This window comes from Lithobates pipiens, unplaced genomic scaffold, assembly GCF_037356315.1.
Source record: "Lithobates pipiens isolate NorthernLeopardFrog02 unplaced genomic scaffold, aLitPip1_a1.2 Scaffold_13, whole genome shotgun sequence".
NCBI classification, from domain to species: domain Eukaryota; kingdom Metazoa; phylum Chordata; class Amphibia; order Anura; family Ranidae; genus Lithobates; species Lithobates pipiens.
Genome location: NW_027507718.1, coordinates 199,357,915 through 199,844,032, shown reverse-complemented (window position 1 = coordinate 199,844,032; position 486,118 = coordinate 199,357,915). Strand labels below are relative to the sequence as shown.

General features: G+C 41.8%; 1 protein-coding gene across 2 annotated transcripts; it reads left to right on the top strand.

Moving 5' to 3' along the window:
- Positions 1–131,908: 131,908 nt before the first annotated feature.
- RBPMS (RNA binding protein, mRNA processing factor) lies at positions 131,909–394,266 on the top strand. Of its 2 annotated transcripts, XM_077476124.1 has the most exons (9): positions 131,912–132,286; positions 245,813–245,890; positions 250,791–250,829; positions 255,644–255,706; positions 302,928–303,078; positions 335,542–335,672; positions 362,325–362,394; positions 375,754–375,859; positions 385,999–394,266. In XM_077476124.1, the coding sequence occupies exons 1-7, from the start codon at positions 132,224–132,226 to the stop codon at positions 362,385–362,387; spliced, it is 588 nt and encodes a 195-aa protein (XP_077332250.1). In that variant the 5' UTR covers positions 131,912–132,223; the 3' UTR covers positions 362,388–362,394; positions 375,754–375,859; positions 385,999–394,266. The 2 variants fall into 2 exon arrangements, with proteins under 2 accessions (XP_077332251.1, XP_077332250.1); XM_077476125.1 differs by lacking the exon at positions 335,542–335,672 and having other exon boundaries at positions 131,909–132,286.
- The last annotated feature ends 91,852 nt before the right edge of the window (positions 394,267–486,118 follow it).

Genomic DNA, 486,118 nt, shown 5'->3' with positions numbered 1-486,118 from the left:
TACATGATATATTAAACTGCCACATGGGTGAGAACAAATATCTCCGAGAAGAGCAGAGAACTCGAGAGATGTAAAATATCAAAATATACTAAACGGACACCATAGTGAGTTTATTGAAGTTGTCATTTTCCCCGACAATTCTTGGGAAAATGAAGAAATTATTATTATTATTTTTTTGCACACAATTGTCATAACATGTTATTTCTCACACACAGCATATGCATACTTCAAGTTACACCCCAAAATATATTCTTCTACTCCTCCTGATTATGGTGATATCCAATTTGTGAGACTTTTACACAGCCTGGCCAAATACAGAATCCAAAATTAAAGTAGCACCTTCAGGCACTCTAGGAGCATAAATTGCACATATAATTGTATTCCTTCCTATCACACTTTTGAAGGTCCTGGAGCACCAGGACAGTGGAATTACACAAAATTACTCAATTTTGCAAAGCAAACACCCCAAGGTATATTCTATGAGGCATGGGCTGAAAATAGATACTGGGGTAATCTGATGGGCTAAAGACAGGTGCTCAGGTAATCTGATGGGCTGCAGATAGGTATTCAGGTAGTCTGATGGACTGGTGACAGGTACGCAAGTACTCAGATGGGCTGGTGACAGGTTCTCGGGTACTCAGATGGGCTGGTTACAGGTACTCTGATGGGCTGGTGACAGGTACTCAGCTACTCAGATGGGCTGGTCACAGGTACTCGGGTACTCAGATGGGCTTGTGACAGGTACTCGGTTACTCAGATGGGCTGGAGACAGGTACTCGGTTACTCAGATGGGCTGGTGCTAGGTACATGGTTACTCTGATGGGTTGGTGACAGGTACATGATTATTCTGTTGGGCTGATGACAGGTACTCAGATGGGCTGGTGACAGGTACTTGGGTACTCCAGTGGGCTGGTGACAGGTACTCGGATACTCAGATGGGCTGGTGACAGGTACTCAGATAGGCTGGTGACAGGTACTCGGGTACTCTGATGAGCTGGTGACAGGTACTCGGGTACTCTGATGGGCTGGTGACAGGTACTTGGGTACTCACATGGGCTGGTGACAGGTACTAGGGTACTCAGATGGGCTGGTGACAGGTACCCGGGTACTCTGATGAGCTGGTGACAGGTACTCAGGTACTCTGATGGGCTGGTGACAGGTACTTGGGCACTCACAATGGCTTCTGACAGGTACTTGGGTATTCACATGGGCTTCTGACAGGTACTCGGGTACTCACATGGACTGCTGACATGAACTCGGGTACTCAGATGGGCTGGTGACAGGTACTCGGGTACTCAGATGGGCTGGTGACAGGTACTCAGGTACTCAGATGGGCTGGTGACAGGTACTCAGGTACTCAGATGGGCTGGTGACTAGTATTCAGAAATTCAGATGGGCTGGTGACAGATACTCGGATATTCTATGAGGCATGGGCTGAAAATAGATACTGGGGTAATCTGATGGGCTAAAGACAGGTGCTCAGGTAATCTGATGGGCTGCAGATAGGTATTCAGGTAGTCTGATGGACTGGTGACAGGTACGCAAGTACTCAGATGGGCTGGTGACAGGTTCTCGGGTACTCAGATGGGCTGGTTACAGGTACTCTGATGGGCTGGTGACAGGTACTCAGCTACTCAGATGGGCTGGTCACAGGTACTCGGGTACTCAGATGGGCTTGTGACAGGTACTCGGTTACTCAGATGGGCTGGAGACAGGTACTCGGTTACTCAGATGGGCTGGTGCTAGGTACATGGTTACTCTGATGGGTTGGTGACAGGTACATGATTATTCTGTTGGGCTGATGACAGGTACTCAGATGGGCTGGTGACAGGTACTTGGGTACTCCAGTGGGCTGGTGACAGGTACTCGGATACTCAGATGGGCTGGTGACAGGTACTCAGATAGGCTGGTGACAGGTACTCGGGTACTCTGATGAGCTGGTGACAGGTACTCGGGTACTCTGATGGGCTGGTGACAGGTACTTGGGTACTCACATGGGCTGGTGACAGGTACTAGGGTACTCAGATGGGCTGGTGACAGGTACCCGGGTACTCTGATGAGCTGGTGACAGGTACTCAGGTACTCTGATGGGCTGGTGACAGGTACTTGGGCACTCACAATGGCTTCTGACAGGTACTTGGGTATTCACATGGGCTTCTGACAGGTACTCGGGTACTCACATGGACTGCTGACATGAACTCGGGTACTCAGATGGGCTGGTGACAGGTACTCGGGTACTCAGATGGGCTGGTGACAGGTACTCAGGTACTCAGATGGGCTGGTGACAGGTACTCAGGTACTCAGATGGGCTGGTGACTAGTATTCAGAAATTCAGATGGGCTGGTGACAGATACTCGGGTACTCTGATGTGCTGGTGACAGGTACTTGGGTACCCTGATGGGCTGGTGACAGGTAATCGGGTACGTAGATGGGCTGGTGACAGGTACTCTGGTACTCTGACGGGCTGGTGACAAGTAATCAGGTACTCTGATAGGCTGGTGACAGGTACTTTGATGGGCTGGTGACAGGTACTTTGATGGGTGGTGACTAGGCATGAGCTTCGAGTTTCGAGTCAAAGCACACTAAACTGATACTACAGTAAAAATTAACGGCCACACTACACTCCCACTGCACTATCTTCACACTACACTGATACTTTACACTTACAATAGAATCACAATAGCACACTATAGAACACTAACTCGCCAGCAGCAAATAACAGAGCCTTGTTCTGTCTTTCTCCACTCCAATATTACACTGCAAATGGCTGCTCTGGGAAGGAACCTTTTATAGTGTGGGGTGGGTCTATGAGCAATGAGCCATGATTGGAGAGAATCATCATGACTGTAGCCAATCATGGCTCTGAGAGTTCTATGTGTCCTGATTGGGCAAAGCCTTCATTACTTCAGTCTATCAGGGCTTCCAATGCACTGTACAGCACACAATGCATTGTGGGGCATTCGGTAGGCCAAACAACAGTCAAATGCCCCAACAATCCCCCCCCCCCCCTCCAAAATTAGTCAGGATATGTCTATCAAACTTCTTATATGCGTAAAAAAAAGTGTACCTAGGAACTGTAACTTGGGTGGAAGTGTTCATCTGCTTCTAATGAGCAATTATATACTAAAGGCACATTTATCACATTACTAATAAATTACTTAGACAGCTAAACTTTAATTTTAAATGTAGGTCCACCTAAAGTAGAGGGGTTTAAAACCCATTGTCCTATTGAGATTTTCCTTCATTTCCTGTCTCATAAACATAACAGTAAGTGAGAGGAAATCCCTCCAAAGTGACGAAATTCCTGGTAGTCACCAGAGTCACCGGAACTAATGTCCCCACTGGAAGATTTCCTGTCTATTCATTGATAATGGTAAGCAGAACAAATAGAAAGGGTGACTCTTTCTAACCAGGACACAGGCAGAGAAAAAAACAAAATTGCAGGTGTTCTAATCCTTTTTCATCTAAAACAATTATTATTTTTTTTTACCTTTACTTATACCTTAAAATTTGAAGACTCCATTCACTATGCATTTACTTAAAGTGGTTGTAAAGGCTCAAGGTTTTTTACCTCCAGGCATTCTATGCCTGAAGGTAAAAAACATTCTGTGTGCAGCAGCTCCCCAGCCCCCCAATACTTACCTGAGCCCCATCTCAACTCAGCAATGTGCACGAGAGTAGCTGTCCCGGATCTCTTTCTCCTCATTGACTCCCACTACTTTCAATCACAGCCAGTAAGCCACTTAGGAGAGAGCAGGGCTGAGCATGTGAATGGACACACAGAGCAGAGCAAGCATGCTTGGGCATCCCCACAACAAGCGGCTTGCTATGGGGCCATTTGGCAGGAAGGAGGGGCCAGGTAAGTATGACATGTTTGTTCTTTTTTTTAAATGTGACTTTAATATTACTTTAAGAACTAGGTTTACCTTTTCACAAAAAAATAAAAGGGGAACAACTCCAAATATCCTGGCTACACCTCTAGACCCCACTGCATATAACACACATAATTCCCTGTGCTGCCAGTGTAGTGGTCCATACACATACACAAGCCCTAGACTGAGTATCCATCGCAATGGTGAGTGCTCATTGGTCAGGAAAGCTATGTGACTGTGCTGAACAATAAAAAGTCTGAGGCTTCTTCTTCCAGTAAAGTGCCTCATAAGAAAGAAGCGCTTCTCATTGGTCAGCGCGGTCCCGTGCTCCAACACTTCCGGTCTCGTAAAACGGTTGTCGGCAGGACTAATATTTCCTATCCTATCTAAAACTATCCCTTCCTATCCTATCCAAAAAAAATAAAATAAATAAAATTGGAGTATAATTGCACTTTAAATTCGTTTAAATGTTTAACCCTTTCATGACTAAGCCTATTTTTGGCATTTGGTGTTTACAGGTTAAAATCCATATTTTTTGCTAGAAAATTACTTGGAACCCCCAAACATTATATATATATATATATATATATTTTAGCAGAGACTCTAGAGCAGGGGTCTCAAACTGGCAGCCCTCCAGCTGTTGCAAAACTACAAGTCCCTCTGCCTGTGGGAGTCACACTTGTAACTGTCAGCCTTGCAATGCCTCATGGGACTTGTAGTTTCTCAACAGCTGGAGGGCCACCAGTTTGAGACCCCTGCTCTAGAGAATAAAATGGCGATTGTTGCAATATTTTATGTCACAAGGTATTTGCGCAGTGGTGTTTTAAACGCAACTTTTTGGGAAAAGGGACACTTTCATGAATTTAAAAAAAACGGAACAGTAAAATTAGCCCAATTTTTTTGCATAATGTGAAAGATAATGTTACGCCGAGTAAATAGATACCAAACATGTCACACTTTATAATTGCACGCACTCATGGAATGCCGAACAAACTACAGTACCTAAAAATCTTAATAGGCGACACTTAAATTTTTTTTTTTACGGTTACCAGGTTAGCGTTACAGAGGAGGTCTAGTGCTAGAATTATTGCTCTCACTCTGACGATCGTGGCGATACCTCACATGTGTGATTTGTATACTGTTTACATATGGGGGCGCGACTTCCGTATGCGTTTTCTTTGCTTCGTGAGCTTGCGGGGAATTCTTTTTTAAATTAAAAAAAAAGTAATAATTTTTGATCACTAAAAGACCCCCAATCCCTCCTTTACACTTCAATGTATTCAGATCACCGAAAACGGCGATTCTGAATACTGTATATTTTTTTAAAACCGGCGCCATTGGCAGCCGAGTAAACGGGAAGTGACGCCATGACGTCGCTTCCATGTTTACTATTAGGAGACTGGAATGAAGCCACTTACGGCTTCATTCCAGTCCCCGCCCAGCAGCCGGAGGCATCCAATCGTGCATCGGTGCTCCCGATTGAGCGGGAGCACCGGTAAAAGTGGCGGGAGGGTGGGACGTCCCCTCCCGCTCCTCCGGCATAACAGCCGAGCGGCTTTTAGCCGCATCGGTTGTTATGGCTGGATAGCCGATCGCCCGATGTGAAAAACGGTACCGGGATGATGTCTGCAGGTGCGGGCATCATCCCGGTATAACCCCCGGAAGCCGAGTACGCACATCTGCATACGCTCGGCGGGAAGGGGTTAATGTCCATGTAACAAAGCCTACTTAAAGCAGAACTTCACCCAAAAGGGAAAGTCCCGCTTGTTTGCACCCTCTTCCCCTCCACTGCCACATTTGGCACTTTTTGTTGGTTGGGAGCGGGTACCTGGTTTTGACAGATACCCGCTCCCACTTCCCGTCTAATAGCCGCCGCAACATTCGGCCCCTCCTCCATTCCCCCGCTGCCTTCTGGGACACATTACAGGTCCCACGAGACTGCAGGACCATTCACAAAGCACAGCAAGACTTGAGCATGCACAGCAGGCAACTGGCTGTGTGAAAACTGAAGGCTTCACTGCCAGTTCCCTAGAATGGAAACCCACTTATAAAGGAATGCTGCTCACCCTGGTTAGTATTCAAGAAGAGAAATATTGTTTGATTACCTCAAGGTTTTTTTTAAATGCAACAAATAATAGGTTGAACAAATACAAACATTTAAATTCATAATTTTATTATTGCAAAGATTAAAACCAACACAAAAACAGAGATAACCCTCAATATTGATCCTGCCAACAAAGGTTCTAATGCCTTTCGGTTAATAGGAATCATAATCTTCATCAGGGGGATTAGTCAATTGGGAAGGGAGTTTTTGACCAGAGCAGTTTAAAAGAAAATGCAGGATTTGTCCTTAGTCGTTCTGACTACAGGAACGGCAAGGCACTGTGAGGCTTGCAAGAGACCACATGGATGGATACAACGGAAAGGGCACCTGCAGTAAATGAACCCCCTTGAAAATGAATATCATGTGATTTATTGTGTGGAGATCTATACTATATACTGAATTTCATCAATGGCATCCTTTAGGTAGGTGTGCAGAAATATTAATCTCAACCTATCAAGGCACCAGTATAGATGTATATACACTGGGGCTTATTACCATAAACTGAATAAAGTGGATACCAAATGCCAGCCTCAATCTGGGTTTTCACTGTTTTTGCATCTTATTTGGGTTGTTTGATGTTGCCAGAGCTCATATTCAAAACCATATGCTGGTTTTAATTTTTGTAATGATAAAAGTATGTATTTACATTTTTTGTGGTAGAAAAAACCCTGGGGGAATTAGTATCAGGCAATCCTATTGGATGCTTAGCAGTGCTTTGGTGGGAGAGGAGACACGACGGGGGAAGCCTGAGGAGCCAGAGCAGACACTGAAGCTGCCATTTTAGGAGAGGAGGAGACTAGAGAGGAGGAGGAGTGCCCCACCCCACAATCGGTAAGTGCCAATGGACTGGACCGGCCATGCGGGGGAGGGTGGTTGCTGTCAGTGCCAGAACGTGGATCAGCAGTTGCCCAGTGCATCTATGGATATTGGCTGCTGGGGAAGGAGACCCATCACTCGCTTGAGCTGTATACCCTGATCTGTGATGCTGAGCTGTATACCCTGAGCTCTATACCCTGGTCTGTGATGCTGAGCTGTATACCTTGAGCTATATACCTCGATCTGTGATGCTGAGCTGTATACCTTGAGCTGTATACCCTGATCTGTGTTTCTGAGCTGTATACCCTGAGCTGTATACTCTGATTTGTGAGGCTGAGCTATATACCCTGAGCTGTTTACCCTGATCTGTGATGCTGAGCTGTATACCCTGATCTGTGATGCTGAGCTGTATACCCTGAGCTGTATACTCTGATCTGTGAGGCTGAGCTATATACCCTGATCTGTGAGGCTGAGCTGTATACTCTGTCCTGTGATGCTGAGCTTTATACTCTGTCCTGTGATGCTGGAGCTGTATACTCTATCCTGTGTTGCTGAGCTGTATACTTCTGACATTATGGATGGAAGCAAGTGAAATACAGCTGACGGAGTGGGTGGGTTCTATAAGAGGTGGGGCTTATGATAAGTGGGAGGGGTCAAAAAGGAAGGGTGGGGGTGGGTTGCCCCCCCATCCTAAAACTTCACCAGCTGCCACTGGTGAGGACGTCGCTAGATCCCTGAACAGGTAAGTGTGCTTATATTAAAAGTCAGCAGCTACAGTAATTTGTCATTTTACTTTTTTTTTGGGGGGGGGGGGTGGAGCTCCTCTTTAAACACACAATTATAAGTAATATAGTGTGTATATATACAGTATCTCCATATATATTTGACTTTTATTCGGTTTTATCTGTGATGTATTCTCCTTGAGGGAAAAGAACCTTATTATACACTGCCAAGCTAAAACATTAATGCACATGGAATTGTGCCAAGCAAATAGCATATCTGACAACTACACAAAGGTTAAATAAGGCAAAATGAATCCCCACTTTAAACATGTAATTCTAAAATTCAAACAGCATTGTACACTTTAAATGTCTTTCATATAGAGAAGAGAATTGATTTAGAGGTATGAATGTTAAGATTGGGAATTAAACAGGGTGCATGGCAGGCAATGTCTACTCTGATTGTACAGGTCATGTGGTCAGTTAGTGTATGGAGCATTGGTGACTGTATGCTGCGTTTAAAGTGTGGCTGGCTATTCATAAGCATTGACTCTCTTGGTAGGCTTCACCACTGAATGAGCTAATGCTAAAGACCACAGGATGTTGTCATTTCCAAACATGATATTTAAAGTGACTTTGTGACATAAAAAAAGGCTTCTAGCAAGTATAAACTGCAAGCATTTACAAGTCTATATGCAAACCAGCTCTATATCCAAACTCCAGGACGTTTAAGCAAAGCATTGACACGCTAGGTAGTCTCCAAGTTTTAGTGCTCCCCCCACCCACACATTCCTACTATCCCATCTCCATAATAAAATGTCTCGCTGGCCAATAGAGATTTATGGGAGGTGGAATGGGGGTGCGTAAGCATGCTCAGTCACAAGTGTTGGATGTTTGCCCATTCAGCATAATTTGACATTTGGAAAGAGTGGGAAATGAAAGCTGCTAAAGATATGTGCAGGCACCCCATAGATCTTTGCTTGTTATATCTGCTAACAACCATAGGCCTCATGCACATGTCTGTTTATATAGGCATAAAATGTTCCTAGATAGTGATGGACGAACTTCCGGCGGGACGTTTCGCGAACGCGAACCGCGAACGCGGCCAAAAGTTCACAAACTGCAAAGTTCGCGGCAGACCCCATTGACTTTAATGGCAGGCGAACCTTAAAAACCTACAGGTCATATTTTCAGCCACAAAATACTTACTAGCTGTGCACACATAGTCCCACAACATGGACACTGACATAACAAAAGTATTTAGTGAATCTGGGATCGACAACGACAAGAATTCTTTTTTTATCTGTGAAATTTTGAAAATTCAGGAGTGCATGAAGGCCATGGAAGAAAGGCAAGGTCAGGGCAGGCTATGAACGGGGTGCAGGAGATGATCAGTGCTACAATCAGGGCAGCGCAGTCCTGTGCCAGTGTCCCAGTGTGTCAACCTGTGCTTGAGCCCCTCCCTCTGCCCGGCCCTTACCCCCACCTATGCAGGGCTCCACTGCGGTGGTCCGGAGGTGTCAGTCAAGTGCTGATCCTCAGCCATGGTGCTGGCACTGCCTGCTGATTGGCTTCTCCGCTGCTATCTCCCTCACTGTGTGAAACCAGCACCGCGATAGAGACTGAGCACTGACACCAGCACCGTGATAGAGAGCACTGACACCAGCACCAAGATAGAGAGCACTGACACCAGCACCGAGATAGAGAGCACTGACACCAGCACTGTGATAGAGAGCACTGACACCAGCACCGAGATAGAGAGCACTGACACCAGCACCAAGATATAGAGCACTGCCACCAGCACCAAGATAGAGAGCACTGAGACCACACCAGCACCGTGATAGAGAGCACTGAGACCACACCAGCACCGAGATAGAGAGCATTGACACCACACCAGCACCATGATAGAGAACACTGACACCAGCACCGTGATAGAGAGCATTGACACCAGCACCGTGATAGAGAGCACTGACACCAGCACTGTGATAGAGAGCACTGACACCAGCACTGAGATAGAGAGCACTGACACCAGCACCGAGATAGAGAGCACTGGCATCACACCAGCACCGTGATAGAGAGCACTGAGACCACACCAGCACTGAGATAGAGAGCACTAACACCACACCAGCACTGTGATAGAGAGCACTGACACCAGCACCGTGATAGAGAGCACTGACACCAGCTCTGAGATAGAGAGCACAGACACCACACCAGCACAGTGATAGAGAGCACTGACACCAGCACCGTGATACAGAGTACTGACACCAGCACCGAGATAGAGGGCACTGACGACACACCAGCACCGTGATAGAGAGCACTGACACCAGCACCGTGATAGAGAGCACTGACACCAGCACCTTGATAGAGAGCACTGACACCAGCAGCGAGATAGAGAGCACTGACACCACACCAGCACCGTGATAGAGAGCACTGACACCAGCACCATGATAGAGAGCACTGACACCAGCACCGAGATAGAGAGCACTGACACCCCATCAGCACCATGATAGAGAGCACTGACACCAGCACAGTGATAGAGAGTACTGACACCAGCACCGAGATAGAGAGCACTGACACCACACCAGCACCGTGAAAGAGAGCACTGACACCAGCACCGTGAAAGAGAGCACTGACACCAGCACCATGATAGAGAGCACTGAGAACAGCACCGTGATAGAGAGCACTGAGACCATACCAGCACCGAGATAAAGAGCAATGACGCCACACCAGCACCGAGATAGAGAGCAGTGACACCACACTAGCACTGAGATAGAGAGAGAGCACTGACACCAGCACCGAGATAGAGAGCACTGACAGCAGCACTGATACCAGCAACTCGCTGCTGTGCCCCAAAAATATGACACCGCTCAACCTCTTCAAACAGGAGGGTACGGGCATATAGTACGGTGTGCCAAAGTGAGCCAAAGGTAGAAAAAAGGTCTGTGTGCTCGATTAAATTAATCGTTTATAGAGTTATGCATATACATGGTCTACTGGTCCCATGTGTTGAGTTCCTCCGAGATCCATGCCTCATTCATTTTTATAAATGTGAGGTAGTCAACACTGTCGTGAGCTAGGCGAGTGCGCTTATCGGTCACGATCCCCCCTGCTGCGCTGAACATCCTTTCGGATAGGACACTGGACGAGGGGCAAGCCAACAGTTCGATTGCAAATTGGGTAAGCTCTGGCCAGAGGTCAAGCCTGCCCACCCAGTAGTCCAGGGGTTCATCACTCCTCAGAGCATCCACATCGGCCGTTAACCCAATGTAGTCGGACACCTGTCAGTCTAGGCGTTCCCTGATGCTGGATCCGGATGACACCTGTCGATGGATCGAGCTGAAAGAATGACCTCATATCAGAAGTCACCAACACATCTTCAAACCGCCCTCTTCTTGCAGGCGCTGTTTAATTGGTATCCTTTCTGAGCGATTTGTCGATAAGGGCTATGAGGACAAAGCACTTAAATTGGCCTTACAAGCTGTTAGGGCTACTGAAAGAAGTTCATTATTGAAAGAAAGGACAAAGACAGATCTAGATGATAAGATTGGCTGTGTCCCTTTCGTTACCACATTTTCCGTTCAACATCAGGCAATAAAAAAAATTATGAACAAACATTGGCACATTTTAAGTAATGATCCAGTTTTAAATGAAGTGCTACCGACTAGGCCACAAGTGATATAAAGGGTGCTCCTTCTTTGAGGAATAAGGTGGCTCCTAATGTTTTGAATCCCCCAAATTTGAAACCCTGTTTCTTTGAACAGCTGACGGGGTATTATCAATGTCGGAGATGTCGTGTTTGCTCTATGAGTGGTTGCACACATAGACGCACTCAGTCATTTATATCATCCAGCACGTTGCGGGTACATAATATTAAACCTTTTATTACATGTACCACCAAAAGGGTGGTTTATTTATTGCAATGCCCATGCGGGCTGCAATACGTTGGGAGGACCAAAAGGGCACTTAATGTGCGTTTGAATGAGCATATCACTAATATCATTAATGGCTTTCCAAAGCACTCTGTATCTAGGCATTACTTAGAATGCCACGATAAGAATCCAGCTAAAACCATATTCTTGGGCATAGATAAATTTAATTTGCCTTGGAGAGGAGGTTCTGTGGTTAGGGGTATATCAAGATTAGAGATGGCCTGGATCCACAAAATTAAATGTTACACTCCGTTTGGGCTCAATGTGGATGTTGACATGAATGCGTTTATAGACAATTCATGACCCATTTTCTTTTGCAGGTATACATCTATGTGGTTTCTATGTTGATATTAGTTGAAGGTTCTTACATACAGTGGTGTGAAAAAGTGTTTGCCCCCTTCCTCATTTCCTGTTCCTTTGCATGTTTGTCACACTTAAGTGTTTCGGAACATCAAACCAATTTAAACAATAGTCAAGGACAACACAAGTAAACACAAAATGCAATTTGTAAATGAAGGTGTTTATTATTAAAGGTGAAAAAAATCCAAACCATCATGTCCCTGTGTGAAAAAGTGATTGCCCCCCTTGTTAAAACATACTATAACTGTGGTTGTCCACACCTGAGTTCAATTTCTCTAGCCACACCCAGGCCTGATTATTGCCACACCTGTTCACAATCAAGGCATCACTTAAATAGGAGCTGCTTGACACAGTAAGGTCCACCAGAAGATCCTTAAAAGCTACACATCATGCCGAGACCCAAAGAAATTCAGGAACAATTGAGAAAGAAAGTAATTGAGATCTATCAGTCTGGAAAGGGTTATAAAGCCATTTCCAAAGCTTTGGGAATCCAGCAAACCACAGTGAGAGCCATTATCCACAAATGGCGAAGACATGGAACAGTGGTGAACCTTCCCAGGAGTGGCCGGCCGCCCAAAATTACCCCAAGAGCGCAGCGACGACTCATCCAAGAGGTCACAAAAGACCCCACAACAACGTCCAAGGAACTGCAGGCCTCACTTGCCTCAGTTAAGGTCAGCGTTCATGCCTCCACCATCAGGAAAAGACTGGGCAAAAATGGCCTGCATGGCAGAGTTCCAAGGAGAAAACCACTGCTGAGCAAAAAGAACATCAAAGCTCGTCTCAATTTCTCCACAACACATCTTGATGATCCCCAAGACTTTTGGGACAACATTCTGTGGACCGATGAGACAAAAGTGGAACTCTTTGGAAGGTGTGTGTCCAAGTATATCTGGCGTAGAAGGAACACTGCATTTCAGAAAAAGAACATTATACCAACAGTAAAATATGGTGGTGGTAGTGTGATGGTCTGGGGCTGTTTTGCTGCTTCAGGACCTGGAAGACTTGCCGTGATAAAAGGAACTATGAATTCTGCTGTCTACCAAGAGATCCTGAAGGAGAATGTCCGACCATCTGTTCGTGTACTCAAGCTGAAAAGAACTTGGGTTCTGCAGCAGGACAATGATCCTAAACACACCAGCAAGTCCACCACCGAATGGCTGAAGAAAAACAAAATGAAGACTTTGGAGTGGCCTAGCCAAAGTCCTGACCTGAATCCTATTGAGATGTTGTGGTATGACCTTAAAAAGGCCGTTCATGCTCGAAAACCCTCTAATGTAACTGAATTAGGACAATTCTGCAAAGATGAGTGGGCCAAAATTCCTCCAGGACGCTGTAAAAGCCTCATTGCACGTTATCGCAAACGCTTGGTTGCAGTTGTTGCTGCTAAGGGTGGCCCAACCAGTTATTAGGTTTAGGGGGCAATCACTTTTTCACACAGGGCCATGATGGTTTGGATTTTTTTTCACCTTTAATAATAAACACCTTCATTTACAAATTGCATTTTGTGTTTACTTGTGTTGTCCTTGACTATTGTTTAAATTGGTTTGATGTTCCGAAACACTTAAGTGTGACAAACATGCAAAGGAACAGGAAATGAGGAAGGGGGCAAACACTTTTTCACACCACTGTATGTTATCTTGGTCTGAGCTGATGGGAGGATTGGGTATATTTATGAATAGAATTTTTTTTGGAAGGAGGTGTTTTCCTTTTCTTCTCCTCTCCTCCCTTCCCTTTCCCCTTTTTTTAATTTTCATTTACCATATAATTTAATTTTTATATGAGGTAGCATCATTTACTATGATTGCCCAGTTTTGCAAATTTTTGCACTATATGCAATTTTTGCATTTTCTTGAATTCTGATAATTTTGAAAATATCTTTTTTAAGTAAATATATCATATGATGTATGGTATATATTATATATTATGTGATTTTTATTAATTAATTAATTCTAATTTCTTAAATTTTTTTTCAGTTTTTTATCCATTTTTTAATATAACAATATTTTTCTGTGGCATTTATTATCCTCTGCTATATATACTTTGACTGGTGGCTTCTGCGGAAGTTTATGGCCAATACGCTGGTTCGGACGTCTATGTCCCTACTTGCAGTTTATACGTTTTGGCTTTAGACAGTATGTCAATGATAACGATATGTAGCCATCAGGCGAATTAGGTATATTTTAAGTTTTGTTTTTGTCCCTAATCAATATGAATCCGCGGTACCTGTGGCTGCTATGTTGGCATGTTAATGATGCTGAAATGCAGCCATTAGACCAACTTGGTATGTCTCTGTTTTTAATTTTAAATTTTTACTTTTGCCCTGAATTAGTATGAAGCTTGTGGTATCTGGTGGCTGTCATGTGGATATGATGCATTTCCGGTTTCCCGGGGCCTCCGACATACAGCCATTGAATCAATTCAGTATTTTTTGAGTTTTGTCTTTGCCCTCATCTGACATGGAGCATATGGTATCATGTGGGGGCCATGTCAGTATGAGGCACTTCTGGTTTCCGGGACTTCCGGTTTTTTCTCCCCTCAGCTCAGAATGAGGCTTGGTTTTACCTTGTATATATAAACGTGATGCGTCAGCGCGTCGCCCATGCCCCAGACGACGTCATATATGAAGAAACGGATGTAGGGTGGTCTCGACGTGCTTGACGCTATCACGTGACATTTGGGCATTCGCTTTGCCGGCCGGCATTTTAACGCTGATTTGACTTTTATGTTTGTAAGTATGTTTTCTACGATTGAATAAAAGATTCTTATTTATGGATTTACGCTATGGGAGTTTCTGTTTTATATCTATGAATGGCTCAACCGTGTGGAAAGCTGAGTTGGTGTCCCGGTGTGATGACCCTTTGAGATCCCTGATATTATATGCCTATTTGATTTAGGATTTGGTAAGCGCGCATTCTTTCTATTTATCAGCACGGTGTTGGTGAAGGAAGTTTTGTTACTGCACCTATATTGGATTTCCCTTGGAGATATATTTTTATTCATTGGACTCACGCTTATGACTACACTTCTATGAGAAACTTTTTCTTTGAGCACTTTATGTATTATCTATGGTGCTTGTGACTGTTTTGAATATTTACTGCACTTCATGGATTGTATGAATTTATAATTATTTCAACACTTTCCTTATTTTATTTATTTATTAATTTATATTATATGCAATTTTTAACTAGATTGTAATTATTCATATACAATATTTTGTTCACATATTATGGTTATTATTATTTTCTAATCTTTTATTTACTGTATATTTTTTATATAACCTTTAGGTGGTAATTACATTTTTTATTAGAATTTGTTATATGGGAGAGCGCGGTTACAATTCTTTGACTTATATGGTTTATGGGTGTGTATCACATCATATTAATCGCCGCTGTTAGGTATTTGGATTAATTTTTATTTATTTTTTCCATTTTTTATATTATTTTTAGCGCAGTATTTTCTCAATTTTTTTGCTGTTGGATTGGTACCTGCAACTCTTCTTTGGGAGTGGGAATTCCTCTGTCAGTGCACACAAAAGCAGAATGCAGATTTTCTCGAAGCAAGGCCTGGAAGTGCTCCATTCTGACAGCCCTCTGTGACGGTGGTAACATTTCCACCATTTTGTGTTTGTACCGGGGGGTCTAAGTACGTTGCCACTCAGTACTGGTCCTTGACCCTTATGCTTTTTATACGGGGTCTCTATTAAAACACTGGAGCATGAAGGCCCCCATTTGCACTAAACTGAAAGCGGTGTGGTGGCCTGGCTCCTGCTCCTCATCCAGGATAATGTTGTCCTCCTCGTTCTCCTCTCCCCATCCACGCACAACAACAGGGATCCCAGAAAGGTTTAAAGCATGCTCTTCTTGCTCCTCCTCATCCACCCCGGCACATCCTCCTCTGACTCCTCTTCAGACTCCTGTTGTTGACTTGTCTCAGATAGAGTAGCCCCCCTGGGAATTCATCCAGCATTGCGACTTCCTCATCTTCCTTCTCCTGCTCCTCCATGGCTTGATCAATGACACGATGCAATGCACGCTCCATAAAAAAGGCATTAGGTACCATATCACTGATGGCGCCATGGCTGCGACTGACCAGTTTGGTGATCTCATCAAATGGCCGCAGAAGTCTGCATGTGTCACGCATGAGCAGCCACTGGAGCGGTGAATAAAACCAAGCTCCCCAGAACCTGTTCTGCCGCAGAGTTCGTACAGGTAGTCGTTAACTGCACGTTTCTGCTGGAGCAGCCTATCAAGCATATAGAAGGTTGAGTTCCATCACGTCGGGCAATCACAAATAAGACGTCTGACCGGCAGACTGTGTCGCCGCTGAATGTCAGCAAGGCAAGCCATGGCCGTGTAAGATCTTCTGAAATGGGCCGAGATTTTCCTTGCCTGCCACAAGATGTCCTGGACCCCAGGGTATTGGACAATGAATCGCTGCACGACCAAGTTTAAGACGTGTGCCATGCATGGCACGTGTGTAATTTTGCCCTGTTTCAATGCGCTAAGCAGATTGGCACCGATGTCACACACCACTTTACCAACTGTCAAATTGAGCAGTGTTAGCCAAAAAGATGAGAACTGCATGATGGAAGGTGGAGTGGAGGACAATTGTGAGGAGAGAGGAGAAGGAGAAGTAGAAGACGAGGCTGGACGGTGAGAGCCTGGAGTGTGGCTTTGTGGGTTCCGTTGCTCCCACTGGGCTCGGTGATGGCAGCTAATGTGCCTTCTTAAGGCAGTCGTCCCTAGGTGAATGTTGGGCTTACCGCGACTTATGTGTTGACTGCAAAGATTGCAGATGGCAACACTATTGTCAGCAGCGGACACGTTAAAAAAAGCCCACACTGCGGAGCCATGTGTCGGCATCCTGGGAGCGCCAGATGTGACCGTACATGGTTGATGCCTCGCTCCTGATACATTAGCATAGCAGTCTGCTTTGTCCTTCCTGTGCAATCTAAGTTCCGCCTGCTTCTTCTCCCTATCTGCTGGTCCATATCTCCCTCTGAATTCCCCTCATTTTCCTCTCTTGTGGGCACCCACGTGACATCACTAGACACGTCATCATTGACCTCACCTTCCCCACCGCTATAATTAGAGATCTTGGAGTAGGCAGCAACAGCAGGGACCAACCTCCTTGGGCTGATCTGGGTACTGTCGTCAGACTGCTGAGTGGCAGTTGTTGCTACCTAATCTTCCTGATCCAATGCCAAGAATGGCTGCGCATCGGAAATGTCTTGTGATGGATCGGAAAATAATTCCTGTGACTCAAGCGGAAGGTATGTGGTGGTGTTGGTGGTAGTGTCTTTGGGGGTGCACACAGCAGAGAGTGAGGGAGCAGATCGAGAGGATGAGGAGGGTGCAGAAGAGTAAGGCTGAGTGAGCCACTCAACCAAGTCTGGTGCGTCCTTTGACGTAATTGCACGCACCTTCTGAAATTTGTCACTTTTGCTCAAGTCTGTTGCTCCTGCCCTACCCCTACCACCCCTACAGAAGGGCCTGCCTCTTCCTCTGCCTGTCATTTTTTAAATGACCCTGTGACAAAAGTCTCTAGAGAAGTGCAGTAGGTATGTGGAAGAAGGTATATAACACCCCGCTTCATTCTGTCGTTTTTGCAGACCACTGGTCTATCACACCAGTTCCTTTTTTTATTTTATTGCGTTTGTCACTCTTTGTAGTATCGCTGCAGAACTGCTCAGCAGTCACAATGCTGCACAGTGGAAATGCACTATACTATGCTTTCTATATGTGCAAGTATTTTATACGTGTATTACACCCCTATATACTGCACACCAAATAGTACACCTGAACCAGTCCTTAAAAGGACCTTTGTGGACCTAGTAGCAAGTGATTTGCAGACTGTCCCTACACTGATACAAGACAGCTGCAGAATCGGTCAGCAGTCAAGTATAATAGGCTTTCTATATATGAAAGAAAGTATATTATACGTGTAGAACCCTATATACTGTACACCTATACTAGTCCTTAAAAGGACCTTTGTGGACCTAGTAGCTAGTGATTTGCAGACTGTCCCTCAGTCCCTACACTGATAAAAGACAGCTGCAGAATCAGTCAGCACTCAGTCAGCAGTCAAGTATAGTAGGCTTTCTATATTTGAAAGAAAGTATATTATACGTGTACAACCCTATATACTGTACACCTATACCAGTCCTTAAAAGGACCTTTGTGGACCTAATAGTAATAGCTAGTGATTTAACTGACTGTCCCTGCTCCACACAGTGTCCTGTCCCTACACTGACAAAAGACAGCTGCAGAATCGGTCAGCAGTGCACTCAGCAATCAGCAGCACAGCAGTCAGCAGCAGTGTACCAGAACCTTATATATTGTACACTTATACCGGTCCTTAAAAGGACTTTTGTGGACCTAATAGTAATAGCTGGTGATTAAACTGACTGTCCCTGCTCCACACAGCGTCCTGTCCCTACACTGACAAAAGACAACTGCAGAATCGGTCAGCAGTGCACTCAGCAATCAGCAGCACAGCAGTCAGCAGCAGTGCACCAGAACCCTATATACTATACACCTATACCAGTCCTTAAAAGGACTTTTGTGGACTTAATAGCTAGTAATTTGTGTCACTACAGTCTGTCCCTGCTCCACACAGCAACCTCTCCCTACACTGACAAAAGACAGAATATAAAATGTCCGCCAGATCAGGCCTATTTATAAGGTAGGGGGAATGTCCAATTGTCCATGTGCTGAAATTTCTCAATTGGCTGTCCTTTCCCCCCTTGATAGATGTGTCATCATGGGTCAAAGTTCTTTCACAATGTAAGCGCATATGTCCGCCGCAAACTGACCACCGGGCAAAACGCAAGGCCATCCCTATTCCTAGAATCAAAAACTGCATTTTCTGAACCCAGGGAGCTGTGTGCACTCCTCTTTGCATATTATAAAACCCATAGTCTATAATCCATAGCCTTTAGTCAATCTTGGGAGTGAGCAAAAGAGACTAGGTTCCTACATAGAGTGGGAATATGGAGAACAATCATAGCCACCCTCAAACAGGAAGTTGTATCACAGCAGCAAAATGTAAAAAAATGAATTTGGCTGAAAAACAATAGAAGGTACTTTTCTGAGTTAAGAATACATAGTTTAATAGAATTTTATTTTTTTACACCAAAATTTAGTGTCACTTTAGTGGTGTTTTACACAAATGAGGTCTCATTTCATCTTATTGGCAGTGTTGACCAGCACAAAGCATGTTACTGGTCTGAAAACAACCCAAGCTGGATGGCGGAAGGCCATTTTCAGACTGATCTATGAATTATAATGTTGGTAGGGATATTTGATGACAGAATAATTGTGCCATATTTTTATAATAACTTGGGAATATAACCTTTGCGCTACAATCTTTTCTTGTCTCTTAATTTGTAGGAATGACAAAAAGTATGCTTTCATCAAGACAATTGCCACACTTTGCTGTTTCTGAGATAATATCTTTAAATTAAACTTTTCCTTAGATGTAGTTTAGAAAGCTAAAGTCCAGTTGAAAGGCCTCCTAGATCTCCAGAACTAGCACCACTCAACTTTTTCTTTGGGGCCTTCTGAAAATAGGTAGTCTATAGGTGTCTGCCCAGAAGAATTGGAATTAAGGATTATCTAATAACAGTTTTGCTACACAAAGACATGTTCATTGTTCTTGTTTTCTGTGTAAAGTGTTGTGAACCAGCCATAAAAGTTAATGGTCTATTTTTTTACATCTTGAGCCCTCTACTTTGTCTCTCTAATGCATGCTATTTTCTAAAGTTTAAGGTCACTTTGAAGGTTTAAAAGAGTGATAGATAACCATACATTCTTCTTTATTTCTGAGATATTGTTATATATCACCAGTTAGGGTCACTTTTACAATTTTAAAAGATTCTTCATGCGGTCTCTTCATTAAATCTAAGGAACTTCAGCTGAATCTGATTAGTACTATAAATCTTGGTGTCTAAGAGACCTTAGGACATATATATAATAATAGTGCAGTCCTGGGAAGTTTCTGGCAACAACTGGGCAGTTTACATGCTTTAGTTAAAATATACCGTTATGATAATGTCTTATCCAGAGGATGAGGACCTTTCTATGAGGCCTTGAGACGTAAACAATTGTAGTGCAGAATAAAGCCTAGGCAGTTTTTGCTCCTTACAAAAAAATGGCATGCGATTTATCCAGAGGCTGTGGACCTTCTCTCCAGTTCCTGATTCATGAATTGTACCTTGGTCTCTCACTAACATGAAAACATTTCCCTTATCTGCTCATTGTTCCTTTTGATGCGAATTCTGATGTGTTTCCTCTGCTTCAGAGTAAGTGTTAATATAAACATTTACCCCTCTAGTGACAGGAAACTTGCTGGTTATGTTCATCCGGTGATTGACAGCTATGTTGGTGCTTGTGTACAAGGTTTTCACAGGTAGAACGAAGTTAAGTGCAGTATGCTATTTTTGTTGCTTGAGGTTGAGTGGTTTTGACCTGCTCTTTACTGACTGGGTTGCTTATGATAATCTTTAGCTTATAAATTGCTTTAGACTGCTTCTGAGTTGCTTTAAGTTTCCCCCGAAAAGCTATGAGATGCTTTTATAAAAGTACATCCAAGGTAAATTTAAAGATTCGGTTTGACTTACTGGTATTAATATATTGTAATCTACTGTCATATAGCTTGATAAGATGATGTATCATAAGTACAGATAAAGATTGGAATTCGATCAAATAAAAAAGTCTAACCACATCAAACATTTTATCAAACATGAAAAAAAAAATGTGGATTATAATATATTAGTACCAGGAAGTGATACTTCAAATTTCCTTTGGAATTACCTATATGATTGGGGTTTCCAACTGCCTGAACTAAGATGATAGGTGTATCACAACTAGTATGTATTTGGGATAAAACAATGTTTCACCCAACCATATTTTTAAGAGGACTCAAAATAGGGTTTTTATAGGAGGCGTTTAATGTTCCTATATTTTGCTATATAAGTAAAACATTTGGAGTATATATTCAGTGATACATTTATTTGTAAAATACTTAATCCTAATAGGTTTTTGAACCTAATTAATATTGCAAATTCAGGATATGCCACTTTTTTTTTTTTTTTTTGACTGACCAATAGTCCTTTGGGAATCCTTTAAAATGTAATAAATGTTTATTTGTACTTGAAGATTGTACGTTGATTGTAATAGCAAATATAAAAAAATGTTTAAAACAACTAAAATGAACATAAAACAATTATAGCTTCCTTTTAAAAGAGATTAAGGTATTAAGGTGTGTATATATATATCTGTCATCTCGTTGTTCCTGTTACTCTCACATGAGGTCCACTACAGGTGTTTTTTATGAAGCAGCCGGCTTATGGTGGACACGAGAAGCGCTCACTCAGGCAAAACTACTGCTCGTAATCGATATAGCACATTCGTCACGCTGCAATGTTAAAAAAAATTTCATGAAGTGCATTCTCTTGTTCTTTACAATGCTGCAAGAAGGAACTTCTTTAGATGCTCATATTCACACACACTTCTCCCGAACGTATTTCCTGACTCTTTTTTACTCATTTCGGCAATAGAATTTTTGAATTCGTCACATCTACACAATTTTATATTTTGTTTATTCTTTTTTGGCTGCATTTTTTTTTCCTAAACATCTCCTTTTTTGACAGTTTGCTCATCTTTCCATTTTTTGGGGTGTGTTTTGTGTGTAAACTTACCACAACAACATTATTATATTTTTTAGGTTTTATTTTTTAATCTACAGGAGGTTGTTTAGTGTTGGTACCCCTTGTTATTCATGTCACTTTGTATTTTTGAAATGTACCTGCCTGCTCACAAATAAACTGGCCTTTTTGAAGTAAAACACATATGCAAGTATTTCTTCCAACAAAAAAAACCTTTATTTAGGTGTCAGTAACAGATAAAGAGGGAGGCAGCAATGTAGAAACTGGGGAGATTAGCGAAGCCTTTGGCCCCCAGGGCACACATCAACTATTTAAACGCAAAACTTGGTGGCCTGAGGAGTACATATCTGAGGGAGAGAAGTCTAGTCCTGAAGTCCATGAAACCCGGAACAGCAGCAGATGACATCTATGTTCCCAGGCTGTGGTACTACAACAGGCTGCATGTTCTGTCATACCAGACTGAACCCAGGTCATCACTCTCTGGTCTTCCTTCCACGCTTCCTTCCAGGCTGTGGCTGTGGTGCTGGAGGTGTGGCAGAAGGAGGAGGAGGAGAAGGAGGAGGAGGAGGAGGAGGGGCATGGGCCAAACCCCACAAGTGTGTTTCTTGTGTCATTTGGCCCAACAGACCCTTGTTGAGGGTGTGTATAATAACATCTTCACACAAGAGCTGTTGCCCCTCCTCCATTTTCTCAAGCTTGCATGCAACCAAGGCGGCAAAGGCCTCTTGGTAGGTGGGTTTTGCTTGGAGGGCCGCTGATGCCTCACCAATCAGCCTCAGGGCCGACTCCTCCACATTTCCCCCCCCTTTCTCGGCTGTTTGCGTGGAAGGTGGAGGGGAGGTACCTGGCATTCTGTGAGGCTCCTTTGCCCGCCCACCGCCTGGCTACCGCTTACCCCTGCCTCCTTCTGGCTGTCACTTTCCACAGCCACCTCCTGGCTGCTGCATTCCACACCCTCCTGTTCCTAGCTGAGTTCTTCCTGTGTATGAAAAAGGGACATAGTTTTAGTGTTTGGTTCATCAAACACACACAATTTTCACATCAACACTGTTGCAAACTGTTAATCAATAGAAAAGACCATCATTCTGTGCCCAACATTTTTCTTTCTTGTCCCAAAGGTTTTGGCCACTACTGTCTATTGATATGTGAAACACTTTCTAAACTCAGCAATTAGTGAGCAAAAATCAAGTTAACATCATTCATTTATACTCCCAAAATATGTACAATAATACTATACCTGGCTGGGCTCCCCCAGTTCTTCCTGAGTGGAAGGCCCAGGTTGGGTGTCGGAAGACTCATCGGGTGGAAGGAAGAGTAGAGAGTGATTCTCTGACCTCAGCCTGGTCTGACAGAAACTGCATCCTGTCATAATACCACAGCCCGGGGACATAAACGTCATCTGCTGCAGCTCCAGATTGCATGGACTTCAGCACCTTGGTCCTCTCCTTCAGATATTTACTCCTGAGGCCACCGATTTTCTTTTTTAAATAGTTGATGTCTGCCCTGGGGACCACCGGCTTCACAAACTCAACCAGTTTCAACATTGCTGCCTGCCTCTTTTGTCTGTTACTATATTGAGGGTGTGTTGGTTGCCACAGGCAGGACATGTCTCTGTATTTATCGATGAACAGAGGGAGGAAGCTATGATCGTTGAAGACACATAATGTGTGCAAGACACAACACAAGACAAACCCTAATGTCAGGCTAAACTCCACTAATGCAGGCCTCAATCTAGAAGCAGTATAGCCTAGTGATGTACCAAGTTCAAAATTTTACCTTCGTTTGCACGTTCGTCGCCTCAGCTTCTCCCTCTGTTCACAGATCATACGGACGACAGACGCGTGTTGCGTTTTATATACAGTGTGCATGCATGAAACTCCGCCCGCCCCTGACGTTCTTTCTAGACTATTTCCCGCCCCTTCGCTTTCGGCGCAGTGGGGAGAGCACATGGCGGAGAGAACGCAGGTGCGCAATCACAGTTCCACTAACGAGAAGGAGGGTGAGGAAAGCTCAGAGCCTGAAACGTCCCAATACAGGAAGAGAAGATTTAAGGCCTCAAATATGTCTTTTGGAGAGATGTTGGAGATGGTGGACATATTGAACAGGACCGACTATGATGGGAATATGTACCTTACCCAAACTCAAATATCAGAAAGGCCAAGATCATGACTAAAGTTGTGAAGAGTCTTCATAAGAATTTTGGGGTACGCCGATCCATGGATCAACTGAGAAAACGCTGGTCAGACCTGAAACTGAGCACGAGCAGTACATAAGGATCAAGCGTGTTCTTGAAAAAAGTAAGTATTTGTCGTGTGTTCATATGATTGTTCTTGCTTGCATACTGCTCCATGTGCTTTGTTTTCATGTTGTGCATTTTAAAATGGCCACTTTCAAGTTCATGGTTTCATTCGTTTGTAGGAAACATTGTTCAGCAGCTAAGTATTCCAGCTTAACAAAGTGTCCCCAATAATGTTCTCACCTTGGAACTCGGCCAAAAAAACAATTGTACAACACTTCCAAGCAATGTTTCATATTCCTTATTCTGCCCTCTGTGTGCTAATTATTCTTTTTTTACATTCTCATAGGGGAGAAAAGACTCGGCAAGTATTAGGACACCAGGGACCACACCCCTCCCAAAGAAGGCCAAATTCCCAAACCAGAAGCAGAGGAGCAGGAGGAGGAGGAAGGAGAGATCGTTGAAGTTGGACAAATTGTCACCACAACAGGTGAGTGTCGGAGAACACAGCTTCCGGTAAGCTCATCAATGTATATCACCATATTTTTAATACATGGTGTGTTTTTTTTAATTTGTTTTGTAGGTGATGTGGAAGAAGAATCCCATTATACCAGTGAAAGTGCCCAGATCCTGATTGGGGAGATAATGGGGTGCAATCAGGATTTGGAAAATATACAGCAAAACATCAATGATGTTAAAAATAAAATTAAGAACATCATTGATGTTTTGGGGAGAGTGTGAAACAGCCCAAACTAGCTAGGGTTTTTGTTTTTGTATTTTAAACCACTACTTTTGTATTTTTCGAAAATCCAAATTTGGAAGATGCACAGAGTGTGTCAACATGCGCTATCTTCCATCATGGGGGATCAATGTATGTGTTTTGTGTAAAGTGGCTGAGATGAAGGGGTTGCAGCCCCAAAACATGTACATTGATCCCCCATGATGGGAGATAGCACATGTTGACACACTGTGTGCATCTTCCAAATTTGGATTTTGCAGGGGTGACACCCCATGTGATGAAGGCAATATCAGCCCAGTTTGTACATACTCATGTCTGATATTGTCTTCACTTTTCAAAGTTGAACTTTGTAAGTTCCTGTGTTCTGTATGTTACGCTTTGATAGATGCCTGTTTACACAAAAACACCAAGTAAACAAAAATTACCTAAAAGACTGTTTTTGATACACACAATTTGTTGGTTTGTTGTAAAACCCTTTTTTAAACGCACATGTGAATGTGCTTGGATTAAAAAGTTAAATTATCATCAATGTGTCGCTTGCTTTTTCTTTGCGCCAAAGATGTATTTGGAGTAAAATTTTTGACTGCGGTGAGAATGGGTGTTATTTACTAAAGGAAACTCAACTTTGCACTCCAAGTGCAGTTTCAGGTGTACTTTTGAAGTGCACTTGTAGTGCATAGTGGATGTGCCCTTAGTAAAAAACACCCACAGTGATGTGTTAATTTGGACAATCATGCCATTTTCCTGCCATGGTGCTGAAAATGAGCACGATTTTGGTCAGTAATGCACTACATACATTAGTTACCAAAAACAAGGTGTGTGTGTAGCAGACCCACAACATAATAAGATTATCTGAACTTGGGTTTGCACTGTTGGTGAAAAAGGCACAATAAGAAAAAACATAAATTTACCTAGGAGACACCTAAAAGCAAGCCAAGCAGTAAATGAAGGAGTTTTAAAGAATAATTAATTGAGAAAATGCTGCTCAGACATTGTCTGGCATATCAATGGCCCCCCTACCCACAAAGTAGTCCAAGTATTGTGTTCTAACCTCACGGGCACTTTTGGGGGGCAAGCCAATATGAGCAGGTTCAAGGCCCGTGGGGTTCTCATTTTCCAGCAAGTCTGCTTCTTGTTGGACAACTGAGACCGCATAGTTCGCAGAAAGTCTTTTTTAGAAAATTGTGCAGAACACAGCACGCCAGCACTATGTGATTGAGTTTGTATTCCGCCATGTGGATAGGCGTTAAAAAAAGGCGTAACCGGCTGGCCAGTATTCCAAAGGTGTTCTCCACCACTCTTCGGGCTCTGGACAGGCGGAAATTAAAAATCCTCTGGTCTGGGGTGAGGGTCCTCATCGGGAAAGGCCGCATCAGATGGTTCGCCAGGGCAAACGCCTCATCCGCGACGAAGATGAACAGGAGTCCTTCCTGATTCTCCTCTGGGGGTGGCAAGCCCAGACTGCCACTCTGGAGATGCCAGTAGAACTCCGTCCATGCGAACACTCCACCATCCGACATCCGTCCATTTTGCTCCACGTCCACATACAAAAACTCATATGTCGCAGACACCACCGCCAACATCACGATACTATGAAACCCCTTATAATTATAATAGTACGACCCCGAGTTGGGTGGTGGGATGATGCGGACGTGCTTCCCATCAATTGCTCCTCCACAATTGGGAAAGTCCCAACGACTGGCAAAGTGGGAGGCCACAGTCTGCCATTCCTGTGGCGTTGAAGGACACTGTGGAGTGAAACAAGACCAAAAATTAGTAATTTTACAAATCAACATTGCAAGCAGATTAGACACAAACATTTTTGGCCAAGATTAGTATAACATTTTGGGAACTGAGTATTTAAAACCTAAAGTCTAAGGTCCCCTTTATAAGAGTCATCACCCCCCCCCCCCCCGTCCCTCCCCCACCCCCCATCCCCCCATCCCCCTCCATCTGATGGGCCCTTGCTAAAAAATGAGGGGGGTGTTTTGGACAGGTAACCCTCTCCACTTGATTGAGAGGTGAATGCCTAAATAATGTGTGATACTTTGGGAAGCCCCTCCTTAGTTACACTTTTGGCAGCCCGCCGGACAGGTAAGAAGTGTCATAATACCAAAAAGAAACCAAAATGGAAGCACATTTTGACATTCTGCTATTACATATCAAGATAATAATAGGGAAAAAAAATAAAAAAATACCATTTGAAAGCATTGAGGCAGGCCCTTGCACTACATGCTTTGGTGAATTCATCCATAAATGTGAGCATCAGAAAGGTAGGTAGAGTGTGTATTGGGTTTGGTAGAGTCAGCAGATAAAGGATTGCTATCAGCTGAGCTAGCAGTTGGGGGAAGGGGGGTTCCTAATGAGTTTGGCAAAACCAAAAAAAAAAAGGACTATGATCCGACCGTGTGTATGCAACATCACTTCCGGACCCCGTCCGGAATTAATCCGTCGGAATAACTCCGACGGATTTGGTCGACGGAATCTCCAAACGTGTGTACAAGGGCTGTCCTGGTGTCTTTGGGGTACGCACTATTCCACATGGACCTAACCAGAAGAATAGTGCAGTAATGCCCAGCAGTGTAGAAGACAAGGATAGACATTTTTCCATTGGGTAGGGGCCCTTATCTAATAAGTGAACCATGCATTTACTACAAAGTCCACTTTAAATCATACAGTCCTTATATATTAAAAAAAAATTATGTTTAGTTTGCGTGTTTTAAAATCCTTTTCTCCTGTATACTTATTGTCCAATAATGGTTAAATAAACATTTATTTAAAAAATAATTGCTATATTTTATGGTGGAATCAATCAGCTTAGACACAATACTCCAGTAGACTCCAATAAAAGTCAACTAACTGCCTGCCTAGACACATAGTTTTACATTTCACTCAGAATGGTTATTTGATCCTTTTTCTGGAAGATGAGGAGATATGACACACTGGTCTTCTCAACATTATTTTGGCATTACATATAATATTAGTGGTACAGAATGTTATCATTGCAACATGATGAAGATTAGCTGAAAACTTAGCCAAGAAATGACAAGGATAATTCACATTCAACAGGAAGTTACAAATGAATGTCTAGGGATAATTTAGAAGGAAAGATAGTTTTTTCCCACAGTGTTATTTTTATCTTTGTAGAACAATGACGAGTGGAGTAATAGTGTATGTTTTAATAAAAAAAAAAAAAAAAAAAAAAATAATTAATATTAATAAACCAATGAGTAAATTAACTAAAAAAAAAACTAAAGAAGAAGAGCTTTTTACACTCCTGTAAATAAGTCAAATTAGAACTATGGCATCCCATTTAAAAAAAAACATATTCTGCAGTAATTAATTATAAGTGCATCTGCAGCTAATATTTTCTCATATTCCCCATACAAAGTCCCACATATACTTGTTGATCCTGCCAGTGAAGTCTACCTTATGCAACTTCCTGTGATGGTGTGGTGACACGGCTGTACTGCTACTAAATTCACAGCAGAGTTGCCACTGTCATGTAGGCTGTACCTGGCTGTACCTGGCTGCACTACAGTGAGATGAAAAGTTTTTGCCAGGGGGCCATAATTTCAGCACCGTCACCAGGGCAGTACAACCAGCCCTGTAGCTAAGTAACTTTATTTATTAACCCGCACCCACTTAATTACTAATGTATACAGTATAAGGAATAAATAGGGCCCAGGAGGTGAGACAGAGCAGCAGGAGTAATCTGGACAGCAGCATTGGTGCATAGGCAAGCAGTCCCCTGCACACACACACTGACAGGTCACACAGGTTGTGCATATGCAGTCTCCAGACTCTCACTATGTGCTCATGGTCATTATCATTATGATGATCAGAGCACAGCAGGTGCTGGTATGGCTCTGTCAGTGTAAAATAACTGTGTGGTGCTGACTTTCCTGATATATGGCTGTACTGTGTGTTACAGACTATAACACAGCACAGCCTTAAAGCGAGAGTCCACCGGGACTCCGCGTTTTTTTTTTTTTTTTTAAAAGCCAGCAGCTACAAATACTGCAGCTGCTGACTTTTAAAATAGTGACACTTACCTGTCCAGCGCGCCCGCGATGTCGGCACCCGAAGCCGAACGCTAGGTCGTCTGTCGGGTCCTGCCGCCGCCATCTTGGGTATGGGAATCAGGAAATGGAGCCTTTCGGCTTCATTTCCCGGTTCCCTACTGCGCATGCGCGAGCCGCGCGGCGCAATCCGGACGGTCCCCACTGCCTCTGGGAACTGTGTGTTTCCCAGCAGGCAGCGGGGCACTTGCGCAAAGGGGCGGGCAGTTGCGGAAAGGGGCGTAATCTACGCCCCTTTCCGCAGACAGCTATCCCGGAAGTGGGTGCAGTTACCTGGATTATCCAGGTAACTGCACCCCCCTCCCCCCTGAAAGGTGCCAATTGTGGCGCCGGAGGGGGGGGGATTCCGATGAGCGGAGGTCCATTTTAGGGTGGACCTCCGCTTTAACAAAGTCAACACCACACAGTCATGTTACACTGACAGAGACATACTGTATAACACCTGCTGTGCTCTGATCATGATAATGATAATGACCATGAGCACACAATTGGATGCTACTTTACACATGTGATGGGGGAAGGGACAGTAAAAACACACAGCCAAGATGCATTTTTACCACCCCCCAAACCACTCTCCTTTGATAACCTTTCACCCAAGCTTTGCAATCAGGTCCGCCTGTCAGTTTTACATGCAGACCTGGTTGAAAGCTCCATGTAGGTTTACGGGTATGAATTGACTTGTGTGCATTTAGATCTGCCTACCTCCATGTTCATTCAGGTAAAAAAAAATGGAAAAGAACATTTTCTATTTTTCTAGACCTAAATGGGACCGATCAGAGGTAGCCTGATGTAAATGGACACCAGTCTGTGGTGTATGGGGACACAAACTGAATGGGCACAGATGTCAAAACACTGTCATCCCTCCCATTCAGATCCAGTTATGATTGGTGGGGCGCTGTAAATTTTACATGTTCCAGCTCTTGCCACCAGTCCCCCAGAACCCCCCTGACAGTGTGGGGGCAGGAGCAAAGCTAGAAGTGGGGTTGTGGGTGGGATCAGGGGGCAGAGACATGTGTGGGTTGTGGGCGGGGTCAAGGGGGGCCCCATCGGGTAGGCTATATGGGGCCTCATGATTTCTAACAGCGGCCCTGACCATCACCACTGATAGCCAATCAGCATATGGCCACACCTAGTCCTGCCCACTGTTTTTTAGGCTGCTTTAAATAGCTGCTGATGAGCATCATGCCAACCACTATTACAGACATTCAGAGAAAGGGTTGATTGAGGATGGGCAACAGATGAAGTGCATATACAGTACTGTGCAAAAGTTTTAGGCATGTGTGAAGAAATGCTGTAAAATAAGAATGCTTACAAAAAGTGAGTAAAAATGTAAATTAAATCAATATTTGCTATGACTACCCTTTGTCTTCAAACCAGCATTATTTCTTACACTTGCACATTTTGTACACATTTTGTACACTTGCACAAAGTCGGGATTTTTTTGAGATTAGAGTCAGGTGTATGATCAACCAATTATACCAAGCAGGTGCTAATGCTCATTATTTTTTATATGTATTTTGAAAAACAGTCATTACCTGAAACAGAAACAGCTATGCAGTAGGCTTAAAACTGGGTGGGGAAGAGCCAAACTCTGCTACTAAGGTGAGGTTGTGGAAGACACTTTTTTATCTCATAGGTCAGGCACCATGGCAAGACTGAGTACAGCAACAAAACACAAGATAGTTATACTGCATCAACAAGGTCTCTCCCAGGCAAAGATTTCAAAGCAGACTGGGGCTTCAATATGTGCTGTTCAAGCTCTTTTGAAGAAGCACAAAGAAACAGGCAAGCTTGAGGACTGCAGATGAAAGACACATTATGCTTACTTCCCTTTTAACATCAAAAGATGTCCAGCAAGGCATCAGCACAGAACTGTCAAAAACCAGTGGGGGCTAGGTACACCCATCCATGTCCACAGAGCTCTGGCCAGAAGTGGTCTTCATGGAAGAATTGCAGCCAAAAAGCCATACCTCTGATGTGGAAACAAGGCTAAGGAACTCAACTATAAAAAAAAACATAGGAACAGGTGTGCAGACAAATGGTAGCAGGTGCTCTGGACTAATTGACTAATGAGTCAAAGGGCTCCTTCATAGGGACGTGTCCATGAACGGAGCCCGCTCTGCTCAGTGGGGGATCGCTCCATCGATCCCTGCTGAGCAGGCAGATGATAGGTCCATCTCTGCACACTGTGCAGGGATGGACCTGTCAGAGCGCCGCTCTCCCCTATGGGGGATCGGATGAAGAAGGACTGTAGAGTCCGTCGTCACCCAATCTGATCCACAGACGGATAAAAAAATAGGTTTTACCTCCGTCCCACTTTTTCGGATCGGAGCGGGTTGGATGTCAGCGGACATGTCACCGCTGACATCCGTCCCTCCATAGACATCTATGGAGTGTCCATTCAGGGCCACCTGTCATCCGTGTGAAAGGGGCCAAAATGTGAAATATTTGGCTGTAGCAGGAGGCTCCAAAGGGCTGGAAAGCAGTACAAAAATGCATGTCTGCAGGCAACAGTGAAGCATGGTGGAAGTTCCTTGCAAGTTTGGGGATGCATTTCTGCAAATGGTGTTGGAGATTTGGTCAGGATCAGTGGTGTCCTCAATGTTATGAAATACAGTCAGATATTTATCCATCATGCCATACCATCAGGGAGGTGTGTAACTGGCCCCAAAACTATTCTGCAGAAGGGCAGCAATCTCAAACATACAGCCAATGTCATTAAGAACTATCTTCAATGTAAAGAAGAACAAGGAGTCCTTGAAGTGATGTTTTGGCCCCCACAGAGCACAGATTTCAATGCCATTGAGTCTGTCTTAGTTTACATGAAGGGACAGAAGGATTTAAGGCAGCCTACACCCACACAAGAACAATGGTTAGTTCTCCAAGATATTTGAAACAACCTACCTGCTGAGTTCCTTCAAAAACTGTGTGCAAGTATATCTAGGAGGCAAAATGTGGTCACACCAAATATTGGTTTGATTTGGACTTCTCTTCTGTTCATTTACTTTCCTTTCATGTCTCGCTCTGCGACCGTCTCTCCTTGATTTTCATTTACTTTCCATTTTGTTAATTGACAATTTTTGACACATAGCATGTACATAGCAAAAATGACACCCCAAAATACATTCTGCTACTCCTCCTGAGTACGGCGATACCACATGTGTGAGACTTTTACACAGCCTGGCCACATACAGAGGCACAATATTGAAATAGCACCCTCAAGGGTTTTAGGAGCATAAATTACACATCTAATTTCTCAACCACCTATTACACTTTTGAAGACCCTGGAGCACCAGGACAATGGAAATGCCCACAAAATGACCTAATTTTGGAAAGCTAACACCGCAATGTATAATCTATGAGGCATAATGAGTCTTTTGAACGGTTCATTTTTTTCCAGAAGTATTTGGAAAATGTGCAAAAAAAAATTTAAACATTTTTTTTTACACAAAGTTTTCCATTTATAAGATATTTCCAACACATAGCATGTACATAGCAAAAATAACACCCCAAAATACATTCTGCTACTCCTCCTGAGTATGGCGATACCACATGTGTGCGACTTTTACACAGCCTGGCCGCATACAAGGAACACCGTCAGGTGTTCTAGGGACACATAGCATGCACATACCAAGAATTAGACCCCAAAAAACATTCAGCTGAGCAAAGGGTAATAAAAAGATTACCTTTGGTTTTAGTAGCACAGTTGTCCACAGGGGGATAGCAATGGTCCAGGCAGCAGGCAGGGACTTGGTCAGCAAAAGCAAAAGTAATTGCCCAGGCAATAGGCAAGAACACTATCTATAGTTGGTACAGGCAGGGATACTGTCCATATACAGTCCAGGGTCAGTGCAGGCAGAGATTGTCAGCAGTGCCAAAATATTGATCCTGGTAGTAGGCAGGAACATGGTCCATCCATGTGGTGTGGTCAGTTCATGCGACAAGCAGAGGCATGATGGCATAGGTCCTACAGGCAGCAGGCAAAAGTAGGGCCTCGTTCAGGACAGAATGGGGAAAGGGGCAGAGGCTTCTCCCACCCAAATCTCTTTGAAGCCTTTGAGTCTCCAGACCCTAATCTACGAATAAGAAAACAAAAAAATGTTTTCTTCATCCAGAAAAACAATTCTGGAGCCCCTCACATATGTGAGACCCCTGTGTTATGAATCCCACTAGTCCAGTGGCAGGGTACAAGATCAGTCCAAGAGGCAGGCAAAAAGGATGGTCAAACAGTCCAGGGTCAGTTCCAGGTTAGGCAGAGGTATGTACAGAATCAGTAGGCAGAAGCGTGGTCAAATAAGAAGCCAGGGTCAGTTACAGTGCAAGTAGAGGCATAAGGGGTGTAAAGGTAAATGGCAGGAAGTTAGTGTTATGCTTACCATACTTCACTAATAATGTAGTGAAGTATGATAACGGCGGAAACAGTCAACTATGCAGAGGCCTATTTGGGAAGGACATTGGGGACAATAAAAAGTGGTGTCTCTTCTCACTCCTCCTTTGGAGCACACCCGGCAGTTTTTCTGCCATTTTTGGCCTGTTGGTTTGGGAGGGATTTTTTCGGGAAAGTGGCGTTTGGAGAGTCTGCTAATCACATCAGATCAAATGGTTTCTGGTAGGCTGTTTGGGAACACAAGGGCAGTGGTGATTTCCTCCTGATAGCCAAGGAAGGATTTGGGGCTTTCAGTGGATTTGTGATAATTATCGTAGCTGTTGTATATGGCCAAATTAAACAAATAAATGGAAACTTTTTTATATCACTGGTATGTTTGTCTTGTGGCAAGGTAGGGTTCGAGCATCTGGTCGTTGCAGTCGACACCCCCCATGAACATGTTGTATTCATGGATACATGTTGGCTTTTGCACTCGGCCATTCCTCCTGTTGTTAATACTCACAAAGGTATTATTGTGCATCGATGAAAGAACGTACACATCCCTTCTGTCCCTCCACTTCACAGCCAGAATTTCCTCATTCCGTAAGCTCGCCGTCTCCCCTCTTCTTAGCTTCTTGTTGATGAGGCTTTGAGGAAAGCCCTTCCAATTCTTCCTTACAGTGCCACATGCTGGAGTGTTCTTTCTGTGAAGGTTGCAGAACAGTGGCAAACTTGTATAAAAGTTGTCTACATACAGATGGTAGCCTTTCTCCAGGAGTGGATTTATGAGTTCCCAAAAGACTTTCCCACTCGATCCAATGTATTCTGGGCAATTAGGGGGATGTAGCTGGGTGTCCTTCCCTTCGTATACCATGAAGGCATAGGTATACCCTGTAGCTAGGTCGCACAATTTGTACATCTTCACCCCATAGCGGGCCCTTTTGGTGGGAATAAATCGTTTTATGCCCAGCCTGCCAGTAAATTTGACAAGGGACTCATCCACGCATATGTGTTGGTCAGGAATAAACAACTGGGGGAAGATATCAGAAAAATAATTGAGTAGTGGCCGAATTTTATAAAGCTTGTCAAAATTTGAGTCATTTCGGGGAGGGCACTGGGTATTATCATTGTAGTGTAGGAATCTCATAATCATGAGATATCTGGTCCTGGGCATTAATGAGGAAAAGATGGGCATGTGGTGGATGGGGAGGGTAGACCAATACGAACGTAAAACATTGTTTTTGGTTAGTCCCATACAGAATGTGAGGCCCAAATGTTTTTTTAACTCCTCCACTGTTAGGGCTCTCCACTCGTAGGGACGGCATAATAGGATGTTGGGTTGCTTGCTATAAATTGTTGGGCATATATGTTGCACTGGGCCACAACTGATGCAAGCATGTCCTCGGTAAAAATAAGATTGAAAAAATCGATTGGTGAAAAATTTTCTGTGTCAACCTGGACTCCTGGCTGGGCAGTGAAAGGGGGAATGATAGCTTCTCCTGAATTGGGAGGAAGCCATAAGTGGTTCTGAAGGGAATTGGGAAGGCTGGCATGGGACCTAACCCTTTGGGACTGAGGTGACACCCCACTGGTACGTGACCTTTGCCGAGGTACTGCGGTGCTGGTGAATGGCATTGCGGTGCTGGTGGATGGCATTGCAGTGCTGGTGGGTGGCATTGCGGTGCTAGTGGATGGCATTGCCTCCTCACCAGTACGCCTTTGTCTGGCGGGCGGACTCTCATCCTCCTATGAGGCTGTCAGTATTCCACTGCTTGGGACAGGCTCGTAGTCCACGTCAGACTCAGAATCCGAATATGAGGTATCCGAAGCGGAGAGCTCTCCGTTGCTCTCGTCGGCCGCAAGAATATTGTATGCCTCCTCGGCTGAAAATAATCTTTGTGACATTCTCACAAATGGCACTAATATGTGACACTGATGACACGTGACACTGGCAGATTGCACTGGTGACAGATGGCACTGATGTGGCAGGTGACACTGACAGATGACACTGATGTGGCAGGTGACACTGACAGGTGACACTGATGTGGCAGGCGACACTGACAGATGACACTGATGTGGCAGGTGACACTGACAGGTGGCACTGATGACAGATGGCACTGTCGACAGATGGCACTGATAGGTGGCACTGATGACACGTGACACTGGCAGATGGCACTGTGACGGATGGCACTGATGACACGTAACACTGACAGATGGCACTGATGACACGTGGCACTGATGCGGCACTGATGTGGCACTGATGAAACATAGCACTGATGTGGCAGATGACACTGATGTGGCAGGTGACACTGACAGGTGGCACTGATGTGGCAGGTGACACTGACAGGTGCCACTGATGTGGCAGGTGACACTGATGTGGCAGGTGACACTGACAGGTGACACTGATGTGGCAGGTGACACTGACAGGTGGCACTGATGACAGATGGCACTGTCAACAGATGGCACTGATAGGTGGCACTGATGACACGTGACACTGGCAGATGGCACTGTGACGTATGGCACTGATGACACGTAACACTGACAGATGGCACTGATGAAACATAGCACTGATGTGGCAGATGACGCTGATGTGGCAGGTGACACTGACATGTGCCACTGATGTGGCAGGTGACACTGACAGGTGCCACTGATGTGGCAGGTGACACTGACAGATGGCACTGACGACAGATGGCACTGAGATGGTCCTGATAGATGGCACTGATGACAGATGGCACTGTAAAACTAACAGTGATGAGCACTGTGATACTGTATGGGCACTGTGTGGGCACTGATGTGTGTTTTCAACTAAAAAATTTACTTGCACAAATCCATTGGCACTGGCAGATGCAGCACAGAGACCGCGTGTGAGGAGAGATAGCCGGCAATGAGAGATGATATCATATGTTTACACTTGAGATCATCTCTCATTGGCAGCTCGGATCGCGCTATAAACGGCCGCTGTTATTGGCCATTTACAGCGATCTGTGACTGGCTGTGTCCAAGGGACATGGCCAGCACAGAACTTCCCCGATGCATGCTCGCGGGAGGGCGCATTGAGGAAGTAAACAGGAGGGCATCCAGGGACGGCCTCTCGGCAATTAGCGTCCGTGCTGCAGCCGTCTTTCGGTTATAGCGCAGTCGCCTAGTGGTTAAAAATGCACAAGCAGGTTCAGCAGCAGCACCAGTAGTCCTGGTACTTGTGCTCTGTCATAGGAACTGTCAGTATCTTGAGCTAATTATTCATCCATCACCTAGATTACAATATTACTTTATTTGCTGATTGCTACTGAGTACTGCAGACTTTTTAATGTAGGCAAATATTTCAATTACAATGTTTACAGACATACGGTATATGATAAAACTGGATTTTTCTGGGAATACACAGATCTCTGTAGATGTGAGTTCTCATGGTCTGACTCACATTAATGTTTGAGAATACCATCTACTGAATTTATCATCACTGCAATTTGTGAGTGTTAACATAGTCAAGGGGAAAGAGCGAGCACCAGCTGATTTATTATATGGTTTTTGGAATTTGTTTAGACTGTTATGCATGAGCCCCTAGTTCTATAAATTAAGTAATGTCTTTTTCAAGTGTATGTAAACTGTTATAATGAATTTCCCTTATTGGGTCTTGTAAATTTACCATGAAAATGTTTGTTATATTTGTTTGTGAAGAGAGAAGTATGGGATTTTTTTTTTTTTTTTTACATACATACTCACCTCTATGTTACAGCATCTGTGTAATGCTGAAGCTGTCCCAAATGAGTTTTGAGAGTGGGAATGAAGCAATCACATGACTGCAGATTGCGCAGTTCTTAGTCTACTCCAAGCAGAGAGTAATGACTGCCAGTCTCTGCTCTCCTCTCTGGCCCTCTAGCAGGGGCAGCAACAGACTGGGGAGCGCTGGGCTAGAGAGGGGATGGGTGCAGCTGGTTCTGGTTCTTTACCATGTGCTGAAAGGTAGAGCCAGGTTTCCAAAAGGCAGAAGGGTTGAATGCTTCCTGAGCCTGAAGCGGCTCTGCCTCATCAGCTGACAGCAGGCAATAGCCCACTATTATCTAACTCTGGGTCACAGAAGGACAAAAGTAATTGTACTACTGTGGCCCACAAGACAAGTATGTCCAAAAAACCTTTGCCCCTACTTCTCTTTTAGGGGTTAATGCAGTGGCGGCCCGTCCATAGGGGGAGCACAGGCAGTCACAAAAAATAAAAAATACAAAAATAAAAAATCAAATTAAAATGTTTTTCAACTCCCCTTTAAAAAAAAATGAAAAAAAGGTCATTAAGTGCACTGTTGGTGTGGGCTTTAAATAACCCATAATGGCATCTGGGCACCCCGCGCCGGTGACGTCATGACGATGGACGCGATCATGCTCATCATTAGGTGGAGCCCCGCGGCGTCTCGTCAGGGGTCTCCTCAGGCTGACTGGATGCAGCCAATGGTGCTCCAGTCTGCCTCATCAGCATCACCTGTGGAGGCAGCCGATCGGCGCCTGTCCACAGCTGAGCGATATAACCCTTTTGGGTTATTTAAAGCCCACACCAACGCGTTCAGCACACTGTGTGCTGCACACCGCTGTGTACTATCTACACTATCTGATGGAGGTGAGACATGTATATTGGTTACTCATATACTCTATCAGCTGCTATGCTGTCTATACTCTATATGTATATTAACTTTGATATATACTTTTTCTTTCACATGGACGCAAACCTCCCCCAAGGTTAGCTGATGTTATACTGAGTAAGCTAATTGCTTAGCTTCACAGTGGAGACCTTGCAGTCACAGCACCCATGGACGCTATGGCTTAATGCCCCATCCATTGCACTCAGCATTCCCAGCTTTATTAAGGCATTTTAAAGCAATTTTCCATCACAATATCAGTCTTTTTGGCCGCCACTTTAATACTGCTACCCCCCATTGGTTACCACTGGCGACAGGTTCAGGCTGGTATGTATTATCTTTCAACATTTTTACTATGGCTGTTGTAAAGCTATGCACGTACTGTTTTTGATATATTTGTACTAATGTGACTATACTTATATTCTAGACTATGTATATATGAGATATATTATATGCCTAGGAAAAAGGACGAACGGTCCGAAACATGTCGGCATCTTTCTCAAGTTTACATATGTTGCAAGCCAACTGTTAACCAAGTTCTGTCAAGTAACCTTTTATTTGCACATATTGACAAAAAGACAAAAAAACGTTTCTGAATATACATGTATTAAAGATGTACTATTAATAAATGACTGTGTTACACTTTATCTACGGACTGGTCTATCTCATTTAAACATCCCCAGGGGTATCGGCTGTGCTTTTTTGCACTAGGCCACTTTGTTTCTAGTATTGTTATATTGAGATGTGATTGACCAGCCCTATGCCGACCGTCACCCTGCACGAAATATATCTGTTTTAAAGCTGGGAGTTAGTGACAGATCACATCACACAGACTATAGATGCAGCTTGGCTGGGCTCTGGGGCGATGTCATACTAGACAGGAGTCTGATAGAAGGTGATCTCACTACTGTATGAGTCAGAGGAACGTTCCAGGAGTGATATTCTCTATGCAGTGTGTCTTCAGCCAGCAGTGTGTGGATGCTGGTCACATATTGACTTCACTCACTCATTGGAGTCATTGCTAGTGAAATATACAGGACAGAATCAAATAAAGATGACTGATCTGACTGCAGGGGTGTCCATTGCTGAATACATAGATGTATAATTGATGGGTCAAGATGTCAAAAAAAAGAGCTTTTTTGATTGTCCACAACAAGTCATCACTGTGCCTTCATGTTTTAACCTGTGCAGCACACCTCCACTACACTGCACAGCACACCCCCACTACACCGCACAGCACACCCCCACTACACCGCACAGCACACCCCCACTACACAGCACAGCACACCTCCACTACACCGCACAGCACACCTCAACTACACCGCACAGCACACCCCCACTACACAGCACAGCACACCTCCACTACACCGCACAGCACACCTCAACTACACCACACAGAACACCTCCACTACACCGCACAGCACACCTCCACTACACAGCACAGTACACCTCAACTACACAGCACAGCACACCCCACTACACCGCACAGCACACCTCCACTACACCGCACAGCACACCTCCACTACACAGCACAGCACACCTCAACTACACAGCACAGCACACCCCACTACACCGCACAGCCCACCCCCACAACACACCACAGCACACTTCCGCTACACCGCACAGCACATCCCCACTACACAGCACAGCACACCTCCACTACACCGCACAGCACACCCCTACTACACCACACAGCACACCTCCACTACACAGCAAGGCACACCTCCACTACACCGCACAGCACACCTCCACTACACCGCACTGCAGTGGGTGCAATGCACAATCTTTTTCCCCTGCCCTGAGCCCAGTGCCAGAGAAAAGATAACTTTTATCCGTCTGTTAGTTAGGTTGACGTCGGCGGGCATTTTATGCAAGCTCAGTGCAGATCCTAAATTTGAGAAATATGAGGACAACGTCAAATAAGGGATGTGGCCCCGGTCGTGGTGCTGCTGGTGGAGCTCCTGTTGAAGGGAGAGGACGTGGTCGATCTGTGCCAGAAACACCTTCCTCAGGTGCGAGTAGGCAACAGAGCATGCAGCGGTATTTGGTCGGGCCTAATGCGGCTCTACGAATGTTGAGGCCAACACAAGTACAAGTGATAATAGATTGGGTTGCTGACAGTGCCTTCAGTTCCTTCACATTGTCTCCCACCCAGTCTCCTGCTGAAACATCAGAGTTGGCACCTACAGCTGATGTCCATCAGTCTTTCACTTCACCCCCTTGCAAATCAGCCAAGCAATCTCTTCTGCTTTTTGATGACTCTGTTAGCAGGGTTTTCCAGGGCCATACACCTAGCCCTGCCCCAGAAGTGGAAGAGATTGAGTGCACTGATGCCCAACCACTTATTTTTGAAGATGAGTACATGGGAGGACCATCGCAGCACATCTCACATGATGACGAAACACAGGTGTCAACTGCTGCTGCTTTCACAATTGTGCAAATCGACAAGGAGGGCAGGGGTGAAGACTGGGTGGAAGATAAGGAGGACGGTGAGGTCCTCGACCCCACATGGAATGAATGTCATGCAGGTGACCTGTGTAGTTCGGAGGAAGAACCACCAGCATAGCAGTAGAGGGAGCAGGGTGCAAAAGCGGAGCGTCCGTCCCCTAGACAGTACGCCTGCTACTGCCTAATGCAGCAAGGGACCGAGCACACCAAAGCCAGGTCCAAGGAGTTCCCTAGCATGACAGTTCTTCAGACAATGTGCTGATGACAAGACACGAGTGGTTTGCACGCTGTGCAATCAGAGCCTGGAGCAAGGCATACACGTTCTCAACCTAAGCACAACCTGCATGACCAGGCATTTAAGTGCAAAGCACGAGCTGCAGTGGAGTAGACACCTCAAAAACCAAGAAAGGTATCTGGCTCCTCCTGCTTCCTCTTCTGCTGCAGTCTCTTCATCCACCTCTGTAGTCACAGTGGCACCTGCCACCCCGCAAACAGAGGATCTGCCAGCAACACTACCACCTGGGTCACCAACCATCTCCACAATGTCCCATTCAAGCGTTCAGTTCTCTATCTCCCAAACACTGGAGCGGAAGAGGAAGTACCCCCCTACCCACCCACTATCCCTGGCCCTGAATGCCAGCATTTCAAAATTCCTGGCTGTCAGGGCTGGCTTAGCCCTTCCTCCTCTGGGCTGGCCGCTCAGCTGTCAGCTAATTGCCAGCTCTCTTCTCTTTCCACAGTTACCAGCTGTTCCCAATGATGCTCCTCTGACCTGCCTATTTAAAGCCTTCCAGCTCACTTTTTCCTTTGCCTTTGCGTTGGTCACATCACAAGGAACCTGCTGTTTGTTTCAAGACTGGCTTGCTGACATCCCTCCTGGCTTCTTGTCCTGCTTGCAGTTGCTCTCCTTGGATACCTGACTTCTGGCCTGGCTGGTTACCCGATCTGGTTAATGAACTTTGGACTGGCTGACTACCCGATCTGGCTACTGGACTCTGGCTGTGCTTGACTACGCTTTTTCTATTTACCTTTTTATTTTTATTAATAAACAAGTGTGATTTGATTGTACTTCTGTCTCAATCTGTTTCATGGTTTCTGACACTGGCCTTTGAAATTCTGTCATTCTGTCTGGTGGAGACGCAGAGTTTTAAAAGCCTGATGGCATTGGCTGTCCCACAGTACATTGTGCCCAGCCTCCACTACTTTTCCAGGCGAGCCATCCCCTCCCTGCACAATCAAGTGGGGGACAAAATCAGGTGTACACTGCGCAACGCCATCTGTGGCAAGGTCCACCTAACTACAGATACATGGACCAGTAGGCACGGTCAGGGACGTTATATCTCTCTAACAGCACACTGGGTAAATGCAGTGGAGGCTGGGCCTGAGGCGGATAGCAGTTTGGCGCAAACCTCTTCCACCACCGAGGATTGCAGGGCGCTTCAGTTTGCCTCCTGTTGCTAACACCTCCTACTCCGCTTCCTCATCCTCTACCGCCTCCTCATCCGGTCAGTGTAACACTTTCACCACCAACTTCAGCACAGCCAGGGGTAAACGACAGCAGGCAGTTTTAAAACCTTCCTGTTTGGGGGAAAAACCCCACACCACGCAGGAGTTGTGGAGGGACATGGAACAACAGACCGATGACTGATTGGTGGCAGTGAGCCTCAAGCCCGGCCTGGTGGTGTGCAATAATGGGCGAAATCTCATAGTAGCTCTGGGCCTAGCCGGTTTGACGCACATCCCTTGCCTAGCGCATGTGCGGAATTTGGTAGTACAGAGGTTCCTTAAAAATTACCCCCATATGCCAGAGCTGCTGCAGAAAGTGTGGGCCGTCTGTGCGCACTTTCGGCCTTCTCACCCTGCTGCTGCTCGCCTGTCAGCGCTGCAGCGTAACTTCGGCCTTCCCGCTTACTGCCTCATATGTGACAAGCCCACAAGGTGGAACTCCACCTTGCACATGCTGGCCAGACTGTGCGAGCAGCAGCAGGCGATAGTGGAGTCTCAGCTGCAGCACCCACGCGTGAGTCGCTCTGCGGAACAGCACCACTTCACCACCAATAACGGGGCCTCCATGCGAGACCTGTGTGCCTTGTTGCCCTGTTTTGGGTACTCCACCAACATGACCAGTGCCGATGACGCCGTTCTCAGCATTACTATCCCAGTTCTATGCCTCCTTGAAAAAACTCTTCAGGCGATGATGGAAGAGGATGTGGCACAGGAGGAGGAGGAGGAGGAAGAGGGATCATTTCCAAGGCTTTCAGGGCAGTCATTCACAAGTGGCTCCGAGGGTGGGTTCCTGCACCAACAAACACCAGGTACACCATTGTCCAGCAAGGGCACAGATCTGGAGGATGACGAGGTGGAGAATGAGAAGGAGGAGATGGAGGAGGAGGAACCATGTTCACAGCAGGGTGGCACCCAGACCAGCTCATGGCCATCACTAGTGCGTGGCTGGGGGGATACAGAGGACACAGACGATACACCTCCCACAGAGGACTGCTTTTCATTGCCTCTGGGCAGCCTGGCACACATGAGCGATTACATGCTGCAGTGTCTCCACAACGACCGCCGATTTGCCCACATTCTAACTGGTGCTGATTACTGGGTGACCTCGCTGCTGGATCCCCGTTACAAGGACAAAGTACCGTCCTTAATTCCCTCACTGGAGCGTGATCGTAAGATGTGCGAGTACAAGCACACGCTGGTAGACGCAAAGGCAGAGGAGGAGGAAGAGGTCGCCAACACAGCCGGGGCACCACCAGCACCTCAGAAAGCAGGGTTAGCATGGCTGAAATGTGGAAAAGCTTTGTCAGCACGCCACAAGAACCAGCACCACCAGCTGATATGGAACGTCTTAGCAGGAGGCAGCATTTCACCAACTGGTGGAGCAGTATGTGTGCACATGCCTACAGGTACTGAATGACGGGTCTGCCCCCTTCAACTTCTGGGTCTCCAAATTGGGCACATGGCCTGAGCTTGCCCTTTGCACCTTGGAGGTGCTGGCCTGCCCTGCAGCCAGTGTATTATCTGAACGTGTATTTAGGATGGCAGGGGGCGTTATCACAGACAAGCGCAGCCGCCTGTCCAGAGACCAGTGTGGACAAGCTCACGTTCATTAAAATGAACCAGGCATGGATCCCACAGAACTTGTCCCTACCTTGTGCAGAATAGACATGTTGTATTTTTGATCTTTCTCACTCTTTTGGGGTGTAACCTAATTTAAAAAAAAAATTACAATTAAAAACAAAAACCAGTGTTGGCTACCTCGTCGTAATCCACCACCGCTTCCACCTACACCGCCACATCCACCACCACCTCCTACTCCATATGGACCTCGTCCTCCTAGGTCAAGATTATTATTTTTTATTTTTATGTATTTTATGTTATTTTAAGTTATTTCCCTATCCATATTTGTTTGCAGAGCACTTGGCATGCTCTTAACAACAGTTTGCTGCCATTTGCAGCCCTCTAGCCCTTTCCATTACTTTTTTAGAGCCATTTTAGTCCTCAAAAGTTCGGGTCCCCATTGACTTCAATGGGGTTCAGGTTCAGGGTCAAGTTCGGGTCCCGAACTCAAACCTTTTTGCGAAGTTCAGCCAAATCCGTCGTACCCCAACATCCAGGTGTCTGCTCAACTCTACACACCTTCACTGCACAACACACCTCCACTACACCACACAGCACACCTCCACTACACTGCACAGCACACCTCCACTGCACAGCACACCTCCACTACACTGCGCAGTACACCTCCACTGCACCGCACAGCACACTGTTGCATTTCATGGCACAGTGGCTGGAATTGATGGGCACAGCGGCTGTATTTGCTAGGCACAGTGGCTGTATTTGATGGGCACAGCATCTGTATTTTCTAGGCACAGTGGTTGCATATGATGAAAACAGTGGCTGTGTTTGCTGGGCACAGTGGCTGCATATGATGGGCACAGTGGCTGCAATTGATGTTTTTTTAAGTATTTTTCAGAATTTTTCAGTTTGTTTGCACCACCCAAAATTTTTGAGCACCAGCCGCCACTGGGTTAATGCACAGTGCCATTCTAAACAGTTTTTGGGGCTTTGGGCGTTTTTTTCCCGAAGCCCCTGAAAACCCCTCATTAAAAGCCTATGTGTCCACGCACACCTAGGCTTTTAGAGGAGTTTAGGAGCAGCAGATTTAAGAGGCAGTCAAAGCTCCTCTCCTGAATGCAGAAAAATTGCGTTCAGGCATCAAAATGCATTTAGATGCACCTAAGCATGTTTGATGCTTGAGTGTTTATTCATTTCAAACGCCAGAATAAACTTAAATTCTCGCCAATAAAATAAGTAAATGCCCAAAGCCTGTGTTCTGTTCCTGTGCTGAGTGTTATCAGTCAGAAATGTTCCCATTTCTCTCTGTGGAGTACTGAACACTCCCCCTCCCATTGAATAAACAAAAAGTAATGGTGAGGTTTTTCTAGTTTTGTCCTAGGGTGTCAAGACTACTACTCCAGATAAAGTACAGTAAGTGAACATTGTCACCTTAATACAGGAAGTCACTGGCAGGACCACAAAGTGAAAATAAAGAAAAAGAGCCTAAAAAAAAAGTAAGTTAACCCAGCCACCATATCTAAGGACTGATAGATATTCAATTTTAATTCACTAAAAAGACTTTAATCACAGTGTCAGCCTGTGCTGGACAGCATTAGTCACTTACAAAATGGTTTTACTTCTTGCCATGAATTGCTCTTTAAACACACACGATGAGCCAAAAAATAATCATAGTTCTTCGAATTAAATGTAAAAATAAATAAATAATTCAATTAAAAATCCATGTCTGTCATCTTTGCGACCAGAGGTAGATGAGGTCTGCAAATGTGCATTGTTCTCAATAACCTGTTTTGTAAATCAGTAATGTATTATTCATTAGTAATAAATTACCTAGACATCCATATCCTTCATTGTGCACAGGTAAACATTTCAACTTTTCTTGGCCTTAAGCCTTTCTTTCTTCACTTCCTTATTCTAGCCATAATTGCAAGCCACACAAAGCAGTTCATGCAGGATCATGGTAATGGCACCTAAAAGTAAACAGTAGAAAATATAAACCAGACTATATTCTTTTGTAGCTCAGTATTCTTTATCTTTATCTAGTGGTTCATAACCTGTTTTTTGGCTTTGAAATCCTATTACCAGTAATTTGGATTCCCAAACACCCCTTCTGTGTATATATGAAAGAAATCCTATTGTAGCGGCCATAACCCTTTGTAGGGCGGCCTTAACTTTATGGGCTTACCAGTTACCTCCGCTTGTTCTTCCACGTCTAGGGGTTCCCAGGGTTGATACCCAACAACTTGGACGCTGACACCAATAAAGTCCCTTTGAAAGGTTTTATTTTGCAGGGGTAACATCCAACAACACAGTCTTGTATAGGAACAGAGGGCAAGGGTGAAAAACTCAGGCACCTTGAACTGCAGACATAACAAAGTCTCTAGTACCACCCAGAGAGTAGCCACTCGCAGCTGGGCGCTTCAAGGCTGAACAAATCTCTAGCCAAAGATTATGGCAGTCAGCACTTGTAAAATCTCTGACCTTGAACAAGTTGTAACTGAAAGTGAACAGGAACCTTTTTCCTCAGTACCTGGAACGTTCTCGGTCTCCTTGATAGTACTGGAAAAAGCGTGGATTCGTCAACATCCTTCCCAACTCAGTAACCAGGCACTTCTCAGGATGCCAGCTTGTTGGCCCTCCTCCGAAGAGTCCTCCCCCGGTCACCCTCACGAGCTGTGGTGCCCCTCCAAGCCGAGAGCACACCCTGACACCCTGAATCCTCCCTCAGTTACTGCGCCTTGGACCAGCCGGTTCCGAGACTCGGGAACAGACGGATCCCTACCCCAGACCAGGCAGGTCTATTGTGGATAACCAACAGAAGCATGTTGCGGGAGGTCGAACACCCCGTGACCCCTCGCGGGGCTACCCCAGTCCAGGAAACAAGAACAGACCACTCAGGCCTCACAAACTTCTACTGAACACCTGACTTCAACATCTTAAGTATCCCTTCCCAGACTCCTCAGCGGGGCCCGCCACACCCACTGATTGGTTCCGAGGAAGCTGATACCCAAAACGTCCAACCAGGCCTGGTTCTGGCTTATCATGTGCACCTCACTGTACACATGACCAGGCAGAACTCTAACACAGCCCAGCCAAACTGATGTCAAAGTTAACCTACATAATTAACCCTCAGAACCCCACTACTGTTCTGAGGCAAAAAAAAAAAATTTACACATGAATGACACTTTGTCCAAAATGTCATCCGCTACACTATAATTTCAGCGTGAATTTAAAAAATGTAATGTCCATCAAAATTCTACACAAATAAATATATAATAAAATATAATAAAATTTAAATGTATATAATAAAATTCAGAAAATTACTTTGCTGAAAGCGAAACATTCTTCAAATTAACAAAAAAGAACTATTAAAAAATGACTAGGTCAATTGTAAGTCCTATTACTGCAGATTCAGGGAGAGAGAATGTGCTGTATTGGGTGTAGGGATGGCCGAACTGTTCGCCCGGCGGTCGGTTCGCTGCGAATTTCGGCTGTTCGCGGTCCGCCCGATCGGCGGACTATTGCCGCTGTTCGCCCGGCGGACTTACGTGTTTACTGTGTAAAAGAACTTTGACCTATGATGACACATCCATCATGTGGTACAGGACAGCCAATTGAGACATTACAGCACATGGACACTTGGACATTCCCCCTAACTTATAAATAGACCCAATCCGGCGGGCATTTTACATTCTTTCTACTGTCACTATAGGGAGAGGTTGCTGTGTGGAGCAGGGAGAGACTGCAGTGACACAAATCGCTAGCTATTAGGTCCACAAAAGTTCTTTTAAGGACTGGTATGGTATAGGTGTAGTTCAGGATATAGGTTTGAGGCACTGCTATTCAAGTCATTGTTGCAGCAGATTGTCTTTTCTCAGTGCAGATAGGGACAGGACGCTGTGTGCAGCAGGGACAGTCAGTTTAATCATTAGCTGTTACTATTAGGTCCACAAAGGTCCTTTTCAGGACTGGTATGGTGTACTAGTACAGGATATAGTTTTGAGTGCAGTGCTATTCAAGTTATTGTTGCAGCAGCCTGTGTTTTGTCAGTTTAAATAGGGACAGACAGGAAGCTGTGTGTAGCAGTGAGGGACAGTCAGTTTAATCATTAGCTGTTACTCAGTGGCGGAATTATAGGGGTCACCAAGATCGCCATGGCGACCGGGCCCCTTGCTGCAGGGGGTCCTTGAGGGCCCCCTGTACTCTTCGGTAGGAGGGGATGCTGAGAGGAGCTCCACGATCATCAGCTGAACTGAAATCGGCATTATGCAGGGAGCTCCTCACATTAGCCTGAGTAAAAGCACAGTGTGTGCTCTTTGTCTCCCCCTAGAGTGCAGTACCCGGCAGGAAAAGCCAAGGTAAATGTCTGCTGTTTTTTTTTTTATAAGACTATCTACTGTATTTGTCTTTATATGTATGTGTGTGTGAGCATGCATGTGTGTGTGTGAGCATGCTTGTATGTGTGTGTGTGAGCATGCATGTGTGTGTGTGAGCATGCTTGTATGTGTGTGTGTGTGCATGTGAGCATGCATGTATGTGCGTGTGAGCATGCATGTATGTGTGTGTGTGTGAGCATACTTGTATGTGTGTGTGTGAGCATGCTTGCATGTGTGTGTGTGAGCATGCTTGTGTGTGTGTGTGTGAGCATGCTTGTGTGTGTGTGAGCATGCTTATGTGTGTGTGTGTGTGAGCATGCTTGTGTGTGTGTGAGCATGCGTGTGTGTGTGTGAGCATGCTTGTATGTGTGTGTGTGAGCATGCATGTGTGTGTGTGCATGTGAGCATGCATGTATGTGTGTGTGAGCATATGTGTGTGCGTGCGTGTGAGCATGCATGTATGTGTGTGTGTGTGTGTGAGCATGCTTGTATGTGTGTGAGCATGCGTGTGTGTGTGTGTGTGAGCATGCTTGTATGTGTGCGTGTGAGCATGCATGTATGTGTGTGTGTGCGTGTGAGCATGCATGTATGTGTGTGTGTGTGTGCGTGTGAGCATGCATGTCTGTGTGTGAGCATGCTTGTATATGTGTGTGTGAGCATACGTGTGTGTGTGTATGTGTGTGTGAGCATGCTTGTATGTGTGTGTGTGTGTATGTGTGTGTGTGAGCATGCTTGTATGTGTGTGAGCGCATGCTTGTATGTGTGTGTGTGAGCATGCTTGTATGTGTGTGTGTGTGAGCATGCTTGTGTGTGTGTATGCATGTGTGTGTGCATGTATATGAGTGTGCATGTATGCATATGTATGTATGTGAATGTGTTTATCAGTGGCGGTGCATCCAAAAGGGCGCACAGGTACCCCCCCTCTCTCCAGCCACCCCCTCTATGGCCAAAGGATAGATTCATGCATAGCATAGCATGAATCTATCTATGGCCACCGCTGCCACCCCCATATTTAGGTGTCTGGTCCCTTTTGGGGTGCCGGACGCCTGAATTACAGCAGCGGGGGGTGTTTTTGCAGCACCTGATTAGAGCCATGGGCTCTAATAGGCTTCAAAATAGGTGAACTGCAAGCGCTATGCCTGACGCTCACAGTCCACCCAGGTGTGTTAGAAAAGTGAATTAATATTCACTTTCCTAACACTGAACCGCCTCTCCACCAATCAGGTGTGTGGGTCTGTTACCCGTCACCTGATAGGCGTCCAATAGCTGCGCCTATCATTTCAGCCAATCAGAAGGAGAGTACGGAAGATGAGGATGGCAGGAGATGCATGGAGGACCCCGCTCATGGCCGTTACCCACTGCCCCACCAAGACAGGGTAAGTGGCAGGCAGACAGTGAGCGGGCGGTGGGGATTCATAGTGGCAGCATTTGATGGACACACCAACAGCATTTGATGTGCACAGTGGCAGAGCTTGATGGGCACAGTGGCAGAGCTTGATGGGCACAGTGGCAGCATTTGATGGGCACACTGGCAGCATTTGATGGGCACAGCGGCAGAGTTTGATGGGCACAGTGATGACATTTGATGGCACAGCTGTGGCGTTTGATGGTACAGTGGCTGCAATTGATGGGCACAGTGGCTGTAATTTATGTTTTTTTCTGAATTTTTCAGTTTGCTTGCGCCCCCCCCCCTAGGGTTGTACACGTATAATATTCTTTCTTCCAAATATAGAAAGAATATTATACTTGACTGCTGCCCTTCTGCTGCAGTAGTCCTTTATAAGTATAGGGACTGAGGTACAGTCTGCTAATCACAACCTACTAGTTCCACAAAGGTCCTTCTAAGGACTGGTAAGGTATAGCGTTCTACAATATATAGGGTTGAGTGAGGTACAGTCTGCTAATCCTTAAGGACTGGTATAGGTCCACAATATATAGGTTTGAGGTGCACTACTGCTGACTGCTGCCCTATTCTGCAGCAGTCCTTTATCAGTATAGGGACTGAGGTACAGTCTGCTAATCACAACCTACTAGTTCCACAAAGGTCCTTCTAAGGACTGGTAAGGTATAGCGTACTACAGTATATAGGGTTGAGTGAGGTACAGTCTGCTAATCCTTAAGGACTGGTATAGGTCCACAATATATAGGGTTGAGGTGCACTACTGCTGACTGCTGCCCTATTCTGCAGCAGTCCTTTATCAGTATAGGGACTGAGGTACAGTCTGCTAATCACAACCTACTAGTTCCACAAAGGTCCTTCTAAGGACTGGTAAGGTATAGTGTACTACAGTATATAGGGTTGAGTGAGGTACAGTCTGCTAATCACAACCTACTAGTTCCACAAAGGTCCTTAAGGACTGGTATAGGTGTACTATTTGTTGTGCAGTATATAGTTGTGTAATACATGTATAAAATACTTGCACATATAGAAAGCATAGTATAGTGCGTTTCCACTGTGCAGCATCATGACTGCTGAGCGGTTCTGCAGCGATACTACAAAGAGTGACAAACGCAATCCAAAAAAAAAGTATTGTAACTGGTGTGATAGACCAGTGGCCCCCAAAAACAACAGATTGAAGCGGGGTGTTATATACCTTCTTCCACATACATACTGCACTTCTGTAGAGAGTTTTGTCACAGGGTCATTTAAAAAATGACAGGCAGAGGAAGAGGCAGGCCCTTCCGCAGGGGTGGTAGGGGTAGGGCAGGAGCAACAGGCTTGAGCCAAAGTGGGAAATTGCAGAAGGTGCGTGCGATTACGTCAAAGGAAGCACCAGAATTGGTTGAGTGGCTCACTCAGCCTTACTCTTCTGCACCCTCCTCATCCTCTCGATCTGCACCCTCTTCTTCACTCTCTGCTATGTGCACCCCCAAAGACACTACCACCAACAACACCACCACCACCACCACATACCTTCCGTTTGAGTCACAGGAAATATTTTCCGATCCATATCAAGACATTTCTGATGCGCAGCCACTCTTGGCATTGGATCAGGAAGAGGAGGTAGCAACAACCGCCACTCAGCAGTCTGATGACATTACCCAGATCAGCCCAAAGAGGAGGTTGGTCCCCGGTGTTGCTGCCTACTCCGAGATCTCTACTTATAGCGGTGGGGAAGGTGACGTCGATGATGACGTGTCTAGTGATGTCACGTGGGTGCCCACAAGAGAGGAAGAGGAGGGGAGTTCAGAGGGAGATATGGACCATCAGATAGGGAGGAGAAGCAGGAATAACTTACATTGCACAGGAGGGACAAAGCAGACTGCTAATGTATCAGGAGTGAGTCATCGACCATGTATGGTCACATCTGGCGCTCCCAGGACGCCGGCACATGGCTCCGCAGTGTGGGCTTTTTTTAACGTGTCCGCTGCTGACAATAGTGTTGCCATCTGCAATCTTTGCAGTCACCGCATTAGTCGCGGTAAGCCCAACACTCACCTAGGGACGACCGCCTTAAGAAGGCACATGAGCTGCCATCACCTAGCCCAGTGGGAGCAACGGAACACACAAAGCCACACTCCAGGCTCTCATCGTCCAGCCTCGTCTTATACTTCTCCTTCTCCTCTCTCCTCACAATTGTCCTCCACTCCACCTTCCATCACGCCAAGCTCACGTTTTTCTGCAAAAGGCAGGCTTCCGTGGGCCTAATGTTCGAGCGTAAAAAAAATGACGGATAACCCTCTTGCCCAACGGTTGACAGCTGGCTTGTCAGAACTGATAGCCCGCCAACTACTGCCATATAAACTGGTGGACTCGGAGGCCTTTCGAAAATTTGTGGCCATTGGAACACCACAATGGAAGGTCCCAGGAAGGAAGTATTTCTCACAGAAGGGCATCCCAGAGCTATATGGCCATGTTCAGTGGCAAGTGAATGTATCTCTGGCACACAGTGTCGGTGCCAAGATACATCTGACCACAGACACATGGTCTAGCAAACACGGGCAGGGAAGGTATATCACTTTTACTGCCCACTGGGTGAACCTTCTGACGGCCGTCAAGCATGTAACCCGGGGCACCCGTGTAGATTTGGTTTTACCGCCACGGATTGCATGCAGGCCTGGCTCTTCTTCTCCTCCTCCTCCTCCTACTCCATCCTCCTCCCTCTCCTCCTTGGCTGACTCCTACTTTTCCGCTGCTAGCGTCTCTTCCGCTGCGCCGCCCAAGCTCCCCAGAACCTATTCGACATGCCAGGTGAGACGTTGTAATGCCGTGCTGCGTCTGTTGTGCCTGGAAGCCAAGAGCCACACTGGCCTGGCACTCCTTTCAGCTTTGCGTTCACAGGCAGATCAGTGGCTAACACTGCTCAATTTGACAGTTGGTAAAGTGGTGTGTGACAACGGTGCCAATCTGCTTAGCGCATTAAAACAGGGCAAAATTACGCACGTGCCATGCATGGCACACGTCTTAAACTTGGTCGTGCAGCGATTCGTTGTCAAATACCCTGGGGTCCAGGACATCTTGCGGCAGGCAAGGAAAATCTCGGCCCATTTCAGAAGATCTTACACGGCCATGGCTCGCCTTGCTGACATTCAGCGGCGACACAATCTGCCGGTCAGACGTCTTATTTGCGATTGCCCGACACGATGGAACTCAACCTTCTATATGCTTGATAGGCTGCTCCAGCAGAAACGTGCAGTTAACGTCTACCTGTATGAACTCTGCGGCAGAACAGGTTCTGGGGAGCTGTTTTTTTTTTCACCGTGCCAGTGGCTGCTCATGCGCAACGCATGCAGACTTCTGTGGCCATTTGAGGAGATCACCAAACTGGTCATCAGTGAGATGGTACCTTATGCCTCCTTTTGGAGCGTGCATTGCGTTGTGTCATTGATCAAGCTGTGCAGGAGCAGGAGCGGGAAGATGAGGAAGTCGCAATGCTGGATGAATTCCCGGGGGGGGGCTACTCTATCTGAGACAAGTGAACAACAGGAGTCTGAAGAGGAGTCAGAGGAGGATGGTGCCGGGGCGGATGAGGAGGAGCAAGAAGAGCATGCTTTAAACCTTTCTGGGATCCCTATTGTGCGTGGATGGGGAGAGGAGAATGAAGAGGACAACATTATCCTGGATGATGAGCAGGAGCCAGGCCACCACACCGCTTCCAGTTTAGTGCAAATGGGGGCCTTCATGCTCCAGTGTTTTAACAGGGACCCCTGTATAAAAAGCATAAGGGTCAAGGACCAGTACTGGGTGGCAACGTACTTAGACCCCCGGTACAAACACAAAATGGCGGAAATGTTACCGCAGTCACAGAGGGCTGTCAGAATGGAGCACTTCCAGGCCTTGCTTCGAGAAATGCTGCATTCTGCTTTTGCGTGCGCTGGCAGAGGAGCAATTCCCACTCCCAGAGAAAGAGTTGCGGGTACCAATCCAACAGCGCCTGCAAGAATAGGCCGGTTTGAAGATGTGTTGGTGACTTCTGATATGAGGTAATTCTTTCAGCTTACCCATCGACAGGTGTCATCCGGATCCAGCATCAGGGAACGCCTAGACCGTCAGGTGTCCGACTACATCGGGTTAACGGCTGATGTAGACGCTCTGAGGAGTGATGAACCCCTGGACTACTGGGTAGGCAGGCTTGACCTCTGGCCAGAGCTTGCCCAATTTGCAATCGAACTGTTGGCTTGCCCCTCGTCCAGTGTCCTGTCTGAAAGGACGTTCAGCGCAGCAGGGGGGATCGTGACCGATAAGCGTACTCGCCTAGCTCACGACAGTGTTAACTACCTCACATTTCTAAAAATGAATGAGACATGGATCTCAGAGGAATTAAACACATGTGACCAGTAGACCATATATATGTCTAGAAACGATTTTTTTAATAGAGCACACAGACCTTCTTTCTTCATTTGACTCACTGCCTTGTACAAAAAAAGCACACCATACTATATGCCCGTACCCTCCTGTTTGAAGAGGTTGAGCGGTGTCATATTTCTACTGGGGCTGCTTATTATGAGGGGCTCCCACCATACCTGTGCTGTGCTGACTTCCTCCTGGGACTGCTTATTATGAGGGGCTCCCACCATCCCTGTGCTGTGCTGACTTCCTCCTGGGGCTGTACCTCTGCTGTGCATATTATGAGGGGCTCCCACCATCCCTGTGCTATGCTCATTATGAGGGGCTCCCACCATCCCTGTGCTATGCTGACTTCCTCCTGGGGCTGTACCTCTGCTGTGCATATTATGAGGGGCTCCCACCATCCCTGTGCTATGCTCATTATGAGGGGCTCCCACCATCCCTGTGCTATGCTGACTTACTCCTGGGGCTGTACCTCTTCTGTGCATATTATGAGGGGCTCCCACCATCCCTGTGCTATGCTCATTATGAGGGGCTCCCACCATCCCTGTGCTATGCTGACTTACTCCTGGGGCTGCTTACTGTGCAGGTGTCAGTGCTGTATATCACGGTGCTGGTGTCAGTGCTGTATATCACGGTGCTGGTGTCAGTGCTTTATGTCACGGTGCGGATGTCAGTTCTCTCTATCACTGTGCTGGTGTCAGATCACTCTATCACGGTGCAGGTGTCATTGCTTTAAGTCACGCTGCTGATGTCAGTGCTCTCTATCACGGTGCTGGTGTCAGATCACTCTATCACGGTGCAGGTGTCGTTGCTGTATGTCACGCTGCTGATGTCAGTGCTCTCTATCACGGTGCTGGTGTCAGATCACTCTATCACGGTGCAGGTGTCATTGCTGTATGTCACGCTGCTGATGTCAGTGCTCTCTATCACGGTGCTGTTGTCAGATCACTCTATCACGGTGCAGGTGTCATTGCTGTATGTCACGCTGCTGATGTCAGTGCTTTCTATCACGGTGCTGGTGTCAGATCACTCTATCACGGTGCAGGTGTCATTGCTGTATGTCACGCTGCTGATGTCAGTGCTCTCTATCACGGTGCTGGTGTCAGATAACTCTATCACGGTGCAGGTGTCATTGCTGTATGTCACGCTGCTGATGTCAGTGCTCTCTATCACGGTGCTGGTGTCATATCCCTCTATCACGGTGCAGGTGTCATTGCTTAATGTCACGCTGCTGATGTCAGTGCTCTCTATCACGGTGCTGGTGTCAGATCACTCTATCACGGTGCAGGTGTCATTGCTGTATGTCACGCTGCTGATGTCAGTGCTCTCTATCACGGTGCTGGTGTCAGATCACTCTATCACGGTGCAGGTGTCATTGCTGTATGTCACGCTGCTGATGTCAGTGCTCTCTATCATGGTGCTGGTGTCAGATCACTCTATCACGGTGCAGGTGTCAGTGCTCTATATCACGGTGCTGGTAATCATCTCCTGCACCCTCTTCTTTGCCTACCCTGACCTTCCCTCTCCTCCATTGCCTTCATGCACTCCACAGTCCTGAATTGTCACAATTTCCCATATAAAAAAAGAATGCTTGTAGTTGTCGATTCCAGATTCACCTCATACATGTGTTATGTCGTTGGCCATGTGGTGGGACTATGTGTGCACAGCTAGTAATTATTTTGTGGCTGCAAATTTGACCTGCAGGTTTGTAAAGTTCGCCTCCCATTGAAGTCAATGGGGCTCGCTGCGAACGTTACGGTTCGCAAACTATCGGCCGCGTTCGCGCTTCGCGTTCGCAAAACGTCCCGTCGGAAGTTCGTCCATTACTAATTGGGTGTCAGGGGGGGCTGGTACTAAATGTCTCCTGAAAAATTTATGTTTTCTCTTTTTTTTGTTTATATGTCGAAATTAAAGTGTATCTTCACCTTTGTGTATCTTTATATTTTCGACCATTAGGCAGTCAATAGTGGGCATTCCCACAGAACATGGAGAAGTGAGCCAGTGGCACTGCAGTTTTTCCAGCATCTTGGGGAGGTATTGTAGTGAAAAGTGGCAATTCTGAGGGGAGTTGTGTATCTGTGCTGGGTTATGTTTTGAGTTAATTCACAGTGATGGGCTATTTGGAGGTACTGGTAGTGAAATGAACTGGACAGTTTTAGGTCTATTTGTAGCTGTGTGAACAATTTGATGTGGTTGCGTATTATGATGTCATTAAGTAGGCCATGGGTATCCTTAGGCCATGAGCTAAGGGTTAGGTTGGGAATCATATGTTGAATGATAGTGATGGGGAGCTGCATGGGAGTACTAGGCACAGGGGCAGACTGACCATTCGCACTGCCCAAGGGCCCCATGCCACTAAGGGGCCCCATCAGGGTTGCCAGCCTCAAAAAAAACAGGGACAGTATGTAAAAATCTGTGTTTTTTTTTAAATCCCAAGATTATAGCTGCCCCGCCTCTCCAGTACCTTTTCAGTGTGTGTATGTTTATTCTGTGTGTGTATACTGTGTGTGTATATTGTGTGTCTGTGTTTGTATACTGTATGTGTGTATACTGTGTGGCCCCATAATCTATTGCCTTGGGGCCCTATAATCTCCTATTGCCCAGGGCCCCATAATCTTCTCCTATTCCCCGGGGGCCCCATGAGATATCAGTCTGCCCCTGACTAGGCGTATCTTGCCAAGGCATGGAGGTGAATTTTTTCCAGGTCTTGACTGAAGCTATGATGGCGGGGGAGAGGTGTTTGGGGAGTGGAGCTTTTGGGGAGAGGCTATAAAACCAATGTTTTAGATTCCTATTAGGCATGGATTGGCATTCCAAGTTGTACCAGAGGGATTGGGCTTCTGACAGAAACGATTCTCGAAGTTGATCAAGAATAGTAGAGTGATAATAGTGAGATGTCTATTAGGCCTGATCCCCCACTGAGCTGTGTTTAATTAGCCAAGCCCGGGCGACACAGGGTTTTTGCATTGCCAAATAAATTTCCCTAATAGGGCTTGTAGATAGTTTAGATAGGAGCGGGGGATAGGGATGGGGAGGGAACTGAACATGTATAAGAGTTGAGGGAGAGTATTAATTTTATACAGTGCTAATCTGCCAGCCCAGGAGAATTTGTGTTTGGATATTTGTGCAAGGGAATCAGTATATTTCTGTTTGAAAGGGGAGAAGCTGGCTTTAAATAAATTGTCTGGGTTTTTAGTCAGGCTGAAGCCTAAGTATGTAATGCTTGATTCTGGAATGGGAATTGTAGGTCTAGAAGATTTTTGGTGGCACTGTCTATACCTAGGTTTTGGGATTTTGAGGCAATCACTCTATAATATGACACTTCACTAAATTTGTTTAAAAGATCTTGAACTGTAGCTAGGGAGGAATGGGGATTTATCAACATCAGGATGACTAATTTTTGTGTGCCTTACCGCCGGCGTTAAATCCCGTAATCTGGTTGGAGGCTCCAATGTGTTCTGCCAGGGATTCCATGGCTAAGTTGAAGATAAGTGGGGATAGAGGGATATAGGACAACCCTGTCCCAGAGATTTTAGCCAGGTGCGTTATGTTAATGAGTTGCCTGGTGGCGTCAGAAGACTTACGACCCCTAAGGAACCCCGTCTGGCCTTGGTCTACGAGAGAAGGGATGATGGTCATTAGTCTGGAGTCTAGAATTTTGGCATACAGTTTTAGGACTGCATTGAGCAAGGAAATCGGACTGAAGTTTTGTGGCATTGCTGGATCTTTTATATGTTTGGGAAGGGCCACTATTAGAGCCTTCAACATTTCCTGGGGGAATGAAGAGGAGGAGGCAGCTTCATTGAAGAGGTTGCATAAGAAGGGACGTAGAGTATCTCTGAACTGTTTATAGTATTCCCTGGGGAACGCATCAGGTCCAGGTGATTTACCATTTTGGAGAGAATCGATGCGTTGGGTATTTCTTGGATTGTGAAGGGGTGTTAAGTTTACCTAGTTGGTTGGTGGAGCAGGTCGGGAGGTTAATCTGTGCAAGAAAACCTTGGATGCTATTAGGGGATGGTTGAGGGGTTGTGGGATCATTTTTGAGGTTGTATAGGGACTCGTAGTTAGTGCTAAATGCATTAGCTATTTCTTGGGGATTGAGGATCTAGGCCTTAGAGATGGGATGATAGATAAATGGTATCTTAGTTTTAATGCGGAGACAGCGTAGGCATAGCGTCATGCGTTTGCCTGCTTTGTTGCTAGTGGAATGAGATATGGCTTTAAGTCTACATTGTGTTTTTTCAAAGGTTTCAAATAGGAGGGATCTAAGTTCTTGTTTTAGGGCAAGGAGTTTTATATTGAGGGAGTGAGAAGGTGTTATTTTTTTAAGTGATTCAGTAGACTATCTGTGATAAGACCTCATCAATCCTCTGCCTCCTCCTCTTTTTTGCATGAGACCCCATTTTAATCAATACCCCCCTGATGAACGCTTTATGAGCCATCCACAAAGTTGTGGTTCTGTCCACAGAGCAAACATTGTTCAAAAATCATTTGTCTATCTGGAATTGGAGGTCTTTTGCGTAAAGAGGGAATTTCATGAGAAATTAGTTAGCCCTCCACAGTTTGGTAGTTGAGGGCGGTGTCGTAGAGTCGATCATTAGGCAAACTGGGGCGTGATCCGACCAAGTTCTTTGTTATATAGTTGAGTTTGAGATTCATTGGAGGAGCCACTTGTCAGTCAGAAAGAAGTCAATCCATGAGTATGAGTTATATGCTGCAGATTGGAAAGTGTGATGGCATCTCCACATATTGTATAAATCGTTTTGCTTTGATAAAACATTGCATCGGTGAGGTGTGCCTTGGGTTTCTGTTTGATATGTCAAGATGGTAGTCAGGAGTAATGTTCTCCACAAAGATATAGTGAGCCCTTCTGGGCTTTCCTAACTTTCCTCAGCAGTTTATTTAGAATGAGATTTGCTGGGAGTTTGGGGCTTCTACGGAATTTTTAATGGCAATCAAAGCTCCACATTTTTTTCTAAGCTACAAGCCATGAATATGTGAGGGAAAGGTTTATGTTGGAACAAAGGAGTAGCAGACTTTTTGAAATGTATTTCTTGGGCGCAAACTGTCGCTGTCTAACTTCAGGGCAGAGTGCTAAAGGGAGGCTCTTTTGGCCGGATAATCGAGGCCTTTAGAGTTTATAGATGCAACCTTGATACTCATTGTGTATTATGGGTAAGCTGTGTGGTAGTCATACTCACAGTTAGTACAGTGTCTTGAAAAAGTATTCATACCCTTGACATTTTCCACATTTTGTCTTATTACAGCCAAGAATGTAAATGTAGTTTATTGGGATTTTATGTGAAAGACCAACACCAAGTGGCACATAATTGTGAAATGGAAAGAAAATGATAAATGGTTTTCACAATTTTTTACAAATAAATATGTATAAAGTGTGGCGTGCATTTGTATTCAGTCCCCCAGAGTCAATACTTTCTAGAACCACCTTTCCCTGCAATTACAACTGCAAGTATCTTTGGGTATGTCTCTACCAGCTTTGCACATCTAGAGATTGACATTTTGTGCCCATTCTTCCTTCCAAAGAGCTCAAGTTCTGTCAGATTAGATGGAGAGCGTCTGTGAACAACAATTTTCAATTGGATTTAGGTCTGGACTTTGACTGGGCCATTCTGACACATGAATATGCCTTTATCTATACCATTCTATTTTAGCTCTGGCTGTACATTTAGGGCCATTGTCCCGCTGGAAGGTGAACCTCCACCCCAGTCTCAAGTCTTTTGCAGACTCTAACAGGTTTTCTTCTAAGATTGCCCTGTATTTTGGCTCCATCCATTTTCCCATCAACTCTGAGCGGTTTCCCTGTCCCTGCTGAAGAAAAGCATCCCCACAAAATGATGCTGCCACTACCATGTTTCATGGTATGCTCAGGGTGATGTGCAATATTTGGCTAAAAAGTAAAATTTTCTCATCTGACCAGAACACCTTCTTCCATGTTTGCTGTATCCCTCAGGTGGCTTCTCGCAAACTGAAAACTGGACTTCTTATGACTTTCTTTCAACAAAGGCTTTCACCCTTCCATAATGCCCAGATTTGTGGAGTGCATGACTAATAGTTGTCCTGTGGATAGATTATCCCACCTGAGCTGTGGATATCTGCAGCTCCTCCAGAGTTACCATGGGCCCCTTGGCTGCTTCTCTGATTAATGCTCTTATTTCCTATTTGCCTATCAGTTTAGGTGGATGGCCATGTCTTGGTAGGTTTGCAGTTGTGCCATACTCTTTCCATTTTTGGATGATGGATCGAACAGTGCTTCTCCACAACTTCATCCCTGACCTGTCTGGTGTCTTCTTTGGCCTTCATGATGCTGTTTGTTCTCTAAGGTTCTCTAACACACCTCGGAGGTCTTCACAGAACAGATGTATTTATACTGAGATTAAATTATACACAGGTGGATTTATTTACTAATTAGGTGACTTCTGAAGGCAATTGGTTCCACTAGATTTTAGTTAGGGGTATCAGAGTAATGGGGGCTGAATACAAATGCACACCAAACTTTTCACATATTTATTTTGAAAAAAAATTGAAAACCATTTATCATTTTCCTTCCACTTCCCAATTATGTGCCACTTTGTGTTGGTCTATCACATAAAATTCCCATAAAATACATTTACATTTTTGGTTGTAACATGACAAAATGTGGAAAATGTCAAGGGGTATGAATACTTTTTCAAAGCACTGTAGATGGCTGTTGACACTGCGAAGAAGGAACGCAGGAAAGTTGCTAGGAGTTTAATTCATCATCTTCTGGGAGGTGAAACTGCACATTGACTGTATGGTAGAATGCAGACTAGAAAGAAAGTAAGCAGGTGAACAAAATGCAAAGCAAATAAACAAAAGAAAAACTGACCAGCTAAGATTGTAAGAATGAAGCTGCATATCATGAATTGGGGGAAAAAGATTAAACAGGTTTAGCACTAGATCATCCAGAGGGGAGAATGTTGCTGCTTATGTAGGAGATAGGAGAGCTGTTAGAATTTGTGATGAAAGTTGCAGTTTGCTTATGCTAGAGGAGAAGGGACTGGACCCTGGACCTTCTGGGAGTTGGAGGAAGGCTGAGGGTCAGGAATTATTTAAGTAAGTAAGGCAAGGCCAGACTCAAGCAAGGTGATGGTGAAAGATCTACCATTTCTGTCGATAGTCAGCTTAGTAGGGTGGCCCCATTTGTACCCGATGTTATGGTTTCATAGTGCCTTGGTTATGGTATTAAATTGAGGCCTGATGTCCATGGTGAACTTGGACAGGTCTGCAAATATTTGGATATTTAAGTAGGGGTCTGGAAATTTCCCCAGGGTACTGGACTTCCTCAAGATTTGGTCTGTGGTCGAGTAAAAATGCACTCTCATAAGCGTGTCCCTAGGGACTGTGTCCGGCAAGAACAGGGGTTTTGGGATACAATGAATGCAGTCGATGGATTGTGCAATAGGCTGGATATCAGGGCAGAGGGCACGAAACAGATCAGTGGCATACTGTTTTAGCTCTGAAGGTAGCACTATTTCGGGAATTCCTCTTAGTTTTAAGTTATTGCGTCTGGAGCAATCATCCAGATCTGTGATTTTTGCACTCAGCCATTGTCTTTCTTCAATAACGTCTTCATTGGCATCTACTAGGTCGTTAACTGTAGCAGTTATATCACTAATAGCGTTTTCAACTGAGTTTACTCGCTCCCCTACGGAAGAGATCTCTGCAGAGAATTTTTGGGTGATGGAGGTGAAGTCAGCATGCAGGAATTTCTGCAGGTACACAAGCATATCTTTGAGTAGTGTGTCCATGACAGTCTGGTTGCTGGTAGGGAAGGAGGCAATGGAGGTGCACAGAGTATTATGTGGGATGGAGGAGATTTCCCCCTGACTCATCAGGCTGCTGGTCGGGCAAGCAAGGGTTAGACTGGACTGTCACAAGGAGGGCTTGCTGAAGGAGATGTCAGGTGGGGCGATGCAGCCCCAGGAGTCATCTGAGAAGGCGTCAGCTCATCCGGGAAGTCAGTGTAGTGACTGGAGCTTCTGCTAGTGGCGGCAGGGACCGAGGAGCCAGTGCCATCTTTGCTGCTGCCACATGAGGACTGGAGAAAGAAATCAGTTAATTTTTGCAGGCATTGCTCTTCTATAAATCTCTTCTTCATCCTCGGGTGGAAGGGCAGTATGTAGCCTATAGATTTTGGCTGTTTTGGCCATTGTGTTTGGGTCTCGAATGCTGTTATCTCCCCCTCGCTGCGCCTGAGCTCCTGTATCAAGCGGCCATCTGCAGCGCGTGCAAGCCACGCCCCATAAAAATAATTGAAATAATGTTTTTTACCTTTCAAATATGAGTCACTGAGGTTGCTATAATGCTAACAAATAGGGGAGATCATTTAGGGTAAACATTTTTTAAAAGTGCATTAACATAAAATGTACCACCCAAGACTTGAGATCTTCAACCCTTAGTTTGTCAAGCAGCATGCACATCTGGTTTAGAACAACGACTGGTTTAAATTATGGAACACATAACTCCCCAGTCCCCCTCTTACCACTATATAAAAGAGGAGAAAGCCAGATAGGATTTTTCAGCAAATAAAAAGCAAGAAAAAAAAGGTCAACAGCAAGTTTAAATATTTTTGTTTACGTTTTTCTATGTGAATGGTAACATGTTACTAATATAAAGGAGCGTTATCTCATTTGGCTACAAAAGTAGAAATACACTTTAACAGTTTATCCCAAAATTTGGACAGCATTAGGTTTGGACCAAATCTCATGAATTCAGATGCCCCGAAAATGCTTATTTTCCCAAAAGGCTGATGGGAGCCATAAGCTTTTGCTGCTACTGAAACAACCTTAAAAGGGCTGCAAACCCTTGTGTTTTTTCATCCTAATGCATCCTAAAGCCTCCGAGGAACCTCAGAAGAGGATGCTCATGGCCACTCTGTGCAAAACGAGGTGCACAGTGGAGGTATATTATGTAATGTTATGTTAAAAAAAAACAAGCCTTTACAATTACTTTAAATGACTCACAGTGTGGCCAGTTTCCACCCTTCTTAGTATCCCTAGAACAATATTTGATTTAACAGCTTAGGCTTCTTCTGCCTTATATGTGTTCCTGCTGTTGTCTGAGCACCTTTTGCTTAGCTTTCTCTGCCACCAGGTTCCACCCTTCTATCTTAGTATCTGTTGCCTTATGAGGAGTTTATGAGTAATCTTCATTAGCAACTGGGAATATTTGTATTATAGATGTATATATAAGTTTAGGATAAGAAATAAAGAATGTTTATAGTAAATGTTAGGTTAACTTGGCTGGATGTGAGCAAATACATGAACAGACTTTTGGCTTGAGTATGTAATTCAATTAACAGTTCCTTTTGGCTTACAGGTATGCTAAGTGTGTGTTAGGGAGATGCCCTGCTGTTTAACTAACTTAATATTCAAAGGCCCAGGAAAAGATACCATTTGAGTGTGTATCCTTCCGTGCTAATCAACAATTTATCCATTTCAAAGGGTGTTTGATATGCTTAAATTATTTCTTTTATCCGTTCAGGAATGGACAATTTACCCCGGCTATGACTGTGCATAGTTAAGTGCCCCATTCATGAAAAAACTTCCTCTTTAATTAAGTTGGCTTCAGACTAATTATCACTAACCCAGTAACCCAAAAGAGGAGATACTATTGAGGGGAAATTAAGTTATAAGGAAATGTATCAATCCTGGAAGAGATACGCCAGGGAGGAGAGGGCTAACCAATCAGGGTGGTCCTGTGCAAGTCAATGAGAGATGGCCCTTTATTAGTGGGACTCACACAAAGATAGATGGTAGATGAAAACTGACCGGGGCCCGGACCAGTAAGATAGGTAATTATCAGATCATCTCCCAGCACTTAAAGGTATACCTGCTCGTCATATGTCCTGTTTTGTATTGTGATGAATATAAACTTTATTCTTGTATTTTAACCTAATATTTTACTCCCTTGCTTAAGACTAGAGATATTTTCTGTGTATTAGATAGACCTGTAACTTACTCTAATAAATGCGATTATGTTAAAGCTTTTTCTTCTGGGCAAAAGAACTCTTATTTAACCCATATCATATCTTGCGATTAATAAATCAGAAATATAGATTTTAAAGGTTAACATATCCCAGGTGCAAATTTTGAAATGAGTGACTCATGCTGTTTGCACTTCATTTTCCTAGTTACTCTGCTGCCCCAAGGCTCTTGCCACCTGCTAGACCCAGACTCTTAATAGTATCCTACCATCTCTGGTACAATTTTTTTAATCAATGGCTTACACTTGTGCATCTATGTCTGTTGCTCTAGTTTCTATACCACCCCAAGATGACTGTCAAGACTCTTTCACGCATACCCCTAGCGCAGGTGGTTAGACACACTAGTTGGCTACTGTGTTCTTTGCCTATAGCAGCACCCTTCCTCATAAGGCAAGCAGGCCTACCATTACTCGGTTGCCCCTGTGACTTATACACACTGCTATAGTGCCTGGCTACCACACCAGGGAAGGCACAACCTGAGCAAATAAAATAGGTACTTGCAGTTGGCAGGCCGACAGAGTAGTTCAATGAAAGTCCATGTAAAAGGCAGGCAGAGTTCAGAGAATAGTCAATATCTGATCCGAGGTCATACAATACATAGGGAAATCCAATCTAGTAGAGCAAGGCAGATAAACAATTAGCTAGATCAGGTATTACACATGTTAGAACAAGCATGACGCTACATGCTTGGCTGGCTTACTGTATATCAGATTTGGTCTCCACCCAGAGTCTGGCCACAATTAATCACCTTACAGGTGGACAGACAAGGGGATGCCATAGCCAAAACCAAGATGCTAGAACCAGCAGCTATGAAGGAGCAGGCGCACATGCTACTGACAGTTTCCTTGTCACCCTAAATATATTATTTTAGGTCCTTATGTTTTTGCAGTTTTCTTGTCCTTCTAGCATCTCTCTTCAGGACATGCAGACCTAAAGCATAGATCATCTGATTATGAGCACTTAATGACTGGTACCTTCTTTGGGGCAAAATAATCATAATGGCATTGATATACTTTATGTTCCTAGCAGCCAAAATCTATATCGCAACCGCATGGAAAAGCCCTGTTATAGACATAGTATTAATAAAACGTAAACTCACATGGATTATGCTAAATTAAAAAATTGTAACTGTCCTGCGAGACAAACAAGCCCTTTTCGATTAAATAAGGTCCCCCTGGCTTGTTTACTTATAGATCCCAAATGTACAGAGTTGACTCCACAGACGATTGATGGAAGATCCCCAGATGGTCCACCCTGTCTTCTTTTCCTTTCTCTATATTTTCTCTCATTCTTTTTTTTTTCTTGCCAATCTTAGCACCAAGCTTCTACATCCTTTTATTTCTTTTCCTACTCCTGTGCAAATTTGTGGGAGTGAGGTTCCCCAAAAGGGACAGTTATGATGTCTGATAGTGGGAAGTGCCTTAGATATTGTACATATATTGTACTATCACCACCTAGACCAATTTACAGTGGTTATGTCATGTACCTGATAGTAGACTGAGTTGATGAGGTAGGCCTTTCTTATACCTCCCGTCCCTTGCCCCACTGAAGATGAGACAGAGGGAGCCGAGGGACAGGAGGGACACGTGTGCCTGATGTTGATTGCAGAACCTGTAGCAGGGAATGTGACTCCAAGGAGGCCATGGAACCAGAGAAGCAGGAACAGCAGGACTGGTCCAGGTTAAAAGGGCACTCCGCTCATGTTGATGGTTCTGGACTGGCAGCTTGTCTGGACTCTAGAGAAAACAGCAGGGCAAGCACTCAAAGGTAAACAGAAGCCCGAATCAAGGTTAGAATCTCAGGAATAGCTGGGGTCATCAACAGGCAGGCAGCAGGGTACCAAGTCACTAGCAGAGCCAGAGTCAAGAATGAAGCTGGGTCAAGGGTAAACAGTAGGATAGAAGCAGGATCCAAAGCCAAGGTCAAGGAACACGCCAGGTCAGCAAAAGGGGACAGGTTATGTTTATAGTGACATTTTGATCTCACGGTACTTGTGTTTTGTATAAATATGTATAAATTTGTATAAATATGATTCGCTAGGTGGTCAGTTAGATGGCTGCTTCTCGAAGTTCATGATGTTCATGATGCACTTTATATGCAGTTTATAGTCAGTTGTTGTCCTTCCTTTCTCTACAAGCTTATGTAACTCCATGGGGCTCATGGATGACCTAACCGGACTGTTAGCCCTTGTACACACAGTCGGAAATTTTCCGTTGGAAATTTTGTGTTGGATTTTGTTCCAAACTGGTGTTGCATACACACGGTCGGACAAAGTTTTCGGAAAATCCGATCATTCAGGAACATGTTGACGTTTGTTCGCTACGACGGGACTACGTTCAGGCTAGTAGCCAATAGCTTTGGTCTTGTAATTTGATCTGAGCATGTCTGATCGGAATTCTCTACAAACGATCGGAGAAAGTCCGATCAGATCATGTCGTCTGAAAATTTTATATCCAGCTCTCAAACTTTGTTGGTAGGACATGCCGACGGAAAAAGTCCGATGTAGCCCACACACGGTCGCATTATCCGACAACATGGTCCGATCTGATCTTTTCCGTCGGAATTTCCAACCGTGTGTACAAGGGCTTAGGGTCTTCTTCAATTCCTTATCTCCCTCATATTTGTGTGCCATATTTTTTTTACATGTATGGAGTATGTGAAGATTGTTTGCTGCTCCGCTAAGTGATCTTTTTTCTTCGTTCTTTTCAAAATAACTAATAAAAACGATTGAAACAGAAAATAAGCATAATGGAACTGGCAACAATTCTAAGTTATGTGCACCTAAAAGGAAACATGTATGTTTCTACTAGAGTTTAATACTATTTTTTTTTTTGTTTATACTATTTTAATTCTTCCACCTGCTCATGTCTTTAATGGCTATGGTGATCCCATTGATGATTTTATGTACAAAAACAAAAGAAAGCCAAATAAGAACAAAAGTTGAGTTACTGCCTATAGTGACCACCTTTTTCCCCATGGATTAGTAAATAAAACTTAATTGTTTTCTTTGGGTAACAACTCCAGTTATGTCCCAGTTCTTTTCAGCTGGGCTATAAGAAGTCAGTTATGTTTGTTATGCATGTGGAGCAATAGGGAAACAAAGGTGAAGATAACCAGAAAATGTTGTTATATACAGAATTACCTTCTTAGAACAGTGATCACATGACTTTCATCATATATTAAAATTATAACAATTTTTTTGTCTTTATTTGGGTCAGGAGGTAGACAAATGTCCCTTTGGACAGCTGAGCCAGAACTAAAGAGACCCAAAACCATTGTCATTGGTTAATAGCAAAGATACATCCAAGCCATAAAGCATTTTATCCATTTTGCATACTGTGACTTATAGCTTGTTAATTTTCTTTGGCGCATAGAAACCACAGATTTTATAGATTAGGGCTTACAACAACAGCTCTGTTTAAAAAAAAAAAAAAAAAAACTATGATTACAAATCTTATCGAATTAGAAAACAAAATAATGAGGGTGGCATATTAAAAAGGAAATATTTTCATATGCTGTATGCTGAGTTTTGAACTCAGCATCAGGTGTGGCCAGTGTATATTGCACAATCAAGCACTATAACAAAGACATACCATTTGAATTACATCTGCCAAACAGATATTTAGGAAGGCCATGCAACTGTTTGATGAAATCATCAATATTACTATGGTTACAATACATTCCCGGAGATGTACTGTGTGTACACAAAGAGTGGAAACATGCTTGGCACACATTCTTAAAAGATCAGATAAGAAATTAACAACAAAGATCTTTTTATTGCTACATGTTTTGCAGTTAACACAAGATAAAAAGTGCTGAAAAAAATGGAATTTACAGAAGTTAATTGAAGAGGTGACAGTATATGTCAAGTGAACACCAAACAGAAAATAACCTTAATTATATGGCATTTGTAATCCGCTGGATGTGGTTCAGAGCAACAGAAAAATAACTTCAGTAACACAAAGCAAAACATTTCCAAATAAACTTGAGCCATTATTAAAGTGGTTGTAAACCCTTACAACACACTTTGACCTACAGGTAAGCCTAGATTAAGGCTTACCTGTAGGTCCAAGAAATATCTCCTAGACCTACACGGTTTAGGAGATATTTGTCGAAAGACAGGCACTGCTGCACTGAGCGCGGCATCGTCAACGACGAAGATGCCGCGCGTGTCGGCTCCCGTGTGCATGTGCGGGAGTGAAGTCATCGCGGCTTCGCCTAATGACAGCGGCGGAGCAGCGAGACCCCACCGAGAAGATGGATGCGCCGGACTACAGGGGACAGCGGCGACATCGCTGGCTCCTGTGTCAGGTAAGTGACACATAATGGACTACTATGCGATGCATAGTAGCCCATTATGCTTTGCCTTTGCAGGGTTTACTCATCAGGGTTTACTTCCTCTTTAACCACTTAACAACCGCCCATTGCCGATTAACGGCTTCAGGGCGGTTGTTTAACTCTGAGAGGCCGTTAATTAATGGCCTCCCAGAATTCTGCTCTCGCGCACCCCCTGGGGCGCGCACACGAGATCATCCGTGACCGCCGGGTCCAGTGGACCCGGCGCACACGGATCACAGTAAACGGCTGCTCGTCGCGGCCGTTTACCACGTGATCGCTCCGTCAAATGACGGAGTGATCACTTGTAAACAAACCGGCGTCATCTTATGACGCCGGTTCCTCCCTCCCCCTCTCTGTACCGATCGGTACAGCGGAGGGGAAAGAGGTCGGTGTCAGCAGCGATGTGGGCTGCATCTGCAGTGCCCACATCGCTGCTCACCGAATGTAACCCCTCAATTCCCTGCCATTACTCTGCAGTACCCTGCCATTACTCTGCAGTACCCCCCATTAGTCTGCAGTACCCCCCAATACTCTGCAGTACCCGCCATTACTCTGCAGTACCCCGCCATTACTCTGCAGTACACTGCCATTACTCTGCAGTACCCCCCAATACTCTGCAGTACCTGCCATTACTCTGCAGTACCCGCCATTACTCTTCAATACCCCCCCATTACTCTGCAGTACCCTGCCATTACTCTGCAGTACCCCCCAATACTCTGCAGTACCCTGCCTTTACTCTGCAGTACCCCCCAATACTCTGCAATACCCCCAATACTCTGCAATACCCCCCAATACTCTGCAATACCCCCAATACTCTGCAATACCCGCCAATACCCCACCAATACTCTGCAATACCCTGCCATAAATTGCCATACCCAGCCATACTCGGAGATACCCAGCCATACTTGGTGATACCCTGCAATACCCAGCCATAGACGCCCCTCCCCCCACCCCTCACTGCCCTCCGGTGCTTCTACCAACTCGCCAGTACGATCAAAGCCAGAACCTTTTTTTTTTATTTCAGGCTTCCCAGCCTAAAGGTGAGATGTGGGGTCATATTGACCCCCAGATTTCACTGTAAAGAGGACCTGTCACCCCATATTCCTATTACAAGGGATGTTTACATTCCTTGTAATAGGAATAAAAGTGATCAAAAATTTATTTTTGGGGAAAAAAATTTCAAACTAAAATAAATAAAGTAAAATGAACAATAAAAAAAAAAAAAAAAAATTTAAAGCGCCCCTGTCCCCATGTGCTCGCATGCAGAAGCGAACGCATATGTAAGCCCCGCCCACATATGAAAACGGTGTTCAAACCACACATGTGAGGTATCGCCGCGAACATTAGAGCGAGAGCAATAATTCTAGCCCTAGACCTCCTCTGCAACTCAAAACATCCCTATGTTTGGCGCCATTCCACGGGCATGTGCAATTTTGAAGAGTGACATCTTTCACTTTATGCAAAAATTGGGCTAACTACTGTTTTTTTTAAGCACAAAACTGTTTTTTCCCCCCAAAAAAACGCGTTCGAAAAATTGCTGCGCAAATACCGTGTGAGATAAAAATTTGCAACGACAACCATTGTATTCTGCAGGGTCTTTGCTAAAAAAAAATATATAATGTTTTGGGGTTCTCTGTAATTTTCTAGCAAATAAATGATGATTTTTACATGTAGGAGAGAAATGTCAGAATTGTCCTGGGTGCTCCAGAACGCCTGATGGCGCTCCCTGCATGTTGGACCTCTGTATGTGGCCACACTGTGTAAAAGTCTCCCACATGTGGTATTGCCGTACTCGGGAGTAATAGCAGAATGTGTTTTGGGGTGTAATTTGTGGTATGAATATGCTGTGTGAGAAATAAACTGATAATATGACAATTTTGTGGAAAAAAAAAGGAAAAAAAATCTTGATTTTGCAAAGAATTGTGGGAAAAAATTACAACTTCAAAAAACTCATCATGCCTCTTACTAAATACATTGGAATGTCTTCTTTCCAAAAAGGGGTCATTTGGGGGGTATTTGTACTTTTCTGGCATGTTAGGGTCTCAAGAATTGAAATAGGCCTTCAGTCCTTCAGGTGTGATCAATTTTCAGATATTGGCACCATAGCTTGTGGACTCTATGACTTTCACAAAGACCAAATAATATCCACCAATTTGTACTTATTTTTACCAAAGATATGTAGTAGTATAAATTTTGGCCAAAATTTATGAAGAAAAAATTACTAATCTGCTAAATTTTATAACAGAAACGAAGAAAAAAAAAATTTTTCGCAGAATTTTCGGTCTTTTTTCTTTTATAGCACAAAAAATAAAAAACTGAGAGGTGATTAAATACCACCAAAAGAAAGCTCTATTTGTGTGGAAAAAAAGGACAAAAATTTCATATAGGTCCAGTGTTGCATGACTGAGTAATTGTCATTCAAAATGGGAGAGCACCAAAAGCTGAAAATTGGTCTGGTTATTAAGGGTGTTTAAGTGCCCAGTGGTCAAGTGGTTAAAGGTGGAAGAAAAATACATTTACTGTGTACCTGTCTCATCAGACTCCTCCTTACATCAGAGTCCACATCACAGTCCTCCTTATATCAGGCTCACCCCTTATTAGTGTTCCCATTATAGTCCCCACTTACATCAGAGTCTCCCCTTACTTGAGTGTCCCCATTAGAGTGCCCCTTACATGTGTGTCCACATCAGAGTCTCTCCTTACATGAGTGTCCCCATCAGAGTGCCCCTTACATGAGTGTCGCTATCAGAGTCTCCCCTCACATGAGTGTCACCATCAGAGTCTCTCTTTACATGAGTGTCCCCATTAGAGTCTCCCCTTACATGAGTGTCCCCATCAGAGTGCCCCTTACATGAGTGTCCCCATCAGGGTCTCCCCTTGCATGAGTGTCCCCATCAGAGTGCCCCTTACATGAGTGTCACCATCAGAGTCTCCCCTCACATGAGTGTCACCATCAGAGTCTCTCCTTACATGAGTGTCCCCATTAGAGTTTCCCCTTACTTGAGTGTCCCCATCAGAGTGCCCCTTACATGAGTGTCCCCATCAGGGTCTCCCTTTACATGAGTGTCCTCATCGGAGTGCCCCTTACATGAGTGTCACCATCAGAGTCTCCCCTCACATGAGTGTCACCATCAGAGTCTCTCCTTACATGAGTGTCCCCATTAGAGTCTCCCCTTACATGTGTGTCCCCATTAGAGTCTCCCCTTACACGAGTGTCCCCATCAGAGTGCCCCTTACTTGAGTGTTACCATCAGAGTGCCCCTTACATGAGTGTCCCCATCAGCATGCCCCTTTCATGAGTGTCTCCATCAGAGTGCTCCTTATATGAGTGTCGCCATCAGAGTCTCCCCTTACATGAGTGTGCCCATCAGAGTGCCCCTTACTTGAGTGTGCCCATCAGCGTGCCCCTTGCATGAGTGTCCTCATCAGAGTCTCTCCTTACATGAGTGTCCCCATTAGAGTCTTCCCTTACATAAGTGCCCCCATCAGAATGCCCCTTACATGAGTTTCCCCATTTGAGTGCCAATTATATGAGTGTCCCCATCAGAGTGCCCCTTACATGAGTATCGCCATCAGAGTTTCCCCTTACATGAGTGTGCCCATTAGAGTCTTCCCTTACACGAGTGTGCCCATCAGCATGCCCATCAACGTGCCCCTTACATGAGTGTCCCAATCAGCCCCTCAAAGCACCATGTCCCCATGTTGATGGGGACAAGGTCCTCATTCCCACAACCCTTGCCCAGTGGTTGTGGGAGTCTGCGGGCAGGGGGCTTATCGGAATCTGGAAGCCCCCTTTAACAAGGGGACCCACAGATCCCGGCCTTCCCCCCCCTGTGTGAAATGGTAATGGGGTACAAATGTGCCCCCACCATTTCACAAAAAAAGTGTGAAAATGGTAATAATTACATGACACGGCTTGGGGACAAGTCCTTTATTAAAAAATAAAAATGTCCCACAAAGTCCATTCATCTTCTTCTCTCGCTCCGACGGCACGAAAAAGGGAAAAAAAAAGCTGCACGCCGCCACCGATCTGCCTCCATAGGAGGCACTTACCATAAGGATGTCCTCTCAGGTGACAGTTCTTTTATAACTGAGGGCGGGGCCACACGGTGACATCGCTGGGTGACCTCGCCTCCTCTGACGCACGGGGACATCCCCATGGCTTCCCTGTAGCATCAGAGGGGTGAGGCCACCAGGTGACATAACCAGGTGACCCCGCCCCTCTCTGACTCTAAGGGGAAGCCATAGGGATGTCACAGGGGGCAGGGTCACCCGGCGATGTCACAGCAGGGCCCCGCCCTCAGTTATAGAGCAGTAGTAGTTTTAAATGACTTTTTTTAGAAATGTCATTTTGTGCCGGGACTGTTGTAAACATGGGAAACATGCGCCACTTTACAGGCGTACTATAGACACCCCCCGGTACGAAATTTAAAGGAATATTTCACTTTTATTGTTTCACTTTAAGCATTATTAAAATCACTGCTCCCCAAAAAACTTCTGTTTTTAAAACTTTTTTTTGCATTGATACATGTCCCCTGAGGCAGGACCCAGGTCCCCAAACACTTTTTATGACAATACCATGCATATAAACCTTTAAAATTAGCACTTCTGATTTCTCCCATAGACTTTTAAAGGGTGTTCCACGGCTTTTGAATTTGCTGCAAACACCCCAAATTGCTTGCTTTTCAGCGAACACCTGATGTTCGAGTCGAACTTACGTTCGACATGAACATCGGGCTCATCCCTAAGTGCCAGAGTACCAGAAGCATACTGATAGCTGTACTCCTGAAGGTCCAGTGTTGGAACCCAGGAAGTATAACAAAGGCTGTACTCCTGAAGGTCCAGTGTTATAGCCACTTTGTTTACACCAAATACATTTGCAACCCAGATATTACTGTTTTACACCAAATGTCTTTGCAACCCAGTTATTACCTTGTAAAAGTAGCAGTGACATCTTACTGTGCTGTACATAGCCTGTGCAGAGACAGAGCTGTGTGAGGGGCCCAGCAGGCTCCAAGCAATACAGGCTTTCTGCAGAAAACTGCAGAGGGAACAGAAATAAGAACAGTCACCCTTCACAAGGAGTGACAGGTCCTTATTATAGGGAGCTCCATTCACACTGAATTACTGCACAGGTCTGGAAAAAATACACAAAAAAATGTTTTTAGACAATATTTGCTTATCCTGGAGTTCAGCTTTAAACCCTTTTAAGCCACCACATTTATAAATGTTCTGCAGTATCTGGAGTTCTTTTTGATTGTAGATTGTATGTTTTACTTTTTTTTTTTTTTTATTACTTGTCATATTATGAAACTCACATTTAGTGTCCTTCTATGCTTCTTTTTTGTCAGGGTCCCCATCAGAGCCACCTTACATCAGTGTTCCCACTAACATCAGAGTCTCCACTTACATGGGTGTCCCCATCAGAGTGCCCCTATCTTGTCTGATCTTGAACAGAAAATACTTTGAGAAATCATACACTATATTATCAAAAGTATTGGGAAGCCTGCTTTTACACACACATGAACTTTAATGGCATCCTAGTCTTAGTCTGTAAGGTTCAATATTGAGTTGGCCCACCCTTTGCAGCTATAACAGCTTCTGGGAAGGCTGTCCACAAGGTTTAGGAGTGTGTCTATGGGAATTTTTGATCATTCTTCCAAAAGCACACTTGTGAGGTCAGGCACTGATGTGGACAAGAAGGCCTGGCTCGCAGTCTCCGCTCTAATTCACCCTAAAGGTGTTCTATCCATAATGTTATGGCTAATAGGTGTATATAAAAACAGTTAATTTTGGTGTTAAGTGTATTAAAAATTTAGCATTTATGATGAAATTGTACTATTATCTTAGGTCATGCCATTTTAAAGTATGTCTTGCTCAAATCATTTGGGCTGTAAAGGAGAAGAAAATGTTATGTCAGACTTAGTCATCATGCTACGGAAAACCTCAGCCAGAGATTCTAACATAATAATTAGACCTGGCGGAGGCTAGACCACTCATGCAAGGATATGAACTCAGTCTGTCCAAACTGTAAATGCTGGCAGAAATGCGGAAATAAGTATAAATGGACAAAATGCATAATGGCAATCATCTGCATAAATTTTCTCCTTGACACTTACTAGAATTTTCCATCCGTTCTAAACCGTTTTTTCTTAAAATAATTATAGTGGTGTTCTTTGTTCTTCAGCCTGCTTATGTTGAGAATTTAAATATGGAAAACAAAAATAGAATTGCCAGGATAGCTAGCAACATTGATAAAAATGGTCATAATGTAAATTGTCTGCCCATGGCTGTTTACAAATCATGACCATGTCATTTCAGGAATGAAAGATTTGATCATGATTGCAATCAGTAATGCCCCATACACACGATCGGAAATTCCGCCAGCAAAAGTCCGATGAGAGCTTTTGGTCGGAAAATGCGATCGTATGTATGCTCCATCTGACTTTTGCTGGCGGAATTTCAGCCAGCAAAAGATTGAAAGCATGTTCTACATTTTTCAGTCGTAAAAAGTTCCTATACAAAAATGCATCTGTGTGTATGCAATTCTGATGCGCAAAAACTCACGTATGCTCAGATTCAAGTACGAGACGAAATTGATCGGTCTGATAAAACTACCATTCGTAATGGACATAGCACATTTGTCACGCTGAATTTGTTTTAATAGTTTAATGCCCTGTACGCGCGCTCGGAAATTCAGATGGAAAAGGTCCGATCGGATTATATTGTCGGAAAATCTGATTGTGTGTGGGCTCTAGCGGACTTTTTCCATCGAAAATTTGAGAGCAGCATCTAAAATTTTCAGACAAAAAAATCCGATCTGACTTTTTTAGATCGTTTGTAGAGAATTCCGACGGACAAAGTGCCACGCATGTTCAGATCAAATTACGAGACCAAAGCTATTGGCTACTAGCATCTACGTAGTCCTGTCGTATGCAACGAATGTCACCACGTTCCAAACGATCTGATTTTCTGACAACTTTGTCCAACTGTGTGTATACACAAGTTTCGGACAAAATCTGTCGGAAAAAATCAGATGGATTTTGTGGTCGGAATGTCGGAATGTGTACAGGGCATAATGCAGTGCATTCTCTTCTTCATTAAAATGCTAGAAGAATGAAGTTATTTTGCTGCTTATATTCACACAAAGTTCTCACAAACTTCTTTCTTCATTATTTCTCTTGATCTCATAAATAATCTTTTTTTTTTTTTTTTTTTTTATTAAAGCCAGGTCTCCATAATAATGTTTGGATTTTTTTTTTATTATTATTTTTTTTTCAAGAACTCCTTTTTTTTGGAATATTTTTAAATTATTTTTTAGTCATCTCCATCATTTTTTTTGTGTGTGTCAAGTTTACACAACAACATTATTATCTTGTTTTTTTAAAGCTCAAGGAGGTTGGTTGGTGTCCCTTGTTAATTTGACATTGCATTTTTGAAATGTACCTGTCTACTCACAAAAACTGTCCTATTTGAAGAAAAACACATAGGAAAGTATTTTCAGCAAAAAAAAATCTCCATTTATTCTGGCTGCTAACAAAATAAAGAAGGCAACGCTGGAGAAACTGCTGGAATTTGCGAAGCCTTTCTACCCCAGGGCACACATCAACTATTTGGAAAATAAAATTGGTAGCTTGAGAAGTCAATATAATGGGGAGCAAATTTTGGTCTAGGACTCCCAAAGATCATGAACAGCAGCAGATGACATATACAGTGGTGTGAAAAAGTGTTTGCCCCCTTCCTCATTTCCTGTTCCTTTGCATGTTTGTCACACTTAAGTGTTTCGGAACATCAAACCAATTTAAACAATAGTCAAGGACAACACAAGTAAACACAAAATGCAATTTGTAAATGAAGGTGTTTATTATTAAAGGTGAAAAAAAATCCAAACCATCACGGCCCTGTGTGAAAAAGTGATTGCCCCCTTGTTAAAACATACTATAACTGTGGTTGTCCACACCTGAGTTCAATTTCTCTAGCCACACCCAGGCCTGATTATTGCCACACCTGTTCACAATCAAGGCATCACTTAAATCGGAGCTGCTTGACACAGTAAGGTCCACCAGAAGATCCTTAAAAGCTACACATCATGCCGAGACCCAAAGAAATTCAGGAACAATTGAGAAAGAAAGTAATTGAGATCTATCAGTCTGGAAAGGGTTATAAAGCCATTTCCAAAGCTTTGGGAATCCAGCGAACCACAGTGAGAGCCATTATCCACAAATGGCGAGGACATGGAACAGTGGTGAACCTTCCCAGGAGTGGCCGGCCGCCCAAAATTACCCCAAGAGCGCAGCGACGACTCATCCAAGAGGTCACAAAAGACCCCACAACAACGTCCAAGGAACAGCAGGCCTCACTTGCCTCAGTTAAGGTCAGCGTTCATGCCTCCACCATCAGGAAAAGACTGGGCAAAAATGGCCTGCATGGCAGAGTTCCAAGGAGAAAACCACTGCTGAGCAAAAAGAACATCAAAGCTCGTCTCAATTTCTCCACAACACATCTTGATGATCCCCAAGACTTTTGGGACAACATTCTGTGGACCGATGAGACAAAAGTGGAACTCTTTGGAAGGTGTGTGTCCAAGTATATCTGGCGTAGAAGGAACACTGCATTTCATAAAAAGAACATTATACCAACAGTAAAATATGGTGGTGGTAGTGTGATGGTCTGGGGCTGTTTTGCTGCTTCAGGACCGGGAAGACTTGCCGTGATAAAAGGAACTATGAATTCTGCTGTCTACCAAGAGATCCTGAAGGAGAATGTCCGACCATCTGTTCGTGTACTCAAGCTGAAACGAACTTGGGTTCTGCAGCAGGACAATGATCCTAAACACACCAGCAAGTCCACCACCGAATGGCTGAAGAAAAACAAAATGAAGACTTTGGAGTGGCCTAGCCAAAGTCCTGACCTGAATCCTATTGAGATGTTGTGGTATGACCTTAAAAAGGCTGTTCATGCTCGAAAACCCTCTAATGTAACTGAATTAGGACAATTCTGCAAAGATGAGTGGGCCAAAATTCCTCCAGGACGCTGTAAAAGCCTCATTGCACGTTATCGCAAACGCTTGCTTGCAGTTGTTGCTGCTAAGGGTGGCCCAACCAGTTATTAGGTTTAGGGGGCAATCACTTTTTCACACAGGGCCATGATGGTTTGGATTTTTTTTCACCTTTAATAATAAACACCTTCATTTACAAATTGCATTTTGTGTTTACTTGTGTTGTCCTTGACTATTGTTTAAATTGGTTTGATGTTCCGAAACACTTAAGTGTGACAAACATGCAAAGGAACAGGAAATGAGGAAGGGGGCAAACACTTTTTCACACCACTGTATGTCCCCAGGCTGTGGTACTACAACAGACTGTGTCTTCTGTCAGACCAGACTGAACCCAGGCCATCACTTTCTTGTCTTCCTTGCAGCCTTCCCTGCAGCCTTCCTTGCAGCCTTACTTGGAGGCTGTGGCTCTGGAGGTGGACTTGTGGCAGGAGGAGGAGGATGGGTGAGCACACATAAGTGCATGTTATCACTTATTTGGCCACTCAACCCCTTCTGAATGGCCTCCAAAACAAATTTCTCACACCTGAGGCATTGGCCCTTCTCTATTTGCTGCAATTGAGCAGCTATATAGCAGCCATAGACCTCTTCAGTGTTGGGGGGGGGGGGGGGGCTTTCAGTGCTGCATTAGTATCCTTAATGAGGCCCAGTGCTGCCTCCTCCACATTACTCCCCTTCCTGGCCCTTTTTGTTGGAAGGCGGAGGGGAGGCACCTGGGATTGGATGAGGCTACAGGGCCCTGCCCCCTCCTGGCTGACACTTAACCCCACCTCCTCCTGGATGACACTTACCCCCACCTCCTCTTGTCTGCCACTATCCAGAGGAGAGCATGGAGTCTGAAACATCCTGATCCAGGAGGAGGTTTAATGCCTCCAATATGTCCTCTGATGAGATGGTGGTATGGTCCACATATTGAAGTACTGAATGCTACAATACTAGTGAACACTATAATACTAGTGAATACTATGATGGCAAGACTGTAGCGTACCCAAATCCGTGCGAAAAGGCCAGAATCATGATGAAAGTGGTGAAGAGTCTGCGGCGGAAATTTGGAATACGACGATCCAAGGAGCAATTAAGGAAACGCTGGTCAGACCTAAAATTAAGGCAGCAGGATCAGTACAGAAGGATAAAGAAAGTGCTTCAAAAAAGTAAGTACTTGTCATGTGTTCCTATTATGATTATTACCTTGCATGCTGCTCCATGTGCCTTTCTTTACTGTTGTACAGTTTAAAATGGCTACTTTCATGTTCGTGGGCACAGTAATCGTTCATAGGAAACATTGTTTGCCAATTAAATACAATGTTTTTAGCTGATACTACATTTGGTCATGCTAATTTGTATTAAAAGAAGTTTAGCACATTGTTGTCTAGATGTCTTTGAAACTAGAATGAATTGCAAACTTGATTCAGTGTAATGTAAGGAGAGGACACTTAGCAGCTGTTTACACATCTGGACTCAGGAGCACTAGTGTGGGAGACCAGATCAAATTTTTTCGGGTGACCCACACAGGTTCTCCAGTGGATACTTGGGGTGAAACTTGTCCAAAAAAAGGTAAGTATTCCAGCTTAATAATGTCTTCAACTTGGAACTCTGCCCAAGCAGCACATGTTGATATTAGGTATGGGATCAGAAAGGAAATCCCCATTTTGACTCACAATTTGTGTGCATCTTCTAAATTTGGCTGTTACAGGGGTGACTTCACCTCATCTGATGAAGGCAAGATCAAGACCTTTTTCACACTATAACTTATGATATTGCCTTCTTTTTTGTAATGTTGAACTTTGTAAGTTCCAGAGTTGTGTATGTTATGTTTGGAAACATGTCTGTTTCTGTATTTTTTTAAAAATCTCAAGGTAAAACTTTGAAAAAAAAAAGAAAAAGTGTTTTTTTTTTACCACCAAATGTTTAATAACGCACATGTGAATGTGCACGGAGTAAAAGGATTTCTACTCAACATTGTGTGGCTTCTTCTTTCAATGCTCAATACCACTTTTTGTATTAAGTTGGTGTTTACAGTGACAATGGTTGTTATTTAAATGATGTTAAAACCACTTGGTACTACAAGTGCACTTGGAGAACCTAGGAGAGAGATAAAAGAAACACAAGCAGTAAATCCAAATCAAGATTGTATCATATCAATTTAGTTTTATTTAGAAAATATTTACAAATTAGCTGGCATAGGAATCGCCCCCCTACCCTTAAAGTATTCCACATATTTTTCATGCACTTCATGGGCGCTTTGGTGGGGGCAAGCCAGGACGGACACCTTCCAGGGTCATCAGTGTTGGTTCAAGAAATCCAGCCTCAGCCCAACTGAGGCAATATAATTTGGAGCATTTCTTTTTAAAAAGTTTGCAGGATTCAGCAGCATAAAACAATATGGTTCAGTAAGTACTCCGCCAGATTTATTGCCATTAGAAATAGGCGTAACTGGCTGGCCATTATCCCAAAGGTATTCTCCACGACTGTTCGGACTCTGGCCAGCCAGTAATTAAAAATCCTCTTCTCCGGGCTGAGGGTCCTCTGGGAGAATGGCCTCATCACGTGATTGGCCAGACCAAATGCTTCAGAGAAACTCGTATGTCGCCGACACCACCGCCATCAACACAACACTATAAAACCCCTTATAGTTAAAATAGTACGACCCCAAATGGGGTGGTGGGACGATGTGGACGTGCTTCCCATCTATTGCCCCTCCGCAGTTTGGAATGTCTGCCATTCCTGTGGCGTTGAAGGAAACTGTGGAGTCCAAACAGAAAAAAATTGTAATTTTGCACATAAACATAAGGTCCACTTATCAGATTCCTCACCCCCTCTGATGGCCCAAACAAGCCTCTGACACTCTGCATGAATTTAAGGACAACAATAACATTTGTACACATTATAGGGGGTGTTTAGGGTAAAGCACTACAATGGAGCTGACAAAATACATTAAGTGGCTAGGCTAGGTGTGTATGGGCCCAGGATAGCATGCTGGGGAGGTTAGTGAAGGCAAATATGCATGTAGGCCAAAAAAGAAGCATTAAAAGATTCCAGCATGCATGAGGACAAAGGGGACATTCACAGCATATTACAATCAGGGTAATTATGGAATGATGAAAGAAATACAAAACATTAGCATACATTAAATGTATATAATATGATGTTAAAGGATAAAACTTACCCTAATATAGTCCTTCTGCAGGACCTAAATAATAGCAGAACAGGAGTCTGGAATAATGATCCCCAGAGCCTAAGGAGAGATGCCTGTAGAGAACTTGAGGTCCTGTAGACTTATCTCCGTTGCCAAGTACAGCGAGGTGGCGACTAGCCTCTGCTCGGGAGTAATGTCTTGCGGCATGCAGGTGTCCTGCCTGCTAATATAAGGGGTGAGCAAAGCCAACAAACGGTGAAAAACGGGGTCTGTCATCCAGAGCAAATTCCTGAAATCATCAAGGTTATTCTCCTGGACCTCACGCAGCAGAGGCATATGAGAAAATTGGTCATGCTGGAGTAACCAATTCTTGGTCCATGAACTGCTTCCCACCCTGTTCAGGGACTGGGCTTGGGTCAAGGTAAGAACCCCAACACCAAGCCCCCGCACAGTACGAATGCTACGATGAGTACGTAACCGCAACATGGCTTCAAAACTGTTGGCTGGTCAGAACGAACTAACCGAACACACTGAAGAACAGCAAGGCCTGTGAAGAGTGAGCTGAAAATCAGAAATGAGCGGACAAGAACGCACTGAAAAAACAGCTACGAATTGACTACACGCACAGAAAAACAGATACAAACCCACAAGCACAAACTGAACAGCAGTAAAACAATCAGAATAAGCATGAGTCTGAAAATCGCGAGATTTTGTGTGACCATGTGTATGCAAGACAGCTTGAGTAGAATCCCGTCGGAAAAACCATCAGAGCTTTTTCCGACCAAAATTCTGTTCGTGTGTACGTGGCATTACAGTGTTTTTCTGTTTCTGTTTACTACAGCTTGGGAAGTGGGAAGTAAGCAATACATCAGTCTTGTGATAAAAGAAAAACATGATGTTAAGACTTCTAGTTTAGGGGTAATGGCTATGCTCCAGCAAATTCCTTGCCAATGGGTACTTGAAGCTTGTTCTAAGTACATCATCCCAAAACCTAAAATAGGAGTTTCTATAGTTTTCTGTATTTTCCTAAGAATTGGGCGATGTAGCTAGACACCACCATATGTGGTCTGCCTGTCTATGAAATTTACTAACATCTTGGAGAAAAAAAGGTATAGCTGAGTAAAAAGGTATAAGACATGTACAACACACAAGCCATTTTTTACAAGTGACTTCATAAAACCATACTTTATCTATTGTAGGCCACAGACTGACCCCTAAAACGTTACAAGACTCAGTAGTCCCTTTAAAAGATACCTGTTCAAAAATACCATGGAGGCTGTTATTGCTGACCTTTCCTTCTGAATATGCCCTCCTTCTAAAAATGATTGGCTTTCATGCTAATCCAATTGCATTTTCTAAAGCACAGAACAGTAACAATTATGCAGATTAGTTATAACTTCCCTCTAACTTTCCGCTCCGCTATGCTAGGCCAGAAAAAGCCAGGCAACAATTGCTTTTAAGGTGAGAAGAGAGAAGATACAAGGAAGGCACCTCTAAGTGTAGAACACAAAGACTTTATTAGCCAAAGGGTTAAAAACGCTTTCTAAATGCTTGTGGTAAAAAGGCTCATCATATGGAGGAGTCCAGCAATAGCGGTAGTCCTGGGATGGTCAGGTCTGCAGCGGGGTGTCGTGTATCCCAGCCCTCCAGCAGAGGGAAGCCGAATGACAATAGACCAGTGAGGAAAGTGCCTTGCTCTTGTGGACCAGCATGGAACGCTGGACTCATGAATTACGTCACCGGAAGTGTGCCTGGAACGTGGACCGCACGGTCCCGGAAGTGACGTCTAAATGGCGGGACACGTTTCAGAGCAACTGATAGGCTCCTTCTTCACACCGATCTGTTTGGGACACCTTCCCTGGACAGATGTCTCTATCCAGAAGCGCCCTTTGTTTTTTTATTCTGGTTCAACAATTGTTTTTAGAAGTTCAGCAGCAATGCAATATTTATTGTTATTTTTGGCTGTTCAAATACTCTAAAAGGCTTCTAAAGGAAGGGATCAAAAGCTGATTCAAAGGCTGTTTCTGCCTTATACATCATCTGATTCTGCTATTGCCTTCTATGTTAACATCCCTGGTACAATTTTTTAAGCAAGTGGCTCAGGCTGTTTTTGACCCATCATATCATCGTGCAGGGCTGCCAGAAGCTTTCTAAACCATCCTCCATTTCTTTTTTTTTTCTCTGTAGAACACATTTTTTGAAGCCTGGTTCAGACTTTCATTGGCCTAAATTAATGAATTCCACATTTCTGATGTTTGTTCACCTCTACTCAGCAACAGCACCCTGCCAATAAAGTACATGCCTCTGTCAGACAACATTAAATGTATTTATTTATAGTTTATTATAATGCCTAGGTATGAGGAGTAATTTGCTTCTGAAAGACAGTTGGAGAACCAAGGAGGAACTATCTATGGGACTTCTTAGAATATTGCACAACTGTGATCACCTCATTACAAAGAACACAATTAGACTAACACCAAACTATAAGACACATCAAAAATTGAAAGGCCACACTCCAATAACATCACCACAATAAAAACATTACAGTGGCTAAAGTGGTTAGCACTTCCTCCTAGCAGCATTAGGGTTGTTAGTTCGATGGCACTACCTGCCTGGAGTTTGCATTTTCTCCCTATGCCTATGTGGGTTTCCTCCCACACTCCAAAGACATGCTGGTAGGTAAATCGGCCAAAGTGTGTGTATGTATGAATGTGAGTTAGGGACCTTAGATTGTAAGCTCCTTAAGTTCAGGGACTGATGTGAATGTATACTATAATTAAGGCTTAGCATAATTTGATGACGCTATATAATTACCAGAATAAAAATAAATACTTTTTGAAATCGTGCTAGCCTTCCAAATAGTCGCTGTAGATATTACTCTTCTCTAACATGTTTCTCCCCAAAACTGGCTTAATTGTGGTCTCTACGATTAAACCTGTTTTGGGGGGTGAAACGCTTTATGGGTTTATGGGGAGTGGATGTATTGAGAGCTAGCAAGATTTTGAAATAAAGCATTGCCGTGATGTTATTTTTGAGATGCCCAGTCTATATTACAGAGTTTCTGTGGAAAAGTTCTTCCTATCCCAAGACACTGCTCCCTAATGACACATCTTAATGTAATTTAGTAAAAACTTCTGGCTACTGTAAGACTAGAAGAACAGAGTGTTCCTAGGCAATGTCAAATTTGAGAAAGTGTTTTCTGCTTCTAATCAGAAAATAAATAATAAAGGTACATTTTTTTTACTAATTGCTCAAAGTGTTTAAACTGTGCTATCAAATCATTGTTCGATAAACAAACATTGGATTGTATATATAAGTGTACTTTAAAATTATTTAAAGGGACCTATTACTGCAAATTTAGAAGAGGGTCTGGAAAAACAAATAGGGGACAAAGTGACAACACTGTAATAGAGGCCTGTAATTATACATGAACTGTTTTATATCAAAGAATACCACTGCAGACTCCAGACCAACCCAACATTTGGATTGGTTACTTCAAAACAGTTTTATAGGGGGCCTACAGTATTTTTGATATATTATTTTAAATAACTACAAATTAGATATGCTTAATGTAAAAAAAATTAAAGTGTAATGAAAGGCAACACTTTTTTAATAGAGTGGAGAGGTATTAGAACACTTCTTGGGTTTTTATTGCCCCATTATGGGGATTCATTCTCTCTTTTTGTCCTGTTTACTGTCTTCATTGAACATGAAAGTAAAAGAAAATCACAAATTTTGTGTTGAAATAAGAACAGTAATAGAGGGGAAATCTTCCAATGAGGACACTCGTTCTGGTGACCCAACAGGATTCCCTCACTTTTGAGGGATTTCCCCTCCCTTCCTGTTTTGGCTATGGAACAGTAAGTAAAGGGAAATATCCTCAATGTATTACAGATGTCAAAAAATTACAGAGTATAACTTTCCCCTACTCTATCCAAAATGAAATAAAAGGTTATTACCTTTAGTTAGACTTCAAAATAGTGTGTTAATGTTATAAAGAATTGTTTTTATATATAGATTGAAATTATATATGTGTATGATGGCCATTATGTCCGCTAAATATGTATAAAAACAATGTTTCCTGCTTATCAGTGGAACACAATAGAATCTCTGCAGTCACTAATGAAGCATTGAGTATACATACCTGTCACATGATCTCTTTGAGCAGTTAAAAAGATCTGTCATCACGAACAACTCTGATTGGCCCCTGACAATGTCTCTGGTAATGCAGCTGCACATTCCAGGGAGGGTCGAACAAAGACCGTACAAAGGCCAAGTGGGGATCTCAGAGCAAAAACAGGTAGCAGATTTACAGCCTTTCCATGAATTAGACCTTAAATCTGCTAGCTGTGATCATTAAAGTATTTTTCATGTGTGAGTGACTAGAAAAAGTTCTTTCCATCAGCTGCTGAACATTGCTGATTGCACTCAAAATAGTGTTTTAAAAATTGTTGCCCATACCAGCAGATGTGGTATATTTTAAGCCCTGATGAAGGGGACGATGTGATCCCTGAAATGCATTGGCTCTAGGACCTATTATACATTTGGAATAAAATCAAATTTTTTGACTGTAACACTTTGGTGTGGCGCTTTGTTTTTAAGACTCAAATTTTACTTCTCTATTCCAAGGTCACTGTTCCGGTTCCTCGGTTCACAAGAGCAGTCCCCTCTTCACCTAGATGCCCCATTGGAATACCACCAGTACATTTTGGCCAAATATATCAATAGTACCAAAGTATATCTACGAAAGGCTCCAGCACTATCAATCTACCACTTCAAGCATCTTAATGTTATAGTACTGGGTTTCCTGCACAAGTGGATACATTTAAAAAACAAAAGTAGGTACCTTAAGCCGCGTACACACGGGCGGACTGTCTGGCCTACTTAGTCCGCCGAAACACATTTCAGCGGACAGTCCGCTCGTGTGTGGGCTTCAGCGGACTTTTTCAGCGTGCAGTCCGGCGGACTAAGTATTTCGGAATTTCCGTAATACTGTCCGTCGTACTTGCATTTCGGCGGACAATCCGCACGTGTGTATGTCAGTCCGCCGTACTTTTGAAATTAGCGGACTTTTCCCATCCGGAGAAAAGTCCGCTCATTTCGAGCGGGTATCCAGGTAGGCGGGGCCCGCGAAGGAGACATCGCAGGCCCCGCCGCCTGGTATGGACTTAAAGGGGTACCCCAACGCCAAAAAAAATCGGCGTGGGGGTCCCCCCCAAGTCCACAACAGACCCTTGTCCGAGCACGCTACCCGGCCGGCCAGGAAAGGGGGGCGAGCGAGCGCCCTCCCTCCTGAGCCGTACCAGGCCGCGTGCCCTCAACATGGGGGGGTGCCTTGGGGAAGGGGGGGCCGCGCGGCCCCCCCACCCCCAAAGCACCTTGTCCCCATGTTGACCAGGACAAGGGCCTCTTCCCGACAACCCTGGCCGTTGGTTGTCGGGGTCTGCGGGCGGGGGGCTTATCGGAATCCGGGAGCCCCCTTTAATAAGGGGGCCCCGGATACCGGCCCCCCACCCTATGTGAGTATGGGGTACAATGTACCCCTACCCATTCACCTGTAAAATAAAAGTACAAAAAAAAACACAACACACGAGATAAAATACTTTATTGCACAGCTCCGGGGGTCTTCCGTCTTCGGGGGTCTTCTCGCCGGACTCCTCCGCTATCTTCTTGTAGCTCTTTTGCTAGCGGAGGAGTCCGGCTTTCTTCCTCGCCGCCGGCCTCTTCTCCCGACTTCGGGGGTCTTGTCCCCCTCTTCGGTTCTTCTGCCGGGCCACCGCGCCTTCTTATAGCTCTTTTACAGTCGATGGCCCGGTCTTCTGTCGCCGCCGCCGCCGCCTTCCGTTCTTCTTCTTTTTCTTCTTCTTCTTCTTCTCCAGGAGATGTTGCCTCGACGATCTCTCCGGCCGGAATGCCAGGGCCGCGCTGCGCGGCCACTTATATAGGGACAAGGGGCGGTGTCACATGGCTTTATGTCACATGGGTTGGTCATATGGGTTGATGTCACATGGGGACTATGACATCGTAAGGGGGCGGGGTCACCATGTGACACCAACCCATGTGACATAAAGCCATGTGACACCGCCCCTTGTCCCTATATAAGTGGCCGCGCAGCGCGGCCCTGGCATTCCGGCCGGAGAGATCGTCGAGGCAACATCTCCTGGAGAAGAAGAAGAAGAAGAACGGAAGGCGGCGGCGGCGACAGAAGACCGGGCCACCGCCTGTAAAAGAGCTATAAGAAGGCGCGGTGGCCTGGCAGAAGAACCGAAGAGGGGGACAAGACCCCCAAAGTCGGGAGAAGAGGCCGGCGGCGAGGAAGAAAGCCGGACTCCTCCGCTAGCAGAAGAGCTACAAGAAGATAGCGGAGGAGTCTGGCGAGAAGACCCCCGAAAACGGAAGACCCCCGGAGCTGTGCAATAAAGTATTTTATCTCGTGTGTTGTGTTTTTTTTTGTACTTTTATTTTACAGGTGAATGGGTAGGGGTACATTGTACCCCATACTCATTCACATAGGGTGGGGGGCCGGTATCCGGGGGCCCCCTTATTAAAGGGGGCTCCTGGATTCCGATAAGCCCCCCGCCCGCAGACCCCGACAACCAACGGCCAGGGTTGTCGGGAAGAGGCCCTTGTCCTCATCAACATGGGGACAAGGTGCTTTGGGGGTGGGGGGCCGCGCGGCCCCCCCTTCCCCAAGGCACCCCCCATGTTGAGGGCACGCGGCCTGGTACGGTTTAGGAGGGGGGGCGCTCGCTCGCTGCTCGGACAGGGGTCTGTTGTGGACTTGGGGGGGACCCCCACGCCGATTTTTTTCGGCGTTGGGGTTCCCCTTTAAGTCCATACCAGGCGGCGGGGTCAGCGGCGTCTCCTTCGCGGGCCCCGCCTACCTGGAGACGCGCTAGAAATGAGCGGACTTTCCTCCGCGTGTGTGGGCGAGTCCGTTCATTTCAAAAGTAGGGCGGATAGTATGGCGGACTTAGTACGCCGTATTAGTCCGCTCAAAAAGTGGTGTGTGTGGTCAAGTCCGTTCATTCGAAAGTATGACGGACTGTCCGTCGGATTGTATGACGGACTAAGTAGGCCATACAGTCCGCCCGTGTGTACGCGGATTTAGTCTGCATTTGTACTACAGGATCAATTTCAACATCTCAAGTTAATGCACAGTGAAGGGACAATTGAATTGTGTTATTTAAACTAATGAACAGAGCATTCCTTTAGATAAGAGTTTTGTCATTGTGAGAGATTAGTGTAAATAGGAAGGATTGTATAGTTTGCTGTCTGCTTTATCTTTGTTCTTATTCCCCTTACTTGATGTTTTGACATCTTGAAATCTTTGAATAATGGGTGACACATAAGGTAGGTTTAAGGATTTCGAGGACACAAAGTTCAACAGTGTATATGAAAAGTCAGCTGTACCTTCCATCTTGATAATATAATCTAGCCAGCAAAATCTGTTAAAATCCGTATGCATGACTCATGGCTTACACATTCTTAAAAACACAAAGGTCTTGAAGTTCCCAGTGCTTAGGGATTGCAGAGATATTCTATTTCAAGGTGACAGTGCCACTTATAGGAGGTATACCAACTTTCTACAGTGAGATCCTCTGCATCAACATATATAATATATAATGGAGGAGCATCTTGATGAGATGAATGTGTAGGGATAGGGACAATTGTGGACAGGTTGAACTGGATGGACTGGTGTCTTTATTCAACCTTACTAACTATGTGAGATCTCATTTACCTGTACCAAAATCATATAGTGAAGAGATCCCAGCAAATTTTGCACTCATGCTGGAGACCTCTGTGTTTTAATACGAAAAACGTTTTGCTCACTCAACCCAAGTGAACCGCAACAAAACCTAAAATACGAGAGTATACAGTGTGTCCAGTGCATTAAAAAGTGCAGAATCTTCACAGAGAAATCAGTCTTGATTCAAAGTGCACACAGCGCTGGTGCAAGAATTTTTGACACCCTAGGTGAAACCTCATTTTGCCGCTCCCCCCCATTGGCTCTGCCCATGACTCCACCCCCTTTGCAATATGTGACCCACCTGACCATTACACATACTCTGACCCACCTACCTGACCATTACACATACACTGACCCACCTAGCTGACCATTACACATACACTGACCCACCTACCTGACCATTACACATACACTGACCCACCTACCTGACCATTACACACACACTGACCTACCTGACCATTACACATACACTGACCCACCTACCTGACCATTACACATACACTGACCCACCTACCTGACCATTACACACACACTGACCCACCTGACCATTACACATACACTGACCCACCTACCTGACCATTACACATACACTGACCCACCTACCTGACCATTACACACACACTGACCCACCTACCTGACCATTACACATACACTGACCCACCTACCTACCTGACCATTACACATACACTGACCCACTTACCTGACCATTACACACACACACACTACACTGACCCACCTACCTGACACAATACACTGACCTACCTGATCATTACACATACATGGACCCACCTATCTGACCATGACACAATACACTGACCTACCTGATCATCACACATACACTGACCCACCTACCTGACCATTACACACACAAACTGACCTACCTGACCATTACACACACACACACACTGACCTACCTAGCTGACACATACACTGACCTACCTGACCATTACACACACCTACCTACCTGACTCCTATTTCCTGCACTACTCACCCCCCCCCCCCCCACACACACAGCTCGCTGTAGATAGGGAGGATCCACCCTCCTCCTTACCTCTGCTTCATCGACCATCACATCCAGGTTCTCCTTAGCACTGGGCGGGCGGTGTTGCTCTCTGGTGTCCCTGCTGGCCGGGAGGTCGGCTAACAGATGCTGCACCTCTCGATGCTCTGATCTCCACCAAGCCCCGCCCCTCCTCCGCAAACACACACACAGCGCCGCTCCAGAGGAACAGGCTGGAGCAAAGTAGTCCCGAAGCGGCGCTGTGAGCTTTTACTCTGAAGAGAGCGAGGGAACAGCAGGGCGCTCAGCAGGACACATCAGGGGGATTGGAGGCATGATACAGAGGCCGTGGCTGCGCCCTGGGGGGTAGTGCGCCCTAGGTGGCTGCCTACTCCGCCTAGTGGTAGCACCGGCCCTGAGTGCACACACCACTGTGAATCCTTCACCATCTACTCAAATCATTCAGAGACAATGACCAGTTCAGTCTTATCTTCCTCATCATGTGCAAGCTAAAATGCTGTTTTTTTATTTTCTTTGCATGCCCCCCTCAGATCTACAGCGACTTTACTTCCAAGTGCATTCTCAATGCACTTTCAAGTGCACTTGCAGTGCAAAGTGGAGTTGCCTTTAGTAAATAACCCCCATTGCATTTACATGGATCAAGTGTTTCTCCAAATAATAAAGAATAAAATGCCTATATCTTTAAGCCATGCCGGCTCCTTCTGCTCACTCAGGCTGAGAGCAGGTACCACTGTACAGGAGGATGTCATGTGCAATAAGCCCCTCTTTACACATTTCATCAACATCACGTCTTGAGGGATGGATAACCAGAGCACCAAACATGTAAGTCCAGTGTTTTTACTGAAGTTCCATAAAAACAAAGCCAAAAGAGTGGTATTTGTTCTAACAAACTTCAGGAATAACATTGCATTTGCAATTTTTGTGTACTGGCTGCTGTCTACAATATTTAAATTATCCATCATGTGTCCATCATGTATCCATTGCAGTGAAACAACAGTAAATTTGTAAAGAAGCTGCAAAGTAATTTTGTATCAGTGACCAAATATTTGAGCTTGTATATTTTGAAATGTAATAGTGGTCACAGTGGCAGAGAAGTTTGATGGGATGAAGACCTTGGTATGAACTTGATTTGGATTTCTTTGTCAATATAGGCACTACTGAGCATCCAAGGGCACATATGTTATGAACAAGCTCACATCATATTAAAACTATGTAACCACCGAGTCTGGGAGCATCTGTATGGTCCAGGATGTGTATAGCTGAACTCTGGACATGAAAACTTTAATTTAAATATATTTCTCAATAGCCAAAAATTATATACAGTAACGCTAACTCCAGATATTACTTTGTAACAGTAGCAGTGACATTATAACTGTGTTGTACATATCCTGTGCAAAAAACAGAGCTGTTGGAGGGGCGCACCAGGCTCCACTCACGGCAAGCTGCTTGCAGAAAACTACAGGAAGGGGCGGATACAAGACCAGTCATCCTGCACAAGGGAAGAGAGTAGCAGTAACTGGTCTTTATTACAGGAAGCTCCTGCACAGAGGCAACGTTTCACACTGGATTACTGCACAGACATGAAAGAAATATACAAAGCACACCAAGATTCAAGTAAGAATACACTTGACTTTTATATATAGCCAATGTTCAGCTTTAAAAAACAAGCAGAAGGTAAAATGGACCTAGATCGGCATTTGCTGTAGAACTCAGTAGACCAATTCTCTGTCTCCAATTAGTGCCCTACAACAAAGAGATTCAAGTCTTTCTGGTGTGACTGGCCACTGAAAGCCTGTTCTGTCCAGAGTGTATCATTGCCAATTCTGTCAGTGAGCCTAGGGAGCTGGTGTGCCTTTGTTAAATTCTACTTAGTACAAATAACAGGGACAAAACCTGTTCAACAAAATAAACATTTTAAAATGGATGTCCTTTGGCAGGATGAGCTTCGTACTGGTTTTGCTTACAATGTCAGTTGACTGTATGTAAAGTCCCTAATGAAATGGCATTATTAATATTCTGTACTTTTCTACCAGATGCATTCTTAAACTTGACTGTGTTCTGTACAAACAAGCAATCATTAATTGGCTACAGGCAAGAAAATGCATTTTGTTTATCTAGAGGAAACATGTTTTTTGGACTGATGACTAAACTAAGGAGATCTCACTAATCCTGATTACAATATGTTTGTTAAATAAAAGTTGTTTAATAAAGCTATTTTTGCAAAACAGAAAATCCAGTAGTATATGTTGTCCTATCATATTAAAAGTAGACTAGAAATCCTATTACTCAGGGCAATTCTGATATTCATAACATTTTGCATTCTGTTCCACCCTGTTTGATCTCTTCTGGCTGCTGGAATGGAGGTCCATTAACATTAAGTTTTGTGAAGTCACATTTCTATAACTGAAGCCTTCCCCTATTTCCCAACAGATCTCATTAGTGTGCTTCAACCGTCCTGAATGTTGGTAATGTTAAAACCTGCCAATCCTGTTGTTTAACCACTTGCTTACTGGGCACTTAAACACCCTTCCTGACCAGACCAATTTTCAGCTTTTGGTGCTCTCACACTTTGAATGACAATTACTCAGTCATGCAACACTGTACCCAAATGAATTTTGTGTCCTTTTTTTCCCACAAATAGAGCTTTTTTTTGGTGGTATTTGATCACCTCTGGGGTTTTTATTTTTTGCGCTATAAATGAAAAAAGACCGAAAATTTAGAAAAAAACGCATATTTCTCTGTTTCTGTGATAAAATTTTGCAAATTATAATTTTTTTTTCATAAATTTTGGCCACAATTTATACGGCTACATGTCTTTGGTAAAAATAACCCAAATTAGTGGATATTATTTGGTCTTTGTGAAAGTTAGAGAGTCTACAAGCTGTGGTGCGAATCGCACAAAATTGATCACACCTGATGTACTGGTGGCCTATCTCATTTCTTGCGACCCGAACAAGTCAGGAAAGTACAAATACCCCCCAAATGACCCCTTTTTTGAAAGTAGACATTCCAAGGTATTTACTAAGATGCATGGTGAGGTTTTTGATGTTGTCATCTTTTTCCCACAATTCTTTGCAAAATGAAGATTTTTTTTTTTTTTCTCACAAAATTTTCAATGTAATAGGTTATTTCTCTCACATGGCATGTGTATACCACAAATGACACCCCAAAATACGTTCTGCTACTCCTTCTGAGTATTACGATACCAAATGTGTGAGACTTTTACACAGCCTGGCCACATACAGAGGCCCAATATTGAAATAGCACCATCAGGCGTTCTAGAAGCATAAATTACACATCTCATTTCTCAACCACCTATTACATTTTTGAAGGCCCTGGAGCACCAGAACAATGGAAATGCCCACAAAGTGACCCCATTTTAGAAAGCTAACACCCCAACGTATAATCTATGAGGCATAATGAGTCGTTTGAATGGTTCATTTTTTTTCCAGAAGTTTTGGGAAAATGTGGAAAAAAAATGAAAACGCATTTTTTCTTACGCAAAGTTGTCCATTTATAAGATATTTCCAACACATAGCATGTACATAGCAAAAATGCCACCCCAAAATACGTTCTACTACTCCTCCTGAGTATAACGATACCAAATGTGTGAGACTTTTACACAGCCTGGCCACATACAGAGGCCCAATATTGAAATAGCACCATCAGGCGTTCTAGGAGCATAAATTACACATCTTATTTCTCAACCACCTATTACAGTTTTGAAGGCCCTGGAGCACCAGGACAATGGAAATGCCCACAAAGTGACCCCACGTGGCACTGACAACACGTGACACTGACGACACGTGGCACTGACAGTTGGCACTGGAGGCAGATGGCACTGGAGGCAGATGGCACTGGAGGCAGATGGGGCTGACAGATGGGGCTGACAGATGGGCCTGCAGATGTCGCTGGCAGATGTCGCTGGCAAATGTCGCTGACAGATGGCACTGGGGCTGGCACTGGCAGATGGCACTGGCACTGGCAGATGGTGCTGGCTATTTGCTCTGGCTAATTGCTCTGGTAAATGGGGCTGGCAGATGGCACTGCGGCTGGCAGATGGCACTGGTGCTGGCAGGTGGCACTGGCTCTGGCAGGTGGCACTGGCACTGGCAGGTGGCACTGGCAGGTGGCACTGGAAGGTGGCACTGGCACTGGCGGCACTGGCGCTGACGGCACTGGGGCTGACGGATGGCACTGGGGCTGGCAGGTGGCACTGGTGCTGGCAGGTGGCACTGGCACTGGCAGGTGGCACTGGCAGGTGGCACTGGCAGGTGGCACTGGCACGTGGGGCTGGCGGCACTGGGGCTGACGACACTGGGGCTGACGGCACTGGGGCTGACGGATGGCACTGGCGCTGGCAGGTGGCACTGGTGCTGGCAGGTGGCACTGGTGCTGGCAGGTGGCACTGGCAGGTGGCACTGGCAGGTGGCACTGGCGGCACTGGGGCTGACGGCACTGGGGCTGACGGATGGCACTGGTGCTGGCAGGTGGCACTGGCACTGGCAGGTGGCACTGGCACTGGCGGCACTGACGGCACTGGCGGCACTGGGGCTGACGTCACTGGGGCTGACGGATGGCACTGGCGCTGGCAGGTGGCACTGGTGCTGGCAGGTGGCACTGGTGCTGGCAGGTGGCACTGGCACTGGCAGGTGGCACTGGCGGCACTGGCACTGGCGGCACTGGGGCTGACGGCACTGGCGGCACTGGGGCTGACGGCACTGGGGCTGACGGATGGCACTGGCGCTGGCAGGTGGCACTGGCGCTGGCAGGTGGCACTGGCACTGGCGGCACTGGCACTGGCGGCACTGGGGCTGATGGCACTGGGGCTGACGGCAGGCACTGGCGCTGGCAGGTGGCACTGGCAGGTGGCACTGGCACTACTGGCAGATGGCACTGGGCTGACAGATGGCACTGGGCTGACAGATGACACTGGCACTGGGGCTGACAGATGGCACTGGGGCTGACAGATGGCACTGGGGCTGACAGTTGGCACTGGGGCTGACAGTTGGCACTGGGACTGACTTACAGATCCTCTCTCTCCTCACACGCTGTCTCTGTGTGAGGAGGGAGAGACACGGCAATGGGAGATGATCTCATATGTTTACATTTGAGATCATCTCCCATTGGCGTGTCTCTCCCTCCTCACACAGAGACACTGCCGCTTTGATTGGCCGTTCATGGCGATCTGTATTTGCCTGTCTCCGGGAGACACGGCGAATACAAAACTTCCGCGATGCGCGCCCCCGGCGGCGCGCATTGCGGAAGTAAACACAAGGCCGTCCAGGGTCGGCCAGGCGAAGGAACCCGCCTGCTCTACGGCCGTCATTCGGCTATAGGGCGGGCGGGAGGTGGTTAAAGATGGAATGTCTGTTAATACATGTATGCCATTCATTTGGCCATACATATTGTCATTTGATTGTAAAATCTCTTTTTGATTTACAAAAAAACAATGTAGTATGATTTGTAGATTTGGTTAGTCTGTAATGTGTATGGTCAGCAATGTGTATGGTCAGCTATATGTCTTTTGACATAATTCATATCTCCCATCTGTCCTAGTTTTATCTTGACAGCCTTTAATCTTAACCCTTTCCCAAACACTTGGTGTGACAATGGCTTTCAATTCCTGTTGTTACTGACAGTTTGGGTCCCTGCAAGTGATTAGTAATTGGCCAGAGTGATTCATATTACATAGCAATCACATGCAGACTTAAAGCTTCATTAAAGAAAATGAATGCCGTTAGCCTATCATCTTCCAGTTGCAGTATTCATCAGCGGTGCCATATATTTAATAGTGCAACTACCAGATACAATTACATTATCAAATTAAAAAATAATAATAACATAAAAACTTGAATAAAGTGTACATATTTGCATATTTGTCAGCCTGCAATAATAAAATAATAAAATGATTTAGCTTAAACAGTGTACCAAAAAAAGTTTTATATTACACACACACACACACACACACACACACACACACACACACACACACACACACACACACACACACACACACACACACACACACACACACACACACACACACACACACACACACACACTTCAGGTGTCCATAATGGTGTGCCCCTTATATCAGGTATCCCCTAGCTATGCCCCCCTTACATCAGGTGTCCCCCAGTGGAGCCCCCCTTACACCAGGTGTCCCCCAGTGGAGCCCCCCTTACATCAGGTGTCCCAGCAGCAGTGTCCCCCTTACATCAGCTGTCCCCCAGGAGAGCCCCCCCTTACACCAAGTGTCCCCCAGTGGAGCCCTCCTTACATCAGGTGTCCCAGCAGCAGTGTCCCCCTTACATCAACTGTCCCCCAGCAGAGCCCCTCCTTACATCAGGTGTCCCCCAGCGGAGCCCTTCCTTACATCAGGTTTCCCCCGTTTGTAGGTGTGACGTAGCGGTGAAAAAAAAAGTGGATCACGGAAAATGGGCGTGGTTTAAACTAAATATTGGGCGTGGCTTAATGGGGATGTGACTCAAAGGGGTTGTGGTTAGAGTTTAAGATGAACGAGGATTGGAGGGAGAAAGAAAGAGGAAGAGAGAGAGAGAGAGACGGAAGGAAAGAAAGAGAGAGGAGCCCCTCCTGAAGAGAGTGGAGCCCCTCCTTACATCAGGTGTCCCCCAGCGTTGTCCCCCTTACATCAGGTGTCCCCCAGCGGTGTCCCTTTTACATCAGGTGTCCCCCAGTGGAGCCACCCTTACATCAGGTGTCTCAGCAGCAGTGTTCACTTTACATCAGGTGTCCCAGCAGCGGTGTCACCCTTACATCAGGTATCCCCTAGTGGAGCCCCCCTTACATCAGGTGTCCCCCAGTGGAGCCCCCTTACATCAGGTGTCCCCCAGCGGAGCCCCCTTTTACGTCAGGTGTCCAACAATAGAGCCCCTCCTTACCCTCATAACATCAGATGTCCCCCAGTGGAGCCCCTTTTTATATCAAGTGTCCAAGCAGCGGCCCCCCTTACATCAGGTGTCCCCCAGTGGAGCCCCCCTTACATCAGGTGTCCCCCAGTGGAGCCCCCTTACATCAGGTGTCCCCCAGCGGAGCCCCCTTACATCAGGTGTCCCCCAGTGGAGCCCCCTTTTACATCAAGTGTCCCAGCAGCAGTGTCCCCCCCTTACATCAGGTGTCCCAGTAGCAGTGTCCCCTTTACATCAGGTGTCCCAGTAGCAGTGTCCCCTTTACATCAGGTGTCCCAGCAGCAGTGCCCCCTTTACATCAGGTGTCCCAGCAGCAGTGCCCCCTTACATCAGGTGTACCAGCAGCAGTGTCCCCTTTACATCAGGTGTCCCAGCAGCAGTGCCCCCTTACATCAGGTGTACCAGCAGCAGTGTCCCCCTTACATTAGGTGTTCCCCAGTGGAGCCCCCCTTACATCAGGTGTACCTACAGCAGAGTCTCTGCTGCCATTATAGAAGACCAGAAGTAACAGGTCACTCGCTGAGGGAACAAACAAGAGGCGGAGCCTTCTGGGTGGCTGCCAATAGAAATTGAGCTGCTGCTAAACCCCCGCCCCGTGTCCCCCAGTGGAGCCCCCTTTACATCAGGTGTACCTACAACAGAGTCTCCTCCGCTATTACAAAAGACCAGAAGTAACAGGTCACTTGTCGAGGGAACAAACAAGAGGCGAAGCCTGCCGGGTGGCTGCCAATAGAAATCGAGCTGCTGCCAACCCCCCACCCCACAGCCTTTTCTGCAGCAGGCCACGGGGCAGGGGTTTGGCGGAAGCTCTATTTCTATTGACAGTCACCCGGCTGGCTCCACCTCTTGTTTGTTCCCTCAGCAAGTCAAGTAACCTGTTACTTTGGTCTTCTGTAAAATGGCGGCCGGCGCAGACCAGCCGCGAACCTCTAGTGGCGGCAGCATTAAAACGGCAAAACAAGGATTGCCTGGGACATTTCCCAAGAAACGCTTAGACCAGGACAAAGGTCTAAATCCTGGGAATGTCCCAGGAAATTCGGGACAGTTGGCATCTATGAGAATATCAGGCTCACGTAAAGTGTAATATAATAGAATTTATTTAAAAATAAGTGAATAACACAAATGTAAGCGCACCTCCAATGTAACTAAAACTTTGTAAAGCAAAACCACATAACCAAACAATAGTGACACACAATGAACAACTACCCAAACCAAGTATATACAGAAAACAGGATAAATTAATCAACGTAGTAACAGAGCCAGGGTTATACACGGGAGGTCAAGCAGAAGGAGCTGGGAACAAGACAGGACAGGGAGAGGGAAACAGGAGACGGAGAGAGCAGGTAGGAAGCGATCAGGCCAAAGAAGTGCCGGGTTCCAAATAAGATGCCCTACTGCTAGGATACAACCATAAGCTAGGTGTCCAACCACCTGGGTCTGGTGCCTGGCTAGGAACCACACCGCTGGGGTCAGGCAACTGGCTAGGTATCCTGTTGGCCAGATTCTCATAGACTTTTGACATTTGATCCCTCAAGACAGTAGGCATCACAATGCTGGTGTACCATCGGTCATCCGCAAACTTAGCCCTAGGGTCATGTGACAACACCGGAACTCTGACACTGGAATGTTTGGTTACAACTGTGTAGCTTGCCTAGTTTCCAGGACTTGTTCCACACATCAATGGCCATCTAATTTTCCCCAAGGCACTGGTTACCCGACCCGGGGTCCCTAATGCACCTGTAGTTGTGACAATCAGATCTGGGTCATGACAAGGCACAGACTGTACTCTGCCACTCCCCTGAGGTTACCACTACCAGGGTCATGAAGGCAAACGTAACTACCAGTTGTGAAGGGTATGTCTGGTCAGAGGATCATCAGAGGCGGGCTGGACATCAGGCACTGGACCGTCAGGTTGGGCATTAGGAACCGGCCCGTCAGCCTGGGCAGCAGGCAGAAGACCATCAGGCTGGGCAGCGGGCTTGAGCAGATCGCCTGGCATGGAGGTAGACTGGAGAAGATCAGCTGGCATGGAGGGTTGGGCTGTGGAGGGGGTGAGAATGGCTGCCTCAGGCTCTCAGCAGCTCGCCGGTCCAGGGTTCTAGGCAGATCCCAACCATATGGTCAGGACTTTTCCCCAGCCTGAACCAGCTCTGTGACGTCAGCCCACAGCGGGCGTCAGACCGCTGTCAACTGAAAACAGGTTGCAGGAGTGCAGAACAAACTGCACTCGTGATCCACAGGAGTACAGCCACAATGAGCTTTGGTGGTGCTTCTCCTTTAACAGTGGGGACTAGGCATACTATGATGTTTGGCATCCAGATCAGCATAAACAGTAGCAAGGCCACCTCAAGTGCAATAGTGAGCAGTAACAAAGTTTAATCTACTGAGTGCTGGAACTATACTGCCAGAGACTGACTAGATATGCACAGTCCAAATAAGAAGGAGGATGGCAGAGGGAGCAGAAAAACAAAAGGGAGCTTGTAGAATAATTATTATGGGAAGGACAGTCCTTTGAGATGCTTTTCTGCCAGCTATTGTTGTGACCCTTTAAGAGCATCTTTCAACTTAATGACAGTCCCAGTTAACCTGCATGTAGAATAGGTACTGTTTAGGTACGGTATAATCTTGGCACAAGTGCAAGCTAGATGTAGTTGAGATGCCGTAAAGGTTCAGAGAAAGTGGATGAGTAAGTGGATGCTCCATTCTCAGAATACTAGTGTCAGTGGTTAATTACTGTGGAGATGAGAGGTGATGCTCCACTGGTCCCATGCTGCCAAACGACATTGGCCCAGAATATCCATTAGATGGGAGATCAATCAGCCACTGCTCACTGCTAAATGAAGCCCTAACAACCTCTGAAGCTACCCTAGGCTGCCATGAAATACTGCTTAAGGCTGGTTTATGGTATTCCTTTCTACCAGGGAGTTTTGGGTGTTCCTATCCACCATTTAATGTTTCAGTCTCTACTACTGCATTTTTCATAATATAAAATTAATAAAAAATCCAGCAGGGACAGTGCAAACCCTCAGAATGGCCACAGCAGGTGTACAGATCCAGGAATTCTAGCACAGATATTTCATCCGCTGAGTTCATCTCTAGGATCTACCAAAAAAATCTATTTTGGGTTTTGGAATCAGAATTCCAAAAAAAAAAATAACAAGATAAAAATCAAAAGCCAAATAAATATTAAAAATCAAAAGCTAGCTTTTGCTGCATTTTTCTCTTTCAATCCCCTGAAGTACTTTTCTTCTGGTACTAGATGTCCCCAAGTTATTAGTCAGCATATTGGCCACTTCCTCTGAGCCCAGGTCATCCTCAATCCGCCTCAGCCTGTGAATGGACAATTAAATCACTATAACAACACAGTAATGAGTGAGGAGCTCATTTACCTGTCACTTTACTTCCTCTTCCTTTCACATACCAGCCTTGTTGTAAAGGGACTGCAAGAAGTTAATACCAGGTCAAATTCAGGTGAAAATACATTTACTTAGATATAAATGATTACTGAGCTACATTCATTTGTGTATTTTATATTTGCCTAGAGTTCAACCGTAGATATCAATACAAATCTGCAGTGTCTTTTTAAAATCTGCTATTGTTTTAGCAATACATTTTTTGTGTGTGTAAAATCCCTCAGTAAAGATGGAAACTGACCTCTAACTGTGAAGATAAAGATAAAGGGCCCTTTCACGTGTGTCCATGTACGGGATCTGCTTTGCTCAGCGGGGGATCTCTCCGTTGATCCCCGCTGAGCAGGCAGATGACAGGTCTGTCTCTGCACACTGTGCAGAGACCCACCTGTCAGAGCGCCACTCTCCTCTATGGGGAATTGAATGGATGAAGGCGGACCGTAGAGTCCATTTTCATCTGATCCGCAGACGGATGGAAAAGTAGGGTTTTCCTATCAACAGAAACAGAGCATAGTGGATAAATGTATGTCTGTTTTTCATCCAAAAACGGATGCATGAAAAACGGACATACGGTCCATCCGTGTGAAAGGGGCCAAACTGTGGAGATAACTGTAATGAAAATAAAATATTGTTAGATTCAAGTAAAAAAATAAAAATTGTGGTCAGTACAGGTCCTTGGTTTGGAAAAAGGACAATTCTGAGAATTTTCCGTTTAAATAAGGAAACAAATTCCATGTTTGGCCACCATTGGTCTAAGTCCTCTTGTACTCTGGTCACAAACATTGTTAATCAAGTGTATGCACAATAACGTTCATGGTGTCTTGGAACTAAGCAATTCTGCATGGTTGACTGTCTCTGGATGAAAGCCGCCAGCTTGTCCTGGTATTTAATTTTCTCTCCATACATTCCAGGATTTATATTACATTCTTATGTGTTCTGCATATATGCTGTGGAGAGGGAATTCATGTTAGCATTTTTTATTCATGCTCCCTGTCAGCTCTAATTGATGTGTCAAAAACAGAACCCGGCCTTTATGATGACTGCATTGGGTCACGGGCCTGAAAATATATGAGACGGGTAACATTACATGGTTTTGCATGAGTTTACATTATAGGAGGAAATTTTGTCAGGCAAATTAAACTTGCTTCTGATTTAAAAAAATTATTGAGTGGCAGAAAGCAACCTACCACTACTAATTTTCATTGCTGCTAGTTGTTAGTAGGTCACCTTGATTTATTCTGTTGATTGTGCAATCAAAAACTGTTTCAAATTGCATGAAAATTGTCATGTCTATAGCTAACATCAGAGTGCATATATAGATGTAAAATATATCCTTATAACTAGTAATTATTTCACTGCTATTTCAGAGCAGCTTAGTAATAAAGATTAGGAGTCCCTTGCTTTCCTGGCCCAAAATTGGCTTTGAACATTGTGACAATGGTTATGTGGGCAGCATGGTGGCTAAGTAGTTACCACTTCTCCTTGGCAGCACCAGGGTCATCGGTTCAAATCCCAGCCGTGTCACCTGCCTGAAGTTTGTATGTTCTCCCTGTGCCTGCTTGGGTTTCTTCTGAGTACTCCAAAGACTGGTAGGTTTTGGATCTTGTCTAAATTTGCCCTAGTGTGTATATGTATGTATGTGTCTTAGGGACCTTTTAGATGTGTAATCTCCTTGAGGGCAGGGACTGATGTGAATGTACAAAAAATGTAAAGTGCTGCGTTAATTAATAACGCTATATAAATACCTGTAATAAGTAAATTTTTGGGAGATGACTGAGAATGTTAAAAAAGTATATAGCCACTATACAGATGAACCTCTACTTCTGCCATCTTTAGTCACAAATTTACTAAGCTAAACAGGGCAATAACTTCTCCGCAGGATGTGGAAGCCTTGCAAGAAGGTCTGAACAAATTAATGGGGTGGGCAACTACATGGCAAAAGGTTTAATGTAGAAAAATGTAAAATAATGCATTTGGGTGGCAAAAACATGAATGCAATCTACTCACTAAGGGGAGAGCCTGTGGGGGAATCTAGGGTGGAAAAGGACCTAGCGGTCCTAGTAGATGACAGGCTCAGCAATGGCATGCAATGCCAAGCTGCTGCAAGCAAAGTAGAATATTGGCATGCATTAAAAAGCGGATTAAAGAGGAAGTAAACCCATCAGGGTTTACTTCCTCTTTGATTTCCTGCAAAGGTAAAGCATAATGGACTACTATGCATCGCATAGTAGTCCATTATGTGTCACTTACCTGACACAGGAGCCAGCGAAGTCACTGCTGTCCCCTTGTGTACGGAGCCTCCATCTTCTTGGTGGGTCTCACTGCTCCGGCATGCGCACAGGAGCTGCCACTCGCGGCATATCACCGTTAACTGCGGCGCACTCAGTGCGCCTGCGCGCCGCTGTCTACGGCACATGGGCTGTAGACAGTGGTGCCTGTCTTTCGGCAAATATCTCCTAAACCGTGTAGGTTTAAGAGATATTTCCTGGACCTACAGGTAAGCCTTAATCTAGGCTTACCTGTAGGTCAAAGTGGTTTGTAAGGGTTTACAACCACTTTAACTGCAGAGATAAAACAATAATTATCTCGCTCTACAAGACTCTCGTCCAGCCGCACCTGGAGTATGCTATCCAGTTCTGCACACCAGTCCACAAGAAGGATGTACTGGAACTGGAGAGAGTCCAACGAAGGGCAACAAAACTAATAAAGGGACTGGAGCAGGGCTCAAGAATGCATGGGAACGGAGTTCCTGTACTTTTTCCACAACAGAAACTCAGTTCCCGTTAGCAGCCGCGTCCTGCAAGACTTTAAAGTATGCGAGCTGTGTGGCAGGTACTACACCAGCAGCCACCGACACAGCTCGCAATAGTAAGTGCCGCACACCAGGGGTGGACTGACCATTCAGGCATTGCCAGTAAGGGGCCCCATGACAGCTTCCGCTTCGATCTACCTGTCAATCACAGCTAGCTGACGGGTAGATCAGGTCCCTGCTGCTAAGAGATTGTATTTAGTCAGGCCTCTCATGATGCGCTCCTCCCCGCTGGCCCCTCCTGATTTTCTGTCTCCGCATCCTCCCCCATCTCCTGCATACTTGCTCTGTGTGTCCCGCTGAATCCCCCCCCCTCCTCTATCTTCAATGCACAGCTATTCTGCTCACAGGTCATGCAGGGAGAGAGGTGAGCTGAGGGAGGAACATCAGTTTGGGGTGGTAAGCTGAGCACAATACCTGGAAAAGTTTAATGCCAGGAGGGAAGTTTATGTGGAAATATGTGAAGGGTTGGAATAGCAGCGAGTGTGTGTTGGAGCTCTGCAGAGTTTGCAGCCCCCCCCAAGCTAACATACATCTCCTAAGCAGGAACACATCACTATCTCCCCAAGCATTCTGTCCAGATAATGTGCAGTTAATTTATGACCTTTCCGTTTAATCCTGTGTTATCCAAACTTTGGTCAATGAAAAGTGTAAACTCACCACATAAACACTCTATATACAAAATAAAATTCCCCAATAAAGATCAGAGCATGATGTTCACATTTGCATGGGAGCACAACTGAATGAATGCTGATTATTCAGAGAATTACCATATTTATGTTTATTGAGGATTGTTTTTTTTTTCTTTTTGTACTAACAGTTAAGCTTCATACACAATGAAAGTACACAATTAATACACAATGAAAATTGGATGAAAATACCACATTTGAAGTGTTCGTGCATATGAGCGTATCATTTTTTATTTATTTTTTGGTGGGGGAGTGGATCTTGGGTGGGAGTTCCCACACTTTTTCCCCAGGACTTGACCCCTGGACTGGAGGACCTTAGTTATGAGGAAAGGTTACGAGCACTGAACTTATTCTCTCTGGAGAAGAGACGCTTGAGAGGGGATATGATTTCAATTTAAAAATATCGTACTGGTGACCCCACAATAGGGATAAAACTTTTCTGCAAAAGGGAATTTAATAAGACAGGTGGCCATTCACTAAAATTAGAAGAAGAGCGTTTTAACCTTAAACTGCGTAGATGGTACTGTAAAAGCAGTTGGGATGTGGAATATCTCCTAAACCTAAACGGTTTAGGAGATATTTTCAAAAAGACAGGCACCGCAGTCTATGACGCATGCGCACTGAGCATGCCACAGATAACGGTGATATGCCACTCGTGGCGGCTCCCATGCGCATGCTCGGGAGTGACGTCAACGCGGCTCCGGTGAATCACAGTGCTTACTAGCTCATTATGCCTTTGCCTTGCAGGTTGCATTTTTTTTTTTAAATGTCAGTGCGTTTACTTCCACTTGAAGTCCTCATGTCCAGAGCAGGGCTATGAGCTTGATGTCGACAGTAACAGTCCACTGCAAAAGACCGGTAGACTGCCAGAGGGGAAGGAGCCGCATGGACAGGTATTGTATGGACAGGATTGGAGGATCAGGTAAGAATAAATTCATTCTCCAATTCCCTAGACAAACAAGAAAAAATAACCCATGCAATGTGGGAACAGATCCACTGCTAGAGACCTCTGAGACAACGAGCAGCCATTTGCATAGTTTTGTTGCGTTTATTGCATGATGCAACTTGGTTGGGATAAAGGAAGATATGGGATGCCCATAGCATTTATTGAATTGTCATCACTAGGGATGAGTCGAACACCCCCCGGTTCAGTTCGCACCAGAACTTTGGAACAGACCGGAAATTCGTACGAACTTTAGAACCCCATTGAAGTCTATGGGACTCGAACGCTCAAAATAAAAAGTGCTAATTTTAATGGCTAATATGCAAGATATTGTCCTAAAAAGGGTTTGGGAACCCGACTCCTGCCCCAGGAGGCATGGATCAATTCTCAAAAACTTTTAAAAACGGCTGTTTTTTCGGGAGCACTGATTTTAATGACTATTAAAGTGAGAAAAAAAGTGAAATATTCCTTTAAATATCGTACCTGGGAGGTGTCTATAGTATGCCTGGAAAGTGACACGTGTTTCCCGTGTGTTTAGAACAGTCCCTGCACAAAATGACATTTAACGGAAAAGAAGTCATTTAAAACTGCTTGCGGTTTTAATGTAATGTCTGGTTTCGGCAATACAGATGAAAATCATTGAGAAAAAAAATGGCGTGGGTAGCCCCCCTGCCCATTACCAGCCCCTTTGGGTCTTGTACGGATATTAAGGGGAACCCCGTACCCAAATAAAAAAAAGCAAAGGCGTGGGGCCCCCAGGCCCTATATATTCAGAACAGCAATATACAGGTGGTGCAAACAAGACAGGGACTGTGTAGGTTTGTTGTGTTAAGTAGAATCGGTTTGTAATTTTGAACTGGTACATTTTTAAAGTGTAGCTCCAGGCAAAAAATCTATTTTTAAGCTTTTTGGAAAACATAGGGAATGGTTATCACCCCTGTATAATTTTTTGGGCCGTCCGTTTTTTCATCTCATTTCCTGTTGTCTCCTTCCGTTTGCAAGTAGGAGACGTTTGTAAGTTGGATGTTTGAAAGTAGGGGCATGCCCTATATGCTCTGCAGAAATGTGGGCCTAAGGTGTTGGTGTTGCCACAACACTGTAAGCCCTCAAAGTGACTCTTGGTGGGCTCTGGAGTGCCCTGCTGTGAGCAATTATATCAAGAATTGTAATTACATGCCATTGTTGAACAGTGGTAGAAAAATTGGGCATTTGCTGGTTGTGGTGGTGGTGCTGGTGCCACAACACTAAAAGTCACAGTTACTCTCGATGGGCGCAGGAACAGGCCCTGCTGTGAAATATTATATCAAGAATTGTAATTACATGCCCCTGTTAAACAGGGGCTGAAAAATTGGGCCTTAGGCACTGGTGCTGGTGCCACAACACTGCAACCTCTCCCAGATACTCTAGTTGGAGTGCAGGAATGAGCCCTGCTGCAAAGCATTGCATCAAAAATTTTAATTACATGCCCCTGTTAAACAGGGTCTGAAAAATTGGGCCTTAGGCACTGGTGCTGGTGCCACGACACTGCAACCTCTCCCAGACACTCTAGTTGGAGTGCAGGAATGAGCCCTGCTGCAAAGCATTGCATTAAAAAATTGTAATTACATGCCCCTGTTAAACAGGGGCTGAAAAATTTGGCCTTAGCCACTGGTGGCATCACCCAGAACCAAAAATGTTCTTCCAAGCTATCAGCAGGATCATTGAGGAGGAAGAGGATAGTCAGTCAACATAACAGGACAGTCACTCAGCATCAGCATAGACAGTCTTGAAAAATGATTCGGTTACATCAGCTTCAGGTGCTTGGTAGCTGGTGGTGATCCAAAACTGATTCATCTTTATGAAGGTCAGTCGATCAACCGAGTCGGTGGACAGGCGCTCCCTGTGATCGGTTACAAAGCCTCCAGCAGCACTGAAGGTGTGTTCCGAAAGAACGCTGGATGCAGGACAGGCCAGTAGCTCAATTGCATACTGTGCAAGCTCTGGCCAGTGATCCATCCTCAAGACCCAGTAAGCCAGAGGATTTTCGGTGGGAAAGGTGTCCAAGTCGGCCCTTGCCCCTAGGTATTCCTGCACCATGTAAATCAGATGGTTGGCTGGCGATGGTTACCGGAACTGATCATACCTTGGGGCTGCGGACTAAAAAATTGTCTGAACGCATCGGTCAGACGGCCACCATCGCCACCGCTCCTTCTGTGAATGGCCAAAGCCTCAGCAACACGTTGTCCAGGACCAGGAGTTTGTAACCTCCCAGTCTCTGGGAACGCGTTGCACAGACCTTTCTGCAAGGCCTCCCAGAGATGTCTCATCCTCTGCTCCCTCTGCGATGGCAAGCTGAGGTCCGCAACCTTACCCTTGTACCATGGATCAAGGAGAGTGGGTATCCAGCAATGGTCCCTCTCCTTGATCCGAAGAATACAAGGATCCTCCTGCAGGCTTTGCAGGATCAGGGAGGCATTCTTTCCGGAGTCCTCTGGGTCACTAAGGATAACATGATCTGCAGCCACCTCCTCCCAGCCATGTACAAGTCCACGGGTTTCTTGGGACTGTTAATCATCCCTAAAAGACTGCTGCTGCTGAGTGCCAGGCTCCACCTCCATGCTGACACAAGCCTCCTCCTCCTCCTTGTCCTGCATGATGGGTGGGACAGCAGGAACACTGTCTGGATAAAGGGGACCTTGAGAGGCAAGGAAGTCCTCCTCTTCCTGCCTCTGTTCTGCCTCAAGTGCCCTGTCCATTATTCCACGCAGCGTATGCTCCAACAGGTGGACAAGAGGTACAGTGTCACTGATGCATGCACTGTCACTGCTCACCATCCTCGTGGCCTCCTCAAATGGTGACAGGACAGTGAATGCCTCCCTGGTCATGCTCCACTGGCGTGGTGAAAAAAAAATTAGCTCCCCTGACCCTGTCCTGGTACTCATTGCACAGGTACTCATTAATGGCCCTCGGCTGCCGTGTGCAGCCGCTGCAGCATGGCCAACGTTGAGTTCCACCTGGTGGGCATGTCACATATAAGGCGGTTCTTGGGCAGGTTAAACTCCCTTTGAAACTCAGCCAGCCGAGCACTGGCATTAAATGATCGGCAGAAATGCACACAGACTTTCCTGGCCTGCCTCAGGACATCCTGTAAGCCCGGGTACCTGCCCAAGAACCGCTGCACCACCAGATTAAGGACATGAGCCCCACAGGGCACATGGGTCAGTTGTCCATGTTGGAGGGCGGAGAGGAGGTTGGTGCCATTGTCGCAAACCACCATTCCCGGCTTAAGCTGGCGTGGCATCAACCACCTCTTGGCCTGCCCTTGCAGAGCTGACAAAATATCTGCCCCAGTGTGGCTCCTGTCCGCCAAACAAACCAGCACAACCACGGCATGGCATCTTTTTGCCTGCGCACTTGCGTAGCCCCTTGAACACCTACGGACCATCGCTGCTTCCGAGGACAAAGCACTGGAAGAGGCCATGGAGGAAGAAGAAGAGGAGGGGGTGGAGGAGAGAGGTGTGTCACAACCAATAGTAGCATTTTGGAGGTGTGGTGGCAGAACAACCTCCAACACTACTGCACCTTGTCCTGCATCCTTTCCAGCTGCCAGAAGAGTGACCCAATGGGCCGTGAAAGATAGGTAACATCTCTGTCCATGACTGCTGGACCATGAGTCAGCGGTAATACGCACCTTACCGCTAACCACCCTGTCCAGCGAGGCACGGACATTGCTTTCCACATGCCGGTAGAGAGCCGGAATCGCCGTTCCCTGAGGAAAAGTGGTGTTTGGGGACCTGCCACTGAGGAACCGCACATTGTAAAAATTCACAGAAGGGGGCCAAGTCTACCAACTGAAAAGGCAGCAGTTGAAGTGCTAACAATTTAGCCAAGCTAGCATTCAAACGCTGGGCATCTGGATGGCTGGGAGTGAACTTCTTTCGACGGTCCAGCAGCTGGGGCAGGGAAATTTGCCTGCTACAATCGGATGTTGGTGTACTGCTAGCAGAGTGCCCGCAAGAACTTGGCTGGGATACACCTAATTCTACACCTTCATTCCTCTCGGTGCAGGTTTCAGTGGAGTGAAGGTCTAGTGGGGTTGGAGATCCCAGCTGATGAGGGGAAGGGAGAGGTCCGCTTTGTTCTTTGGTGTGGGTCTTTAAGGTACGCTTGCCAACGAGCTGCATGGCAGGTCAACATATCTCTGGTCAAGCATGTGGTGCCCAAACAGCTGATGTTGTGGCTACGCGAGATACACTTGAGACATAGGTTGCAGATAGCAGTGGTGCGATCTGATGCACTCGTCTCAAAAAAGGCCCACACCAAATAGCTTTTGGAATAACGCGCAGAGGCAGCTCCCTGCGCAGGCGGAGCTCTGCGGTGTGATTCAGTCGGTGTGCTGCCCCTAAGCTGGCCCCCGGAGAGCATCCTGCCTCCTTGGAGATGTGCCTCCTCCTCCTCTCTCCAATCAGGCACCCACGTGGAGTCAGTGACCTCATCATCTCCTCCCTCTTCATCACTGGAGCAAACCTGGCAGTATGCTGCAGCTGATGGAACATGACTGCCAGATTGCTGTCCTTCTTGAGCATCCCCTCTCTCTGCACTCACAACACTGCCTTCCTCTAGCTGGGTATCATCATCAGAGCCTTCAAAATGCTGGGCATCCTCCTGGAGCATGTACCCAACACTGCGGTCAAACAGTTCGGGGGACTCCTCAGGAGGACATGGTGGGTCTAGGGAATGAGTGACTGATGACATTGAGACGAGGGAAGAGGACGCGTTGGCAGCTGCTTTGTTAGCCTAAGCCTGGGTGAGAGAGGATGAGGAGGGCTTGGTCATCCACTCTACCAAGTCTTCAACGTGATGCGGCTCAACACGTCCAGATGCCGAAAATAAGGACAAGCGTGTCCCATGGCCACGTGCTAATGACGATGCACCACTTTAGGTGCACACTGAGCAGATGACACAGTACACCGACTGTAATTACTGCAGCTGCCTGTGTTACAGAAACAGAACAACACCAGCAATAAGGGATAGCTTCAGGTGTATACTGTGCAGGAGGCACACGACACCCACTGTAAATGCTGTAGATGCTTGTATTACAGAACACCAGCAATAAGGGGTATCTCCAGGTGTATACTGTGCTGGAGGCACACAACACCCACTTTAACTGCTGCAGATGCCTGTATTACAGAACACCGGTAATAAAGGGTATCTTCAGGTGTATACTGTGCTGGAGGCACACAACACCCACTGCAACAGTGCTAGGTTTTCAAGCCACAAATACACTGTCCCTGCCTATCCTGCTCTTTCCCTGACCGCCACAACACACTACACAAGGCCGCCGCGCTGGCGACCTTATATAGTGTGGGGCGTGTACTTAACCCCCATGAGCTATAATTGGCCACAGGCATCCAGCCTGTGGCCAATTATGGCTCTCCTCGCTGCCGGCGCTGTGATTGGCCAAGCATGCGGGGTCACAGTACATGCTTGGCCAATCATGAGTCAGCAATACACTGCGATGGCGTAGTGCATTGTGGGCCGTTCGTGCGACAAGAATATGGTGCGAATGGTCCACAAAGTTCTGAATTTGCCTAACATTTTTAATTGTTACGAAAAGTTAACGGAAATTCGTATTGAATGAAACAAAATTAATTTATTGATGGCGCACATGTCTAACACGTAGAGGCATAACAATTAAATGTTTTTTATGGTCCCATGCCTAAAATGTGTGTATATACAAACAGCTATTTTTCGAAAATCACAAAACACACAGTGTGTCTAAATTACTTTAGTTATGGGAAAGGGGTTGCACCCACAAAATGCGTCCATTGATACCCTGTGATGGGAGATAGCATGTTGATACACTGCGTATTTTGGGGTTTTGCCAAAATAAATGTATGGAACTACACACATTTTAGGCATTGGATCATGGGGCAAATAAGAATGGTAAGGTCTTGAATTTGGCACAGGTAATGTTGTCATTTTCATTGTTAGTAATTCGCACTGTCATTTTTGGACTGAGAAAAATATAGAAAACAGGACCTGGTGGTGCACCTAGAGGAGGGGCGTTCCGTCCCTAACCTTTCACATTTCAAAGTCATAAAAACATGGTAATTAGTAAAAGGGCAAACAGGAGCCAACAAGTGGAACAATAAATTTCAGACCAGGCAAGAGGAAATTTTCATTTAGCAAGCATGTCCACAAAATCTCTTATTCTTCGCTGTAAAGCAGTGGCAACCTCCTTGATTTGCTCCAGTTCCTTCAAACAATTCAACATATCTGCATTCATTCTGCCAATAGTGCATCGTAGAAGATAGTGACCTAGTAAGAAGAGTAAAAAGTATTAAGGGAATGATGGTCAAGTGGCTGAGGCCCTACATAGTTATGGTCAAGTTACTGGAAATACTTACCTACCCAGTCCATTGTTACTTGCAACCTACTTGCCCTTCAGACACCTACACTACTAGGAATATACACACTGCAACTACTCTGTAATCTTGGCCCTGGTACCTGGGTCTCCAAAACACGGGTACATAGCAACACTGCCAGCTCCTTCCATCTCTTCCTTATCCATGTTAATGTTAGGACACTACATATTTTGCTAATGTGTGGAGTAGACTTGTGCACAATAGAAAATTTTGTTTAGTTTCGGTTTGTTGTCATTTGTAAAATACATCATTTCGTTCTGTTATATTCGTTATGTTACATTAATACGTTTTCGGATAATTCGTTATTATTCGTAGAGTGACGAATTAATTTGTTCGTTTTCGTTGAAATTCCCTATTTATGTATGTATAGACATTCGTGATAATGATTCGTAGTTTGGAAAGTCGTTTGTTTATTGAATCTTTTAACACACACAATGACAACGTCTCTTCTCCTCGGCTCAAATACAATACAACACCCTTCTAACTCAGTTCTCAGGAATGCACTTTGCCAGTAATCCAACCTCCGACACAAAATTAATTAGCTGATTGGACTATAAGATTTACTTTGAGCTGACCTTTTGTTTCATTAGATCTTTAAAGAATTACCAAATTCATTTGAATTCATTCAAATTCATTCGTTATTTTTCTTTCGTATTCGTTGTTATTCGTTATTTTTTTATTCGGACATTCGGATGCATCTGAATGTCCGAAAGATGCAAAATTTGGTGAAATGAATTGCACAAGCCTAGTGTGGAGTGGGTGTTTGGTTTGGACATCTAAACACTCAACATGTGTATACATTTGTACACATTTGAAGCAAGATTGCAAGAATACTTACTTGCACAAACAAGAGGCTCCCGAATACTTTATTCCTCTTCTGGGTCGCTTTGGCCCTCAGTGTGACTCGCGTCAGGGTATTTGACGTCCACAATGGCAATGTCTATGCTGGGTCCAGGAGTCTGATCTCATGGCTCCAAACAAACATCCTGGGTGAGGTCATCACACTCACTTTCTTCTAAAAAGAAACAATACAACATTCATTAGGCCACCTCAAGTCCCATCTGTTTCTAGCATCCATTTTGCTGCATTAGTTGACCAACCTTGCATTTGATCTCATGTCAATGTTTGCTCCTGACTAGTGGACTCCACCATGCTGCACTCTGGTTTTTGTTCTGTTAACAATGCATAGAAAAGGAAAAGTGATGTAATTGTCCAGAGGGCAAACACTTGACAAGTACCAACATTGAAAAAGTCCTGCATTTTCCCCTACCCCTCTTGTCTGCTATGGGATACCATGGCCTTATCCTCCATGATGGCACCAGGTTGAAGGTCAATTGCGCAATCATACGACCGGAGTGGAGGCAAACTACCAGCTTGACCTTTGGCAGGGAGGAGAGTGAAGAGGTGCACAGGACCTTGGCTACCTTCTGAAAGCATGTCTTACTGCATTGTGGCATTCAGAGAACCTCAACACAGAGCCAATCAAAAGATGGGTCGTGCCTCTGTAACCTAGGATAACCAATAACCAGCAGAAACATAGGTGAGGAAATAACTTGGAATTGGATTATCTCGTGGTGAAGAGCCCCTATGGCCATGGGCAACGGAACAGTCTCATGAGTCACATGGGCAGACTGTATAGGTCTCCCATCAAGATCTTCAATGGCAAGCAATTCTCCATTACGAGCGCTAGTTGTCTGTTGTCCGCCATAAATTTACTAGCCTGCCATCTAACATTTCTTGGCTAAAAGTTGGACAACAATTGTCAAAAGAAGCATACTAACGGTAAGGTTTTAGGGCAAGTCTGTCAAAAGACAATCCCCTACCAACAATCACATCATGTGTACGAGGCTTTAAGGCTGGGTTCACACTGGAGCGATGCGGGAACGCCGCGAATCCGCGGCGTTTTCCCGCATCGCATGCCTCCCTCCGGCAGTTCACACTGCCCTATGCGGACTGCTGGGAGTGTCAGTGAAATGTTAATGACACCCCCAGATCAGTCCGCATATCGCAGTGTGATCTTCAAACTCGGACAGGAATCGGATCGCATGGTTTGAACACCCATGCAATCCGATTCTGCTGCGGACCAAAAAAAGGGTCCCGTGCGAGTTTGCGGCGGGTGCGATGCAAATTCAGCCATACTATCTGTATGGCTGAACTCGCATTGCACAGAGATCGGATGTGATTTGCACTGCAGTGTGGTGCGAATCACATCCGGTTCTCGCTGCCGCAGCGGTGTGAACCCTGCCTAAGGGGAGATCTGCTGCAGTTGCGTTTCCAGGAAAATCATGAAAGAACCTGGCCACAGATAGCAAAAAATAAAGTGACATCACTTAAAAAAATGCCTACACCTAAACTTTAACTAGATATTCAAATGAAACCCAATTTCAGAAATAACTAAGCTCAGAGAGTATTCCTTTTTTTTCAAAGAGGAGAATACCTACTCCTTCAGTATGTTAACCACTTAAAGTGGAACTTTAGCAAACAATACAACATTTGAAAGCAGGGATGTTTTTTTTTTTTTAATTATTGCAGAAGAGGCATAATGAGGCTGATTGCTGAAGGAATTGAGACTCTTCACTCCCAACAAATGTGTGTTCCTCTGTTGGGTTTTTATTGCTGGCTATGTCCCCACTGGGGAATTTCCTTTCCTTGGGGCATTACCATGAAAGTGCAGGAAAACATACTGACACTAGAATGGGAACAGAGGACAAAATGTTCCACAGAAAACTGCCAAATTGGTAAAATGTAATTATTTGGTCTCAACAACAAACGATATGTCTGTTGGAAATTCAATACAGCTCATCATCCAAATAACACCATTCCTACAGTAAAGCATTGAGGTTGTAAAATGTTATGAAGTGTTTCTCTGCAGCAGGGACTGGAGCACTTGTCAAGATAGAAGAAAAATGGACAGGGCAAAATACCATTGAATTCATGAGGAAGATCTGCTGCCCTCTGCCAGAAAGTTGTCAATGTGCCAAAGGTTTGCCTTCCAGCATGACAATGACCCAAAGCACACAGCAAAAATGACCATACAGTGGTTGAAGGAGAAAGAGGTGAATGTCCTTGCATGGACTATTCAGAGCCCGGACCTAAACTCCATTGAAAATCTGTGGAAAGGCTTGAATACTGCAGTCCACAGTCACCATCATATTTAACTTAACTTGTTCTGCAAAGACGAGTGGGCAAATATTGCAACGTCTAGATATGTAAAGTTAGTAGAGACATTTCCCAACAGACTAAAGGCAGCAATTAAAGCAAAAGGTGGTTGACATAGGGGGTGATCCTTTTTCCAACTCAGTGATTCTGTTTGTTTTTTTTCCTGAGATGTTGGTGTTATATATTTCACTTGGATGATATAAGTTGCACTAGTAAATATAGTTGGATAAAACAAAAACTGTGTCTATCTTAATTTCAGGCTGCAAAGAATTTATAATGTGATTATTTTAAAGGGGGTGATTCCTTTCTATACCCACTGTAATTACTATGCAGAGTGGCAGCTGCTCAACACCAGGAGAATCATAGTCATCACCATTGTAGCTTGGGCTACTACAATGTGTTACATACAACAAGTGAAGACAAGAGGTCTGTAAGCCCTTGTACACACGGTCAGACATTCCGACAACAAAATCCGTCGGATTTTGTCAGACGGATTTTGTCTGAAACTGGTGTTGCATACACACGGTCAGACAAAGTTGTTGGAAAAACCGATCATTCGTATGACGTTAGTTACGACTACGTTCAGGCTAGTAGCCAATAGCTTTGGTCTAGGAATTTGATCTGAGCATGCGTGGCACTTTGTCTGATCGGAATTCTCTACAAGCGATCGAACAAAGTCCGATCAGATCATATTGTCGGAAAATTTTTATATCCAGCTTTCAAACTTTGTTGGTCGGACATTCAGACGGAAAAAGTCCAATAAAGCCCACACATGGTTGGATTATCCGACAAAACGGTCCGATCAGACATTTTCCGTCGGAATGTCCGACCATGTGTACAAGGGCTAAGGATAGTCAAATAGTAGATTACTCCGTTGAAAATTAACAAAAATCACAGCATTATTGAAAAAATAATAAATTGTAGTAACAAACACAATTTCCTTCACCCAAGCAAAAAAATAGACAACGATGTCTAAAAGCAGGCCTGGCAGCTGCACACAAAAAGATATACTCCCAGTTGTGGAATAACTTCCTGACTAATGGGAACCAGAAAAAAGAGGGGAACCCAGGATATACCTTTAAAATTCAATGGGATATACAGATAATCGGACTAAGAATTGGCCCGCTGGGGCATAGGCCGAGTGTAAGATAAATTTTCCTCCATTGTAGGTATAAAATGTTGGGATGCTACTTCGTGACTGTGGATGTTTGCAGGTTAGCATATGACAATGCCTAAATACACTAGCAATGCGGGCAGTCCGTGCAGATAAGTATAAATGCTTGTTGTGGAATCTAGTGGATAGCAGTTCCTCATTAGAGCAGGTGTAATGTGCATAAATGCTGCTGCATATCTGTGGATATAGGCTGATTGGCGTATGGATAGGAGCCTAATTGGAAATATAGTGGGAGTAGTCCGATATGTGCAACATACAATAGCAGTTCTAGGTGTGGAGGTATGTGGGATGGATGGATCTCTCACCATCTTGGCGTCTTTACCATATTCAGCTTACTATGTTGCGTTTGGAATCACCCACGTGTTGCCGGTGTCAGACTATCCTAAAGTCCATTGTAAACACAGAATCCACAAGATCATCTACACATATCCACAGTGGCCATCCTGTAAAAAGATGTCATGTGCGTGATAACGCCACGCTGACACGTTTCCGTTAGCTAATTATATCTAACTTTCTTTTTCAGCTTCCACAGAGGTCAATCAGGTATCACATATGCATACTTACCTATTTGCCATGCTGGACCAACGTTTTTTCATTTTCAACAGTAAAATTTTCAGTAATCCACTATGTGACTATCCTTGCAGACCTCTTGTCTTTACTTGTATGTAAACCAATGTAAGGGCTTGTTTGCACGTGTTCTAAAGAGCGATTTAAAGTGGATTTGACTTATATAGTGGAGATGTATTATGTTGCCTCCTCACCGCCTGTTTTAATCCCTCAAATTCCGCACCACAACCATGTGCACTGCGATTAATTGCGGTACAGTCGTGGCAAGGCCTCATTCATTTAAATGGGTCACATCCAGCAAACTGTACTGCCCAATGAGTGCAACAGGGGGATTATCTTTGCCACGGAATATGTATATCTATACTCCTATAGCACCCCCTAGCTGTGTTGCTAGAGTGCCAGGATTTTTGTTTGTTAGTGTAGGTAAATTTTAGCTTGCAGCCAAGCCTTTGTGTTTTTCTGGGTCAAGGTTTGAGTGACTCAGGTAGGCAGGATGACTCATCAGCTTCTCTGATGAACATCTCCCTGCTATCTGGAAACTTGGAGAAGGTTCCAGAAGCAGATAGGAGGAGTCCACGAGATGCTAGCTGGAGTATTCTGAGGCCTCTGACTATAGGGTTGCCACCTCATCCCTTTAAACCCTAACACATATATTTTTACGCAGGTTCTGTGGCTGGAGAAGGAGTGTTAGGCTGTCATGACCTTTGAGAGAGCTCCCCAGTCTGGTGGGGGGGGGGGTGACCTTGGGCCTGGGCTTGGGTGCCAAAAGGACCCTCTTGAAGACACACAGAGGTGTCCTGGGCATGGGAGCAAGGAGAGGACAGCTGGAAAAAAACTGCCAGACAAGTCTCCAGGAGGAAAAGGAACAGCCAAGTAGGCTGTTGAGTGAAACACAGTCAGGAGGACTGAGAGGCATGCCTAAAGGGGACTGGGATGGAGCAATCTGGTGTGGGTGTAGAGCCAGTAAGGAAGACTGTGGCGGCATGGGCAGGAAAAAGGGGCAATTAAAGTGAGGAGGGCTGGCATTGCCTGAAGAGGTGGTACTGGGAGCAGTAGTCACAGATAGGACAGCTTGCACCAAAGACTTCTATTTTTGGTTACACCATAGGGGCCCGTGTTCCCTGCCTGCAAAGGGCATTTGTCCAGATTCAACTGAGACTGTGCTAAATCTGAAACTGTGCTAGCTGGTCCTGAGAGTTATTGTTCTGCAAGAAAGTGTGTGCTGAAGGTAGAAGAGGAAAGCATATATATACTGGGTATTCAAGTCCCTAAAGAGTTCTACTGATCAAATGGGCATCCCATATCTACCCTTCTCTACCAAAGTTAAATTCCTCTAGTAAAAAAACAAAAACAAAGCTGCAAGGACTGCTTTTTGTCTCTGAAGTGAATAGAAAATGTGTGTGTTTGGCTGTGCAGGGTGGGAGACAACCACATACACCAGCGGCCCCTATGGGGGTAGAGATACATGCCATTGCAGGTTGGGGAGCGTTTAGGGGGATTTTAAAATGTGGCCGTTTTAAAAAGTGTAAACTAGGCCTAGATATGCAAAATATTGTATATCATTGCTGGAGTTCAGTTTTTAGGAGATTTTAGTGACAGATAGGAGCAGCTTACAAGTATCCAGTGATAAGGATTATATTTTATTATTTCAAAATGTAATCTACAGCTGTTCCAAAAATGTATTTTATCTCGTGGTCAGCAAGCAATGACAGGGCTGCACTGTGTACAGTGTATATACTAATAATATTTATTGTAAACTTAATCTGAGCACTCCATCCTGTTTCCAGGTTAGCTGCTAAACATAGTTACTACAGTTGGCTGACATGAAAACAAAATATCTATTGTTTGTGTAATTATTAATAGATCCGGTATAAGCAGCCTGCTACAGACTGGCCTCTAACAGGTACAGCTCAGGCCTCAAGGCGTCTGCTCAGCTTCATGGATTTCTGGCAGATCATCCACCCATTGCGCCAATTTTACAAAGGACAGGCAATCTGTTATACGGAGTGCTAAAAAACTGGTTAGTACAAACATTGAAAAATGAATAGGCGCCCCTAAGGATTCTATCTTGCCTTCCCATGGCAAATGTCAGTGTGCGACAGATTCATGCATCTATTGGAAACAGGTACATGAATTTGTAGCAAGCACTACGTGTAGAGGCACACTGAGGCTGGGGTGTAAGGCTGCATTCACATCTAGTGTTTAATAAATGTGCTTTTTTTCGTGCATGTTTTCGCGTGCCGTACACACGACAAAACGCAGCAAAGTAGCTTTTGTCGCGTTGAGCCTTGCGTGTTTTTTACTGCATGTTTTGCCATGTTTGTTGCACATTTTTCTGCGTCGCAAAATGCATGTCTTCTTGCCACATTTGGGGTGCCATTAAAATATTACTAAACCCAGGACCCTGCATTCACTATATTTGGTCTCCCACTGTATGCAATGAAATCCAGAAAATCGACAAGAAAAATGGAAAACCACTGCTCCAGGTTAGTTCACCAAAAGATCGCTCACTCTCCAAGCAGGTAAGGGTCCCAGGTGCAGGCTGATTGCACAAACCAAACAGATGAAGGATGAACAAACTCTGGACAGCCGCACTCCAGATCAGATGAAAAGTAAAAAATGCCTTTTATTATTAACTCTGACTCGTTTCACGCTAAACCTAGTGCTTACTCATAGCTGAGAGTAAGCGCTAGGTTTAGCGTGAAACGCGTCAGCGGTTTTGTTCTTCTTTTTCTCCCTTTGTTGCTGTTATTTGTGTGATGTGAGGTTCTTTTAGTTTGAAGAAATAAAAGGCATTTTTTTTACTTTTCATCTGATCAGGAGTGCGGCTGTCCAGAGTTTGTTCATCCTTCATCTATTTGGTCTCCCACTGTACACAGAACATGGAAATACAATTATTTTAGTAAATATAAACTGCTAAATATCTTTTCTCATCAGCAGTATATAGCAGTCTTGTGACTTCTAGTAGTGTCTGGTTAAAGCTTGTAGGAGGAGTTTTCTACTCTGACTGTCCTATGAGGCTGCAGGACCCCTGACCTTGTGTCTGGACAGTGCTGATTGGCCCTGTGCTGATCACATGCACTATCCCAAGAAAAAAAAAAGACTCTCTTGAAATATACACCCAACTGAGCGTGCGCACAGTGGCTCCAAGGGCTCTGTACTATCAGGTAATGGATTGGGGATAGTGGAACAAGAGGAGCATCAGAGACATTAAAGTGGTTGTAAACCCTTACAACACACTCTGACCTACAGGTAAGCATAGATTAAGGCTTACCTGTAGGTCCAGGAAATATCTCCTAAACCTACACGGTTTAGGAGATATTTGCCGAAAGACAGGCACAGCGGCACGCAGGCGCACTGAGCGCGGCATCGTCAACAACAACGATGCATAGTAGTCCATTATGCTTTGCCTTTGCAGGGAATGAAAGAGGAAGTAAACTCATCAGGGTTTACTTCCTCTTTAAGATCAAACAGCCTTTTGACACAATGCTGAGGATTGTCATTTCAGCCCCAAATCCAATCATTGTCAAAAGTTTGTTATATTCGCCTCCGTAACATCTCTAAAATTCGCCCCTTTTTAACAAATGAAACCACCAAGCTCCTCATTCACTCCCTAGTTATCTTTCACCTTGACTATTGCAACTCCCTTCTCATTGGCCTGCCTCTCCATAGGCCTCTTCAGTCTATTATGAATGCTGCTGCCAGACTTTTACACCTTACCAACCTCTCAGTGTCTGCAAAACCTCTCCTCCAATCCCTACACTGGCAATCCCTACAATGGCTCGCAATCACCCAGCGAATTAAATTCAAAATACTAACCACAACATACAAAGCCATTCACAACTCTGTCCCGAGCTACATCACCAATCTTATCTCCAAATATCACCCAAATCGTCCCCTCTGCTCTTCTCCAGACCTCCTACTCTCATGCTCTCTCGTCTCCTCCTCCCATGCTCATCTCCAGGATTTCTCCAGAGCCTCTCCCATCCTCTGGAACTCACTACCTCCACTGGTCCGGCTATCCCCTACTCTTGCTACCTTCAGGCGATCCCTGAAAACTCATCTCTTCAGGGAAGCCTACCATGTCTCCAACTAATCTCCAACACTGTCATCAGCTCATTCCCCACATTTACAACCTTTTGTACCACCTGCCCAATCCTATTAGATTGTAAGCTCTTCTGAGCAGGGCCCTCTTAATCCTCTTGTATTTTATTGTATTGTAACTGTATTGTCTCCTTTTATATTGTAAAGAGCTGTGTAAACTGTTGGTGCTATATAAATCCTGTATAATAATAATAATAATAATAACCCCCTTAGGTTACACAGTAAGTATAACAAGCATGCTTCACTGCTTATACTGACTGATTTTATTGTTGTGGGTTTAGTAACAATTTAACAATAAATGGCAGTGCAATCATGCATTTTTAGTGCTGTTTTGTAAAGCGCGCAAAGCACACAATTTTCTATTTACAAAATGCATACGTGTGAATGGAGCCTAAAGGGGAAGTCAGATGGGGGACTCTGTTGGGAGGGGAACATGATGTAGGGGGGCAGATTCTTATGGGGACCCTGATGTAAAGGAGGCTTCAATGGGGACCCTGAGCAAAAAAGGGTACTCTATTGAGGACCTTGACATAAGGTGGAGGGGGACTCTGATAGGGATTCAGATGTAAGGAGGACTCTGTTGTAAAGGGGAGTCTGATAATAATCCTAATGTAAAAGGTAATCTAAGGGGGAAAAGGGGGACTCTGTTGGTGACACTGACGTAAGGGGGTTCTATTGAGCCTGATATAGGGGGGTACATGATGTAAGGGCAACTCTGATGGGGATTGTGATGTAAAGAGGACTCTGTTGTAATGGGGACTCTGGAGTACAGGTGAGTTTGATAGTAATCCTGATGTAAAAGATAATCTAAGGAGAATCCTGATGTAAGGAGAGACTTTAAGGTAAGGGGGACTCTAATGGGGACACTGATGTAAGGGGGAATTCTATTAGGGACCCTGGCATAAGGGGGACTCTGGTGTAAGGGGAAATCTGATGTAAAGGGGAATCTGATAGGGACCCTGATGCAAAAAGTAAAGGATTGTTGAAGCTTTGTAGTAGGCTATAGTAGCCTATACTTTAGCCAAATTTTTTTTTTTTTTTTATTTTAAATAGAGCAGGGATAGCTTAGAACTTTTCTCAGTTGGATTATTTCAGCCTGTGACCCTATTGGAAAGATCTTAAATCACTTCCTGTCTAGTGATCACAGAAGAGGTGGAATTTCTCCAACAGTGACACACACAGGGCTTGTAACTTATGAGACCTTTAAACATTTCTCCTCCCTACTAATGGAAAAAGCTTTGACTGCTGATACCTTTCACGTCTCATTCTTAGGACCAAACAGGAAGTGAAGGAAGATTGATGCAAGGCAAGGCATAGCCTCCTGGATAACTGGACTGCTTAGTCATTCAGTCATTGCACAGACAGAAAGTGACCACAATGTAAAATCCAGACATCCCAAACTGCAAAAACTCATTTCAGGGAGGTGGGCGTGGCATAAACCGTGATACATAGTGAGCGTGGCTTAAATAGGGTGTGGTTTTATAGAGTCTAGGGCGGAATGTAGTAATGTTAAATAGGGAATGTACAGTGCGGACTGTATGGTGGTGGGTAATATGTGCAGGAGAGGAGTGCGGAGTGTATGTAGGTGGGTATAATGTGCATGTGAGGAGCAGGGATTTTTTTCAGCAGGAACAGTGTCAGTAGGACAGTGGACGGTGTCAGTAGGGCAGTGGACGGTGTCAGTAGTTCTTTAGTTTTGTTATTCATTTTTATAATTTTTAGTTTATTTTTTGTTTTTCACAACGATTGGCGGTGGGGGTAGTGGGCAGTGTCAGGTAGAGCAGTGTGTCAGTAGTTTTTTGTTGTTCATTTCATCATTTTTTATAATTTTTTTAACCGCTTTCCGACCGCCTCACACAGATATACTGCGGCAGAAGGGCACGTACAGGCAGATTAACCTACCTGTATGTTGCCCCTTAAGAGGCAGCATGCGGGTGCGCGCACCCGCGGCAGCACACGCATGTGTCTGCCAGGAGCTCCGTGACCGTGATTGCATATTTTCGAATTTGAGTAATTGATCATGTTGGAAATTTTGTGAAAAAACAAATGATTTTCTAATCAATGATGGGAGAATCGTAGGAGAAATGCGCATTAGTGCAAGGAAAGAAAATTCCCAGAAAGAAAAGAAGATTTCCAGCCACGAAAATTCATTGCTGGAGCCACATGAGGTGAAAGTGAAGGCTTGGTTGGCCAAATTTCGAAATCAATGGTAGCATCATCGGATCACAAAACGCACAAAATTTCTGATTTTCAATAGAAAATTCTTTCTAAATTTGACTTTAAGGCCCGTATACATGATACGAAAATTGGAGGGAAAAATTTGTATGACGAGCTGTCTGACGATTTTTGGATCATTCGTACATTGCTTTCAACAGCTAATTTCACTTTTTTGTCAGACAAAAGCTGGATGTGCAGACTATAAAATTTTTGTCGGATGTGAACTCAATGTCTGATTTTCATTTCATTAGTACGGTTTTCATATGAAAAAAAACATAAGAGCAAGACTAGGCATGCTTAGAAACAAAAGAATACATACAAAACTATTCAACAAATTACATCACTTCTGACGTTGTATTCTGTAGTACGAATGTTTTCGTATTGTGAGTAACCTCTTCACTTTCAACATGCCACAAAAAACTGAGGTTCGGTCATCTGAAAATCTAGGCGTGTGTTCGAGGCTTTAGACTTCATATAACTACTTGACCTCTAGAAGATTAAAGCCCTGTACACACAATCCAAAAATCGTACGAAAAATGATGCATTCAAATCGATTGTACGATAATCGGATCGTTAGTACAGAGCTTTCGAGAGCCAATCAGGACAGTTCATCCAATGTTATTCTAACGGACATGCATGGAAATTTTTTTCTTACGATGCCAGATCGTATGATTTTCATTTAATCAGTACAGCTGTCGTTCGAAAATGCAATACAAATGCATTACAACACATGACATCACTTCCAAATTTTTATTCTGTCGTACGAGAATTTTTGTGACTTTAGTAAACTCATCATATTTGACGTGAGATTAGCATGCAAAAAAAACAAAACGGACGATCGTTTGTCTGATAATCGGATCGCGTGTGTATGGAGCATTACACCTTTCATGACCAAACCACTTTTTGCGATATAGCACTGCGTTACTTTAATTAACAATTGCACGGTTGTACGTAATGTAATTTTTCCCCACAAATAGAGCTTTCTTTTGGTGGTATTTGTTCCCCTGCTATTTTTATTTTTTGCACTATAAACAAAAAAAACTGACAATTTTTAAAAATATATATATTTTTTTACTTTTTGCTATAAAACATATCCAATAAAAAAAAAAAATGTCTTCATACATTTAGACCAATATGTATTCTGCTGCATGATTTTGGTAAAAAAAAAAAACAGAGTATATTGATTGGTTTATGCGAACGTTATAGCATCTACGAACTATGGTATATATACAGAAATTTTTATTTATTTATTTTACTAGTAATGGCAGTGACCATCAACTTACAGCAGGGTTGCGATATTGCAGTGGACGAAAGGACACTAACTGACACTTTTGGCACTTTTTGTAAACCAGTGACACTAATACAGTGATCAGTGCTAAAAATATGCACTGTACTAATGACAGTGGCTGGGAAGGGGTTAAACATCTAGGGCAATCAAAGGGTTAAATGTGTGCCTAGCCAGTGTTTTTGTGTATACTGTGTGCTGTTTTTACTAGGGGAGGGAATGGATTCTAGCCCCTGCTTTGCATGAACACAGAATCTATCTCCTCCCCCCCCCCCCCGTCAGAACAGTGATCTGCCTTATTTTCATAGATCACTGTTCTTTGTTCTTTACCGAGGATTGGCGGGTGCCGGAGGACATCGAGTGCCCCGCACCTGCAGATAGGCTTCTGCTGTGAATATTTAGAGCAGAAGCACCACGCCAGACTTTCACACAAACTTTCACACAAACCAATCGATATACAAAGACTTGTAGCAAAATACACTTTGGCCAAAGATGTGAAGACTTTTTTTTTTTTAATTGGCTATGTTTTATAGCAGAAAGTAAAAAATATTGTTTTTATTTTATTCCAAATTTTCGGTCATTTTTCATTTATATAATTAAAAAAAACCCAGTGGTGAACAAATACCACAAAAAAAAAAGCACTGAGCTCTGAGCCCACCCAGTTGTGTGACAATAGCGAATTAATATTTGCTATTGCCACACTGATCCTCCTCCTGGCCAATCAGGAAGCAGGTCTTGAGACCTGTCACCCGATTGGCCTGAAAGGACAGCCAATCCTATTGGTAGCCTAGGAGGAGGAGGGAGCAGGAGCCTTCATACAGTCAGCAGCAACCTGGGACCTGAAGACTGGCGAAGAACTGGCCCAGGTGAAGACATCCCTAGATTCTTGAGCTGGTAAGTATTTTTCTTCTATTAAAATACAGCATTTTTTTTTACATGATTACGTGATTCTGGAAAACGCCTACTACTTGATTGCATCCTATTCCGAACTGCATTTTCTGTACTCCCTTGTCTTAATCAATATTGAAATGTTTTTCCATCCAAGGCAATGGTTTTGCAAGGTATGTAGCTCATGTTGTGTAAGGGTCATCATACACATTACAATCTGACTGTACAATCTTTGTACAGTCGACTTTAGGTCTACCAAAACTATGTAATAGGAGGACCTACATAAACTATCCAACCAATTTGTATCAGGCAGGCCCTTACATTACATATTTGTTGGTAGATCTAACAGAAATTGTACAGTCAGATTGTAACATATGTGGTGCATTTAAAGCTATATTAAACAAATAAGCAAACATTTATTATATTACAGCTTACCAATTCTTAGCCTTTGTACACACGGTCGGACATTCTGACGGAAAATGTCTGGACGGACCGTGTTGTCGGATAATCCGACTGTGTGTGGGCTCCATCGGACTGTTTCCGTCAGAATATCCGACTGACAAAGTTTTAGAGCTGGGCTATAAAATTTTCCAACAACATGCTCCGATCGGACTTTGTCCTATCGTTTATAGAGAATTTAGATCGGACAAAGTGCCACGCATGCTCAGATCAAATTCCTAGACCAAAGCTATTGGCTATTAGCCTAAACGTAGTCCCGTCGTAACGAAATAACGCCATCACGTTCTGAACGATCGGATTTTCCGACAACTTTGTCAACTTTGTGTGTATGCAACACCAGTTTCGGACAAAATCTGATGGATTTGGTTGTCGGAATGTCGGACCATGTGTACAAGGGCTTAGATGTGCTGACTGCGTTTGTTTCCCTTTTTTGGCTTTCTTTCTTCTATTTTCAATAGGTGAAACAGCTAACATGGCTTTTATTTTTCAAGCTCTCCAGTAGAATTTATCAGTTTACATGAATGAGACAAACCACTTAAAGTGGAGTTTTACTCAAAAGTGGAACTTCCGCTCATGTGTCCCCCCCCCCCCCCCCTTCTGGTGTCACATTTGGCACCTTTTTGGAGGGGGGAGGAGCGGAATCCTGTTCCCACTTCTGGGAGATCTTGCCGCAACGAATTACACCAGCCTCTTCCTTGCTCTGCGCCGGATCAGTAGGAGAGAGGAACGGAACGCATGTGCAGTAGGGTTCCCAGCGCAAAGCCGTATGGGTAAGATTACCAGGTTCCCTGACTCGCAATGGCGGCGGCAGCACCCGCCAGCTGATGGAAACATTGGCTGTGATGCCGACATCGCTGGACTCCAGGACAGGTAAGTGTCCGATTATTAAAAGTCAGCAGCTGCAATGTGTGTAGCTGCTGGCTTTTCATTTTTGCAGGGATGGGTGAACCTCCGCTTTAACACTGACAGTGATTAAAATTATCACCTTTAATTTATTCAAGCAAAATCTTTACCCAAATAGAAAAAAACTGTTTCCTGTAACTGATTATAAAGTGTGAGCTGGAGTTTGGGTTTAATGTGTTTGTGTATTTAAACCTGCTAGTACTTCTAAAATTCCTCTGCCAAACTGACAATGCTGCTGTCTTGTGCCCCCTGTGCTCATTCATCTCACAAATACAGGAAGTGTGTTACTGGCCAGATAACCAGGTGAAAACAGAGGGAAAAATCCAAACAAAAGAAAACTAATGCAGCCACCAGTTCTAATGACTGGTAATCTGCCAACATATTAAAGTGTGGTTTCAGCTGTAATACACCTAAGGCAGTGGTGGCGAACTTTGGCACCCCAGATGTTTTGGAACTACATTTCCCATGATGCTCACCTACACTGCAGAGTGTGTGTTTTGCACAACAAACACCCCAAAGCATCTCCAGAATTTTTTTGGTCTCGTCTGGTGATAGAGCGTCTGGTGTTTTGTTGCATGACATGCGGCAAAGTGTGTATCTCCTACCTGTGCTTGGAGTGCCATTAACAATTAATGACACAGCAAGAGCGACCACCGATTGCAGCGTGTTTCCGAAACGCACAGCAAAACACACATTTTGTGTGTTTTGCGCAACAAACTCCCCAAAGTATCTCCAGAACGTTTTAGGTCATGGAGCGCCTGCCTGTTTATTGTGCGACAAACGTGCTGCAAAACATGCGTCTGATACCTGTGCTTGGATTGCCATTAACAATTAATGGCACCACGAGCGCACCCCCCCGATTGCAGTGTTTTTCCGAAATGCATGGCAAATCATCTTCCGTTTAGGAAGCACTCAGGTGTGAATGCAGCCTAAGGCCTAGTGCTCACGATTAGAAAATCGTACGAAAAATATCACTTTCGAGGTGATCATACAATAATCTGATCATTAGTACACAGCTTTCGATGGCAGATCACGATCGACCATCCGAACGAACAAACAGGACATTTTTTTCACGTAAGATACCAGATCGTGCAATCTTCGTTTAATCTGTACAGTTTTCATCCAAAAAAGATTGGAAGAACAAGACCACACATGCTCGGAAACTAAAGGATACATTACAATACAATACAACACATGACATCACTTCCGAAGTTGTATTCTGTCATAGAAGATTTTTTGTAAGTTTGGTAACCTTAAATTTTCGATATTTTGGACTAGCATGCAAAAAAAAAAAAAAAAAAAAAGGACAATCAGCTGTCCGATATTCTCATTGTGTGTATGATGGTTAAAGTGGAACTCCACCCTCCACGGCCACATGTCACTTTTTTGGGGGAGCGGGGGTATCTGTTTTTTATTTTTTTATTTATTTAAATATGTTTATTTAAAGTTAAAGACATATGCACAATACAAAGAAATTGAGGTCTGCGAACATTCTATAAATGGTCAAAGAAGAAGGATACAAATAAGATGTCCAGACAGGTAATACACAAATTATGCATTACAAGAAAAACAGAAATGGAAGAAGCGCACCCCTAGTGTCACGTGCCTGGTGTTGGAGCCCAGAATGCAGGTAGCGGCCTCTCGTAAGCCTCTGGCTCGAGAACCCCTGGTAGTGGAGACAGGGACTCAAGAGTTCAGAGGGGCACAAGTGCCTGATGGATGGCAGGTGTGGGGCTAGTGCGGACCTATGGAGTAGCCGAAGAAAGGCAGACAGGAACAGCAAGCTGGAACTGGTGACTGCAACACCGCAGACAACTGGGAGGAGTTCTGTAGCACAGCAGGAGCACAGGATCTGCAGGCTGCGAAGAGGTGCCCTGGAGCAGCGGCGGTACGGAGGTGCGTGAGCTTGGCAGGAACTCTGAAACAGCTGACAGCGAGGAGGTGTCCTGTAGTACAGCAGGAGTGCTGGATCGGCAGGCTGCAGGAAGGTGCTCTGAGGTCAGGCAGGAACACAGGCAGAGTCAGACAGACTGGGTCAACACTAGTGGGCAAGCAGGTACCAAACAAAAGCAGGAGGGTAGTCGAGGTACAGGCTGGGTCGGCAACAGGCGGGCAGCGATCAATCCAAAGGAAGAGGCAGAAGGGTAGTCGGGTGGCTGCGCGCCACCACACACGGCCACGCACGCTATCACACACCCGTGTCTGCACGTTCACACTATAGTGCACGCACGTCTGCCCGTTCAACGCCCGTGTGCGTTGGTTAGCTCTTTGGATAGGGATTCTGCGGACAGGTCTTCCACATACCACCGGATCACCAGGACGTCCTTCTTGACACCTAGTGCATTACTAAATATAATTTAATAATAAAAATGTTTTATATAAACGTGGATACCAACGAAATGCAACTGACAAAAGGCCATAAAAACAGTGCATGGACATGCACAGAACACGGGTCACAGAACGCGGGCACAGTTAACGCGTTTTGGGGCCGCACCCCCTTCCTCAGAGCTATATCTTTCACACCACCATTTTATCTGACATCTGTTACTCCACACCTTGGAAGACCTATTAGCGCTGGAAGAGAGACTATGTTTTTTGTATCACAAATTATGCATTGCATAAAGAGCCACAGACAAGTATTTCCATCAGAGTAATATATTGATTAGCTTTCTCACATGGAACGTGAAGAGAAAACGAAGAAAAGGGTTGGATGACTCTTGAATAATGTTGCCTTGGATAACAAGCATAGTACATCACATGGGTACCCGACAGCCATGCCGATCTGAGCTGGATGTTCACCCCCCCCCCCCCTCCTTCCCCTGCAGTCTTCTGGGACACATCACAGGTCCCAGAAGACAGGATCATTCGAAAGGCACAGAGCAGCTCGCGTAGCGTTGCCACCTCATATCTTTAAACCCGAACACATAAGCATTACACAAGTTCTGAGACAAATTTAGTGCAGATAAGGCACCAAGTGAAAAATATATATACTAAATATACAAACTCAAGCTGATGGTGTGAGAAAAAGGTTAAATCAGTAAAGTGAAAAAGTTGCAGCTGCTATACACAAAGTGCTAATCATTTGGAAACCATAAAACATAAAAATACAGCGCTCGCAAACATACAAAATAAAAGTGAAAAAATATATGATAAACCAACACAAAGTCCAAAACAAGTAACTCAAGGTGCTCCAATCCAAAGTGAACAAAAGAAAGATGCTTGAAAAACTTCAGGTGCATAACACCACTTTATGTGTCCCCACTCACCAGATCCACGTGACCCCCAGCTTTTCAGTCTGGTGGGTCAGTTTAGGCTTGGTATGGATGTCTTTAGGATGGTGTGTGGAAAGCCAGGTCAGCAGATCCAGGGTTCCTCAACGAAGCGTTTGAGCCAGATAGACATATACCCAGACGTAAAAAATTGAACTAATAGTGAAGTACCATCAAAAATGTATTTATTTAAACAAAAGATGGGTACTTACCTCACCTGTATCTCCAGCTGCACCCGAGAGATCTCTAAGTATCCCTACGCTCGCTCTTGCGTCCTAAATGCAGATTTAAAAGATGGGTACTTACAAAAAGAGGGATTATCACAAGCATTGAGCATGGAACAGATCGTATGAAACTGTCATTGGTAGCGTGCGTTCCAAACGACCGGAACTGACGTCAGTATTCCCGGAAACAGCGTCAAAGATTTAATTACCACCTTAATCAGCCACAGAACCTGTGTAATCAATATGTGTTCGGGTTTAAGGTGGCAACTCTAATCTCGCACATGCGCAGTATGAAACAGGCTGTGAAGCCTGTTTCCCGTACTAGAAGAATCGGTTCAGGTGAGGACATTGCTGGATCCCTGGCCAGGTAAGTGTCCTTACATTTAAAAAAAAACAGTATTTGTAGCTGCTGACTTTTACATTTTTTTTTATTGGGGGGGGGGGGGGGGGAGCCCAGAGCTTCTCTTTAAAGTGGTTGTAAACCCTTACAACACACTTTGACCTACAGGTAAGCCTAGATTAAGGTTTACCTGTAGGTCCAAGAAATATCTCCTAAACCTATACAGTTTAGGAGATATTTGCCCGAAGACAGGCACCGCTGTCTACGGCGCATGCGCCGTAGACAGCGGCGCGCAGGCGCTCTGAGCGCGGCATTGTCAACGACAAAGATGCTGCGCGTGTCGGCTCCCGTGCGCATGCGCTGGAGTGACGTCATCGCGGCTTCTCCAAATGACAGCGGCGGAGCTGCAAGACCCACCGAGAAGATGGATGCGCCGGACTACAGGGGACAGCGGTGACTTTGCTGGCTCCTGTGTCAGGTAAGTGACACATAATGGACTACTATGTGATGCATAGTAGTCCATTATGCTTTACCTTTGCAGGGAATGAAAGAGGAAGTAAACTCATCAAGGTTTACTTCCTCTTTAAGATTGCCTCTGACTAACAGCACTTTGTATCTCCAGCTGCACTGGAGAGATCTCTTAGGCCTCATGCACACGAGACGCAGATGAAACCTCTGTTAAAAAAAAGCTGAAACGCGCGTTTAGAAACGCGCGTTTTGCCGCGTTTGCATGTCGCGTTTAGACGCGTTTAGACGCGTTTAGACGCGTTTGCGTTTAGACGCGTTTATAAAGATAACATCATGTAGACCCTCCGCAAGCTCTCAAAGCATTTTTTTTAACTATTTCTGCTATTTTGATCAGAGTGAGCAGCAGCAGCATAGAGAGCAGTTGTACACTTGCATTTGCCGTGTCACTTGCCACGGCACCTGCCACAAGTTGTGGATTGTCCACTTGCCACGTCACTTGCCACAAGTTGGGGATTGTCCACTTGCCACATCACCTGCCACAAATTGTGGATTGTCCACTTGCCACGTCACTTGCCACATCACCTGCCACGTCACTTGCCACGAGATGTGGATTGTCCACTTTCCACGTCATCTGCAATGCCACCTGCCACAAGCTGTGGATTGTCCACTTGCCACGTCACCAGCCACATCACCTGCCACAAGTTGTGGATTGTCTACTTGCCGCGTCACTTGCCACATCACCTGCCACGTCACTTGCCACGTCACCTGCCACAAGTTGTGGATTGTTCACTTGCCACGTCACCTGCCACGTCACCTGCCACAAGTTGTGGATTGTCCACTTGCCACGTCACTTGCCACAAGCTGTGGATTGTCCACTTGCCACATCACTTGCCACGTCACCTGCCACGTCACTTGCCACGTCACCTGCCACAAGTTTTGGATTGTCCACTTGCCACGTCAGCTGCCACGTCACTTGCCACGTCACTTGCCACGAGATGTGGATTGTCCACTTGCCATGTCACTTGCCACGTCACCTGCCACGTCACTTGCCACGTCAGCTGCCACGTCACTTGCCACAAGATGTGGATTGTCCACTTGTCACATCACCTGCCACATCACTTGCCACATCACCTGCCACAAGTTGTGGATTGTCCACTTGCCACGTCACTTGCCACATCACCTGCCACGTCACTTGCCACAAGATGTGGATTGTCCACTTTCCACGTCACCTGCCATGCCATCTGCCACAAGTTGTGGATTGTCCACTTACCACGTCACCAGCCACATCACCTGCCACAAGTTGTGGATTGTCCACTTGCCACACCACTTTCCACGTCACCTGCTACGTCACCTGCCACAAGATGTGGATTGTCCACTTGCCACGTCACCAGCCACATCACCTGCCACAAGTTGTGGATTGTCCACTTGCCACGTCCCTTGCCACGTCCCTTGCCACGTCCCCTGCCACGTCACCTGCCACAAGTGGATTGTCCACTTCCCACATCACTTGCCACATCACCTGCCACAAGTTGTGGATTGTCCACTTGCCACGTCACCTGACACAAGTTGTGGATTGTCCACTCGCCACGTCACTTGCCACATCCCCTGCCACAAGTGGATTGTCCACTTGCCACATCACTTGCCCCATCACCTGCCACAAGTTGTGGATTGTCCACTTGCCACGTCACCTGACACAAGTTGTGGATTGTCCACTCGCCACGTCACTTGCCACATCACCTTCCACAAGTGGATTGTCCACTTGCCACGTCACTTGCCACGTCCCCTGCCACAAGTGGATTGTCCACTTGCCACGTCACTTGCCATGTCACCTGCCACAAGTTATGGATTGTCCACTTGCCACGTCACATGCCAGTCACCTGCCACAAGTTGTTGATTTTCCACTTGCCACGTCACCTGCCAAGTCACTTGCCGCGTCACCTGCCAGGTCACTTGCCACGTCACCTGCCACAAGTTGTCTATTGTCCACTTGCCACGTCACATGCCAGTCACCTGCCACAAGTTGTTGATTTTCCACTTGCCACGTCACCTGCCAAGTCACTTGCCGCGTCACCTGCCAGGTCACTTGCCACGTCACCTGCCACAAGTTGTCTATTGTCCACTTTCCACGTCACTTGCCACTTCACCTGCCACGTCACTTGCCACAAGTTGTGGATTGTCCACTTGCCACATCACTTGCCACCTGCCATGTCACTTGCCACAAGTTGTGGATTGTCCACTTGCCACATCACTTGCCACTTGCCACGTCACTTGCCACAAGTTGTGGATTGTCCACTTGCAATTGCAATTGTTTAAAATATTTTTCTAATGGTTTTTCATCATTTGCAATCATTTTTGAGATTTTTAATGTAAAAAAAAAGGTCACCTTTAAAAACGCATATAAACGCAAACGCGGCTAAACGCGGTAGCGGCGTTTTGCCGCGTTTTACCGCGTTTTGCCGCGTTTTGCCGCGTTTTGCGTCTGAAACGCAGAAATTTTTGTTTCTGAACGCATTTTTTTGCTTCTGGAAAAACGAGATTAAACGCAACTGCATATAAACGGAAAAAAACGAGACTGTGTGCATGGACACATAGGATAACATTGAATGAGTTCAGGTGCAGTTGAAAAAACTGTCCAACTGCATCTGAACGCGCGTTTAACTGCGTCTCGTGTGCATGAGGCTTAAGTATACCTATGCTTGCTCTTGCGTCCTAAATGTAGATTTAAAAAAAAAAAAACTACTTGATGCGATTGTAGCCGTATTAGTGCAATTGTGACAGAAAAAATTGAGTACTGTCCGTAAAAAAATAATAATCTAGAAATGCTGATGGTTACCGGCCAATGTATTATGGACGTCTGTCTCCATGCAGCTTGTAAACTGGTCTTATCTTCTCCTCGCTCCATAACTTTGTTCTATCTCACTGCATTTCACCTCCTGACCCTTTCTGGAAAACATCATTTTTTTTAGAGGCTTTTAAACTCTCTTTCTTTTTTTTTTTTGTAACTAAGTAATTGGAAGTGATACTGATTTTTTTTTTTTACTCCCCCCTCCTTCCATGTCTTCTATAAGCCGTCCCTCCCAGCCAGAAAACTGGGAGTTAGTTGCTAGCTGTGAAGTTGACTTGAGTCCCTCCCTCCAGAGAGAAAGCCGAGGCTGGATCTAACCCTAATCACCAACAGTCAAGAACATTTCCCCTTCCCTCCCTTCCCCTGCTCTCTCATGCTTTTTCCTCCTTATCTCTATCACAGACCATCTGCAGCACTGCATCACTCTACCAGGATAAGCTGACTATTCTTCCCATTGGATCTCAAGGAGATACTTTATTTCCTAGCATTTTACTGACTTGTAACTTTTCACTCCATAGCTGCCAGTTGTGTGCTGGGCAGACTCATCAGTGCAGGCAGCACGCAGTCACTCAGGAGGTCACAATGAACAGCAACCTAGCTGACAAAGAGAGCTGTCCTGATGACATCAGCCTTCCAGAGGAGGAGGTAGGTGTCCTTTACCACCATGGCAATCTTCTAAACATGACTATTCTTTCCTGTAGGACTTATACTGAAGTTTACAATGCACTGTTGCAGTGTAAAGAGCGACAGCGATATGAAACATGCTACAACCAATAGCAACTGGTGAGAAGTGAGCCTTCCTTAGGGTGGCCATACATGTAACGATCTGAAAGATCTACATCTTTGAATTATTTAAAAGACGCATACTCTGTCATTGGGGCTGAGTTACTAAAACTGGAGAGTGCAAAATCTGGTGCAGCTCTGCGTAGAAACCAATCAGCTTTCAGGTTTTTTTTTTGTTTTGTCAACGCTTAAATTAACAAGCTGACGTTAGAAGCTGATTGGCTACCATGCAGAGCTTCACCAGATTTTGCAATCTCCAGTTTTAGTAAATCAGCTCCACTGATCGATTTTCAGCAAAACAGATCCACTTCATTGAAATTATTATGATCGTTCCAGACAGGAAATCGATTGATATGATTGTTAAGTGTATGGCACATCGAACAATGGGAAAGAACACTTGGCACTTGCTTAATAGTGTTGTTGATCATCTTTTCGATCTTCTGATTATATTTTTTCCCGGATAGTAAATTCAGTGACAACGCGATCATATATAAAATCGCAACCATAGGCTATAGCCTGTTTCTGTTAGCTACTTCATTTTGCACACTTTGCCATATAAGCGCTGGCATTATTATTATTATTATTACTATTAATATTATTGTTATACGGGATTCATACAGTGCCAAGAATTTGCACAGCACTTTACAATATAGAGACAATACAGCAACGACACTAGAGGGTTAGGAGGTCCTTGCTCCTAGGAGCTTATTGTCACATCGTATTATGCCACTATATCTCACACAGTGCAAAGGTTTGCATTCACCATTGCTAACATTTCATTGGCTTGTCTGCTCTGATCCACAGAATACTAGGCTCTGATTGGTTGCTTTAGTTTACTGTGTACTTCATTTATTTGTGCTACATTCCCATTGGGTGATTAACAAAGATTGGCACGTAGAGAAAAATGCTCCAATTTCTATATTTATTTATTGTAGGTATTTATATAGCACCGTCAATTTATGCTGCGCTTTGCACACATATATCGTACATTCACATCAGTCCCTGCTGTCAAGGAGCTCACAATCCAAGGTCCCTAACATTTAGGCTAGGTTCACACTGGTGCAATTGCAAACATCGCATGTGATTCGCACCGCATTCCTGCGCACATCACATGCGATGTCTATGCGGTGCAGTTTGTATGGCTGAAATCACATCGCATTCGCACCAAAATGGTACAGGACACTTCCCCCCCCCCCCCCCCGCACCTGAATTGCATTACATGGGCGATTCTGGCAATCGCACTGCGTTTTGTGATCTGTTTTGGGGTGCCGTTGCGATAATATTGACACCGTCGCAGATCACATGGATGCCGTGCGATTGCAATGTGACGCTGGAAACACACAGAATTCGCTGCGTTTCCCGCATCGCATAAGTGTAAACCTAGCCCCATACATACACATACTAGGGCCAATGTAGACAGGAGACAATTAATGTACCAGTGTGTCTTTGGAGTGTGGGAGGGAACCAGAGGAATCCCAAGCAGGCACAAGGAGAACATGCAAACTCCAGGCAGGTAGTTTATATGCAAACATATTTAGCATTGTATGTGTCAAATAAATAAAAGTCATAGAATATATTATTTTTGAAAAGCATCATTTCAGGATCTCATAGGGCATAATAATAGTTCATGAATTTGTTGTTGGTGTGCTGTGCCCGCTGTCCCCCCACCTCCATACATATCCACCTCTCCTCTCCCTCCTGCAGTGCTGCACCTTACTATCCCTCCCTCCTCACTGCTACTACTCACCACTGTAATAATGGTGTACATTTTAGAACAATTTTTAACTTAGAACATTGTTACAACTGCTTGATTATTGTGTTGGCACACTTTTGGATAGTAATAGATACTGTGGCATAGCACTTTCACAGTGAAATTGACACAGCTGGAGCAAAAACACATAGAACTTGCATAATGGTATTGTTGATTTGGTGTACAGAACATGCACCCATATTTACACACACAAAAAAAAATGTGTATTGCCCTTTGTAAATCCTTCCCCCAGGTGCTTGAGGTGCAATCATTTACAAAATGCACAGTTTCCTAAGGGACTCGGTGTTTAGAAAATTCCAATAGCCTTTTATTGTTTTTTCATTTGTAAAAACGTTAATTTGTAAAAACGAACTGAAGCATGAGCCAATAAGGGCCGGTTCACACAGCGAGGCGATGCGAGGCGACACGGCTCGCCTCGCCTCGCTCCCGCAAGTCGCCCCCGTTCTGTACAATGGAACCGTTCTGAGAGGAGCGACTCGAGTCGCTCCGACTCAGAAAAAAGGTTCCTGTACTACTTCTGGGCGACTTCGGGGGCGACTTGCATTGACTTCTATACAGAAGTCCTCTGCAAGTCGCCGCTGAGGTCCCCGCAGGTCGCGGCGAGGCAAGTCGGAGACGCCTCGCCGCGCCTCGCTGTGTGAACCGGCCCTTAGTCTTTAGTATTATTATAGTAAATTCCTTTTTTCATTTTAAAATGTTATGCATTAAATGAGTTGAAGGGTTGTACTGCAGCGAGATCCGTACTGGTATCCAGTAACTGCGCAAAGTGCTTCCATTTAAATCACGTGGCACTCAGGACTTTTCAGGAGTATTTTAATGTACATTGCCAATTTAGTGGAATACAGGCCCACCTTTCTCAAGGCATCAATAGCTACATACCCAGATTCGTTGATAAAGCTGACCATAAATTTATCTTATTTTTTTGATCTGCCAGCGGACAGATCATAAACGAAATAAAAAATACAACAGATTCCCCCTATCCCCACAACTGAGGTGGATGGAGGAATTCTTGTCGATGAGCTGTTGTATTGTGACAGTCGGGACTCATACACTCCGAGAATACACTGATCAGCGCTGCAGCTGGGGGCATAACGGGTGCTGCTGAGTCTGCGAGCATCTAATTAGGGTTTGCAAGCACCTCTGGAAGGCCACTATAGGCTCCACGGGCCTGTACCCAAATTCTTGGTGGCTGCAGTTGCATTACACTGCTAGCGCTAGCCACCTCACCAGCTTGTACTGCCCTTCTGGTGCTCACCACTTCACCATGAGATACTGCAGTGCTGGTGTCTAAAAGGCTGCTGGTGCTTGACAGATGACCAAAAGGTAGTACAACGCTAGTACCTGCTGCATAGGGTCATAATTATGCATTTCTAGCACTTCAGCAACCTGGTGGTCAGATACACCTGGTTTTAGCATGGACCTGTTCTTCATCGTCTGACCTAGCTGTCAGGGTGATCGAACAAAAATTTACCAACAGTCCAATCTGAGAGAAGTCAATCATAAGATTGACTTCTGTCTTTCGGGAACAGCCATAGATGGAGTGAAATTCAGCCAGTTAAATGGGGACTGGCCATATTTTGACACTTCTATGGCCAGCTTAACCCTTATATTTACCATACACTGGGCTCCCGTCACATGGGCTACATAAATAGAACCCCCGCTGAATCAGAGCAGAGCAGAACAAATGTCACCTTTTGTGACATCCATGTCTGTTCAGGTTTTCCTCCAGCCTAAAAGCAGAGCTTACCAGACCCATGTTAGGTCTATAGGTAGGTGGATGTAAACAGACATGCCTCCATTTACATTCTTTTACCTCTAATTCATCACATTTAGGCTCAAACATATCAAGAGGGATGCAAGCCTTTACCATCTTTAATCAGCTGTATATGGATGCAATTGGACACAATTTAGTTTACATCTGCCTACTCATAGACTGACATTGAGCTTCTACCTGAAAAATTAACAGGCAGATCTGACTGGAATACTCGGGTGAAAGGGGCCTGTGTAGAGTCTGTTCACTGAGCTTAGTATAAAATCAAGGTTCATGCCAATTGTCCCATCAAGTGCTAGAAAAGATCATTTTGTTTTATCTTTTTTTAACAGTGAAGACAGTTTTTTTTTAATGTTTTTATTTACTTTACACAACAATGAATTTTTAAATATGAACTCCAGATGTGGTTTTTATTACATAGTTACATCGGTCAAGTTTGGAATATACATATTTCATACCTGAGGAACCACTGTGGAGCGGTGAATCACTGTAGTAGTCACTTCTACTACAGTAATCACCACAGTCTTCTGGGTCCTGTCCTGGCACAGGCACCATCCATAGAATGAATGCAAGGTTGTGACATCAGCGCCCCCCCTGTCCATCTTGTCCATTTAGGGAATACCTTGTACTCAATGAAAAAAATACAAGGCGTTCACTATAATGACAGGTCACTGGATTTCTCAGCTATTCACTGCTCTCTGCACAGCCGGCGATTACCTGTGGTGATTGCTGCTGGACGCACTTTGTGTGTCCAGCAGCAATCACCGCAGATAATCATTGTCTGTGGAGACAGCTGCGGAAAACTGCGGCCATTGGTGACCTGCCATTATCGTAAACAGGGCCAGTGGTCACACCTAGCTGCTCACAGCCCACAGCAGGAATCAGAAGATCATGCCACTACAATTCACCCTGGTCTAAATCGCCAATGTGAATATAGCCTTACTGTGATTCTTCGCTTCCACAGCAGTTCCACAGGTATGGCATATGTAAACTTACATTGGTCCAAGCTGCATGAATATAACTATGCAAAAAACACCATACCTGGAGTTCAGATTTAAGGTGAACACAGCTTCACCTTATTTACTAACCATGACATTGCTAAGTTAACCATCACCGCTCTTTTCACAAATTAACACCAATGGTGTATCTATTATATACACTTATATATGTATATCTGATTTACATGTGGTTATGTTTTTCTATGCGTTCGAATCTCATATCTTTGAGGTTGTTTCCAGTCAGATACAATCCTTCCTTGGAGTCCTGCCATATTCATTTTTTTACAATTGCGTAACTTTTTCTTTAGCACGGTATATAGTTTCCTTTTTTATTTTATTTGGCTGATGCATGCCCTCAGCTGAAATGTTGACTATATATGTAAATGGAGCAGTGAACAGTTAAATTACGGAAATGTTTCATGCATTTATAATCAGCTGCTCCCGCCAGAATCCACAGACACTGCAGTGTCCTTCCAATGGATTGCAGAGCCCCAATTACTTGAGTTTTGCATGTTTTCGATCTAAGGCAATAATTAATCCACATCGGAAACATATCATATGTAGCTTGGAGGAAAAAAAAATGACCTTTGTTTAAGGCTGAGAAATGACTGGGTTCCATTTCTGTACAGCTTGAGTTTCCACATACAGACAGAGTTATTGCCTCATACATTCTTGGGAAAGCAGGACATCCATTTCTCTGGTGAAGAAAAACAGATATCAGCCACGATGTCACCTTTTATTTTGTCATATCATATATGTCAGATAATGAGGCTGGGAAATTGCCTGCTTCACATCTATTTACTGCCATCAAAGAACAAGGGGCAACGGGTTTTACATTTCCAAATAATTGTAATTTCCACATTAACTGGCCAGCTGTGGATTGAAGCTGCAGATACATTGGTACACTAGGTGGAGGATGAAGCCATGTCAGGTTTCACACGGTGGGATGGTATTCAGACTGTGACTCTAAGTTACACTGTGGTAATGTGGGTAGGTCACACAATATTTCTGGTCGTCCAAGTCTATAAAACATATGTAGATTTGTAGATGTGTGGAACTATCAGCTATTTTCCATAATGACAATTTTTTTTCATGGTGTCACCAGAGTCTGTACTGCAGAAGATAATTTCATATGCAAGTATTTGATAGTAATTTATATTTCTAGTACCTGTCCTCATAGAACAATGCTGAACATGTTTTTATATGGAAACTTAAGCCTGTATGTCATACACGGCTGGAAGAGTGGCTGACCCATGGCAAATTCACAAAAATTCAAGCTGTGGGTGGCCCTGTTAGCACCACTTGACAAAATTCCATGGAAAAATCAAAAGAGTCAGATAGAAAATTTCGGCTGAACAGTTACTTACCAGATGCAGCCACAGTTAGGGTTTTCAGCCATGAATGCCAGCTGTCAGAATACAATAGCTGGCAAAGGAGATTCCTCTATCCATGTGGTTTAGCATGCCTGATGGTGTCTATTGGGTTACCTTTGTTCGGCAGGTAGGCTGAATCTATACATGTATGGCTAGATTAAACCTGCCCAGGTCAGTTTTACCAATCTTACAAAATAATTTAAATGGATAAGGGGTGAGTATATAGCAGAGGGCAGAGGACATCAGCTTATCAGTGAGCTCAACAGCCAGATTTATAAGCTGTCCAATAGTTCTATTAGTTCTCTCAAAACCATCCAGACCCATGTTTGGACACCCATATACATGTGATTGTTGGTCTCCGTGTGATATAGGAACCGTTAGGGTCTCTACATGCATTTCAGTTCAGTTGGACCCCACGCTAGCATGTTTTCACTTGAATGTGTTGAGATTTGTGGGTGGTAGTGCCTTCTGAAAGCATTGGGGGGGTTTAATATTTTCCATGGCTGCTAAGCAAAGCGTCATGGCCATGGCATGTGTACATCCCTGGCCACTGCCTCTGCAGGTAAAGGGTTTAATAGTTGTAGCCTCATTTATGAGTGAGTCTTAGGCTACCTATCAGCTCTGTGGGAGCCTACAGGTAGCCCAATGGCCAACTAAAGATGCAAAATTAGTTGCTGCCTTGCAATTGCAATTGTTGTCTGTCAAGTGTTATCAGCTTGCAACAGGAAGTGTTTTTATTGGCAGCATTGTCCGTGTGCCATGATTGCCCCTTTAGTTGGCTGTTGGTGCTCTCTATCGGGTTTGCATAGGCCCTCTGCAAGCCTGATAGGCATCCCAGAAATGAACATAACAGGCTGGCAATGCTGATTTTACCTGCAAGACAGCAACTTAGCATTAGCCTGCAATAGGGAGCTGGTACTGGCAGGATCTGTGGGTAAGAAACTTTGCAGAACTGGAATTACCAAAAATGGTTTGCTTAAGAAAAATTATACAGTGATTTGATGCCAAACATACTGAAATAATGATTTTTTTTGGTTTACATACACTTTACAAAAATTCCATAGAGTGCTAGTGACTGCACAATTACAATAACTACATGACTACATGAAGCCAGTAAAGGCTTCTTCTTTCAGATAATCTAGTTTACTTAATCGCATAGAGGGTATTAACTGCAGTTACCTCTGACAAATAATAGGAAATTTCCCAAAAAGAAAGATTACTGGTTTAAGCCTACGTTCTTCTAGGCTAGATAATATGTTGTCCAAGGAAAAATAAAACATTTTTCACAATAGTAAGGGGGAAGAGTCATAAATATAAATGATACTATCATGTTTTAACTAGTTTTAGATCTTTTCAAACTGAGCCAAGAGCAGGTCTCGCACTGTTGATGTGGGTTACAGCATTATCATATCATATCATATATCCAGTAATTGTGCTGCCTTATTTTTATTTTTTTTTTAAGTATTTTTTTATATATAATAATTGTATAGCCTACAAATCCAAACATGTTTTTTTTTTATTTTAAATAGGCTTGAGCGGAATAAATAGTTCTTAGTGCTGTCTATGACCTGGTGGGGTGATTTCACCTAACTTCCTTTCCCTAACTCCACGTACACACAACCGGACTTTCCAGCAGAAAAGGTCAGATGGAATCATTTCATCGGATATTTTCCGATCGTGTGTGGGCTTCATTTGACTTTTTTTTTTTTCAAAAATTCTGACGGACTTAGAAATAGAACATGTTTTAAATCTTTCCGACGGAATCAATTCCTGTCGGGAAAACCGTTCGTCTTTATGCTATTTCAATGGACCGAAAAATGAAGCAAGGGCAGCTATTGGCGACTGACTATTGAACTTCCTTTCTCTAGTCACGTCATGCGTCATCGCGTTCTAAACTAACGGACTTTGGTGTGATCATGTGTAGGCAACTCCGTTTCAGCGGAACTTCCTCAGAAAGACCCTCAGAGTTTATTCTGACGGAAAAAACGGTCATGTGTATGTGGCATAAGACAACAAGACAAGAAATGAGGGGAACTGTTGTTACAGGGGCAGGAAGATACAGACAGTGATAACACTTACACAAAGGATCAAACCATTCCCCTATTTTATTGGAAATAAAATACTTTTTTTTGACAGGAAAGGCCCATTCACACCAGCCTGGTCTGCTGCAGTGTACACCAATGCACATTGACTTAGGGCAGCAATGCAGAAGACCAAAAGGTGCACGGGGAAGGTGGATAAGGGGGCCATTCAGAATGAATGCCACTACATCACACCAATGCGCATAAAGCAGATTAGCGTACAGTGCAGCATGCATTACTGCAGTGCACTGGTGTGAATGGGCTCAGAGTGATACGGAAATCTCAAAGATCTCAATCTCAAATAAGAGCCTGACAAAAGTTGTCTGAAGTTGGTCTTTACGGTTGCATTCACATCTCAGCAGAGCAATTTTCCGTTTTTTTATTTTTTATTTGAGCATTTGTAGTTTTTTTGTGTCTGTACAGGCATTTAGAAGCATATTACAAGTGTTTCACATGTGTATTCAAGTTTTAGGCATCTTTGTTTTAGCCAATGGAAAGCACTAGAGGGAGGAGACCAGTTTTTACCGTCTCAAAAAGCCAGAAAAAACATTCATACATCCAATTTGAGCATTTCAATTGAAGCCTTTGAAGACAAAAAAAATTAAAAATCTGCATCAAAAGTGGCTCATTTAGCTTTTAGAGCATCATGTGTCAAGCTGAAGGCATCTGATCACTCATATGTGAACAGCCACCATTAAATCACATGGAATTTTGGAGACTTCTGAAGCTTTGAGCTACAAAGTGCTCAGGTGTGAATGTAGACTAAAGGTACCTTTACTCCTACATCCTACTTCAACCTTACTGTCCTCACAAAGAGTAATACAGACCTTGGATTTAAGCAAACAGGTCGCAGTCTCGATCCGAGGCCTGCTTAAGATAAGGCAGTGTTAAACCCACATAGGGTTGCTCTCACGATAACGAACTCTCTAGTTTTATGGAATCTGGCTATCTACAAAGGCAGCCATTGTTCTTTAAAGGTTTATAAAAGCAAAAACTGCATTGGTTGTTGTTAGTTTCTACAATTTGGACATCATCTTTTCTTTTTGTAGACCCTAGTTAAACAAAACTGCCATTCTCGCTAACAGTGATGAAACATGTATAACAGGAATAACTGTTATTACTAGTACTTGTAAGGTCTTTCTAAATAAGGAGTGTTTCCAGTTACAGGATATGACTTTCTGAATGGAGGGTAAGACATTTTCATAGACATGAGACAATCGTATAAAACATTAGTTACAAACACATGTTTGATATATGAGCCCCATTATGTCATCATGGCAGTTCATCACAAGGGAATGATGTATCCTAAAAGGGGGAAATAACTGATATGCCAGTTTGGTTATTTTTTTTTTTTTCACTTTTGTTTCACTTTCTTGGGCCAGTTTGTCATGTTTCTACTGAGTCACCCTAGTACATATACGCTTTTACTTTTTGGCTCTGAAGAAAGGTGTAAATCCATTGCTGTCTTGCCAAACATTACTTTGTGGGATTGTATTTCCAGTCAGAGTTGTAGTGGCTGGTTAATGGCACCAAGTATTAAAAAGTTATTCCTAGTAAATAAATTATTTGTGAACTAACCCATTTCTTATAAATAGAGTTATCCATTGAATAAGAATATTCACGACCCCAGAGACCAAACTGAGGCACTTATTGTACAGAACTTGAAGCCTGGCTTTGTAAAGGTTATAATAGCAGTGAACTTTAGAAGTCTTATGTATTGTGTCTCCTGAAGTATGTTCCCAGACTCCAACAACTCTGACCATCTCTCGCAACATGTCCTGTGGTCTTTGACCATCTCACGTTGCATGTCTGCAGTTTCTAATAGCTTTCTCTAGCATTGCGTTCAATATTGTGTACAGACCACCTATGCCAAGTAGGTTGTCTGCCACTGGTATACAATATATAGAAACGTAATTCTGTAATTGATCAGTTTAAGATTCACAATGTTGATGGTATCAGACCAATACTTTCTTAACCAGTTGACGTCTGCGCTGTAGCCGAATGAAGGCCACAGCGCAGACTTGAATTTCCGGGAGGCCGTCATATGACGGCCTCCTCTGTGCATGCTCCCTGTGCGCGCTCTGCAGGGCATGTACGGAGCATGCTGTGATCACTGAGTCACTGAGACTCGGGTGATCACCATTTCGAGTAAAGGGCCAGTCCCGGCCCCTTACCATGTGATTAGTTGTCAGCCAATGACAGTTGATCACATGATGTAAACAAAAGCTCGGTAATTTTTTTTTTTCTCCCCGCGCTGACAGCGGGAAGAGAAAAAAAAAGCCAATCACCGGCTTATCTGAAAGGGACATGGGGCCCAAAGAGGAAGAGGCAGTTATGCCTCATCTCTGCCCACCACTACCCCCTGCCCGTGCCACCTGCCATTGACACCAGCCAGTGCCCATGAGTGCCACCTATCAATGCCCACAAGTGCCACCTATCAAAGCCCAGAAGTGGTGCCAATCAGTACCACCTAGCAGTGCTGCCTATCAGTGTAATCGATCAGTGCCCATTATTGCCACCCATCAGTGCCCATCACTGTCACCCATCTGCGCCCATCACTGCCACCTATCGGTTCCCATCAGTGCTGCCTCATCAGCGTACATCAATGAAGGAGGAAAATTACCTGTTTTAAAATTTTATAAGAAAATATGTTTTAAAAATGCAGACTTTTACATTTTTTTAACAAAAAATAAAACCCACAGAGGTGATCACATACCACCAAAAGAAAGCTCTATTTGTGGGGAAAAAATGATAAAAATTGAATTTGGGTACAGTTTAGCATGACCGTGCAATTTTCATTCAAAGTGCATCAGCGCTGAAAGCTGAAAATTGGTCTGGCCAAGAGAGGGGTTTAAGTGCCCAGTAAGCAAGTGATTAATATACAACAAAGTGATGCATCATACGTTAAAACAAGTCGCATATATCTGACAAGAGGCAAGAAAGGACAATGCAAAAATTATACACTACTATACTAAGGAGCAGAGTAGAATACAAAAACTCTGTGCCAAGCTAAAAGAAATATACACATTTTATAAGATAGCTCAATTAATAGACCAGCATTTATGGTGAACAGGTGCCAACTCCTGGTGAGACAGGAGCTACGATTTGAGGTATTTGAGGATTTTTACACTGGGTAATTGCCAGAATTTGGTACATTTTTTAAGACAAGCTCTCCTGTATATAAATTTAAGTTTAGGAAGATAGTAATTGATGAGTATCTTGGAGGAAGAGGAAGGTTCTTTCCAATGCAGAAGAATAATCTTCCTGGTGAAAAAGAGTACCAGGCAATACATTGTGGGCATCAAGTAATCACAGCAGACAAACTTCCAGTGTATTAGGGCCCAGAAACCCTAGATTTTTGACCATAAAATCAAGCAGGTGGGTTTAGTAGGTAGCGTTTTATATAATCTGGTTTAATTTTACCATTATATGAAAGGTTGAACTCAACTGGTTAGTACTAATAGCAACTGTGATTTGGGGCTCATTTAATTTTTTTCTAGAGGTGATGAACCTTGCATTGTCTTTATATGACATATAAAGCCACTCTAGTCCCACGTGTATTCAAGCTTCAGATAACCTTGGCTGCCCATAAATTTGGGCCCCTACAGTACCTACTAAAGTCAAGCAGGCGGCAGCTTTTTCTCTAGTAATACAAATCATGTTATAATAAATGTTTGATGACAATTAAATATTCAGATAACATATACTCAAACTGGTTTAGAATAAAAACATGCGTGTTTGTACAATTCTTTTTCTTTAGAGGTGCTCTTACATGATCTGGTGTCCCAATGTTTACATTTTGCAAGTAGGCTTACTTATGGAAATGTGATAAACTATTTTTGTTTTCTTCTAAATTGGATATTAGTTATTGTGCGGTCCTAAATCTTTTAACAGTGGACAGTTCTATACCTATGTAGTTTAATGCTAATCTTTTAATATGTGGCCTCCTGTGTGTTTACATGGTGAAGATATGCCACAGACTGAAACAATGGGCTTTCCAAAAAATTTTACACATTAGGCCTTGGCCTTTGTTGACTTTCCAAAAATAAAGGCCTGCTTATTGGTCCTTGACCAATGAGAACTTCCATTTACACTCTTCCCATGTTGTCAACAGGGCAGTCATTCATTCACAAAGATTAATAAATTGACCATTTTGTGTTGCATGAATCACACAGTGGTCAAGTAATAAATCAATAAGCGTCCTTTGGAAAAACCATTGCAGACAGGTGTGCTTCATATATTTTAGGAACAATGGCCTTGCTTTCTACATTAGAGCGAAGCAGGATTAACAAATGCCAGTTGATATTATGTGCCACGTCTTTGTCTAAATATATCCGTACATCAGTTTGGCTGAAAGAAAGATTCAGCCACTCTAGATAGCGCCTAATATCTTTCACGTTAACCAGTCCTAATGCTTCTGTTTTAAAATAAAACATTTGCAAAACACAGATGGAGCAGATGCTAAAGAATCCTCTTCATTTGTGGCTTGCTTAGCAGCATTCTATTTACTCAACAAAAGCCACAAATGGGGAGTGTTTATTGCCAGAGCAGTGTATAAATTCTCTAATTAAAACAAAATGTACTGGTGATGGTGGTCCTGCATTATATCTGTGTCATTAATCTTACTATTAAAGAACGTTTGAGGGAAAATATATTGCTTCATTTGGCACTGGTGGTCTTTTTATGGGGAGCAGCACCCTAATTACCTGGAATCTGGTGGAAAACACATACGAGTTAGGAATTTAACATGCCTATAAAGTAGACCTTTTCAATAAACGATTAAAAAAAAAAAAGATACACTTATTTCATTAACCTAATTTCTTTAGGTTTTATATTATAAGAGGCATTGTCTTTGCATTACAGACATATACTTTTGCAATGTCTATGCACAATCAGGCACAATCAGGCTCAAAGAGTTACTATCAGTGAACATTTGATATTGCACTTTTGGGTGAAGAAAAAAGGCTCAAAATGGAAACATTAGTTTGTCCAGCACCCTCCATGAGTGTTTGGATGTCACCGCTGTTCCGTGCCTTGCCTGACGTACGCTTCGTCCAATGGGACATCTTCTGTGAGGCAGTCAAAGTTGTAAGTTCAACTTTTAATAAACTCTGGTGTGCTTTTAAAGAATGCTGCGCAATGAGTTTATCTTTCTCTTTCATATGATGAATGGAAAATAGGGAAAATTGTAGACATGCACCCACACTCACTCGTTGAACTGGATGGTGTCTTTATTCAACCTTACTAACTATGTAACTATGTAATGTGCGATCAGACTCTGAAGTTTCCTTGACTGATGATAACGGTGGGGTATACATCTGTGGAATCCAATTAAGCAGGCTGGGTAGTAGATGCGGTTGAGCCTATAGTGAGGAGTGAAAGCTCACTAATGTGCATATAGACCCTGGAGGGTCTAAAAATCTAGTAAGCAGATATACCGTATATACTCGAGTATAGGCCGACCCGAATATAAGCCGAGGCCCCCAATTTACCCCCAAAAAAACTGGCAAACTTATTGACTCGTGTATAAGCCGAGGGTGAGACATGCCTGTCCATCCCTGTGTGTGTGTCCGTCCATCCCTGTGTGTCCGTCCATCCCTGTGTGTCCGTCCATCCATCCCTGTGTGTGTGTGTGTCCATCCATCCATCCATCCCTGTGTGTGTGTGTGTCCATCCATCCATCCATCCCTGTGTGTGTGTGTGTCCATCCATCCATCCATCCCTGTGTGTGTGTGTCTCCATCCATCCATCCATCCCTGTGTGTGTGTGTCTCCATCCATCCATCCCTGTGTGTGTGTGTCTCCATCCATCCATCCATCCCTGTGTGTGTGTGTATCCATCCATCCCTGTGTGTGTGTGTCTCCATCCATCCATCCCTGTGTGTGTGTGTCCATGTGTGTGTGTGTGTGTGTGTGTGTGTGTGTGTGTGTGTGTGTGTGTCCAGCCTACCTGTGTCCCGAGCCTGTGTCCCGAGCCTCCGTCCCGTGCCTTGCCTCCTTGCCTCCGTCCCGTGCCGTGCCTTGCCTCCTTGCCTCCGTCCCGTGCCGTGCCTTGCCTCCGTCCCGTGTCGTGCCTTGCCTCCGTCCCATCCCGTGCCGTGCCTTGCCTTGCCTCCGTCCCGTGCCTTGCCAGGATCGCCGCTCTTCGTCGGCGCCTCGGCGGCCATTCTAAAATTCAAAAGCCGCGCCTCCGCCTTCGCCTGTGATAGGCGGAACACTGAATTTCCCAGCAGCCTGTGTTCCGCCTATCACGGACATCGTCTCATCCTCGTCCGTAGTACGAGGATGAGACGATGTCCGTGATAGGCGGAACACAGGCTGCTGGGAAATTCAGTGTTCCGCCTATCACAGGCGAAGGCGGAGGCGGAGGCGCGGCGTTTGAAGGGTAGAATGTCCGCTGTCTGTCTGCTCGACACGCTGATCGAGCAGGCAGACAGCGATGACTCGAGTATAAGCCGAGGGGGGCACTTTCAGCCTCAAAAAAGAGGCTGAAAATCTCGGCTTATACTCGAGTATATACGGTACTTACCCTAGCTATCCTGTGGGGAGCACCGGGTGTCTTCACAAATTGAGCATTGGGTCAGCACACGTTAAGTTCACTTATGGTTGTGGAATTGGAACACTTGGACTATTAACAATTTTTCTTTTTTACTTTTTTCACATTTTAATCTTTATTGCATTATATTAGATGTTATTTTTTATTTTTTTGCACTTTAATCATTAAGGCTATGATTTGACCGTGCTAGGCGTTTTCATTTAAATTTTTGTTATTAAGTGTACATTGTTGTGAGAGCTGCTGTCAGTCACGGATCATCCGTGTCGTTTACATAATTTTATTTACTTTATGCACTTAGCGCATTTTCGCTTGTTTACTATTTAAGAATACATCAATACTGTACTTTTGTTGTTTGACCCCAGCCTTATACTTAGGTAGCCTCAAACAAGATAATATTGTACAGACTAAATCTAAAATTGTTTCTAGCTGAACTCCAGGTTCCCCTTCCATCACCCATCACTGCTTTATAATTAATCAATGGAATAGAAAAGGGGTGGGAGATGGGCTTCAATGATGGTTGCAATTCTTACAGGGCTACATTTGTCCAGCTTGGGGCAAGGTAAGTAAGTTTGTGCCATATCTTTGGCTCGCCATGAAAGGTGGAAAGGTGGAACTCACTGTAGTGGGCATTTCTACTACTACTACACTAGTACTACTACTAGTGATTGGCACTAACTTCTGGGTCCCGTGCACCCAGCTTCTACCCTCCTGCATTGCAAAAACACAAAAGCCCGCTCCTTCAGTGTGAGCACCATTCAGAGATTGGAGTTCATTTACTAAAACAGGAGAGTGCTAAATCTGTACATTGTAGCCAATTAGCTTCTAACTTCAGCTTGGTAATTTCAACTTTGACAAAAAATAAGAAGTTGATCCGTTTCTGTGCACAGCTGCACCAGATTTTGCACTTTCTAGTTTTAGTAAATCGGCCCCATTACGTTTTCTCAATGAATGTAAAGTGTTCTCTAATTGGATAAGGTGGAGAGACAGGGCTTTAACATCAGGATAAATACTGTACATGACATTGTACATGAAGCAATAATTATTGTTGATGTCAGGCTGGGTTCACACTGGTATGACACGACTGTTGTACGATTGTCATCCTACTTTGCCCTGCAACATCAGTCCTACATCGGTCCTACTTACATTTGACTTGAATGAACAGGATACAATTTTGCTCTGACTTTGAGATAGTTTGACTTGTCCTTTGACCAATCAAAACAATCCCAGTGTGGCAAAAATTCCTTTTCCTGCTGCTGTAATCACCATGTCAGATGTCACAAGTCAGGTGGTTAGGACAAAGATTCGACTTTGATCCAAATTCAATGATATTGAATGGGCTGAAAATGGACCAAAGTCAGACCAAAGTAGTACAGGAACCTTTTCTAAAGATAGACCGACTGGTGTTGGACCAGTTAAGAAGGCTCTCATAGGGAACCATTGATTTGTACACATCATGTGACATGTCCTCCCAATGTTGGAGCGTATGTCGCACCAGTGTGAGACAGGCCTCAAGCTGACTCACTGAGATAGACAGATGGAAGAAAATTATCAAAGTTGAATGTTTACATTTATTAGATCAATTTATTGCCAAATCTACAAAGGATCTGGGTGCTCAAACCTTAAACGGATCTGGCATCTAAACCTATTGTAAGCAGGAAAGGCAATCGATCTTACCTCTGTCAGTAGAAACCAGCCCAGAGAATCTCACTACTGAGCCAGAACTTGGCTAGCCATATTGGGATGATTTTATCTATGATCGTTTGTTTCAGATGGGTTATCTATAGTGGAGACCAACTGCAGGCAACTAAAAAATAATCCTTGCAACGAGGCTGTGCCTGTACTGCAAAGGTTAATTGCTTGTTTGGTTTAGGGGGAAAAAAATATTTACTTACCTCATAGGTGTGCACCCCAAAGCTCAAACACACAAGCCTTTCTCTGCAACCTTCCTGTTCATTCACAAACCAAAGCATAGTAAACACAGTTTACTATGCTTCAATTATGAATTAACACAGTGAGTGTGTTCAAAAAGGAAGGGGATGGTAAATTACATATTGATTAGTCCCTTCCCCGAGTCTCCTTCCTGAAACATCACCCGCAGAAGCAGGGGGAAAAGGAGAGGAAACAAGAGAAGCCAGCAACACTGCAGTGGTAGAGCACAACATGAGGGGATGCCAGGGCAGTAGGTAGAATTGGCACAGCACAGAGTGATTAGGGTGTCCCCAGGCACACCTGGCATACCCCCTGTACACACCTATGACTTACCTGATCCTCCGTGCCTCTCCACAGCTTTGTTTCCCCCATGCTGCAGCAGGCTAAGATCCTGGTCTTATCAAGAGCAAAGCAGGGCCCATAGCCCTGCACTGGACATGATGACGCCAAGGGACAGTCCACCACCAGAGTGTAGGGGAGCACCGCCTGCTGGGGGAGCAGAGGATCAGGTAAGTAAAACTGGTTCTTCACTCCCCTAGACAAAACAAGTTATTAACCCTGGTAGGGATGATTTTTTTTAGTTACCTGCTGTTAGGCTTTAAATACATTATTCTCTTTGTCAAGTAAAAAAAACTGTATTGTCAATCTTACTACTTGTAACCGTTTCATGGCTTTGGTTTTGAATAGAAGTCAACATACCTAATTTGGAAGAAAAGAAGCATATAAATAATATTTGGCATAGTATATGGATAAATGAAAAATGTTGCTCTCCTAGTTATACTCTGGCATTGTAATGTGTAATTAGTAATGTGTTTGAACTACTGTGGATTATGTTTATAATAGCATCATATACTATTGATACAACTAAGTATTCACCTGAACTCTAGGCAAATATAAAAGACACAAATAATGCAGCTCTGTGATCATTAATGCATCTGTATATATTTTTTTGTGTGTAAAACCATAATGAATAGATGTATTAAAATGTACAGAACACTTACAATCAGGAGATGTATACAGCGCTTATAAAGATAAAAATCCAAATGTTATGCAGTGACATCCATAGGATCTGGTACCAACGCGTTTTGTCAAAACTGACATCCTTTTAGGAGTGAAAGCCCCCTAAATTCCTACATATAAGACCTCAAAATAATGAACAATTCAAATCATCTATGAAGCAACAGACTGCATGGGAATGATGGTGGCCGCAGCACCAACAAAATGGCACAATCCCATAATCCCACTGGAGGCAATAAACGCAACCGTGGCTTGCGCAAAATGTCCCTGGGTATGCGTTCCAGGTGTCGTTTTAGCTCTATCAGCCATCATTGCTGTGCATGCACTGCCGGGGACATTAGCCTCCAGTGTACACATCCTAAAGGCTGAAATGCATTAAAAAAAAAGGAAAAAGGATCCACTGTTTCCATTTGGCCCACAGTGACCACAGTACATCAATAAATGTATTTTTTTTAATCATAAGATGTTCAAAGCGATATTAAACCCAAAACCAAAAATATATTATTTTGCAGCTTACCAGTCATTAGATGTAGTGGCTGCATTGGTTTTCTTTTCTTTGGCTTTTTCCCCTCTGTTTTCACCTGGTGATCTGGCTAGGTATCACACTTCCTGTATTAGTGATACACAACTCTGGAGGAATGAGCATAGGAGGCACATCAGACAGCAGCATTGTCAGTCCGGAGGAATAGAGTGTTAAATGTATTAGCGTATTTAGATACACTAACACATTGAAGCTAAACTCCAACTCGCACGTAATAATCAGTTATAGCAAACAGTTTTGGTTTCAATTAAGGATAAAAGTTTTACATGACTAAATAAAAGTTGATCATTTTATACACCATTGCCAGTGTTAAAGTACCACTAAAGGCACAATTTTTTTTTTTAGGTTTTGGATGAAGTGGGGAGGTATTAGAACATCTGTCAGTTTTTATTCCTGTCTGTGCCCACATTTCAGAGATTCACCCCCTCTACTTGTGCTGTTTACCATTATCATTGAAAGTGAAAGTAAAAAAAAATTCTCAAATTTTGGTTAGTCCCAAAAAAGTAATAGAGGGGAAATCTTCCAACAGGGACACTATTTCTGGTCACCTGTGATCCAAGGGATTCCCTTAATTTGCAGAGATTTCCTCTCACTTCCTGTTTTGATTGTAGAACAGGAAGTGAAGGGAACTCTCACCTGTTGGACACAGATGGCAAAAAATAAACTGAAAGGGGTTATGACCCTCCCTTATTCTACCCAAAATTTAAAAAAGTTTTGCCTATAGTTCTACTTTAAGTGGTTTTACCCATACACATAAACTGATACATTCTGCTGGGGAGCTTGAGTTTGTGAAAAACAACAGAATTGCTGGGCAGATCACCAGATGAAAATAGAAGAAATAAAGCCTAAAAAAAGAAAAAAAAAGAAAACAAATGCAGCCATCACATTTAGGAATAGGTAAGCTGCAGTACAGGAATACCCCACTTTCAAGTACACAATGGGGTTTATTTACTAAAGCTGGAAAGTGCAAAATCAGGTTAACTTCTGCATAGAAACCAATGAGCTTCCAGGTTTTATTACCAAAGCTTACTTGAACAAGCTGGGGTTAGAAGCTCATTAGTTTCTATGCAGAAGTGAGCCAGATTTTGCACTTCACAGCTTTATTAAATAAACACCAATGTGTAAGTGGGGTATGCCTGTATAATAAATGTTAGCTTTTGGAATTAATACTGCTGTAAGTTAATTAATTTGAACTGGTAGCATCCTCATCCAGTCCCTGTTCTGCAAGGTTTGACTTAGAGGAAGAGGTAGAAGAAGCCAAACAGTTCATGTGCTGCCAAGCAGTATGCTGATAGGAGTAGAGGGCAAAGTGACAGAGAGCAGCTCTCATCACTGTGCTGCTTCTCCTTTCACCGGCCAGTCAGGGGCGGTCCCTGGAGTGCTCTGTGAGTTTAATAATGCTGCCCGTCAGACTGAGGGCATCTTGTGGTGGAAAAGAAGTACTGCAGGGGAGAGCTTTGGATTGAAAGTGAATATTGCAAATAACACTGCTGCTGTATTTTCTATTTTACATTTGTTATATTTGTCTGGAGTTCTGCTTTAAACTTTTCTGACCACATGTGACACATTTACTAGAAGGACTTTCCTATACACAGCAGAAAGACCGTGTTCTCCACTTACAACATGCTTTAATCCCCATGCATTCGAATTGCTCGTAAATTCCACTTGTCTTAGCACATTCATTTTACCACTTTGTAAATAGTACGAGAGGTAAAATCGGGGGCAGCGGGCTGCATGAAATGCTTTCGGCTGCTCTAAGATCTTTGCAAGCCTTTCTGGAACGGTGGCTACAATCCAACCCCCCACTTACACATATGCGCATAGACTTGCATGAGAGCTCTTTCCCGGTTTGGAGCCATCTCTTTGTGTTGGTCTTCAGTGATGAATACAAATATTTAGTTAACTGTATAAATATTAAATCATTGTGTCAGAGCTCACTCCATTACATAAAGTCACCGTTTACATTTCAAGTCAATATTTATGCTACCAAAATGAAATAAACTGACAAGGTCTGCGATGTAAACACAGCTTTGTAAAATGTATTCAAACGTCTGACTTCAACCTAAGCTTTGTGGTAGCCGTGACGCCAGGCGTGTAGTGTCCAGGTGGCCATCTTAAACAGATTTATGTCTTTGCCATTTCATAAGGGACAGGGAAAGTGGAAAATCATTAAACAACAAATACCAATAAAGTATTTGCAGTTTGCCCCCTTATAATTATTATTATTATACAGGATTTATATAGTGCCAACAGTTTATGCGGCGCTTTAAAATATGGAAGGGAGACAATACAGTTAAAATCCAATAAAATACAAGAGGATTAAGAGGGCCCTGCTCAGAAGAGCTTACCATCTAATAGGGTGGGGCAGGTGGTACAAAAGGTTGTAAATGTGGGGAATGAGCTGATGAAAGTGGTAGGAGATTAGCTGGAGACGTGATAGGCTTTCCCAAAAAGATGAGTTTTCAGGGATCGCCTGAAGGTAGCAAGAGTAGGGGATAGCCGGACAGGTTGAGGTAGTGAGTTCCATAGTAGTGGGAGAGGCTCTGGAGAAATCCTGGAGACAAGCATGGGAGGAGGAGACGAGAGAGCTTGAGAGTAGGAGATCTTGAGAAGAGCGGAGAGGACACTAAGTGGTTGGTAAGGTAAGGTGTATAAGTCTGGCTTATAATGGTAAATATGTGTTGTGAAGTATACTAAAGTACCATATATCTAATGGGACCGCATTAACTCTTCAATAACACTATGGGGTTGATTTACTAAAACTGGAGAGTGCAAAACCTGGTGCAGCTCTGCAAAGAAACCAATCAGCTTCCAGTTTTTTTTTGTCAAAGCTTAGTTGAACAAGCTGAAGTTAGAAGCTGATTGGCTACCATGCACAGCTGCACCAGATTTTACACCCTTTCGTTTTAGTAATCAACCCCTGTGTATTATTAACAGTTTCCATGTTTTCATAAAATTCTGTTCCTTTTTTTTGTTCACTTCATTTATTCTCATTTCAGTGCTGCTGATCTCCTCTAGCCTCAGGGTTTCCTGTTTACATATATCTTCTCCAGCATCATTGTTAAAGGGGGTGTAAACCCTCAGGATTTTTCACCTTAACCACTTCAATACCAGAATACCAGGCACTTACAGCCCCCCCCCTCAGGACAATTTTCAGCTTTCAGCACTGACGCACTTTGAATGACAATTACGTGCTCATTCAACACTGTACCCAAAAATATATTTCTATAATTTTTTTCCCCACAAATAGAGGTTTCTTTTGAGGGTATTTGATCACCTCTGCGGTTTTTAATTTTTGCGCTATAAATGAAAAAAAAGACTGACAACTTTAAAAAAACAACTGATGAGCACTGATAGGCGGCACTGAGTGGCAGCACTGATGGCACTGATAAGTGACACTGATGGGCACTGATAGGTGGCACTGATAGGCACTGATAGGTGGCAGTGGATAGGCAGCACTGATGAGGAGCTACTGACAGGCATTACTGAGTGGCACTTTGATGGGACACTGACAGGGATTACTGATGGGGCACTGATTGGCACTGTTGTGGGGACTGATCAGCACTTTTATGGGCACTGACAGTTGTTTATAGAGGGGGACAGGCTGGCAGGTGACGGGCACTGAACGAGGACCTTTAAGGCAGGATCACCAAGTAATACTTTAATAAAAAATACATGTTTAAAAAACTGAAACTTTTGAAATCACAAGCTCATAAGAGATTTAAAGTGTATCTAAACTCAAAACCAAAATTGTAAGATAAAGGTTCTGTGGGTTTGTTCTTACTTTGAATTTGTATGTAAGTTGGAACATCTACATTTTTTAAGTGTATAGATAGAGTAGGGAATGGTTAACACTCCTGTAATGTTTGTTTTGCTGTCTGTGCCCCTGTTCAGAAGATTTCACCTCAGTTTCTGTCTCTCTGACAACTGGGCTTTGAAAAATGTGGGTGGTTGTGGAAACAATAAAGCTTTAGTGGAGACACCTATTTCACATGATACCTTTTACAGGAGTGAATTTCCCTTCTTGGGGTAGATTTCTTCACACTTCCTGTTGTCTCAGGGACAGGAATTGAGATTAAATCTTTCTAATGAAGATACAGACATCAATAAAAAACCTCGTAGAGGCTCTAACCCCACACCATACTAGCCAAAAATAATACAATATACATTCAGAGCATTTCAGAAGCATGGGATATCCAGTAGATGGTAAGATGGCCGCCCGGCACTTTCCAGGGCCAGTATGGAGTGCAAGGGGCCAGAAGTGACGTCACACTGCCTTTGTTCATAAGCATGAGTGGTACATAAGTCAGATGTTCGTAACTCAGGGACTGTCTGTATACTGCAGCTTTCTGTTTCTTGGTGTGGTGCCTTTTTTTTACTTTTAGTTTATTTTCACCTGGTAATCATGCAAAGAACACACTTCTGAGTGTGTTTTTTGGAGAGAACTATGGTTGTCACCTTCAGAGTGTGCTACTTCTGAGTATGTTTTTGGAGAGAACTATGGTTATCACCTTCAGAGTGTGTTACTTCTGAGTGTGTTGCACACTTCTGAGTGTGTTACTTTGTTTATGGAGAGAGCTATGATTGTGACCGTAAGATTCTCTGCTGGTATGGACTATAAACATGTCTGTATCTTTTCATCTCCATGGGACAGAACAATTGGTAGTTTACAGAAGATAGCTAAGGAGGAAAATTCTTTGGTGATAAGGACTCTAGCAAAATCAACCAATGTTTTCCAAAAATGTTCTTAGCCCAAAACTAAGAAAACAAATGCAGCAACAACTTCTAAGAATTGTAAGCTGCGATGTATTACATTTTTTTTCTTGAATTTAGTTATCCTTTAATTGATTGGGTTTATATATACCAGGGGTATCGAATTAAAAATCACAGAGGTCCAGTCAGTAAAAAAATGTTCTAGCAGAGGTCCAAATATCATGTTTGATTCTTCATGGCACCTCCTCGCATCGGCAAACACGGTGCATTTTCACAAGCACCAAACCACATAGTGGCAGGACCACAGCAGTCTGGATGGGACAGTGACTCTGTCTCTGTCCCATTTTGTTGCCTAATATATATTTTAAAGTAGAATTATAGGCAAAACATTTTTCCATTTTGGGTAGCGTAAGGGAGGGTTATAATCCCTATCAGATTTTTTTTTTTTTTTTTTTTGCCATTTGTGTCCCATTGGGAAGATTTACCTTCACTTCCTGCCCCATAGCAAAAACAGAAAGTGAGAGGAAATCACAGAAAATTAAGGAAATCCCTTGGGGCCCCCAAGGTCACCAGAACTACTACTGGAAGATTTCCCCTCTATTACCATTCTTTCACTGTCAATGATAACAGGATGCATAGAGAGGGTGAATCTCCCTAACATGGACACAGACAACAATTGAGACCTTTTAGGTGTTCTAAACCTTCTTCACTCTATCCAAAACTAATAAAAAAGTTTCTCCTTTAGTTATCTCTTTATTAGAGATTTCAATCCCCCAAAAAAAGTCCTCCTTTGCTTCCCCCTCCATCATATCAGCACCACTGTTTCAGTGCCTAAAAGCTATTTATTGTGATGCAATTGTTCAAATACAGACTCTGTGTACCTAGTCATACTGCATTCTAGCATATGAAGATACATATTTTGGGAGATTTTTTAAATTATGTATTTGTTTAATATCATAAATTCTAATTCCCTGTACACATGGTCGGATTTTCCGATGGAAAATGTGCGATCGGATTGTGTTGTCGGAAATTTCGATCGTGTGTGGGATCCATCTGACTTTTTCCGTCGGAATTTCCGACACACAAAGTTTGAGAGCTGGATCTAAAATTTTCCAACAACAAAATCTGATCGTTTAAACTCTGATCGTGTGTAGACAATTCCGATGCCACGCATGCTCAGAATAAATTACAAGATGAAAGCTATTGGCTACTGGCCCGTTTATAGTCCCGTCGTATGTGTTCTACGTCACCGCGTCCAGAACGATTGTTTGTGTATGCTAGACAAGTTTGGGTCAAATTCCGTCTGAAAAAATCCAACGGATTTTGTCGTCGGAAAGTCCGACCGTGTATACAGGGCATTAAAGAAAAAATTAATTAAATAGCATATATGCTTTTCTGATTATCTATTAGGATTGAATTACTATTTCCTTTTTTGGGTATCAAAGAACATAGCTTATTAAATGTTGCTTTTGCACAGGCGCTTCCATGCTTTCTGCTGCATGGTTTAAATTCCATACACAGATGTATAAGCCTATTCTTTTTCTGTACAATGGTACCTTTATTTAACTAGTTTGTGGCAATATTCTCAAGGTAATTAGTCAAACAGTCATGCCAACAAAACATTTTTCATAGACAAGGAGAACAGTATTGACACTAGTAGGTGTACTTATCAGTTACTTATCAGATCAGTGTACATTTCGGTGTAACATATTAGCATTGGTGCATGGCCTAACAACAAGGGATATATGTGATATCATTAGGAGGTATTGTCAATTTTCGCCATCCTGGGTCTGGAATTTACCAAAAATATGGCACAGATAACAATATCATGGAGGGATACTCTACCACCTCACGTAAAGTATACTTAAGCCCTATGTAATGCAAAATTATGCAGTGCCTTTACAGTGTATTGGACTATTTCTTGTTTTCTATATTTTCACATTTAAAAACCAGGTTCTTTATCCAGCAATATTGGGCTAACTGTAGTTATGCGAGTGTGAATTTATGGGCGATGAGGAATTTCGTGATAGAATTGGAATTTGTTATCATCTCCCACTGTTAGTATTGGACACATGGTCTACGGAAAATATTTCACCTCCAGATAATCTAAATCAGGACATGGTGGAATAGGAACATTCATATTTACACATAACAGTAATTTTGTCTATCCCAACAAGATGGTCTTAAAGTGTAACTTCAGTCATTTTTTCCATCTTTCCATCTATTAAATCTTCTGCTGTTTTAACTTTGGATAGTAAAACTTTTTATTTTCTGCCAGTAAATACCTTATACAGCCCACTTCCTGTTTATTGTCTGGTAATTAGCCTAGGCGTATGACATAATGTACAGCTCTCTCTCTCTGTCATGAGAGTTTGCCAGGAAGGGAGGGGGGTGAGCCATAAGAGGGCAAATGAGAGCTGCAGAGCTGGAGGTTTGCCTCTGTGTGTCTGTGTAAATCCTGTAAAAAGAACTGTAATTTTTAGCTTTTGGGAAGTATCATAAAGGTTAATGATTGGTTGGGGTTGCGGTGGCCTGTTCAAGGCATTAAGGCTTTCCTTGCACTTTAAAGTGATATTAAAGTCTTGTTTTTTTTAGTTTAAAAATAACAAACATGTTATACTTAACAGCTCTGTGTAATGGTTTTGCACAGAGCAGCCCAGATCCTCCTGTAAAGGGGGCCCTCGCCGGCGCTCCTGGCCCCTCCCTCCTGCTGAGCACCCCCACAACAAGCAGCTTGCTATAGGGGCACCCCAGCACCTGAGTCGCTGCTCTGTGTGATCATTCAGACACAAAGCCGTGGCTTGCCCATGCCCCTCTCTCTCCTCATTGGTTCACAGACTTTGATTGACAGCAGAGCCTGCTGTTGTGTCTCAGCCAATCAGGAGGGAGAGTCCCGGACAGCTGAGTCTCTCGTGCAACATCGCTGGATCGCGATGGGCTCAGATAAGTATTAGAGGGGCTGGGGGGGGGGGGGGCTGCTGCAGACAGAATGCATTAAGATACAAAGAAAACCTTCTGCCTTTACAATCACGTTAAGTCTATAAACGGTTTACTATTTACAAGACTATTAGTAATAACATTTTAACATGGAGCACCGTCATCCAACACTGTTCTTACTGGAAATATTTCATTCCAAAAGAAATGTTTGGCTAGACAATAGTGAATATATAATGTATTATTGTATAAGTTCCAGGATGAATCAGTTAACATCTGACTGACTGGCCCAAGTGACTGAGAAAACAACCCTGTGAACCTTGTATATCAGTCCATCTTGTGCACTAAAAACACCACGTGCCAAGCTTGCAAATGTTCAGAACAGGAATTCTTAAAGATTAACTCAAGTCAAAACAATTTTTGAAGTTTTGGAAAAGAATAGGAAGATTATTAGAACCCCTGTCTGGTTTTTATTGCTGTCGGTGCCTTCCTTAGAGAGATTACTCCTCACTAAGAATTGATGCAACATTGCTATACAAATGCAAATAATGATGAAGCACCTTTTTTTAGTGTGGGAAAGGCTAGGATCTCTGTTGGATTTTTTCTGTCACTGTGCCCATTTCGGATTTGCCCTTCCTTTTCTTTGGTACATCCTGTTTTGGTTTTCCCTCTGCTGACTTTGCTCTCTGCCCCTGTCCGGGAGACCAAAGGTACTCTAGTTTAGCTTTGCAAAGCACCTGCACTGTCTGTATCTGCTAATCCAACAGAGCTTAACTGGCGACAGTGTTGCCTCTCTTTGTCCCCTTTTTAGTACTGCTGTCCTGGGTACTCAAGACAGTTTCAGGTAGCTTTAGTAACTTACCCCTCAGTCAACCCCCTCCAGTCCCCATACACTGCACTTCTACTCACATCCACCATGCCACTATTCCTAGGTATGGGACACACACACCACTCCCAGTTGTTTCAAAGATATTTTTGGGGGCCTCAGTGGCAATTGGAACAGCTGATTGGAGTGAGGTCAGTAACAATAGGCACTGAAATGGTGCCTACTTAAAATAAAACTCTGCACATTTTAAAAATGATTCCTTGTAGTGGGTCTGTGGCTGCACTGCAAGGATTTATTGTTAGTTTTGGCCTAGGGGAACAAAAAAAAGTTTTACTTACATGATCCTCAACTCCTTCCAACAGCTAGACCCACAGCATCTTCTCCCTTACTCTTCAGTGGTCTAGGGTCCTAATGTCATCAAGACCAAAGCCCTGCACTTGACATAATGACATTGTGGGACAGTCCACCACCGGAGCATGGTGGAGTACCATCTGTAGAGGATCAGGTAATTAAAAATGTCTCTCTTCTACCTTAGATAAAACAAGCTATTAACCCCTTGCAGTGTGAGCACAACAAGGGGTTAGCCCCACTGCAAGTAAATTGTAAATTTTCCCAGAGTTGGGCTTTAAGCACTTCCCATATGTAGCTGGACTTTTGCTGGTTTTACCAGAATTATGCCTGCAGCTGCACCCCAGTATTGTTTTTAGAGCTGGCGATTGGCTTACTTGTGATAGCAATCGGAGCGGCTAACAGCCACTCGATTGCTATTACAAGCAGCGGAGGGGACACCTTCCCTCTCGTCACCTTTCATGGCTTGCTCGGGCTCTCTTGTCCTGCTGCAAGACACGAATAACCAGCCGGTGTTGTTCGCCAGCTGGCTGGACAGCCAAGCATAGCCGGGATTGGCTGTTCGTGATAGTAACCCAGAAGTGATGACATGACATCACTTCCTATTTACTCTGAAACAATTGGCGCCAACTTTTAAAAATCAAAAGCATTCAAAAACACAGATCTTGGTGTTTTGAATGCTGTTAAGTGCGGAGGAGTGCAGAGAGTACCTGTCACGCGCCTATTGCTGTTACAAAGATGTTTTCATGCTGTGTGACAGAAATAAAATTGATCAAAATTTTTTAAGGCAACAATGTAAAAAATTTATTAAAAATTATGAATTATTGATTTTTTTTTAAGTGCTCCAAATTTAATCTAAAGTGAGTTTAGATGGCTTCAGAATAGGTTGTTAAACAGATCACATGACCAGATTAAAGTGACTTTAAAATAGGAGGGGATAGGGGACAGTTCTAATGCCAATTACACACGATCGGAAATTCAGCCAGCAAAAGACAGATGAGAGCTTTTGGTCGGAAAATGTGTTCATGTGTGTGCTCCATCGGCCAGCAAAAGATTGAGAGCAGGTTCTCAATTTTTCGGTCGGAAAAAGTTTCTATTTGAAAATGTGTTCATGTGTATGCAATTCCGACGCGCAAAAACTCACGCATGCTCTTATGCAACTACGAGACGGAAGCCATTGGCTACTGGCTATTGAACTTCGTATGTGTTGTACATCACCGCATTCTTGATGGTCGGAATTTGGTGTGACCGTGTGTAAGCAAGACAGCTTGAGCGTAATCCCATTGGAATTTCATTGGGAAAACCATCAGGGCTTTTTCCGACCAAAATTCCGATCGTGTGTACGTGGCATTAGGCTAGTTAGGTGTAAGCAGGAATTCCGCTCTGAAGGAAGAACAAGGGAAAGAAAATATTCATCAAATATAACTATAGATTTCAGTTTATTTATTTATAATTTTAGCAGTAGAAACAAGTCAACCTCTGCTATTGTCATGTTGGGTCCTTCATGACTTTAATCTGTTCCCCATTAAGCTTATTCATAGTTGTCTAAGTTTGTATGCTTGTTGCTTGTACATATGTTGTACTGAATGTTTAGTGGCATTTAATGCTTACATTTTGGCTTGATTTGTTATTTCTGTAAGGCTATGTGCTGCCAGATTTGTATTGAGAGCCTTTTGTTTTCTGAACATCCTATTGTACATCATTTAATTCATTAACTGTTCTTAGAGCTGAAAGTTTCCATTGTAGAAGTTGACTTTTCAGAACCAACAATAACATTCTAAGGTATGAGCTGTGCCCTTTTTAGGAAACATTTCTAAATATAGAAGAAAAGAGAAAAAAAAAAACAATTAAGCGTGCTTTCATACTTCCAGGCAAGAATATGTTCCTATGCCAAACAACATGTGGAGGATTACAACATGGGAAGAAACTCAGCAACAGATCTCTTTATTACCTGGGGAAATTTGTTGATGTATCAAATGCTATTTGACTTGTAATTTTGCAATATGAACATAGAACTGTCTAATAGTGGCTTTGCGTGCGTTGATAACAAAAAAATATATATATATTTCTTTTTTTGCTCAATCTCTTTCAATAGTCAACAACTTAGTTGATATAAAACTATCAATAATTTTTCACCCAAGATAATTATCTCAGTTTGATCAAAATCATTCAGAGTGGAAATGATGGCTTTTTGATCGTTTGCAGGGTTAATTGTTTTGATTAGGGTGCTAAATGATTCGGGGCATTCACTGATGTTTAAATGCAGAATCTTGATGGCAGAGGCTGAAAGAAAGAATAAAAAAATTGTAAGTTATGTTCTGTAAAGACCTCAGGTATACACGTAAACAGGTGCTTAAACATGCATATGCTTATACACTTGTAAAATTCATCTTCATCCTTTTCTGTCATTGTTGAAGCTTACGCATATATATGCTCATATGTACTTGTGCATGCATATTATTGCACTCAAACATAAAATGTTCATTTTTTTTTCCTTTTCTGAACATATTGCATTACGGACATATAAGCAGCTGTGTGCATTGTCCCATAGACAACAAAGTTTCTGCGTTCAGATCCTTGGCTACAAACACAATGTTTTTTTCCCATACATGTGCAAGAGGCCTAAAATGTTGTGAGGCTTTTAATATAAATAAAAGGGAATGATGGAATTTCTTGCCTCCCATGCTATTTCTCCTCCCTACATCTCTTACTCATGTTTGCCACCTTCCATTTCTTTTTTATTCTCTCCACATTCCTCTCTTAGAACTAAGCCATTAGACCTTTCCTGACAAAGGTCCGAAGGCAGGCCATGGAAAAGTACATGGAAATACATACAATGCAATGCCTTGCTTCCAACACACCCGAAAACCAAAATTTAATATTTTTCAGCTTGCTAGTCCTTAGATTTTTTTTTGCTTTTTTTTTTCCTTTAGTTTGACATGGTAAATCTACTGATATCACATTTCCTGTAGCCTAATGTGGCTACACTCACTGTACTGTATCAATGGAGTGAGTTATGGTTGTCACCCAGACTGGATCTCATACATGTCTTCCTCTCTTCATCCCCATTACATGGAGGGTGAGGGATTAGTACTTTAACCACCCTGGCGGTATAAATATTGTCAGCTTTTTGCGTCTCAAATCGGTACAATTGTTTTGCATAGAAATTTGGCGTTTTATATTGTAGGCCTGTAATTCTTAGCAATAACACTAATAGATAGTAGTCTAGTAGATATCCCGGGTATGATAAAGTTTCAAACACAATATCATAAATTATAATATAATAAATAACTATAAATAATTATAAAAAATAATAATATAATAATAATAAAATGAATTTCCACACGATTCACCATCACTTGATTCTGCAAGTGTTTACTAATTTACTATCACTGTTTTCTAGCTGGTCTAAAACCTCTTTTGGCGTAAAGGGACACTTTTTAGTTGTTATGGACAATCTCAAGTTTTCAGGCAGAAAGAACAGTATATATAATATAAAACTGCATGCAGAGTATTGGACAAAGTGCTAAAGACAAAAGGGATGTGAAATGATTTCATACAGTAATGTAATTTGTAAGATTACAGTGTACTGTATGTGTTATGAATATTCTATTTTTTGAATTTGCCGCCAAGCTCCACCCCGTGCATCGCGACGCATGCAGGGAAAGGAGCCTGGCACACAGAGGCATTTGGCAGAGGACAGGGCCTGCAGACACAGCGGGGGGACATTGCAGGATCCTCGGGACAAGGTAAGTAACCTGCACCAGGATCCTGCAATGCAATCCCAAGTGTGGCTCGGGGTTACCGGTAATGGTACTGAAATTTAACCCCGAGCCACACTCAGGAAAACCGCCAAGGAGGTTAAAGAAAGAAGATAACATTGTTTGTGCATTCAATTCAGCTCACAAGATAGTGACTGGCAAGACAGGGGTGACCGGTGGTAATTTTTTTTGAGGGGGCAGCAAACAGTACCACTCCCCCATGTATACCTCACTGCTTCATCGGCGGCTTCATCTGCTCAGCCGTGGCTTCCCCTTCCCCTGCTCTCAACGGGCATCACTGCGGCTTACGTTTACTCCCTCCTCCTCGGTGACCAATTGGGACTGTTCTCTTTTCAGGCAATCAGAAAACGGGTCCCAGACCCGATTCCGTTTGGCCATATTAAGGATCAGTGGTTCAGTAGCGAATATTAATTCGCTGTTGTAACACCTTTGTGGGCTCGTAGCACAATGCTCTGTGCCACAAGCCCACCCTATTTTGAAGCCTGTTAGAGCCTCTGGCTCTAATCAGGTGCTTAAAAAAGAACACCTCCGCTGCTGTAATTCATGAGCCCGGCATCCTGAAAGTGGCGGCCATGGATAGAGCTTAAAAAAAGGCGGCCATGGATAGAGGGAACGGCGCTTAGGTACCCCTCATGGGCAGGCCGCCACTTTGGCAAGATAAACAGGCATTTTCTGTATGTTATGCAAAAGTTCTTATCCTGTAAAAACCACATGTAAGAACTGGTAAGCTGCAATATATTATTTTTTGTTCTTGGTTTAGATAACCTTTAGGGAAACCAGCTTAGAAAGAAATACGTAGGCTTCCAGGGATGGTGGTAATTCTAGGTTCTTGGCTTTTAGACTTTAAATAAAATGTATTTAAACTGAGTTCCTGTCCTGGATCAATTATGTAGGCAAGTGGCAGTGCCCTTTTAAAGAGAGACCAATCCCCTGGTGAGTTAGTGGGTGAAGTACTGTGCCCTTTTATATTCTAGAGTGTGTGGAGCCCTGAGTAGAAGGTCGATGGGAACTAACTACCCTTGACTTATAGCATGGCTTGCTGTAATTTTTAAGTGAGCTGTAGGGAGAACAAATGTAGGGAGAACTTTCAAGTAATTTTTAAGTGACTCCCGGGGGGATGATAAACCCCATAAAGCTTTGGGCAGGTGAAAGGTACTGTTTATGAAAACACTGGGGGACTGTTAGACTCCCCAATGTCTCCTCTGTCCTCCAATGAAGCAAAGCAAGCACAGATAATGTAGCAGCTAGGGAATGACAGCTCTGAAACTGGAAGCAGCAAAATCATCTATGCTTTGGGCTTCAATAGTCACAGAGGAGATCAGGAAACAGTTGGTTCACCATCTCTTCTGTGTGAAGCATTTACCACAGTCCTGGGCTCCCTGAATGATCTGGAGAGTCAGGTAACTATCGCGGACAGTGGCGGGAGTTAGCCCTTTTCAGTACTGTAAAAGTAATAAGATGACCATAGGTCAGCTCGAACCACTTTTACTAAAAAGCTGATCACTAGCCATAAAAATGACACCAAGCTCCACTGCCATGAATTTCGTTTAACCACATACGAACTGGATGCATATATATATATGTATATATATATATATATATATATATATATATATATATATACATATATATAGTGTTCAGTTCCTTTATTGCTTAGTATCAGCGTCACCTGGAATGACATCATTAGATCCTTCCTTAATGTCTCTAACTTAGTGAACCATCACAGATTCTGGATGGACACATATGAAAAAGCAGGGTTTAACCAACTGCATCTGGCTTAGACCAGATAAGGTTAGATTTAGGCCAGAGTTTGTGTGTTTCAAGCACAGGAATTAAATGTTCTTTGGAAGGTATGCTTATAATAAGTTTTCAAATAGACAGAAGTAATGGGTGCTTTATGTCTTCTAACTGTAAACACATAATGAAATGCTTCAAAGTCATCTGTTAGTTGACCGCACATCAATTTTTACAACCAAAACTGATTTGCTTGACTTTATGCCCATTCATAGACTAAAGTTTTTTTGCTACGGGATCGCAAAGACAATCTGGAAATGCAAACAATGTACTTTCAATCATGGGCTGGGAAATCTTGGAATAGTAATAAAGCAGGCACACTCAAGTAACAGACATACAGGTAGGTAGGATAAGCATCCGTTGTGTGTGCAGTACCAGCAAGAACAGCAAAAGCGATCACACTTGCTTTAAAGTGGTTGTAAACCCTTACAACCAACTTTGACCTACAGGTAAGCCTAGATTAAGGCTTACCTGTAGTTCCAAGAAATATCTCCTAAACCTACACGGTTTAGGAGATATTTGACGAAAGACTGGCACCGCTGTCTTCGGCACTGAGCGTGCCGCGGTCAACGGCAATATGCTGCGAGTGGCGGCTCCCGTGCGCATGCGCGGGAGTGACGTCATCGCGGCTTCGCCGAATGACAGCAGCGGAGCAGCGAGACTCACCGAGAAGATGGATGCGCCGGACTACAGGGGACAGCGGTGGCTTCGCTGGCTCCTGTGTCAGGTAAGTGACACATAATGGACTGCTATGCGGTGCATAGTAGTCCATTATGCTTTACCTTTGCAGGGAATGAAAGAGGAAGTAAACTTATTAGGGTTTACTTCCTCTTAAAGGTTTGTGGTACTTGCTGCTGCTTTTAATAGTACAGGGGATCCTAAATATGTTGACCCAATACTTTTTAGCTCTTTGTTGTACTGAGAAAATATGTACTGTATTTGCTGGCGTATAAGACTACCTTTTACACTTAAAAAAAATGCCCAAAAATCGGGGGTCGTCTTATACGCCGGGTATACAGGTACACAATGCTGCCCGATGGATGTCAGCCCCCAAATGTCTGCTAATACTGTATGTGGCTGCAGCTACAAACAGTATACGCCGTTGAGCCAATCCCAGCGAGCGATGTATTCTATTAAGAGAGAGAGAGAGACAAGGGCTGACGATGCTACAGCCTCTGCCAATCCAAGCAGGAGTTGTATTCATTAAAATAATACACCGCTCACCATACTTCCCTGGGTAAATCCATTCACTGATCTCCTACTACTATACATCCTGCTGTTTGCCTTTGAGGTCCCAGGCACCCAAGAGGGACAGGTAAATCTGGGACATATGACAGGGGGGGTTATTAAATGCATTTTGGTAGACAATTCCCATAGAATGTAACCCAAGAGTGGTATAGGTTTGGTTAGTGAAAAATTCTACTTTCCAGTGTTGTGGCATTCAATAGATCTGTTTGTGCTATTATTGTTTGATTTACTTTATGACATAACACAGCAAGGCGGATGAGTAGTTAGCATTCTTGCTTTGTATTTTTTAATCGTTCTAATGTTTTTTTAAATGGTGTTGCCTCAGAAGGGGGGTAGTCTTATACCACGAGTATTGCCCAAAACCTATGTTTTCACTTGAAAAATAGGGGGTCGTCTTATACGCCCAGTCGTCTTATACGCCGGCAAATACCATTGCTAACCTCTCCTTCTGAAAATACTAGCTGTGTTATGCTTATCCTGTAGGTACATTATTTTGTGAGTATGTTTTCCAAACAAGAATGTAGACTTGGAGTTTTGAATCAACTGCTGTTCCTGGTCAATGAATCAGAAGATATTGAAACCAGACACATTGAAACAATACTAGCATTTTCATGGGTCAGCAAAGAGTGCATTGAGACGTATACGTATGTCAAAGCCCATCTCCAGCTATTTTTAAAACCCCCCTTGCAATAAATAAAAAGATTTATCAAAAGATAAATATAACATGTTGTATCCCTAGCAATTCCTGAACACAAGTTGTATAGGCCTTCAAGATATTGGGAGATTGATGTCTTTAACCACTTGCTTACTGGGCACTTAAACCCCCCTCAGTCCCAGAGCAATTTTCAGCTTTCAGGGCTGATGCACTTTGAATGACTATTGCGCGGTCATACAACACTGTACCCAAATGAAATTTTTATCATTTTTTTCCCACAAATAGAGCTTTCTTTTGGTGGTATTTAATTACAGCTCGGAGTTTTATTTTTTGCTAAACAAACAAAAAAAGATGCAAAAAAAAAAACATGTTTAAAAGTTTGTTATAAAATTTTGCAAACGGGTAATTTTTCTCCTTCATTGAAGTGCGCTGATGAGGCGGCACTGATAGGCTGCACTGGTGGGCACTGATGGGCTGCATTGGTGGGCACTGATAGGCTGCATTGGTGGGCACTGATAGGCTGCACTGGTGGGCACTGATAGGCATAGTTAAGACGGCACAAATAGGCACAGATAAGGCAGCATCGATGGGCACAGATAAGGCGGCACTGATGGGCAAAGATGGGCACATAAGATGGCACGGATGGGTGGCACAGATGGGTGGCACGGATGGATGGCACAGATGGGTGGCACGGATGGGCACTGATAGGTACCACTGATAGATGGGACTGATGGGCACTGATAGGTGGCACTGATAGGTGGCTCTGATAGGTGGCACTGATGGGCGGCACTGCTGGGTACTGGTAGATGACACTGATGGGCACGGATATGTGGCACGGGTGCAGCACCTTTGTTAAGGCAGATTGTGGGCACTGCTGGGTGGCACTGTGGGCACTGCTGGGTGGCACTGTGGGCACTGCTGGGTGGCACTGACAGAGGGCACTTACTTTTTTTATTGTTGCACTGGCAGGGGGCAGGTGGGCACTGACAGGGTTGCAGGTGGGCACTAGCAGTGCTGGCCATGATCGGGACTGATGTCCCGATCACAGCCGCCGGTGATCGGCTTTTTTTTTTCTCCTCGCGCTGACAGCGCGAGGAGGAATAATAGCCGATTACCGGCTCCGTTATATCACATGATCAGCTGTCATTGGCTGACAGCTGATCACGTGATAAGGGGTCGGGATCGACCCCTTGCACGGATCGGTGATCAGGCGAGTCTCGTAGACTCGCCGATCACAGAGCGCGCCGCGCGCGCCCCTCAGGGGGCACGCAGGCCGCTCGTGCACGGGACTACGTCAATAGACGTAGTCCCGGAAAAGGAGATCCGCGCTGTAGCCGTCAGTTGACTATAGCGCGGATCTCAAGTGGTTAAGGTCCCTCTACCTTATCTTTCCAGTCCAAGTGCTGGATAAGTAAAGGCAAGAAAGCTTACAGTGCCTTACAAAAGCATGCACCCCCTTGGCTTTTTACCTATTTTGTGACATTACAGCCTTTAGTTCAATGGTTTTTTTTTTTATCTGAATTATATGTGATGGCTCAGAACACAATAGTCTAAGTTGGTGAAGTAAATTTAGAAAAATATATACATAAAACTATTTTTCAGAAATAAAAAAATTATAATTGGCATGTGCGTATATATTCACCCCCTTTGTTATGAAGCCCATAAAAAGCTCCGGTGCAACCAATTACCTTCAGAAGTCACATAATTAGTGAAATGATGTCCACCTGTGTGCAATCTAAGTGTCACATGATCTGTCATTACATATACACAACTTTTTGAAAGACCCAGAGGCTGCAACACCTAAGCAAGATGCACTACTAACCAAACACTGCCATGAAGAACAAGGAACTCTTCAAACAAGTAAGGGAGAATGTTGTTGAGAAGTCAGGGTTAGGTTATAAAAAAGTATCCAAATCTTTGATGGTCTCTAGGAGCACCATCAAATCTATCATAACTAAATGGAAAGAACCTGGCGCAACAGCAAACCTGCCAAGAGATGGCCGCACACAAAAACTCATGGCAAGGAGGGCATTAATCAGAGAGGCAGCACAGAGACCTAAAGTAACCCTGAAGGAGTTTCACAGCATAGACTGGAGTATCTGTACATAGGGCGACAATAAGTCGTACGCTGCATAGAGTTGGGCTTTATGGCAGAGTGGCCAGAAGAAAGCCATTACTTCCAGCAAAAAACAAAATGGTACGTTTTGAGTTTGCGAAAAGGCATGTGGGAGACTCTCAAAATGTATGGAGGAAGGTGCTCTGGTCTGATGAGACTAAAATTGAACTTTTTTGGCCATCAAAGAAAACGCTATGTCTGAGGCAAACACAACACATGACATCACCCAAAGAACACCATCCCCCCAGTTAAACATGGTGGTGGCAGCATCATGCTGTGGGGATGTTTTTCCTCAGTCAGGACTGGGAAACTGGTCAGTGTTGAAGGAAAGATGGATGATGCTTAGAAAGCCCAGACCTCAATCCAATAGAAAATCTATGGTCAGACTTAAAGATTGCTGTTCACAAGTGCAAACCATCCAACTTGAAGGAGCTGGAGCAATTTTGCAAGGAGGAATGGGCAAAAATCCCAGTGATAAGATGTGGCAAGCTCATAGAGACTTATCCAAAGCGACCTAGAACTGTGGTAGCCGCAAAAGGTGGCTCTACATAGTGGGGGGTGGGCATGTTCTCTAAATTAAATGATGCAAATCCTCAAACAATCCATGTTAATTCCAGGTTGTGAGGCAACAAAACACGAAAAATACCAAGGGGAGTGAATACTTTTGCAAGGCACTGTAAATATGTCAACCTCCTATGATGCATCTGGAAACTACGAGTTGGCTAAACAACCTGTGACCAGGAAGTGCTGGGGATCCATTTTTTTATTCTGTATCTATCTTAACACATTTTGAATTGTTTGTAACATTTTTAATTCTGAGACTGTACAGTGTTTACTTTTAGTTGTTCATTTATTGTGAGTTCAATTATAGCATGTATCTAATTGGTCATTTAAAGTCACATAACCCAGGGTGCTTCATGTTCCATTTATGTGGTTGGAGGTGGGTTGCCCCGGTGGCACCTCATTAGGGGGCTGGGCTGTCTGATCTAGGAACAGGCACCCAGCGATATCCACCCAATATGTTCCTGTAGGACCCAGTGTGAAATAGGGGTGCGAAAGATAACAGCAGGATAATACTGTATTCACTGGAAGGGTGTATATGTGGATGCTGCATTATACCAGCCCTAAAATTGGTTGGGGCTGTGAGGTTCCTCTTACTTCATATTTAAATCTGTAAATCAGTTTTTAATAACCTATGGCTGAAATAGATAGATAGATAAACAATAAACTTACAGATACTGTGGTTGATTTACTAAAGGTAAATATACTGTGCACTGCAAGTGCACTTACTGTAGATCTGAAGGGAAGCTCTGAAATGGGGGGAAGCTCTGCTGGCTTCTATTTTCCAATTATGTACAAGCAAAAATGCTGTTTTTTATACTCCTTGCACATGATTGAGTATTCTTTGCAAAGTGAAGCTTTGCCTTATTTACTAAGCTCTAAAGCAAGTGCATTTGCAGTGCACAATAAACAGAATTTGCCTTTAGTAAATCAACCCCACTTTGTACATTTAGGAATAGCCACCTTTGACTACTACACCAACAGTACTTTCATTATACACTGATATATTGCTTGAAGACAAACTGAAATGTTGTGGTTCATGATGAGGAAACTGAGTTATTTGGCTTCAGGGCTGGATGCATCAGTATATAACTGCATTAGTTCTATGTGAAAGGCACAATATGATATTTGTAAAGAAACAATGGCGCTGCCTATAGCAGAAGCATACCTTATATGGTGATGTAATCTTTGCACTAATAGTTTGCTTTATGCGTTTAAAGTTTAAAAAAAATAAAAAATAATAGACACTACTTATTTTTACATTTGAGTGATACATTTAAATATCATAACATCACATTCATAAAACATTGTTTCAATCTTTGAAGATTTTGCAATTTATAGAAACTGTATGCAGCTTGCAGAGTTTTATTCAGCTTTTATGACACTCATTGTGTATTTTTCACAGTATTTATTGTACAGTTACATTAGCCCCTGCCCTCAAGGAGCTTGCAATCTAAGGTTCCTACTTCACATGCATACATGTACTAGGGCCAATTACCCAGACAGGAGTATGGAGTGTCCCAATTGGGATTCAAACCCTAGTGCTACAAGGCAGGAGTGCTAGCAACTAAGCCACAGTGCTGGCTTCTTTTATTTTAATGGGCTGCCAGCACACCAGAATGAACAAAAAAACAGACCTGCACCATTGTTTTTTGTGCTGCACAGCACAGCGAACAGCCATGTGTAATCTTGTGTTGCAGTGCACTACAAGGTATATGCACAGGAAAGCTGTGTTGGGTGCCATTAAGAATAAATTGCACCACATTGCACAGACCCGCATAACACAGGTTACTGTAAGTAGCTGAAAACACACACATTATTGCTTTGCGACAGTGTGACTGGGCCTTAAAATTGATTTTGATATACTTAAAGGTATGACCTGACTAAACTAGGTCAAATAAGGGAAGGCCGTGGTATTTGTTTCCTTTTTTTTATTTAGAAACTTGGAAGATGTAATAAAGTCGAGGAGAGATTAGATATGTAAATGCGATTATCAGAGTAATACTGACTAAAAGAACAAATTGTATATAATTGTTATTCCTTTGTTGGTGTAGCTGTAGCATTCGGAAAGGAATGCAAGTGTGTGATATCTAGCCTCTGTTGAATGATTTATAATTAGCATAAAACACTAATCATCAAACAAACTTGAAAGCAAAAAATAGATGGAGCATGCTTTTCATTCTCAAATAATGCCGACCCAAATAATTATTTTACTGTAAACAGTTCCAAAACATAAACAGCAGGTCTTTGCTTTGTGTGCATGGTGTGTTCCGTGACTTCCTTTTCTCACTCATACCTGACCTTGTATGACCCAACCTGCCTCACCTAACTAAATAATTATGGTGTATTGCTGGAGTTTTGCAACTACAAAGTTTGTTCTTTAATGAGAAAGTATCTTATTTCCGAGTACTTTAAAACGTATTAACAGAAAAAAATATTTGGGTAGATAAAGAATGCAGAATAACTCTTCTATAGCTATGAAACTGAAGTGGATTTATTAAAAATGACACTATGCGAATCCATAAGTCATACCCTAGTATTACCAACAAAGGATTCCTTTTGTAAGTTAAAAGGATTTTCTCTGTATATTAAAAAGTTTATTTTGTGTGAACCAAGACTCTTGGTGCCCAGCCTGTGGCCTAAGGGTCAAACATAACCCTTTGGTACTTAATGCGTGGCCCTTGGACCACAGTGGTCTGTGGTGGAAGTGGGAGCATTGCTTTGTAAAGAGGTAATAGTAGTGATCTTGTATTATGTCCCTGGCCCCTGTTTCCAACCAAACATGTAGCATTTCCTCTAGTATCTATTCAGTCTGTGACAGCCCTCTCTAGCATTACATAAACTGAACATTATGTGCAGTCCTTTGGTGATATCAGCTTTATCATTGACTTGTAAGTGGACAACCACTAGCCTAGAAGGAGATTACACTGTCTCTTGCTCCCAAGATGCATTGCAATTATCTTACATCATTAAATAGAAATCCTCTCTATACACAATCCTATCCCCACAGATGATTCAGAGGAAGGTACCATTCAATACTACAGAAAGTCTCCTGTTTGTAATCAGTCAACTCTTATCTTTGAGATAAGAGGATCATCAGGAATGCAATGACTATATATGGCTGCCCTATAATAACACTAACACACTTTGATATGATTCTTTATATTTAGCTATCTGCTTTATATGGTTAAATAAGCAGTTTTTAAACTCCAGTCTATAAAAGATGTCTTTGTTTATGAAAGTTATTTTGAGGACACAAGTAACCTGAAACACCTACAGATTAAGTGAGGCCGCGTACACACGCGCGGACTGTTTGCCCAACCTTGTTCGTCAAACAGTTTCGGCAAACAGTCCGCTCAAAATTTGCATGAGCGGACTTGCCCACACACGAGCGGACTGTTTCAACGAACTGTTTGCCAAACAGTCCGCTCAACTTTTGAAATGAACGGACTCGCCCACGTAAGGCGGAGGCAAATCCGCCCATTTCGAGCGCGTGTACAGGTAGGCGGGGCCCGCGAAGGAGACGTCGCGGGCTCCGCCGCCTGGAATGGGCTTAAAGGGGAACCCCAACACCGAAAAAAATCGGCGTGGGGGTTCCCCCAAAGTCCACACCAGACCCTTGTCTGAGCACGCTACCCGGCCGGCCAGGAAAGGGGGGCGAGCGAGCGCGCCCCCCCTCCTGAGCCGTACCAGGCCGCGTGCCCTCAACATGGGGGGGTGCCTTGGGGAAGGGGGGCCGCGCGGCCCCCCCACCCCAAAGCACCTTGTCCCCATGTTGATGAGGACAAGGGCCTCTTCCCGACAACCCTGGCCGTTGGTTGTCGGGGTCTGCGGGCGGGGGGCTTATCGGAATCCGGGAGCCCCCTTTAAGAAGGGGGCCCCCGGATACCGGCCCCCCACCCTATGTGAATGAGTATGGGGTACAATGTACCCCTACCCATTCACCTGTGAAATAAAGTACAAAAAAAAACACAACACAGGGGAAAAAATATTTTATTGCACAGCTCCGGGGGTCTTCCGTCTTCGGGGGTCTTCTCGCCGGACTCCTCCGCTATGTGTGTGTAGCTCTTTTACTAGCGGAGGAGTCCGGCTTTCTTCCTCCCCGCCGCCGGCCTCTTCTCCCGACTTCGGGGGTCTTGTCCCCCTCTTCGGTTCTTCTGCCGGGCCACCGCGCCTTCTTGTAGCTCTTTTACAGGCGGTGGCCCGGTCTTCTGTCGCCGCTGCCTTCCGTTCTTCTGTCGCCGCCTTCGGTTCTTCTGCCGGGCCACCGCGCCTTCTTGTAGCTCTTTTACAGGCGGTGGCCCGGTCTTCTGTCGCCGCTGTCGCTGTCGCCGCCTTCCGTTCTTGTTCTTCTTCTTGTTCTTCTTCTTCTTCTCCAGGCGATGTTGACACGTCGCTCCCTCCGGCCGGAATGCCAGATATATGTCACATGGGTTGGTCACATGGGTTGATGTCACATGGGGACTATGACATCGTAAGGGGGCGGGGTCACCATGTGACCAACCCATGTGACATATACCATGTGACACCGCCCCATTGTCACTATATAAGTGGCAGCGGAGCGTGTCCCTGGCATTCCGGCCGGAGGGAGCGACGTGTCAACATCGCCTGGAGAAGAAGAAGAACAACAACAAGAAGAACAAGAACGGAAGGCGGCGACAGCGACAGCGGCGACAGAAGACCGGGTTGGGGTTCCCCTTTAAGCCCATTCCAGGCGGCGGAGCCCGCGACGTCTCCTTCGCGGGCCCCGCCTACCTGTACACGCGCTCGAAATGGGCGGACTTTCCGAGCGGGAACAGTCCGCTCATTTCGAAAGTACAGCGGACAGGCCCACACACGGGCGGACTGTTCGCTCAAACAAAGTTTCAGCGGACAGTTTTTCGGAATTTCCGAAAGACTTTGTCCGTCCAACTGTCCGCTGAAACTGTCCGCTGAAAGCCCACACACGGGCGGACTGTCCGCCCAAACACTGTTCAGCGGACAAGGTTGGGCGAACAGGCCGCCCGTGTGTACGCGGCCTGACATTTTTTTTAGTTTAGGATAAAATAGAAAAGTGTTAAAGCTAAAGTTTAGTTATTTTTTTGTGCTGCAGCTGCGTAACTTACCTGTAATGAAGTATGTCCCACATCTTAAAGAGGAACTAAACCCTGATGGGTTTACTTCCTCTTTGTTTCCCTGCAAAGTTAAAGCATAATGGGCTACTATGCATCGCATAGTAGCCCATTATGTGTCACTTACCTGACACAGGAGCCAGCGATATCACTGCTGTCCCCTCTTCTACGGAGCGTCCATCTTCTTTCTGGGTATCGTGACTCCGGCGCTGTTATTGGCCGGAGCCACAATGATGTCAATCCCGCGCATGTGCACGGGAGCCGCCACTAACGGCATATTGCCATTGGCAGTGGCATGCTCAGTGCGCCTGCACGTCGCCGACAGTGCCTGTCTTTTTGCAAATATCTCCTAAACCGTGTAGGTTTAGGAGATATTTCTTGGACCTGCAGGTAAGCCTTAATCTAGGCTTACCTGTAGGTCAAAGTGGTCTGTAAGGATTTACAAACACTTTAAAGGATGATGATTCCTAAAGAAATATTCTATCTAGTGACGATGGTCCTCTTCTCAGTACTAAGCATCTAGGACTGCATGGGTTAATTGCTTTAGGCCTGATTAAGTACATTGAAGAAGGTCCTGATGGGACCCTTTTCTGTCCTCTTTTCCTTTCCTTTGTTTTCACAGAAAGCAGCATGTTCTCTGAATGGGGGTTTTGCCCAAGCAGAGAACTCTTAACTTCAGCTTTAAAACTACTGTCAGGTGTTTACTGCTGAATGTGTCCCCATTGGAGAAGTTTGGTGGTCCTGGTGACCACTGTTAATATCTGGGAAAGAAAGTGATTGAAAAAAAAAAAAACATAGCAAGTTCCCTTGAGTCTTAATTGAAATAGAAGAAGAGTTTAAAGTGAAGAATCTATAAGGGGAAATGCATTTCTGGTGTCAAATAAGGCTAGCAAAGAAGGTGGGCTTCTGTGACTCACCCAGAGCCAGATGTCACTTGTCTCCCTTAGGCCACTGTTATTGTACGGCCCTTTATAACCACAAACATGGAACACAAAGTTCTGTTGCCCTGGTTACTTCACTACCCTTGTCCTGCTCACTGTAGATCAGAGGTCTCCAAACTTTTCAGTTAGGATCACATTGTATATTTGACAAATATTCATGGGCCAAAAAAAAAAGTTTTATAAATGAATAAAGAAAATGTAAATGAATGAATAAACACATTCCTCAAAAAAAAAGTTACACCAGAAGCCCCCTATGACATCAGAGCCTCCTTCTCATCAAAACTCCATTTCACATCAGAGCCACTTTTAAATCAGAAGCTTCCCATCACACCATAGCCCCTCTTACACATCAGAGTATCCCCTTACATAAGGCTTCCCATCAGAGTCCCTCTTACATCAGAGCCCTACCCTACATTAGGGTCCTCTTCAAAGTTCCCCCTTCACATCAGAATCACCTTTACAACAGTGCATCCTTCACATTAGAGCCCCATTTCACATGAGAGCCCCCTTTCACACCAGAAAAGCCCCAACACATCAGAGCTCCCCTTCACTTTATAGTGATTGGGGTTCCCATCAGAGTCCCTCTTACACCACAGTCCTCCCCTCCATCAGGGCCCCCATCAGAGTCCTCCCTTACATTAGAGTTCCCCTTACCATTGGAATTAGGCTTGCAGCATGGCTGTAGCTGTGTAAGAGCATAGGGGGATCCCAGAAGTGGAGCAGGTTTGGATAGAAGAAGTTCCATCTTGCTGTGAACACCAGGACAAGTGGCAAGCACATGAATGGTTGCTGGCACATCAGTGGTCCTAAAAACCATTGACACAGTGCAGGGGCGGAAAGACCTGTGCTGGAGACTGCAAGAGGGATGGTTGGGGATTGAGTGGAAGAGCAGCTGATCTGAATCTTCAGTGTGAACATATGCCACTGACCCAAGCTGTGGGCTGGATAAAATATTGTAGCAGGCCACATATGACTTCAGGGTAGTAGACCCCTACAATAGACTTAAAGAGCAGCAGCAATCTGCTTATATTGATAACACTGAGCTAGGCAGTCAAGCCTTAATGGTTCACAATGCTGGCCCTTCTATTCTCAGTCTTGGCATGCAGGTTATTATGGGGAGTTTATAGAAAGATTCCATGCACTGTGGTATTAAACTACATTTAATTGTTTTAATACATAAGTCAATTAAATGTGTGTTTTACATTTACTTGGAGTTCATCTTTACCTTCCTAAATTTTATTTAATTGCAAAATTATTTTTCTGCTTGCTAGCACACTAGGTATTTTCAATTCCTAAAGAGGAATTGCAGTCTGCTCACATAGTTTGTAATAAGAACATGTTTTCCATTCTGAAGCTTCCCTCCAACCTCTTTGCATATTATTTTATATATACTGTGACTCTATACTTGCCAAATAAGCTGCAGAAATCTCCCTCCAGAGTCTGGCTGCAACCATTTTAACAGTGGGCAGCTGAAGCTGCTGCCTGCATACTTCCTGGATTTACAAAGACACACAGAGGCACACCTCCAGCTCTCCAGCTCTCATTGGCCCTTGTATGACTCCCCCCTCCCTTCCTGGCAAACTCTCACAAGAGTGAGAGAGAGAGAGCTGTGCATGATGTTATAAGCCTAGGTGTTTTACCACACAAGAAACAGGAAGTGAGCTGTATAAGGTATTTACTGGCAGAATTTTTTTTTTCCTATCCAAAGTTAAAACAACAAGGGCAGAGAATTTAATAGCTGGAAAGATGAAAAAATGACTGACGTTTAAGAATGTTTTACACACACACTTTATCAATATAAAACATCAAATCATAACAAGGTTGCAATCCAGTTCATTCTATTTTTAGCCTCTACAACATAAACATTGTATATGAAATGTGTACACCATATTATAGCTATAAACTTACATACAAAACGTAAAAGCTAATGCATTATTGTCATAAATTGTTACAGTTTATCTGCTCTATAAGGGATAGTGAAATATAACCTACACCAGTTGGTTGGCACCAATAATAATTAAATAATTTGTTATGATGTGTTTTTCATGTTCTAAAAACAGAAACATTCGATCTTGGACAAAACTATAATTACACATCTGGTAGGTATTATGTAAGAAATACACATAAAAATGGGAACTCTTCTATTGTACTGCACCTACAGAATCTGGGACTCGTTTTCTGTTCACATAATTTAATTTAGGACTTTTTGGTATATAAATTGTCCTTTTTTTATAAACTGATAACTTATTTTTTAGATAAGAAAATTGTTATAGTTCCTTCCATAGCAAGCCACAAAAAAAAATGTTGTGACATTTTAGAATTTCTAAATATTGAACTGATTTCAGTTAAAAAGAATGCGTTGTGGATTAGGGATAGTATGCATGTATTTCAAGATGTCCGCTATAAAATTCAGAAGCCAGTTAGGTGGCCACATCTCTTGTTTTTATCATGACTAGAATAGACTGGAGGTGACCTGTCCACCCTTAACCCGTAGCTGGTCACAATCAATGCTTCCACCACCCTACCCAAAATGAGGACATGCTATACAATAAGTGTTTAAATGGCCATAGCAGCCTTATATTATAAATCAAAAAACTATTTATAAATACTTTTAAAAGTAACAATAATGGGATCATGGTCATAGAAAAACTCTGATATGGAAAATAATACCCAACACCTATGTCTGTCGCTCCGCTTACCTATGCTAGGCACCCAACTGCAATACACTGCCTCAGGGATGATATCAGTTGACCACAGACACATACTGAAATAGAGGACACTACAAGAAAGATGGGTCCCCAACCATTTTTCAATACCATCACATTAAAACAACACAGCAGCTGCTTTGACTTGCAACCAGATGGGCCAATGTCTATAGCAGCCCTCAGCCTTTTCAGTATGGCAGAACCCTTGAAAAAATTTTCTGGTTTCAGGGGACACCTTCTAAAAATTACTTTATTTACAGCTCACTGTATATAAGTGTGATGGTCAATTAAACAAACGTGTCTTACATTTGTGGTCAGTGGGAACAATACCCCCTAAAAGATAGCCCAAAAGATGATTGGTTTCAGTGGCAACTTTTCTGAGTGACAGGAAACCCCTACCAACCTTTGTTTGGAGGTTCTCTGAAACCCTAGTTGAGAAAGGCTGGTCTATGGTGTAGGGCGAGTGGAAGTGAAGCTTTCTCACTACCTACAGATCTTCCACTGAACTTTTCTGCTTCCAATGGACCACCCTTAGAAGCTCATCCTAATCAGCCCACTTATCATCCAATCATATAAGTAACCACTAACTTTAAACTGCTAAACACATAACCCTATATTGCTTGAGTCACCTTTTCACCCAATCTTGCAAGCCATATGCCTATTTCTTTCCTCTCTCAGATCTGGAACCATCTGCAGTGAATTTTGTATATAATATATATATATATATATATATATATATATATATATATATATATATATAATATATTTTCAATTCTTTTCTCATTCTTTTCTTTTCTACAAGCATCATTTAAAACAAGGATTAAAATTCAATTAAAGACTGATGAGAGAAGGTTTAACTTGCCTATTGAAAAGACCTCTAAAACCGCTATCCCTTTCACGTTGTGGTAATCAAATACACATAGAAAAACATTTTTTGATTTTCTTACCATTATTAATTACATTAAATAGCAAACCAGATCTAATCCTACTCAAAAAATATAGCAACAAAGGGAACAAACATTTAAGACGTGGATCAAGGCTGGTACAGCAGTACTATCAATATTTTTTTTTAAGTAAAATTAAAACATTGAATATGGCAAAGCAAAAAAAATTATCAGTCTTACAAAGTAAATAGTAATCTTGATTTGTTCAGATTTTAATTGCATATTTAACAGACCAAAATTGAGCACTTGCTATGATATTGAGGAATATCTGTAGTTAAAATGCTGTCCAGTATGCTGGGCCAGAAGTGACATCTTATGGTTTTCAAGGGACATGATATTAAGAGCATCCGTAGAATAAAGATAGTCCAATTTGGTTTGATAGGAAATATATGAGTGAGCTCTAAGTGTTTTGTGGAAGGAAGGAATGAGGGACACTACATTTCAGAATAGCTGTGCCAAATTTTTAGAAAATAATGCATTGTGCTTTTAAAGGCTGATGGGAAGAGTAATGCCCCGTACGCACGGTCGGACATTCCGACCACAAAATCCGTTGGATTTTTTCCGACAGATTTTGGCCGAAACTTGTGTTGCAAACACACGGTTGGACAAAGTTGTCGGAAAATCCGATCGTTTGGAACAAGGTGACGTAAACATCTTACGACGGGACTACGTAGAGGCCAGTAGCCAATAGCTTTCATCTCCAAATTTCTTCTGAGCATGCGTGGCACTTTGTGCATCGGAATTCTCTACACACGATCGGAAAATGTCTGACCGGATTTTGTTGTCGGAAAATTTTAGATCCTGCTCTCTTTTTCCGTTGGAAATTCAGATGGAAAAAGTCCGATAGAGCCCACACACGATCAGATTTTCCAACAACATAATCCGATCGGACTTGTTCCATTGGAAATTCCTACCGTGTGTATGGGGCATACGTAGGACTCCTTGAGGTGTACACAAGTGATGGAAAGCAGACATCTTAGACATTTTGTCAGCAGTTCCAGTTTTGCATGTTTTGCCAGCTTAGGACAGGAAAGTGTCAATTCAATTTTCAGACAGTAATTGCAGTTTACTGGACAGCCTACAAATTGCAGTTTACTGATCAGTACACATCCTTTCAAAAACCTAAGGCATGAGCTCTGGTGATATTTTGTCAAGATTAAGGAAGTATTTTTATCAGGTGACCTAAGAGCATGAGTCAGAAGGAATACTTTGATAAGCAAATAAAATATAGATTGGTTTGCATATGTTTTAGATAAATACACCGATTGAATGCCAAAACATTGTTCTGCATTTAGATGAGTAGATAACTGTGTTAACAAGACAAAAGTTACTGTCCCCCACTCTTATGGAAGTTAACGCATGTAAGAGCCTCAATTTATCTCAGTGTTGAAAGAAGCTGTCATATTCAAACACTTCAGGTCAGTGCTGCAGTGGAAATAGATGACCAAAGCATAATCATACTAAACGTGTCATTGCATATGTTATACTACATTACTTGTTGAGTTGCACCTTAGGTCATAGATATAAAAGACTGAAACTATTTGCTTGTCCATGTGATCCTATCGTCACATATTACAGTATGTGACTGTCATTTCTATAAAAGTAAAAAGTAAAAGTTCAAAGTAAAACGATCATATAAATATCCTTGTTTTATTATTATGGTTACTCCAAATCAGGGCACCCAACGGTCCCTCATTTTGGAAGGTCTATCCCTTTTGGAACCAGATCCATCTAACCTTCTTTCCACCTCAGTTGCCTTTTTTTTTGTGTGTGATGTATGAACTTCTTTAAAAAAACGTCTACATTGTTAACGCCCAACTCCGGGAAAATAAAAGATCACCCTTGGAGGTGTAGTGAATGAATGAGTGACTTGTATAGTGCTACCTATGCAAACTGAATCAGCTCAGGGTGCTTTTGCTGCTGGTGTCCATCTGTGGTATAGTGTGGTCCTTTGCCCCATGGGGTCCTGGCTAGCTTACAAACACGTTTGGCCAATTTTTCAACAGCATCTAATTAACCTACCATCATGTCTTTGGAGTGTGGGAGGAAACCGGAGAACCCAGAAGAAACCCACACAGGCACAGGGAGAACATACAAACTCCAGGCAGATGGTGTCGTGGTTGGGATTTGAACCAGTGACCCTATTGCTGCTAGGTAAAAGTGCTAACGACATGTAAACACCCCTGTCCTCTGACTATTTCAGCTCAAAGTGTGGGCAGCTTAAAGCGGGATTCCACCCTAAAGTGGAACCTCCGCTGATCGGAACCCCCCCCTCCGGTGTCACAATTGACACCTTTCAGGGGGGAGGGGGGTGGAGATACCTGTCAAAGACAGGTATTTTCACCCACTTCCGGGCATAGACTCCCACGGGAGTCTACGCCATTTCCTGCCCTGCCGCGCTGTCTGCTGGGACACACACGGGTCCCAGTGACAGCGTGGAGATTTCCTATTGCGCGGCTCGCGCATGCGCAGTAGGGAACCGGGAAGTGAAGCCGATTCGCTTCACTTCCTGATTCCCTCACTTAGAATGGCGGCGGCAGCACCCGAGGCCCAAGCGGTCGATCGGCCTCGGCTGCCGGCATCGCTGGAACCCGGGACAGGTGAGTGTCCATTTATTAAAAGTCAGCAGCTGTAGTATTTATAGCTGCTGGCTTTTAATATATTTTTTTTTTGGCGGAATCCCTCTTTAACCAGCATTTTTGCTTGCCGTATAAGTTCACCTTTACAGAAAATCTGTAAGGTGACTAGGTACGTGGCTGGGGTGTGTAAACTCACTGTGCACGACAGTATCCCTTTTTCTCAGTCAAAACTTTGGGAGGTATGAGAATGCTCACTTTTCTGGAGTACTAAGCAAGACTCAAAAAATAAATTAAAGTTATTTTCTAGAACATTATTTCAGCAGGGAGCTTGGCAATATTCAGGCATTGTTTTGTTAATTTATATCCCATTGAAAGCAAGTGTAATTTTCTGCCCCTTTCTTATAATGACAATGTGACCTGTCAAGGTTGTTCTACTTTCAAGGAGAAATATGTGTTTTGTGTGCTTATATTTGCCTTTGAATTTACATATGGTGTTGGATCGGTCTGTTCTGAGAAACTGTGTTTGTTGTTCTGCCAGATATCATGTAAATGGTATGCGACTGAAAATCTAGAAACCATTATGATCTGCAAAACAACATCAGTGAAAAAAAAATTTCAGCATTGCATTTGTTGTTTTAGTCAAGGTTGTTGCTCAACAATGATACACAGCTATGTCACATGATATTACCAATAACTTTGCTCAGTTGATTAAAATTGCACACTGGGTTGATTTACTACAGTAGAGAATATTTACTAAGCAAAAATTATTTTAAAGCGGAACTTCAGTCATTTTTTAATCTTGCCATCTATTAAATCCTCTTCCCTTGTTGTTTTAACTTTGTATAGTAAAACATTTTTTTTCTGCCAGTAAATACCTTATACAGCTCACTTCCTGTTTCTTGTCTGGTAAAAAAGCCTAGGCTTATGACATCATATACAGCTCTCTCTCACTCTCAGGAGAGTTTGCCAGGGGGGGGGGGGGGGGGGGGTCATAAGAGGGTCAAGGAGAGCTGCAGAGCTGGAGGTGTGTCTCTGGGTGTCTGTGTAAATCTACGAAGTAAACAGGCAGCAGCTTCAGCTGCCCACAGTTAAAATGGTTGCAGCCACACTTAGGGGAGGGAGATTTCTGCAGCATATTTGGCAAGTACAGAATCACAGTATATAAAGAAATAATATGCAAAGTGGTTTGAAGGAAACTTCAGAATGGCAAAGATGTTTTTATAACAAATGATGTAAGCAGACTGCAGTTTCTCTTTAACTTAGTTTATTGAATAAATTGAAGATGTTAAATGGAATACTCAATCATTTACAGGGGAATATTTTTTTTCCAAGCTAACTGAGCATTCTCCACTGCTTTAGTAAATCATCCCTGTTATGTTGGACAGACTTTTATGTGATTATAAGGTGAAAATCTTTTGCTGTATATCATGCACCTTTGCTTGTTTATTTTAAAGGCCTATTTTTCTTGTGTTTACAAAAATAATTAGTTTTCCTTTAACCTCCCTGGCGGTATTCCCGGTCTGGCTCGGGGTGAGATTTCAGTACCAAAAGCGGTAACCCCGAGCCAGACTCGGGATCCCATCGCAGGATCCATGTAGGGGGGTTACTTACCTTGTCCCCTGGATCCTGCGATGTCTCCCTGCAGTGATCTGCGAGCCGCCGTGCCTCGTTCGATCTGTCACAATGCCGGGCTCCGTTCCCTGCGAGCGTTGTGACGCACGCTACTAGACTCCCCTTTCTTATGGACAGATTTTTGGATGGATTTAAGTGAGTTATTTCTAAGAATTACAGGACTACAATATAAAACACCAAATTTCAATGCAAAATAATGGTACCGCTTTCAGCACCCAAAATCTGAAATAATCATACCGCCAGGGAGGTTAGCCTCCCTGACGGTAAACGTAAGGAGGAAAAAGGTGCATAAATATAAATAAATGAATGAAAAACGAGCTAGCTGCATACCCCTAAGTATTCTAGAGAGAATAAAAAAAAACTGTAATCCCGAGGGTGGCTCGGGATGGATTTTCAGTACCAAAAGCGGTAACCCCAAGCCACACTCGGGATTGCATCGCAGGATCCAGGAAGAGGTTACTTACCTTGTCCCCAGGATCCTGCAATGTCTCCCAGCTCTGTGCGAGCCGTCCTCCATAGGATCTATTACAGTGCTGAGCTCCATTCCCTGCGAACGTTTTGACGCATGGGGACGGAGAACGGCGCCAAATTCAAAAAGTAAAAAACACAATACATATACAGTACACTGTAATCTTACAGATTACATAATTGTATCAATTTATTTCACATCCCTTTTGTCCCTAGTGGTTTGTCCAGTGTCCTGCATGCTGTTTTATATTATAAATACTGTTCTTTCTGCGTGGAAACTGCAGATTGTCCATAGCCCTTTACATCAAAAGCAGTTTTAGAAGCTAGAAAACAGCGATAAAAAATAAGAATCACTTGCTGAATTGAGCGACAGTGATTTATGGGGAAATCCATCATCAAACACTGAAAGTAATGACAGCGACAATTCTGTAACTACGCAAATTTCAGTGTTTTTGATTTGATTACATTATTGAATAATTTTTATTATTATTATATTATTATTTGTTATAATTTCTTTCAAACTTTATCATACCCCGGGATGTTTGGACAGATTTAAGTCTGTTATTCCTAAGAATTACAGGCCTACATATATATATATATATATATATATATATATATATATATATATATATATATAAAATGCCAAATTTCTATGCAAAATAATTGTACCACTTTCAGAATCAAAAATCGGACATAATCTTACCGCCAGGGAGGTTAAACTAAACTAGTCAAAGTGCACCTCTGGGTATTAGGTATTAATCTAGAGCAGTGATGGCGAACCTTGCCACCCCAGATGTTTTAGAACTGGTGGAAAATGTAGTTCCAAAACATCTGGGATGCCAAGGTTCACCATCATTGCTCTAGAGCAGGGGTAGGGAACCTTTTTGGCTGAGATAGCCATGAACGCCACATATTTTAAAATGTAATTCCGCGAGAGCCATACAATATGTTTAAAACTATTTTTTATTTTTTTATTGATTAATCGACTAATTTCAATTATAACTGTAATATCCACGGCCTTTCCTATGGGCTCAATACACGGTTTGGCACACCACACAATCCGAGAGGTGAGAGCCAGATGCAGCCATCAAAAGAGCCACATCTGGCTCGAGAGCCATAGGTTCCCTACCCCTGCTCTAGAGGGACACTTCTTTTCTAGGGCAGTGCTGCATAGGCTGTGACTACAGGGTGTGTTCGTGTGGATATCATTCCTGTAATGTACTGTCAATTGATAGTTGTACTGTGTAATAATTGACAGCTGTAATGGAACTTGATTGTACATACCTGTAGCCAGAACTCGTATTTTAAAACCTATTCCCATTCTTGTATTAATTTTGTCCAATAAAGATTTTACAATATTATAAACTATACAAACTTTTTTGATTAGAATACCTAGCTGCTAAAAAAAAACCCTTGGGGGAATCCTTTCATTTTTTTAGGCTGTGATTACATTCCCCTTTCCCAGAAAAGTTTTTCCAAGATATATTCCAACAAAGCGGTTGATTACTAAAGGATAAATAAGAAAGGAGTTTTCCTTTATTGAATTAGGTGAATCTCTACTGATTTCAACCATCCAGTCACATGCAAGCAAAAATACTGTTTTACAACCGTTTGGCTTTTTTTCGCTAAATGCGGCAAATACACTGCGCAATTGCAAAGTGCAGTTACACAGTTACAAAGTGCATTTACACTCTGCAAGTGCAGTTGCTCCAGAGTTTAATAATTTGAACAAAAACTCTGCTGACATCCAATCATGTGCAAGCAAAAATGCAGTTTTGTTATTCTTCTTGCATGCGATTGGGTCATTTTTGCAAATTGAAGCTTTACCTCATTTACTAAGCTCTGGAGCAATTGCACTTGCAGGTTGCAACTGCACTTAGTGCACAGTCTATTTGCCTTTAGTAAACCCCTTTGTGTCCATGCACACATTAGACACACATTTAGAGGCAGGGGTATTTGGAGGCAGAAAAAAAATATTAGTTGTGTGATCAAGAGAGGAAAGTTTTGGCTGAAAAAAATGCCAAAACCTGCCTAAACATGTGTAAATGTATCTAAACACACCTAAGCACTAGGCACGTTTTTTTTCTTTTCAATTGTCAGAATAAAATAATATTCTGGTCAATGAAATTAATAAATGCCCAAGTACTTTAGGTGCCTAAAATCATTTGCATAAATGTGGCTTAGGTGCATTTTTTAAGCTACTTTTCTCCTGCCAGGAGAATAGCGTTTACAGATGCCCAGGGTGCATAGGGCCTCATAGCGCTGATTTCCATACTAATTCCCTGTACACACAGTCAGACATTCCGACAACAAAATCTGTTGGATTTTTTTACGACGGATTTTAGTCCAAACTTGTCTTGCATACACACGGTCGCACAAAGTTGTTGGAAAATCCGATCGTTCAGAATGCGGTGACATAGAACACGTAAGATGAGACTATAAACGGGCCAATAGCTTTTGTCTCATAATTTATTCTGAGCATGGATGGCACTTTGTCCGTCGGAATTGTCTACACACGTTCAGGATTTAAACGATTGGACTTTGTTGTCGGAAAATTTTAGATCCTGCTCTCAAACTTTGTGTCGGAAAGTCCGATGGAGCCCACACACGATCGGATTTTCTGACATCAAGATCCGATTGCACATTTTCCGTTAGAAAGTCCAACCGTGTGTACAGCGCATACGTGTATTCTTTTACAAGTGCCCATGAGTGATTCTTCTCCCTTTATCCGTGGCTAACCACTAATATAGGCATGATTACCAGGATTTCAGTCTCTACATGCAGCTAAATGACCCAGAGGAGGGACTTCCACTTTCTATCATTCTACAAAAGGAGTACATAAGTGCAGAACATTTTCTGGGCTTTCTAATTAGAAAGTCAAGCATGCACTGCACAACTTGAAGCATGACACATGCATTAGTTGTTTACATGTAAAATATACATGGTATATACAAATACAGTAAAATATCACTTTATGAACATTGGCCAAATCTACTATGATAAGAGGCAGGGAGCTGTAAAACATTTTTAATGGATAGAAAGTATGCAGCTTTGGATGTTTTAGTTCACATTTCCTTTCTTTCTCAAAATAAAGAATGAACTTCAGCATCTCCCATTATTGATTAAATTAACCGCAGTACAATTTGGTTGCCGCCAGCTGTAGCATATTCTTAAAAAGCTGTAAGAAAAGTTTACGCTTTTTGTTAATCTTTTTTCTACATGATCAGACTTATTTATTAGAATGCACAGTGGTGATGTGCAAAGCAAGGGAACCATAGCAAAAAACGATAGTTACATTTAAATGTACTATAGTCATAAAGTGAAATATAATTTCTGCTTGGTTGTCCTACATCTCTTTGCACAATTAGTTTTGCCTTAAAATGCGCTGACCTTGACTTCACGGTGGAGCCACTGGTAATCAGTCAACCAAAATGTATACAAGATTTTAATCAACACTATGGAGCCTGTTAGAGAGATAACATCTAAAAGGTTTTCTTTCCATTGCAGGCATAGTGTAGTATATTTAACTCTTCACAGATTTATTGAACATCTGTGCTGTTTATCACGTTGAGCCTTATGCGATCTTATCTGCAGCAGGCACATTTGAGCCATTGTTTGAGGCCTCTATGAAAAGGACAGTTATTATAGTTCTGCTTGATTGGGAAGGAGGAATTTAACATGTACAGCAAAGCTGTTTATTATTAGCTACTGCCAAATCAGTGTGATAAATCTGCTTTGTTGATAACTTAAGGCTGATTTACACGTATGGGTATATGTTTTTGGAAGCTTTTCTGTTTTGGGGATTTGGAGAACAGAACATTTGTTAAGCTTTTATTGACAAGTATAACATTTGTGTAAATACTTAAACATGTGATGCAGTGTCAAAGAAGACAAATTATCAGTAACACAATAAAATCGTAGTACTGATCCCAGCGCACAAAAAAGGACATATACTTTATCCACACAAACCGCTGCTGTTATAAATGAAGGATCAAAAAATAAAAATTTGCACAAATACAGTCCCAAATTACACTATGCACAGTACTCACGCATGTGATGCAGTGTACTGCGGCATTACATCACAGTTCACACAAATGTTTTAAATTCAAACTGTAGCACTGACGTAAGTCATTTTTTTTTTCCACAGTAGCGTGACAATCCCTCCACCTCCGTTCTAACTAATCACTCTCACCTTATGGCATGGATCCCTGTGCAAACAGGTGGTCATGCATGTGGGTATCAAAAGTGTTAACACAGAGCATAAACTTCTCTCACAATCTCAGGTCATGGGTAGAAAGAAAATATCAAAGTGCTCACCGCTTAAGTATAAGATAAAAATTTTGTGTTCAAGCACAAACTACTCACATAAAGATGATAAAAACACAGCATGTAAAGCCAACAATCGTGTTAGTTCCGTAGGGCAGCAGCACGTGGCGTCATACGTAGCTTCTCCCCTGTACACGTTACGTTCAATTAGAAACTTCAACGTCACCGGACTCCTCCCCCCTTCCCTTCGTTAGCAGACGGAGGCACTTGGGGAAGGGGGGAGGAGTCCGGCGGAACACCCTGAAGACCCGGGAAGTCGGCGGAGAGGTGAGTACCGGTCAAAAGAATTTTGTTCGATCAAAATATTAACGATTAATGGAGGAATTAATCTTTAATTTTCACAGCCCTAAAATATATATATATATATATATATATATATATATATATATATATATAAAATAAAATAAAAAGGATATTGCAGACAGAAACCAGTTGGGTGCTTGCTTTGGTATTCTAGCCAGCTTTATGACACTGCCAGCCAAAATTAAATTGGTTGTCTGGGCATCATTACATCAGAACGAAACCATCCTTTACAGCCAAGGAAGCTGCCATCTTAGCCTTAGTTTAATCTGTAGTTGTCATGGAGATGCACATGTGATCAGTTATGACACCAGTCATTTGATGGCTTGACAGTTTGGATAAGAACACCAGCCACTGTGACAGTTATCATTCGTGGCATGCCTTTATCGTAACTGTTTTGGAAATGTTTTTCATGTTCTGATTGTGGAGGTAGACATACAATCTGTTTAAGATTAGATTATAAAAGAAAATTATGTTGACTATTTTATTAATGCTTGTTTCACATAATCTTTCTTGGCCCCTTGCTACAGATTAAAATGTGTTTAATTATCTTAACAAGCATGCGATCCTAAAATCTTTCAGTATGTTTGCCATCATTTCTCTAGTATACAGTTTTTTTTAATTAAATATTTTTTTTGTGAATCTATTGTAAAGTTTCTTACCTGGAGATCCTGCCAATAAAAGCACTTCCTGTCACAGTTGCAGTTAGCAGCAGTGTTTTCAGTTGCCTCACAAACTTCTTCAATTGGGCTTTGGGATGCCTATCTGATACTGTATACTTGATTGGCAGCCCAACAGCCAATGAAGAAGCACACACAGCAGGCTTACAATGATGGTTCTCATTATGAGCCACTACAGCTTAGCCTGCAAAAGGAAGTGCTGTTACTGGGAGTACCTACATGTAAGAAACGGCAAAAAAAAAAAAAAAACAATATACAGACATGGTGGCGAATATACTGAAAAATACATTAAGATTTATAATGAATAGAATAAATTTTTCACTTGTGCGGCAGACTAACATTCATTGCCTTTAAAGTGAATAATTATTTCTAAAGTAGCATTTAGGTTGAAGTGACACTTTGTGGTGTCAACATGTACCTGTTTTAGGGTTCAAATAGATTTCTGTGTTCCTGTGCATTGCCAGGGATTCCGAATTTATGCTGGCCTTGAAGTCTGTCTAAGTTAAAATGGTTGTAAACCCTTACAATCCACTTTTTACTAAAGGTAAACCTATAAAAAGGCTTACCTGTAGCTACCCTGGATATCTCCTAAACCGTGTAGGTTTAGGAGATATCCCTGTAACAGCATGTGCCAACATCATCGGCACATGCGCAACTGAAGCAATGGCTCATTTGTGCCATTGCTTCAGCTAGAGTGCCATTACCGGTGGCTCCTGCGCTCACGCGTGGGAGTGACGTCATGGCGGCTCCGGCCAATCACAGCGCCAGAGCCCACGATACCCAGAAGAAACTTCGGGAGCGATGTCGCCGGCCAGAGTAGTGTATGGGGGCTGCTGTGGAGGCTTCGATCTAAGGTGAGTATTTCATAATGAGCTAGTATGCTATGCATGCATGCCATGCTATGCATACTAGCTCATTATGCCTTTGTCTTGCAGGTTTTTTTTTGGGGGGGGGGGTTTATAACCACTTTAAGGTTAAAGTAGAATGGTGGCCAGGCTTTGGGCAATCAACAATTTACATATTCTTTACCAGCAGTAACATTTTAAACAAGCCCTCGGTGACTTCTCTAGCTGCAGGCACTTTGAAATAATTCAACATAGGATTTCTGATAAAAAATACTTTTCCTTTATTTTTCTATCACTAGTTCATTTTGCTTACACTTGCCAGCAGTGAGTTTACCACCTGTCAGACTTCTAACCTGTAATGCAAACCAAGGGCATCTCCCATTTTGTAAAATTTAATTGGACATCTATTTTGAGCATTAATTTCGATAATAGTCTACAGCTATTGAGATCAGAGAAGGCTAATAAGCCCTTTAAGCTTCTTTATGTCTCATTAAAAAAGATATAACATTTTTCACGTCACATTTTTACTTTAAACCCCACCTCTCTTGATACAAAGCTTCAGTTCCTTCAAAGGACAGTGGTGGGGAAGATACACTACTTTTGAATTGCAGCTTATGAAGGAAAGCATGTGCAGTACACTGCGGCTTGTCAACTCAAAAAGATGACTAAAAAACCTTCGGAGCTGCCATAGGCCATGCTTGGTGAAAGAGGTGATCTAAGATCTGTAGAAGGGTTACAGGAGTAATGAGAAACATTTTTAAAGTAAAGTTATCCTTTAACTATGGTTTTATTACACTGGTGACACAACCCATTTGTTTTAACAATTCCAAATAAAATATGCAATTCAGAGATTGCAGAAAAGTTGCTTAAGAGGGATGAACGCTAGTGATGAATGTTTAGTCTTTTTCATGTGGCCTCTAAAGTGAATAAACAGATTTCAGGAAAGAACTGGCATCTTTACAAACATATGTCTCTCTTAGCTCTCTTGCTTAGTTTACACACACTATTTCCATGAGTAGTCACATCTCTGAAGCATCTTTACTGACGCAACTACAGAGGAATTAAAAATGTATGGTCTGGATGGGCTGGCCACACAGGCTACAATCTGTTTGGGATATTATTTGTGTTGACAAACTAGATCCACAAAGGCTACAGGTAAAGGTCCATGCCCATTGCTTTAAAAATTAGGAGGTGGATTCTCAATGGCACAACATACTGTAGGTGCCCTTGTGATTCTTGCTGGAGACCTTGTGGCTCAAGACCAGTTGCTCAAGAAGGTATGCCACACATAGAACAATAATGATACATTAAACATGGCATAAGGGACCTCAACAAGCTATCTTCCCATCCTGCTTTGCCAGTTTGGTAGAAGGCAGGGTATGATGAAAAGGTTTTTTTGTTAGTTATTTTGTATATGTTATGTCAGGCAGTAATACATTTTATGAGCACATTGCCTTTTTACAATTTACTGGGTGTCTGTATGTATAAGGAAATGCGCAAAGGAAGCCATAATAATGGCACTTTTGTATGTATAAACCACAAGGCACCTTGTCCATTAGAATTCTTTGTATTTCTGCAGCCATTCTATAGCACATTTTGCCCACCTTGTTAAGCCAAGGCTTGACAAATCCCAGGCACCAGGTCACAATTACTACTAAAAATTGTGTCCTGGCATCTGGGCTTTTGTCAGCCTATTCACTGTTGACACCAGGTGTGAGCATAGCTTGCCAGAGCACAGGAGATTGCTTCTCCTTTCAACCCTATTGGCCATCTCCTTATGGTCTTTTTTTTCTTTTTCTCTCACAAGCAAGGCCCGCCTGTGTATTCTGGATGCTGGTTGGATAGGCCACAGGATTCTTGCCTGGGATTGGCCTCAGCGGCTGTCAGTCAGGCAAGGCATCATGTGGCTGGGCTACCTGTGTCTCACTGCCACCGCTTTTGGTTTGTCAGGCTGTGGCTGGTCCAGACACCAGCCGTGACATCTCGGAGCTCTCTCTGTGGCTGACCCCAATCTTCATCTCCGGTGGTGGTGGTGGTTGTGTCTTTCCCGACCTGGGATGTGAAGCTGTGTGACAGGTGCCATATCAGGGAGAGGTGAGGCTAGTGTATCTTGTGTAGGCTCCATTCAGTGTTCCCCTTATCTCCGCTCAGCTTCCCCCAGGATCCTCATTGTTGTCAGGGTGAGGAGAGGCACCTGGCCTAAGCAGCTGTCAGAGCTCCTCTCTGTTCTCCTCCATGCTACTGTAGTTCCTTCTGGCTCCCATGTGTGTATATGTTCTTCCTTGGTGCCTGGCCTGTAGCTGGTCTCTTCTAGGTTAGAGGAGGAGGAAGAGGTTGTGGGATGAAAAGACCAGGCTGCAGTTACTGGCTGAATCATGGGTCAGAGCAGGCTGGTGGGGGAGGGGGGCTGGTCAGAGCAGGCAGCAGCAGTGTGTCCCTAGAAGCAGCCCATGTTCCCGGGAGAGTTTACAAACACACAGGGTGCTGTACACAGGTCAGTGATCTTTAAAGGAGAAGTATTCGTTTTTTTCTTCCCCCATTATACTTACCTAGGTGGATGCAGCATCATGCTGCATCTGTCCCCCGGCATCTCTGCACTGAGAACTGAGCCATCAAACATTGCTGATGGCTCAGCTCTCTCAGCTCCCTGAGCAGAGAACTGCTGACTGTCAATTAGCAGCTCTCCTGCTCTGCTCCTCCACACGCACTGGAGCGCTGAGCTGTGGAGGGGTGGGGAGCGGCTGTCTCAGCGGCTTGCTGAGAGCCTGAGACAGCCATCAGTCCAGGCACCTGGCAGATTCAGACTACTATATTTGGGATGACATAGTGCCTGGACTGATCTGTCTGAGGTCAGCAGAGAGCGGACTTCAAACCGGGTCACAGGAGTGCAAAACTAAACCAAATTAACTCAGGCTGTACTTCTTTAAAGTTAAGGAAAAATGGCTCCTAACTTTTCTAGCTGGCTCCTAGATTAAAAGAGTTAAGCCATGTTGACCCACAATATAATAAGCTCCATTCAGTACTGCACTTAGTTCCAATGAGTGATGACAGCAGTCTATTTTGTTTCCCAATACACAGCTGCTTGGCCATGTCTATGGAGGTACAGCACTGTTTATATATGGTTCCTGTCTCAGGCCAGATATGGACAATAGGGCTGTTCTCTAATTAGAATAAGATTCACACAAATTATTCATTTGCAGTTGATTTAGACATCTTGAGGTAAAGCATGTTTAAAAAAAAAAAATGTGTGTGAAATCTTACCAAACCATTTAATTTATTCTACAGTTATTCAAGTGGTTTCTAAGGTGCCAAATGGATAATTGTTTTCTCTGGCAATCCAGAGCCATTCATAATTCATGTATATCTCATGAGCACTTGAGATTTAAAATTGGAATACCCCCCCAGTTCAAGTGGTTTACCAGCTTATTACTTTTTGGAAACCCCCGTTTAATGTTGTATCAAACATATATTTAATGCAGACATTTTGTTTGTAAAAATGTCAATTTTTCTCTTAATTACCGTATATACTCGAGTATAGGCCGACTCGAATATAAGCCGAGGCACCTAATTTTACCACAAAAAACTGGGAAAACGTATTGACTCGAGTGTAAGCCTAGGGTGGGAAATGCAGCCTGCCAGTGCCCATCATGTACAGCCTATCAGTGCCCATGACATGCAGCCTGCCAGTGCCCATCATGTACAGCCTATCAGTGCCCATGACATGCAGCCTGCCAGTGCCCATCATGTACAGCCTATCAGTGCCCATGACATGCAGCCTGCCAGTGCCCAACATGTACAGCCTATCAGTCCTCATGAAATGCAGCCTGCCAGTGCCCATCATGTGCAGCCTATCAGTGCCCATGACATGCAGCCTGCCAGTGCCCAACATGTACAGCCTATCAGTCCTCATGAAATGCAGCCTGCCAGTGCCCATCATGTGCAGCCTATCAGTGCCCATGACATGCAGCCTGCCAGTGCCCATCATGTACAGCCTATCAGTGCCCATGACATGCAGCCTGCTAGTGCCCATCATGTACAACCTATCAGTGCCCATGACATGCAGCCTGCCAGTGCCCATCATGTACAGCCTATCAGTGCTCATGGCCTGCCAGTGCCCATTAGGTGCAGCCTACCAGTGCCTGGTAATGAGATTTCACTCTGTGTGTCAGAGCTTGATCTGAATCGCTGTGTAGCCGCACTAATGATATCCTGCCTCCTATGACACATGACACAATGATTCCTAGCATTGGACCAGTATGCCGTCTATCACAAGAGGCGGTCTAGGAGGCGGACATCGTTACAGTGGCTGCACAGTGATTCAGATCTCTGGCACTCGCATGGGAGGGAGGGGAAACTGACAGGGGTGCCGGGCGGATACATGTGCAGCAGCCAGCAGGATAGCCCCGTCCCTTTTTTGGCTCCATTTTCGGGACATCTTTTTCTTAAGTGGGAGATTCACTTGAGTATGAAAAAAAAAAATGTTCTGAAAAACTCGGCTTATACTCTAGTATATACGGTACTTTTTCTAAATATTTAGAGATATGAAGATGGTTCTCGGAGGAATTATATTTCCACATGGTAAAGTGGAGTTCATTCAGCCATCAGATTGAAGCCCTATGTAAGCTCTAAGTTGCTGAGCACACGTTCTCCACCCCAATGTGACAGCAGCCAATCACCAAGCACCAGAATTGTCATGTGGTAAGAAAGGGTATGAGTCGCACGCTTCCAATACCTAGGTACCAGATATTTTTTTGGCAAAGGAGTGAAGGGAACTTAATTATATATGGTGCTGATGGCTGCCACCATATAATTGAACCATTTGTCTTCCCCTGCAATGGGCAAAACAAGAGTCCATTTTAAAGCAATATCCTGCAATGTCCTTGTTTTTATTTGACCCGAGCTCTTTATAATTTTGAACAATTTCCTTATTCTGAGTAATTTGTTGTAAATCAGAAAGTTTTAGGTAATGAGTATTCAGCCATCTGTGTTATTAGCTCGGGTCTGTATGGTCAGTGCTTGATGAACTGTGTTCTCAGCTAAGACGATAAGAAATCTTTCAAGTCCCACTCCCACCATGCAGCTCCAGCCTTGCCTGCCCTGTGTGTTCCTTCCGCATCACTCCCTACACTTGCTGAACAATGCAACCTTATTTCAGTTAAAAAGCTGGCTGACCTGCACTTCAACTTTGGAAAAGTAAACAAGAGTCATTATTAAGTGCACGCCTTCATCTTAGTTGCTTCTTGGAGGCCTAATTAGGAACTACGTGAAAACGTTCGTAAAATAAATGTATTGATTTCCTTACCATGTAATATAATAGTCTACGTGTGAATGTACTGCACTTATATCAGGTAAGGTTTACAGGAAAAATATAGATTAGGTTTATGAGGTAGAGAAATAAAAATATTACTTTGCTAGAAGGGAACAAATGTAACAAAAAAATGATGTGGCTTTTAAAGTGCATTTGACCTACAGTATGTGTACGGTGCTTTTACAGTGCGTCAAAAAAATTCCTGCAAGCAGCTTCTTTGCAACGCTTTTGGAGCGGTGAATACACCGCTCCTAAAACGGCCCTTCCCATTGAAATCAATGGGAAGCACCTGCAAAATGCCTGAAAAGGGCTTTTGGCAGCAGCGCTTTGTGGGCGCTTTTAACACTTTATTTGGCCACTAGCAGGGGTTAAAAGCGCCCCAATAGCGCTCGAAAAACGCTGGTAAAGCGCTGCTAGTTTAAGCAGAGCTTTACAAGTGTTTTTCGGGTGCTGACATTGTGAAAGGACTCTTAAAGCACTTGGGCTTTCACATTGGGATTGCAGATGAGGTTTCTTTCGAGTGCTTTACATGCGCTTTTTTTTAACGCTAAAGCACCTGAAAAACGCCCCAGTGTGAAAGGGGTCTAAATCTAAAGGGTAGATCTGAAATGAGTGGAAGCTCTGCTGATTTTATCATCCAATCATGTGCAAGCTAAAATACTGTTTTTTATTTTCCTTGCATGTCCCCCTCGCCTCTACAGTGACTGCACTTGCAGTGCAAAGTGGATTTGCCTTTAGTAAATAACCCCCCATGTCTCCTCTTTATTTTTCAAATGTATCTGTGCCATATTAATGCTTAACCTCTATGGGAACGTAGCAAGAGCCCCCAAAGATAGCTTCTTCTTAAAGCAATAAACTGCTTTTGTATCACAGCTGGGTACCACCAACTTGTTTCCGATGTCAAGGGCTCCCTTCCCTTTTGTGGTATGTAAAATGATATATCTACATAAACCTGGATATTTTAGAAAACTAAGCAGGGTGGTTGTAAAGGTGTAATTTATTGAACGGAGTATACAATGAGGGATAAAGCTGTACACTTGCTGTCAGCCTGGGTATGAAAGTAAAGATTGGCTTTAGCTAGTCTGCTCCCATACCATGCTCACCAATGCGTTTCACCCTCCCACAGGTTTAATCTACAAATATTTTAATTTCCTTCATTGTATGCTCATCGGTATTTAGCCACATGGGCCCCTTGGATTCCTTTATAGTGGAAGAGGTTACCAAGAGCAGAACCATGTTTGCCTGGAGTAGTGCAGTTCTTTATGGAGTTATTTAATTGAGTATTGCATATAGCCATTACATGTCAATGTGTTGACAGTATTTCTTTAAAGCAGACCTTTCCACCCAAACCTAAAAAAAAATAAAAGTGAATGCTAAACTGAAAATATATTGCATTCTTATTTAAAAATTATCATCCCAATTATTTTTGTGTGCTTACAGAGAAATTATACCACTTTCTGTGTTTGTGAGCACACTGGTGCCCTTGTCTGACAGCTGCCCCCCACCTCACATGATATTAGGAAAAATACTTCGACACCCCCATCAAATCATTCTCTGCAGCTATTACCTTTTGTAACACCACCCCCTCCCTTTAGAATGTAAGCTCTATGAGCAGGGCCCTCCAGTACCTTTTGTATTGTACTGTAATTGTGTTGTCTCCCCTATACATTGTAAAGCCCTGCGTAAACTGTTGGCACTATATAAATCAATAATAATAATAATACCTACTTTTTCTACCTCTGCATTGATAACATGCCATTTCATGTGTGCATGGAGGCAGATACAGGGCTATGAAAGAATTACCAAAATCCTGCAAGATTTCATGGATTCATTCATACATTTGTTATGCCTCCTACTCACAAAACAGCACAACTATGGGCCGGGCCACAAAACAAGGAAGAAGTTGTCAGCTGCCAATAATGTCTGTTTTAAAAATGGAGGTTCAGAATGGCAATGAGATGTGCTGAAATGTAAAGAAAATAAGTAATTATAAATCTATCTATGTACTTTACTGTATGTATTTAATTGATAGTGACAGTTCAATAAAAGTGGTGATGGAGGCCCACCGTAAGATATATATTAGTTGACAGGCTTACATTTTGTACACAAAGGGACTATAGGCTCCTTTTCATGTTTTTCATATTTCCTTTGTTGCAAAAAAACTCATTTACAGAGCTCAGCTGCTAAAAGTTAAAATATTACTAAACCCAGGACCCTGCATTCACTATATCTGGTCTTTCACTGTACACTGAACATGGAAATGCAATTATTTTAGTAAATATAAACTGCTAAATACCCTTTTTCATCAGCAGTGTATAGCAGTCTTCTGACTTCTATTAGTGTCCAGCCAAGCACATGTTAAAGTTTGTAGGAGGAGATTTCTGACTAACCAAGGAGGCTGCAAGACCCCTGATCCTCTGTCTGGACAGTGCTGATTGGCCCTGTGCTGATCACGTGCATCCTCACAAGAAAAAAAAAAATTCTCTAGCAATACACACTAAACTGAGCATGTGCAGCCTGACTCCATAGACTCTGTTATCAGGAAATTATTAGGAGTCAGTAAAGAAGGGGAGGATCAGAGAAGACAGGATCAAACAACCCTTTTATACAATGCACAGTATTAACCTCTTAGGTTCCACAGTGAGTATAAAAAGTATTTTTTACCATATATTCAGATTGATTTTACTTTTGTGGGTTTAGTAACACTTTAACTTCACTTACATATGGAAGTGTAACCGGCATGGTCAAAGTCGTGCTTGGAGATCTGCACGTACCATTATTTAACATGAGTGTATTGTTATTTTGCTTTTATCCAACATTTTTACTGTTATGTGAGTTGCGGTATGGTTTTGACCTCCTGGAGTCTGACTTGATCCTAAAGTAACTGCAGTGGGTTTTGTGGGAGCTAATAAAAGCACTGTCTCAAGGAGTGCCTCTAGGTGAGTGCCTCTCCAATTTTAACTTCACAAGGACACTTGAAGAGTTGGGAAGCACTTCACACTTGTGATTAAAGATCCACTAAGAGTTTTTTATGGAACAGTTCTGGGGAATTGTGGTACTTAGAAACAGTTGATATTGTGTTAATGTAAGCACTCTGCGGTATTGGGCGTAATGCACACGGTCAGTTTGTAAATAGCAGGCATTTTTTGATGTCCAAGAGACACAGCTGCAGCATACAGCCACCTGTAGTAATGCTACTGGCTGTACACTGCATGTTAATGTCCTAATGTGCTAGTATGCATTGCAAACTAGCACATTATGAAAGACTTATCTTAAAACGAAGCCCTCCAGCAGTGCGATATCACTGCTGACAGGGCTTCCATCTTCACCTGGTTTTCATTCCGGGTTCAAAGGCTCCAGCCATTTGAGTGGTTGAGCTTTCGATAACATCACACTTGCGCATGGGAGTCTCCGCACAGCCCTCTAAAAGGATAGCATACTTCGCCCCAGAGTGCAGTGCGCATGCGCCGGTGACATCACTGGCTGCAGAAGTAGTGAGTATCTCCAAAATGGTGCAAGTTTAGGAGATATTCCTTGTACCTACAGGTAAGCTTTATTACAAGTTTACCTGTAGATAAAAGGGAGGGAGCGGTAGTGTATGAGGAAGTGTTTTTTTATTCTTGGATAGAGTGGAGAAGTACAAGAACACCTCTTTTTATTGCGGTCTGTGCCCCCTTTGAGGGAGATCCACCCTTTCTATTTGTCCGGTTTACCGCCATCACCAAAAGTAAAAGCAAACGTAAATCCCAACTTTTGGCGTGTCACTAGAACAGGAATAGATTGGAAATCTTTCAATGGGTACCCTAGTCCTGGTGACTCTGATGATAACCAAGGATTCTCTCACATTGGAGGGATTTTCACTCCTGTTTTGGGCATTGGACAGGGTGTGAATGGAAGTCTCCCCAATAGGACACAGATGGTAAAAGAAACAGGGGTTATAACTCTCCCTTACTCTAGCCAACATTTTGTTCTACTTTAGATTTGAACAATAGATTACTTTTTAAGCCAGATATTACTTTCTGGGTAAAAAAAAATTTTTGTCATTAGATCTCCTATACTGTGTGACTTGGTCACCATGATATTCATCCCATTTGGGATTACTCAGAAACAATTCTGTACTGTAAGAGGTTCTGTTGCTGTACTTTTTGTTTATTTGAATGTCTGACTTAACAGTAACCAGATCATATTTGCATGACAGCACCGAGTCTGTTTTTTTAATATCTTGGCTGTTCTGCTCAGGAAGTTGTATGTTTGCCTCTTAACTTTTTGTGTTTTACTATGATACATTTGCTCTGTGTATTAAAACGGATTTGGGACTGTTTAAAATAAAGAAATTTAGCTGTGGTCTGTTTTCCTAGACACCATTACTGTCTCCATAATTCTTAATGGATCGGATGCCTTGTTTCTTTAAAGAATACCACATTTTATGTCTATTTATACAAAGCTGACACTATGGAGATAACAAACTGCAAAAATTTAACAGGGAACAGAAATGTCCGTTCAGATTCTCTTCCTTTTTATTTGCAGATCAGTTTGACAATTGTGTCTTCACAAAACTATAATATTATGTCACCGCTGTTTTCATTTGCCAAGTAAATTGCTTGAAATCACCAGAATATGTTATAACAAAATTACACTATGTGGACTAACGTATGTGGATACCCGCCCAAATCACTGAGTTTGGGTGTTTTCAGTGAAGGGTTATTTTTTTATCACAATATACAGAGACATTTTAGACAGTTGTGCAGTTCCAAAATTTGCAACCGTTTGGAGAATGTCTTTTTTTTTATTCTAGCATGACTATGGCCCAGTTCAGGTCCATAAGGCTGTGGTTTGATGAATGTGGTCTGGACAAATTATAGTGGCCCTCGCCTTGTGCTGAGTTGAGTTGAGAGGAATCTTAATATAGCGCGGTCTTAACCCAAAGGGTCCTGATGCGCATAGCAAAGATCCTGGAAGGAGAGGTCCCAGGGACCAGAAGCAGCATAGAGCGGCAGAAGGGGAGAAAAAAGAGACTACGCAGGAAACGCCTGTGTGAAAAGCCAAGTCTTAAGTAACCTGCGGAAGATCCTCTTGGGGGCCTCTTGGAGCTCAACAGGGAGGCTATTCCATAGTACAGCATCCTGGTGGGAGAAGGCCCGATCACCACGCCGGATCTTCTTGGGCACCGAGATGTAGAGGCGATCTCTGCCGGTAGATCTGAGTGATCGGACAAGAGCTCGTTTATGAAAACGAGCACAGAGTTAGCTTGGGGCCAGGCCTCTCATAATCTTAAACATAATACATCCTACCTTAAATAAGGTGCAATAGTGGACCAGCAACCAATGCAAGCTGCAGAGGACAGGGGTGACATGATCCCTCAACGGGACATCCATAAGCAGCCTAGCTGCAGCATTTTGAATAAGTTGAAGCTTCTGCACTAGCATGGCAATTCCAAATAAAGAGAGTTGCAGTAGCCTAGGCAGCTACCTATCGGGCACAGATGACAGTTTTTCTGTCCGAGATATTTAAACATCCCCCTCAAGAGTTTTAGCTGCCAGTGACATGCACTGATGACCTTTTTTTACCTGAGGAGCCTTAGTTAAACCTGAATCCAGGACGAATCCCAGATAAAGAACCTGGGGGACCGCCTTCGGAGCAGGACCAAATAAGGGAGGCCAAGGTGTAATATCTGGGGAGGGGGGGCAGATAACTGAAGTAACTATGTAACTATGTAAGATGATCACCTCAGTTTTGCCCCCATTAAGTTTCATGAAGTTGGCAGACATCCATGTATTGATGGCCTCCAAACAACTGGCAAGGGTGGCATCAGCCATCTGGTTCCTAGGAATCTTCAGGTAAACCTGGGTGTCGTCCATGTTTACATGGTACTGGACGGCGTGGGACTTTAGAAGGTCAGCAAGGGGCCTCATATAAATATTAAACAGCAGGGGTGACAAGGCAGAGCCCTGTGGCAATCCGCAATCCAGGGTGGTATACTTAGAGTAGAAGGGGCCAGTCTTGATTCCCTGAACTCTGCCCTCTAAAAAAGAGGCCACCCATGCCAAAGCCGACTCGCTCATACCCAAAACAGATGTCATCTGCTCCAGTAGGATTCCATGATTTATGGTATCAAACGCAGCCGACGGATCCAAGAGAACCAGAACTACTGAGTTTCTCCTGTCCAAGCTGTGAAGAACATCATCATAAACACAGATGAGGCTTGTCTCTGTTCCGTGCCCTGGACAAAATCCGGAATGGATTTCGTCCAAAAGATGGAAAGACTCAAGGTAAGCCTGTAGTTGGATAACCACTGTGCGCTCCATCACCTTTGCTACAAAAGACAAGATGGAAATCGGCCTGTAGTTGCCCAGTATGTCCGGGTCCAAGGTCGGTTTATTCAGCAGGGCCAAGACCACGGCCCAATTCAGAACACCCAGGACAATACATGTCCTGAAGCAGCAGTTTATTATCTCCCCAATGAAGGGGGCCAAGAGGGCAGCAGATTTTTTAAGCAGCCCGGCATGACATACATCTAAAGGAGAGGAGGATGTTTTCAATGAGACAATTACCTCAACCTCCTGTGTAGCCATCACCGGTTGGAAGCGGGTTAACCCAGGGGCCATCTCTGTGTGGCCAGTGTGCTCTTGCACAGTCTCTGGCCTGGAAATGTTGTCTCTAATGGTCTGAACCTTAGAGACAAAAGTGCTCTATCAGATTGAGGTCAGGTTCCTCCACACCAAACTTACTCATTCATGTCTTTATGGACCTTAAATATGCATTGATCCAAATCATTTGGTGGGGGGGTTATGATATGGGGTTGTTTTTCAGGGGTTGGGCTTGGCCCCTTAGTTCCAGTAAAGGGAACTCTTAAGGTGTCAGCAGACCAAGACATTTTGGACAATTTCATGCTCCCAACTTTGTGGGAACAGTTTGGCCATGGCCCCTTCTTGTTCCAACATGACTGCGCACAGTTTGAGGTGGAGGAACTTTACTGGCCTGCACAGAGTCCTGACCTCAACCCGATAGAACACCTTTGGGATGAATTCTGACCTCACAAATGTGCTTCCCATAGACACACTCCTAAAACTTGTGGACAGCCTTCACAGAAGAGTTGAAGCTGTTATATATAAAGGGTGGGCCAACTCAATATTCAACCCTACAGACTAAAACTGGGATGCCATTAGATCATGTGTGTGTAAAGGCAGGTGACCCAGTCCTTTTGGCGAGTTCCTTTGTGTGTGTATGTATATACACGGTCCAGTGATGCTTGGCGCCCGGAGCCTCGCTCCTCTCCCTCTCCTCTCATAGTAACTGTGGGCAGCCGGTCGTGACAGCTTGCGGGTTTACGGCCAGGCGCGCACTGTGTTCTGCTATTGGCCAGTCAAACTTCTGGGACTTGTGACATGTTCCAGAAGATTGCTGGCAGGGAGGGGTCGGCTAGGGCGAGAGGAGGAGTTGCCTAGGCGGCCGAAAAGAGGAAGAAGGAAGTGGGACTTCCGGCTTCACAACCTGTTTCCTACTGCGCATGCGTGAGTCACGTTGACTTTCTGAAAGGTCCTGCTATCTTCTGGGACCTCTGTGTGTCTCCCAGAAGGCAACAGGGGGGAAAAGGAGGGGCCTTAAATTGTGTAGATCGTCGCACAACGATTGCGGCAATCTTACCTGGAAGTGGGAGCGGGCACCTGGTTTTGACACGTATCCGCCCCCCTGAAAGGTGACATATGTCATATGTGGCAGCGGGGGGGGAGGAGCGACTTTGAAAATTTTCCTGCACTGTTTTGGTGCATCTTTTGATGTGACTTTGATTCATAGAATGTAAATTTGGATCAAAATCGCACCAAAAGTCTTGTCAAAGTCGCACTCCAAAAATCACACTGGAAATTATGCAACTTTGAAGATGCGCTAATGTGATTGGAGCCTAAGCTTGCTTACATATACCTCATATTAACCAGTAATGGCTAAAAAAATAAACAAACAGCTCACGTTGCATAAACTGATTCAGTTCTTTGCGTGTATTTACATAAAAGTGTAATTTAACAGTGATCTCTCTCCTCCTCCCGTCAGTTCCATTCCCCCACAGTTAGAAACACCTCCCAGGGAACACATTTAACCCCTTGATCGCACCCTAGTGTTAACCCCTTCCCTGCCAAAGACATTTACACAGTAATTAGTGCATTTTTGTAGCACTGGTTGCTGTATAAATGTCCCAAAAATGTGCCAAAAATCGCAGATCGCCGGCATTACTAGTAAAAAAATTAAAATAATAAAAATGACAAAAAATCTATCCCCTATTTTGTAGACGCTATAACTTTTGCGCAAACCAATCAATATATAGTTTATTGCGGGTTTTTTTTTACCAAAAATATGTAGAAGAATACATATTGGCCTAAACTGATGAATACATTTTTTTTTATTTTTTTTTTGGGGATATTTATTATAACAAAAAGTAAAAAATATTGAGTTTTTTCAACATTGTCGCTCCTTTTTTGTTTTTTAGTGCAACTGCAGAGGTGATCAAATACCACCAAAAGAACGCTCTATTTGTGGGAAAAAAAGGGCGTCTATTTTATTTGGGTACAACGTCGCATGACCACACAATTATCAGTTAAATTGACGCAGTGCCATATTGCAAAAATTGGCCTGGTCAGTAAGAGGGCAAATCCTTCCGGTCCTTAAGTGGTTAATGGTAGTCTTATGATCTATTAACTTAGTCCAGGACAAACACTTATCCTCTGTCATTTTAAGTCCAATCATTCCTATAATCTCCAGCCTAAAGGCAACTTTAAACTCTTATTTTCAGTTCCAAGTTTCCTATTCACATGAAAAACCAATGCTCATAGACATAGAGCAGATGTTAGAAGAACACTTTGGTCTCACAGAACAGCTGAATACTTCACCTCTTTCCACAGTATGATACACAAATTTTCTAATATCTATGATTCCCCTTGGCCATGGAGTCTGACTTATCCCATTTCCAGCCATAAGTCCTTAATAAACAGGGAATTATGTTATTATTATTTTATCATCATGATCACTCATAGTGATTGTTAAAGCAATTCATTTAATAGTATAACCATTCTTATTCTTTTATTAAAACAGGAAAAATGTAAATCTAATACAGTCAAAAGTAAAAAAAAATTTTTTCATCTTTATTTAAGATTTTAAGCAAAGTACAAAATACCATATTGAAAAAACGAATAAAAAAAATAAAAAAACACAAATTTGGGAAAAGCCCCAAGTATTGTGAAATCATAAGAAAGGAGAAAAATATCCACAAAAATTAGGGTATTATATTTAAATATTTTATTGTAACTTTTTTTTCTTTAGATAATCTTAACTTGCATTTGACTACATGTTTAAATGTCTGTTCAGCCGTTTCTTTGACTAACCTTGAAGAAGTGTGCTGTCCCCCATGAAAACAGGAAACATCATGCTAAAGCTGGATACATTTAGAAAATCTGAATTAAAAGCAACGTTTTAAAGAAGTAGTATAGCCAAAGCTATTTTTGCTATACTTTTCTTGTAGGTGAAATTAGTGCAGTTCGTTCTGTACTCCTGTGACCCATTTTCAGCCGACAGCAGGCTAAAATCTGTTGTCGGCTGACGTCACTCAGCCAGTCCAGGCTCGGGAAAGATATTCGGGATCTACCCAGATGCCTGGACTGGCACTCAGCTCAGTCTCTCAACGATCCACTCTGGATTTGCGCCGGAGGGGCAGAGCAGAGAACTGACGACTGACAGTCATGGCTCTCTGCTCAGAGCGGAGGGGGAAAACTGAAAGTTCAGTGGTGTTTCATGGTTTTACTTCAGAGCCGGCAGGGGACAGATGCAGCTATTCTAAGTCCATACGTCTCTTTTAAAGGAACAGATAGCCTAGAGGTGGAGAATCCAGTAGATCCTGGCAGCACTCAAGGTTTCTGCTTTATTGTGATATCATGTTAGCACTTCCATGATGGCTGCTTGCTCTGCATGGCTACATTTGTGGCTACATTTGTTGTTTTTGTTGGATTTGTGCCCCTACTGGGGATTTTTCCCAGTTCTCCACATACAACATGACAAAAGTTTTATCCCTCTCCAGCTCTATCCAAAGCTAGCAGGAGTTTCACTTTAAGGAGCAGGAATTTATGAGCTAATTCTTGAGAATATTGTATTAAATCACAATATGCATGTATTTACATAAAAAAGTGACAGTTAACCCTTCTAGTGCCAGTACCACGGAGAACTATTCTGGCAAATTTGCTTGCAGGATCAATGTTCCCTCTTAAAGTGGAGTTACGCCTTTTTTTTTAACGTCAGCAGCTACAAATACTGCAGCTGCTGACTTTTAAAATATGGACACTTACCTGTCCAGGGCGTTATGTCGGCACCCGAAGCCGATCTATCCCTCGCCTGTCGGGTGCTGCCGCCACCATCCTCGGTAAAGGAATCAGGAAGTGAAGCCTTGCGGCTTCACTTTCTGGTTCCCTACTGCGTATGTGCGACTCGCGCTGCCCTATCCCACTGGTCCCTACTGTTTTCTGGGAACAGTGTGTCTCCCAGAATACGGGGGGGGGGGGGGGGGGCAGTGGCATAGATACTCGTGGGTGGCTCTGGTATCTATGCCCGGAAGTGGGAGCAAAATACTTGTATTAGACAGGTATTTGCTCCCCCTCCCCCCTAAAAGGCACCAAATGTGACAGCAGGGGGGGGGGGGGAACGGAAAAGCGGAAGTTCAATTTTTGGGAGGAACTCCGCTTTAAGGTCCATTGTGGCCTACATCCTTGCTCATCAGTGCCCTCCTCTTTCATTGGGGAACGTTTTACTCACAGGTCCAAGCAGGGGAAGTACCAGCTGTGTAAGAATGAAGAGGGTCAGCAGTAGGGGAGGAAGGGGTGGGCTCCCAGATGTAACATAAGCTGTGTATATAATTGATAATCAGATTGGCTCTGTGTGTTTTGTTTGTGGTTGAGCCTCATCAAAGGCATGCCTTATTTCTTCAGTTCATGAACAACACTCCAGAAACGGACGTCCACCTCCCCGCCTAGGTGAGAAAGCCAGGAAAATTATGACAAATCATAGAAGTGGATGAAGGTCCACTTTAAATATATTCCCTAAGATATCTACTCAGATTGTTTTGTTTTTATTACTGAGTGATGAGGGATGGTGGCACATGACATTATACTTCGCTATCTGAAGATCATTTGGTGTTCTCTTCTCATTACCTACAAGGTTACAGTCTTTGTGGATATCAGAGATTTTCCTTTTCTGATTTTTGGAGTCAACACTTTCAGACAGATGGGAACTGCAGAAATATGGAGGGAAGGATCTCTGTAGGCAGAGAAATATCTCTCCTTAATCTTAGTGCAACAACTAAGCTTGTGTACACCATCAATTTAACCTACTACATATTTAACCACTTCAATACAGGGCACTTAAACACCTTCCTGCCCAGACCAATTTTGAGCTTTCAGCGCTGTCGCACTTTGAATGACAATTGCGCGGTCATGCTACACTGTACCCAAATGAAATTTTTATCATTTTTTCCCCACAAATAGAGCTTTCTTTTGGTGGTATTTGATCACCTCTGCGGTTTTTATTTTTTGTGCTACAAATAAAAAAATACCGAAAATTTTGAAAAAAAAAAATGTTTTTTTTTGTTTCAGTTTCAAAACTTTGTAAATAAGTACGTTTTCTCCTTCACGGATGGGCACTGATGGGGCTACACTGATGGGCACTGATAAGGCGGCACTGATGGGCACCAATGAAGTGGCACTGATGAGGTGGCATTGATGGACACTGATAGGCGGCACTGATAGGCGACACTGATAGGCGACACTGATATGCGACACGGATGGGCGACACGGATGGACACTGATAGGTGGCACAAATTGGCACTGATAGCTGGCACGGATTGGCATGGATGGGCGGCACAGATGGGCATGGGTAGGCGGCACAGATGGGCATGGGTAGGCGGCACAGATGGGCATGGGTGGGCACTGATAGGCGGCACAGGTGGGCACTGATAGGCGGCACAGGTGGGCACTCATTAGCGGCACAGGTGGGCACTCATTAGCAGCACAGGTGGGCACTCATTAGCAACACAGGTGTTATACTGTACTAATGGATGCCAATCAGTGCCAAACAATAATGCATGCCAATCAGTGATGCCCATTGTGGGCACTGATTGCCATCCATTATGGGCACTGATTGGCATCCATTGTGCCTGACTGGCATCCCTGGAGGATTACCTCTGCTGGGCATCCCTGGTGGTCTGGTGGCGTCCCTGGTGGTCCAGTGTGGGCATCCTCGGGGGGGCTGTGCTGATAATCGATCAGCACAGACCCCCCCTGTCAGAGGAGCAGCCGATCGGCTCTCCTCTACTCGCGTCTGACAGACGCGAGTGAGGAAAAGCCGATCACCAGCTCTTCCCATTTACACTGTGATCAGCCGTGATTGGACACGGCTGATCACGTGGTAAAGAGTCTCTGTCGGAGACTCTTTACCGAGATCGTAGTTGCCGGGTGTCAGACTGACACCCCGCAACAACGATCGCCGCGATGCGCGCCCCCGGGGGCGCGCAGCGGCTCATAATCCTGATCACGTCATATGACGTCCGGTTAGGTTTATGAAACCACTTTGCCGCCGTCTATTTGTAATAGGGCGGGCGGCAAGTGGTTAAAGACAGCATACAGGTATATTATACAAAACACACCCATTCTCAGAAGAGCTCCACTGGTGATGTTGTTTCGTTTTTATTTTTCCTAATGGGCTTTTATATTTCCTGAAACTACCATCTTAATTTATTTTTCCATTTTTATTGAACAAAAATGTTATTAAAACAAAATAATCACACATTTTCTCTTACAATGAATTGGAAAGAATATTCACTGCAAAGTGGAAACCACTGGGGCTGACAAATGTATAGTCCTACTCTTCACTACTTGCACAATTGGTTTGACATGGAAACGACCTTAAATTTTTGTGTTTCTTCTTTTTAAGCTTTGCCAATATTTTGTATCTGCCTAGTAAAAAGCAATTTTTACTAAGTGCAAAAATCCAGTAAGACCAGTAAAATGTTAATTTTTGTTATGGATCAAATTAATAACTATGGTAACCAAATGCACAAACAAAGCTTGCAAGGCTCATGTTATGTAACACACAGAAGTAAAGATTGTTAGCATCTGTACAAAAGGAATAATTTGTGTAAAAAAAAATAATATATTTTTCGGGTATGCTAATCAAACTATAATAATACAATAGATGCTGCAATCATGGTAACGCATTAAAATGAATAAAAAGTACTGATTTGATTCTTTCAGAACTGAACCAAATAAAAAAAAAAAGTATTTAAGACCAAGTCTGTTTTGCAGAGTTGGATAATAGTATTATTATATGACTTTTTCAAATATATGTTCCACTTTCCTACCCCGCCCCCCTTACATTTTGGATTTTCTTTTTTTGGGGAGTAAATACCTGGATTTGACAGGTACCACCATTCTATCTTGCTTGGATCGCCTAGGTGATACCCCCCCACCCCCGATTTGACCGCAGCCTTCTGGGACACTTCACAAGTCCTAGAATGCTGCCAGGCCATTTAGAAAGCGCAGTAGTAAATGCAAAGCAGTATAGTGGGAAGCCTGCCGTGAAGCCACAAGGAGTCACAGCCGCCTTCTCTTTGTAAACATGTTGAAGCCGGGGACTGAAGACCGGTGAAGAACCGGCCCAGGTGAGGGTGGCACTGGATCCTTGGACAGGTGAGTGTCCCTTTATTAAAAATCAACAGCTACAGTATTGGTAGCTGACGACTTTTCATTTTTTTCATACAACCTGAAGATCATCTTTTTGTAGAGCTAAACCCTCCTGTCCTTTACAGCCAAGAAAAGTGTCATTTTAGCCGCTATTTAGATCTTCAGCTGTCTTTGTGCTGCACATGTGATCAACCATGACACCAGCCATTTGAGGGCTTAAAAGTTTGTTAGTGAGCTGATGTAAGCACACAAGCAACTGTGACAGTTATCACCGGAGGCATGCCTTGAATGTAATTATTTTGGGAAACAGTTAAATCAAAGGAATTAGTTCTGATTTAACACTATAGGCCAAATTGACAAAGCTAACACACCAGGATAAGTATACTTAGTGCAAATTTTTTTTTCAAAGTGACAGTTGTTTTTATCTTAGCATCAAACAGTTTGCATGAATATGAAATATTAAAGATATATAGTTCTGGCACCTGTACTTAATTTCTGGGGAAGGGGAAATCTCATACTGACCGCGGCATTTCCAATGATGGAGCTGCCACGCTTGTCGGCTCCCATGCGCATGCGCGGGAGTGACGTCATCGCGGCTTCGCTGAATGACAGCGGCGGAGCTGCGAGACCCCACCGAGAAGATGGATGCGCCGGACTACAGGGGACAGCGGTGACTTCGCTGGCTCCTGTGTCAGGTAAGTGACACATAATGGACTACTATGCGATGCATAGTAGTCCATTATGCTTTACCTTTGCAGGGAATGAAAGAGGAAGTAAACTCATCAGGGTTTACTTCCTCTTTAGGCCGGGTTCACATTGCTGCGATGCGGGAACGCCGCGAATCCGCGGCGTTTTCCCGCATCGCATTACTCCCGCCGGCAGTTCACACTGCCCTATGCGGACGGCTGGGGGTGTCAATGTTATGTTAATGACACCCCCAGATCCGTCGGCATATCACAGTGCGATCTGCCGACTCGCACAGGAATCGGATCGCATGGTGTGAACCCCCATGCGATCCGATTCCGTTGCGGACCCAAAAAAGGGTCCCGTGCGAGTTTGCTGCGGGACCGCTGCGAGTTCAGCCATACTATCTGTATGGCTGAACTCGCAGCGCTACGGAGATCGGATGTGATTTGCTGTGCGAATCACATCCGGTTCTCCCCCCGCAGCGGTGTGAACCCAGCCTTAAGGTGCATTATGCTTTCATGCATTAGGGCAAACTATGTTACCACAGTCCTTTCATTTTGAATGTACTCTCCATGTACCTCAACATATAAAAAACTGTAATTGCACTACTTTTGTCAGTGGAAACACAACATACCTTCATGAGTTGTAATGCTCTATTTGCATAGATAAGTTTAGATCTATGGTATATGTGCCTTGGGGCCATTTACATTATTTATACCATGTGTTAGTATAGGCTTCTAAAGGATTACTTGGGTGTGATTGTTGGATTACATTCATGCAAATTTAAATGCAGCAAGGGATACCTTTTCTTATGTTTGTGTGTATTTGGAGCCCAGAATTTAGCTTTAAATACTTTGGCGGACACAATAAAAAATGTGACTGTGATGTTCTTTGGTTAATCCTTTATATCGGTAGTCATGTTGTAAATAACCTCTCTACTGTTTAAGCAGTGCCCACATTCATAAAGATAGTTTTTTTTTTAATTTGTATATTTTTATGTTGTTTATTTGGTTTGGCAGTCTTTGTAGTTGTGATTTATTACAGAACATTTGTAATGTGTACATGCTGCTCACAATCTATTTTGTTTCTTAAAAGCATAAAAAAACAACTTTAGGAAAAAAAACAATACTGCAACTACATTACTAGCACGTACCAACCTAATACAGTACTTAGTGTTTTAATTTAAATAACTGAAAAAAAAACCAACAAAAACAAAAAATCCCTTTGCAGCGTACTGTATACATTTCCAAAAAAGTTGGGGTGCTGTGTGAAATCTACAGAAAAACAGAACACATGAAGTGATTTACAAACCTCATAAATCCATATTTTATTCACAATAGAAAATAGAATACATAACTAATGTTTAAACAGAAAAAAATTATAATTTTAAGAAAAAAATAGGGGAATTTTGAAATTGATGGCAGCAACACATCTCATAAAAGTCGTGACAGGGCCACATTTACTACTGTGTAGCATGCCCTCTTATTTTAACAATACTCTGAGGAAGGGGGTATGTCCCCTGAAATGTGTCAGCCCTCAAATTGTGCACTACATAGCTAGATGACATTGCCTGCGGCTAGAGATTTTATGTGATATGCCTGTTGCTATTGTAGCGGGTGACTCACGCTGTCACCTGTGACCCCACCAAGCTGACTGTAGGGATGTTCACAGGTATTCCAGCCTAAGAGAGGGAGAGAGCTTCCTGCCATGTCTGCTGGGGATTTCTTCCCCCCTTCATTCTTCCTGTTTCATTGACTGACTGAATCTAATGTAATGAGAGCTGACTCACACAGAGCTGTTCACATTGCAGTCTCCCCATGTCCCTATTGGCAGGAAGAAGAAAGCCAATTAAAGGAGCAGTCACAGGAGCCAATCAGAGGGACTTTAAGCTGCAGGAAGCATCTGCAAAGGACTCTGGAATATGAAGTTCCAGCACAGGATGGCCCCATAGCCTTGTATAGTGACAGGAACTACCAAGACCAGCATTTTCTGTGGGCAGGAAAGTAAAAGACTCCATTTTAATTCCTGAAGAGATGGTCAGTCAGCATGAGGTAGTGAAAGAGATCAGACCTGAGGGAGAGATGCTGTCTCTCAGGTGATTTCACAGCGCAATTCAGGCCTCCGCCGCCAGTCAGGATATCCAGCCTGAGAGAGAGGGATCCAAGGTGCACATTCAGATGCACCTGTACTGATGGTGAAGTGTTCCAGTGTGAGGTGACCTGTCGGGTCGCTAGGAGAACCTTCCTGTTCCATGACATTTGCTTGGGCCTTCGCAGGATCTGGTGAGGGGGCTTTTGCCCATTTGCAAGAAACAGAGACACTGCACCACAGGAGGAGTTAATTGAACACTCTATACAGACATCATTGCTGGTAGTCATCTTGCTGATATTTGTAGTGCCACAGGGATAAAGGATACAGCCATCCATTTCCAGGACACTGTATACAGACATCATTGTCCTCTCACATTGCTGGGAAATATACTGCCTGCTTCACTTGATAATCTGGGCCAGTTGTGTTGTTTGGCCCTGCTATTCAGGAGCTTAAGTGCACCAACGAAAGTGGCTAGCTGAAGACACAACGTTTTATCTTTTCCTCAAAAGGACTGAAGCTACTAGGGCCATACAGATCTGCACACACATATTCAGGGCTTTGTATATGCAGTGGGTGTGTGTGGGGGACAGTTTATCTAGGAAGTTAAGCCATTGCATGTGGATGTGAATAAAGTGTTTAAGGTTGGGCCTTTGGTGTCAAGGGACAGACGAGAGAGGCCTGAGACAAAGGGGGGCATTCCTCTGCTTTTCTGCTTGAACTCATAGAGCCAACCTGAGTAAAGGTAACCAATCTGATTTAAAGTGTCATATTGAGCTTTATTTACCATTTAAGTGTGCCTCTGCTCTTGGGGACATTCTCAGGTTTGGAATCCCCTGAAAGCAGCTTAAATATAGGATTGAGAGTTATATTGCTCTTAAATCTCAGTTATTGCTCCCTAGTTGATAACTTGAATATATACTGCTACTGTCTGTTATTTTTCCACAGAAAAAGTGCAGTAAAGACAATTTCTGTGTTTTATCATAACGTGTGTGTTTCTTATTGGTCATTGCACATACACTATTGCCAGGTGTGCCAGAGGGGGCTGAGGCTTTTATTAAACTTTTTAAACTTAGACGCAGTTCATCACAGATTGGTGAACCTCTGCTAACTTTTACTTCTAAAACACTCTGACTCTCTAACATGCTCTTTTTATACTGAACCATGTTTTCTGACCTATAGCAAGTTAACCTAATTAGTTGTCAAATGTTCTTCCAGCTCTTCCTTGTTAGTACCACTTTGCCAGCTTTTTGTTGCTCTTTTCCAGGGGTCTGCAAACTATAGCTTTCCAGTTGTTCAGGAACTACAAATCCCATCATGCCTAGTCATGTCTGTGAATTTTAAAATGCCTCATGGGATGTGTATTTCTGCAACAGCTGGAGGGCTGTAGTTTGGAGATTCCTGCTCTAGTCCAACTATTTTGAGATATGTTGCTGCTAGAAATTTAAAAAATATTTTTTTCCCTTAAAACTGTACATTTTTCAGTTGAAACGTTAGATATGTTTTCTATTTTCTAATGTAAATAAAATATGGTTTTATGATCATTGCATTCTGTTTTATATAGAATATAGATTTTACACAGCATCCTAACTTTTTTGGAATTGGGGTTGTATTAAAATGAACTTACATTTATAAAATGTTATATAATATTTTGGTCGTTTATGTCTATCTTTCTGTAGTTGTTTTGCAGACAGAGCCAAAGTGATAATTCCCATTAAATGTATAGCTATATATAGAAATAAGATGTAGCTTTACCTTTACCTCTTGAAAAATAATATAATATAGCAACCAGCCAATTACAAAGGCAATCTCTAATCTTTTGCTTACATCAGCAAACCATTCAAAGCAATGTATAAATGAGGATTGCATTTTGATGAGCATATTACAGAAATTAGAATTTATTTTGAAGGAATATAAGATGACACAACTGGTAAAGATTTTTTTTTTTTAAAGCCCAAATTAACTTTCAATTTATATCCGCTTTATACATTCTAGGTGCATAAAAACTAGAGACATTCAAAGTCTTACAGTTTGTTTTCTTCAAAAAGCATCCACATCCTAGGTAGAAAAGCCTGTCTCTTGCCAGCAGGCCCTAGAGAATGACTGTGTGAATACAGTAGTCTCCCTGCAGAGGTCTAAAATGCTGAATCAAGACTTCTCCAGCCAGCATGGAGCATGAGCTTTGCTAATTAGAGAGCTCTGGTTCTAACGCTAACGACAGTTTAGTAAGGAATTGTTGTACGCAGCTTTTTTTTTCTCTTCCTTTATTGTTGGAGGTGGTGGTGTTGTATGCAGCTTTTACTTGTGCTAAAAGTAATACATAAACTGAAAACTTCAGGATACTTTTACATGTTCCATGGCAGTGGGGGGTCTGTAAACATACGCTCTACTGAGTTCGATCAGAACATGACTGATGTTAGTGTCCATCTAATCCATCCCATTCCGGTCAGCAAAAACTTACAAGGATGAAAAACTTTTCAGTTTATCTTTGAGGCCCTAAACAAACTAAGATGTGGGCAGATGTAAACAGAGGCACATCTGTTTACATCAACTCGCTCCTAGAGATCTGTTGCGTTTTCCATCTGAATCCATATAAAGAACAGACAGATGAAATGCTCATCTAAAAGGAGCCTTAAGGCCCCATTCACACCTGAGCGTAGTGTTTTCAGGCAGAAAGTCACACTTTTTTTTTGCCGTGTTTTTACCATGTTTTGCCACGATTTTTACACGTTTTTGCCGCGATTTTGTAGAGGTCAAAAGGTCACCAGAAAAATGCCCAAATCTGCAGAAAAAAAAGTTCCAGAACTTGTTTGAGCTTCAGGTGTTTTGGAGTGGAGATGTGAACCATCTCCATAGAGAATAATTCATTTTTATCCCTACCAGCGTTTTGTAGCTTCAGGCTTCAAGCTACAAAACGCTCAGGTGTGAATGGGGCTTTAGGGATATAAAATAGCACGGCACTATAAATAAAGTCTTTGTATCCTTGTAGAAATGAACCTATGCATCCTCTGAATTTATCTCTAGCATATACTCTGAGCTCCAGTGTTTTTGTACTCCAATGAGTCATATGGCCAGGTAATTTCCTACAATCTCTAATTTGCAATTTAAAGCAGAACTAAACCCTCCTATCCTTTACAGCCAAATGCACCTTTCACGCAGACTGATCAGGTCCACCTGTCAGTTTTCAGGCAAACCTGATCAGACCCTCCAGTCTCTCCTATGGAGCGGTGGGTGTAAGCGGACACACAACTGCGGCCATCTGATCCTGTCCATCTAAACAGATGGATGGTGATCCTATTCCCCATCTGTCTGGCAGATCGTTTCGGATGGCAACGGATGGAAACAGACATGTGATCTGTTTCCATCCAATTGCCCCATAGAGGAGAGTGGGACTGTGTCTGCTCTACATAACGGAGCGGACAAGGACCTGTCACCCCCCCTGCCCAGCGGGGATCGGCAGAGAGATCCCCCGCTGAGCAAACAGATTCTGCTTAGCGGAGGCGCCCATGTGAAAGGGGCCAAAGAAGCCATCGTCTTAGCCTGTGTTTGATCTTCTGTTGGCATGATACTAAATGTGTGATCAGTTATGCCACTAACCATTTGATGGCTTGACTGGTTTAGAGAACAAGCATGTGGCAGTTATCGTTCGTGGCATGCCTTTAATGTAACTGCCTTGGGAAACAGTTAAATCGATGGGTTTAATTGGAATTTAACAGTTAACATATACAAATACCATTATACACGAGGTTATAGCTTCTTTGCCTTTTCTTCAGAAAATGAGTTTAATAACAATTGCTCCCCGATAATCAATAGTGCTTAAGATACATCTCTCTCTATTAACCCCTACATGGCCTGATTGTTAAAAGTGATGCTACTGAAAATCGACTGCAGTGTACAATTACCGGGTCACATTAAGCCAACCACTTCTTTAAATGGTACATGAAGCATGCACATTCCTGCCGGCCCTGACAGCGTGTGCGACATACCATGCATAGCACTGCCAGTGGAGAGAATATATAGACCATAGGTAGGTTAATTAGACATGCCCTCAACGCAGCTGCAAACAGGAACAACATATGTAAATGTCACCTTTAAGTGCTTAATAATGTATTTTTCTGACTATTGTTGAAAGGTTGTATGGAGGTGGTAAAGGCTAGCAAGCAGCTCTAATTAGGCATTGTGTTATTTCAGGTATACTCAGGCTTATACAATAAGGCATTCAGAAAAGGCAAAAACAGTGTGCATTAGTGAGATTTTTTTTACTGTTTACTGTGGCCTTCTGCACTTTGTACACCATCATTGGCATGTACAGAACTTTATTAAATTGGACCTTAAAATCTAAACATTGTCTGTCAAGCATTTATTAGCACAGTATAAAGAGGATCTAAACTCTAAGTGGGTTACATTTCATATTCTAAAGCACTGTGCATTACAAACAATTGTCTTTTATCATAAAATTCCATTTTCACCATTTCAGTTTTGCATATCTGCTCAAGCATTTTTTAGCCACTTCTTGTCTACATTCATCTGCTCCATAATTGACTGCACTCATTGCTTCCGAATTATTATCATTGTGACTAATGCCTACAAAATGTGTATCACCACAGCCACCCGTGAAGCATTAAAAAGGCTGACTATACACAATTGCTTCTTTTTTTTAATTGCTGGCTGTATCCCATTTGGGTGATTTCCCATCATCTCTTGATTTTTTGATGGGTATCAGTGATGGATTCCCACCTTCTCCAAAGAAAGTAGCAAACCACCAATCACCTGAAACAACTGGTCCTCAGTGTAAGTTGCGGGGCTCCTGGCAGCCAATGTTCAATGCACACAAATAATACCAGCACCGCCTTCTGCAACATGCAATGCTTTATTAAATCAGGATAAAATACAACATGATTTCCTCCACTCTAACGCTTTTCATCCCTATGCAGGCCTTAGGCCTCATTCTCACGAGGAGGATCCGCTTCCACGGAGTCCGGCAGCTCAGCGGGAGATTTCACAGTTGCTCTCCGCTTAGGCGGCGGATGACAGATCCCTCTTGGCTCACTGAGCAGGGAGAGGCTTGTCGAGTGCCTCTGGTTTCCATGGAGAGATCGGATGAAAATAGACAGCATGGCTGTTTTCATCAGATCTCACCCGATCCACCAGCGATGGATCCGAATGTAGGGCCACCCGTCTGCTTTTAGTGGATCGAACGAGGTCGGATGTCAGCGGACATGTCACCGCTGACATCCGTCGCTCCATAGACTAGCATGGAGCGCCTGTTCAGGTCCTCCGCCAATACTGACAGGCGGACCTGAATGGTCCGACAGCGTGAAACGGGCCTTAATCCCAGTCAATGGCCCTTTCTGCCCTCCCCCTTTAAAAAAAAAGCTGTGCTATAGTAAAGCAAAGATTCCTGATGGCTGAACTTCAAAAAATCATATTTAATGAAGCTTCATGTGACAAGTGGTTAACAGATGGAAGCATATGGAACAGCACCATAACTGGGTTAGCACCTGTCTAATGTGTGTGTGGAGATTAACTTGAGACTCACCTGAGTGGCTTACTTTGTTTCATTGAAGCTGTGCTATAGCTTCTTGCAATGAAAAGCACACTATGAATGCAGGACAGGCAGATGAATGAAAGGTCTCTTCTATTCATAGAGTACTTTTCATTGATGGAAACTATAGTACAGCTTCTGTGAATGGAGCAGGGATGCTGAAAGGGTTGGCATAGTCTTGACAAGTGCCTATTACAGGTCCAGTGTCTGTTTTAAAGCATTAAGGTGCCCCCAGACCTCCCCTTTTCCTACCTGAGCCAATCCGTTCCAGCAGCGTGCATGAGACCAGCGGCTTCAGCCGCTGTCTCTCTTCTCATTGGATAGATTGATAGCAGCTGGAGCTATTAGCTCCCACTGCTGTCAATCAAATCCAGTTACACAGGAGCGGGGTGCAAGGATGAGCCCTGCTGTCTCTGTCAATGGATGCAGCAGCAGGACTCGGGAGCCCCCATGGAAAGTGACTTTCCGTGGGGGCATCCGATGAAGAGGAGCGCCACTGGGGCACCCCAGAAGAGGAGGATCTGGACTTCTGTGTGCAAAACTCTTGTACAGAGCAGGTAAGTATGGAGGCGCTTGGATACATGCTTGTTTGTACGAGCTGCTGACACATACAAGTTCGGAAGTGGTTTTGAAAGGAATCCTATGCTTAATGCGTTTGGTGTGCTGGAAGCACCTAAAATGTGTGAGTACCCCGATGATATATTTTCTAGATACAATTTTAAACACTTATTTAATGCTCTATCCAGCCTCTTTCTTATTTTAAAATTGAGGAAAACTTCACTGGATTTTCCTGTGGGAACCTGCTGAGCCAGTTTCACTTAGGCCCTTTTCACACCGAGGCGGTTTTCATGCGCTTCAGCACTAAAAATAGCGCCTGTGTAGCGCCTGAAAAAAACTGCCCCTTTCACTTCAGTGTGAAAGCCGGAGGGCTTTCACACTGGAGCGGTGTGCTGGTAGGACGGTGAAAAAAGTCCTGCTAGACGCATCTTTGGATCGGTGAAGGAGCGGTGTATTCCTAATTCCGCTCCTAAACCGTTCCTTCCCATTAAAATCAATGGGGCAGCGCGGCTATACCGCCGGCAAAGCGCAACCCTGTTAAAACCGCCCCGCTAGTGGCCGCATACCGCCGCTAAAACGACGGTAAAGCGACAGTAAAACAGTGCTTTTCCGCCGACACCCGCACCGCCCCAGTGTGAAAGGGGCCTTAGAGTCCAGGAGTGGTTCAACTGCTTATGTGGACCAGAATTAGGTGTGCGGTCACACTGTTGGAGGTGAGCGCATTCACATGGGGGGTGGGGGAGCATGTGTGTGAAGTCACCCTCTTCTGATCAGGATTATCATCACTAGTGTCACTTTTTGGACAGTAATACGTATAATACCCCAATTTGCACTTTTGTCTCTGTGGATTGATGAAAATTGGGAGAAAAAATCTCTTTTTTTGGACACTTGATATTAAAGATCATTTAGTCCATTATAATAAGTAATTATCAAACTATAGCCACTGTAATCCAGCCCAAATCGCGTATTACTTACTTAAAGAAACTTAAAAAAACTTGTATCCAGGGGTAAGGCCGCGCCATCTTAAGTATTGTTTTCTGAGTCCACAATAGAGTGTATTTCCGCCCTTACATTGAGCTCTTCCTGTACTGTTAACCAAGCCTCCTTCTCAATCCAATGTTTCTATGGCAACCCTGTTTCCTTGCTCATAGCTGACTTGTTTTATTTCATAGTATTTACTTGTGCCGATTATCTAGTGTTTGCCTATGTCAGTCTTATCAGCTTCAGCTGATAAGACTGCAGTAATGCTGTCCGATGCCCTGGTTTATACTCCATGTGATGTCACATGGTCACATGGGGTGTAGTTCGAGTGATTACGCAGTCTCGTGGGATTTCAGTGGTGTGCTGTAGGAAGTTTTGATAATAGACATACAAGCACACAGAGTGTGCCGTAAATCAGTGGAGATATGGGTATGCTCAGTGACGTCATTCTAAAGAACAAAAAGGATTACAGCAATACTAAGCAAGTAAGGAGATATCTACAAGCAGTGTTCATTAGGGTTTTTTATGCTGATTTATATGGGATAAAGTTGTGGGGGAGAGTTTACAACCACTTTAAGGAATAATACTGAAATTCTTTCACTGTGAGTTTGCTTGCTACACGAAAAAATATTTATTTATTTTCATTTATTTATTTTTAGCAATATTGATTTTCATTGTTTATGGCACTATCTGTATTTGTAAGGTTCAGTATCACACAGCGCTGCATTTTTTTGTTTTTTGTACGTTCAGACATCTGAATGTTTCTGCTGTGGGGTTCAGAGGACAGAAGATTTCAGCTATAACAGAGGCCAGATGCACAAGGGCTACTTCTCCCATCCCTTGTGCTGATTTACAAATAAAATGTACTAAACTAAAGCTGTCCATACATTATACAATTTTCGTGTACAACTTCTGTACAACTTCCTTTGGATTGACCTTCAGCTATGTAGTGCAAGGGCCTGCCTAAAATATAAATATATTTTTTATATTATATATAATATATTTTTATATTACATCATATTATATGTATTTATATTACATATTATTCGGTTTATGGCAAATCTAAAGGAAAATTGTATAATGTATGGCCAGGCTTAAGCTTCAACATTTTGTTTTTACTTAAAGGGGTTGTAAAGGTAAATATTTTTTCACCTTAATGCATTCTATGGTGAAAAAACATCTGGCGTCGCCCCCAGCCCCCCCGTTTTACTTACCTGACCCCTCAAAAGTCCCGCACTCGCCCCCGACGTCCTCTTCGCCACTCAAACTGGCCGCTGATTGGCTAGAGTGAATGGATTGAAAGTAGCGCAGCCATTGGCTCGCAGGGGGCGGGGCCGAGTGATACAGCGAGCGGCTATACCCGCTGGCTGTATCACGGGAGTGCGCCTGCAAGTGCTTCTCACCATGTGAGGGAGCTCGCATGAACGTGAGAAGTACTTGCAGGAGGAAGCCGAGACAGTAGCCAAGGGACCCCAGAAGAGCAGGTTCGGGGCCACTCTGTGCAAAACGAGCTGCACAGTGGAGGTAAGTATAACATGTTTGTTATTTAAAAAAATAAAAATAATTAACTTTACAACCCCTTTAACTGACAATAGAAACGGACATGCCAGCATATTGGGTTATCACTCAGTAGAAAAGTCTATAGATAGATCATCTCACCAAACACAATATTAACCAGATGCCATTCCCAGCAGATGATAGACAATGACGGGGTCGCTCAACTCACCTTATAAAGAAAAGAAACATATTGAACAGATGTTAAAACCTTTCTTAGCAGGCTTGATTAAGTTCAGTTGATGCATGTGCCACTGTTAAAGCTATCTTGCGAAAAACGAATAAACACACTGACGTGCCATAGCCATCTCATGCGTGCGAAACTTCAGCTGTACTGATCCTATGAGAGATGCCTTATGTTCTCTTTTGCTGATTTTCTTTTTACAAAGCTTATAGTTACTATGACAACTAATGGCAGCGTTGTTTATTACAAAATGGACCATTGTTTATAGTGAGGCTGATTTCACTTTATAGATTTGGAAAACAATTCTCAGGAAGCTAGATTCTCTTCATTGTAATTATAAAAAAGGAAAACATGGCATTGTACTACAAAAATCAAAAACAACGTGTGGGCCTGCAGTTCTCCAGGAGTTAAATTTCCGGTGCCCACACCGCGGCTGAGCTCTTCCTGGAACTATTGCCGGCTTATTGGAATCTGCTGACAGAAGTTAATTGCAGTATAGGGGGCATAATATAATCACCAGCTCAATCAGTTCAATGAACTTGCCCAACTAAAACATTATTAAAATAAACTTGAAAGCTTTGCATTATTAAGCGATAACCATGGCAACCAGAGAAAGACTGATTGTTTCCATATTTTCTTTCTGTAAGGCACCTAAGTACTGTTTTATGGAGTTGTTGTGGGATGACGGTATGGGCTTGTGCTTTTAACTTTCGTTAGTTAACAGAGGTATTAGTATTTAGTGACCATATAAGGCCTCAGGCTGGAATAATCTGTACAAGGGAAGTATTTGGCTCCACTTATTAAATGTGCTTTACTGTAATGTATCTCAGAGCAGCCAATCACAAAACAGCTTTAAATGTAAGCTACACACCAAAATTTCACTTCAGGTTAAAACTTTATTGATCCAGTAATCACATTTTGCTCACCTGGGTTATTCCCGCTTTTTACTCAGGAATATGCTTTAGTAGTATTAAACCCTCCCTTAAAGGAGAAGTCCAGTCAAAGCTTGTTTGGCTGTACTTCTCCTCTGGGTCACAGGAGTACAATTTTGTTTTGCAGTCCTGTGACGCGTTTTGTGACACGTCACCTATATCAGTCCAGGCACCATGTCATCCCGACAATGAGAGTCCGGATCTGCCGACAACTAACACCTGTCTCAGCCTCTCAGTGACCCGCTGAGAGCCTGAGCCGACTGCCCCCATGCCCCCCACAGCTTAGCACTTTAATGAGCGAGGAGAGAGGAGAACAAGGTTTTTTTTGCCTTCCTCTGGATAAACTGTGGGTATAGAATTGGGTATATGGGATTGTATGATATTATTATTATACATATTTTTTTTTTTTTGTGGTTGAACTGGATGGACTTGTGTCTTTTTTCAACCTGACTAACTATGTAACTAGGTAACAGAGATCTGTGACTGAAAGTCTAAAGCTCTCTGCTCAGGGAACTGTCAGAACCGAGTGATCAGCCTGCTCCCTCCTCCAAGCTAACCAATTAGCTCTAGACTGCATTGTCCACTGTTAACTCTTTCCTGTGAAGCCTGGAAGTTCAGGGAAGCAGCACAGAGTAAGCAGGGGCCAGCAACATTGAAAGGTGGAAATTGCAAGTGCTGGGTTAAGAATTTAAAAAAATTGTTTAGTGGTAAACATTTATCTTATTGTGCTCAATAAGTTAAACTAAAAAACGCTGAATCTGTAATACAAATTTAGTGTCACTAAATGCTCAAAGTTAACCATACCTCCCAATCCAGCAGGCTGTACAGTACCACAGCAGTTACTTCCACATTTCATTTCCTGGTGTCCTAAATGTCCACTCAAAAAGGTAAATGTCCCTTCACTTCAGTTTTCTGTGTAAGAGCATTGTACATATATTGCAGTCACACGCACCACTCTTCTCAAACTACTTTTCTACGCATACTTTGCACGCATCTCCATTTTTCTTCATTCAGACTGATTCCGCTCACACTCTTTTTCTGGGCCCACTGTCATTCTCAACTTTGTGGGAGGTGCTACATGGGTGGCAATTGGATCAGTGGACAGTTTAGTGTTCTTTTATGTGGTGGTGCTGGATGTATCAGCCTTCAGTGGGACCATGAAGAGTGAACATGGCCACCCTCCTGTGGAAGGTTGTAGTAAGGGAGAATTCAAATTTATTTTTCCACAAGTGCAGTCCGCAGACATCAACCAATCAAAATCCATTGTTTAGTGATCTAACTAAACAGGCAGAATTCTTACTGCTAAGACTTACTGCATTTAAAAAGAGGTGCTTAAAGTGGTGTTCTGGCCGCAATTGTTTTTTTTTTTTAAGTCAGCAGCTGCAAACACTGTAGCTGCTGACTTTTAATAAGGACACTTACCTGTCCAGCGAGCCCACGATGACGGCCGCCCAAGGCCGATCCGTCCATCAGATCGGCTGTTGGCGCCTCCATCTTAACAAAAGGAAACAGGCAGTGGAGCCTTGCGGCTTCACTGCCCATCTCCTACTGCGCATGCGTGAGTCGCGCGGCACTTTGTGACTGGCCCCGTTGTTTTCTAGGACACACACATGTTCCAGAAGGCAACGGGGTGGCTCATCGAGGAGAAGGATGCGCGGCGGAATAGGAAGAGGCAGAATAGGAAGACTGCTTAGCAACAGCGGTTTTAGGTAAGTTAAAAAAAAATTTTTATTTATTTATTTTTATTTTTTTAATATTAAAGGGTTTGTAAAGATAAATGTTTTTTCACCTTAATGCATTCTATGCATTAAGGTGAAAAAACATCTGACACTGCCTGCGCCCCCAGCCCCCCCGTTTTACTTACCTGACCCCTCGAAAATCCCACGCTCGCCCCCGCCGTCCCCTTCACCGCTCAGCCTGGCCGCTGATTGGCTGGAGTGGATGGATGGAAAGCAGTGCAGCCATTGGCTCGCGCTGCTGTCAATCACATCCACTGACGCGGAGCGCCGGGGGCGGGGCTGTGTGATACAGTGAGCCGATATAGCCACCGGCTGTATCACGGGAGCGCGCCCGCAGGTGCTTCTCACCATGCGAGGGAGCTCGCATGAACATGAGAAGTACCTGCGGGAGGAAGAAGAGACAGCCGCCGAGGGACCCCAGAAGAGTAGGTTTGGGGCCAAACGAGCTGCACAGTGGAGGTAAGTATAACATGTTTGTTATTTAAAAAAAAAAAAATTCACTTTACAATCCCTTTAATGCATTTTTATTTTATTTTAGGGTGGCCCTACACTTTAAAGTGGTTCTAAAGTCATTAATGCATCTCTGCAAAGTTTACCTTTACAGAAAAATCTGTCAAGGGGGCAAAAGGAAGAATCCTCCCCGCTCTGTTATTGTATTAGGACAGCAGTGACTCCTCCGCTGTCAGAACACACTGATCAGCGCTACAGCTGATCGAATGCAAATTTCCCAACATCCCATTCGAGAAACATTGGGGTCAATTTACTAAAGCTGGAGCACTCAGAATCTGGTGCAGCTGTGCATGGCAGCCAATCAGCTTCTAACTTCAGCTTGTTCAATTAAGCTTTGGCAATCAAACCTGGAAGCTGATTGGTTCCTATGCAGAAGTGAGCCTGATTTTGCACCCTATTGTGTTGAGCAGAAACGACCATAGGTGTCCCTGTTGAACCAGCTGATTTTCCATCCATCAATTGCTAGCTTAACTATGGTGCCTAAAGACCTGTTCAGTAATATACTCCCTGCAAAGCTGCTATAGTAGAAAAGTAGAGATAAGACTATAAAAATTTAAACTTTTAGGCCGGCTTTATGGCCCGTTCACATGATTTGAATATCATACGAAAACTGTCTAGGAAGAATCGTACAATTTTTGGATCATGTGTATATTACTTTCAACAGCCGATCACCACAGTTCATCTGATATTATTCGATCGGATGTGCACGAAAATTTTCCTCGTACGATTTCAGATCATACGATTATCATTTAGTCAGTATAGTTATCTTCCGAAAATACAATACAAATATATTGCAACACATGACATCACTTCCGATTCTTTTTCCAGTCGTACGAGAATTTTCGGGACTTTATATACCTATTTAATTTCTACTTATGACTATTAAGCTAAAAAGGTCATACGATCAGTCGTATGATATTCGGATCTTGTGTATGGCCCATTAGAGAGAGAGAATTTTTGGTGGCAGGAAAAAAATTTGCTTGATTCCCCTGTCAACACAGACAGTGTTGACAGTGGAATCCCTCCTGTGGAGCCATTGTGTTCTCCTGGCAGGGGGCTGTGAAAGCCATTCCTGTTGGGAGAACACTGTGATTATTGCCAGTGGCTATAGCAGCCGCTACGATTAATCACATTTAATTGAGCAGGCTGGTTGTACCCAAGTTGATTAATCAATTGACTTGGGTACATTCAGCCTGCCAATACATGATTCGAATCTAGGCTGGTTCAGCAGAAACCCGATTTGAACTGTCTATGGCTGGCTTTAGTACAAAGACTATCTGACCGAATATACATTTCTGCAACATCAGTTGGGTTTTAATTTGCAGGTTCTCAGTTCCCCTTTCAAAAACGGTTGCAATAAGATATCAGAAACACATAGAGCACAATATTTTCAACAAATAACGTACTCATTGCGTTGTCAGAAAGAGCAGTGAAGAACGACCACGGTCGCAATGCAACGCCTATTTATTGAGCAGAGATGCCACCTAATATACATATATATTTAAAAACTATACATACAGTACAGGCATACCCCACTTTTAAGTACACAATGGGGTTTATTTACTAAAGCTAGAAAGTGCAAAATCAGGCTCACTTCTGCATAGAGACCAATGAGCTTCTAATCCCAGCTTGTTCAATTAAGTTTTGGTAATAAAACCTGGAAGCTCATAGGTTTCTATGCAGAAGTGAGCCTGATTTTGCACTTTCCAGCTTTAGTAAATAAACCCCATTGTGTACGTATAAGTGGGGTTTGCCTGTAGAAATTTTTGGGTTTTTTTGTACATTAAAACACATTGATAACATTACTTATATTAATGTCTTTTACACATTTATCTAAAGGATAATCTAAAAGGCTATACATATACTGTACATATATTTTTTTATAAAATTTGAAAGTCAACAATTCTAAATGACCAACATGAAAAAAGTTCAGTTTATTCACCCCTGTACTCGGTCATTGACTAGAGATATGAGTAGCTTGTGCTTGTCCTCCGTCAGGTTTTGCAATCTGCGTGATGGAACACTTGGAGAGGCTAATATTTCCATAAAGAATTTGGCTTTATTAGATTCTGTGAAATAAAACTGTCAAAGAAAGGATTTTTTTTTCTTTGCTGAGGATAAGAGTACATTTTCTGCTCTAGATGTATAATCAATGTTATCTGTAAACCATTTCATCATTCTGGTGTAATTTTTTTTTTTTTTCATTTTGATGGAAAATTACATACATACCAGCAATTTAAAATGAACAAAAAAGAAAAATACACCCCATACTGGTTTTACTATGAAGGAACATTCATACCCCACCATTGCTGTCTCCGAATTATATACATGGTACTTTCAATTGTACAAGATTCCATTCCTGAGAGCTTCCATATTTGTTCCAGTCTATAAGTCAGAGGTTTTACTTGTCAGGGATGTTTATGCACGACTAATTGAAACTTGCTCCATAGGATTAACATACGTTTTTTTTAACCATGCATCACAAAAAAGAAAGATAACAGATGTGAATTTATGAATACTTTTAACTCTCCAGCAGTATTTCTCAAAAGTAAAAATATATTTGCCAAAATAAGCATTAGGATTATTTTTACTGAAAATGCATATGATCTTGAAGTAAAAAATTCCCAGCGCACTTACCGGCTAGCCAGCAAAAATAAAATAAAAAATACACTATCTAACAATTTGCATTTAAAAACAGACGTTTGAAAATATATGTTTAGGCCCCTTTTTATATTGTGGTACTAACTCTAGTCAGTGCGATGTCCAGATATTTGTTAAGCCTTGTATACACGATGAGATTATCAGACGAATTTCTTTGCATGCTCCACATCGAAAATTAAGAGGTTACTAAAGTCGAAAATTCATATTGTATTGTATTTTCCAACAAAAACTCTACTGATTAATCATATGATCTGGTATCGTACAAGAAAAAAGTTTTTTTGTCCCTTCGGACAAAAGCTGTGTAAAACGATCAGATTATTGCACAATCGCTGCAAAAGCAGTATTTTTCGTATGATTTTCAGATCATGTGAAGAAGCCATTAGACAGTGTAATTTTTTTATTACTGGCTAACTGGTAGGTGTGCTGGGATTTTTATTTTGTGTGTTTAAAGCCATTCAATGTCTTTCCTTGAGATAAATAATATATATATTATATATATATATATGACGTACAGTTAGGAGAGGCAGGTGAGGCAGAGTCATGAACATAAAAAAAAGAAAAAAAACCCACAAACACTACCAAAAACGATTGAGCTTCAAGGGTCGTAGCTCGGCGACCTAGTCTAAATTTAGAAGGTAGGTAACTGAGTTCCTACCCCACCACTAAAGTCCTAGTCCCACCATTTGGGCCTCCTGCCACCTATAGTTCCAGAGATATGGGACTCCTTGTGCAGCCTGTCAGAAGCTACATACAGAGCGGCCAGTTTAAATACAAGCTGGCACACTCTGCAGCAGACTGAGAGATTGAGCTCACAGTGCCTCTCACTTCTTATCAGAAGCACTGAGCTTAATGGACAGCTTGGAGCCTTGGACCAATGGGAAAGCACCATTGGAACAAGCTCCCCAATACAAATGCTGCAGTGGAGGCTGTCCTCTTACTGCAGTGTCATGCAAGGGGGCATGCGTATAAAAGACACATGCTCTCTTCCAGCCCAGTCCTCTTAACTAGAAGGAAAAAGCATGGGATTGTGGGTATAAGGTTTACCCATAATCCCATGTTTTTCTCACACAATTAAGAGGGAGAATGAGAATCTACTGCCTGCTGAAAATGTACTGTTTTAATCAAGCTAAATCACATAATATTATGCTATATGTTATAACATAATAATGTATTATTTATCTATTTACTGTGAAATTATTGGTTATAACTTCAAACTTCAGTAATTTGTCCATCAAGCCACCTGCTTGAGTACAGTTTTTGAAAATATAGTAAATTACCTTAAAAACAATATATAATAATTATTTGTATATTACTTACTTATGGTAATTAACCACTTGCCATCCAGGCCAATTCTGACGCTTCTCTCCTACATGTAAAAAATCATATTTTTCTAGAAAACGACTCAGAACTCCCAAAAATTTGATATATTTTTTTTAGCAGACACCCTAGGGAATAAAATGGTGGTTGTTACAACTTTTTATGAAACACGGTATTTGCACAGCAATTTTTCAAATGTGTGTTTTTGGGAAAAAAAATTATATATATATATATATACATATTTTTTTCAAATGTGTTTTTTGGGGAAAAAAAATAAATATATATATATATATATATATATATATATATATATATATATATATACATACACAAAGTGTAACTAAACTGTATCTGAGCACCACAAACTGAAAATGCTAAATTTTGTTTTTAATATTTTAATATTCAAAGTAAACTCATCTATCCCTTCACATCCCCATGCTTTTTTTTGTTCAGAAATTAAAATTTAAAAGCTTATTTTGGACAAGTTAAAAAAAATACTGCAAATATTAGAAACATCCATAGGAATATGGATTTTACTTGTATACATTTATCTTTCAAATGTTTGGAACAATTAAAATCAAATTAAATATAATTAAAACATTGTTATCCAATTATAAAAATGGTTTATTTGTTCCCTTTTCCTCTTCCTCTTTGTAACATAGATACTGTGGCTTTGACATTTGCAGTACTAACATGCAAATATTATAAGGTGTTTCTCTTTTGTTATGTGATTTAAGATGTGAAGAACCATATTGACTCAAAGAATGAAAGCATCTTGCAACACCAACAATATACTTCATGCAATTTCCCTTTAATCCCCATGGGAAAGTATTCTTGGGTAATTCCAAGGCATGTAGATGCCCATTGGGCACTATCCTTCCAGTTGGTTGTGTGTCTTGTTCCACTCAAGAGGTGTTTGGAATATCTCAAATGACGGGACATAAATTCTGTCAGTGTGGTTCTTTGGGTCGGTGTCTACAGGATTTTGTTGCATTGGAACTACTTCTGTCCCCATACGAGTAAAAGGGAATACAAAAGCAGCTTGAAGAAGGTTGATGCAGCTTAGAAGAAAGTCAAATGTAGGTTGGAAGGAGGTCAACTGCTGGTCATATAAATGAACAGTGAAATGATCCCAGAAGCAGATAAAACGAATCTCAATGTAACTAAAAATTAAGCAAGCTGCATTTGCCCATAAACACAAAGTTGTTTGATACAAGACCGAATTTGGGTTCTAAATTTCAATCACTAACCATAATTGTGACAAATATTTGGTCTTGATTGTGACTCTAGAAGCATGGCACTAATTATGCTTTTGGTGACACAGTTACTGTGCTATTTGTGTGTCCTTACATTTGTGTGCAACGACAAATGCCTAGGAGAAAATGTCAGTTTGCTAAAATTTGATCCTGACTTTTATTTTTATTTTTAAACCCACATTTACTCAAAAATGTTTTAAAAAAATTAGCACAAGGGATATTACATACAGTCAGTGTAATCTGTCCCTTGTGCTGCTGGCTGCTGCTTTAGTTGAAATCTTCCATTCTCTGAGCCCCCCACCACTACCACCCAGCCTACTAAACTAATGCCACGTACACATGACCGGCCTTTCCAGCAGAAAAGGTCCGACGGTCTTCCCGATGGAGTCACGACGGACTTCTGAACGGACTTGCCCACACATGAATGGACCAAAGTCTGTTCGAAAGTCTGTTCGAAAGTCTGTTTGTTTTGGTCGTGATGACGTACGATGGGACTAGAATAGGAAGTTCAATAGCCAGTAGCCAATAGCTGCTCTTGCGTCGTATTTGGTCCGTCGGATCAGCATACAGACGAACGGTTTTCCCGATAGGAATTGAGTCTGTCGGACAGATTTGAAAATGTTCTATTTCTAGGTCCGTCTGAATTTTTTTAAAGAAAAACGATTGGATTATCCCACACACGATCGGAAAATCCAACAGAATGATTCCGTCTGACTTATGCTGCCGGAAAGTCCGGTCGTTTGTACGTGGCATTAGGCTTTAAAGATACGTTTTTGTTCTACTTTGTCACTATTTAAACACATAAACACATTATTTGTAGTTTACCCATTCAGTAAAAATGGGGAAAACTTCAAACACGCTGTATTCATGTAACTGAAATAATTGGTTTGGTTGTCTGGAATGACTGTGGCTTTTTTTTTTTGTTCCGCTGTAATCAAAAACAGCTTAATACATTGATCTTGATGGCCGTCATGTGACAGATATGGGCAGAACTCCTCTGGGCAGAACTTGCTAAATATATTGGCATGGAATTAGTCATGCATTAAATATAAGAGTTTTATGGGTTTGGCACAGCTGGGCTTCATTGTTCTTACAGGCTTGTGGGGAAAATTAAAGTGAAGCCGGATAGTATGATTGCCCGAAAAGTTATTGGATTTTTGGGATTCTGTGACATTTATTGAATATTATGAGATTGTTATTTGCAATATATACAGTGTAGATACGTACAAGCAAAGGATAAAGTAATAATTCTGACTATGATTTAATCCTAAAAGCATAAGATTGGTACCGCTGAGCCTTTTGACTTCATAAGGGCTTTTATGTAAACCTACAGCAAAACAGACAGCTAAATAGGCAGTTGGAATATATAATATATTATGTGTCTTTCCTGCCAAAGATCTGTAGTACTTTTTAATCAGTCTTGATTGACTGGTGCTTGTTTGTCTAATGTGTAGGCTGGAATCAGAGGTAACACAGGATGCTACAAAACTGAACCAATAAATTGTATAGACATTTTCCTGTCTATTACATCTAGCTAAACTGAGTTACAGGTTTTGATAGGTGAAACATTTCAGGTATATTTGCTGAAAGTACAATAGAGAAATAAATAAGGGTTGATTTAATAAAACTGGAGAGTGCAAAATCTGGTGCAGCTGTGCATGACTCACTGACTTTGATTGACAACGGCAGGAGCCAATGGCACCCGCTGCTGTGTCTCGGCCAGTCAGGAGGGGGAATCCCAGACAGCCGAGGCAGCAACATTGCTGGATCGAGATGGGGCTCAGGTACATATTAGAGGGGCTGAGGAAGGCTGCTGCACACTGAAGTTTTTTTATCTTAATGCATTAAGATTTAAAAAAAACCTTCTGTCTTTAGAACCACTTTAAGAGCAAGATGATGGAAGCAGTGGGCTGTTAGTCTGAATGGGTGTTAGTCTGAAGGAGAGGGTGTTCAACAGCAGGCTACTTTTGCATATAAACTGCCCTAGTTTTAGGCTATATATGTTCCTGAATATCCATGATTGAAAGAATGGAAATCCAATGAATGAAAGAGTCAGTCCAGGGGCAGTAAAGCTATGGAGTAAAAAGCTAGATGATGCTAGATGTCCTCCATCAAGAATAAGAGATGGGCTTTCTCTGACCTGCAGAAGCATTCACACCTGAGCTTAGCGATCTACTGGCATTTTTATTTGAGCCTTTTTAGAAGTGTATTACAAGCATTTTAGAAGCATATTGCAAGTGTTTTACAGCTTCAGGCATTTTTGTTTAGCCAATAGAAAGCTCTAGGTGGATAAAAGTGAAATTAAATTAGGGTTGGAGAGCTACTGTTTGAGCAGAAAAAGTGCAACAAAATGCGTGAAAAACACTCAAGTCAGATGTTTCTATTGAAGTCTATGGGGCCAAAAATGCTTGTAATCTGCTAAAAAGAAGCTCATGTACTTTTCTGAGCAACATGCATTTTGCTTCAGGTGACAGAATGCTCAGGTGTGAGCAGGGGCCATTTAGATGAATGGGATTTGGCTTGTTGAGTGTTTTAGAGCTACAAGCTTCGAGCAGAAATCTCTCATATGTAAACAGGGCCTAAGAGTAAATTATTTCAGTAGGAGCCTGCAAGACTAGAGATCAGCTTTAAAGAGGAAGTAAACCTTGATGGGTTTACTTCCTCTTTGTCTCCCTGCAAAGGTAAAGCATAATGGGCTACTATGCATCGCATAGTAGCCCATTATGTGTCACTTACCTGACACAGGAGCCAGCAATGTCACCGCTGTCCCTCTAGCACGGAGCGCCCATCTTCTTCCGGGTATCGCTGCACCGGTCACTCACAGCGCCTGTCCAGCGATGACGTCACTCCCACGCATACGCACGGGAGCCGCCACTAACGGCATATTGCCGTTGGCAGTGGCATGCCCAGTGCACCTGCTCGCTGCTGTCTACGGCGTATGCGCCGTAGACAGCGGTGCCTGTCTTTTTGTAAACATCTCCTAAACCGTGCAGGTTTAGGAGATATTACTTGAACCTACAGGTAAGCCTTAATCTAGGCTTACCTGGAGGTCAAAGTGGTTTATAAGGGTTTACAACCACTTTAACTAAGATCAAGTGTAGTATCTGTTCTTATCAGTGTTTAGTAGGGGTGATGCTCCAGTATTGTGGCCTTTTGGCAGGAATGGCTGGCTGTACAGTGTCCCTGTTGGTATGAGGAGGATCTGAAGGCTAGTATTGGCTGGAACAGGAAGTGGGAGCGAGAGCGCTCCTAGTAACACTTGGGTTTGAGAACTCCACTGTGTGAAAAGGCACATTGATGGGTCACTTTTTCTGCACTGCGCCTTATTGGGCTAGGCCTTTTGGCTAAGTACAGGGCAATTTTTGTTACCAGGCTCCAGGACCAACCAGTGCAGCTGCACCAGCCCTATTTATTACATTTAGTTTTCTCTCACATTTTGTCAATTTGCATTTTTGTCTGTGTTTCTTTTAATCATTGGATGGAGAGTGTGGGTCCTCAGGCCCCCTGAAGGCTAAGGGGAGGATGTGTGGCCATCAGGTTCCTTCTCCCCTAAACCAAGAGGTCTCTCTTCTGGAGAGTACCTCACCTGGTACTAGTTGGTTGGCTTTGGATGACCATAAGGAAAGGGGTCAACCAGGCCTTTTGGCTAGGTGGACCAAGTTGAGCCTTGCTCTCGTCAGAAGCCTTGCACCCCAGAGGTCAGGGTAAGGTGCTACCCTTTGGCGGAGGTGGTGGACAAAGGACACACCCTTAAATGCACCATTTTTGTGTGTTTTTCACAGGCACTTTTTTTTACACGTAGGTGTTTTGTTTTTGTGCATCACGGCAAATAAAAAAAAAGAAAAATGGTTATAACATACTAAACCCTTAATCAAACCCCTAAATTATTTTATTCATTATTTTTTAAAGCTAATATAAATGAATAGTAGTGATGAAATAATACTTTAACCAGCCATTTTTGTATATTAGTTCTATATAGTCCACGTAGCATGGGGAGTGAAGTGCAGGTGAGTCTTTTTCCTACATACTTTGAACCCCTTTCTCAAATGAAAAAGTTGCAAGATATGAAAATACTCAATATAAATGGATATTTGATGTATGAGATGTATTATTCCACAAACACTGTGGGGTTAGGGCCCTCCACTCCTTCTGCCAGTGCCAAGCCCTAAATACAAAGATTATTCCTCCTGTTTCGGTTCTCTGCATCATTCACCCTATACTCCTGGGCTTTGAGTTTAGTCTGTAGGGTGCAGAGAGCTGAGGCGTGCTTAGTAACTGTGTCTTCAGTGAGGCTTTCACACTGCTCTATCTCAGACACTCAGGAGTGGAATTAATCGATGCCCTGCCTCATGAGACTCATCTCCAGCTGCACCACCTTAATCTTCGTGGTGAGCGTAACTTGACATGTGGCAATTGCCAACATTATGTTGGCCACAAAGCTCATGGGTGGTGTCCTCCAGCGGATCCATCTGTGACACCATGTTGGTCTTCCACATGGTGCGAGGCATGGCAGGAAGCTGCTTTCCTTTGCCAGGGGTCCCCTTGGAGGAGCGGCATCTCATCTGGATATAATCCACTAGTAGACAGGTGTGGTGGGTTGACAGTTCGTTTGAGAGTAAAAGCAACTGTTGCAGCTATCATTCATGGTATGGCTTGAATGTAACTGTTTGGGGAAACAATTAAATCAAAGAGCTTGGTTCCACTTTAACGCAGAACAACATCTTTGCCATTCTGAAGCTTCCCTCCAACCACGTTGCATATTATTTTATATATACTGTGATTCTGTACTTGCCAAATATGCTGCAGAAATCTCCCTCCACTGAGTCTGGCTGCATCCATTTTAACTGTGGGCAGCTGAAGCTGCTGCCTGCTCACTTCCTGGATTCATTGGTCCTCTTATGACTCTAATTGGTCCTCTTATGACTCATCCCCCTTCCCTTCCTAGCAACCTCTTACGAAAGTGAGAGAGAGAGAGCTGTGCGTGATGTCATAAGTCTAGGCTTTTTACCAGACAATAAACAGGAAGTGGGCTGTATAAGGTATTTACTGGCATAAAAAAAGTGTTTTACTATCCAAAGTTAAAACAACAAGGGCAGAGGATTTAATAGATGAAAAGCTGAAAAAATGACTGAAGGTCCGCTTTAACTCTCTCAATCAACATTGACTATTTTTATTCCTTTTGCTGCTAGCATTTGTAAATAAATAGGAACATTTAACCACTTGCCGACTGCCGCACGACGATGTACGTCGACAGAATGGCACGGGCAGGCATAAGGGCTTACATGTACGTCCTTGCCTGCCCGCGGGTCGGGGGCCCGATCGGGCCCCCGCCCGGTGCCTGCGGCGGTCGGTATTCGTTCGGGAGCGATCCCGGACGAGGGGACGGCCATTCATTCATGGCCACCCCCTCGCGATCGCTCCCGACGAATGAAAATGCTCCGTGACATCACTTCCTCTCCTGTAATGTAAACACAGGAGAGGAAGTGATGTATTCTCTCCTCCGTGTCGGTATTTTTCGTTCCGACACCGAGGAGAGAGGATCGGTGAGTTGCACCAACACGACACTACACAGTAGAACATGTCAGGCACACTCACACCCCCCAGATCACCCCCCCAATTACCCCTGCCCCCCAGTCACAGTGACACCAATGTCATTTTTTTTTTTTTTGCATTGGTGTCATTTGTGACTGTAATAACTGTTAGGGCAGTTAGGGTTAGCCCCCTTTAGTTCTAATGTACCCCCCTAACCCCCCCAATAAATGTTTAACCCCGTGATCACCCCCCGTCGCCAGTGTCACTAAGGCTGGGTTCACATTGCAGCGGTTTATGAGAACGAATGTGATTCGCACCGCACTGCAGTGCAAATCACATCCGATCTCTGTGCGATTCGAGTTCAGCCATACAGATAGTATGGCTGAATTCGCATCGCACCCGCCGCAAATTCGCACAGGACCCTTTTTTTGGCCCGCAGCAGAATCGGATCGCATGGGTGTTCACACCATGCGATCCGAGTTTGCAGATCGCACTGCGATATGCGAACTGATCTGGGGGTGTCATTAACATTTCACTGACACTCCCAGCAGTTCGCATAGGGCAGTGTGAACTGCCGCCGGGAGGCATGCGATACAGGAACCCGCCGCGGATTCGTGGCGTTCCCGCATCGCTCCAGTGTGAACCCAGCCTAATAAGCGATCGTTTTTCTGATCGCTGTATTAGTGTCACAGGTGACGCTAGTTAGGCAGGTAGGTATTTAGGTTCGCCGCAGCTTTTTATAGCGCCAGGGACCCCCATATACTACCGCATAAAGCCCCCTGATTGCCCCCTAGTTAACCCTTTCACCAGTGATCACCATATAACTGTTACAGGTGACGCTGGTTGGTTAGTTATTTTTTTATAGTTTCAGGGCACCCGCCATTTATTACCTAATAAAGGTTTAACCCCCTGATCACCCGGCGGGTGTCATTTGTGACTGTAATAACTGTTAGGGCAGTTAGGGTTAGCCCCCTTTAGTTCTAAGGTACCCCCCTAACCCCCCCAATAAGGGTTTAACCCCGTGATCACCCCCCGTCGCCAGTGTCACTAAGGCTGGGTTCACATTGCAGCGGTTTATGAGAACGGATGTGATTCGCACCGCACTGCAGTGCAAATCACATCCGATCTCTGTGCGATTCTAGTTCAGCCATACAGATAGTATGGCTGAATTCGTGTCACACCCGCCGCACCCGCCGCAAACTCGCACGGGACCCTTTTTTTGGTCCGCAGCAGAATCGGATCGCATGGGTGTTCACACCATGCGATCCGAGTTTGCAGATCGCACTGCGATATGCGAACTGATCTGGGGGTGTCATTAACATTTCACTGACACTCCCAGCAGTTCGCATAGGGCAGTGTGAACTGCCGCCGGGAGGCATGTGATGCGGGAACCCGCCGCGGATTCGTGGCGTTCCCGCATCGCTCCAGTGTGAACCCAGCCTAATAAGCGATCGTTTTTCTGATCGCTGTATTAGTGTCACAGGTGACGCTAGTTAGGCAGGTAGGTATTTAGGTTCGCCGCAGCTTTTTATAGCGCCAGGGACCCCCATATACTACCGCATAAAGCCCCCTGATTGCCCCCTAGTTAACCCTTTCACCAGTGATCACCATATAACTGTTACAGGTGACGCTGGTTGGTTAGTTATTTTTTTATAGTTTCAGGGCACCCACCATTTATTACCTAGTCTCACTAGTGTACACCTAAATTTAGGGGTGTCTACTTTCCAAAATGGGGTCATTTGGGGGGGGTTTGTGCCATCTTGGCATTTTATGGCCTTCAAAACTGTAACGCCCTTAGAAAGCCTGAAGGCGGTGCTTGGTTTTCGGGGCCCCGTACGCGGCTAGGCTCCCAAAAAGTCCCACATATGTGGTATCCCCGTACTCAGGAGAAGCAGCAGAATTTATTTTGGGGTGTCATTTCACATATGCTCATGGCATGCGTGAGCAATATATCATTTAGTGACAACTTTGTGAAAAAAAAAAAAAAAAAAAAAGTTTGTAATATTCCCGCAACTTGTGGCAAAATATAAAATATTCCATGGACTCAACATGCCTCTCAACAAATAGCTTGGGGTGTCTACTTTCTAAAATGGGGTCATTTGTGGGGGTTTTGTGCCATCTTGGCATTTTATGGCCTTCAAAACTGTAATAGGTAGTGAGGAGTGAAGTCAAATATTTACGCCCTTAGAAAACCTGAAGGCGGTTCTTGGTTTTCGGGGCCCCGTACGCGGCTAGGCTCCTAAAAAGTCCCACATATGTGGTATCCCCGTACTCAGGAGAAGCAGCAGAATTTATTTTGGGGTGTCATTTCACATATGCCCATAGCATGTGTGAGCAATATATCATTTAGTGACAACTTTGTGAAAAAAAAATAAAAAAAATTAAAGTTTGTAATTTTCCCGCAACTTGTGGCAAAATATAAAATATTCCATGGACTCACCATGCCTCTCAGCAAATAGCTTGGGGTTTCTACTTTCTAAAATGGGGTCATTTGTGGGGGTTTTGTGCCATCTTGGCATTTTATGGCCTTCAAAACTGTAATAAGTAGTGAGAAGTGAAATCAAAAATTTACGCCCTTAGAAAGCCTGAAGGCGGTGCTTGGTTTTCGGGGCCCCGTACGCGGCTAGGCTCCCAAAAAGTCCCACATATGTGGTATCCCCGTACTCAGGAGAAGCAGCAGAATTTATTTTGGGGTGTCATTTCACATATGCCCATAGCATGTGTGAGCAATATATCATTTAGTGACAACTTTGTGTAAAAAAAAAAAAAATTTTTTTTTTGTCATTATTCAATCGCTTGAGGCAAAAAAATAAAATATTCAATGGGCTCAACATGCCACTTATCAATTTCCTTAGGGTGTCTACTTTCCAAAATGGGGTCATTTGGGGGGGTTTTGTACTGCCCTGCCATTTTAGCACCTCAAGAAATTAGATAGGCAGTCGTAAACTAAAAGCTGCGTAAATTCCAGAAAACGTACCTTAGTTTGTAGATGTGACAACTTTTGCGCAAACCAATAAATATACAATTATTGACTTTTTTTTTACCAAAGACATGTGGCTGAATACATTTTGGCCTAAATGTATGACTAAAATTGAGTTTATTGGATTTTTCTAATAACAAAAAGTAGAAAATATCATTTTTTTTCAAAATCTTCGGTCTTTTTACGTTTATATCGCAAAAAATAAAAATCGCAGAGGCAATCAAATACCATCAAAAGAAAGCTCTATTTGTGGGAAGAAAAGGACGCAAATTTTGTTTGGGTACAACATTGCATGACCGCGCAATTACCAGTTAAAGCAGCGCAGTGCCAAATTGTAAAAAGACCTCTGGTCATTTACCAGCAAAATGGTCCGGTCTGAAAGTGGTTAATAAAGTATTTACTTGTTTTAAACTTTTTTAAATATATATATTTCTTCAGTTACTTCCTGGTTTCCAGGCCTAGGCAAATTATGTCATACATATCAGTGGTCTTCAGGAAGGGAGGAGGAGTTTTCTCAGCTAAGCTCACCCTCCTTTATGCCTGAGCTAAGGGCAGATGGGTTCCAGGAAGTAAATGCTACATGAATCATCTTCCGATACTCGAGATGGCCATGGCCAGAAATGTTAGAGGGGTGTTTTTCCCAGCAAAATAAAGCATGGAAACATGGATGGGTTTGTTTTGAACATTTAAAAAAAAATGAATTTTTGGTTTGTGGTGCTCAAATGCAGTATAGTTCCACTTTAAAGCCCAACTCTGGGAAATTTGAACATGATCACTTGCAGTAGGGTTAACTGCTTGTGTAGTCATGGGGAGAGGAGAAGCACTATAAGACCCCTTTCACACCGAGGGCGTTTTGCAGGCGCTATAACGTTAGAAATAGCGCCTGCAATCTGCCCTCAAACTGCTGCTCCTTTGTCTCCAGTGTGAAAGCCCCGAGGGCTTTCACACCGGAGCGGTGCACTGGCAGGACATCAGGAAAAGTAATGCCAGCAGCTTCTTTGGAGCGGTGAAGGAGCGGTGTGTTTACTGCTCCTCCACCGCTGCTCCCCATTGAAATCAATTGGGCAGCGCTGTATTACCGCCGGCAAAACGCAGCCATTGCGGTGTATTGTGGGCGGTTTTAACCCTTTTTCGGCCGCTAGTGGGGGGTAAAAGCGCCCTGCTAGCAGCTGAAATGTGCTGCAAATCTGGCGGTAAAATGCCGCTAAAAATAGCACCGTTTAAAACCGTGTGAAAGGGGTCTAACTTACATGATACTCCGCTCCCCCAGATGATGGTGATCCCCCACACTCCAGCGGTGGACTGTCCCTTGACATCATCACATCCAATGCAAGACCTTAGACCACTAGAGCATAGGGGAGAAGATGCTGCAGGGACAGTCCAACAGCACAGAGGAGAGGATCAGGTAAGTAAATCTATTTTAACAACTCCCGTAGACCTACTAAAGCTATTAACCCTTGCAGCGCAGGTGCATCCGGGATCATTTTTAACTTTCCTGGAGTTGGGCTTTAGAAAAGGAACTTGATTTTTAGAAAGTTGATTTACTTTAGAACTCTTTCCTACTCCACATGATTTTTGATTTTAAGGTATTTTATTTCAGGTAAACTTCCATTCGTTTTTTTAAGTAGGCTTTAAGGTTTAAGAAGGAAAAGTTTGCCGCTGTGCCAAATCGCCAACCGTTTGTTTCCTTGCCAAAATCGCTCATTTTCTCTCCATATGCTCCCTATTCTTTCCTTTCATCTTCATGTTAGGAGTAGCCGCCATAAAAGTTAATCATTACACAGAAGGATTTAAAGCTTTAGAAACATTCCCCAAGATATCTGTTGTGTTTTGTAGTCTTTAAAAATGCCATTCATTGTTGGAGCGTTTTTTTGTTAGTTTTTAGGGGGAGTAGATGGTAGATAAGAATGCACCTGATCCTGTAGAGCTATTGAAACCCATACATGACCTCCCAGACAAAGTCGTCTATTTATTTAAAGTGATATTTCTCTTGTAGGAAAGTCTAATCACACTTCATGAAAGGGTCTCTTTTTATGGTCTCTGCTCAAGAAAACTATTTCAGGTCATGTCTCCCACATTGCAACTGAATGGACCCTTATCTTCTGTATGAGGGAGTGTTGCCTTCATTTGTACAATGTTATTAATGTATGAAGTGGAATGTAGGGAAGATATTTACATTTACTTTATTCTGTCCCAATATAAATCTTCATACACCTCTCATACAGTGTGTTTACAATAAACTATGTAGAGTCCCTCGGTATGAATGAATTTACTGTACATTCCATTAGCCTATGTCAGTGAATGTTGCTCCTTTAAAAATTATTATTATTGTTATTATTATACAGGATTTATATAGCGCCAACAGTTTATGCAGCACTTTACAACATTAGGGCAGATAGTACAATACAATTCAATACAGGGGGGAATCAGGGAGCCCTGCTCATTAGAGCTTACAATCTAGGAGGGGGAGTCAAGTTATACAAAAGTGTAATAGCTGTGGGGATGAGCTAATGGAGAAAATCGTGCAGTTATTAGATGGAGGCGGGATAGGCTTCTCTGAAGAGGAAAGTTTTCAGGGATCGCCTAAAAGTGGATAAATTTGGAGACATTCTGACAGATTGGGGTAGGGAATTCCAGAGGATGGGCGAGGCTCGGGAGAAGTCCTGGAGGCGGATATGAGAGGAGGTGATGAGGGAGCTAGAGAGCAGGAGGTCTTGGGAGGAACAAAGAGGGCGATTAGGTTGGTATTTTGAGACTAGGCTAGTGATGTAGCTGGGGGCAGAATTGTGGATGGCTTTGTAAGTAAGTGTTAGCATTTTGAATTGAATTTGTTGGGCAAGTGGCAGCCAATGGAGGGATTGGCAGAGAGGGGTAGCAGACATTGTGCGGTTTGTAAGGTGGATGAGTCTGGCAGCAGCATTCATGATGGACTGAAGGGGGGATAGTCTATTTAAAGGTAAAATGACTAAAGTATACTCTCACTCGGTTAATTAAATAAATATTTTTTTTGTTTTGTTTTTAAATTTAAAATATTTTTTATTACATTTTTCAAAGAAAAAAGATACAAACAGAAAACAGAGAGTAGGTATCAAACATGTAGTACATCTTATAAGAATATTGATTGAAAAAGGTATATAGCATACCAACATATAACGTATTAAAACCATAGATATATCGCTACAATGCTACAAAATTTGCACAAAATAATTCAACTGTATAGACCAGGAAGGGTGAAGGGAGGGGGGGGGGGGGGGCCCAGGGGCATGCGGCATAAACAGAAACAATATTTCATATAAAACGAAATGTTGCTATAGTCACAGTATACACTTTCATTATATAACATCAGCACTGTAATAACGATACAAACAATGGTCATATGTGACGATCTAATATAAGCTGACTTAAAAGATCTCCTTCTTGGACTCCCTGTTTTCTAAGGACTACATATCCAAAGGTACCTTACTGCATGCAGGCAGTGATTCCTGTGATGACTCCGCCCCTCCTGAAACTTCCTTCCGTCGTCACCTCTTTAGCTCAGAAGGCAGAATCTGTGAATGCTGTGATGAGCAATGCCTAATCATATATTGCTATTTGCCCCACTGGACTGGTTCCTGTACATGCAGCTAATCCAGCATTTCCGGGTAGGGGGCACACGTGCATATGCCAGCCGCCCCTTTTGTGCTGTCATTCACTACAGCACAAGTCGATTAGCAGGTCCCGGCCAATGATTTATATCCGGGACCTGCTGATTGGCTTAGTCAATCACAGTACAGAGCGCTTTGTGCTTTCTAACAGCACAGGGCTCTACACAGAGCAGCGATGTGGCTGGGCAGAGAGAAAACACAGCCACACCTATTAGTAACAGCAGCACACATTACACATTTTTAGACACACAGTTAACCCTTTGTTTGCACCTAGATGTTAACCCCTTCCCAGCCAGCATCATTAGTACAGTGACAGTGTACAGTATTAGCACTGATCACTGCATTACAGGCATACCTCACTTTTAAGTGCATAATGGGGTTTATTTACTAAAGCTAGAAAGTCCAAAATAAGGCTCACTTCTGCATAGAAACCAATGAGCTTTCATGTTTTATTACCAAAGTTTAATTGAACAAGCTGGGGTTAGAAGCTCATTGGTTTCTATGCAGAAGTGAGCCTGATTTTGCACTTTCTAGGTTTATTAAATATACCCCATTGTGCACTTAAAAGTGGGGTATGCCTGTAATGTCACTGGTGATGTCCGTGCCAGTTAGTTAGTTCCCACCCAGTGTCAGTTAGTGTCAGATTGCTATCATAGTCCCACTATAAATCACTGATCACCGCCATTAGTAGTATTACAAATATTGTTGTTTTTTTTTTTACCAAAGACATGTAGCAGAATAAATTTTGGCCTAAATTTATGAATAAATTAGATTTCTTTTATTCTTTTTATTGGATATGTTTTATAAGGCCGCGTACACACGCGGGGACTGTCTGCCGAAACTAAGTTCGTCAAACAGTCCGCTCAAACTTTTGAATGAACGAACACGCCCACACACGGCACTTTTTGAGCGGACAAATACGGCAAACTTTGTTCGTCGTACTAAGTCCGCGCAACTTTTGACATGAACGGACTCGCCCACACACGAGGCAACAGTCCGCTCATTTCGAGCGCGTGTGCAGGTAGGCGGGGCCCGCGACGGAGACGTCGCGGGCTCCGCCGCCTGGAATGTACTTAAAGGGGAACCCCAGCGCCGAAAAAAAATCGGCATGGGAGTCCCCCCAAAGTCCACAACAGACCCTTGTCCGAGCACGCTACCCGGCCGGCCAGGAAAGGGGGGCGAGCGAGCGCGCCCCCCCTCCCGAGCCGTACCAGGCCGCATGCCCTCAACATGGGGGGTGCCTTGGGGAAGGGGGGGCCGCGCGGCCCCCCCACCCCAAAGCACCTTGTCCCCATGTTGATGGGGAGAAGGGCCTCTTCCCGACAACCCTGGCCGTTGGTTGTCGGGGTCTGCGGGCGGGGGGCTTATCGGAATCCGGGAGCCCCCTTTAATAAGGGGGCCCCCGGATACTGGCCCCCACCCTATGTGAATGAGTATGGGGTACAATGTACCCCTACACATTCACCTGTAAAATAAAAGTACCCCAAAAAAAAACACAACACACGAGATAAAATATTTTATTGCACAGCTCCGGGGGTCTTCCGTCTTCGGGGGTCTTCTCGCCGGACTCCTCCGCTATCTTCTTGTAGCTCTTTTGCTAGCGGAGGAGTCCGGCTTTCTTCCTCCCCGCCGCCGGCCTCTTCTCCCGACTTCGGGGGTCTTGTCCCCCTCTTCGGTTCTTCTGCCGGGCCACCGCGCCTTCTTATAGCTCTTTTAGAGGCGGTGGCCCGGTCTTCTGTCGCCGCTGTCGCCGCTGTCGCCTTCCGTTCTTCTTGTTCTTCTTCTTCTTCTTCTCCAGGAGATGTTGACACGTCGCTCTCTCCGGCCGGAATGCCAGAGCCGCGCTGTGCGGCCACTTATATAGGGACAATGGGGCGCTGTCACATGGTATATGTCCGCCCGTGTGTCCGCCCGTGTGTACGCGGCCTAAGAGGAAGTAAAACATATTGTTTTTTTTTTTCTAGATTTTCTGTCTTTTTTAATTTATATAATAAAAAATAAAAACCCAGGGGTGATCAAATACCACTGAAAAAAAGCTCTATTTATGTGAATAAATTATATAAATGTTTACAGATTTTGACAGAGCCACATTGCAGGACCTTAAGTAGAGTGCTCTTCTGTGATGTGTATTCACTTTGAAATCGTTGACAGTGGGTTTAATTTACTAAAATTGAAGTGCAAAATCTGGGGCAACTCTGCATAAAAACCAGCTTCCATTTTTTTTTGGGGGTACCATGCACAACTGCACCAGATCTTACACTCTCCAGCATTAGTATTTCAACCTCACTGGTATCTTCATCAGGCTTAACTGTTTTCTGCCAGACTTTTAAGATAGTTGATATTTTCCTAGCTATGGAAAATGTCTTCACTCTGCAAACCAAAAGACCATAGGGTTGTTTTACTAAAGGCAAATAGGCTTTTCACTTTGCAATGGATTATTCTCCAGAGCCTAGTGAATGTGGTGAAATTGCACTTTGCAAAGAATAATAAATGGAAATTTTAAAAAAGACAGCGTTTTTGCTTGCACATGTTTAGATGGTAGAAATCAACAGAGCCCATTCACTAAGCCTTCTAGTCTCCTAAAAATCAACTCCGTAGGGGGGATTTACTAAAGCTGGTGTGTGCAAAATCTGGTGCAGCTCAGCACAGAATCCAGTCAGCTTCCAGGTTTTTTGGTTAAAGTGGATGTAAACCCAATGTCATCCTTTCTAAACTACTGCCATAGGGGTTATCTAGAAGGATATACATGTATCCCTACCTGTCAAATGTATCCCCTCTGTCTGTTATGAGACCCAAACAACTGCAAATTCTGTGGGTGTGTCTGTTGTCTGGAGCTCGGTGGGTGGAGTTGTGATGTCAGTAGACTCCCCACCCACCTCTACACTCTCCTTGTGAACATGCATTTTCTCCTGTGTATTTATTACACTGAACTTCTGCTATGATCTCTAACATCCAGTGAAAAGACAGGAAAGTAACCACACGACTTCGGCATGTCAAATTATGCTGAGGTGTGGAACATCCAATTCTGGCAGAGCAGCAGAAGAAAGGAGTGGAAGGGAATTAAAAAATAATGCATGTCTCAGGCTAGTGCACGAGATATGTAAATCACCCATCACTCACAGCAAGGGGAAGGATTTGACAAAGTTTTTCTCTGTTTGTCAAGATCTATCTCACTGAACAATAAAAGATGATTGCTCAGAGATGGTTCAACTCTTTGTGGCAAGACTGGGCTCAAATGATAGGAAATCGTACACTCTACATTATGACATAAAAAAAAAAAAACATTTCGGGTTTACATCTACTTTAAAGCTTAATTGAACAAACTGAAGTTAGAAGCTTTGTAGCCCCAGATTTTGAACTCTCCCGTTTTATTAAATAAACCCTTATGTATCTCTTTATTGTACTTTCAGCATATACACCTGATATGTTTCACCTGTCAAAACCTGTAATTCAGTTTAGCTTCTGGGGGGCTCCAGTTTTAGTAAATGCCTCCCCGTGTGTCTACTTTTAGTGGAGCTCAGGAGATTATGCATTTATTCCTCTGATTTGCTAATATAACTTATTTTTGTATATTTGTTTGCTTCCTTTATGTTATTCTGTGTAGGCACAAACAATTCATAAAAATAGATCTTTTTTTTCTGAAATATTAAAACCCTTTTGCTTTTGATAATAGTTTGTTTATCTCAGATACAATGTATCCTGGTTAGAAAGAGTAGACATCAAAAAAAATAAAAAATAAAATTGCAAAGCATTTGCGTTTTATTGTTTCCAGAAGTATTTTATAGCTGGACAGATGTTTTTTTACCTTACTACCTAAGATGCCCTGATTGACAGCGTTGGAAAGAACAATTTGCTTTGTTTCCTCTATTAGCTCATATTTGCCCTTAAACAAAGGGGAAAACTTATTACCTACAATTGCCAACACAGACATTTATATCCAAAAGTATTTTGGATGTAAATTATTTAAGACTTTAAGCAGGATGGCTAGTTCTCCATGATCTAACACTGCCAGTAAATGTGATTAGAACCAAACTGTACTACTCTATATAAACAAATTGATTAAAAAGGAAATTAATACAAATTTAATTGTCACGCCAAAGATAATAAATGCAGCAAACAGCAGAACTTTTACTTGCAAAATGTTGATATACTTCAACAAGTTTTTTCCTTTGTTTAGTCTAGGTATATATTTGAAAATTTGAATACTAGATGTGATGGACTTTACAGGCACACAAGTAATAAATCTAAGAAATTATTAATAATTTTTATCTTGTTTTATTGGTAAAAAAGTATATAAAACTGGGGTACAGTTATTTCAAACATACATATGTACAAAACAAGAGTACAATTAATTATTATATCTATAGATCTAGATATTAACACCACATAATATTTAGTATAGCTACATCCATAAAGTTGAGCCAGATACGTTCTCAGATTTATTTTCCAACAACAATACAGATATCCGGTAAACTGTAGGTCCAGATCTAAGTCCACGTATAACAATTTTTTCTTAAAAGCTATATATTTATATATATATATATATATATATATATATATATATGGATTGTTATTCTCTCAAAGATCAATTATGCTAATTCTAAATAATGATCAGTTATAAAAGTTGCTTTATTACGTTTTTCTGTTTTTCTTTTTTAGGTGAGGACGCTGTTTGTTAGTGGATTACCTTTAGATATTAAACCCCGGGAGCTGTACTTACTATTCAGACCATTCAAGGTATTTACTAGACATCTTTTCATTTTAAGTACTTATGTCCAGGTTTTTGAAAGATAAACTCTATACTATTTTGTGATTGTGAACTAAATCAAGATAAGACTTTAATCTACTTGGAGAGTATTTGCCTGCTAAAGGATAATGAAGAATACCAACCTATATGCTTTTGGCTTTAACCCCCCTGGTGGTATTCCCGAGTCTGGCACGGGGTGGAAGTTTTACACCAAAAGCGGTAACCCCGAGCCAGACTCGGGACCGTATCTTACCATTACTTACCTTCTCCCTTGGATCCAGTGATGTCCCCCCACTGTACGAGCGGCTCGTCCTCCGCTCGATTCATCATGGAGCCGATCTCCGTTCCCTGCGAGCGTTGCGACGCATGGGGACGGAGATCGGCACCACATTCAAAAAAGTGAAACACACAGTATACATACAGTATAATGTAATCTTACATATTACATTCCTGTATGTAATAATTTCACATCCCCTTTGTCCCTAGTGGTCTGCCCAGTGTCCTGCATGCAGTTTTATATTACAAAAACTGTTTTTTATGCCTGGAAACTGGAGATTGTCCATAGCAACCAAAAATGTCCCTTTACATCAAAAGTGGTTTTAGACCAGCTAGAAAACAGCAATAATAAATTAGAATCACTCGCAGAATTTAGCGATAGAGATTTGTGGGGAGATCCGTCATCAAATATTGAAAAGTAATGACAGTGACAATTCTGCAACTGAGCAAATTTCAGTGTTTTTGATTTGATTACATTATTGAATAATTCTTATTATTGTTATATTATTATTTAGTATAATTATTTATAGTTATTTATTATATTATAATTTATGATTTCATTTTTCAAACTTTATCATACCCAGATTGTCTGCTAGACTCTGCTAGACTCTGAGTTATTCCTAAGAATTACAGGACTACAATATAAAATGCCAAATTTTCATGCAAAATAATTGTACTGCTTTTAGCACCTAAAATCCGAAATAATCATACCGCCAGGGAGGTTAAATAAAAAGTATTCCGGATTATCAGTTAGTAAGTCATGCCTAAGAGCAGGAGCCACAAAATGCCTATTATTTATGGTCCTATCCAGAATACCTTTTGTAGTGTTCCCCTGGAAAACTAGTTTCTCTAAAACACTCAAACTACCATTCTTCTGTCCACTAAGTTACCTTATTTAGAAGAGAAGGACACTTTCTCTATGAGTGCAATCAGTGGTCCCACTGCAGAGGTCCAACACACCACCTGCTAAGTCATGCTTATAGATCTACAACAAGCAAAGCTCATGCTCCCTGCTGCATGGGTAAGCAGGGGGCTTGGTTGAACTCTGCAGAAAGACCACTGCTTCCATACAGACAGCATGGACCCTTTTATACAGTGTGTTGGCATAGAACAGGCTTCCCTACTCAGGCCATGGCAGTTTTGGTTTAAAAACAAATGTACCGTATGACTTTACATCTTTTGTAAGAACCTGGAATATATTTAGCTGATTTAAACTGAAAATCCATCTATGCTTTAAATGAAGATTGAGACATGCTGAACTAAAAAAATTAACAGCTGAGTAAATTGTTAAGGATGTTGCCTTCCATCACAACATAACAGGAACCAATTTAAAACCACCAACACACAAGCACAGTGCATTATTAAAAGCTTTTAATTTGCTGGAAATCAACATTATAAGCAAAAAACCAATCCATCTTGAATATATTCCCAATATTTGGAAAACCTTGTTTGATGGCAATGGGCTGGGTTTCTGGATTGACCTCCATAAAGTAGAATTGGTGAACAGCAGCTTCTGCTAAAAGTAAGACTAAAGGTTTAGGGTACTTTTCAAGTTTTTTATTCATTTTAAAACTGGTCTTTCTCTATTTTACTTTTTATATATGTAGAACACCCCCCTTAAGGACCGCAGGTGAACTGGGATCCACCACCCTGCACAGCCAGGCACATTGAATTTCCACAGGCAGAGAACAGTCTGTGTCTGTTCTTTTTTGGTTTATCGAGGGTTAATAACTTGGATAGGGATGGGAGGTTATGGGATGCCCACTTAAGAGGGAGTCCACCCGAAAAAAAATGATTAAAAGCCAGTAGCTACAAATACTACAGCTGCTGACTTTTAATAAATGAACACTTACCTTTCCTGGAGTCCAGCGATGTCGGCAGCCGAGGCCGATCGATCGCTCGGCTCTCGGCTGCTGCCGCCGCCATTTTCGGTGAGGGAATCAGGAAGTGAAGCATTGCGGCTTCATTTCCCGGTTCCCTACTGCGCATGCGCGAGTTGTGCAGCGCAATTAGAATGCTCCGCGCTGTCTCTGGGACCGTGTGTGTCCCAGCAGACAGCGCAGCGGGACAGGAAGAGGCATAGACTCCCGTGGGAGTCTAAGCCCTGAAGTGGGTGCAAATACCAGTCTTAAACAGGTATCTGCACCCCCCTCCCCCCTGAAAGGTGCCACACACTTGCTTGCAGAACCCAGCTAGACCACTGTTTGAAGACCTGACAATCACTCAGTCAGATTAAAGGCAATAGCCCATTACAGACAGGAACTCAAAACCCTTTGGTTGTGTAGCAACATTACAGTGTCCAGCTTGTACTTTTCCTCCTGTGGGCCTTATAAATAATCCAAACAGCTCCTCCTAACCTCCACCCACTATGTCCAGAACATTCTCCAATGTCCCAGAAACAGGGGGAGGCACCAGAGAAGCTGCTAGGATGAGCCATCCAGCCCTGAGTTACTGAACCCTGATCCAGATTCACAGCTCAAGCTTAGCCCTGAGCTAAATAAATTTACCTACACTACAATTCTATACCAATACCTAGCACAACCAAAGGGTGCTACATATATGAAAAAACAACTTTATTTTATAAATAATATTTTAACACAGGGTAAACTTATGACACTGGACTCATAATGCATTATGGGTTTTCTAAAAAGAGAGAACGAGAGCGCAGCACAACATGTTTATTTTCAGATTCTATAAATTAAAGTATGTATGGCCTCTTTTGGACATTTTTCAGCAGAGGTATTATGAACAGTTCAGGAAGCATGTGAAAATGAATAGAATAGAATGGATAGAATGGTGAATTTTAAAGAAGACCTAGGCTGGGCATACACAGTGCTAATTTCTTTGGTTATCGGAAAGAAATTTACATGATTCCCCCATCAACACAGACAGGGGTGACAGGGGAATCAGCAGGGGTGGGCGGGGAAGCTGGCCCTGCCGGGAGAAGACAGTGATCATCACTAGCGGCTATGGCAGCCACTTGCGATAATCAGAAGCTAATCCGGCAGGCTGGTTGTACCCAAGTTGATCGATCAATCAACTTGGTACATTCAGCCTGTCCATTAACGGTTTGAACCATGTATGGCTGGCCTTATACTGTGAAAGCCGTGGCTGAAAAAGGCTAGAGGGGTAATTTACACAGTGAGCAGCAGTTTATTGCAGCAGCATGGCATTGAGGAGGTGTTATGGGGCCTCCTTACCACCTTTTTCAACCCCTACCACACCACCACTGTGCCACAACCACGTGCATTGCATATGGTTTGCAGGGTGATTGTGGCGCAGCCTCATTCAGTTAGAATAGGAATAATCAGAGCTGCAACATATGTACAACCTCATCCACTGCTTTTGCAGTGTCTTAACTGTGTGTTTTTACCTCCCTTCCAACCGCAGGTGTAAACATATCCTAGACCAGGGTTTCTCAACCAGGGTTCCGTGGAACCCTAGGGTTCCTCCAGAGGTTGCTAGGGGTTCCTTGAGAAATTAGAATTTCTGCCTCTCAGATAAGTTCCCACTGACACCATTGATCTTTTTAGCTATCTGTAAGGGGGTAATTCTTCTCAGTGACCACAAGTGTAAGGGGCATGCTTACCACTGACCATCACACTTATGTATCACGAGTTTTAGACTTAGTAATTTTTAACAGGGGTTCCTTGAGACTGGAAAGTTATTTCAAGGGTTCCTCTGTGTTGAAAAGGTAGAGAAAGGCTGTCCTAGACCATTGGAGTCTCCTGTAATCAAATCTTCATTGTTCAGAATGTAACAGCTTTGTAATTTCTATACTGACTGTCATTTGCAAATTCTGGAATTAATTACTGAGATCACTCTGGCGAACAAATCTCTTCCAGAGGTTCACACAGGGTTTCCTACTACTTGATATATAAGCAAGATGGATGTGTTCTGTTTTTTTATGCAGATTGCTAGAGTAAAAAATCTGTATTATGTCAGTATGCACTTTTCTTTGTATTCTGATAATACTGTACTACAAATTTGCACTAAGGCCCTGTTCACACTTCTGCATTTTACGTGCAGTATGTTTAAAAAAAACAAAAAAAATCCTACTTGCTACATCTTTGATGAAGTCTACGTATTATGGCATCCGATGTTAATGCACATAAAAAAGCACATAAAAAAGCACTTAAGTCACAATGCACCGAAAACCACTCTGCACAGATATGCCTTAGGGCCTGAATGTAAAAGGCTATAGGGTGTTAAACAGCTAAACACTATCTGGGGCAGGGGTCTCAAACTGGCGGCCCTCCAGGTGTTGCAGAACTACAAGTTCCCATGACGCATTGCAAGGCTGACAGTTACAAGCATGACTCCCACAGGCAGAGGCATGATGGCTCTTGTAGTTCCGCAACAGCTGGAGGGCCGCCAGTTTGAGACCCCTAATCCAAGGCATCTTATTATACTGATTGCAGCATATGTATTATCCAAACAAAACAGTTTTTGGAATTTTATATTTTAGATGTTTATGTTGCTTTTTGTTTCTTATGCCAGAATGGAGTGGGACAACAGCTTTTTACATAGCACCTATGTAAATAGCTGTTGTTCTGCTTTATTCTGACTTTAAAAAAATGAGTTTTCAAATTGGTTTTCTTTTTTGCTTTTTAGGGTTATGAAGGTTCATTAATAAAGCTCACATCAAAGCAGGTAAGTGGATGTATTCTCATTATATTTCATAGACCTCATTACTGTATATGAATTACCTGAACTTTAGATTCAGGAACAGAGCCAGGCTTAGATGACTGCACCTGAATGCACACAATAATAGATAATAGCCACCCTAAGGGCCATGTCACAATTTTGCCACCTATGAGTTTTCACTATGCTGGCCAAACAGGATATGAAATCCTTTCCTACATCCATGTGTCTCTCTCTCGCTGGGTGGATGAGCGAGATGTCTCTTCACTCATCCAGCCAGCATTATAAGTAGGGTGACAACACTCATAAATCTACAATGAAACCACACATGGCTCTTCCCCCCTGCCAAGTGCTCCCCTAACGAGCACTTTCTAGGGGGGGCATTTATACATGTTCATTCCCGAGCCCAGCACTGTGTGTCCATGAGACCATATCTTATCACTGGCTCTGATTGACAGCAGCTGCTGTGTCTGAGCCAATTAAGAGTGAGAGAGCCGAGAAAGCCTCTGCTTTTGTGCACATTGCTGAATCGAGATGGGGCCCAGGTACTTATTTAGGAGGGGCTGCATGCAGAAGGTTTATTTATCTTAGTCCTGATTCACACCTATGCATTTGTAGTGCTTTTTGCATTTTGCAGAATTGCACTACAGAACGTGTTCCATAGGAAACCATGGCAAATGCATAGGCGTAAATCCAGCCTAACTGCATAAAATGCAATAAGGTAAAAAACCTTCTGTCTTTACAACCACTTTAAATATGTCATTTTTGGTTTTGCCTATTTAAGCAACACACCGCTGACATCACCCAACCACCAGCTAAGTGATTGGACAATGAGGGAGCTGCTGACGCCTGATGAGGTTATCCCTCTGTTCACTATGTTTGTTTTTTGCATGCAGCTCATCTGATTGGCTCCAAGTACTGCCACTCCCGGTCTGAGTGCTTCTGTACAGGAAACTAAAAGAGGTTAAAATAAAGTCAAGTAAATCAATAAAAAAAAAGAAAAATAAATGCATGAAAAATATGTTCCAGAGTTCCATTATGTATGTATGTTATATATGACTAGAGTTCAACTTTAAAGTGACCATTTTACCATTCTGTACATAGAATATTTAACATACCTTAGTAACGTAAGTATTTAGCAGTTACAAAAAAAGTTTTTCTGCTGTTAATTTGCCCCCCCCCCCATTTTTTACAGAAGAATTCCTTCTATTTTCTGCTACATCCAACACTGCCAGAAGCGTTGGAGGCTTTCTGTCACCAGCTGGCAGGGGAGTCTTGTGCAATCTGAAAAGGCAGAATGTCCGAACAGAGACCTGATATTAAAGTCTGGTATTCAGATTGTGCAGTCTAATGTACTATCAGATAGAAAGTGGATCTTTCAGTAACCTTACTAGAGTTGCATAAATAAATTCTTTAAATACTGTACCTTCTTCATAGGTGTGCACAGCCTATTACATTAGGGTGTGCACCCCAAAGCTCAAACACACATGGGTTTTTGTGTGTCTACCTACTGTACAGTATATATGGTCCAGGCACATTGATCTCCCTGCAGGCACAGTGGAAGAGAAGTTTGTAAGCACTTCTCTTATGGCAGAGCCAGTAAGAGGGAAACTGTTCCCATCCCCATTGCTAAAAAAAGTGTGATAATGCTAATGCGCACTGACTAGGGAGTGCCCTGGCACACCTGGCACACCCTGTGCGCACGCCTATGACCTTCTTATACAGCAACATTATGATCAATCAAAAAAGCTGTACCTTTTATTATTAAAAAAGCACTACTTGACTTTTAAACAAGTGACTTTGCCTAGAATGAGATAATTTCATCAGTCTGCTGCATGCAGGAGGAAGTATCCTTTTTTTGCGCTCCAACTGCATGTAGCATACCTAATTACCTACAGCCGCTGGGACCCCTGAGCACATGTGTGTCCTGTCATCCCTGGGTTCCAGTGAGTTCCAGCACCCCAGCCCCACTAGGAACTTTTTCACTCTTGTCTCCCTGTGCGTCCAGCACCCCAGTGCTGCAAAGTGTCCCTGGAGCTCTTCCTTCCTGTGAATCCAGCAGCCCAGTGCTGCTGCAAGTGACTTCTGCTAGTACTTCTGCCTTTATGTAGTCCAGCACCCCAGTGCTGCAAGATACCCGTGGTCTCCTGCACGTGAGTCCAGCTTTCAGTGTTTTTCCATATCACTGTCTGTAGTGTTTCTCCATACATGGTCAAGCGCACACCATCAATAAGTGTGCAATCTACACAGAGGACTTAATATGAATAAATATATCTGGTGCTAGATCAGGGTGACCAGACAGTCCCCGGATTGAGGAAACTGTCCCCGAACCAAGTCTGTCCCCGGTTTTGTCCCCGGATTGGATTTGAACAGGGGTTGGGGTAATTTCAAAGACAGTCAGTGCAGATTAAAAAAAAAAATCTGAATTACTCCAACCCCCCCCCCCCGCTACTAGATTAGGGGGTGGGGGTGTATTTTTTTCATTATCTGTTCCCCTTTCTGATGATCATGTGCTGGTCGGAGCGGAGAGAATATTTCTTCAGTTTCTGGTGCATGCCCGTTCTGCTCCTGCTTGCATGTTCTTCTGCCTTGGCTCATGTCCTGGCCAGCCACCTGCCCATCTCCTTGCCTTCCCTGGCAGAGTGCTCTTCCTCCGCTCCCCACCCAGTAGTAGCTGAGGCCTGAAGAGTAAGACTTGACAGGCTGTGAGGCGACAGGCAGAGAGTCGCTAATTGCCACCATTACTAGTTAAATAAAAATATGTCCCCGGATTTCATTTAAAAAATCTGGTCACCTTATGCTAGATGCTATTTTAGCCTTTTTCAAGTGATGCAAATATCACTGGGAAGATGGTCACGTGGTTGACAAAGTGATTGGTAAGGAAATGGAAGGTGGGTGACACTTCATGTTTCATCTCCAGGTCAGACCCGAATGAACTTTCAATTTTAACCAGGAATCCATTTAAATAAATCCTTGTTCTTTGATGTTTTCTATGTCAAAGACAGGTCATTCATGGTCAGCGAGTATTCTTATTAGCTCACGAAAAGTAAAATGAGACACTAATAATGTTCTTGGCCTGCACAAGCTGATAATATAACGTTCCTCTTCACTTCACAATTATCAGACTTGATTAAATACATTCATAAGATGATCAAAAAAACATATGCACTACAACCATGTGTTTATGGTGATAAACCTTCATTATAATGGTATTGGGATGACTCAAAAAGCACCACAGGGACACATTTTTTAATTACCAATGAGACCTGGAAGGGTCAAACATTTCTATATTGTAGTTGTTGCCAAGTTTCCAGTCTGCGAGTAACATCAACATGGCTCAAACTCAGAGAATATATACAGAAAATCTAGTGAAATATAGATGGCAGTTAGATATTGGATAACGGCAACAGTTTACCTGTCTTAAGATCTTTCTTTCCCAGGTTTAAAGCCCTGTGAGTGGAATATTTATGAAAACTGCGGAGACAGAGAGCACTGCTCATATTTCTAAGGTACAGCAGTCTGACAGCAGAGAGTTTCCAACCCAACTTGGCCCCTGGGTATTATGCTTTAGATTTAAAACCCAGCTTTGCTAAGAAATATTTCACCCTTTCCCCAGATTAACTCTATGTTGCAAGGATATTAGTGATTTTTTTTCTAGATCAGTGGCCCCCAAACTGCATTTATCCAGTCCTTGGAACACTATTCCTCCCACTGAAATGAGGCACTATTCCTCCTATTGACACCAACATGAGCCACTATTGCTTCCACTGACACCAACATGACGCACTATTCCTTCCACTGACACCAATGATGGTGCATCATCCCTTCCACTGACACCAACGATAAGGCTCTATTCCTTTCACTGACACCAGCAGTGGGGCACAATTGTTCCCACTGAGACCAATGATGGGGCAATGTTCCTCCCACTGACACCAATGATGGAGCACTATTCTTCTCACCTACACTCAATGATGGAGCACAATTCTTCCCATTGATACCAATGATGGGGCACTATTCGTTCCACTGCTACAAGCGATGAAGCTCCATTCCTTCCACTAACTCCAGTAATGGGGCACAATTCATCCCACTGACAACAATTGATGGGACACAATTCTTCCCTCTGATAACAATGATGGGGCACTATTCTTCCCACTGATGCCAATGATGGGGCAATATTCCTCCCACTGAAATGCGGTATAATTCCTTCTTCTGACACCAATTGCCTCTGATTGCAGGATGTGGAGCAAAAGTATATTGTCACTATTTTAGAAACTGTCTTTAAAGCGGAGTTCCACCCAAAAATGGAACTTCCGCTGTCCAGATTCATCCCCCCCTCCAGTGTCACATTTGCCACCTTTCAGGTGGAGGGGGGAGCAGATACCTGTCTAATACAGGTATTTGCTCCCACTTCCTGCGAAAGATTGCTGAAGTATCTGCAGCGATCTATGCCATGTCCGGCCCCTCCTCCGTCCCACCCACTGTCTTCTGGGAGACACACAGGTCCCAGAAGACAGCAGGGACCACTCAGAACGCGCAGCGCGACTTGTGCATGCACAGTAGGGAATCAAGCTGTGAAGCTGCAAGGCTTCACTTCCTGATTCCCTTGCTAGCAATGCCAGAGGCGAGAGAGGGGCCCTGCTTCGGGTGAGGGCATTGCGGGTGCTCTGGACAGGTAAGTGTCCTTATTTAAAAAGTCAGCAGCTGCAGTAATTGTAGCTGCTGACTTTTATTTTTTATTTTTTTTAGGCGGAACTCTGTTTTACGTCACTCAATAAAGAATCAATTTTTTTCTTTCTAATGGCACTTTTCTTTTTCATTTACAGCCTGTTGGATTTGTTAGTTTTGATAGTCGATCAGAAGCAGAAGCTGCCAAGAATGCATTAAATGTAAGTAACACACTGCTGTCTTTATGCCTTATATGACAAATATATTTTGGGTGATTGGTGTAAGATCATACTTGTTTGTGATCACTTAGATTCAAGTGCCAAGTTGTAGATATTACTTTTCTCAATACAGGATGACATCATTTAAAGAGGCATTGTAATGTTATCTTTTATAAAATAGAATAAAAGCCTGCAGTCAAATTATTCTAGAAGTAGGGGCGGGTACCATCATCCTTTGTATTAAGATATTGGAAGAGAATGCCTAGTGCTGCCCCAATGTCCCTGGCATAATGAGAAATAATACAAATTAACAATTTATTAGAAAACATTATAAACAGTTGATTACAACCGTGCATAATAGGTACAGATGTCTCCAAACGAACAAATGAACCCTGTAAGTGAAATGGGGAGCTGAGATGTATATCATGACGTGTCCTCATCAAGATATACATCTCAGCTCCCCATATCACTTATGGGGTTCATCTGTACCTATTATGCACGGTTTATGAGCTCATGTACCAAGTGTTTTTAAGTATGATTTTTTTTCTAATCAATTGTTAATTTTTATAACTTTGTCCTAATCCTTGGGTACCGAGGTAGTCCTAATTTCTCATGCCGGGAGCATGTTTAGAGCAGCCCTAGGCATTCTCTTCCAATATCTTTTATAAAACAATATATCAAATACATAACTCTCAACTGTCCCTGGTTTTGAGAGACTGTCCCTCATTCAGAACAAAGTCTCTCTGTCCCTCCTTCATCTGTATTTGTATTATCATTGTGGTCTGATCTATATAGTTGTATAGAAAATGCACCACTTATTTATCAAAATGTGTTTTTCAGTGCTAAACTTTTCATCTAATTTCTAAATTGATGCTTTTGTAAATTCCAAAATCCTATATAAAGATATAATAGTGGTAAATAAGCACTTATGGGCTTAACCAATCATTTTTTTGTACAGTAAGTTGGGAGGTATGCAAAATTTTCTCTTGCAATTTATGCATAGAATAAGAAGTATTTTATCGAATTAAAAATAATTTTGTAAGCCTGTATTAATGCTTCTCTTTTCTACGAAGTCAATAAGGTGCATGAGTTATGTTAATTGCACTGCATATTTTATCACACAGTAATTTTTAAAAACATTCATTTAAATTAATATAAAATGGTAAAGGTGTGAAGCTGCTAATTGATGCATGAAATAGCTTTTTAACCACTGATATTTTTTTTTTTTTCAGTTCACGCACATCTTTTTTTCTCAGTAAACACACCAGGATAAGGATTTGTATTTTTCTAAAAAAAAGTAACAGTTGTGACCAATTACTTAAATAAAGAGCCTTATCCTTTTGTTAAAGCTTTGTAAATTAGGCCTATTGCATTTTATTTCCAGGAGTAGTTCCTCACGGTTAACACTTTCAGTTTAAATTTAATAATTAGAAGTAGCAATTGCACAGTAATTTAAACACCACATGCATCCTGCATTATTGAATTAGCCTGCTTATAGTTATAGAGTACAATAACAAACTAGAGCATAGTGCAGCATGTAACACTCATTGTAAAAATGAGGGCATATGGTCTACTTGTATTCTATTTGTCATCTTTGGGGAAAATATTGTGGGGGAATTCAGTAATGGACTATCAACACTTTATTGGTGATGTGAATGACTTTAACAGCCTGTACCAGATTCAAAAATCCCTGCCGGCAGTTTTGGTAGCTTGATTAACACATTCAGCAGATTCAGATAGATCTTAATAGTGACACTTTTGCAAAGTGGCACTATGGCTGTGCTAAATTAAAACAGAATTACGAGTTTGTAGATAATAAACCAGAGGTTAATTATATGTTGGCATACAGAAACAGACAGGGTGCCCGTCTCTGTATACTGTGTAGCAGAGCGTCATGTTTACCACCGCTACCCCCTTCCAATGCTGACGGTAAATGGTGCCTGATGTGGAAGCTGAGGAATCAATTCCCATCAGGTCCACTCTCTTCTTGTGATTGACTGCAGGCAGTGACCTAGCAGATTCTATAACCAATAGCAGGCTATTCATGGACTATGACCAGTGCGTATGACCAGCTTTGAGGTCTTGTCCTTAAATGTCCTTGTTACTAGCAGAGGTGCAAGTCTATGAGCATTTATGTACTGCAGGGCTGCATTTTATTATTAGATTATCATTGGCCCTTTGCAAACAAATGATTTCATCATACATGATGCTCAGACACCTTCATGTATGTTATAACATCATCATAAAATAAGGAGTTGCTTATTGTTTACAGGGGTTATGTTGGGCTTAACAAAATGGAAGTGCTTAAAGTGGCCTATTCAACCCAGAGTCACTTGTCTGTAAAAGAGCCTGTAAAATATCTGCTTACCTTTACAGTGGCCCATGTTTTTAAACACTACCCCTTTGATGCTACCTGGCTGGTGTGGGTATCTGCCACTTCTAGATATACCAATTAGTTCCCCCCACGACATGCTGTGGTTTCCCTGTAGGGACAGATGACTTGAAGAGAGGAAATAACGCATTTGGCAAAGGGACAGCTAATCCCCCACCCAGAGATGGGGAATACTGGCAGCCACAGGGGAGTTTGAAAAAAATGGGTTGGAAAGGTAATCATAGAAGTTCTTCTTTTCCATTTAAGTTTCCAAGTGACCTTGTTCCCTGGCTTGCAGAACACCATTTAGATTGTGGTTGCGTCTTCTGACTCTGCTGTACACATGCCAGGGCATTGCAAACAATGAATAAAGGCTTCCCAAAACAAAAGAGTTCATATAACTTTCCAGAAGTGTCTTTAAATTATAGAATTGCATTTACAATCTTATGCAATCCTATGCAATGTAGTTGCCACAAAAAATAAATACTGTATTCATTGGTGTATAACACTCACTTTTTCACCCTGAAAATCGGGTGCAAATAGTGTGTGCATGTTATACGCCAATACTTCAATTTTAGCTGCCTTGGAGGGGACAAGGAGGGGGGAAGGGACGAGCGTTGTCAGATTACATACAGTGAGAATCTCCTGTTTACTTAGCGGCCTCTGTAATAGGAAGTCCCGTTTCCTGGGCCACCATTGGACCACTGTTCTGTCTATCATAGGAGATTCTCACTGTATGTAATCTGTCGGCAGTCGTCCCACCCCCCTCCCTGTCCCCTCTAGGCTGCAGATGGGCATCGATCAGGCTGCACTGATGGCAATGTTGAGGCTGCTGCATTAAAGGCAATGATGCGGCTGCTGCATTGATGGAAATAGTGAGGCTGCTGCATTGATGGCAATGGTGAGGCTGCTGCATTGAAGGAGATGGTGAGGCTGCTGCATTGATGGCAATGGTGAGGCTGCTGCATTAATGCAATGGTGAGGCTGCTGCACTAATGGCAATGGTGAGGCTGCTGCATTGATGGCAATGGTGAGGCTGCGGCATTGATGGCAATGGTGAGGCTGCATTGATGTGGACTGATGAGGTTGCATTGATGGCATTTGTGAGGCTGCAGATGGGCATTGATCAGGCTGCATTTATGGCAATGGTGAGGCTGCAGATGGGCACTGACCCTTATTTTGCTTCAAAGTTCCTTATTTAAAATGTAAGTTTTTTTCCTGAATCTTCCCTCTTAAAATTAATGTGCAAGTTATACGCCTGTGCGTGTTATACACTGATAAATGCGGTATATAATAGAAAGGAATGCAGTTCGAGGTGTATAAAAGCTTACTCATAGGCACAGTGCTTCTGTAAAATATTAACAAGGGACCCCTTCACATGGGTTAACTATAAACTATTATTAGACCACTTAGCCTAAGAAATAAGACTTCTGCTATTCAACTGGAATAGTCTAATCATTTCTGTGAGTCAGTGGCTGAAACACAAAATTTAGCGTAGCCAAAACCAACACAGTCTTTACCTAAATCCATTTTTCTGAAACTTGCCATTACAGCTAATATGTGCCTGAATAAAGTATAATATGTGCAATAAAGAAGGATCTGCATATGCATAATTGAAGGAATGGGCAGCTGAACTATGGGGGTTGATTTACTAAAGGCAAATAGACAGTGCAATTTGCAAAGCGTAGTTGCACTCTGCAAGTGCACTTGCTCCAGCGCTTAGGAAATTAGGTTGAGTTTCAATTTGCAAAGGGTAACCAATCACATGCAAGGAAAAAAAAAAAAAATAATAATAATTTTTGCTTGCACATGATTTGATGATAGAAGACAGCAGAGATTCCCCTCATTTACCAAGCTGTGGAGCAACTGCACTTTGCAAAGTTCACAGTCTATTTGCCTTTAGGCCCCTTTCACACTGGGGCAATTTTAAAAAATATTTTAAAAATAGCACCTGAATAGCGCCTGAAAAAATCCAGCCCCTTTCACTCCAGTGTGAAGGAGGACTTTCACACTGGAGCGGTGCGCTAGCAGAACGATGAAAAAAGTCCTGCTAGCCGCATCTTTGGAGCGGTGAAGGAGCAGTGTATTTACTGCTCCTAAACCGCTCCTACCCATTGAAATCAATGGGGCAGCGTGGCTACACCGCTGGCAAAGCGCCGCTGTAGTGGCGCATTGCCGGCGGTTTTAAACCTTTTTCGGCTTTTTCCCCGCTAGCGGCCGCATACCGCCGCTAAAACAACGGTAAAGCGGCGCAAAAAATAGCCCAGCTTTACCACCGACGCCGCTCCCACCCCAGTGTGAAAGGAGCCTTAGTAAATCCACCCCTTCGTGTGTTATGAAATTTCCCCAGCTCCACTGTAGCACTGATGAAGAAAAAATATTTTTTAGAAAAAAAACCCTCTACAAATACTGATTTTAGACAAGTAGATTGCCCAGTGTTCTAAGCTGATACCTAAAAATGACATTAGCCATTTGATTTTTTTTTTTTTTTGTGAATACATTAAGAAATATTTTAGGCTGGGTTCACACCTATGCAAATTGGATGCGTGTTTTCCCGCACCCAATTCGCATGGTAGGAAATTGGGACCTGCTCTTTATGACCCTGGTTCACATATCTCCACTGCGGCTCCTATGCGAATTTGCACAGGAGCCCTGTTCGTCTTTTGGTTCGTTTCAGGTCCGAATTCAGCCCAAAATTCATGCTGAAATGGGACCTGAAACGGTGAATGGGGATGCACCGGACCCCTGCTGTGAGACACATGTGACAATAGTGTCAACCCAGCCTTAAACTAAAAACATTCCATCATCATCAAAACAAAAGGTTTTGGAGGTCTGACACAACCCCTACTAACCCAGAGCTAGAGCATTAAATGCATTAAAGTGGAAGTAAACTCCCCTATCTTTTTCATGCACAGAAGCTGCCATCTTTGCCTCTGTTTAATCTTCAGCTGCCACGGGGCTGCACATGTGATCCGTTATGACACCAGCCATTGGGTGGTTTGACAGTTTGGTTGAGAGCACAGCCAATGTGCAGTTAGCATTCCCGGCGTGCCGTTTTTTGAAACTGTTTAAATCGATGGGTTTACTTCCACTTTAAGGTGAAAAACCTTGAGGGTGTACAACCCCTTTAAAAAAAGCCTACATATTAAGTACAATCCAATCTCATCGCTCCATGTCAAACTTTATATTTTAGCTACGGGGGTAAAAATTTGGAAATAAGTTTGTCATTATGATTGATGTAAATATAATACATTTTTATTTTTTATTTACTCTACACCCTGTTCCAAATTATTATGCCAATGATGTTTTTCTCATTTACCTAAATAATTGATGTAAACAGTCAGAATAATTCTCATGTTATCAGCTATTAAGAGTACAAGTCAAATTTTATTGAACAAACCTCCTAATGAATATCCGCTTGCTCAGCGGGGATCGCCGGAGCGATCTCCACTGAGCAGGAAGAGGACAGGTCTGTCTCTGCACACTGCGCAGGGACGGACCTGTCACGGTGCCGCTCTCCCCTATGGGAGATCGGGTGATGATGGACCGCAGTGTCCGTCGTCACCTGATCCGGTCCGATGACGGATGGAAAAATTTTTCCTCCGTCGCACTTTTTCGGATCGGAGCGGGTCGGATGTCAGCGGACTTTTTACCGCTGACATCCGATGCTCCATAGAGCTCTATGGAGCATCTGTTCAGGTCCGCCTGAAAAACTGACAGGCGGGCCTGAGCGGATCGTCCGTGTGAAAGGAGCCTAAATAGGTTGTAAAGAACTGAAAATTGTCATTTGTTGTGTTTGCAGCACATTTACTGAAATCAAAAGCTATCTATTTCAATCAAACTTTGAACAACATTTTAACTTTTTAAACATTTTAACAAGTCACGTTACATTTTAACATAGGACCCCTTATTTGATAGCAGCTTCACAAGTCTTGCATTGAATTTTGAGTTTTTGGACAGTTTCTGCTTGAATTTGTTTGCAAGATGTCAGAATAGCCTCCCAGAGCTGCTGTTTGGATGTAAACTGCCTTCCACCCTCATAGATCTTTTGCTTGAGGATGCTCCAAAGGTTCTCAATAGGATTGAGGTCAGGGGAGGATGGAGGCCACACCATGACTTTCTCTCCTTTTATCCCCATAGCAGCCATTGATGCAGAGGTATTCTTTGCATAGTTCTTCCTTCTGTACCAGGGAAGGAATTGGTCAGTCAGGAACTCCACATACTTTGAAGAGGTCACCTTTATACCTTCTGGGACCCTAAAGGGCCCGACCAGCTCTCTTCCCATGATTCCGGCCCAAAACATGACTCCCCCACTGCCATGTTGATGTTGCAGCCTTGTTGGAACAGGGTGGCTGTCCACCAAACATCCACTACTCCATCCATCTGGACCATCCAGGGTTGCACAGCACTCATCAGTGAACAGGACTGTTTGAAAATTACTCTTCATGTATTTTTCTGCCCAATGCAGCCGTTTATGATTGTGAGCATTGGGTAGTGGTGGGCAAATGGAAGGTTTATGCACAGTTGCAAGACTCTGGAGGACTCTACACTTTGATGTCTGTGGGACTCCAGAAACACCAGCAGCTTCAAATATCTGTTTTCTGCTATGTAATGGTGTTTTAGCAGCTGCTCTCTTGATCAGATGCATGGATCTGGCAGAAATCTTCCTTAATATGCCTTTATCTGCACGAAACCCATCTGTGCTCTGAATCAGCCACAAATCTCTTAATGTGCGATGATCATGCTTAAGTTTTCGTGAAATATCTAATGTTTTCATACCTCGTCCAAGGCATTGAACTATTTCACTCTTTTCGGCAGCAGAGAGATCTTTTTTCTTCCCCATATTGCTTGAAAATTGTGCTCTGCGTAATAATGTGGAACACCCTCCTTTAGGCCCCTTTCACACTGGGGCGTTTTTCAGGCGCTACAGCGCTAAAAATAGCGCCTGTATAGCACCTGAAAAAATATGGCCCCTTTCACTCCAATGAGAAAGCCGGAGGGCTTTCACACTGGAGCAGTGTGCTAGCAGGACGGTGAAAAAAGTCCTGCTAGCCGCATCTTTGAAGCGGTGAACGAGTGGTGTATTTACCACTCCTAAACCGCTCCTACCCATTGAAATCAATGGGGCAGCGCGGCTATACTGCCGGCAAAGCGTTGCTGCAGCGGCGCTTTGCGGGCGGTTTTAACCCTTTTTCGGCCGCTAGCGGGGCGGTGGATTCACCACTCCTAAACCGCTCCTACCCATTGAAATCAATGGGGCAGTGCGACTATACCGCTGCAGTGGTGATTTGAGGGCGGTTTTAACCCTTTTTTGGCCGCTAGCGGGGGGTTAAAACCGCCCCACTAGTGCCCACATTCCCCTGCTAAAACGACGGTAAAAATAGCGCTGCTTTACCGCTGATGCCGCTCCCGCCCCAGTGTGAATGGGGCCTTAGTAGTTTTTCCTTTAATTGGGCTCACCTGGCAATCTAATTATCGCAGGTGTCTGAGATTGTTTTCAGTGATCAAAAGAGCCCTGAGGCACGATGCCATCCATGAGTTAAACTGAAAAAACGAATTATTTCATCTTTGTGACACTGAAATAGAATTTGCATAATAATTTGGAACAGGGTGTATAGCCAAAAGTTGTAGCAAAACAAAAAATGTTCAGGTTGATAAAAGCTGCACATTTTAATCTATTATTTCTATAATAGTTTCTTTTAGTATAATAGTTTCTTTTAATGTTTTGAAATGGGTATTATTATAAAACCCTTTAGCACTGACTGTAGAAACAGCAAAAAGAATAAAATGCCCCAAGGAATTGTATGGGTGGGGTTTAGAAATAAGTCAATTAAGTAGAAAAAATTATTAAGAAAAAAATATATAACAAATTTTATTCATAAATTACAGTGCATCATAATAACAAAGTAATACATGCAGTTACTCTTCCAGAGTGTGAGAAGGGAAACTCTAAAGTATGAGAGCACCGTCAGAGAGCCATTGGCTCCCACTGCTGTCAATTATAGCCAGTTAAGAGGGAGCGGGCATAGAGCAGGGACACAGTCAATGGACATGGCTTGCTATGGGGTCACTCAGCAGAGAGGAGGGTCCAAGAGCACCAGCGGGGGTGGAACCCAAAAGTGGAGGATTGGGGCTGCTCTGTGTAAAACCATTGCATGGAGCAGGTAAGTATAAGATGTTTGTTATTTTAAATAAAGAAAAAAAAATGAAGGTCTTGCTTTTGACCTTCTTTGAATAAATCAGAAAATAACAATGAAGCAATAATAACATTGTTACATTGTAACGCTTCTTAACAATTCAGGTGCTGCTCTGTGCATGTCAGTTTACACAAGAGCAGAAAGATCTGCTCTTGTGTAAAAAAAAGCTAATTCTGGTAAATTGGACCAGGGGAGGTGGAAGGGCTAGTTGTAATACGTCTGCAGAAATATTTAGATAGTATCCATTAATGGTTATGGTTGGTTCAAGATGACTAGGTCATTCATAATGTGATCAGTTAGATTAGTAAAAGCGGCAGTGCTGCTTAATACAGCCAATCAGAAATGTTCTTACATTTTATAAGCAGCAGAATCTGAAAAGTAATTCTTTTTTTTTTTTCTATCTTGCAGTTTTTTTTTTACATGAGGTCTATTGACCAAATGGTACTACTGCTGGGAACAGTAGTATAACTATGATAGATAACAAAGGTACACTTGGTGAGGAGATTGTGTCTTCAACCAGAATTACAGTATAAACAAAGGCAAAACTTTTTTTTTTAGCTTTAGATAGGGTGGTGGGAGATTAGAACACCTGTCTGGTTTTTATTGATGCCTATGCTCTCAGTATAAAGATTCATACTCTCTATTTGTCCTGGTAATCACCAAAAGTGAAAGAAAGTCCCAACATGTGAGTAGTCACTAGAACAGGAATATAGGGGAAATTTTCACACACTTTGGAGAGATTTTCTCTCACTTCATGTTGTGACTATGGGAGAGGAAGTGAAGAGAAATCTCTCCAATGGCACACAGATGACAAAAAAAAGCTGAAAGGGGTTATAACCCTTCCTTACTCTATCCTAAATGAAGTTAAAAATTGCCCTCAGTTCTACTTTAAGGACTTTGTTTCTTGCAGTAATTGAGGCAGCATTGCTGTTTTATATGTTTTTCCACTACACCTTGTCCTGACATCTCACATGTTGCCAAGTGTCACCTTATACTGCTCTGTAAACCAATACATATGTTGAAGAGGACTTATGCCAAAGCACTGATTATTTTGAATCCCACAAATGTTTTGTTAAGTGAAAAACCTTTTGCAATGCGTCAGAAGAATTTGAGCTATTGTTTTATTTTCCCTATGGGATGTAATCAGATGCTCACCATCTGTCATACAAAAATATAACACAATATACTACATGGTCAAAAGTATATGGACACCCTTCGGGTGTTTCCAGGAGATCAGATGTTTTCAGTGAAGGGTACTGTTAATTCTACAGCATTCAAAGAAATTTTAGACAATTTTGGGAGAAGACCCTATTTTGTTCCGGTTTGACAGTATCCCGTGCACAAATCCAGATCCATACAGACATGGTTTGGAGTGCAGGACCTCAAGCAGACTACACAGAGGCTTGATCTCTATTAAACATTTGGGATGAACTAGAATACCAATAGCCACCAAGGTCTTCTTGTCCAAAATCAGTAATTGACCTAAAAAAAAAAACCTCTTTCAATTAAATGGGCAAATTGCAACATACACATTTCAAAATCCTTCTCAGAAGAGTGTAAATTGGGTAGGTGATCGTGCCACATACTTCCTGTCCTAGGGTGACAACCCTCACTGACTGTCCTGTATCTACAGTACAGAGCACAGAGACAGAGAGCACAGGGAGATCTGGTCGAATATTTTTATCTTATCGAACAGCAGTGGCATTGCTAGGGGGTGGCTACTGGGGCTATAGCCACGAATCCGGGTCCCATAGCCCTGAGTCTTTTATCTAAGGTTGGCTCTGGCCTCCATCTTATCAGCTGGTGTCTGGGGGAGGAACATGACTAGTTAATGTTATCAGGCATAAGTTCTTATCTTTATTCAGCAGTCCCGACAATGTAATCATTGTCCCAATGTCCACTTCTATACCAATCTGCCGGGCAATGTAAATGTTGGGAACCGCAGCACAAAGATTACTCCGCCGGGACTATTTTATGATTTGCTGGCTCAGGACGAGTAAGTAGAAGTGGACGTCAGGACAATGATTACATTGTCGCAACTGCTGAATATACATAAGAACTTGTGCCTGATAACATTAAAAAGTCATGTTCCTCCCCCAACCACCAGCTGAGCAGATGGAGCCCAGAGTCCAGTCCGGTCTGGATCACTACAAGCAGTAAGCATTTGAGCTGAGGGGTTAAACAGTCCTGTCGCTTCCCCTGGCCCCCAGCTGAGCAAAAGTTTTTTTATAACTACTGCAGACAAAAGGGGGGGGGGGCTCTCTGATGACCCTGATGTAAGGGGAGGATCTCTGGGACCCTGATGTAAGGAAGGGGCTCTCTGGGGACCCTGATGTAAGGGGAGGATCTCTGGAACCCTGGTGCAAGGAAGGGGCTCTCTGGGGACTCTGATGTAAGGGGGGCTCTCTGGGGACCTCAATGTAGGGGGAGGCTCTCTGGCGATCCTGATGTAACGGGAGACTCTCTGGGGACCCTGATGTAAGGGGAAGCTCTCTGGGGACCCTGATGTAAGGAAGGGGCTCTCTAGGGACCCTGATGTAAGGGGGGCTCTCTGGGGACCGTGATGTAGGGGGAGGCTCTCTGGGGACCCTGATGTAAGGGGGAGGATCTCTGGAACCCTGATGTAAGGAAGGGGCTCTCTGGGGACCCTGATGTAAGGGGGGCTCTCTGGGGACATCAATGTAGGGGGAGGCTCTCTGGGGACCTCAATGTAGGGGGAGGCTCTCTGGGGACCCTGATGTAAGGGGAAGCTCTCTGGGGACCCTGATGTAAGGAAGGGGCTCTCTAGGGACCCTGATGTAAGGGGGGCTCTCTGGGGACCCTGATGTAAGGGGGAGGCTCTCTGGGGACCCTGATGTAAGGGGGAGGCTCTCTGGGGACCCTGATGTAAGGGGGAGGATCTCTGGAACCCTGATGTAAGGAAGGGGCTCTCTGGGGACTCTGATGTAAGGAGTGCTCTCTGGGGACCTCAATGTAGGGGGAGGCTCTCTGGGGATCCTGATGTAAGGGGAGGCTCTCTGGGGACCCTGATGTAAGGGGTAGCTCTCTGGGGACCCTGATGTAAGGAAGGGGCTCTCTAGGGACCCTGATGTAAGGGGGGCTCTCTGGGGACATCAATGTAGGGGGAGGCTCTCTGGGGACCTCAATGTAGGGGGAGGCTCTCTGGGGACCCTGATGTAAGGGGAAGCTCTCTGGGGACCCTGATGTAAGGAAGGGGCTCTCTAGGGACCCTGATGTAAGGGGGGCTCTCTGGGGACCCTGATGTAAGGGGGAGGCTCTCTGGGGACCCTGATGTAAGGGGGAGGCTCTCTGGGGACCCTGATGTAAGGGGGAGGATCTCTGGAACCCTGATGTAAGGAAGGGGCTCTCTGGGGACTCTGATGTAAGGGGTGCTCTCTGGGGACCTCAATGTAGGGGGAGGCTCTCTGGGGATCCTGATGTAAGGGGAGGCTCTCTGGGGACCCTGATGTAAGGGGTAGCTCTCTGGGGACCCTGATGTAAGGAAGGGGCTCTCTAGGGACCCTGATGTAAGGGGGGCTCTCTGGGGACTGTGATGTAGGGGGAGGCTCTCTGGGGACCCTGATGTGAGGGGGGCTCTCTGGGGACATCAATGTAAGGGGAGGCTCTCTGGGGACCTCAATGTAGGGGGAGGCTCTCTGGGGATCCTGATGTAAGGGGAGGCTCTCTGGGGAACCTGATGTAAGGGGAAGCGCTCTGGGGACCCTGATGTAAGGAAGGGGCTCTCTAGGGACCCTGATGTAAGGGGGAGCCTCTCTGGGGACCCTGATGTAAGGTGGAGGATCTCTGGAACCCTGATGTAAGGAAGGGTCTCTCTGGGGACTCTGATGTAAGGGGTGCTCTCTGGGGACCTCAATGTAGGGGGAGGCTCTCTGGGGATCCTGATGTAAGGGGAGGCTCTCTGGGGACCCTGATGTAAGGGGAAGCTCTCTGGGGACCCTGATGTAAGGAAAGGGCTCTCTGGGGACCCTGATGTAAGGGGAGCTCTCTGGGGACCCTGATGTAGGGGGAGGCTCTCTGGGGACCCTGATGTAAGGGGGAGGCTCTCTGGGGACCCTGATGTGAGGGGGGCTCTCTGGGGACCCTGATGTAGGGGGAGGCTCTCTTGGGACCCTGATGTAAAGATGGAGCTCAGAGTCCAGTCCAGTCTGGATCACCACAAGCAGTAAGCACTTGAGCTGAGGGGTTAAACAGTCTTGCCCTTTCCCCTGGCCCCCAGCTGAGCAGACGTTTTTTTTTATAACTGCTGCAGACAAAAGGGGGGGCTCTCTGGTGACCCTAATTTAAGGAGAGGATCTCTGGGACCCTGATGTAAGGAAGGGGTTCTCTGGGGACCCTGATGTAAGGAAGGGGTTCTCTGGGGACCCTGATGTATAAAGGGGGATCTCTGGGGACCCTGATGTAAGGGGGGGCTCTCTGGGGACCCTGATGTAAGGGGAAGCTCTCTGGGAACCCTGATGTAAGGAAGGGGCTCTCTGGGGACCCTGATGTAAGGGGAGGATCTCTGGGGACCCTGATGTAGGGGGAGGCTCTCTGGAGACCCTGATGTAAGGGGGGCTGTCTGGGGACCCTGATGTAAGGGGAGGCTCTCTGTGGACCCTGATGTAAGGGGAGGCTCTCTGGGGACCCTGATGTAAGGAAGGGGCTCTCTGGGGACCCCTGATGTAAGGGGGGTGTAAAGTGTAGCAAAGCCGGAGTTCAGCTTTAAGCTTTGACAAAAAAAAAAAAACACTGGAAGGTTTTGCACTCTGTTTTTTTTTTTTATTGGGTTTTTCACATTACAACCATGTAAAAAGTAGTAGCTCCAAGGCAGATATATACATACATATATAATTCAGTGAGGAAAGTGGGGGGGGGTACGTCAAGTGGGTCATATTCACTTAAGCAACAATGGTTAGGCAACGTTATTGATACATCAAAGAAAACTTATACCATTTTACCCTCAGGAGTGGAGGCAACGTTCGGAAAACATTAACTGGTATTGACAGAGATTGGTCTATTTATAGCAAAGTTGGTTATGAGAGTCACCAGTGCGAAAGATATAGGGGTCATGGAGGTCAAGGAGCTGCAGGAGTCAGTAGATGTCTTATGGTGGCAGAAAGACAGAGGATCGGACAAGTTGGATACTTTAAGGTTGCCCAGTGAGTTGGTGATATCTCTTTTCAAGTACCAGTTTGTATATCGGAATGGAAGCATAACTTCCTGTAAGGCTTTTTGAGTTAATGTGGCTTCTATATATTTACGCCATCTTGTGAAGAAGCGTGAAGTGGAACGGAAGTTCAGCATGATGGGGTTGAGCCTCTCCAAGTAGAAGAGCGATATCATAGCTTTTTTCACTGCAGGTAGGGTGGGTGGAGTTGTTGAAATCCAGTATGACGTTATCGTCCTGCAGGCTACTAGAAGACATAGGTGTGCCCACCATGGAATATTTGGAGGTCCTCTTGCTGGTGGAGAGGATGATGGGGGGGGGGGGGTGTAGCCAAATAAACATAGTAACCAATCTTTCGGGATTTGTGTTTTATTGATTTCGCCAATGTGGGCCATTATAGAATCCAAGTAGGCTTTGGCAGAGGACATATTTTTGATTGTAAGCCGTATTTCGTCAATAGTGATGGGAGCATTAAGTCTCTCTAGGTGTGAACTTTAAAGTTTGGGCAGATGGATCTTGGATAGGAGAGTTTCAGTAGTGGCCTGGTCAGTTTGGTCGGATGAATATAAGTCTGTGTAGTATTTTGTAAGTACAGTGGTGTGAAAAAGTGTTTGCCCCCTTCCTCATTTCCTGTTCCTTTGCATGTTTGTCACACTTAAGTGTTTCGGAACATCAAACCAATTTAAACAATAGTCAAGGACAACACAAGTAAACACAAAATGCAATTTGTAAATGAAGGTGTTTATTATTAAAGGTGAAAAAAAATCCAAACCATCATGGCCCTGTGTGAAAAAGTGATTGCCCCCCTTGTTAAAACATACTATAACTGTGGTTGTCCACACCTGAGTTCAATTTCTCTAGCCACACCCAGGCCTGATTATTGCCACACCTGTTCACAATCAAGGCATCACTTAAATAGGAGCTGCTTGACACAGTAAGATCCACCAGAAGATCCTTAAAAGCTACACATCATGCCGAGACCCAAAGAAATTCAGGAACAATTGAGAATGAAAGTAATTGAGATCTATCAGTCTGGAAAGGGTTATAAAGCCATTTCCAAAGCTTTGGGAATCCAGCGAACCACAGTGAGAGCCATTATCCACAAATGGCGAAGACATGGAACAGTGGTGAACCTTCCCAGGAGTGGCCGGTCGCCCAAAATTACCCCAAGAGCGCAGCGACGTCTCATCCAAGAGGTCACAAAAGACCCCACAACAACGTCCAAGGAACTGCAGGCCTCACTTGCCTCAGTTAAGGCCTCCACCATCAGGAAAAGACTGGGCAAAAATGGCCTGCATGGCAGAGTTCCAAGGAGAAAACCACTGCTGAGCAAAAAGAACATCAAAGCCCGTCTCAATTTCTCCACAACACATCTTGATGATCCCCAAGACTTTTGGGACAACATTCTGTGGACCGATGAGACAAAAGTGGAACTCTTTGGAAGGTGTGTGTCCAAGTATATCTGGCGTAGAAGAAACACTGCATTTCATAAAAAGAACATTATACCAACCGTAAAATTTGGTGGTGGTAGTGTGATGGTCTGGGGCTGTTTTGCTGCTTCAGGACCTGGAAGACTTGCCGTGATAAAAGGAACTATGAATTCTGCTGTCTACCAAGAGATCCTGAAGGAGAATGTCTGACCATCTGTTCGTGTACTCAAGCTGAAACGAACTTGGGTTCTGCAGCAGGACAATGATCCTAAACACACCAGCAAGTCCACCACCGAATGGCTGAAGAAAAACAAAATGAAGACTTTGGAGTGGCCTAGCCAAAGTCCTGACCTGAATCCTATTGAGATGTTGTGATATGACCTTAAAAAGGCCGTTCATGCTCGAAAACCCTCTAATGTAACTGAATTAGGACAATTCTGCAAAGATGAGTGGGCCAAAATTCCTCCAGGACGCTGTAAAAGCCTCATTGCACGTTATCGCAAACGCTTGGTTGCAGTTGTTGCTGCTAAGGGTGGCCCAACCAGTTATTAGGTTTAGGGGGCAATCACTTTTTCACACAGGGCCATGATGGTTTGGATTTTTTTTCACCTTTAATAATAAACACCTTCATTTACAAATTGCATTTTGTGTTTACTTGTGTTGTCCTTGACTATTGTTTAAATTGGTTTGATGTTCCGAAACACTTAAGTGTGACAAACATGCAAAGGAACAGGAAATGAGGAAGGGGGCAAACACTTTTTCACACCACTGTAAATTGCTGATTTCAGCTGTTGAGATAACCAGGGAGTCAGTCGCATCTCTCAGGGTAGAGATATGAGTGGGTCGCCTTGGTCCCGAACACAGTTTAGCCAGTAGTTTGCCTGCTTTGTTACCAAACCTGTGATAGCGTAATTTAGAGTAGGACATTTTGGCTGCCTCCTATTGTTCTGCCCAAAGATCAAATGTGTGCACAGCCTGTCTCCGTGCTTGTATATTATCAAGTGTGCGGTTTAGAGTTAGGCGTTCGTGTGCTGAGTGTAAAGTTTCACTGGCTTGTTGGTATTGCTGCCTGTTTTGATTCTTAAATTGAGTGGTATAGGAGATAATTCTCCCTCTCAAAAAAGCCTTACCAGCTTCCCAAAAGAGGTTAGGTTCAGTGATATGGGTTCCATTAGTGGAGATGTATTCATTCCATGCTTCGTATAGTGTGTGGTGGAAGTCTTCATTATCTGCCAGATGTGAAGGAAAGCGCCATGTGGGCGAGGGGGATGAAGGTTTAGCATGGGTCATGTGTATAACAATGGGACTGTGATCTGAAAGTCTGGCGTCTGTAATGTCCGAATCGCATAGGGCGGCTATGAGTGCAGGGGGGGCAAAGAAATAGTCAATGCGGGAAAAGGAGTTGTGTGGTGGCGAGAAGAAAGTATATTCTTGATCTGTGGGGTGCATTACGCGCCATGCATCAATATAGTGCATGGAGGCAATAGATTGTGTTAGTAAGGTAGAGTCAGGTGAAGAGGGAATAGAATTATGTGGTCTGCGGGTCTTTTGTGCGGTCTGCTAGTGTGGACATGACCGAGTTAAAGTCTCCGCCTACTAGGTGCATGGTTTCGGGAGCGGAGAGTATCCACTGCACCATGTCTGAAGAAGGTAGCACAATGGTGTAGTGGTTAGCACTTTCACCTAGCAGCAATAGGGTTGCTGGTTCAAATCCCAACCACAACACTATCTGCCTGGAGTTTGCATGTTCTCCCTGTGCCTGCCAGGGGCGGATCCAGAGTCTAGTTTCGGGAGGGGCACTGCCAGAAAATATTTTTTTTTGCAGGCAATTTATCGGGAAAATGGCTGGCGTTGTCGCTTCAATCATCACGGCGCTATGGTTGATATGGTGTCAGGATGATTGAAGTGCATTATTTATATTATTACATTGTTATATAAAATTAAATGGTTCAACTCACCATAATCCAGAATCAGTGGGAGCCCTGAGGGTGTCACTTGCCACCGTCGCATGCCACCAGATGCGGCTTGTCACTTGCGACGTCGCCTGCCGCACCTTGCAGATTGTTACTTGCCACGTCACCTGCCACAGCTTGCGGATTGTCACTTGCCACATCACCTGCCACACCTTGCGGATTGTCACTTGCCACACCTTGCGGATTGTCACTTGCCACGTCCCCTGCCAAACCTTGCGGATTGTCACTTGTCACGTCACTTGCCACACTGTGGATTGTCACTTGCCAGGTCACCTTTCGCACTGGGGAGGCAGTGAATGCCTGAAAACTGCCTCAGTGGTGCAAATTGGCACACATTTGCACTTGAATGGTGCTTCCCCCCCTTCTATATAGCAGCTCAGTGACAGAGTTCAGTCACAGCCCCCATTTTTCTGCCACCAAGCCCTGACAGCACGCCCACTCTCCTCTTTCCTTCAGACATGCACTCCTTCCAGCGTGCAAACTCCATCCAAAGCCCTTCGCGCCACCACCCCTCCCCTCACACACTGCTCAGAGGGCGGAGGGGACCCGCTGCATGGTGGACGGGGACGGAAGGGGACGACGTGATGCCTCGTCATCACGTCGGCTCCGTGACTGACTCCAAGACGTCACTCGTTGCTAGACGCCAGGCGGCCCAAGCGCTAGCAACGAGTGCAGGGTTGCCATGCCAGCGCCCCAGCTCCACCCACCTCCAGGCTCCTCCTGGTCCCAGCGCCGCATAATTGATCTCTAGAGTCTCTCTCTGTTCCGCTGATCGGATGATGAGAGAGAGACTCGGGCAGCACTGCAGCCTGCAAATGACTGTTACAATCATGTCGGTGTGATATTTTCGGGGGGGGCAATTGACCCGTTGCCCCCCCCCCCTGGATCCGCCCCTGGTGCCTGCGTGGGTTTCCTCCGGGTACTCCAGTTTCCTCCCACACTCCAAAGACATGCTGGTAGGTTAATTAGGCCCTGTCCAAAAAATTGGCCATAATATGTGTATGTCAATGTTGTAAGTGTATCAGGAACCTACAGGTTAAAGGACTGCATAAAAGCTGCAGATGGATACCGCTGGCAAGAAAGCGCCCTGAGGCGATTCAGTTCGCATAGGTAGTGCTATACAAGTCACTCGTTCATTCAAGGAGGTGTCTGGAGAGTTAGGAGCATAGACGTTAGTGATAGCGATTTGCTTTGTGCCTAAAGTCATGTGTAGGGTCAATTTGCGGCCTGCCAAGTCGGTCTTAACATCTCTTATAGTATGTTTTACGTCTTTGTGTATCAGGATAGCTACTCTGGCCTTTTGGCCAAGTGCCGGTGAACCATATACTGTGCCTACCCATAGTTTGCGAAGACGTGTTAGATCATCAGCGGACAGGTGTGTCTGCCGTAGTAGAGCCACATCTGCCCGGAGACGTTTCAAATGTCTAAGGATGGCCATACGAAGCCCCTTAACGTTCCATGAGACAAACTATAGGTGATTCCCATTGGTTGAAGAGGCCATGTCTGAAATAAAGTAACGTACTGGGTTGAGGGCTTGCAATGGAGCCCCTTAGTAGACAAAACTTCTGCAAACTGAGAGTCGCCAAGGCAGCATAGGACTGCCGAGGGTACAAGTATACAACAGGTAAATATGGTTAACATACAGTTATATCTGTTGGAGAAAGGAACTAGCATAGCATAGTTTAAGTGAGAAAAATATCTAACAGGCATCATAAACTTCACTTTTTTCCACATGGGGTTCAGCTACCCATCTTGGCTCCCGTCATTTACAAGCTCCTCACCTGATGGCAGGGGTTGAGCCAAGGGGGGGAGGTAAAAGGAGGGTGGGGGAGGGGTGGCGTGTCATCTGAAAGGGCCGTCAATGGAACGAGAGTCGTAGACAGAGCGTATTGATTCCATATGGAGGGGTAGGTTGTAGTGGGTGATAGCGCAGCCCAAAAATGAAAAAAAAAGGGGGGGGGGGGACGGTGAAGCAGATTGGTAGCAGAAGCCTCTATGGTATTCACGAAAGTAAACAATAGAACCTCATGTAGATAAAATAAACGTGTAACTATAACTTATAGGTCAGACATGTCTGGACCTAAGTAATGCAGCAGGTTAGAGTGGTAGCTGCAGCATACAACTCAGTCAGGTATGGTATAAAAATAACAAGAATAAACAACTGAGGGAGGAGAAGGAGAGAAAGAGGGGAGTAACAATACCCGTTTCCCACTTGTGCGTAATAGTGGTGTGTCTCTGTGGTTATTCAACGATTTCCCGAGCGGTCATCCTTCTGAGTGACGCGTATGCGTTTGTATGGGAGTTTGGTCAGACTACGTTGTTGTTTGGGTGGTGCAGTTGGAGAGGTCGTTGATGGGGAGGTAGAGCTCTCTGTAGAGTTGGTGTGATCCATTTCCGTGCCCAAAGTATTGACATAACTTTCCACTTCTTCAGGCGTGGAGAAAGTAAGTTGTTGACCGTTGCGCGTTTGGATGCAGAGGATTGCCGGGTAGGCTAGGGAGAATCTGATTTGGTTGTTGTGTAGAGTGGAGCAGATCGGAGAGAATGCTTTACGCTGTTTCATCACCTCCACTGACTAGTCCACAAAGAGCAGCAATTTTGCACCATCTAATGACAGTGAGCATGAGCGGCGAAACTTCTGCATAATGGCGTTCTTGTCAGCGTAGTTTAGATACTTGACTATAACATGGCGGGGTTTGGCGTGGCTTTCTGAGTACTGTCCAATGCGGTGTGCTCTTTCAATGGTGTAGGGTATGCAGAGACCCAGTTGCTCGGGAATAATTTTTGCACAGATATTTGTGAGTTGGGTAGTAGAGACAGATTCCGGCAGTCCTATTATGCGCAGATTGTTTCTTCCCAAACTATTTTCCAAATAGTCGAGTTTATCCCAGATATCACTATTTGTGGTGGATATGCGTGCAAGCATAGCATATGTGGCAGCAGAGTCATCTTCTAGGGATGAGATCCTTTCCTCTGCTTGCGTGAGCCTCTGTGCCTGAGCTTGCACCTCTATGTGCACCTCTATGTGCAGCTGCTCCAGCACCCCCAGGTGCAGCTGCATCTACTGTGGCCGCAAGTGTAGGTCCCAGCAGCGTAACCACTGCGCTATGCCTGCAGGGGAGGCAGGGGAGGCAGGGTCGGTGGCCGTCATCCCTGAGGCTGAGGGAGATTGAGAGAGAGGCTGCGGCGGTTCCGCTGTAGATGTCGCGACCACCATTTTGGCTGTGCTGGGCTCCGTGTCTCCCACGGGTGGCTGCAAGGAGGAAGCCACTCGTGCGTACAATCACTCTACAAAGCAATCCATATGCACCCACAGTGTAACGAGTGTGGTGGGGGGTCTCCCCGAGGCGGTAGCAGGTGTTTGTGGCCGGATTCGTGGGGAGTGTGACGGGAGCTGAGAATATCTACCTCCTCCTCATGTGGCGCCGGAACCGGAAGTTACACTCTCTGGTTTTAGTAAATCAACCCCACAGACATCAAGAAAAAACTGACCAAGGCTTTAACCCATTTATCACTTTATCCCAAATAAAAGGTTTTTGGTGGAGTTGGGCTAAAAGTTATTGCTGCCACTGTTTAGTATCACTGGGAATAAAACACATGATTCTGGGGAAAAAATGCAAATTAAATACATTATCATGTGCTGTAAATTTTATTCATGCATTTTGATTAACTGTACTTTGACAACCATCGAATCACCAGTCTGGGGTTCAATTTGTTCCAGGATCTGGCGGTTCAGATATCCATCTAGTTTCATGAAGACAATAATTATGGTTTGGCCCACACATATTTTACCCACAATTACTTACAGGTGTTTTCCTTGTGCTCAGCACATTCTCAGCTGAAGTTTCACAATGACAGAAAAAAATATTGTTTAGAACACATGGTGCTTTTTTCCTTTACATGTCGATGAAATGTATTAAATGGCCCTTTCAGCATTTGTGCTAAGTAAAACCAAGCGAAGGGGATTAGTCCACTGACATAAGAAAAGTAAATCCCTCTGATATGCAATTATACCTTTTCTTTTTCCTAAAGAGTCTTAGAGATAGAAAAATAGATCAGTCTTGATAGATGTCCCCTTTTATACATACTTCAGCACATGCAGCTGAATTCATTGTCATTTATTCTTTTCTTATTAAATCTGTATAATTCACATATCCTACTTTTCCTAGAAGCTGTTAGCATTGCATTTAGATATGCTTGGGTTTCTTACCGTCCAAAAGGAGGTCATTAGGTTTAAAGCCAAAATCCCAGAAGGTATAACACTAGTGCCTGTTCACACCACAAAAATATCCTCCAGATCCATTCCAGATGAGTTCTGCATGCACGTTTTTGATGCGTTTTGGTGTGTTTCCAAATTAGTTTTTTCTTCTTTTTTCCTGTTTTGTTTTTCACTGTAATGGGGTCCAGTGCATTTTTATGCTTTTTACTGATTTACAGATTTTCTACTTAACTGGGAGGATTGAAGAAAGTTTTTTAGTGTCAGTGCAGGGGGGCAGATTTACTAAAACTGGAGCACTCGGAATCTGCTACAGCTCTGCATGGAAACCAGTTAGCTTCCAGGTTAAGCTATTTAACCTCCCTGGCAGTATGATTCAGTCCGGTTTTAGGTGCTGAAAGCGGTACAATTATTTTGCATGGAAATTTGGCATTTTATTTTGTAGTCCTGTAATTCTTAGCAATAACGCTCTTAAATCTCTTCAAACCAGAGTCTAGCGGACATCCCGGGTATGATAAAGTTTATAATATAATAAAGAATAATAAAAATGATTCAATAATGTAATCAAATCCTAAAACACTGAAAAAGGGACATATTTTGGTTGCTATGGGCAATCTCCAAATTCTAGGCAGAAAAAACAGTATTTATAATATAAAAGTGCATGCAGGGCACTGCACAGACCACTAGGGACAAAGGGGGTGTGTAATTTTTAATACAGCACGGTAATCTGTAAGATTACAGTGCTGTGTGTGTTTTGTGTCTTTTAACTTTTTTGAATTTGCCGCCGTTCTCCGCTCCCGTGCGCCGTAACGCCGCAGGGAACGGAGCTCGGCGGCATTCGGCACTGTGAATCGAGCAGAGGACAGCTCGATCACACAGCGCGGAGGACACCGCTGGATCCAGGGGACAAGGTAAGTAACTCTCCCTGTGTCCTCCCCTGCATCCAGCGATGCGATCCCGAGTCTGGCTCGGGGTTACCGCTCCTATCAGTAAATTCCTAACCCGAGCCAGACTCGGGATTACCGCTAGGGGGTTAATTTCTATGCAGAGTTGCACCAGATTTTGCACTATATAGTTTTAGTAAATTTCCCCCTAAAAATGCACTTATGTTTTAAATATAAATAAAGAATTCAATGTATTCTTAAATGCAACTAAAGTAATTTCCCTCTTGCAATCAAATTTTCCATATAGTCAAAGTGGTAATAAATTCAAAAATATAATATATAGCAGTTTACCAATCTGGCCAAATTAGTTTTTTTGATTATTATTAGCATCCCTGTCGGTGGTAAATGGTTTGTCTCATTCCTCTAACTGACACTCTTGCTTGACAGCTTGGTCTGTTAAAGGAAGTTCAAAAAATAACAGTCTTGCTGGATCACCTGGTAAAAATAAAGGAAAAAGTGTAAGAAAACAGCTAATGCAAACACCATATTTAAGAATTGTTCATCTTCAATATATTATATTTTTGTTTTGGGGTTAATGCCTTTTTATGCTCAGTCTTGGAGACAGGCAGACAGGGCTAGCTGAATATGAACTGTATTTCATAAATGAATTAGAGAAAAGTCAGGTCATCATGTTGGGTTTGTGGTGTGGAGGGGTTTAATTTCAGGAGAACCTTACATGTTTTTCAACTGTGTAATGCGCTGCTTGCCTGGAGTTCAGCTTTCCAGCCCAATTCCAGTCAAAATATATTTATTCTGCTTTGGATAGAATAGGGAAGGGTTGGAGCTTCTGTCAGGTCTTCTACCATCTGTGACCCTGTTGGGTAGATTGCCCCTAGCTACCAGTCAGGAGCTAATTGATGGGAAATCCCTCCAATCGGGAAACTAACAAAAAACATTTTAGTAAAGCGTTGAAGGGATAGAACTTCTGACAGTGTTTTAAACTGTTGTTATAGTATCCTCCTATCTTGTAAGAACTGTAGCCTTCATTTCTTGTGCAGGGTAAATAGATACCAAACATGTAACGCTTCAAAATTGCACGCACTCGTGGAATGGCGCCAAACGTTGGTATTTAAAAATCCCCATAGGCGACGCTTTAAATTTTTTTACTGGTTACATGTTTTGGGTTACAGAGGAGATCTAGGGCTAGAATTATTGCTCTCACTCTAACGTTCGCATGGATACCTCACATGTGTGGTTTGAACACCGTTTTCATATGTGGGCAGGATTTACATATGCGTTTGCTTCTGCGTACGAGCTCACGGGGACAGGGGCGCTTTAAATTATTATTTTTTTATTGTTAATTTTATTGAAATTTTTTTAGTTTGACACTTTAAATTTTTTTTAAAAAATGTAATTACTTTTATTCCTATTACAAGGAATGTAAACATCCCTTGTAATAGGAATATGGCACGATCTGACCTATTTACAGTGAGATATGGGGTCAATAAGACCCCTTATCTCACCTCTAGGCTGGGAAGCCTAAAATAAAAAATAAAAAAAACGATCCTGGCTTCCCAGCCAAAGCGGCGCCGTTAATTTGAATGCAGAGGCCGGGCGTGACGTCATAACATCGCGCCCGGCCTCCGAACGATCATAGAGACTCCGGGGACCTTCTGGTCCGCGGGAAATCTCTATGGTATCATCCGGGGGCCGGCGGATCTTGTGACCGACTCACCAATGGAAGCGGTGAGTCGGTACAAGCACCGAAGGGCCGCGCCTGTAAGAACGATCAAGCAGCGGAACAGCCGATATGATCATTCTTATGGTGCAGGGGAATTGCCGGCTGAAAATGACGAAATCTGAATGATGTCTGTAACCTCAGGCATCATTCAGATATTACACCACAAAGCCCACAACGTCATATGATGTAGCTTGGGCGCCAAGTGGTTAATGACCCTGCAAGTACACAAAAATAATCCAAAACCTGTTAGAAATACACTTGACTCCTAAGTCCTGTTGTGGCTAACAACACACTCATTTTGTGGACTGAATGTTGTCAGTCCTGCCCAATTGTCTTTTGAAACTACTCAGTCCTTCCCACTCTCCGATCTCCACAACTTAAAGGCTAATTATTCTATAGATAAGAACTAGGACAGCTCTTTGTGACAACATAGGATATGTACAGAGGACACAGAAAAGCTCTGAAAGTCTGACGGGATAAACTGGTGTTTTTTTCATTTACCAAATGGATATAACAAGTTGCTTCTGATAGTATATTAAACAGACCAAAATGGAGAAAATACAATAGGCTCATTGTTAGAGTTTATAGACAGTATTATGGAGCTTCCTTAGGATGTATGTAACCGAAAAACAATTATTCAGTATGTTTGGAATCAAGTATACAATTGTAAGCCATTGCCTCACAATTACCTGCAACATTTTCAGCCTGCCATGTGCACTCCTTTAGTTGATATTTCTGCTGTTTTATTTCAAGCACCGCCACCAAAGTACTCTCACTGGCAAGCTCTCCAGGTACAAAACTTTACAACAGTAATAATGGTGCATGGAGAATGAGTAACTAGCTTTAGGACATAACGCACTGGTAGAGAGACTGAGGGATGAAAAAAAAGTCTACAAAGTCCATAAAATTCAATAGTCCATAATGAATGAATGAATGAATGAAATACTTATATAGCGCACAATGCGAACTGAATCGCCTCTAGGCGCTGTGGCGAGCTTTGATCATCTGCTAAAAGAGGAAGGTCTTGAGTTTTTTCCTAAAAGCCAGGTGATTTTATTCCAGGCGGATGTTGATTGGTAGAGCATTCCATAGCCGAGGCCCTTGGACAGCGAATCTCCGATCACCCTTGGATTTATACCGGGCTTTGGGCACGAGGAGGAGGTTTTTGTTGGCTGATCGAAGACTGCGGTTTGGTGTGTAATGATTTATTTTCTCCATAAGGTATTGTGGAGCTTCTCTATGCACGCATTTGTGGGTGAGGCAAAGGGTCTTGAACGTGATCCGATTTTTTACGGTTAGCCAATGTAAGCTCCTCAGTGAAGGAGAAATGGATTCCCAGGGTTTTTTTCCTGTTATCAGCCTTGCCGCCGTGTTTTGGATCAGTTGTAATCGCGCAAGTTGATATTGTGGTAATCCTATGTAAAGCGAGTTTGCGTAGTCCAGTCGTGAATTAATGATTGTTCCAACTACCACTGCTTTGTCATTCTTTGGGATAAAAGGGATGAGTCTGCGAAGCATGCGCAGCAGATGGTGAGATCGACTGACTACAGATCCTATTTGCGCATCCATTGACATTTGTGCGTCTAAAATAACCCCGAGACTCTTCGCTTTGGTCTTTGGGGAGATAGTCTGCCCAAAGACGGTTGGTGGAGACCAGGAGGTTTTGGTTGCGGGCTTATGATTTTGGTGTAAGATAAGAAGCTCTGTCTTTGATTGGTTCAGCTGGAGGGAGTTGGTGGTCATCCAGTCCTCTATTGATTTGAGGCAGTTTTCAAGTTGTTGTTGGTGATCTTTTTTTCCATTGATCCGGAAATAAAGTTGCGTGTCGTCAGCGTAAGAGTGAAGGAGAGATCTGAGCATCTGATGATTTGAAGGAGTGGGCGAATGTAAATGTTGAAGAGAACGGGTGACAACGGAGAGCCTTGAGGGACTCCGCAGGTGACTGCCCGAGTTTCGGAGAGGAATTTTCCTAGTTTCACTGTCTGTGACCGATTTCCTAGGAAGGACGCGAACCAATGGAGATCTATGTCTTGGACTCCGGCTACTTCTGTGAGGCGGACGAGTAGAGTATTGTGATCTACTGTATCAAACGCTGCACTTAGGTCTAGCAATACGAGGAGACACGGCTCTCCGTCATCTGCTGCTTCGAGGGCGTCATCCCAAATCTTGAGGAGAGCTGTTTCTGTTCCATGACCCGGGCAGAAGCCTGATTGCAGCGGGTCCAGGAGTTTGTGAGTATCCAGGTGAAGTTGTAGCTGATGTATTACAGCTTTCTCCATGATCTTGGAAATGGTGTTGAGGCTTGTAATCGGCCTACGGTTGTTTGGATCCTGAGGGTCCAGGTTTGGTTTCTTGAGTAGAGGTTTGACGATGCCTTGTTTGAGGATGCTGGGAACAATCCCTTCGTGGAATGATCGGTTTATGAGGTGGGTTATGGTTGGAGCCACGATGTCGGAGCATTCTTTCAGTAGTTTTGTGGGGATGATGTCAATAGGTGAGGTACTGTCGCGCAGTTTATTAATGATGTTTTTTGCGGTGTCTACGGTAATTGGGGATAGTGAAAATTTTGGCGGTTGCGGTATGTTGGTGCGGACATCCTCTTTATGTATTTGCTGGCTGAGGTTGGATGTTTTCTTCTGACAAATTGTTTCCCTGATGGTTTTGACTTTATCGATGAAAAAATCCGACAGTTTGTCACAGTAATCCTGGGATTCGCTTTCTGGGGGTTCTAGGCACACCGGATTCATTGATTAATTAACCAGTTTAAACAGTTCCCGTGGTTGGTTTGCGGCCGTTGAGATTGTATATGAGAAGTGGTCCTTTTTGGCTTTGAAGATTGCTTTCCGATAATTCTCTGTCAGACCTTTGTAGTTAAATAGGTTTTCCTCGGTGGGATTTCTTCTCCATGTTCTTTCCGCTCTTCTGCGTTCTTGCTTTAGTACGGAGAGGGAGCTATTAAACCATCCAGCATTTTTCTTCCTGATGAGAGCCCTGCGTTTTGGTGCTACCGAGTCTGCTGATTGCAGTAATGCCTTGTTCAGGGAGTTGAGTGTTTCCTCCGTAGAGTGGTTTAAGGTTATTGTAGATATTTTTTTGGACAGAGTGGTTTTGAAGGCTTCCATAGCTATTAGAAAGCTTTATATTGCCCTCTGGTGGCTGCCATTCTCAGAGTATTGGCCATCTCTGTATCTAAGAAGAGAACAGGGAAGTGCCACCTAAGTGCATTATTAAAATAAATACTTTATGCTCAAGGTTTAACACTCACAGAATATGGAGTAAAAGATTGCTTATCATGTATATCAGCAGCATCAGCCTCTCATCGATGTCCCATGGGAACCACCAGGGATCCTGTCAGCTGTAGATGGTATGGAGAGAACATGGACACCTTGTGGAAGCCAGGAAGTCCAAACAAACCAGCATGGAACACATGGGCCGAAGTGATGTCACCAGGAGAGAGAGAAGACCGGAAGGAAGACAGGCTATGTACACTGAGCTTACAACTCCTTCCACAGGCTTCCGAGTCCATGCTGTCTCCACACTATCTGCAGCTGACAACATCCCTAGCAGTACCCGCAGGACAGCGATGAGAGGCCGATGCTGCTGATATACAGTGGTGTGAAAAAGTGTTTGCCCCCTTCCTCATTTCCTGTTCCTTTGCATGTTTGTCACACTTAAGTGTTTCGGAACATCAAACCAATTTAAACAATAGTCAAGGACAACACAAGTAAACACAAAATGCAATTTGTAAATGAAGGTGTTTATTATTAAAGGTGAAAAAAAATCCAAACCATCATGGCCCTGTGTGAAAAAGTGATTGCCCCCCTTGTTAAAACATACTATAACTGTGGTTGTCCACACCTGAGTTCAATTTCTCTAGCCACACCCAGGCCTGATTATTGCCACACCTGTTCACAATCAAGGCATCACTTAAATAGGAGCTGCTTGACACAGTAAGGTCCACCAGAAGATCCTTAAAAGCTACACATCATGCCGAGACCCAAAGAAATTCAGGAACAATTGAGAAAGAAAGTAATTGAGATCTATCAGTCTGGAAAGGGTTATAAAGCCATTTCCAAAGCTTTGGGAATCCAGCGAACCACAGTGAGAGCCATTATCCACAAATGGCGAAGACATGGAACAGTGGTGAACCTTCCCAGGAGTGGCCGGCCGCCCAAAATTACCCCAAGAGCGCAGCGACGACTCATCCAAGAGGTCACAAAAGACCCCACAACAACGTCCAAGGAACTGCAGGCCTCACTTGCCTCAGTTAAGGTCAGCGTTCATGCCTCCACCATCAGGAAAAGACTGGGCAAAAATGGCCTGCATGGCAGAGTTCCAAGGAGAAAACCACTGCTGAGCAAAAAGAACATCAAAGCTCGTCTCAATTTCTCCACAACACATCTTGATGATCCCCAAGACTTTTGGGACAACATTCTGTGGACCGATGAGACAAAAGTGGAACTCTTTGGAAGGTGTGTGTCCAAGTATATCTGGCGTAGAAGGAACACTGCATTTCATAAAAAGAACATTATACCAACAGTAAAATATGGTGGTGGTAGTGTGATGGTCTGGGGCTGTTTTGCTGCTTCAGGACCTGGAAGACTTGCCGTGATAAAAGGAACTATGAATTCTGCTGTCTACCAAGAGATCCTGAAGGAGAATGTCTGACCATCTGTTCGTGTACTCAAGCTGAAACGAACTTGGGTTCTGCAGCAGGACAATGATCCTAAACACACCAGCAAGTCCACCACCGAATGGCTGAAGAAAAACAAAATGAAGACTTTGGAGTGGCCTAGCCAAAGTCCTGACCTGAATCCTATTGAGATGTTGTGGTATGACCTTAAAAAGGCCGTTCATGCTCGAAAACCCTCTAATGTAACTGAATTAGGACAATTCTGCAAAGATGAGTGGGCCAAAATTCCTCCAGGACGCTGTAAAAGCCTCATTGCACGTTATCGCAAACGCTTGGTTGCAGTTGTTGCTGCTAAGGGTGGCCCAACCAGTTATTAGGTTTAGGGGGCAATCACTTTTTCACACAGGGCCATGATGGTTTGGATTTTTTTTCACCTTTAATAATAAACACCTTCATTTACAAATTGCATTTTGTGTTTACTTGTGTTGTCCTTGACTATTGTTTAAATTGGTTTGATGTTCCGAAACACTTAAGTGTGACAAACATGCAAAGGAACAGGAAATGAGGAAGGGGGCAAACACTTTTTCACACCACTGTACATGATCAGCGATCTTTTACTCCATATTCTGTGATTGTTCCTAATCCTTGAGAATAAAGTGTTTATTTTAATACTGCACTTCTCTGCCTTTTCCTATTCTCTTCTTAAAACTTTACAACAGATGCACAGAAAATTATTTGTTTATGAAAACTGTATACAGTGAGACATGATACCAAACATATTGAAGGAAAGATTTTCGATACTTTAGTTACTTTGTCTTTCTTTGATGTTTGAGGGATACTATTCTGGAACTCATTGACACATTGGTCTTAGTCGCTTAAGTTGTATGGTTATGCTTTGTACCATATAAAAACATAAATAAAAACCTATTGAAAATGAAAAATAGATTTTTGATTTACATATACCTTAAAACTTGATGTATGATATATTTATATACTATACAAACCATCTTGTAATTTATTAGGAATAACCATTACATTTTAATGCTTCAGCCAGCTATGAATTTCAGTTTCATTTCAAACTTCCTTGAAACCAATTCAGTTTGGTTGTTTGACAGGATTTCCCAGAATCTTCATCACCTCAGTCTTATTGACCCCATATCTCACTTTAAATAGGTCCGATCATGCCATATTCCTATTACAAGAGATGTTTACATTCCTTGTAATAGGAATAAAAGTAATCAAATTATTATTATTTTTTTTAAAGTGTCAAACTAAAAAAATAAAAATAAAATTAACAATACTTTTTTTTTTTAAAGCGCCCCTGTCCTCGTGAGTTCGTACACAGAAGCAAACGCATATGTAAGTCCCGCCCACATATGTGAGGTATCACCGCAAACATTAGAGCGAGAGCAATAATTCTAGCCCTAGACCTCCTCTGTAACCCAAAACATGTAACCAGTAACTGAGCCTGGAGAGCATTGCAACCACTATTAATGGATCGCAGATACCTTGAACAGGCTCTGCCAGACTATTCCTCCAGCCCCAGCTCTGTACAGAGTTATGACCCATCAGTTAAAGGTGTCAATAGACTACAAATGCAGTGGTTTCACCACACTTGTGCTGTATTGAGAACTAGAGTCCCTCTGCCACAGTGGCAGAGGAGACTTGTTCACAGATCACTGCACAGCCCAGCTAGATTCAAAAATAGACAGAAGCCCGTAGGGAAAAACACCCTGTGATTTAGGTAAGTATGGGCGGTTTGGAGGTGGGAGGCTGGGGAATAGCACCATTTTACTTCAAATATTGGTGTTATATAAAACATGTCGTGAAAGGTGGACTTAGCCTTTAAGCTCTCTATAATATATAAAAAAAAATGTTTTTGTATGTATCTGATGATGTGTTATAAATGTTCTGCAACTCTGTCAGATCTAGGAATCATCAACACACTTAAAAAGGATCCTCCGTAGTGTTTGTCATGCTTGATATACATTTCTAATCTCATAAAATTCTTTCATCTGCTGTTACATTAACCTCACACACCTTCTTGTTTATCACTTCAATCTCCAGATATTACTGAGTTGAAAAGAATTGCAAATGGTCACGGAAAGCCAAGACGGATTTCCAAGGCACAAATTTGACAGATCCTTCAAATGAGAACATTTTTTTTCTCAAAATACATTTTGTAGCCAGTAATACATAGGATTAACCGTAAACACGCCACCCAAAATTATCCATAGGCATTAGAATGAAATCGCTCAATAATTATGATGGCAGTTGTATAAACCTGTACATTTACAGCTTCTGCTATTTTGCTGGCTGTTAGTGTAAAACACCTAAGGGCCACAGCTGCAGCATATTTTTGCCCATAGACATGCATTACAAAAAATGTATGAGACTATACGTGTGCTATACGCACATGCATATGAACGTCTTTTTCAAAACATAGAATGCTGCCATTTATAGACATGTACAATGTTTTTGTAATGCGTATCTATGGGCAAAAATATGCTGCAGCCGTGGCTCCTAGGCAATACAACAACATACATAATGTACTCTGTGAATCCATATGCCTTAAATGCAGCCATGTGCAAGACCCCTAAAACTGGTTTAGATTTATTTATTGGGAGATCTGCCTGGCAGTGATTGCAGTGCACTAGTAACTACCTTTTTACAGTCAACTTGTTATGACTTGATATTCACAAAACACAAAAAATGTATAGTTTGTTTTTAGGGATAGCATAAACTCTTAGAGAGTTCACAAAGACCCCCACTTCACATTACAACAAGTAGGGTTTATAAGACTAAAGCTAGGTACGCAGTCCAGAAATCTGCCAGTTCAGTCCATGTATACAGCAGTCCAAGGCTTTTTTTCTTAGAGAATAGGTGCAGGAACACCCCCTTTCTGAGTCACCTCTTTTCTCTGCCCCTACCCACCTATGAGCACCATTCCTTGGTTTCACCCCCTACCCAGCTCCCAATCCTGCCTTTTTTAGAGAATACAGAACCAAGTATCATTTTGTAATTTGTATGGAATAATTATGGAATTTGGTAATGATAACAAGAAAAGCACTAAAATAGATCCCCTGCAGCCAGTAACAATAGATACCCCCCCCCCCCCAGCAACAATAGATTCCCCCATCAACAATGGACCACCCACAACAAAATTCCCCCCAAGCAACAATAGGCTCTCGGCATCAACAACAGATCTCTCACAGCCAACATCAATAGACTTTATGGCAGCTAGCAACAATAGACTCCTCCCTCAATAGTAGATCTCTCCCAGCAACAACTGACCCCCAGCATTATAACACCCCTCTAAGTAAGAAAAGATCCCCCACCAAAAACAGTAGACCTCCTCATCAACAATAGACCCCTAGTGCTGGAGGTGACAGAACTGCATTGCCCCGCGTTCCTGCTGAAAAAAAAGCCCTGCAGCAGTCTGTCAAACAGGACATACTGTAAAACCATCAACACTCAATGGTACATACTGTAAAACCATCACCATCAATCAGCCAATGGCTGCGGGTACTGATCAGTGTATTCTGGCAGGGGGGAGGGAGTGAGTCCCCCTGTCAGAATACAATAGCACAGCAAGGGAGATCGCCACACCATCATTGCTTGTGTTGGTATGGCAATCACTTGAGGTTTTTTTTTTTGTTAAACATGGGTTAAAAAACTTGCAGTGTACACCCAGCTTTAGAAATGGCAAAAGATGTGATGGCTTTCCATGACTATTCAAAACTAAAACTCCAAATGAATGATATTTAGCTTGCTAAAGCACCATGAATCAAAAACTTCCATGGTTTATTTATTTTAGAAAATACTTGTTTCCAGCATTTTTTCATTTCTTTTTTGCATCTCAGTGCTGCTGATCTCATCCAGTCTCACCGCAGCCACCACCTGTCACCATTGGTTATGGTGACAACAGCAGGATATGCCTGCAAAATGAGTGTTGGCTAATCTGCTTATCATCTCCATCAGCAGCACTTTTGACAGGGTGACAATACAGTAGACCAATAGGGGAACAGGGAAAGGGTGTTGTCACTCTATATCAAGAAGTAAAAATGCAGGTGTAGAGCACAGAAAAAATTAAATTTTTTTAAATGTTTACTTGCTGTGTTTTTTTTTACATTAAACAGTTTAAAGCAGACCTTCAGTCATTGTTTCATCTGTCCATCTAATAAATCTTCTGAATTTGTTATTTTAACTTTGGATAGTAAAAGATTTTTTTTCTGCCAGTAAATACCTTATACAGCCCACTTCCTGTTTCTTGTCTGTTAAAACGCCTAGGCTTATGACATCATGCACAGCTCTCTCTCTCACTCTCCTGAGGGAGGGAGGGGGGATCGGTGATAAGAGGGCCAATGAGAGCTGCAGGCTGCAGACCTGGAGGTGTGCCTCTGTGTGTCTGTGTAAATCCAGGAAGTAAACAAGCAGCAGCTTCAGCTGCCCACAGTTAAAATGGATGCAGCCAGACTTGGTGGAGGGAGATTTCCGCATGCATATTTGGCAAGTACAGAATCACAGTATATATATAAAATAATATGCAAAGTGGTTGGATGGAAGCTTCAGAATGGCAAAGATGTCTTATTACAAATTATGTGAGAAGACTGCAGTTTCTTTTTAATGGCATGCCATATGCTCTCTGAACTTGTTACCAAATTTCAGAAGAGTCAAAACCCACCCCCCCCCCCCCCCCCAACTTTTTGGATGCCATAGTCCTCTCCTGTTATGAAGTGCCTAATTACTGTCTGTGCTAGATAATCTTTTAAGTAGCAGATGGGGAGGAGCAAATGGGACTACCCTAGAATGTCACGCAGTTGACAGCTCTGAGTCTGCTGGGGCGGCTGACATCACATCTAAGATGGTTGCACCCATCAACAGTCTCAGAGCTTTTCTAAAGACAGGTTCTTTTTAAACACCTCAATACTGGACACTTTCACACCTTTCCTGCCCAGACCAATTTTTAGCGCTGTCACACTTTGAATGGCAATTACTCCGTTTTGCAACACTGTACCCAAATTAAATTATTTAGCATTTTTTTGAGACGCATAGAGCTTTCTTATAGTGGTATTTAATCATTGCTGGGTTTTTAAACTAAGCTATAGAAACTGAAAAATACCAACATTTTGGACAAAATAAAAAAAAACATGTTTGTCTTTGTTTCTGTTCTAGAATTTTGCAAATAAATAATCTTTCTTCATAAATTTAGGCCAAGTGCATTCTGCTACATTTCTTTGGTAAAAATAAGCTAAATCAGTGTTTATTATTTAGTCTGTGGTAAAGTTATACAGTCCACAAACTATGGTATATACAGTGCCTTGCGAAAGTATTCGGCCCCCTTGAACTTTTCAACCTTTTGCCACATTTCAGGCTTCAAACATAAAGATATAAAATTAAATTTTTTTGTGAAGAATCACCAACAAGTGGGACACAATTGTGAAGTGGAACGAAATCTATTGGATAATTTAAACTTTTTTAGCAAATAAAAAACTGAAAAGTGGTGCGTGCAAAATTATTCGGCCCCTTTACTTTCAGCGCAGCAAACTCACTCCAGAAGTTCAGCGAGGATCTCTGAATGATCCAATGTTGTCCTAAATGACTGATGGTGATAAATAGAATCCACCTGTGTGTAATCAAGTCTCTGTATAAATGCACCTGCTCTGTGATAGTCTCAGGGTTCTGTTGAAAGCTCAGAGAGCATCATGAAGACCAAGGAACACACCAGGCAGGTCCGTAATACTGTTGTGGAGAAGTTTAAAGCCGGATTTGGATACAAAAAGATTTCTCAAGCTTTAAACATCCCAAGGAGCACTGTGCAAGCGATCATTTTGAAATGGAAGGAGTATCAGACCACTGCAAATCTACCAAGACCTGGCCGTCCCTCTAAACTTTCAGCTCAGACAAGGAGAAGACTGATCAGAGATGCAGCCAAGAGGCCCATGATCACTCTGGATGAACTGCAGAGAACTACAGCTGAGGTGGGAGAGTCTGTCCATAGGACAACAATCAGTCGTACACTGCACAAATCTGGCCTTTATGGAAGAGTGGCAGAAGAAAGCCATTTCTCAAAGATATCCATTAAAATGTCCCGTCTAAAGTTTGCCACAAGCCACCTGGGAGACACACCAAACATGTGGAAGAAGGTGCTCTGGTCAGATGAAACCAAAATCGAACTTTTTGCCCACAATGCAAAACGATATGTTTGGCGTAAAAGCAACACAGCTCATCACCCTCAACACACCATCCCCACAATCAAACATGGTGGTGGCAGCATCATGGTTTGGGCCTGCTTTTCTTCAGCAGGGACAGGGAAGATGGCTAAAATTGAGGGGAAGATGGATGCAGCCAAATACAGGACCATTCTGGATGAAAACCTGTTGGAGTCTGCAAAAGACCTGAAACTGGGACGGAGATTTATCTTCCAACAAGACAATGATCCCAAACATACAGCAAAATCTACAAAGGAATGGTTCACAAATAAACGTATCCAGGTGTTAGAATGGCCAAGTCAAAGTCCAGACCTGAATCCACTCGAGAATCTGTGGAAAGAGCTGAAAACTGCTGTTCACAAACGCTCTCCATCCAACCTCACTGAGCTCGAGCTGTTTTGCAAGGAAGAATGGGCAAGAATTTCAGTCTCTCGATGTGCAAAACTGATAGATACATACCCCAAGCGACTTGCAGCTGTAATCGCAGCAAAAGGTGGCTCTACAAAGTATTAACGCAAGGGGGCCGAATAATTTTGCACGCCCCACTTTTCATTTTTTTATTAGTTAAAAAAGTTTCAAAAATCCAATTGTTGTCCTATGGACAGACTCTCCCACCTCAGCTGTAGTTCTCTGCAGTTCATCCAGAGTGATCATGGGCCTCTTGGCTGCATCTCTGATCAGTCTTCTCCTTGTCTGAGCTGAAAGTTTAGAGGGACGGCCAGGTCTTGGTAGATTTGCAGTGGTCTGATACTCCTTCCATTTCAAAATGATCGCTTGCACAGTGCTCCTTGGGATGTTTAAAGCTTGGGAAATCTTTTTGTATCCAAATCCGGCTTTAAACTTCTCCACAACAGTATTACGGACCTGCCTGGTGTGTTCCTTGGTCTTCATGATGCTCTCTGAGCTTTCAACAGAACCCTGAGACTATCACAGAGCAGGTGCATTTATACAGAGACTTGATTACACACAGGTGGATTCTATTTATCACCATCAGTCATTTAGGACAACATTGGATCATTCAGAGATCCTCGCTGAACTTCTGGAGTGAGTTTGCTGCACTGAAAGTAAAGGGGCCGAATAATTTTGCACGCACCACTTTTCAGTTTTTTATTTGCTAAAAAAGTTTAAATTATCCAATAGATTTCGTTCCACTTCACAATTGTGTCCCACTTGTTGGTGATTCTTCACAAAAAATAAAAATGTTATATCTTTATGTTTGAAGCATGAAATGTGTCAAAAGGTTGAAAAGTTCAAGGGGGCCGAATACTTTCGCAAGGCACTGTATCTAAAAATGGATTACTCCTGATGTACTAAATCTCATTTCTGGAGGCATTAAAATGCAAGTACAAATACCCCCCCAAATGACCTCTTTTTGGAAAGTAGACAATCCAAGGTATTTAGTAAGAGGCATGATGAGTTTTTGGAAGTTGTATTTTTTTGTCACAGTTTTTTGGAAAAAGAAGAACTGGAATAAAATTTGTTTTATTTTTAAATATTTTTTCTTACATACTGTCATCAGAGCAGTACAGAGTCATCATATGACTGGTATAGCGGTGATCAGGGACATAATAATATTTTTTTTACAATTTTTGATGATTTATTTTTATTTTTTTTACTTTTTTTTACAATTTATATTAGTATTGATTATATGAGATATTATAAATTTGAACTTTTATTAGTAAAAATGTGAGTGTAATGTAGATTTGGATGTTTCTGTGTAATCTGTAAAGCACTTTATAAAATAATGGTCCTATACAAATACAGGAAATACATGTGTTGCCATAAAAAATCTCTTATACAGAATTTCTAGTATAAAATGGCTAGTGTTATGCAAACTAAGCTATTTGTTCAGTAAATAACAGATCTATACATATTCAAAGTTGACCTGGTTGTAAAGCCTAAAATGTAAACTTTTAAAAGTTGTTGGTGTGTGTTTCCAAAAGCAAACAATCACTTATCATGCTCATTCAATATATCCGCCTGTGTGACTATTTTCATATAAGCCTGACCAGCTATATCATATGACATTGTTTGGAATGCATATGCTCATGAGTGAATGGCAGAAGGCTATAGTATAAGGTATACGATTTTACTCAAGCGTAAAATTAGCGTGATGCTGCAGGCCAGTGGATAGCTCCATGAGCATTTAGAAATCAGAGGCCACATGATCAACAGAAAAGAAGGCTTTGTTATTGCCTTTTCCTCTTATGATGATGTAAATTGAAATTTTATGCAGCTTTTCAAATCCCTTTATTTATGAATATAGCCACATGTTACATATGTTTCACATATCCAGGCTTTTATTTTTTATTATGCAACATGTGAAGAGCAGTGGTAATACAAAGTGCAGTAAACTGTAGCAGCCAATCACATTTTACATTTTAATAGTTCAATGCAGTGAGCACCATGAAAGATGCTTTTTGAGTGGCTGACATTGATCACTAAATGTTATGTATTGTTTGAATTTACTAAAAAAGCAAAAGTTGTGTTTGTAAGGGTGGATGTTCTTCTTACTGTTGTCCTTCTGGGTAATGGCTTCACAGGGGTATGCAGGGCATACATATACATATAAATAGATGTTGTAGGTATAACAATTTTATTTTCAATATCAATATAAAGTGATTGTTATTACTTATTTTTGTAGGTGTTTCTCTCTTGAAGCATCTGGTAATGTTGAAGTACCATCCTTTCTTGCCCACAGTTCCCCCAAATGTTGCTAGGGGTTCCTTGAGCACTTAAGCCCAGTATACATGGGCTAAATGTCACCTGCCACTGTTCAATAGAAACCTGTGTGTGGCAGCCGGTCCGGCAGAAGCCGGCTGTTCACTGTTCGGCCAGCTTCTGTCGAAGGCTCATGACCGAAAAACGTCTGCCAACTGCCTCCCAGTCAGCACTCTCTAGCAATGGCTAAGAGATTGGAGTGTTCCTGGCCGGGGAGGGGGGGGGCGTCCCCTTGTCAGAACACAATAGTTCAGCAGAGGAGATTTTTGTACTACAGCGGCTTCGCTGGGTTGAATGAAAAAAAAGTAGTGGTGTGTACTAAGCTTTAGCAGTTTCTGCTGCTCAGATAATTAACCAATGATCTGTTTAGCTATCTATTAATGGGAATCCTCCCACTGGTCACTAGAGTAAGGGGCATTCTTCCCACTGGCCACCGACTTAAGGTGCATTCTTCCCATTGACCACTAGTATAAATGGGCCATTCTCCCAATTGCAACCAATGTAAGAAGATGTTCCTTCCCCCACTTACCACAAATATAACATGGTCCTTCTACACTGACCACCAGTGTGGGTGCATTTCACCAGCCAACAATTTAGGAAGCCACCAATGTGAAGGAACTCTTCAATTTTCAGTCTGTGTTTCTTTACTGACCATTATTATTAATATCTTCTTTTTTTTTTTATTTCATTTTTATTAGTAAAACATAATTTCATTCTATAGAACAGCCCTGGGTATCCATGCCCTGAGTACACAATATTGCTTATTCTTTATTTTTCTTAACTTACCATTTACACAAATGTACTGGTTGCAGTAGATATAGTAATTATTAGCAGGTATTCCCTGAAGGGTTCTGTTGTGTTAAAAAGGTTGAGAAAGGCTATACCGTCCTGTACTGGCTAACTGAAGTCATGAGTTTGATTCCAGAGAAAGCACTGCCATGCCCATATTCTTTTTATAGTTGTGTGGTTTTCAACTGGGTTGTTTAGTTCCCTTTTACTATTTAATAACATACAAATTCTTCCCTCCATGATGTTAATAGGCATGCTAGCAAATTGAAGAGTAACTTTGCATAGAGTTTGTGTTAGGCTTTTAGTTCTGTCTGTAAGCCCATTTGCATGATTTAACCTTTAACTTTCTATGCCATTGACACCTGTACAAGAAATGGGGGTTTTCATTGTCACCAATACAGAAAGGGACAAACAGTAATAAAAAGACGTTCAAATCCTTCTTCACTACATGTGTACTGTTGACTGTTTTTTGTTGAGAAGTGACAAGAAAATCAGATTGCAACAAAAAACCAGACAGATGCTCTAACTCTTCCTTTATCTATCCAAACAAAAAAAGTCTTGAATGGAGCTGGGCTTTAAGTTACTGACCTAGAAAAAGTACTTAGAGAAGGGCTTGTAACTTTTCGTCTGGCTTTCCTGCATGCTTGTTTTGGGTCCTTAAATATCGGAAAAAAGAGAGTCAGCATAGCAGCCAAGCAAAAACCAGCAACCACAACTATTTAAAGTGATATTAAAAGCTCATGTTTCCATAAAACATACAGAGCATGGCTTGTCTCCCCACCCCCTCACTGGATGTGATTGACAGCAGTGGGAAACATTGGCTCCCATTGCTGTGCCTCAGCCAATGAGAAGTGAGAGACCCGGGAAAGCCGCTGTTCTCGTGCACATCACTGGATCGTGATGGGGCTCAGGTAAGAATTAGTTACACAGTTAGTCTGGTTGAAAAAAGACACAATCTGGTTCAACCAATAAAAGGGAATCCTACAATCCTACATGCACAATCCTATACCCACAGTTGATCCAAAGAAAAGTAAAAAATCCCAGCAAAGCATGATTCAATTTGCTACAGCAGGGGAACAAATTCCTTCCTGATCCCCCGAGAGGCCATCAGATATTCCCTGGATCAACTTTACCTATAAGTATTAGGGTGGGGCTGCGGGGAAGCTGTACACAGAAGTTTTTACCTTCATGCACAGAATGCATGAACGTAAAAAAAACCTTCAGCCTTTACAACCACTTTAACTTTAGGTGCTTTGAGCCTTTTCTGTATATCTGGGTAACATTTTTTTGTTATAAACCAAAAACTGTAACACCACTAATTAGACTACAACATATGTATCATTATAATACTATATAGACCACGGGTCTTCAAACTACGGCCCTCCAGTTGTTTAGGAACTACAATTCCCATCATGCCTAGTCATGTCTGTGAATGTCAGAGTTTTACAATGCCTCATGGGATGTGTAGTTTCACAACAGATGGAGGGCCGTAGTTTGAGGATCCCTGATATAGACAATCAAACTAATATTCAACCATTTTAAGATCATTTATTGTGCAAAACACATGCATAAACAATATACACCCCATTAAAATTCCACCCACCATATCCTCCAAGGCAGAGGTAGGGAATCTCGGCTCTCCAACTGTTTTGAAACTACAAATTCCATCATGCCTCTGCCTCTAGGAGTCATGTCTGTGATTGTTAGGGTCTTGCAATGTCTCACGGGACTCGTAGTTTCAAAACAGCTGGAGAGCCAAGGTTCCCTACCCCTGCTCCAAGGAGTGCTCTAATGTAAATACTTTTAATAGTGTTATTACTCCCAGGATATAATGTCCAGTAAGTAGAAAAGAGCTTGTAAACAAAGGAGAACCACCACAGTCAAAAGCATATATGCATCATGATGTCACCCAAAAGTGATATGCACATTATTTTTATTTAATTTAGTTTTTTAGGTATTATAATGTCATCATAGACACTGAACAGGTAAGAGGTAGGTAGGCCTACATGGTGGTTGTAAGCTAACAGTGCTGCCACAGCTGCACTGGGATCCCAAGCCCTTCCTGTGTTCCATTCTGCTGAACCACAGAACACCCCCTCCCTTTATAATATGCAGCCAACAAGAGAGGAGGTGTTCTGTAGTACAACAGCAGAGAATTCAGGCAGGGCTGACAACATTGGCTGGCATTCCAAGTGCAGAACTAAGGCCGGCCATACACATTTTCGAATCCTGTTGAATCGGCCGACGTTCAAACCATTAATGAGCAGGCTGAATGAACCAAAATGATCGATCAACATGGGTACAATTAGCCTGCTGGATTCTCTTGCGATTATCACTAGCAGCTACTATAGCCACTGACAATAACCACAGTCTTCTCCCGGAGGAAGCGGCTTCCCCCGCCCTCCCCTGCCCCCGCCCAGAGAAGACAATAGGTTGGCAGGAGGGATTCCCGCATTATCTGTATTGATGGGGGAATCTAGCTCATTTCTTTCCTGCAAGCCATGGTTGCAGGAAAGAAATTCACTCTGTGTATGGCCAGCCTTAGAGGCACTGTGTTGTCCACTATAGGAAGTAGGGAGTTCACTCGATTTCTGGCAGATCAACAAGCACATTATTTTTACTAAGGGTAGAACATGGGGAAATGGGCATGTATTACGAGGATGTATTGACTATGATTTATTTATTTTTTTCATTCCATTTCATTTTGCCCAGACATACATGTGGATACAAACTACTAATGGCTATACTGTTACATCTACTAATGGAAACACAACTAATTCTGCAGCATCCAGTTACCACTTTAAAAAAAAAAATCTTGTTTTCCTTTCCTTTAAGCTAAGTTGCCTGGATGTCTGTCTTTTTTTTAATAAATGGAGATTTACAGTCCTGAGCTGGAACTGAGGCTCGATTATACGAAAAGTCAACCTAACATTTTTAATCCACAAACTATATCTCAGTGATGTGCATTTCAAGCCTTGCCAGGTCAGTGCTATTAAGGGAGTTTGTAAGATATAAACTGGGGATAGACTGCCAGTTCACTCTAAATCTTATCATAGGAACATTTTGGATGGAGTCACAGTGCCCGAAAAGCAATCACATCAATTTCAACTTTGAACTGAAAGTTTTATATTCTTTTGGTCCACTTTAGAATACTGGTGAAGGGGGATGCCAAAGGATAAAAGCAGTTAGGCAGGACATCAGCCTCCAAATATGGTGCTGTGCTGCTTAGAATGATAGAAGGAATGTTGTATTTGCCTTAGAGCCCGATAGCTATGGTAAACCCTGCCAAATGAATGAAATCATTTCACTTGAGCTTTTAAAGATGTTAGTGTAATAATGCTTTAATTCCCCACAACAACGCTCTCCACGGTCTGCTCCAGAGGAAGCCATATGTGTATGTACTGTTGTGATATCTCCAGGTATTCAATGACTTTTTCCTTCTGCTTTTCATTATAGATGAGTACAAGCAGTGAAAAAAGTAGCTTAGAGAGGTAGCCTTACTGCATCTGTAGTCACTGGAAGTATTAATTTATTAAGCCTTCAGGAAAAGTTGGACCATATTGTACAAAATGAATACAATATGTCCTTCCATTTCCTTATCTAGGAATATTTTCCATATAGAAGGTAAAAAAAAGTGCAGTAATAATGACAACATTTTTGCATCAACACTGCTAATACTACTACTACTATCCAAACACTATAGTCTGCTGAAAAATGCTTTACAAATACAATTTATATACAATATAATTATTAGTCATATGGTAAAAATTCAATCTTTTTCATATGAAAACAAAGAAAACAATAAGAAATTGGAATATTATTGTCTTAGCTACACTTGTTAATAAATGCATACAGCTTTTGTAGTGTATGAAGAACATATGGAAAATCAAGCAAAGCCCAGTGACAGTTCTGATTGGGCAAATTGTTAATCCAGGTTTGCTATAGCCATTATAGGGTTAAGTGGGGGGTAGCCCTACTAGGTAAATGTTCTGGGTATGCCAGCTTTTGAGTTTTTACCTTAATGCATTCTACGCGTTCTGGCATACCCAATACAGAGCAGATAAGTATGACATATTTTATTTAATTACAACCTTTAAAATCACTTTAATATCCTAGTTTAGCCTTTCTCAACCCTTTTATCCCAGAGGAACCCTTGAAAGTAATTTTCACATCTGAGGTAACCCTTGCTAAAACAAATTTATTGAAGATCAGTGGAAAGAATACCCTTTACATTGGTGGTCAGTGGGAAGTATTTGCCCTTACAGTGGTGATCAGAGCATCCCCCATACAGACATTTTAAAAGTGTATTGCCACTGGCTCTGCAAAGTGCTATTGGCCCTGAATATATGTAGGCAGCATCCAATGGAGGTCAATCAGCCACATCCGAAACCCTAGAAAACTCTGAAGGAACCCTAGTGTTCCACAGAAATCTGCTTTAGAATTGCTGTCCTGCTCTGTTCCTATGATCCTGTTTGCAAGGTTTGAATCTGATCATATACTGTACATGTTTGTCCTAATAGTAGTTTTATTAAATTAAAGGGGATATATAGCCCTTCCAATGTTTTTAAGACTTTTTCATGTTTAAAATGTAGAGTTTTAAAAATTAATTACTAAGGTAAACACTGAAATAATAATTAGTATTTTGTAGTTTGGCAAGCTGTCCAGTACTCTTAAAGGAAACAGAAGATCCTGCTATGATGTACACTTTAAATCAGTGAAATAATATGACAGTTTGAGACCGAAGTATCTTTGCTTTTACATTGGTGGTCAATAGGTGAAGGAACCCTTTACAGATCATTGAAAATACCTTATACTTTTCTTTAAAAATATGTAATTGTATCGTCAAAGCGTATCATCCTACACACCAGATGGTGGTGTACATTTACTCCCTTCTCAGAACACTAGGCAATTGCTGAAGTGAACTAGGCTTTTCCATCTCCTCTACTAAACTTACATGTAAGCAACCCAACAAGCCTTAAGTCTAAGCCTATTTTGTATTGGTACTCCAGCTCACTACACTATTCAGGGTAAAGACGCCTGACATCCTCATTCTGTAGCTTTGAACCTCAATATTAATAAATCTAAGTGATTTGTATTATTACTGGAGTGCTGGAGGTGCCCACACTAAATTTTCTCATAATCTTACTAATTTATAGTGTGCATTGTATTAGGACCTGCTGTTTCCTCCAGAGGACTGGGCAGCTTGTCAAGCTACAATATATTTGGTAGTGTGTGTGTGTGTGTTTGTGTGTGTGTGTAAAAGATCAGTAATAATGGATTCAGTATTTTAAGACACTTAAACTAAGTGGGATTCCACAAGAGTTCAATGCACTGTGTGTTGAGACTCCATTCCAGTTAAAGGTCAGTTCTATCCAAAATAAACAATATATTTTTTTCCTTACACTGGGTCATAGTTTGATCCATCCCCAGCTAGCCTAGTTAGTTAGCAGATAGCAGTGCTTTCATTTTTTTCCCTGTGGTTTCATGTGAAGTTATTCTGTATGAACTAATCGTCTTGCCTTGTGGATTACTCTATATTTAGGTCCAGCCTGTCTCTACTGTGCATAAAAAAAAAAATTAAAAAAATTAGCACAAACCTATATTCTAGGTTTTACAGCTTTCGTGTGGTATACTATAGTTTTAGTAAAATGGAAAGCAATTTGTTTCAAAATCATATAAACATGTCATTACATATTTATAGTCTGTTTCACTTTATCATCAACACTTACTTCATTGCAGGTGATTGCAGTTGAGTAAATGGCTTGAAACTCTATTATAACAGAATCTTTTGGCTTTACATTTACATGAGAAACCTTGAAAACACAATATAAATTCATATATTTATTTTATATAGACAAATCTTATAAATCTTGTTTAGATAATTCATTAATGAACATGTTAATATGCTAGTCTAGCATCTGATTGCAGTTTTCTTATGAAATGGATAAATATCACATTGGCAGCCTTCTCCCGGCTTGTTCTTGTGTCTTATTTTTATCCATATAAGGGGTTTTACAGTAAGTATACCCCGTGGTCTGTTCTACCATATTACAACATTTCTCTATTGTTTTTTTTTATTGTTTTTTATATATAATGAATTTGTTCCCACACATTCTCTAGCATTGCTCATTAAAATGTCAAATCATTTGCAAGCCATAAAAAGATTTCCAAGCAAAGTTAAATAAATCTCTGTGTTTATTTTTTGTTGATACGATGTTGCCAATGTACATAAGTCCATGATCAATTTGCAGTGAATCTTGACATGACTGGAGGTTTCATATCAGGTCCAGCAACTAGTTGTATCAGATTTTTTATGAGTGCTGTATCTGTCTCTTTATCGTAGTACATTTAAATGATAATACAGGCTTGGGTTTATAGGGGTTATAATATTTTCTATAGGGCACTTTGGAGAGCAGTGCAGAAATGCAAAGTTTAGTAATCCTTTTCAACCAGTCAGAAATTGTTTCTTAATTGGGCTAATGACGGTAGACTGAAATCGAATTGATTGCTGTATGTTAGACACAGCATCATCAATCTGGATATACAGTATAGCAGATGATAGGCTGCTATCATTTAGTACAGGGGTCTGCTCCCCATTCACACTGGAGACCTTGTAACACTAATGAGTCACATGACACCAGGGAGGGAAAATGGCTAATTGAGCCCAATTTGGATATTTTTCACTTCAGGGTGTACTCACTTTTGTTGCCAGCAGTTTAGACATTAATGGCTGTGTGTTATTTTGAGTTATTTTGAGGGGACAGCAAATTTACACTGTTATACAAGCTGTACACTCATTACTTTACATTGCAGCAAAGTGTCTTTTCTTCAGTGTTGCCACATGAAAAGATATAATAAAATATTGATTTCATTATAATTATATTATATATATATATATATATATATATATATATATATATATATATATATATATATATATACATGTGTGTGTACAGTCCAATAGGCATTGGAGTTAGACCCTGAGAACACTGAGGGGTGTGGCTGTTACTCAGCTCTGCCAATATAGAGCACTTCAATGTGAGGGCTTAAAGCAGCTAATTAAAGTGGAGGGCCACCCTGAAAACAAAAAAAATATTAAAAATTACAAAAAAATATAAAAAAAAAATGAAAAAAAAATTTTTTTTTTACTTACCAGAAATGCCTGTTGCTAGGCACTTTCTCCTAATCTTCCTCTTCCTCCTCCGCGGAGATCTTCTGTCTTCTGTCTTCGTCGCGGCGTCTTCTGGGTAATGAGTCGCGCTGTGTTCTGGGAACTGTGTGTTCCAGAACACAGCGCGTCCCATTCAGAAAGCGCTGCGGGACTCGCGCATGCGCAGTAGCTGCGGGACTCGCGCATGCGCAGTAGGAAACGGGCAGTGAAGCCGTAAGACTCCACTGCCTGTTTCCCTTACAAGGAATGGCAGCACCGGGACCTGAGAGCCGAGGGACGGGTCGGCCTCGGGCGGCCGACATCGCGGGCACCCTGGACAGGTGAGTGTGTTGATTAAGTCAGCAGCTGCAGTGTTTGCAGCTGCTGACTTTTTTTTTTTTTTTGTATAACCGGCCCTCCTCTTTAAGTGCAAAAAGGGATATTAAGGCAATTGTTTGAAAACTTGCCACAAATATGGCACACGTGATTAAAGAGAGCACCACAAACTGGTAAAAAATGTTCTCAATGGTAATTGTATTGTTGTGGATGATTGGCTTTTGGGCTACAGTACTTAATAACCAACACTCAACACTCAAAAGCATAAATAAAATTTGACACTGTGAGGGAGATTTACTAAAACTGGAGCACTCAGAATCTGGGGCATCTGCGTATAGTAGCCAATCAGCTTCTAACCTCAGCTTGTTCTATTAAAGAGGAGTTTCCCATAAAAATCACTGGACCTGTCCCAGGGTCCAGCGATGCGGGGGAACGAAGCCCGGCTCGTCCCCCCTCCTCTCGGTGGCACCAGCATTGCAAATGTGGGCACCTGGCTGTGGCCTCACAGCCGGGCACCCACTGAGCATGTGCGAGCAGCTCCGCGCGCCAAGATTGGCCGATCAGTCATCTGAGACCTGTCACGTGTCCCAGATGGCTGACAGGAGGGAGGGGGCGGAGCTGAGCCCTTTCTGCGCCTAGGGGAAGTGACGTCAGGAGCCCAGGCACTGAAGGAGGCAGACTTTTTTTTTTTTAATATTAAGCATTTTTTTTTGTGTGTGTGGAACACCACTTTAAGCTTTGGCAATATAACCTAGAAGCTGATTGGTTTGTATGCAGATCTGTGGCAGATTTTGTACTCTCCAGCTTTAGTAAATAACAACTCCTTGTGTATTCTGTAAAATTTTTGACCAATTTATACAAACCAAAAAAGAAAAGTTCTGTACAATGAATCTTTAATTTTTCTAGATTCTCTAAACAGATGAAGTGAAATTTCTGTTTGGTTGCTATGAACTATATACAGGGGTTATTTACAAAAGAAAAATCTACTTTGCACTACAAGTGCAAACTACAAATCCAAGGTGCACTTGGAATTGCACTGAAAGTGCACTTGGAAGTGCAGTTGCTGTAAATCTAAAGGGTAGATCTGAAATGAGTAGAAGCTCTGCTGATTTTATCATCCAATCATGTGCAAGCTAAAATGCTGTTTTTTTTTTCCTTGCATGTCCTCCTCGGATCTACAGTGACTTTACTTCCAAGTGCACTTTCAGTGCAATTTCAAGTGCACTTTGCACTTGTAGTTTGCACTTGTAGTGTAAAGTGGATTTGCCTTTCGTAAATAAACCCCATAATTTCTGTTTGCAGTGTTACAATATAATCCAACAAATCTACCTTTTTATGCATTTTTTTTTCTTATTCTTATTTTTATTATCTGTTGAATAAATGTTTCTCATTTAATGGTTTCAGGGAATACGCTTTGATCCAGAAATTCCTCAGACGTTACGGCTCGAGTTTGCAAAAGCAAATACAAAGATGGCCAAGAGCAAACTTGTGGGAACCCCGAATCCCAGCACACCTCAGCTGAACAATGTACCTCAGTTTATCTCCAGGGATCAGTGTAAGTTTTATATTTCTTTTTATGAGATTCATAGCATAAAATGTATGTTTTGGATGAACTGAAAAAAAAAAAAGGATTTTAAACGCATGTTGGGTAGGATAATTCATTTAGGGGGGGAATGTATTTAAAGTACAAAGGCTTGTTGGTAGGCAGCCCCCTGTGTCTGCCATGTGCCCACAGTTGTGTCTGCAGCCCACTGTCCAAACCAGTACCTTGTGCAACCTACGCTAATGAAAAACACAAATCCTTCACCTTTGTATCATTTCCAGTATACACAGTGCAAGATCTGACAGGAATAAAATGTTTCTGCATTCCCCTACAACACCCAATCAGATGTATTCTTACATTTCCATTATGGACATTATAATCATCACTGACTTGGTCTTGGCTCTTTGATATAGCTTTCTATTTCAGTGACAGAATAGGGATGTTTATAATGTTATCATCTTTGTGCTGCTAGCTAGTGATGTTTCTAGACCAGTGTCTGCAGAATCAGGGCTGTTCTCACCATCATCCTAATCTCAGACCATGCTGGGATTTTTTTCTACCCATCATTTTGATAATTTTTTTTTATTGAAGAGTGAAATGTAGCAGACTTCTCTGCTTTCATCCTCCCATCACTCCTGTGCAAACATTAGTACTTAGCTGTAAGAGATGGCAGAAACTATGCTACATTGCCTGGCAGTGAATGGCACTTAGCTACACCCTGAAGGTGGACACACAAAGATAGGAGTGTAGCCACCTGCAGCACCATATAGAAATTTTAGCCAAGAGTTCGATTTTAGGAACTGTTCCCTACATAATGTTAGCATTGCATTGATTGATTTTACTTGTTTCGTTTATTATTACAGATATTGATATGGCACCAGCTATTTACACAGTGCTTTACAATTATTGTACATTTACAGTCCCTGTCCTCAAGAAGCTTATAATGTAAGGTACCTACCTCACATGCACACATTAGGACCAATTAACCTACCAGTATGTATTTGGCTTGCAGGAGGAAATCCACACCAAACACAGACAGAGCATGCAAACTCTATGCCTGTAGTGTCCTGATTGAAATTTGAACCAAGGCCCCCAGTGATGTAAGCTAAAAGTGCTACCCCCTAAGTCAATGTATGTCTGGCGGTATCAGCTAATGCAGTAGAAACTGGCCAGCATTCGGCACATGTGTACTGCAGCCCGTCCGACAGTAGCCAACTGTTCGGCAAACCGAAAAAGACCGAAAAAGGTCTGCCGAGCGGCTCCTGATCAGCTTTCTCAGCTAATGGCTGAGAGCGCTGACCGGAGTTTTCTGGTAGGGGAACCATCCTCCCGTCAGAACACACTAGAATAGTGTAGGACATTGGATAGTTAGTACAGCGGCTCCTTCTAAACTGTCAATTTATTTTCGCTCAGCCTGCTGTGTTGAACAAAAATAAATGAATAGTGTTCACTAGGCTTTAAACTTTTAGACTTATACCTCAAGTTACTCTTTAGCAGACAGTTGGGGTGTTTTTAGTTGCTTTTACTTGTCTGTTGATCTTATAGTGGGAAGTAGGTTCATGTTTGCTTAGTGCACAGCTTCATTAACCTGGACACTGTATATAATATGTAAGAAGGTTGGCTGGAGGCTAGCCTATATTTGTGGAGGAGTCTGAGGGGTATATATCCCTCCTTCTCTGTGGGATCCGGTGTTGGCCTTGCATTCAGGGTGCAGGGTCACAGTCGACACACGTCACTTCTGGTTACTTGGCAGAGTGGCCGTCAGCAGGAGCAGTCTCGTCGCAGTTCCTCACCCGGTGCTCACACCAGGCATCGTTGGGAGGCGCCCGCCCACCTACCTACTTCTCCCAGGCTCATGCCGGCATCCTAAAGGGGGGCCGCTACACCATCCACCGATTTATCCTGGTGCTCATCTGGCATCATCAAGGGGGGCCGGCCCCCCCATTTCTTCCGGTGCGACCTGCCGTCCACCCACTTCTCCTTCCAGGCTCATGCCTGCATCATCAAGGAGGCCAACCGCATATCCACCCACTTCTCCGGTAGAGATAAGCCCAATGTTCGAGTTGAACTTAAGTTCGACTCAAACATTGGGTGTTTGCCTGTTCACTGAATAGCGTACAATTTGGGGTGTTTGCGGCAAATTCAAAAAAGCCACGGAACGCCCTTTAAGAGTCTATGGGAGAAATCAAAAGTGCTAATTTTAAAGGTTTATATGCATGGTATTGTCATAAAAAGTGTTTGGGGACCTGGGTCCTGTCCCACGGGACATGTATCAATGCAAAAAAAGTTTTAAAAACTGAAGTTTTTTCAGGAGCAGTGATTTTAATAATGCTTAAAGTGAAACAATAAAAGTGAAATATTAATTTAAATTTCGTACCTGGGAGGTGTCTATAGTATGGCACATTTTCCCGTATTTAGAACAATCCCTGCACAAAATGATATTTCTAAAGGAAAAAAGGTAATTTAAAACTATTGATTATTATAATGAATTGTCGGGTCTTGGCAATACAGTTAAAAGTCATTAAAAAAAATGGCATGGGATCCCCCCAGTCCATTACCAGGCCCTTTGGGTCTGGTATAAATATTAAGGGGAACCCAGAACCAAAATTTAAAAAAACAATTTCGTGGAGGTCCCCCCAAATTCCATACCAGGCACTTCAGGTCTGATATGGACATTAGGGGAACCCTGCACCAATTGTTTTTTTTAAAAATGGCATAGGGGATTTTAAAGGGAACCTTGCACCAAAATTAAAAAAGAAATGTCGTGGGGGTCCCCCCAAAAATCCATACCAGACCCTTATCTGAGCATGCAACCTGCTAGGCTGCAGGAAGAGAGGCAGGCATGAGGACCCTCTAATGTAAGGGGGGACTTTGATGGGGATCCTGATGCCAGTGGTTCTCTGATGGAGATTCTGTTGTAAGGGGAACCTTGATATAAGGGGTGGGGGGGCTCTGATGGGGACCCTAATTTATGGGGGAGCATTTATTTATATAAAAAAAAAGTTTTTGTGACCCTAATTCTGAAAGGTTTGGGAACGCCTGAGCTAAAGGAAGACACATGACAATAAAGACAGGAACAACAGGCTACCAATCATACATTTCAAACTGTTTTCCCCTTTGCAAAGGTAGCCCGTGGATGCTGCTTCATTCTAAGGTACCTAATAGAAAAGCTGTTGTTCAGACCAACTTTAATCTCCAGGGGGTGGTGCCAATGGAGCAGCAAATGCTTACAGGAAGCTTCCTCTGCAGTACACATTTCAGGCTCAGATTTATGCCTTAACAAACACCACTGTAATAGCTTCCAGCTTCTTCTCTTTATGCATTAAAACAACATGAAATATGTATGAAAACAAAACCATTTATGCAGCTAATCAACTATAATAATGCCATAACAAATCAGTCGAAAGGCAAATAGAACAATCCACTGCAAAATGTATGTTACACCTTTGAAAAGCATTTTGTATAAAATTACTAATGCACCAATACATGTCCTGCAACAGGACTAGGCCATCTTTAAAGGACTGGGAAAGGGAATTCCTGGCTCAAACAGTTTAAGTTATTTAAATCAAAATCATATTTTATTGCCTAGACTAGATAAATGGGGTAGATTTACTAAAGGCGCAGAGAATGTTCACTTAGCTTAGTCAATAAAGTCAAGCTGTTCTTACTTTGAATAGCCCATCCTGGACACAGAATTAAAAAACAAAACAGAACTTTACCTTGCATGACTGAACTGAACTCACGTTTATTCACTTTGTTAAGTGAATATCCTCTATTCCTTTAGTAAAAATAACCCCATGTTGTTAGAAATGTTGAAGAACATTTTTACAAGAGTGCCGAAAATTATGTATACAAACTGGTTAATTGTACAAGAATATTCAAATGACAAAATTTAGGTGATAATAAATCTAACCTCTAGGCCAGTGGTCCTCAACCTGGGGGGTCACCGAATCCTGGGCTGTTCCTGAAGCCTGCACTGCATTCCTGACCTTTTTGTGGCCGCCCAGCAGGGCTGTCCCTGGAACCTGTGGCTGCCCAGCTGGGCTCTTCCTGGAGCCCATGGCTGCCCACTCAGCCTCTTCACAGCTGCCCATTCAGTTCACGGCATGGCTGGGGGACAGAGACTAGAGGTCAGCTGACTGGCGAGGAATGTGAACCTATCTCCTGATTTCAGCATTGTCACTGCTACAAGACACCACAAAGTTGAAGACACAGTGAGTAACACTACGTGTGATTATAGTTGCCATTAAAAGTACCCACTACAGTTCTCAGATCAGCAGATGACCTTGATCAAGAGCACCTAAGTTGGCTGATCAAAACTTCCCCCCAGCACTGCCACTGATCCCATTCCCCCCACCTCTCAACCAAGGAGTAAGATAACGAATAAAAATAGAAAATACATGGAAGAGAGAGTTAAAGAGGGGGAGGAACAAAGAAAAAGGGAGAAAAAGAATAAGAGAAAGAACAAGAAAGATGGCTAGAGAGAGGGATGGGGGAAAAGAACAATAAATTAGCATAAAGAGAGATAAAAGGGAAAGAAAGGAGAACAAAGAGAAAGAGTGGTCCATCCTAAAATGTACCATAAGGGGTTTTAATACTGTACGAGTGGAAGGGACTCAGGGAGCACTAAATGTCCATGGGTTAGGGGTGCAAATTACTTGTCTTGGCTTGGGTGCTGACAATCCATGATATGAAAATTATTATACTGTTAGAGGTCCCCACAACTTGGGAAATTTTTTCAAGACCCAAATGAATGTAGCTCTGTGCCCTGCAATACTCAACATCAGCTATATTTTTGAGTTGCAGCTTCTGTCTCCCCCAATCATCTTTCATGAAAATATGGACAGTTGGATATCATACTATAAACACTTTTACAGCTTTTGTACTGGCTTCTGCTTTATTTTAAAACTGATATAGGCTAAGTTAAAGGAAATCTAGAGTCTTATCCAGTGGCAGAACAAGGTAATTCAGTACCCAGGTGCCGAGCAAGAGGGGGAGCTAGTTGAAGCTTGTGCAGCGCACCAAAACATATGTAATGGTTGTGGAGTGCACCAGTATTACACACACACACACACACACACACACACACACACACACACACACACACACACACACACACACACACAGCCAAATAGATTGCTTGGTTTACAGCCAATAAGGAGTAATAGCAATAATGGCTGCCCAAAGGTGATTGCTGAAGAGTGTAAATGGAGTTTAAAAACAAGCTGAAGCTGACCTTGGCTTCTGTCAAATGGTCCTGCTGGAAATCCTCCTTTGATCAGCGGGCTGCAGCGTTGATCATTGTATTCTGATCAGTGGAGGAGTCCTGCGGTCAGAGTACAATAGCACAGAGGGGAGAGGAGGGGTTCTGAATCCACCTTGTTTGTATGCATACAGGGATCTTTTAGTTTTTCTTCCAGCAGGCTGAAAAAAAAAAAAAAAAAAAACAACAGTATGTATCCAGCTTTAGACAATGTGTCAGGGAAAACATTTGTCATTCTTAGTACTCCTGCACATGAACAGTAAAGGTGAGCATGCACATTTTTGCATAATCTCCCTTCGGTTTTCCAAAACTTTGTAATATGAGGACAAACCTAAACAATTCATTATCCAATTAGTGGTATCCAATCAGGCAGGCCCTTGTACTACATAGTTGGTGGTAGATCCAAAAGATATTGTCCAATCAGATTGTATAGTAAATGGTAAGCTGGTCATAGATGGATCCAGCAGGGATATTCAATTAGCGGACCTCCAGCTGTTGCAAAACTACAAGTCCCATCATGCCTCTGACTCTGGGTGTCATGCTTGTGGCTGTCACAGTCTTGCTATGCCTCATGGGACTTGTAGTTCTGCAACAGCTGGAGGTCCGCTAATTGCATATCCCTGCTATATGGTATATATGCGTGTAATAAAAAAAATATTGGTTTGATAATCCCCTGATAATAGAGAAGAGGCGCTGAACATTTTTTTTCTGAGACCCCAAAAGATATGTCTGGCAAAAATACTGATTAACTTATAGGTTAAAGCTTAACGTCTCATTGAACCCAGACTATGAAAAACTCTCATCACATGCTATATAACAGAGTGTTCATACTCACAAAGTAGAATGCAATACACCTGGTTGAGACTGCCTTCAGCTGGTGTCCTCTACAGAGCATGCTTCATTTCAGTTCCATTCTACATTTTTCATTTCCTCCATTTCCTTCTGTGCAGCCCACATTATTATTAAGTAAAACATGTGGGCATATACACAGTGGTAATTGACACCCCTCTCACTTCTCCTCCATATCCTCCTATTGCTAAACACTATGGGGGTGGGATATAGTATGCTGATTGATTACAAAAAGAGCTTAGTTTTATTATAAATCAGCAACATATCAAATGTAATTGCTAATACCTGTAAAGAAAAAAAAAAGAGCCTTAGATGTAGATGTCATCAAAATAAAAATTAAGGCTTGTGTCATCTTTGACCTCGCTTACCTGCTCTGTGCAAAACCACTGCCCCTGCGGACACTCCTGGCCCCTCCCTCCTGCCATTGCCCTCACAGCAAGCATCTTGCTATGGAGCACCCAAACAGGCTTCCTCCCGAGCCGCTGCCCTGTGTATCCACTCACACACAGCCATGGCCCGGCCTCACCACCCCCATCTCTCCTCATTGACTCACTGGCTCTGATTGACAGTAGCGGGAGCCAATGGCTCTTGCTGCTGTCTCAGTCAATGAGAAGAAGAGATCTAGGACAGCTGAGGCTCTTGTGCACATTGTTGGATTGAAAGGGGGCTCAGGATAGTGCATGGGGGTCTGGGGAAGGCTGCTGGACTTAGAAAGTTTTGAGCCTTTACCTTGAAACCTTGAGCCTTTACAACCACTTGAATGCACAGAAAATACACAATTGATGTTCAATAAATATTTATTGGGAGCTGTAAAACAAGTTTTTGATATATAGAATGGAATTTAAATTTGCTCTTCTGAACCAATTTTTTTAGTCATCATCAGAGTATTAGAAGCCCCTCCCACAGAAAGGTCATGCACTGCTTCCATGAAATACACATCCATTTAACTTGTACTATTAATATTTTGCCTTTTTTCTCACAGAAATATTGGTTTTGCTAATACACTGGCAAATTCAAATGAAGTGAAGATACATTTTAACAATTTATGAGATTTTTTTAAGATATTTAAGAGTTTTTGGTCCAATCCCTCCTGTTTTTGAGCTCCTGACACTGAATGTTGATGTATAGGCAACATTTTTAGGCAATATAAGACAGTGTGTTGAATTTGTCAACCTTCAAACATAGAGTTGACTGTCCATAATACAGGAACAATAAACACATATTTAGACCAGCGGTTTGTGTTTTTCACGTATTCAGTCCTATATTTAGGCAGTGAAAGATATCTGACCCCCTCCCTACAGCATCTGCATTTGCCGTCCCTTGTAACAATGACGATGTGTTGAAGCATAGAAACAGGTGGTTTAAATTTCACACAATTTCGTTAAGGATACAAGACATTTGTTATCTTCTTTTTAGGAGGTTAAAAATGCTTTGTTTATTTTACATGCGATGAGCACGGAAATGATGATATATAAATATGAATCTTTTACATTTCTTTTGCTATGATTTCTGTTATTAGGATAGATTTTTGAAGCAGTAAAGTCATAACAGCTGGCAGTGGCCCCATTCCCCATGCTACTTTGCAATAATTAGGAAATATGATCTTGCATTGTAATCTTGTGAACTCAGCAGGCATGTGCAAATGAGCCAGTTAGGAGCTACAAGATCAGAGTTGAGGGATTTCAGTGGATGTCCTCGCAGCAAAGGGGATACTAAAAAATAAAAGACATTAGAAATGTACTATATAACCCTTAACAACCTATCATGTTCTCTGCGATGGCATCTCATTGGCCTTTGCTATGCCAGAGAATAATATTATCATAGGAAGATAAGAGCAATTAATTAAACTAGACTTTAACAAATCTGCAGCTATTTATCCAGAACTGAGTTTCTAGATTTTACCATTGACATTGCAAAGATGCATTGGTTTTCATGAACCTAACTCTCACCCCCGAGCACCTAAAGTAGAACTAAGCCCTCCTATCCTTAACAGCTAAGGAAGCTGCCATCTTAGCCTCTCTTTGACCTGCCGTTACCATGGTGCTGAACATGTGATCTGTTATGACATCAGCCATTTGAATGCTTGTCAGTTTGGTTGAGCGCACAAGCAACTGTGAAAGTAATCATTCACTGCATAACCTCCAAAATAGTTTTGGACGCCAATTAAATTGATAGGTCCACTGTAACTTCGCTTAGGGCTGGTTCACACTAGATGCAGTCCAGTGTGTTTTTATACTGCATAAAAAAATGCATGGGCATTATTTACCATGGATTCCAATGGCCCTAGTTCACGCCAGTGCAGCTCATTCCAGTGCAGTCAACAAAAGTAGAGCATGCTGCATTTTTTCTGTCTGGAACGCAGCAGAACACATAAAAAAAATGCACCGGAATGCACATGTTCTTAACTGAGATGAAGATCAAAAACACATCAGAATGCATCAAAAATGCATATGGAGAAACACATCCGGAGCACAGAATAAGTGGTGTGAATAGGCCCTGACATTCAACCTCTTAAGAGAGCCTTTAAAGTAGTGTTTCTCAACTCCAGTCCTCAAGGCGCCCCAACAGGTCATGTTTTCAGGATTTCCCTCAGATGAAACAGCTGTGGTAATTACTAAGGCAGTGGTATTTGATTGATTATAGGCAATGATCGATTTGATATCCCCTATGCAAAATAATGGAAATCCTGAAAAAATGACCCGTTGGGGCGCCTTGAGGACTGGAGTTGAGAAACACTGCTTTAAAGTGTTAGTAAACCCAACAAAAACTTTAGAAATTTAAGTTTACTAATCCTTAAAGTGAAAGTTCTACTAAGATACTATGGGATTGATTTACTAAAGGCAAATCAGTTCTGTATTTTGGCCTAGGCCAACAAGGGCCAGGCCTAGGGCGGCACTTTGCAGGGGGAAGAAATACCAATTATTTTTCAATATCATTAACTGAATGATAAATTATAGCAAAGCAAAGCATTGAAATGCACTGTTTTCAGTTAAAACCTCTTTAAGATACCCTAATGCCGCGTACACACGATCGAATTGTCCGACTCGGTTCGCCGGTGCACAGTACACCGGACAATTCGATCGTGTGTGGGCTCCAGCAGACTTTTTCATCGTAAAGTCTGGCAGACTTAGAAAGTAGTTTTGACTCAAAATTTGTCCGCCGGACTTGGCTTTCAGTGGACAATCCGTTCGTCAGTGTGATAGTCCGGCGGACTAAGAATGACGCATGCTCTGAAGCAAGTACGAGAAGGAAGCTACTGGCTACTGGCTATTGAACTTCCTTTTTCTAGTCCCGTCGTACGTGCTGTACGCCATTGCGTTCGAAATTGCCAGACTTTCGGAGCGTCCGTGTGTGGCCAAGTACATTTGTTATAAAGTCCGGTGGATTGTTTGCCGGACCAATTCCGTGGACAATTCGATCGTGTGTACGTGGCATTAGCCATACTATGCAGTGAACACAAGCTACAGTATATTTCTCAGCAGTCAATACTGTCTGTAAAACCTAGTACCAAACAAGAATTTGGTTGTCAAGATCACTTCTGCTCAGCATGCTCGCAATATCGCCACATTCATTTGTAGTCTCAATGGAGCAGTGCTTATCAGAAGGTGAGAAAGCTGGAGATAAATTTGTAGAGCTTGTCTAAGCATTGCCACTTACCTCCAAGAAGTGGAGTACTCCGTGGTTTGCTGGCAAAATCACCAGGTTGGAGTGGGGATTACCAGCTATTCAAAGGAGTAAGGGCTCTCTTTTAATGTCCCTCTTTGAAAGCTTTATCTTTTAAAATGCTTTCTATCAGGTTTTAGTCTTGTAAGTGCAACTATTTTTTTTTTAAACAAGGTGATGGTCTGCCTAATTTCGGAGTACTCTCTTTTACTGTCAGGGCTAGTCAGCCACATCCGCATAGCTGTCAGATTGGGACCAGTAGCTGAGGCTGTACAAACACTGCATCCCCATTAGAAATGGATAGAACTGCCTGCAAAGAGCACCTGGATTCTAGAGATGCATGATCAAGGTGCTCATTTACAGGCTACTTGTGTCAACTCCAATCTGAATGATTCCTTAGTGTTACTTTTAACACAAAAACATCTTAAACATATGCACAGCTGCAACAAAATGTGTAACATAGTTTTGCAAATTCATCTCTAAGGAAACATTATAACATTCAGATACATTTAGTCATAGCCAAGGTTGGCAGCGCAAACTTGATTATCTCTTGAGCTTCTGCCAGCTTGTCTCAAAGCTGAGTAAAAAATAGAGTTCTAGAGATATCTACTGGATGTGGCTAGGCTATGCCTATAAAAAGCATATGCTACGTTTTTCCAAAAATACATTTAAAGAAAAATTTGATTTGTGGAATCTGCAGTATGAAGTATATAGCTGTAAATGTAAGGGTATCTTTGTGCTGCAATATATTCATATTTCTAGGCATAGTAGGCTTGCATGACCTTTGTATAATGTATACTGACAGCTATACAACTAGTTTATAGTAAATCTTGTATTTTCTAGATTATTAGGTATACTTCTATTTATCTACTGATAAATGGCCATTGATGTAATGGCCCACAAAATGTATCTGTTTATGAAATGTGTATCAGTGCCTATGTACACCAATTGGCTGTAGAAAAAGAATTGAGAGGACATTAAAGATGGCACTTGTGCATTCACATACAGACATGAAAAACAACCGTAAGGCATTTTGCATGCTAGGTGCTTATTTATAACAGTAATGCTTAAAAGTGAGCATCTAGAATGTCAAACATGTTAAAAATTGATGTTGATATCTTTGTATAAGTACTTCTTGCTTGTTTAAATAAACTTCACAATCATGCAGGCAAGCATGGTGGACCTATATATGTGATGTAACTGTGTTGCAGTGGGACCAGGCAAGGAGCCATACTATTGTTTGCTGAGTGTAGTTTTTAGCCAGTCTCCCTTGTGGCAGCAGGAATTCAGTTATATAATATTAATAAACATTAAGTCAGTAAATGATGGTCACCTAGGAGGCACCACCTGCCTTTTCAAAGATTGAGAAGAATGTACAAATCTTTCAACAATAAGATATGTAAAAGAAAATCTTATAAAGGACCTCCTAACAGTTTTATGCTAGTTTCTGCAGCTACTTTTTCAATTTTTATGGTACATATATTTAATCACTGGTTGTGCAGGGGCACTGTACAGGTAAATTGTTGCAGGTGCTGTGTGATATTGTTATCAAAAGTGTATGTCAAGGCAAAACTTTATATTTAGTTTTAGATGGCGTGTGAATGAATAAAACCCATTCGATTTATATTGTTATCCAGGGAGATTCACTGATTTGCTTCCCCGGGACAATGGTTCCAGCAGACAGAAATTGAGAAACTATAACAGACACAGACAATTTTTTTTTTAAATGTATAGAAAGGCTACTACCCCAGTCATTGCTGTCTGTGTCTCTGATACAGATATTCTCATACTTCTCGTCCCGTGAACCAGTTGTAACAGTGACATAAAGCCGTGCCCCAAATAACAATCAAAATCCAGCAAGGGTTCTGATCCTTTTCCATTCTGTTCAAAATAAAAAAGAAAAAAAATTGGATGAATATATATACAGGGCCGTCTTTAAGGCAGGGCAAAAGGGGCAGCTGCCCTTGGCCCTGTCATTGTTGTGGGGCCCAAAACAGCTGCCTCATACTTGCCAACTATCCCAGTTTACATTCCCTTGTCCCTTGAAGTTTTAGTCCTGTGCTGCTACTAATGCTGCCCAGCTCTGCCCTATTGTTGTGTACAGATTACTCACCTGCAGACCCTGTGTTTACATGTAAATACTGGCATTCATATGTAAATAGCAGTGACGTGCATATGTAAATAGCTGAGGCCAACTGCATTGATATGTAAATAAAGGCAGCATTCATAGGTATAGCATGCCCCCCTGCAGTGAGGAGAAGATGTGACCAGTGAGCAGTATTACTGTACAGCAATCTCTAGCAGCCAATCAACAAGCAGAAATGTGCTGTAACCTCTAGCAACTAATCAGTGAGCAGTAATGATATGCTGTAACCTATGGCAACCAATCGCAATCGCTGCCTGATCTGATACAGTAAACTGATTTTAAGTCTACCTGCTATTTATTGTATGTCTCAGAGAAGGTGGAGAGCGAAATTGCACGGGGGAAGGGGGGCCCTAAGAAAAATGTTTGCCCAGGGTCCAATCAATATTAAAGACGGCCCTGTATATATATATATATATATATATATATATATATATATATAATTTTTTTTTTTTTTTTTTTTTAAAGAGAGGGCACATAAAAAAACAAACTAGAAAACCCCTTTAAAATTGGAGAAAAGGTTCTTCTTTTGAGCCCTGACCAACCCAGTGAATAAGACTCATGTTTGTGGCCCAGGGTATTCCAGGTTAATGAGCATTCTTCATGAAAGCAGACATACTGGGTAACTTGGTTGTGTAGTAGTTACGGTTGATGTCTTGCAGCACCGAAATCCTTGGATAAAATCCATAAAAGTTGCTATTTTCAAGATTTTGAAGATGCTTCTCTCATGTTTGCATGGCAGGCTGGTTTTGTGTAAATCAGCATTACAGCATTAAATATCACCTTGAAAAAAATCATCAGAAAAAACTTGTAATTTATTTGAATTCAATGGGTTTTCAAGGCCAGGAGATGTGCTATGACATCTTGCTAATTCCTCTTTCCTGACACGTAGCATACGTATGGGTTAACTCCGGCTCCACTCACCTATAGGACCCCACTCCCATAAATCTTTGCTCTGAGCCAGATGCCATGTTCCTTTTTTGTCCTCCTCTTAAGGACCAGAATGGTTGAAGACTTACCTTGGATACAGTGTCCACAATCGAGGCCTGGTTGTTCGGCAAGCTGTCCCAGAAGATGTGTGGAGTCTCCAGCAGTCCCCAGCTATTAGTGGGGTGGAGATTGGTGATGAATGCTGTGCCATGAAGAGCTTAAGCCTGGCCATTGGCAGGAAAAGCGCCAGTATGGCCTATGAGCCTAGCTATTAGCAGGTGGCCATAAACACCGTGAACCCATGCAGCAGCATCTTCTGGATCCAGGCATGGTTGTGGGGGAGGCCATGTGTGCTGATGTATACTTTTATATTACATATTCCATGGCAGCAGCTTTTGTGTGTTTGTCTGTTTTCTTCACTGACTCTAGTGTTTTCCAGCCTATGGCAGCTGGAGTGCATTTGCATTCCAAGCCACTGCACTTTCTTCCAGCCTGGCATCCCTGGGTTACTCCTGCCCAGGGACTCAGGGCATGCGTGCTGTGGGCAGTGGAGGTGTCATTACAGTGGAGAAATGCAATCAGCAGTCAGTACTGTTGGGCAGCTTTTAGCAGTTTACCTAAATGCTGTGTGCAATCATCACAGGTATATGCTCTGCATTAACACCCTTGTGTCCTGCCTGGGTGTAATTCTGCTATGATTCTATCACCTGTGCAGGTTGGGTGTTTGTGCAGTTTCACACTGGATGTATCACTGCCCTCCCCGTGGCCAGCCCTTGTGTAGCAGCTATGAGAGGGTGTCCCTTACCTTGCTGACCTGGGCACTCTTTTTTTTTAACCCTTTCCTTTCTACCCTATTTTGCTTTTTGTGAGTCCTTTTAGGTCAGATTGACAATACTCGGCATGAGGTGATAAAGACCTCATTAGGTCACAACATTTTTCTTCCAGATGTTATCGTCATAGGTCACCGTCAAGGTCCAGCCTTCATAGCAGAAGCTCTGAATCCTCCTTTATGCACTGCATCCACCGCTATGTCAGCCGCTCCAAGAAGGGAGCCTGCTGGGGATGCAGGACTCAGGTCCCAGAGGTCAAGTCTCTGTGTGAGCTATGCTAAGCCCAGGCAGCTGGAAAAGGGGGTGGTGATTTCCAGCAAATGGAAGCTCTGGTGAGGCGCGTGGTGCAAGAATCCCTTAAAGAGTGGAGTACAAGCCATACACAAAGTCCAACAGCCATTACTGCATGTTCTCCCACTAGGACGACCAGGAAGAACTGGAACTGTCCCAACCAAGCCATCCATCTATGAAGACCTCGCCTTTGGTCAAGGCAATGATGGGGGGTATTTACATGAATAGAACTTGTAGAGTTTCCTGCAAAGCAAGAGGCAGTTCTTTAAGTACCTCTAGAGAGAAATTTCCTAATTTCCAATTCCGGAAACGGAACTGAGGGTCATAATTTTAAATGAGTGAAGCAAGGTCGCGAGATATACCTCCCTTCTGAGCAAGATGGCCAAGCTCTATCCATTCTGAGATAAGGATCCGAAGCATCTAAAGGCTGCCTCTTTAATTGTTGAGGCCTTATTGAGGCAAGCAAGCATTTCGCTTTTCCTTGAAAGATGCAGTGAATTGCCTGAAAGTCAGCCTGGGCACTAGTGGCCATGTTTAAAACTCTGAAAATGTGGATGGAGAATGTGGACGCAGTGTTCAAGAGCATTTTCACAAACTCTGTAGTTCAGAAACCGGAGCTGGTGTTGGTTTCCATAGTGAGGCTCCAATTGACATCATCTGTATAGTGTCACAGGTTATGCTCAGGTCAGTTTTGGCAAAGTGAGTGCTATGGCTGGAGCCTGGGCTTGCTGATCCTGCCTCTAACATTCCTTTGAGGGAGCTTCATCTTTCAGCAAGCTTGATAGCACCATAGCCCGGGCCACAGTTGGCAAGTTGGGATCATGCCTCAGGACTGTTGCCTGCTACTGGAAGATGACACAGTCTAGAGAAATAAGTTTGGAGAGTGCGGGGGTCGCACATTTTTATCCCCTTAGCGCTGACCGTACGCACATATGCGGCCTTGGCTTTCAGGGGTTATACCGGGGTGATGCCTCTTCCCCACGAGCTCTTGCAGCAAAGAAAACGCATACGTAAGTCACGCCCGCATATATAAACAATGTTCAAATCACACATGTGAGGTATTGCCACGATTGTTAGAGTGAGAGAAATAATTCTAGCAACAGACCTCCTCTGTAACTCTAACCTGGAAACCATTACATATTTTTAAAATGTCTCCTATGAAGAGTTTTTGATACCGTAGTTTTTCGACCATTTCACAAGCAGGCGCAATTTCAAAGCATGACATGTTAGGTATCTATTTATTCGGCGTAACAACATCTTTCACATTATACAAAAAATTGGGCTAACTTTACTGTTTAGTTTTTTTTCCCAGAAAGTGCGTTTTGAAAGATCACTGTGCAAATACCGTGTGTCATAAAATATTGCAATGAGCACCATTTTATTCTCTAGGGTCTCCGCTAAAAAATATATATAACATTTGGGGGTTCTAAGTAATTTTGTAGCAAAAAATACAAATTTTAACTTGTAAGCAACAAATGTCAAAAATAGGCTTAGGCGTGAAAGGTCAGAAGAGCTGATAAAGAGGCCAGATATCCCCTCAGAAGTATGCTAAAATCCTCAGACTATTGGAACGTCAAAGCGGTCTTTTCAGGACATGCATGGTCCATCAGAAGTCCTCCTCATCTCGGATTAATTTCCACAGATTTACCCTCACTCTGAGGTAAAAGAAGTATATACTCATGTTTTATGTAAAGTCACTGGTGTCGCAAAGTGCTGCTGTGCCAGTCTCAGAATGCGAGATTTCAGAGCATGTACTCGCCCCTCTTTATGGTCATAAAGAGGAACAGCTTGCGGAAGCTGGTTTTTGGGCTTGCGCACCTGAGACAGTTTTCAGCAAAAGGAGAAGTTCAAGATGGAGATATTTGTCCCTGATTCATAGGGAGTCCAGCCAGGTGACTGGCTTGTTTTCAATAGACCTAAAGAGGCTTACTTTCATGTGCCCATTGTATAAGACTTCCACAAGTTCCTTATTTGCTGTAGGTCAAGACCATCTCCAGCTCGCTTGTCTACCATTCAGACTTTCAACCCTTTGTGTTTTCAGGGTCTAATAGATTGTTATAGTCTTTATCAAAACAAGGATCATACGCTTGCATAGTTACTTGGATGTCCTTCTCCTACTGTTCCAAGACAGAGAGCAGCCTCTGGAACCCAGAGCTCAGGTCTTTTCAATGCTCCTCAACTTCAGCTGGTGGCTGAATCTGGAAAAGAGACACCTGGAGCCAACTCAGTCTCTTGTGTGCCTCGGGGCTCAGTTCAATATAATCAAGAGGACCATTGCTTTGACTCTGGATTCCGATTTTTGGAACAGAATACCCCTGGCCCTGTCTTCTTCCCACCTGCACACCTTCCATTGTCTAAAATAATTAGCACCATGGTGTCTATGGATCCGATGGTCAAGTGGGCGTTCTGGAGAAGGCGGCCCTTCCAGAACTGGTTTCTCCAGCAGTGGAAGACAGGAAGCAGCATTCAGGTAATCTAGATAACCTCAGTCATGAGAGTGAGTCCCCTGGTGGCTGCAATGGAGAAACTGGCTCATTTGCTATTCCATTGCCCCATTTCCTGGTTCACAATCACGTCTGATGCCAGCAATACGAGATGGAGAGGCTTGCTGCCTGTTGAGGAAAGTTCAAGGCAGACTGGGATGTCAATTTCACAAGATTGTGTCAAACATTCTGAAACTACGGGCAGCCTTCTGAACCCTACAGGCCTTTCCCCATATACAGTGGTGTGAAAAAGTGTTTGCCCCCTTCCTCATTTCCTGTTCCTTTGCATGTTTGTCACACTTAAGTGTTTCGGAACATCAAACCAATTTAAACAATAGTCAAGGACAACACAAGTAAACACAAAATGCAATTTTTAAATGAAGGTGTTTATTATTAAAGGTGAAAAAAAATCCAAACCATCATGGCCCTGTGTGAAAAAGTGATTGCCCCCTAAACCTAATAACTGGTTGGGCCACCCTTAGCAGCAACAACTGCAACCAAGCGTTTGCGATAATGTGCAATGAGGCTTTTACAGCGTCCTGGAGGAATTTTGGCCCACTCATCTTTGCAGAATTGTCCTAATTCAGTTACATTAGAGGGTTTTCGAGCATGAATGGCCTTTTTAAGGTCATACCACAACATCTCAATAGGATTCAGGTCAGGACTTTGGCTAGGCCACTCCAAAGTCTTCATTTTGTTTTTCTTCAGCCATTCGGTGGTGGACTTGCTGGTGTGTTTAGGATCATTGTCCTGCTGCAGAACCCAAGTTCGTTTCAGCTTGAGTACACGAACAGATGGTCGGACATTCTCCTTCAGGATCTCTTGGTAGACAGCAGAATTCATAGTTCCTTTTATCACGGCAAGTCTTCCAGGTCCTGAAGCAGCAAAACAGCCCCAGACCATCACACTACCACCACCATATTTTACTGTTGGTATAATGTTCTTTTTATGAAATGCAGTGTTCCTTATACGCCAGATATACTTGGACACACACCTTCCAAAGAGTTCCACTTTTGTCTCATCGGTCCACAGAATGTTGTCCCAAAAGTCTTGGGGATCATCAAGATGTGTTGTGGAGAAATTGAGACGAGCTTTGATGTTCTTTTTGCTCAGCAGTGGTTTTCTCCTTGGAACTCTGCCATGCAGGCCATTTTTGCCCAGTCTTTTCCTGATGGTGGAGGCATGAACGCTGACCTTAACTGAGGCAAGTGAGGCCTGCAGTTCCTTGGACGTTGTTGTGGGGTCTTTTGTGACCTCTTGGATGAGTCGTCGCTGCGCTCTTGGGGTAATTTTGGGCGGCCGGCCACTCCTGGGAAGGTTCACCACTGTTCCATGTCTTCGCCATTTGTGGATAATGGCTCTCACTGTGGTTCGCTGGATTCCCAAAGCTTTGGAAATGGCTTTATAACCCTTTCCAGACTGATAGATCTCAATTACTTTCTTTCTCAATTGTTCCTGAATTTCTTTGGGTCTCAGCATGATGTGTAGCTTTTAAGGATCTTCTGGTGGACCTTACTGTGTCAAGCAGCTCCTATTTAAGTGATGCCTTGATTGTGAACAGGTGTGGCAATAATCAGGCCTGGGTGTGGCTATAGAAATTGAACTCAGGTGTGGACAACCACAGTTATAGTATGTTTTAACAAGGGGGGCAATCACTTTTTCACACAGGGCCATGATGGTTTGGATTTTTTTTCACCTTTAATAATAAACACCTTCATTTACAAATTGCATTTTGTGTTTACTTGTGTTGTCCTTGACTATTGTTTAAATTGGTTTGATGTTCCGAAACACTTAAGTGTGACAAACATGCAAAGGAACAGGAAATGAGGAAGGGGGCAAACACTTTTTCACACCACTGTAATGAAGGGAGCGTCAGTGCTCATAGGCTAGTCAACACTACAGTGGTCTCCTACGGTAATAGACAAGGGGGGGATCACAGCCTGTTCTCTTTTACAGGAAGCAGAACCAATTATGTCTTGGGCTTAGAAGAATCAAGCCTACATCTCATTGGCTTATGTCCCTGGAATCCAAAATATTCGAACAGACTTTCTTTGCAGAGTCTAATTGGACAACAATGAATGGTCTCTACATGTGGAGAATTTCAGGCACAGATGCTCTGATGGATCATTGAAAATGCAGTGAGACCTATGCGTTTCTTCCAGTCCAGGTCATCCTCGGGTTTCTACGAAGAATCTGAACAGAGGTTGTGGAGGTAGTGGCAATGATGCCTTGTTGGCCATGGTTCCCCTTTGTAAGGGCAGGGCTCAGCCCTTCCTTCTCTGAGCTGGCTCTACCTTTGCCTTGGTCAACATCAAAGAAACTATCTCCTGCGATCCTCTTCAAGACTTGCTTTGCTGACATTCCTTCTGGCTTCAGATCCTGCTTGCTGTTCCACTACATTGATCCCTGACTTCTGGCTTGGCTGACTATCCATTCCGGTTACTTTGGCTATGTTTTGACTATGTTTGTTCTTTTTACTTTTATTATTAAACAAGTGTGATTTAACTGTACTTCTGTCTTGGCCTGATTTTATGGTTTCTAACACCCTTGCTAGCACAGTTCAGCTACTGGAACCCAGTGCCCCTTCTCCTCAGGCCAGACCTTCTGTCACTGGGTGCAATTCTCCATCCATTTCCAACACTGTTGCGTCTGGTTCTTGAGATTGGAGGTCCTCGGCTGCTCCTCCAGAGTCATCTCCACTCTTGAATGCTAGAAGAAGGAACACAAACAACCTTTATGGGAGGATCTGGTCAAAGTTTGTGCAATACATGTCTGCTGCTGACAGATCATGTAGTGATCGAGAAGTTCTAAATATTCTAGGCTTCCTCCAGTCGGATTTAGATCTGGCTCTATCAGTCAGCTCCTTCAGAGTACAAGTGTCAGCTTTATCGGCCTTCACAGGTGTATCCAGGTCTAGGCATCTTTTCCTGTCCAACAATTCTTCAAGGGAGCAGCTAGGCTCAGACTTCAGAGTAAACTGAGGTTTTCCAAATGGAGTCTCCCCCTCTTGTTCTCAACTCCTTCTTGGGAATTGGAGCAAAGTGCTTTAGGGCTGTCTCCTGAAGACCTCTCTGTCAAGTTCGTTGGCATAAAAAGCCTCAGAGATTGACTCACTGGTCATGGGGAACTTTTCTGAACGTTCTTTCCAGTATGGGCAGTGCTGTTACCTGTACTTGGCTCAATTCACAAGGGTACATCAGTCTTTCATTGGAACCAAGAAATGGCTCTGCAAGCCTTTAAAGTACCAACTTGCGTCCTCTAGACGTGGGAGAGGTTGCACTGTGGCTTAGTTGGTTAAAGCGCATGTCTAGTAAACAGGGAATCCTGAGTTTGTTTCTCAGCAGTGCCTTCCTTCGGTTCTAGGAATCTCTCAGATCTTGTGAAGTTATATCTACAAGCTACAGCTTCCTTCAGTCTTCAGAACGCCTGTTCATTCTTTTTGTCGGAAAGGACAAAGGGAAATATGCCTCATCTAGGACGATTGTGGCATGGATTGTCTAAGCCATTCGACAGGCTTACAGAGCCAAGTGCTTGGCTCCTTTGGAGGTAGTGACTGCTCACTCAACAGGAGTGGGTCTACATCTTGGGCAGCTTTGCGGCATTTGGTTCCAATGTAATTTGTAAAGCAGTCTTGTGGGTCTCAATCAATACATTTATGGCTCATTATTGTGTAGAGCCTGCTTCTTTATCCTCTGTTTATTTTGGCTTGCAGGTCTTGTCTGTTGTCGGTACAAATTAAAGCCTTTGGTTCAGCATTGCCTGCCCATAGGGTGTATGGCTACTTAGTTCCCATACATATGTTGCTATGGAGTCTGTCAGGAAAATGGAAAATACTTACCGTAATTTTCCTTTCCTGATGGACTCCATGGCAGCAGGCCTCTGGCTCGGAGAAAAGATTTATGGGAGTGGGGTCCTATAGGGGAGGAGTGGAGGCGGGATTAACCCATATGCATGCTGCTATGGAGTCCATCAGGAAAAGAAAAATACAGTAAGTATTTGATAGGAAATTTTCCATTTTCCTCTCAAGAAAAAAAAAAGCAGTTTGCCTAAGGGTCTGGAGAAGATTCTATGCAGTTGATGTGAGGGTCTATAGAGAAATCTTCAACAGCTGGACATTCCCCCTCCATTGAAAGAGTACTACTTTTTTAAAACTAAAACTTTAATAAACTTTAACACTTCTAATGTAATGGCAACAATTATAATGTTTCCGCTTGTTTAAATCTCGCATTGGATTTTTTTCATTTTTGCTTACAGATAAGAGTAAGATTGTCTTGCTTTTTCTGCCCTTACAAATGTAACTAATGACTCAGCTCAAAAGCATCTGTTTAAACTAAACTGCAAATGAACCTTAAATACAGTTTGGTATGTGTAATGCTTTTAAAAGCCATGAGAGTCATAAATTGTTAAGTTAAGGCAGAAGATGATGGTTGACTTTGATATCATTCATCCCGTCTTCCCATGCATAATTGGAACAAGACTTATGCAATATTGTCCCCAGTATGGGTTTCCATTCAGCTTATTTAATCGGATGGAATTTTTACAGGACTATCCTAACAGTAATACGTTCATCTCTACAGAGATCGTAGAGATGTTTTAGACAAAAGCATAATCACTAGGGACAAGTTTCTAACAAATACGGAGAGTCTTGGCCCAAACTTACAGTCTATTTTTAGAGCCCACTTTATTTGAAAAAAAGTCTCTTGGAATTTTTAAAATTAGATTGAGTCTGGCATTTTTGGATGAGATTGTTGTCATTAATGTTTCCAAAAGTACATAATGTTTAAACTGCTTGTTCTGTTGACAAAAGCATGTTTTTTAGTCTTGGAAGTTTACAGAGTTTTCGAACTGTCTCTATCTTTTTGAGTTTGTTGTTTGCCGAAAAACAGAGACAAGCATTTTTCTAGTATTTCATTTTTAAAAATGTGGGTATATCTGCAGTCTACCCACCTTGCCTAAAAACAGAGACTAACCTGAATTATACACCTGTTTAGTCTCCTGAAAACAAACATATTACCAAAAGAAGGCCTGGACTGTAGAAGCTGTGCACAAAGCAGAGAGCAGAGGACTAGTCACTGTTATTTCTTTTAGGCTCCCTGCAGATGATCGTTTCCCCATTATTGACCTACCATTTGTATTTTTTGCACTGTACCTCTGTGCAGAGGTGGCCATCATAGTAGAGGCACAGGGTTTTGTACGCCCATGTCAGAGCTGCCCCTGATCTCTGGTGATCTGTTAAATTGCTGGGGGAATATTCATCAAGGAGGAGAAAAGGTTAAAAATGCAAACACTAGGTGAAGTGGAAGCACAGAGATCATTACAGTACATCTTCCCTCCAGCAAGGAGAATACTGCGGGAACAGTAATGACATTACCAAATTTCATCCCAAATCCTTTGAGATTAGAATATAGAGGAAGCAGTGGAGCTCACACTTCTGATTTATAGCAATGGGGCTGTATGCACAGTCCTGCCTAGATACATTCCAAGGCCAGGAAGTATATGATACTTTTTAGGAGGGATACAGGACCACATGTAGCTGTTTCAGTTACTGCTTAGGCACAATTTACATTTTTAGATACCTATAAGACAGAAATCTTCACTTTTTGAGTTTGGGTCCACTCAATAATTATATTTAAGTAATTACTGGGCAGTGGTGGGCATTCAACTTGTTGGCAGCTACCCAAAAAACTAAAAGATAATTTTATTACAAGGCTTAAAGAGGAAGTAAACCCTGATGGATTACTTCCTCTTTCATTCCCTGCAAAGGTAAAGCATAATGGACTACTATGCATGGCATAGTAGTCCATTGTGTCACTTACCTGGCACAGGAGCCAGCGAAGTCACCGCTGTCCCCTGTAGTCCGGCGCATCCATCTTCTCAGTGGGTCTCGCTGCCCCGCCGCTGTCATTCGGCGAAGCCGCGATGACGTCACTCCCGCGCATGTGCACGGGAGCCGCCACTCGCGGCACATTGCCGTTGACCGCGGCACGCTCAGTGCGCCTGCGCGCCGCTGTCTATGGCGCATGCGCCATAGACAGCGGTGCCTGTCTTTCGGCAAATATCTCCTAAACCATGTAGGTTTAGGAGATATTTCTTAGACCTACAGGTAAGCCTTAATCTAGGCTTACCTGTAGGTCAAAGTTGGTTGTAAGGGTTTACAACCACTTTAAAACCTGGCACACACTACAAGTTTTTTTTCGTTCAACTCAGCGCGTTGAACAAAAAAAAAACTGACAGCTCCGGTCGCAGCTGCTGTACTCACTATGCAAAGTTAGTACAGTGATCTCCCCCACTGAGCTGTTGTGTTCTGACAGGGGGGCAGCCCCCCCGCCACCACCACCAAAACACTCCAATCAGTGCTCTCCACCATTGGCGAAGAACGCTGATTGGGAGTTGGTTGGTTACTGGTTTTCCAGCATGTTAATCTGACAGACCAACATACACACGTGCCAAATGTTGGCCATTTTTTTTTTAACCGCCCGTTGTCTCCCAACATTCAGCCTATGTGTGCATGCTGGGGGGCCCATATGTCTCTCCTAAATTAGATTAACCATCAAGCTTTTATTTGTTTTACTATATCATCTTACACTGAAAGCACACTTTGCATCCATATGGTATTCCCTAGAATTGATAGATAATATGTAAAATGGAGCAAATTAACCTAATATCTAAACAATTTGCTGTGTACATATCTTTAAAGTTGGCTCCATGTAATTTGCTGAAATTATGCTGTATTTTGCCTTAAAAAAAAAACGCTCTTATGAAATCATTGCACATGTGAACATTTTGGCAGGTCCCTTTTGTTAGGCTTTCAGCTGTGGTTTTATTCTGAAGTCCAGCCAATGCTCTGACGTCAACATTTTACACCACGCACTCTGTAGCTTAAAATTTTTCAGGGTGGCCATCATGTGTACAAGCAGCTTTGCAAGTGTAGTTGGATATGAGCTAATCCACAAATGTTCTTGGAGGACTCTACATAGAGCTTTTGGTAGCTGTGTATGTTACTTTTGTGGTTCTTCTATAGCCTATTCTGTGTTTGATCCTTTGTTGAATGCAAGTTCAGTGGTTTTGTTCACCAGGGGAATCTATCAGTTCACTCCTTTTTCCAGTTCATCATTTGTCACTATTTTATAGAAATACGCTACATTTGTTTAAAAAAAAAAAAAAAAAAAGACTTAATAAGAAAAGGCTGCCAGTAAAAGCATGGAACTATGTGACTAGAGTAGCTAGTTGTAATGCAACCTCTTCTTTACTCAGTCTGGGTTCACACTGATGCGGTGCAGGAAATGCAGCGATCCTTTTGCATTTCCGGCACCACATCACAATCTCACTCCGTTCATGTGAACTGCTGCACGTGTCAATGTTAAGTTAATCCAAAAAAACATTTTGCAAAATGCAGTGCGATTGGCTGAATTGGAAACACCCATGCGATCCAATTCCAGTGCATGTACCTTTTTTATGTGGGTGTGGTGCAATTTGAGCCATACAAAATAAATGGGCTCAATTTTCACTCCAAGGAATCGTATATGTGACGCCTGTCCTAATCACATGCGATTCCCCGCACTGCATCAGTGTGAACTGGGGCTCAAACTTTGGTAGGTTTGTTCCAATTCTGCACCGAGTCATAATTTTTCTAATGTAGCACGTTATAAAAAATGTCTAAAAATGCTTGACAAATAGGCTCACAAAGGTTTTTGGTATGCTACTTCTTTCCTCGTCTGTACATGTATTATGTCTCAGTAAGCAGATAAGTTGTTACTGTACACTTTTAATTGCTTTGGTTGGTCAAAGACAATAAAAAATGTACCTAACTCACCCAAAGCAGGAGTGTCTATTTAAATTTAGTGGTGCTAAGCTGCAGTCAGCTTCGGCCTCCTTAGATTTCTCCTGGACCCTGGTTACTGTGTGTTTTTGTACTGTCACTTATGCATGGCACTGCTACCTCTAGCAATAGTATGAGAGCTGCACTAACTGACATATCTCCCAACTTTTTGAGATGGGAACGAGGGACATCTATTAGCAAAAGTATGTTGGCATAGGACATATACCCTGCCACACCCCTTAAACATTTAAAAAAAAAAGATTAGTTAAACCCATTAGTGCTTTTTTTTACCACTACTATTCCTTTATACTGGCTTTTGACATTTACAGGTGCAGCAATGTAGACATTGGATGAAATGTTTAGCACTAGGAAACACTTTTTGAAAGACAAGGAGTGCTGTTTATACTTTATACAACTATATAGATCAGACCAAAATGAGGGACAAATGAGGAGGAAAGAGGGGCAGAGGGACATTGTTCCAAATCAAGGATAGCCACTTGAAATCAGGGCCAGTTGTGAGCTATGCTAATTGGAGTCATGAATATTTATTTCTCCCTATCCATCCAGTAAGTCATAGGGGTTTCCAAACCATGGCCCTCCAGTTGTTCAGGAACTACAATTTCCATCATGCCCAGTCATGTCTGTGAATTTCAGAGTTTTGCAATGCCTCATGGGATGCGTAGTTCCACAACAGCTGGAGGGTCGTAGTTTCATGAAGTAGGAGTTTCCTTGCCATTAGTGCATGATGGGAGAGGATATACATATTCAGAGAATGCTCTTAGGAGGTCATTCTGTGCAAAGGCCTAAACGTGAAAGCTTGGATGTGGAGCTTGGACATCACTGAAGTATGGAGACTTCTCCCCAGGGTGCTGGCAGATGATTTAACAAGTGCCTTATAGTCAGGAGCTACAGTCACATAATGCCTATTAAGCTTCAAGGTTCTCTGTCTGTAAAGACTGTAAGTACTTTGTTCGCTTTTGTAGTAGATTAGGTCATAGGTGTGCTGTGCTCTTACCCTCTCTCCCTGGAGTTTTCTGTGTGAGCAAAAACCCTTTTTTTTGTTGCACCTTGCAAAGTGACTGGCACCTTTGTCTGCTCTACAACCTGAGATTACATTTTGGCCCACCCTTTCTCTGGGAGTACCACCATACCTTCTGGGGGTCAGGGCAGTTCTATGAAAAAGTTTGTATATCTTCAAATGGGTTGCTATGTTCAAGTACAACTAAAGGCTCCTGTATGCAGTCTAAACAAGTATCGTATCCAGTTGTTATGTGATACATGAGCCACCTAAAGTAAATGTAGCGGTGTAGTTGCCACTAGTAACAAACATCCACCAATTCACCCTGCTGCCAGGCTCCCATATATCACTTGCAGAGACAATGAACAGTCTTTTGCTGTTTTTTTTTTTTTGTTGTTTTTTTTGGCGGGTACAACTTGCTTGGGGGAAAGGGGTATATGGGATGCCCATAGAATAATAAATTTCACCATCATACTTAGACATTTTACACATTAGCACATAGTTTGAGCCTGATGAAATGATGTGCATATTTAACAGCTATGAACTTTCTCCTGCATCACCATGCAGACTGTTGCTCCTCCTCTGCGTAACTCCCGCAGACTATTGCTTCCAGATCTTCCTCACCCATGACCATGTAAGGATGAGGACATCACTCTTGACCGTGTAAGGGTGATGTTCCCAGAAATCCTCTCCTCCTGCAGAAAACGTATCCCATAGTTATCAATGTAAAGTAATGTCACATCTTCTTTTATAAACAAGAAGGACCCACTCTGAATAGTTCCTCAAGCTGGCTCTGATTGCAGCGCATCTCCCCAGAGGCCTAGTAGCTTAAAAGCATGTTGAGTGGTGGACTACTGTTCTCAGCTAGCCCTACTTGCAAATCCTGTGCCCTCAGGCCACATCGATTTGACACAATTCCCCACTGTCTCTCTTCTGATTGACCATGTAAAAATGGGGACTTCACTAATGACCGTGTAGAGGTGAAGTTTCCTCACAGACTTCCTGGCACATCCAGCCCTCCACTGTGGTACACTAACCGTCCTTTCTCTGCCCCGAGTCCTTGGTGGAGAACTTGACCGGACCATATATTCCGACAGCTTCATCTGCCCCTCTGCTCCAGGAGTTCCTTATCAATGACCGTGTAATGATAAGGACATTGCCAATGACCATGTAAAGGCAAAGTTCCCTCATAGATTCTCCCCTGGCCTTCTCCTGCGGTCGGTGCACCCCCCCCCCAGATGGGGGTGCCCCTTCTGCTGCTGTTTAGTATTCCATTCTCCACTTCACCCGGCCGACAACTCCACCCAGTGGTATGTTACCTTAGCTTATATAGGAGGCCTGCTCCCTGCCAATTCCAGTTGGGGATTGGTCAGGGCTCCCACATGAGCTGCCTGCCAATCCAGTTTTAGGCCCTGCCCCTCTTCCAGAACATTCTCCCTGGAAGCAAGGGAGGCGCCTCAGAACCAGAGTACAATTAGTGGCACCCACTGCTACTCTAACAACTCCCAGCCCTCAGATCAAAACAGACAGGCCAAGCTTGCAGTATAGGCCTGCCTAAATGTACCTTGTGCCGACAGTCTATTTAGTAAAAATCCCATTACTAGCACCTACCTATTGGTAGAGGGTGCTACATTAACAAAATATCTTATTTTACCTTTCCTGACTGATCCAAATAGTTAATTTGTGTCTCACATGTTCCTCTCCCAGACACTGCAACTCACAGGGGGAGGGAGGGTTTCAGCAACAGAGACAGTTCTTTCAATCCAGAAAGTAGTGGACAGGATAGCGACAATTCTGCTCAGTATAGCATCATTTCCACTCCATCATGGAAATCTGCATTCAGTGGACTCCGCTGGCAAGACCAATAGGTATTTGTGAGACTTTGCAGGGGGACAAAGAGAAAATTATAAGTGCGGATACAGTCATATTTAAAGAGGTTGTAAACCCCAATAAAATAAATAAAAAAAAACCTGTAAGACAAAGGCATAATGAGCTAGTGTGTGGCCAGAGCTGCAATGATGTCACTCCCGCACATGCACGTGAGAGCCGCCAGTCACAGCACAGGGCTCTGAAGAAACGGCATAGGCAGCCGTTCCTTCAAAGTGCATGCGCCAATGACAGCATCAGCCGTGTATACAGTAAATATCTCCTAAACTATGGAAGTTTAGGAGATATTTACAGTACCTATAGGTAATCCTTATTATAGGTTTACCTATAGGTACAAACAAACCAGGGGAGTCTACTTCCTCTTTAAGTGTTGCATCACATATTTTTTTAATGGGATGCCATAGTTCTACTTTAATTTTCCCTTTTTTTTTAATGTCAGTGCTAAAAATCCTACATGGACCACAAAATACTTTCCTTTGCACCTGCTTTTCATGGTTCTGATAATGGCATTTGTGTCTCTTATACACAAGTAGTAGTGCAGCGACCGTTTATTCCCAGCAGTATAAGTGCCGAATATATTCTAAATTCTCACAGTACATCCCACAGGATGCAAGCTTGCTTAGTTTTATTCTGCCTTCCTATTAAGACGTCTTGATCTTAATAGCTTTAATAATTACAATTACTGTTAGTTCCAGGAAACCAAACTGCAGGAAGTTGCTTGTTTATTTTTCCTTCCCATCTAATACAAGTATATTAACAGGGGAATATGGCCCCCAGGGGATTCTGGGAAATGCTCAGCAGTAGCAGTTTTCCTTAAAAGAAATGCCATGAGAATATTAGTAACGGCCTCTGGGTGTACACATGTGCTTGTTTTGTTTCCCAGATCTTGGAAGATATATTGGAGCTCCATCCCCCACTTCTTTATTTTGGTCGCTGAGAACATTCTGTGCACTATATTGAAAAAAATCTCAGTGGGTTTAACAATGATAGTTATCTGCTTCAGAATTAATGCTAAAATCACTGAAATCTTATTTCAGTAGATTGACATTGATAAAAGGTGAAATGTGATTGGTTACCAGTAGTACTTTGTGCATCATCAATGCTATGTGCTCTTCCTTTGTACTTACGCTTGCTCCCTTAGTGCCCCACCACATAAATATACCCCCTTACACACATGTTGTCCTTCATCAATATCTTTTCTAGCCTTTCCTATTTGTTCATGTAATTGTACTGTATTGTATTAAAAAATGTATGGGTTTCCTTTGAAAAACAAAAAAAAACCCGAATTGGAGAGACCACTACATATGCAGTATACGTGTTCGGATTATGTATAAGTGCGCGCCTTCTTCTTTGAAATTGATTTGAGGCACGAGAATTATGAAGTTTGGGTGTGAAGAAAATCAAGCAGATTTTTTGGACCCTCTCTGGAGCATTATCCATTTCTACTACATTATATTTTGTATCATTACTATATATTTTTTCCATAGGCAAGATTTACAAATATGATTTGGATTAATATTTAACTTAATCTGGCTTATTTTTATTCTCTGTGGAAATGTAAAGTATTACTAAAGGCAAAATATTTTTAAAATCTTTCGATAGAGTGGAGAGGGATTAGAACATTCATTGCTGTCTGTGTCCCTTTTAGGGAGAGTCAACTCTTTTTACCTGTTTACCGTTAACATCAAAAGTAAAAGTGTAGGAAAATCCCAAATATTGGGTTGACACCAGAACAGGAATCAAGGGAAGACCCCGGTGACAGGGATTTTCTCACTTCCTGTTTTGGCTATGAGACAGGAAGTAAAGGGAAATCTGACCAATGGGAAAAAGAGGGAAAACAGAAAACCGAACAGGGGTTATATGCCTCCCTTACTGTATCCAAAACCAGACATTTTGCTTTATTCATACTGTACATCAATCAGTAATAAGGTTAAAGCTCTCTACGTCTGCGCACTTGTTGCTAAAGACGACATTTCAGTTTGGCAGGTAAACAAAGAACACTCATTTATAATAACTTTAATAACCTAAAGCATTAAAACACTCATGTATATTTTGAGTACATATAGTTTCTGGTAAACTGAATCAAATTTGAGTTATTATATTTATCAGCAACTACAGTACAGAGATGATCCCTGTTCCTTTTTATCCTCTACATCTTTAACAAAGCCAGATGGTCATGCCATTTTCCCATTACAGACTTCCCGTAAAAGTGAACTCCAGGCAGATATAAAGCCAATATTTGATAAAGTTCTGTATTCATTTAAAATATATTTTATGTAGCAGAATTACCTCAATGTGTCTTAATGCCAAGCCCTTATTATTCCCTGTGCAGCAACACAGATTGGGAGAGGGAGATGCAACACTCTGCTCTACTCTGCTGAATGTACAAGTATTGTCAGGGAACGTGCTGGGAGAAGGAGAGAGAAGAGTGAGCATAGGGATGACTTATCAGTGTGTTTCTATTCCTTCACAGTCCAATCAGCAGACTGAAAGTGAGGTGTGATCATTGTATTCCTTAAAGCTGAATCCTGGGGAAAACAAAAATCCTTTATTGCAGTGGTGCTGCCCCTGCACTGGACTTGTTAATAATTATTTATATCTTGGGTATCGGAAAAATCACTTTTTCTTACCTGATCCCCGCTCGTGTAGGTTACCACTAGTCTGAAAGAGCAGCACCCAGTCTTTTAATCTATTCTGCAGTAGTTGCATGCCCTCTGACCAACAATATTTGATTTTGAAGAGGGCAGAAGGGGTGGGCAACTTTTCTCAGTAATGGGATACATACCATGACATATAACTGGTGCTGTATCCCACGAAAAAATTGAAAACCTCAGTTATAAATCTGGATGCATTCTATGCAGATCACAAGGCCAGCGCTATAAAATAAATGTACAATGAACATAAGAGAAAAGAAGGACACAGTTCTCTTCTATTCAGATATTGGGATTTTACAGTGAGTAACAAAAAAAAAAAATTTCCTTGCCCACTTACCTTCTGGGCACTTTCACCCCTTTCCTGCCCAGGCTAGTTTTCAGCATTCAGCACTGTCGCACCTTGAATGACAATTGTGCGTTCATGCAACACTGTAACCATATGACATTTTTCTAATTGTTTTCACACAAATAGAGCTTTCTTTTGGTGGTATTTAATCACCTCTGGGTTTTTATTTTTTGCTAAAAACATGAACAAGGCCAAATATTTTGAAAAAAAAAACGCTTTTTCTTAGTTTCTGTTATAAAACTTTGCAAACAGGTAATTTTTCTCCTTCACTGATGTGCACTGATGAGGCTGCACTGATGGGCACTGATAGGCAGCACTAATGGGCATTGATAGGCTGCACTGCTGGGTAGTGATGAGGCAGCAATGATGGGCACTCGTGAGGCAGCACTGGTGGGCACTGATATGTGGCACTAATAGGCAGCACTGATGGGCACTGTTGGGGCTCCACTGATCATCAGGACACTGATGATCAGTGCCGATATTCTCTTTCACACTTTCCAACTTCTGGTTCTCCTCTCCTCACCCTGGGCCACTGTGATTGACCCTTTACCTTGATATGTGATCAGCTGTGTCCAAAGGACACAGCAATCATGAAGTGCGCTGGATGCTTACCACAACACGCACGTGGGATGGTGCAGTTATGGGAGGACGTCAATGAGCACTCTCCCAGAACTGGATGACAGCGATGTAGCCTATAGTGCCATCAGCAGAAGTCCAACTCTGGGAAAACCCACGTTGCAAGGGTTATTTGCTAATTTATGTCTAAGACAGGGGTCTCCAACCTTTCTGAACAAAGGGCCGATTTACTGTTATTCAGACTTTAGGGGGCTGGACTGATTGTGGACAGAAAATGTCCTGGCATCAGTGGGAGTAAACAGTGTCCATCTTCAGTATTAGGAAGAGGAAAAGTGCCCCATTATTGATGTCAGTGAAGGAATAATGCCCTGTCCTTGCAAAAATCGTCAGTGCAGGAATAACTGCCCTGTTGTTCGTGTCAAGGGGAGGAATATTGCCCCAAGGGCCAGATAAAAGTAGGCAAGGGGCAGCATCTGGCCCCCAGGCTACAGTTTGGATCCTCTGCTGTACCCACAACTTTACCAGTCCCCACGCGCTCTAGTGTTTAGCAGTCTAGGGTCCTGATGTCATCAAGACAGTAGCAGGGTTTTTGACACTTGTAAACAATCGCTTCTGTAAAAATATACAAAATTAAATATCCCTACACTTGGTTTATAGTTTATAGCAGGGGGGCATAGGGCCTAAGGACAATGTGAGTTGCTATTGCTTATGTTAATTCTATGTTCTTCTATGTTTTCTTTTTTTTTGTAACAGTCTTTCTCCTTTTCATATTTCCTTGTATTCCTGCTCTGATTTCTTACGATACTAGCTGTACCTGGAATATACTGTAATGAATATCTTAGCCCACAATAAAGAGTAGGGTGGCTTGATGTTTACACATTGCGCAATCCACCAGTAATATTGACTATGGAATTGGAATTTTGGAAGTTCTTAAGCTTTTTCCTCTTAATCTATAACCCTCTCTGTATTGACATACAATTGAAACTGCAAAATAAAGATTTGTTAAATAAATGCATAAGACTAGAGCCAGATTCTATAGCCCTGCTCAGGATGCGAGGATGCCAAGGGACAGTCCACCGCCAAATCATCAGGGAGTGCTGCCTGTCAGAGGGAGCAGAGGATCAGGTAAGTAAAATGATTTCTCCTCTTCCAAAGACAAGCAAGCTATTAACCCTGGAAGTGTGAGCATATCCCCACTGCAAGGGATAATTTTTTTAATTGCCAAGAGTTGGGCTTTAACCCAATCTTCTCTGATCCTGTACTGCCATATGTTATGATTTCACACTGATTTTCACTTTAAAATGCTTTAAATAATTTTATTTCTTAGTGGAAACGCTCCTTCTGCTCCCAGTCCAGTGCTTAATGAGCTTAGATGAATAGTGCCCACAAGGGTCCTCACACAGATTGCAATGAAAGGCAGGGAGTGCCGGATCAGATTAAGGTACTCTGAACAACATGGTCAATCTCTGGTCCTTATTGCTTTGCACAGTCATATTAAGACACTTTGCACAATTACTATAACAGGAAAGTAAAGGTAAGACTATGAAAATAGAGATTGTTAGTACAATATCTGTCTGACTGAATATCTATCTCTGTGACTTCATTTGGGCATCAAATGTAAACACTATAAGCACAAAGCATGCAATAGATCTTGACACCAGTTCTCACTGTGGTTCTTCAACATTGTTATTACTAACATGGTGTCCTTATTCTTTTCTTGCAGATGAACTCACAGTGCCTGCACTTTACCCGGGTAGCCCTGAAGTGTGGGCGCCGTACTCCCTCTACCCAGCGGAATTAGCACCTGCTCTACCTCCTCCTGCTTTTACCTATCCCGCTTCACTGCATGCCCAGGTAATTGATACCAATCAGCCACGTCCTCACTCTATATCCCACTTGCCCTTTCCTGGTACCACGGTGCACTCCACACACTAACCCTTGTTCTACCAGCTAACTGGCACACCACAAGGAGGCTTATAATGCCTGCCTTGTCCTTATCATCTTCTCTTTGTGTGGCGGGAACCCTACATCTCTGATTTTCAAATCTAGGTTTAACTTTCACTGGTGTACCTAAGTGTCAGTAACTTAAATTGGGTACAATAAAGAGCAAGTTTTGTTTATTGTAAATGGCTTAATGTTGATGCAAAGATTTTTAACGAAATTGATTTTTATGCTAAAAGTATGATGGCTATATAGAGTTAAGTAGCCTTTATACAGATTTTTACATGTTGTATTTGCTCTACTGCTTCCATGCTTTCAAGTTTACTGTTTACTGAATGACCTTGTTGAAGTTTGCAGTAATAACAGTAATGAAGTCACACTGTGAATATTCTGCTAGGTAAATTAAATGACGGTTCATATATGAACATTAGAACAGCGATACATTGTGATGTTGTTATTGCAGCCAAGTTGTTGACTATGTCTAAATTGAACAGTTGGGATCTTAAAGCCCAACACTGGGAAACTTGAAAAATCCACCTTGCAAGGGGGAGGGGGGGGGGTGCCTGCACTACAAGGGCTAACTATTTTAGGTTTGGGGGAATGGAAAAGAACATTTACTTACCCCATCATCCACTCATCTGTGCTGCTAAACCGGTTCCCCTCTGCTCCACCAGTTTAAAGTCCTTATGTCATCCAGACTTAAGCATAGCCCTGCTCTGGACATGGTCACACGTAGGGACAGTCCACCACTGGAGCATAGGGGACTGCTTTCTGCCAGGGGATCAGAGGATCGTGTAAGTAAAATGTTGTTACTCTCCCCTAGACCTAAATGTGCAGTTATCTGTTGCACCACTGCAAGGAGGAATTATATGATTTCCCGGAGTTGAGCTTTAATGGTTGCCATGTACAATGTCTGCTACTCTACTTTTTCTAGTGTGCTTTTTTCATAGTTTAGGGCCATTAAATATATTTCAGTGGGAGAGGGACTCAATTTCATTTGACACCCTGTGCACAGCCTGAGCCTAGGGTCCAAGGGCTAACACAGGGTTAGAAGGATTGATTTGAAGAATAACACAAGTGCATGAAGGCACCAAAAGGTTCTTGCACTTTTGTTAATTTAACCACTTGCCAACTGCGCTATAACTGAAAGACAGCTATAGTGCGGTTGTCCAGTTCTGAGAGGGCGTCTATTGGCATCTTCCCAGACCCCGCATTGGGCACACTCTGTGATTGCTGTGTCCTTTGGACACATCTGATCACAGATCAAAGTAAAGCACCAATCACAGTGGCCCTTTACCATGTTATCAGCTGTGTACAATTACAGATGACCCCATGTAAAAAAAATGACAGTTATCAGCATTCACTTTCCTCAGCATGTCACTGTGTAATGAAAGGAAAGCCTATATTATTATTATTATTATTATTATTATTCAGGATTTATATAGCGCCAGCAATTTACGCAGCGCTTTACAATATAAAAGGGAGACAATACAGTTACAATACAATAAAATACAAGAGGATTAAGAGGGCCCTGCTCAGAAGAGCTTACAATCTATAACTGTCAATCCTGTGACAGCACACATTTACACTGATAATAAGGGCACTAATTATCAGTGCCCTGATAATGAGTGCAGCCTCATAAGTGCCAATTGGGTTCCATCAGTGCAGCTTTATAGTGTCCATCAGTCCAGTATATCAGTGCCGCCTATCAGTGGCCATCAGTGCCACCTCATCAGTGCAGCCTCATCAATGCCCATCATTACAGCCTCATCAATGCCCATCAGTGCAGCCTATCAGTGCCCAGCAGTTAAGCGTCATCAGCGCTCAACAGTGAAGAAGAAAAATTACTTATTGTCAAAAATGTTATACAGAAACAAAGAAAAAGTTTTTTTTTTAAACATTTTCGGTCTTTTTTTGTTTATTTAACAAAAGTTTAAAAACCCAGTGGTGATTAAATACCACCAAAAGAAAGCTGTATCTGTCTCAAAAAAATAATAAAAATTTAGTATGGGTACAGTGCTGCAGGACCGCACAAATATTCAAAGTTCGACAGCACTGAAAGCTGAAAATTGGTCTGGTCAGAAAGAGAGTGAAAATACCCAGTAGGCAGGTGGTTAAGAAATTTTTGAAAACTGTGGACTGCTGTTTATAATTTTACAGAATTTCCATAAAAAAGTATGGCATGTATGTGTGAGGACTAATGTACTAACTAGGGCATTTGAGATTATCTCAGTCTGGCAGATCCCAAAAGCTTGTGCATACTAGCTTTTTGCCAAGCACAGTGCTCTAATCACATGTTAGTTTGATAATTTCTTTATTTTTTAATTTTATTATTTTATTCTATTAAATACTGTGCAGTTTGTCTGCTGGGCAGCAGTGTGATGACAACCTTCAAGTCGTATTGAATTATTGTTGAAACTAGATAAACATGTATATGTATATATATATATATATATATATATATATATATATATATATATATATATATATACACACACACACACACACACACATATATATATATATATATATATATATATATATTGTATATGTATATGCATATACACAGTCATTATAGATAGTCATAATGGCAGTTTGTCCAAAGAGGGATGTTTACTTTTTTTGTTCTCCCATCCTTAATAAAAGAAATGTGTGTGATAGTAGTAACTTGTCTCGTCAAGCCAGTTTAGTTTCTACTTTCAGTTTTTATTGGACTATGCCTATGCCCTTGCCACTCTGTTGTGACCATATGAAATTGCCACCAGCAACTGAGTTTTAGATAGAGGATGAGAAATATGGTCTTGATTTGTATGGGCAAAAGGACATGCTTGTTCTTAGCAAAGTAAACTATTATCCTATTCCTTGTTGTCCTAAGTCAGAGCTAAATGGAGTACCTATTCACTGACACGTCTGTTAATGTACATCTTTCGACAAACCGTGACAGCTTCAAGCTCAATCACATAATTGATAAAATTAAATCAAGATCAGTCCAACAACATTTTCTCCTAACTATCCATGAAAATAGCATATATGATTTCAGAAATATGCATCAGTGATGCAAGGCTGGGCCAAAATCCAAAAAATGCAAAGAGTTTGGTAAGCTCTACTTAACTGAAATGAAAGAGTACATAATGTTAACCTATACAATGTGTCATGCTGTCAAAGCTTCATTATGGTGATGATGAGATACTGTATAAACGTACATATGGGGGTGATTTATAAATGCACAGCCTGTCTTCTCTGGGGTGTATCATCTTGTTTAAATGTTGTTTGTAACAGAATATCGCAGAATGGAAAAAAAAAAGATGATTGCAGATCCCTTGTGGCTTAGCGCATGACAGGGAAAATGATTTCATATTTTCAGCACAGCCAATAATGTAACCTTAACTGCCATACATGTAATATAATGTTGAGTGGATAGATGTAGAAACTCTGTATAGGTCTCAGCTCCAGAAATGTATTAATAAGCTAAAAAATATTTTTTACATTTTGAAGACAACTTTTGATCCCATAAACAGATTAGGTAAACTACAGTGCATGTCAAAATGAAGTCTGAAGCATTGAAAGGCAGTTATGATTATTTCATCTGGAATGTACTACATTGTTTGAAATGAATATTGCTGACATTTTGAGTTTTTGGAGACAAAGCCATTGTGCCATTTACACAGTGATGGTAAAAAGTATTTGATGATTTTGTATGTTTGTTCACTGACAACGAAATGATCAGTCTATAATTTTAATGGTAGGTTTATTTTAAGAATGAGAGACAGAATAACAACAAAAACATTCAGAAAAACGCATTTAAAAAAAGTTACAAATTGATTTTCATTTTAATGACTGAAATAAGTATTTGACCTCTTCGCAAAACAGGACTTGGTGGCAAAACTCTTGTTAGCCATCACAGAAGTCAGATGTTTCTTGTAGTTGGCCACCAGGTTTGCACACATCTCGGGAGGGATTTTTGTCCCACTCCTCTTTGCAGATCCTCTCCAGATCCCCTCCAAGTCATTAAGGTTTTGAGGCTTAAATTTATTTGGTAACTCCACATTTACATTTGGTAAATTTGAGATCCCTGCACATATTTTCTATGAAATTAAAGGGGTTGTAAAGGGGTTGTAAAGCTTCGTGTTTTTTCACCTTAATGCATCCTACCTTTGTACTCTCTGGCCCCCCTGAGCCCCCGTTTTACTTACCTGACCCCCGAATCTCCATGGGCGCGATCCTGCATTTCTTTCCCCCAGCTCTTGTGGGCTCTTCATTGGATGATTGATAGCAGCGCAGCCATTGGCTCCCGCTGCTGTCAATCAAATCAATGACGTGGCATGCCAGGGGCGGGCCAAGTAATACACTTGGCGGCTATGGGCCACCGGCTGTATCATACAGGAGCATGCCCGCAAGCTAACTCCCTTGGGAAAGCGCTTCCCAGAGGGGGGTTAGCTCTTGTGGGGAGGAGCCGAGACAGCTGCTGAGGGACCCCAGAAGACGAGGATTGGGGCCATTCTGTGCAAAATGAACTGCACAGTGGAGGTACGTATAATGTTTGTTATTTAAAAAAAAATTAAACCTTTACAACCCCTTTAAGGTCTGGAGACTGGCTAGGCCACTCCAGGACCTTAATGTGCTTTTTCTTGAGCCGCTCTATTGTTGCTTTGGCCATGTGTTTTGAGTCATTGTCATGCTGGAATACCCATCCACAACTCATTTTCAGTGTCCTGGCTGGGGGAAGCAGGTTCTCACCCAAGATTTGAGGGTACATGGTCCCTTTCATTGATGTAGTGAAGTTGTCCTGTACCCCCAAAGCATAATGTTTCCAGCTCCATGTTTGACGGTGGGGATGGTGTTCTTGGGGTCATAGGTAGCATTCCTCCTCCTCCAAACACGGCGAGTTGAGTTGATGTCAAAGAGCTCAATTATGGTCTCAATACTTTCACCGAGTTCTCCTCTGAATCATTCAGTTGTTCATTAGCAAACTTCAGACAGGCATGTACATGTGCTTTCTTGAGCAGGAGCTGCAGGATTTTGGTCTTTCCTGGCGCAGTGTTACCAATTTTTTTCTTGGTGACTTTGGTCCCAGCTGCCTTGTGATCATTTACAAGTTTCTCCCATGTAGTTCTTGGCTGATTCCTCACAGTTCTTATGATCATTGAATCTCCACGAGGTGAGATCTTGCATGGAGCCCCAGATGGAGGGAGATTGACAGTTATTTTGTGTTTTTTCCATTTGCGAATAATCGCAGAAACCGTTGTCACCCTCTCACCAAGATGTTAGGCGATGGTCTTGTAGCTCATTCCAGCCTTGTGTAGTTCTAATCATGTCCCTGACATCCTTGGACAGCTCTTTAGTCTTGGCCATGGTGGACAGAATGTAATCTGATTGATTTCTTCTGTGGACGGGTGACTCTTTTCACTATTATGTGAATGTCTTGGAGTTGGAGTACTGGGAACCTGTTTTAAATTGGTCTGTAAACAAAGAATTGCTATAAATTGGGGAGATATGCGAGACAAAAAATGATAACAGAGGGTAATATAGATTTCTATGGTCATGTCAGCTCATCTGGGCACTGAAGAAGTCCAGACACATTACGTAGAATAGTTGATGCCATTAGGCAAATGGCAAAGTGAGTATATATAGTGCTAATTAACACCATCTAATAGGAAATATTATACATTTTAATATGTATTTTTAAATACAAATGCTACACTTTTTTGGGTACTTATGCTGCCTTACTGGAATATTGAGCAATAACTGTTGGCAGCCCTGATTCGCTGCCAGCTCCCGGCAAGCTGGCCAGGGCATCTCTCATCTTCTATATGCTCAGATGATAGGGTTCACACACACACACACACCTGCATAGGGAGAAACTCTGCCGTTTTGGTTACTCACACTCTCCTGGCCCAAGGTCCACCTCCAAGAATAGTGGAATGACTACACATACAGCCTTTTAAGAAAGTTTTACTGTAACAGCAACAAGTCAACGGATCTGTATATCATATTCTTCAGCTCCGTAGCTTTCTATCCAGAAGTACAATTCACCACAATGTAGAAACACATGGACACTGAATATTTGGGCAGCTCTCCAACACTCTTTAATGCAGGTCCCACATAAGTGGTTCTCCCCCAGAGTCTCTACAGCCTACCCCAAAGGGTACTCTCCTTCACGGACTAGAGACTTATATAGTGTATATTGGGGTAGTCTGTTCCCAGTACTACTCGGACCAAGACTCCTCCCACACCAGCTTATATAAAGATACAGTACTCCACTCCCCAACTCCCCCCAGGGGAGGGACCTTACCAAAATGGTTACTAATCCCTGCTTACATATCTAAGATGAGTGCATAAACCCTTAGGCCGCGTACACACGGGCGGACTGTTCGCCCAACTTTGTCCGCTGAACAGTGTTTGGGCGGACAGTCCGCTCGTGTGTGGGCTTTCAGCGGACAGTTTCAGCGGACAGTTTGACGGACAAGGTTTTTCGGAATTTCCGAAAAACTGTCCGCTGAAACCTTGTTTCAGCGAACAGTCCGCTCGTGTGTAGGCTTGTTCGTCAAACAAAGTTGCGCGCATGCTCAGAAAGGATTTTCACGCCGAAAGCTATAATGCAGTGTATAGGACGTCGTATTTTTCGTCCCGCCGTACGTGCCGTTCACGTCATCGCGCACGGTTTCAGCAAACTGTTCGTCCGTCGTGTGTGGCCATGTCCGTCCATGCTAAGTTTGAGCGGACTGTTTGCCGAAACTGTTTGACGGACAAAGTTGGGCGAACAGTCCCCGCGTGTGTACGCGGCCTTACTGATGTTGGATAGTTTGGTATAGAGAAGGAATTCTGTGCAAGTGACCTGTGCCCTTTTATCATAAAAGATCTGGGCATTTGGTGAGTTTATTTTTCAGAAGTAAAAAGCATAATGGATGTAGTTTTTAAATGCACCTATGCAACTACCTGGAAGTCCTGCAAATATGACCTTTTTTGCAAGTCTACAGAAAATAATAAAAAATAAAGAGGCATTTACAGAAACACACTGTCTAAAAACCATGCCATTTCTGCATGTATTTTTATTTTATTTTTACCATTTTTTGCATGTATTTTTTTATCAGCATATGCACAATGCTGTATGTTTAAAGAGGAAGTAAACCCTGATGGGTTTACTTCCTCTTTTTTTCCCTGCAAAGGTAAAGCATAATGGACTACTATGCATCGCATAGTAGCTCATTATGTGTCACTTACCTGACACAGGAGCCAGCGAAGTCGCCGCTGATCCCTGTAGTCCGCCGCGTCCATCTTGCTGGTGGCGTCTCGCAGCTCCGACCAATGACAGCGGCGAAGCCGCAATGACGTCACTCCCGCGCATGCGCACGGGAGTCGCGCCTCGCAGCTCCGCCGCTGTCATACGGCGAGGCCGCGATGACGTCACTCCCGCGCATGCGCACGGGAGTCGACAAATTTGGCAAATCCATTCTTGGACTTGCCGCATTTAGTGCGCATGCGCGCCGCTGTCTACGGCGCATGCGCCGTAGACAGCGGTGCCCATTTTCGGGCAAATATCTCCTAAACCATATAGGTTTAGGAGATATTACTTGGACCTACAGGTAAGCCTTAATCTAGGCTTACCTGTAGGTCAAAGTTGTTTGGAAGGGTTTACTTCCATTTTAACTAATCAGCAAATTGTCGGTTTTAAGAATTGCTTCTCACTAAATAATAATATTTGAATAATATTTTAAATGGTATGTACAATGGACAAATGGACATGTGTGTTCTGTTTTTCATGTCTGGCTTAGAAAGGTTTGGGGATTACAAAGCCAGGACAGATGGTATGGTATTGCCTCTACAGTATAAATCCCACATACTTGTCCCAACAAGCCAAGTTAATTATCTCAAAGAACATGTTCCCAGCTCCAGTACTGATCACTTATGCTTTTCATCAGATGCCTAGGTAAATTCCATGATTAGAGGGAGATAGTTACTAATTGATCACACAGGCCTCCTATCATAAAGGCTCATTCATGCACCTGACAGCACGTGAAAGATGAAGATGTCCTTCGTTTGCCTGAGAACATTGTGTCAGCACTCCTGCTAAGTATGCTGCGGTTCAGTGAACAGGATGAAAGGCCTTTACATACCATGCTGTTTCACATTGATAACTTAGAAGATGTTTGGGTATACCTGCAGTAACATATAATACTGGCTATATAGGCCTCAGTCACATGATTTTTGTGATGACCAGAGTTATACATTTTGACAGAGTTCACAGAGTTCATGTCTGTCATAGGCAGAGCCAAAAGATCTTGATTAAAATATTAAACATTGCATAGGCTATGTGATCATGCACTGCTATGTGCCCATAAAACTCCCTTCTTTGCTGTGGTAAAAAAAAAACATTGGAAAAAAACAGAAAAAAATATATATACAGTGTAGATAAAAAGTCTACACACCCCTGTTAAAATGTCAGGTTCCTGTGAACTTTTCCACCTTTAATGTGACCTATAAACTGTACAACTCAATTGAAAAACAAACAAAATTATTTTAGGGGGGAGGGAGTAAAAATAAAAAAATAAAATAATGTGGTTGCATAAGTGTGCACACCCTCTTATAACCGGGGATGTAGCTGTGTTCAGAATTAAGCAATCACATTCAAACTCGTGTTAAATAGGAGTCAGTGCACACCTACTATCATTTAAAATGCCTCTGATTAACCCCAAATAAAGTTCAGGGGTTCTAGTAGGTCTTTCCTGACATTTTCTCATTGTTAAAAGGCATCAGTCAGGAGAAGGGTACAAATACATGTCCAAGGCATTAGAGATACCACTGAACACAGTGAAGACAGTCATCATCAAGTGGAGAAAATATGGCACAACAATGACATTACCAAGAACTGGAGGTCCCTCCAAAATTGATGAAAAGACAAGAAGAAAGCTGGTGAGGGGGGCTGCCTGGAGGCCTACGGCAACATTAAAGGAGCTGCAGGAATATCTGGCAAGTACTGGCTCTGTGATATATGTGAAAACAATCTCCCATATTCATCTTACAAAGAAAAACATCCAAGCCCAGCTAAATTTAGCAAAAACACATCTGAAGTCTTCCAAAAATATGTGGGAAAATGTGTTATGGTTGATGAAACCAAGGTGGAACTTTTTTGCCATAATTCCAAAAGTTGTGTTTGGCGTAAAAACAACACCGCACATCACCAGAAGAACACCATACCCACAGTGAGGCATGGCAGTGGCAGCATCATGCTGTGGGGCTGTTTTTCTTCAGCTGGAACATGGGCCTTAGTCTAGGTAGAGGGAATTATGAACAGTTCCAAATACCAGTCAATATTGGCACAAAACCTTCAGGCTTCTGCTAGAAAGCTGAACATGAAGAGAAACTTCATCTTTCAGCATAACAACCCAAAGCATACATCCAAATCAACAAAGAAATGGCTTCACCAGAAGATTAAAGTTTTGGAATTGCCCAGCCAGAGCCCAGACCCGAATCTGATTGAAAATCTGTGGGGTGATCTGAAGAAAGACAGGAGATGCCCTCGCAATCTGACAGATTCAGAGTGTTTTTGCAAAGAAGAGTGGGTAAATATTGCCAAGTCAAGATGTGCCATGCTGATAGACTCATACCCAAAAAAGACTGAGTGTGGTAAAAAAAATCAAAAGGTGCTTCAACAATTTAAGGAGTGTGCACACTTATGCAACCATATTATTTTCATTTTTTTTTACTTTTACTTCCCTCCACCTAAAAGATTTCAGTTTGTTGTTCAAATAAGTTGTACAGTTTATAGGTCACAAGTTTGAAAAGTATTTATCTTTGTCTATTTTCTTTTTACATCACAGAAACCTGACATTTTAACAGGGGTGTGTAGATTTTTTATATCCACTGTATATTGTTGGCCCTCTGTATACTTGCCAAAGGCTGAACTAGAGCCAAATAATATATTTGTGACTAATTGTTATCTAGCAAATACATTATATTGTGTAATATTTTAATGAATACATATCAGTGGCGAAGAAGTATTATTACATACATTTCACTGCAATCCATTAGGAACCAGAATAACTTGGTCCCCTAGCTATTCTTAATCTGTGATTCTGTCTGAAGAAGGCACTGAGTCAAAATATTGCTAATGTTGTACAGGAAATGTTATTGAAGCGGAACTGAAGGCACAAATACTCACCTTGGTTTCAACAGTTTGTGCCTGCAAGGTCCCTCACTGGTGTCCGCATTTTCCCCCGGGTGCTTACCCTTGGTCATTTTGATAGACTGGTGCAGGATGCACAAATTGTTTTCAAGCAAATGCAATTTATTATAGTCATCCCAGCACACTGGCAGAGTGCTGGAATACATGCACAGCTCAGTGTACATTCCACATGGAATTGCAAATAGGCAGGTAAGTGTACTTTATTGCAGAAGAGATATTCCATGTCTCTCTTGCAATAAAAAGCCTGCCTGTTCACTTTTGTTTACATTTAGTTGTGCTTAAAGTCAAACGCAGCCATAGTAAATTTATTCAGGATGTGAACAATAGCAGCCCCATTCCTCCCTCATGACAGACTCATTTTTATATGACTTTAACACCTTGAAGCTCAGTCAGACAGGACTTTCTCAGTTCTTCATTTCAGAAGTGCAATATCTTGCCATGCAGTTTCGTGCTGTGCAGCCGCATGCTCCAGCCTCCAAGTGTCCAAGCTAGGCTGTTGTGGTCTTAGCGAAAGTAGGGTGGTTGAAACGTTGAACACAATGGCCTGTATTTCAGCATTTCAGAAAGTTTGCCATGATTCCAAAGGCATGTGATACATATAAATAACAAGTGAGTTCATTTGTCCTTTACATGTACTGTTCCAGTGGTCTCCAAACTGCGGCCCTTGGGATGGATGTGGACTTTTTCAAGTCCTTGGGCACTTTTTCTCTGATATGAGGCGCTTTTCTTCCTATGAGGCACCATTACCCCCACTGACACCACCAATGGTAAACTATTTCTACTAATGACATCAAAGATGGGACACTATTCCTCCCAATGTCACCAACAATGGGGCAGTATTCCTCCTACTAATACCGATGATGGGGCACTATTTTCCGTCTTATTGACCACCAAGCCTGAGGCATTGTTTACTCCCACTGACACTGGGGCATTTTCTACTTTCAGGGGCCTCAGTCCAGCCTACCTAAAGTCTGAAGGACAGTACATTGGCCCTTTGTTTAGAAAGTTTTGAGGCCCCTGCTGTATTCCACTTTAAGGACAAACTTTTTTATGTAAGGGTGTTGTTATAAAATGTATATGCGTTTGGGATCTGCTTAGTTACTTTTCCTTTGCATAGCTAGCAATCTGTTTTGCTTTACCTGTCAGCAAGTGATGTATGCGATGCTGTGTTGTTGAAACTGTGCACATAAAAACAGTTATCTGCAATTCACACCCCTGTTTTTACCTCTTTTTCATAAGAGATAACTGAAGTGGGCATTTAAATATAGCAAAGTAAGGTGGTTCACTAGCATGATAACGAGAGAGGTTTTTTGCGTCATAAGTTATTGTCACTGGAGGATAGCTATGAAAAACAGGTAGCATGGATTTTGGATTTGAATGTGTTTTCAGGGTACCATAATTGCCACATTGCTCATTTATTATGAATGCTGTCTTTATTGTTTAGTACTATTGTGCAATATATCATTGTACCGTGGGCTGTTTGCTGCCTGCACTAAGAAAATAGTTTAAAGTGATTTTAAAGCTTCAATTATAAAAAACAAAAACAAACAAACATGTCATACTTACTTCCACTGTGCAGCTCATTTTGCACAGAGTGGCCCCGAACACCATCTTCTGGAGTCCCTCTGTGGCTCTCACGACTCCTCCCCACATCAGATAACCCCCTAAGAGAAGCGATCTTCCGGGGGGTCACCTTGCGGGCACGCTCCCGAGTCCATCATTCAGGATCCATAGAAGCCGGATGTATGACTCGGCCCCACCCCCCCGGCGCCCGCGTCATTGGATTTGATTGACAGCAGTGGGAGCCAATGGCTGCGCCGAGAACCCCGGACAGAGGGACAGAGGTCCCCGCTGGGTGAAGTTCCAGGGCTCAGGTAAATAAAACGGGGGGGGGGGGGGAATCGGGCCGGTCACTGACAGGTGTTTTTTTTCACCTTAATGCATAGGATGCATTAAGGTAAAAAAAGCGCAAGGGTTTACAACTCCTTTAAGCAGTATGACAATTTTTTTAAAGTCCATAGGATAATGAGATAATCTATTCATTAGTACGTTTCTGTATAGAAAATAGACTTGAGTTACAATGACATTTATGAAGCTACCACTAAGTCACTTCAATAGCATCTTCAAGCTAAACATAATTAACCCTCTCTTAACACACTAGTCTTTCCATGAGCCTTATACTGTATTTTTCCACATACGGCTTTATTAATCCAATCTCCCACACTTCCACTACATAGCAAAAAATCATTCAACACTGGTATGTGTTCACAGTATTTGTCCTGCACCTCTGTTATTTCTAGAGAACACAGCCTCTCATCTCATTTCGTTACACCATTCTAAGCAATGCTCCCCCTTCTGTTCTGTCTACTACAAATGCTCTTGAACACAGAGACCTGGGTAGCAGGGCTGGCCCAAGACATTGTGCTGCCTGGTACCAAGAATGAAATGCTGCCCCCCCCCCCCCCCCAAAAAAAATCACGCCCACCAAAAGGCCCCCACATCCATTATTTTATAGCATAACTAATGGGGGCCCATCATGGCTCTATACATGTATAGGAGTATAAAGAGGACCTGTCATGGCTCTATACATGTATAGTTGTATAAAGAGGACCTGTCATGGCTCTATACATGTATAGGAGTATAAAGAGGACCTGTCATGGTTGTTTACATGAATAGGAGTATAGAGAGGACCTGCCATGGCACTATATGTATATATATATGCGTATAAAGAGGACCGGTCATGGCACTATACTGTACATGTATATAGGAGTATATCGAGGACGTGCCATGGCTCTATGCATCTGTATAGGAGTATTTAAGGATGTGTCATGGCTCAATACATGTATGTAGAAATATAAAGAGGACCTGTCATGGTTGTTTATATGTATAGGAGTATAAAGATAACCTTTTATGGCTCTATACATGTATAAAGGATTATAAAGAAGACCAGTCGTGGCACTATACATGTATAAAGAGGACCTGTCATGGCTGTATACATGTATATAGGAGTATAAAGAGGACATGTTATGGCTCTATACATGCGTATCGGAGTATAAAGGGGACCTGTCATGGCTCTATACATGTATAACGAGGACCTGTCATGGCTCTATACATGTATGTAGGTGTGTAAAGAGGACCTTTCATGGCTCTATACATGTATGTAGGAGTATAAAGAGGACCTGTCATGGCTCTATACGTGTATGTAGGAGTATTACGAGGACCTGTCAGGGCTCTATACATGTATGTAGGTGTGTAAAGAGGACCTGTCATGGCTCTATACATGTATGTAGGTGTGTAAAGAGGACCTGTCATGGCTCTATACATGTATGTAGGTGTGTAAAGAGGACCTTTCATGGCTCTATACATGTATGTAGGTGTGTAAAGAGGACCTGTCATGGCTCTATACATGTATGTAGGAGTATAAAGAGGACCTGTCATGGCTCTATACGTGTATGTAGAAGTATTACGAGGACCTGTCAGGGCTCTATACATATATGTAGGTGTGTAAAGAGGACCTTTCATGGCTCTATACATGTATGTAGGAGTATAAAGAGGACCTGTCATGGCTCTATACGTGTATGTAGGAGTATTACAAGGACCTGTCAGGGCTCTATACATGTATGTAGGTGTGTAAAGAGGACCTGTCATGGCTCTATACATGTATGTAGGTCTGTAAAGAGGACCTGTCATGGCTCTATACATGTATGTAGGTGTGTAAAAAGGACCTTTCATGGCTCTATACATGTATGTAGGTGTGTAAAGAGGACCTGTCATGGCTCTATACATGTATGTAGGAGTATAAAGAGGACCTGTCATGGCTCTATACGTGTATGTAGAAGTATTACGAGGACCTGTCAGGGCTCTATACATATATGTAGGTGTGTAAAGAGGACCTGTCATGGCTCTATACATGTATGTAGGTGTGTAAAGAGGACCTGTCATGGCTCTATACATGTATGTAGGTGTGTAAAGAGGATGTGTCATGGCTCTATACATGTATGCAGGAGTATAAAGAGGACCTGTCATGGCTCTATACGTGTATGTAGGAGTATTACGAGGACCTGTCATGGCTCTATACATGTATGTAGGTGTGTAAAGAGGACCTGTCAGGGCTCTATACATGTATGTAGGTGTGTAAAGAGGACCTGTCATGGCTCTATACATGTATGTAGGTGTGTAAAGAGGACCTGTCATGGCTCTATACATGTATGTAGGTGTGTAAAGAGGACCTTTCATGGCTCTATACATGTATGTAGGTGTGTAAAGAGGACCTGTCATGGCTCTATACAAGTATGTAGGAGTATAAAGAGGACCTGTCATGGCTCTATACGTGTATGTAGGAGTATTACGAGGACCTGTCATGGCTCTATACATGTATGTAGGTGTGTAAAGAGGACCTGTCATGACTCTATACATGTATGTAGGTGTGTAAAGAGGACCTGTCATGGCTCTATACATGTATGTAGTGTGTAAAGAGGACCTGTCATGGCTCTATACATGTATGTAGGTGTGTAAAGAGGACCTGTCATGGCTCTATACATGTATATAGGAGTATAAAAGGACCTGTGCGTGGCTGGCAGCCGCAATGTCAGCTGGCCACCCGCGATCGCTCCACAGAGAGCTGAAATGTGGATCTATCAATGTAAACAGACAGATCTCCATTCTGACAGGGGAGGAGAGACAGATCTGCTGTTCCTTGTGATTAGAAACAGATGTCTCTCCTTCCGTCAGTATCCCACAGTTAGAAGCACCGCCCAGGGAACATATTTAACCCCTTCCCTGCTAGTGACATTTACACAGTAATCAGTGCATTTTTATAGGACAGATCGCTGTATAAATTCCAATGGTCCCAAAAATGTGTCAAAAATGTCCGATTTGTCTACCGCAATGTCACAGATCAAAGCCATTACTTGTAAAAAAAAAAGAATGAAAATAATAAAAATGATTGAAGTGCATTATTTCTATTATTACATTGTTATAAAATAGTTCAACTCACCATAATGCAGAATCAGTGGGAGCTCTGAGCGCATCACCTGCCACCAGATGCGGATTGTCACTTGCCACACATTGCAGATTATCACTTGCCACGACATCACCTGCCACACATTGCGGATTGTCACTTGCCACGATACCACCTGCCACACATTGTGGATTATCACTTGCAGTGGCGTAACTAGAACCTTCAGGGCCCCGATGCAAGAAACCATAAAGGGCCCCCCTGAACCCCAGCCAGGGCCCTTCCCTTGGATTCCGGCGGTGGAACTCCAGGGCGTGGTACCAGGTATGACCTTTGTGAGCCCTGTAGTTCCACCACTGGTATCAGTAGTTTTTTGGCCTATTAGTTTTAAAATTTGTAGGTGCCCCATTGGGGGACAGTCCTTAGGCAGGATGGGGTCCCCGTCCCCAGAAGAGATGAGGTCCTTTTCTCCAGGGCAGATGAAGTTACTGACCCCAGGTGAGAAGGGGTCCCTGTCCCCAGGGGAGGAGGGGGTCCCTGTCCCCACGTGAGAAGGGGTCCCTGTACCCAGGGGGAGATGGAGGGGGTATGTAATAGTGTGTGGGGGATGAGGTCTTCTCACTCACCATGACCAAGCTGTAGCTCGCACACTCATCCATGTTGGCCTGGGCTCCATCCAGTGTGCTGGACGGGTGATCAGCATATCTCCCAGAAAGACCTTTCATCATCTGTGTATGACGGGGTAGGAGGGGGGCTGGCAGACAAGCCTGCAGTGTCCTCTGGGGGGCTCTCATAGGGCTGCACTGCATCTGTGTGCTTAAAGTTTGTTTACCCGGGAGAAGTATGCAGTGCAGTGTGGGCCGGACTCAGGGGGGGCGGGACTCTGGCTGGGGATAACAGACATCAGACTGAGCGGCAATGCATGGAGCAGGAGAGGGGTACTCTGAGGAGCCGGCCGAGGACACAGGTCATGCGGGGAATGCACAACTAAAGAGCAGCCAGTGCGATAGTCGAGCATGGAGCTCTGCTAGTCACCTTCCACCTCCACCACCTGTGTGCATGGTGCACTGGTACCCCTAGCTGCCTATGCTGCTGCTGGCCATATGTAGAGGGGGCTGCATGGGCCCCCTGCATCACAGGGCCCGGTTGCGGTCGCGACTGCTGCACCCCCTATAGTTACGCCCCTGATCACTTGCCATGCTGTCACCTGCATCACGTTGCAGATTGTCACTTGCCCCAACGTCACCTGCCACATGTTGCAGATTGTCACTTGCCACTTCACTTGCCACGCGTAGCGGATTGCCACTTGCTGTGTATCAGAGTGAAGAAAGGCAGCAGAGAGATGATGTAATCACAGTGAGGGCAGAACTGCAGTGATGCAGGGAGGGCGATGAGAGATGATGTAATCTCTCTGCTCCCATGCCTGCTGGCACACTGATTGGCCAGCAGGCCCGCTCACCTGCCGACTGGCCCGCCCATTCACTCAGCAGCCGAGCCGCCCGCTGACTGTTCCCCTGTTCTGCCCGCACACTCCTGTCACCTCAGCAATTTGCCACCCTCCTGAAATTGCTGCTCGGGACCGATGGTAGGCTAGCCCTACTGGGTAGGCAATGCTTTTCCATGATGTGCGTAAAAAAAATGGTAGATGATACTGTTTCTGTATATTTTACTATTTTATGTAGTCTTTTTAAATAAACAGTGAAGTACAGTATGTTAATTGCGTAATATATTGTAATAAGGCTCTAGTAGATAAAGTATAGTATGTAAATTTGATGATCATTTTTCCAAATTCTTACTGCGAAAAACTTCTGTAAAGGAGCCGAATAAACACATTTTTCCCAAGTCTTGGCCTATGTTATGGTCTGATTTAGCACGTTTCACAATTATATTATGTATCCCATCAGTGGCGCGCCTACCTTAGTATTTATTTTTCCTAAAACTCACTGACTACCTGTAATCTCTAGGGATACGTTTTCCTAGGAAATAATATGGGATTGAGGTAGAGCAGGGATTCTACCCACATCATTCACTAGCCTATTCTATCCTCCTCACTTTCATAAGCCAACTCTACCCTACTTTATAGAGGAGGAATTTATGTCACTGCATTATCACCTTCTCCTTGAGATAAACATGGAATATTGAATACTCACCTGTATGTAATTGTTCTTTCCATGTGTATCTTTTGGAAACATACAGTTTGTCAGGTGTAGGTCCCAGAGACCCAACACTTAGACAAGCATGCCTTCAAAAGGGCTTCTGGGTTTCTTGTGTGACGAAAGCAGTCTTGGACTTGGTAGTCCATTTTGAGTAGAGTGGACTGACTTCTCTCCCAACCCCTTCTGAATTTCCTGCTGGGTTGATAGAATCTTGAATCTTTTGACCACTACAGAGAATCATCCTACTTGTTGCTGGAAAGAACCAGTTTTGGATATGTGGGAAACAGGCCTTAGATTAACTGTACGCTGCCATGATGTGCCAGAAAACATGATTATATTATATATCTTGCCCTTGTACTTGGAAGAAGTATGGGGTTGTCTGATTTTCTGCCCAAAGAAAGAAATACACATCCTTCATAATTCAAATAACACAGAAACTTCCATTATATTGTTATTATTATACAGTGTTTATATAGTGCCAAGTTTGCGCAGCGCTTTACAATATAAGGGCAGACAGTGCAGTTACAATACAATTCAATACAAGAAAAATCGGAGGGCCCTAGACAACACCACAAGTCAGCTACACTCACTTTTTGCAAAACTCATTGTGCTGTGTTTATGGTGGTGATTGATGATTCAGCTAATCTATGACTTTATATGTACCCCTGCCCCACCTTTGTTGAATTGAAATGCTTCCTACTGACTCTGTGTTAGTTCTTATTGCCGCCTCTACTGGGGAGTTCCATGGGGAGAGCTCAGAATCAGTGATTTGCCCTTTTTTCCAGATTTTGTAGAAAAACCTAGAGTTTTATTGTACGGAGACATGAAAAGCTGTTACCTTGGTTCACCTGTATAACAGAAAATTTGAGATAAATATCCCGCGAGCTGCTTTGCTAAGCCAACATTGAAATTGATCCTAATTTTTTGTCGTTTTTTGTTCTATAAGGACAAATGATGACATAATAAATAAAAATACCATAAAACTGTTTACTATATGTTACGGTCCTAATATAGCCTTAATTAAATGCAGAAAAACGTATTATAATAGTTTGATCCTACCTCACTGCCTAATTTGTTTACAAAGAGACGGTCCCATAAAGACATGTATCTTGTATGTTTTGCTCTCCCCAGTACTTTCAATATTAATCCCACAAGGATGCTTTTTACTTTAACTTTCAGCATCATGGTCATAGTTGCCCTTGGAAATATAGAACCTGTTGCAGATCCTACAGTCCTCCACGGTTTCTCTAGTGTTTACAGGCTCTGGATTCAGTCAGGGCACCAAGATGTAAGGATAGAATGTATTTTGCTGCTCCAGAAGGTGCCCCCTAAATCATAAGCCTTAGCATGTCTAATGTAGTTGTAGTAGTAAGTGTGTTTTTTATTTTCTAAAAGATACAGCCAACTTTGAAATATGTGTTTTAATAAATCATTTACTTATGTTATCGTTTAAATATATAAAAATACAGTATATAACTAATATTGTATCCTTTCAGTCTGTTTGAACTGTACATGTGGCAAACAAGAGTGACAGAACACCCTAAAAAAAGCAGTCAAAATAAGCTACGTAATATTGTTGATCTCCCTTTGAAAATAAAGGCTCCGCAGAGTAAAGTCAGGACTCCTGAAATAACATGCTACATGTTCTGGGTCAACGTCTTATAAAATATTGGTGACCTGCATTATAACCATTCATTTTCAAAAGAATACTTACAATGGCAGCCTACCTACTTCTCTCAGTACTGGTTTGCTTTAAAAAGTACTTCAAGAACTAGACTAATCCCAAAAGCAAATCATGTGTTCATGTCTTAAACTCAGAAAGAGCAATCGTTAAAATAAAACTTTAGCATATAATTCCTAATTAGAAGCAGCAGAGCACTTCCACCCATGTGAAATAAACTAGGCCACTCTGTTCATTTAACCTCACAGAAGCCCATCACAAGTTCCATAGGCCATTTCTATGCACTGGCTTCATCGAAAACATGTTAATCTTAGCAACAAACCATCAGTGCAGCATAGTAGATTGTGTTGGAACACAGATGTTCATGCTGCCAAGTGGATAACATATTACTCTATTCGAACTGATAAACTTAGTTTGCGTGGGTGTTCAGGTGTTTCTTGTGCTGGAGAAATGTTAATATTACTGTATTAGAGCCTGAAATAGTCTTATATGACTTTGAGAGTATATGACATTGAGAAGATGTACATACTGTAAACCCAGTGCTGATGTGAAATGTTCAAGATTTACAGTGCTAAGCATAGTGCCAGTAATGGGTTTGCTTTCATTACCTTTGAAACTCTGAAGAAGGTGGTAATGCATAGACCTAGCCACAGGTGCGTATATATTCTTCCTCATCTCTGTCTATAGGTGTGAGCCTTCACATAAAGACATGAATATTGCACAAATTGGGTTGGATACCTCCCTTACTACAATTTAGGGGGAGAGTGTACTGTTTTTTCCCCCCATCTCTCCTCGTTTTTGAGTGCGCCCGAATTTCCAGCAGACTAGGTCCGATGGTCTTCCCGACGCACATTCGGCTGAATTCCGACGGACCTTCCGAGCGAACGGACTTGCCCACACACGAACGGACTAAGTCAGTTCGAAAGTCCGTTCGTTTTGAATGTGATGACGTACGACTGGACTAAAAAAGGAAGTTCAGTAGCCAATAGCTGCCCTTGCCTCGTATTTGGTCCGTTGGACCAGCATAAAGATGAACGGTTTTCCCGATAGGAATTGAGTCCGTCAGACAGATTTTAAACATGTTCTATTTCTAGGTCCGTCTGATTTTTTTTAAAATGAAAAACTATTAGATTAGCCCACACACAATCGGATTGTCCGATGGACTGATTCCGTTGGACCTAGTCTGCTGGAAAGTCCGTTCATGTGTACGCGGCATTACGGTTCCTATCAGGGGGACTTCTGGACCTTATATAGTAGTATATTATGTCAAAGAACCATTCTACCCCCTAGTAGTTCTCCGTTTATGATTGGCACAAGTTTTTTGGACATTCCTATTGTCTGCCTTTGTTTCTGCCCTGATTTTAGGATTTTACCACCAAGCATTTCCTTATTTTATTATAATATATACACTTTTTATATAATAGCATTTTTAAATATACAATGTATACTTTTAGTGTTTCGGATAAATGTTCTACTGTCCTTTAAAGACACATTAAATTTAGAAGATAGCTATTAACGGTGTACCTTATTAATTTTGATATTTTTATGTTGAAACATATATATTTATAAATTGAAAAAAAGACAGCAAAAAAATGCAAGCCACTACATAGTTGCAAGCATCACTGCTCTTCGTCAGGTTTATCTGGCTGTGTGTACTGACGAAGCCTGACGAAGAGCATTTGATAATCAAATCAAGTAAGAAAAGGAAGTAACCCGCCCAATTTTCAGTATATATGTGTGTGTATATATATATAATTATTTTTATTTTTTTTCCTTATTGTTCATTTGCACATATGCTCCAATGTGAAAGTCTTATGGCCTAATGCCAGCACTGCTTTGAATGCAAAGTGAGAGCCATATAGCCCTGGATTATACTGTTGTTTTTTTCTTTTCTTTTTTCTTCTATTTATCACTATGATTGGGTGTGCCCCATGTATATAGACCCCCTCTTTTTTTCGGAATACTTCATGGCCTCTCTGGCACCTTCTATATATTTTTTAGAATGCATTGTTTGCCCTTGATATTGGGCATGTGGCACCTATTAACCTTCAGGCACATACAGGGTAGCCCGTGTTTTCCTTGTGTCTTCACTGGACCTACAAGCAATTAATGGCTCCATTTCTCTTTTTGAGCATAAGGAGCCTTGATCTCTAGTAGCACCCCATTTCCAGGTCCTCGTGGTTGGCGTGTGTTCCAGGCAGCAGAGCCACGATTTCCTTTATGGTGTGCACCCCAGTAAATACCACAGAAACATTTACATTCTGATGACATAGTCACCAAGCACATCACACCACACTGTTCTGTCCTGCTAACAAGTACCCCTGTGGTAAGTGTGCATATAACGGTATTATACCTATAGTATTGGTGACATTTCTGGTGCCCCAAACTCATTGTGATCCATCGATGGATTAATGTATTATCAGTTTTGTTTATTGCACAAATGAGATGAACCTGATTGTACATGGATCCTGCAATGTATGGGAGCACACTGATTTGGCTTCCATCGTGGCAGTGTGGACCCTCTTTGTTTGTTTTTGTTTGCAGTTTTTTGTTTATTTTTTCAATATATTTTGCTAATTTTGTTTGTTACCCCAACCTTCTAGCCCTCCCCCATCCCACCTTGTGGGAGGGGCCATGGATCTTACATTGTGGGTGTGTCTGTAGGGTATAAGTATAGTTGACTAAGCCATTTGTAGCTAGGCTCTGAATAAGAAGGTCGGTCCTTCGAAACGCGTCAGCCTGAAGGGTCTCATCTAGGACCCCTACACTAGGTCCGGACGGTCCAAGCAATTTGTGAGAGATTAGTCATGTATGTGGCCCAATGAGAGAGTTTTTATGCTTATGTTTGTGAGTGAACATCTTTATGGTTTCACTAATATCTTTTTTATAAATTTGTTGGATAATGCACTAGGTCAGTGCACCCTCTTTACCTCTTTTCATTCTCACAATATTTCAGAACCAACTGCTTTCTATTTATTGTCAGATATTTCACAGACCCAAAGGGTTTTAGAAGGTGTGGAGTGTTTGTATAGACATACCACAATGCAGTATTAGCATACTGCATAATTTACGCTCTCTTTCTATCTATTTATCTCTCTGTATTCCTCTAAAAGTAGTAAATTAATAGAGGGCACTGTCATGTACAATTAAGCACTTGTCTGAGCTAGCTCATTTTGCTGGGCTGGGGACAATATTTATAAAATAGGTGAAGTAACTCAGGTAATCTATATGAACATAGGATTCATATAGGGCTTTTCTCTTTGGAAATGTTATTTGTACAACAATATTAAGCATTTGGCAGTGATAGCTTTTGGTCTTTTTGCATGCTATAACTATATTAGTTTTGGGTAAATTTTATTGCATTTTTTTAAGGTTTAGGGTAGGTGTATGAATTGTGCAGAAACGCACTTTGCATTCCTATGCGATTCACATGAGATCAACTTGCATTGCATTTCAGCCCATGAATTTGAATTGGTTGAAATACCGGCGGGGCCACAGCAAAAGTAGTGCATGCACTTCTTTTCAAAACGATAGAGCAACCAAAATGAATTGTGCTTCTGTACAATGTGATCCAGTGTAGGCAAACACACTGTGTTTTGCGAACTGCATTTGGGGTGTTATTAGCATTGTACTGCAGATAGCAAGTGCAAAGAATTTTGACCGTGGTACAGGAAACTTGCACGAATCGTGGGATTCCTGCACCGCATTCTGGTATGTACTGGCCCTTTTACTTTTTAAATTGAGGTTTAATATTTTACTAATTATGTCACAAATAAACATTTAAAGCAGGGTGTGTGTGTGTGTCCATAATATAGGATTCACAGAGCATGATGGGTCTTACCAACAGAGCAAAAGAGAGAGCAAAGCAGACGATGCTTGATCTGTTTCTCTGAAAGAGACTTATGAATTAGCCATCTAAAATATGGGCTGCCATTACTGGTTCTCCTTCTAGTTGTCTTCCTTTAATACCTTTAAATCACAGAGTTCGAACAAGCATACTACAAATGAGTGTCAGAAACATGTCAGAATTCCAAATCTCTATACTTGTTCCAGTTCAGATTCAAAATGTATTGAAGCCAAAGATTAATTTAGGGAACTAGTATTCTCAAAGGAGATGTCTACCATTGTGACCCCTGTATTTCTCTCATAACAGAGACCCTTTAACTGTCAGAAAGGGAGGAAAAATTATTAACTCATTCACTTGTTCGCCCTAGCTTGAGTATAAACTATTAAGCTCCTTTTTTCAGCAAATTAGATAGGGATAGCCTGGAAAACAAATGCAAAGGCTGATAAGGTGCCACCTGCTGGTTGAAATTAAGAATACAAAAATTTGTATGTGCAGTATGCCATATTTATTTGATTGAATACATTTATTAAAACGTGTATTTTTAATACAAAGAACAAAGAAAGAAAATATATACAGAACCACAATATAAAGCATGTTTTTTTTATGGGAGTAGTGGGCAATTTACTATTTGCTATGTACTTTATTTCTACTATATGAATCAATGATTACTGCTGGAAATTGTCTCCCTAAAGCGTTATGCATTGGTTGAAGATGTTCCCTTGCAGTTATGTGCACTATTTACATTGTAGCTGGGACTTTTACTGCTCTATACATGGCTGCAGCATTTCATGCCTCACAATCAACTTACACCGCATATTTCTGGAAAACATTTATATATTCTTAACAGGTTTAATTTTTCGTGATCAGAAAGTTATTTGGGTTTTAGATGATTTGATAATATGGTATTATTTTTATTTATTTTTTGCAAACCATGGTTGTTAAATATTGGTATTCTTTGATCGAGCACCTGTGTTTGCAATTTTGCTTCTCTTTATACTTCTGCCAATTCACTTTAACCAGTATATTACCTTTTTATTACATACAGTGTAAGCAGATATAATAGGCTCCTTTAACACGGAGCAGCGTCCATTCTAATCATTTTTTGCCGAGCTGATATGGGTGGACACCTGTCAGCTCTATGCGTGGCTGGTTGAATGGACCACAAAAATGCAAAAGGATGCAGTCTCTTTCACTTTTTTTTTCCCCTGGATGGACTCGTAGGTAGGTCGGTGTAAACGGGCACAAGGCCCCTTACATCTGCTTGCCATAGAGACTACATGGACCTTCCAATCAGGTCTGCCTGAAAAACTGACAGGTGGACCGGATGTGAAAGGGCCCATAGGCTGCAGAAAAAGATACATTTTGCCTCTTCCAACAAGGTGTTTTTGTAGTGTAGCCCATGATAATGTTAATGTATTTGGAGATGTTGTTATAAGGCAGTGAATGTGACATTCAACAACGTTCACTGCATTTAAATCTTCCTTCTGCATGAGCTTTACTTGATAGTGATTGATTCACCTGCAGTGTTTGCTAAATGTCACATTCATCGCTTTAGAAATAAGCTCCTTCATTTTAAAGAAGAACTCCAGGAATACCAGCACTTTTAAAATGTGCTGGGTTATTGTCCAACAAGGTATATGCTACCTCTAGGACTTATCTCTTTTATTTACTGGTTATATTTTTACTGGAAGAAAAAAACAGGGAGGGGGAGGCGCCGACCTGAGTGTATTATTAAAATGATGACTTTAATAGGATAAGAGTAAAAACACTTACAAGATGATAGAAGATGAATGCTTATCAAGGTAAAGCGCTGTCCTGGCATTCCATATGGCTCTGTGGGATGTTCCGGATAGCTGGTAATGATTGAGCAGCTGGCTGGAATGGATCATAGTGTTTCTCCAGGAGCAAAGGAACCAAGCAGCTCCACACTGACCAGCAAAGACCGGTGGAACAGGAAGTGATGTCATCGGCGTCTGATTGGACCTATGCAGTGCTGGAATTTTGTCCATCAGGGCTGCAGTGGTGAAAGGCTATGCGCTCAGAGCTGACTGTTCCTTCTATTGGCCTGCTGCCCTGCTGCTTGTGGGTGTGGCCATGGAACTAGAACTTCCAGCAGACCAATCAGTAAACAATTTAGGGAAAAATAAATTATAGCAAGGGGCAAGGTGAAGCGGGGGTTAACAGTCTCAGATTGACAAAAAAAATACAATTTAAAAACTGATACACATGGAAATATTTGAAGCATAATTCTCTTCTATATGCATAGAAGCCTTTGGAAGAGGTTAACGATGTATGAAGGACCAGGCAAGTAAAATCGAAAAAAAGAGGGGTTAGTAGGTATGTAAACATGAAGAGGTGATAGAGGGGGATTAGGCTGTAGTGTAGAGAATTAATAATAATAAACAGTAAAGATAAAGTTGGTGCTGTGTTCCACCTAATTGGTATACAAGGGATGTATATGTGTGTGTCCCCTCATGGGGTGGATACTAAGTGGGATGCACCTAATGATGGATCATGTAATATGTATATATGTCTGCACATACACACACACACACATTATATACACTGTGATCCACGATCCATGCTGGATGATGTGGAGCTGCTTGGTTCCTTTGCTCCTGGAGAAACACTGTGATCCATTCCAGATAGCTACTCAATTCTTTCCAGCTATCCGGAAGAGCAGTGGGACCCACAGAGCCATGGAATGACAGGACTGCACTTTACTTTGATGAGCATGCATCTTCTATCATCTTGTAAGTGTTTTTAATCGTATCCTATTAAAGTCATCATTTTTAATACTACACTCCGGTCAGCGCCTCCCCCTCCCTGTTTTTCCTTACATGTCTTGAAGAGTTCTGGACACACTCTGAATGATGGCTGCCTTCCTTTTTAACCCTTAATACCCCTTTCTATGGATACATCACCACCCAGCTATTACAGCTACATACTATACACCTAAGCATTACTCCTTCTGGAGCCCCAGATAAACACTGACTATACTGATATTTTTACTGGATGCCAGGAGTACAGCCATTGCTATCCTTCTGGGCTTTCAGGTCTCCAATAATCATGCCTCTTCTCCTTTTGCCCAATCACGGAATGCGTTGTATTATGTGAACCCATTCACTAAATACATAATATTCTGTGAATTGACATCTTAGGGAAGGAGCGGGCAGAGCAGCTGCTGGGTAGCAGAGCACATCACTCCTGTCAGAGCACTGGCAGTCTAGTGATAGCTATACTTCTGGCACTAAAAACGTTAATTTTAAATAAAAGACATAAGTCCACAAGGTGATATCCTCCTTATTAGACTTAACCCCCAAGAAGTCAACACAATTTTGAAAGATGTAATTCCCAGAGTTCCACTTTAAGATGCCTTTAACACCAATTTATGACTTATTTGCATAGAGGTTAAGTGAAATTCCAGTCCAAACTTGGTTAGACAAGGGAAGAGTTAAATCCCCATGATATTTTTGTTGTTTGTTTCTTTAAGGGGGAGAGTCACTCTCTTCTGTCCTGGTGATTGTTCAAACTAGAACACAAAATTAGGGGAAATCTACATTTTTCAGTTGTCTTTGCAAAGAACTCTCAAAGCTTTGACTTTCCATAATTTTTATATGTATATTTTTTGTAACTTGCTAAAGTATAAAATAAGTTCATAAATCACACAGTATGACGATTGTCTATTATTAAGTTATAGTTTTTTTTATGTGATTTAAAATATCTTTGTCCTGTTCTCAGGTGCGTTGGCTGCCTCCCTCAGATGTTACTTCTCAGGGCTGGAAGTCCCGCCAATTCTGCTGAGTAATGTGTAAGTACATTATTTATTCCCATGATCTCTCTCTCGTGTTTTGTAACACTTACTCATACTGTATTTTGTAACAGATCAAATAGGAACTAAAAAAAATGGTTGACCATTTTACTTTATATCTGCACTGGTTCATAGAGACCCTTTAGTATGCTGGATAATACATGGAACCTGAAGCGACAATTTACATCTAAGGCCCCTTGCATGTGGGGGCTTCTGCTTTCCAGGCATTTGTCCTTGAACACATAGGGCCCTAAATGCGAGTAACACTCATTTTCCTTCACTTCCTCTTTAACATCATAGTTTCATAGTTAGTTAGGTTGAATAAAGACACCAGTACATCCAGTTCAACCTGAGTAGGGTCTACAATTGTCCCTTTCCCTGTACCTTGCTACACCCACATCCCTATCCTCAAGGAGCCCACAATCAAAGGTCCCCATTCATATACTAGGGCCAATTTTGGACAGAAGCCAGAAGCCAATTAACCTACCTGCATGTCTTTGGATTGTGGGAGGAAACGGGAGTACCCGGGTGAAACCCACGCAGGCACAGGGAGAACATGCAAACTCCAGGCAGGTAGTGTCGTGGTTGGGATTTGAACCAGCGACCTTCGTACTGCTAGGTGAGAGTGCTAACCACTACACCACTGTGCCGCCCAATCAGTTAGTCAGGAAGTGAAAAAAATCTCCACAATGGGCGGGGGGTAGACACAGTAAATAAAATTAGGTTGACAGAGGTTGTCACCCTTTACTGTCTATAACTCTATCCAAAAAAAGGTTTTTACTGGAGATGGTCTCAACCCCTTTTCTCTACACTTTAGCAGCTGATGTACAAAGCTACACTAGTTATAGTTTGGAAATAGAGGAAACTGCCATTTCTTAGCTAGGTGCTGAAATGACAGTTCATATATCTGCTACCAAGTGACCAGATTATTATGGTCACGTGGTTTTCTGCCTCAATTGCCCATGCAAACTTGCTTAGAGGTGGTCTTGTTTTCTTCTTTATCATTCATCTATGATATATATCAGAGTTGCATGTTTAATTAAAATGGTAGATCACATAAGTAGCTCTGCACATAAATTGTTTAAGTTATGTGCTGTTGTTATCTGCTTTTTAAAGACAGATATAAACAATAAGCAGACAGCCTCCATTGCCACCCATAAATTTTATGTTTTATGTCTGTTGTTTCAAGAGTGACATCATTAGTCTATAAAGAGACCTCTCATAGATGACCTCATCTTCTTGCATCTTATCACTGTTTAAACAAACATCATATATTTTCTCTCAAAACAAGTTGTAAGAAGAAATGGCAGAGTGAGAATGAGTTGTGATCTTCATTTTTTGGTGCCCTGCCATCAATGAGCCTGAGAATGTATCTTTTCTATTTCTTGATCTTATCCAGCTATCTTAGTATTTATGAGCCAGTATAGCAAGCATTGCACAAAAAGGCTGTCCTTAGCATTCCATGGGGTGAGTGTAAAGCACATTATTAATATGCTACCTAAATCCAATGGATGTTGGAGCTTCATATTTGACACATTCTAGTCCAGACAGGTTTGAAATATGTGTCAAATTTTGACCATCGGGATAGAAGAGCTTTATTCTTTCCTCTAGGCCCATAGTTTGGTGGGTGTAGTATTTTATTCCACATGCTTGAGCTTAGGGCAGATGGATTCTCTCCTTAATCAATATGGTTGTGGCTAGAAATGCTAGGGGCATGTTTTCAAAATAAAGAATGGCGACAAAGATGGGTGGGTTGCTTTGAATAATAAAAATGAATGAGATAGCGTTTTCAATTTGTGGTGCTCAGATGCACGGAAAAAGCAAACAAAAGCAGACGCACAGGCCTAGTGCATTATCCAATGGATTTTAATAATTGAGAAAATAAAATAAGCTACTCTCAAACATATAAGTAAAAGTACTTGTTCAACCACACATCCATGGCTTGATTTTGCAGGCTGTACGGTATCCCAAGTATAGGGGAGGCCTCACCAGGGACCTTGTCCTTTAACCTACAAGGACCCCAGTGAGGTCCCCTCTATAATTAGGATACCATCCGGTCTGCAAAATCAAGCCATGGAAGTGTGGCTGAATGAGCACTTTTACTTATATGTTTGTGAGTAGCTTATTTTATTTTATCTCTTAATTATTAAAATCTGATGGATAATGCACTAGGCCTGTGCGCTTGCTTTTGTTTGCTTTTTCAAGGCCTTCAAGTGACTATCCATAGATGCAGTTGAAACTTTCTTTATACTTAACTGGGCTATCGCACACATGAACAGGAGATACATGTTGCTGTTATTTGCTCACATACTGCTAAGTTCCTCTTTAAAGTGGTTGTAAAGGTTCATTTTTTTTATAAAATAATAAAAATGGTATACTTACCTGGTCTGTGGCATGGAATTGCAGAGAGTGGCCTGAAACCTCCTCTTCTGGAGTCCCTAGCCAGCACTCTTGGATCCTCCTCTTCTGTGTCTGCCACCATAGCAATCTGCTTGCTATGGGGGCAGATGTGTGGGTTCGTTCACAAGCTGGGCTGTGTGCGTCCGTAGAAACACACACAGTGTGGGTTGGTCTTGCCCCCCGCTTAGAGAATTTGATTGACAGCAGCATGAACGAATGGTTCCCACTGTTGCCTCTCTATCCTGTGAATGCAGAGAGAGCTGCAACAGATGGACGCAGTGCTGAATCGAGTACGTATTTAGAGGGGTGCAGGGCGATGCTGCTACTGGGACCTTTTTTAACTTAATGCAGGGAATGAATTGAGGTAAAAAAAGGTCTTAGCTTTAGAACCTATTTAGCTTACCTAGAAAAAACAACTGTTGTACTTGCAATTTCAACTCTCAGATTTTCCAGTAAAGAATCAGTGAACACTGCATGTCCTTCTGTACCCTAGTTCCACACATTCCATGTTGGCTTTGAGCACACATGGTGCAAGTTTACGCCTGTTAGTCTACATCATGTTCTTAGCAGGAGGTGTCATCAGGAAAATTGTGCAACAGCGGCTAGCAGAAACAAAAAAGGCTACAATATAACATTAGCAGCATGTTTGTGCTTTTTCTTCAGAAGTAAATTAATTCATTAGGCAAAAATGTTGCAGGCTTGGCGGTGTGTCACCGTGTGTCACCAATTACCAGCAAAATATAGACAGAGGAATCCGAGACCCTTATGTAACCCAAAACATATTTGACAGGTGGTTGACTACAAAGATAAAACACCCCTCTTCCTGTGATCGACTGATAAATATTTACTTTAATTTCTATTGGTTATTATCCGCAAGGCATGTTCCCCCTGCATTCCTCATTCCGTTCCCATTCACCGATGACATTTTAAGTGTCTCTGGGAAAAAAACATGCCTTTGTAGCTCGTACCTTATTATGTGTATGCGTGTGTTCTTTTGAATCACCTATTATTCCTTCTAATCTGAATTCTAAACCTCAGGAATAAATACAACAAATACAAATTAATCATGCAGTTGTCACCTTTACTCTATGCTGTTATTGGTGTGACCTTGAAAGCTGTTTAACGTTCAATAAAAGTACACTAGAAAAATAAGTCAAACCATCTGCAAGATGTTCAAAATTAAAGATGATGGAAGAATAATATACCGAGTAGTAGCATTATCTGCCTGCAGCATGACTGAAGTGGTAATAATCTTTGGCAACAAGGGGAAACAATTAGACACCGTGGTTACGTAGAGCTGAACATCAGGGGAACACAAGAAAACACCATTTAATGCACTTATGTCATCAATAAAAATCTTTAAAGCTCTTGGAAGTCTAAAAATTTTCCCTTGCAGTGGGGCTGCGCCCGCATTGCAAGGATTGACTGCTTGCTTAGTTTAGGGCACAGTAAAAGCACTTTTACTTACCCCATTCTTCATTCTCCCAGCAGATGGCACTCACCTCATGTTCCAGCAGTGGACTGTCCTTCGACGTCTTCACATCCATGACAGACCTGCATGGGTCTTGGTGACGCCAGGACCTTAAACCACTGGAGCATGGGGTAGAACAGGTTGAAGGGACAGGTCAAGCTGCATGGAAGAGCAGAGAATCGTGTAAGCAAATCTACTTTTCCAAGCCCCCTAGACTGAAATGAGAGGTTAACCCTTGAAGTGCAACGCAGCCTCAATGTAAAGGAAACATTTTTTAAAGATTTAAAGCCCAATTTCGGACAATTTGTTTGGATAGGATGCAAAAGTGTTGGACCCTGTCTTGGATTTTCTGCCAGTTCCTGTTCTGTCTAACAACTGCCACCTACAGAGAAAGTAGTGGCAAACTTCCCAGTGGAGACACAGGGTTTGATTTACTAAGGCTGTTTAGTTTGCATTTCCCCTTTCCCTTATCGGTGAACGTGGTGTAAATTCACTTTGTAAAGAAAACCCAAGCATGTGCATGGCAAATTAAGAAAACTGTATTTTTTTGTTTGCACAGGATTAGATAATGAAAGTCAGCAAAGTTTCACCTCATTCACTAAACTAAGTAAAAATTCCCTTGCAAAGTGAACAACCTATTTGCCTTTAGTAAACCAAACCCATAGATAGTAATGCAAAGCTTCTAGACCTTCTTGTACAAATTTACCTTAAATGCTGTTTGCATCACTGTTGGGGAGGTTTACTCTTAACTTTTTGTGTTGTCTGACACAAGTTAGGAAGTATTGGTGGAATTTCCTACCCTTGCTACCCGTCTTTGAGTATGTGTCTGCATTTGACTAGTGGATGTAAGTGTGATTGTTGTCCTCCATTCCCTGTTAAATGTGACCATCTGCACTCTGTTTCTTGGAATGTCAAGAAAGATTGGTCTATTTCTATAGCCCAAAAGGCATTCAGATGACAGATTTGTCAGCAGTATTGGCTATAGTCTCTATGAAGATGTTTTCTTCATTACAGACTTACCGACTTACCATTTCTAGTTCGCCATTCTGTCTCTATGTGGAAGTTATCCTGGTAGTGGCAGGGATTTTCTCATGTCAGAGTTTGCCCTCCAATAAGTGGTGATCTGATGGCTGGTGAGGGAATGATCAAGAAGCAGCAGGACATGTTCAGAGGTCACAGATCCTTAGAACGAATAGTAGGAGCAGGGAGATCCTTGCACTGCCGGTCTTTGGGTACAGCTTTCTCTCAAAAAAGCCATACAGTAGTGACATTACCAAATCTCACTCCAAATCTTGTGAGGCTAAAGGTCACAGGTAGCAATGCTTCAGATCTCACGCTGCAGATATACTGTATAACTATTGGCTTATAGCACAGGAGAGCCCAGACACAGGAATTACAATGTTAAGGAGGAATACCAGTCGAAACATAAATTTTTTATGGTACGGCTTCAGCATAATTAACATTTCTAGATGTTCTTTTTAGCATAGCAAATCTTCACTTTTACAGTGTAAGTGGAGTAGATAGAAAGCATGACAATTTAAAGGTACCTCTCGGTAAGGGGGGTTGTAACTCTGAATTGTTATACTTTTTATGTAAGCAGCCTCAATACACTTTTAGGTTCATGACCATATGCAATACATTAGAGATATATTGCTGTTTATCTTTTGCATTTTCATTATGGGCATTTGCTGTTTGTGCAGATGCTGCTCTGGAAGCATCCACTTAAATAAGGGAAGCATCCTATTAAACTGGGAAGGTTTAAGGCTGGGTTCACACTGGTACGACATAAGCGCTGACTGTGGGAGCTCATGTCGCATGACGTGTGAAAATCAATGTTTCCCTATGGGTTCCATCTTAACTGGTCCGGCACAAGTCGGTCCGACTTTGAAAATGCTCCTTGCACTACTTTGGTCCGACTTTTATCCTACTTCAGCCCATTGAATATCACCAAAGTCGGATCAAAGTCGAATCGCCGTCTTGACTGATCTGACTTTGGCATGCGACTTGTGCTCTGATGATCTTGAAGGGGAACTGCACGCCAATTTTAAAAAAAGCGTCATGGGTTCCCCCTTCAAGAGCATACCAGGTCCTTCGGTCTGGTATGGATTTTAAGGGGAACCCCCCACCAAAGAGCCTGGTATGCTTTTGGAGGGGGGAACCCATGCTGTTTTTTTTTTTTATTTGGTGTGGAGTTCCACCTAAAGATTCATACCAGACACCGTGCCTGATATTGTCAGGGACCAAAGTTGGATCCCTGTTCATTGAAGTCGGACGCAAGTCCGACTTCAAGTCGCAGGGCAAAGTTGGAGCCAAAGTGGTATGACTACCGCGTTGTACCAGTGTGAACCTGGCCTTAAGCTTGGGGGGGTGTTTACTAAAATGGATGCACACAGAGCCTGGTGCAACTGTGTGTAGTAATCAATCAGTTTCTAACTTAAGTTTGTTCAATTAAGCTTTGGACAATAAAACCTGTAATGCTAAATTATGAGGCACTTATCCTACTCTGTACTTTTCTAGCACTCATCAAAGTGGTTGTAAAGTCAGAAGGTTTTTTTTATCTAAATGTATTCTTTGCATTAAGATGAAAAAAGTTCTGTGTGCAGCAGCCGCCCCTGCACCCCCTAATACCTGAGCCACAGGTGTTTCGATGTTGCAGGAGAGACTCGGCTGCCGGGACTCTCCCTCCTCGTTGGCTGAGACAGCAGCAGAGTGCAATTGGCTCCCACTGCTGTCAATCAAAGTCAATGAGCCATCGAGGAGAAAGAGAGGGCGTGGCCTAGCCTCAGCTCTGTGTCTGAATGGACACAGGGAGCTGCGGTTTTCCTCAGGTGTTCTATAGCAAGCTGTTTGCTGTGGGGGCACTGAACAGTGGGGAGGGGCCAGGAGCGCTGGTAAAGGACCTGAGAAGAGGAGGATCTGGGCTTCTCTGTGCAAAACTATAACACAGAGCAGGTAAGTATAACATGTTTGTTATTCTTAAACACACACAAAAAAAAAAAGAAAACTTAAACAGAAAAGCTAGAAAAATAATTGCCAGCTAAAAGATATACCCAGTTAAAGTTTTCAATGTAAATAAAGAAAAGTTATTGCGTAGGTAGAAAACAAATAATAATAAAAAAATAAAATAACCAACATATGTGAAAGCTGCTGGAAACACCACAACAGAACAATTTGTTAAACTATATATACAACATAAGTTGCCTGCTTTAGCGCAGCAACGTATGTTGTAGATACAGTTAAAGTTTTCACATGGTGATCTGGTCAGTAACACACCTCCTGTAATAACGTGCCCACACTGTGGATGAAGGAGCAGCATTGTCAATCTGTGGGGAGGGGAGTGTTGGGTGTACTAGCAGATTTAAATACACTAACAAATTGAAGCCAAACCCCAGTTCACACTTAATAATCAGTTACGGCAACAACAAAAAATTCCTTTTTGGGATGAAGATTTTACATGAATAAATACAATGTAATGCTGGATCACCAGGTGAAAATAGGAGAAAGAAAGCCAAAAAAGTAAACGAATGCAGCGATCACATCTAAGAATTGGCAAGCTGCTATATAAGAAAACTGTGTTTTTGGGTTTAATACTGCTTTAAATACATGACACAACTAAAATGTATGTAATTGTATATCATGATTGCTAATAATCTGCATTGCAGTTGAACATCAATTTAATCATTCAAATAGTAAATCCCATTAATGTTGAATTTTTTCAAAATTGGGGATTTATTTGTCCTGGAACTATTACTGGTCCTCAGCAAACATGTGGAGAAGATGAAGCAGTCGTCAGCTCATTTACAGCAGATAATAAGTTAAACCCTTGTTTATCTGCTTTTCTTAATCCTTTAATACATTCCAGAAGAGAGTAGGCAGCAAAGGAGGGATACATACATGTGATGTCACTGCTCTGCAATGAGTGGGGTCGCATACCTTCCACTCTTAGGTCATTCACATTCGTTTTAATATTTCTCTTACAGCAATGCATAGTTTATACCTTCTCCGAGAACATCTTGTTTGAAGAATCTTGTAAAATAAAAGCACCTACAATTTGATTTGTGTAGTGTTGTTTTGCCTGGTAATTTTATGTAGCTTAGTATGCAATGGTACAGATTTTTAACAGATCCCAGCTACAAAAATTGTTTTTGTTTTTTTAGTTTATGATAGAATGGAAAATGGTTACATATAGGGTTATATACTGTATACAATCTCTCCTAGTTTTTTTTATCTGCTTTCTACCATTTCACCTTACTTTCTGTCCCCGTGATTATGGTCAGTGGGCCAGGGAGTGGCTATAAAGTTCTACATTGTGGAAAGACACCAAAAAATAAATCTATGTATTTCTTAGTTTCGTGATGAAGGGTTAGAATTCCTGCCATTGGTATTGCTATCTGTGTCTTGCTGTTCCAGTGGCCATCCTGTTTTGGGGTATGCTTTCCCAGGGAGAGATGATGGGGTTGCAAGTGGAGTTATCTAAGTCAATATGCACTTGCTACACCTATCTTCACCCATCTTCTGGTTTATGATGCCACATCGGAAAATATAGAGAGGTGAATGGTTAGAATCACTTTCGGGTTTTTAATGCTGTCTGTGGACTCATTAACGAGATTCATTCTCTCTAATTGTTCTGATCACCAGTCTCCCTGGGATAGAGTTGCCACCTCATCCCTTTAAACCCAAACACATATTAAATTACACAGGTCCTGGGGCTAATTTAATGCAGATAAAGCACCTTAATCAGCCACAGAACCTGTGTAATTAATATGTGTTCGGATTTAAATGGATGAGGTGGCAACCCTACCCTGGGAATGAAAGTGAGGGTAGTCTCCCTGGGAATAAAACTGAGGGTAAATCCAAAATTCTATGATGCCACTAAAACATGAATAGAGGGGAAATCTTTCAATGGGGGCACTTGTTCCTGTGACAACTAAGGCCCCATACACACCATTCGATTTTCTGCAGATTTTTGTCTTCAGATTTACCAAAACCATGTAGTGCAAGGGCCTGCCTGATTACATACAAATTGAAACTGTTAAGGTTTGACCTCATAGTATATGCTTTGGGAAATCTGAAGACAAAAATCTGCAGAAAATCTAATAGTGTGTATAGGGTCTAAGAGGGGATATTCCTCATATTGCACAAATATAGTGTGGTTTCAATCAATCAATGTCAATGTACACATAGGCTTTTAGCAGAGTTTAGGAGCTGCTGCAGTTAGGGGATCTTCAACCTCCCTGTCCTGAACATGGAAGAATCACGTTTAGGATAGGAACATTTTGACCACCGACCGCAAAATGCAGCGAAATCATGGTAAAACGCAGTGCCATTTTGCTGCATTTTGTGTTTTCCTGCAGCCAGTGGTCAAAGTAGGCTATGTGTACATGGAGCCTAAAATTGGCAAGCTACAACATATTACTTTTTTGTTTTTAGATTTTTTACCACTTTAATATCCTTGACAGGTGATATTTTTAGAGTAAAGTAATCCTGTACAACTACCGACAGCCGGTGGACCCCTCTGTAGATACCAGACATGAAGAACTAAAACAAACTTGTGTCAGTCTCCTATAGCAGACAGACTAGATTGTAGGTATCACACTATCATGACCTGATATTCAGGTCTTTCAACACGTTGGAACATGATAAATAAAATAAAAGCAAAAAAAATGAACAAAGGAAAACAGTGCATGAAATAAGTAAATATACATTCTATTCACACTGAGCATTTACATTACCTGATGACAAGCCAAGGCTCACTTCTGTTTTCTCATCTGTCTCTGTAAGGGATGTTTGTGACATGATGTCAGCCACACTAAGCTTGGTGTTGTCACAAGGTGTGAGGACCTGTGAGAGGCAGATGATGTATGTAAAGGTCAGAGAAGTATTGTGATGAAGTGATTTGAAAAGCAGCAGGCATTTACTGTCATAGCTCCTAAATGTCCCTTATTAGGTGGGGTTGTCTCTCCTTCAGAACCAAATCTGTCGGCACTTGACCTGATTTTTGGTTTGTGGAGCTGATGTATACATCTCTATGAAAAATGAACTACTTAACTTCCAGAGCTGATTTATTGCACTTAGTCTTTCCTTGAACCTCCAAATTATTAAATTTTTTATACTAAAAACCAGTATAAAGGAACAGTAGTGATAAAGATTTAGCTATTATTTTTGTACAGTTCTTCATGTGTAACTATGGATGTCGCAAGAGTATGTCCTTTGCCTACATACTCTGGACTAAAAGGTGTCCCTCTTTCTTATCTCGGAAAGTTGGGAGGTATGTGCTATGTCTGTAGGGGTGAACTCTTATTCTGTTGACTCTTTGCAAGCTCGGGAACAGCTCCTCCTTTTTTAAATTCTATCTCTTCCTAATTTTATTCTGCTTGAGTGAAAAATAAAGTGTTGGATTTACAGTGCACATTATAAATTTACTATCTTGGGACTCTTTTTATTTTTTAAGATGACTGTACTTTAGTTCTTGGGCATGCACACCTACTGTGATCATTATAAGGGCTTCCCTCAATCCCTGAATTCATGAAATATACAGTATATAGTGTATTATGAAGAGTGCAGCTGGAGGTGCTTGAATACCCAAATATAGACAGGAACACACAAAACTCCCAGGTAAAAAGGAATGAGTTGGAATTATTGGTTTGAAATTGGAGTATGTTAACCCCTTCTGCATACTGGTAAAACAAATCTTAATTTCTTATGCCCCGTACACACGAGTGGATTTTTCGTCTGAAAAAACTTGGATGGTTTTTCCAACGGAATTCTGCTCAAGCTTGGCTTGCATAAACACGGTCACACAAAAGTTCTCTGAACTTTCGACCTTCAAGAACACGGTGACTCACAACACTGCGACGAGCCGAGAAAATGAAGTTCAATGCTTCTGAGCATGCGTCGAATTGTTTCCGAGCATGTGTAGGAATGTTGTACAGATGATTGAAATTTCTGATCAGACCTTTTTCCGACCAAAAAATAGAGAACCTGCTCTCAATCTTTTGCTGGCTGGAATTCTGCCAGCAAATATCCGATGGAGCATACACACAGTCGGAATTTCTGACCAAAGGCTTACGTCCGACTTTTGCTGGCAGAATTTCTGATCGTGTGTATGGGGCTTAAGTCCAATTTTGTAAGTTTGACATGTGTTAGTAAAACCGTACATATCATCACAACTACTTTGTGCATCCAGGTAGATTATACCTCGTTTCTTAGTGGTAAATGGTAATGGATATCTCCAGATTTTTTATTTTATTATCAAAGGAAAACAGGCCCAAAATAGTAAAAACAAAATAAAATGTTTCTTTTTAGCTGTATATTTTTTGCTACTACCAACATCTGCCACCAAAGAACAACCCAAAATAAATTCTCCTGCTCCTGACGATTGCAGTGATACCACATGTGTGTATTTCAGTTGTTGTTTGTACCCATAGTACAGCCCAGAAAAAATAGAGCGCATTTTGCTTTTTTTTTTATCCTACCTAATAACACACTGATACTAATAGAAAAAAAAAAAAATGTTCAAAAAATACTGACTCTGACCCAAACACTAAACTAGATCAAACCTTGATCTAGGTATTTAAAAACAAAAATACAATATATATTGAAAGTAAAGTCGCTGTAGATCCGAGGGGGGCATGCAAGGAAAATAAAAAACAGCATTTTAGCTTGTACATGATTGGATGATGAAATCAGCAGAGCTTCCCCTCATTTCATATATACCCCTTAGATTTAGAGTGACTGCACTTCCAAGTGCACTTGCAGTGCAAAGTGGAGTTACCTTTCGTAAATAACCCCCAACGTGTCTCTCTCGTCCATTCACAGAGACAGAAAATACAGGGGTGGGCTTCACAGTGACTGATCACTATGATAGACAATCAAAGGCTATCACAGAGATCAGGTGACTCGAACGGACGTTCCGGGTCCCGATCACTAAAATGGGGCCCGGGGCTCTTGGTGAAACCCCCAGGCACTGTGCTGCCAGCACAAAGAGAGATATGCAAATATGCAGCCCAGTCAAGTGTATTTACAAATTTGCTTTACATCGGTGTCAAGGGGTTAAACATATTATATTTAAATTGTAACTAAAGGCAAAACTTGTTTTTTTAGTTTTGGATAGAGTGGAGAGGGATTAGAACCCCTGTTGGGTATTTTATTGCTGTCTGTGCCCCCCATTGGGGAGATTCACCATCTCTATTTGTCATGTTTACCGTTATCATCAAAAGTAAAAGAAAATCACAAATTGTGGGGTAACACCAGAACAGTAATCAAAGGGAAATCTTTCAAAGGGGACAATAGTTCTGGTGACCTTGGTGATAACTAGGGATTTGCTCACATTAAAGATATTTCCTCTTACGTCCTGTTTTTGCTGTGGAACAGGAAGTAAAAACTAATGTCCCCAATAGGACCTAGAAGGCAAAAAAAAGTTATAACCCTCTCTTGCGTAAGTTTGAAAAGAGATAACACACACAGCGAGGAACTCCCAGTCTAATTTGCAAGATCCTCTTTCAGGTGCTCAGGCTCAGTGTGTCCCTGCCCACTACAACAGAAACAAGTAAAATGATGGCAACTCTGTAGTCCATATAGCGATTTTAATGGTTGGTTACAAAAAGTGACAAGAAAAACAGCTGACGCATTTCAGCAACAGCCTTAGTCGTAGCAGGACTATAACCCTCCCTTGCTCTATCCAAAATGAAAAAAAAAAAAAAAAAAGTTTTGGCTTTAGTTCTACTTTAAAATATTGCTTTTATGTGACCTAACCATTTAAAGTGGTTTTATACCCCCAAATTATTATTATTTTTTCTACACCTGTAAGGCAAAAGGCATACTAGCGCATTATGATATACTTACCATAGAATGAGGCGCCGGTAACTCACCTGGTCCATGCTGAGGGAGCTGACATGTTGTCTCGGTGTGTCTTCTGGGTATCACGGCTCCAGCGCTGTGAGTGGCTGAAGCCGCGATGTCGTCACTCCTGTGCATGCGCATGGGAGACTTCTTTCCGGAAAGTCCGGCATCTGCCGGACTTTCAGCCGAGAATCCCCTGTACGCATGCGCCGCTGAAGTCAGCGGCTCATTGCGAGGGGAATATCTCCTAAACCGTACAGGTTTAGGAGATATTCTTTTTACCTACAGGTAAGTTTTGTTATAGGCTTACCTTTAGGTAAAAGTTATAAAATTGACTATACAACTGCTTTAAAGGGAAATTATGTATTGTAACATATTTTGGGTGCCTGCTATAAAAAGCACAAACAATCTTTTATGTGAATTATATTATTTACAGATTTGTAGGTACCCCCTCTGTTGCCAATTTTCTTTTTTACTGTTTTTTATATACAACGCATTAACACAGATTTATTAATTTGTTTGTTAAGATCATGCTCACATTTACATCTAAAAAAAACTTTCAAAGACAACAGATTCCCACTAACATACGTAGATGCTTTGAATGTTGTGTAAGTGCAGGAAAACTTATGGGACATCTTGTTTTACAGGTACCAGGTGTGTGATGGTGGCTACAGTCTGTCTTGTGGATACTGATGTGTTCTTCCTTGTTGGCCACTGGAGTCTCAGGATGTTCATGAAAACAACAGTGTGCTGGTGAGTTACAGAGCCCTGGAGACCGCACTGTAAAATCTTCACAGTGTACTGGGCATGAGTCATTATTTCCATACATTCCCTCATACATGCTGTGTGTGCTCAGACTGACCTCAGGATTCTGACTATAACAATGTGGTGACTAAGGCAGGGCGTGCAATGTGATCTGACCTTGTGGGGCTGAGCTCAGTGTAAAAAGGCAATGCCTAAAGCCTATGGTCCAGCCACTAATTTGAAGATGGACTCTGTACGGCAGTAGAACTCCAACTATTTCTTACTATGAATTCTTCCTCCTCTATTAAAAGTCACAATCTTTCTGGCTCGATGCTTAATGTTGGAGGTGAAGGTGTGGAAGTTAAATACTGCAGTTCCATTTTAAATATACATCTGTTTGCATTTTGCATTCCCCCCCACCCCCCGGAAATATTTGAATAATCTTTTTTTAAAAGTCGACTAAGGATCATTTCAAAATATATAGAGCTGATACTGGATGCTTTTTTTTTTTTTTGTACTTTAATGCATAATGCGTTAACCACTTCAGGTCCTTCATGACCAGGCCATTTTTTGCGATAATTTAACTGACAATTGTGAGGGTCGCACAACGCTGTACCCCCCAAAAAAGTATGTCCTTTTTTCGCCCCACAAATAGAGATTTCTTTTGGTGGTATTTTTTATCACATCTGCTCTTTTTTTACTTTATACTTTCTGCTATAAAACCTTATCAATATAAAAAAAAAAACGTAAAAAATCAAATATTTCTTCATCAATTTAGGCCAATGTGTACTCTGCTACATATATTTGGTAAAAAAAAAAATCCCAATACATGTATATTGTTTGGCTTGCACAAAAGTTATAGCGGCTACAAACTTTTCTTTTTTTTTCTTTTCTTTTTTTGCTAGCAATGGCAGCGATTATTGACTAATAGTGGGACTGTGATATTGTGGTGGACAAGTCAGACACCTAACTGACATTTTTGACACTTTTTGGGGACCAGTGACACTAATACTGTAATAATGACACTGGCAGGGAAGGGGTTAACCTGAGGGCAGAGCAAAGGGTTAAATGTGTTCCCTGGGTGTGATTACTAGTGGGGGAGGTGCTTTGACTGGGGAAATGTAAAGATCCGTGTCCCTGCTCAGCAGGAACACAGGATCAGCACATTCCCCTTTCACAGAACGACAGTCTGCCTTGTTTTCAGACTGCTGTTCTGCCTTTCTCCTAGAAGCACTTTAATGTAGTTTAATAGATGGTACTTTATAAATGTAAGTGTACTTAAACCTAAAAGTAAAAATGTAATTCATTGCAACTTACCAGTTCATAGATGCGGTGGCTGCATTTGTTTTCTTATTTTAATGCTTTATTTTTCCTTTGTCTTCATTTGGAGATATTTCCAGTAAAACTGTTTATATCTTATGCCCCGTACACACGTCAGACTTTCCGACAACAAAACCGTGAATTTTTGTTCAAAGGTTTTAGCTCCAACTTGTCTTGCATAGACATGGTCACACAAATGTTTGCCAACAATTGCGAATGTAGTGACGTACAAGACGTACGTGAAATCTCCATTACGAACGCTAGTTTTACAAGACTGAGCGCTTCCGGCTCGTACTTGATTCCAAGCATGCGTGGACTTTTGTGCGATGGACTTGTGTACACACATGATCGGAAAGTCCAACAACAAAAATTTGTTTTTCGGAAAAATTGAGAACCTGCTAACATTTGTTGGCGGAAAGTCCGACAACAAATCAGTCCGACACCACAGGCAATAGTGTAGCCCAAATACCTGGCTTCCTCTAAACCAATGGCACATTTTTTGGAATTTGCTGTAAAACCTTCTTTGAAGAGGGAATCAAGGAAAGCCTGGACATGGGGCAAGTGAGACTCCCAGTTAGTGCTATGTACCACTGTTGTCTAGGTTGCTGCATATCGTCGGTGGGGTCTTAGAGTCCTGTCCATGGCCCTCTGAAATGTCTTAGCCCTTGTACACACGGTCGGACATTCCGACGGAAAATGTCCGATCAGACCGTGTTGTCGGATAATCCGACCGTGTTTGGGCTCCATCGGACTGTTTCCATCTGAATATCCGACTGACAAAGTTTTAGAGCTGGATATAACATTTTCTGACAACATGATCCAATCGGACAAAGTCCGATCGCTTGTAGAGAATTCCAAATGGACAAAATGCCACGCATGCTCAGATCAAATTCCTAGATTGGCTACTAGCCTGAATGTAGTCCCGTCGTAACGAAATAACGTCATTGCGTTCCGAACGATCGGATTTTCCGACAACTTTGTCCGACCATGTGTATGCAACACCAGTTTTGGACAAAATCCGTCGGATTTTGTTGTCGGAATGTCCAACCGTGTGTACAAGGGCTTAGGGGCATTTTGCAACCCAAAAGGCAGTTCTTTATATTGAAAGGAACCCTCCAGGGTCACAAATGCAGTCGTCTCTTTGGCGCTACCATTCGGGGTATTTGCCAATAACCTTTTGTCATGTCCAAAGTGGTCAGAGAGCGGGCCTTGCCAAGTTGGTCTATAAGTTCATCTACCCTGGACATTGGGTATGTGTCAAACTTTGTCACTGCATTAAGCTTTCTGAAGTCGTTGCAGAACCTCCATGTGCCATCCGGTTTTGGGACTAACACGATGGAGCTAGACAAGCCACTATTGGACTCCTCAATGACATCTAGCTCCAACATCCTTTTAACATCATCACTGATGTCCTTTCTTCTAGCTTCAGGAATTCGGTAGGGTTTGAGCTTGAAACAGACCCCAGGTTAAGCAACTATATCATGCTGAAATGCTGAAGTCCTGCCAGGTACCTCTGAAAATTTCTCTCTATTCCTTATCAGGAACTCTCTAGCTTCCTGTTTTTGAGAATACAACAGGGTGTCTGGAATCGTAACCTCGGGGATCAGAGGGGACTCAGTACCCCTAGGCATTACCAGGAGGGACCTCACAGTTAATGCCAGTCTATCCTTCCAGGGCTTGGTTGATATACTTTTTAATTGACCTCCCCAACTCTTTCAATTACTTTGAAGGGACCTTGCCACTTAGCCAGGAACTTGGCAATATGCTCAATCACACTTTTGTGGGGTGTCTGCTCCCCCTCCCAGGTTTCCTTGGCTATGTCTAAGAGTCCCAGAGGGTGTCTCCCATAAAGAAACTCAAATGGGGAGTACCCCATAGAGGACTGGGGAAACTCCCTGATGGCAAACATCAAGTATGGAATCAGGAAGTCCCAGTTTTTCCCATCCTTGTCAACAACCTTTTTTAACATGCTCTTTAAAGTGGTTGTAAACCCTTACAAACCACTTTGACCTACAGGTAAGGCTCGATTAAGGCTTACCTGTCGGTCCAAGAAATATCTCCTAAACCTATACGGTTTAGGAGATATTTACCTGAAGACAGCCACCGTTGTGTAAGGTGCACTGGGTAAGTCGCAGATCGCGGCGATATGGCACGCGTGTCGGCTCCCGTGCGCATGTGCGGGAGTGACGTCATCGCTGCTCTGGCGAATCACAGCGCTGGAGCAGCAAGACCCACCAAGAAGATGGATGCTCGGAACTACAGGGGACAGCGGTGACTTCGCTGGCTCCTGTGTCAGGTAAGTGACACATAATGGACTACTATGCGATGCTGAATGCTTTTTACAGTTTGGTGCACTCTAAGCACCAGGAAAATGTAAGGGTTTTATTATTAGTGCTTAATAAACCGGTTGTTTTAAAATATAAAGCAATATGTCTAGCTTTCTCTCTTTATGATTTGGGCATGTGGACATAAGTGTAAGAGAAGGAGGATTCTAATTCCAAGATTACTAGCAAAGGAGTGAAACAGCATATTACAGATCCCCAGAGGGACAACCTACTGGTTGGTCTTATCTCCAAGGCGAGGGCACAACGGATGAGGAGATTATCATTAATGTATGTGGATGATTGAAGCACAAAGTGGTGAAAACTAATTTACCACTTCAATACAGGGCATTTATACACCCTTCCTGCCCAGACCAATTTTTAGCTTTCAGCGCACAAACACTTTGTATAATCTTTTTCACACAAATAGAGCTTTCTTTTTGAGGTATTTAATCAGCACTGGGTTTTTTTTTTTTTTGCGACATAAGTGAAAAAAGGGCAACATTTTTTTTTTTTTTAAAAACACCTTTTTTTAGTTTCTATGATAAAATTTTGCAAATAAGTAATTTTTCTTCATAAATTTGAGCCAAAATTAATATTGCTACATCTCTTTGGTAAAAATAACCCAAGTTAGTGGATATTATTTAGTCTCTGTGAAAGTTATAGAGTCTACAAACTATGGTGGAAATCATTGAAAATTGATCATGCCTTATACACAGGCGGCCTATCTAAATTCTCGAGACTCCGAATTGTCAGGAAAACTACAAATACCCCCCAAATGACCCCTTTTTGAAAAGTAGACAGTTAAAGGTATTTAGTAAGAGGCATGGTGAGTTTTTTGAAGCTGTCATTTTTTTCCCACAATTCTTGGGAATATTAAGAATTTTTTTTTTTATACAAAATTTTCAAACTAACAAGTTACTTCTCACACACAGCATATGCATACTTCCAATTACACTCCAAAATACATTCTGCTATTCCTGCTGAGTATTTAGCGATACCATGTGTGTGACTTTTACAAAGTCTGGCCACACAGAGGTCCAACATGCAGGGAGCACTATCAGGGGTTCTAGGAGCATAAATTAAATTTCTAATTTCCTAACGACCTATTACATTTGTGAAGGCCCTGGAGCACCAGGACAGTGGAATTACCCACAAAATGATCCCATTTTGGAAAACAAACACCCTAACGTATATTCTATGAAGCATTATGAGTCTTTTGAATGGTTAATTTTTTTTAAAAAGTCTCGAGAAAACATGGAAATAAAATGATTTTTTTTTTTTACACAAAGTTGTCAATTTATAAGATATTTCTAACACATAGCATGTATATAGCAAAAATTACACCCCAAAACACATTCTACTACTCATCCTGAGTATGGCGATACCACATGTGTGAGACTTTTACACAGCCTGGTCACTTACAGAGGCCCAACATTGAAGTAGTACCTTCAGGTGTTCTAGGAGCATAAATTACAAATCTCATTTCATTCCTACCTATCACACTTTTGAAGGTCCTTGAGCACCAGGACAGTGGAATTACACACAAAATGACCCCATTTTGAAAAGAAAACGCCCCAAAGTATATTCTATGAGGCATGGACTGCAGATAGGTACTCGGGTAATCTGATGGGCTGGTGACAGGTACTCAGCTACTTTGATGGGCTGGTGACAGGTACTTGGGTACTCCGATAGGCTGGTGACAGGTACTCGGGTACTCTGATGGGCTGGTGACAGGTACTTGGGTACTCCGATAGGCTGGTGACAGGTACTCGGGTACTCTGATGGGCTGGTGACAGGTACTCGGGTACTCTGAAGGCCTGGTGACATGTACTCGGGTACTCTGAAGGCCTGGTGACAGGTACTCGGGTACTCAGATGGACTGTGTCAGGTACTTTGATGGCTAATGTCAGGTACTTTGATGGTTGGTGACAGGTCCTCTTTATTGGGGGGGCAATCAGTGTGTGTTGGTGTACACTGTAAGCGGTAACAAGATGTTACCGCAATCTCCTTCTCACACTCGTTCGATGTGTGAGGAGGAGAACACGGTAACATCTTGTTACCACAGTTTGTTGACATTCTGTGACCGGCTGTGTCCAATCATGACTGGACACAGCCAGTCACGTGGTAAAATGCCAATTTCATTGGCTCTTACTGCGATCGGGGTTGGGCTGCGTCAGGGTGACAAGCCTCATCCCTGATTGCCACTCTGCGCGCGCCCTAGGGGCACGCATTAGCGTGGTGCACGTGGACAGTACATGTGACTGGCTTTTATTGGACACAGCTGATCATGTGGTAAAGAGACATTTTTTATTGGCTCTTTACACGGATCTGGGACGGGCTGTGTCCGAGGCACACACCTCATCCCCGATCGCCACAAGAACGTCATATGACGCTCGCCCAGGATGGGAGATCCCATCTGCAGACATCATATGACTATGGCCCAGTATTGAAGTGGTGAAAGTAGCAATCATTATGGATAATGGATATGTGAACACAAGCCTGTTGTTTTTATGACAGATTGAGCATATGCAAGTGAATTAAATACGAAAGGACACTTTATGGACTGATGTATTGTTTATTTTGTTAATGTTATATATGGTTTGATATGATATGCTGATTCTGAAAATTGCTATGCAAACAGATTTAAAGGGATATTTGAATAGGCCTATCACACCCAACTTTTGTGTGTACACATTCAGTTCTATAGTCATAATTGTCCATTCAGCAACCAACATATGCTAATACACTCCTTCCATGCATGCCTCTGCTTTCTTAGACAGAATATATGAAGTCCTTTCCATTTCTAAGGTGTGCCATAATTGTTTGAACCAGGCTGGATAGTTGGCCTGGTAAACAGTGTGATAATCTGTAGTAAGGTTAATTCCCCCGTAGTGTAGATGGGATGAGACCCAGGGGAATTGACATCTGTCTTGTAGCTGGTTTGGGTTTCAGTGGGGAGAACAATGTTTAGCACTTTCAATAAAGACTCATTAACCCAAAGCCCTGAGATGCTACCAAATTTTTGTAATGTGGAGAAGTGGTTTGCGAAAGACATGGTAACGTTTCTTAGTAATATAGAGGACATCAATTGACATATTTAATGTAGACTTAAGAGTGAGAGTATTGTGCTTCAATTTATTTTAAAACATTTTGCCTGAAACACCAGCGTTCAAAGTTATAGAACAAATCGTTCCAGGAAAGGGAATTAAATGTTTTCAGTTTATCAAGGAAATATAGCATCACTGGGCTCTTCCATTGCTGGCCAAAAGAACCAGGTGAAGAATTCCCCTGATTTCATTGCTTTAATGCCCCCCTTACATATCTCCGTTACATCAGGTTCCCCATTAGACGCAGGGACCAACTAATCTGAAACCTTAGTCTATATTCTGAGTCTGAGAATACACCACTGACCCTTGCTGCGTGCTGGATAAAATCTAGTAGGAAGCCAGTTGTGCCCCACAGGCTGTAGTTTGGAGGCCCCTGCTTTAGAGTGTTACAGTATTTCAGTGAAAAAGTGATACCATGTGGCGGTAACTTGATTATCTTCTGTAATGACCTGTATGTCAGTGTTACACTTTTAAGTACTTTGTGGCTATATAGCACAGACATTTACAGCAGGGAGACATGCATTAAGTTACAGAATGCATGGCTTTTTGGTATGTTATGCTATGCATAGTAATGTTGCTAATGTATTGATCCCTTATGAAAGATGCATGTGTGGCAAGCCAAGAACCATCTTTAACAGGATTGTAAAAATGGCAGATTAAATGTGTGCCTTATTTTTGGAATCTGTTCAGTTCAATTCATTATAACTGCTTCAGTCTGACACATTTGAGTGAAAAAGTTCTGTGTATACAAAAAAAAATACCATACAAAAAATGTTAAAATAAGAAAAAGAAAAACATTTATTATATTACAGCTTACCAATTTCTTAGATGTGATTGCTATATTATTTTTCTTTATTAGGCTTTCTTTCTTCTATTTTCACCTGGTGGTCCAGGCAGTAAATCTGTTATTTTTCAACAGAACAAACTGTCCTGCAGATGTATCAGTTCAGAGGGATGGGATAAACCATTTACAGCTGGCAGGGGTGCTTACAGAGATCAGCTTTTATTTATGTAAAACCTTTATCGCAAAAGGAAACAAAAAGCTGATTATAAAGTGTGAGCTGGAGTTTGACTTTGATTTGTTAGTTCTGCTATCTAAGTCTCCCCCTCCCCCAAGACTGACAATGCAGCTGTCCAAAGCTGCCGCTGTGCTCCTTCATCCAGAGTATGGACACTAATCAAGGAAGTGTGTTACTGGTCAGATAACCAGGTGGAAACAGAGGAAAAAAAAAAAAACTAGTGTAACCAACACATCCAATGATCAAGAGGTTGCGATATATTACATTTTTGGATTTGGGTTTATTACCACTTTTCAGCTCATTCTCTTTGTTTACATGAGATTGGTACACCAGCTCATTTTACCAAAAGTTTATAAAAAGCTATGTTTATTTAAGTCTTTTACATTTCTGACAACTGTATAAGCTGCGTGACTGGTACACTTTTTTAATACTAACATGCATGCACGCAGAGAGCAGTGATATGTTGATGCTATTCCTAGCAATTTTGCATATGACCTCTCTTACTAAATGACTCAATTCATAAGACTTCTCCAGTAAAGTCACCTCTCTAATGAAACAAGGAAGTTTTTAGTCCTTTGTTTGCATCATTGGAATATGAATGGTTGATTTGTTTGGTTTATATTTTGCAAAGTCACACACATTTGGGCCAATATATGCTCTAGGCTATTTAAACTAACAAAGGTTTTTGTTAAGCGTATTGCTTAACATCGTAAGATATCCAATATACCTATTCCTATGTAAACACACATAATGTTTGTGTGCTTGTTAATGAAAGCAAAACTCCAGCCAAAATGTATTTGGATAGTGTAAGGGAAGAGTTCGAAGTAGACACGAGTTGTAATCTCCCCAGCAGAGACTCATGCACCAAAAAATACCCGGCAAAGCTTGTAATTGTTCCTTACTCTGCTATTGTGGTCTTTGTTTCCAATTTTTACTAGCTGTATTTAAAGGTGCATTGAGTGGATGAAATCTGTGCTTTTATAGCTTGCTGTTTAACTTTCCTTTCCTGTAAGGCTGCATTTGCTTTGGTGTTTAGCCACGGTGCGAATGCCAACTGAATCTACTGATTCCTGCTGCCAGGATTGACAGCTGTGCGTGGATAGCAGTGGCCGCCGAGTCTATACATTGCAACAACACGCTGTCAACTGCCACAACAGGATGTCTGTTTGTGCAGCTGGATGCACTTTCTGGGATTCGCACTGTGCCTAAACGCCCGTGCGAAAGCAAGCAAACAGTGAGAGAATATTTCTCCAAAAGGACACTGATAATAACTTTGTGGAACTTGACTGTAAGGTTAGTTATGATAGCCTAGGCTGGAGCCCTCTAATTTATGAACTTGTAGGTTAACTTAAAAAATATATAATTGTTTACAGGTACGTGTACGTTTGATATTTCTCTACCTTGTTTAGAACCCAACTCTGGCACTGCAAGGGCTAAATTCTAAAGTCAAGAGGGAGGTGAAGTGGCTGCTTTACTTACCCTATTCACCGCTTCTGCACTCTCCTTTTCTACTTCTGGCACCCAGGCTGTGGACAGTCCCTTTGGGGTAGATTTACTCACTCAGAATCTGGTGCAGCTGTGCATGGTAGCCAATCAGCTTGTTTGGCCATAAAATCCGAAAGCTGATTGGTTTCTATGTAGAAGTGAGCCTGGTTTTGCCCCCTTGTGTCATAACATACAATGCAGGGCTATTAACCTGACATTGTTCATGGAGGTGGTAGGTGTATAGTCATGGCTTAGAGTGTCTTGGAGAGGAGGCTTTGAAGGAGTGGACACACTGATAGACGGAACCTACAGGAACAAGGAGTAAGGAGTAAGGTAATTATTACTTCTTATTCCTGTACCCCTAGACTTATTGAGCAGTTAACCCTTGTGGTGTGGGGGAATGGTTTTGGGGATAGGCGCAAGGGTAGCTTTTGTCTATACCTAGAGTTGGACTTTATAGTGATATTAAAAAAAGGTACTATGGAGCCCTGTCATAGTCATTTGTGCATACTACAAGGTGACATGTTGACATTGCCTCCACCTGTTGTCCTCATGGACTGCATGTGCACACGACCAAATTTTCTCAATGACAGACTATGCATGCTGGTACATAAAGAATTAAATCTTTTGACTGGTAGTGAGGTTATGCTCCCCCAGAAAGGAAGTTTGGGGGAAGCAGTGCACTGGAGGACATAGGTTGTAGGTGGATAATGTTAAAAATGTAATAATGGTAGGTGGATAATGTTAAAAATGTAATAATTTAGGGACTGTGTTAGAAGGAACTGAATATTGCACTGCATTAAAGGTAGAAATACCGGTGTCAATGTTAAAAAAAAAATAGCCAAAGTTTGGTACTACTTTATTAGCATTATTTTCTCATTTCTCACCTGCAGGCTTACAGACATCCCAACGTCACTACATCAAGATTCCTTCAAGACTTTGATCCAGCCCCTATCACACATCTGCCTTACCCAACAGACGATAAATGCAAATGAATATACCTTATCCCTTGTACACTGTAACGAACTACAAGTGCCTTATGTGAAATCCTGGCTTGCCCTGCATTGCTGTCTAATGATTTCTTCCAGTCCAAAGAAAACCAGAGCAGCCATCGCAGCAAGCGGTCTCTGTCCCAAGCAAATGTACACTGTGTTTAAAGACACTAGTTTTGTCCACAAATTTTTCAGTGTGTCTAACTAAAAGAAAAGAATATTTTTGCAAACATTAAGCTGCATGCATAACACACTTGTGGAGATCTTTTTCAAAAGAGAAAAAAATTAAATGTAAGAACTGTATTTTAAGATAGAGGGATTTTGTTCATACTATTTTTGTTAAAATGAGCTGTATATATTTACTACACTAGATCTGCTTTTCCAGTATTATCTAGTCTTATGTCATTTCAGAGCAAGCGGGATTTGGATTAATCAGTTTAGAAGAACAGTTTCTATTTTAATATGCTAAACTATAAAAAAAAAAGCTTTTATTTAATGTAGAGAGGATTCTCTGTAAAGTAAATCTATTGTATGTGAATTTATATTGTATTATAGTATGTTGGTGCCCTGTGCAGTTAACTAATTTTCTTGCCTTCTTTATGGCCACGTGTACCAGGTGTTTCTGTGTGTAGACTTATACATGTATCCTAAAACACTCCAGACATTTTCATGTCTATCTTTGTTTCCGAATGTACTATTTTTCAGAAGACATTACCCTTTTAAGACCTGTAGCAATCACAAAATTCTGTGACACCATTTTGCTTGTACTGTATTTGTGACCACAGATAGCAAGCATACACAGTTTAGTGTAGTGCTCAAATGGTCTTTCACATCCACGCCTGCTGTAAAAGTGAAAATGCCACCAAAACAGTATATATTTTTTTTTGATTGACTATGTAAGGGTTAGAACCAGGTCTGGATTAACAATTGGGTAAAATAAGCATGTGCTTAAGGCACCAAGGGAAGGGGGGACCATAGAGCTTTTTCCTCTAGATATCACGCTCTTAAAGTGGTTGTAATCCACTGAAATAATAAAAAACAAAGCATAGCTTTCTATAGTGTGTACTTTTCTCAATCAAAAGCACTGAGTGTGATTTCTGTCTGCTCTTTCTTACATTTGCTATCTGCCTGAGTCACTTTTGACAGTTTATGCCAAAGCCAGAATTACCCAGGGGACTGTCCTGCCTCCCTTCCAGCACACAGCAGGTGATTGACATCCTCAGCTGTGCATGTTTCCCTATGTGACTGTGCAAAGGGGGGGGGGGGATGTCCATTCCCTCCACTCAGGTCTCAGTTTATACTCAGCTCCCTGCTCTATGCTTTGCACCGCATGACATCAGATCCCTGCCATTGCCTCCTGGAGCTAAGAATTGTGATGTAAATTCTGTGCTTTGGAGAAGAGAAGGTTGCAAATAAACAGGTACAGCTTTTGCAGGAGGATTTGCATTGTGTCGCCTGAGGCTAGTCACTTCACTGGGTATATGTAAGGTTTTTTTTTTATCACTTTAAGGGATGAGTGCACTTCAAAATAAAATACACTTATCCTTTGTACCAATCCAACCTCCTCCACTTACTGTCATTTTGTCCAGGTGAAATCAAATATAAATAATTATTCTTTATCATTTACCAAAGAAGGGCATCATTTTTAAATAAAAGGCTTCAGTTTGTTGCTCGATTTTGATCCATGTCCAAACTCTTAGGCCTCTTTCACACAGGGCACATCCGTACGGTGGACTCTGCTATATCAGCATGGAATCGCCCTGTTGATCCCCGCTGAGCAGGTGTATGAAAGATCCGTCTCTGCTCACTGTGCAGAGATGGACGTGTCTGAGTCCTGCTCTCTTCTGTGGGGAGATCGGATGAAAATAGACCGCCTGTCCATTTTCATCTGATTCGATCTGCCAGAAAAAAGAACAGACAGCAGTGACTAACAGTTACCAGCTCTCTGCTCACGGAGAACCGAACAATCAGCGATGTTTGATCATTCAGTTTTCAGTCTTAGAGCCAGCGGAGGACCGATGTGGCATCTACCTAGGTAGGTATAATTCTTAAAAAAAAACAAAAAAACCTTCACTTCTAGTTTAAGCAATGGGGAATCAAAGGGGATACTTTTGTTGGACTGTACTTACGGCACTAGTTGCCCTTAATCTAGCCCTAGTTAGACCCTCTCCCTGACTATTACCGCTGTTTGGTTTTGCCAAAACCCTAGTGACAAAATAAGATGTCAGAGGAAACCTCCCCAATATGAGGAAAAGCCTCATCTTTGTTCATTATCTCTAGACTAGGTGTCACCATTGGGCATTTGCTTCTCCACTTGTATTCAGAAGACAACTGTAAAATTACCTTATTTTCCATCCTGGTGACAAAATGAAAATGAATCTGCCTAACAGGAACAAAATGGCAATACAAACCTGGGTTTTAACCCTTCAGTAAAAATGTGAATGGAGTTTCGATTTAATTACTAAATGCTAGCCATACGCTACCTGTCATGAACTGAAATTCATCCTTAAGTTTACCCTGGAGCATGCATTAAAAAAGGGCAAAGATGACATAGTTTTCTTGTTGTATCTAAAGTTCTCTTGTATATCTGTTCTTTTGCTTGTTATGTATTATTAGTATACTGACTTGCTACTCAGAATCTTGATTCCTTGTCTACTGGAATCATAGTTTGATAAAAAAAATTCGGAAACATCAGAGTACTCAAAAAACGTATGATGGGAACATATTTTCTTTTTTATTAAAAGATGATTTCTAATTACAAATCCTGATTTTGATCAGAATTGGTCAGGGTATATTTTGACAAGCCTAAAAATAACCATTTTGATTGTCTGGATGATTTCATAGCAGGTTCTTTTTTCACTTCCACTGTATTTTATGTATCTACATTTCACTGCTACTAGAAGCTGGGGAATTCAACAGATTGTGTCATTTTGTTAGTTCAGCTATTCCGATATTTTCTATGCTTGCAGTGGTTGCAAGAATCAAACTGACTTTTTGTCCAACTGCAACTTCAATGCTTTATTTAGTTCCATTGATTTTTACCCAGTTACTAATGTCATGATAAGAGTTGTGGTGACAGGCAATGTAGAAGGGGATAATTGGCCTGCATTCAACCTCTTGCACTTATATCATGGGTCCTTTAAGACCTACACACACATAACTTACAGAGTAGCTATGGATTCCTTACTATGGGTATAGGAGATGGTGCAGCCCAGGTGTCATCTGGCATCCTGAATCTGTAAATTGATGTACCATCTCCACATGCGGTAGTTTCGCCAGTAACATAACCTGATGAGATGAAGGAACCAGACATGGATTGCACCTATATCAGCAAATTAGTGATATTAGGGTAGATATAAACCTAGAGACTTCAAGAAAATAAAATGCTTTACCAGCTTCTGCCCGTGATGGAAAACATGATCCAAAAATAATATGTTCCACATACATGATCCATTACAGAGCTAAAGTACTTTTACTATAAGTACTGTATATGAAGCCTCTGGTGCCTTTACTATACAAACTATTGATCTGTGTCTAGTATATTGGAACTTCTATCTTTTTTTTACTTCTGAGGGATAGTTATTTTTTAAATATATATATCAGCCAAGTAGCATTTAGGATAACAACAACCTAAACAAGAGAAATAAAAAATATACAATTTGAATTAATTTTGTGATTTAAGAGCTTCCTATGTGATCTAAAATTGTTATATCTAATTGGAAACGTTATAGTAAATTTACATTTTGTATGTTGATACTGTATATCTTTTTTTTAATTGCAATTAAGATGTTGATTTGATAGAGAGTGTAAGTTTATTAGCAAATCAGAAAAGCTACATTTGTTTTATAGCATTAGTTACATCCAGTAAAACAAAAAAGTCTACCCACACCTGGTAGGCAGAGTTTTGTTGATGTTTTCCATTGATTTCACTCTTGTGTCCACTCTAGTATCTTAAATTGCCATAAAAGCTTAAGCCTGGCTTTTGTTTTAGATGAGCTACTGTTGTGACCATTACAGTAAGTAAAACAAACCTATGGTATTTTCTCACTTCTTACTAATAAGGTCTGTTCATCAATTTACCTTTAATTAAATTAGGTTTGGTCTTCCTTTGCCCCAACGTAATTGAAAATTGGAAAGGAGAACTGCATGTTCAGAGGCCATGCTATATTTAATCATAAAGGAAATTGCATGGAGTCTGTAAATTCAGACCTGTTTTTATAATTATAGTTGTCATCAAAATAAAATATTCTGTAACATTCTTTACATGTTTCATTAGAAAACTCACTGCAGGGTACAGGCAATGCCAAGGGAAGATCTTCTTGAGGTCCTAAAGTAGGAGGCAACTATTCCCCATTCAAACACATATAATTATTTATTAAAATTGTGATTTTAAGAACAAACACCAGTAATTAGTTCCTATGGGATTTGAAGTGCATTTTTTCACTTACCAAGTTAACCTGTATTCACTTTCAACACCCAATAAGGTGCAAAGAAATGCAAAAATAAGGGAATTTCCTTTGCACGTGATTGGATGATTTAAAGTATGCTTTTTTTTTAATTAAATCAGCTGCTACATATTTGACAGCATATAATGTAGGTATTGATTTTATAGTACGACTTCTAAGTTAGCTTAGAACAAGCCTCATTGGTTTATTTTTTTTAATTAGTAAAACATACAACTAATTAACAGTTTCTCAGGTTTTGTGGTTTGTGCTCCTGTCATGTAGACAACTCACAGGGCAGTCACTTTTTCAAGACAGACTCTTCTGCAAATAAGCACTACTATCTTTGGGGATAATGTTGTGCTGCAATCCTTCATACAGATTGAACAATAACATTTATCAAAAACAGGTTCAGAAAAACACTGTTCTGGATTTGGGACCACCTTACTGTGTACACATTATGGACAGAATTAGGGTTAATTTGTAGATGCATGCAGTCTTTAAAGGGTCACCTTTTGACAAAAAACACATACTTTGTATTTGTTTTTTAAAGCGTATCTGTACTTCATGATTTGCAGCACCCACAATGCTAAGCCCTTAAAAGACATGGAACAAAAACCTACATAGACTGCTAATCACCATAATGAAGTGGATAGGTGATATCTGTACACCTGCAAAGAGAATACTAGTCCAGGCAACCCCCAGCATTCTATAAAAAAAAAAAAAATATTATAAAGGGCTATTTATCTGTGCTGGTTTTCTGCTTTTGGATGCACCACTTGTTAAAAAAAAAAAACCTGTTACATACACTATAGTACCAAAAGTATTGTGATGCCTGCCTTTACATGCACATGAACTTTAATGGCATCCCAGTCTCAGTCAGCAGGTTTCAATATTGCATTGACCCACACTTTGCAGCTATAACAGCTTCATCTGTTCTGGGAAGGCTGTCCACAAGGCTAAGGAGTGTGTCTATGGGAATGTTTGATCATTCTTTCATAAGCACCTTTGTGAGGTCAGGCACTGATGTGATGACCTAATTTATCTCAAAGGTGTTCTATTGGGTTGAGGTTAGGACTCTGTGCAGGCCAGTCAAGTTCCTCCACACCAAACTCACTCATCCATGTCTTTATGGACTGGTGTGCACTGGTCCAAATCATTTGATGGAGAGGGGATTATGGTATGGGGTTGATTTTCAGGGGTTGGGCTTGGCCCTTTAGTTCCAGTGAAGAGAACTCTTTAGTTGTCAATATACCAAGACATTTTGGACAATTTCCTGCTCCCAACTTTGACTGGCCTGCACAGAGTCCTGACCTCAACCCGCTAAAACACCTCTGGAATGAATTAGAGCAGAGACTGTGATCCAGGTCGTCTCGTCCACATCAATGCCTATCCTCAAAAATGCACTTCTGGAAGAGTGGCCAAACATTCCCATAGACACACTCCTAAACCTTGTGGACATTCTTCCCAGAAGAGCTGAAGCTGTTATAACTGCAAAGGGTGGGCCAACACAATATATAACCCTACGGACTGAGACTGGGATGCCATTTAAGTTCATGTGTGTGTAAAGGTAGGCATTCCAATACTTTTAGTAATAAAGTGTATTATCCATTATAATACAAATGATATGGTATTGTTCAGCTTTTTGCAATTAACTGAAAATATCAAGAATACGATGCATCACTTATAAATGTCTCTTGCAGAATCCTGCGGAGCCACTCTTGCTTGCAGGGACTAGAGCTGTGTCTCCCTACACCGTGAGCACCAATAGAAACACTAACCTCCATAGCCTAGGATGGCAAGGCACTCCCCTGCTCCTCCCTTCCCTCCCCTCACTTTACTCCAAGCTAACAGACTGACTGGAGACTTCACTGTCCACTGTTAGCTCTTTGCTATACATTGTGGGGTGGTAGTGGGAAATTAAGTCGGTCTCACAAAGCTTCATAATTTGGAACTACTGGATGTAGCCATTACATAAAAGGTATAGGACGGCTCCAGTCTATATAAATAATCCCTATGGTGCTTTCACATCACATTCATTCTTTGTTCCCTTCAAGCTACATACATTGCTGTCATAAATAAATATACATGTCCCATGCTTTTAGAAAAAAATGCAATAAAAAAGCAGCTGTATAAATAACCAAAAGCAGATATAACCTTCAGATAACCATAAATACAGTGCTAAAAAATAAAAATCGTATAATTATAAATTAAAAGTATATTACCTTCAGGCAACCATAAATACACTGTTAAAAATAAAAATAGAAATAAATATAAAATCAAAAATTTTAAATGTGCTTCAAAAATATCTCATCAAAAATACTAATAAATCTGTGTTCTTCATATGCTTCGTAAACCACTGTGCAAAGAGTTTTTTGCACAGTTGTTTAAGACATTTTAGGCAAATGTTTATAAATTATATGAAGAATGTTAATTCAAAAAACATTTTTAAGATATTTTTTTTTAATCAATAGTTTTTATTAAAGTTTAAATTTTTATCAAGACAAATGACAGAAATTATGACTAAATAACAGATCGGTTACAGTATTTAGATACATAAACAATATTATCCAAAATAATAAAAAATATAATATAAAGAAAACCATATTAATTATCTCAATTATAATAGGGATAATAAAGATAATATTTTTGAAGCACATTTTCCCTTTTTTATATATATTTATTGCTGTCATGCATGCAGCAAACTACATCAGTGGCCAATCCACATGTGACTTAATATGTACATCTTTGCATATTACACTATGTTAAAAGAGAACTAATCCTACTAGATAGCTATAGAGGTCAACGTATTTTAAAGATGGATACTGGTTACAATTTTTAAAAAACATCATACCAGGAGTATGGAATTAATATCAAGTATATAAAAGCCATTCCGTTTTTTAGTCATTAAATTATATTTGTTATTCTTCTGCAACATTTGGAGTTCTGTTCTGATGTTTAACATTATCTATATATATATATCATTTAGTAACTTAGTTGCTTACAATTGCTCTATGTATCCTTTAAGTGATTGTTACTAATATTGCTTTATGTTTTAAGCTTGTTTTATGCAGTTTGTGGTGCTACTATTATTTGTATGTGTGGGCTATTATATGTAATGCAACTGGTAACAAAGACTTGGTGTATGCAGTAGGCATAGAATGATGAATATGCCATCACACAAATTCCAAAAAGAAGGAAAACACCGGATCAATGACACGATGAGGGGGAATTACTAAAAGAGTTGCACATATTCAATAAATTGTGTGAATATTTACTTCAATTAGCCAATTATGTAAAAAGCTGATTCCTTATTTCATCTGCACATGATTGGATAACTGAAGTGAATATTTGCACAATTTGTTGAGTGAACATTCTCAACTCCTTTAGTAATTCAGCCTCATTATATATTACTGTCCTGATCACCGATATCTTCAAAAGAGGGCATGGTGAAACTTTAGGGATGTACCACTCTAATCTTTATAGCGTTATTCTTGTTTTATACTCTAATGTTGTTAAAAGTGCTTTTCTGGAGTGATAGGTCAATATCACTGAGAGCTTTAAAAGAAACAAGGAACTCTGCTTCAATCTACAGTCAAGATTGTTTTCTTGTTTTGTGTTAAGTATGTATGCCAACATAGAAAATATATAATAAGACTTGGAGTTGTTTAAAAGGTACTTTTCTATTGTTATTTTTTATTAAAAAAAAAATTGCTGTAAATTAAAATCTTGTGTATTCATTGCTAAAGATGAAAAAAAAAAAGATTTAGCGGAAGAGTTCCACTTTAGGATCCATTCACACATAGATCATAAGTGGGCCATGTGTTTATATGGTTTGAGACACATAGGTTGGACTTGATGGACCTCACCTACTATGTAACCTGGTGGCTCAAGTCACATAAATGTATGGACCATTCACTATCTACAGGCTTCAACACTTGTGCGAAGAAGGCCTTATTTGAACAGTTTCATCCTTATACATAATACATAAAAGCACATCTTATCAAAGCTCTATTCATAGACACACTGGGGGGAATTCATAAAGAGTGTCTGCCACAAGATTTAGAATTCCATCTTGCCTCTACAGGAAAATGTCAGTGTGAGTGAAAGATTCTTGAAGCTGTTGGAAACGGGTACATGAATGTGGACAAGCACCAAGCATGGAGGTCAGGGTGTCCATACAGACACTCCATCTTCAGTGCAGTTGAGCTCCTCCGCTGCTGTCACACAGCGCAGCAATCAATGATTTTTATAGCTGGGTGGGCAGAGCATGGGGATTCACAAGCAAATCCTTAGCCAATTGACAGCCTGCTATTGGCTATAGAATCTGCTCATTGCCTGCTGTTAATCACAAAGAGAGAGCAGACCCAATGGAGGAACTAGTCCACTGTAGTGCCACTGGGTGCTAGGAGCTTGCCGGCAGAGAAGCTGTCAGCGCCCTTGAAAACCTGTGACAGGTGGGGAGAGTAGGAGCTAGCAGCTGCAAATATGCTGCCTGCTACACAGTGACAGAGACAAGCACCATGCCTTTCTCTATATGCCAACTTGTTGGCTTTGAATATCTCCAGTTTGTTATCTATGAACTGGAAGGAATTCTTTCTGAATTTAGTGAAGCCATAGTGCCACTTTATGCTAGTAAAGTGGAAGTAACCCCATGGAGTGCAATATTCTATGCAAGTCAAACCTGTGTTCTTTTTCCATTGGTTTTTATGCACATATGATGTGAACAAGGCCTCAGCCTCTGTCTGATCTGCAGTTTCTATGATGCTGCACATGTAATCAGTTATGACACCAGACATTTGATGGCTTGACACTTTGGTTGAGAGCAGAAGTGACAGTTAAATCGATAGGTTTAGTTCCACTTTAAGAGCTACCGGAATCTATTTCAGAGGTGGTGAGAATTTTTTGATCAGGTGCAGGCCATTTTAAAAAGTCCATATCAAAAGAAATGTGTTGTAAGTGCTTTGAATTCCCCCCATACATACAAACTGTCTGGACATTGTAAAACACTGTTTTCAAACATGTTTGTCAGCAAGGTATTATTGCTTTTAAAGTATGTTTGATCATTTATTTCAGATTAAGACCACGTTCACACTGAGTGATGGGTTTTTGTAATCGAGCGTGTTTAGCTGAACACGCACAATTTCAAATCGACATTTCAGTCTGACTTCGGGGGAGATTTGACAGACATCTGTGCATGTCCATGCCCAACTGTCAATTGAAATCATCCCAAAATCGCCAAAAGTAGTGCAGAAACTACTATTGGGAATCTTTGCGGCGAAACACTGTTTCGGACAGTGCCATTGCCGCAATGGGCTCTGATTTGGAATGCAATTTGATATGTCAAATCGGATTAGGAAAGCCACGCTCAGGAATAAGTTAAGGTTAAGGTTTCTGCCGCCCTACAAGTCCTCAGCCCCCACTTGGAGGCTGTGGGCGTTTAACCGTTTACAATAAAAGTATGAGGCTTTAGGCACTACCTATACCAGACAAGATGTTTTACCTGAATCGGTACCTTATGGCAAAAACATGGTATTATACAAATTAAACTCCCCAATCTGGAATGACTTACAATGTACAAAAAATAGAATTAATTTATACAACAGACCACTATGCTGGGTATATGTGCACTAGATACTAGAAGGGAGTGATAGCCCAGGGAATGGGAGATAGAGAGAGGGAAGGAAAAGTGGGGTTCGGAATCAAGATCCCCACCAGGAGATGCCTCAATAGCCATTACCAAGCGCTTCCATCCTACCCCCTATGTATACAACCCATTGATATATATGAGATATGTTAAACCAGAGGTAAGTGGTACGTAATGTTATTTACATTAAAACCAGGGGCATGCCAATTAAAATACGTCTAAAGTGATCAAGTGTACAGAATAAATTATAATGATAAAATAAAAATAAAATATTTGCAACTGGAAAGTGACTATATATGAAACCAGCTATATGAATCTTATGTTAATGGTATGACTCTTACTACAGAATTATTTGTATGCCTTCGTGTATCCACAGTAAATCCAGTTATTTATCTAACAAGTGCAAACAGCCAGTGCAAAAAATTGCAAAAAAAGTGCAAAAAAGTACAAAAAGTGCAAAAAAGTGCAAAAAGTTGCCTAAAAAGCAGTAATTCATGAAAAATCCATAAAATGATAACAGGTAGTGAAAAATTATAACAAAATGCAATATATCTCAACAGACAATATTCAAAGTTGCATTAAAATGCAAAAGTGCTCAATTAGTAAATAATAATATTAATAATATTATAAAGTTCCAGACGAATCAGAGAAAAGGTGACTTTCGTGTCCACATAAATCCAGTGACTTCTGTGCTCGCACCCCTTTGGGTCCCCACTCACCAGATTTCTGTCCCCCTAAGGGGTTAAAGGCGTGTAGTATCTCCACCTGCAGACACCCTATGCCGGATTCCTCCACCTTCTTACTGTATATTAGTATCCCCCGGTTGGTGCTCCTTTTGTGATGGTTAACAGCAGACAGACATTTCCTCAGAGGAGAAAAAAAACAGTTCCCATAGTGTAGTATGTTTATCACCAAGGAATTGATTTATTAATGTAAAAAATCTTTATACAGTCAGTCCAAAAAACAGAATCACTGTTTAATATATAAAAAAAAAAAAAAAAAAAAAAATTATTAATCCAAAAAAAATAAAAATTAGTAATTAAAAATTGGTATTAGGATAACCAACAGAGCAAAGCCAGTGTATTAGGACTAGGGTTATGACTAGACACCCTTAGAGGGACCCAATGGTTATTACCACCGTATTTTAGCCCAAGGTGCTGATAGAAAAACAGTCCTTTTGATCAAAAATAAGAGTAAAAGCTTTGAGCTGTACCGCTATGTAGAAAACCGGATCTTTCACAGAGATTGCGGAGGAGCGGCGTGCATTCCAGCTGCGCTCCACAAACTCGGCAGACCAGAAGTGACGTTGTATGCGTTTCGTCATATACGTCCTCAGCAACAGTGCCATGCCACCACACACTGCTGTCTATGAGGATGGATAAGCCGCCTCCTCCTCCTCGTATTTGACCAATCAAAATAGTAAACCTTCAGTGTTCGTTAACCACCATTAGTAGATCGAACACCATATATTACAAAGGAGAACATAGAAAGGAGAAATAAAAAAGATCTCGCCATAGGACCTCCAGTGGCAACAACAAACTAGAGGGTCTACGGGGAAATAAAGCTAATATAAATGCAACATATTTGTGCTCCATATACATATACTACATGGGTAAAAGTCTCCGGCCCCCTACTGGTCATACACTAAAATGCATTATGCCAAGTTGGACATACATTGGTTACTCTTTACTAGGGGGCTACTATTACACATCAGATATTACCTTGTAAAGCTGTGACATCAGCTTTCACAAAAATATTTTTTTATTCTGTGGGAACATAAAATTCTAGAAAAGCTGGACTAAGTCCATTGATTTTCAAATTGGTCACATGTAAAGCTAGTAGTTTGTATAGCATCCTATTTATTTACTGTGATTACATACATTTTTTTTATAATTCTTTATATAATTTTATTATTGAGATTAGGAGACTCCCTCACACACATTGTTCATAAAATGCCAGCTGTATCCATAACGCTACATGTCAAATCTGAGCGTGAGCTAACGTAGAACTAAACTGAATATTATTGGCTTCTACTCCAGCAGTCAGACACCTGTGAGGTCCCTTGCATGTGCAACTCATACATACATTCTGCAAAGGATTGTGAACAGGCATATCAGACATTGCCTATCTCTCATCTGCAGTTAAGAGCTTTCCTATTCGTTAATTTTTTTTGTCTGGCTTTATTAACACTTTTTACATATATATAGAAACCTAATCACTCAAATTTCAAATAATCTAGTGTGGCATCATGTTACACCCAAAATATAGGTGTAATGTAACCCAATATAAATCATGGACTTAGCCTTGAAAATCTGTGAATTCTGGGAGGATTGTAGAGTGATTGTGGGGTTCCAACACAGAAGTAACATATAAACTCTGTATTACACGCCCCAAAGACTATCTGTTATTTATCCCAATGTGAGTGATGTTTACCCCAAATATAGACAGTCAGTCGGTAGGTTTATTCATATGGTGTGGGCATGCCCATATATACAGACCTATTGCCAGATGGTGATTGCTGAAATCAACACAATTGGTGGAGTTACACTTGACCTAGACCCATTGGTTCTCCTTAAAGGGACCATTGACAACCTACGAATAAGCATACTAAATTGTTTATATACTATGCTAGGAAAGTTATCCTGTCTAAATGGAAGTTGCCTGATCCTCTACTTTCAGTGTGGAAGTCCATGGTAAGTGCAACATTGCCCCTATACAAGCTGACCTACATGGCGGGGTGTAACTGCCCAAAGAAGTTTGACAACATATGGTCATCATGGGTTCAGGTCAATTGGTTGGAACGTTGTCTGGGTTTACCTAGGCTGCATCCTTCTTTATGAGAACCCTGGTTCTCCTCCACCCTCCCCTTTACCCTGGGTTTTCCCCTTAGGGACTCTCCTTTTTTCCCTTGTATCTCTTCCCCCTTATCTCTATGTAACAGTGCCCAATTAAGGTGGAGGAGTTGGGGGGCTTCTCTTATAGTGATATAGCTAAACCTGTTATGTCTAGTGTTGTTCCTTCCCATTTGTATACATCTGTAGAAGAGTTATATAAAAATATGCCCAATTGTAAAAACCAAGCATTAACAGCGCTTCATATGAATAAAAACATATTCAACAGTATGATATCTCATATAGTGCAATGATCAAATACTCTCATATTATGCTACTTTCAAACAAATTATGAGAGCCAGCTTCCACTAAAATGTCCGTCAATCCGGTATATATAGAGTGGTATATAAAGAGTGATTATTATTGTACTTTTTTTTTCTTTTTTCAGGTATTATACCTCTGTTCATATTTGCATGTGTACTATACTATACCTTTTCGATAAACATTCCTTCTGTTAAAAAAACAAAACATATAAACTCCATTCACTGTATACCTACACAAGGCAGCAATGCTATCCACTGAGCCATCCCTTCTAAATGGTCGGTTATTTATATTTTAAATTGAATTATTAGCAGAAAAGGCCAACAATGGGTAAAATTTCAGTGAAAGAAACTGGGACAAACATTTCTTAACATTTCTCTCATGCCCACTACACTGCCCTATGAGATAAACGTAAATATACAAACTTACAGATCCATTTATACAGCACTACAAAGTGAGTACAGAGCGTCAGATCATGTTTCAGCAACCACGTCAGCCACACATTGTGAAGAGCGTCTCACACTGGGACTTCACATTTTCCCATGCAATGTCATGGCTTTTTCTTACAGTGTTATTTTTTTATCCGTGATGTGCGAGTTATTTATCTCCAGCTGCTGCAGAAAACATCCAAAAGACGTTTGGAGGATGGGCAGAGGCACAGAACACAAGAAGTGAGACGCATCACATGTTCCATATGAAAATGTACAACTGTTTTCTGGGTATAACATCCAAACTGTTAATAGCGATATTAAAGTATTATAAAATATTTTAGAAGTCATTCAAGTATTTATGAACACACTACTAACATTTTACACATCACAAAATATTTTCTAACCTAAACTGCATTTATTACAAAAAAAAGTTGAATATCTTTTAAAGCCATGTCTTAACCACTTCACGACTGGCGTATAGTCATATGACGTCCGCAGATGGGATCTCCCATCCTGGGCCGGCATCATATGACGTCCTCTCATTCCCGGCCGTCTAGGGGGCGTTCGACGCTCGATGTCCACCGGGCACCCGCGATTGCCCGGGAACACAGCAGGACCGTGGATCTGTGTATGTAAACACACAGATCCACGTCCTGTCAGTGGAGAGGAGACTGTTGGTGTGTTCCCAGTACAGAGAAACACCGATCGGTCTCCTCCCCTTGTGAGTCCCTTCACCCCACAGTTAGAATCACTCCCATAGGGAACATATTAACCCCTGCAGCGTCCCCTGGTGTTAACCCCTTCCCTGCCAGTCACATTTACACAGTAATAAGTGCAATTTTACAGCACAGATCGCTGTGTAAATGTGAATGGTCCCAAAAATGTGTCAAAAGTGTCCGATGTGTCTGCCATAATGTCGCAGTCACGAAAAAAAAAAATCGCAGATTGCCACCATTACTAGTAAAAAAAAAAAATATATATATATATATATATCATAAATCTATCCCCTATTTTGTAGATGCTATAACTTTTGCACAAACCAATCAATATATGCTGAAAATTTTATATTTTTTTTTAAAATGAGATATTATAGCAAAAAGTAAAAAATATTGTGTTTTTTTTTTCAAAATTGTTGCTCTTCTTTTGTTTATATCGCAAAAAATAAAAAACGCAGAGGTGATCAAATACCGCCAAAATAAAGCTCTATTTGTGGGGAAAAAAAAGGACGTCAATTTTGTTTGGATGCAACGTCGCATGACCACACAATTGTCAGTTAAAGCGACTCAGTGCCAAATCGCAAAAAGTGCTCTGGCAAGGAAGGGGGTAAAATCCTCCGGGGCTGAAGTGGTTAAATAGTCACATGACAGCACAGCCGCCAATCTTCACTGTTCTCTATGGCAGGGGGCGTCTGTGTGTGTGTGTCGAGCGAACGACATACACAGCGGCCCCACTTTACTAGTTGGAATTACAGGTGGTTGTGTCTATGCACAGTGTACCTGTACTCCCAGAAGTATGTTTGGTTGTCAACTGGGTGCTGTAGCTGATGTATATTATTGCACCGTTTTATGATTGGATGCTGTAGTCATGTATATTATTGCTCTATTTTTGCAACTGGCTGCTGTAGTCAACGTATATTAAACAGAAGTACAGAAAATGGAAATATGGACTTTACTAGTGACCACTGAATCTGAAAAAGAGAGTATGTTTAAAAAAATAACAATGTTTTTTAAAACATCATGTTAAAATTGCACAAAAACATGACCTATTATGCCGCGTACACACGGTCGGAGAATCCGTCGGAATGCGTCTTATGGGACCGTGTCGTCAGATAATCCGACTGTGTGTGGTATGCATCGGATTGATTCCGTCCGAATCTCCGTCGGACCCAATTTTCCAACATGTTGGAAATATTTCCAGACCAACTGGGCCGGTCGGACATATTCCGATCATGTGTAGAGAATTTTGATCAGACCAAGTGCCACGCATGCTCAGATCAAATTCCTACATCAAAGCTATTGGCTACTAGCCTGAACGTAGTCCCATCGTAACGAAATTACGTCATTGCATTCTGAAAGATCGGATTTTTCGCCAACTTGGCCCGACAGTGTGTATGCAACAGTTTCGGACAAGATCTGACGGACAAAATCCGACGGATTCGGTTGTGGAAATCTCCGACCGTGTGTACAGGGGCTTAGAATGGCCCACTCATGCTCTGTCATGTGGTGTGAATAACAAGTAGGTAACAAAATCCACCATATGCAGGGCCAGGCGTAGTAGTCAGTCTATCGTTTCCTATAGAGATAGCTGTTTTTATGTGATTTTAACATGATGTTTCAATAAAATTTGTTATTTATTAAACATATGAGTACTCTTTTTCACCCTTAGGATTGCATTAGAAGTTTATCGGTAAAGTCCATACTTCCATTTTCTGTACTTTTGTTCACTTTACATGGCTGTGGTACCACAAACTACAGGTTATATGTCTTAACTTTATCAGTCAACTTGCATTATTGCTATGTTTTTCAATTAGCTGTTGTAGTGACTGTATTTTATTTCTCTGGTTTGCGACTGGCTGCTGTAATCACTATATATGATTGCCATGTTTTGCAATTGGCTGCTGTACTGACTGTATATTATTTATTTTTCTCTGTTACTAAAGAAGTCCAGCGTAGCTCTAAAAAATTAAAATCTTGAACAGTCTGGTTACATGCTGACTTTGTTGGCAGTGCTCAGCTAGTCATGCATCATACTACATCTGCACATGCCTCTTTGTCCGTGTCATCACTTGGTTACTGAGCAACAGCACAGAATGGAGATCAAGAGCATTGCAGCAGAGCTGGAATTACTCTGATGTTGCTTGAATGTATCCGTAGGAGCCTACTGTATCTTTGGAACTAATTATATAATTAATTTGATCATTGTAATCAAACCTCCCCCTCTTCCTTGCAACTCATAATCTCCTAGTTGTGACCAATACTTAAAAGTTTAGGTCACTTTTTTTTAACACCAAATTTTCTTAAAGTGAGTTGTTAAATAATCAAATTCTTGTCCGTGTTTCTCCTTTAGATTACTGATTCTACAAAGTTTACAAATGATATATCAGATAGGGTACATGTTACAAAACGTCCAGGGTTCCTTGAACCAGCTACAAAGTAAGAATTCATAGTTGCTAAAAAAAAAAAAAGTAAAAGTAAAAAAAAATCACTATTGCTATTGTGCAACTATAAATGTCCTATTTATCCATTGCCGTCATCCTCTAGGTCCTGTGTGTACTTTCCAAAAACAACACATGAAGCCCAATTAAAAGGAACAGCCACTGATAACAGGCTGATGAAGAAGTGTACAGTTTCTGCTGCCTCATTTTTTTTTTGTGTTTGAAAAATACACGACTACGCCACATAATAATACAGTCCAATTACACAAATAAATGGCATTCACTCACCAGTATGATGGCTAACATGTAGCACAAAGCAAAATGCGGCCTGTACCATCATGTCATACATGATGTCACTTTACCCTGCAAGCAAAATGTGGTCACCACCAAAATATCTTATGGCACAATGTGCAGCAGCTGAGATGGAACCCTACCCTGCACATCCTACATAGCACTGCAACAAAGCAAACTGTTCACCACACTTCAATAAGCAATAGGTGTGATGGGGGGGGGGGGGTAGGAGAAGATATATGGGCTGTTTCATACCTGTTACGGAGTGTGGTGTCCTCTGAAGAGTGATCCATGCTCAGATCACTTTTCAGAAGACATTTGACAGGCTTGAGGAGGTGTTATTATATCGCCTCCTCACTGCCTGCTTGAACCCTAAAATGTCACACCATTACTGCAATTGCTTGCATTGTATGCAGTTATGGTGTGGCCCCATTGAATTCAAAAGGAGAGTTTGACAAGCGGTGTTGCTTGTCAAACTCTGCACCCAGAGTTAAAAGGCCATGGCCTTTTAATGTTTAAAAAATAAAAATAAAGAATGCCATGGCCATGGAATGTGAACAGACCCGTCCAGCTGTTATGTTACGGTTTGGATGGACAGCCAGGGGCCTGCCAGTCTGAAACTAAAGGAGGGGAAAAGCGTTCATAGGCTGAAGCTTTATTGAAGGACAAAGACACATAAAATGAGAATGGGGAAGGGAAAAATCATCTCAGATATCCTCTTCTATAAAGGTTAGAGTCTCTGGGTTGACTATGTACCATGTATCCTCTATTGAGGATGTCTCAATAGACATCCTCTCCCTCGGGTGGCTGAGGTTCTTTCTGGCATACACGTGTCCTTGAAGTAATACATCATCACCTGCCAGGCACCATCAATGTCCTATTGTGCAAATGCACCACAAAATAGTCCTTTCCATATTGCAAATAAATTAGTTTTACTAGGAGGAGTACAATTCATGGGGGTTTTGGTGACCATAAACTTAATAATAGCATGCGATGCCAAGCTGAAGTTTCCAAAGAGAGCAAAATCCTTTCTTGTGTAGCGCTGGCTCCTGACGAGCATGCGCTATATGTTTTTCAAAGTTAATTCTCCTGAAACCACAGTTGGGTTTTGGGGCTAATTTTACTAAATGTATGGTTTCAGTACCAGTCTGGCTGGGTTACACTGGGTTCTCCTTGACCGCAGGTGTCGCTGTCACCTCCGGCAAGTGTGAGAACGCAGTCTAGCTGGGTGTATTGAATGCCACGTTTCTTTCAGGACCAGCCCAGTGGGAGTGTTCTCCTGCTGTGCATTCTGGGATGTGGTATTTAGGGTACTGACATCATGGGCTGTGGGAGTCTGTTCCAGAAGTTATTTTCTGTCTGTTTGGTTCTGGTCCTCCTGACTAGCCCCCATGGCCCGCCTGGCCTGGGGTGCAGAACCATGCATTTCCAAGTCATGGGGCTGGCTAGCCCGAGGCGACCCAACTGCAGGGACAGGCCTGAATGTATATCGGGTCCCATTGAGTTAAAGGTGGTCCGGTGCCATCTCATCTAAGGGAGAGGCCCAGCAACTGGAGAAGGACCCAGGGGAGGACTCTTCAGGAGAAGGCCATGCGCAAGGCTGTCTTCTCTGAAGGAGCCTGGAGGCTCAGTTGGACACTTCATGGATCTACACTCATACTGTATCACCGGACCAGCTGAGAGATACTGGTACTGTATGATAGCTCTTTAAATTTGTCTATGTTCCTCAGTTACATTCAAGTCTTTGGCAGAGACTTTTCTCAAGTACTCTACACTCAAGTCTGTGGCAGAGACTTTTCTTAACACCCCACCGGCTGCTAGGCCTAGTGAGAGGAGGTCTATCCGGGGGTTGTAAAATCCAGCTGTGAAACGGTTATTCTCTGGATTTCTTCTATAAGAGACTTGTCATTTTTGCAGTCCAAAGTACCTGAACTTAATCTTAAACCTCTACCCTAAACTGAGAGACTCTATTTATACTTCAAATAAATAACCTAAAACAAGATTCAGTGTCAGTTTCCACATTTCTTTGGGCCATTTACTACGGGAAACCCTAAACGGAGAAGCAGTCAAGAAGGTAACGGTAAGCCCAATAAAACCAGCAGCTCCTTCGGGGGTCAGTGCTTCACTTGTATTTAGAGGTATAGACTCCAGAGAGAGGGAGAGAGAGAGATACCATTTTGCCCCTGTACAAATCATTAGTAAGACCTCATCTGGAATATGCAGTTCAGTTTTGGGCACCATTTCTCAAAAGGATATCAGGGAACTAGAGAAAGTGCAGAGAAGGGCAACCAAAACGATAAGAGGAATGGAGGAGCTCAGCTATGAGAAAAGATTAGAGGAACTGAATTTATTCTCTCTTGAGAAGATTAGATTAAGGGGGGATATGATCCACATGTCAATATGTACAAATATATAAGGGGTCCAGATAGTGAACTTGGTTTTGCGTTATTCACGTTAAGGTCATTACAAAGGACAGGGGGGCACTCTTTATGTCTGGAGGAAAAGAGATTTCATCTCCAAATACGGAAAGGTTTCTTCACAGTAAGAGCTATGAAAATGTGGAATAGACTCAATACAGATATTTTGGCCAGCTCAGTATTGCTTTAAAAAAATTCATGGATTTTTTCCTAAATGTGCATAATATAACTGAATACTAACATTTTACAGGTAAAGTTAATCCAAGGAATATCCGATTGCCTTTCGGGGATCAGGAAGGACATTTTTCCCCTGCTGTAGCAAATTGGATCATGCTTTTATGGGGTTTTTCCCCTTCCTCTGGATCAACTGTGGGTATAGGTTGTGTATATGGGATTGTATTTTTTTTTTTTTGGATGAACTAGATGGACTTTGTGTCTTTTTTCAACCTGACTATGTAACAATGTGATGACTGCTTGTGGTACATAGCCTTTGGGTTAATGTTCCAGAACCCTCACAGGTCCAGTGGAAAGGGGCACTGGCAGAAGACATGCAAAGCAGTTTCTTTGTAGATTATACAAAAGGGGCAGTGCCGTTATCTGCACAGGCTTCTGGTATGAATAACCCCACTTGTATTGCCATCCATGCTGGTAAGTCTCTTTATTGAAACACCTTACAAGTGGCTAGAGCTATCCCCAGAACAGTCTCTATGATGTCTCTGCTGAATGAATGAATGACTTGTATAGCACTACCTATACGAACTGAATCGCCTCAGGGCGCTTTTCTAGCCACCGGTGACTGCTCTATTCAGTCTTTGGTTTCCACAATCAGGCTTAACTCTTTCAAACCCTGCTCATTGATTAATGTAAAAGTGTCCAAGTTAAAGCAAGGTGCGTCCCAGTTGTTGGGGGTGGAGCTGTTCCATTTGTTCCATCCAAGGGACCTCCAAAAAGCCAAGAGTTAAAAACAGGACATGGAGTTGCCACCAAAGTACATAGTTTTATCAAAGTCCTACTAATGCAGTTACAAGCAAAGAACACCCTCAGTTGGGTAGTGATTTCAGTCATGCCCTTACCACCTTTGAACAAGACTTCCCACTTAACTCTGTCTATTTTGAATGATGAAGTAAAACACTGCCCAGGTAATGGCTTTGCAAGTGTTGACCAGGGGGCTAGGCCTTCATGAGGTACTGAAACACAGGGAGACTCTGGCGGCAGAGTACCAGTGTCTTTTGTTTGATGGTGAGTTCTCTGAGGCTCTCAACATACTCAACAAATGCAACAGACAAGGTTTTGAATATGATAGGACTTCAATCTTCTAAATTCCGAGTTCCAAGTTCTGAGTTTCAAATTCCATGCACCGAATTCCATGTACCGAATTCAAAATTCCGAGTTCCAAATACTGAGTTCAGGATTCTGAGTTCCAAATTCCAAGTTTTAAATTCAGAGTTTCAAATTCAAAGTTGCGAGTTCTGGATTCAGAGTTTCAATTTCCGAGTTTCAATTTCCGAGTTCCAATTTCCGAGTTCCAATTTCCGAGTTCCAATTTCCGAGTTCCAATTTCCGAGTTCCAATTTCCGAGTTCCAATTTCCAAGCTCCTAGTTCCAATTTCCGAGCTCCGGGTTTTGAACTCCAAATTCTGAATTTCTGGTTTCTTAATTCCAAATTATGGTTGCCAAATTCCCAGTTCTCAATACCAAATGTCATCCAAATTCCAAATCATGCATTCCGAATTCCAAGGCAACAAGTTCTAAATTCCAAGTTCTGAGATCCAAGTTCCAGATTCCAAGTTCCTAATTCTGAGTTGCAAATTCCGAGTTCTGAATTCAAATTCCGAGTTTCAATTTCTGAGTTCGGATTCCAAGTTCTAAATTCAGAGTTCCCCCAGCCGCAGCATATTGCCAAGTTGTCTCCAGTGGTAATGATGAGGATGGAGGAGATGATGATGATGAGGTCACTGATGTCAGGAACCATGAAACAGACAGAGAGAAGTACAATCAAATCACACTTGTTTATTAATAAAAAAGAAAAAGGTAAATAGGAAAAAGCGTAGTCAAGCATAGCCAGTAGCCAGATCGGGTAGTCAGCCAGTCCAAAGTTCAAAAACCAGATCAGGTAATCAGCCAGTCCAGACGTCAGGGATCCAAGGAGAGCAACTGCAAGCAGGATAGAAGCCAGGAGGGATGTCAGCAAGCCAGCCTTTAAACAAACAGCAGGAGATGGTTCCTAGTGATGTGACCAACGCGAAGGCAAAGGAAAGAGTGAGCTGGAAGGCTTTAAATAGGCAGGTCAGACGAGCATCATCGGGAACAGCTGCTAACTGTGGAAAGAGAAGAGAGCTGGCAATTAGCCAACAGCTGAGTGTCCAGCCCAGAAGAGGAAGGGCTAAGCCAGCCCTGACACTTGACTTAGGTGCCGGATAGAGCAGAGGAGGAAAGTGAGGGTGAGGCACAACCCCAACAAGACAGCAATTATGGAAGAGTACAGAGCAGCCAACTTATTAAATCACATTGTGGAGCCATCATCTCCCGGCCCACTTCCCACAGTTCAGCTGTCTGGGCCTTTCTTTGTACATTTGCAGCCAATCGCTCTGTTACTATTTGCTAATTTTGTCTCAAGCACATCAAGCGTGGCAAAAACACCAACCACATGCTTGACAAGGCATTTAACCTCCCACCACTCAGCCCATTGGCAAGAGCACCTAAAAGCCACACAAAAGGGGCACAAATAAGTCCTTCCTCCTTACTCACTTCAGTCTGTCCCTGCTATACCCCATGACTTCTTAGCAGCCTACACTGACAGAGGATGGTATAGCGCAGGGTGTCCCAGGTCCTTGCAGCACATCTGCCAGCAGCACACCACCAGCTGTAGACTATAGCTGGCAAATTTCCCTGCCCCATCTCCTGCAGCGGAAAAAAAAAATACAGTCCCTGCCACCCACATGCCTAGCGTCAAAATGTAAACTTGTCCGAGTTCCAAATTCTGAATTCTGTGTTCCAAATTCCAAATATTGAGTTCTGAATACCAAATTCAATGTTAAGAATTCCAAGTTCCGTGTTCTGAATTCCATGTTAAGAATTTCCAAATTCTGTGTTCTGAATTCCAAGTTCTGTGTTCTAAATTCCATGTTCCAAATTCCAAATTCTGTGCTCCGAATTCTGTGTTTTCCGAATTTTAAATTCCATGCTCCGAATTTCAAATTCCGTGTTCCGAATTTCAAATTCCATGTTCAAATTCCAAATTCTGAATTCCGTGTTCTGAATTCTACGTTCTATGTTACAAATTCCAAGTTCTGTATTCTGAATTCCAAACTCTGTGTTCCAAAATTCCTTGTTCCAAATTCCAGATTCTGTATTCTGAATTCCAAATTCCATATTCCAATTTCTATTTTACACATTCCCATGTTCTGAATTCCAAATTCCATGTTCCGAATTCCCTGTCCCAAATTCCAAAATTTCTAATTCCGTATTCCAAATTCCATTTTCCAAATTCCGTATTCCAAATTCCAAGATCCATATTTCAAATTCCATCTTCTGAATTCTAAATTCTGTTTTCCGAATTCCAAATTCTGTATTTCAAATTCCATTGTCCATGTTCCATGTTCCGAATTCCAAATTCTGTTTCCCAAATTCCAAATTCTTTTTTTCGTCCTCCGAATTCCAAATTCTGTGTTCTGAATTCCATGTTCCAAATTCCGTGTTTCGTGCACCACGTTCAAAATTCCTAATTCCGTGACTGAATTCCAAATTCAGTGTTCCAAATTATGCGTTTCGAATTCCAAAATTCCGTGCTCCAAATTCCATGTTAAGATTCACAAATTCCGTGTTTAGAATTCCATATTCCATATTCCATGTTCAAAATTCCAAATTCTGTGTTCCATATTCCAAATTCCTTGTTTCAAATTCCAAATTCCGTGTTCCAAATTCCATGTTCCAAATTCTGTGTTCCGTGTTACGAATTCCAAATTCTATGTTCCGAAATTCTGTGTTCCTAAATTCCATGTTCCAAATTCCACATTCTGTGTTCTGAGTTTCAAATTCTGTGTTCTGAAATCCAAATTCTGTGTTCCGAATTCCATATTCTGTGTTCTAAATTCCAAATTCCGTATTGCAAATTCCGTGCTCCAAATTCTGTACTTCTGTCAGGGCTGGCTTAGCCCTTCCTTCTCTGGGCTGGCTGCTCAGCTGTCGGCTAATTGCCAGCTCTCATCTCTCTCCACAGTTACCAGCTGTTCCTGATCATGCTCGTCTGACCTGCCTACTTAAAGCTGTCCAGCTCACTTTACCTGTGCCTTCGCCTTGGTCACATCACAAGAAATCATCTTCTGCGGTTCTGTTTAAAGACTGGCTTGCTGACATCCCTTCTGGCTCCTTGCTCTACTTGGATCCTTGACTTCTGGCCTGGCTGATTACCCGATCTGGTTATTGAACTCTGGCCTGGCTGACTACTCGATCCGGTTACTGGACTCTGGCTATGCTTTGACTACGCTTTTTCTATTTACCTTTTTATTTTTATTTAATAAACACGTGTGATTTAATTGTACTTCTGTCTCGGTCTGATTCATGGTTTCTGACAACTTCGAATTCCAAGTTCCATGTTCCAAATTCTGCAGTCTGTTTTTTCTGTGTCCCGAATTCCGTGTTCCGAAATTCCGTGTTCCGAAATTCCGTGTTCCGAAATTCCGTGTTCCATGCTCCAAATTGCATTTCTGAATTCCCTGTTCCAAATTCCAAAATTCCTAATTCCAAGATCTGTATTCCATGTTTCGAATTACAAATTCCATGTTCCGAATTCCAAATTTCGTGTCCTGAATTCCAAATTCTGTGTTCCATTTTCCGAATAAAAAATTTCTGTGTTCTGAATTCCAAATTCTGTTTCGTGCTCCAATTTCCATGTTCCATGCATTGTGTTCTGCCCCAATTTCCAAATTCAGTGTTCTAAATTCCGTGTCCCGAATTCCAAATTCTGTGTTCCGTGTCCCTAATTCCAAATTTTGTGTTCCGTGTCCCTAATTCCAAATTCTGTGTTCCGTGTTCTGAATTCCAATTTCTGTATTCTGAATTCCAAATTCTGTGATCCAAAATGTAGTGTTCCGAATTCCAAAATCTGTGTTCCAAATTTGTGTGTTCGAAATTCCAAATTCCGTGTTTCAAATTCCATGTTTCGAATTCCAAATTCTGTGCTCCGAATTCCATGTTAAGATTCACAAATTCGGTGTTTGGAATTCCAAATTCCATATTCAAAATTCAAAATTCCGTGTTCCAAATTCCAAATTCTGTGTTCCGAGTTCCAAATTCCGTACTCTGAATTCCATGTTAAGATTCACAAATTCCGTGTTTGGAATTCCAAATTCCATATTCCATGTTCAAAATTCCAAATTCTGTGTTCCATATGCCAAATTCCTTGTTTCAAATTCCGTGTTCCAAATTCCAAATTCTGTGTTTCGTGTTACGAATTCCAATTCTGTGTTCCGAATTTCTGTATTCCAAATTCTGTGTTCCCAAATTCCATGTTCCGAATTCCAAAAACACATGCAGCCTCTAAGGCTATCACAACAACACGAGCAGCAACACTAGTATCACTATACGGTTCTCACACTAACACAATAGCAGCAGATTATTAGGAAAAAGCTAAGTTGAACTGTAGCTTGCTTCACTATTGTTCTGCTGCTGTGCTTATGCTTAATAATAATTTGGGTTCTCTGACAAGTGACAATTCAAATGGACCAGCTAAGATTCATTTTCTTCTGAAATGATTCAGTGTGTGTGTCTCTCTCTGCTAGCAATCGTAAGTGAAAGTAAGTTGGCTGTATGTGTGTACTTAGTTCTAGCTATTTTACTGCTCCTCCTCTTTGGTTACAATCAGCCAATAACATTCATCATCATCATTATTATTTTTATTTTACTTCACCCACCCAATTCCAGAATCTTTTCTCTCTATGTCGAATATTTTCTGTCTGTCGAATATTTTCTCTATATAATCTTTGACTAACAGAGGTAAGGTTAGGCACATTCGACCACAGGTTCAATAGACACAGATTGTTATTGTCAGAGTCACATCGAATCTCCTATTCTATATAGAACTGTTTTAACAATGAAAACTAAAGAAAAGCATTTATGTCGGAGCTTTCATTTTTTGGATTCTGCGTTTTCATTATCTTTTGTCAAAACTAAAACGAAAATACATGAAATTCAGACGAAAATGCATTCGGACGAAAACGAATGCACATGTCTAATATGCAGTGAATTGTTTGTCAGCCAAATCTATACAAGTGGTCAAATTACTAAGATACCTAGTCTTTGTCTTAAATGTAATATTTGGCTAAAGGCCAGGAACGTCCCAGGGAAGGAGAATCAAATTGCGGATGCATTATCTCGATTTCAGGTATACCAATTTCGGCAACTCCTGTCGAATGCGGACAAGGATGGTTATGCATGTCCAGAACATCTGTGGAGCCTAATTTAGAAGTTCTTACAAATGCGATAAGAAACTCTGTGGCAGAAAATACATGGGCTGAGTACTGAAACAAATGGAATAGGTGGTGCAATTTTGCTATGGAAATGGATATACAATTTGATTTTCCTTCTAAAACAGACATTCAGATGTTTCTATGTAGTTTAATGCAGTTAAGAGTGGTCACATAGTCCCATTTTCAAAATCATGGTGGGTTTATCCTTTTTCTTCAAATTAAGAAACTTACCTCCATGCACAGCATTCTTTTTATCTTTTTATTAGGCAAGCATTGAAAGGCTACAGGAAGAGCCATTCCTTTCCAGATAATAGGAGACCCATTTCAATTCACTTATTAAAACAACTGTGTGTTACTACACATTCAGTGTGTTCATCTGGTTTTGAGGCTATATTATTTAATACCGCGTTTGTACTAGCCGTTTTTGGGGCTCTCAGAATATCTGAGTTGCTGCCAAAAAACAAAAAGGTAGTGGCGGGTTTACTAAGAAAGAATGTGATTGTCTCTGAGATGGGAATCAAATTGTTCATCTCTGTGTCAAGGACGGCTAGGTTAGGAAAAGGCAGCTGGGTACCTCTAAGCTGATGTGGGCATGAGGATATATGTCTAGTTAGAGTCATAAATCGTTATCTGGCAGTTAGGCCAATAGGAGAGGGGAATTTTTTGATTCAGTCCGATGGATCCCCTCTTACTCAGTATCAATTCAATTACATATTAAAGGCTTGCTTGAGAAAATTGAATTTACATAAATGTAAGTTTACTTCTCACTCTTTCAGGATCGGGGCAGCTACGGAAGCTGCTAGGATGGGATTGGATGATGCAATTATCAAACGGTTGGGGAGATGGGAATCTCAACGTTTTCAGATTTATGCAAGACCTGATCTTTTTCTTTAATTCTAGGTAATAGAATATATGTTTGGATCCTGTGCCACTCTTTTGTATACTGGGCTAATAAAAGAGCCAGGAAGCGCTGCTATACATCCAATTTGTCTATGGATCCTGGAGAAATTCAAATTTTCTGGAAAGGAATTAGAGATCTTTAATGGACTAATTTGTTTTGGGGAAGGTTAGAACCCTGGACCTTATGTCATTGTTTAGACGTGACCTAATTATGGTTAAGTTATCTTTTCCGAATACTAGAATTATCTTTTCGGAAATAATCCCTCGGCTAGCATGTCTCCAAGAAGCTCATTTATAAAAAATTGAGAAAATTAGGAGGAGACTGAACAGGTTTATGGAAAAATTTACACCGCACATTGGAGGTTTCTCATATAGACACATTGATCTGGAGGGCGGTTTCCTTGGATTATATAGAGCAGATGGAGTTCACCTCTCCGATATAAGCTTAAATATATTTAATGTAGGATTGCAAAACTGCATTGAATTGGCCGCGGTTGTGGGGTAGGCCAGGCTTGAAATTCTCAAACCCAGCATGTGGGGACTTTGGTTAAAAGATTTATGTATGCTCGAATCCTTTAAGACTGAGCTGTTTTGAAGTTGATCATTTGAAATATAAGAATTTTATGACGCAATAAAATTATCAGAATATGATTATATATTGATTTGAATATACCAATAAAGTGCTACAGCCAATTCTTTGCCAATAAGTGTGTTGAGTCATTATTTAAATAGACTATATAAGTTTTGGTATTCGGGGAGGGTAGGTGCAGCCTGCATTCCCATGAACTATGAGGGCTCAAGGCTTTGAGCCCGACAGCATGGGCATGCTGTCGCCCCTCCCTTTATTTATAAGAGGATAGAAGCAATATTTTAAATATTTAGGGCTATATACAGCTTAATGTATTTGGGTTAATGTCCATTTTAAGAGAATGGGGAATGTTCTAGAAAGGGGGCTTATTATATATAGGACCCTCTCACAGGTGCACTCACACCAGTTCCCAGCCAGGCAGTGAAGGTGCAACAAGCTTCCCACCCCCCCTTCCCTTGTCGCTAAGCACGTTTATGTGGTCTGTCACCCTACGTGATGTAGGGGGGACTTTGGTTAAAAGATTTATGTATGCTTGAGTCCTTTATGCCTGAGCTGTTTTGAAGTTGATCGTTTGAAATATAAGAATTTTATGATGCAATAAAATTATCAGAATATAATTATTATTTATTGATTTGAATATACCAATAAAGTACAGCAGCCAATTCTTTGCCAATAAGTGTGTTGAGTCATTATTTAAATAGGCTATATAAGTTTTGGTATTCGGGGAGGGTAGGTGCGGCCTGCATTCCTGTGTGTTCCAAATTCCATGTTCTAAATTCCAAATTCCTTATTCCGTGTTCCAAATTCTGAATTCCAAATTCCAAATTCCGTATTCCGTGTTCCAAATCCCATATTCCATGTTCCAAATTCCATATTCCAAATGCCAAATTCTGTATTCCGTGTTCCAAATTTTGTACTCTGAATTCCAAGTTCTGTTTCAAATTCCAAATTCCATGTTCAAAATTCCTAATTCCAGATTCCATATTCCGTGTTCCAAATTCTGTCTCAAATCTAAATTCCATGTTCCAAATTTCATATTCCGAATTCTGTATTCTGAATTTCCGAAGTCCGTATTTTCCATGTTCCAAATTCCATGTTCCAAATTCCGTGTTCCAAATTCCGTGTTCTAAATTCTGTGTTTCGAAATTCCGTGTTTCGAAATTCCGTGTTCCGAATTCCAAAATTCTTTATTCTGTGACTGAATTCCAAATTCTGTTTTCCAAATTCTAAGATCCGTATTTAAAATTCCAAATTCCAAGATACATATTTAAAATTCCAAAATCCAAATTCCATGTTTCAAATTCCAAATTCTTTGTTCCAAATGACAAATTCCATATTCCAAATTTGTGTTCCGAGTTCCAAATTCCAAATTCCGTGTTCCAAATTCCGTGTACAGAATTCCAAATTCAGTGTTCTAAATTCTGTGTTCCGAATTCCAAATTCTATGTTCCAAATTCCAAATTCAGTGTACCATATTCCAAATTCAGTGTACCATATTCCAAATTCAGTGTATCATATTCCAAATTAAGTGTTCTAAATTGTGTGTCCCGAATTCCAAATTCTGTGTTTAAAATTTCAAATTCTGTGTTTCGAAATTCCGTGTTCTGAACTCCAAACTACATTTTCTGAAATTCTGTGTTCTGAACTCCAAAATCCAAGTTCCAAATTTCCGTGTTCCAAATTCCAAATTACGTGTTCCAAATTCCAAATACACTGTTCCGTAATTTGTGTTCCATGAATTATGTGCTCCATATTCCAAATTCCATATTCAGTGTTCCGAATTCCATATACCATGTTCAGAATGCCAAATTCCGTGTTTCCAATTCCAAATTCCGTGTTCCAAATTCCGTACTTCTAAACCCAAATTCCATGTTCCAAATTCTATATTACGTGTTCCATATTCCAAATTCCATATTCCATGTTCAAAATTCCGTATTCCATGACCCAAATTCTGTATTCCAAATTCCATGTTCCAAATTCACAATTCTCAATTCTGTTTTCCATGTTCTGTGTTCCAAACTCCAAATTTCATATTCTGAATTCCAAATTCCTTATTCCGTGTTCCAAATTCTGTATTCTGAATTCCAAATTCCTTATTTCGTGTTCCAAATTCCCTATTCTGTGTTCCAAATTCCGTGTTCCAAATTCCATGTTCCGTGTTCCAAATTCCATGTTCCAAATTCCATGTTCCGTGTTCCAAATTCCATGTTCCAAATTCCATGTTCCAAATGCCAAATTCTGTATTCTGTGTTACAAATTCCGTACTTCATATTTTGTGTTCCAAATTCTCAATTCCCAATGCTGGATTCCAAATTCCAGATTCCAAATTCCGTATTCCGCATTCAAAATCCCATGTTCCAAATTCCAAATTTCCTTATTCCAAAATTCTGAATTCTGAATTCCAAATTCCATGTTCTGTGTTCCGAATTCCGACATGTAACACGTGAATTCCAAATTCAATGCTCAGTTATCCATGTTCCATGAATCCTGTGTTCCGAATTCCCTATTTCAAATTCTCAATTCCAAATTCTGTATTCTGTATTCCAAATTCCGTAATTTGTGTTCCGTGTTCCAAATTACGTATTCCGAATTCTAAATTTCGTGTTCCAAATTCTGTATTCCGTTTTCCAATTCCGAATTTCAAATTTCTGTATTCCGTTTTCCAATTCCGAATTTCAAATTTCCATGTTCCGTATTCCAAATTCCGTGATCTGTGTTCTGAATTCCAACATGGAACATGTGTTGGAATTCCAAATACAGTGTTCCGTTATCCGTGTTCCAAATTCTGTTTTCCAAATTCCAAATTCTGTGTTTCGAAATTCTATGTTCAGTGCTTCAATTTCCCTGTTCCAAATTAAAAAAATCCTAATTTCGTGACTGAGTTCCAAATTCCGTATTCCAAATTTCGTATTCCAAATTCCAAGATCCGTATTTAAAATTAAAAATTCCAAGATCCGTATTTAAAATTCCAAATTCTGTATTCCATATTTCCGTGTTCCAAATTCCAAATTTACACGTTCCGAATTCCAAATTACGTGTTCCTTTATCTGTGTTCCGTATTCCGAATTTCAAATTATGTGTTCCGAATTCCAAATTACGTGTTCCAAATTCTGTGTTCAGAATTCCAAATTCTGTGTTCAGAATTCCAAGTTTCAAATTCAAAATTCCATATTCCAAATACCGTATTCTGTGTTCCAAATTCCATACTTTTAATTCCAAGTTCCATGTTTCAAATGACAAATTCTGTATTCTGTGTTCCAAATTCCATATTCCAAATACTATATTCCGTGTTCCAAATTCTGTATTCCAAATTCCAAATTTTGCATTACATGTTCCAAATTCCAAATTCCGTGTTCCAAATTCCCAATTCTCCGTGTTCTGTATTCTGTGATCTGTGTTGCAATTTCTAGATTCCAAATTCCTTTTTTCAAATTCTGTATTCCGAATGCCAAATTCCAGGATTCTGTGTTCCAAATTCCGTGTTTAAATTTCCGTATTCTGAATTACAAATGCCAAATTTCCGTGTTTAAATTTCTGTATTCTGAATTCTGCATTCAATATTCCAAATTCCGTATTCCGTGTTCAAAATTCCCAAATCTATGTTCCAAGTTCCCAATTTTCAATTCCAAATTCCGTGTTCCGTATTCTGTTCCCCCTGTTCCAAATTCCATGTTCCATGTTCCAAATTCCATGTTCCAAATTCTAAATTCCGTGTTCTGTGTTCCAAATTCCAACATGGAACATGTGTTGGAATTCCAAATTCCAATATTCCGTTACCCGTGTTCCATGAATTTTGTGTTTCAAATTCCAAATGCTGTATTCCAAAATTCCATATTCCTTGTTCCAAATTCCATATTCCATGTTCCGAATTGCAAATTCTGTGTTCTGAATTCCAAATTGCAAATTCTGTGTTCTGAATTCCAAATTCCGTATTCCAAATTCCAAAATCCGTATTCCGTGTTTCTAAATGCCAAGTTCCAAATTCCGTGTTCTAAATGCCAAATTCCAAATTCTGTGTTCTAAATGCCAAGTTCCAAATTCCATGTTCCGTGTTCAGAATTCCAAATTACATGTTTTTAATTCCAAATTCCGTGTTTCAAATTCCAAATCCCATATTCTGAATTCCAAATTTCTTGTTCCAAATACCATATTCCGTATTCCAAATTCTGTGTTTTGAATTCCAAATTCTGTGTTTCAAATTCCAAATACCATGTTCCGGGTTGCGATTCCATATTCCATGTTCCGAATTCCATATTCCGTATTCCAAATTCCGCATTACAAATTCTGTATTCCAAATTCCGTGTTCCAAATTCCATATTCAGAATTCCAAATTCTGTGTTCCAAACTCCAAATTCCACATTCCAAAATCCATTTTCCGTGTCCCATGTTCCAAATTCCGTGTTCTAAATTCCAAATTCTAAGTTCCAAATTCTGTATTCCAAATTCTTAATTCCACGTTCCATGTTCCAAATTCCGTACTCTCAATTCCAAGTTCTGTTTCAAATTCCAAATTCCGTGTTCCAAATTCCAAATTCCGTGTTCCAAATTCCTATTCTCAGTTCCAAATTCCAAGTTCCAAATTTCATATTCAGAATTCCATATCCCAAATTCCGTAGTCTGTATTTTCCATGTTCCAAATTCCATGTTCCAAATTCCGTATTCAGAATTCTGTGGTCTGTGTTCCAAATTTTGTGTTTTCCAAATTCCAAATTCTAAATCCTTTGTTCCAAAATTCCATGTTCTATGCTCCAAATTCTGTGTTCAAAATTCTTAATTCTGTGACTGAATTCCAAATTCTGTTTTCCAATTTCCATGATCCGTATTTAAAATTCCAAATTCCAAGATACATATTTCAAATTCCAAAATCAAAATTCCAAATTCCATATTCTAAATTCCAGATTCCCTCTTCCATGTTCTGAGTTACAAATTCCGTGTCCTGAATTCTAAATTCTGTGTTCCAAATTCCAGGTTCCCTCTACCATGTTCTGGTTACAAATTCCATGTCCTGAATTCCAAATTCCGTGTTCTGAATTCCAAATTCTGTGTTCTGAATTCCATGTATCGAATTCCAAATTCAGTGTTCTAAATTCTGTGTCCTATATTCCAAATTCTGTGTCCTATATTCCAAATTCTGTGTTCTGAATTCCATGTACCGAATTCCAAATTCAGTGTTCTAAATTCTGTGTCCTGAATTCCAAATTCTGTGTTTCATTTTCCGAAATCCAAATTCTGTATTCTGAATTCCAAATTCTATGATCCAAAATTCTGTCTTCCGAATTCCAAATTCCATGTTCCAAAATTTCGTGTTCCGAATTCCAAAATCCAAGTTCCAAATTCCGAATTTCTGTGTTCCAAATTTCCGTATTCCGAATTCCAAATTATGTGTTCCAAATTGCAAATTCCAAATTCAATGTTCCGTTATCTGTGTTCCATGAATTATGTGTTCCATATTCCAAACTCCATGTTCAGAATTCCAAATTCGTTGTTCAGCATTCCAAATTCTGTGTTCCATATTCCGTACTTCTAATTCCAAGTTCCGTGTTCCAAATTCCATATTCCGTGTTCCCAATTCCCTGATTCGGTGATCCAAATTCTGTATTCCAAATTCTACATTACGTTTTCCAAACTCCAAATTCTGTGTTCCAAATTCTGTTTTCCATGTTCCGTGTTCCAAATAACAAATTCCGTATTTCAAACTCTATATTCCATATTCTGTATTCCAAAATCCCAATTCTCAATTCCATTTTCGTGTCCCATAGTCCATGTTCTGTGTTCCCAATTCTTGGATTCCAAATTCCATGTTCCAAATTCTGCATTTTGAATTCTAAATTCCATATTCCGTGTTCCAAACTCTGTATTCCGTGTTACAAATTCCGTGTTCTGTGTTTTAAATTCCGTATTCCGAATTCCAAATGCCAAATTCCAAATTCTGTGTTCCGAATTCAAAATTCTGTGTACCTAATTCCACATGTTCCAAATTCCGTGTTCCAAATTCCAAATTACATGCTCCAAATTCCGAATTCCGTGTTCAAAATTCAAAATTCCGTGTTTCGAATTCCATATTCCATATCCCAAATTCCCTAATCTGTGTTCCATGAACTATGTATTCCATATTCCATATTACATGTTCCGAATCCCAAATTCCATATTCCGAATACCAAATTCCGTGTTCCAAACACCAAATTCCGTATTCTGTGTTCCAAATTCCATGTTTTTAATTCCAAATTTTATGTTCCAAATTCCAAATCCCATGTTTCATGTTCCGAATTCTGTATTCTGTGTTCCATGTTCCAAATTCTGTATTCCGAATTCCAAAATCTGTGTGCCATGTTTCAAATTCCATATTCCAAATTCCGCATTCCAAATCCCATGCTCAGAATTCCAATTTTCCATATTCCAAAATTATGAATTTCGAATTCCAAATTGCATGTTCTGTTTTCCGAATTTCAACATGGAACACGTGTTGGAATTCTGATTTCCAAATTCCAAATTCAATGCTCTGTTATCCGTGTTCCAATAATTCTGTCTTCTGAAATCCAAATTCCATATTCCATGTTCCAAATTCCAAAATCTGTGTCCCAAATTCCCAATTCTCAATTCCAAATTCTGTATTCCGTGTTCCATATTCCATGTTCTGTGTTCCAAATTCTGTGTTTTGTGTTCCAAATTCTGTATTCCAAATTCCAAATTCTATATTCTATGTTCTGAATGACAAGACAGAACACGAAACACATGTTGGAACTCCAAATTCCAAATTACGTGTTCCAAATTCAATGTTCCGTTATCTGTGTTCCGTGAATTCTGTGCTCCAAATTTCAAATTCTGTATTCCAAATTCCATATTCCTTGTTTTCCAAATTCCAAATGCTGTGTTTTCTGAATTCTAAATTCTGTGTTCCAAATTCCGTGTTCTGAATTCCAAATTCTGTGTTCCGAATTCCAATTTGCAAATTTTGTGTTTTGAATTGCAAAATTCATGTTCTGAACTCCAAATTCCGTATTCTGAATTCCAAAATCTGTATTCTGTGTTCTAAATGCCAAGTTCCAAATTCCGTGTTCCATGTTCAGAATTCCAAATCACATGTTTTGAATTCCCAATTCTGTGTTTCAACTTTCAAATTCCAAATTCTGTGCTCCAAATACCAAATTATGTATTCCGTGTTCCAAATTCCATATGTTCTGTGTTCCGAATTCTGTATTCCATGTTCCAATTTCCATATTTCAAATTCTGTGTTCCAAATGCTGTGTTCCATGTTCCAAATTCCAAGATCTGTGTTCCATGTTCCAAATTCCAAATTCCGTGTTCAGAGTTCCAAATTCCGCATTCCAAAATCTGTTTTCCGTGTCCCGTGTTCCAAATTCTGTGCTCCAAATTCCATATTCCAGATTCCACATTCCATGTTCCAAATTCCAAGTTCCAAATTCCCAAGTCCGTATTCCACGTTCTAAATTCCATGTACCAAATGTCCATACATTGAATTTCAAGTTCTGTGTTCCAAATTCCATAACCTGTGTTCTAAATTCCGTGTTATAAAGTCATAATTCTCAATTCCAAAGTCTGCGTTCCAAATTCCATATTCCGAATTCCGTATTCACAATTCTGTATTCAGAATTCCAAATTCCGTAGTCAGTATTTTCCGTGTTCCAAATTCCATATTCAGAATTTCAAATTCCGTAGTCAGTATTTTCCATGTTCCGAATTCCATATTCAGAATTCCGTGTTTTGTGTACCAAATTCTGTGTTTTCCGAATTCCAAATTCTGTGTTCCAAAATTCCATGTTCCATGCTCCAAATTCCATGTTCTGAATTACCTGTTCCAAATTCTAAAATTCCTAATTCTGTGACTTAATTCCAAATTCCGTTTTCCAAATTCCGTATTCCAAATTCCAAGATCCGTATTTAAAATTCCAATTTCCAAGATCTGTATTTCAAATTCCGTTTTCCAAATTCCATGTTTCGAAATCCAAATTCTGTGTTCCGAATTACAAATTCCATATTCCAAATTCCATCTTCCTTGTTCCAAGTTACAAATTCCATGTCCTGAGTTCCAAATTCTGTGTTCCGTTTTCTGAATTCCAAATTCTGTGATCCAAAATTACAGGTTCCGAATTCCAAATTCCATTTTCCAAAATTCCATGTTCCAAATTCAAAATTTCCATTCTAAATTACATGTTCTGTATTCCAAATTCCATATTACATTTTCCGAATTCCAAATGAACTGTTCCGAATTTCAAATTCCGTGTTCAGGAGTCCAAATTTCGTGTTCAGAATTCCAAATTCTGTATTCTGAATTCCAAATTCCGTATTCTGAATTCCAAATTCCGTATTCTGAATTCCAAATTCCATGTTCCGTACTTCTAATTCCAAGTTCTGTGTTCCAGATTCCAACTTCCATATTCCGTGTTTCAAATGTCAAATTCCATATTCCGTGTTCCAAATTCCATATTCCAAATTCCTTATTTCGTATTCCAAATTCCGCAGTACATGTTCCAAATTCCGTGTTTCAAATTCCCAATCTTTTTTCTGTGTTCCGTATTCTGTGGTCTGTGTTCCAAATTCCAAATTCCCTTTTTCAAATTCCCTTTTTCAAATTCCCTTTTTCAAATTCCCTTTTTCAAATTCCCTTTTTCAAATTCCCTTTTTCAAATTCCCTTTTTCAAATTCCGTATTCCAAATTCCGTATTAGGTGTTCCAATTTCCATGTTCTGCGTTTCAAATTTCATATGCCAAATTCCATATTCTGTGTTCCAAATTCCATACTCCGTATTCAGTGTTCCAAATTCCCTATTCCGGATTCCAAATTCTGTATATTGCATTCCAAATCCCATGTTTTGAATTCGAAATTTCTGTATTTCAAAATTATGAATTCCAAATTCCATGTTCTGTTATCAGTGTTCCATGAATTCTGTCTCCCGAATTCCAAATTCCGTATTCAAAATTCAAAAATCTGTGTTCCAAATTCCGTGTTTCGAATTCCAAATTCTGTGTTCAGAATTCCAAATTCCATGTTTTGAATTGCAAATTTCATGTTCCGAACTCCAAGTTCTGTATTCTGAATTCCAAAATCGTATTCCGTGTTCTAAATTCCAAGTTCCCCTTTCAGAATTCCAAATTACATGTTTTGAATTCCAAATTACATGTTTCAAATTTCAAATTCAATATTCTGTGTTCAGTGTTCCAAATTCCGCATTCCAAAATCCATTTTCCATGTCCCGTGTTCCAAATTCCGTGTTCCAAATTCCGTATTCCAAATTCCGTGTTCCAAATTCCGTGTTCCAAATTCCGTGTTCCAAATATCCGTACTCTGAATTCCAAGTTTTGTGTTCCAAATTTAAAATTCCAATTTCTATGTTCAGTGTTCCAAATTCCGTATTCCAATTTCCAAATTCCGTGTTCAAAATTCCTAATTCTTAATTCCAAATTCTGTGTTCCAAATCCCATATTCCAAATTCTGTATCCAGAATTCCAAATTCCGTAGTCCGTATTTTCTGTGTTCCAAATTCCATATTCCGAATTCTGTATTCAGAGTTTCATGTTCCAAAGTCTGTGTTTTCCGAATTCCAAATTCTATGTTCCGAAAGTCCGTGCTCCAAATTCCGTGTTCTGAATTTCCTGTTCCAAATTCCAAAATTTCTAATTCCGTTTTCCAAATTCCATATTCCAAAACCTGTATTTAAAATTCCAAATTCTAAGATCCGTATTTAAAATTCCAAATTCCATGGTTTTACTTCCAAATTCTGTATTCCAATTTACAAACTCTGTATTCCAAATTCCAGATTCCATCTTCTGTGTTACGAGTTACAAATTCCATGTCCTGTCTGTCTTCCATTTTCTGAATTCTAAATTCTGAATTCCAAATTCTGTGTTCTGTGCTCCAAATTCCATGTTTCGTGTTCCAAATTCCATGTTCCATGCTCCAAATTCCGTGGCAAAATTCCAAATTCGATGATATAAATTCTGTGTCCCAAATTCCAAATTCTGCGTTCAGTGTATAAATTCCATGTCCCAAATTCCAAATTCTGTGTTTTGTGTTCCAAATTCTGTATTCTGAATTCCAAATTCTGTGATCCAAAATTCCGTGTTCCGAATTCCAAATTCCATGTTTTGAAATTCCATGTTTCCAATTCCAAAATTCAAGTTCCAAATTTCCCTGTTCCAAATTTCCATGTTCCAAATTTCCGTGTTCCAAATTTCCGTGTTCCAAATTTCTGTGTTCCAAATTCAAAATTCAAAATTCAATATTCCGTTATCTGTTCCATATTCCAAATTCCATATTCTGTGTTCAGAATTCCAAATTCCTTATTCCGTGTTCCAGATTCCAAATTCCTTATTCTGTGTTCCAAATTCCAAATTCCGTGTTCCAAATTCCATATTCCAAATTCTGCATTAAGTGTTCCAAATTCTAAATTCCCATGTTCTATGTCCCAAATTCCAAATCACGTGTTCCAAATTCCAAATGAAATGTTCCGTTATCCGTGTTCCAAATTCCATGTTCTCCAAATTCCATATTCCGTGTTCTGTGCTCCAAATTCTGTGTTCCAAATGACCCGGTTTCGAATTCGTGACTGAATTCCAAATTCCGTTTTCCAAATTCCGTAATCCAAATTCCAAGATCCGAATTTAAAATTCCGTCTTCCAAATTCCAACGTCCATGTTTCGAATTCCATCTTTTGTGTTCCGAGTTACAAATTCTGTGCCCTGAATTCCAAATTCTGTGTTTTCCGTGCTCCAAATTCCATGTTCTGTGCTTCAAATTCTGTGACCGAATTCCAAATTCTGTGTAGTGAATTCCAAATTCAGTGTTAGAAATTCCATGTTCCAAATTCTGTGTTGCGTGTTCCAAATTCCAAGTTCCAAATTTCTGTATTCTGAATTTCAAAATCCAAATTGCAAATTCCAAATTTCCGTGTTCTGAATTGCAAATTCAATGTTCTGTGTTCCAAATTCAATCTTCCATTATCTGTGTTCCGTGAATTATGTGTTCCGTATTTCAAATTCCACATTCCGTGTTCCGAGTTCCAAATTACTTGTTCCAAATTCCGTGTTCAGAATTCCGAATTCCATGTTCAGAATTCCAAATTCCATGTTCCAAATTCCATACTTCTAATTCCAAGTTCTGTGTTCCAGATTCCAAATTCCGTATTCTGTGTTCCAAATTCCATATGCTAAATTCTGCATTACATGTTCCAAATTCATTCCAGATTCCCAATTCTGTTTTCCATGTTCTGTATTCCAAATTCCGTATTCCAAGTTCCCAGTTTCAAATTCCATATTCCGTGTTCCAAATTCTGAATTCCGAATTCCAAATGCCAAATTCCCTATTCCGATTTCAGTACTCTACATTCCATGTTCCAAATTCCCAATTCCCTATTCCAAATTCCATATTCCAAATTTCACATTCCAAATCCCATGTTCTGAATTTCCGTATTCTGAATTCCAAAAATCCGAATTCCAAATTCCAAGTTCTGTGTTCCGAATTCCAACATGGAACACGAGTTGGAATTCCGAATTACAAATTCCTTATTCCAAATTCCATATTCCGTGTTCAAAATTCCAAAAGCTGTGTTCCAAATTCCCAATTCTCAATTCCAAATTCCGTATTCCATATTCCGTATTTTGTGTTTCAAATTCCGTATTTTGTGTTCCAAATTCCTTGTCCCGAATTCCAAATTTTGTGTTTCGTTTTCCGAAATCCAAATTCTGTATTCTGAATTCCAAATTCCATGTTCCGAATTCCAAAAAGAAAGTTCCAAATTTCCATGTTCCGAATTCCAAATTTCCGTATTCTGAATTTCAAATTCCAAATTATGTGTTCCAAGATATGTGTTCCAAATTCTAAATTGCAAATTCCAAATTCAATGTTCCGTTTTCTGTGTTCCATAAATTAAGTGTTCCATATTCCATATTCCGAATTCCAAATTCCGTGTTCCGAATTCCAAATTCCGTGTTCCAAATTCCGTACTTCTAATTCCAAGTTCTGTTTTCCAAATTCCATGTTCCATATTCCAAATTCCATATTCCGTGTTACAAATTCCGTATTCCATCATCCGAATTCTATATTCCAAATTCTGCATTACGTTTTGCAAATTCCAAATTCCCAGTTCTCAATTCTGTTTTCCATGTTCCGTGTTCCAAACTCCAAATTCCGTATTTCAAACTCCAAATTCCGTATTCTGTGTTCAAAATCCCAATTCTCAATTCCATTTTCCGTGTTCCATATTTTCTGTGCTCTGTGTTCCAAGTTCCAAATTCCGTTTTCCAAATTCCGTATTCCGTGTTCCAAATTCCGTATTCCGTGTTCCAAATTCTGTATTCCGTGTTCCAAATTCTGTATTCCGTGTTCCAAATTCCGTATTCCGTGTTCCAAATTCTGTATTCCATTTTCCAAATTCCATACTCCGTATTCTGTGTTCCAAATTCTCAATTCCGGATTCCAAATCCCATGTTCCGAATTCCAAATTTTCCTTATTCCAAATTCCAAAATTCAGAATTCTGAATTCCATGTTCTGTGTTCTGTTCCGAATTCCGTCACGGAAAACATGTTGGAATTCCGAATTCCAAAGTCAATGCTCCGTTATCCGTGTTCCATAAATTCTGTTTCAAATTCCAAATTTTGGATTCCAAATTATCAATTCCAAATTCTGTATTTTGTATTCCGTGTTCCAAATTCCATATTCCGGATTCTAAATTCCGTGTTCAAAATTCTGTATTCCGTGTTCAAAATTTCCGTGCTCCGTATTCCAAATTCTGTGTTCTGAATTCCAACATGGAACACATGTTGGAATTCCAAATTACGTGTTCCAAATTCCATGTTCCGTTATCCATGTTCCAAATTCTGTTTTCCAAATTCGAAATTCCATGTTCAGTGCTCCAATTTCCCTGGTCCAGATTCCAAAATTCCTAATTTTGTCAATAAATTCCAAATTCCGTATTCCAAATTCCAAGATCCGTATTTAAAATTCCAAATTCCAAGATCTGCATTTAAAATTCCAAATTCCATGTTTCGAGTTCCATCTTCCAAGTTACAAATTCCACATTCAGTGTTCTAAATTCCGTGTCCCAAATTCCATATTCTGTGTTCCATGTTCCAAATTCCATGTCCCGAATTCCAAATTCTGTGTTTTGTGTTCCGAATTTTAAATTCTGTATTCTGAATTCCAAATTCTGTGTTCCGAATTCCAAATTTCAAATAACATGTTCCAAATTCAATGTTCCGTTATCTGTGTTCCATGAATTATGTGTTCCGTATTCAAAATTCCATATTCCGAATTCCAAATGACGTGTTCCAAATTCTGAATCACAAATTCCGTGTTCCAAATACCAAATTCCCTATTCTGTGTTCCAAATTCCGTGTTTTTAATTCCAAATTCTGTGTTCCAAATTCCAAATCCCATGTTTCATGTTCCAAATTCCATATTCTGTGTTCCATGTTCCAAATTCCATATTCCAAATTCCGTGTTCCATGTTCCAAATTCTGTATTCCGAATTCCAAGATCTGTGTGCCATGTTTCAAATTCCAAATTCCGTATTCCAAATTCCAAATCCCATGCTCCGAATTCCAAATTTCTGTATTCCGAATTCCAAAATTCCGAATTTCAAATTCCATCTTATGTTTTCCGAATTCAAACATGGAACATGTGTTGGAATTCTGATTTCCATTTCAATGCTCTGTTATTCGTGTTCCAATAATTCTGTCTTCTGAAACCCAAATTCTGTATTCCGTGTTCCAAATTCCAGAATTCATGTCCCAAATTCCCAATTCCAAATTCTGTGTTCTGTATTCCATGTTCTGTGTTCCAAATTCTGGATTTTGTGTTCCAAATTCTGTATTCTGAATTCCAAATTCCATGTTCGAAATTCGAAATTCCGTATTCCAAATCCCATATTCCTTGTACCGAATTCCAAATACCATGTTTTCTAAATTCTGTGTTCCGAATTCCAAATTCCGAATGCCAAATTCTGTGTTCCAAATTCCAAATTGCAGATTCCAAATTCCCTGTTTTGAATTGCAAATTTCGTGTTCTGAACTCCAAATTCCATATTCTGAATTCCAAAATTCATATTCCGTGTTCAGAATTCCAAATGACATGTTTTGAATTCCCAATTCCGTGTTTCAAATTCCAAATTCCGTGTTCCAAATACCAAATACCATGTTCCGTGTTCCAAATTCTGTATTCCGTATTCCATTTTCCAAATTCTGTATTCCGTGTTCCATTTTCCAAATTCCATATTCCAAATTCTGTGTTCCAAATTCCAATATTTGTGTTCAAAATTCCACGTTCAGTGTTTCACATTCCAAAATCCGTTTTCCGTGTCCCGTATTCCAAATTCCATGTTCTGTGTTCCAAATTCCGTATTCCAAATTCTATATTCCATGTTCCAAATTCCATGTTCCAAATTTTATATTCCAAATTCTATATTCCAAATTCCCAAGTCCATATTCCGTATTCCATGTTCCAAATTCCGCATACCAAATATCCATATTCTGAATTCCAAGTTCTGTGTTCCAAATTCCATATCCCATGATCCAAATTCATAATTCTCAATTCCATATTCAGAATTCTGTATTCCAAATTCCGTAGTCTATATTTTCCGTGTTCCAAATTCCGTATTCAGAATTCCAAATTCAGAATTACGTGTTCCGTGTACCAAATTCCATGTTTTCCAAATTCTGTGTTCTGAAATTCCATGTTCAAAAACTGAATTTTGAATTCAGATTACGGAATTTGGAACATGTAATTTGGAATACGGAATTTGGATTTAGGAATGCCGAATTTGGAATGTGGAATTCAGAACACAAAATTTAGAACACAGAATTTGGAATTCGGAACGCGGAACTTGGATAATGGAATTTGGAATTCGGAACATGGAATCTGAAACACGGCATTCAGAATGCGGAATTTACAACATGGATTTGGGACACGGAATTTGGATTCCGGAACGCAGAATTTGGAACACGGAACGTGGAATTTGGAACACGGAATTTGGAAAGCAGAATTTGGAAGAAGGTCATTTAAAACACAGAATTCAAAACATGGAATTTGGAACACAGAATTCAGAACATGGAATTTGGAATTGGGAACACGGAACTCAGAAAATGGAATTTGGAACGCGGAATTTGGAGCACGGAATTTGGAAATCGGAATGTGGAATTTGGAACATGGAATTTGGAACACGGAATTTGGAACACGAAATTCGGAACATGGAACACAGAATTCAGAACTCGGAATTTGTAACGTGGAATTTGTAACTCGTAATTTGGAAAACAGGATTAGCAAAACGAAGCACAGAATTTAGAACAAATTCCATGTTTTGAATTCCAAAATCCGTGTTCTGAATTCCATGTTCTGAATTCTGTGTTCCAAATTCCGTGTTCCAAATTCTGTTTTCCGAATTCCAAATTCTGTGTTCCGTATTCCGAATTCCAAATTCTTGGAATTTGGAACGTGGAATTTGGAACATGGAATTTGGAATCCAGAACTCGGAAAATGGATTATGGAATTTAGAACACGGAATTTGGAAAGCAGAATTTGGATTTCAGAACACAGACTTTGGAACATGGTATTTGGAATTCGGAATGCAGAATTTGAAACACAGAATTTGGAATTCAGAACGCGGAACTCAGAAAATGGAATTTGTCATTTGGAACGTGGAATTTGGAACACGGAATTCGTAACGCAGAATATGGAACACAGAATTTTGAATTCGGAACACGGAAATTGGAACAAAAAATTCCAAATTCCGTATTCCATGTTCCAAATTCAGTATTCTAAATTCCAAATTTCAAATTCCATGTTACATGTTCCAAATGCCAAATTCTAAATTCCAAATTCTGTGTTCCGTGCTCCAAATTTCAAATGCCATGTTCCATGTTCCAAATTCCATGTTCTGTTTTCCAAATTCCCTATTCCATGTTCCAAATTCCATATTCCGCATTCGAAATTCTGTATACTTTGTTACAAATTCCGTACTCCGAATTCAAAGTTCAAATTCCATGATCCGTGTTCCAAATTCCATGATCCGTGTTCCAAATTCCATGTTCAGTGTTCCAAATTCCATGTTCAGTGTTCCAAATTCCATGTTCAGTGTTCCAAATTCCATGTTGTGTTCCAAATTCCATGTTGTGTTCCAAATTCCATGTTGTGTTCCAAATTCCATGTTCAGTGTTCCAAATTCTATTTTCCGAATTCCGTGTTCTGAATTCCAAATTCTGTGTTCCGCATTCCGAATTCCAAATTCTTGGAATTTGGAACGTGGAATTTGGAACGTGGAATTTGAAAATTGGAATGCAGAACTCGGAAAATGGATCTTGAAATTCGGAACATGGAATTTGGAACACAGAATTTGGAACGCAGAATTTGGCATTTGGAACGCAGAATTTGGCATTTGGAACACGGAATTTGGATTTCAGAACACAGAATTTGGAACATGGAATTTGGAACATGGTATTTGGAATTCGGAATGCGGAATTTGAAACACAGGATTTGGAATTCAGAATTCGTAAATTGGAACAAAAAATTCCAAATTGCATAGTCCATGTTCCAAATTCAGTATTCTGAATTCCAAATTTCAAATTCCACGTTACGTGTTCCAAATGCCAAATTCAAAAAAAAAATTAGAAAATGGAATTTGTAATTTGGAACGTGGAATTTGGAACACAGAATTTCGAATTCGGAACACGGAAATTGGAACAAAAAATTCCAAATTCCATAATCCATGTTCCAAATTCAGTATTCTGAATTCCAAATGTCAAATTCCATGTTACGTGTTCCAAATGCCAAATTCTCAATTCCAAATTCTGTGTTCCGTGCTTCAAATTTCAAATGCCATGTTCCGTGTTCCAAATTCCGTGTTCCAAATACCTAAAACTCAAATTCCAAATTCTGTGTTCCATGTCCTAAATTCCATATTCCACATACCAAATTCTGTACTCCGAATTCAAAGTTCAAATGGCAAATTCCGTGTTCCAAATTCCATGTTCAGTGTTCCAAATTCCAAATTCCGTATTCACTGTTCCAAACTCAAAATTCTGTAATCCGATTTCTAATTTCCGTATTCCAAATTCCATTTTCCATATTCCAAATTATGTATTCCGTGTTCCAATTTTCGTGTTCCTTGTTCCAAAATCGCAATTCTGAATTGCCAAATTCCGTGTTCTAAATTCTGTACTCCAAATTCCACATTCTGTGTTCCAAATTACGTATTCCGTGTTCCAAATTCCCAATTCCAAATTCTGTATTCTGGATTCCATGTTCCAAATTTCCGAATTCCCAATTTTCAATTCCAAATTCTGTGTTCCAAATTTAAAAATTCCGTATTCCAAATTCCAAATACAAAATTCCGTATTCCAAATTCCCAATTCCCAAATCCAAATTCCATATTCCGTGTTTCAATTTCCAAATTCTGTTTTCCAAATTCCATACTCCCAATTCCAAGTTCCCTGTTCCAAATTCAAAATTCCGTGTTCCAAATTCCAAATTTCATGCTCCAAAATCCAACTTCCGTGTTCCAAATTCCCAATTTTGTATTCCATATTCTGTATTCTGTTTTCCAAATTCCAAATTCAGTGTTCAAAATTCTGTATTCCGAATGCCAAATTCTGTGTTCCAAATTCTGCATTCCGAATTCCATATACCGTGTTCCAAATTCCGTTTTCCAAATTCCATATTTCAAATTCCGTGTTCCAAATATCCGTACTCTGAATTACAAGTTTTGTGTTCCAAATTTCAAATTCCAATTTCTATGTTCAGTGTTCCAAATTCCGTATTCCAATTTCCAAATTACGTGTTCAAAATTCCTAATTCTCAATTCCACTTCCGTAGTCCGTATTTTCTGTGTTCCAAATTACATATTCCGAATTCTGTATTCAGAGTTTCATGTTCCAAAGTCTGTGTTTTCCGAATTCCAAATTCTATGTTCCGAAAGTCCATGTTCCGTGCTCCAAATTCCGTGTTCCGAATTTCCTGTTCCAAATTCCAAAATTTCTAATTCCGTTTTCCAAATTCCATATTCCAAAACCCGTATTTAAAATTCCAAATTCTAAGATCCGTATTTAAAATTCCAAATTCCATGGTTTTACTTCCAAATTCTGTATTCCAATTTACAAACTCCGTATTCCAAATTCCAGATTCCATCTTCTGTGTTACGAGTTACAAATTCCATGTCCTGTCTGTCTTCTATTTTCTGAATTCCAAATTCTGAATTCCAAATTCTGAATTCCAAATTCTGAATTCCAAATTTTGTGTTCTGTGCTCCAAATTCCATGTTTCGTGTTCCAAATTCCATGTTTCGTGCTCCAAATTCCATGTTCCATGCTCCAAATTCCGTGGCAAAATTCCAAATTCCATATACCGAATTCCAAATTCGATGATATAAATTCTGTGTCCCAAATTCCAAATTCTGCGTTCAGTGTATAAATTCCATGTCCCAAATTCCAAATTCTGTGTTTTGTGTTCCAAATTCTGTATTCTGAATTCCAAATTCTGTGATCCAAAATTCCGTGTTCCGAATTCCAAATTCCATGTTTTGAAATTCCATGTTTTGAAATTCCATGTTTTGAAATTCCATGTTTTGAAATTCCATGTTTCCAATTCCAAAATTCAAGTTCCAAATTTCCATGTTCCAAATTTCTGTGTTACGAATTCCAAATTCAAAATTCAATATTCCGTTATCTGTTCCATATTCCAAATTCCATATTCTATGTTCAGAATTCCAAATTCCATACTTCTAATTCCAAGTTCTGTGTTCCAGATTCCAAATTCCTTATTCCATGTTCCAGATTCCAAATTCTTTATTCTGTGTTCCAGATTCCAAATTCCGTATTCCGTGTTCCAAATTCCATATTCCAAATTCTGCATTAAGTGTTCCAAATTCTAAATTCCCATGTTCTATGTCCCAAATTTTAAATCACGTGTTCCAAATTCCAAATGAAATGTTCCGTTATCTGTGTTCCAAATTCCATGTTCTCCAAATTCCATATTCCATGTTATGTGCTCCAAATTCTGTGTTCCAAATGACCCGGTTTTGAATTCGTGACTGAATTCCAAATTCCGTTTTCCAAATTCCGTATTCCAAATTCCAAGATCCGAATTTAAAATTCCGTCTTCCAAATTCCAACTTCCATGTTTCGAATTCCATCTTTTGTGTTCCGAGTTACAAATTCTGTGCCCTGAATTCCAAATTCTGTGTTTTCCGTGCTCCAAATGCCATGTTTTGTGCTTCAAATTCTGTGACCGAATTCCAAATTCTGTGTACTGAATTCCAAATTCAGTGTTCTAAATTCCATGTTCCAAATTCCGTGTTGCGTGTTCCAAATTCCAAGTTCCAAATTTCTGTATTCTGAATTTCAAAATCCAAATTGCAAATTCCAAATTTCCGTGTTCTGAATTGCAAATTCAATGTTCTGTGTTCCAAATTCAATCTTCCATTATCTGTGTTCCGTGAATTATGTGTTCCGTATTTCAAATTCCACATTCCGTGTTCCGAGTTCCAAATTACTTGTTCCAAATTCCAAATTCCGTGTTCAGAATTCCGAATTCCATGTTCAGAATTCCAAATTCCATGTTCCAAATTCCATACTTCTAATTCCAAGTTCTGTGTTCTAGATTCCAAATTCCGTATTCTGTGTTCCAAATTCCATATGCTAAATTCTGCATTACATGTTCCAAATTCATTCCAGATTCCCAATTCTGTTTTCCATGTTCTGTATTCCAAATTCCGTATTCCAAGTTCCCAGTTTCAAATTCCATATTCCGTGTTCCAAATTCTGTATTCCGAATTCCAAATGCCAAATTCCCTATTCCGAATTCTGTACTCTACATTCCATGTTCCAAATTCCCAATTCCCTATTCCAAATTCCATATTCCAAATTTCACATTCCAAATCCCATGTTCTGAATTTCCGTATTCTGAATTCCAAAAATCCGAATTCCAAATTCCAAGTTCTGTGTTCCGAATTCCAACATGGAACACGAGTTGGAATTCCGAATTACAAATTCCTTATTCCAAATTCCATATTCCGTGTTCAAAATTCCAAAAGCTGTGTTCCAAATTCCCAATTCTCAATTCCAAATTCCGTATTCCATATTCCGTATTTTGTGTTTCAAATTCCTTATTTTGTGTTCCAAATTCCTTGTCCCGAATTCCAAATTTTGTGTTTCGTTTTCCGAAATCCAAATTCTGTATTCTGAATTCCAAATTCCATGTTCCGAAATTCCATGTTCTGAATTCCAAAAAGAAAGTTCCAAATTTCCATGTTCCGAATTCCAAATTTCCATATTCTGAATTTCAAATTCCAAATTATGTGTTCCAAGATATGTGTTCCAAATTCTAAATTGCAAATTCCAAATTCAATGTTCCGTTTTCTGTGTTCCATAAATTAAGTGTTCCATATTCCATATTCCGAATTCCAAATTCCGTGTTCCGAATTCCAAATTCCGTGTTCCGAATTCCGTACTTCTAATTCCAAGTTCTGTTTTCCAAATTCCATGTTCCATATTCCAAATTCCATATTCCGTGTTACAAATTCCGTATTCCATCATCAGAATTCTATATTCCAAATTCTGCATTACGTTTTGCAAATTCCAAATTCCCAGTTCTCAATTCTGTTTTCCATGTTCCGTGTTCCAAACTCCAAATTCCGTATTTCAAACTCCAAATTCCGTATTCTGTGTTCAAAATCCCAATTCTCAATTCCATTTTCCGTGTTCCATATTTTCTGTGCTCTGTGTTCCAAGTTCCAAATTCCATTTTCCAAATTCCGTGTTCCAAATTCCGTATTCCGCGTTCCAAATTCCGTATTCCGTGTTCCAAATTCCGTATTCCGTGTTCCAAATTCCATACTCCGTATTCTGTGTTCCAAATTCTCAATTCCGGATTCCAAATCCCATGTTCCGAATTCCAAATTTTCCTTATTCCAAATTCCAAAATTCAGAATTCTGAATTCCATGTTCTGTGTTCTGTTCCGAATTCCATCACGGAAAACATGTTGGAATTCCGAATTCCAAAGTCAATGCTCCGTTATCCGTGTTCCATAAATTCTGTTTCAAATTTCAAATTTTGGGTTCCAAATTATCAATTCCAAATTCTGTATTTTGTGTTCCGTGTTCCAAATTCCATATTCCGGATTCTAAATTCCGTGTTCAAAATTCTGTATTCCGTGTTCAAAATTTCCGTGCTCCGTATTCCAAATTCTGTGTTCTGAATTCCAACATGGAACACATGTTGGAATTCCAAATTACGTGTTCCAAATTCCATGTTCCGTTATCCATGTTCCAAATTCTGTTTTCCAAATTCGAAATTCCATGTTCAGTGCTCCAATTTCCCTGGTCCAGATTCCAAAATTCTTAATTTTGTCAATAAATTCCAAATTCCATATTCCAAATTCCAAGATCCATATTTAAAATTCCAAATTCCAAGATCTGCATTTAAAATTCCAAATTCCATGTTTCGAGTTCCATCTTCCAAGTTACAAATTCCACATTCAGTGTTCTAAATTCCGTGTCCCAAATTCCATATTCTGTGTTCCATGTTCCAAATTCCATGTCCCGAATTCCAAATTCAGTGTTTTGTGTTCCGAATTTTAAATTCTGTATTCTGAATTCCAAATTCTGTGTTCCGAATTCCAAATTTCAAATAACGTGTTCCAAATTCAATGTTCCGTTATCTGTGTTCCATGAATTATGTGTTCCGTATTCCAAATTCCATATTCCGAATTCCAAATGACGTGTTCCAAATTCTGAATCACAAATTCCCTGTTCCAAATACCAAATTCCCTATTCTGTGTTCCAAATTCCGTGTTTTTAATTCCAAATTCTGTGTTCCAAATTCCAAATCCCATTTTTTAATGTTCCAAATTCCATATTCCGTGTTCCATGTTCCATATTCCGTGTTCCATGTTCCAAATTCCATATTCCAAATTCCGTGTTCCATGTTCCAAATTCTGTATTCCGAATTCCAAGATCTGTGTGCCATTCCAAATTCCGTATTCCAAATTCAGTATTCCAAATTCCAAATCCCATGCTCCGAATTCCAAATTTCTGTATTCCGAATTCCAAAATTCCGAATTTCAAATTCCATCTTATGTTTTCCGAATTCAAACATGGAACATGTGTTGGAATTCTGATTTCCATTTCAATGCTCTGTTATCCGTGTTCCAATAATTCTGTCTTCTGAAACCCAAATTCCGTATTCCGTGTTCCAAATTCCAGAATTCATGTCCCAAATTCCCAATTCCAAATTCTGTGTTCTGTATTCCATGTTCTGTGTTCCAAATTCTGGATTTTGTGTTCCAAATTCTGGATTTTGTGTTCCAAATTCTGGATTTTGTGTTCCAAATTCTGGATTTTGTGTTCCAAATTCTGGATTTTGTGTTCCAAATTCTGTATTCTGAATTCCAAATTCCATGTTCGAAATTCCAAATTCCCTATTCCAAATCCCATATTCCTTGTACCGAAATCCAAATACCATGTTTTCCAAATTCCGTGTTTTCCAAATTCTAAATTCTGTGTTCTGAATTCCAAATTCCGAATGCCAAATTCTGTGTTCCAAATTCCAAATTGCAGATTCCAAATTCCCTGTTTTGAATTGCAAATTTCGTGTTCTGAACTCCATATTCCGTGTTCAGAATTCCAAATGACATGTTTTGAATTCCCAATTCCGTGTTCCAAATTCCAAATTCCGTGTTCCAAATACCAAATACCATGTTCCGTGTTCCAAATTCTGTATTCCGTATTCCATTTTCCAAATTCTGTACTCCGTGTTCCATTTTCCAAATTCCATATTCCAAATTCTGTGTTCCGAATTCCAATATTTGTGTTCCGAGTTCCAAATTCCACGTTCAGTGTTTCACATTCCAAAATCCGTTTTCCGTGTCCCGTATTCCAAATTCCATGTTCTGTGTTCCAAATTCCGTATTCCAAATTCTATATTCCATGTTCCAAATTCCATGTTCCAAATTTTATATTCCAAATTCTATATTCCAAATTCCCAAGTCCATATTCCGTATTCCATGTTCCAAATTCCGCATACCAAATATCCATATTCTGAATTCCAAGTTCTGTGTTCCAAATTCCATATCTCATGATCCAAATTCATAATTCTCAATTCCATATTCAGAATTCTGTATTCCAAATTCCGTAGTCTATATTTTCCGTGTTCCAAATTCCGTATTCAGAATTCCAAATTCAGAATTACTTGTTCCGTGTACCAAATTCCATGTTTTCCAAATTCTGTGTTCTGAAATTCCATGTTCAAAAACTGAATTTTAGAATTCAGATTACGGAATTTGGAACATGTAATTTGGAATACGTAATTTGGATTTAGGAATGCCGAATTTGGAATGTGGAATTCAGAACACAAAATTTAGAACACGGAATTTGGAATTCGGAACGCGGAACTTGGATAATGGAATTTGGAATTCGGAACATGGAATCTGAAACACGGCATTCAGAATGCGGAATTTGAAACACGGATTTGCGACACGGAATTTGGATTCCGGAACGCAGAATTTGGAACACGGAACGTGGAATTTGGAACACGGAATTTGGAAAGCAGAATTTGGAAGAAGGTCATTTAAAACACAGAATTCAAAACATGGAATTTGGAACACAGAATTCAGAACATGAAATTTGGAATTGGGAACACGGAACTCAGAAAATGGAATTTGGAACGCGGAATTTGGAGCACGGAATTTGGAAATCGGAATGTGGAATTTGGAACATGGAATTTGGAACACAGAATTCGGAACACGAAATTCAGAACATGGAACACAGAATTCAGAACTCGGAATTTGTAACGTGGAATTTGGAACTCGTAATTTGGAAAACAGGATTAGCAAAACGAAGCACAGAATTTAGAACAAATTCCATGTTTTGAATTCCAAAATCCGTGTTCTGAATTCCATGTTCTGAATTCTGTGTTCCAAATTCCGTGTTCCAAATTCTGTTTTCCGAATTCCAAATTCTGTGTTCCGTATTCCGAATTCCAAATTCTTGGAATTTGGAACGTGGAATTTGGAACATGGAATTTGGAATCCAGAACTCGGAAAATGGATTATAGAATTTAGAACACGGAATTTGGAAAGCAGAATTTGGATTTCAGAACACAGACTTTGGAACATGGTATTTGGAATTCGGAATGCAGAATTTGAAACACAGAATTTGGAATTAAGAACGCGGAACTCAGAAAATGGAATTTGTCATTTGGAACGTGTAAGTTGTAACACGGAATTCGGAACGCAGAATATGGAACACAGAATTTTGAATTCGGAACACGGAAATTGGAACAAAAAATTCCAAATTCCGTATTCCATGTTCCAAATTCAGTATTCTAAATTCCAAATTTCAAATTCCATGTTACATGTTCCAAATGCCAAATTCTAAATTCCAAATTCTCTGTTCTGTGCTCCAAATTTCAAATGCCATTTTCCATGTTCCAAATTCCATGTTCTGTTTTCCAAATTCCCTATTCCATATTCCAAATTCCCTATTCCATGTTCCAAATTCCGTATTCCGCATTCCAAATTCTGTATACTTTGTTACAAATTCCGTACTCCGAATTCAAAGTTCAAATTCCATGATCCGTGTTCCAAATTCCATGTTCAGTGTTCCAAATTCCATGTTCAGTGTTCCAAATTCCATGTTCAGTGTTCCAAATTCCATGTTCAGTGTTCCAAATTCTGTTTTCCGAATTCCGTGTTCCGAATTCCAAATTCTGTGTTCCGCATTCCGAATTCCAAATTCTTGGAATTTGGAACGTGGAATTTGGAACGTGGAATTTGGAACATGGAATTTGAAAATTGGAATGCAGAACTCGGAAAATGGATCTTGGAATTCGGAACATGGAATTTGGAACGCAGAATTTGGCATTTGGAACGCAGAATTTGGCATTTGGAACACGGAATTTGGATTTCAGAACACAGAATTTGGAACATGGAATTTGGAACATGGTATTTGGAATTCGGATTGCGGAATTTGAAACACAGGATTTGGAATTCAGAATTCGGAAATTGGAACAAAAAATTCCAAATTGCATATTCCATGTTCCAAATTCAGTATTCTGAATTCCAAATTTCAAATTCCACGTTACGTGTTCCAAATGCCAAATTCAAAACAAAAATCAGAAAATCGAATTTGTAATTTGGAACGTGGAATTTGGAACACAGAATTCGGAAAGCGGAATATGCAACACAGAATTTTGAATTCGGAACACGGAAATTGGAACAAAAAATTCCAAATTCCATAATCCATGTTCCAAATTCAGTATTCTGAATTCCAAATGCCAAATTCTCAATTCCAAATTCTGTGTTCCGTGCTTCAAATTTCAAATGCCATGTTCCGTGTTCCAAATTCCGTGTTCCAAATACCTAAAACTCAAATTCCAAATTCTGTGTTCCATGTCCTAAATTCCACATTCCGTGTTCCGAGTTCCAAATTACTTGTTCCAAATTCCAAATTCCGTGTTCAGAATTCCGAATTCCATGTTCAGAATTCCAAATTCCATGTTCCAAATTCCATACTTCTAATTCCAAGTTCTGTGTTCTAGATTCCAAATTCCGTATTCTGTGTTCCAAATTCCATATGCTAAATTCTGCATTACATGTTCCAAATTCATTCCAGATTCCCAATTCTGTTTTCCATGTTCTGTATTCCAAATTCCGTATTCCAAGTTCCCAGTTTCAAATTCCATATTCCGTGTTCCAAATTCTGTATTCCGAATTCCAAATGCCAAATTCCCTATTCCGAATTCTGTACTCTACATTCCATGTTCCAAATTCCCAATTCCCTATTCCAAATTCCATATTCCAAATTTCACATTCCAAATCCCATGTTCTGAATTTCCGTATTCTGAATTCCAAAAATCCGAATTCCAAATTCCAAGTTCTGTGTTCCGAATTCCAACATGGAACACGAGTTGGAATTCCGAATTACAAATTCCTTATTCCAAATTCCATATTCCGTGTTCAAAATTCCAAAAGCTGTGTTCCAAATTCCCAATTCTCAATTCCAAATTCCGTATTCCATATTCCGTATTTTGTGTTTCAAATTCCTTATTTTGTGTTCCAAATTCCTTGTCCCGAATTCCAAATTTTGTGTTTCGTTTTCCGAAATCCAAATTCTGTATTCTGAATTCCAAATTCCATGTTCCGAAATTCCATGTTCTGAATTCAAAAAAGAAAGTTCCAAATTTCCATGTTCCGAATTCCAAATTTCCATATTCTGAATTTCAAATTCCAAATTATGTGTTCCAAGATATGTGTTCCAAATTCTAAATTGCAAATTCCAAATTCAATGTTCCGTTTTCTGTGTTCCATAAATTAAGTGTTCCATATTCCATATTCCGAATTCCAAATTCCGTGTTCCGAATTCCAAATTCCGTGTTCCCGAATTCCGTACTTCTATTTCCAAGTTCTGTTTTCCAAATTCCATGTTCCATATTCCAAATTCCGTGTTACAAATTCCGTATTCCATCATCAGAATTCTATATTCCAAATTCTGCATTACGTTTTGCAAATTCCAAATTCCCAGTTCTCAATTCTGTTTTCCATGTTCCGTGTTCCAAACTCCAAATTCTGTATTTCAAACTCCAAATTCCGTATTCTGTGTTCAAAATCCCAATTCTCAATTCCATTTTCCGTGTTCCATATTTTCTGTGCTCTGTGTTCCAAGTTCCAAATTCCATTTTCCAAATTCCATATTCCGTGTTCCAAATTCCGTATTCCGCGTTCCAAATTCCGTATTCCGTGTTTCAAATTCCGTATTCCGTGTTCCAAATTCCATACTCCGTATTCTGTGTTCCAAATTCTCAATTCCGGATTCCAAATCCCATGTTCCGAATTCCAAATTTTCCTTATTCCAAATTCCAAAATTCAGAATTCTGAATTCCATGTTCTGTGTTCTGTTCCGAATTCCATCACGGAAAACATGTTGGAATTCCGAATTCCAAAGTCAATGCTCCGTTATCCGTGTTCCATAAATTCTGTTTCAAATTTCAAATTTTGGGTTCCAAATTATCAATTCCAAATTCTGTATTTTGTGTTCCGTGTTCCAAATTCCATATTCCGGATTCTAAATTCCGTGTTCAAAATTCTGTATTCCGTGTTCAAAATTTCCGTGCTCCGTATTCCAAATTCTGTGTTCTGAATTCCAACATGGAACACATGTTGGAATTCCAAATTACGTGTTCCAAATTCCATGTTCCGTTATCCATGTTCCAAATTCTGTTTTCCAAATTCGAAATTCCATGTTCAGTGCTCCAATTTCCCTGGTCCAGATTCCAAAATTCTTAATTTTGTCAATAAATTCCAAATTCCATATTCCAAATTCCAAGATCCATATTTAAAATTCCAAATTCCAAGATCTGCATTTAAAATTCCAAATTCCATGTTTCGAGTTCCATCTTCCAAGTTACAAATTCCACATTCAGTGTTCTAAATTCCGTGTCCCAAATTCCATATTCTGTGTTCCATGTTCCAAATTCCATGTCCCGAATTCCAAATTCAGTGTTTTGTGTTCCGAATTTTAAATTCTGTATTCTGAATTCCAAATTCTGTGTTCCGAATTCCAAATTTCAAATAACGTGTTCCAAATTCAATGTTCCGTTATCTGTGTTCCATGAATTATGTGTTCCGTATTCCAAATTCCATATTCCGAATTCCAAATGACGTGTTCCAAATTCTGAATCACAAATTCCGTGTTCCAAATACCAAATTCCCTATTCTGTGTTCCAAATTCCGTGTTTTTAATTCCAAATTCTGTGTTCCAAATTCCAAATCCCATTTTTTAATGTTCCAAATTCCATATTCCGTGTTCCATGTTCCAAATTCCATATTCCAAATTCCGTGTTCCATGTTCCAAATTCTGTATTCCGAATTCCAAGATCTGTGTGCCATTCCAAATTCCGTATTCCAAATTCAGTATTCCAAATTCCAAATCCCATGCTCCGAATTCCAAATTTCTGTATTCCGAATTCCAAAATTCCGAATTTCAAATTCCATCTTATGTTTTCCGAATTCAAACATGGAACATGTGTTGGAATTCTGATTTCCATTTCAATGCTCTGTTATCCGTGTTCCAATAATTCTGTCTTCTGAAACCCAAATTCCGTATTCCGTGTTCCAAATTCCAGAATTCATGTCCCAAATTCCCAATTCCAAATTCTGTGTTCTGTATTCCATGTTCTATGTTCCAAATTCTGGATTTTGTGTTCCAAATTCTGGATTTTGTGTTCCAAATTCTGTATTCTGAATTCCAAATTCCATGTTCGAAATTCCAAATTCCGTATTCCAAATCCCATATTCCTTGTACCGAAATCCAAATACCATGTTTTCCAAATTCCGTGTTTTCCAAATTCTAAATTCTGTGTTCTGAATTCCAAATTCCGAATGCCAAATTCTGTGTTCCAAATTCCAAATTGCAGATTCCAAATTCCCTGTTTTGAATTGCAAATTTCGTGTTCTGAACTCCATATTCCGTGTTCAGAATTCCAAATGACATGTTTTGAATTCCCAATTCCGTGTTCCAAATTCCAAATTCCTTCTTCCAAATACCAAATACCATGTTCCGTGTTCCAAATTCTGTATTCCGTATTCCATTTTCCAAATTCTGTACTCCGTGTTCCATTTTCCAAATTCCATATTCCAAATTCTGTGTTCCGAATTCCAATATTTGTGTTCCGAGTTCCAAATTCCACGTTCAGTGTTTCACATTCCAAAATCCGTTTTCCGTGTCCCGTATTCCAAATTCCATGTTCTGTGTTCCAAATTCCGTATTCCAAATTCTATATTCCATGTTCCAAATTCCATGTTCCAAATTTTATATTCCAAATTCTATATTCCAAATTCCCAAGTCCATATTCCGTATTCCATGTTCCAAATTCCGCATACCAAATATCCATATTCTGAATTCCAAGTTCTGTGTTCCAAATTCCATATCTCATGATCCAAATTCATAATTCTCAATTCCATATTCAGAATTCTGTATTCCAAATTCCGTAGTCTATATTTTCCGTGTTCCAAATTCCGTATTCAGAATTCCAAATTCAGGATTACGTGTTCCGTGTACCAAATTCCATGTTTTCCAAATTCTGTGTTCTGAAATTCCATGTTCAAAAACTGAATTTTGAATTCAGATTACGTAATTTGGAACATGTAATTTGGAATACGGAATTTGGATTTAGGAATGCCGAATTTGGAATGTGCAATTCAGAACACAAAATTTAGAACACGGAATTTGGAATTCGGAACGCGGAACTTGGATAATGGAATTTGGAATTCGGAACATGGAATCTGAAACACGGCATTCAGAATGCGGAATTTGGAACACGGATTTGGGACACGGAATTTGGATTCCGGAACGCAGAATTTGGAACACGGAACGTGGAATTTGCAACACGGAACGTGGAATTTGCAACACGGAATTTGGAAAGCAGAATTTGGAAGAAGGTCATTTAAAACACAGAATTCAAAACATGGAATTTGGAACACAGAATTCAGAACATGAAATTTGGAATTGGGAACACGGAACTCAGAAAATGGAATTTGGAACGCGGAATTTGGAGCACGGAATTTGGAAATCGGAATGTGGAATTTGGAATATGGAATTTGGAACACAGAATTCGGAACACGAAATTCAGAACATGGAACACAGAATTCAGAACTCGGAATTTGTAACGTGGAATTTGGAACTCGTAATTTGGAAAACAGGATTAGCAAAACGAAGCACAGAATTTAGAACAAATTCCATGTTTTGAATTCCAAAATCCGTGATCTGAATTCCATGTTCTGAATTCTGTGTTCCAAATTCCGTGTTCCAAATTCTGTTTTCCGAATTCCAAATTCTGTGTTCCGTATTCCGAATTCCAAATTCTTGGAATTTGGAACGTGGAATTTGGAACATGGAATTTGGAATCCAGAACTCGGAAAATGGATTATGGAATTTAGAACACGGAATTTGGAAAGCAGAATTTGGATTTCAGAACACAGACTTTGGAACATGGTATTTGGAATTCGGAATGCAGAATTTGAAACACAGAATTTGGAATTCAGAACGCGGAACTCAGAAAATGGAATTTGTCATTTGGAACGTGGAAGTTGGAACACGGAATTCGGAACGCAGAATATGGAACACAGAATTTTGAATTCGGAACACGGAAATTGGAACAAAAAATTCCAAATTCCGTATTCCATGTTCCAAATTCAGTATTCTAAATTCCAAATTTCAAATTCCATGTTACATGTTCCAAATGCCAAATTCTAAATTCCAAATTCTGTGTTCTGTGCTCCAAATTTCAAATGCCATTTTCCATGTTCCAAATTCCATGTTCTGTTTTCCAAATTCCCTATTCCATGTTCCAAATTCCCTATTCCATGTTCCAAATTCCGTATTCCGCATTCCAAATTCTGTATACTTTGTTACAAATTCCGTACTCCGAATTCAAAGTTCAAATTCCATGATCCGTGTTCCAAATTCCATGATCCGTGTTCCAAATTCCATGTTCAGTGTTCCAAATTCCATGTTCAGTGTTCCAAATTCCATGTTCAGTGTTCCAAATTCTGTTTTCCGAATTCCGTGTTCCGAATTCCAAATTCTGTGTTCCGCATTCCGAATTCCAAATTCTTGGAATTTGGAACGTGGAATTTGGAACGTGGAATTTGGAACATGGAATTTGAAAATTGGAATGCAGAACTCGGAAAATGGATCTTGGAATTCGGAACATGGAATTTGGAACGCAGAATTTGGCATTTGGAACGCAGAATTTGGCATTTGGAACACGGAATTTGGATTTCAGAACACAGAATTTGGAACATGGAATTTGGAACATGGTATTTGGAATTCGGATTGCGGAATTTGAAACACAGGATTTGGAATTCAGAATTCGGAAATTGGAACAAAAAATTCCAAATTGCATATTCCATGTTCCAAATTCAGTATTCTGAATTCCAAATTTCAAATTCCACGTTACGTGTTCCAAATGCCAAATTCAAAACAAAAATCAGAAAATCGAATTTGTAATTTGGAACGTGGAATTTGGAACACAGAATTCGGAAAGCGGAATATGGAACACAGAATTTTGAATTCGGAACACGGAAATTGGAACAAAAAATTCCAAATTCCATAATCCATGTTCCAAATTCAGTATTCTGAATTCCAAATGTCAAATTCCATGTTACGTGTTCCAAATGCCAAATTCTCAATTCCAAATTCTGTGTTCCGTGCTTCAAATTTCAAATGCCATGTTCCGTGTTCCAAATTCCGTGTTCCAAATACCTAAAACTCAAATTCCAAATTCTGTGTTCCATGTCCTAAATTCCATATTCCACATACCAAATTCTGTACTCCGAATTCAAAGTTCAAATGGCAAATTCCGTGTTCCAAATTCCATGTTCAGTGTTCCAAATTCCAAATTCCGTATTCACTGTTCCAAACTCAAAATTCTGTAATCCGATTTCTAATTTCCGTATTCCAAATTCCATTTTCCATATTCCAAATTATGTATTCCGTGTTCCAATTTTCGTGTTCCTTGTTCCAAAATCGCAATTCTGAATTGCCAAATTCCGTGTTCTAAATTCTGTACTCCAAATTCCACATTCCGTGTTCCAAATTACGTATTCCGTGTTCCAAATTACCAATTCCAAATTCTGTATTCTGGATTCCATGTTCCAAATTTCCGAATTCCCAATTTTCAATTCCAAATTCTGTGTTCCAAATTTAAAAATTCCGTATTCCAAATTCAGTATTCCAAATTCCAAATACAAAATTCCGTATTCCAAATTCCCAATTCCCAAATCCAAATTCCATATTCCATGTTTCAATTTCCAAATTCTGTTTTCCAAATTCCATACTCCCAATTCCAAGTTCCCAGTTCCAAATTTCAAATTCAAAATTCCGTGTTCCAATTTCCAAATTTCATGTTCCAAAATCCAACTTCCGTGTTCCAAATTCCCAATTTTGTATTCCATATTCTGTATTGTTTTCCAAATTCCAAATTCAGTGTTCAAAATTCTGTATTCCGAATGCCAAATTCTGTGTTCCAAATTCTGCATTCCGAATTCCATATACCGTGTTCCAAATTCCGTTTTCCAAATTCCATATTCCAAATTCCGTGTTCCAAATATCCGTACTCTGAATTCCAAGTTTTGTGTTCCAAATTTAAAATTCCAATTTCTATGTTCAGTGTTCCAAATTCCGTATTCCAATTTCCAAATTCCGGGTTCAAAATTCCTAATTCTCAATTCCAAATTCTGTGTTCCAAATCCCATATTCCAAATTCTGTATCCAGAATTCCAAATTCCGTAGTCCGTATTTTCTGTGTTCCAAATTCCATATTCCGAATTCTGTATTCAGAGTTTCATGTTCCAAATTCTAAATTCTATGTTCCGAAAGTCCATGTTCCGTGCTCCAAATTCCGTGTTCCGAATTTCCTGTTTTAAATTCCAAAATTTCTAATTCCGTTTTCCAAATTCCATATTCCAAAACCCGTATTTAAAATTCCAAATTCTAAGATCCGTATTTAAAATTCCAAATTCCATGGTTTTACTTCCAAATTCTGTATTCCAATTTACAAACTCCGTATTCCAAATTCCAGATTCCATCTTCTGTGTTACGAGTTACAAATTCCATGTCCTGTCTGTCTTCCATTTTCTGAATTCCAAATTCTGTGTTCTGTGCTCCAAATTCCATGTTTCGTGTTCCAAATTCCATGTTTCGTGCTCCAAATTCCATGTTCCATGCTCCAAATTCCATGGCAAAATTCCAAATTCCATATACCGAATTCCAAATTCGATTATATAAATTCTGTGTCCCAAATTCCAAATTCTGCGTTCAGTGTATAAATTCCATGTCCAAAATTCCAAATTCTGTGTTTTGTGTTCCAAATTCTGTATTCTGAATTCCAAATTCTGTGATCCAAAATTCCGTGTTCCAAATTCCAAATTCCATGTTTTGAAATTCCATGTTTCCAATTCCAAAATTCAAGTTCCAAATTTCCATGTTCCAAATTTCTGTGTTACGAATTCCAAATTCCAAATTCAATATTCCGTTATCTGTTCCATATTCCAAATTCCATATTCTATGTTCAGAATTCCAAATTCCATACTTCTAATTCCAAGTTCTGTGTTCCAGATTCCAAATTCCTTATTCCATGTTCCAGATTCCAAATTCTTTATTCTGTGTTCCAAATTCCAAATTCCGTGTTCCAAATTCCATATTCCAAATTCTGCATTAAGTGTTCCAAATTCTAAATTCCCATGTTCTATGTCCCAAATTCCAAATCACGTGTTCCAAATTCCAAATGAAATGTTCCGTTATCCGTGTTCCAAATTCCATGTTCTCCAAATTCCATATTCCATGTTCTGTGCTCCGAATTCTGTGTTCCAAATGACCCGGTTTTGAATTCGTGACTGAATTCCAAATTCCGTTTTCCAAATTCCGTATTCCAAATTCCAAGATCCGAATTTAAAATTCCGTCTTCCAAATTCCAACTTCCATGTTTCGAATTCCATCTTTTGTGTTCCGAGTTACAAATTCTGTGCCCTGAATTCCAAATTCTGTGTTTTCCGTGCTCCAAATTCCATGTTCTGTGCTTCAAATTCTGTGACCGAATTCCAAATTCTGTGTACTGAATTCCAAATTCAGTGTTCTAAATTCCATGTTCCAAATTCCAAATTCTGTGTTGCGTGTTCCAAATTCCAAGTTCCAAATTTCTGTATTCTGAATTTCAAATTCCAAATTGCAAATTCCAAATTTCCGTGTTCCGAATTGCAAATTCAATGTTCTGTGTTCCAAATTCAATCTTCCATTATCTGTGTTCCGTGACTTATGTGTTCCGTATTTCAAATTCCACATTCCGTGTTCCGAGTTCCAAATTCCGTGTTCAGAATACCGAATTCCATGTTCAGAATTCCAAATTCCATGTTCCAAATTCCATACTTCTAATTCCAAATTCTGTGTTCCAGATTCCAAATTCCGTATTCTGTGTTCCAAATTCCATATTCCATATGCTAAATTCTGCATTACATGTTCCAAATTCGTTCCAGATTGCCAATTCTGTTTTCCATGTTCTGTATTCCAAATTCCGTATTCCAAGTTCCCAGTTTCAAATTCCATATTCCGTGTTCCAAATTCTGTATTCCGAATTCCAAATGCCAAATTCCCTATTCCGAGTTCTGTACTCTACATTCCATGTTCCAAATTCCAAATTCCCTATTCCAAATTCCATATTCCAAATTTCACATTCCAAATCCCATGTTCTGAATTTCCGTATTCTGAATTCCAAAAATCCGAATTCCAAATTCCAAGTTCTGTGTTCCGAATTCCAACATGGAACACGAGTTGAAATTCCGAATTCCAAATTCCTTATTCCAAATTCCATATTCCGTGTTCAAAATTCCAAAAGCTGTGTTCCAAATTCCCAATTCCAAATTCCGTATTCCATATTCCGTATTTTGTGTTTCAAATTCCGTATTTTGTGTTCCAAATTCCTTGTCCCGAATTCCAAATTTTGTGTTTCGTTTTCCGAAATCCAAATTCTGTATTCTGAATTCCAAATTCCATGTTCCGAAATTCCATGTTCCGAATTCCAAAAAGAAAGTTCCAAATTTCCATGTTCCGAATTCCAAATTTCCGTATTCTGAATTTCAAATTCCAAATTATTTGTTCCAAGTTACGTGTTCCAAATTCCAAATTGCAAATTCCAAATTCAATGTTCCGTTTTCTGTGTTCCATAAATTAACATGTTCCATATTCCATATTCCGAATTCCAAATTCCGTGTTCCGAATTCCAAATTCCGTGTTCCGAATTCGGTACTTCTAATTCCAAGTTCTGTTTTCCAAATTCCATGTTCCATATTCCAAATTCCATATTCCGTGTTACAAATTCCGTATTTCATCATCCGAATTCTGTATTCCAAATTCTGCATTACGTTTTGCAAATTCCAAATTCCCAGTTCTCAATTCTGTTTTCCATGTTCCGTGTTCCAAACTCCAAATTCCGTATTTCAAACTCCAAATTCCATATTCTGTGTTCAAAATCCCAATTCTCAATTCCATTTTCCGTGTTCCATATTTTCCGTGCTCTGTGTTCCAAGTTCCAAATTCCGTTTTCCAAATTCCATATTCTGAATTCTAAATTCCATATTCCGTGTTCCAAATTCAGTATTCCAAATTCTGTATTCCGTGTTCCAAATTCTGTATTCCGTGTTCCAAATTCTGTATTCCTTTTTCCAAATTCCATACTCCGTATTCTGTGTTCCAAATTCTCAATTCCGGATTCCAAAATCCCTTGTTCCGAATTCCAAATTTTCCTTATTCCAAATTCCAAAATTCAGAATTCTGAATTCCATGTTCTGTTCCGAATTCCGTCACAGAAAACATGTTGGAATTCCGAATTCCAAAGTCAATGCTCCGTTATCCGTGTTCCATAAATTCTGTTTCAAATTCCAAATTTTGGGTTCCAAATTATCAATTCCAAATTCCAAATTTTGGGTTCCGTGTTCCAAATTCCATATTCCGGATTCTAAATTCCGTGTTCAAAATTCTGTATTCCGTGTTCAAAATTTCCGTGTTCCGTATTCCAAATTCTGTGTTCTGAATTCCAACACGTGTTGGAATTCCAAATTACGTGTTCCAAATTCCATGTTCCGTTATCCATGTTCCAAATTCTGTTTTCCAAATTCGAAATTCCATGTTCAGTGCTCCAATTTCCCTGGTCCAGATTCCAAAATTCCTAATTTTGTCAAAAAAATTCCAAATTCCGTATTCCAAATTCCAAGATCCATATTTAAAATTCCAAATTCCAAGATCTGCATTTAAAATTCCAAATTCCATGTTTCGAATTCCATCTTCCAAGTTACAAATTCCATGTCTTGATTTCCAAATTCTGTGTTCCGTGCTCCAAATTCCGTGACTGAATTCCAAATTCTGTGTAACTAATTCCACATTCAGTGTTCCAAATTCCGTATTCCAAATCCCATATTCCTTGTACCGAATTCCAAATACCATGTTTTCCAAATTCCGGGTTTTCCGAATTCTAAATTCTGTGTTCCGAATTCCAAATTCCGAATGCCAAATTCTGTGTTCCAAATTCCAAATTGCAGATTCCAAATTCCCTGTTTTGAATTGCAAATTTCGTGTTCTGAACTCCAAATTCCATATTCTGAATTCCAAAATTCGTATTCCCTGTTCCAAATGACATGTTTTGAATTCCCAATTCCGTGTTTCAAATTCCAAATTCCGTGTTCCAAATACCAAATACCATGTTCCGTGTTCCAAATTCTGTATTCCGTATTCCATTTTCCAAATTCTGTATTCCGTGTTTCATTTTCCAAATTCTGTGTTCCGAATTCCAAAATTTGTGTTCCGTGTTCCAAATTCCACGTTCAGTGTTTCACATTCCAAAATCTGTTTTCCGTGTCCCGTATTCCAAATTCCATGTTCTGTTTTCCAAATTCTGTATTCCAAATTCTATATTCCATATTCCAAATTCCATGTTCCAAATTCCATATTCCAAATTCTATATTCCAAATTCCCAAGTCCATATTCCGTATTCCATGTTCCAAATTCCGCATACCAAATATCCATATTCTGAATTCCAAGTTCTGTGTTCCAAATTCCATATTCAATGATCCAAATTCATAATTCTCAATTCCATATTCAGAATTCTGTATTCCGAATTCCAAATTCCGTAGTCTGTATTTTCCGTGTTCCAAATTCCGTATTCAGAATCCCAAATTCAGAATTACCTGTTCCGTGTACCAAATTCCATGTTTTCCAAATTCTGTGTTCTGAAATTCCATGTTCAAAAACTGAATTTTGAATTCAGATCACGGAATTTGGAACATGTAATTTGGAATACGGAATTTGGATTTAGGAATGCAGAATTTGGAATGTGGAATTCAGAACACAAAATTTAGAACACGGAATTTGGAATTCGGAAAGCGGAACTTGGATAATGGAATTTGGAATTCGGAACATGGAATCTGAAACACGGCATTCAGAATGCGGAATTTGGAACATGGATTTGGGACACAGAATTTGGATTCCTGAACGCAGAATTTGGAACACGGAACGTGGAATTTGGAACACGGAACGTGGAATTTGGAACACGGAATTTGGAAGAAGGTCATTTAAAACACAGAATTCAAAATATGGAATTTGGAACACAGAATTCAGAACATGGAATTTGGAATTGGGAACACGGAACTCAGAAAATGGAATTTGGAACGCGGAATTTGGAAATCGGAATGTGGAATTTGGAACATGGAATTTGGAACACAGAATTCAGAACACGAAATTCAGAACACGGAACACAGAATTCAGAACTCGGAATTTGTAACGTGGAATTTGGAACTCGTAATTTGGAAAACAGGATTAGCAAAACGAAGCACAGAATTTGAAACAAATTCCATGTTTTGAATTCCAAATTCTGTGTTCCAAATTCCGTGTTCCAAATTCTGTTTTCCGAATTCCAAATTCTGTGTTCCGAATTCCAAATTCTGTGTTCCGAATTCCAAATTCTTGGAATTTGGAACGTGGAATTTGGAGCATGGAATTTGGAGTGCAGAACTCGGAAAATGGATTTTGGAATTCGGAACATGGAATTTGGAACACGGAATTTGGATTTCAGAACACAGTATTTGGAACAAGGAATTTGGAACATGGTACTTGGAATGCGGAATTTGAAACACAGAATTTGGAATTCAGAACGCGGAACTCAGAAAATGGAAATTGTAATTTGGAAGGTGGAATTTGGAACATGGAATTCGGAACGCAGAATATGGAACACAGAATTTTGAATTCGAAACACGGAATTTGGAACACGGAAATTGGAACAAAAAATTCCAAATTCCGTATTCCATGTTCCAAATTCCGTATTCTGTATTCCGCATTCCAAATTCTGTATACTTTGTTCTAAATTCCGTACTCTGAATTCAAAGTTCAAATGGCAAGTTCCGTGTTCCAAATTCCATGATCCGTGTTCCAAATTCCATGTTCAGTTTTCCAAATTCTGTTTTCCGAATTCCGTGTTCCGAATTCCAAATTCTGTGTTTTCCGTGGAATTTGGAACATGGAATTTAAAAATTGGAATCCGTTTTCCGTGTCCCGTATTCCAAATTCCATGTTCTGTGTTCCAAATTCCGTATTCCAAATTCTATATTCCATATTCCAAATTCCATGTTCCAAATTCCATATTCCAAATTCTGTATTCCAAATTCTGTATTCCAAATTCCCAAGTCCGTATTCCATATTCCAAATTCCGCATACCAAATATCCATATTCTGAATTCCAAGTTCTGTGTTCCAAATTCCAATTTCTGTGTTCAGTGTTCCAAATTCCATATCCCATGTTCCAAATTCATAATTCTCAATTCCATATTCAGAATTCTGTATTCCGAATTCCAAAATTCCGAATTTCAAATTCCATGTTATGTTTTCCGAATTCAAACATGGAACATGTGTTGGAATTCTGATTTCCATTTCAATGCTCTGTTATCCGTGTTCCAATAATTCTGTCTTCTGAAATCCAAATTCCGTATTCCGTGTTCCAAATTCCAGAATCCATGTCCCAAATTCCCAATTCCAAATTCTGTGTTCTGTATTCCATGTTCTGTGTTCCAAATTCTGGATTTTGTGTTCCAAATTCCGTATTCTGAATTCCAAATTCCATGTTCGAAATTCCAAATTCCGTATTCCAAATCCCATATTCCTTGTCCCGAATTCCAAATACCATGTTTTCCAAATTCCCTGTTTTCCGAATTCTAAATTCTGTGTTCCGAATTCCAAATTCCGAATGCCAAATTCTGTGTTCCAAATTCCAAATTGCAGATGCCAAATTCCCTGTTTTGAATTGCAAATTTCGTGTTCTGAACTCCAAATTCCATATTCTGAATTCCAAAATTCGTATTCCGTGTTCAGAATTCCAAATGACATGTTTTGAATTCCCAATTCCGTGTTTCAAATTCCAAATTCCATGTTCCAAATACCAAATACCATGTTCCGTGTTCCAAATTCTGTATTCCGTATTCCATTTTCCAAATTCTGTATTCCGTGTTCCATTTTCCAAATTCCATATTCCAAATTCTGTGTTCCAAATTCCAATATTTGTGTTCCATGTTCCAAATTCCACGTTCAGTGTTTCACATTCCAAAATCCGTTTTCCGTGTCCCGTATTCCAATATCCATGTTCTGTGTTCCAAATTCCGTATTCCAAATTCTATATTCCATATTCCATGTTCCAAATTCTATATTCCAAATTCCCAAGTCCATATTCCGTATTCCATGTTCCAAATTCCGCATACCAAATATCCATATTCTGAATTCCAAATTCCATATCCCATGATCCAAATTCATAATTCTCAATTCCATATTTAGAATTCTGTATTCCGAATTCCAAATTCCGTAGTCTGTATTTTCCGTGTTCCAAATTCCGTATTCAGAATTCCAAATTCAGAATTACGTGTTCCGTGTACCAAATTCCATGTTTTCCAAATTCTGTGTTCTGAAATTCCATGTTCAAAAACTGAATTTTGAATTCAGATCACGGAATTTGGAACATGTAATTTGGAATACGGAATTTGGATTTAGGAATGCAGAATTTGGAATGTGGAATTCAGAACACAAAATTTAGAACACGGAATTTGGAATTCGGAACGCGGAACTTGGATAATGGAATTTGGAATTCGGAACATGGAATCTGAAACACGGCATTCAGAATGCGGAATTTGGAACATGGATTTGGGACACGGAATTTGGATTCCGGAATGCAGAATTTGGAACACGGAACATGGAATTTGGAACACGGAATTTGGAAAGCAGAATTTGGAAGAAGGTCATTTAAAACACAGAATTAAAAACATGGAATTTGGAACACAGAATTCAGAACATGGAATTTGGAATTGGGAACACGGAACTCAGAAAATGGAATTTGGAACGCGGAATTTGGAGCACGGAAATTGGAAATCGGAATGTGGAATTTGGAACATGGAATTTGGAACACGGAATTCGGAACACGAAATTCAGAACATGGAACACAGAATTCAGAACTCGGAATTTGTAACGTGGAATTTGGAACTCGTAATTTGGAAAACAGGATTAGCAAAACGAAGCACAGAATTTGGAACAAATTCCATGTTTTGAATTCCAAATTCTGTGTTCCAAATTCTGTTTTCCGAATTCCAAATTCTGTGTTCCGTATTCCGAATTCCAAATTCTTGGAATTTGGAACGTGGAATTTGGAGCATGGAATTTGGAGTGCAGAACTCGGAAAATGGATTTTGGAATTCGGAACACGGAATTTGGAACACGGAATTTGGAACGCAGAAATTGGCATTTGGAACACGGAATTTGGAACACAGAATTTGGATTTCAGAACACAGAATTTGGAACAAGGAATTTAGAACATGGTATTTGGAATGCGGAATTTGAAACACAGAATTTGGAATTCAGAACGCGGAACTCAGAAAATGGAAATTGTAATTTGGAAGGTGGAATTTGGAACATGGAATTCGGAACGCAGAATATGGAACACAGAATTTTGAATTCGGAACACGGAAATTGGAACAAAAAATTCCAAATTCCGTATTCCATGTTCCAAATTCCGTATTCTGTATTCCGCATTCCAAATTCCGTACTCTGAATTCAAAGTTCAAATGGCAAGTTCCGTGTTCCAAATTCCATGATCCGTGTTCCAAATTCCATGTTCAGTTTTCCAAATTCTGTTTTCCGAATTCCGTGTTCCGAATTCCAAATTCTGTGTTTTCCGTGGAATTTGGAACATGGAATTTGAAAATTGGAATCCGTTTTCCGTGTCCCGTATTCCAAATTCCATGTTCTGTGTTCCAAATTCCGTATTCCAAATTCTATATTCCAAATTCCATATTCCAAATTCCAAGTTCCAAATTCCAAGTTCCAAATTCCAAGTTCCAAATTCCAAGTTCCAAATTCCAAGTTCCAAATTCCAAGTTCCAAATTCCCAAGTCCGTATTCCATATTCCATGTTCCAAATTCCGCATACCAAATATCCATATTCTGAATTCCAAGTTCTGTGTTCCAAATTCCAATTTCTGTGTTCAGTGTTCCAAATTCCATATCCCATGTTCCAAATTCATAATTCTCAATTGCATATTCAGAATTCTGTATTCCGAATTCCAAATTCCGTAGTCTGTATTTTCCGTGTTCCAAATTCCGTATTCAGAATTCCAAATTCAGAATTACGTGTTCCGTGTACCAAATTTCGTGTTTTCCAAATTTTGCGTTCTGAAATTCCATGTTCAAAAACTGAATTTTGAATTCGGATCACGGAATTTGGAACATGTCATTTGTAATACGGATTTGGATTTAGGAATGCAGAATTTGGAATGTGGAATTCAGAACACAAAATTTAGAACACGGAATTTGGAACGCGGAACTTGGAAAATGGAATTTGGAATTCGGAACATGGAATCTGAAACACGGCATTCAGAATGCGGAATTTGGAACATTGATTTGGGATACGGGATTTGGATTCCGGAACGCAGAATTTGGAACACGGAACATGGAATTTGGAACACAGAATTTGGAAAGCAGAATTTGGAAGAAGGTGATTTAAAACACGGAATTCAAAACATGGAATTTGGAACACAGAATTCAGAACATGGAATTTGGAATTGGGAACACGTAACTCAGAAAATGGAATTTGGAACGCGGAATTTGGAAATCGGAATGTGGAATGTGGAACATGGAATTTGGAACACAGAATTCGGAACACGAAATTCAGAACATGGAACACAGAATTCAGAACGCGGAATTTGGAATTCGTAACGTGGAATTTGGAACTTGTAATTTGGAAAACAGAATTAGCAAAACGAAGCACAGAATTTGGAACAAATTCCATGTTTTGAATTCCAAATTCCGTGTTCTGAATTCCATGTTCTGAATTCTGTGTTCCAAATTCCGTGTTCCAAATTCTGTTTTCCGAATTCCAAATTCTGTGTTCCGTATTCCGAATTCCAAATTCTTGGAATTTGGAACGTGGAATTTGGAATCCAGAACTCGGAAAATGGATTATGGAATTTAGAACACGGAATTTGGCATTTGGAACACGGAATTTGGAACACAGAATTTGGATTTCAGAACACAGACTTTGGAACAAGGAATTTGGAATATGGTATTTGGAATTCGGAATGCAGAATTTGAAACAGAATTTGGAATTCAGAACGCGGAAATTGGAACAAAAAATTCCAAATTCCATATTCCATGTTCCAAATTCAGTATTCTGAATTCCAAATTTCAAATTCCATGTTACATGTTCCAAATGCCAAATTCTCAATTCCAAATTCTGTGTTCCGTGCTCCAAATTTCAAATGCCATGTTCCAAATTCCATGTTCTGTTTTCCAAATTCCCTATTCCATGTTCCAAATTCCGTATTCCGCATTCCAAATTCTGTATACTTTGTTACAAATTCCGTACTCCGAATTCAAAGTTCAAATGGCAAGTTCCGTGCTCCGAATTCCATGTTCAGTGTTATAAATTCCATGTTCAGTGTTCCAAATTCCATGTTCAGTGTTCCAAATTCCATGTTCAATGTTCCAAATTCTGTTTTCCGAATTCCGTGTTCCGAATTCCAAATTCTGTGTTCCGCATTCCGAATGCCAAATTCTTGGAATTTGGAACGTGGAATTTGGAACATGGAATTTGAAAATTGGAATGCAGAATTCCAATTCCAAATTTCAAATTCCACGTTACGTGTTCCAAATGCCAAATTAAAAAAAAAATCTGAAAATGGAATTTGTAATTTGGAACGTGGAATTTGGAACACAGAATTCGGAAAGCGCAATATGGAACACAGAATTTTGAATTCGGGACACGGAATTTGGAACACGGAAATTGGAACAAAAAATTCCAAATTCCATAATCCATGTTCCAAGTTCAGTATTCTGAATTCCAAATTTCAAATTCCATGTTACGTGTTCCAAATGCCAAATTCTTAATTCCAAATTCTGTGTTCCGTGCTTCAAATTTCAAATGCCATGTTCCGTGTTCCAAATTCCATGTTCTGTTTTCCAAATTCCGTGTTCCAAATACCTAAATCTCAAATTCCAAATTCTGTGTTCCATGTCCTAAATTCCGTATTCCACATACCAAATTCTGTACTCCGAATTCAAAGTTCAAATGGCAAATTCCGTGTTCCAAATTCCATGTTCAGTGTTCCAAATTCAAAATTCCGTATTCACTGTTCCAAATTCAAAATTCTGTAATCCGATTTCTAATTTCCGTATTCCAAATTCCATTTTCCATATTCCAAATTACGTATTCTGTGTTTCAATTTTCGTGTTCCTTGTTCCAAAATCCCAATTCTGAATTGCCAAATTTCGTGTTCTAAATTCTGTACTCCAAATTCCACATTCCGTGTTCCAAATTACGTATTCCGTGTTCCAAATTCCCAATTCCAAATTCTGTATTCTGGATTCCATGTTCCAAATTTCCGAATTCCCAATTTTCAATTCCAAATTCTGTGTTCCAAATTTAAAAATTCCGTATTCCAAATTCAGTATTCCAAATTCCAAATACAAAATTCCATATTCCAAATTCCCAAATCCAAATTCCATATTCCATGTTTCAATTTCCAAATTCTGTTTTCCAAATTCCGTACTCCCAATTCCAAGTTCCCTGTTCCAAATTTCAAATTCCAAATTCCGTGTTCCAAATTCCAAATTTCATGTTCCAAAATCCAACTTCCGTGTTCCAAATTCCCAATTTTGTATTCCATATTCTGTATTCCGTTTTCCAAATTCCAAATTCAGTGTTCAAAATTCTGTATTCCGAATGCCAAATTCAGTGTTCCAAATTCTGCATTCCGAATTCCATATACAGTGTTCCAAATTCCGTACTCCGAATTCCAAATTCCACGTTCCAAATGCCGTATTCAGAGTTCCAAGTTCTGTGTTCCAAAATCCAAATTCCGTATTCCGAATTTCCAATTTCAAATTCCATATTCCAAATTCAGTGTTCAAAATTCCGTATTCTGAATTCCATATACCGTGTTCCAAATTCCATACTCCGAATTCCAAATTTCACATTCCAAATTTCGTATTCAGAATTCCAAGTTCTGTGTTCCAAAATCCAAATTCTGTATTCCGTGTTCCCAATTTCAAATTCCAAGTTCCGTGTTCCAAAGTCTAAATTCTGTATTCTGCATTCTGTGTTCCGTGTTCCCAATTTTGTATTCCATGTTCCAAATTCTGTACTCCGAATTCCAAGTTCTGTGTTCCAAATGACAAATTCTGTGTTCCAAATTCCCAATTCCGTATTCTGTGTTCCAAATTCCATTTTCCAAAATCCGTACTCAGAATTCCGTATTCCATGTTCCAAATTTCAAATTCCAAATTCTGTATTCCAAATTTCGCGGTCCAAATTCCTAATTCCAAATTCCCTATTCTGTGTTCCAAATTCCTTGTTCCATGTTCCATATTCCAAATTCCGTGTTCCAAATTCCAAATTTCATTTTCCATGTTCCCAATTCCAAATTCCATACTCCGAATTCGGTATTCAGTGTTCCAAATGCCAAATTCTGTATTCCAAATTCCGTTTTTCAAATTCCCAATTTCAAATTTTGAATTCCGTGTTCCATATTCTGTGTTCCAAATTCTGTTTTCCGTGTCCCAAACCTGTATTCTGTATTCCAAATTCTGTATTCCGTGTTCTAAATTCCATGTTCTATGTTCCAAATTCTGTATTCCGTATTCTATGTTCCTAATTCCAAAAACCAAATTCTGTATTCCGTGTTCTAAATTCCATGTTCTATGTTCCAAATTCTGTATTCCGTATTCTGTGTTCCAAAATCCCAATTCCAAATTTTGTATTCCATAATGTTCCAAATTCCAAATTCTGTGTTCAAAATTCCCAATTCCATATTCTGTATTCCAAGTTCCAAATTCCGTTCTCCAAATTCCATACTCAGAATTCCGTATTCCAAATTCCATTTTTAAAATTCCCAATTCCGTGTTCCATATTCCGTGTTCCATATTCCTTAATCTGAATTTCAGATTCCGTATTCCTTGTTCCAATTTTCAATTCTGTATTCCAAATTCTATATTCCAAATTCGGTATTCTGTGTTCCGAATTCCATATTTTGCGTTTCAAAATTCAACTTCTGTGTTCCAAATTCCCAATTCTAAATTTCGTATTCAGTCTTCCAAATTCTGTATTCCGTATTCCAAATTTCGTATTCCAAATTCCGTATTCCAAATTCCGTATTCCAAATTCCGTATTCCAAATTCCGTATTGCAAATTCCAAATCCAGTATTCCATGTTCCAAATTCCGTGTTCCAAATTCCCAAATCTCAATTCTGTATTCCGTGTTCCAAATTCCATATTCCAAATTCTGTATTCCGTGTTATGTGTTCCAAATTCCAAGTTCCAAATTTCCTATTCCATGTTCCAAATTTCATGTTCCAAATTCTGTATTGCGTGTTGCAAATTCCAAATTCTGTATTCTGTGTTCCAAAATCCAACTTCCATGTTACAAATTCCCAATTCTCAATTTCGTATTCCATATTCCGTCTTCCAAATTCTGTATTCTGTTTTACAAATTCCATATTCTAAATTCCGTGTTCCAAGTTCCGTATTTCAAATTCCGTATTCTGTGTTCCAAATTCCGCATTCCAAATTCCGTATACCAAATTCCATGTTTCAAATTCCCAATTCCAAATTCTGTATTCCGTGTTCCATGTTCCATGTTACAAATTTCAATTTCCATATTCCATATTCCATGTTCCAAATGACAAATTCCGTGTTCCATGTTCCAAATTCCATACTCCGAATTCCAAGTTCCAAATTCCATTTTCCATATTCCGTATTTTATGTTCCAAATTACCAATTTCAAATTCTGAATTCTAAATTCTGTATTCCGAATTCCAAGTTCCAAATTCCGTATTCTGTGTTCCAAATTCCTAATTCCATGTTTCAAATTCTATACTCCAAGTTCTGTGTTCCAAATTCCCAATTACAAATTATGTACTCCACGTTTCGTGTACCATGTTCCAAATTCCACATTCCAAATTCCGTTTTCCGTCTTCTAAATTCCGAATTCCAAATTCCAAGTTTTGTGTTCCTAATTCCGTATTCTGTGTTCCAAAATCCCAAATTGAAATTTTGTATTCCATGTTCCAAATTCCGCATTCCAAATTCCATACTCCTAATTCCAAGATCTGTGTTCCAAATTCCAAATTCTGTGTTCCAAATTTCCAATTGCAAATTCCGTATTCCGTGTTCCAAATTCCATTTTCCGAATTCCAAATTCCATGTTCCAAATTCCGTATTCTGTGTTCCAAATTGCCAATTCTAAATTCTGTATTCCTTGTTCCAAATTCCATATTCCATTTTCTAAATTCCATACTCCAAGTTTCGTGTTCCAAATTCCATATTCCAAATTCCGTGTTCCATTTTCTAAATTCCATACTCCAAGTTTTGTGTTCCAAATTCTGTATTCCATGTTCCGTGTTCCAAATTCCATGTTCCAAATTCTGCATTCCAAATTCAGTTTTCCATGTTCTACATTCCGTATTCAAAATTCCGTACTCCGAAGTCCAAGTAACGTGTTACAAATTCCAAACTCTGTATTCCGTATTCTGTGTTCCAAATTCCAATTTCTAAATTCCGAGATCTAAATTCCAATTTCACAGCAGTTCACCATTCAATCTGGGGCATTGGTATCACCTCTCAGTTTTGATTTCACCTCGGTGGTAATTCATGGCCAGTGGCCGCCATTTAGTCGTGTGGCCACTGCCTTTTGAGGCAATTTACATATTATTTTGGTTTATCATTGCTTACAAAGACACCGGCCTGTGATTGGGTCTATACCTCCCCCAGTCGCCGGGGGAGGCTTCCCCGGGTACTGTGGGTGCCCTGTTGCCACTAGCAGTAGGGTAATAGCCTTCAATATATTAATTTATCTAATGTTTTCCCTCCCCCTCCCTTTTTTATGATCTCTCCTCCCTTCGTTATTTCTTATACAAATTGTTTTTGTCATTGATTGTTACACATTTTTTCAGATGTTTGTATTTCCTGAAGAAGCTGAAAAGCGTAACTAGTTGAAATACTTCACTATGTGTACTAGACCCTATTTTTTTGTATTGTTTGATTTTATGGTTAAATAAATTGATATAACTTTTTTTATACAATTGTTGATGTTTCTGACTAATTTTCGATAGTCCGCTAGCTCTGTTCTCCCATTTTTTGGTTTTCTATATAATCATGGATGATGGTACACGCTTAAATTTTCTTCTAAATTCCAATTTCCAAATTCCGTGTTCCAAATTCCCAATTCTGTGTTCCGTGTTCCAAATTCCATATTCCAAATTCTATGTTCCAAATTCTATATTTCAAATTCCAAGATCCAAATTCCCAGTTCCAAATTCCGTGTTCCAAATTCCATTTTCTGTCTTTCAAATCACAAATTACATGTTCCAAATTCCGTGTTCCATGTTCCAAATTCCGTTTTCCAAATTCTGTGTTCCAAATTATGTATTCCGAATTCCAAATTATGTATTCCGTGTTCCAATTTCCGCGTTCCTTGTTCCAAATTACCAATTCCGAATTCTGAATTCCAAATTCCAAGTACTGTGTTCCAAAATCCGTATTCTGTGTTCCAAACTCCCATTCCCAAATTCTGTATTCCATGTTCCAAATTCTGTATTCCATGTTCCAAGTTCTGTGTTCCAAATTCCCAATTCTGTATTCCATGTTCCAAATTCCACATTGAAAATTCAATTTTGCGTGTTCTAAATTCCGTATTCCAAATCCCGTACTCTGATTTCCAAGTTCTGTGTTCCAAGTTCCGTGTTCCATATTTCATATTCCAAATTCCCAATTCCGTGTTCCATGTTCCAAATTCAGTTTTCCAAATTCTGTACTCTGAATTCCATATTCCAAATTTCAAATTCCATGTTCCAAATTCCAAATTCTGTATTCCGTTTTCCAAATTCTGAATTCTGCATTCCAAAATCTGTACTTCAGATTCTGTGTTCCGGATTCCGTGTTCCAAATTCTATGTTCTAAATTCCAAATTCTGTATTCCAAGTTCTGTGTTCCAAATTCTGTATTCCGTGTTCCAATTCCAAATTCCGTATTCCAAATTCCAATTTCGGTGTTCCCAATTGCATGTTCCAAATAAATTCCGTGTTCCAAATACCAAATTCCATATTCCAAATACCAAATTCCAAGTTCCAAATTCTGTATTCCAAATTCCGTATTCCATGTTCCAAATTGCGTTTCCTAATTCCGTACTCTGAATTCCAAGTTCCGTGTTACAAATTCCAATTAAAATATTCCAAATTCCAAGTTCCATGTTCCAAATTCCGTATTACAAATTCCGAATTCCAAATTCTATATTCCGTATTCTGTGCTCCAAATTCTGTTTTCCAAATTCTGCATTCCTTGTTCCAAATTCCATGTTGTAAATTCCCAATTCTCAATTCCGTGTTCCAAGTTCCATATTCCATATTCCGTGTTCTAAATTCCAAGTTCTGTATTCTGAATTCCTTATTTCGAATTCCGTGTTCCAAATTCCAAACTCCGTGTTCCAAATTCCAAGTTCCTTATTCCAAATTCCCAATTCTGTATTCCATGTTCCATGTTTCAAATTTAAAACTCCAAATTCCATATTACAAATTTCGTGTTCCAAATTTCGTATTCCATATTCCGTGTTTCAAATTCCAAATTCTGTGTTTCAAATTATGTATTCTGAATTCCAAATTCAAAATTTCTAATTCCATGTTCCAAATTTTGTATTCCATATTCTGTGTTTCAAATTCCAAATTCCGTATTCCAAAGTCTGTGTTCCAAATTAGGTATTCTGAATTACAAATTACCTGGACTTTTTCTAAGTTTTATCTTCCCAAAGAAAAATCTACCACTCTTGACAACCACACCTTATTCATCAGTTTTTGGCAGGACCTTTATTTGTGAGAAACTATTCAAAGATGAAGCCCACAAAGGGCAAATTTAGAAACAACTTATCTGAGCACCTTGAGAATTGCTACTACATTCATATGGCTACAATTACCTCATACTACATCCATAGAACCATATATTCATGCATTTGTTTATCAAAAAATAGAGTCAAATCTAGTTTTAGGTTACCCTCTTTTACTTTATAAACAATAAATGTTACAAAAAAATGTAAGTTTTATTACTCAGATACATTTTCTATAACTTGTCTTTTTGTGTTCATCAGTGATGCTCATTGTTAGTGTATTTTATGTGTGGCCCAAGATAATTTCTCTTCTTTCAATGTGTCTTAGGAAGGTCAAATGTTTGGACACCCCTGGTGTAGATCATCTAATGTGTAGTATTTTCTAAATACAAGCAGTGTAAGCACCTGAATTTGACCTGGTGTCTTGCAGTGCCTGTGCAACGGAGTTCAGGCAGGAAGAAAAAGCAGTACAAGGAGCAAGTGTGAGAGAAAGCACAGGCACAGAGATATGCGCTAATCCCTGGGGGTTATTTACTAAAACTGGAGAATGTTAAATCTAGTGCAGCTCTGCATAGAAACCAATCAACTTCTGGTTTTTTTTTTGCCTTAATTGAGCAAGCTGAAGTTAGAAGCTGAGGTTACCATGCACTAGGGTTGTGACCTTTTCTTCAAGCCAAACCCGAACACTTTAGTGGTCATTGTGATAGTGGTGGGCAATCTTTGCACTAACAGACCCTCATTGGGAGGTATACTAGCAGACTGACACTGACATCGCTAGTGACATTAATACAGTATATACAGAGTGCAGGGTCCAGGGCACAGTATATACAGAGTGCAGGGGTCAGGGTACAGAATATATAGAGTGCAGGGTTCAGGGTGCAGAATATATACAGAGTGCATGGTTCAGGGCACAGTACATATACAGAGTGCATGGTTCAGGGCACAGTACAGAGTGCAGGGTTCAGGGCACAGTACATACAGAGTGCAGGGTTCAGGGCACAGAACATACAAAGTGCAGGGTTCAGGGCACAGAACATACAAAGTGCAGGGTTCAGGGCACAGTATATACAGAGTTCAGGGCACAGTATATACATTGTTCAGGGCACAGTATATACAGAGTTCAGGGCACAGTATTTACAGAGTTCAGGGCACAGTATTTACAGAGTAACTAAGGATGAATTGAACATAACTGGGCTTGATTCACAGATTTGCTGAACTGTGCTAAAGTTTCTGAATGTCAATGCAAACTAGGGTTGCCACCTCATCCCTTTGAACCAGAACACATATGAATTACACAGGTTCTGTGGCTGATTTATTGAAAATGAGGCACCAAGTGAATTTAATTACCACCTTAATCAGCCTCAGAACCTGTGTAATTCATATGTGTTCGGGTTTAAAGGGATGAGGTGGCAACCCTAATGCAAACCCCATTAAAGTGAGTCTGAAATTTTAAAATCAGTTCTGCCTATTTTCAAGGCTAACAGGCAAGGGATTGTCAAACAAACAACATAGGAGAGGGAGGGGGTTGAACACTGTCCTGAGGGATCTGTACTAATGCAAAAGAATTAAAAATATACAGTTTAAATTGCTGGTAAATAATTCCCTATTCGCTTACTTATCTTTTTTTAAAATTACATTGGGATTCCCCAAAATACATTTCAGGCCCTTAAACATTTGGGGGTCCCAAAAAAAATGAGACCGGGAAATACCGGCAAATATAAGTACATCATAAAGCAAGGATGAATGACATACCAAAAAATTGCTGGGTTCCCCCTTCTTAACCACTTTCAGACCGGACCAATTTGCTGGTCAAAGACCAGACCACTTTTTGCGATTCGGCACTGCGTCGCTTTAACTGACAATTGCACGGTCGTGCGACGTGGCTCCCAAACAAAATTGACGTCCTTTTTTCCCCACAAATAGAGCTTTCTTTTGGTGGTATTTGATCACCCCTGCGGTTTTTTTTTTTTGCGCTATAAACAAGCGACAATTTTGGAAAAAAACGTATTATTTTTTTACTTTTTGTTATAATAAATATCCCCCAAAAATATATAAAAAAACTTTTTTTTCCCTCAGTTTAGGCCGATACGTATTCTTCTACATATTTTTGGTTAAAAAAAAATCGCAATAAGCGATTATTGATTGGTTTGCGCAAAAGTTATAGCGCTTACAAAATAGGGATAGTTTTATAGCATTTTTATTAATAATTTTTTGTTATTTTTTTTTACTAGTAATGGTGGCGATCAGCGATTTTTATTGTGACTGCGACATTGTGGGGGACCCATCGGACATTTTTGGGACCATTGTCATTTATACAGTAATCACTGCTATATAAATGCAGTGATTCCTGTGTAAATGACACTGGCAGTGAAGGGGTTAACCAGTGGGTGGCAGTGTAGGGGTTAAGTGTTCCTAGGGGTGTGTTACTAACTGTGGGGGGGTTGGGCTTTCATTTAGTGAACACTGATCTCTGCTCCAATCACATGGAGCAGAGATCAGCGTCACTAGTTGCTAGGCAGAATGGAGAAATGCTGTTTACTCTGCATTTCCTCCATTCGGCCGCTCCGTGAGACGATCGCGGGAATGCCCGTGGCGATCGAGTCCACGGGTCCCGCAACCAGACTCACGGGGGTCCCGACCAGCGCGGGAGTGCGCCGCCGGTGGCGCGCTCCCGATGGCAGGGCGGCATTGAATATTGGACGTGCCTGTACGCCAATATGCCTGCCCGTGCCATTCTGTCGACGTACATCGTCGTGCGCTGGTCGGGAAGTGGTTAAATTCACCCCAGAACTCCTATCCTTGCTAAAGGTTAATTATAAATTTTAAGTGGGTATCCCATGCAAAAAATAAAAAACCTGTGGGATCCCTCTAAGTTCTATATTAGAAGAAAAAAAAAATGTCCCACAGTGTAAATCTGGGGTAGGCAACCTTAAAGAGGCCGAGATCTACATGAGCAACATGGGAGAAATCAAAGATCACGGGGTACAATGTTGCTTCCTCACACCTGATTTAAACCTCTAATTTCTGCACTACCGTGTCACAATCACATGCAGTGTGTGGCAATCGGGGGTTTAAATCAGGTGAGGCAGAAGCAGCAGCCAAAGGTGTACACATGCTGTAGCAGGAATTAAAACCCCTGTTGCTTTGGTGGGTGCTACCGCCTGCCAATCACGACCCTTTCAAGTAAATGGGGCCACTCTGCAAGCGCCCTGCAACTGCATGCTTCGGTGGGGTCCAAGGGGTTAAAGCAGGTGGTGAGAAAACAACACAATGCTGCCTTCTTTAACTCCTCATTTGTTGTACTGCACAAAGTTGCACGGCATTTGCAGAGTGGTCTCGTTCACTTGAATGGGTCATGTTTGGTAGGTGCTACACCCACCAGCCATGACAGGGCATATAACTACTGCTGCGGCTGCGACATGTGTACACCCCTGGTCACTACAGCTAAAGGGAGTGTGGTTGGGGCGGGGGTGGAAAAAACACCACTCCCAAACTGAAAATGAAAATGAATCCTTACCGTTCTGAGCTCCCTATAACGCTGCTTGTTTAGCTGCGCTTTGCCATAGACTTCTATTATATCCTGCAGGTATGGTGCACTTTCTGAAAGCACACCAAAACATCTGCATTCAGGATGGGGCAGGAGCCAGTGCTACAGAGGAGGCATCAGCTTATGCGGCTCTTGCTCCCTACTTCCGGAACCCGGAAGTGACGTTCATATCCGGTCTACTGTTTGTCACTGTGCATTTCCCAACTTCTTTTGTGAGTAGTTTTTATATTCTTAATAAATTATATACGTTTGAAATACTACACTATGGCGGTTCTCTTTGGTTCATCTCTCTGAGCTTACCTACCATTCACCACATATGAGGAAGTTGGAGAAGTCTCCAAGAGCCTGCTGCACAGCCATCCCCGTGATCATCCCTTGTTACCTGGGTGCCCTGAATTATTTTCGCTGTTTACCTTACAGCGGTGAGGTAATTGCATAGCATTAGCATCACTTGCACGGATCATCACTGAAGGATTGTTGGCTCAGCACGTTGCACTTTAATTTAGTGTGTTTACCGAATTGCACTATCTGATCATGTATGGGACACTTTAGTGTGATTCACTGCTGTCACTTGGATTCAGACTTGTTTTACTGTTCACGTTATTTGTCACCATTTGCTTCATTTTCTGTACATATCTAATTATTTTTACACTGTTTTTTGCTTATGCATTTTGGTGAGTGCAGCAAATCATATGAGTATTAGGCACACAGTCACTTTGTGATTTATTGCAGCAAACCTTACGAGTATTATGCACACAGTCACCTTTTGATTCATTAATGCACGGTTGCACTTTCAAAAAATTTCTTTTACATTTTTTTCCATTTATGAATATAGTTGCACTGTATTTTTTGCCATTAGTAGGACTATCCTATTTATTTATCATTATTTTTTTATGGTTGTAAATTAGCGCATCACATCCCTACCCTGTTTTAAAGTTTACATTAGTGAGAGCCAACTAATATAGTGATTGCTGCTTTTTTCATTCGCTGTTTTTGGCTTCTTCTATTGTCCATAGAGCGCAGAAGTCCTTAGCTATACACATTGCTCCCTACTATAGCTTCAACTTTACAATTAGTCCCTCTGCCTTGCACTCTGTTTGATGCTCTGGAATGGTAGTTCAGCAAGCCCAGAGCGCCATCTACCAGTCACCTGTCCGCGATATACAGTTTGATGACCCCCAGTGTAAATCCATCAACAATTATGTCATACAGCTAACTTGTAAAAAAATAAAAAAAGAGGCAAGGATTGTGGTGGCCTTAGCCACCATTCCCACCCTATTGGTTATATTCATCTATCAACCAGGAATCCCCAGTTTACAGCTGAGTGGGCAGGAAAGGGATGCATCACTAGATGCTAGAAAGCTGGTAGCCACTGGCTTCCTAACAATTAGCCTAGGTGTGAAGCAGTCACATTTACAAGCGTTGGTAATATCCCTGCTAACTGTATCACTTCCCGCTTTAGCTGGAGGTTCTGCTTGGTGGGTGGGCAAGTATCCCATTTCTAGAACTTTTAGGTGACTGACTGCAATTCAGCTTTAAAATATATCACTCCCATACCTGCAACATAGTGCTCCATTGGATGTTCTCAACAAAACCAAGTTAGCATCTGCACAGTGCATGTAGAAAAGTTAAATCCCACCAGTCAGCAGTGAACCAAAGTACAGTGGGGTTAATTTACTAAAACTGGAGCACACAGAATCTAGTGCAGCTGTGCATAGTAACCAATCAGCTTCTAACTTTAGTCATGACATGTCAAAATTGCATGCCAAAACCGCAACTATTGCCAGCAATAGCACTATCCAAATTGGTGCGATTTGAATAGACATTTGAGCATTAAGCTGCACAGATGTCTGTCAAAAGGAAGTCGGACTGCATTGCTGGTTTGAAATCGTGCAAGTTCAGCTGAATTTGCACGATTTCTAACCCGCAGTCAGCGTGAACCTGGATTAAAACCTAGAAGCTGGTTTCTATGCACAGTTGCACCAGGTTCTGTGTGCACAGGTTTTAGTAAATACCCACATTGCATTGGTATTTCAGTATATCATGGGTTATAAGGGGTAGGCTTGGCAACCTCCTGACATGTTTATAGAAGGCAGATTTACTACATATTACTCACTGTACATAATGGTTAAATATAAAAACACTAGCATAAAAAAAAATATTTTTGGAGGCATATCAAACCATATATCTATTGCATCACAAAAAACATTCATACAATAAAGCATTCCAATAAAATAAAGTAAAACAAATGGATTCTTATTCAGCCCATTGGGGTTAATGATTTCAGTTTGTATATTCATTCAATTTTTTTTCTATATTCATTTCCAGATATTTATAAGTAGAAAGTGGAACACAAGAAAAAATATTTTTGTTTTGGATTGAGTGGTGAAGGGTAAGAACCCATGTCTAGTTTCCATTGATGTCTATGGCCACATAGTGTAAAGTGGGAAGGTTTTTAATTAGAGTAAAAGGGTATTATATTTTGACCATGCTGCATTGTTTAAAAAACGTATTACATTTACACTCATGATGTATGTGAATACATTTTATATGACAATGGAAATTTTTTACAGAACCTGACTAAAGAAATATCAAGTAAGCACAATATTATTAGGAAAAAAAATGTGTTGGCATTCAGTTGACTAAAATAAGGAAAAAGTCGGTTTTTAATTACATGTGTTAAAGTAGAGCTTGCCACTCAATTAGGCATGCAGCATATGCCCACTTCTCTAGTTTTGGGTCATGTGGCCTGAAAAAACTGGTGACAGTACCAACAGTCCAAAAACTGGTGTAGGCCATGTGACCTAAAATGCTGGATTCAGATCATGTGTCCCCGAACCAGTATGCCATGTCGTCTGTTTAGTATAAGCAGATTGTTAAGTATACTGCAGCTGGGGGAACATGACTGCCAGTTTCTTGTCCTTCTGAGGCACCCCCTCTCTCTAGGCTGACTTTACTCCCTTCCTCAACCTGGGAACAAACATCAGAGCATTCAAATTGATGCACATCCTCCAGCAGCATGTAACCGACACTATTATCAAATAATTCTGGTGACTCCTCCGTGCTTGATAGTGGGGCTACGAAGCAGTAACTGAACAAGGAGCCGGTGGAATAGGCCACTTTGGCAGCTACAGTGACAGAGGATGAGGAGGATAAAGATGGCTTCATTATCCACTCCACCAACACTTCTGCATGTTGTGGCTCAATAACACAGCCAGTAGCAGAAAAAAAGGACAAGCGTGACCCGCTTGCAGAGGATGTACCATGTCCACGGCCACCACTGTTCACTGTAGACAGAGAGGCTGCTTGCACTCTTAGTGCCTTGTGAGCATCTGCCTCTCCTTGGTGACTTTCTGGACATGGTGGGTATTTTTTTTTTTTAACACCGCACTACACTGTTATAAACTGTACACTGACTGCACTGTATTAGAAACTGTACACTGGCTGTACTATATACTGTGTACACCACCTGAAGTATATTAGAAACTGTACACACTGTATTATATACTGTATACACCACTCGCACTGTATTAGAAACTGTACACTGGCTACACTGTATTATATACTGTGTACACCGCCTGACGTGCATTAGAAACTGCACACACTGTATTCTATACTGTGTACACCACTTGCACTGTACTAGAAACTGTACACCAGCTGGACTGTATTATATACTGTGTACATCGCCTGAAGTGTATTAGAAACTGTACACACTGTTTATATACTGTGTACACCGCCTGCACTGTATTATATACTGCGTACACTGCCTGCACTGTATTAGAAACTGTACACCGTATTATATACGGTGTACACTGCCTGAAGTGTATTATATACTGTACACCGCCGAATGCACTGTGTGTGTGTATATAATATATATATATATATATATATATATATATATATATATATATATATAGTCTAGACTGAATGCAGAGTGTATATTATATATATATATATATATATATATATATATATATATATATATATATATATATATATATATATATATATATACATACACACACACACACACACATACATACACACACAGTATCTCACAATTTTTTATTTTATCTTTTCATGCGACAACACTGAAGAAATTACACTTCGCTACAATGTAAAGTAGTGAATGTACACCTTGCATAACAGTGTAAATTTTCTGACCCCTCAAAATAACTCAACACACAGCAATTAATGTCTAAACCACTGGCAACAAAAGTGAGTACACGCGTAAGGGAAAATGTCCAAATTGGGCCCAAAGTGTCAATATTTTGGCCACCTTTATTATCCAGCACTGCCTTAACCCTCTTGGGCATGGAGTTCACTAGAGCTTCACAGGTTGCCACTGCAGTCTTCTTCCACTCCTCAATGACATCACCGAGCTGGTGAATGTTAGAGACCTTGTGCTCCTCCAACATCCATTTGAGAATGCCCCACAGATGCTCAATAGGCTTTAGGTCTGGAGACATGTTTGGCCAGTGCATCACCTTTAACCTCAGCTTGTTTAGCAAGGCAGTGGTCATCTTGGAGGTGCGTTTGGGGTCGTTATGTTGGAATACTGCTCTGCAGCCCAGTCTCTGATGGGAGGGGGATCATGCTCTGCTTCAGTATGTCACATTACATGTTGACATTCATGGTTCCCCCAATGAACTGTAGCTCCCCAGTGCAATGATGCAGCCCCAGACCATGACATTCCCACCACCATGCTTGACTGTAGGCAAGACACACTTGTCTTTGTACTCCTCACCTGGTTGCCGCCACACACACTTGACACCATCTTAACCAAATAAGTTTGTCTTGGTCTCATCAGACCACAGGACATGATTCCAGTAATCCATGTCCTTAGTCTGCTTGTCTTCAGCAAACGGTTTGCGGGCTTTCTTGTGCATCATCTTTAGAAGAGGCTTTCTTCTGGGATGACAGCCATGCATACCATTTTGATGCAGTCTGCAGCGTATGGTCTGAGCATTGACAGGCTGACTCCCCCACCCCTTCAACCTCTGCAGCAATGCTGGCAGCACTCATACGTATTTCCCAAAGACAACCTCTAGATATGATGCCGAGTACCTGCACTCAACTTCTTTAGTTGACCACGGCGAGGCCTGTTCTGAGTGGAACCTAACCTGTTAACCACTTCCCGACACCACCAAATGAAATTATATATATATATATATATATATATATATATATATATATATATATATATAGCATTTGATGGTGTGCAGTTTATAATACACTGCCTGCACTAAATATCCTGCCTAATTTAGCTCAATCTCTTTCTCTCCATCCACGCCAACACTACACATAGCCGCCGTTTGAAGCAGCCTTATATATTGCGGGGAGTGGTCTTAGTCCTCCTTAGCCATAATTGGTCAAAGGCACCCTGCCTTTGGCCAATTATGGCCCTCACAGCAGAGCGTGCTGTGTTTGGCCAAAGCATGCAAGTCAGGTGCATGGTTTGGCCAATCATCGCACATCAATGCACTGCGATCACGCAATGCATTATTGGGCATTCCACGGCGCTTGAATTTCCCGCAAACGCCACTTATGTCCAGTTTGCAAGCAAATGAACACCCGATGTTTGACTCGACCGTGGGATGATCTCTAGTCAACAAGCTACATTCTTATTTATATAACAGGCATTTGACATATATTCTAGTAATTGAGTTTCAATACAAATCCAAAACTGGTATTGAGGCACTCACAGGTCTTGCAGAGGAGATAGATCAAAACAGCAATGTTTTTATTGTCGACGTTTCAATGAAGCTCAGTCCATCTTTCTCAAGATTAGTATCGTATTATAATAGATTGAAATCGGGCTCTGTTTCAGTTACCTGCAGCATAGAATCTTTCTATAAGTGCCCATGACAGAAAATTACAGTCCATTAACCACTTGCCGACCGCTTCACGACGATATACATTGGCAGAATGGCACGGGCAGACAAAGTAATGTAATGAAAAAAGAAGATACCGGCGCTCAAATAATAATCTAATTGTACACTGGTGCACTGCAATCAAGTAAACCCTTCTAAGAAGTGAGAAAAAATGTGTATCAAATTATAAATGGCGCCACCTATCCAATCATTAGTGAAAAAAATATATATAAATATATATATATATATTCTTAGCTTATATTATTAACTGTGCTCAAAAATTTGCCTATGCATACAACACAGGCAAGCCATAACAATACCACCTGCTTATTATTATGTTGATTCAGTGCTTCAATAGCAACTTGCCAAACTTAAACAAATGCAAAAACTCATGCACATAAAAAAAATATACATATACAAACACAAGAAAAGTGCAACCCAAAACACCAAAGAAATCCCCTTGCCTCAAGTCCATATACGCTCTCAATATCAAAGGTGTGTGTGCGGGAGTGAGGTGCATCTCCCAATTTTAATAAAAGTTCCTTGTTAGATCAACAGTCTTCCAGTATTCACGTGTGTAGCTCCTCACCACAAAACAGCCTTCGTGCCACCACCACCTTACGAAATGGCAACTCATCAAAAATAAATGGAAGTTCGCTTTTGGTTCATTCAATGGATAACCACTCCTTATACCCGCTTGTTCTCCAGTAAGCAATCCACCGGTTATGCAAGCTCATAAAAAAAAAAAAATGGAACCAACAGTGTAAAACGTTCCAACTTTTGTTGTAATAAAACGTAAAAACCAATTGCACTCACATGTTCCTGTGTCTAGCCGACACTAAGCTTATCCAAGCCATGAATGAAAAGTGCGTTCTGGGCCAATCAGTGTTGTTCCACAGGTAACCTCTTCTCCCTCTTCTAGGTCCACCTGCACTGCATACGAATCTCACAGCCTCTACACGCCCCTGATGACGCAGAGGGAACTGCGAAACGCGTAGAGGTTTCCACCACGCACGCAGCATACACTTCCCTTAGTGGTATAGTATCTGAACGGATCGATAGCTGATAAGATCTATACTAGCATCCCCAGCAGTTTAGGGTTCCCAAAAACGCAGTGTTGGGGGGATCAGCCCAGATACCCGCTAGCACCTGCATTTTGCCCCTCCGCCCAGCCCAGTCCATCCAAGTGCAGTATCGATGGATCACTGTCACTTACAAAACAGTAAACACATAACTGCAGCGTTCGCAGAGTCAGGTCTGATCCCTGCGATCGCTAACAGTTTTTTTGGAAGCATTTTGATACAGTCACTGACAGCCTAGGGGCTTTTTTTTTTTACCTGCGAGTCTCACTAGTGTACCACTAAATTTAGAGCCCAAAATGGCAAATCGAAGGTACACTAGTGAAGAGGCCTACACGTTTCTGAGCATGACATATAGTGAAGAGGAAGTCACTCATCAGATTCAGGCTCAGAATACGATCCTGTAGACAACAGCAGCTCCATGACAGATAGCCGACGGAGTTGTGGTTCCTGCCAAGGTCAGGAGTACCAGACCCCAATCCTCTTCTTCTGTTGTTGAGGTGCAAGATCCGCAGGTCCCTTATATGGAGCAGAGCAGTACTAGCGCCGCTATTCCCTCTGGTGAACTGGCAAGCACCAGCAGCCTAGTACACCCTGGTTGTACATCCAGCACTGCAGTAATACTTGGTGACGTGGCGAGTGCCATAAATGCAGTTCAAGCTGGTGAGGTGGCATGCACAAGTAGTGTCCCGCTGCCACCAAGAAGACAAACACAAGCCTGTCATGCCCATAGTTCCCTTCCTGCTGCATTCGCCAATCCTAATTGGGAACCCACCACTTCTGCAGCACCCATACTTCCACTATTCACTGGCCAACCCGGCATTCAGGTGGAAACAGTTGATTTTATGTCACTTGATTTTTATTCGCCGTTTTTCACCAAAGATCTCTATAGATCTATTGTGGACCAAAGCAGTTTGTACGCTGGTCACCACATCACCATTATTCCTCAGCCCTCCCTTGCCAGAGATTGGAAACCAATTACGGTTTCTGAATTTAAGCTTTCTGGGCCTTTCCCTCAACATGGGCCTAACTAAAAAGAGTGAGTTGCCGTCATATTGGTCCACTGACCCAATTCACCATATGCCCTTGTTCTCTGCCTCCATGACCAGGGCACGATACGAGCAGATCTTGCGGTTCATGCATTTTGATGACAATGAACTCGTCCTCGTGGAGACCCTGGATACGATTGGCTCTACAAAATTCGGCCCCTCGTAAACCACTTCAACCAACGTTTTGCAGACATGTTTACTCCCCATCAAGTTATCTACGTTGAGTCCCTGATTAAGTTTTCTGGCCGCTTGTCATTCAAACAGTACCTTCCCAGCAAGCGTGCCAGATACGGGGTCAAGATGTAGAAGCTCTGTGACAGGGCCACAGGCTACACATGTAGTTTTATGGTTTACGAAGGCAAAGATAGTCACGTAGAGTCGGCAAACTGCCCTGACTACATAGGAAGCACTGGCAACTTGGTGTCACCCTTATTCGGAAAGGGGTACCACTTGTACATGGATAATTATTACACAAGCGTGCCACTGTTCAGCCACTTGTTTGATCAGCAGATTGGAGCATGTGGTACAGTGCAACCTAATCCCCGGGGCTTTCCCCAGCGGCTTGTAGATTCCCATCTTAGGCTGGGGGAGAGAGCTTGCTTGCAGTGTAATAACTTGCTCGCTATTAAGTGGAGGGATAAGATTGTTTTTGTTCTTATCTCCCTTCATGCAGACGACGGTCCAAATTACTATGGCGACTGATGTTGTGGAGAAACCCCTGTGTCCACGAATAAAACCAAAATATGGGAGGGGTGGACCTCAATGACCAGTTGTTGGCACCGTACCTAGTTGCCCGTAAGGCCAGATGCTGGTACAAGAAAGTGTCTGTTTATTTTGATTGGCTTTGCTGAATGCTCATGTACTATACAGAGCTTCAGGACGAGCTGGATCCTTCCTTAATTCCAGGAAGATATCAGAGCCCTTCTGTTTCCAAACGGTGCTCCATCTCACCTTCCAAATCCAAATGCAGTAAGCCGGCTGCATGAGAGGCATTTTCCTTATGTCCTCCCGAGTACCCCTACCCAACAAAACCCCCAAAGAAGAGGTCATGTCTGCAGCAAGCGCGGATATAGGTGTGACACCCGCATTAAAAATGTGTTATTTTTTTACTAGGTTTTTTTTTTTTGCCAATTAGCCTCTAGACTGCTTTTACAAGCAGAGGGAGGGAATGAGCCCCCCCCCCCCCCCCACACCATATTCCATGTTTTTCTCTGGCTCTCCTGTCCCAACAGGGAAACTGAGAATGCAGCCGGTGATTCGGCCAGCTGACCATAGAGCTGATCAGAGACCAGAATGGCTCCAATAATCTCTATAGCCTAAGAACCTGGAAGCTATGAGCATTTTATGACTTCGATTTCGCAGGATGTAAACAGCACCATTGGGAAATTGAGAAAGAATTTTATCACACCGATCTTGGTGTGGTCAGATGCTTTGACAGCAGAGATGAGATCTAGGGTCTAATAGACCCCAATTTTTTCAAAAAAATAGTACCTGTCACTACTTATGATAAAAAAAAAAAAAAAAACACACATGAAAAGAACAGTTTAAAAATAAGATAAAAAAGCAAAAAAAAAAAAAAAAAAGAAAGAAAGAAAAAAAAAAAACCCGTCCCCCCTCCTGCTCTCGCGCAAAGGCGAACACAAGTGTTGGTCTGGCATCAAGTGTAAACAGCAATTGAACCATGCATGTGAGGTATCACCGCGAAGGTCAGATTGAGAGCAGTCATTTTAGCAGTAGACCTCCTCTGTAAATCTAAAGTGGTAACCTGTAAAAATGTATGTAGTTTGTCGCCACTGCACGTTTGTGCGCAATTTTAAAGCATGACGTGTTTGGTATCCATGTACTCGGCCTACTTCCCAAAATGGGGTCATGGGGGGGTTGTGCCATCTGGGCATTTTATGGCCTTCAAAACTGATAGGTAGTGGGGAGTGAAATCAAAAATTTACGCCCTTAGAAATCCTGAAGGCAGTGCTTGGTTTTTGGGGTCCTGTAAGCGGCTAGGCTCCAAAAAAGTCCCACATATGTGGTATCCCCATACTCAGGAGAAGCAGCATAATGTATTTTGGGGTGTAATTCCACATATGCCCATGGCAAGTTTGAGCAATATATCATTTAGTGGCAACTTTGTGCAAAAGAAAAAAAAAGTTTGCAATTTTCCCGCAACTTGTGGCAAAATATAAAATATTGTATGGACTCAACATGCATCTCAGCAAATAGCTTGGGGTGTCTACTTTCCAAAATGGGGTCATTTGGGTGGATTTGTGCCATCTTGGCATTTTATGGCCTTGAAAACTGATCAGTAGTGGAGTAAAATCAAAAATTTACGCCCTGAAAAATCCTGAAGGCGGTGCTTGGTTTTCAGGGCCCCGTACGCGGCTAGGCTCCCAAAAAGTCCCACACATGTGGTCTCCCCTTACTCAGGAGAAGCAGCTAAATGTATTTTGGGGTGCAATTCCACATATAACCATGGCACGTGTGAGCAATATATCATTTGGTGACAACTTTTTATAAAAAAAAATTTTTTGGTCATTATTCAATCACTTGGGACAAAAAAAAGGTAATATTCAATGGGCTCAACATGCCTCTCAGCAATTTTATTGGGGTGTCTACTTTCCAAACTGGGGTCATTTGCGGGGGGGGGGGGTTTGTACTGCCCTGCCATTTTAGCACCTCAAGAAAGGACAGTCAAACTAAAAGCTGTGTAAATTCCAGAATATCTATCCTAGTTTGTAGATGCTATAACTTTTGCACAAACCAATAAAAATACGCTCATTGACATTTTTCCGTTTATAGCGCAAAAAATAAACACTGCAGAGGTGATCAAATACCATCAAAAGAAAGCTCTATTTGTGGGTACAGCATTGCATGACCGCGCAATTAGCAGCTAAATCAACACAGTGCCAAATTGTAAAAAGTGCTCTGGTGAGGAAGAGGGTAAATCCTTCCGGGGCTGAAGTGGTTAAAGTGTAGCTTTAGGTAAAACTTTTTTTTTTTTTTTTTAAGTTTTGGAGTGCAGGTTATACCCCCTGCCAAGCTTTTATTCCTGTTTCCCCACTGGGGAGAATGATCTCTCTATTCGTACTGGTGACCATAACCTCTAAGTGAGGGATAGCCAAATAGGAAGAAAGTAGGGAGTGATGGGATGGTTCTTAGTGTACCCTGGGAAGAGGGGGGGCACTAAGACAGGGATAACTTGCTTGTCTCTGTGAATTATAAATCTAAGAAGTGGGTAGGCAGTTGCATTGTCAGGAAATTATCCAGCCAAGGTTGAAAGTCATAGAAATGTATTGTACGTGTTGGTTTGGTTTGTTATCCAATTTTTTTTATTTTGGGTAGAATAAGGAATACTAGTAAGGAAGTATTTCTATCTGAATCCGCAAAATGGTGATTTACCCTCTCTATTTGTCCTGGTGACCATTGTCATTGAAAGTGATGAGAAATCCTAAGTTTTGCACTGTCACCTGAACAGGATTAGAGGGGAAATCTACCAATTCATGCCTCACACAAAGAGAGGCACATTGACACCAGCAGCTGGTGGGCTAAAGCCTTTAACCACTTCAGCCTCGGAAGGTTTTACCCCCTTCCTGACCAGAGCACTTTTTACAATATGGCACTGCGTCGCTTTAACTGGTAATTGCGCGGTCGTGCAATGCTGTTCCCAAACAAAATTAGCTTTCTTTTTTTTCCCACAAATAGAGCTTTCTTTTGGTGCCATTTGATCCCCTTTGCGTTTTTATTTTTTTTGTGCTATACACAAAAAAGAGCAACAATTTAAAAAAAAAAAACAATTTTTACTTTTTGCTATAATAAATATCCCCCCTAAAATGTTTTTAAAAAACACATTTCTTCGTCAGTTTAGGCCAATATATATTCTTCTACATATTTTTAGTTAAGAAAAATTGAATATGACCTCTAATAGTAAGAAACAGAAATAAAAATATAGAAATTTGTACCATCATCCAGAAATCAAATAGTATAAAGATTGGTAGCCTGATCCCCAACCAGGTTACCAGAAAATAGAGGCAGTTTGGACTATTACGGTACAGTAAAAACAGTACAATGAATAATGTAACAAAATTATAATTATAAAAGATACAGGTGATTTTATTGATGCCAAAAAACAAATCATCATTTACATATTAACCACTTAACAACCGGGCCATAGCCGAATGACGGCTACAGGGCGGTTGTTTAACTCTGGGGGGCCGTCATATGACGTCCTCCCAGAATTCCGCTCTGGCGCGCACTCGAGAGCATCTGTGACCGCCGGGTCCTGTGGTCCTGTGCATCACGGTAAACGGCCGCTCATTGATCACTTGTAACCGTGTGTGTGAGAAATAAACTGATAATATGACAATTTTGTGAAAAAAAAAAAAGTAAAAAAAAAAATCTTGATTTTGCAAAGAATTGTGGGAAAAAATGAAAACTTCAAAAAACTCATCATGCCTCTTACTAAATACATTGGAATGTCTTCTTTCCAAAAAGGGGTAATTTGAGGGGTATTTGTACTTTTCTGGCATGTTAGGGTCTCAAGAATTGAAATAGGCCGTCAGTACTTCAGGTTTGATCAATTTTCAGATATTGGCACCATAGCTTGTGGACTCTATAACTTTCACAAAGACCAAATATCCACCAATTTGTACTTATTTTTACCAAAGATATGTAGTAGTATAAATTTTGGCCAAAATTTATGAAGAAAAAAAATTACTAATCTGCTACATTTTATAACAGAAACAAAGAAAAATTCATTTTTTTACCAAATTTTCTGTATTTTTTCTTTTATAGCACAAAAAATAAAAAACCCAGCGGTGATTAAATACCACCAAAAGAAAGCTCCATTTGTGTGAAAAAAAGGACAAAAATTTCATATAGGTCCAGTGTTGCATGACTGAGTAATTGTCATTCAAAATGTGAGAGCACCGAAAGCTGAAAATTGGTCTGGTTATTAAGGGTGTTTAAGTGCCCAGTGGTCAAGTGGTTAAAAGCAATACACGTACATCATCAGTGAGTAGTCACAATAAAACTGTTGATCACAGATATCAGTTTCCTCTACTAGTTTCGCTGACTTTTACCGATTCATCGGGTGATTTATCTGTGATTACCGTATATACTCGAGTATAAGCCGAGATTTTCAGCCTCTTTTTTGAGGCTGAAAGTGCCCCCTCGGCTTATACTCGAGTCACCGCTGTCTGACTGCTCGATCAGCGTATCGAGCAGACAGACGGCGGACATTAAAATTCAAAAGCCGCGCCTCCTTCTCCGCCTGTGATAGGCGGAACACTGAATTTCCCAGCAGTCAGTGTTCCGCCTATCACGGACATCCGTTCATTCTCATACTACGGACGAGTATGAGAGGATGTCCGTGATAGGCGGAACACAGGCTGCTGGGAAATTGAGTGTTCCGCCTATCACAGGCGGAGGACGGAGGCGCGGCTTTTGAATTGTAGAATGGCCGCCGAGAAGAGCGGCGATCCATCGGCACGACACGGGACGGAGGAGGCACGGGACAGAGGAGGCACGGGACAGAGGAGGCTCGGGACAGAGGAGGCACGGGACAGAGGAGGCTCGGGACGGAGGCTTGGGACACAGGTAGGCTGGACACACACACAAGGCTGCACGGACACACACACACACACACACACACACACACACACACACACAGGGATGGATGGATGGATGGATGGATACACACACACACACAGGGATGGATGGATGGATGGATGGATACACACACACACACACAGGGATGGATGGATGGATGAATACACACACACACACACACACACACACACACACACACAGGGATGGATGGATGGATGGATACACACACAGGGATGGATGGACGGACACACACACAGGGATGGATGGATGGATGGATGGATGGACACACACACAGGGATGGATGGACGGACACACACACAGGGATGGACGGACACACAGGGATGGACAGCCATGTCTCACCCTCGGCTTATACACGAGTCAATAAGTTTTCCAGTTTTTTGGGGGTAAATTGGGGGCCTCGGCTTATATTCGGGTCGGCCTATACTCGAGTATATACGGTAGATCAAAAAACAATAAGGTGATCAAAATATTGAAAAAAATAATAAAATGTTACCATACAGCATCATAATTGAGAGGATCTTTTGAAAGGGTAGAGACGGGGAAAGAGCAACACAGCTTACCCATGCTCCAGCAGGCTTCAAGCTCATAGTGCTACCACCTGATAGATAGTCCCCTGCGGCAACTCGGGGAAGCTACATAGTGTGATGATTGGGGTCTACGTGGATAAAATGCAATGAAATGAAATAAAATAAAAGAAATCAGTATACTATCAGCTTATAAGGGTAAGACAAGTGAAGTGAATGGATATTTTTGGTTAAAAAAAATCAAGCGTATATTGATTGGTTTGTGCAAAAGTTATAGCTATATAACTATGGGAAAGATTGATGGCATTTTTATTTTTTATTTTTTTTACTAGTAATCGGCGATCTGAGAAATTGGACACGACACATTTTTGGGACCATTCACATGTATACAGGGTTCAGTGCTAGAAAAACTGATTACTGTGTAAATGACACTGGTAGGGAAGGGGTTAACACTAGAGGGCAATCAAGGGCTTAAACGTGCGTTTCCCTCAGTGTATGTTTACACACACAAACCCCCATGCTGGCGCTCCTGCACGCGATTGCGTGTGGCCCGGTGGCGATCACCTGCGACACGCATTGGGTTTTCCCCGAGCAGCGGGCGCACCCTCTGGCTGCTCTTAAAGGAACTCTGTACCTGTAGGGGGTTTCACGCAGGGGAGCCATTCTGCCCCCGTATATAGACGTGAGCCGGTTGGGAATCGGTTAAATAAATTTTGACTTGCCTCTAAATTCCATCGTAAAATACAGTACAAGGGCTGCTAAGGGGGAACCACCGATCCTCCTGTACCAGGCCCGCCCTCCCTCAGTTCAACAACGGGCCCGGCCACTGAGGAGCCGCGCTCTCTCTCCTACTCTGCCTTTCTGCTACATTAGCAGCGATCACAGCCTCCTGTCAATCTCTCCCTGCACGGCTCAGTACTTTGATGTCCGCTCTCCTTCCCTGCATTATCTTCCATTAACCTCGAGAAGTATGTTACCACCACCCCCCTTCCGATACTTGTCCTGCTCACATTCTCCCTTCTTAAGCCTCATACACACGGTACGATTGTTGGCAATCCGAGTGTCTGATTTTTGTCAAAAGGGTGTGTCAGGATCTTTGTCTAGCTTAACAACGCTACACAATTGTTGTGCCCCAAACACGAAAGTAGTGACGTACTATGAGGAATTTCAGCTCTTGAGAGCCACCCCCTTTGGGCCCCTTCTGCTAATTTCATGTTTGTGAGCATTCATTCCGAGCATGTGAGTTTGCACTTTCAACTTTTGTGTGACGGATTTGTGTACTGACCATACTAAAATCAGACTAGGAGCCACTGTTCGCCGAAAATTTACTAGCCTGCCAGCCAACATTTGTCTAGGCTTTAGTCTCATTCGTTGTGGCCAGCAGGAGCGTTGCTAGGTCTTCAAAAGATCTGGGACTAGAGCCCATACCAAATATAAATGTCGTTACATATCTGAATGCGGATCCCCTCCTTACATCAGGGTCTACAGAGAGTCCCTTCCTTACATCAGGGACTCCAGAGAGCCCCCCATACATCCAGGTCCCCAGACAGCCTCCCCATACATCAGGGTCCCCAGAGACAGAGACCCTTTCCCATACATCAAGATCCCCAGAGACATTTATGGAGGGAGCTGAAACTTCGAGTTGTCAAGCTGTTTCTCTACCAAGTAATGTTTTGATTGAGGATCAAATACTTATTTTACTCACTGAATTGCAACTCAATTTATAACATTTGCATCGTGTGTTTTTTGGGGGGGATTTTTGGTTGATATTCTGTCTCCATCATTTAAAATACACCTATGATAAAAACTATAGATCCTTTATTTCTTTGTATGTGGGCACACTTACAAAATCTGCAGGGGATTATTTCACTCACTGTACAAGCAGCACCTGAAGTTTCCTGGTGAGAAAACAGTTATATATAAAAAAAAAAAAAAATATTGTTTAGTAAAATGAGAAATATTCAGATTAACCCCGGAATACTTAGAGGTTACAAATTTACCTGTATGAATCGCTCATATGGGGCATCCAGTTTTTCAGAGAACACACAGACGTTATGCATTACCATATGCTGTCCTTTACAGAATTGCTTTTTTCCAAATTTACATGCACTGACAATGTTCAACAATACAGTTGTTGCTGAGGCCAGGGTTAGGCACTGGTTGTGTCCTAGTAGCTTACAGTGCCTTGAAAAAGTATTCATACACCTTGAAATTTTCCACATTTTGTCATGTTGCAACCAAAATCGTAAATGTATTTTATTTGAATTTTAGGTGATAGACCAACACAAAGTGGCACGTAATTGTGAAGTGGACAGAAAATGATAAATGGTTTTCTAAATTTTTTTACAAATAAATATCTGAAACGTGTGGCATGCATTTGTATTCAGTCGTCTTTACTTTGATACCCCTAACAAAAATCTAGTAGAACCACAATTGCCTTCATAAGTCACCTAATTTGTGAAATTGCCCCAAGAAATTTGACAAAATCTGGGCGGCCTGGATCCGGGAGAGACAGACTGACTAACCTGCCGTAGAAACTAAGGTTGGGCTAAAAATAAAAATAAAAAAAATAATTAAAAAAAGGGTATAAAACTGAGCGAGGCCCTGATTTCCACACTGGGGGGTTCCTATCCCTCCCCCGACACAGGATTTTATCCCAAATGACATGGGGCACCCGTGAGAATCTTCACCAATCCGAGTCTATACCATTACAAACACTTGGCGAACGGTAGGACACAGACCCAATTTATATGGATTGACCCTACCTCCAGTCTTAACTCTCTAATGCGGACATTATCTTGCCTATGGCTTTTAATGTCTAGGAAGCAATGTTTGTCAATGACTAGTTTGAATTGTCTAAACTGCTGATGACTTTTTTTTTTTTTGTTGCCTTATTTCTTGTCCTGTTATCAATAACTACTGCTGCGAATGTACCGCTGTTCTAACATGTCATGTATAAAATAAATAAAACGTATGTAAAAAAAAAAAAAAAAAGTCACCTAATTAGTAAATAGAGTCCACCTGTGTGTAATTTAAGCTCAGTATAAATACAGCTGTTCTCTGAAGCCCTCAGAAGTTTGTTAGAGAACCTTAGTGAACAAACAGCATCACAAAGGCCAAGGAACATACCTGAAAGGTCAGAGATAAAGTTGTGGAGAAGTTTAAAGCAGGGTTAGGTTATACAACAATATCCTAAGCTTTGAACATCTCACAGAGCATTGTTAAAGCCATCATCTGAAAATGGAAAAAAAAGTGCAAGTCAACTGCAAACCTACCAAGACATGGAGATCCATCTAAAATGACAATCCGGACAAGGAGAGCATTATTCAGAGAGGCAGCCCATTGTAACTCTGGAGGAGCTGCAGAGATCCACAGCTTAGGTGGGAGAAGAAAGCCATTGTTGAAAGAAAGCCATAAGAAGTCCTGTTTGCAGTTTGCTAGAAGCCATATGGGGGACACAGCAAACATGTGGAAGAAGGTGCTCTGGTCAGATGAGACCAACATTTTTTGGCCTAAAAGCAAAAACGCTATGTGTGGCGGAAAACTAACACTGCACATGACCCTGAACACGCCATCCCCATCATGAAACATGTGGTGGCAGCATCATGTTGTGGGGATGCTCTTCTCCAGTAGGGACAGGGAAGCTGGTCAGAGATGATGGTAAGATGGATGGAGCCAAATACAGGGCAATCTTGGAAGAAAACCTGTTAGAGTCTGCAAAAGGCTTGAGACTGGGGCGAAGGTTCACCTTCCATCAGGACCACGATTCTAAACATACAGCCAGAGCTACAATGGAATGGTTTAGATCAAAGCAGATTCATGTGTTAGAATGGCCCAGTCAAAGTCCACACCTAAATACAATTGAGAATCTGTGGCAAGACTTAAACTGCTTTCGCAGGCGCTCTATCTAATCTGACAGAGATTGAACTATTTTTCAAAGAAGAACAGGCAAATATTTCACTCTCTATATGTGCAAAGCTGGTAGAGAAATCTCCAAAAATACTTGCAGCTGTAATTGCAGCGAAAGGTGGTTCTACAAAGTATTGACCCAGGGGGCTGAACACAAATGTACGCCACACTTTTCAGATATTTGTAAAAAAAAAATTGAAAACCATTTATAATTTTCCTTCCACTTCACAAGTATGTGACAAAATGTGGAAAATTTCAAGGGGTATGAATGCTTTTTCAAGGCACTGTATGTAACTAGGGGACTGAAGAACAATGAAAATAATGCAAGTATCCCCAACCAATATCGGACAAGAAATGGACTTCAATGTTAGGCTACTGCAATTGAAAACAGGATTTTGTTTAAAGTTTGACTTGGCTTTAAAACATCACCCCATGGCTTGGCTTGGCAGATCTTCATACAGATAATCAGAAACAGTTGCTTTAGACTATATTTGGAATAAGCAACCCACACAGATAATTCCCTTATCATGACATAAAATATGGAGATCTAAGTGAGATATTGTGAGATGGGGGTTACAATACCTACTTCCACCACTAAAAGAGAGATATATTGCTGGAATTTTTCTTCACGTGGGGGATTACAGGAGCAGATGCATGCAAGCTGACAAGGCAAGGTGCCCATCTGGAAAACATGGACTGGTCTTTGATTTCAAGAATGTCCCAAAGGAGGCCATGGTGTCACTGTAATACATTATATACGTCACACATTATAACTGTAGAAAGGACTAGGCCATTATGCTATGAAGTCAACCTAAACAGACAGGAACTGACTGCAAACCTAAGAATTACCAAAGATCACGTTCATGCTGGAAAAATCTCAAAACAACAACAAAAAATCTTGCTGGTGGGGTGTTCTTATACAAGTAATCATTTGCAGATGATTTTCTGTCTGTACACAGTTTCCCATTGATATATGAACAAATAAAGTGGCATTTATCCAAAAAAAAAAAAAAAACCTAGTTGTTATCTTGAACAAACTAGCATCATGCAGTCAACAAATGCATCAAATTTTTATTTAAAAACATTTTAACATAAAATATATAAATTGGCTTAGTTCAGTAAAAAACATGCTCTGCTTTTGTCCACTTTCTTAGGCCCCTGACCTTAAGCCCCTGTTAACACCGGTGTGACTTTAAAATAGCGTTACTTTAGGACAATTTCAAAGCCGCACATCAGTGCAGTTTGCCGATTTCATTGTGGCTTGCGACTTCATTTAACAGAAGTCTACGCAAGTAGCAAAAAAAAAAAAAATCGGTAAAAACTAGTGCAAAAACTTTTTTCATAAATCGCTGCGACATGAATCATGCCAATATGAACGGTTCCATTGCCGACAATGGGGGTGCAACTTGTTATACAATTTGGAACTGTCAAATTGCATGACAAGTTGTACCAGTGTGAGCGGGGGCTAAGTGTTGTGTACACAATATAGTGTAGGCCACAGGCCGATCTCTTGGTCATTTTTAGGAGCACAGATAAGCAAGTTGGAATAACTTAATAATAATAATAAGTTTTCAACTCCAGACTTCCCTTCCCCCACTCAATTCTACCCCGAGTATTTTTGCCCAATTAATCTTTTTTGCTACATGCCTTTTCAGAAGTCTTTGGTGTGCTCTTTAGGTAATGCTCTGAACTCAAAGTATGTCTTTTAAATTGAGGAAAGCAGAGTAAAAAATTTGATCCAGAATACTAAGGACATCTTGTGATTTACAGGGTACTGCAGGGAGCCGTGTCAAAGGAGAGATCAGTAATGCAGATAGTCTTTTTTCCTCCTTGGGACATAAAAACAAAATAAAACAGAACAAAACAAAAAAAAAAAAAAAACAGACCAGAGTTGGGTTAACATTCAGCATTTTTATGGGTATGCATCACTAAAAACGCATCTGTAATGGTTAATGTTACCTGTAATTGTGTGCGTTCCATGTCT

Bases quoted from the DNA above. Each gene is read 5' to 3' on its own strand.
- RBPMS (XM_077476124.1), top strand. From the start codon at position 132,224: ATGAACAGCAACCTAGCTGACAAAGAGAGCTGTCCTGATGACATCAGC. The intron at 245,891-250,790 runs GTATTTACTAGA...TTTGCTTTTTAG, and splicing joins TACTATTCAGACCATTCAAG to GGTTATGAAGGTTCATTAAT. The intron at 335,673-362,324 runs GTAATTGATACC...TCCTGTTCTCAG, and splicing joins CCGCTTCACTGCATGCCCAG to GTGCGTTGGCTGCCTCCCTC.